The sequence below is a fragment of the Patella vulgata genome, chromosome 4 (assembly GCF_932274485.2).
Source record: "Patella vulgata chromosome 4, xgPatVulg1.2, whole genome shotgun sequence".
Classification (NCBI taxonomy): Eukaryota; Metazoa; Mollusca; class Gastropoda; family Patellidae; genus Patella; species Patella vulgata.
Window position 1 is genome coordinate 72684950 of NC_065882.2, and position 543943 is coordinate 73228892.

The 543943-nt window shown below is 36.2% G+C and overlaps 8 protein-coding genes and 5 long non-coding RNA genes across 20 annotated transcripts; 6 read left to right on the plus strand and 7 right to left on the minus strand.

Annotated features, from left to right (window-relative positions):
• Positions 1–21087: 21087 nt before the first annotated feature.
• Positions 21088–23461, plus strand: LOC126817510 (uncharacterized). Its single transcript, XR_008787988.1, has 3 exons — positions 21088–21143; positions 22634–22746; positions 23100–23461. It is a non-coding gene; the product is annotated as an uncharacterized LOC126817510 (long non-coding RNA).
• A 2900-nt stretch (positions 23462–26361) lies between these two features.
• LOC130012482 (uncharacterized) lies at positions 26362–28472 on the minus strand. Its single transcript, XR_008787911.1, has 3 exons — positions 28448–28472; positions 27483–27565; positions 26362–26925 (listed from the first exon to the last, which is right to left on the minus strand). It is a non-coding gene; the product is annotated as an uncharacterized LOC130012482 (long non-coding RNA).
• An 8356-nt stretch (positions 28473–36828) lies between these two features.
• LOC130012476 (uncharacterized) lies at positions 36829–41260 on the plus strand. Its single transcript, XR_008787906.1, has 3 exons — positions 36829–36896; positions 40395–40507; positions 40899–41260. It is a non-coding gene; the product is annotated as an uncharacterized LOC130012476 (long non-coding RNA).
• A 27165-nt stretch (positions 41261–68425) lies between these two features.
• LOC126817475 (A disintegrin and metalloproteinase with thrombospondin motifs 7) lies at positions 68426–160426 on the minus strand. The gene is made up of 25 exons (XM_050544473.2): positions 159814–160426; positions 152756–153120; positions 108140–108329; positions 93718–93929; positions 91772–91855; positions 91072–91196; positions 90254–90403; positions 89302–89445; positions 87384–87537; positions 82858–82950; positions 82372–82517; positions 81489–81552; positions 81033–81138; positions 79841–79968; positions 78991–79111; positions 78017–78261; positions 76947–77082; positions 76324–76450; positions 75781–76000; positions 75217–75363; positions 73851–74501; positions 72592–72762; positions 72020–72166; positions 71417–71567; positions 68426–70654 (listed from the first exon to the last, which is right to left on the minus strand). The coding sequence occupies exons 1-25, from the start codon at positions 159926–159928 to the stop codon at positions 70494–70496; spliced, it is 4353 nt and encodes a 1450-aa protein (XP_050400430.2). The 5' UTR covers positions 159929–160426; the 3' UTR covers positions 68426–70493.
• Positions 84178–86540, plus strand: LOC126817476 (uncharacterized). Its single transcript, XR_007679024.2, has 3 exons — positions 84178–84390; positions 85716–85890; positions 86430–86540. It is a non-coding gene; the product is annotated as an uncharacterized LOC126817476 (long non-coding RNA).
• LOC130012444 (uncharacterized) lies at positions 119324–120756 on the plus strand. The gene is made up of 2 exons (XR_008787869.1): positions 119324–119436; positions 120355–120756. It is a non-coding gene; the product is annotated as an uncharacterized LOC130012444 (long non-coding RNA).
• A 47515-nt stretch (positions 160427–207941) lies between the features above and the next one.
• On the minus strand, positions 207942–445347 carry LOC126819769 (rho guanine nucleotide exchange factor 28). 6 transcript variants are annotated; one of them, XM_050547973.2, is made up of 47 exons: positions 445257–445347; positions 436534–436790; positions 428693–428736; positions 427746–427890; positions 401770–402060; positions 397923–398112; positions 367227–367357; positions 366059–366175; positions 363914–364162; positions 346333–346418; positions 311644–311740; positions 307669–308032; positions 302931–303130; positions 300807–300925; positions 298459–298636; positions 297113–297161; positions 295640–295690; positions 289774–289878; positions 289294–289423; positions 277839–277959; positions 275253–275326; positions 262849–262915; positions 246421–246488; positions 245627–245679; positions 243790–243861; positions 242428–242493; positions 238741–238787; positions 237983–238074; positions 236261–236312; positions 235987–236039; positions 235287–235466; positions 234222–234347; positions 233582–233699; positions 233155–233312; positions 229941–230022; positions 229650–229735; positions 228970–229159; positions 228213–228296; positions 227602–227708; positions 227186–227255; positions 226516–226674; positions 225840–225970; positions 221171–221392; positions 218956–219105; positions 218372–218488; positions 213821–214496; positions 207942–213058 (listed from the first exon to the last, which is right to left on the minus strand). In XM_050547973.2, the coding sequence occupies exons 2-46, from the start codon at positions 436544–436546 to the stop codon at positions 213828–213830; spliced, it is 5973 nt and encodes a 1990-aa protein (XP_050403930.2). In that variant the 5' UTR covers positions 436547–436790; positions 445257–445347; the 3' UTR covers positions 207942–213058; positions 213821–213827. The 6 variants fall into 6 exon arrangements, with proteins under 6 accessions (XP_050403930.2, XP_050403929.2, XP_050403931.2 ...); XM_050547972.2 differs by having other exon boundaries at positions 228213–228299; XM_050547974.2 differs by lacking the exon at positions 295640–295690 and having other exon boundaries at positions 228213–228299.
• Positions 445348–450620: 5273 nt separating this feature from the next.
• LOC126819791 (lysM and putative peptidoglycan-binding domain-containing protein 3) lies at positions 450621–458880 on the minus strand. Its single transcript, XM_050548030.2, has 2 exons — positions 457988–458880; positions 450621–452754 (listed from the first exon to the last, which is right to left on the minus strand). Exons 1-2 carry the CDS (start codon positions 458330–458332, stop codon positions 452188–452190), a joined length of 912 nt encoding a protein of 303 aa, XP_050403987.2. The 5' UTR covers positions 458333–458880; the 3' UTR covers positions 450621–452187.
• A 4519-nt stretch (positions 458881–463399) lies between these two features.
• Positions 463400–473271, minus strand: LOC126819779 (serine/threonine-protein kinase RIO2). The gene is made up of 10 exons (XM_050548012.2): positions 473105–473271; positions 472415–472559; positions 470899–471012; positions 469829–469883; positions 469277–469397; positions 468403–468491; positions 467725–467916; positions 466747–466839; positions 465722–465794; positions 463400–465095 (listed from the first exon to the last, which is right to left on the minus strand). The coding sequence occupies exons 1-10, from the start codon at positions 473168–473170 to the stop codon at positions 464391–464393; spliced, it is 1653 nt and encodes a 550-aa protein (XP_050403969.2). The 5' UTR covers positions 473171–473271; the 3' UTR covers positions 463400–464390.
• A 7000-nt stretch (positions 473272–480271) lies between these two features.
• LOC126819782 (b(0,+)-type amino acid transporter 1) lies at positions 480272–490262 on the plus strand. Of its 2 annotated transcripts, XM_056100540.1 has the most exons (11): positions 480272–480498; positions 481024–481248; positions 481888–482013; positions 482394–482496; positions 482828–482872; positions 485399–485522; positions 486494–486597; positions 487084–487180; positions 487664–487813; positions 488544–488721; positions 489961–490262. In XM_056100540.1, exons 1-11 carry the CDS (start codon positions 480276–480278, stop codon positions 490029–490031), a joined length of 1446 nt encoding a protein of 481 aa, XP_055956515.1. In that variant the 5' UTR covers positions 480272–480275; the 3' UTR covers positions 490032–490262. The 2 variants fall into 2 exon arrangements, with proteins under 2 accessions (XP_055956515.1, XP_055956516.1); XM_056100541.1 differs by lacking the exons at positions 487084–487180; positions 487664–487813; positions 488544–488721; positions 489961–490262 and having other exon boundaries at positions 486494–487073.
• Positions 490263–492430: 2168 nt separating this feature from the next.
• LOC126819774 (trifunctional enzyme subunit alpha, mitochondrial) lies at positions 492431–512346 on the minus strand. Of its 2 annotated transcripts, none has more exons than XM_050547994.2 (21): positions 512210–512346; positions 511006–511053; positions 510059–510129; positions 509009–509142; positions 507347–507485; positions 506873–506992; positions 505087–505259; positions 504717–504772; positions 504316–504434; positions 503466–503522; positions 502499–502608; positions 500106–500276; positions 499451–499586; positions 498651–498737; positions 498110–498197; positions 497597–497718; positions 496827–497022; positions 496031–496142; positions 495529–495619; positions 494608–494662; positions 492431–493872 (listed from the first exon to the last, which is right to left on the minus strand). In XM_050547994.2, exons 1-21 carry the CDS (start codon positions 512274–512276, stop codon positions 493721–493723), a joined length of 2304 nt encoding a protein of 767 aa, XP_050403951.2. In that variant the 5' UTR covers positions 512277–512346; the 3' UTR covers positions 492431–493720. The 2 variants fall into 2 exon arrangements, with proteins under 2 accessions (XP_050403951.2, XP_050403952.2); XM_050547995.2 differs by having other exon boundaries at positions 511006–511050; positions 512210–512299.
• A 100-nt stretch (positions 512347–512446) lies between these two features.
• Positions 512447–524954, plus strand: LOC126819783 (trifunctional enzyme subunit beta, mitochondrial). Its single transcript, XM_050548018.2, has 15 exons — positions 512447–512576; positions 513129–513197; positions 513546–513681; positions 514054–514085; positions 514413–514480; positions 514853–514940; positions 515588–515778; positions 517736–517828; positions 518562–518649; positions 519394–519518; positions 520060–520187; positions 521032–521119; positions 521613–521687; positions 522355–522519; positions 523425–524954. Exons 1-15 carry the CDS (start codon positions 512522–512524, stop codon positions 523461–523463), a joined length of 1440 nt encoding a protein of 479 aa, XP_050403975.1. The 5' UTR covers positions 512447–512521; the 3' UTR covers positions 523464–524954.
• A 4467-nt stretch (positions 524955–529421) lies between these two features.
• Positions 529422–541045, minus strand: LOC126819788 (CD151 antigen). Its single transcript, XM_050548026.2, has 9 exons — positions 540987–541045; positions 536660–536904; positions 535784–535984; positions 535287–535361; positions 534428–534547; positions 532940–533033; positions 532219–532355; positions 531442–531525; positions 529422–530772 (listed from the first exon to the last, which is right to left on the minus strand). Exons 2-9 carry the CDS (start codon positions 536849–536851, stop codon positions 530722–530724), a joined length of 954 nt encoding a protein of 317 aa, XP_050403983.2. The 5' UTR covers positions 536852–536904; positions 540987–541045; the 3' UTR covers positions 529422–530721.
• Between the last annotated feature and the right edge of the window lie 2898 nt (positions 541046–543943).

Consider the following 543943-nt stretch of genomic DNA (forward strand, 5'->3'; position numbering starts at 1 on the left):
AACCAATTGAAATATGTATTTTTATATGGCACTCATATTAAGAGACAGTGATTTAAAAAAAAAACACTAAGAGAAGCTCAGTTTATTTAAACAAAAATAGATATTTATTTATTAAAGTCTGTGAACGCTATTTTTGGGATTTACACAGATATGACGAATTGAAAATTTGTCAACATTCGCCTTCTTTGAAGACAATATAAATAACAAATATGATATCGTCGAAAACCAGCGCCATCTGTGATCTTTGCTACAATCTTCTTGCGGGCCTCGTTTTAATCCGATAGAATCCCAACCGGGGGATTAACTACCCTAGATATTTTGATTTAATTTTCTTTATTAAATGTTGAATTATACATTTTAGTATATTTTGACGTGGATTAAGTCGTGGGCAGATTGATATGACGGGAATTTTGACCTGGCTGCGGCTCTAGGGTCTACTTTTATTTCGAATTCCAACTGTCAATTAGGGTTCTTTTACGTGTACGGTACATGAAGCTTTTCGTTTCATCCCACTAGACAATGTCCTTCCCAGGCTTCCTGTCATTCAACACACACAATCGGAACCCGCTCTCGAAAATCAGTGTGCGATGAGGGAAATTTTGCCCAACTGCCAAGGGATCTTTTACGTGCACAAAAATGTGCTCACGGGACCTTTGTTTTTTTGTCCAATCCGAAAGACTAAATGTCTCGTCACAGAGACTTTAGAGTATCCCACGTCTAATAAGAGAACGATTTTCTACTTTAAAGGTATCCTGCGTCTAATAAGAGAACGGTTTTCTACTTTAAAGGTATCCCACGTCTAATAAGAGAACGGTTTTCTACTTTAAAGGTATCCCACGTCTAATAAGAGAATGGTTTTCTACTTTAAAGGTATCCCACGTCTAATAAGAGAACGGTTTTCTACTTTAAAGGTATCCCAAGCCTAATGAGAGAAATATTTTCTACTCTTAAGGTGCCCCACGTCTAACAACAGAAACATATTCTACTCTTAAGAAAAACTTTGACTTCTTCCATTCCTTACTTGAAGTTATCAACCCAATACTCTGGGTTTCATATAATAGACGCTAGATATGTACTCAGATCGAATTTTGAAAAAAAGGCATATCAATTATGTTTGGGTGCAACAACATTACATAGCGAGCAGCATAGATCACTGAAATTCCACTTCACGATATCTTTGTGCATAGTGAATGGGTTTTGGACCGATATTCCTATTAGGGGTTCATATTTCACAATATTGCAAGGGATTCATACTGCTCTAAAAAACGCAATGAGACTTTTGATGTTAAATAATTAATTTGAGTATATTTTAGCATGGATTAAGCCGTAGACATGCTGATATTTTCCGACAAAAAAGGCCGCATAGGGGCTTTAATGTATCCCACGTCTAATAAGAGAAAGAGATTCAACTCGTCAGAAAAAGAAACACTTTCATTCCTTACTTGAAGTTATCAACCCAATACTTGAACTCAGACTACTTGTTCTTCTCTGGAAACTTGAAACAATTCAACGCTTAAATTAAATTCCGTATTCATGCAACGAGACTCTAGATACGATCTTATAACACGATGGAGTACCATAGACAACAAATTCAAATAAAAATTTAAGAATATTGGACTTCAATTTATACTACTGGCCCATTTAAGTCAAACCTGTATTTTATTACGTTTCTAAAAATACAAAACCTATCGTGATAGGATAATATATATTATCTTGAAGTGTTAGCAATATAAGCCATTTAAAGACAACGAAAGTGTCCTAAAATGGATTTCAGGAAAAAAAGGATTAAGGAAGGCATAATATGTTTCTAAAAATACCATCTTTTCCGCCAACTTTATTTTCTGAAGTTTGTATTCACTTTTCTTTTGATACGTGTTTGTGAGGTTTGGGAAGTCAATATTATCAGAAAAAAAAGGATTAAGGAAGCATAATATGTTTCTAAAAATACCATCTTTTCGGCCACCTTTATTTTCTGAAGTTTGTATTCCTTTTTCTTTTGATACGTGTTTTTGAGGTTTGGGAAGTCAATGTTATCAGAAATAGAAAAATGATAATATTTTATTTCAAGTTCAGGGAAGTTCTAAAATGGTTTTTAAATAATATAAAGAATCAAAAGCGTATCAAAGTTCCACTATTTAATAGCAGCCCATCCTCGTTGATCTTCTCAGAGTTCTCCGGTTTTCTACCACTGGAAAAAACACATACGCCCGGATTGGGTGAAACAGCAAGGTCTAAACTCTGTGCACATTTTTGAGCAATTATGCATTTGGAATTTGAGGAAGATTACGAGAAATCTTGTTATTCGGATGAGACTCTAAACGCCGAGATACAACGAGTACATATTGACGTATATTTAAAGGAGCTCTTGATAATTGGAAATCGAAGCAGAGTGAATGGAAACGCAGAGCATACATGAAAATGAAATGAAATGGGGTTTAACATCGAACTGTTCTGCTCCGACTGGGCTAATAAAGTGTGCTATAAGGACAGCGGCACTATGGCCTGCTGTTATTTCGAATTCCATCTGTCAATGGATCTTTTACGTGCACGCTAATATGTAGCCATGATCTCGTTTGTTCGTTCCATCTGAACGACTATACAGTATCCCTTGCGAACCGTCCGCCCTGCACCACTGTGCCATAGCAAAATTCGCCAAGCTGATATTACACTCATAACATTGATCATACGTTGCTCTCAAAATCCTCGAAGCGTGGTGTTGGCGCGACTGTGTCATGTTAGATTCCCTCTATATGTCTGGAAAAGGCAGTGGATCAGTTAGTAAGGTGCTAGATCGCTAAGTAGGAGGTCTTGGGCTCGAACCTGATGTTGGCCAAGAAAGTTTCTCAGATTTTTCCGGTACGGTGTTCCCTTTTCAGTGGTGAATGTCTAGTGTTCGGACGGGACCAAAAACCGAGGACTGTGTACACATTGGAGTGTACGTAAAAGAACGCTTGGCAGTTGGAATTTCATATAAGAGTGGCCGTAGCGCCACTATCCGGTCAAATGTTTTCCTTCGTGGCATATTGTACGACATACGCCCGTCTTTGTTAGCCCAGTCGTTGCAGAAGTGTAGGACGTTAAATCCAAACGCATTCCATTTCATTTCTGACAAAGATACCTGTGTAACGCTAAATTTCGTAAGTTATTATGATCAATCTTTAGAAATACCTTTGGATTAATTTCGCCAACATAAATACTGATTTGTAAAACACATATTGATTTAAGAACTAAGAGTAATGTCGAATTACGACAATAAAATGAAAAACTAAGAATCAAGGACCATGAATTAAGAACTAAGAGTTAAGGACACTGAATAAAGAGCTGTTTTGGACTTCCGTAATTATTTCCATGTGGTTAAAAGGGCAAGTCTTCCTACTCGCATTCTGAAGAAATCAGGACTATGAATTAATAGCTAAGAATCACTGACTAAAGCGCTTTTCGGTCTTCCACAAACAATTTCACGAATAGTTTGATATATATAAATAATCCACATGTCCAGATGTGGTCTTTACTGCGAGGTTTCTTGTCTTGATCGTTTACAGCTAAAATGAATTCATCGCAGTTAGAATTGTATTAAACAGAAAACAAAGATGATTTGATAGCAGGAGACATAGTTCAGGGCACGGTCAATTGTTCAAGATCAGCGGATAATAATTTAGATTCTTTGGATAATAATTTATCTTTCTCATAGCTCAATCGTGCTGTTATTGTTCACTGGATAATAAACCTTGATCCCCATATCTAAACAAATCAGTGTTGTACTGTTTGTTTTGGTTTATTGTAGGTCGTGCTCTTATTGTCCAGTATCGTAATGTAATAAAACAAACCAAAAACAGACCAACCAACCAATCTGTATGCCTCTCTTCTCGCGGCATTTAATTTAGAGGATGACAGGCATGTATATAAATAGCTACTTATACTTATCTAGATTCATGGACAGGATGTTAATGGTCATTATAAGCAATACACCATCCCCCAGGTCTCGTCTGCTACCACATAATTATAGTATTTTAACAAAGACACACAGTCAGCAAAACAAATTGGATCAAATCTCTGCTTTATTTGGCACCACAAGACGAGCACTTGGTGTAGCAGGGTCTGGGGCCACGGGCCGTTAAGGATAATTGGAATATCCAATACATTTATATTACAATAGTACGTTAACGATTTAGATAAAGGGTTGGTCGTTCTTGACCAAATAGTTCAAACATAGGTAGTGATAATTATATTGAAAGTTCCATTCAAATTACTTTATTTTGAGCGAAGGTGTGAGTGTTTGAATTTTTGACAAGAGCTAGCGTAGATTGTGTATTATTGTAGGAGCGGTCTCGGTTATCCAGTTTATCGTCACGTGTTTAAATTTAAATCTCGGACATCCGATGTTCTAGGGAGTTTGTTATGTGCTTGTCACGTGAATAAATGTCTAAATAGTAGTTTTTACAACATCTGAAGTCAAAAGAAAGACCTGCAAAAGCTAGATTTACCTCTTACATATTACATCGTGATTGTTGCTTGCACCAAACGGTGTTGAACCCGGCATGTGTTCTCTTCTTCTCTTATTGTGTACATTTGAAGAAGAGTCCAGGGGAAGAACGATCTAAGTCACCATTTCTGTCTTTTCAAATAAAAGGCAAAACAGACTATTGGACGAGAATGCTTGACGCGAAAAAATAACAACGAGTGGGTTTAATTACAACTTCAAAATGATGTTTAATACAAATCATAATTACCAGTACAACAACTGACTTCCACTTTTCAGCCAAATTAAGGTCAAATAAATACGATGGACTTGTATTTGTCCGGGAGGCCATTTCAGAAGCCCGGACGTTGGTTCAATGTGACTCCGATTGTTTTTACCTGAAATTGATTGTTCCACAGAAGGCTTATACAATTTGCTACCAGATGGCACCATTAACCGGGGTTCGTTGAAAAAGTGACTCTTCATTTGGGTTCTCACCGGAATCAACCATTCATGGTCGAAATCAGCCGTTCATGACCGCAACTTGACGAATCTTGTTTTTAACCACGGCGATTGTTCTAAATTTGTTTTAGGGTTGGGGGGGGGGGCGGAGCATCGTTTTTAAGCCGACCCGACCAAAAACAAGATAGGCAGAAAGCGAGGGTTTTAAAGGCCCACCTTTGCGTTTAGGCAGCAACGTTAGACTGGTTTAACGATCGCAAGCGTTTTAAACCAGTTTAACGCCTAGTGTAGTATTCAGCTACAGTAACTTGCTCATAGTGTACGGAGGGCAATTATAACACGCGCTTGTGGCATTTTGTTATTAACGCCAAGTACGGCATTTCCATTTCTTAATTAAAGCCGAAATGATTTATATTTCGTTTTTTGCATTGTGAAAATTAATTTGATAGCAACAAACTGAAATGAAATGGGTTTAACGTCCTACTTGTATCCACTAATTGGGCTAGTAACGATGGGCATGCGCCACGAGGGACGTTTTGCGCGGACAGTGTGTTCCGCCTGCTTTTTATCGAATTGCAACTGTTACGGTTTCTTTTATGTCTACAGTAACAAATACTCGGATGTAGCTAGTACTTATACAAATAATTTAACAGCTGATCATGCATAAAATATAAAACATATGAAACGGATTGATTTCGGGTTCTCTGAAACATTTAACAATTGAAAATTAAGTCACATTTCTAAAAATTTGTAATATTTAATTCCCAACAGCGGAAGTTGAGCACCGGCTTGACGTCTGCTTTAACTTCACTCTAACGTTTAACAATTGAAAACTAGGTCACATCTCTAAACTTTGTAATATTAATTCCCAACAGAGGAAATTGATCGTCGGATTGACGTCTGCTTTAACTTCTCTGAAACGTTTAACAATTGAGAATTAGGTCACCTTGCTATTTACCATAGTATTAATTTGCCAGAAATAATTTCTTAAATTTGTATTATTAATTCCCAAACACAGGAAGTAGAGCATCGATTATCCATCATCCATCATATTTATGACTTAAAGGCATCGGTAAAATAATAAACTAGATTATCCAGCTTTTTACTCTAATCCCTTGAATGAGACGAGCACTTCGTGAATTGCTTTCCCACTTACGAACAATCTGAATAGGTTTCCGGATGTAACATTGACCCACATTTAAGACTGTTAATTCAGACCACATGCGTCATCAGACGACAGTTTTTACGCAAGAGTAGTTACCATTTGTGGGAATAATTTTCTTTACAAATATCAATTTCGATATTACTTAAGGTAATTTAAGTAAAGTGTAGAATATAAAGAAACCTGAAAAATAGTTCGGGTTGAATAACTAAAATCCTTTAAATTTCGTCCGTGTGGACTATCTACAGTTTTTAGGCTTAGAATTTGCTGTAAACCTGTCTTGAAATCTATTCAGTCTGTCTGAAGAACCGCCGATATCCACACGAATTATGTCCAGTCGGTCCTATTCAGCAGAGAAAACAGACTTCTATAACTGACCAATCAAATGCCTCTAAAATGAAGACATTTCATGTTCGCCATATTAGAAGAAAATGGTTGACCTCCAATTACCAGGTCTCGTATATACTATGCACATGATTGTGACAATGTCGAAATGATTTGGTTATGTGTGGAAGCCATGGTAGCTCAATGAAGTCTCCGTTTCGATCCCGCAGTTGACCGCGTGAATACCTCAGGATTCTTCATTGTGGTTTCAGGTTTCCCGTGGGCAGTGTTAACCGTTACAGGTCCGAAGGCCTAGCAAGGAATAGCGCTCAATCATTCGGGTGTGATGCAAAACTGAGGTCCCGAGTACACGTTAGCGTGCACGCATACGAACTCTTGGCTATTGGAATTCGGTGAAGAGTAGGCGAAAACTCCATTGTCTAGGATACGATTTCTTCCACAGTACACTGCATGACACATGGTGTATGAAAGTAGGACGTTAAACCCCATTTCATTGGGAATGTAGGGCTCACTGATCTGTAAAGCTTCTAAGAATCCACCTTCTTGTCACTCGATGCAATTTACCAGTTTTTCATCAGATGTGACAGGATGTTAATTAGGACAAGCTATTTGCCCACGAGATAAATTATCTGGCATATGTATAATTTAACAACCTCAAAGAGTATGGCTTCCCGTTGACCGTTTAACCCGATTGAAGACTTTCCGATTGAAGAGTACAATGGCTGTTTGTTAGCACCGAGAACTCCCCAGATTAATTATCCTAACTGTCGCTTAGCCGGTATGGAACCACGGTGCTACACTGGCTCACTATTCAGAGGATCTCGTTTACGATACCACCAAATAGTCCTGTGTCAGTGGTGCGGAACGGAGGGCCTAGCAAGGTACCGAGCTCTAGCAGTTGGGAAGGGACGCAAATATGAGGCCCCGGTACCTAAAGAATGACGATGCCCGGCCAAAATGTCTATCATGCCACACTCCATTACCTCGTCTTTATACGCCAGTTTGTGACGAGATGTTCAAACAGAGTTGTCTTTCTTTGATTACATGCGGAAGCTCGAACAGTTTATATAACCCTCACATCTTTTGTGTTAACTGGATGTCTCAAATAAGAGGTATCGGGTATTCATGAGCGAGCAAACATACAAAACCTATCAATACTTATAGCCAAATAAAATAATAACTTTGGCTGTTGTAAAATATCACCATCTCATTCTAGGGCGTTAGGCCATTAAAAGAATCTCGTATTACAATTCAGTGAGTAAGAGACTACCAGCTCGTTAACTATGGGTCTTTGTTTCCCTCCCAGGTTTGGCCGTAAAAAGTTCATTGGTATTTAAATGTAAATATTTATACATTTTGTGATAGACTGTGCTATATTTTTTTTTTATAGTCGTTTATCATATCTGTTTGGTATTTATTTAATTTTATATATTTATTTAATTATATGCCATTTGTTTTGGTTTTTTTTTAATTTTGTAAATTTATTTTTATGACATTGTGATATATTTTAGTCTGTCTCAAATCACTCATCATGTTTGGCGGAATATAGTCAAGTTGGCGCTGAGTGTCAGTCATTCATTCATTTTGTGGAATATATTCCGGTTGGTGCTGAAGTGCCATGAAACACCAGTCATTCGTTCATCCTTTTCGCAGAATATAGCCCGGTTGGCATTGACGTGCCATTAAACATCATTTATTCATGCAGCCTCCGTTGGGTCTATTTAATAGCGCCCATTAAATATACACATATGTTAGCACATCGACAAATTGTGTATAATCATATTGTAACCTGGGGCACCCGACTTGATAACACGTTTAGTGCTCTTGTCTCGACTTGAGACCAATTGAAGCTTCCTTCATTTGGCGAGGGGAGTAATCCAGGGATAGATTACTGAGGAAAGTAAAAAACAGGAAACCTAAAGAGTCTCTTTACCGTTCTAAGACTTCAATTATGGCTGAATAATAGAGATACCCAAGAAAGGCTACCAAGATGTTAATGAAGATGTTATTAAACCAGGTCTGTACTGTCCAAGGTTGATAAACATCACAGCTTGACAAAAGTTCAATCAGGTTGAAACTCAGGGTTTTCGATGACCAAAGACAGGATTGGTTGGGTTGTATATAGTTTGGGTTGTATTCGTTTTTAGAATAACCTACTTCTTTTCTAACTTTTTGAACTTGGCAATAATCACAGCTATTTATATGGCACACGTTAAATCAGGCCCGTAGCTAGCGCGATGGGGGGGGGAGCAAGGGGGGCAGCTGCCTTCCCTGAAAACAATAGGCGCACCGAATGGTGCCTTTGTCCATTGGAGAAAGAATCCCCCCCCCCTCCAATGTGCGCCTTTGGAGCCTTTTCATTTGAACGCAAAACGAAGCCAACGTCCAATGTGTCCCTCTTGCCCCCCTCCCCACCCCGCTAGCTACGGGCCTATAAATGTCCCTCACAGACCGAAATCATCACAGCGTATTCCGACTTTAAAAGGAGATTCGTATTATGACAGGAATATTTACATGTGAAAAGTTTGAAGATGGAATCCGTCAAAACTGTGTACAGAACTATCCTGTAACACGTTCAGTCTCTACAAAATTATTGAATCTACCAATTATCCCTAGTAGTATATTTTATATAGTTGTGTCATATGTGTGAAATCTACGACCATTTTACAATTGAGAAATTATTTTGTATGTGAAGTGGCTTTATTTCACATTCAGCAAATCAATCGACAAAATTATCTCTTCCAGATTGCGGAAGACGGCGATTATAAATTCTTTTTTTTTTACTTAGAACTAAAATATTTCCTGAGAATTCAATTCGAGACACCGGAAAGATTTAACCAGCATTGGAAATTGGTGGAACTTTTAATGCGGCGACATATGTTCTGTTGGTTTTTATTTCTTCAATGGCATTCAAATTGATACATTTCGAATGCGATCGTTTTCTCGGATAAAACTGATACGAAAGCGTATAATTCAATTTTTGGTTGGGTGAGAGATGAGAGATCGGGTTACTATGGGCTATTTTTTCAGTACACTCGAGGAGCAATGTTTTATTTCACAAATAAACTGACATCAAAAAAAGCACAAATTGGACAGATTTGTCGGCTGTAGATTCCTTAAAACCAATGAATACATTTAAGCTGGCATTATATTACCATAATACTTGGTTATTATTTACAATATAGACTCCATACAGCTCATAGCAGATGGTGGTTTGATGGCCGAATGGTTAGCGCGTGCTTGTTGTATCATAAGGTCTGTCATTTAGTCAACTGGCGTGATTTCGTTTCCCCGGTTGTACGTAACAAGGAGTAGGGTCGTCTGTTCAACCTCTTGGTTTTTCTCCAGGTCCTCCGGTTTCCTCCCACTGCTAAAGACACCTACAGGATCAACAACACGAGCAATACAATTTAACGATGCATAATGTAAGATTTAGATATGGCGCTAGTTAAAAATAGATAATGAAAAACGAATATATTGAAGCTGTAGCGCAGATTGTTTATTATCGCTTGCAACAGTATTAAGCAATAGAGACTTAGCCTCGTTTGTCCATTTTATCGTTATTTTTTTAACATCCTGCAGGCGGCCTAATCCATTGAAATCTCTGCCATCCGATAATCTGGAGTTAGTTATGAGCTTGTCAAGTTAATAAATGCCTAAATAGTAGTTTAGATAACATTTGAAGCCAAAATCAATACATGTAATAGGCAGATTTAGCTCTTACATAATGCATCTTTAACCGAGCTCTTTATTAACTCTGTCAATAAGATAAATAGTAAAATATATCGAGCTCATTCTTCCTCTGTCAATAAGATGAATAATAAATTTATCGAGCTCATTATTACTCCGCCACTAAACGAGTAGTACAATTGATGTCTTCAAACATTGTTATTTCTGATTTGTTCTTTTTCCTACTCTCGTATTTAACTTAACCATAGGTAATGTCACCAATCTGTTTACGCGGACCTGTGAGAAAGCCTAATAATAAGTTGGGACTATTGAATGATTCCTTTATGTACATTAACACGTGAATATTTAAAGAGTTGATAAAGTGATCAAAGAAAGCAATTTATTTCTGTTAAGAATGTACGCTTAAAACACCGGAAATGAATCCTAGACATGGTACTGACTTATTTCATTCTTTCATGTCCTATTATGTCTGTTTCTGACAGATGTAGTGACGACCGGGGTTATGCTGGAGACTTTAAAGGGCGTATGGCTCCATTCTTTAGAACGTTAAAATATACGAAAAACGGTCTAAGCACACATTAATGTAATATGAACATATAAAGTGATTTACATTCATTTTTTTTTAAATATTGTAATTTATAATCAATTATGTTCAATGAAATAGTGAATAGTCCAAATTGAACGACAGTCGTTTACGTCTGCTTAGTCCATTCATCACGGTTGATTTTTGTTGGTTTTTTTTAAATTATTAATATTTTTATAAACTAATATTTTTATAGGCACACATTTGTATATCTTTAATTGAGATTTTTTATGAGTTATTGATATTTTTTATCCATTTATTATTATGTATATAATTTTTATTCATTTATTATTATGTATATAGTATGTGTAGTACGCCCATGTTAAGGCGGTTGAGACAATTTGTGTGTAACGGTCTATAAACAAATATAATATTATTATTATTATATTATTTCATTTGTGAATCAGCCATTACTATATTACTTCCCCATTGTCTTGCAAAATTTGTGTTTCTTTGTTCATTAAAAAAATGACGCCTAAAAATATAGATACAGAAAATAAAATGTTCACTCTGTCTTAAATGTTGGATATTATGATCCCCTATTTTCACGGCAAGATAATAAGACCAATATTGACTGAAAGAGACCCATATTGAATTTTAATTCGTGTTTTCAATTTCAAATATAGTGGAAAATATTGAGTTAGAGGTTTAGCTCCTTTAAAGATGTCTATTTACGCACTGTTTGTACATTTCACGCAGAAAAGTAGGACGTTAAATCCCATTCCATTTTATTTCTCTGAATGGCAAACCCAGTACATGGTACATGTAATATGCAATCTGGAGTACCGATGGCCCGGGTCTTCAATTTAGATATTAATGTAATATGAATGTATCAAAATTATTTTTTTAAATAAACAAATTATTGTAATTTCTAATCGGTTGTGTTCGACAGTCGTTTGTTTCTGCTTAGCACATTCTACAAGTTTTTAAAAATTATTTTGTTGTTTGTTAATCAGACATCTTGTGGGATTACTTGTGGGATTTTTTTTTTGTTCATTGCAAATGGCGCTCGACCCCCAAAACGCCGTGTACTCATTTTAAGATTTACATGTTATCTTAAATATTGGATATTACGATCCCATATCTTCATGATAAGATACAAACATCATTTTATTGAAATGGACCATGAATATTGAATTCTAATTAGTGTTTTTAATTTCGAATATCATGGATACTATTGAGTATTTACACGTCATCCGCTGCTGAAGATATAATCAAGCCCAGCACCATTAGTATTTATGGGCCAATTTTTATTCCCATTGTATCCAAACTGTGAGATTATCTATCAATGATATTTTGAATTTGTTTTCTTAATTAAATGTTAAATGATCAATCTGAGTATATTTCAGCGTGGATTATGCCGGGGGAGATTATATATTGTTCGAGAAGTGGTAGTAGGCAAACATGGCAAAATCGGGCGACATAGGAATTTGATATTGTTGTGTTAATATTAGGGGTAATCAGTGACCCGGATTGAATTGGTGCCCGGTTTCACTCGGCACCAGGTTTGGCTCGGTATCCGGTTTGACTCGGTTCCAGATTTGGCCCTGTACCTGGGTTGGCTCGGTATCCGTTTTGACTCGGTTTCATGTTGGCTCAGTATCCGGTGGCTAAATGGGTAAGACGCTGGCTCGCTGGTCTGGAGGTCGCGTGTTCGTGAAAGTTTGTCGGAATTTTCCAACGTGGTTTCCCCTTGTCAGAGGTGCAGGTTGGAGGGCCTGACAAGGACAGCTTTCTAGTTGTTCGGATGGGACGTAAACCCGAGATCTCATGTATACATTGGCATGCACGTAAAAGTCTCCTTGGCAGTTGGAATTTAAATATAAGATATGCCATAGTTCCGCTGCTCGGGCAAATATTCCCTCATAGCACACTGTACGGCGTATGCCTGTCTCCATTTTCCCAGTCGGAGCAGAATAATAGGACTTTAAACCCCAATTCATTTCATGTGACTCGATACAAGGTGTTTGGCTGGGTATCCGGTTTGACTCAGTATTCGGTTGATTCGGTACCCGTTTGGCTACGTAATTAATTTGACTATGTGCCGGGTTTGGCTAGGTACCCGTTTCGACTAAGTACTCCATTTGATCCAGTAGTTTAATGTTTTACGTGTAGATTGCATGTAACACTAATTATAATGACCTATTAATTTGCCTATAGTCGGGGTGCACCACACTCACAATATGCGCATGTGGTGTCGTTCACGATTTCAGTCTATTTTTATTATTGCACTTTAAGCGGTTGTACAGATTAAATCCAACATGGCCGTTTAGTTAGTGAAGATAAATCTGGAACTATGTTTAAGCCTGTTATATACATGGAGAGTGTGGTAATTATTAATGATATATTTGGAGATAGTTTCTATGGTAGGAAATCTCGCTAGTGAAGATAAATGGGGAATCATGTTAAAGTCTGTTATTCTGTAGTAGGAAACCTCACTAATGGTAATCATATATACAATTTTCTGTATCAGATTCGTCTGTGTTCTTGAATATGAATTAAATCTTAGTCCGAACACCTCAATGCAATTTCCCTCATACATGCTCATTTTCTTTGCATTTTATTTTGCTGAGAACACACCAAGAAGATAAGCCATTCCTAAGCTGCCAATTCTGCAGAAATCTATATTTAAACATTTTCCCCAATTAAAGATGCATTATGTAAGATTTAGATAAAGAGTTGGTCGTCCTTGCTATAATAGTTCAAAAATAGGTAATGCACAATGAATATAATATTGACAATTTCATTCTCATTACTTTATTCTGGGCAAAGTTATCACTGTGTGTAGTTTTGACAAGATGTGTGCATTGATTCTTTATTATCGTAATCATGGTACTGGTATATTCTGGGCGAAGTTATCACAATGGGCATACTCGATTGAAGGTTCCGGAATTGAATTCGCTCAATCCCAAAAAGTAGTGACAATCGAATGAAAATGGGTACTTCGGGCTACAACGCATGCGTCGACTGGATATATAAATATCTCATCCAACCATGCAGCCGAAACCTGTTCGTCGTGTTTAATTACGTCACAATTCTACTCATACCACCTCCGTCGTCGGGACTGGCAGAACTGTGACAGGACTGAATTCCGCGTCACTCGATTGCAATTCTGTCAATTCGGAACGTTCCGGTCTGTGAATCGAGCATCCCCTTTGTGTAGTTTTGACAAGATGTGTGCATTGATTTTTTTATTATCGTAACAACGATACTTGTTATTCGAGAGTTAAGTCTCGCTTCTCCATATTTAAATTAAATGGCCGAAGCGTTCTAATCTATTTAAAATCGGAACCATCCGATGGCCTAGAGGGTTCCTAATAACAAATGTTTAAATAATAGATTATATAACATTTGAAGCCAAAAAAAGTCCTGCAATAGGCAGATTTAGATCTAACATAATGTATCTTGAAGGAACAAAACACAAGACAGTGGGGATACGGTCTGGAATAAGCAGTTAATGATCTTTTATATGATTTCCTAGATAGAAGACCTACACCAATCAGCGTGTAATTATCAAGATGGTGGTTATGATCTACAAGTTAAAAGTTCACAAGAAAACTTGAATACAAACTAGGGTACTCGGCGTTCTAATTCTATACACATACATCCCTGTACATAAACCAGATCTAATTAAATGTAAACATACATCTTCGTAAATATTCTAGATAAATGTAAGCTTAACGTTACAGCATACAATATTTTAAAGGCACTATCCCAAATGTCAGTTGATATTTAATATGGAGGAAACGACTAGTACTCAAACACTATCTAGACCAATTCTTTTTTCTTCCCCATTGCATGTTAATTTTTGTGACCTTTGTGCTCGAGAATCGAAGAAGAGTGATTAAATTTACACTGCCTGATTTTGATGAATATTCATGATTTTAGGGGCGGAAGGGGGTATGAAATAGGGAAATCATTTTAACTGTTTGGATGGACGAGAACAGACATTCATGTTTGTAACAATCTTATTTTCTTGATGCGATGAAGAGACGCTGGCGTATTATCGAAGAGCCTACTCATCGACGTACTCACCAAATCAAGTTATATCTCTTTCAAGATATATTATTAGTAGTATCTCTGATTGGTCATGGGGATGGGGTGATCTAGTGGTTTAGATGTGCGTGTGAAAATTCATAACAAGAACAGTCGCCTCCATTTCTGAATTTACTGTTGTTATTTTTATTTTTTTATTACTGGATAGTATTCAACCGTCACCGCCTGCTGCATGTTTTCCTACAACCACAGTTGTTCGCTGGACACGGTCACCAATTTATTATTATAACATAGTTTGGGTTAACAGAAATAAAAGATGATCTGGATTCAACATTTTATTATAACATATAAAATAGTATGAACATACTTAATATATGAGAAACCCTTCTCTGGTGAGCAACCAAAGCTCGTCTCATTTATATCCAAAAACCTAAGACAATTTATACTAAATATGGTACATTCATTAATGATATTGAACAAAAGAACAGGTTACAGAACAATGATCTGTGTCAATTGAACACATTGTAGTAAACGCAGCTAGCGGTCATGTAGCACCATAGGTCTTTTGTCTGACGTGGAGAGCAGACTACACAAAACGGTCGCCACATCCTACGTAGACCCATGCATCTTTTCTTACTACATATTTCTGTAGCCTTGTGATCGTCTAGAATTTGTCTCTAGCTGTCGTTACTTCTGCTTCACGTTGTGTATTTACTTCTTACAGTTTCTTAAGACGTTTGTCTTACCAGGAATAACAATGCAACAGTTTGCTTCTACATTTTATATAGCTGAATACAGGTATACAAGCATAGCACAAATTACAATACTAGCTAAAACCATTTCTCAACCCTAGCCAGCCTCGCGGCTGTCTAGGAACTCAGATGGAAGCTCTCTGGAATCTAATGGAACTCTAACTTAAAACTTTACTATGATTTGTTTTATAAGATTCCTTCATAGCATGCACAGAAAGCCTGTTCATGGCCCTGAACCTGTGCAATTAACGATATGATTGGTTACTTTAAGCTAAATGATGTAATTAGAATGATTCCACTCACGTGTAATCTCGGGGTATTTTATAGACACATGTTATGGTTAAATAACTCTTTTTTATATAACAATATGTCAATTACAGACTAATTTGATTTAGTACACACTAAATATGTAAATATGTTTGAAATTACTAACTTGCCAAAGATATTAATTAATGAAATATAAAGGCATCTTATTTCCCTATTCCTTGTCTATAAATTTAAAAACAATGTCGCAACGACGATAGTGCTACAATCAGCGTATTATCTAACTTGGCCACTATACATGATTATCTAACTGGGCCGCTATACCTATGCCAGCCGCTGGGCCTTTGTTAAATTAAACAATAGTATGGTCAATTAAAGGACATCGGAGATTTGATCACACAAGCTGTCATATGATGATTCTAATCTTTTATCTATCACTGTTACTCACATTATGTAACAGGTGGCGGGGTTTCGAATCCCCGCTTGTGTGTGACAAGGAGTAGGTGTGAATGTCCAACCTCGTGAGTTTTCTCTGGGTCCTCCGGTGCCTCCCACTTTTAGTCCCGAAATGACCTAGTCTGTGTCGAGTGGACGTTAAACCCCGCCCCCCTCCCTCTGATATGTCATCATTAACTAAGTCGAAACGTCACTCATTAATAAATAGGAGTCGTATTCTATATAAATGTAACCTGCGTTTTTATAATTCAAGTACTAATGAATATAGTCATTGAAACGATTTAGTAATTAATTTAATCCCGATTAATGTATTGAAATCCGCTTAAAAAGATAGACACCTTGTCTAATTCGGTGTATTGTATTTCCGTATTAAATCCCAATACCATGTTATATTTAATTATTATTTTTGGAGGAGACATGTATATATGCGTACAATAGGAAATGAAATGGGGTTTAACGTTCTACATGTTTGCAACAATTGGGCTAATGAAGCCAGACATAGGCCTTGCAGTGTGATGTGGGGGAAATTGTGCCCGGACAGCGGCACTACGTCCTACTGTTGTTTCGAATTCCAACTGCCGAGGTTTTTTATACGTGCAGGCCAACATGCACACTAGGCCTTGGTTTTTCGCCCTATCCGAACAACTAGACACTATTCCTTATTATACTCTCCGTCCTGCACCACTGACGAGGGCGAACCACGCCGAAAAATTAAGATTAACATTCTCGGCCAACACCGGTAACGAACCCAACATCTCCTGATTAGTGAGCCAAAGCCTTACTCACTGAGCCACCGCGGCTCCCTATAATCTTACAGTATCACTATTAGTATCGTGATTTTTGTATTACTGTTTAACTATAAGTAAGCTATACATATATAATTATATTGATTTCATATTATCAGTATATCATAACCTTTTTGTTAAACAATAATACAGCAATCACGACACTTATCAATGGCTTATCCTCTGTCTGGGACTTTATAATAACTATCATATTAATATATCTATATTAATTAATCCATTGTGATATCTTAATCCGTTAGTCTGTGGGTGGAGGCGGGTTGGATGGCGGAATTGTTAGCGACCCCTGTGGCCTATTTGTTAATCCCATTGCAGTATGACTTACGTATATGAAAGTAAATGTGTTGTTTATTAAGGAACCCTCTACCTCCGCGGTGGCTAAATAAGCATCTAAATAAGTATGACGCTTGATCACCCACAGGAAGTGGGGGGGGGGCGAATTGTTAGCACGTGCGCACTGTATCATAAGGTCTCTCATTGAGTCAACTGGCGTGGTGTCGACTCTCCGGTTGTACGTGACAAGGAGTAGGGTCGCTTGTCCAACCGCGTGGGTTTTTCTCCGGGTTCTAAGGTTTCCTCCCACTGCTAAAGTAAAATTGAACCATGTGTTAGTCCCGAAATGACCTAGTATGTGTCGAGTGGACATAAAACCCCATCTCTCTCTCTCTCTCTCTCTCTCTCTTTGTGGATTAATTAGTATTAGTAATTACTTACCCGGATGGTCTGATTCCGTGAATGTGGTTATAGAAAGTAACCCTTGACTAGTATGTGTCGAGTGGACATTAAACCCCATCTCTCTCTCTTCTCTCTCTCTATCTCTCTCTCTCTCTCTCTCCTCTTTGTGGATTAATTAGTATTAGTAATTACTTACCCGGATGGTCTGATTCCGTGAATGTAGTTATAGAAAGTAACCCTTTCGTCTTTTCTGCCGCCCTTTCCACCTGGCCCGCCCTTTCCACCTGGCCCTCCCTTTTCGTGGCTATTTCTGTTGACTTGTGGAATCAACGAAGAGTGTTTGAATTTATATGTGTGTCAGATTTTGGTCAATATTTATGATTTGGAGGGGACGGATCAGGTGAAGCACAGACACGAATTCAAATACGAATGTGACGTACATTCCTTTGATCATGTCAACCCCCTTTTAATATGTTTATCAGATGATTGGAACATGTTGGACTCTTTGTGGCTATTTGTGGGAATTTTTAAAAAAAATGTTATTGGCCAAGGAATGGCATGGATTTAACATTGACGTCAATGAGGAATGGATTACAAATCCATTAATAGCACGGTATTCAGATGCATATTGGCCTTTGTATATTTTTATTCAAGAATTGCTGTTAGCTGAAAGCCTCTGGTCGTGTGATTTGAGATATTTGTGAATCCTTTGCAAACTATGGTATTTAAGTTTTAACTATGAAAGGAACATAAGTCCAAAAATAGTTCAATTCTGCTCATTATTTATAAAGATATGATAAAATAAAAATTTCGCAACATTCGATAACCACTACAGATGATATACAAGATATACTCAACACGGACCAGCGCCACCTATGATATTTGCTGAAATATTTTAAACCCAGACTTGGAGATTATCTACCCTTGATATATTTTTTATTTGCTTTCTTAATTAAAGATACACCAGTTAAGAGTTTAATAAAGAGTTGGCCATTCTTGCTATAATAATTCAAAAATAAATGATAAAAAAATTTTTTGAAAAATTCAGTCAAATTCCTTTTTTCTTTTTTTCTGAACTGAGTTGTCACTGTTCGAAGTTTGGACTAGAAATAGGTATCAACTGTCTCCGCAGCGTCTCCAAGAATCGCCGATCGTTTGATTGACAGACGATAATTCTACTCACATATTCTCGATTATCAAGTAACATTCGCAGTGGCTACGGTACTCTTGATTGGCAGACACTACATCGGCAGTTTCCGGTAGTGACGTCAGTAACTATCAGTAAACGTTAGTTTGGTCAGCCATTTATTGATTTAATTATTGAATGGATGACTAATTAAATCCAAGTTGTATTCAAGCCATCCGAGGGTCTACAGGGTTGATTTTGAACCTGTCGTGTAACTTAAGGCCTAATTAATAATTTCCATAACACCTGAAGCCTAAAGAAAGACTTGCAATAGGCAGATTTAGCTCTTAACTAATGTATCTTTAATGTTTTTGTAGCTGGCCATCCGCATTCCTGCTGCTATTTTATAGGGTATTTTTGAGTCTATAATGTATATCACCTAAATAAATGTGAATTACTCGCGTATAACGGAAGCGGATACTGGTTTATATTCCCGCCATTACAGCACGAACGCTTGGATTGTGGCTGAACAGTGTTTACCGCGACCCAAGATTGATTAAACTAAAATAATGCCACAAATGTAGAGTTATTATTCTGCCAGGGGAACACGTAAGCTAACTAGGGAACCAGATCTCGGCGGTATCGCTTGAGTCGGCAAGACAGGACATACTATGTGTGCATTAATAGCAAGTGCAGGAGGACCACACTACACGTAAAATAAAAATCTACAAGATAAACCTGCGGACAAGACAGAAAATATACATTGCACCAAATAAACAAATATAAATCAAAGGATGGATCCGGGGGCCAGCCGTAAGCGCCCACTGCGCTGTAAAGTCCCGGACTTCACTCAAATTTGAAAACAATCAGGAATACAAAAAAGACGTAACAGAAAAAATGCGACCAATCTATGGTTGAGCCTAAGACATTATGAGGGTGCTCGGTTTGAGAGAATTCAATTCCGGAACGTTTAATCGAGTATCCCCTGATCAATATATTGATACTGCGATTATATCGCAGACAAGTGGACTTATTTTTGTTATTATATACTTAGCGCACGTGTCTTTGCGGGGATCTTTAGTAGCATTGCCTTATATTTGTCCCACACAATGACAGTTGGAAGTCCACTCCCTTGCTTGTTACCTAGGAAATAACGTGGGCTAAGTACCCAATTTAAATTCTGATTACGAGGCGTGTCTACAGTATCATTTACACTCGTAAACAAATCTATCTTTAAGAAGAGACCTGAAATAGATGATGAAACTATCCGTTTCCGACAAGTTCTAGACACGATGATTAAATAAACACCCAGGATTAAAGGGATAGGAGTAAAACACCTCGAACGGGGTTTTTTTTTGGTTGGTTCTATTACTTCCTGGTAATAATCACGCTCGTTTACTGTGGTCTGGGTCAGACAAATTGTCACAAACATTCTGACCTTCAGTATTGAAAACATCATTAAACTCTTTGAATATTTCCCCGTTCAGACGCAAATTAGACATGTTGTGGGAAGACTCTGTCCAGTAACGTGTTTAGAAATTCGAAAGATAAAATGTCATTCTCCACACAGAGAACTATCTTCTTTGAGAATATATCTGTCCTGAATGTCAGCCATATTCAAAAATGAGGAACATATTATGTAATGCGCTTTCAATTCGTTTTAAATCTTTAATACACCATGTAGAGACAAAATAAATATTTTCAATTATATTAAATGGAAGCAAAATAAATATTTCTCAAATTTCTCGAAGTATATATTTAGTGTTTTCGACTAAAATCGTCGATTTAGGAATTAAAATGTCGGTTAGCTAGCTTCGTGTCTTTTCTTAAGCGGAGCTAAATGTAAACAGACAGTGTAAGTTTCGTATAGAAAGGTGTTTTTAGCAACGATAAACCGGATGTGTCCTTACATGGGTATATGTTGCAACTGTTATATTACGGTATGATGCCCCAACAAAAGTTCAAAGTGTTGTTTCTATAGGCTGGATTTAATGTTTTTTCCCCAATGCGTCAACAGGCTGGATTTAATGTTTCTTCCCATTGTGTCAACAGGCAGCGCTGAAACCTCCCCATTACGTCAGTAGGCAGCTGTGTACCTACACGGGGTATATGTGACATTTGGCTACGAGCACATTATCTAATTGAAAGATTTGATTATATTTATCAACTTTCCGTCACAATTTCATTAAATGTCTTTTGACTGGAAGCTGAACGTTTTATACAAAGTGATAATTGAAAGTAACGCGAATAGAAATTAATTTTATATACTCATTTGGGCAAACTATTCTTTATTATCAACAATAATAATTGTCACTGATTTTACAGATCTAACATCTGTTCTTCAGTTTTTCTCTTTGAAGACAAAAGACGGTTAGATTTTTTAAAATGTTTGTAATAATTTACTGATTTCAAGATTTAAAAATAATTGTAATAATTTAAATGATAATGTACTAATACATTATTTTATTTCTACAATAAACTAGAACACATACTTATGGGGAAACAACTACTTATCTATTTGGGCAACGTTTCGAAGAGTATTCCACTCAGCATGTGTTATAGTTTATTGTTCTATCCAGTTACTAAATTCCTGCAAGAGATTATTATTCCTACTAGTTTGCTTGCTTAGAAATATCGGATTATGCTTTATATTTTAGCATTTTTGTTATTCGTCAGTACCTTTAAAATACGAAGTTTATAAATGTGTACATATTCTTTGGACGGGGAAAGTATATGGTAGCTGTAAGTCTATGGTAGCTGTAAGCCTATACGTGTATTTAGATCATCGTCGTCTTATAGATGCAGCTTAAAGCGGAAGTCGCCGTTAAACCAGGACTACAAATAACGTGACGATCTAAACCCGAGGCTACCAAAACATGAATGTTGTCGTTAAGCTAGTACGAAGAAACAACTCGTCGCATTAACACGCCCACATTGAAATGTGGTCGTATATTGTTGTCGCCCCCGCCCGTCGGTACTGTGTCCATAATTGTTTGTGGACGCTCTCGTATCCGATTGGCTTTAATTTATACACAGTTTTAAGGCCATGAGATGAAAAAGCATATTGCTTTTCAACGATTTCCGATAAATAGTGTTACAGTTATGGCCTTTGGACTCTTTGAAATATCTTGTGGAAGCTTTATCTAACGTTAATATCCGATTGACTTTAAATTTAGACACAGAGTTTAAGTTCATTTCTGATAGTTACTGCCAGAGTTACGCAATTAATTACTTCGACAATATTGTTGATGCTCTACAGGCCAATGTGATCATTCGATTTACTTTAGGTTAATACACAGAGTTAAAAGTCTTGAGATGATCAAGTATATTGATTTTCAATGATTTCTAAAAATGTATACTAAACGTAGGCATTGGATAGAACTAGAAGCCAAAAATATTCTAATGATTTTCTGATAATTACTTCACGAATTGTTTCTTGATCAGACTTTAGTGTATTATAAATATTTCATTACCGACAAAAGAAAAAATATGTGACACTCTTGTTGACTGCCCGGACGATTTACCCTGAGTAGGCGTATGTTTTGTTGCTGGCAACCTATCTTTTTTTGTCCTGCTGGCCTTAAAGATGGCTTTCGCGTTACAGAATCTTGAACCAGGACGATCTAAATGGACGTTGAATGCCGCCATAAACGTCAGTCATTATCAAATCATATCGCGGCTTCGATCCCTAGTGTGGCTTCTGAACCTTGGCTTTACTCCGTTTACCCTGGTTTCCTCCAACATGAATATATTAAAATAACGCCCTTTGTCTGTGATGTCACCCTCGTTGGAAGCGGGTATTAAATTCGGCAATTTTCTCTACTAACATTAAAGAAATTTTCTAAAACCTTTTGCTATAGGATACAAAAATGGTTAAAATTGGACTAATAATCGTTGTGATGGTCGGATTAGCTACAATATTACCATCCGAAGCATGGTTTTTTCGATATGTCGTTAGTGGAGGTGACAGACAGTAAGTATGAGTGGTGAATCACACTAACATATTTCATTTTATCTACTTCATATTTCGCGAAAGTCGATATCGTAAATAGAGCACATTGATATTAAATATTTTCAAATGTGCTGGATAATTGTACTTGGTGCAAAACACAATATATATATATACTACATATCTTAAAGGGACAATGACATTTTAAATATTGTAAAAGAAATGGCATGAAATGAAATGGATTTAACGCCCGGGAAAAATTTATCTGATAGCACACAGCATGGCGTATTCCGTTTCATTAGCCATGTTGGTGCAAAAACATGGGACGTTAAACCCCATTTCTTTTCTTTCATTCGTCGTTTCTGATTTCTTTTCAGTTGTTTTTGTAAAGTTGTTGATAACGACAACCACTACAACATTCTTCATGATTTTGGACCAGTCGATAAATGTCATGGTTGGTCAAATTGTGCTTGCTACAGAGCCGAGATGACAAATTGCAAATCAACTTGCGGGGACAAACTTGAGATCTGGGCAAGGTACCACTGTCCTCAGCATTTGAAAGGGAAACATCTTATAGGAAAATACAAAGGAAGCACATGTAGGGGACGTGAAGGATATACCACAACACCTAAACTGTGCCAATAGCTTGAACGGAATAAAACCACTCTGTATCCAATAACTGGAACGGGACAAAGCGACACTATGTCCAATTGATTAAATAAATAGACTAGCATTTGAATTGTATTGTTATTTATAACGGACGTTGTGTGACTATGGGTGTGTATGGGCGAGGCGGGGCGAAGCGGAGCAATTCTACGCATCATATATTTGTTACCACATGAAAAATATAGATACATGCAATAAACGTGTATGTGTGAAATTTCACAAAAAATCACTTACGAATGAACAGATGGTGGTAAGGAGTGGAAGGGGGGGAGGGAAACTGTAGTTCTTAGTTTCAACTGAAATGGAGTTTAACGTCCTACTGTTCTAGGCTAATGTGCTGTGAGGCAAATTTTGTCCGGAGAGCAGTGCTACAAACTACTCTTATATCGAATTGCAGAGGTTCTTTTACGTACACACCATTGTGTCCACGGGATCTCGTTTTTATCGTTCCGTTCGAACGACTAGACACTTCCCTTGCCTTGCAAGCCCTCCCCCCCCCCCCCAAGGCCTGCACCATTTACAGGGGGAACCACGTCGGAAAATCCCCGAGACCACCTGGTTAGCAAGCCAGCGTCTTATTTACTTGGACACCACGATTCCTGGTTCTTAGTTTCAGTAGCTTTTATATAAGTGAATATACACAGAGCACAATTCTGTTGAGTACAGTTACTGTTTATTACTGAGTGACGTTTCAACCCGGATTCTCTAGTCTTTATCAACAAGACACAATTATATTTATGCTTGTAAAAAAACAGTAATAGTGTTTCATAGAATTGTGTCTTGTGTACATGTTTGTTGAGGGGCGGATCCCGTGTGCTTTATCGTTTATCGTCAGATTTGGGACATGATGGGCACTCAAAGCACGAGATAATGATATAGACATTATGTGATATCACAATTAATGCTTTGCATCCATGAAATTGAATCACAGTATCATTGTATTAATTCATAATAAAAATTGACGTCAAACGAGGTGTTGAATTTCTCTGTTTAAAAAGCTCAATGTGTATGTATATACGCCAAAATGACGATAGAGACCATGCGGGAGGGGGGTGGGGAGATACATTGTCTCCGGAACATGACACCTCCCCCCCCCCTGCAAAAAATCCAGGATCCGCCCCTGATTGTTGTGAAATGCGAGCATATAATGAATGGAATTGATCAGATTTACCTTCAGTTGGTGGAATATTATTCGTAACCTCCAAAAAATACCAGTTTTTACGTACAGTTAACATATTTTTAGCCAAAATAACCGTAAACAAGAATTGTTGGTTTGTTTTGGCTAACGTGATTTAAGGGAGACGGACAGCCAAATAAGGTATTCGTGTATTCGGCATAGGCCGTAATTTCGATCACATAGTTTACGTAACAAAGACCTTTTGTCTTAACATGTAATATAGGGACGATCTCTGTCTAATAATCAGGCTCTATACTATACGGGCTGGAACTAAAAGTAGGAACAACAGGTAAGGCTCTAATAAGTTTATGGCTAGGAAACATTCGTTCGTTTCTAGAGTTTTACGTCCACTTCCACCATGGATGATATCGTAGACAAGAACTAGTAGACAAGTTTCTTGGGTTTATGTATCCCACGTTGTCAAGTTAAAACTATAAAAACTTGTTACCAACTCATAAACATCCTTCCCGGGTTGCTAACTACTACATGTATACATAAGTGCATCTCGCAGGAGAAACCATAACCTTTCAGTTTCAATTTCGAAAAGGTTGATATTCCAAACGTTAAAGAGCATAAAGCCCTAAATGAATATGAACCACAGTCTTCGACATTACAAATGCAAATTGTTGGTCCATTCCAATCAATATAGATGCTGTTATCGTACCCTGAAAATGTGGACTTCTGATATCCAATATTTAAGGCCAATGTCGGATAAGACACATAGGGACATAGTGGCGCATTTCAATAAATGGGGGCGGATGGGGACTGTCCCACCCCTTCCCAAAATAGGTTAAGTTCGTATTGCAATTATAAACAAATTTAGGAATGATGTGTTCAAGTTGCGATTTAACATGCTAATGGGTGTCCACTCCGACTGAGACGCAGTGTTGCTGGGAGCTTTTAATAAAGCCTCCACTGGAACCATTCATCTTTAACAGTGTTCACATCTTCTACATCGTTTCAATAAATGTCCACTATTTATTAGGGGCGAAACGTGCTCGATTGGTTAGCGCATACTCTATTACGTACCGATTACATAATTTTCTAAAAGTTTCAGTGCAAAATTGCAAATGCCTAATTTAAAAGGAAGACTGTCAACGGAACTTATTGAGAACCGGGTGGTTGGGTGACCGAATGGTTAACGCGTGCGCGTTCCATCATTCCATCATAAGGCCTGTCACTGATTCAAGTGGCGTGGTTTCGAACCCAACTCCAAACTAGACATCAACCCACCTCGGCACACACTTATATTAGGCTGGTATTGGGTAGGACAAGACACAATTGCAAGATATAGCGGTGACGAATTTATTCCACAAAATGGTTCAAATGTTGAGACACAGATGGATACAGTATCGCCTGTTAGTCAGATATGCAGTGAACCATTTGACAATGAACAGCTCACCGTCATTCCGAAAATGACGGAACGAAAACGGGTAGTGGAGGCCGACAATAAGATCCCTGACCTACGTTCAACAATGAGTTGAGATACCAATTTCAATGGCAGAGAATTTAGGACAGAGTAAACCACAGGAAACCACATAATCACTAAAATATGTACAAAAAATGGATTCAGCTACCTCGAAAACCGTGGTCGCCATATCTATTGCAGCAGCTGTCCGTACTTATGCTATCCTATCTTGCCGGGACTAAAGCGGTCTCATGTAAATGTAATAGGACCGTTTCCATATAACCGGCGAAAACGTGCGCCGAAACGCCACAAAAAAGCGTACATGAAAAACGGACTTTACTGTCTTACTGTAAGTAAGTAGTAAGTCATAGTGAAATTATTAAACACGTTTAATGTATTATTCATTTTATTTATGGCGGGTGTGGCGCCAGGCAGGTTAAGCTTACTCTTCCGGACACCTGTTACCACTGTTTGTCGTGTATTTTGTACACGAGGAGCAGTCCATTTGCTGATTACATTATTTAGCATGAATACATTATTTTGCCTATAACGTTTTTTAGGACTTCGAATTCTGTCTTATGGTTTGGATTGTTCGTACTTGGTTTTATTTTATTCATTTTATTTGTTCAACTTAAATCGAAATAACAAGGCCTCGTGTTATGAGACATCAGTTAAATACAACCAAGCATACCATCAGGAACAGCCTAACAATCGTAGTGATTATGCCCATCTCCATTGTTACATGTGCTGGCCCTATATTTAGACATCGCTTTCGTTTGATGAAGGCGTTGTTCACAATAAACTTTTACTTTTTCGTCACATTTACCACCACAGTCGATCATGGCGCGTCTTCTACAACCACATGTAGGGACGCCATGGCAGGAATCTATCGGGTTCGGAAATGAATAAAGAATGCGACCATTTGTCACTTCCTCTACTTCGCAAAAAACAACTGAAATAAAAGATTTTGTATTTATTGTTGCCATGTTCTTCTAAACAAAACAAGATTTTAAATAAATGCATTATTTACATAACTTCCTGTACACTAATTACAGGGATTAAGCTGACAAAATGGTTGCTTTATATTAAGATAGGGGGGACATGGTGGCAAAGCGAGCAAGACGCTGGCTTAATATAAACCGCGAGGTTCGATCTCGGTGTTCGTCGAGAAAGTTTCCCGGGATTACCCAGCGTGGTTTACCTTTATCAGTGTTACAGGAAGGGGGTCCTGGCAAGGACAGTGTGTAGTCCTTCGGGTGCACGCAAAAGAACCCTTGAGGGTTGGAACTTTGACATTTTTTTCTAATATCCCACTGTACCCGTCTTCGTTTATACAGCCAATGCAGAAAAGTAGGACGTTAAACCCCATTTCTTTTCATATATTAAAGCAAGTTGTTTTGTGGTACTTCCCCTCTTTGAGTAGTGCGTCTATCTTCTGCTGTCAAAATACGCGTTATTTTCCTTGTGACGAAAATAATTAATTATTATAAATAAACTATTTAGGCTTACTTTCTGGTATCTCCTTGAACAAGTCAACCATCAGAAATGTATATCAAAGCCAGGAATGACAAACACAAAACTGCTGTTTTCATCTAGGTTCAATATTAAACATTGTATGTTATGATTTTAACTGAAAATAACTGCACGAACAGGTTTGGATTTGTAAATAACCCACAGGTCCAGCTATATGGTTTTTACAGCGAGCAACTTCGCTTTCCACATAAAGGAAGCGGATGTTTTACCCCACGTGTTTTGTTCTCTCCGCATTGATGATAACTGTTACGTACTCAACTGTGGTAAGTTAAACGAACAGACAAGAACAGAATAATCGATTTATCGGTCTTAAAATATTACCCAACAAGGTTCCAAATATATACAACCTCTTCTAATATATACAAAAAAAGTTGATACATTCCATATCAATTCCAGGAAAAGTTTGGCAAAAGAAAGGGAGGTAATTATAGAGGTCAAACAACAATTTGCGTCTAAACTCACAAAATACCTAAAAATAAATCCTGTCAAAAATGGAATAGTAAATTGTATATTAAAATAATACATTTTAATAATATTCTTTAATACAATATTGTACATAGCACATAAGTAGGTCAAACAATAGATATGATACATAACACAACAAACAATCAGCTGATTTTATTATGACAGAGGGAGAAAATGACCAATCTCGTGTCTTTTGCCTGGGTCCTCCGCTATACACAGGGGAAATACTGAACCATACGTTAGACCCGAAATGGCCTAGTTTACGTGGACGTTAAACTCTCTCTCTCTCTCTCTTTTGATACTTTTGGACGTGAAAGTTCCATACCAATAAGTTCAGCAGTTACCGAGGAACTGATCATGGTGGATTTAATAAATGTTTAAAAAAGCAATATTATAAAACAACACGATTACGATATGGTTCACATCGGGGCGGCTAAAACCCTAATACTTTACATATAAATACATTTAATACTTACCAAAGCTTGAGAGTAAACAAAGACTTCACTGAATCAAAAATATAAAATTTAGCGACCAATATATACACCCATCGCGTTATTTTTTGTAAGTAATTTTCACTGATGTGTGAAAGATCCTAAAGCACCCAATTAGGTAATTAAGTGGTTTTAGTGTGATTTTGCTTTTTTTTTCGTTGGGAACATAGCAACAATTTCATTAATTTTTCATAATAATTTTTACTTATGTGTAAAAGATCCTAAGGCACCTAATTATCAACTTAATAGGTTTTAGCGTGATTTTGCTTTTTGTCTTTTTAACAGATGTTCAAGCGTTTGATCACGATTTGTCTTATCGGTTTTGATTTGGGTGTAGTGTGGTCCTCCTGCACTTACTAATTATAGAGATCAAATTAGGATCCTTATCAAAATTGTTTAACATCCAAGTTTTTCTTTCGGATAAGCTGCTATGGCTATAGTGTCTCCAACCATAGCTACTATACACCTTTAAAATTATATATGCTAAAGTTCTTCTCAGTTTGAAGTTTTGAAAAATTAAAAGCAGATATGAAATACTTTTTATTTTCATATCATTGTTCATCTTAAACAGTGGCAAAGATATAACGTCATAATAATGTCGATATTGTTACATAGCGAAAAAGAAGTATTAAATTAATAACAAATAAACTGAAATAATAATTGATATGACAATATCAGATCCTTGAGGCACTCCAAATTTCAGCTGCGATTCAGTGGAAGATTCCTGGTTCGCAATAACTCGTTGTGTCTTATTGCTGATATAAGATTGGATTATTTTCAAAGCGGCATCAGTGATTCCAAAGTCTTTTTCCAATCGATTAATATGAATCTGATGATCTACCGTATCAAAAGCAGCAGATAGGTCTAATAGGGTCAGAAGAATGCAGTTTTGATCATCCAACATCATTGTGGACTCTCACTAACGCTTTTTCGGTGCTGTGATACTTCCTATATGCACTTCGGAAGGCCCCTGAAAGATTATTTTCTCTAACATGAGATGTGGTCTGTTTAGAGATGACACGTTCCAGAAATTTGGATATGAAACTCAAGTTTGATACAGGCCCTTAGTATTTCTCGAATCAGTGATTTCTTTTTGATGGGTAGAAATATTATGGAAGACTTAAAGGTGTCTGGAAAAATATTTTCACTGATTGAAGAATTTATTATATTTGTGATAACACAAATTAATAATGGAAGACAGTCTTTCAAAACCTGAGTAGGAATTGGATCAAGTGAGGATGATTTCCATGAATATGAAGAGATAAGTTTTGACAATTCAGGTTCACTGACCGTGCTAAATGAACTGAGTGGGGGTGGTAGAACTGTCAGATTTGTATCGCAAGATATCCAATCTCCTGAATTCAGTACAAGATTGACTCTAATGGTTGATATTTTTTAAGAAGATACGAGGAAAACATATCGGCGATTTGTTGATCAGACAGTTGTAATCTGATAATATATTGGAGATACGAAAAAGGTCTTTGAATGTTGTTGTCACTATTGTCAATTCTATCAGAGTAATAAGATTTCTTAGCACCAACAACGCATCTATTTAAACTGAGCTTCTCGACCTGATATAGTTCTCGATGAATCTGGAGCTTGGAATTTCTCCATGTTCGCTCAGCTATATTTCTACATCTCTTCGCTTGTAGTGTTTCGTCGTTGAATTGTGTTGCTTTGATTATCAAGATTTACTATGTTGTGTAACTGGGTATTATCTAGTTCAGACAAATACTGATTTGAGTTCAAATGTTTTAGATTTCGTGTTTGACGCGTCTGGACGGGAAAATCAGTAGGTTGGATCTTTAAGTTAATAAAAATTGGGAATTGATCAGATAAGATAGACCCCTGTACAGTTAGATTACCAACGAAATTTTCGCAGAGTCTTGATATTACAAGAACGAGGGTTTGACCACGGACGTGGGTTTTGCTTTGAACATGTTGCGTGCAAAAGAAATGTAAGACATTTATGTTTTAAAGATGATGGATCATTGGTGTTATCGTAATGGAAGTTGAAATCACCCACAACAAGTAGGTCACAATAGCTGAAGGAAACATCGTCCAGGAATGACCAAATTCATTGAAGAATAAATCTACAGATTTTCCAGATGGACGGCATATAATTATTATCCGTAGGGTTTTCTGTTATAGAGCTACAAAAGAGTCCAAACATTAAAGCAATTGAGTTTACTTGGTTTTGATTTGGTAGTTGATTTAAGTGCAACTCTGCCACCCCGTGTTTTCCGAGCTACGCTATGTATGGAATATCCGGTGGGTATCAGTTCAGCTTATGAAGATTGATCATTAGTTTCAGTGAGCCAAGTTTCAGAAAGTGCAAATACATTTAGATCGAGTATATTAGTTTCTATAAATTCATTTAAATCCGATGTCTTATTCCGCACTGGTCTACAGTTCAGATGGCAGAAACGTGTCGTAGTTGTGGTTTTACATGATTATTTAGGACTTTTCTGTAATTCAATATGAATGAGGGTTTTGGAATTGGGTTCATTGCATGGTTTTTGTTTTTTTTAGATGAGTGTTAAATCTTGAAGTGATTAAGGTGGGTATGTGATATTTAGGTTTTCTTCTGGTTGGTTTTATTTCAATACAACACGTGCTATCCCTTTAATTTTATGATAAAATGTACTGCTTTCACATTTGGTCATATTTTTTCTCGGTCAGATATATTCAAAAAATATAAAATCTTATCATGACTTAGTACGATAACGTGTACTCCATTGCTTGTGTACGGAAAAACATTTTAAAGGACAGTCAGGAAAAAAGTAAGGGCAGCTGGTGCTTTTGGGGGCAGGGGGTCATTTGCACTCATCGTTCCGGCGCCCCTGTATCTAGACGTCTATGACGTGATGTCATTTTTCTGTGTACACGTGGTCGTGGTATATTCTTATTATTCATTACTGCCACGTGTAATTTTAATTATACACATCAATATGTTACTTAGCTACCAGCTAAATAGTTAAACATTTGATTAAATTTAGAGTTATTTCTTTTAGTAACAGTTTTATTTGACTCAAAGCAGAATTTTCAATAGAAGGTGATAATGCAACTTTATATGAATAGAAAATAATTATGTATACTCATTCGGCAAAATATACTGAGCGCCATGGAAAACGCATCACTTTTTTTTTCCAAATATTTTATTACTAGGTGGTTTTGTATGTATAATATTATGCAATACTATGAACTATTGTTTCACACAATGCTCCCAAACGCAAAAAATATCGGCCTGTGTGCACACAAAAAAATTGCACGAGATGCACATGAAAAACCCAATATTCACGTGCAGCATTGTGTGTGAGCCCTTTAAAAGCATGTTTTCAACTTAATGTGCAGTACATGAACTGTGAAACGTCAATCTGTCGTAATTTGTTGTTGGTCGTGTGAAGGAATCGAGCTAGAGATGCTGAGACTTACTGAAAATCAACGGAATGAAGCCGTGGGAATGTCCAGGGCTGGCATGTCTACACGTGCTATTGCCAGACACTTCAATTGTCATCAGTCCACTATCGTAAGGTTGGTGGAACGTGTTCGAGTTACTGGATCAACACGTGACCGTCAACGTCCTGGTCCACAACACGTTACAACCCAGGCTCAAGATCGCTACATCCGGGTCACTCATCTGCGTGACAGATTCCGCCCAGCGACTCGCCAGGTGCAGCAGTCGTCGGAAGACAAGGACCAGTAAGTGCCAACACCGTAAGACGTCGTCTAAGAGAAGTAGGACTCCGTGCACGACGACCTTATGTTGGAGCTATCCTCAGGGATCATCGCCGTCAGCGGCGTTTGATATGGGCTCAAGGACACCAGACATGGAGAAGAGTAGACTGACAAAGCGTGCTCTTCAGTGATGAGAGTCGCTTTAATCTTTATCACGCTGATGGCCGTCAACGTGTGTGGAGACGTCTTGGGGAACGTCTTGCAGATTGCTGCGTCTTCGAAACGAATCGATGGGGTGGGGGGAGTGTAATGGTGTGGGGAGGCTTCACATTTCATCACCGGACCGCCCTACACATTTGCAGGGGTCGCGTTAATGCTGTAGCCTACCGTGATGATGGCCCGTTGAGGACACACGCGCTACTGACATCTGTGTCGTACTTTAGGTTTGACCCCGCTGACTTTGTACCCTTGATTACAGATTAAACATCCATAAGTGTACAAATGTGCTGTTTCGAATCCCCGGTTGTACGTGACAAGGAGTAGGGTCGCCTGTCCAACCTCGTGGGTTTTCTCCGGGTCCTCCGGTTTCCTCCCACTGCTAAAGACCCCTACGCGCAAGCGAATTATTGAAATAAAATTAAAACCATATGTTAGTCCCGAAATGACCTAGTTTGTGTCGAGTGGACGTTAAACCCCATTTCTCTCTCTCTCTCTCTCTCACAAATGTGCTGTTATTGATGTGTTCCCATTTGCATATTGTTCACAATAAGAAGCAAAATAAATAAGATATGTTTACAGGATCATTTTTTTATACGAAAAACTAAGTGATGCGTTTTCCATGGCGTTCAGTATATATTCTTCATTATAAAAATGTAATTAAATTGTCACTCTGTATAATTCGTTCTTGATGTAAGAACCAGTGAATTTCCATCTTAGAAACAAGGGAGTAAGATTTAGAATGATCAGTTCGAATTGCCTTCGTAATAAAAAACATTTTTTATGCTTAAAAGAGGGATAGGATGAAATTCGAATATGGTAGGCTCGGGAGTCCCTGAAAAAGTTGATATACTCACGTAATTTGGAGGCATTTTTTAGTATTGAATTTACGTCATTTTTGAATGGGCAGGCAAACTCGTCTCTGGAGGTGTGGTGCTCAGGATGTCAAGTGGATCAATATCTAAGAACAATTTTGAGGTGACAATTTTGATGCGATTTTGATGAAACTTGAAATACATGTTTATATCACAAAGATCTCGGTTCCTGTCGATATTCGCACATATCGGACCGTAACTTCCTAAATTAAGGCCCCTGATTGTACGAAAAATCGCGTTTATTCTTGTGATCCCTCTATAGGTCAGAATTATTATCCGATTATTAAAAAAAGCGTTCAAATATACCACCGTTGCACCGTAATGTCAGGCGAGTTCGATATTCTTGAAAATCGGACCAAAACTGACGGACAAAATTTTAATGGCCGCCCCTTGTACGAAAATAGTATTAAAAAAAATATGGTATATCAAGGTTGTTGACCCTCTTAGAGGTCACAATTTTGATCCGATTTCGATGAAACTTGAAATACATGTTTATATCATAACGATCGTGGTTCCTGAATTATGGCCCTTGATTGTACGAAAAATCACGCTTTTTTTACCTTGTGGACCCTTATAGAGGCCACAATTTTTATCCCATTTTGATGAAACTTTAAATTTATATCCCAAAGATGTTGGTTCCTGTACATAATCGCGAATATTCGAACGTAACTTCTTGGATTATGGCCCCTGATTGTTAGAAAAATCGCATTTTTTACCTATGGACCCGCTAGTAATCACAATTTGTATTCAATTTTAGAAACCGTCTAAATATATCACCGTTATACATCAATGAAGGCTGAGTTCAAATATGCCAGACAAAATGGACGCTCCTTGTACGCAAATGGTGTAAAAATATGTAATACGGAGTTTGTGGACACTCTATAAGTCAAATTAGGATGAAACTTGAAATGTATGATTATAATCCAAAGATCTTGGATCCTTTCGATATTTGCGCACATCGGACAGTAACTTCCTGGATTATGGCACCTGATTGTACGAAAATTCATGTTTTAGATTGTGGACCAACTAGAGGTCACAACTTTTATCCGATTAAAAAATCGTTTAAATGTATCACCGTTACGTCCTAATGACGGTTGAGGTTGAATTTCGTAAAAATCGGACAGAAGCCACAATTTTGATCTGATTTTGATGAAACTTAAAATATATGTTTATGTCTCAAAGATCTCGGTTCCTTTCGCTATTTGTCCATGTCAGACAGTAAGTTCCTAGCTATGACCCCTGGTTGTACGAAAAATAGTGGGGATTGTTTTAGCTTGTGGATTCTGTAGATGTCACAATTTGTACGCAAATTGTGTAAAAGTATGTAACACGAAGGTTGTGGGCTCTCTAGAGGTCACAATTTTAATTCTATTTTGATGAAACTTAAAAATATATCTTTATATCTATCTTTATATCCGAAAGATTGCAGTCTCTTGCGATATTCGCGCATTTCAGACCATAACTTTCTGGATTATGGCCCCTGATTGTACGAAAAATCGTTTTTGTTTTTGGCTTGTTCTCTATCCATCTCTTGCAAAATGTGGGTGTATCTTGCCTGGCAATCTCTGGTTAATTTTGTAAATTATTTTTTTTTTTTTGTAAATCATTTTTTAATTTTGTAAATTAATTGTTAATTTTGTAAATTAATTGTTAATTTTGTAAATTAATTGTTAATTTTGTAAATTAATTGTTAATTTTGTAAATCAATTTTTATTTGTAATTTTGTACTTATAATTTTATATTTCGATTTCCATTTTGTAAAATAATTTATAATTTTGTTTTTTGAAAAATATTTCTATTTTTCTAGAGCATTATTGGGCAAACCTCGGCTGATTCTGTGATCTGTCATTTAAGCACCTTTAAAGTTTCAAATCGTTTTTCAACCGAAACCCCACTCTATGCAAACCTGAATTAAACCACTTAATGGGGTTGTTGCAGCTGCATTCACAAATAAGAATCGATACCCGAAAAATGTTTTAATCCATAATCAATTTAGTACAAATTCGTGGTATTCAATTAAAATAAAAGTAAAATTAGTGTTGTATTAAATTTCGGGCATTTTATTTTACCAACTTGTTTTCACTTTGCCCCTTCAAAGCTCTCCCGGCTCGTACGCCTCTTATGCAGATCACACATGCGTTGTAGCTGCAATTCCCCTTTTCACTCGATTGTCACTATTTTTAGGATTGGGAGATCACTATTTTTAGGATTGGGAGAATTCAATTCCGAAACGTTTAATCGAGTATCCCCTAATCAATGTATTGACACTGCACGGGGGCGTTAGTCCGAGTGTTGTTTCAATATATTACGCAATGTCTTGCTTAAAATACAGAAACCACCCCGCACGTACATTTCTATGAAATCGTAACTGGAGTCATAATATTTCTACTAGTATAAATAATGTACGATTTTAAAACACGTTACCAGTACCATTTTTTTAAATAATGGGATGCCAACATCAAAGGGTGTCGTCACATACTTTATATTTAGATTACGGGGCGTGTATACAGTATCATTTGGACTCACAAACAAATTTATCTGTAAGAAGAAAGGAGAGACCCCAAATAGATGATGAAACTATCCGTTTCCGACAAGTTCTAGACACGATGATTAAATAAACACCCAAGATTAAAGGGATAGGAGTAAAACACCTCGAACGGGTTACTGTGGTCTGGGTCAGACAAATCGTCACATATATTCTGACCTTCAGTATTGAAAACATCATTAAACTCTTTGAATTATTCCCCGTTCAGACGCAAATTAGACATGTTGTGGGAAGACTCTGTCCAGTAACGTGTTTAGAAATTTGAAAGGTAAAATGTCATTCTCCACATATAGAACTATCTTCTTTGAGAATAGATATCTATCCTAAATGGCCGTCATTTTCAAAAATGAGGAACCTATTTTTGAATGCGTTTCTAATTCTTTTTAAATCTGTAATACACCATGCAGACACAAAATAAATATTTTCAATTCTATTAAATGGAAGCAAAATAAATATTTCTCAAAATTCTCGAAGTATATTTAGTGTTTTCGACTAAAATCGTCGATTTAGGAATTAAAATGTCGGTTCGCTAGCTTCGTGTCTTTTCTCAAGCGGAGCTAAATGTAGACAGACAGTGTAAGTTTCGTATGGAAAGGTGTTTTTAGCAACGATAAACCGGATGTGTCCTTACATGGGTATATATTGCAACTGTTATATTACGGTATGATGCCCCAACAAAAGTTCAAAGTGTTGTTTCTATAGGCTGGATTTAATGTTTTCTCCCCAATGCGTCAACAGGCTGGATTTAATGTTTCTCCCCATTGTGTCAACAGGCAGCGCTGAAACACCCTTATTACGTCAGTTGGCAGCTGTGTACCTACATGGGGTATATGTGCCATTTGGCTACGAGCACATTATCTTAATAATTGAAAGATTTGATTATATTTGTCAACTTTCCGTCACGATTTCATTAAATGTATTTTGACTGGAAGCTGAACGTTTTATACAAAGTGATAATTGAGCGTAATGTGAATAGAAATTAATTTTATATACACACTCGGGCAAAATATTTTTTATTATCAACATGTAATTAATCTTATCACTTTGTTGGTATAATTAGTTCTTGATTTTACAGATCTAACATCTGTTCTTTAGTTTTTCTCTTTGAAGACAAAAGACGGTAAGATTTTTTAAAATGTTTGTAATAATTTACTGATTTCAAGATTTAAAAATAATTGTAAGAATTTAAATGAAAACGTAATATACTATAAACTATAACACATACTTATGGGAAAACAGCTACTTATTTATTTGGGCGACATTTCGAAGAGTATTCTCTCAACATATACTGCTTTCTATACGTCCACGTTCATAATGTGGACGTATATTGCCGTCGCCCCTGTCTGTGTATGTGTGTCGCCTACAGGCCACAATTCTTAAGTGATCATCTTGAAACTTTACATACTTATTCTTATACCCTAAGGATGATCCCTAATGTTTTGGTGCATGCCCGGCCCCCAGGGGCAGAGCCACGCCTATTATTAGTATTTCTTTGTTTGTCATCTACAGGCCGCATTTCTTAACGTATCATAATGAAACTTTGCATACTTATTCTTTGTACCCTAAGGAACATCCCTATAGTTTGGGGTGCATGTCCAATTCCAAGGGCAGGGCCATGCCCATTTTCTTTTTGTGTGTCTGTGTGTTGCCTACAGGCCACAATTCTTAAGTCATCATCTTGAAACTTTACACACTTATTCCTTATACCCTATGGATGATCCCTATTGTTTTTGGTGCATGCCCGATCCCCAGGGGCAGAGCCACGCTCATTTCTTGTATTTGTTTTTCGTCTACAGGCCGCATTTCTTAACGTGTCATCTTGAAACTTTGCATTCTTATTCTTTGTACCCTAAGGAACATTTCTATCGTTTGGGGTGCATGCCCAACCCCCAGGGCCAGAGCCACGCCCATTTTCTTTTTGTGTGTTGCCTACAGGCTGATCCCTAAGGATGATTGTTTTTAGTGCATGCCCGACCCCCTGGGACAAAGCTACGCCCATTTCTTGTATTTAATTGTTTGTCATCTACAGGCCGCAATTCTTAACAGATCATTTTGAAACTTTGCATACCTATTCCTTATACCTTAAGGATGTCCCTTATTGTTTTTTGGTGATTGCCCAACCCCCAGGGGCAGAGCCACACCCATTTGTTCTTTGTGTCTCTGTGAGTTGCGTACAGGCCACAATTCCTAATGGATTGTCTTTGAACTTAGGATATGTATTCCTTATAGCCTAAGGACGACAACTGCACGTCCCGACCCCCAGGGGCAGAGCCACGCCCAATTTTTTGTGTTTATCGCTTACGGGCCGGAGTTCTGAATGGATCAACTTTGTACTTGACTTATGTATTCCTTATAGCCTAAGGGCGCCAACTATTGATTTTGGTGAATTCCCCGACCCCCAGGGACAGAGCCACGCCCAAGTTTTGCCTTTAGCGCCCGAAGGCCACAATTCTGAATGGATTATCTTGGAACTTGGAATACTTATTCCTTATACACTAAGGACGTCAACTATTGATGTCATTTCAGTAACAGGGTGGTACCTATTTATATTGTTCCATATCCAACCCCAAGGGGCAGAGCCACGTCCATTTTTTGTATTTATCGTCTACAGGCTGCAATTCTGAATGGATCATCTTGGAACTTTGCATATTTATTCCTTATACCGTAAAGACAGCGACTATTTAATTTTGGTGCTTGCCCCGACCTCCTGGGGCAGTGTCACACCCACCTTTTTGTTAGTATTTTGTCAGTAAACTTGGCAAAACAAACCCAACGCCTAGCCTTCTTTGCCTCTTATATTACAGCCATTTCATATTTCATTCTCTTCATTTTAAAAAGTACCACACCAATCAATGCTGGAATGTGGACGTATACTCTTCAAAAAAAAGTAAGGGATATTAAAATGCAAATACCTATGCAGGTTGTGATATGATAAATAGTCATGGCCACTTGACATGCCTTGAGGGTATGTTCACAGATGAAGAACTTATCGTTCCAACAGAATCAATGAGCTGCACATGCGACACTCAATAGCTCCATACACGTGTGGGGGGGGGGGGTATTGTCAAATTTGACACTTCAAGGAAGGGTTGATGACAACTGCCGCTTGCTGGTTTATCCTATCCATGATTGCTTATCTATCGGTTCTTGTATAAGATTTACTGTTTAACGTATCTTTGCTTTAGTATGTTACGTTTAATATGATCGGGAGACGTTTTCGTCGACGTCAACGTCAACACTGCAAGAATTGGCCGTGGCACCGCAAGAGGGGTGGGTCAGATTGTTCCCAAATCGTGATTGGACGGTTGATTAGGAGCATGCCACGGCGAATTGCTGAATGTCCGAGGATTGGTGGAGCAATTACTCATTATTAAGACAAAAAACAAAAACATCCATTTTCACTTTTGACAGTGTATCTCTTTGTGAGTTAAATGGGGCCGTCAGATAAGCCGCCCATATGAACTGTTTATGTTCATGTGTAGGCAATTGACCTGTTATTAACATACACTGGTTACCTCTAATAAAAACAGCAGTGCATTTCCGCAGTTTTGTATTGTTTCTGAATATCCCCTACTTTTTTGGAAGAGTATATATTGCAGCGTTAGCGATGCTCTCGTTCATAAGTATGTGTTATAGTTTATTGCTCTATCCAGTTACTAAATGGCTCCAAGAGATTATTATTCCTATTAGTTTACTCTCTTAAAAATATCGGACTATGCGTTATATTTTAGCATTTTTGTCCCCCGCTTTTCGAAGAAAGCAGGGGACTATTAAATGGGTCTGTCCGTCTGTCTGCCAGTCCGTCTCACCTTTTGGGACCCAGTAACTCTGGGTCTAAGTGAGCTAGAATTTTCAAACTTGGTGTAGGTGTTTATTAGGTCAATGCCTTGATGGAGTTTGAAGATGCGCTTTTTCTGCTTAGGTTACGCAGAGAGAAGTAATTTGATTGGTTGATGCTTTGGGACACCATAACTTTAGTTTTAATTAGGTGAGAGTGATCAAATTTGGTGTATAGTTTCATAACATCAATACCTTGACGAAGTTTGATCATGACCATTTTCTGCTGAGAGTAAGCAGAGCGATAAGCAATTTGATTGGTTGAGACTTTGAAACACAATAACTCTCCTCCTAATTGAGGTAGAATGTTCAAACATAGATGCAGCCTAAAGCCGAAGTCGCCGTAAAGCCAGGACGACAAATAACGTGAAGATCTGGACCCGAGACTATCAAAACACGAATGTTGTCGTTAAGCTAGTACGAAGAAACAACTCGTCACATTTTTATACGCCCTCATTGAAATGTTTCTTTGCCTGGAAACCTATCCTTTACCGTGATGTTCTTAAAGATGGTTTCGCGTTATACCACCTTGAACTAGAACGATCTAAATGGACGCTGTGTTCCGCCATTACCGTCAGTCATTATCATATCATATCGTGGCTTCGATCCCTAGTGTGGCTTCTGAACCTGGGGTTTACTGCGTTTACCCCGGTTTCCTTCAACATGAATATACTAAAATATCACCATTTGTCTATAATGTCACCGTCATTGGAAGCCGGTGTTAAATTCGGCAATTTGCTCTTTTAACATTAAAGAAATTTTCTAAAATTTTTGGCTATAGGATACAAAAATGGTTAAAATTGGATTAACAATCGTTGTAATGGTCGGATTAGCTACAATATTACCATCCGAAGCTTGGTTTTTTCGAAATCTCTTTAATGGAGGTGACAGACAGTAAGTATGAGTGGTGAATCTCACTAACATATTTCATTTTATCTACTTCATATTTCGTCGAAAGTCGATATCGTAAATAGAGCACATTGGAAACAAAAGAAAGCAACTTTATCGCTAAATATCACCCAATTTTGAATGCTAAGGGCTGATTATTTTAATTATGTTTGATATTTAAATAATGTTATTTCGTTTTAATTTTTATATTCCACATAGTCATTGTTCTCTGTTATGACGTAACGTTATTGTAACAGCATAATAACGCATTAAAATGGCCTGGCGATTCGTTTGATAACGATGAAATTTTAATTTTTAGTGTTTTTTCTCTAATACTTGAATTTTACTTTAAACCCCATTTCCTTTCTTTAATTCGTCGTTTCTGATTTCTTTTCAGTTGTTATTGTAAAGTTGTTGATAACGACAACCACGACAAAATTCTTCATAATTTTGGTACAGTCGATAAATGTCATGGTTGGCCAATTTGTGCTTGCTACAGAGCCGAGATAACAAATTGCAAATCAACTTGCGAGGACAAACTTGAGCTCTGGGCAAAGGACCACTGTCCTCAGCATTTGAAGGGGAAACATCTTATAGGAAAATACAAAGGAAGCACATGTAGGGGACGTGAGGGATATACCAAAACACCTGAACTGTGCAAATAGCTTGAACGGAATAAAACCACCCTGTATCCAATAAATGGAACGGGACAAAGTGACACTATATCCAATTGATTAAATAAATATAGTAGCATTTGAATTGTATTGTTATTTATAACGCACCTTGTGCGAGTATGGGTTTGTGTATGGGCAAAGCGAGGTGATGCAGAGCAATTCTACGCATCATATATTTGTTGCCACATGAAAAATATAAATACATGCAATAAACGTGTATGTGTGAAATTTCACATTTCACAAAAAATCAGTTACGAATGAACAGATGGTGGTAAAGAGTGAAAAGAAGCGAAAAGATGTGGAACGGGATCGGGGCTAACTGTAGTTCTTAGTTTCAACTGAAATGGAGTTTAACGTCCTACTTTTCTAAGCAAGCTAACGTGCTGCGAGACAAATTTTGTCCGGAGAACAGTGCTACAAACTACTCTTATATCGAATAGCAAGGGTTCTTTTATGTACACGCCATTGTGTCCACGGGATGACGTTTTTATTGTTCCATCCGAACGACTATACACTGTCCTTGCAAGGCCTCCGGTCCTCCAACATTTACAGGGGGAACCACGTCGGAAAATCCCCGAGACCACCTGGTTAGCGAGCCAGTGTCTTATTTACTTAGCCATCACGATGCCTGTTCTTAGTTTCAGTAGCTTTTATATAAGTGAATATACACAGAGCACAATTCTATTGAGTACAATTACTGAGCTACGATTCAACCAGGATTCTCTAGTCTTTATTAACAACACACAATTATATTTATGCTCGTAAATAAAACAGTAATAGTGTTTCATAGAATTGTGTCTTGTGTACATGTATGTACACATAGGGGGCGCTAAAATTGCCGAAACTAAGCCTGTTTTACCCATTTTCACAGGTCCTATGAATCGATTTTAAAGTGTTCTTGGCAACAAAGAAGTTAAACACTGAACCTTTCTACCCACGCTATTGTGGGAACCAAATAAACGTAACCACAGGAATTGTTTTGGGGTTTTTTTTTTTTGGGGGGGGGGGGCTAACGTAATTTAAGCGAGATGGGCAGCCAAATAAGGTATTCATGCATCCATGGAGGTCTTCGACGTAGGCAGTAGCTTCGGCCATACGTGACAAAGACCTTTTGTCTAACCTGGTGGTGTTTTCTCGGGTTCCTCAAATCAAACTGTAGCAGAATACATCATGCTTGATAAACCAACACGCACTACTACTGTTTGCGTGCATACTGGCACATTGCCATAATATGCGCCCTTTGACCCATTTTCGTGGATTTTAGGTTCCAATTATAGAGATTTGGCTCCTTTAAGCTTGATCGGACTGAAGGGTCCTTAGATAGGTCCAACATGATCATGGCCGTCAATATTCAAATGACCATAGCCCAGTAACCGACACTTTTTTCATTGTAGTGGGGTGGGGTATGTGTGTGCGTGAGTAAATATGCACAAAATGTGCTGTCAATAAAGCAATATATGATAACATCAATAGATAACCATTTTCAAGTTAAACAGAGAATGAAATAGGGTTTAACTTCGTATATTTGTATTTCTGTACCAGCTGGGATAATGAAAACGGGCATACATCGGTGTGCAATGGAGGCAATGTTTCCCGGGTATTGGCCTTTCCACCTACTTTTTGTCGAATTCCAACTGCCAAGGAATAACGTGTAGTCGTTATAGCGTGGTTCTCTTTGTCAAAGACGGAAGGCCTAACAAGGAAGGGGTTTTAGTCGTTCGGATAAATGTACAGGTCCCCTCTGGGCAGTTTATGTTCAATATCAGAGTAGAGATTAGCCCCGCTGTCCGGGCGAAAATTGTATGGGGTATGCCTATCTTCATTAGTCCAGGTGGTGTAGAAAAGTAAATGAAATTAAATGGGGTTTAACGTCCTACTGTTCTGCTCCAAACCTGGGCTAATGAAGACGGGCATACGCCATACAGTGTGCTATGAGGGAAATTTTGCCCGGGCAGCGGCGCTACGGCCTACTCTTATATCGAATTCCAACTGCCAATGGATCTTTTACGTGCACGCCAATGTGTACACGGGACCTCGGTTTTTCGTCCCATCCGAACGACTAGACAGCTGCCCTTGTCAGGCCCTCCATCCTGTATCACTGACAAGGGGAAACCACGCCGGAAAATCTGAATGAACTTTCTCGGCCAATGCAGGGATCAGAAAAGTAAAACATATAACCCCATTTCATTTCATTTGAAACTAAGCATTACAATATATATAATATATTAAAATTTTGATTAAATTAGATAATGAAGACAGTTTGACCGAAAGTGTAACAGATTTATTTTCACATAGCGTGAAATTTTGACTTTGCTTCGAGGCAAATCAAATTGTTTTATAAATATATATAAATTTATTAATTCAAATTCGAATTAAAACTGTCACTTATGTTTTGTTACTTAGCTACTAGCAGTAGAGATTATTCTTTTTCGTTATAAAATTGTGAATATCAACAATTAGATTTCACTCGAAGCAGAATACTTATAAAGGTGATAAATTAACCCAATGTGAACAGAAATAAGTTTCATAATCCCTTTTCGGCCAAATTACTGCGCGACCTTAATGTAATTAAAATCGCCACTGTGTGTATATAACTAGCCCTGAATACATTTGATTAAATTTATTGTTATTTCTCGTTATAAATTGGACAATATTAAAATTAGATTTGACGCAAAGCATAATATTCTTTAAAGGTGACAATTAACCCATGGGAAAATAAATAAGTTTCATATCTCCTATCAGCCTAATTTTCTCCATTATCCAATTGTAATTAAAATCTTCACTTTGTATAACTAGTCCTTGATTTATCCAATTAAAGCCCATTGCAATTCCTTCTTCCAGAAGCAAACAGGCAAGATTTTAGAATGTTGGGCATAATAATGTATTAGCTTGATATCAATATATACTTTTGGTTATGTCAAAGTCCACTTTTCGTCACTAGAGTCAGCCATATTCTAAAGATGGTCCTAATGAGCTTGCATTCGCATTATTCAGGATAATCAAAAAAATCCGCGCCTCGGGCTTGTTCTGCAATTCACTTAGGGATTGGCAATTTTTCTTTTGACATTAAAGCAATTTTAAACTTTTATGATACAAAAATTGTTAAAATTGGATTAACAATAGTTGTGATGGTCGGATTGGCTACAGTATTGCCATCTGAAGCATGGTTTTTACGAAGTGTGATCCTCCCACTGCTAAAGACCCCTACGCGCAAGTGAATTATTGACATAAAATTAAACCATATGTTAGTCCCGAAATGACCTAGTTTGTGTCGAGTGGACGTTAAACCCCATTTCTCTCTCTCTCTCTCTCTCTCTCTCTCTCTCTCTCTCTCGAAATGTTGTTCGTCGTGTATTTAATGGCGACTACAGAAAGTAAGTATTTCTAGTAAATCTATTCATAAAACAACCCCGTTTAATTAAAATTATTCCCGTATTTAGTTTTAATCACAAAGATTTACGTAAATTTTTTGAAGCAGTGGTCCTAGCGTTTCCGTATATACAAGTCTCAGTTTTATGTATCTAAAAGTGTCGGCTTGTGTATCAAAGTGTATAGTGACGAAAGTATTTAACGATGGGGAAGGGGAGCGGAGGGTGATTTGTTAATAAACCGCAGTAATCCTGTTTTGGGGTATGCAATCTGATTCGTCGAACACATCAACTTATATACTGAACCAGTGCCTGACGCAGGATATTTGGTTAGGTGGAGGCGGGAGTAGCCCTCTCATAAACATGAAATTTACCAATTTCATAATAATTGCCCCGACACGCATACTGCTTGTGCATATTTAGTACACTACTTTAATTTGGGGTTTAAACATGGTTGATATCAACAAAGTAATATTCCCTTTTGATTAACCCGTTTATGCAGAACAGACAGTCTATTTTATATTCATAATATAAATGTACGTAACATGTGCTTGTAAATATTGGCGTAAATAAAACGTACTTGATAAACACAAAAAAGTAATATTGGGTAAAACTGAATTTGACAAATATTATTGAAAACTGATTTTGACCATGGTTCTAGTTTAAAGAAATGTTTATTTTAAAAATGTGAGGTTTACAGCAATCCACGGCAGTGTCATCTGAAAATATTATAGCTATGAGAAACTTGGATAGCATTTATGTACATACGACATAAGATTGGACTCAGTACAGATTCCTGGAAAAGTGTGGTTATTGTTTAGAAGGTTTGGAAATTATATATAGTTATCAGAGGCCTGGGAAAGGGCCAGAAGCTTCGAGCTAAGAGAATAACTCGAACTACTGTTATTTACTACTGTTGTAAATTATTCTTGAATTTTTGTCAGAATTGGTTGCTTGACTTTAAAAGGATAGCATCTGCGTTTATAATTTTTACGTGAGAACCAGCTCAATTTTTAAAGAAGTTGAAGTTGGCATGATTGGGACGACTACCACATTTTTCATCCACAATACAGAAACTTTTTGAGAAAACCCAAACTTCAAGCATTATTCGGAGCCACGATGACTAAGTGGGTAAGACGCTGGCACGCTAGCCGAGAGGTCGCGTGTTCGATCCCTCCATTGGCCGAGAAAGTTCATCGGAATTTTGACCTCGGAAAAACTGAGGACCCTTGTATTCATTGGCGTGTACGTAAAAGATTAGATATAAAAGTAGGCCATAGTGCCGCTGCCCGGGCAAAATTTCCCTCATTTCTGCATAAACTGGGATATTGAAGACGGGCATACAGTACACAATATGGGGTGGGGGAACCTTTGCCCGGACACCAGCACTACGTTCTACTATTCTTTTGAATTCCAACTGTTCTTTTACTACACGCCAACGTGTACATGCGAAATCGCTTTTTCGTACCATTCGAACGACTAGACACCTTCGGTTCTGTACCACTGACAAGGGTAAGCCACACTTTAAAATCCTAATGAACTCCCTCGGCAAACACCGGACTCGGCCCCCGGACCTCATGGTTATCGAGCCTACACGCACCACATCCACTGAACCACCGCGGCGTCCACTATTTAACCTGAGCACATCAAATTTTATTAATGTAATTCTAGAAACGCGATGCATCTTCCGTCTTTCATTCGTGGTTTCTGGTATCTTTACAATTACCATGGCACCATAATTCATGTTTTTGATCCAGTGGCCAGCTGCCATGGTTGGCCGACTTGTTTTTCCGATGCAATGGTGAATTGCAAATTACATTGCGAGAAGGAACTGAAGCTTTGGGTCACTCGTATTGTTTCAGTATATTACGTAATGTCTCGCTTTCGACCATTAAACCACACATATTGGTCGTTTAGCATCCGCTTCCACAATAATGACATCACAGACAAGATCTAAGGGTAGCCGAATCTTGCTCTTGTATATTGGAATATGATTTTGAAATATCTTTATTTGCGGCTTATTGTCATGGGTTGGTTTAGTGGGAATTATATCTCTTTATTACAGAGGCGGATCCACTACAGTGCCCCTTTTTACTGCTGAAATGACTCAAACCATCGACTCAAACACACCAGTCTGGTCTAATTAATGCTTCCACTTTCAAACGAATTCTTGTTGTTTAGCTGACGGTGCCCTAATCCTATAGGGTGACTATAGACAGACATCAATGATAGCATCTTGTGGAATCGGCGGCGTATACACTCATGGCCATCACCGACGCGCATGAGTGCAACTTGATGTAGCATTGTTTCATGTGTGGACAGTACACAGTACAAGTAACAAGGCTTAAATAGTGAAGTGGCTAGGGAATAGATTCGTCTTTTTTCCCATCATAATGCCGAGGCGTGAAAGAAAACGCAACTAATTGGAGAAGGAGAAGACTGCCATTGCGGCAAAATGCGCAAAAATCGTGAATTTCTTCAGGTTTGCGATCGTCAGTGCCCTCATTTTGCGCCCCCCCCCCTTTCAAAATTCCTAGATCCGCCCCTGTATTATTTTCAAAATACATAATGGGCTCCCCAATTTGTAGTGGATTAGTAGAGGCACTTCAAAATATTATAGAAACGTTGTCTTTGCCATTATCATGCGCATGTCTTGGCTATCATATGATCACACAAAATGGTGATTCCCTCATTCCATGCAATCCTGAATGCAATGTGACGTAGCGCATTATTTTACATATTAATAATTGGCACTACTGGCTCAGTATCTTAAATTGCATAATTATAGAAATCCATACATTAGATATGCAGTCATGGTAGTTCTTGTTTAACATTTAGATTACGCGAGATAATAAGTTTGTACAGCAAATGATAGATAAAGGGGGACAACTACAGTATATTAGGAGGCAGACCACCATTAATTTCCCCATTGACTGCAATGTTAATTCTGGCTTGTTTGCCCACCTCCAACTTTTTCCCAAATTTTCGTTGGGCTGAATGCTTTTCACTACAGACAGAGGAACAAATGGTCATGTCTTTGCACTAAAATTTTTATGAGGTTGACCACCAAAATTTTGAGATACACAAACTTGAAGACGCATACTAAAAACATGTAACTAGTTGCCGTACATATCGCCGTAGCCATCCTGATAACCCTGTTATCCTTCCGCCTCAAAATCATGAATATTCACCAAAACCTGGCAGAAAATGTTAATTCAAACCCTCTTCGTCCATTCTAGACCAAAAAATCAACAAAACTGGGCATGCAAAAGGGGAGAAGACAGAGAGAGAAAGAGAATTGCTATAAATAGACGGACTACAATTCGTCGAGATGGTGAAATTTAATGGTGGTCTGCTTCCATTAGTGGCTGATTTGGTTATATGTGAAATAACCCAAGGTCACATATCGACCCATGCTCTGCCACACACATTAAAAGAAGAACTATAACTCTCTTAAAGATAAACGATAACATATTTTATTAAACAACAAATTTATAACAATTATAAAGAATTGGATAACATATCGATAACAGAAATATTTATAACATATTAATAAATAATTGTCCAGCACGTGTGGTATCATACGTAAGTTGTTATAACCTATAGTCCACTTGACTTTAAATAATGTGTCGTTATATTTTCATATGAAGTACAACCTTGTGTTAGTACGTCCAATAAAACTTAAACATACTTGGTTCTGTTTAAATACAGCAGACGAATTCGGCAAAAGTTGCCTCTAATGGCTTTTCATCACAACTAGGTTAACATCGGGCGTTTATATATTACCATCAGTCAAATTGGTTTAATTATTGTATCAACAAGTTATACCAGTATAGAGTCTGACATCCAGGGGCCAACAGAAGATATATCTGCATCAGAGTCAATATTTTCATAATATCCACTACTTTCGCTTTCACAATCACTAACATCCGTTTCTACTTTCTGCTCTAGCGGAAGTTCGGGTAGCGGGCGTTTTCTAATGTATGATTTCCGTCTGAACATATGCCGACGTTTCTCGCTGGTTATAGATGAATACATGTGATCACAACTATATCTTCTGTCTGTGACGTCATAGTCTTCTATACAAGAAATTAAAGATTCGACGGTTTTTGGTTCAGCATAACAGGTGCATAAGCTTCCGTTTGTTACTGGGTGATCAAGGCTGTACTCTTTAAGACAAATTAAACACACTTCAGGGCTGGATAATTCTTGTCTGAGTGCTTGGCGAAGGGGGGTAAACTCTCGCACCAAATCATACGCTAAATACGACATGGTGTTGAATTCCGGAATCTCTTCATACGAATGATTCAAATCGGGAAACGTATTCTTCTCTTTAAAATAGAATTGGTTGGTGACATCATTTCCTGGAGATGAACATTTCCGTTGTTTCTTCGTAGAGTTACCGGAAGGAGCTGATTGGCGTCTACAACGTTTCTTGATCCAGGACAACATGACGCTTGATTCACTGAAAGATAAATTATGAATAAATTATTATATTGTTTGGTGAACAAAACATATAAGTAATAGATTATTGTTGAACGGTTGGCTTTATTGACGATGGATTTGCTACAGATTGTAAGAAGGGCAGTTCACATTGATAACTAGTAGAAACTAAATAGCTATCGACTAACTAAAGGCGCGAGGGACGGAGAATTTATTTCAGAGATTTTATTGCGAGCAAGGGTCTTCACAAGCGGGTGCGGAGAGGAGGAGATCCCGAAAGTAAAACACCAGTCAGAGCCTGGAGGACATATTTCCAGTCACTGGGGATCGAACTTTCAGCACTTGTATCAGTAGCAGATCACGTCACTGGGTCACTCAAACCTTGTTTTCAAATCCGTATTGAATATACTCAAGTCGTACTCGATATAAAATATCATTTAACCCAAGCCCCACAGAATTAACACTGAGTGAAGAATATATGAACAACTTACCTTGTAACAAACTAGTTATATTATTTGAATATAGATCGCAGTGATGACCAGACTTGAAATAATGAGCTGAGTTGATGATGATATGAGAATTGACGAGGTGATATAATGACGATTCCTTCAGTGATTATTTTATACCTACCTATAAAAATTGTCATGTTTAACTCTGTCATGTCGATGATAATACCCAGACATGTTTTCCTCATCCTAACATGACCAACCTTGTCAAAACACTAGATGTAATCAGGTCTGATTAGCCCCGGAATAATAATTAATTGTGATTGGTAAGGGTGAGTGTGATGGTGCTATCATAACATATTGCCTTCAATATAGCTATGATGGTCCGAAGGGTTTTCCGCGTTACATTCCAATCAACCATATCAAAACACCAGGTAATCGTGTCCTGATTAGACATGGAATAATAATTGACTATGATTAATTGGTGAGGGACAGTGTGATCATGTTATCATAACCAGTACGATTTCCATCCGATTGTCATCATTAAAAATCTGACGTTGTTAGTGTTTTTTTATTAAAGGTTTTTTTTTATATAAACAGGATTGTATTCAACAATTAAAAATGAATGAGAAACAGATAAATATATTCACTAGGTGCTAACTGCCCATCAGATGTGATACTGTACAAATCTATACTAGACATATTCATGCAAATTGTAAATCATTTATAATATACATTTTATCATTCGATCATGATGAACCATATAAAAATAATAATTGAAGTCTCATTCCCTCAATCTGTCACTTTAATTGGGTTATCATAACACGCTCAACACCAATCGGAATATGGTAAAGGACAGGTAATTCTGAGATATAACATAATTTACTTTGTTGCAAGCGAGTATAATAAATTATTATAAAATACCACAGCTTCAAATAACTATATTTATCTCTTTCATCTTCATTAATGTTTTCACCCCTGATTAAAGTTTAAGGGATTAAATTGTTGTTGTTGTTGTTTATTACAGATTTAACGTCCAATACAATAAATAGGATATTATGGACAGGTTGATTTAATTAAATTATATACACTTAAAGGTTTGAAAAATTGGTAAGAGATTGCGTAATATATTGAAACAACAACCCGTGACTACATCACTCGTGTTGTTTCAGTATATTACGTAATGTCTCGCTTTCGACCATTAAACCACACATATTGGCCGTTTAGCATCCGCTTCCACAATCGTGACATCACAGACAAGATCTAGGAGTAGCCGAATCTTGCTCTTGTATATTGGAATATGATTTTGAAATATCTTTATTTGCGGCTTATTGTCATGGGTTGGTTTACTGGGAATTATATCTCTTTATTACAGAGGCGGATCCACTACAGTGCCCTTTTTTACTGCTGAAATGACTCAAACCATCGACTCAAACACACCAGTCTGGTCTAATTAATGCTTCCACTTTCAAACGAATTCTTGTTGTTTAGCTGACGGTGCCCTAATCATATAGGGTGACTATATACAGACATCAATGATAGCATCTTGTGGAATCGGCGGCGTATACACTCATGCCCATCACCGACGCGCATGAGTGCAACTTGATGTAGCATAGTTTCATGTGTGGACAGTACACAGTACAAGTAACAAGGCTTAAATAGTGAAGTGGCTAGGGAATAGATTCGTCTTTTTTTCCATCATAATGCCGAGGCGTGAAAGAAAACGCAAGGAATTGGAGAAGGAGAAGACTGCCATTGCGGCAAAATGCGCGAAAATCGTGAATTTCTTCAGGTTACTCGATGTTTGCGATCGTCAGTGCCCTCATAGATCCGCCCCTGTATTATTTTCAAAATACATAATGGGCTCCCCAATTTGTAGTGGATTAGTAGAGGCACTGTTGTCACAAACTTCAAAATATTATAGAAACGTTGTCTTTGCCATTATCATGCGCATGTCTTGGCTATCATATGATCACACAAAATGGTGATTCCCTCATTCCATGCAATCCTGAATGCAATGTGACGTAGCGCATTATTTTACATATTAATAATTGGCACTACCGGCTCAGTATCTTAAATTGCATAATTATAGAAATCCATACATTAGATATGCAGTCATGGTAGTTCTTGTTTAACATTTTCGATTACGCGAGATAATAAGTTTGTACAGCAAATGATAGATAAAGGGGGACAACTACAGTATATTAGGATGCAGACCACCATTAATTTCCCCATTGACTGCAATGTTAATTCTGGCTTCTTTGCCCACCTCCAACTTTTCCCCAAATTTTCGTTGGGCTGAATGCTTTTCACTACAGACAGAGGAACAAATGGTCATGTCTTTGCACTAAAATTTTTATGAGGTTGACCACCAAAATTTTGAGATACACAAACTTGAAGAAGCATACTAAAAACATGTAACTAGTTGCCGTACATATCGCCGTAGCCATCCTGATAACCCTGTTATCCTTCCGCCTCAAAATCATGAATATTTACCAAAACCTGGCAGAAAATGTTAATTCAAACCCTCTTCGTCCATTCTAGACCAAAAAATCAACAAAACTGGGCATGCAAAAGGGGAGAAAACAGAGAGAGAAAGAGAATTGCTATAAATAGACGGACTACAATTCGTCGAGATGGTGAAATTTAATGGTGGTCTGCTTCCATTAGTGGCTGATTTGGTTATATGTGAAATAACCCAAGGTCACATATCGACCCATGCTCTGCCACACACATTAAAAGAAGAACTATAACTTTCTTAAAGATAAACGATAACATATTTTATTAAACAACAAATTTATAACAATTATAAAGAATTGGATAACATATCGATAACAGAAATATATATAACATATTAATAAATAATTGTCCAGCACGTGTGGTATCATACGTAAGTTGTTATAACCTATAGTCCACTTGACTTTAAATAATGTGTCGTTATATTTTCATATGAAGTACAACCTTGTGTTAGTACGTCCAATAAAACTTAAACATAATTGGTTCTGTTTAAATACAGCAGACGAATTCGACAAAAGTTGCCTCTAATGGCTTTTCATCACAACTAGGTTAACATCGGGCGTTTATATATTACCATCAGTCAAATTGGTTTAATTATTGTATCAACAAGTTATACCAGTATAGAATCTGACATCCAGGGACCGACAGAAGATATATCTGCATCAGAGTCAATATTCTCATAATATCCACTACTTTCGCTTTCACAATCACTAACATCTGTGTCTACTTTCTGCTCTGGCGGAAGTTCGGGTAGCGGGCGTTTTCTAATGTATGATTTCCGTCTAAACATACGCCGACGTTTCTCGCTGGTTATAGATGAATACATGTGATCACAACTATATCTTCTGTCTGTGACGTCATAGTCTTCTATACAAGAAGTTAAAGATTCGACGGCTTTTGGTTCAGCATAGCAGGTGCATAAGCTTCCGTTTGTTACTGGGTAATCAAGGCTGTACTCTTTAAGACAAATTAAACACACTTCAGGGCTGGATAATTCTTGTCTAAGTGCTTGGCGAAGGGGGGTAAACTCTCGCGCCAAATCATACGCTAAATACGACATGGTGTTGAATTCCGGAATCTCTTCATACGAATGATTCAAATCTGGAAACGTATTCTTCTCTTCAAAATAAAATTGGTTGGTGACATCACTTCCTGGAGATGAACATTTCCGTTGTTTCTTCGTAGAGTTACCGGAGGGGGCTGATTGACGTCTACAACGTTTCTTGATCCAGGACAACATGACGCTTGATTTTCTGAAAGATAAATTATGAATAAATTATTATAAGTGATAGGTTATATATTGTTGAAAGGTTGGCTTTATTGTAACACAGAATCATGATTTTAAGAAAGACGGTTCACATTGATAACTAGTAGAAATTAATTAGCACAAGGGAACGAGAATTTATTTCCGAGATTTTATTGCGAGTGCGGGTCTTCACACGCGGAGGCGGGGAGGAGGAGATCCGGAAAAAGAAACACCAGTGAGAGATGGGAGGATATATCACTGGGGATCGAACTTTTAGCACTTGTATCAGTAGCAGATCACGTCACTCGGTCACCCAAACCTTATTGAATATACTCAAGTCGTACTCGATATAAAATATCATTTAACCCAAGCCCCAGAGAATTAACAATGACTTGAGAAAGTATTGACAACTTACCTTGTAACAAACTAGTTATATTATTAGAATATAGATCGCGGTGATGACCAGACTTGAAATAATGAGCTAAGTTGATGATGATATGAGAATTGACGAGGTGATATAATGACTATTCCTCGGGTCATTATTTTATATCTACCTATAAAAACTGTCATGTTTAACTCTGTCATGTCGATTATAAAGACCAGACAGGTTTTCCTCATCCTAACAAAACCAATATTGTCAAAACACTAGATGTAATCAGGTCTGATTAGCCCCGGAATAATAATTAATTGTGATTGGTAAGGGACAGTGTGATGGTTTTCCGCGTTACATTCCAATCAACCATATCAAAACACTAGTTAATCGTGTCCTGATTAGACATGGAATAATAATTGTTTATGATTAATTGGTGAGGGACAGTGTGATCATGTTATCATAACCAGTACGATTTCCATCCGATTGTCATCATTAAAAATCTGACGTTGTTATAGTTTTTTATTAAACGTTTTTTTATATAAACAGGATTGTATTCAGCAATTAAAAATGATTGAGAAACAGATAAATATATATTCCCTATGTGCTAACTGCCCATCAGATGTGATAATACACAAATACTAAAACATATTCATGCAAATTGTAAATCATTTATGATATACATTTTATCATTCGATCATACACAACCATATAAAAGGAGTAATTGAAGAATCTATTCCTCAATCTGTGACTTTGATTGGTTTATCATAACACGCCTAACACCAATCGGGATATGGTCATGGACAGGTAATTCTGGGATATAACATAATTTACTTTGTTGCAAGCGAGTATAATAAATCATTATAAACTACCCCTGCTTCAAATAACTATATTTATCTCTTTCATCTTTATTAATGTTTTCACCCCTGATTAAAGTTATTAATCTCCGGCTTATAAAGAATTTTGTTGTTTACATTTAAGACTTCAAATATGTTAAAATGTGTTTTATTTTCGTTAAATATATGTATATTGTAAATAAACGTGTACTTCTGATTTTACTTATAGCATTATCTTTCAGATTTATAGTTATAAATAAAGGATTAAATTGTTGTTGTTGTTGTTGTTGTTTATTACAGATTTAACGTCCAATAAAATAAATATGATATTATGGACAGGTTGATTTAATTAAATTTTATCACACAATAATACATTCTACAGTAGATATCGCTTGTGTGATATATTTCATAATCTACTGCGATATCTCCTTAGGAGATATGAATTTGAATTTTACATGAATTTGATAGGTCAGTTGAAAAGGAACTACTTTTTTCATTTTCAAAGAACAGTTCATTTCTTATTAAAAGTAACTTTTTTTAAAATAAAAATGAACCATTGTTATTCAATTGTCCTTGATGGAAACACTGGGTCAATATAAAGGACTTTGCAATCGTTGAATTGCTGTCAAAAAATGATGTATCACTACGCCGTAATGTTCAGTAAAAGTGAAATCAACAGCAAAGAATTATATTTATCTATTTGGGCATGTAAGAAGGAATTGGGTGATAAATAAAATCTCCTACTCGTCTTTTTTGATATCAAAAAATATCAAGATTTTCTATATATTCACTTAAAGGGTCGAAAAATTGGTAAAAAGGATTAAAATTGTGTTGGCGTTTTTTAGTGTAATCATTACACAATCAATCAATCACGAGAAGTAACTCATCAAACATGCCAATCAATTTGATACGATAATCCAGTCATGGTAGTAAGGAATTCTGCATCAAACATCAATCAAGGAAATATTCCCAATCAATTCCATACGATAATTCAATGTTTTGATAAATGTCATGACAGGGAGGAAACCCCAATTATCTTCGACACGACAGAGTTAAAGATGACAATTTTTACAAGTAGATATAAAATGCCCGACCTGGTGTTTGACTTCATTATATTTTATATCTATCATCATCATCATCATCGCACTCTGTATTTCAAGTATTATTATTCTACAGATACACCAGTATCAATCAGTGTAACGATATACGCCAAGACATTTATCATATAATTATACACGTAAGTTCTTTAAACTTTTTCAGAATATTAAGTTTTATTACATCTATTTTCAAATTTCTTGTTTCTGTACCAACATCTTTAATAAGGCCCCGTTTACACTTTTCAGACCATTTGGTTTTATTATATCCCATTTCCGGGTGTTCGATCCCTGCATTGGCCGAGAAAGTTCACCCAGATTTTCCGGCGTGGTTCCCCCTTGTCAGTGATGCAGGACGGAGGGCCTGACAAGGACAGCTGTCTAGTCCTTCAGATGACACGAAAAACCGAGGTCCCGTGTATACATTGGAATATACGTAAAAGGTCCCTTGGCAGTTGGAATTCGATATAAGAGTAGGCGATAGTGCCGCTGCCCGGGCAAAATTTCCCTCATAGCACACTGTATGGCGTATGCCCGTCTTCATTAGCCCAGTTTAGGAGCAGAACAGTAGGACGTTAAACCCCATTTCATTTCATTTCATTTTCATTTATATCCCATTTCCAATAATCCAATGTATCGCGTATCAAATATCAAAATAAAAATCGTGTTTACCCGTTTCAGAGTATTTGGTTTTATTACAACCTTTTTTAAACTCTAAAAATCTTTCGTATTTTTTTTTTTTTTTTTTTTAAAACTAAAAGCTTTAATGGGTCTTCATATTATTTCAATTGTTATGTTTCAAATAAAGAAAATGAAAGAAGGATCTGCCTAAAGTTAATCGAATTGCAATATTGTACTAGACTACAACTGTATCTTAAAATTGTCTCTTGTCATGTGTTTTGCTTATATTTATATATTTCACTCTACAGCAAATTAACTATTTTTCTCTTTAATTTATTTTTCACAGAATCAACCATCATGCTATCCTGAAACGTTGTAGACGTCAATCGGCTCCTTCTGGTAACTCTACAAAGAAACAACGGAAGTGTTCATCCCTAGGAATGCGAAGGAAGGTCTGTATTTGAAACTCGAACAATAGGAGTAAGCATGAGACCATCGATACAGACCGGAAGGCGAAGTGAAAACCACTTGGCTCTTCTTGCTTTTGTGACTCGTTGCGTATGTTGACTAATTAATTTTTTTTTTAAAAGTATATATTACTTTCTAGCCTTGTAAAAACATCACCGATACCATTTGATTTATTCCGAAATTATAATCCTCAACACATTAAAGCAAATAAGAGGGGGCGGGTGGGGTATTTACTCCGGAACCACTTTATGGTAGAATAATATGGAACGTTTAGAGGGGTTCACAATGCAGGACTGTGATAATTTAGGGAGTCACAGTCGCCAAGTGAGAATGACGGTGTTGTCCGCGAACTTTCATCGGGACGTGGTTTCCGAGTGGTTTTCTCTTGTCAAAAGTGCAGGATGAAGGGGCCGACAAGGATCGCTGTCTATTTCGGATGGGACGAAAGACCGAAGTCCCGTGTATACACTGACGTGCACATAGAAGATCCCTCCCTTTTCAGTTCAATTTCGATATAAGAGTAGGCCGTAGCACCGCTGTTCGGGCAAATTTTCCCTCATAGCACACTGTATGGCGTATACGAGTATGAATTTTATTCCGTTTTGAACTATTCGGGTATCGGTTCAGATGAACACAAAATCTCAGTGTAAAATTCTAGGAGAAAGCAAAGATTTCACTAACACCTCTCTCGAGTAGAAAAGGTTTGGAGCCTGGAATGTAACTCTTAAATAATGCTTTTGGGGACACCACCAGGTTTCTTAGGATTCCCTATGATAATATGAGGTGGTCAAATTTGGGGCTTAACCTACTTCTGAATAGGCCAAAGCTAAGGCAACAATGGTCGGCCACTCCAGATGTTAAATAAATCTTTGCTAACTCCTGCACTAAGAAAATCCAATATTTTTCTCTTTCATAGTATTACATTCAATATATTATTTATTACCTTTCTGCCAAACCCAACTCCAAAATACTACCATGGCCCCCACTCACCTCGGCACACACTTATATTAGGCTGCTATTGGGTGGGACTAGGCACAATTGCGAGATGTAGGGGGTTTTGTTTCGCATTATATATAAAATATTATGAAAATGAAATCAAATGAGGTTTAACGTCCCACTGTTTAACCCCAGTTCATTTCATATAGCAAATTGATACTTGATGCACAATTCTGCACTAACTCTTCACAATGTACCAGATTCAATTCATGATGTTCTAAAACTATTTAATGTGACCCAAAGCTCTCGCCCTCCCCTCCCCCGTATCCTGGCATACGTATATTGAATCCATATTATGTTTGGGAACACAATAGTTCGAAAAAAGTCATATAACTATTAACATGGGTGTCGTTGCGTCATTGACCGATTTCAATAAAAGGATTTAACATTAGGACCGTTGTCTTAGGACCGTTGTCTTAGGACCGTTTTCCATGTGCGCGCTTTCGCAACGTTTCCGCGCGTGTTTTAGCCGGGAAAAACGTCAGTCTAATGCAAATTTGATTACACAGCTTCCATATAACCGGTGAAAACACCACGAAACGCATACATGGAAAACGGACCTCACTGTCTTACTATAAGTAGTAAACCATAGTGAAATTATTCAACACGTTTAATGCATTATTTATTTTATTTGTTCAACTAAAGTCGAAATAACAATGCCTCGTGTGATGAGACATCAGTTAAATACGATTTTGAGAACAGCTTAACAATCGTACTTATTATGTCCAGCTCCATTGTTACATGTGCTGGCCTTATATTTCGACTTCACGGTTGTGCCATGAGGGCGGTTTTTACAATAATCTTTTACCCTTTCGTCACACGTAAGACCACAGTCTATCATTGCGTGGTGGCTACAGGGACATGTGGGGTAATCATAACATTCAGCTATCGGATTCGCAAATGTATAAAGAATGCGACCACTTGGTACCTGCTCTACATCGCAAAAACAACTGAAATAAAAAGAATCTTATATTTATTGATGCCACGCTATGCTACACAACACTAGAATATTCAAGTGTTCAACAAATGCATTATTTACATTGCATCCTATACAGTAATTACAAGGATTAAGCCGACAAAATGGTGGCTTTATATTAAAGATGCATTATGTAAGAGCTAAGTTTTCCTACTGCAGGTCTTTTGTTTTTGGCTACAAATGGCATATAAATTATTATTTAGACATTTATTCACACGACAAGTCTAGCTATAATCAACTGAATTTAAACATTCGCGAGATTTAAAAAATTAAGGATAAAATGAACAAACGAGGCGAAGTCTCGGTTGTCAAATACCGTTGCTAACATAATGCACGATCTACACTATATCTTCAAATAGTTTTTACTTTGCTCCGAATAAAGTAATTTGAATAAGAGTTTCAATGTATTCATTTTTAATTAGCTGTATTGAACTATTATAGCAAGAACGTCAAGCTCTTTATCTAAAGTTTACATAATGCATCTTTAAAAGAAGGGAGACATGCTGACTCAATGCTTAAGGCCCTGGTACACTAACTATGAGGTTCTGGGTTCGATCCAAATGTTGGTCAGGAAAGTTCCCCGGGATTTCCCAGCGTGTTTTCTCTTTGCCAGTGGTGCATGATGGAGGGTCCTGTGTGGACATTGTCGTGCGCGTAAAAGAAACCTTGAGAGCTGGAAGTCAAAATTTACCTCATAGCACACTATGTCCGTCTTCATTAGTACAGTCGGTGCGGTAACGCAGGACTTTAAATCCCATTTCTTTTCATATATGTTTTGTGGTACTTGTTGATATCGAGCTAACATAAACAATAGACGGGGCCTTAAGAAAGTTCCCTCTCGCTGCCAAAAAAGCCTTGTTCAAAGAGTATTTTGTAATATACTATTCAATATTTTAGTTCCGAAATCTTTAATTGATATAAAACTTTATTTTAATTACAAATTCATACTTACTGTCTGTAATCTCCACTAATAAACCACCCATCTGAGATGTATATCAAAGCCAGGAATGACAAACACCAAACTGCGGTTTTCATCGTGATATTTATCTGAATAATCATTTGTAAGATATCTAAGGTTCCATATTACACACTTTGAATTTTGATTTATTTTCCATGCCATTATTTCGTATAAATTCATAAATTGTGTGGGAGACGTGGTAGCCCCGGTTCGCTAACGCTTTTAGCCGAGAATGTTCCGCGGTTTCTTCGGCGCAGTGTCCCCTTGCCAGTGGTGAAGGACCAACGGTCTGGTAAGGACAGCGTCTAGTCGTTCGGATTTGATGAAAGACCGGGGTCCGGTGTACACATAGGCGTGCACGCCAAATTTTCTTCATAGCACATTGTATGGCATATGCCCGTCTTCATTAACCCAGTTGGTACAGAAAAGTAGAACGTTAAACCCAATTCATTATTATATCCTCAAAAAGACTATTATGTGCAGTGAAGTATTCAGGGGCATAGCACAGTAAATAACATGCGCAACATCCCACATAAAGTTCGGAAACTTTGCTCAACTTAAGGATAATTTTGCCCTTCACCAATCTTACATATGTGATAGAAACGTTACGAGAGAGAGAGAGAGAGGGGGGGGGTAAAGTCAACTCGACACTAACGAGGTAATTTCGGGACTAACATATGGTTCAATTTTATTTGAATAATTCGCTTGCGCGTAGGGGTCATTAGCGGTGGGAGGAAACCGGTGTACCCGGAGAAAATCCCATGGGATTGGACATGCGACGAAAAATTGATCGAAGACAATATTAATTGTCTTTAAATACTGAGCGCCATGGAAAACGCATCACTTAGTTTTTCGTATAACAAAATGATCCTGTAAACATATCTTATTTATTTTGCTTCTTATTGTGAACAATATTCAAATGGGAACACATCAATAACAACACATTTGTACAGTTATGGATGTTTAATCTGTAATCAAGGGTACAAAGTCAGAGGGGTCAAAACCAAAAGTACGACACAGATGTCAGTAGCGCGTGTGTTCTCCACAGGCCATCATTACGGCAGGCTACAGCATTAACGCGACCCCTGCTAATGTGTAGGGCGGTCCGGTGATTAAATGTGAAGCCTCCCCACACCATTACACTTCCCCCACCTCATCGATTCGTTTCGAAGACGCAGCAGTCTGCAAGACGTTCCCCAAGACGTCTCCATACACGTTGAAGGCCATCAGCGTGATAAAGATGAAAGCGACTCTGATCACTGAAGAGCACACTTTGCCAGTCTGCTCTTCTCCATGTCTGGTGTCCTTGAGCCCATATTAAAACGCCGCTGACGGTGATGATCCCTGAGGATAGCTCCAACATAAGGTCGTCGTGCACGGAGTCCTACTTCTCTTAGACGACGTCTTACGGTGTTGGCACTTACTGGTCCTTGTCTTCCGACGACTGCAGCACCTGTTCCGAGTCGCTGGGCGGAATCGGTCACGCAGATGAGTGACCCGGATGTAGCGGTCTTGAGCCTGGGTTGTAAAGCGTTGTGGACCAGGACGTTGACGGTCACGTGTTGATCCAGTAACTCGAACATGTTCCACCAACCTTACAATAGTGGACTGATGACAATTGAAGTGTCTGGCAATAGCATGTGTAGACATGCCAGCCCTGGACATTCCCATGGCTTCATTCCGTTGATTTTCAGTAAGTCTCGGCAACTCTAGCTCGATTCCTTCACACGTCCAACAAAAAATTACGACAGATTGACGTTTCACAGTTCGTGTACTGCACATTAAGTTGAAAACATGCTTTTAAAGGGCTCACACACAACGCTGCACGTGAATATTGGGGTTTTCATGTGCATCTCGTGCATTTTTTTTTTATTTTTTTTTTTTGCACACGGACCGATATTTTTTACGTTTGGGAGCATTGTGTGAAACAATAGTTCATAGTATTGCATAATATTATACATACAAAACCACCTAGTAATAAAATAGTTGGGAAAAAAAGGGATGCGTTTTCCATGGCGCTCAGAGCGCCATAGCCCACGCCACGGATTTTCTTCCACGGTTTACCGTAATGATAGTGCTGAATAAAGAGTTATACCTCCACCCCCACGCCACCCCACTCCGCCTCTATCTCTCTTCCCAACCATGCCCATCCATACGCAATGAAACAAAAACTAAAACTGTCTTGAAGATAAACAATAACATATTTTATAAAACAACAAATTTTAAAGAATCAGATAACATATCGGTAACAGGAATATATAACATATCAATAAATAATTGTCTAGCACGTGCGGTATATACGTAAGTTGTAATAACCTATAGTCCACTTGACTTTAAATAATACATCAGTACTGTGTCATTATATTTTCATAAAGTACAACCTTGTGTTAGTACGTCCAATAAAACGTAAGCATAATTGGCTCTGTTTAAATACAGCAGACGAATTCTGCAAAGGTTGCCTCTAATGGCTTTTCATCACAACTAGGTTAACATCGGGCGTTTATATATTACCATCAGTCAAATTGGTTTCATTATTGTATCAACAAGTTATACCAGTATAGAGTCTGACATCCAGGGGCCGGCAGAAGATATATCTGCATCAGAGTCAATATTCTCATAATATCCACTACTTTCACTTTCACATTGACTAACATCTGTATCTATTTCCTGTTCTAGCGGAAGTTCGGGTAGCGGGCGTTTTCTAATGTATGATTTCTGTCTAAACATACGTCGACGTTTCTCGCTGGTTATAGATGAATACATGTGATCACAACTATATCTTCTGTCTGTGACGTCATAGTCTTCTATACAAGAAATTAAAGATTCGACGGCTTTTGGTTCAGCATAACAGGTGCATAAGCTTCCGTTTGTTACTGGGTAATCAAGGCTGTACTCTTTAAGACAAATCAAACACACTTCAGGACTGGATAAGTCTTGTCTAAGTGCTTGGCGAAGGGGGGTAAACTCTCGCGCCAAATCATACGCTAAATACGACATAGTGTTGAACTCCGGAATCTCTTCATACGAATGATTCAAATCTGGAAACGTATTCTTCTCTTCAAAATAGAATTGGTTGGTGCCATCACTTCCTGGAGATGAACATTTCCGTTGTTTCTTCGTAGAGTTACCGGATGGGGCTGATTGGCGTCTACAGCGTTTCTTGATCCAGGACAACATGTCGCTTGATTCTCTGAAAGATAAATTATGAATAAATTATTATATTGTTAGGTGAACAAAATATAGATTATTGTTGAAAGGTTGGCTTCATTCACGATGGATTTGCTACAGATTGTAACATAGAATCATGATTGTAAGAAGGGCAGTTCACATTGATAACTAGTAGAAACTAAATAGCAATCGACAAACTAAAATCATTATGGCGCAAGGGAAGAAGGATTTATTTCAGAGATTTTATTGCGAGCAGGGGTCGTCACAAGCGGAGGCGGGGAGGAGGAGATCCAGAAAAAGAAACACCAGTGAGAGATGGGAGGCTATATCACTGGGGATCGAACTTTTAGCACTTGTATCAGTAGCAGATCACGTCACTCGGTCACCAAGCCTTATTGAATATACTCAAGTCATACTCGATATAAAATATTATTTAACCCAAACCCAACAGAATTAACACTGAGTGAAGAATATATGAACAACTTACCTTGTAACAAACTAGTTATATTATTAGAATATAGATCGCAGGATTGACCAGACTTGAAATAAGGAGCTAAGTTAATGATAATATGAGAATTAACGAGGAGATATAATGACGATTCCTTGGGTTGCTATTTTATATCTACCTATAAAAATTGTCATGTTTAACTCTGTCGTGTCGATTATAAAGACCAGACAGGTTTTCCTCTTCCTAACAAAACCAATATTGTCAAAACACTAAATGTAATCAGGTCTGATTAGCCCCGGAATAATAATCAATTGTGATTGGTAAGGGCAGTGTGATGGTGCTATCATAACATATTGCCATCAATATAGCTATGATGGTCCGAAGGATTTTCCGCGTTACATTCCAATCAACCATATCAAAACACTAGTTAATCGTGTCCTGATTAGACAGGGAATAATAATTGTTTACGATTAATTCGTGAGAGACAGTGTGATCGTGTTATTATAACCGGCACGATTTCTATCCGATTGTCATCATTATAAATATGACGTTATTGTTGTTTATTATGTTGTTTTTTTATATATGTAAACAATATTTTTATTCAACAATTGAAAGGGAATGAGGGACAGACATAGGCTACATATTCCCTGTGCTAACTGCCCATCAGATGCAATAAAGTACAAATCTATACCAAACCTAAAGAACATATATTCATGCAAATTGTAAATCATTTATAATATACATTTTATCATTCGATCATGATGAACCATATAAAAAGAGTAATTGAAGAATCTATTCCTCAATCTGTCACTTTGATTTGTTTATCATAACACGCCCAACACCAATCGGGATATGGTCATGGACAGGTTATAACAAAATTTACTTTGTTGCAAGCGAGTATAATAAATTATTATAAACTACCACTGCTTCAAATAACTATATTTATCACTTTCATCTTCATTAATGTTTTCACCCCTGATTAAAGTTATTAATCTCCGGCTTATAAAGAATCTTGTTGTTTACATTTAAGATTTCAAATATGTTAAAAAGCGTTTTATTTTCGTTAAATATATGTATATTGTAAATAAACGTGTACTTCTGATATTACGTATAGCATTATCTTTCAGATTTATAGTTATAAATAAAGGATTAAATTGTTGTTGTTGTTCATTACAGATTTAACGTCCAATACAATAAATATGATATTATGGACAGGTTGATTTAATTAAATTATACACTTAAAGGATCGAAAAATTGTTAAAAAGGATTAAAATTGTGTTGGCGTTTTGTAGTGTAATCATAACACAATCAATCTATCGCGGGAAGGAAGACTTCATCAAACATACCAATCACTTTGATACGATAATCCAGTCATGACAGTAAGGAAACGCTTTCGCCTCACCCGAGTTAAAGAATTCTTAATCAAACATCAATTAAGGAAATATTCCCAATCAATTCCATACGATAATCTGGTGTTTTGATAAGACCGATCAGGATGAGCTCATCGCTTCGCCTCACCCGAATTAAGATTAATATTATTCATCAAACATCAATCAAGGAAATATTCCCAATCAATTCAATACGATAATCGAATGTTTTGATAACGCTGAGGCGGATAATGTCATGCCAGGGAGGAAACACCAAATATCTTCGACACGACAGAGTTAAAGATGACAATTTTTACAAGTAGATATAAAACGCCTGTCCTGATGTTTGACTTCATTATATTTCATTATCTATCTATCATCATCATCATCGCACTCTGTATTGCAAGTATTATTATTCTACAGATACACCAGTATCGATCAGTGTAACGATATACGCCAAGGCATTTATCATATAATTATACAGGTAAGTTCTTTAAACTTTTCAGAATATTAAGTTTTATTACATCTATTTTTAAATTTCTTGTTTCTGTACCAACATCTTTAATAAGGCCCCGTTTACACTTTTCAGACCATTTGGTTTTATTACAACCTTTTTCAAACTCTGAATATCTTTCATATTTATTTTTTGAAAAAAAAAAAAATATACATTTACTAACAGCTTTAATGAGTCTTCATTTTATTTCAATTGTTGTGTTTCAAAGAAAGAAAACGAAAGAATGATCTGCCTAAAGTTAATCGAATTGCAATATTGTACTAGACTACAATTGTATCTTAAAATTGTCTCTTGTCATATGTTTTGCTTATATTTATATATTTCAGTCTACAGAAAATTAACTATTTTTCTCTTTAATTTATTTTTCACAGATTCAACCATCATGCTATCCTGGATCAAGAAACGTTGTAGACGTCAATCGGCCCCTTCTGGTAACTCTACAAAGAAACAACGGAAGTGCTCATTCCTAGGAAGTGACGTTACCAGTCCATTATATTTTGAAGTAGAGAATACGTTTCCAGATTTGAATCATTCTTATAATGAGATTCCGGAATTCAACATCAGATCGTATTTAGCGTATGGTTTAGCTCGAGAGGCTACCTCCCTTAGCCAAGAACTTAGTCAAGAATTATCCAGTCCAGAAGTATGTTTAATTTGTCTTAAAGAGTATAGCCTTGATTATCCAGTAACAAACGAAAGCTTGTGCACCTGTTATGCTGAACCTAAAGCCATCGAATCTTTAACTTCTCGCGTAGAAGATTATGACGTCACAGACAGGAGATATAGTTGTGATCACATATATTCATCTATAACCAGCGAGAAACGTCGACGTATGTTTAGACAGAAATCATACATTAGAAAACGCCCACTACCCGAACTTCCGCTAGAACAGGAAGTAGAGGCAGATGTCAGTGATAGTGAAAGTAGTGGATATTATGAGAATATTGACTCTGATGCAGATATATCTTCTGTCGGTCCCTGGATGTCAGACTCTATATTAGTATAATTTGATTATATGGTAATTAAACCAAGTTTTACTGATGGTAATATATAAACGCCCGATGTTAACCTAGTTATGATTAAAGCCATTGGATGTAACTTTTGCCGAATTCGTCCCGATGTTTACCCAGTTATATGTTGCCGAATTGGACTCATAAAGTCACCAAGTTAATCAATTTATATGCAACCTATTAGTGTTAATTATTTTATATATCCGGCTGTACTCTGTACTCCTATAAATTATTGATATACTTTGTTATGTATACTGTTTTAAACAATATTAATTTGTGATATTGCAACTGATTGTTATAGTTATGTACAATGTTTATAATGATTTTATTTTTTGATATTTCTAGCGCTTGTTTATAAATGATTTTAATTTGTGATATTTCAAGTGCTTAACAGTTACTTTTGTTATCCTTGTCTTTACAATCGTTATAATTTCCTCTACGGTTAATAAAATATGTTATTTTTACTGCTATCAATCGATTTATTTTTTAATCCTTGCACTTTATGGAACAGGAGCTAAGGTGGCTAAGTGTGTAAGATGCTGGTTTGCTGGCCTGGAGGTCGCGGGATCTATCCCGGTGTTGGCCGAGAAAGTGCAACGGGATTTTCTGGGTGTGGTTTCCCCTTGTCAGGGGAGCAAATAAGGATTGGCGGTTATTCTGCACAACTAGAGTATTTTGGGAGGAACACGTGTTTCCGTTTATTTCATTTGAGAAAAGTAGAAAGTTAAATCAAGTTTTATTTAATTGGGAGTGTCCGGAAAGTCAGGGGGCTGGGCAGACGATTCTATTCCTAGTCCCGTACAATTCACGATGACACGGATATATTTTATGTCATTCGGTTACAAACTATAGTCTGCTAAGCCTTCCCAACCACCTCCAGGCGTTATAAGACTATCACTGTCAAGATTTGATGCTATGCTAAAATGTACTATCAAATGTAAAACCAACCCAGCTCAATAGTTCGGAGATTTTGAGGCAAACGTGGTCATTTGGTGATGCCAGGGAGGAGAATTTTGCGTTTCCGCAACTGTCAATGATTCTTTTTACGGCTTTTAGTACCAAACAGAACGATTAGACAACATTCTACTGGTCAGCTGCACAAAAGCTACGCCTGACACGTTGGAACCGGGCGTTCATTCTTTACCCTTTACATTTGCCATACATTTAACCATAGAAACAGTAAGCATACAATGTTTCGTTTTTAATATTTGTTATTAACATTTTTTTATAATGAATAGTGCTTAACAGCAATATCATGCAAAGGTCATTGTCATTGATTATATAAGGAACTCGATAGTTCTGAATTCCTCTCCAATTTTGAATTGTAAGTATTATACTTTAACAGTGACACTTTGACTTATTGAAATAAATTATGAAATTCAGTTACCGGTACTATATTAATCAAATGGTCTATCTCAGAAACACTACTATGTCAATTTCATAACCAAAATTATCAAATGCCACTAGAGCTTTGCAAACCTCAGCAGCTCAATTGAGTTGAAGTCTGGAGCAGCAGATACTATATATGAAAGTATAGTTATGTATAATAAATTGGTATTTTATTTGGTATACAGTGTACATTGTCGTTTCGACATTGAACCTGACAAAGAGTAGTGTCGCTTGCTCAACCAGGGACGGGTTAGAAATTATAAACCCAAATTGCTGAAATTGAATAAGCTTCTTCGTTTTATTAATTTAAATAATGAATGTAAATTTAATACAGATCGGATAACAACTAAAGTCGTTAGAACGTTCACAAGGTTCAATAAAGTGAAACAAGGGCGATAACTCTAGAAGTTATAAATGGAAAGTCCTGAAATTCAATAGGATTCTTCGTTTTACTAATTTAGATAACACATTCAAATTTAATGTAGGTCGGATGATAACTTTAGTCGTGAGTCCCCCTGCACTTACTTTATAAGGTTCAACATAGTTTATCAAGGACCATAACTTGTTTAAATAGGCTTAAATAGGCTTCTTTGTATCACTAATGTGAACAATGTGTATACATTTTAAAACTGATCAGATAATAAATGTAGTCTGTAGAGTGTTCACAATAAATTTTGGACGACGAACGGACGGACAGACGGAGGCGACAGCAATAAACGACCACATTCCGATGTGGGCGTATAAAAAGTCATAACAAAGTCGTTCTCTACATTTATTTTTTTCGAATATGAAACATTAGATATCATATAATCACTTACAATATTATAACATTATATAACTAAAGCACATTTATAAACTTTAGATCTAAATTTTACAAAATGTATTATTGCCTACATATAAGCAAAAATCGGGACATGAAACGTCGTACCGAACAAAATTCGGCGCGGAACTTATATTTGTTTATTCTTCAGTACGAAATAGAATCAGTATAAAGTTTCTTGTTTACGAGGTGTCTTAGTGTAACTTTAATAAGATACTTGTTTACGAGGTGTCTTAGTGTAACTTTAATAAGATACTTAAAGGGTAATTATCAACAATACAATAATTAAAATGATGACAAGTAGTACTTATGAAAACAATTTTAAAACTGATTTGCACATTCACTGCATATAAAGTGCTAGAATGCACCATAGATATCAACCGAAGAATTGACATCTTATTTATAAATACCCTTTGGTATCTGTATAGCTCCAGTAACGTTTCTGGCACTAATGAACATAAATATGTACTTGTTCAATCATTTTAAAAAAAAAAGATTAACGGAAATGTGTATGGATTCCTTTAAACAAATTACAGCAAAGCGATGTTATTAACCACCACAGGTCTAATAATTATTCACAATTACCAGATTATGTTTCGATGCATTTCACTCATTTAAAATATCATAGAAATAGGTAACAGAAATATTAACTAGTGCATGAGACAGGGTGTGCTTAATGTTCTAGAACACCTGAAATCACATCTCTCTTAAGGTTTTCATATAGCTAACAAATTATTGATGTACTTTGGTATTTAAACCAGACTAATATTAGTTTATAACTACACAACACATTTGCCGTTATTATTTAGGATAATGGATGTGGAAAGCTATTGGACTGTACCATTTAGAAAAACATGGTTTATACTACAACTACCATAAATAAATATACAAAACATCCAAAATAAAACCAACGCGTTGATATTTGGAGAAGAGGCGTAGAGTAGAGATCCTGACTAGACACTGCGTTAAATCGAAAAAATAATATGCCTTAAACGAAAGAGTATGTTTTTTTTTTGAGGTAGGACTTCAATACTGTTTAGAGCTTACCTCTAATAATTATGCATGAAATTCGTCAAGTATTGTTATCTAATAAAATATACATTCATAAAGCTAAAACCCATTCAGCACCGGATGCATTACATGTACTTGTATAAATTTTCTATAGCGAAATTTTTATACTGTTTAGATTCGCTGTGGATCTTTTCGGACAGTCCAATAACATGAAAAACAATCGGAAATAAAACCATTATAAATAAATCAAATAAGATGTCCGTGTTCCAGTGCTTTCCATGTTACCGAGTTTGCACCATATATTGGCCTAGTCCATTTGGTACAGTAAACAGCTTATATAAATCAATTAATAATATTGATGCTAATAGTTTTAAGTGTTAAAAACATGACAAATACAAGACAAGAACAAGAATGTATAAAGCTTATTAGTGGGGAAGATAAAAGGTAGTATCAGCCTATATGGCTTATAATTTATGGCTGATAAATGGGCTTCCAAGGTGTACGTAAAGACGGTGCTTGTCACTTGCACGTTTTGGCCAAAATCCAACTGCTAAATCCACTGATGTATTCAAATTAATTATTCAACACTGATACCAGAAAACAAAAACAAAATATCAAGGTAGATAATCCCCCGGTTTGGCTTAAATCAGATTAAGAAGAGGTCGATCAAAAGACATTACATAACACCCCTATGTGGCGGTGGTTTGTTTATGTCGTCTACAGAGATGAAGAACGTTGCAATATTTTCATTTCATCATATCTTTGCAAATACTAAACGGATTTGAACCCTGTTGGACTAATGTGCCTTTTATTGTAGGTTGCGAGGGATTCTTATTGCCTCAAGTGACGATTAGGGACTTTAACTGGAAACGTTCATTCATTTAGGAAATCCACATAGCCAACCATTTCCCTTGTGATTTTGTTTTACATGAACAACCCTTTCTCCTGAATGGATCAGAAAACACATCTTTATTGGTTTATGAAATCCGTAATCTATAGTTCAGTGGTGCTTCACCGTCTGTCTACTTAATAAACCATTAATACAACACTCATCCCCTTTCTTTATTCTTTGTATCGGATGTCCAATGTATTTAACACATAACTATTCTCTCTGGATTCCATTCGTTCTCAACCAATCAGATTTCCTCTCTTCGTATTTAAGTTTTAGTTTTAAATCCAATAGGTTTATTTCAATACTTAAATTGAGCAGGTATCACATAAAATAAAACAGTAAATTAGTTTTTCATTTTTGTTATCTAGTACTGAATAGTGGCTTGGTCTTTTCACGTCTGTGATTTCCACAAGTTCTACAGCATTTGGCCATAACAAATGGCTTACTACAGTGATTTAGTCTTTTTAGCATACGACACACTCGGTAACTCATTTCTTTTGACGCACAGGTCACTGTTAATGCTGAAAAAGGACAGATATAAAACAAATAAGATCATCAGCAGATTTAGAATAAGAGAGAGCATGTGCTATTCCACTTATAAGATGGGGACTCGGGCAAAACCATTTTCTATTTCTCGGGCGATTATCAAATTCCGTGCAGTGGCCAAATGATGAATTATAAAATTTTAGTGGATATAAATGGAACAACAGCATCACTACCGCTGCAATTATACTCCACATTCCTGCTTTGATTGAATGATACTTCTTAAAATGAACAGAATGAAATATGAAATAGCCACAACGACTGCAATATCACAAGAGGCATAGAAGGCAACTAGAGTTCCAGAAAATTATATAATTCTGATTTTGATTCAAGGTGTTTAGTTTTCAAATTGTAGATCCAGCGAATTGTCTCTGCTAGGCGCTGTATCGGCCACCATCTGGTAAAAAGTTATGCAGGATCATTTCTCTGGCACGGCCGCCGTATTTTTCGAGAAAAATGATACAGCAAAGGCGCTGGTACACTTCCCAAGATCGACCTCGCTGTTGACCAGTATTTTTAAGTCTGGCTTCACATAAACTGTTGCATGAAGCCGGAAGGGAAAGCTTTCAGTCGTTCAGATGAGACAGAACTCCAAGATCCTCCTGTGTGCTCGTCGGTGTGCCCGTAAACGGACCCTTTGAATTCAAAGTTACTGGGCAAAATATCCCTCTGAACATACGTGAAATTCCCTTTCATTTCATTTTCAATGAGTTATTAGCCTTATGGAAATAAATTCTTACCCCCTGTTTCTGTGGGGCATTCATCTTTATTACACTGCTGTTTACCGTTTGGTTTAAAACCTTGTTGACATACGTCAGACGATTGCTGTGACGTCAAATTGACACATTTGACTAATCGTTCCTGCCATCCACCATCACATGATTTACTGCACTGTAAGAAAGTATAATCAAGAACAAAATCAAATAATGATAGTTATGTCTCTTCCCAAGACTGTCCTTTCCGAATGATTAACTGACAGTCAATTTTTAGAGCAAAACAAAAATTAAACATGATTAACCAGGGCTATAAATCATTTTACACTTTATAAAATAGCATAACTGACAATCGTGACTAATATACCCCACGTCGGTATCTCGGTGCAGCAGTGTAGTGTGTACATTATAAAACGAGACCCGCAACGTGTATGCTACTATCGGTTTTAGGTTAGATTTTCCAGTTACTACTCCTAGTAATAACCAAAGCCACCGATCTTATTTGGAAAGTAGCCTAATACACAGCTACTGGGATAACAGAAGCTATAGTATCCCATATACGAGAAGCCCCGTGGTGCTCTTTGTTTTCGCAAGAAATCTATTTTATGGAACAATATACACTGTACATACTTTACTCCAGTCTCCTGACACCCAAGCTGTACAGGGTTGGAGATGACATTCTTCAACATGGTTGGGTTTTTCTGTTGGGTCACATTTACCCACGGTCGGGCAACGAACAAGACGAGTTCTCGTAGCATATCCACAGGTTGCAGAACACTGAAAATAACAAATTTAATTATTTATCAGAAAGTAACATTCGTGTTAATGGCCGATATTAAATTATTTGCCACCTTCCCTGTGGTTATGATTAAGTTACTCAAAGATGTCATCAGATACAGTATATATGCAAAAGAACGACTGAACCTTTAACTACGGGTATGGGAGCTCCGAATTACCCTGATCATACGCCCCACCATTCCCATTGTACGCTAGATTTGCCTCTCAGTCGATCTGGCTCTTCTGGCAAGATTATTTGTCCACGAGTCCATCCTCAGTGGAAGTGGGTGTTAACCATGACGAACGAAGAAACACGGGTGCGGCCAGACAATTTAAAGCCACCCGATAACCTGGTAGTCTAGCCCCTAACCGCCCGACTATCGCATTAAAAAAGGTGAGGTAAAAAATATGGCATAAACAAATACCTGTCCCCATTCTGTTGTTCTCCATTTTAAACAGGGATCTAGAAGACATCGTTCTTCCATACTTGGTCTGTCTATATCTTTACAATGGTGACTACTGACTACTATATTGGTGTTCATATCGCTACATGTAATAACTCTCGTCCTAGTACTAGATCCACACGTCTTGGAACACTGAAAAAGAAAGAGAGACAAATGGGGTTTAACGTCCACTCTACACAAATTAGGTCATTTCAAGACTAACATATGGTTCAATTTTATTTCAATAATTCGCTTGCGAGGGGTGGGGGTGGGGGTCTTTAGCAGTAGGAGGAAACATGGAGTGAAGAAAACCCACGAGGTGGGACAGACGACCTGCTCCTTGTCATGTACAAGCTGGGAATCGAAACCCCACTACTTCACTCAATGACAGACCCTATGATCTAAAGCACACGCTAAAACGGAGCGAAAATAGACCGACCACACGCTGTGACTTATCAGACATTTGTAGCCCCAACACCAGAGATACAGCCTACTCTTGTCTGATTGCTAATAATCCGGGATTCTTAACGAGTTGCCTGTGAGATGGGGCTTAACGTCAACTCGACACAAACTAGGTAATTTCGGGACTAACACATGGTTCAATTTTATTTCAATAATTCGCTTGCGCGTAGGGGTCTTTAGCAGTGGGAGGAAACTGGGGGACCCGAAGAAAACCCACGCGCTTGGTCAGGCGACCCTACTCCTTGTCAGGTACAACCAGGGAATCGAAACCCAAAATGTCGAGGAACATGGGGTCCAACCTCCTGATTTGCGTGCTAGCGCCATATCAACCTCGCGACTGTGGATCCCTCTCTAGCTCAAGAACCACACGCGAAGACTCAAGTTACGTTAATACACATTACAGGAAAACTGTACAACAACAAAAACAGACTATGCAAGAATAGAGAATTGATCATTCTAAAAATAGATGCATAATCTAAAATTAAGATACAAATTTAGGATCTTTCACCAGAAAGATAAACGAAACCATCACAAGTAGGGTACCCAAGAAGATAGCAAGGGACATGTTTAAATAGGGATGCCCTTTTTCGTGGCCTTGAAAGAAATCTCTGAACTCATTTTCTTATATGGACAACCTCTCTTTGTTTGGATTTAAAAACAAAATTTATAAGGACGCCTATTGCGTGCTCGGTTCCCGCTAAGTTCAGATCTGTGCTTGGCACTGATTAGTCTTTTATTTCAGTGGACAATGACAAGTTACTTAAATGAAAACATCTTACCTCAGTCCAGTCTTCAGTTGTCCATTGATAATCATCTGCAGTTTCATCCTCGACATCTTCATCTGAAGTATCGGGATAAACACCACCTTCTTTTATATCAAATATTTCTGGGATATTTTTCGTTTCATCTAAAGATTTCGATATATCTATTATGGAAGCTGTAGATGTCTGTGTATGAGAATGACGATGATGTTTTTGATGTCCATGACGATGTTTGTGTTGCGTTGTACCGTCGTCGACCTGGTTGTTCACATCGTGTATCTCCGGTGTCAGGATTTCGCTGTTGCTACTGATGTGAACAGTATCTGATCCAAGCTCTATGGGCTTTTCCTCACCGTTTAATATCTTTAGGGCATTCTGCATCTCATCTGGCATGGATTTATCCACCAACTTTTTATTAGTGAGCGTGTTCTCGTAGACGGATAGATCAATGGCATTCTCCTTACCCGAATCTCTTTCACTTGATTCTGCAGTGGTTTGTGATGGCGGCGTATAGGGTTCCTTGGGAACTTGGGTTGTTGTTTCTGGTTGTGGGCATGATTGGATATTACATGTTTGCTCTGCTTGAGGTTTTGTTTCTATATCACAGACGTGACTGTTCTCACATAACACACCTCTATGCTGCAATCCTCCACCACACTCCACAGAACACTGAAATATAATGTTAAGTAAAATAATCATGTATAGAGGGGTCGTTGTGATTATGTGATTAGGACATCGGTTCAACCTCCGGAATATTCGAATCTTGGCGTGGTGCAGTGTAGATGGTCTGATAACACTGAGGCCCAGAGAACACTTGTTGGTTTCCGGGTAAAAGAACCATTGGCCGAATTCAACGAAGAGGAGGCAGAGGGTGCTATGTTAATCAGACTCACAAGAGACATTGTTAGCTATATTAATAGACGAAATAACAGACACATGATACCAAGTGTTTAGACCAGCATGTCATCCAGCTAATATTATACTATAATTTGTCTATCCTTTTTTGAATTTATGGACTTTGGGTTTGATTGCCCGCAGAACCTCTGGTACTGTATTTAGAACAATAATGCGCTTTTATGATAGTCTCACTTTTTAAGTTCTTAGGCCCAAATTGAAAACTGCTGTGAAGAATTGTCTTGTTATTACGAAAACATGCGCTGTAGAGGCCAGTTGAGTTCCTGTTATATTAATTATACCAAAGGGCCACTGGCTACCTATTGTTTTATTCCAAAATATAGAAAAAGCCCATTGAATATCTGTTGTTTTAAATCCACTCAGATACAGAATCAGGAATTAAAACAGATCATTATAAGTAATCTTTTATTACTTTATATTCAACACATACCGGTACTAATCTTGGTAGAGAAAGAGGAAACAAACTTACATTAGACCAATCTGTAGAGACCCACTGACCACAAGTTATATTACTACATGGTAATTTATCTATAGGTTTGGTCATCATGTCACAGCCAACAGTAGGACTATCACATTCTACTGTTCGATATTTCTCCAGACATACATTTTCATTACACTGAAACAAAAGTCATCAAAATCATCAAAATAGGTGACCCAAAAAAATAGAACACATAAAAATTTTAGCAAATCCTGCAACTAGTCAACAAGATATTTGCGGGACTTAAACTTAAGTCTGTGTACGATCATTCCCCAAAGTTTCAGTTATCTTGGTCGCTTAGCATACAATTCATGTTCTTTCCAAAATATGCTCCAAATGACCTCCGCGGCGTTGGTGGCAAACTTGCATACGTCGCTCAAAATTATTTCAATAATTCGCATGCGTGTAGGTAAGGGTCTTTATTCGTGGGAGGAAACCGGGAGGACCTATCCTTTGCCACATGAAAACTTATGATTCAAAGCGAACGTATTGGACCACTTGGCCACCCACCATCAACGGAGGAACCGGGAGAGTCCTGGAACAATTTTTACTTACGCTTGACCAATGTCCAACAATCCATTTAGTAAAACCAGGACAAGAATCTTTATGGTGACAAGGTTCTACTTCTGTGGGTTTAGTCAATCCTTCGCATTTATCATCTTCTAATGCTATCTGTTCATCTGGTTTAACACTCCTAACACAGATCACTGTTCTACGATGATAACCATTTGGTCCACACGTAACTGAACACCGTTGCCATGGACCAGTCCACCACCTTCAAAACAAAATGGCGGAAATGTTAATGGACAAGGCTGCTTTTTATTTTCCTAAATACAAATATAGTTTCTCAAGTCATCATGCGATTATTCTTTTCAGTGAAAACTAGCATCCTATGTTGTTTCAAGAATCCACATCAGGAATGAAATGAAATGAGGTTTAACGTCCCACTTTTCTGCATCAACCGAGTTAATGAAGAGGATTTGCAGATTTGGATTTGAGCATAAGACGGAAATCGAGATTCGTTGTAACCAAAAACGAATAAACTAAGTTTATGCGGTGAAGACTGTGAAATTGCAGAACTTTTAAAATATGTTTTACCTTGGTGGACAAAGATGTTCGTTACACGATTTAGATTTATCATCAGGTTTAGATGTTTTATTACAATACATATCATCTACAATACCAGATTCCTTCTCCATACAAACAACTCGAGATCTCTTCATTCCTGTAACATAATCATAATGCAATGGAGTTTAACGTCTATTGAACACAATACGTCAGTTATTCTGAGACTAAGATGTGATAATTTTTATAACTATGGTTACGTGTGTAATGTAATGGGGGAGGTGGTGCCCAGTCTGTTAGGTTTTTGTCAACTCTTCTTCGAATTCCAACTACGAAGGGTTTTTTTACTGTATGTGCATGTCAACGTGTACACGGGTTGGTCCCTAATTTCCGTGTCATCCGAAAGACTAGGTCTGGCAGGTGCACCCCTGACAAACATATTCATAACCATTTTTTTTAGCTGTGTGAACTTCCGTACTAACTAATGAGATGTGGTGTCGGGTGTTTATTTTGGGACTGACATAGGGTACAATTTTATTTCAATAATTCCCTTGCGCATAGGCTGAACAGACGACCCTACTCCTTGTCACGTACAAGCTGGGAATCGACACCACGCCAGTTCACTATATTTGTGGTTCCAGGAATAAACAACCTACCTCCACCACAAGAGACAGTACAATGTGATAGGTCAGTATATCTCCAGGTAAACTCGGGTTTACTAGTATCTGTAGCATTCACTTTAGGTACTGTATATTCAAACTCTATACCCTGATTGTCTGTTTGTAGTAATAACTGAAATACAAACCAAGAGTCAACAGTAAGATGATATGAATGTATAACAATGCTATGGGGTGCGGGGGGGGATTCGAATAAATGAAATGAATGTACGATCCTACGGGTGATGGTTTTGCCTAGACAGTGGTGTTTTCACTTCAATAAGAGAGAGAGAGAGAGAGAGAGAGAGAGAGAGAGTTTAACGTCCACTTGACAAAAACTAGGCCATTTCGGGACTAACACATGGTTCAATTTTATTTCAATAATTCGCTTGCGCGTAGGGGTCTTTAGTACTGGAAGGAAACCGGAGGACCCGGAGAAAAACCCACGAGGTTGGACAGGCGACCCTACTCCTTGTCACGTACAACTGGGGAATCGAAACCCCTCCAGTTGACTCACAGTGAGATGAAATGAATGTAATCTTTAACTGCCAAGGATGCCTTTACGTACACCCCATTATTTACACAGATGGAGTCCAGTTTTCCATTTCAACCCCGCAGACAAGCCGAAACGTATTCGGCCTCGTAATAACAACAGAATTAAGTCAACTTATTATTTTTTTATGCCAGCTTCAATGATGGTGGGGAAATGAAATAAATGGGCTCTAACCCAATTGACTGCACCAAATGGATTTTTAACATGCTTCCAATGGGTATACATGTGACGTCGGTTTTTTGTCTCAATGAGGGTATGAAATCCCGTAAAAATTTCACTGCCAACGATGAAATCGAACCAGGGATCTCCTGGTTCGTCCTACCCACCGAACCACCGTGACCCCCGAGTCAATAGTGCAAATCCCACTACATCGCTCCGGGTATTAAAGCCTGTCTTGAAATAGTCCAATTTGTCTTCCTTGTCAGCCCTGCAGAAACTAACTACCCCTGACCACTAGAAACCGGACCCGCCTCGTAATAAGTTACTTAGAAATAAATCTTCTTGTTCAACAACCTACCATAACATGTAACGGTTCTTTTATTGGTCCTGGAGCCATGAACCTTTCCTTGCTGTTACCAGTTCTTGTATAGTGCACGACAGTCCCAGCCACCTCGTAATCACCACTCCACTGTATAAACCAATGCCCATTTAAATAGTATACATCATTATCATTCTTTAAAGCTAGGAAATTATTAGCTTCCGCAACTTCTTCAACACGGATATTTCTAGCTCCAGCGGGTATAATAGCAGCTTCTACATAACCTGAAATATAATTCATAAATATAATTGTGACTGTCTGTTTGATCAGTGTTCGTGGCTACACTAGAGCTGCTACGGTGCTGCAATTTGATGTGTAAGGGTGGCGCCATCATTTCAGGGTCATAGCTGTACTGCGTTCGGTTCAGCACAAGTTCATAAATATTTGTTGGTAGGAAATATCCGGAGTGGTGTCTACAGATCTGACAAGGAAAGTGTGCATCAATGTTCGAAAGGGACGATAACCTGACGTATACATTGGCGTCACGGAATAGAACCCTTGACAGTTGGAAATCGAAGAAAATTAGATGGAAACGCTGTCCAGACAAACTTCGCCTTTCTCACATTCTTTTCATTACCATATTTTCATTTCACTATTTAAATGGCGTCCCTTGGACAAGCTTCAGGATAGATAACTAGAGATCTAACGAAAGGGCCAATAAAAAGATGGACAGGGATAATAACTGTCTGTGGTATCACCTAAGTATAAGCAGGCGTTAAGCCCTATACCAACGAATGGACAGGCTACAATTCAAATTTGCAAAGATGGGTGGCGTCGCACTTTTACGGCGGATAATATTAAGGGGTACTAAATTATGGGTGGTATCTACAGAGCGTAAATGGAAGTGTAACTGGATGTTCGGAAGGGGTGAACAACAAAGATGCACTCGTGTAGACATTGACGTCGCGTAAAAGAACCCGTGAATACAAGATGGCAGTTGTGACTATTGGTACCTAGTTTTTCTGTGAGGTTAAATTGTTGTTTGACTGTCTGACATGTTGAGCCATCTCCATAACAAACACCACAAATATCTTCAGTGGCACTAGAATCTATACCCCAATCACATCCCACATGCTGAAATATTACAACATATTAATTATATCACCACAGTAGCACTAAAATATGTACCTCAATCACACCCTATACGATGAACAGATTGAAACATATTCTATTAATTATATCAACACATAAACGAGTAGCACTAGAATTTGTACCCCCAATCACACCCTACACGGTGAAAAGATTAAATTCTATTAATTATATCACCATAGAAACCACTAAACTCTGTATCACAATCACACCTTACACGGTGAAAAGATTCAATTCTATTAATTATATCACCATAGACACCAGTAGAACTAGAATCTATACCCCAATCATATTTTAGGCCATTTCGGGACTAACATATGGTTCTATTTTATTTTAATAAAATGGAGTCGGAGGACCCGGAGAAAACACACGAGGTTGAACTCCTTGTCACGTACAATGTTAAATGACAGACCTTATGACACAGCGCGCACCATTTGCGTCCCCCCCCCCCTACAGGAATATGTGCCTAGAAGAAGCTCTAGATGGACAATTATTCGATCTTAAACCAAATTCAAACATAGTAAACAGAGGATTTATAAGTATATTCGGTGAAGGTGGTAATTGGGTAGGGGGTGGACATACTCCCCTCGTACTGTCCGAATGTGTTCAAAGAGATGTGTTTGTGAGGCAGAATAATCACATATTACGATGGGAATAGTGCGATATTCAGGTTATAAAGAACGGACGGAGCCCTATGAGGAGAAATAAACTTACCCGACATCTACCGCTGATACACATATTTCTTGTTCCTGGCATACACGGTGTACCATCTGTTACGGTATCTTTTAACATGACGGAAAAAAACTTATCGTTAGGTTTACAGTGAAGCTGGCATGGTGTATCTAAAATAAAAAACATATTGTTAGGTTTACAGTGAGGATTGCATGGTATATCTACAATAAAAATATAATTACCAATTATCCATGATTCTCAGATTCAGTTATCCAATATTCTCACAATTATTCATGATTCAATTATTCATCATTCAAGTGAATCAGATTTGCAAGACGTGCTTCTTTCACTTGAGGTCCCCATGTCGTATCCGCAATTTGATCAGAAAAAATGCAGCACATGCGCTGGTTTCGATTTTTAATTTTATCCAGACTCGACTACTGCAATAACTTTCTGTGTGGCATAAACAACAGCCTTATACACAAATTGCAACTTGTACACAATACAGCGGCTAGAATTGTATGTCAATCTAATAGAAATTGCCATACACACTATTGTTAAAGGATTTACATTGGCTTCCAGTGGAAAGCAGAATTAAGTTCAAACGTCTGTGCATAGCCTACAAATGCCAGAAAGGTGAAGCACCAGACTACTCGTCCTCAATGCTTGTTTGTTATGTCCCCCAACGAAATCGTCGGTCCCAACATGAATATCATCTTGTGGGACCCAACTATATAGAATTCATTCAGTTGGAGATGCTTCTCATACACTGGTACCAAACCTATGGCATTCATTACCCTTGTCCTTAAAGAATTCACAATCGCTTAACTGTTTTAAGAAGCAATTAAAGACTCATCTTTTTTCGACTGCTTATTAATATTAGTTGTGTTTTTATCTTGTGATATGCGGAGTGCTAAATGCGCCTTGAGCATTAACTTTAATGGATCTGTGCGCAATATAAGAACTCACTATTATTATTCTTGCAATAAATACATTTTTTTATAATTCTATTCTCAATTACAATTATTGATTATGCTCACAATTATTCATTATTCAATTATTCATTATTTTCACAATTATTAACAAGAAAGGGGGAATAATTGTGTTCTAGACACCCGTCACTACATGACCATTTTGTTAAGTGTAAATCCTCAACTTTGTTTGCTCGGCCATATATTCAGCCGAGGATTAATGTTAGTTTGGGTCACTACCTTTGGAGGAATACATTACTTACTAGGAGTAGGGACGGGAGACCATTCATGTAAACCATTTTTGTATGGCACGTGATTAAACTGTAAACATTGATAATGGCGGAAATCTAAACCATCTTCTGGACATGGCTAAAAACACAAACAAAATAATGTTATAAGGACTTTAATATTAAACAGAATTTTATTCAGTAATGTAAGGGTTAGAGACGGACACAATACGACAATTTGTCATAAAATATTGTTTTAGGGATATGTGAATAAATATCAACATATGGTAAATTAACTACTGTTGATGTCTAATTAATAATTTATATAACATTTAAGACCTAAAGAAGAACCTGCAATGGGCAGATTTAGCTCTTGCATAATATATCTTTACCAATAAACACTAGATTGTTCTGGTGTGACTGGATTTTGCCAAGATCTAGGTAGTGTGAAGCACCGTTTCTTCGCAGTTTTCCTGTAGCCTATTTTCTTACCTTAGTATTACATGTTTTGTATCTTTTTCTCTCACCCAGACAATACCTTCCTCCATGTGATGGCCTGCAAATTAACATGCACAAGTTAGAGTCTATTCTGGGAATATAAACCGGCCTATCAATAATTGCATTCATTTATTTATATCACATACACTTTTAAATTTTTGATTTGTTGGATGGAAATTGCATATACATCGAGTAATTTTCATAAAGTATTTGACTTGCAGTCCTTGATGTGTACCATAAAACAGCCAATCGTTAATGACTCGTGATATGATTGGGGGGGGGGGGGTATAAACAATATTTTCTTCAAAATTTGAAAGGGGTTGACAAATGCAATGAAATTGGGTTTAACGTCCTACTGTTCTGCTCTAAACTGGGCTAATGAAGACGGGCATACGCCATACAGTGTGCTATGAGGGAAATTTTGCCCGGACAACGGTACTACGGCCTACTCTTATATCGAAATTCAACTGTCAAGGGATCTTGTACGCCAATGTGTACATGGGACCTCGGTTTTTCGTCCCATCCGAACGACTAGACAGCTGTCTTTTCGTGGGAACCACGCCCGAAAATCTGGATGAACTTTCTCGGCCAATGCAGGGATCGAACACCCTACCACCAGGCTAGCGAACCAGCGTCTTACCCACTTAGTCACCGTGACCCCCCCCCCCCCCAAAGTGATTGAGGAACAGACATACATTTTATGAACATATATGGTTTGAACTTCAAATTCCAAAATAACTTTATGACATAGATAAGAATTATTTTTTTTTAAAAAAGAGATTGAAGAACAGACCTAGACTATTTAATATGACGATGGTATGAACTTCAAATTAAAAAAAAAATGTATGGCATGAATAAGAATTGAAAATTGTCTCACTGTGGATTTTCGCAATGTCTTTGAGATACAGATATACCAGCACCACAAGTTCTAGAACAGTCGGTCCAAGATCCCCATTCTCCCCATTCACCATTAATAGCATCTGGTCTATCACCAATCTCCACACATTTACCAGCATAACACCACTAGTGAAATAGATTTACAAATTAAATTAATAGTAATACACTAGAAGAGAGAGGAGGGGGAGAGAGGGGGTGGGAGGGATAAGCGGTCAACATGACACAAACTAGATTTTTTAGGGACTAATATGGTTTAATTTTATTTCAATAATTGGGGTCTTCAGGTGTGGGAGAAAACCTGAGCCCCGGAAAAAAACAGGTGGCTGGACAGGCGACCCTTCTCCTTGTAAACGTACAAGATGGAAAATGAAACCAATGATTGACTCAATGACAGACCTTACGATCACACGCGTTCGACCATTCGGCCACCCAACTCCCCTCGATTTGTATAGAAGTAAAAACTAACTTTATTATCACCACATATAGTTCCTTCTGCTGCTGCTTGTAATTTAGTTGAACATTTATTATCCACTCTACACCACAGCGTTGTACAGATATTCTACAAAATTAAAAAGGCTTAATTATTATTCACTCTACTACACCATAAAATGGTACAGATATTCTACAAAGATTAAAATATCTTCACTATTATTCGCCCTACGCACAGCGACATTGATATACAATTACAAATATTCTACAAAATTAAAATATCTTTACAATTATCCACTCTACACCATAAAGTGGTACAACTATTCTAAAAAAATTATTCACTCTACACCATAACGTTGTACAAATATTCTACAAAAATAAAATGTCTTAATTATTATACACTCTACGCCATAAAGTTGTACAAATATTTTACAAAAATGACATGTACAGCTCAGTGGATGCTTAGATCTAGACCCAAGGTCCATTCGCTTGATTTAATATTGATTTCACATAATTGCTTTTTTACTGTTTGCCAGTGTAGTTCGTGTCTTGTCCACATGTCTGTCGACTTACTATTAGAATACAGTTTTAGCCCTTCGTATTGAAGTATATGCTTGTTGTTGGACTTTGCGTGTCTGCAGTTTAGTGTTTTAGCCCTTCGTATTGGGCTCCGCTCTGTTTGCTTACTATACACTTTATTTAGAAATTCTTTCCGGATTATGGACTTACAGCGTTGTGGATGCTTACGGCTGGCCCAGGATCCATTCACTTGATTTGATATTTTTTGTCTGTTATTTGCAATGTCTGAATAGTTGACTGAATAGTTGTCCGCAGTATTGTCTTATCGGTTTTGTTTGGTTTTGCACTTGCAAATAAAGTTGTACAAATAGTCAAAAATGTTAGAGAAGCAGCAGGTAGGATTGAGATAAAGACCCGTTCGTTCTTACTAAGATATTGCGTAGTTGTTTTGTATAAGTTGAGTTTTTAAGCTTTTGGTGGGGGGGGGGGGCTGGTATAAAATACATGTACATGTATTACTAAATTGTTGTCTAAATTCGTTATAAACTATTTTCACAAATTGCAGTATCCCAAGTATATTCCGCTTCCTTGATTGTCTCCTGTGCCGTTTAAATGTTAAATATAACTCGATTAATCCCCATAAACCTAATATGAGATCATTATCATATTTGAACAGGATGGTGTTGTCAATATCCTTAACAAACAAAATATTATCCTTGAGTGGCATTTAAATGGCAATCACTGATTGTACACGTATAACTCACCGACACATTTATAACTTTATAATAACATAAAACAATTTCATCGGTGATTATTTCTCACTTCAAATTTATCTTTCGGAAATTAACCAATTTTAAAGTTTCCGAACGTGGTCGAGAGATATTTGTATAAATACAATGGACTATTGCTATGTTCAGTATTGAATAACCTGTTTCTACCAAAAGACGAACAGTATAACTCAACATAGCCATGCGTTTCTCCGTAGCTGTAGCCATTTTAGCCATTGTTGCAACCATCTTGTTGACTACATGCGAAGCTAGAAGTCCTGTTGGTATGTATTTTACTGTGAATAAGGGTTTGGACTTGAAAATGGTGACGATAATCACGTGACCGGTCATCTTTTCTGCTGATAAACAGTTTCTGTGAAGTTTGTAGAAAATATGAGTTGTAACGTTTTCAGAGTGACATCTTCTATGGAGCGGAATGTACGACATAATTCTTACGCTTCATCAAGTTATGCTAATATTGCTTCTTCAATGAAGTTTCACGATGGCTCAGCCAGTAAGCCACTGACTCGCTAACCTAGTGGTTTTGGGGTCGCTTCCAGGGTTGGCTGAGAAATGTCCTTGGGAGTTTTCCGACGTACTTTCCGCCTTGTCAGTGGAGCAGGGCGGAGGGTCTGTCAAGGATAACTGTCTAGTCGTTCGGATGGGACAAAACACAGAGGCTCCGTGTAGACATTGGCTTGTTGGAATTCGATATAAGAGTAGGCAGTAGCGCAAACTGTATGGTGTATGCCCGTCGTCACTAGCCCAGTCGTAGCAGAAAAGTAGGACGTTAAACCCCATTTCATTTCATTCCAACTTGAATGCTAGTAGCTTCTTACTTACATGGTGTGTTAGCTATTTACACATGTCAAAATGTTAATTTATGTGACTTATATTTCTTAAATATTGCAGTTCGAATCTGGTTCTGTCTTAATTGTTACTTTCAAGTGGCAAACAGCATTGAATTGGATCCTAGTTTATATTTCGATACCATATTCTGCATTTAATGTTTTGGGTCCAATCCATTTGCAACAATAAGCCGGAAACTTTTTTTATTCTGTGATGCGGCGAATTGTTGTTGTCAGAGAAGAATTGTGTAGGCTGTAGAGGCTTGTATTATTCAGATTTTAAATAAATATAGGATTAAAGGAGAAGTTTCTCATATATTTAAATAAATCTAATGGATTAATTCTGTGTAGAAGAAACTTAGCAACCTTTTTCCTAGTACCTGTACACCTAACTTTACGAAGCTGTGTGGTGCTTTTCGCAGAGATACAAACTTTCGATTTCCTTGGTGGTTGGTGAAGCCAAGGCAGCTCAGTAGGTGTGGCGCTGGTGCACTAGCCAGGATATTCCGGGATCGAACCGGGTGGTGACCTACTAACCAGGATACCCCGGGATCGATCTCGGTGGTCCCGGGATCGAACACGGTGGTGGCCCACTAACCAAGATATCCTAGGGTCGATCACGGTGGTGGTCCGGTAACCAGGATATCCTAGGGTCGATCACGGTGGTGGTCCGGTAACCAGGATATCCAGGGGTCGATCACGGTGGTGGCCTAGAAAATTATGTTTCTTTGGCGTGTATTTATATATTGTATTAATTACAGCTAGGCGTATTAATGTGTGTGAGTTAAGAGCAGAAGGGGGTATGTGTCGAGCTTATATGCCCAGATATTATTACAACAAATCAACAGGGAAATGTACCAGATTTATCTACGGTGGTTGTGGTGGAAACGGGAACAACTTTGAGACCAAATCTGAATGCAATCGTGTTTGTCCATGGTAAGTTTAATTAAAATCCGTTATTTTTGTGGTGTTGTATGGTGAACTATAAATGTAACATTTGTTGGCGCCGGTGTACATATATATTGCTTCAGCAATAGTCTTAGAATTCTTGTTAGACTTTAATATAAGGTACTAGCAGAATGCCCGGCTTCGCTCGGGGGTCATAACCCCGAAACCGGAAGTGGTAGACTAACGCCACCTGGCCTATGTTACTCCCCGGTCCGAGCTACCCCTATACCCCAAATTTCAGACTCGGAGCACACCTAGTGTAGCCACCAACCCCGAACAGACAAACGACAGCCACAAATATTAGTATAGATTTCGGTTGAATTGGTCTCTGTCTTTTGTTTATTTTATGTCATTTCCATGAAAATGGAATCGAAGAATTGCGAAAGAACAATACACAGTATGTCAGTCCACTACGTCTTCCAAAAGAAATTTTGGCAATTTTCACAAAACCAAAGAATTTTTGACAGCCAATGACCGTAAGCAGACACTTTCTATTAGTTATTGTTTTGTTTTTGTTTTATTTTCAGAAAGGATAACCGCATCCAGTTAACCCACTGACAGAATAAAAATGATTGATAAATACAATGTCTCAGTTAACCCACAAAATGACAAAATAAAAATGTTTTAACACAACAAAATGTTTACCAGCTGTTCTTATTTTATCCCACACCGAACGAGTGGTGCTGAATTATGCTCGTCCATCAGTCGTTCTGTCTTTCCGTCTGTCTGTCCGGAGCCACGGTGGCTAGGTGGGCAAGGCGGCGCTGGCTGGCTAGCCTGGAGGTCGGGTGTTCGATCCCTGCATTGGCCGAGAAAGTTCATCCCGATTTTCCGACGTGGTTTCCCCTTGTCAGTGATGCAGGACGGAGGGCCTGACAAGGACAGCTGTCTAGTCCTTCGGATGAGACGAAAAACCGAGGTCCCGTGTAAACATTGGAATGCACGTAAAAGATTCCTTGGCAGTTGGAATTCGATATAAGAGTAGGCGATAGTGCCGCTGCCCGGGCAAAATTTCCCTTATAACACAGTCTGGCGTATGCCCGTCTTCATTAGCCCAGTATAGGAGCAGAACAGTAGGACGTTAAACCCCATTTCATTTCATTTCATTTGTCTGTCCGTCCTTCCATCCCAATTTTGTTTCTGGAGCATATCTCATAAAGCCTTCAGGATAACTTCATAAAATCCTGTACACGCATCACGTTGAGTGCCTTTTCCTAAACAGAAATTTCTCCGTAAAGAATACTTTAATGTTTCCATGGAAACAAATGACCGTTGGTATACAATTGCAGATCATTTCAAATAAAGTGTTCAAGATATCTAAACTCACATTTCAAAAAAGTGTAAACATCCAACACAAACGAAAACTGGCAACTTACAGTGGATTTCAGAAGCAACAGCTAGTAAGCAGAGGGTAGGCACTGGCAACCAGCAGCATGGTTGGTTCAAATATTTGAGTATTGACCTGAGAAGATGCTACTTACCTCTATAACTTCAATGCCCTCACATAAAGCAGCATCGTCACTGTACAAGAGTCTACATTGATGATCAGCATCATACATAATACCCGCTGGTTTCGATGGATACTGAAACTCGTTGGTTGTTGGTTCATCGTCCAGACAGAAACCCCAATCACGACTGAAAACATAATTCGTGCAATCAATCTAATGTATTACAGACGATTAAATTTGAGGGCCAAAACATTGAATGTAGTCGTCTGATTCCAAACCGGTTAAAGTTATTTACTTCCCTTTATTTAAACCGACTTCGGCGCTGGCGAAAAACAAAGCACCGCGAATTGTATAGGTATAGTTACTGGAAAAGAGATAGGGGAAATAGGTTTAACGTCCACTCAACACAAACAAACTAGTCCATTTCGGAATTAAGGTATGGTTCAATTTCATTTTGATAATTCGCTTGTTGGTTGGGGATTTTAGCAGTGACAGGAAACAGGAGGATCTGGAGAAAACACACGAGGTTGTTCGAGAAACCCTTCTTCTTTATTCAATGACAACAGACCTGGTGATCTATAGCGCACGCATTAGATCACTCTACAATTCCTCCCCACCCCCAAACAACGCACACACATTACAACAAGCTGATAAAAGGTGTTTTTGATCACGACTAGACTATAAATGGTAACTCTGTTGTATTGAACCATCTCTCCAATACAATGTTTAAATCTTATTAAATTGGTTTGCTTCCAAAATAACGTCTGTTTACAGAAAAAGTTCTTAAAGATACATTATGAAGGGTTAGATAAAGAGCTGGGAATATGCTGAATATTTCAGTCAAATTGCTTCACTCTAAGCCGATAAAATCTTGTTTTAAAATCACTGTAGCCACGATTGTCATTGTTGCCGTTGTCACGCGCTCTCACGATAATTAACAAAGTCTTGTCTATCCATTTCTGCGGTTAATCATCAATGGGCGTTGAACAGCAGATTGGATACAAATCCATTGCAAATCGGACACATAAGATAGCGCCGAGAGTTGATTATGGTCATTTCATGTTAATAGTTTAAATAACATTATCAGGCTTAAAGAAAGACGTGCAATATGCAGATTTAGATCTTGCATTATGTATGTTTAACCGGGGCGTGTTCCGCTTGAGGGTACGAAGCATCAAAGCAGGGGGTACGAGATAAGGTGTCAAATTCAATCTGTATGGATTAGTAATATGTCTGATTGTCGGTGTACTGTGTAAGTACGGTTGAACTTGAAAAACTATTTATATATTCGGTATTTTTTGTACGTATCCATCGCATTGTATAAATAAACTTACATTGTATTTCATATCAATTATTATAATTTAATTTATTTTTTAAGTCATTTTAGACAGGGCGTACGGGGAAGTATTATGAAAGCGCTAGGGTACGCGCACATAAAAAAGGTTAAGAATGGGCATTATTCTAGAATATTGCAAATACCAGAATTTAGACTGTTATAATTTAGGGGGTTGGATGGCCGAATGGTTAGCAGGTGCGCGCTCTATCATAAGGTCTGTCATTGAGTCAACTGGCGTGGTTTCGATTCCCCGGTTGTAGTGACAAGGAGTAGAGTCGCCTGTCCAAAAGACCCCTACGCGCAAGCGAATTATTGAAGTAAAAACTGAACCATGTCCAACCTCGTGAGTTTTCTCCAGGTCCTCCGGTTTCCCCCCACTGCTAATGATGCCTACGCGCAAGCGAATTATTGAAATAAAATTGAACCATGTGTTAGTCCCGAAATGACCTAGTTTGTGTCGAGTGGACGTTAAACCCCATCTCTCTCTCTCTTATAATTTATAAACTAATATACAAATCAACAATTAGTATAATTAACATCTAATTAATGGTAACAAATTATTGCCACTTTCAGGTCGAATTCTTAAATTCAAACATAGGATAGATAACAACTTACTCTAAGAATTTGGTGATTGATTCTCTGCTGCAAGCTGACCAAGCCATTGGTGTACTGTCAGCTACAAGGTGAGGAGCCATTACGTACTGTTTATCTTCGGGTGAAGCACACTCACTATCTTGTAGATCATGTTTCATACCAAAACTAAAAATGACAAGAAAAAGGATAAAGGATTCGCGATTCGTTAGTGGGGGTTAACTTCCGCTTCCACCGAGGGTGGTAAGGCAGAGAAATGAGAATAAAAAGCTTGTTGTTCATTAGTGGGTATTAATTAACCTCTGTTTCGACCGGGGGATGATGTCGCAGGCAAATGTTTTCTGGTAAATTTGGAAATGAAAGCCAGTCATGACTGAGATGCAAGTCCAGCGTAAGGTAAGAACGGTAGAACGTAATGGCAATTTGCAACCACTATCACCGTAGTATTATACAATGCATGGAACCTTGTTAGGACCCCCAGACCCCTACCATTTCACCCGCCCAATCTAAGAAGTGATAACTAACGTAAACTTATCACTACTGCTGGGGCATTTGGATAATAAGTTCTGACTGATCTACGTTGTCATCCTTGATCCGATCTAGAGAACATTGTGCGCTAGCTGGCAGTAGGACAGCAGGACCAACTGCGATTTTGGCTCACATTTGTCCTTTTATCAGGAACTGCTATACTACATCATATTTGATGGGTGATGCATTATATCTGTTTGTCAATTCGCTGAAAAACAACGCAAATTTACAGAGCAGGATTTACCTATTTGTGGGTCCTAGGCCACACTCATCAGTAGCTCCCCAAATCTATTTAGAAATGTAGTCCAATCCTGAAACAATATTATAGGCTGGCACGCTGTTAGACAAAGTAGTTTCAGTGTTCCCAGATACCGGTGGTCCCAAGGCCAATGACCTACTATCCTTGTATCCATGACAAACATTGACATTTATGTACTTGACAACTTACTTGTGTCCTATTTCATGAGCTATGGTAAAAGCTAGAGCTAGTCCTGTATCTTCATCTATATTACACGATCTGTGGGATTGACATAATCCTGCTACCTGAGCTAAACCTAGAGTACTACACGGTTCATTCATACGAGAACAAATATTATGTCTGTAATAATAGAAAACATAGAGAAGTTACCAATGTATGTATACCAAATTGTTTTTGTACATCATACATTACAGTCATTATCAGTGTTGATAAACATATGAATTATGTCTTTATAAAAAGCATAATAAAATAGATGTTTTGACGCAAGAGAAACCAAGCTTACGTGGTGATATGTTTTAGTATGTCTACGGGCTTTGGGAATATCAGCATTTAACATACTGATGCGTCTAAAAGTGAACAGATGAATTCCTATATAATGCCCTTTTTTTCTTTCTTTTAAAGGCAACATAAAAAAATTCATCTGCTCACTGGTTTTAGATATTATCAAGGATCCAGTAAGGTGGTTTCAGTCGGGTAATGTGTCATGGGGTTCCTTTTATTATGTAAAAAATTGATAATTAAAACATATTAATTGATTCTTCCATAATAGATTTTAGCCTCGTGTACACAACATTGGCGTGCACGTAAAAGAACTCTTGACAATTGGGATTCGAAATAAGAGTAGGCCGTAGCGCCACTGTCCAGGCAGAATTACCATCATGCCTCACTGCATGGCATGTGCCCGTCTTCATAAGCCCAGTCGATGCAGAAGAGTGGGACGTAAAACCCCATTTCATTCTGTTTTAATATCCTATTAATATCATAACATTCTGTGTGTTTATAATTACCTGGTAAGAAGTAGGGCTACATCGTGATGATTGGGATGATCTTCACCAGGGAAATTAATTGTCTTCTGCCATTTACAAAAACTACGTAATGAATTATCGGCATGGTGAGTGATTGTTAATGTTTCCTGGAATAAACATTTATACAAAGAAACTTATAAAAGTACTGCCATATAATTGAGATTTCTCCATGGAGTTGGGGTTGCCGAATTTGAGTTTAGTTCTAGTGGCAACTGACGAGGGCAACGGTGGCTCAGTTGGTAAGGGCGTTGGGTCACTAACCTGGTCATCCGGGTTATATACCGGTGTTGGGAGAACGTTCCTGTGGATTACCGTGGCAAGGAACAGTGTCTAGTTGTTTGGATGGGAAGAAAAACTGATATTTTCGTGCACGTAATAGAACCCTTGACATTTGAAATAAGAGTAGACCATAACGCCGCTATGCTGGCACACTCCATAGCGAATGCCGGCCTTTTTATTCAGGTTAGTGTAGACAAGTAGGACATTAAACCCATTTCCAGTTCAGTTCTTCACCCGATGACTTTTAATTTAAAGGGAGATAATCGTGACAGCTTTACCGTTAACAATTATCATTCATTCACTATTTGCGGAAACTTATTTGAATTAGTTGTGTGGAATATAACATGGAAAGTTATTTGAATTAGTTGTGTGGAATATAATTTGGAAGTGGATGACAATCTACCTGATCATCTTCAAGAATCATTATTCTAACAATGGCTATGTTAACAGCGTTACCAATAGTAGCATCATGAAACATCGTAGCTACCTGAAAATAGTATATATATACAAGATAAATAGTTTGTATTCTGAAACAGGGGACTTGGGTGGCCCAATTGTTTAAAGCATGTGCTTTAGATCATTTGTTCTGTCGTTGACTCAAGTGGCACTGTTTCGATTCCCTGCTTGTACGGGACAAGGGGTATGGGCGCCTGTCCAACCTCGTGGGTTTTCCCTCGCTGAATAAGACCCATATTATGCTAAGTACCTCTACTTCGTGGGTACCATGCGCCACTTCGTACAGCACAAACCAGTGATAGGTTTATCATTGTCAAGGGGTTTTCCATGTCAATCTGTTTCCTTAAACATAAAATCAGTTATGTCTCAACGTTGGCTCTATTTTAATTGTCTTGCCAATTTTATTACAGTAAGGGCGAAATTTTCTTACCATATTCATTACAATTGAAGGCTGTAATTTTCATACAGAAACAAATTCTTTTCTTATCGCATGCATTGCAATAAGGACGTAATTTTCTTATAATATTCATAACAGTAAGGACATAATTTTCTTACAGTGCTTATTTCAGTAAGTACGTAATTCTCTTACCACATTCATAAAAGTAAGGAGATAATGTTCTTACCATACGCATTACAGTAAGGACATAATTTTCTTACACTACTCATTACAGTAAGGATGTAATTCTCTTACCATATTCATTACAGTAAGGACGTAATTTTCTTTCACTACTCATTACAGTAAGGATGTAATTCTCTTACCATATTCATTACAATTTAAGGCTGTAATTTTCATACAGAAACAAATTATTTTCTTATAGCATGCATTGCAATAAGGACGTAATTTTCTTATAATATTCATAACAGTAAGGACATAATTTTCTTACAGTCCTTATTTCAGTAAGTACGTAATTCTCTTACCATATTCATAAAAGTAAGAAGATAATGTTCTTACCATACGCATTACAGTAAGGACATACTTTTCTTACTCTACTCATTACAGTAAGGATGTAATTCTTTTACCATATTCATTACAGTAAGGACGTAATTTTCTTACACTACTCATTACAGTAAGGATGTAATTCTCTTACCATATTCATTACAATTTAAGGCTGTAATTTTCATACAGAAACAAATTATTTTCTTATAGCATGCATTGCAATAAGGACGTAATTTTCTTATAATATTCATAACAGTAAGGACATAATTTTCTTACAGTCCTTATTTCAGTAAGTACGTAATTCTCTTACCATATTCATAAAAGTAAGAAGATAATGTTCTTACCATACGCATTACAGTAAGGACATACTTTTCTTACTCTACTCATTACAGTAAGGATGTAATTCTTTTACCATATTCATTACAGTAAGGACGTAATTTTCTTACACTACTCATTACAGTAAGGATGTAATTCTCTTACCATATTCATTACAATTTAAGGCTGTAATTTTCATACAGAAACAAATTATTTTCTTATCGCATGCATTGCAATAAGGACGTAATTTTCTTATAATATTCATAACAGTAAGGACATGATTTTCTTACAGTCCTTATTTCAGTAAGTACGTAATTCGTCTCTTACCATATTCATAAAAGTAAGGAGATAATGTTCTTACCATACGCATTACAGTAAGGACATAATTTTCTTACACTACTCATTACAGTAAGGATGTAATTCTCTTACCATATTCATTACAGTAAGGACGTAATTTTCTTACACTACTCATTACAGTAAGGATGTAATTCTCTTACCATATTCATTACAGTAAGGACATAATTTTCTTACGCTACTTATTACAGTAAGGATGTAAATCTCTTACCATATTCATTACAGTAAGAAGTGAAGGACGTAATTTTCTTACACTACTTATTACAGTAAGGGCGTAAATCTCTTACCATATTCATAACAGTAAGGACGTAATTTTCTAGATCTTCGTTTTGATAATATTTGGTCATAACCGGATCGATGACAATCAACGTTTCGACATATTTCTCTGTAGATATTGAACGTTTTCGTCGACTGTGTTGTTTTGGTTCTTGTTTCGGACTGTGGTTGTTGTGGTGTTTCTGCCATCTTTCTCGGCGTTTTATAGCTCGATCTGTTTCATCTAAAATAAAAAAGATCATCATTTTTTATTAATGCATTTATCCATCTTGATTAGCCCGGATGGAACAAAATGAAATGGGGCTTAACATTCTACTTCTCCGCACCGACTGGGTTATTGAAGACGCGCACGCCATGCTATTGGGAACATTGTGTACAGACTGCGGCGCTACGACCTACTCTTATTTCGAATTCCAACTGTCAATGGTTCTCTTACGTCGGTTTTTCGTCGCATCCGAACGACTAGACACTGTCCTTGACAAGCCCTCGTTTGCGTACAAGGGGGAAACCATGCGTGCACGCTGGAAAATCCTGAGGAACTCTCTTGGCTCACACTGGGAGCGAACCCGGGCTATCCTGATTACTCACTGAGCCGCCGCGGCTTTATATATCTAAGACAACCATAGTGATAGTAATTTCGCTATCCTTTAGTACACATTATAGTCCATTCTTCATAAAGGTATCTTTAAGTACAAGTTATAGCTCATTCTTCTTAAGGGTATCTTTAATGCTCATGTGTGCTCGATTACATGACAACAATGTGCAGTCTTCTCATTAAAACAGTACATATCTTGACTTCTAAAATATGTGAACGACCCGGCTTGTTATGAATTGTTTAACAAGATAATTAAATTAGAAAAAGGGCAGGTTAAAGTTGAGCGTGTCACTGTGACAACTACATAATGTAACGTTAGGAGACCTTATCAAAATCAATGGTTTCCCCTTGTCAGTGGTGCAGATGGAGGGCCTGACAAGAACAGCTGTCTAGTCGTTGGGATGGGACGAAAACCCATATACACATTGGGTTGCACGTAAAAGATCCCTTGACATTTTCAATATCCCGGTTGGTGCAGAAAGGTAGGACATTCTGCACAATTTCATTTTACTTATAATACAATGTTTATAAAGCAGCAAAGAATTCGTTCTGATGATTTCACCAAAAAGATAACAACAGTCATACTTAACAACACTACTTCATTTTAATGACGTTGATGTTGATAACACGATAGTGATAATTTCCTTGCTGTCGATTATGTGAAGATAAAAATATATCTACCATATATTTTATTATCTACAGTAGTTCAGTATACATATACCGTGTATGATTTTATCATAACTTGTGCGATTAATTAAGTGGGCGTTAATGTATCCTAATTAAAAATATCAAGTTACTAATTACAAGATTCGGAAGTTGAAATTATTCATAAAAAGGTACCTTGTCCTTCGGATGGGACGGGAATTTGAGATTTATACATGTACTTGTTGACTACAGAACAAAACATCCCTTACAGTTGGAATTCATTTATTTCATAGCACACTGCATGAAGAACTACGTGGCGTGTGCCCATCTTCATTAACAATGAATGAATGAAATGGGGTTTAAATTTCTCTCTCTCTCTCTCTCTCTCTCTCTCTCTCTCTCTCTCTCCCTCTCTCTCTCTCTCTTATAGCACACTGCATGAAGAATGAAGAACTAAGTGGCGCATGTCCGTCTTCTTTAACAATGAATGAATGAATGAAATGGGTTTAAGTCTATCTCTCTCTCTCTCTCTCTCTCTCTCTCTCTCTCTCTCTCTCTCTATATATATTATGAATGATAATGTGTAGAGTGATGGACTTTAATGGCAGATATAATGTAAACATAACTATTAGGTAGTTAACCAATTCTTCTCACAAGAACATTTATATGCTACTTACATTCAAATATCTGACACATTCTGGCAAGGCACCAATTTTTTTAAGAGCAATTATGCCATTTAATGTATTTTTTGTGCATTATTTGGCACAAAGATTGTTTCTTTGGAATCTTGAATAAAACTTCAGATAACAACAGAATTAACACCAAAAGCGTCGACATAGTTTTTATTTCCTTCGAATTAAACAATACCTTTGTCTTACTTTGTTCGCTCTTTTAAAGATTCAAAACTGTAAATTACATACAAATTGGTGCCAGTTTTTCAAGACGGGTTGTCAGGCAACGACACATATCCCCACAGCAGCTAAGTCGTCCTAGCTGTACAGGAAGGGGATCGCATAGTGAATCTTAAAAATCTAAATTTTAATACTGTATATCATTGGCGCGTTGAAAAGATTCTACGAGATGATCAAAGTTAATAGATTTTATAGAATTATTTTCTTTTCACTTGTCTGGACAATGCAAAGAACTTTCAGGCGGATCAGATGATCTAGCATCGTAACTCGAGATGTAATTAACGGAAATTGCTGAAAGTCAACAGACGTCTTTGTTTGTTTCACTAATTTAAACAATGCATTAAATAATGTCAAGCAAATCAGACCAGACGGCAACTTTTGTAGTCAGAGAATTCACAAGATTTTATAAAATGAATAAGGGCATTAACTCTAGAAGTAATAAAAGGAAATTGTTGAAATCTAATTATCATCTATATTTCACTATTTTAACCAATATACACTCATTTCCAGCAGATCGAACTATAGCATTTGTCAATACGATTCTTTATTTCGCTAATCCAAACAATCCATAGACATTTCAAGCATACTCATTTCATATTTTTGTCGATAAAGCATTCGCATGATTTAATAAGGTAATCAACTCTAGAAATTGGACAATGTATATAAATTTCAAGCTGATCGGGTGATACCTTTTGTCGGCCCGGCGGACGAACGGGGCGACGGGCGGGGGCGACGACAATATGCCTATAGGACCACATTGCAAGCGCAAATTCTGATAATTCATTGAAGTTCTTTCTAGAAAAACTAGAGTTTGCGTTGTTCAATTTCTAAATAACTGCTTCATCATAATGCAGTCTCTAAACAATGTGTGATACGAGTTGTAGAGTCTTACCTAAGACAAGAAGTCCCGGATTTATAAAAAAAAAACAAATCTTCAAATGTTTGACAAAGTTTAAGTATGATAAACTGAGCAACTAAATTATGCCATGCCCAGTCATTATATATAATCCCTGTGAACTTTGACCTTCTGTAAACGGACTGTCTAGACCTGGGATCTTCTGATTGGAGAAATCCCTCAAAATATCACCAGTGTCATCGGTGTCAATACGACAGTTTAAAGCACTCCATTCCAATTCAATTAGTCATTTTATATAATTTAAATGTAAAGGGTGGATTCAGACTACTGAGAGTTTTGTACTGGGTCGATTAAAACCACAATGAGTCTTAAATAATTTAAATGTAAAGGGTCGATACAGACCACTCTGGGTTCTACACAGTTAGATGTAAAGGGTGGGTTAAGACCGTTGTGCGTTTTATCAAATTTAAATGTGTAGCGGATTAAGACCACTAAGATTTTTTATATAATTTAAATGGAAAAGTTGGAATAAGACAACTCTGAGAGTTTTATATAATTTAGTTGGACCGTATGGATTAAGACCACTGAGGGTTCTATAAAATTTAAATGCAATGAGTGGATTAAGAACACTGGGGGCTTTATTTAATTTAATTGTACAGAATGGATGAAGACCACTGTGATTTATATTTCCACATCTAACCATAAATGTTTATTTCACATTCACGGCAATATGTACACTAGTCGTTGTTCCTGGGCCATGCCCTTTTCTGTTTTTTATTTATGTGTGTGTGGTTTTTCCACTTGCTCCCTTTAATTGCCGTTTATACTGATGGCTAACTTCCACGTCTAACGCAGGGTTAGAAGATGGGACCTCTGGGCTAGCGAGCCGAAGTCTTACGCACTGAGCCATCGTGGTTGCCCGAACAGGCAATCGGGGATCAGACTGAATTTTTGTTCGCGCGGAAAACCTACTTACTTTTCTTAAAATCTAAATAAAAGACTTTATGGACTTTGAAGTTTTCGTCAATACATATATAGGTACAACTTTTACAGATCGTAAGAAAGCCAAATGTTATATACGCCATTATAGTGATGATTAAAATTCCATACTTGGCCTGTGTGTGGCACAAAAACAGTTTTCATGACCTCAACTCCATGTTAAAAAAACTAAATCTGTTTGGCTTACTTTCAGTTAGCATTATAACTCAACCGAACCCTAGGCTCTTGACTCAATAAGTACACAATAAAAACAACCTTAACAGCTTTTTATGTATAAAGAATATACGAACATGACATTTACACAATAACTTGAAGACAGTGATGAGAATATTCTGTAAAAATTACGCTTTAAAAACACTTTAAAGCACATATTTGAGGACTTTAGATAGCTATGATAATATTGCGTCTCGGGAAAAAAACTAATAAACATGTGTTGAAATGTGTTTACCATGTGAACAATGCACACATTAACATAACTCATAACTTAATCATAAATATTATATAATTCAAATATTTAAAGGTAAGGTCTCTGGCAAAAGAAATTAGACATATTATTCAAAAATGTGTTGCGTAACAGATCACATACATAATATTCAATATTATACAATTCAAATATTTGAAAGTAGGGTCTCAGAAAGAAGAAATTATAAATTTATCATAAATATTATATATATAATTCAAATTTTGGACGAAGAAATCGTATATAATATTCAGCATTATATAATTCAAATTTTAAAGGTAGGATCCCTGGTAGAATAAATCACACATATCATGCAATATTAAATAATTGAAATATTTATAGGTAGGGTCACTTACAGAAACTTAATCATAAATATTATATAATTCAAAAGTAGGGTCCCTGACAGAAGAAATCACACATAATATCGCTACGATAGGATTGACCCTATTCAGTCCACGATCTGCTATGTGCAAAAACTTTTCGGACACGTTTCGATACGTTTAACACGATTGCTACGACTGACCTGATAGGATCACTACGATTACTCTACGATTAAAACCAATTTCAGTCGTCGTACGAATCGTGATGGTGTGACCCTAGCAGAAGCAAACTACGCTCAAATTGATCTCTTCTTAATGTAACGGGCAAAATGTCCGATCAACGGTTTCTTTGCTTATAAACTGTGATTTACCAATGGGTTTTTTTTCTATTAACGAGGCAGACAACCACTTTAAAAGTTTAGTTTGCGACATCATATTAAGCGGAAGCGTACGTTAACACCTATTGTTAAAAAAAACAAAAACACCGCTTATCGCCTTCATCAATAATTTTAGTGGATTTTCAGACCATAAATATATAAATTCCGAATATATTTCAAGTAATATTGGCAACATAAATATCATAAAGCTGTTAAATACATCAACTGTACTTTTTCATGGCCAACTATATAAATACTTATACATTAATGACATTTTGTTTCTTCATAAATTGTCTTTTTTTATTTTCCAGGGTAAAAATCGCATATAACAAAATGCTTTATTAAACAAAGGGAAGAGCACACAGATGGGCCGTTGCAAAACGATTTTTCTGCAATTGTAGAAAAGGAAACTGTTATTAACTGGGCGCATGGCAGTAGGGCAGGCATGGCTGACTGGGTTTAGATCTCTCCGGATTCTGTTCACGTGTAGACTACTTTCACTTGAGGCTTGACATAAAACAGGAGAATCATCATAGGTTTTATATTAGTTTATTGACTGAATGTTTATATTAACATTTTACAGAGATAAAAGTTACTTAAGTTTCACAGATGATTTTTGATTACTTTCATACTGTTTCAGACTTAATTTAGACCCCTTTTCAGTTTAATAACGAACGAACTGATAGTGTAAAATAATTCGTATATATTCGTATATAGCTAATTAACATACATTATGCAAGAGCTAGCTCTGCCAATTGCACGTCTTTCTTTATGTCTGAAATGTTATCTAAATTATTAATTAGACATTAATTTACTTATCCAGACCATAATCAACTCTCGATGTCATCGCTAGCCTGCGATATTTTCTGGATTAGAATCCTATCTGCTGCTTAACGCTCATTGATAATTAAATCAAAAAATGGACAATCGAGACTATGATTTTGTCGTACCGACTTTAGTAATGATGATCGAAGCTATACTCAAAATTCAATCGCTAAAATTTCGGTTCAGCATGAATCAATTAGACTGAAATTTTCAGCAAATCCCCTTTACATTATTAGGATTTTAACTATTATAGTGAGAACTGCCAGCTCTTATTCTAATCTCCCATAATGTATCTTTAAACATACGATTCTAGAGTTTGAAAGATGTGGTACGGATCTAAAAGATTTACAAGTTCTCCTGTAAATCAGCACCATATTCACCCACCTATCTGAAGAGCATCCCAATGAATTTCACAAAGATTTCAAACATATTTCTAGTTGTGTGGAACATGAATAAATACAAACGTAGCTATGCGAATTTTCTAAATAAATGCAAAGTGGTATCATGTGTTACAAAAGACTGACATTTCTACAAATCTTTTAAACTTTCATTATAAATATAGGAGTCATGGTGGCGTGTTGGCGTGCATGCAACATAACCCTTGAAAGTTGGACTTCGGTGAAAAGGCAGACAGAATCACCGCTGTGCAGGCAAAATTCTTCTCATATTATAATATATGGCGTTTGCCCGTCTTCATTATCCGGTTATTTAGATAAATAGGACGTTAAACACCATTTCATTTCATTTCCTTATTAACATTTTAGAATTAACAGTTAAATAGGTCATTTAAGAACACTTCCATTAATAGCATTTTACAATTTTGTATTTCTATTTGGTTATTCTTTACACATTAGCAGTTTTAATTAAGTTAACCTCAACAAGCTAATTAGTGATAACAGACCTGACAGATAATACATTATATAAAATTATATAAATGATAACAGACTGGAAGGAGACACATTGTCTTCGTGTCATCAACTTTATTATGTCCTAACCGTGTTCTAACATCATAACTTTATCAATCATTCATAAACAGTATGATACTTATTGTGTCACACGGCGGTTCACTGACCGGGAACTCTGAGGTTCGATCCGGTTGTTGGCTGAGAACGTCTCTTGTGATTTTCCAACGTGCTTGCCCATTGTCAGTGGTGCCGGATGGAGGGCTTGGCAAGGACCCGAGTCTAGTCGTTCGGATGGGACAACACGTGTACGTACAAAAAACCTTGACAGCTTGAATTCGATGACGAGTAGACTGCCCGGGCAAGACTTCCCATCACAGCAAATCGCATAGCATATGCCCGTCGTCACCTGTATGAAATTCGAGAACCCACTAGGCCACTGTGTTTCAATTCATTTCTTCGTTCATACCCTGGCCAGAAATCCTAAATCTGTTGTTTATTTTGAAATACTGGGCCTTTAAACTACGGACAAATGATGTGCAGATGACAAAAAGTACTGAATCTAGACCGTCTTATACCACTTATTAGCAAGATTACCTACTTAAATACACCATGTGCCAACACATCATATTATTAAATTGAATCTTTAAAAGGATATTTAACAAATTCCAAAAAGGGCGTGTATTATAAATATATTCTTAACATTCATGTTTAACTAGACGAAGGAAGGGTGTAAAATTGTTATGTTGCAATCTAATGATTATGCTATTGTCGACGTGGGTGGAAACTAAATAAAACTTCAAAATATCAAAGTTTACAATCTATTACGTGATGCCGAGAGTTGGAAAATAATGGTTCAATGTTGCGTTTGCGTTTAGAAAAAAAAATTAAGTACATTTCTAACAAATTAGAAACTCGTTATAATGACTGTAACGCATGTGGCATGAAAAGATATTTGAATTTTCGGTTCATTTGGTTAAAGCCATGTAGATTTCTTTCATGGAAAGGCACATCTGGGTGATACTTGTCTAATAAATGATGAATAATAGTAGCCTTTCTTTAAAAAATAAAAAATATAATCCATTTCTAGTGAGTCGTAATAATACATGTTACTGCACTATGCACGGAAAGACATGTTTGGGCGATACTTGACTAATAAATCATGAATATTAGTAGCTTTTTCAAAAAGAAAATACATTTCTAATGAGTCGTAATAATTTATCTGAACTGTTCGTGGGCTGATAAGAAACAGAATCTGGTTAAAATTTGGGAGTTTAAAAACAGTCCGAAGTGTTTTAGATTAAAAAATTAAATTATTGTTTTAACACGTAAAATCACAGGAAATTTCTTCCGATTTTTTATGGTGTATTCATTCGTTACTTCTCGTATTTCTCGGAAATACCAGTTTACTATTTAAAATAGCATTTTTTTACAAATAAAAATTGTGTTTCCCACTCATAACAAGAACAGTTTCTTCCGATTGTTATTGTGTATTCATTCGTTACATCTCGCATTTCTAGTAAATACTATTTTGTATTGTGTGTTCATTCGTTACATCTCGTATTTCTAGTAAATACTATTTTGTATTGTGTGTTCATTCGTTACATCTCGTATTTCTAGTAAATACTATTTTGTATTGTGTATTCATTCGTTACATCTCGTATTTCTAGTAAATACTATTTTGTATTGTGTATTCATTCGTTACATCTCGTATTTCTAGTAAATACTATTTTGTATTGTGTATTCATTCGTTACATCTCGTATTTCTAGTAAATACTATTTTGCCATTTAGAAACCGCACTTATCACTTGAAGTCGTGTTCCTACTCATAACAAACAAAAGACGACGAAGAATTTTGAGAAATGAATTGAAATATTTTATTATGAAAGAATAGCGATCAACCCGTTACGAAATTTAGCAGAATATTACTATTGAAAATGGTAAATAATTTTCTAGAGAAATTGTTTAATATATATTTTTTAAGATGGCGTCTATTTTAAATTCCAGTTCCTCCAGCGGTAACGAATACAGCAAATATTGTGATCTCCAAAAATTGTTCATGAGATTTATAAAGCGTTTTACTAATATTAACAGTTCATGCTAATGTATATTGATTGTTGATAAATATAACGTAATATCACATAGTTATCGAATAGTATGAGAATGATTTGGAAAAGTAACATTTTATTCTTACAAATATTAGCTTTGATATTCGACGACAAAGCATCGAATCACAAGATCGGTGGTGGTAATCCCCGTACCGTCTCCTGTAAATTCGGCGTTCATTGCCTAAAATTACTCGTTTCTTTTTCGAACTACATATAGCTTCTAATGTACGTTTGTATGTTAACATCTAGTTCTATTTTAGTGAAATGATTGATTAAATTAAATATGACCAGAAATGAATACTTATTGTTGTATTTATAACGTTCTAACAGTTCGAAGACTCTTTTACTTAGAGTAGATTACCACAGTGTAGATGCCCTGTTGAGCACAGCGCCCAGTGGGGAGCAATTGATTCATTTAGCTTAATACTGACCCTGTGTTTTACCTAATAACATATCCTTCTGAATTCCCAGCCTAACTTATCACCCAGCTATAAGTAGTGATTGGTGTCGTATACGAAACAGAGCATGTTAAATCTTTCAAGAACGGTATTGTTGATACTTTTGTACGTAGTCATATCTCAAGTTTTCAGTTTTTAACCTTTACAAAATGAATCTTGCTTTCATTTGATATACCCTAAACAAATTATTTCAGAGATAATATCATTTTAAAGAGATATAAATTGAATTTAATTTTATTTTTACATTCCAAAGTAAACAATCTTACAATTATAATATGTAGAACACAGATAAGCGACAACGCATAACTAGGTTAAAGATAAGAAGGTCTGCCATTGAGTCCAAGTGTCCATGCTCGTTTCGCTCCCATACTTATACGTGCCTAAACTCGTGGGTTTTCCCCGGGTTCACCAGTTTCTCCCAAGAGCCATGTGTACATGCAAATTATTGAAATAAAGACATACCATGTGTTAATCTGGAAATGAGCTATAGTTTCTGTGGAGTGAACGTTAAATCCCATTTCGCTTTCTCACTTGACAGAAGGAAAATTCGTGATGATAGCAATATCCAGCAAATTCAACGTACAAGGGCATAACTAAAATTGTTGACATTATGTTTTGTTTCTTGTACTGTAGGTTCTCTGTTTCGTTTCGGGTGTCGTTTTCTTTTACTGTTTTGTTTGGGGTGTCGCGTTCTGGCACTGTCCATTCCCTGTTTTGTTTGGGGTGTCGTCTTCTTTAACTGTTTTGTTTGAGGTGTCCATTCCCTGTTTTGTTTGGGGTGTCGTGTTCGTGTACTGTTTCGTTTGGTGTGTCGCGTTCTGGTACTGTCCGTTCTCTGTTTTGTGAGAATGTCATATTCTTGTACTGTTCATTCGTAGCGGATCTAGAAGCTGTGAACAGGGTGGGTGGGGTGGTGTCCAAATCTAGGGCGCTATCCACACACCCACCCACAGTGAACACTATAACACTGAGGTAGAATATAGATCGTATTGCAAATAAAGTTGTTCGCCTATCGTGATCTCGTCGGAAAGCAGTTTCATTAAAGTTGACATAAAGTTCAAGTCATATTATGATATGTTATCATTTTTTTTTTGTGAACCTTAGATGCCGCCCCTAGGCTCCCCATCCCCTTATCTCCGCACTTGCTGTTCGTTCTCTGTTTTGTTTAGAGTGTCGTGTTCTTGTACTGTTCGTTCCGTGTTTTGTTTAGAGTGTCGTGTTCTTGTACTGTTCGTTCCGTGTTTAGTTTAGAGTGTCGTGTTCTTGTACTGTTTGTTCCCCGTTTTGTTTGGAATGTTGTGTTCTTGTACTGTTCCTGTTATGTTTAGAGTGTCGTGTTCTTGTACTGTTCGTTCCCCGTTTTGTTTGGAATGTTGTGTTCTTGTACTGTTCCTGTTCTGTTTAGAGTGTCGTGTTCTTGTACTGTTCGTTCCCTGTTTAGTTTAGAGTGTTGTGTTCTTGCACTATTCGTTCCCTGCTTTGTTTGGGGTGTCGTGTTCTTGTATTGGGTACTGGGTACTGGGTGTTCATTCTCGGTTTTGTGGGAATGTCATATTTTTGTACTCTTCGTTCTTTTTTTTTATTTGGAGTGTTGTGTTCCTGTGCTGTTCCTTCTCTAGTTTGATGGACAGCATGAACTATTATTCACTGCTATCTATGTGCACATCTCCGCAAAAAATTAATAATAAATGTCATTATCTTCAGCGGTTTGGTTTTATTTATATATTAAATCAAAATGTCATTTGCAAAAAAATCATTTTAATGACCATGTTTTCTTCTGCTGTTAAACTGTTGATATTCAAAAGAACAAGCCAACAGTGAGGCTGATGTCCCCCGCCGAAATAGGAAAATAATTAGAGGACACATATAAATTTATCACAAATAAGCGGAACGGACAGACAGACAAACAGACAGACGGACGAACCCATTTTAATAGTTCCCTGCTTTCTTCGAAAGGCGGGGGACAATCAAAGTAGGAGAGTTATTGTTTTCCAAAGTCTCGACCAATCAAATTGCGTATCGCTCTGCTTACCCTGAGCAGAAAATGCTCATTATCAAACTTAGTCAAGGTATTACTGTAATGAAACTATACACCAAGTTTCATCAATCTCACTTAATTAGAACTAAAGTTATCGTGTCCCAAAGCATCAACCAATCAAATTGCTTATCTCTGCTTACCCTAAGCGGAAAATGCTCATCTTCGAACTCCATCAAGGCATTGACCTAATCAACACATACACCAAGTTTGAACATTCTAGCTCAATTAGGAAGAGAGTTATCGTGCCCCAAAGTATCAACCAATCAAATTGCTTATCTCTGCTTACCCTAAGCGGAAAATGCTCATCTTCGAACTCCATCAAGGCATTGACCTAATAAACACATACACCAAGTTTGAACATTCTAGCTCAATTAAAAGTTATCGTGTCCCAAAGCATCAACCAATCAAATTGCTTATCTCTGCTTACCCTAAGCGGAAAATGCTCATCTTCGAACTCCATCAAGGCATTGACCTAATCAACACATACACCAAGTTTGAACATTCTAGCCCAATTAGGAAGAGAGTTATCGTGTCCCAAAGCATCAACCAATCAAATTGCTTATCTCTGCTTACCCTAAGCGGAAAATGCTCATCTTCGAACTCCATCAAGGCATTGACCTAATAAACGCATACACCAAGTTTGAACATTCTAGCTCAATTAGGAAGAGAGTTATTGTGTCCCAAAAAGTGTGACGGACAGACAGACGGACGGACGGACGGACGGACAGACGGACGAACCCATTTTAATAGTCCCCTGCTTTCTTCGAAAGGCGGGGGACAAAAATTAAGAGGAAAGAGGAAATATATTAGAGACACTTTGCCATTTAGATTATCAATTAGAAATCTATATGGGGGATCACGTGGCTAAGTGGGTAAGACGCTGGCTCGCTAGCCTGGTGGTCGGGAGATCGATCCCTGCATTGGCCGAGAAAGTTCATCCAGATTTTCCAGCGTGGTTTCCCCTTGTCAGTGATGCAGGACGGAGGGCCTGACAAGGACAGCTATCTAGTCCTTCGGATGAGACGAAAAACCGAGGTCCCGTGTGTATATTGGAATGCACGTAAGAGATCCCCTGGCAGTTGGAATTCGATATAAGAGTAGGCGATAGTGCCGCTGCCCGGGCAAAATTTCCCCCATAGCACACTGTATGGCGTATGCCCGTCTTCATTAGCCCAGTATAGGAGCAGAACAGTAGGACGTTAAACCCCATTTCATCTCATTTCATTTCAGAAAACTATATATGATTGGATTGAACAATTCTTCTACATTGTCCATCTGTCTGAAGGAACACGCTTGCTTTAGTCCTGCACATTCAAAATTTTCAACCGGTTTCTTGCGGCTGGTATGCGAGCTACCAAACACAACGACCCGTGCGCATCAAAACACGTACCGCGGGTTGTGAGCTAGGCTTTAGACTTAGTTGAAAATGGAGGGCACAGAGCAATGTTTTTGGAAATGACATCAAATATGCTCTAGGCTAACAGAGGACAAAGATGCTACCAAAATGGATTGTTCGCTGTAGTAGGGTGGAGTGGAGATAGTATTATTCACGTCAATTGTAATGATTAGTATATTCCAGAATAACGGGTTTACCTTTTTGACCTTGTTTCAAATTATGCATTCACGGTCGTGGGAATAAATGATTTTTTACAATGGCTGTCACCTGATTATGAGAGATCTCAAACGATATGAGTGACGTGTATATGTAAATTAGTGACATGTGATCTGTTTAATATTCACATCATCTGGTATCTAGTTCAATCTTAATCTTCTTTACTAGCTTCAACCAGTTGTAAAGACGCATTAAATTAAAGCTACAACAGGGCAGGGTATTACTCCGAGGCAGTGGTATAGATAGAGTTGATGATACCACACATCGAGAGGGTGGGGGTTTCCCAAAATGAAATGTAAATCTGCTTATATATGCACTCATATTACATTAATATGTGCTTTTTACCTTTGTGCATTTTAGGTTCCAATGATTAGAGATTCGGTTCCTTTAACATTTAATCAAGAAATCAAAACCAACACACATGTGGATAATCTCAAGGTTTGGGTCCGAGTTCAGACTTTAGTTAATAATTTACTCAACATTTAACCACTTTGCACACAACTTTGCACATGCATAGTTTCTTATTGATGTATTTGATACATTAAAACAACACCAGTTTTTAAAGGGCTATATTTTAGTTTGAGTAAATTCTTAACCGAAGTCTGAGAATGTTTTGTGAACTCGATGCTGGATTTCAGTCGGATTAAAAAGGGTCCGATCAAAAGATTTTGCAATGTTTAAAAATGGCATTGCATGTTAATTACTCCAAAAAATACGACGCCATATAAGGCAATATATTTGACAGCGGTAATGCGGAAGTCTTCTTGTAACTCTACGCAAGATGACCGACCGCTACGTTCACGTGCAGTATAAATCTACGTGTGACATCTCATCAGACAGCACCCATAACATGTACATTGTTTACATTGGACGTAGTAACACAAACTGATCCGGGCAGAATTGCTGCCTTTCACTCATTTTAGAGCATCGTGTTCTATTTGGTGCACGTGAATGGAATTATAGTTGGGGGTCAGTCTATGTTTTTCCCTTTATGTTCAAATGTCTGGACACATTCCTCTGCATGCGCCGCCTAGACACTGACATAATTTTGACACATTCGGCACCAGTCGTGTTTTGTAGCAAAATGGTTCAAACGAGCTATAAAGAACATGTTGAAAAAAACAACAGCTGTAAAAATTATCTTTTAAACGGGTCGTCTTTTAAATTCTGGTCCGTCTGTCTATGTGTTTGAATTTGTTACATAAGATATTTATAGAATGCAACACTATCTTCTGTCAAAACATTTCACAAAGTATCAGCCGGCTTGTTTAAACTTCTCCAAACAGATACCAAACGGTACCAACATATCAAGATACCATAAGCTTACCTTTAACGCCACAAGAACCAGTCTCTTTACTGTCTTTCACAATATTTTCACTGCTTCTGTGTATATCCCAATGTGCCGGTAATGCCGAACGTTTGTAGACAATGTGGGGATGTTGTGGAATCGTTCGCCAGTCGTGATCTTTAACGGGTTCGATGAAGTATTCTTCATTTTTTGTGTGCACTAATCCCGTCTGTAAACAAAAGAAGAGTAGGAAAAATAACCAAATTCTACGTAACATCAATATTATTAAAGTGCAACGTTACATTCTTGTTTCTTTTTTGTACAGATGGTGTTCCATAAATACATCTAATTCCTGTACAAGAACGACACCTTTTGACATTTCAATTGGAAACACATCAGCGGCACTTCAAAGGGTTAAAACCTTTAGCTCTGCATTCTGTTGAAGGTGCAACTCTCGCTCTTCAATACCGAATGAGAACCAATAAAAACACATGTCGTGTATGTATGTAACACGTATGTTATTCTCCAAGACTAAACTTGGAACAGACGTTTTTTCGAACTCATATCCGCTTTGAGAGTGTCGACAATGCCGTAAATGTCAATTCACTCAGGACCGGGTAACACGGAATTACTTTAAGACCAATAACATCTGGGGTCTTACTCACTAAACTAATTCATGAAAGCAGCCTTTTAATTGGTTAAAAGTTGAAATTTGTACTACGATTTCAACATTTAACCAATAAGGTAGGTTGCCAGGCAACAAAACACACGCCCACAGCAGCTAAACTGTCCAGGGGACTGACAAGGGTTGTCGCATATTTATTGTTTTGTAATGGGAGCATTTACAAGACAATTTCATACAGATCAGATTATAATTTTTGTCGTTGCAGGGTTCACAAGGTTCTGCAAACCAAAACATGAAAGTAACTTACAGACATTGTTGAAATTTCGTTTTACTAATTCTTAAACCTAACCCTATAAACATGAGACCTCGGTTTTTATTCTTACCCAAACGACTTGGCTTTCTTCCTATAAAGTCCTCCGTCCTGCACCACAGACAAGGGGAAAACAAGCTACAAATTCCAAGGATCAAAAACCGGACCTCCTGTTTAAGTCAGCCAGCAAGGCATTCGGGATTTATACCTAGTGCACGACACCTGCCATTACTTGTAGCTAATCGCCATTTTTATTTTTATTGGAAGTGACAGGTAATTAGTATAAACATTATTTCTAGTTGTTTTACGTTCATACACAACGTAACACCGGTATTTATTATATCAAGTTTATGTCAATGTTTATTAACCCAAATAACAAACTAGAGAAATTGTGCCAATATTATTTATAGTGGGGCTTAAATATATAACGATAATTGTTCGCTATTCTTCAAATATTTCAGAGATTGTATTCTAAATTCAAGAAAGAGGCAAAATGCCCAGCCCGATGAACGACACGCGTCACTAGCAGTGCCGATATTATTTAAGGCGGGCTAAAATGTAAATATATAAAAGATAATTGTTCGCTATGTGCATTGTGCACCTTTCAAATAAATCCGAGAATGTATTCGGAATTCCAGAAAGAGCAAACATACGCTGCCTCATGTACGACATTCGTTACTAACTACAGAAACAGTGCCAATTATTGTTTATGTTAAGGGTAAACTTCAAAACAAAAAAATAACGATAATAATTTTCTTTTTAAAACTAAATCAGGTTCCTTTTACATTTGAAAGGGGTGCTGATAAATACAGAGATTCGTTTGTACACACGCCGGGATTCGAACCCGGTATAGTATAGTCGAGATTCCAGCACCTCAACTATCACAGATCCTATAATTATAGCATCGCAGAACGCGACAGCAATGAAACGAAATTGTGTTTATAGTCCTACTTTTCTGACCGACTAGATTAATGAAGATGGGTATACGCCATACAAAGTGCTAAAAGGGAAATTTTGCCCGGCCTACTCTTAATTCGAATTTCAACTGTCAAGAGTTCTCCTAGGCGGACGCCGAGTTTTTCGTCCAATCCGAACGACTAAATGCTCTCCCTGACAGGCCCACCACTGACACTGGGAAACCCGCACCGGAGAATCCCGATAAAATTTTTACTGCCAGCACCAGGAGCAAACCCAAACCTCGAGGTCAGTGAGCAAATGTCTTACTGATTGATTCCACGCGGCTTTCAGAAGGAAACAGAAAAAAATAATATGTTTTATGTCTATCCTAAAGCTATTAAGATACAAGGACATGTGTAATTCCCTTATCTGTTCACATATCATTATTTATACACGACACAAACAACTTCTTTATCTTGATGTTTATAAAAATCAAGAAGAATTTAACTATCTTTGTCAAATAAAGTAGTTTTTGGAGGTTCTCTTATCAACAAAAAAACACCCCTCTTATGAAATTGTAGTTCATTATTTCAGTTTTTATTTATATACTGTAAGCAATGCTATAAATATTATGTAGTTGTTGAAATTCAACAAATTATTTCAAAAGATAAGAGTGATTTACTACGGCGGGGAATTTCAAGGGTAATGGAAAGCAGGAGATCTGTTAAAGGACAGAACAAATTGAGACAAATGAAGGTTTTCGAAAAAGAAAAATTCTAATATCTGTTTTTCAAAACCCGAAGCAACATATAATTCAATGATTTGGGGTTTTTTTTAACGAAGACAAATGGCATCAACTGTTATGTTTAGAGAAATTAAATGAACTGAAATGGGTTTGACGTTCTGGTTTTCTGCAACAACCGAATTAATGCAGTTTTTTAGGTCATGTGTGCTATATGGACGGTATTTGCCCGGACAGTGGAAATGAAATGAAATGAAATGGGGTTTAACGTCCTACTGTTCTGCTCCTATACTGGGCTAATGAAGACGGGCATACGCCATACAGTGTGCTATGAGGACAATTTTGCCCGGGCAGCGGTACTATCGCCTACTCTTATATCGAATTCCAACTGCCAAGGGATCTTTTACGTGCATTCCAATGTATACACGGGACCTCGGTTTTTCGTCTCATCCGAAGGACTAGACAGCTGTCCTTGTCTGGCCCTCCGTTCTGCACCACTGACAAGGGGAAACCACGTCGGAAAATCCAGATGAACTTTCTCGGCCAATGCATGTTTCTGTCCTTCATTCGATTCCATCGGTCAAAGTTTGTTTTACGTGCACGGCAACGTCTACTTGGGACCTCGGCTTTTCGTCCAATCCGAACCACGCAAGGTACCGTACGTATTATTGGACGCACCTTATAGATCCCCTGGCAGTTTAAAATCGGAATAATAGTAGGACATAGAGCCGCTGCCAGAGCAAAATATTCCTCATAACACACGTAACAATATTTTAGTGATAATAGATATCGGTTTCGTAAACATATGATTTATTTTACACGAGGAACATAAATATAAAGCAACTACAACTGGGTCTACACACACGAGATCATTACTATATATAGCATTTACAAGTTATCTTAATTTCACTGACTGATATAAATATATACATGTGGAATTGATAGTCTTTAATAAGTGCATACGTGTTCAGAACAAAGTGTATAGTTGAAAAGTTAATATCATATATTATCAAAACCAACTGGGGTAAATAAGTTTACTGCATCTAAATAACAGTTCTTATTTTATACGACAGACAATTTTATGAACGTTTTTGTATGTCCGCCGTTGGGCTGATTAGTACAGAAAAATAAGACGTTAAATTTCTTTTCGTTTTTAATGTCGGCTGTTACTTGATAAACGTAGAAATGTGACATGACATGTATGTTCTAAAATTACATTTCTACATACCTGTAAGTAGTAAACTAAAGATGTAAATTTCAAGCTTAAATGATCATTTATTATATAAAGTAGTTTTACCTGTGTACTAATGAACATTTGATGTCATGTTCTATACATTTTATCAGTTTTAGATAATGATACAGTTAGATATGCATTATGTAATAGCTGAATCGGCATATTGCAGGTCTTTTTCTGGCTTCGATTCTTTTTAGACATTTATTCAACTTTCTAGGCCATCGGATGGCTTAAATATTAAATGGATTAGAACATGTCTGACATATCTTCGTTAATCAATCAAAAGGAAAATCGAGACTATGTTTATTTTCATAGCTATGGTACTTGATAATCGAGACTATTTACGATATTTCTTGTCAAGATTTCAAACACTTATAACTTCCCTCGAATAAAGTGATGATTAGACTACATTTTCAATGAATTCGTTTTTTTATGATCTTCTTTTCAAACTATTATAGCAAGAACGGCCAGCTATTTATCTAAATCTTATGCACCGCATCTTTAATTTATTGGTACAACAAGATAGGAATGGTACCAAGAGCGTTACAGAGTGCATGAAACGGTGCTACAACTGTTTCCTCAACAGGCGTTATGTAAGATATCAGTCAGACCCCACACACGTGAAAGGGAGCTAATAGCAACCGAGCTGAATGAGATAATTAATGATACAATACTCCTATATTTACTGATAAAAATACCAGTGAAAATAAATAAATGTTTAATGTTTTAGCTGATTCAGCTGTCTTTGTAGATAAACATTTATCATGTATTTTAACTAAAAGTTAAAAAAATGGTACAAAGAAAATACCACCATATGAAAAGGCAGCAATGGAGTTAAACGTCTCGTCAATACAATGCATTGGTCATTTTGAGACTGACATGTGGTTATGATTTCTATGCTATGCTAGGAAGTAGAATTTTCCCCGGAGAGTGGTGTTTCCATCTAATCTTCATCGAATTACAAATGTGAATGTTATCGTATCAACCGTTCCCATCCATCTATCCGCTCAATCGCCCGTCCGTGGAAAATCTTGGAGCTTTTATCTGATTATCATGTTCGGGTTTTTTTTTCGATAGTTAACTTTAGCACTCTCTCTTTGGCTATTTAGAAACATTATTTTAGTCACGATATTAGAATGCGACTGGGGAAACAGGCTTGATCAATTTTAAACCCTTCTCCTAGTGATTTTCAATGTTTTCCTGTAAATGAAGCATTTAATTCTGGTTATAGAAATGCAAACGGAGAACTAGCCGGGATGTTTTTCTCAGTATGGTTTATCGTCCGTTGCCTTGAAATTGACGTCCATAAGAAGTAACCGTTCTGCTCTTCACCTTCAGTCTTTCGCCCCGTCATAAAGACCAGGCGTTGTTTCTTGCCAGGCTATGCACCCTACTCGGCCATACACCGTGACCTCCTGTGTTAGGGAGCCAGCGCCTTAACACTGTGCTACCATCTGCACCCTACTCGGCCATACACCGTGACCTCCTGTTAGGGAGCCAGCGCCTTAACACTGTGCTAGCATCTGCACCCTACTCGGCCATACATCGTGACCTCCTGTTAGGGAGCCAGCGCCTTAATCAGTGTGCCACCACCACTCACACAAAAACAAAATGGGATTGAGAAACAGGTTTAGCAGCTATATTCTAGTAATATAAACATAGAATCGACTCGATCTATTTCCTTATTACGGTTAAGCATTTATATACCCGTGACCTTGACATTCGAGCGCATAAGAAATAACCAATTATTGCAAATTATCTAATTGAAGGTGACATGCTTACTTAAAATGTTATAAGTAGCTAACATTAGACAACGTGTACTTTTGTCTTTCAAAATATGAGTTAATGAATCTACTTGTATACCTAAGTTTCTTATGGCCGTTTAATCTTCCAATAACGTTGCTTATATGATGTCATAAACAGAGCCATCTGGCTTATGCGTGTTTCCGAGGTAATCAGGCCCAGTAGAAACCACCAATAAAACATGGTGTATACATCATTAAACCTGCTTTTTGTATTGTAAAGTCGTTGATGGAAGAATGTAAACGATATTAGCATCTGAACATTGTTTGGCATGGATCCATATAGGTTAAACAATGGAACGATGGAATTATTAATAAAGTTTGTGTGTACGTTTTTAAATCGATATCCTAAGACGTTCTGACATTAGTGAACATAATTATACTCGGCTTGTGAAATGAACTGAAGTGGAATTTAACGTCCTACTTTTCTACAGCAACCGAAGTAATTAGGACGGGTATCCGTCATGCAGTACCCAGGTAGGGATATGTCCGCCTACATTCCGTCGAAATCCAGCCACCAAGGATTCTTTTAAGAGCAGACCGACACAAGCGACTATACGCCGTTTCTTTGTCAGACCCCCTGTCCTGCACCACTGTAAGAGGTAGTCATCCTCAGAAATGTAGAATAAATTTCTCGGCCAACACTAGATGGATCCCGGGAACATTACCAACATACTAAACTTAGGCTGTCCCTTTACAGTTAGCTCCGCTTGAAAACAGACACTAAACTAGTTGACCGACATTTTAAGTCCTAAATCGACGATTTTAGTTGAGTATTTATTCTGCTTCCATTATTATTATTTTGTTACCTATTACTAAATACTTCTGCATTGTCTTGTAGGACATGTTTCTTTGTTCATTACAAATGGCGCCTGAAACCATAAAATACACCACTCGTGAATTGATAATAACATGTTCATGGTGTCTTAAATATTGGATAATACGATCCCATATTTTTATGACAAGATAACATCAAAATTTTGAATTCAAATTTGTGTCTTTAATTGAGTTAGGGGTTTAGCTCCTTTAAGTAATCAAGTTAAATACATTTTAGTGTGGATTATGTCGTGGACAATTTTTAGTGGTCGGCCTTCAAGTAAGACAACATACATTAGTCGTGTGAGTATATAGGATCAACGAATCGTTTATGTGTTTTTAAGGGGATAATAAATATATAAGTGGTGATAGGATGTCATTAATGTGATCTACTGAACAGATAAATATTTAAAGCTAGATTCCACTTAAGGCAAATAAATATAAATTTTAAAATATATGCTGCACGGCCACGTCTTTCGTCAATCCTACATTGTCGATAGTTAAAGCCAGATTCCACTTATAAAACTAAATTTAAATGTATGTTATTAAACGACACCAACGTTTCAGTTTTAAGCTTTATAAGAGTCAAGCTTTAAGTTAGACAAGGCAAGTGTTTGAGACACACCTCGATTTTGGAAATTGGTATATCAAAAACCTCTGTTCTTCACGACATGCTTTATGACATTAGCATTATTTCCGTGTTAAGCTTGACAGGGGGTCTAGCTTTAAGCAAATGTTGTAAACACAGTATTTGAAATTGATAACAAGATGACATAGTAATGATTAACACATATCTATATCTATAGTCGCTTACAATAAAACCAAACATACTAGTGTACATGCAGCAATATTTATATTGCAAATCCATCTAATCAGTGTCGCAGCGGAGTTTACACCCCCTCCCCCCACCACTCTCACACATGAAAAACGCAACACAGCATACGGTAAACATACCAAGTGGCGTATCCCCTTAGCCCCTTCACCCGTCAGCGTCAGAAAGAGTATCGCCATGGGTCCATAAGATAAATGCTTGTGTTCATTCATTTTTTATTTAAAATAGTTTTAATGATTTACGAGAAGCAAGTTCCCAAAAATATATTCAGGCGATTCTAATATAGGTATACGATCAGTTAAAATATTTGAGAAATTTTTAAACTGAGTAATAAAAATAAGATGTCTTTTTGACTTTGGGCTCTGTATGACGGAAGAATTGTATACGTTAAAATACAATAAAACTATTTAAAATACAATAACTAACATATGTCTACAATGGTTTACATTTACAGCGTAAACAAATCTGGTGGTTTTTCTGAGGAAGTTTTGGGATAAAATTACCAGTGGTATTGGATAGCTAGTAAAGATCTCCAGTGAATTGACACAGCTTCATTTAATTTGGACAGGGGAAACTTGATGGGTGGGTTTATGTGCAAACCTTGTAAGATGTAACCATGATGAGTCGACAGTTTTGGAACCCACGCAATAATATCTGTTAGATAATATCCCCTCTCCGCAAGCTAGAATCAAAGCAAAGCGCCATTTTCAAGATGCGGCCATTTATCATAGGAGTAAGTGATCCTTGTTGGCAGTGTATGGACTTACTTTTACCTCAATGTGCATACCATTGTGTGCAGGTGCTGTCTTAGTCATATGGTAACGCAATCGAGCTTTAACTATACGACTTCGAATATCTGGTTTTCAATACCGTTTGAGGACGACATTAAACGCTTGGTATTTTTCAAGTATCGTTGCTGTTTCTCACGTGGTTTTACAAGACAAGCTTGTCTAGTCGTGTAGTTGGGACGCGAAACCCCGTTCCGGTATACAAATCGGTAATCGAAGCTAACACGCCTTTTAAAGTTTTAATTCGAAGAATAATAGTTTTCGGAAACGCAGGTTTCTTGGCCGATCTGGATCGAGAAAGTTTCTCGGGATTTCCTTTTTGTCAGGTGTGCCGGGCAGACGGCCTGGTAAGGAAAGGCGTCTAGTTTGTCGGATGGGACGAAAATCCGTACTCGTTGTCATGCATATTAAAAAAAGTTTGACCGATAAAGAGTTAGGCTGAAACTCCGCTCTCCTGGCAAAATATTTCTCGCGCCAAATCCCCGTCTTCATTAGCCCTGTCGTTGTAGAATAGTAACAGGTTAAACGCCATTTCATTTCTTTAATCTGTGAGCTGGGCGCAGGGGTGGGGCATTATTATCTGAGGAGGTAGGAGGGTGGGGGTAATTATGTACGTATATCATGTATTGTTAATTATTTTTTCGTATCCTGTTCACCAAAGCTTCCCTTTAAAATGTTTAACATTATTTTCTCATCAGAAAAAAAAACAGGAGAAAAGTATAAAATAGCGATTCCAGACACTATCAACCTACATACTAGGAAGTCGCACAAGGAAACAGAAATGCACAAACGGAAAACACAAGTTAAACAAAAACACTTGATTCTACCACCCTAATTGTTGGACAATTTCAAAACTTTCATTTATTTTATACATTTTAAAGGTTGGATTGTAACAGTCAGACATTGTTGTTACTACTAGACAATTGAGTGACTGAGTGGTCACAATATAACTAATCTTATTGTTTTGAAAAAATACAACGTCGCCATTGTACTTCTATCATTACTATGGTAACGTTATGAGCTTTTGGATTGTTCTCCACACAGGTAGGCACTATTTTAGACCAATCAAATCGAATTATTCCCTTGTCTTCGATATCACCCTTGGTGGAAGTGGGCGTAAAACTCCAGGAACGAACGAGCGAAATTATTCCATGAAAACCAATCATAGAACAAGTGTAATTCATGGGAGCGCTAAGGACTTTTCGCACTAGTAAACACTTTTTCAGACCAAAGCAAACTAAAGTTGTTCAATGAAAACCAAATCTAGAAACGTCTTAAAATAAGTATGATATTTGTTAGCAGTGAAATGCTATTGTTAGAGATTTAGCCTATATTATCATCCACTAACAGTTACAGGTGTCGTGCACCGGGTACAATACGTATCCGAGCATCTGTCACCTGATATCATTTCCGGTTAGGGATGTTGGTGGCACTGACATTTGGCACTGCACATGGCAAACACACCATATTTATACCCATTGTATTTACACAAAACCATTTACTAAACCGCCGCTTTAACCTCACCAATAAATAAATAGCAGTAATTCCATGTTATCTTGGCACGTGGAATGTTATTTTTTGCAGTACCTACTCCTTCCTTCGTTGCACATTTTCGAACCAAACCCTATCTATAAATACACCTTCTGTATTTACTCAGAAATGCTTATTAAATTATTTTTAGATATTTCAAACCCAAAACCCAAGACAATAATATGTCTATGGAATTCTCAAATAAAAGGTCGCCCGTTTCGTTAAAGTAGAATCTACTTGGATAAAGGTCAAGGATGTATGGATTATGTTTATTGCACTTGTAAAAGATTTTTATAACCTATGTTATGTACCTATTAATATACTCCTTAAAATTCCACATAAATAGAATTAAGGCGTTGGTCAGTTAGCCTTTGATTAAGTATGGATCAACTGTTAAAACGAGATTTGCCCTTTGGAGATCTTCGTCGACCGTTTACAAACAAATTTTCGTTTTGATTTGACGGGATTTAATTTCCAAATTTAATATGCAAACAAAACATATTCTTGTGCTATTTTTTACATACCCACCCCCTCTCCTAGCCCTTCGCAGTTTGTCTAATGTGTCTACAATAAAATAGTAACTATAAATGTGTCTATTTGAAAGGGCCAAAGGGGCCCTTTTCCTTGGTTACATGGTCACATAATCTGAACAATGAACTTCACTCCACTGTGCTCTTGCATTGGTCCGCCTCGGTGAATAATATCGTGATATATTAATACACAGTACCTAGGTGAAGCTCTATTGACACTAATTCCTGTATTACTCTACATCTATATTCATGTGTTCAAACAACGCTAACGAGTTGATCGTTCATATGGCGATTTTCTAAACTAGTTAGCTTACTAATTATAACGAAGATTTCTCTGGCGTCGACCGAGAAAGTTCTTTGGGATTTGGAGCCACGGTGGCTAAGTAAGTAAGACGCTGGCTCACTAGTCTGGAGGTCGCGGGTTCGATCCAGAAAGGCCGAGAAAGATTATCGGGATTTTCCGGCGAGGTTTCCCCTTTGTCAGTGGTGCAGGACGGAGGGCCTGACACGCACAGCTGTCTAGTCGTTCGGATGGGACGAAAAAAGGAGGTCCCGTGTACATATTGGCATGCACGTAAAGATCCCTTGGCTGTTGGAAATTGATATAAGAGTAGGCCGCATCACCGCTGTCCGGTCAAAATGTCCCTAATAGCACACTTTATGACGCATGCCCGTCTTCATTTGCCCTGTCGAAGGAGAACAGTAAGACGTAAAACCCCATTTCATTTCATTTTCTTTTCTTCGGGATCTCAGACCTGGTTTACCCATATCGGTGGTGCAGGACAAGGGGCAGAACAAGGATAAGCCTCTATTTGTGCATGGCATTTAATATACTCTTCATGGTGATATACGGCCTTTTGTAAATAATTAATGCCCCAAAGTGTATCACTGATGATGCGATTTTTTTTATTATTATTTCAAAGATATATTATGGTAAAGATTAGACCATTTGATCATACTTGGTTGAACAAAATCAAAATAATTAATGCCATCTCTCTCTCTCTCTCTCTCTCTCCCTCTCTCTTGCTCTCTCTCTCTCTCTCTCTCCCTCTCATTAAACAGCCTATCTTAACCTGAACCTAGACAGATTAATCTTGACCTATTGCCAAAATGTCAAGTGGATAAGAAGGTCGTGTCATTTACGATACACCAGATTGGCAAGGAAAACGAAAGCTGTCATAATAATGGATTCGAATCCCTGTTATCAGCATGGATCATGGTTCTGATAAGGTAAATCTTATTATATACACGTTTGGTCGCACAATCTAGACGCCCTGACTATGAGAACTTCCCAGGTGTATTTTAAATACTATGACCTAACGTAGAATAGGTATCTTATTTTAAATCCCCACCTAGACTTCTAAACAAAGTGGGGAGAGAATAAACACTTTTCCTTTCTAAACGAAGATATGGAATGAATGAACGAAAGGGGGTTTATCGCCCTACTTTTCTGCGCCAGCGATGCCGTGGTGACTCAGTGAGTATGACACTGGCGCGCTATTATGGGGCTCTCGGGTTCGCTCCCGGTGTTGGCCGAGAAATTTTCTCTGGATTTTCCGCTGTGGTTTAGCCTTGTCATTGGTGCAGGATGGGGGGGGGGCTGACAAGGACAGCTGTCTAGTCGTTCGGATGGGACGTTTACACATTGGTATGCACGTAAAAAACCTTGGCAGTTGGAATTCGATGTGTAAGCCGAGGCGCCGCTGTTCGGGCACAATTTCCTTCATAGCACAGAGCATGGGGTATGCCCGTCTTCATTAGTCCATCCGGTGCAAAAAAGTAGGACGTTAAACTCCATTTCATTTCTGCTCGAGCGAAGATATGGCATTGTTCGTAATTATGAGCACTACTGACCTCACATTCGATCACGATTTTCCAGCCTGTTTCCTTTAGTGCCTTTCGGAGAGTCTGACATGGAAAAGCGTCTAGTCGTTTGGCTGGGACAAAAATGTGGTAAAAGCACGCTTGAACGGTGGAATTCATTCAACGAAGATTAGACGGAAAGGTGCTGCAGGGTGTATGCCCGTCTGCATTAACCCGCTTCGGACACAACAGTAGGACGTTAAACCCAATTTCATTTTTGTGTGTATTTATTGACGATATACAATACCGTTTATAGATGACTTAATTATGTGTATTTATTTGTAGATGGGGTATTGTTTGTATTTACTGAAGACTGTTTAGAGTTAGGTTAATTTATGACATGTAAGTGAAGATAACCAGTTACATGTAGTAGAGCATTAAATGTAAACAGGAAGTTGATTTATTATGTTTATATGCAACAGACACTTCATCTAATAATCTTTAATGGAGCAAATTTATTCAAAGAATCTGCATGTTATTAATGACTTTCAAGAGTCGTAGTGGCTATGGAATATCGTAAGACGTGTTTTGTTTTTAAAATTGTGCTTCTCACAAGCTCACAGGCTTCAACACTGTCGCATTCGGGATAATATTTATGATTTTAAAACACAACTAATGACACATAGGCGGTTCGTTTTTAGCGTGCAGGTACTCCTCATAACGACACATCCGAGGTCGTAACTTTTTTAATAAATTTGCAACATTGTTTTAAAGTCTATAAACGCCATTGTGAAAGTTGAATCTCTGAAAGGAATGTCAGTCAGTAATGGTTCAATTCCGTTGAGTATTTTTCAAACGAGATAAATGGAATATATCTAGCGACGCTTGTAACTCTTCGCTAAAAGATGGGTCTCGTTTTAATCCAATTAAATCCGAGCCTGGGCATTATCTACAGCTACCGTTGATATTTTGTTTTTGTGTTCTTACTTCAATGTTACAATAATCAATTTGGGTAAATTTTAACGTGAATTAAACTGTGGGCATAGAGGCTTTAACATTAGATAATGATTGAAATATACAGCTAAACACATGGCAACGGGGAGAGAACAATTGGGTTAACGGCCACTCGACACAAAATAGGTCATTTCAGGATTAAATATTTTTCGTTTTTATTAGTCGCTTGTACCTAATGGTCTTTAGCTGAGGGGAAAACCGGGGGACCCAGAGAAAACCCCTAAGATCGACAGGCGACCATACTCCTTACCACGTAAATGGCAACGAATTCTGAGATAAAAATATACAACATCGTGTGTGTTCAAATAGATGAATATTAACAACGTAAAAAAAACATTTAAAAAAAAAAAAAATATTTTACACACGTTTCATATTTATTTCGCTTCAGAAAAGATCGTCTGTTTTATCTCTAAACTATAATTTGATATAGTCTACTTGTAGTTTCATGGTGGTATGTCAATTTTTTTTATATAGATCATAAAAAATACTCTTCGATAGTAGCGCGCATTGTTAGTGTAGATAAATGTACCTTAATATCATAACATTTTTATTTGGGCGGTTGAGTTTAACAAAATGGCAGTAACAAATGAGATAGGGTTTAACGTGTTATACAGCTCGAGCACTGCGCTTCCCAGTGTTATACAGGTCGAGCAATGCGGTTCCCAGTGTTATACCGTTCGCCCACTGCGGTCTCCAGTGTTATACAGCTCGAAAACTGCGGTCCCCAGTGTTATACAGCTCGAGTACTGCGGTTCCCAGTGTTATGCCGTTCGAGCACTGCGGTTCCCAGTGGTATACCATTCGACCACTGCGGTTCCCAGTGTTATAACGTTCGACCACTGCGGTTCCCAGTATTAAACCGTTCGACCACTGCGGTTCCCAGTATTATACCGTTCGACCACTGCGGTCCCCAGTGTTATACCGTTCGACCACTGTGGTTCCCAGTGTTATACCGTTCGACGCCTGCGAATCCCAGTAGTGTTTACCGTTGGTCACATTGCGTCTAAATTACGGCCATTTTTATTTTAGTATTTTAGCGATTAAAGTTGAGAGTTTATGCATACCAATTTGCACCCGGGGTTTTAGTAACATCCGAGTGACAAGACATGGCTAGCGTTACTAATTAAATTGTGCCCCGGAGTCCCATACACACGACCTCCATGGCTCCCTGTAACAAGCGATAAACACAAATTTTTATGGACATAATCACTTATTCATTTTATTCACAAATATTCACATTGAAACAACTGATCAATGTGACACGTACACAGGTTGAATCGCTAATGGAATAATTTCAAATTATCACCAAACTCTTAACCCTTAAAGAAAGTATTCCTGCATATCATTATTTTATAATTAAATTTAGTGCGTAGATACTGCAAATGATATGAATAACCACGTGTGAGTTCCTTGACAAGAAATGTTTTGCATTCATAGAATTTTGAAACGCTATTACTGTGAGTCAAACGTTTTGTCGTGCATTTTTGCCCCAGAAAAAAAGTGTGGGCTCCTTAACAAGAACATTGTTGTATTCATAGAGTTATGGAGGGCTGATACAGTGGATCGAAAGTATTGTTGTGAACTTTTACCGCCGCGAAGAAGATTATTTAGAAAAGATAGAATTCGAGAATATAAATATGAAAAGGTTTTCAGAAAATTTATTGGAGATTGTATGAACTATTTCAATTTTTAATGCCATTTCCCTGGATAGGTTGGAAAAAAAGTCAGGCCCGACTGAATTGTCACGCAACTTGTCATCGACTCAATTTCCGGTCGTGTTCCCATGTAAAATTTACATTTATCCTATCACTGATATAACTGCAAAAAAACATGGTTACCTAAACTAAAACTGAAATTACTCTTAGTAAAAACAAAAAATGGACGTTTAACAACACAGGCCAAATTTCTATTTGTAAATTGTTCGATCCCTGTATTGGCCGAGAAAGTTCATCCAGATTTTCCGGCGTGGTTCCCCCTTGTCAGTGATGCAGGGCGGAGGGCCTTACAAGGACAGCTGTCTAAGCGTTCGGATGGGACGAAAAACCGAGGTTCTGTGTACACATTGGCGCGTACGTGAAAGAGCCCATGGCTGTTGGAATTCGATATAAGAGTAGGCCGTAGTGCCGCTGTCCGGGCAAAATTTCCCTCATAGCACACTGTATGGCGTATGCTCCTCTTCATTAGCCCATTTCGGACTAGAGCAGTAGGACGTTAAATTCCATTTCATTTCATTTCATTTCTATCTGTAAACTTGTTAAACACGGTATCGTTACCGTACCCATAGATACACCCCTTTAACTAACTGTGTATACGATATCCATGATTGTTGTACACCTGTGTCCAGTAGACCATGGTTCGTGGTTTTACGCCGTTGTTCATTCATAAATGTACAAATATCAGATTACCTAGACAGTTTATTGGTCGGCCTTACAATACTACACAAAACATTCATTGATGAAACTCAAAGATAGCTTTGAGTAACTTTAAGTTTGGCTATTAACTAAAGCTGGCGTTTTGACACTATAAGTAATTCTATACCCTTTGTTGATGAAATATTATACCGTATTGTTCACCATCAGGTCTAAACAGGGTTTCCAGTTACTTTATATTCAAGGCAAAATATCGCCAATGACATGTCACTTCCGGGTACATTAATGTTGTCAATGCATGTCCAACAATTCTGGACATCTCTGGGAATCGTCTGTTTTGCGTTCAGACGAATGGGTGACTGGCGATGATTTATGATAGATTAATACCAAATTCTCGAACAAAGGCCAAGTTTTTTGGTAGAGCAAAGACAGCTATCAAAGAAACCGGCCAAGGTGATTAAATATGTTTTCCCACGTACAAACAATGTGATTTGGTGATGTATTTGGACTAAAAAATATCCAAACTATCTATCGAACGTGTGCTTCAAATCCCTATCAAAATATTTTAATTCAAGAAAACTACACCAAATCATAATAGTCTATTTCAAGCAGCCTTGTTTTACACGTGACTTAATTGCGCGGGAACCATTTTAGTTTATATTTGTCGATACGTGCTGTCCATTTAGCACAAATTAAGAAACCAAAGAAAATTCTTGGATTATTGGCTGTCAACTTCTTTTCTTTTTCCACAGAGTCTTATCCTTTAGTGGCATTTAGCAATTGGAAACATAACAAAACTGACACAGTTATATGGGACAACAATCATTGGTTTATTATACACAAGCACAACGTTTCGATAAGTATTCTCTTATCGTTATCAAGCACAATGACATTTAGTGAATGTGGTTTTATTTTTCATTTACAAGACCTTGTGTAAATATGTTAAATATGTCTGTTAATTGTTTGAACTCTTCAAATCATTAGTAATAAGAATGGTTTCACATTGTACATATATATAGACCCTTAAGTTTACTAAATGAGATTGTGCTTGATAACGATAAGATAATACTTATCGAAACGTTGTGCTTGTGTATAATAAACCAGTGATTGTTGTCCCATATAATTGTGTCAGTTGTGTTTTTTTCCACAGAGTCTACTGGACGTTTAATTCTGTCAATGTTTTCACAACAGCTAGCAATTCAATGAATACATACGAAGCGCCTCTTTCATCACCCGGTTGTCTTGTGTATGGGCGGCGCCAAATGGGTGTTTTTCAGGGAATCCAGTACTTTTCTGGTAAGATTAAGTGTCTCTATTTTCCATGAACATGCTTGCCATGTTGCCATACATTTATTGAAAATAATTACCCTATAAATAGGTGGAAAATTTTGGCACCATTATTGGCTAATTAAATAGACGTTAAATAAATCTATTTAAATTCAACTGCACATAAGTTACCGGGCTTCAATTGACGAAAAAGGAAACCAAATATATAAACCTAAATTAGATCCAATTTAACGAAAAGAAACGCTGAATCATAAATCATTGTACCATGGCGATTTTGATGAAATTTTCTGAACAATGAGCCCTATTTATAAAAAAAGGGACCCCTACTGCGCCCCAATTACCCCAAAACATAAAATACACATTCAATAAATACACGTATAATTGACATGTTTAAATAGAAGTCAAATAAAGCTGTAAGATTAGTTATACCAATCTTACTCTAAAACACTTAGACATCGCACAATTACCCCACCAACACCTCCATTAAACCAAAACAGAGTTTCTATAAACGTCATATTTTGAGAGTTATGAATGGGAAACACTATTCGATTTCAAATGTATAAATACAAGTAAAACCTGTCACTTAACATGTGCTAAGCGCACATTTGGCTTAAACAGTCGTCTGTCAAAAGTATGGTTGAATGTTATGGATTTCTTTCGTATTATATTTTTTGTGGGCGTACTAAACACTTTCAGTCAGGTAACAATAATTTATCATACTGCAGTAGATGACCTAATTAATCTCTGGGCAATATATCTTTAACAAGACATAGGTACAAGAAAAATTGCTATGTGAACTTCACAAATCAATAGAAGTATCAGATTGTTCCAGAATGAATAAGAATGCCCTACCTCGTGCTCGACACCCGTCACTACCTATAGCTTACTGGGGCAATTAACTGATGGTTTTAGTGTAATATTTCTGTCATTTCCAACCCTGTCTAATTTAGACGGGTGTTATTGTCCCAGAGCGTAATTGGCCAAGGTAAACGCAGTATTTACGCGTAAGCATGTTACAAGGTTGTATAATTGTCCGTCTTCATTAGCCCAGGTTAGGAGCAGAACAGTAGGACGTTAAACCCCATTTCATTTCATTTCATTTGTATAATTGTACATGAACAAAATTAATTAGAGTGGACCTTCCGCATTGTTCCACGTGGCAAAATCTCACAGTTTAAATAAAAGCGGTACCAGATGTTACATAAGAAAAGAGAGAGAGAAATGGGGATTTTGGGACTGGCATATGGTTCAATTTTATTTCAATAATTCGCATGTGCGTAGGGGTCTTTAGCAGTGGGAGGAAACCGAAGGACCCGGAGAAAACCCACGATGTTGGACATGCAACCCTACTCATTGTCATGTACAACCGGGGAATTAAAACCACGCCAGTTGATTCAATGACAGACTTTACGATACAAAACGCACGCGCTAACCATCCGGCCATCCACCCCCACCCCCGATCAGAAAAGAGGACAGGATATCCTGCCTCATAAACGACACCCGTATTGTATTTCACGGATACACTACGGTAATAGATATTTAAAAAAGTGTTTTAATATAAATTGAGTAGGAGCTGATTAAGTATATAGTCCGGGAGTTATTATGCCGTGTACATGGTTAAAGATATGTTTATGAATGGAGGAAATGGGGTTATTTTCCACGTCAATGATTCTAATTGTATATTATTATAACCCAACTTTACAGCTTTGACTGGTGGCGTATTACAAGAATACACTGACTGTGGGTGGCTTTTATAATTTCCTAAGACGATTTCCTGCTCAAAATTAACATCCACCCCCACCCCACCCCCCCAAAAAAAATCGGTGAACTTTGCGAATAAAAAAGATGGTCCGTTTTATGGAGTGTACACATTCCCTGTCTTGTGTATAATACACACAACTCTAAAAGAAAACAAAAGATGGCAGATCAGCATATTTGGTAAATAAAAATGAAATGAAATGGGGTTTAACGTCTAGATCCTACTTTTCCGTACCAATCGGATTCCAACTATCAAGGGTTATTTTACGTACACACCGATGTTTAAACGGGACCTCAATTTTTCGATCCATCCGAACCACTAAACATATTTCTAACAATACCAATGAAAAAGTCAAACAAAAAGTACGTTGCATCTTGTGTTTCAGAAAAAGTGAACATGGTCTGGTTTGTGTACGACATCCGTTCCTACGCATATTAATGGTTTGAACTTGAACTTTAGAAGAAAAGCGATATCGTAGAAAAAATACTTTATTTTCAGTTGCGTTCAGGACAGCTGTTACATAATATAATGGAATCACTCAGTTAAAATATTTAGATAAAGAGCTGACTCAATCTGATTAAAACACAGATCCTATTTCATTTCGTTTTATATAGTTCAAAATTTCGTTTTACTTGTCTTTACTACACTAGAATCTGAAAGAGTTGTTATATAACCCGCGTTCTGGATGATGTAAGGGATGCGCCAATGACACGGTCTGTTACGGCGAGTTTTTGGCGTGAGGTGCACGGAACTGTGGGTATCCCACTAGAAACATCAACGCTGATTGGTTAATCAAAAGTCTGACGTCATTGGGTCAAAAGTCGCTCGTATGGCCTCTGATGCGACCTTTCACTACAACCAGTCAGATCTTCATCGAAAATATAAAAAAAAGAAACGAAATATAGATCTGTATTTTAATCAGATTGGAGCTAGGAATAATTATATTGAAAATTTCATTCAAACAACTTTATTCTGAGCGAAGTTATCACCGTTTGAAGTTTTGACAAGATGTGGCATATATTGTTTATTATCATATTTATTTATTTATTTAGGCGAAGGGGTGGTTGGCACTAATTTCTTAAATACAAAAATTCATGTAGCATTTAGGTGTTATTTAAGATTTTATCTCGACCATATCTTAAATTTCTAAAATACCGAAAAAACAACGAATCCTGTAGCGAAAGCGTTTGAAAGAGAAAATAGAAAAGATAGTAATCAAAAAATCTCAATAATCGAAAAACGCTTCAGAAATTCCTAGTATGTCGGTAATTTCAAACATTCAAATGGCGACAGACAATTTTTATAAATCTCAAAACAATTTTAATAGCCAATAAAAATAAATTATCAACTGTCAACATAACACCCGACAGCCATTGATATTACTTATCAATCAAATTCAAAATCTCCAACATCAGCATAAAAGAGACAATGCCTTCGTTATATTCTAAACACGTGGCAAATTGTTATTTAATCTTTCAGATATCAAAGTAGATGTCGATCAATTTGGAAATTCCAAAAAAAAAATCATTTTTCATCTAAGCTTTTAAATTATTTTTTACTTTTTCTGTGTTCTTAGGAAACACCTTGCATATGCCTGTTGTTCAATTTAAAAAAAACATTTTTCATCTAAACTTTCAAATTATTTTTACTTTTTCTGAATACACAGGAAAGACTTTACATAGGCCGTTTGTTCATTTCTGTTCAAACGAATAAAACATTGTTTAAAGTAAAGCCCTTTGAGGGCATTTTAAAAGGGCTGTTAAGTATAGAGACCGTATATCAAGAGCCTATGTTTGCTTATAAAACATGCCTTGTACATATATATAGTCGCAGGGAGCAAAATCCTTGATATATGATTTCTGTGTTTTGTGTTTATAGTGCATTTGTGTGTCATCAACAATATTTGTTTTACAAAGAATAGGTTGCTAAAAACGGGAAGTCATATGCACATAGCCTCTGGTTTGTTTGTTTAATCTTTGGCCCCTAAAAGTGAGAAAACCTTTAACAAATATCTGTGTTTAAATGTCTTGATCAAAGTGCAAAGATCTAATTTAAAACAGTCTACAATAACAACAAAAAATATGTTCATACCTGTTTATACATGTTTTTGTATTCTTCAGAATTCTGAGATAGTTTGTTTTTAGTCAAAGTTAATATAAGGCTTTGTCGATTACATTTTATAAAATTTGTTTAAATAACCACATACAACATCATTTTAATAGATAATTTTAAGCTTTTATTGGCCATCATATAGCAATATAATAGTCACCTACTTGGTGGTCCAGTGGTCTAACGTATGTGCTTTAAATCATAAAGTCATTGGATGATCATATTGCAATTGAAGAAGTCGTAGGTTTTGTTCAAGAGTTCTGGCCAAAGGACGAGAACAGCAAGAAGTTTGGCAACTGACTGGGATCAGTTACTGGTTCGGGGTGGGGCGTGGGTGGGGGGAATGGTTCGAGACGTGTAAAATCACAAGGTTTGTCATAGAGTCAAGTGGCATGGTTTCGATTCCCGGCTTGTACGTGCCCAGGAGTAGGGTTGCCTGTCCAACCTCATGGGTACTCTGGTTTCCTGCCACCGCTGCAGACCCTTACGCGCAAGCGAATTATTGATAACAAATTAACCATTTGTTAGTCCGGAAATCTTCGAAGAAAGATAAACTGTTCTGTTGCGGAACGAACCTTATTATTACGCGTGCCATTTAACACAAACAAATTAAACCATTATGCTTAGAAGGCAAACGACACAGTACAGCACTCTTCACAAAGGGCAATGAATGGGGCCTTCGAGGGTTTCTTATACCACCGCTGCATGCTACCTATTCTGTGTTATTCTATATGTCGAAGAACTGAAAAAATATCAGGCTGCACTGTGTCGTTTGCCTTCTAAGCAGAATGGTTTAATTTGTTTGTGTTAAACGGCATACTTAATAATAAGAGAAAGGGGGGGGGGGGTAATATGGGGGGAGGGGGCTTATTCGCAAAAACTTAAATTAAAGGATTTTAAGAATTGAGCTCTTCCATTGGCCAATGAGCTCAAACGTGTACTAGGATCGGAAGTCGTAATCAATGAAAATGCCTACACCCTTAAAATATTTTAGGATAAGATTTCTTGAATTAGGATCCAGACTTTCATCTTTACATTTACATCAATCCACAAAGAAAACCGGGTATCAGAAAAATGCAACACAAAGATTTGTTATCAATCAGATAAAGGCTAAGCTGAAAACCAGGCGTTGTCCAGTTAGATATGATTTCACGGTTTGCACATGGTACATAAACACAAGAACAGATGTCTGAATGTTTATATACTTATGTTTTGAATGCTGCACCTCTGTACAACAAATGTCTTTAATGTAGATATATGTTATCTACTAAACACTGATATACATATATATTTCACAGATTCGTATCTTCATGGGCTCGGAGGTTAGCATTTACCTAGACATTACAGTCCAACCTAACTGGTTTGCACTTGTCACTGGTGCAGGATGTGGGTGCTAATGATGACGGGCATTACAGATGACGGGCATTACATTTTGTCCGGACAGCGGCCTTTCCACATACTTTCTGCGAATTCGAACTGACACGGGCCAACGTGGAACTTGGTTTTTCTTCCCATCCGAACAACAAGAGGGTGTTCTTTGCCAGACCGTCCGTCCTGCACAACTGACAAGTGGGAACCACACTCGGAAATCTCGAGCAACATTCTCGACCGTGACATTCTGCTTAGTGACTCATCATCTTACTTCTTGGGACACAAATGCCTTTATTCTTGAAAATCAACTGTACAATTTTTTTGTTGCTATTTTATCATCACAAATGTTCACCCACATATGTTATGAATTTTGACACTAAGGGTTGCAAAAAGGGTGAATTAGAAGCAACTTAGAACGTCAAAGCAATTAGATTCTCTTTAGTTTCGTCTTTTTCACGAACTGACGTCAAGAGACCGAAATAAGATTTAATTAACACAATAATAATAGAGGTTTTTTATTAAGATGCATTATGTAAGAGCTAAATCTGCCAATTGCAGGTCTTTTTTCTGGCTTCAAATGTTATATAAATTATTATCTAAACATCATTCACATGAGCAGCACATAATCAGCCCCCTAGAACGTCGCATGGCTGAGATATTAAGTGGATTAGAAAATGTCTGCCATGTGGTCGTTAAATGTTAAAATGGAAAATCGAAACATCTTTTATTATCGCAGCAATGGTACTGCAGTAAATCTAGACTATTTAGGTTATGTTTGTCAAAACTTCAATCATTCATAACTTCATAAAATAATTTGATTGAAATTGTCATTTTATTTATTTTTATTGATCTATTTTTGAACTATTATAGCAAGAACAGCCAGCTCTTTATCTTATTCTTACATTAGGCATCTTTACAAAAAAGAGAAATATAAAACTTTCAAGAGACACATCGCTAAATAGGGCTGCTGCGTTGTTGTAAACACACAACGTGAAACTTATACAAACGGTGAATTAAGCACATTCCAAACAATGAAATCCAGACATCTGACATAGCTACTGAAAAATCGTTTCCTAGACATTCTCACATTTCCTCCTACAACGTTTTACCTTTGGTGCCAAAAAATAATAATTTTTTCTCAGGTAAATTTAAAGGTGAAGTATAACAGAGGTATTTTCAGAATACTGCAGCATTTGTTAATTCATCGAAAAAAAGGAATCTTCCTTAGCCGGATTGGCGCAGACAATTAGGACGTTAACCCCATTTTATCTGATTTCATTTATATAATTTCCAATGTGAGTGCGACCTTAGTCTATGTCGGCGTTTTCATCTGAAAGTATTATAATTATATAGTAAAGTTATGCTATTTCCAGTGTGAACGTGGCTTTAGTTTATGACGGCATTTGTACCTAAAAACATCATGATTACATAATTAGTTACATTTACAATGTGAAAGCGGTCTTAGCCTATGTCGGTATTTGCACCCAAAAATATCCTGGTTATGTAATTAACGTATAATATTTCTAAAGTGATATTGCCCTGTGTCGGCATACATGTTAAGTATCTAAAACACCATGATTATATAATTAAGGTATACAATCCAACGATGTGAATGTGCACACAGCCTTAGTTGATGTCGGCATCGGTACCCGCAAAAAATCCTGGGGCCTGTTTCACGAAATTTTAACTAAGATAAAATCCAAATTTTAGTAATTTGATTGGATAATATTAGATTGGTTTTAGTGCTTAGCCAATCAAAATTGAAGTATCTACTAAAATATGGATTTTATCTTTAGTTAAACAGGGCCCATATTATATAATTAAAGTTATGCAATTTCCAATGTGAACACGATCTTAGTCTATCAAATCACCATGATTATATAATTAAGTTTTATAATATCCAATGATCTGAACACAGCCTTAGTTTATGTCTGCGTTTGTATCCCAACGAATGCTGATTATATAATTAATTAAAGTTATACAATTTCCAATGTGATTTATTATTACGGTACAATATGTCTAATGTGAACACGACTTTAGTCTATGTCGTCCCTAATATATAATTAAAGACCACATAAGATGGGCGAAAAAACTTTTAGGTACGTATAGTCAATAGTTACTATATCCACTTTACTGCAAGTTCACACCAATCTGATTAAAATTAATTCAGCTATTAACGTTTAAATATCCGACACCCCAATGTAAACTCGGTCTTTGTCTATATCACATAATTAATAACCTGTGTGAAGTTTTCGTCGGCATTTGTATCCCAAAATATCATGAATATATAATTAGTGTATAATAATTCCAATGTGGACTCGACCTAAGCCTATGTCGGCATTAGTACCTCAAAATAACATGACTATATAATTAATTTCCAGCGTGAACTCGGTCTTAGACAATTGTACCTAAATATCATGATGATATAATTAATTTCCTATGTGATCATGCCCTTATCTATGTCGGCGTGTGTACCTAAACCATCACGATTATGTAAGTAAGATATAATATGTCCAATGTGATTTAGCCTTAGTCTATGTCGGTATTTGTACCTAAACCATCACGATTATGTAATTAAGATATAACGTGTCCAATGTGAACTCGCCTTAGTCTATGTTGTTATACCTAAAAACCATCATGATTACATAATTAAGATATAATATGTCCAATGTGATCTCGGCCTTAGTCTGTGTCGGTATTTGTACCTAAAAACCATCACGATTATATAATTAAGATATAATAATGTGATATGTCTAATGTGAACTCGGCCTTAGTCTGTGCCGGTATTTGTACCTAAAAACCATCACGATTATATAATTAAGATATAATATGTGATATGTACAATGTGAACTCGGCCTTAGTCTGTGTCGGTATTTGTACCTAAAAACCATCACGATTATATAATTATAACCCGTGAACATATATCCTGACATCTGCTGCTAAGTTATATATACATGTATTAAATATACACAAATTACATAAATTCTGTAAACATGACATAATTATTTAATTAGTAGAACACTATGACCCCAGATGATAAAACACCTGTTGTGCATTATCAATACACGTGCAATATTTTAGACGTTTGAAATCAGTTGGTACCAAGGAGCTTCTTTAATGATAAACATACTGAAGATGTTTTTAACGTATTTATTAATGGATGCCTACTTTTAATTAAATTAACAGAGATATTTAGCTTATAGGTGGAGCTGTACGAGACCAAACCAGAGATGGAGAGAGGGGTGGGGCAGTTAACGGACACTCGACACAAACTAGATCATTTCGGGACTAACATATGGTTCAATTTTATTACAATAATTCGCTTGCGCGTAGGGGTCTTTAGCAGTGGGGGAAACCGGGGGACACGGATAAAACCCACGAGGTTGAACAGGCGATCCAAACAAGAGACCGGAACCACAACAACCAATAATATAAGGAACGACAAGACCGAGCAAGCGAAAGGAAGATCAACCAATAATATAAGGAACGACAAGACCGAGCAAGCGAAAGGAAGATCAACCAATAATATAAGGAACGACAAGACCGAGCAAGCGAAAGGAAGATCAACCAATAATATAAAGAACGACAAGACCGAGCAAGCGGAAGGAAGATCAACCAATAATATAAGGAACGACAAGACCGAGCAAGCGGAAGGAAGATCAACCAATAATATAAAGAACGACAAGACCGAGCAAGCGGAAGGAAGATCAACCAATAATATAAGGAACGACAAGACCGAGCAAGCGAAAGGAAGATCAACAAATAATATAAAGAACGACAAGAACGAGCAAGCGGAAGGAAGATCAACCAATAATATAACGAACGACAAGACCGAGCAAGCGGAAGGAAGATTGTACAATGCTAAGGGATCTTATAATGCACCACTGAAAAGGAGGAACCCCGCCGGAAAATCCAAAAAACTTTCTTGGCCAATGAGGGATCAAACACGGAATCTCCAGGTTAACGAGCCAAGGTCTTACTCAGTTAGCCTTAGCCACCGTGGCTCTGCATGGCGTATACCTACTCTACATTAGCCGGGTGGTTCAGAAAAATAGGACGAAAAACCCCATTTCATTTAACCAGATTTATAAAGTGTGAGAAAGTTTATTATAAACTAGACACCATGTTGTTATTTATCATGATTAATTTACTGAATAAAAACAAATTCTCGATTAAATCACCATCAAATCAAAGATATTAGCTGATATAGTCAGGTGTATTGATAACGGTAAGTATTACAACTAGAAAATACGGATATCAAACTTAACAAGGTTATTTCACTTACAGAATACAGATATCAAAAGAGAGAGAGAGAGAGAGAGGGGGGGGGGGGTAACGTCCACTCAACACAAACTATGGTACAATTTTATTTCAATAATTCGCTTGCGTGTAGGGGTCTTTAGCAGTGGGAGGAAAGCGGAGCACCCGGAGAAAACCCACGAGGTTGGACAGGTGACCCTACTACTTGTCAAATACAACCGGGGAAACGAAACCCCGCCAGCTGATTCAATGATACAGCGCGCACGTGCTAACCATTCGGACATCCAACCCCCCACCCACTACAGATACCATACTTAACAAGGTTAGTTCACTTAGAAAATACAAATATCTAACTTAACGAGGTTGTTTGACCTAGAAAATTCGGATATCAAATTTAATATGAGTTAAACAAATTAACCAGATTAACAAGATTATTTGACCTAGAATATACGGATATCAAAGTTTTTGGTGTTTAAATGTTACAAAATTAATTCCAGTAACTATACATTATAGCATGGATTAAACTGTAAACAAAAATGACGTTCTACGACTTTAAGGACGTATATTAATCTCACTTATCGCTTGGCCATTTCATGTATTTCAGTTAAAACTTTCAATAATCTCCTCTACTCATAATTTATGATCATAGGCCAGAAAAGAAAGTGGTCGACCTCACTTAACCTCCTTTCACCGGCCATCATTAACTGGTCATCTATATCAATAAAACTATCCCCGCGTTCCAGATCTATATTCATGGAACGTGTCAATAATAACTATTGACGAATCACACAGGCTAATTATGATCAACACCAGGCCTTGTGGTGTGGAAATTTGCGAGAAATACCTCTTCAGCTGACCTTGTGTTGTGGACAGTAACGAGAGATACCTCTTGAACCGACCAGTAAATTGGTGAGTCCCAGACCTTTTATCGTGGACAGTAGCGATGGGCACCTCTTCAACCGGCCAGTAAATTGTGAGTCAGATGTTCAGTTCTGAAAGAGTAATGTCGAGTACAATTCTAGTCATGTACGAGACTATTTGTTTTTGAAGAAGTAAACTGGAGACTTGGATATAATACTGTAGAAGATTCCTGTTTGAAATTGACCCCTAATGTTTAAACAGTGTTCAGCCGATTGCCCGAGTTTCTTTGGCGGCCATAACACGTTTTGAGTCGATCAACCGAATATTTGGGCGCCACTATTTGGGAAATAATGACTGTTAAATATTCCATAATTCTCACACGATTCTATGGTTCCGCTTTTAGTCTTGGGAGGAAAAGAGCAATAAATATTTTCTCCGACATGATTTTGTACTTCTGTATCCATTAATGTTTTATATGGTCGATTATATAATTCACAATATTCAAGCTCTTACAGAATAAAAAGGCAATAGGGTCGTAAAAGGCATATTTTTCCACTAGTCTAATGGCTTAATGATTACTGTTAAAGAGAAATGAATACCCTTAGCTTTATAAATTCTAACACACAGTTGCGTGACAAGTGGTCTGACGCATGTCCTTATCCAACACTGCGTCAAAAGAGTTTCAGGTCTAAATATTAAGGCTACCTGCAGATTTCGTCAAGGTCACGAAACAGGGTTAAGGCACGTGATTGTTGACGAGGATTGTTGGTAAGGGTAGGGGTAAGGGTTAGGGCTAGGGATAGCGGTAGTCCTATTTACACCTCGTGACCTTGACGAAATCTGCAGGTGGGCTTAATATTTAGAACTTAGCATGGCGTTAGATCGCCTGTCTAACCTCGTGATTTTCCTCTTTTTTTCCCTCTAGGTTTCCTTTTTTTCACCAACGGTCGATGCAGAACTGTAAGACTTGAAACCTTATTTCATTTCATTCATTCGTTATTTCACCGGAATCTTACAGTTTTTATTGTATATGATAATAACCCAACAGCTTAATGAAACACAATATCTAACCAGTTTAACCTACAGTTTTATTTTATATGACTAGTAGTTGACCCGTAGCAGGGGTAAAACCATGAACCGGAAGTAGCTAACTCCGAAACCAGGCATATGTTAAAGCCTCGGGTCAGACCTAGTGTGGCCGCCAACGCTGAACAGACAGACAGACAAGCAAACGACAATCACAAATATTAGACAATCTAAGGCCCGATTTCCATGCAAGCGTTTTGGCAGCGTTTCCGCGCGCGTATTCGCCGACGAAACACTCTGTATAATGTAAATATAATGGGACTATTTCCATGAAACCGGCGAAAACGTGCATGAAAACGCGTACGTGGAAAACGGGCTTAACACAGTTATCTGGTATAATAAGTATGTTTTAAACAAGATAACAAATTATATTTCTAACCTCCGCCAACCATTCAAGTCTTTAAATAAACGATTATTCTGGCAACTGTGGTAAATAATGAATGAAGAAACACTACAGATTATACCTACTATTTATAGAGATAACTGATATAGATTGGTCTATTTTAGAAACTCCCCCCTCCCCCACTATTATAATGTGACTGATTAATTTAGATTGAACTATTTTAGAAACTTATCCATCACCCACCCATACCGCCCATTTATCTATAAACATATACATCACAAAATGTAATGTATATATTCACTCTAATTGAATTACTCACACTCAGTGGCATACCGTCGATGATTCGAGGTGGTGTGTGGGGTATTGGGGGTCCACGATCAGACTTAAGGAGAGGGGTGTGCAGCCGGTAGGGTTACTGTAATTGAATTACTTACACTCAGTGGCGTACCATCGAGGATGCGGGGGCAGGGGGGGGGGGCATCACCGACACGACCGGTATTCGTACCACAGAGCCCCGATCCGATCCCGATACCCTACAGGGGGTAAGATAGATACCCTATTTTGCATTCCTTGCAAATTGTGGGTAGGGGACTGAAAATTTACCTTGCTCCGACACACAAATATTCTCTCGGTGGCCTGGTCCACGAAATTCAAGCAATCATTGAAAATCTGTGTATTCCGTTAAACTTTTTTGGAACATCGTGCGTCAAATTCAAACACGATTCTCCCAGATTAATATTTCCATCTAAAGAACCAAGAATCTCACAAACATTATCAATTTGGTATATTCGGCTAAATGGGTGTTTGGTGATATCTGGGCAAAAATAACGAAATTCTGGCACTTGAACCTATGCACCCGCCTCCCACTTCTCACAAATCCCTAGTACGTCTATGCTCACAACCATTCGTGCAGCATGGGGTTAAAAATGGAATTTTGAGATCTGAAACCTTTGTGGTGTAAATCATATATTCCCATCCAATATGTCATGACGCCATGATAGATTTTGTTTTGGTTCTTTGATTCAGGCATGTAAATCATAAAATAAATCAGCAATTGGATATTGTTTCACGAGTTGAAGCTGATGGAAATGACAGATTGTAAATCAAAATAATTTGATTTGTCCATCATAGAATACGAAAGAACATTAATTATTAGCTTGGTTGATGAGGAAAACTGCGACGTTAAACCACATTTCAATTCGCTTATTACCGTCAATGATATTAAAGTGACGTCATGGTCGGGGGGTTGGATGGCCGAATAGTTAGCACGTGCGCGCTCTATCATAAGGTCTGTCATTGAGTCAACTGGCGTGGTTTCGATTCCCCGGTTGTACGTGACAGGGAGTAGAGTCGCCTATCCAACCTCGTGGGTTTTCTCCGGGTCCTCCGGTTTCCTCATACTGCTAAAGACCCCTACGCGCAAGCGAATTATTGAAATAAAATTGCACCATGTGTTAGTCCCGAAATGATCTAGTTTGTGTCATTTGCCGTTAAACCCCATTTCTCTCTCTCTCCCTCTGACGTTATGGTCGAAAGTGTAATGCAAATGGTGTTGGTCATTCCGTCCGAGATAATCTCCTAAAACAGAAAGTGCTGCGATTGCCAGATATTTGAAGAGTGTTTGGAACATATTCAGGAAGATTTATCTGCTTAACAGATTAAGGACAACAAACAACACGTTTATTGCCGAATAACTATTCTCTTTAGCAAAAACAAGTATTGACGCGTTCTGATTGCCTTAAGTGTTATAGGGTGTTGGGGTCGAGCCTATATATTGGCAATCATTAGTTGGCAAGCTATGTTAGAATCAGCTGTTATAGAGAAGATCAGCTGTTGTAGAGGAGATCCTGCTGTTTAGATGGTTTGTAAAAGATGTTTATATCAATATGTACGCCTCTTTCCTTTATATTGATCTCTTTACGAGGTTTCTATGTCTAACTAATAAAACATCTACTTTATTCTGGTCTGGGAACATGTGTATCAGCACAGAAATGAACTACCAAAATACAACAACAATTTGATAGTCGAATTTCTCCTTCTCAAATATCCGTCACAATTAATCCGGATAGAACAGAAAAGTAGCACATTAAACCCTATATCATTTCTGTCTTACTTTCTGCCTTATTTATTTATGCATTTCCTTATTCACACATCCATTCATTCCTTTATTCATTTATTATTTATTTGCTATCTCTCGCCTCTCTCTCTCCCCCTCTCTCTCTCTGTTCTCTCTCTCTCTCTCACACACACACACACTCTCTCTCTCTCTCATAGTTCTAGTATTTACAATTTCTAACTCCAACAGGTTTGTACTGTTGATGAAAATGTTTGTCTCGTGTGTTTCCTCTACTTTTGTTGCGGGTTATTTTATTTTTTTTAAATAAGTAAATGTTAAATGAGGAAATTAACATTTGGTCTGGTTTATTCATGTAAAAAGTATATATGTTACAATATACTTTACATATAAATTGACATTTACCAGAAAATAGACGTAGAGTGGCGGACACTTCTGACATTTTAGTTCAAGGCGCCGGTAAATTTTAAAGTTACACTCGTTAGAATAATTCGTTACATTTCTGGAACATTGTTCGCCGATAATTCTGAATATGAGTCAGTTGTAGTGATATAATTGAAATATTGATATTATGAAATTTGTAGAAATATGGATGGCGGGATTTGTGCTAAAGAACACACATTTAAAATAATATTATGGTCTTGATTAATTATTCTCCATTGTCAAAATATTAGCTATGGTATAAGTTTATTTTGAAACGCAAATTAAATTGTTTATGAAATATTGTGACAATAACAGGACATATGGTCTAAAGACAAGGAATGGAGGAATATGATGGCTGAAACAATATTGTTATCTTTCATATTATTGATTCTAACTTCACAATCAAAAATATAGAAAGTATATGCTGGTTATTTTGATACGTTAACTGAGCTATAGATTAACGAACATGTTGGTCATTTACATTTTTCTTTGTGAAATTTTCCGACGAAAGCGGTGGCACAGCCTACTCCTATTTAAATTTCCCACTTCGATGGGTCTTTAACGTGGGGTTAGTGGTATATAGAGGAGCTGGTACCATCTCTATGTCCTGTACAATTGGCAAGTGAACGATTCTCGACAAACAGCGGGACCGAATCCAAGACCTTCTGCTTTGTGAACCAGCACCTTCCCTATAGCATCTAATATCACTTGTTATTTATCGGGGAATTGTACATAGCTAACAATGCTTACATCCGTTCAGTGCAAAGCCTCTAGGGGTGCATGCTTAAACTTTAACATGCGGATTAAAATAAAATGAAATTATTAAATGAACGTCCTACTGTTCTGCTCCGACTGGGTTAATGGGATTTAAGGTCGTACTTTTCTACACCGAATGGACTAAAGAAGACGGGGTGTTATTTATCGGGGAAATGCACATAGCTGACAATGTTTACTGCCATTCAGTGCGGATTGTAATGAAATGAGATTATTAAATGAAATGAGGTTTAGCGTCCTACTGTTCTGCCCCGATTGGGATAATGTAAACGGCATAAAGTGGGATTTAAGGTCGTATTTTTCTAGACCAAACGAAACTAATGAAGACGCTGTTCTAAAGTCCTAAACATTTACTTTAACACGAGAGAATGTGGTATATATTGGTATGGGATGCTTTATTATCTAAAAATATATAAACAATTATTCCAGATGATACGTAATTTAGATAATAAAGAAAATGATAAAGGTCCAGTTCCCATAGCCACTCGTTCAAAAATTGCACAATAAGCATTTATCTGGGTGGATAAATCATCATCGAGGTTAGGGTGTCAAATTGTGTCGGTCGGCTGACTTTGTTTTCGAATTTTTTTCACACAGTATTATTAAACTAGGACTTTATTGAAACACACAGCATTTATATGGTAATAGTGTAACAGTTTATGTCTCCGGTATAATATCAACAGTTTATTATACAGTTTTATTTAAACGAATGAATGAATGAAGTTTAACGCCTTTCTTTTATGCACCAGCCGAGCTAATCTAGACGGGCATATTGGACGGTGACCATTACTGGGTAATCAAAGTACAAAATCATTCTTTTATTGGACGGTGACCATTACTGGGTATTTTAAAGTAAGAACTACTTCTTACAGCCTTCTTACCATTGGAACTGACACCTTCAAAATGATCGTGTTTGAGAATATCCTCATTATATATAAATAAACTTAGATGGTATATTCGTATTGTACATTTTCAATTTGATTTTTTAATAATTGATCTCAAAACCAAATGCTATTTCAGAATGTTTGCGCTCGTTTTGAACTTTTTGGGCTCATAATTCACCTAGTTGAAATTCCTAACCTATACTCAACTAAACATGAAAAAAACAAAAACTGAGAGATTAAATTAAAATATCAAATCTTATTGGCTCCAAAACTGTACTAATTTTAACCTTAAAGAAGCGGCACTGCTTGTATTTATTTTTAAAAAGAGAGAGAGAGACATAAATGGGGTTTAACGTCCACTCGACACAAAATAGGTCATTTCGAGACTAACATATGGTCCAATTTTATTTCAATAATTCGCTTGCGCGTAGGGGTATTTAGCAGTGGGAGGAAACCGGAGGACCCGGAGAAAACCTACAACCGGGGATTCGAAACACGCCAGTTGACTCAATAACAGGCCTTATGATACAGTCGATTTACTTACCAATTTTTGTTTTGTTTTTCTTTACTTATATCTTAGCATTGGCGACATGAAATATTAATCAGATTGATATTTTCCAAATAAGAGGTTCTGTTCCTTTACTTTAGCCACGCCATCTTTATGTGTCTAGAGAGTCAAGGTCGCGCGTACACGTTGGCGCGCACGTAAAAAAATCCTTGGCAATTTGATGAAGAGTAAGAGGTAACGCCGCTGTCCGGGTGAAATTTAGCTCATAACATACTACATGACGTATACCCGACTCCATTAATCGGGTTTGGTGCGGAAACGTAGGGCGTTAAACCCGAGCTCATCGTATTTCACTTCCATATTCGTTGAATGATCGGACGGGTTAGTAGGGGTATCTGTAGTGCATGCCTGGTACTAGACGGCTATGTAGTACTGTAGGCCTTGAATGTAAGGTACCATCTATACTGTAGGCCTTGGGTGTCTGGTACTAGACCAACCATCTATACTTTAGGCCTTGGGTGTTTGGTACTAGACCAACCATCTATACTGTAGGCCTTGAATGCTTGGTACTAGAACAGCTATCTAGTACTGTAGGCCTTGAATGTGTGGTACCATCTATACTGTAGGCCTTGGGTGTCTGGTACTAGACCAACCATCTATACTGTAGGCCTTGAATGCTTGGTACTAGAACAGCTATCTAGTACTGTGGCCTTGAATGTGAGGTACCATCTATACTGTAGGCATTGGGTGTCTGGTACTAGACCAACCATCTAGAACTGTAGGCCTTGAATTCTTGGTACTAGAACAGCTACCTAGTACTGTAGGCCTTGAATGCCTGGCACTAGAACATCCATCTAGTAAGCCTTGCATGTCATGGTATTAGAACAACCATCTAGAACTGTAGGCCTTGAATGTCTGGTACTAGAACGGCCATCTAGTACTGTAGGCCTTGAATGCCTGGTACTAGAAGTACCATCTAGTACTGTAGGCCGTGCATGTTTGGTACTTGTAGAAATGAAATGGGGTTTAACGTCCTACTGTTCAGCTTGGGCTGAACAAATGAAGATGAGCATACGCCATACAGTAGTGTGGTATGAGAGAATTTATTTCCCAGACAGCGACACCACGGCTTACTCTTATATCGAATGCCAGCTGCCAAGGGTTTCATTTACGTTCCCGCCAATGTGTACACGGGACCTCGGTTTGTCGTACCATCGACTATACGTTGTCCCTTGCCAAGCTCTCCGTCATGAACCACGGACATTGGAGACCCACGCCGAAAAATCCCAATGAACTTTCTCGGCCAACACCGGGATGAAACACGTGACCTCAAAGTCAACGAGCTCACCGACTCGGGTACTAAAAGAACTAGTACTGTAAGCATGCCTTAAATATCTGGTACTAGCAACAGCTATGTAGTACTCTGGGTTAATTAATATTTGTTATCAGTAACACACTAATTAATAATGATTAGAGTGATTAGTAGATTTTTGTTACTTATCATATGTTTACTTATATAATATCTTAAATGAGCGGGGGTCAGTGAGTTGATATGGTAGGTTAGTGTGGAATGGGATGGAATGGGGTTTAAGGTCTCGTACACACAATACTGCGGTATATTTGGGACTAACATATAGATATTTTTTATAATGACGTGTGGAGGTGAATTTCGCCAACTCTTCATTAAATCCCAAATGCCAGGAGACGAAAAACCGAGGTCGAATTCTAACTAGCCAGCCCATTCTTGATAACAGGTTTTTATTGTCGAATGTTCTAATTACTTGATAATAGTACATATATATTTTGAAGTTTGAGATATATTTGAAGGATGTGGTCTGCTAGTTTCTATCAAATAACTGAAATCGTCATTTCAAAATATCGGAATCGCCCTGTTAAAATACTGAAATCGTCATTTGAAAATACATGTACTGAAATCGTCATTTCAAGATACTGAAATTGTCATTTGAAAATACTGGAATCGTCCTGTCAAAATACTGAAATCGTCCTGTCAAAATACTGAAATCGTCCTGCAGAACTATTTAAATCGTCCTTAAAAATAATACAATCGTCCTGTTAAAATACTGAAATCATCCTATCAAAACACTGAAAGGATCCTATCAAAATACTGAAATCGTCCTTTTAAAATACTGAAATCGCCCTGTTAAAATTTCACTTTAAAAATACTGAAAGCGTTTTGACAAAATACTGAAATCGTCCTGTCAAAATACTGTAATCGTCTAGTCAAAATCTTGCTTTTATAATACTGAAATTGTTCTTTCAAAATACTGAAATCTTCCTGACAAAATACTAAACTTAAGATAAGGCATTTATTTGTGCTTTAACCCCTGATATTATTAACTAGTAGATCTATCGATGTCTATTGATACTGTACAATACATATATAATGTTTACACGATTCCTATCATTGTATATCATTACTTATCAATTTACCTATCATATCACCTGGATTTCTTAATGTATCTGTGGCAGGTGTCAGGCATCAACTATTCAGTACAAACATATAACATCTCCATCTCACCAACCTTATAATATCGAACATGTAAACACGCTAAAAGATAAGTTTCTAAATACAGCTCAAATACTTGTTTATAGTATAATGCCCACCACATGTTTGACTGTAGGGGGGAATGAAACTCGCCATATTAAATGGCTTAAGCTGAAGGATCCAATTAGCCCTGTAAAGTGGTTTACTAACATGGAAATATATAATATGAGGTCAATTGACTCCTGTACCCCCTGGATACAGGTGGACTAATTTCTGACCAATTGGAACGGTGTTTATACTTTGTAGCACAGCGTTTCTGACCAATTGATACGATGCTTATATTGATTCTATAAGCCCTGTATTTCAGTCACTGATAAACAAAAATAACGGTGTTCTGATAGTTATTTGTATTTTTCAGACATTATCTGATTTTTCACGGCTTAATTAATGCTTAAATGTACTCTTGGTTATTTAACTTTAAATTAAGAAAACATGGTTTCAATATAAACGGTAGATACATATAATATTCTGCCTTGGATTCAATCGAATTAAAATGATAACCATAAGAAGATTGTACCCAACACTTGTAAGTGGGAAATGAAATGAAATGAGGTTTAACGCCCTATAACTGTTCTGCTCCGACTGGGCTAGCGAAGACTTGATTTATGATGTGAGAGATATTTTGCCCAGGCAGCGGCACTATGGCCTACTTTTTTAACGACTGCCAAGGAATCTTTTACGTGCACGCCAATGTATACACGGGACCTCCGTTTTTCGTCCAACCCAACGAGTGTACGTTGTCCCTTGTTACATCCTCCGTCCTGCACCACTGACAAGGGGGAACCACGTAGGAAAATCCCGATACCTTTCTCAGCCAACACCGGCCACCGGGATCAAACACGGGACCTCCAGGTTAGCGAACCGCAGCCCCAGCTAGCTTCGAAATCATTCGAATAACGATCAGCGGCTTTAAGACTGTTTCTAACCCGGTTGAAATAGCGTTAATAATCGTTTCGCTCAACTGACGCAATATAAAAAAATAATTACAGTCACACATCAAAAGATATTTAATTTATTCTTAAATTCGTCGAGTTTCAAATATCTAAAGTTTTAAAATATGTGAGCTCGACAATAGACGAAATGCCAAAAGGTTAAAATATATTGGAATAACTTAAAGAATTTGGTATTCTCTGTGACAAGGTAGAACAGATACAGTTTCAACTATTCCTGGCATGTTATTTTAAATCCTGGTCGTACCCTGTGTATATTAGTCTGATATTTAGACCAGTAGATGGTGACCTCTGACCTTGATTTGGTAAATATGTGGTCAATCATTGGAAGGAGCATTTAGTGCTGCGTGTTTGTTATTGGTAGAATTCCCTTTGGTCTAACTATAAGGACTAAAACTAGAAATTCTCTCCCCATTGTCTGGACGTTAAATCCAAGCCATCCTCGGCCTGTACCGTCTAGGCTAACCGTCTGTATGGAACGAAAACCTGCCTCCATTATATATAGCCCTGTTTGTGCGGTGCAGAAAAATAGGGCGTTAAACCACTTAATTTCATTCCTAATATAACATGGATTAATGTACCGTTGCGGTCGTAGGGACTTCCCATCCCAATTTCCGGATCAAGATCCTATTTTTCACCCGAAGCAAAATACCCCAAGATTGACATATCCCACGTCTTTATTACACCTTTGTAGATAAATCATACCGTTGATAATTAATATCTACATAGATATATATTAAGTTTAAAAGGAGAAAGCCACATTGGAAACATTGTCTGGAACACATAATACACAGTTAAACTTTATTAAGACGGTACAAAACACGTGTTTAACACGTATTGTAGAAACTTGTTAATCGAATACTGTTCTTCGTTGTCATTTTGTCCCATTCCAACAACTTGCCGCAAGGAGAAACCAGACTGGAAAATCTCGAGAAACTTTACCAACCAACTCCTGAATCGAATTCGGGAGGCACCCTCAATCCGTAACCAGGCCGGGGAATCTCGAGAAATTTTACCGGTAAACTCAAGGATCGAATCCGGGATGTACCCTGACCCCGTAACCAGGCTGGAGAATCTCAAGAAACTATACCAGCAAACTCCAGGGTCGAATCCGGGATGTACCCTCACTCCGTAACCAGGCTGGGGAATCTAAAGAAACTTTCGCGACCATCTCCAGGCTCGAACCCGGGACCTCCTGGTTAGTGGGTCAGCGCCATATTCACTGAACCACCGTGGCACCCTCGCCCCGTATCCATTTGAAAAGCAACACACCAACCATATTGCATCCATTGTCTGGAACATATAATGAACGGTTAAAGTGTATTAAGGCGGCGGTAGAAACACGTGTTCAACACGTATCGCAGAAACTTGTTAATCTAACACCGTTTTTCACCTGTGCGACATTTGTCGGTGTTGGGTTAGTCAATACCCCCTCACCCATCATGTTATACACTAACCACAATGATTAGTGAAATATGATAGAACTTAAGAGAAGTTTTTGTAAGGGATATGTCAAATCACATGCTGTAAGTCGAGATATTTTTTAGCTCATTTTCAGCAAGTGATTTCCACGTGAAATAACCCATCACACTTTAGACTGTGTTATTATTAACTCAAAAAATTCTTTGTTAAGTAATTCAACCTGAAAGGATCTTTCGTCACACAGAATCTATTCACGTCTATCAAAATAAGTATACTGATATTTCCATATCATGCTTAACGATGCTATTTTGCATTCAGTTTTTTGAAGAGTAGGGGTTCGAATAGTCTAGCGGTGTGATCTTAATATCATAATAACTGTCATTAAGTCAAGTGTCGTGGTATCGATCCCATGATTTACGTGAAAAGAAGCTCTCTCTTTTTTTTTTCACACATGGCAATCAACGGGATGTAAAACACTATGTGGGCCGATATCCCTTTTTGAGATCGCAATTTCCCAATATTGCAGTTTACAGGATGACCCAACATCTCTCAAATGGCGATCAGCGATGTTAACAATTACACGAAATTGATTTGGACCGAAGTCGGACCAATGAGTTCAAAACGTCCATAAACAGTTAAAATAAAATTGGAGTTTTAGTTTTCATAAAAGGATGACAAATACAGACAGATCTAGGAATGCAGAAGATTTAGTGTTTAGCAACTCATGCGTTCATATAAGCTGTATTGAAGAATACATGTAGAGATGTCACTGATAAAATCATACAAGTGACTTGTGACTCTGCACCTTGAGTAAATAAAGAAAATATAATTATACACCAAAACCCAGGGGCGTGGTGACCGCTTATTTCGCGTAGGGGAACAAGAGCCTGTAAGGGCATAAAGCCTGATCTTGTATCATTAGGAATCCAGCGGAATGATTATCTTCAAGACAATTTGGGTTGTGTGGGTTATTGAAATAAAATTGAACCATATATTAGTCCCGAAATGACCTAGTTTGTGCCGATTGGACGTTAAACCCCATTTCTCTCTATATATATAATTGTGTATGTATGTTTGTTTGTTTCATGAACGGTTTATCATTAATATATATATACACATCAACTTGTAAGGTTTGTTATGCAATAAAGTTTCTTTTCTTTGGATAAATTATCGGTGACGAAGTCACGCAATTCTACCTGTCGTTTTCATCAGGTTAGAAGTCTCTCATGTTTGCACACCTTATTTTTGTTTCAAATTTTATTTGTTTTGTGGACAACGTCACCCAACCCTGCCTCTTGTTTCCATCAGGTTAATTTTAAGAGTAAGAAGTCAATGATCTTTGCCCGCCTTATTTTCTTTCTGTCGGATTTCATTTGTATTTGCATCGCACCTTTATTTTGGTGGGACGAAGTTACCTCATTCAAGCTTTTGAGATGTGGTTTCATGAATGTAAAGTCACGTGTGACTTTTTACACAATCGCAAACAAATATACTAACTCGTCTAAGATCATGACAAAACAACGATAAGGGGTTGTAATCCTATTGCAGACGTCGTTTCGTCTCATCAGACGATTTTTGTCGCCTCTATTGGTGTGACAGACGGTCAAGTTGCAGACGACAGGAATGCTACTTAAAGGGAGACACGACATGTTATCTTTATCTGAAACGCTCTCTATTTGCCGATGCACATAGTCGATACATTGAATGTCAAATTTACAATACCATTATAATGAATGATGGACGTTTCAGATGCACAGATTTTCTAACCCTATGCCTATCTAGTTAGCTCCTGTTATCATCAGTTAGCTCATATTTAACCCCTGTGACCAAATATAATACACATGATCACATTCATTATCCGGCCTAATTGCAAAATCAGAGATTAGTAGAGCAATACAATAGATGCGAACTCAGATGTATAATACATATGGCGGGTATAAAAACAAACAATTACATTTAAGAATCTATAATAATCAAAACTACTGTTAAAGTATGAATATATATTTATACCATTAACCCTTTGCCAGTAATGGTGTGTGACCCTTTAAGATCTTCATTACCACCAACTCAATGACAGTAATGTTTAGGTATCTTCTTCCGCGTCATCAACTCAATGGCAGTAATGTTGTGCGGCCCTTCTAGGGCACCTTCAGCACCGACAACCCAACGACAATAATGTTGCGTGACCCTTTTTAGGTACTTTCTTCACCACCAGTAACCCAATGACAGTAAATTTGTGCGGCCCTTCCCGGGCACCTTCTCCAGCACCGGCAACCCAACAACAGTGACGTTGTGTGGCCTTTTCATGTACATGTACCTTATTCAGTACCACCAACCCAATAGCAGTAATGTTGTGTGACCCTTTTCAGGTACCCTCTTCAGCACCATTGACCCTATGACAATGATGTTGTGCGACCATATTCTTGTATTTTCTTCAGCACCATCAACCAAATGCCAGTAATAATATTGCGTGGCCTTTTCCATGCACTTTTTTCGGCACCATCAACCCAATGACAGTAACGTTGTGTGGCCCTTTCGGGTACTTTCTTCAGCACCATGTTTAGGCTCCTTCTTAAGCACTATCAACCCAATGCCAGCACCTTCCCAACCAACAACTGATTTCCTCTTGAAGATGGCGTTTCAACATTGTGATAGATAAAACCGATACAACTGAGTGGTAATGACGAGAGTTTATCTATCTGGTTATGGGTAAACGATATGGTACAGTCAACATAGGAGACATGCGCCTATCAGTCTTTCTTAAATGTCAACAAATTCATTGATAAACTCATTTACCCCGAGTCAACACATCAAACAAAGACGTGTTTTAAACGACATGGAGTTACCAAACCCTGGGGGATGAATTTTGACTCAGAATGAAAAGGGGTGTCAAAAGTACTTTGTATTCAATAATATATATAACTAAACGTAATGATTATATCTGTTTTGAAAGTTAATGTGGCCTGTTATTTGATTAGAGTCCCGAGAGATAACACAATATTGTTACTTCAGTGGTTATCATTGACCTGCGAAGTAAGGCAATGGGTGAGTTGTCATTCATAGCAAGGTCTATACTGGGTAAAATGATCCAGTGGGCAATAATAAGTTGACATATCACCAGTTTACAGGTTCAACCCCTGTCCCACCCCGCTCCCCGATGTTAGGGCAAACCAATTCAATATTTTGAACGTTTGGGTCTTGATCAGTAAAGAACCCAGTCAATTCTTGCGTGTGCTGTCTTATTAATATTTCAAAACATACTTATTTGGACGTAAAAACTCTTGAGGAAATTGGAGGCAGAGTTTTTAATACATGTTCCCGAAGAACAGAAAATCAAATTGGTAAGGTCGTACAATGTTCTGATTAAATCAAGTGACAGAATTGATTGACACTGCAGCCCAATTGAGCAACAACAATACATAGGGATATGAATGAAAATAAGGTTCATAAGAGGTAAGAATTATCAAGCATCAAGCTACAGATTTCCCCCCCCCCCCGTAAAACGCCACAGAACAAAATCTGCAACTGTTTTTGTAAACTGGGGTAAGTGTGATGTGACTTCTCGGTCCGGCTAAAGATAATTTGACATTCTTTATTTAAAGTCGCACTATGTTAACACTATTTGAGCAATAGACCTACAATTTGGAGTGAAGTTGTCGAACATCCATATTGTACTCCAAGTAAAAAGTAAGGGGTAAAATACGTTTTGAATTATTCCACATTAACCAACTTCATTATCCGAGTCGGTGCAGAACACTATGACGTTAAACCCCATTTCTTTCTATCGTTCCTGGAGTTTTACGTCCACTTCCACCACGGGTGATATCCGAGACAAGTGTTTCCTAAGAAACTTGCCCGAGGAAGCCACAAAATAGGCTTCATCCAGCTTTTAAAAACCTCCTTTCATATGATCCACTTTAAATAGAGTACCCGATTGTTTCTGGGCCACCCGATATAATTAAAGAATACATTTATGGGGTTGTCCGAAATCTAAGACATTGCGCTACCTTTCGCCGGCATTACATTTTATATATTGGCCCATTAAATAGGGGGTTAAGTGAATTACATTTCAAATGTACAAGTTTTTGCCCATACTCTTTTGGTGGCATGAAAAGATTAACGGAATAATATTTCCAGATAAGATGCGTTTTTACACTAATGTCGATTTTATGTAGAAGATAAATTCAACACCGATAAAGAATGCGACCACCTGTAAGCTGTGATGCTGCGTGAAATTATTCTTACGTTTATTTTACAAACGATCGTAATCTCGTGCGTCCGTCGACCCTCTATTATCATACTTAATCAACATGGAGAACTCGCGAGCCAGATAAATATACGTCACAGTTTGTGTATTAACCACATACTGGGAATAACAATATTATTCTTATAACATGTCGAGAAATTCTTGACGTTAAACACCCTAGTAAATCTGCTCATTTAAACATGTGATCTACATACATGTATCTCTAAGTCATGTTAACTTGACATCTTCTCACTAACAGCTTCCCTAAACGTCTTATTGAACCGATATTCTTTGTTTGGCACATGCTACCTAGACTGGAGTAGCTACGGGTTTCCAGCACCGCGAGAGAGCTGATAGGGCTTAGTTTGGCACCAGTAACCTCGACTGGGGTACATGTAGCTTTTGGGGGTTTCCAACACCGCGAGAGAGTTGATAGGGCTCAGACTGGCACCATTAACCTAGACTGGAGTAGTTGCTACGGGTTCCTGGCACCAATAACCTAGAGTAGCTGCTAAGGGTTTCCAACACAGCCAGAGAGTTGACAGGGCTCAGATTGACACCAGTAACCTAGACTAGAGTAGCTGCTAAAGGTTTTCAACATGGCGAGAGATCTGATAGGGCTTAGTTTGGCACCAGTAACCTAGACTGGGGTAGCTGCTAAGGGTTTCCAAAACAGTGATAGAGCTGTTGAGGCTTGTTTTGGCACCAGTAACCCGGATTGGAGTAGATACCAAGGGTTTCCAACATGGCGAGAGCCGATAGGGCTTGCTTTGGCACCAGTAACCTAGACTGGAGTGGCTGCTAAGGGTTTCCAACAACGCGAGAGCTGGTAGGGCTTAGTCTGGCGCTACTCTGCCCTTTTATTGGCCGCCAAGAGCTCAAATTTGTACTAGAAGATTTTTAAATCTCAACCAGTGAAATGCCCGAATCCTTAAAATATATTAGTGTAAGTTTTAGTGAATTAGGTCCCTTTAACCTAGATTAGGGTATATGCTGATAGGGCACTCGGAGATGAAATGAAATGGGATTTAACGTTTTGTTGTTCTGCATCAACCGGGATAATGGTAATATAATGGAGATGTGCATGCGTCATGCAGTAAACTATGGTCTACTATTATGTCAATTTTCAACTTTCATGGCTAATGGTTTATACAGGACCTTAGTTTTTCGTCCCATCCGAACGACTAGATACGTTCTCTTGCCATCCTGAATCATGACAAGGGGAAACCAGACTGGGAAATCTCGTGGAACCTTCTCGGCTAACACTGGGATCTACCGTTTAGAGAGTCAGCACTATCAACGCTCTCTCTGTCCATCGCCATTTCCGTCGGTGGAACTTTGCAGCTGGCTTCCGGATCCATTCTCATCGTTCCATGTATCTGTCTAATGAGTTTCTGGTTGTGTGTAGCCCGATCTGTCTACACTTACCATAAGCCACCACCAGAAAAAGGTCCCACCTTCCCAAATCGTAATTTACAGCATGAGCTATGCAAGCCCCTTGAGTAAATATCTGAGATACCCCTCTATTTGGCACAACTCGCAGGAAAGAAATGATATATTTTATTTGTTACGATCTTCCCGTACTTACTATTAGGCACCACAAAAAAGGGAACCCAGCTCCCCAATGGGCTCTAAAAGTAAATATTTTAGATACGCCACTGTTTGGCACAAGTAGCAGGAAAGAAATGATACATTTTACTAGATGGCCTAACAGAGGTTCAATAAACATACGTCAAGTAATATAATATTGAGAGAAAAACCATCGACGGATCAGCTGTATTTACTCTGTACTAGATTGATGACTCAATAATCTAAATTATTACATCTTCCGCTGATGCAGATTTAAGATCGCGCATCATGCTATGGATATAAAAACCATACTGTACGAACGATTGCTATTCATATAAAAACTTCATGGTGTTACAAGTTCAATCTTTAACAGATAATTCAGATAACTTTGGTAGAATATGAATATCCTTGCACGCATTTTAAAAGCTTTCGGTCAAAGGGAAGTTGATACCCGTACCATGCCATGGCTGAGTTGGGAATAGGGTATGGGTGCCTATCTGTGTTTGGGTAGGTGTGGGAGGATACTTAGCGGATTTACACCAATGACCAACAGATCCAGAGGATAGATATTTAAAAATGGGCAAACGAACAGAAGTTACATATCCATATATCCTGTCTGATATCGTTTAAAATCACCTTCAGATAATTTGCATGGGTCCATTTAAAAAATATTCTTGACGTCAAATGGAACATGAACTAACTTGCGGCAATGGTGACGAGGATGGAATGGGAAGTTTTATTAAATAATAGATAATTATTATTGATGCCGAACGTAACTTAATGCAATATGTGAATTAACCCCCTACCCCCGCCTCCAGCAACTAGACAATCTGGGGTCTAATTAAACTAGGATAATAATAATCTAACTTACCAAGCCATCACAAGCTGCTATGGCCACCTTGGAATTCACGTCTCCGACCACATGACCGCTATAATGACATCCCTGTCTCTCTAGGTGTTTAAATGTTGAATCCGACACATTTTTAAACTTGTTGGTCCGTCTTTCAACTATCGTTGATTTGGAATAAAGTTTTTTGTTTTCTTTCACTTGTATAATAATTTCCTCATTTCCTATTGGAATTTTATAATGAAGTACTACATTGTCTCCTGAATCAGGTCCTAAACTTCTTTTGTGTAAATTATGCGCGTGTAGTTCGTGACCTATGAAGGCTCCCGTTTCGTCCACGCGACTTGGTAGAGACACCACATAATTGTCTAAGCTTTTAACGTATTCGGCTGAAAAATTAAACAAAAATTATTTTAGAATAAAGATTAATGTTTGTTTTCGGCCTCAACGTGTGTATATGAAACCAGCCTTCCCAAAATTTTAACATTTTTCCAACGTTGACCTTGCACGCTCCATCCTATTTTCAATGATCCATCCCCTCCCACCCTATATTCCTTAGTGCACTCTCTCCAGACCTCTTTTTTCCAGGTGCATCCCCGTCTACCATATTTTCTTCGGAGCATATTCACCCTCTTTCCACCCTTTTATTCCAGGTGCCTCCTCTCAAAGATCTTTTCCTAGGGGCAAATCCTACTCTTTCCTTTGGTACCCCCACCCTCACATCCTATTGTTCTATGTGGCACGCCGTCCCATGGCCATAATCTCTTTTTAGGTATACCATAACCTATTTTGTGAACGTGTACAATCTCCACCCTCTTTTCTTTCCTAGATGCACCCCACCCCCAGCCTCTTTACCTAGATACGCCCCTACTTTCATTTAAAGGGATGCCTGCTGCATCTTTCCGTAATACCTTTAATGGTACTTGGTTGTTGACTATTGGCGTTGACGAGCCCTTAAACACTTATCTAAAGTATTTTATTATATTTAGTTCATCACAATTCTTGTTAAAGTTAGAGGGGGGGGGACCGAAATGAAGGTTAACGTCCACTGGAAATATACTAGGTAAATTTGGGGTTAAAACATGGGTCAAATTTATTTCAACAATTCGCTTCCGCGTACGGGTCTTTAGCAGTGGAAGGAAACCGGACAATCCGGAGAAAACCCACGAGGTTGGACACGCGAGGAATCGAAACCATGCCACTTTTTTGTATGCCAGATCTTATGATCTAAAGCGCACGCGCTAAACAATTCAGCCACCCACCATCTCCCAATTCTTGATAAAGAAAACTAGATCGTTTGTGAATGACAGAGATAACATACATGTATATTAAACGTGTATTATTCTGCATAATTAGAGCAATCAGGTTTAAAGGGCGCTATGAGGGAAATTTTGCGTGCACGTTAATGTCCACACGGGGCCTAGGGTTTTAATCCCATCCGAACGATTACATCCTGTCCTTGTCAGGCCCTCCGTCCTGCACCACTTGAAACCAAGGCGGACAATCCCGAGGAACTTTCTCGGCCAACACCGGGAGCGAGGCAGCGTCTTACTCACTGTGCCGTGGTGGCTCAAATTTCCAAGGAACTCTCTCGTCCAACAAGGGACCTCATATTTAGTGCGAAAACGCCATACTCGCCCAGCCAAGCTCGTGCCAAATGTGTGGCTTGTTGTTTTGTTTGTTAGGGAGCTGTTGGAGGCGTTGATAATTGAGAAATTCTACAGTTAGTTTCAACATGATGCTTTCAGCTGACCCGAACAAAGTTCGGTGTACGAATTCGACAAGTTCACAAAATCCTAGGTATGTGGTAAAAGGTGTTCTTGAAATCAAAAGCACGTCACTGTCTTTTTAATTACAAAAGCTGAGCAATCATGCATCTTAAACTTACATAACTATTTTGTTAAAATCATTTACATATTTCAAAGTTTTCTTTTCCTTTTTTCTAATATTCTCTTTAAAAGACTAGATTTGAATGACATGTTTTTTTTCTTACCATATACGTTTAGCTATCTACGTTGTTATAAAATTCCGTGCAGAAGATATAATATGTCTAGTTTCATGGTTCTAAAAGGGGCTCGGGGGAGATTTTAACAAGCGGCGAACACCCTGGCTAAACTAGTCAGTTTAGTACACGGTGTATATATAGTTTAGTACACGGTGTATATATAGTAACTATATATCAACGACGTTCATCAAATTACAGTCTTGCTTGATTCAGTCATGAAGTATGAGTTTCAGTTTATTATATAATTGTAAATAGTGAACAGAATTGAATAATTTTAAGACCGATATTCCCTTTAAAGATTGATCTTTCACATTATTGTAGTTTGGAATGACGAACAGAAGCTTAAGTTGTATCAAATGTGACCGTTGCCAGTCAGCTCAGTACAAAGTATAAAGGAAAATGTATCTAGCACATTCGCCAAACCGTAGTGATGAGTTTCAACTGAACGAAATTGAATAATTTTCAGACGCTTAAGTTGTATGAAGTTTGTATAAAATGGCCGAGAAAGTTCATCGGGAATTTCCGGCGTGGTTCCTCTTGTCAGTGGCGCAGGACGGAGGGCCTAGCAAGGGACAACTTATAGTCGTTCGGATGGGACTTTGGCAGTCTGCGCAAAATTTCTCTGGTAGCACAGTGTATGGCCTTTGTCCGTCTTCGGTAACAGTAGGACGTTACACCCCATTTCATTTGTATAAAATGTGAACGTGGACGGAACACAACGATATTGACCGAATAATATACTATATAGCCTTGTCTATTGCAGAAGTGAATTGAAGAGGTTTACATTTAGTTTGACAGACTGAGTGAGCGAGATTTTTTGTGGGCCATGAACTCTACTTCACGATGTACTATCAAAATAATCTATCTATTCACGTTTTCAACTACATCAAAATTCAATTAATTTCAATATTTGAGGGTCATAAAGTAAATACAGATCTTTGTTCAAGTGTATGTTTAATATTTCGTGTAGCGTGTTGGGGTTAAGCAAAGCTGACATTGACGTTAAAATCCTTTATGGTTTCTGACGATTTAAAAAATAAAACTTAAAAAACGAGTGCGACTACGTGTAAAACAAACCCGTGGTTTCCAACGACCGACTTCGTCAAGTTGCGGCGACCCTACTGCTTGTCACGTACAACCGGAGAATCGAAACCATGCCAGTTGACTCAATGACAGGCCTTATGATACAGCGCGCACGTGTAACAGGGATATTTTGCCCGAGCATCGGCAACTTTCAATGTTTCTTTTACATGTATGCCAGTGTGTACACGGGACCTCGGATTTTAACGATTAGACTACCTCCTTGCTACACCACTTACGAGAGCAACCCAGGCTGTGAGCTTTCTCGGCGATCATAAGAATCGAATCCCGGAACCTCCTAAGTCGTCGCTTGTATCAAAAAGTCGAGGCGTAGTCTAAATGATGATGCGATTGGCAATATAACTTATTCTCGATTTAGAAACATGTTTCTTATGTGAAATAAAACAGTGGAATAGGTTTTTTAACCTCAAGTGCAGAGAGTTAAGTGTTTTAAGAAGTATTCCGTCAGCATGATGTGGAAAAACGATTAAAATATTCTTTTTTACAACATTTATTTAGTAAGAACAACTGTATTACTTGGCGGATTGGTTATTTTCCTTTCCACACCTGTCCTAAAAATACTTCAATTACCGACAACATAATTTCATCGGATTTTAAAACTCAGGTGTTGCATGGTGTGTATATAACATCAATTGCTACCTGTGTAAAATTCTTTAATAGATGTTCGAGATGGATGATGTGTGTGCTGCCTCGTGTACGGGAGGCACGGTGGCTCTGTGAATACGGTGCTGGCTCACTAACCGGGAAATTCCAACTTCGATCTCATTGGTCTAGTAATTTACTCGGGATTTACACGCCGGTCTAATCGTTCAAATAGGACGAAAAACCGAGGTACCCTTGTGTACATATTGGTGTGCACGTAAAAGAACCAAAGCGGTTGTAATTCCATGAAGAGTAGGCAGAAGAATGTCCCTCGTAACACACTCCATGGCGAATTCCCGGTTGGTGCAGTAAGTAGGACGTTAAAACCCAGGATGTCTCGGGATCGATCCCGTATAGTCGTTCGAATGGAACTAAAAACCGAGGTCCTCTCGTGTACACATTTGTGTGCACGTTACGAACCATTGAAAATTAAAATTCCGTGAGAGCAGACGGAAACATTCCCTCTTCTTAACACACTGCATGGCGTATGCCCGTCTTCATTAGTCCAATTTATATCAATCTCCGTCGATTGTGCTAATGATCCCTTGGCAGTATTAATTGAAAAATGAAAGGAAAAATCATTTGAGCATAAATTGATACCAACAATGTTAGTTTTTAGTCGTCAGTTATTATACGCCATTTGGGAATGTTGACATACGTCCGGATTAATATCGTATTGGGATAATCGTGATTAATCCGTTAATCAGAAGGTCAACAGATTGATAAGGATGAATGAATTAATCTGTTTTGTAATGTTATTTACTTGTATATTTGTCTTATATATACGATTATCAAAGTATACATAAACCTATAGTAAATCAAGTATAATGTTACCATTCGTCGTTCATTTTCATTATGCTTCATTAACTGGGATATATTTCTACATAAATAATCCCGAAGTCAACAGCCATGAGGTCCTTTAGGGACAAACTAGAGTTTCTATATGACAGCAATGTACATCCTATTCTGGAACCAGCTGTGGTATTTTCGCAACAACCAGCGCCGGTCTTGGGATATTTCGGGTTCTGGGCACAGTATTTTGAACAAGCAACACCCCGCCCAACCCCATGATAGTAAAAATGAAAAATGAGCAGTGACAGACCAAATCGAAAATGACAAAAAACGGTTATCGCGTCGATGGTAAAATTCGGATACATTTCCCCACCCCACCCCTCCCAAGATGCAAGCCCTGTGCAGAAGCCCGTTTGGCTCACCCACGTCGAACATTGTTCCCACGATATTTATGTACATCCGACCCTGAAACTAGTTACACGGCCACAGGCGTGGATGCAGCCTCACCCCCACCAGCTCATACTCAATTTAGGGGGTCTGGGGCAGGGACCTGAATTGGTCAGCAATAGTCATCTACAGCGTTCCATTATTTTCAAAATTTTCTGTCATGGGCATTTCCTGCGTTTGGTGCTCCCAAATTATTACTATATTAGAACATTTCAATACGGAGATCTAATATTTCTGGACACGTCGCCTTCCACGTCGCCATCCCCCTCAACGCTGAAAATCCCGGACCCGCCCCTGGATCAGTGCAAATCTGGTGGATTATAGAAATTACAGTACTGGGACCTGTTTCACGAAATTTTAACTCCGATAAAATCAAAATTTTAGTAATTTGATTGGATAATATTAGATTGATTTTAGTGCTTGGCCAATCAAAATTGAAGTATCTACTAAAATTTGGATTTTATCTTTAATTAAGATTTCGAGAAACAGGGCCCAGATCAAAATGAGCCTGTTTGTAAAATGAACCAACTTTTAAACCAGACGTTTATTTACTCAAATATTTTGACATTAACGGCTACTGGAGAAATTATGCAAAATAACATCTGGTTTATGGATATTCTGCAATTAAGACTCCGAGTGAAGCGATGTTTTTGTAAGCAAGTTTTATTGTACTAAACGTCAAATCAGAGGCTTTAAATTAACCTTGTGATCTAGTATTGTTATATTCTAGATCTGAAGTTAGATAGATCTAGTATTGTTATACTCTAGATCTGAAGTTAGATAGATCTAGTATTGTTATATTCTAGATCTGAAGTTAGAAGTCATATGGGATTTAATAGATATATCTAGTATTGTTATACTCTAGATCTGAAGTTAGATAGATCTAGTATTGTTATACTCTAGATCTGAAGTTAGATAGATCTAGTATTGTTATATTCTAGATCTGAAGTTAGAAGTCATATGGGATTTAATAGATAGATCTAGTATTGTTATACTCTAGATCTGAAGTTAGATAGATCTAGTATTGTTATATTCTAGATCTGAAGTTAGAAGTCATATGGGATTTAATAGATAGATCTAGTATTGTTATACTCTAGATCTGAAGTTAGATAGATCTAGTATTGTTATACTCTAAATTTGAAGTTAGATAAATCTAGTATTGTTATATTCTAGATCTGAAGTTAGAAGTCACATGGGATTTAATAGCTAGATCTAGTATTGTTATACTTTAGATCTGAAGTCAGAAGTCATATGGAATTTAATAACTAGATCTAGCCATGAACGGTAGATTGTGGTGTGGTCACATATGAACTTTCCGCAACAAGAGAAGAGGGTGGGAAAGGACGCGGGTGGCGCGACTAGAACACGTATATATGTGCTACTACCACCACCACGGGGTATGGCATGACATTATACAACATCGATTAATATCGTTTAGTGCTTTGCTAAGAATGTTAGATTAAGTTACTTTTGTCGGAATTCTCTTACGTTTGGGACAATTAAACTGTTGTCCTAGTCATTTGGGTGGGACGAAAACAGAGTTCCGTCTGTGTAACCATCGGCGTGCACATCAAAGAACCCTTAACAGTTTATAACTTTAATGAAAGTTGGAGAAAACGGTCCGACAAATTTCTCCATCCAAAATTCTACACGCCTCCATGCATAAAACTGAAATTTCTTTACTTTTCTGCATTTGGGCACTCTGTGCTATTAGCTTATATTTTTAAGTGGTGGGGTGGGCGCGGTGACTCAGTGAGTAAGACGCTAGCTCGCTAACCTTGGCAACCAGGAATCGATCTCGTTGTTAATCGAGAGAGTTTCTCGGGATTTGCCCTTGTCAGTGGTGCAGGACAGAGAACCCGGCAAATAACAATGCACGTAAAAGAACCCTTGAAAACTGGAATTCGAAATAAGAGTAGGCCGTAGCGCCGCTGTCCGGCAAAATTTCCCTCATTGCACATTGACATTATCGCGGTTGGTGCAAAAAAATAGGACGTTAAACCCCCATCTCATTTCATCTATTTGGCTTATTGAATCAGAGGTCAGGTGAATAGTAAATAAAGCACCAGCGATGAGTGTGCACGGATTATCTTACCTTGCCGAGGATTTAAAAACACATTATCCACGTGTTGTTGAGTGCTAAAACATCCCTGTATTAACACCAAAATATGTACCAATAGAAAACACAGGTAAGGTATATCTTGTCGCATTCCGTTACTAATTACGGTACCAACTCACAAAAACTCAAAAATAACCCAAAATATATCCCTGATCAGCCGGTTAAACACAAGCAAAACATAGACCTATATATAATACGAATGCTCCCGTGAACTGTTAAAGGACAGCATGGCGTGCCTGTTATCACTAACGACTAATTCAACCAAAGTTTAAAGATTAAAAATTGTCAAGTAATTATTAAAACACTGCAGAAATCGGTCGTCTCTGGACCCTGGTTCATTCCACGTTCGCGCAAAACAATAGTTGGATTTAAATTTAACACAAGAACTTAATTGTTCACAGTCGCATGGAGCTTAGTAATCCGTCGTCCACTCAAAACTGACACTAGTAAATCCTTCGATACAGGCATCCGTATAAGAGAGCTAAGCACTGAATAGTGAACCCGCGACGCTTCTATAGTTGAAATAGCTCTCTCACTCTTCTCGCCGTCACGTCTGATATTTGGATGAATGAACCTGTTCGAGGCTCGAGTCTAGCGACTTTTATCAGCTGTGTGTAGTACATATATATAAGTATGGTATAGGTATATATATATATATGTAAACCAACTATCTATATACGTGGAGCCGCTATTATCAATCGGCGAGTGTAGGTGAATTAACAACAATGTAGATCTTTCACTGTTTCATGAGAAGTGAGGCGTCGAAACAGTTGGAAATCACTTCTACGAATGTTTACCAATGTTCAGATTTGTACAGGGCATTGTGTAGTATAATAAGTAGTGGAGCAAATACTCCACTGCTGAAAAAAAATGCCCCACTGCTTTGTAATACCGATGATGTTGACAAGAGACAATCACGATCTTTTTGGTATTATTTCAGAGATGGAAAATAGCGTAATTAGGTAAACATCGAACTTGTTACTTGTAACACAAAGCAAAATGCATTAACATATCAAAACTCCTCTAAGGTATACCGGAATTCAAATATTTTCTCGCGCCCGGTGATAGGCTACTTCCCCGGTCCCCCCTATGCCCCAGTGTTTCAGATTCCTTAACACAAAGTGCCCTGTATGTGACACAAAGCAGAATGCATTTACATACCAAATCAAAACTCCTCTAACGTATACCGGAATTCAAATATTTTCTCGCGCTACCTCCCTGGTCCCTCCTATGCCCAGTGTTTCAGATTCCTTAACACAAACTGCCCTGAATTCAAATATTTTCTCGGTGGTACGCGACCTCCCCGGTCCCTCCTATGTCCCCGCGCTTCCGATTCCTTTAAAAATATCCTGAGTTTGTATATGACACACAGAATACTGCGATAACAGTCATTCTCTTTCTATGATTATTTTCTTATACTTATATTTTTTTTCTTTTTGAATATCAGACTTTTGTATTGCCGTTTAGGATTGCTTAGTGACTGGTTCCTAGTTAGGGCGTCCACACAAAATGTTTCAATGAAATTTATAATTATCAATTAAACATGGAATACACTAGTCACGGTTCTATAATTACGGTAAAAGTAGCATATTTTATATTCCTTATACCAGTATATTGGGGTTTTCCCAGTTGGTCATTCGGAGTTGTTGATTGTTCTAAGGAGTTCATTCATGGCGAGTGAGGGGCAGTTTGTTGGACGGGGTGTAGTTTTTCTCTTTTTTTTATAAACATATTTTATTCACTATAAATGAATGGGAAATTGGGGAACAGGTAAAATGCCTATGTCAGACCCCTATCCCTATTTACAATACAAATTATATATTAATAATGAAAAGCAGTAGATACACTATATACAATATGTACAACCCGTACTTACCTGAATACACCTAAAGTATTATAGTATGTAATAATAATATTTATAATAATAATAACAACAATATAGTTTAAAATCGTTTAGTTAAATTGAAGTATGATTGAACTGTTGTAAAGATAAGGGTATTAATTTCGTTTGTGGAGTCATGCAAGCCGTAGAGACGAGTTTTGCTGTTCTTATACTCATCAGTTTTTCTTTTGAAGTTCTTTTGGGGAGAGGGAGGTGCGAAGTTGAGGGGTGAAGTGTTCTTTACTCAGCTATAATGTATAGGGAGTACCTGTATTATATAGCGAATAGCTCTGGCATATCTTTTCAACATGCGATAAATGTTGTATACTACAAGAAAGGGCGAGGGAATGGGGAATTCGGTTCGGGGGGGGGGGGGGGTCTCCTTTTTAAGTTTTGTTTTTTTAAAAGTTGATCATTTGATTTTGGTTCGTTAAAAGTTGATCAATTGAGTTCTTTTAGGGCTACGGAGGGAGCAGTTGGGAGTGGTGGCGGGGCGTCCTTCACATTGCTTTACTGGATGACGAATAGTCCTAATTCATCATTTCAACCTACAACATATAATAATATAATATGTAATATTAGTTGATACGTTTTATAAAAAAAAACATTATGTTATGAATGACTATAAAAACATGAATAATATTCATACCCTACATGTCAAGTGGTGAATCCACTGATATCAACAACCCGTATAACATTACAATAACAGAAAGATACAAGGATTCTAGTTACATGCAATTAGAAAAATCCTTTAAGAAAATCTCATGCATAACATTCCGCTTCTATCAAATACATTCTATTTATGTCATAATAAATTATACAACATTTCTTTAGTTACGTGAAACTCTCTTATCATTAAGAATGATCGTGGGCGGGTGACCAGGGGGTCGGAGCCCTGCACTAGGGTTCTCTCTATCCCTTGGTGGTTTAATGGTGAAATGGGGTTTAACGTCCTACTTTTCTGCACCGACTAAGCTAATGAAGACTGAAAGTGTGCTATGAGGGAAATTCTTCCGCTACGGCCTACTCTTGTTTCGAATTCCAACTATCAAAGGTTCTTTTACGTGCACGTCAATGTCTATACGGGACCTAGGTTTTTCATCTCATCCAAACGACTAGAATCTGTCCTTGCTAGGCCATCAGTCCTGCACCCACTGACAAGGCCTCGCTGGACGATTCCGGGGATCTTCCTCGACCAACACCGGGATCGAACATCGGACCCCCCGGTTAGTGAGCCAGCGCCTTAAGCTCTTCACACCGCGGATTCCGGTTTAAAGTCTACTTCCACAATCACACACTGATCAGCAGTAAATATTCACTAGGCCGCGACAAACACTGATAAGGATGACATCGATGCGACTTAATAAGCCACAAATATTAACTTTTTTCCTCCGACAAATTAAATTCTAAAACATTTTTTTTTATGTATTAGAAAAATAAATAATGACGTTTGAAGTATTTGTATGTAAAAATTATTTCCTATTTTAGTATAAATGGGTATTAAAATAAGTAAAAGGTGCCATTCTGCTCGAATCTGTAACTCTTATGTAAACAATGCACGCGTCATTGAGCCAAAGATTGACGCCGCGTGATATGACGTCATTTGTTGAAGGCAGTCATCTTTTACAGAGATATTAGAAGACTTTCCTAATACTCTGTAAATAGATTGCCACAATCAGTGTTTTTGCTAAAAGGGGTGAATTAAATGGCCTTGTATGGCGTTGACTAACATTTCTGTCAAGTGCAGATGGCCCTTTTCGGTGTTATCTTGGGGATGAGATAAGACAACACAAAATAACTTTCACATTACTCAGCACAGGAATGTACCCCTCTTTTTATCGCCCCCCCCCCCACACACACACACTCCCCAAGGCGTCATCCGGTGCAAAACAGCCTCTGGACCCGCGTCTATGCACTTTCTATTTTATAAGCAATGTTAGTTGTCAGTTCATCAGTATTAATATCTGTGTTTAATGTATAAATGTTGAATCAAGTTTGTTTTTGTTTTGTTTATAGCGCCACTGAACAGGTGGTGTAGATTGCATGTATTATATCTGGCAAGTTGTCTAGGATCCTCATCACTACTTTCTATACAACCACCTGTAATTCCAAGTACAGTGTACTAACCTGTCAGAAATTCCAGGGTGAGTATATGAAATCAAATGGGGTTAACGTTATAGTGTTCTGCTCCAAATGGGCTAATGAAAACTGGCATTTGCCATACAGTGTGCTATGAGGGAAATTTTGCCCAGACAGCGGCGCTACGGCCTACTGTTATATCGAATTTCAACTACCATGGGTCTTGTACGTGCACTCCAGTGTGTACACGGGACCGGTTTTTCGTCCCATCCGAACAACTTGCCAGACCTCCCTTCCTACACCAATGACAAGGGAACCAAGCCGGAAAATCTCGACAAACTTTCTCTGTCAACACAGGGATCGAACACGTACCACCGAGTTAGCGAGCCAGTGTCTTACTCACTGAGCCATCGTGGCTTCCGGGTGTGTGTATAACGCTGGCGCACTAATGTATATTTGCCTCTCGCCTGTAATTATGAAAAGTATAATAAACAAGAAAAATTAGTTCAAAGCAGCTCGAATAAGATAACCCTTTAATTTCATAAATATATCTTTTTATTCTTTTTAAATAGTACAGCCACCCGTATTTGAGGTATATAAAGCCTCGGTACGTCATTTAGAGCTATATGAATACTTTGAAAACTAGAATATTCTGAAAGTTAGTGTAATCTCTAAAAGGAATATCAGTCAAAAAATGATTTAATTCCGTTCAGCATTTACAAAGTTATGATAAACTGAAATTTTACCGATCTATGCTGCTGGAGCGTAACAAGACACCGCCATCTTTTATTGAATCCAACCCCGTGGGTTTTCCAGAGTTGGTATTTTAAATTTTATTTTTTCTTAAACATACATTATGCAAGAGCTAAATCTGTCTATTGCAGGTCTTTCTTTAGGCCTGAAATGTTATCTAAATTATTAATTAGACATTAATTAACTTATCCAGACCATAATCAACTCTAGATGGCATCGCTAGCCTGCGATCTTAAGTGGATTGTGAGCCGATTTACTGCATAACTTTCCTTCTCGATTAAACGATTAAATAGATAATCGAGACTATGCTATTTATCGTACTGACTTTAATAATGATGACCGAGCCTAGGCAGAAATTTCATTCGCTTAGTTTTCGGTTCATAGTGGATCAATTTGAATGAAATTTTCAGCAAATTGCCTTTACGTTATCTAGTTTTTAACTATTATAGTGAGAACTGCCAACTCGTTATCGAATCTCACATAATGTATCTTTAATTAAATTTATCTGAGTATATATAGAGAGAGGGAGTATTAAGCCGTGAGAAATTTGATATTTTAGCGAAAAAAGTGCAAATGACACATTGAGCCTTTAAGTACGTGTACAATATACAGTACAGATAATGATGATATCTAATGTACTAGTGATGTATTTAACACTCTTTAATTTCATAGAACTCACAGAGATTTTCTAAAGTTGTTTTTTTTTTTTTACTTCTTTTTCATCTTCAACAAAATGAGTTCTGTGTACTACCAGTGATAATGTTGTCTACTACAATTATCGTTTGTATATTCCTATCAATGTGTTTTTTCTGTGAGTGTCTTTACTTTCATCTTATCCCAGACATAATAAACTGTATACTTCAAAAACATACATTACAACTTATAATATTTTCATCTTACCAATAAAAGCCACTGTTTGAAATTTTAAACTTTCAAAGAGCACTTTCTTGGTTGAAATTGATGATTTTGAACCTAGCAAAGAGATTAATATAACAGATACAAAATATCTTAGCAACCCTCAAGGAATATGAAACTGTGAAGGGAGAGAGAGAGAGAGATAGAGAGAGAGAGAGAGAGAGGGTGGGGTGGGGTGGGGGTGGGGGGGCTTAACTTCCACTCGATTGTTAGAATCGGGGTCACATTCGACAGTTCATTGTCATCAGACTGGAAGGACGTTGGCTGGGAGGTCGAGTGTTTAAACGCGAGCGCTTTAGATCTTAAGGTATAGCATTGAGTCGAGTGACGTTGCTTCGATCCCACACTTGTACGTGAATAACCTTGTTGGTTTCCTCACACAAACAGATTATAGAAATACAATTGTACCATATGCGAAATAACCTAGTTCGTGTCCAGTGGACGTTATCTCTCTCTCTCTCTCTCTCTCTCTCTCTCGCTCTCTCTCCTCCTCTCTGATTCCAGTGTGTCTATCAAACAAACACCTGGTTATTTTTCTGAAAGAAGATGTTTTCCCCCAGGCGCCGCTCACTGTAATATGTATTCTGAAAAATCATTGATGACGTAATGTTGTGGAAGCTCGAAGGGATGATAAACCATCAAAAGCATCGGTGCTTAGTTCTTCGTGTTGTTTATATACAAATAAGATTACTGGATCTTGTTTCCCGGGGTCTTCAACTCGAGTTTTCATCTTGCTTTAATTAACTGGAACACGAGTCTCGTATGTTCTAAACAAACAGTTACACGGTTAGGGTGTTGTTCTCTCCGGGGATCTCTAAACGGATAAAACAAACAAGCCCCATCTAATTCTGGACCTAGAGTAGACACGTGAGAGAACACACGGCATCTGAAGAGTAACCTAATGTGAAGATAAAATCACTTATAATCTATTTTGTTAGATTTATTAGAGACCGAAATGGGGTTTAACGTCCACTCGACACAAACCAGGTCATTTCGGGACTAACTTCATTACAGATCTTTAGGTATAGGAGGAAACCGGGACCCGGAGAAAACCCACGAGATGTGGACAGGCGATCCTACTCCTTGTCACGTACAAGCGGGAAATCGAAACCAGGCCACCACTCCCCCCACCACCACCACACACACACCCGTTAGATTTATCAATTCATTAAAATATGAAAAAAAGAAAATATTTACAGGATTTGAAAAGGGGTTTAACATCCGACACCTTTTGGGCTAATGAAAGCGGGCTTGGTTTTACAAGAAATCGAAAAGCATCGACTTACTGAGACTAACATACCGTCATCTTTTATTATATATTATAAAATCTACATATTCCCAGAAAATCGAGTTATGCTTATTCTTCTCCCTCAAGTTCCAACTATCGAGGCATCTGTATACGAGAAGCGGGTTGTGTTGCTTCCATAAAGTATCCTGACAATTTGTGTTGTAACTAGGCAAACCCGTATATCTTTCTTTTCATGGGAGCCACAGTGGCTAAGTTGGTAAGGCGCTGGCTCGCTAACCTTGGGGTCACCAGTTCAATCCCGGTGTTGGCCGAGAAAGTTCATCGGGATTTTCCGGCGTGGTTTCCCTTGTCCGGACGAAAAACCGAGGTCCCGTGTACACATTGAATTGGCTCACTCTCCAGTAGGTCCCGAGTTCGATAACGATGTTGGCAGCACGTTAAAGATCCACTGTCAGTTGGAAAATCAAAGCCTTGTATAACAACCATTTTTGCAATAAAGTTTTTGCAAAATACCACTTGTACGGTGAATAGGCTGTAGCACTTTGCATGGCGTATGCCCGTCATCATTAGGTTGGTTGATGCAGAAAGATAAAATGTAAACCCCATTTCATTTCATCCTAAATATTATATGACAAGGTGTAGGGTCGCCTGTCTAACCTCGCGGGTTTTCTCCGGGTCCTCCAGTTTCCTCCCACTGCTAAAAAAAACATATGTTAGTCCTGATATCACCTAGTTTGTGTTTGGTGGACATTAACCCTCTCTCTCTCTCTAGCTCAAGTGAATAATGCAAATGATATTGAACCATATGTTAGTTTTGTGGTTTCGATTCCAAGCTTGTACGTGGCAAAGAGTAAGGTCGCCTGACCCCCCCCCCTCTCTCTCTCTCTCTCTCTCTCAATCTTATACATGTATACGTGTAGACCAACATCGCAGGCTTACGACAATAAACAGAGCTTTTTGTAATGAAAATACATATATATATAATATACACATATAAGTATACAAAATATAAGCCATATGTTTTAAAACTTTTAAATTATCGACACATGAAATAATATTATATTAGATGGTTTTGCTATAATAGAGTGTCGCTACTATTTGATCTTTGGAGACCCAGAAAAGACCGAATATAATTTTAACAATGGTTCTCATATGTCAAGTCGAACATTGGTCACTTGTGGTCAGTGGTCAGTACTGTAAATATTAGTTTTGTGGATAAATAATATAACCGCTTCTAATATTTCATTTCTTGTTGCTCAAATCAATTTTTCCTTTTTGGTATACATTTGAGTATATTTAAACCTGTTTAGGCGATATTTTTCATTTCCAGAAGCAAACATTTTATATCACAAGATGCGCATGCTTATTTTGCACAGACTTCCGGTCGACAGGAAACTTTTGTTTTTTAAAGATCTAAATTAAATTCGAGGACGAACGCGCTTTAGATTATCAGGTCTGTCATTGGGGCAAGCGGTGTGATTTCGATCTCAGGCTTGTAAGTGCCAAAGAGGAGTAGGTTCAACAGCTTAAACCGCCTGAAATGAAATAGGGTTTAACGTCCTACTGTTCTGCACCGACTGGCTAATGAAGATAGGCATACGAGATATAATGTGCTATGAGGGAAAATATGACCGGACAGCGGAGCTACCGTCTACTTTTATTTCAATTCCAACTGTCACGGGTTCTTTTACATGCACCTAATTTTATAATACACAAAAGACACAACTACTACAAGAGGTTTCGATATCTTGAGGTACACGACTGATTTTAAAATATTCATTGTGTCTTAAATATTGGAAATTAGGAGACAATAATTTCACTGCAAGATAATAACATCAGTATTGATTAAAATGGACTAATGTTGAATTTTAATGAAAAAATATTGAATTTTAATGAAAAAATATTGAATTTTAATGAACAGATATTGAATTTTAAAGAAACAATATTGAATTTTAATGTAAAATATTTAATCTTAATGAAAAATATTGAATTTTAATGAAAAATATTGAATTTTAATGAAACATATTGATTTAAATAATATTGAATTTTAATGAAAATATATTGAGTTAGAGGTAAATCCTGTAAGTTTGTGGACATCAGAAAACTTAAGACGCTTCTGAGCGAGGACCCAGACACAAACTGTCTTTTTATTGTTTCTATTCATAAAATACTACAGTTTACTATTTGAAGGCGACCTCCTCAAATACAAAACGTCATAACATAAACACAGTTAATTCCCTACAGGTCACTTGACCTCAGACCAGGGTCATCTGAAACCCTAACCCTAAACTCACTCAATGGCTATCTGTAGTATATGTACACTGACCGATTATCACAATATTTGACGGGGGAGTAAGGTGACCACTCGACTTACAATGGTCAGTTTACGATACATGTAGATTCTATTGATAAGTAAGGGCCACTAATTACTTACTTTAATTGAACTCAAGTACCTGCAAATCCTATTCTAATCCAAATGGCCGCCGGATATCACTCAAGAACTTTATCTTGAAAGCAGATCGTTTCTAATTCAATAAACAAACCCGATTATCCCACATTTGTAAGTTTATGACGTTGAGTTTTATGTTGGTCAAGAGACGAGAAGATTTCAGATCCGGATAACTCTCAAGTACTGAAGTTTAATTAGCTTGTCTCAAATTCAATAAAGACACGCTTAACGGAAATCATAAGATAAGTACTTCTTAAAAATGAAGGCAAGGTATGGGGTTTAACGTCTCCTCAACATATTCTTCAAGCATTTTGAGACTAAGGTGATTGCAGGACGGAGGGCCTGATAAGGACAGCTGTCTAGTTGTTCGGATGGGACGAAAAATCTTCATTCCATGTACACATTGGCGTGCACGTAAAAGATCCCTTGAAAGTTGCAATTCAATATAAGAGTAGGCTGTAGTGCCGCTGTCCGGGCAAAATGTCCCTCATAGCAAACTGCCCGTCTTCATTAGCCCAGTTCGGAGCAGAACAGTAAGACGTTAAACCCCATTTCATTTAATTTCTTTGAGACTAAGGGTTTGTTTTCTATTGCCACGTGTGCAAAGACAGGGGAATTTTTGCTTGGACAGCGGCGTTTCTACTATGAAATAATTGACCTAGGTTTTTCGTCCCATCCGAACGAATATACATTGTTCCTTGTCATATCCTTCGTCTCGTACTAAATTACGGAGGGCCTGACAAGGACAACTGTCTAGTCGTTAGGATGGGTCTACAAACCGAGGTCCTGTGTATACATTGGCGTGCACGTAAAAGATCCCTTGACAGTTGGAATTCGATATAAGAGAAGGCCGTAGTGCCGCTGTCCGGGCAAAATTTTCCTTATAGCACACTGTATGGCGTAATAATAGGAGGTTAATCCCTATTTCATTTCATTTCATTTGTTGTGTATGGTCTGGAAGTCAATATTTTCTTCTTTCTGCAATACTGGACGTTCAAGATGACAAATCACGATATGTTTCAGTCCGCGTTAATTTCGTAAACACGCGGATCAATCGCCCTCATCATACTCATGGTGAAACATCTGTACGATTATTAATCTGGTCTTAACCAACTTCCACTGACAGCATGTCATGTCGTGTCATCTGACAAACAAACTGACATAAGCAAGCAATATGACAAGATTGCTAAAGATTTAAATACTCCAGATGAACTTAAAGAACACTCCATCATATATTTACTTACATTGACAGGTTTGACTGACAGACCTGTAATTGAAGGACCCTTAACCAATTCGCGATGGTATAACAGTTAATTGCGTGGGGTCTCTACATGAGTATCCTAGCGGCCATTTTACATTCTGTAACGGTCGATTTTTATATAATACTCGAAAAATTCGGCAACAAAATATAAACAATAAAAAAATATATAAATCATAAAGAAAACATATAAAAGAGACATAGACAAATAGGGTTTTACGTCCATCCAAAACAAACTAGATTATTTCGGTGTGGTACAATTTTATTTCAACAATTTCTTCCGATTACAGGGATCTTTAGCAGTAGGGGGAAACTGGAGGATCCACAGAAAACCCAGGAGGCTGGGCAGGTAACCTCGTTCTCCTTGTCACATACAAGCCTGGTGATTGAGGGACCTACACAGAAAACCCATGAGACTGGGCAGGTAACCTCGTTCTCCTTGTCACATACAAGCCTGGTGATTGAGGGAGCGACACAGAAAATGAGGTTTAACGCCCACTCGACACAAATTAGGTCATTTCGGACTAACATACGGTTCAATTTTATTTCAATAATTTGCTTGCGCGTAGGGTTCTTTAGCAATGGGAGGAAACCGGAGGACCCAGAGAAACACCACGAGGTTTGACAGGTCTGGTGTTCGAAACGACGGGTTTGGGTCTTCGGGATCGCACGCACACAAGCGCATTCAATGCAAACAGATATAGGGATTTCTGGGCCCTTATTCACGGTCGAGTTTTAGTTATGTCAAATGTCTTGATTATAGATAAAATTCTTCATTCTAAAGAATTAATTCCATGCAGTGCAAACACTCCAAGCTTTTCCCCATATTCATTACAGACCAGTTTGATTTCTTTTCAGATTCGAAGTAGTCTCAGAAAAAATATTCAAGAAAAAATAAATTTGTGGCGTAACAGAAATTTATTCCCAAATGGTTTCTGGGTTTAAGAATAGTGTTTGTTTTAGGGCATCATGCTGTCAAAGACCGTATAGAAGATCTTCCGCCATTGATTGAACTTCAATTGATCTGATATCCAAAGTAAACCCTCTAGCTCGACACATGATATGGAATTCTAATCAGATTTCTATTCAATAAACCTCCCTGTTAACAACATAAAGATATTTATAAGATTGTTCAAACACTTTAGATATGCGGACGAGAAAGCTTGTGTCTGATAAACTAATGTTTTATATATCTTTGTTGCTTGGGACCATTATTTGGGTTTCGAATCCCCGGTTGTACGTGACAAGGAGTAGGGTCGCCTGTCCAATCTCGTGGGTTTTCTCCGGGTCCTCCGGTTTCCTCCCACTGCAAAAGACCCCTACGCGCAAGCGAATTATTGAAATAAAATTAAACCATATGTTAGTCCCGAAATGACCTAGTTTGTGTCGAGTGGACGTTAAACCCCATCTCTCTCTCTCCCTCTCTCTCTCTCTCTCTCTCTCTTTCTCTCATTATTTGGGTTACTCACGAAATACTGTGATACCTTGTTGATCAAAACATGAGTAACTCACGAAATAATGTGATAACTTGTCATCCAAAACATGAGTAACTCATAAAATATTGTGATATCTAAACATGGCATTGTGTTATATCCGAAATATGGGTAATTCATGATGTGTTGTGGTACCCTTGCCACCTATCTTGCTGTCCAAAACAGGTGTAATTCATTGCATATTGTGATATCTCGTCATCCAAAACTTGGGCAATTCACGAAATAGTGTGATATCTTGTTGTCTAAAAAATGAGTTATTAACAAAATAAACTGATATTATTACTGGGGGGATTATTACCTACATGCGATTAGCCGCTATAGAAAGACGGTTATAGATTATGCTTAGGAGGCTGTTACCATTCAGGTATTTGATTTAACGGTTTAGGTTCCTGTCAGGGTCGTAACTAGCTCAGAGCAACGAGGTTGGCGGGAATTGTTCTCAGTGGGTGCTGTAAAATTGACGGACAATGTATATTTATTGTTTTTTATGATCGACAATTACGGGCGTGCTTCCTGTACTAACCGGTTAATGTGAAATGTGGATATTTAATGAGCTGCCAAGGGTGTATATATACCATCCGGGCAACTGCACGGTTTCCCTAGCTAGGTCCTCCTTCAAGTGCCATGTACAAAGGGTATAAAGCGAGATGAAGACTCCCATGGTCTTTTCCCGGGCAACACTCGGATCGAGCCCCAAACAAACTGGTTAGTGAGCCAGCAGTGGCGTATTCACCAAGACAACTTTATAATGCATCATTCCAACCTCGTGGGTTTTCTTCTGGTCCTCCGGTTCCCACCCACTACTATGCGCAAGCGAATTATTGAAATAAAAATGAACAATATGTTAGTCCCGAAATGACCTAGTTTGTGTCGAGTGGACGTTAAACCCTCCCCTCTCTCTCCTCTCTCCCGCTCTCTCTCTCTCTTCTATCTCTCTCTCTCTCCCTCTCTCTCTCCTCCTCCTCCTCTTCCTCTTTCTTCTCCCTGTCATTGCACACAGACCAACAAGAATATCCCTCTCTCTCTCTCATCACCATCGTCATAATCAAATCGCTTGAACAGTTATACCACATTTCCATAATCCCTGAATATATATTGATCTATATTTGTGACCTACTAATGTAGATTAATTATATATATTTATATATCAACCTCGTGTTACACTACACAAAAATGTTATTAAGTATATTCATACACATACGTATATACACAATAATTTATTTACATTTACACATACCGTCCGACCTAATAACATCATGTCTTTACTTACAGGGGGGTCTAACACTCTTTTCATAAACTAGGTCAATAATGGAAGTTTATTAAGCAGTAATTTCTATAACTGATTAATATAAAGTAGGTATTCAGTTTATTTAAATCTGACATCAAACAATTTATTTACCAGATAATCATGTATAAGTTATGATGAATTTCCCCGGTACTATTTATTTAAAGGTGTTTATTAAAGAAGACCACAGATGGTCCACGAATTATTTTTTTGCAATCTTATTAAGGAAATCCTAACAAACTCGACTGTATAGAAGTAATTTCAGAATTACTATGCGATAAACACAGGCAATGAAATATGGCGACGTACAATTACTTGAAACGAGTTCTTCTTTTGCTGGGCCCTGTTTCTTGAAATCTTAACTAACGATAAAATGCAAATTTTAGTAGATACTTCAATTTTGATTGGCTAAGCACTCAAATCAATCTAATATTATCCAATCAAATTACTAAAATTTGGATTTTATCTTAGTTAAAATTTCGTGAAACAGGACCCAGAATTAGAATTTTGTTAAGGAAATCCGGACAAACCAAGAGATGTCCTGTAGTGTATGGAAGTAATTTCAGAATTATCATGTTATATACACAGACAATGTAAGTTCGCGACGTGAAATTTCCCTGATACTATTTATTTAAATGTGTTTATTAAAGACGCCTACAGACGGTCCACGAATTATTTTTTTTATAATTTTGTTAAGGAAGTCCGCACAAACCCGATTGTATAGGAGTAATTTCGGAATTATTATGTTTTAAACACAGACAATGACAGATGGCGACGTGAAATTGCCCAATTTGCGAATTTATAGGAGCTAAGGCGACTCCAGTGAGTAAGGCGTTCGTGTACTAAACAAGTGTTCTGGGTTCGATCCAGCTGTGAAGCGAGCAAATTCGTCTAGATTATCCAGGGTGATTTCCCTTGTCTGTGATGCAGGAGAGAGGACTTTGCAAGAAACAACGCCTAGTTGTTCATATGGGACAAAAAACGCGGTCACGCGCAGATGTTGGCGTGAACGTACAAGAACACTTGACAGTTGGAATTCATTATTAAGCGTATGGGTGGCATTGACAATCCGAGGATCCACAGCGCAACAGTAAGACTACTCCCCGTCTTACTGGGGAACACTTGACAGTTGGAATTCATTATTAAGCTTATGATAGCCTTGACAATCCGAGGTTCCGCAGTGCAACCAGTAAGTCTACTCCACATCCAACTCCGCTCAGATAAACAAACAAATGACTAATCTGAAGTGTGATTTCAACAAATTTGTATTATTTGATCGACAGTGCAATATTAATCTTTCTTACTAAAGTGTATAATAAAGTGTCGTATGCCGGATAAATTATATCTTTTAAGTTTGTAAATACGCCTAAACTTGATACACTCTTCAAAAGACATTCCTCGACACAGAAAATATTTCGACAGGAGAAAAAAAAGAAATTTCTCGTTAACAGGTAAAAAATAAAGGAAATTCGTTTAACTCGTTCGTTTGATGTGATATTAGATAATTTAAAAACAAATTGACAAAGGGACTTGTGAAATATTGCCAACAACACAGTTAATCCGTGTTTATTACATATTATATATACCCGTTAAATATTATGTATAGCAAAAATAATTGTTTAACCTTAGGGAAAATGATCAGTATATATGAGACTGTTTCGAATTTATAAATATTGTGACGATGCTAGATGCTAGAGGGGTATAGTCGATTTGGAATACGCCCTACTTGTCTGCCCTAACAGAGCTAATACCCCATGCTATGAAGGAAAATTTGCCCTTACTGGAGGCGTTTTCGTCACATCTTCATGGAACGAATTAGACGCTTTTTCATGCCAGACTCTCCAAAGTACACCACGGAGAACGGTAAATCAAGCTGACACATCCCATGGAACATTTTCGCTGAACACCGAGATAAAACCCGAAGTCGCCTGGTAGTGGTTAGTGAGCCACCGTGGCTCCTACGCGATTTGGAATATTTCTGAATAAAGAACACAACCAATAGAATTAATTGCATATTAGCATCAATTAAAAAATTATCTTGGATATGACTAGCTTCGAATGAAAATTGCATTTATATTATGTTGGGGGTGCAGGGCTGTGAATGGCTATAGTTAATATGTTTATGAATCGTGTCCACCGTGCCATTTTCCTACATTTCCATCATATCTCTGTGCCGGACTCTTCCAGATTTCCATCATATCTCCCGGACTCTTCCAGATTTCCACCATATCTCCAGATTTCCATCATATTTCCAGGTTTGCATCATATCTCCCGGACTCTTCCAGATTTCCACCGTATCTCCAGATTTCCATCATATTTCCAGGTTTGCATCATATCTCCCGGACTCTTCTAGATTTCCGGCATATCTCCTGGATTCTTCCAAATTTCCATCATACCTCCGGATTTCCATCATATCTCCAGATTTCCATCATATCTTCCAGACTCTTCCAGATTTCCATTATATATCCAGGACTTTTCCAGATTTCCAGCATATCTCGAGGATTGTTTTAGATTTCCATCATCTCTCCAGGGCTCTTTCAGATTCCCATCATATCTCCTTGGCTCTTTTAGATTTATATCATATATTCAGGCCTTTTCCAGATTTCTCCCCCCCTCCCTCCCTCTCTCTCTCTCTCTCTCTCTCTCAAAACAACTTAATGAAGAGAATGGCTGTGCTACTTGAAGCGTGCCGCGAATGATCATTCGACATTAGAAAGGAACTGCTTGACTTGAAGTACTATCACCTTGTGTACAGGCATACGAAAGTCAAATTTATATATTAAATAACATACCAATATACTTACAGGTCTTGACCTACAATATTGTCCAGGTCAAATAAAATAAACACCATGACCTTTCTATTAGACGTAGAACAAAAACATACCTATAGGGTGAATGACGTTTCACAATAATGGATGATGAGTAACCGTGTAATAGCTGGTGATGGACCTATATTTGAACTAATATGGGAATCCGTCGTAGACAGAAACTGATAATTTTGTTTATATAAACAATATTTATTCAGAAACTGGGGGGATTGGGGAATAGGTAAAGTCTATATAAACCCCTCTCCCGGTTACAAATAAATTACATAATATTACAATAGATTGAAAAACAAAGAAGAAAAAAGGAATAGATAAAACTGATAATTAACAGTAAAGATAAAAAAATTTCTTGATGAATCACCTGTCAGGATCGGATCTACTGTGAAACTAACGAAACTTTAATCTTAAACTTAATCCCACGGTGCTCAATATTATTATGGACCCCCCTCCCTTGCCAGATTGACGTTTTAATGTCCCTGTGCCAGACTGTTCCCATGAGATGCATTTTACCGGCAGTGACGTATCGGGATTTCCAAACCGGGAGATCAACTAACCTGGATTTTTTTTTTCTTAATTAGATAAAGTAATCGGTTTGAGAACATTGTGTATGAATTAATCCGTGGCAAAATTGATATGTTTCCAATCATACAAATGACGCACCGGGTCTTTAACTGTAGACGTTTACAAATTCTTAACATGGCCATGACTATTGTTTGAACATGGCTATCTCAGATCTTGGTGGAGTTTAGGGCGTGAATTGTGTAAAGATTAAAAGTCTTCTCGTGTGTCTATTGAGATGAGTTAATGAGACTAATTTACTAGATAAATGATATATTTGTTCACAGATCAAGTGAAACTTAACACCGCATAGTAACCAGTGTAGAGGAGAAAGGCCATGTGTCATACTAAGTTGTCGCAATACCATAGTAACCCATTTAAAGCCAAATTCTTCCAGAGCATTTAAACCGTAATTGAATATATTAACACAAGGTACAATTTTATGGATACACAATTACTGAGTTTAATACTAAGCGACGTTTCGACGAGGATACCCTCGTATTAGTATTAAACTATCAGTAATTGTGTATCCATAAAATTGTACCTTGGGTTAATATATTCAATTACTAACTGTCAATCAAAGAAGACGTAATTTACATGTTACACAGCTTTATTACAAGTTACAAATTTTGTTATTATGTAAATTCGGTTGGCCAACTTGCGATACGATACTGCCAATTGAAAACCACGTACAATTATTTTCCAACTGCCATGATCATCCAGATTGTCGATCAGATTAATGAATGTACCCTTTACTAGTATGATGACGTCACAGTGACAGAACGTTATTTTCTTTAACTGGATCACATCAAATGAGTAATGAAATATAATTTAGAAGTAGAGGTACATTCATTTGTAAATTTTAATAATAACATACTTTTATGGATTTATTACTTCTAAACCCTGAAGTAGTAAATCCATAAAGGTGTGTTACCCGTATTACAGGCCCGGTGGCCGCAAGTACTTTTTTTCTCCAGGTTATTGCACGCAAGTAATTATGCCGTTAGATACATCGGTGTACTGATTTTAACATAAAAATGGGACTTCTAGAACGTATACTTTCAGACGAAAACCCGATCATGCTCTATACTGCTCCTGATGGGCCCTCGCCTAAAGTCCTAGAATGGTAGCCCGCTCCCACTCACGAATTCCTTCCGCCGGTCCTGTATTATGAAAACTGTTTAATATTCGAAATTCACTAGAATATTAGAACGTTCTTTTGAAAGCTTTCTTTTTCCTAGTATATTTAATTTCGCATAGGCCCTACATTGTACCATTTGCTCTTCGCTACGATGCCTAAAACAGAAAAGGAATGGCCGCTAGGTCCAGACGTCTTCCTCCGACTATCTGGTAGTTTAAATGAATCTGAAGGAGAAAAGTGAGATATATTAAGAAATAGATTGAGTCTTATATTTACTCAACAGATAATATATCAATGTTGATGGAAGGCCATGGGGTAAATTGTCTACTGTAAATAACATATTAATCTTCTCCTTTCTTTGCTACAACTTTGCCGAGATCGGAAGTAGGGTATAGGGCGAAATGAGCAAGAACTTTGTTATATCCATCTATCCATCCCCCGAAAACAACTACATGTATTTCAACCCATAACACAAACCTTCATCTCCCTCCCACTCCCAAAAATCACATTTATCATGCATGCTCCTGCTCACCTCCGTCCACACTTAACCACCATATACATGATACCCGCTCCTTCGCAGCTCCTCTACAACCAAACCATCACATACATCACATATGCTTCTGCTCCCCCCTTCCACACCCAATCACCACATACACCATGCATGCTCCCCCTCAACACCTTCCACACCAACAACAACATACACCATGTATGCTGCAACGCATACTTGGTCCCCGAAGCTTCAAAGTGGCTGCTCCGGCACTATGGAACGAACTTCCACTTAAACTGAAAAGTGTAGACACCATATACATTTTCAAAAAGAAATTAAAAACTCATTTTTTTAACGAAGCTTTCGCGATTCCCCCATGCGATCGTTAATTTTTTTTTTTTTTTTTTTTTTTGTACAGCGCACCAGAGCAGCTAATCTAGCTGGATGTTGGCGCTCTATAAATGTCCATTATTATTATTATTATTAACGCAACCCCTTCCGCACCAACCACCACATACATCATGCATGCCCCCTCTCAACCCCTTCCACACCAACCACCACATACACCATGCATGCTCCCTCTCAACCCCTTCCACACCAACCACCACATACACCATGCATGCTCCCCCTCAACCCCTTCCACACCAACCACCACATACACCATGCATGCTCCCCCTCAACCCCTTCCACGCCGAACCACCACATACACCGTGCATGCTCCCCCTCAACCCCTTCCACGCCGAACCACCACATACATCCTGCATGCTCCCCCTCAACCTCTTCCACGCCGAACCACCACATCCACCGTGCATGCTCCCCCTCAACCCCTGCCACACCAACCACCACATACACCGTGCATGCTCCTCCTGAACCCCTTCCACACCAACCACCACATACATCCTGCATACTCTTGAAACTTTTTCTTTGAATACATTTAGAGTATATAATGTGCAGGAAAGACAATCTGTCTGTATTAATAGAAGTCCCTGGGCTATATGATGTTGTGTAAATACTATGTTGGGGGTAGCCAACTTGCATGATATGTGTTTGAATCACTCTGAACAAATGCCAACTAGATCAGAGTTCGTGAGGAATGGGGTCCGATAAACACTTGACCTAGTTAATGATGAGGCGTATGCCTCTTGAGAGCAAGAGCATTTTGCCTGGGCAGTAACATTATTGTCTACTTTTATTAGAATTCCAACTGTCAAACCCTGCGTACACACATGGACACATGTCTTAGACACACGATTGGACACATATCTTAGAAACACGAGTGGGCAAATATCTTAGAAACACGAGTGGACACATATCTTAGAAACACGAGTGGACACAGGTCTTAGAAACACGAGTGGACACATATCTTAGAAACACGAGTGGACACAGGTCTTAGACATACGAGTGGACACATATGAGGCGTGGGTGGGAACCACTCTTTGACTCGGGAATTCGAACTACCTTGGACATCCAGTATCTTTAGAAATAGCAGCAATCAGAAATATTATAAAAAACAAAATGGAATCCAAAATTGGTTGTACTTTCTAAAAGAAGTAAAACGAACGTAAGCGGCACTTTAACCCCAAGCAATGTTGATATGAAAACATACCCGAAACCTCGACCTCATTTGACCTTTTGAACAAGGTAGGCACGATGTGGGATATTGTACCTTTGGGCCACGAGTCTGAGTTTGGTATGTCAAAAGTCTTCCATGAATTTTTAGTACACAGAGGAACAACATTCTGCTTCTTCCCTCACATGTTTTCAGAGATCCCCCGTAGGTTTTTCTACAAAGAAACAACTTAAAATTATACCTATTTATATACATATAAAACAGTCCACAGTATGTCTATCATCATATTATCAAATCATTACAGATACTAGGCATTCTGTACATGTTCAGCTGGAAGTACAATTCATGGTATCTTTCCAGAACAAAAACCTTCTACAGCCATGATACGTATGTGTACGTTATACATAAAGTGATGTCCAAATCTTCATGGGATCACGATGGTTGTGAGTACGGTGCTTGCTCACTAATCAGGGGGGCATGGGTTCAATCAGTGGGACAGGACGGGAGCCTAGCAAGAAAAAATGAAAACCCGAAATACCGTGAAGACTTTGACGATTCCGTAGAATAATCCTTGACAGTTGGAATTTGAAATAAGAATAGGTCGTACTAGTGCCACTGCCAGGTCAAAATTCCCTTCATATCTCCCTAAATATGCCGGTCGGTGCAGAACTACGTTCAACCCTATTTCATTTCTTTATTTGTAGAAAGTGTAAATAAGCATCCACGTCCGTGCTCTAAAAGAACGTAACTCTGTACTGTCCTGAGTAACGATACTAAAGGTGTAAAGAATGACAGGGCAGCATCAACCGGGCAATGGTATACAAGTATTACTAATTTCGGGGCAACTTTGTTGCTGTCAAGAAATCTATTTAGTCATGCGTGTATTGAGACGTCTGTACTTAGTATATCACCTCGTGGAATGGACATGCCGGAAATCACGACACACTGCGACACCTGAGCATTGTTTCGCGTCAAGTTTTTACACGGGGTTAAATGTGTTAACCTCTGACAACCAATTTGGGACATTTTAACTTTAGAGATTAGTAACCGTTGGTCAAACGGACAGAAGGCGCGAGGGACTATGTGAAAAACGTGACCTAAGGCTAATGGTCATTTTGACAGCTATCCGATGTCCACTTAAGTCCAGGTCGTGTTTAGCCAGGCTTAATAGTCTCCTGCTCAATTATCTTTAAAGATTAAATCAAGCGAACGCGACCCGTCCACGCGGTTTGATTTGGTACCCGGTTTGATTTGATACCAGGTTTACCGCGGTCTCTTGTACACAGGATTCAAATTAAAACGCATCAGTTATCTGATTGCATCTCGTTTCAATATATTGTGCATGGCAGAGGGGCTGGCAAAGGCAGTATCTTGTCATTCGGGTAGGAAGAAAAACCGAGATGCCGTGTACACAATGGCGTGCGCGTAAAAGAACACCAGACTGGTGGAGTTCGATGTAAGAGGAGTTCGATGTAAGAGTAGGTCGTAGCGCCGCTGTCCAAACAAAGTTTCCCTCATAGTCCACTGTACGCCCGTCTTTATTTGCCCAGTAGGCCCCGAACAGTTGGACGTTAAACCCCATTTCGCCTCATCCTGTTTGTATATTTTATAACAACTGAAAATTGATTTAGCATTTGTCTTGAAGGAATTGGGGTTGGAAGGCCGAATTGTCTTAGGTGTGCGCGTAAGGTCATAAGGTTTGTCATTGAGTCGCGTGGCGTGGTTTCGATTCCAAGCCCTTACGTGACAACGAGTAGGGTCGCCTGCCCAAATTCGTCGATTTTTTACTGCCCCCCCCCCCCCTTTTCCTTCCACTGCTAAAGACCCCTACGCTCAAGCGAATAATTGAAATGATATTGAACCAAATATGTTAGTCTCGTGGTTTCGATTCCAATCTTGTACGTGGCAAAGAGTAGCGTCACCTTCCCAAACCCCTAGATTCCCTCCTCTCTCTCTCTCTCTCTCTCTCTCTCTCTCTCTCTGCCAATGCTACAGTCACTTTTTTGTCATTTGAAAAAAAATAATTACCGAACCAAACCGGGCATCAAATCAACCCGCCACCGTATTCTTCAAATTATACGTCATGCGTCCCGTGTCAAATGTTAGAATAACTCTGCAGACTTTATCTGTGTTTATTAAAATAATATTTTGTATTTTTATAAGTCAATATGTAATTATTAAAGAAGTTTGTATGTTTCTTATGTTTGTATAATGTTGCTACTTTCCCACACAATTATTAACTTATTTTACTATTCATCAGGAGCCGGGAACACGTGGCTATCAGAAGTGTGTCAAGTCCGAACTGTCAAAAGTCACAAATTACAACTGACCACTTCAAAGGCTCGGGTTAAATTGGGCTTAATTGAGCTATGTGTCAATAGTGATGTCCAACTTATGGTCAGTTTTATCAACCAGGGTAAATAGACTTTATTTATTCAATGGGAGTGACACGCGAAATAAATGCCTGTTTTCTGTGCTTGGGTCACTAGATCGTCTTAAATCATGCCAGATTTAGTGGCCCGCAAAAATACGACACTGGTTCGAGTGGTCTCTTACGTTTTTAAAAGGTGACTAATGTGACACCATTTCCTTCTTCTTTTGTTGTCCCGGTGGCGGGGGGGGGGGGGGGGGCAGGGATATAAGGTTTATGGTTGCTATTTTGTTTTATTGTTTGGAATGTTGTTAGTTTCTTAGTGATTGTTTATGGGGTTTTTGTAGATCAGGGGTTTTGGGAAGTGTATTTTCAATTTTATGTGTTAATAATTTCTCTGAAAATTGTTATTATTATATCTGTCTAAGATACGCACAGATGGCAATCTGAAAGCAATAGACAGCAATGTAAACTTGAAACTTTTAGTTAGAATTGGTTAATTTGAATAATTTGGATATAATTTGTATTTGTTTTGTTTTTGTTTTTTGTTTTTTTTGTTTTGTTTTGTTTGTTTTGTTTTTTCTTCTTTTTTTTTTGGGGGGGGGGGCGAAGTACCTTATTGCGTATGATCTTATCTTGAACTTTATTGTAAACCTATATTCTGGCCTGATGGGGCTTGGGATAATAGGTTCCAACTTGTCAGTGATGCGGGGAGGAGGGCCTGACAATTTCTAGTCGTTCGGGTTAGACGCAAAATCGGGTGCTCATGTAAAAATTGACGTGCACGTCAAAATATCCATGACAGTTTGAATTCTAAATAACAGTAGGCTCTATTTGCCCCTACAACACACAGTATGGTGTGTGCCCGTCTTCATTTGATAAAGGTGAGACGTTAAACCCCATTTCATTTCACTTTAAATAATACCACCCTTCAAAACAAATGCATTATAGAAAAATCAAGTCAGTCTACTAAGAGGTTTCTTGGATATTAATAGAAAATTCACTCAAAGCAAAAGACATATAATGGCCGTTCAGACATCAAAGGCAAAATTTTCTTCACCTTGTCACGTTATGGCATCCATGTTGTCAAAATGTCAACAAGTCTCGGCCAAGTTTGTATAAAGTAAAAGGGAGGTGTTCGAGTGGTGAATCACGCCATTGCTTACAATTTGTACCATGACAATAAAACAAAAATACAGCCATAATCTTCTCTGGACGTAAGTCTACACAGTTATAATGACATCCTGGTCACCAGTCCCTATGTCTGTGGCGGGTCCAGGTGGGGGTCCCCACCCCACCCACCCTCAATAACAGTATAAAATATTGATGTATTATTCTTTTTCCATGAAAAGTGTAAATTTGAGCTTGTTGTTGGTTGAGGTGATGTAGCTGATAAAACTGGATGTTATATTCGGGTCCAAGCCACCCACCCCCTTCCCGAACCAAATATCCTGTGTCCGCCAATGTCTAAGAAGCATGGCCACTTGGTGGTTTAATATAAAATGGTCGACTACACTGGATATTAATCTTTAAGAGGCATTTAGTAACTGGGTAGAGCAATACACAAAAAACACATACTTATGGAAAAACAGCTACTTATTTATTTGGGCGACGTTTCGAAGAGTATTCTCTCAACGTTATCAAGCTAATACAGTAATACAAGAATAATGAGATCAATATATACAGAAAACTGTAACAACAATTCATGAAACCATACAGGATGGTTTCATGAATTGTTGTTACAGTTTTCTGTATATATTGATCTCATTATTCTTGTATTACTGTATTAGCTTGATAACGTTGAGAGAATACTCTTCGAAACGTCGCCCAAATAAATAAGTAGCTGTTTTTCCATAAGTATGTGTTTTTTGTGTATTACACTGGATATGTTGGTTTGTTTCGTAATGTGACACTCAACACAGTAACAGTAGGATAAAAATTACTTGCCAGGCAACGAAACCTTCGCACACCAGCAGCTAATTTCTCGAAACCGTTATGAGCTAAAAAAAAATCGTTATTTATGAGGCAAAAAGTATGAATAAGCAGAGTTTGATATACACGGGCAGTGGTAATGGACAGGGGGTCTGAGAAGTACAGTGTCCCGTGTACACATTGGCTTGCACGTAAAGATATCCGTGTCATTTGGAATTCGAAATGAGTGTAGGCCGTAGTGCCGCTGTCCGGATAAAATTTCTCTCACAGCACACTGTATGAGGCATGCCCTTTTTTATTATCCCAGTCGGTGCAGAAAAGTAGGTTTATCCCCATTTCATTTAATTTCATATACATGGGTATTAACGTCAATCACATATACACCAAAGAAAGGAGAAACAGTTATTTGAAGTCTATTTGTTGATATTAAACTTTTAAAAACGTATGGATGTGCTAATTTACTGTATTAAATGCACACACATACTTATTTTGGATCATTTAGGGGAATTTGCGGAGGGATTTTTGTTATCATACGGAATGCTTGTGTATCTGGCGTGACTGGAAAGGGGAAACTATTGTTTGAAGTCGATTTATTGAGATTAATCTTTTTAAAATATATACATGCCATGGATGTGTTAATTTACTGTATCAAATGCATACATATACTTAATTCTAAGCACAGCACGCTCCAGAATTGATGAAATTATTCGAATTAAAACAAGTACAGACGAGGTTGTGACCCTGGTGTCTCGCTGCTATATTAGTTTAACCCGGTGTCGCGGGTCGATTCGGTTCCCATTTGCTTCGGTTCCTTGTGCTTGGAGCGCAGTGAAATGCAATGTTTAATCTATTAGGTTGTCAGTTTTTCATAACAGCTGAAAACTGATTTATCATGTTGTTTCACATCATTTTTCATTGGGGAATTTGCGGTTGCGCACTGAGTAAAATGTTGATGAGTCAACCTGGAGGTCCCGTGTTCGATTACGGTGTTGGTCGAGAAAGTCCATCCGGATTTTCCAATGTGGTGCCCCCTTGTCAGTGATGTAGGACACGAGGGCCTGGCCAGGAACAACGTATAGTTGTTCGGATGGGACGAAAACCCGAGGTCCCGTGTCCACATTGACATACAAAAACCCCAGGCAGTTGGCGAATATCCTTCATAGCACACTGTATGGCATATGCCCGTCTTTATTAGCCCACTCGGAGTAGAACAATCGGGCGTTAAAGATGGGTTCCCAGAAAAGTATTTATCGGGTGGTTATTTCCAATAAAAGTATGGTGATTTTTGGTATATATGGAAAGTAGAGATATCCAATCTTACTAGAAAAATACTGGATTCCCCGTAAAACACTCATGGAGCGTATACAGGACAAAAATGTAGGGGTTCCCCTAATCAACAGTCCGACGATTAGGAATTTCTGCACGCGTGATGTCAAAGGTCACACGCGAGCACCGACCGCTTGATGTAAAAGTTGATAAACTTTATGAAGAGTTAGACGTACAACACTTTCTGAGATAAAAATGACGGAAAAAGACGCGGGTAGTGGATAATCCGAGAATTTAATTAGGATTTGATATTTGTAATAAATAGTAAGCGATTAAAGACAACATCGTCTTATGTATGCAATGAATTCTCCTCTGACTTCCAAGAGAGTTAAGTCACGTGACGTAAACATGACCTGGATTGATCGAATTTTTATAGCAGGACATTCCTTCGCAATTACAATGTTTGAGAAGGATTTGAAGCAAAATTATGACAAATTAATTAGTTTGAATATGTTTTTAGTCCATATATACCATTAAATCACCCAGTTTGTATGCCGGAACCCATCTTTAAATCCCATTTCATTTCATTTTCATTTTTCATTGTCTTCAAGAGCCCAACTGTTTATTATTGGTATAAATCTTTGTTTTAGTGTTGTATTCAGGCCTCGCCTGTCTAACCTCGTGGGTTTTCTCCGGGTCCTCCAGTTTCCTCCCACTGCTAAAGACCCCTACGCGCAAGCGAATTATTGAAATAAAATTGAACCCTATGTTAGTCCAGAAATGACCTAGTCTCTCTCTCTATCTCTCTCTCTCTCTCTCTGAAAGATAGGTGGGGTTTAAAGCCCACTCGACACAAACTAACTCATTTCGGGACTAAAATATTTTTCAATTTTCTTTCAATAATTCGCTTCCGCGTATGGGTCTTGAGCAGTCGGAGAAAACCGGGGGACCTGGAGAAAACCCCCGAGGTTGGATAGGCGACCCTACTCCTTGTCACGTACAACCTGGAAATCGGAACCACGCCACTTGACTCAATGACCAATGATGTTCCAGTCGAAATCGGGTATTGTCTTAACTTTAACGTTTGTACACAAAAAAAACTAAACCAGATATGCAATGAAATATTTTTTTTGGTATCCTTGTAAACATTGTGAATTATATTAAGGTTTTATCAAATCTATTTTCGTTGCCACCACCCCGCCCCCTGCTGTGTACAGAACTTCATTGGTAATGAAGAAAAATTCCATTCAGCAACATAAATATGCTTTAATTTCATTATCCCAGTCGGTGCAAGACAGTAAGACATTAAACCACATTTCATTTAATTTTGACGTTATAAATATAACAAAAAGAGTCGTTTACCATGACATACTAGTATGAAATATTTATTTTAATTAAAAGTACATATATATTAAATATAACAAAAAGGTCATAAAATATATTTCAATAAACCTCATGGTGTGTTCACCGTATACAAAATGGGACCTGGTGTGTCTGTTAAATATAAGCTTTCAGCTTTAACTATTCTAGAAATATGTAATTTATAATTTTTTTCAAAAGAATGTGTATGTCATTGATGAATTTTATAGCCTATATATCGTGTTCACTGCTATACATTTGGGGTCAGGGCGGCACCGCGGGTGTTCGGGTTTCATCTCACTAATGTGGGAGGGTGGTAGTAGTAGCGAGAGTCATTTCGGGACTAATTTTATTTTAATAATTCGCTTGCGCGTAGGGGTCTTTAGCAGTGGGAGGAAACCGGAGAACCCAGAGAAAACCCACGAAGTTGGACAGGCGACCCTACTTCTTGTCACGTACAACCGGGAAATAGAAACCACGCCAGCTGACTCAATGACAGACCGTATGATACAACGCGTACGCTCTAACCATTCGGCCGTCCAACCCCACCACCCCCGGTAGTAGTAGCAGTCGTAGTAGTTGTAGGCTAGTAGTAGTCGTGGTAACCATACCCTTTGGTTTGGACACCACATTGACCCAATGACCTTATGATCTAAAGCCCACGCGTTAGACCTAGTGTGTGTCGAGTGGACGTTAAACCCTATACTCTGTCGAGTGGACGTTAAACCCTATACTCTCTCTCTCTCTCTCTCTCTCTCTCTCACACACACACACACCCACACACACACGTGCAAGATGACAATGTGTCCCTTTTAAATCAAACCCTGTCATGATGAAGATTTATAACAAAATAAATATATGAGAATAAAAGACACTAGTAAATATAAACTAGTATATAAATCATTATAATCTGTTATCTCCACACCCTACTCTCATTTATAACACTTAAATACACATAAACTACTACAGACCTACTATTAAAGTCTATAGTCACCGTTCTACTAGTAAATTAATATGTGGTAGGATTAGTTAGACAAATTGGTGAATGCGGGAACAGTTGATAGACCGGTCGTTATGGCTTTACCGGATAATTCTTTAATCTTTATTATCTTGGTGATAATAGATAATGGAATTAACCCATAGAGGAAATGTTGATTTACAACTTGAAATGGGGTTTAGCGTCCTACTTTTTTGCACCAACCGGGATTATGAATGTGGGCATACGTTAGGCAGTGTGTTGTGAGGACAATTTTGTCCTGAGCAACGGCGATACGACCTGCTCCTGCTCAAATTCAAACTTTCAACGGTTCTTTTACGTGCACACCAATGTGTCCACGGGACATCCGAACGAATAGACTCTATTCCTTGTCAGATCATCCGTCTTGCACTATTGACTAAGGAGAAACCAAACTAGAAATTTCCGGGGTACTTTCAGGATATGAAGCGTATCTATTGAATTTTTTGCATCAAACTGGGCTATGAGAAACATTTAGCACGGACAGCGACGTTTTTGTCCACTCTTCGTCGAATTCTTTTAAGTGTACACGGGACCTCGGTTTTTCGTACCATCCGAACAACTGGCCGTTGTTCCTAGTCATCCCCAATCCTGTACCACTGACAAGGAAACCACGTTGGAAGCAAGCTGTGAGGTCTATCCCAAGATAAAGTATAGGGCCACCCATCTAAACCGCTTGGTTTTCTCCGGTATCACAAGAGTCTGCAATGTTTGTAAATTTAATTTCCAGTCGTAGTCATGCAGTGTGTGAAGAAACATCTGTTTTTATAAAATAAACAGAACAACATGTAGGTCTATTTTAATAGATAAAACAATAATGATTTGTAACATATATATTTTTCACGTGGGATACTTACATTATGTCACCTGTTTGTTGTCTGTCTGGCGGCAGGTCTAGACAATAAAAAGCTATTGTGTTAGAAATACGTGCAAACTTAGAAAATTATTCTGGTTGCAGGAGAGAGAGAGGGGTGGGAGAGAGAGAGAGGGGGGTGGGAGAGAGGGAGAGAGAGAGAGAAATTGGTGTTTAACGTCCACTCGACACAAAATAGGTCATTTCGGAACTAACATATATGGTTTAATTTTAGTTCAATAATTCGCTTGCGCGTAGGGGTCTTTAGCAGTGGGAGGAAACCGGAGGACCCGGAGAAAACCCACGAGGTTGGACAGGCGACCCTACTAGTTGTCACGTACAACCGGGGATTCGAAACCACGCCAGGCTTTATGATACAGCGCGCACGTGCTAACCATTCAGCCATCCAACCCCCCCCCCCCTGAGAGGAGTAGTGGGGGAGAGAGAAAGAGCATGGTTGTCACATATGGTCCGATTTTATTTTAATAGGGTTCGTTAGCAGTGGCAGGACTTGGAGAATACCTACGAGGTTGGACATTCCACGTCACAACCTTAGGGTCACTTGACGTCACTTGACTCAATGACACACCATATCATCCGAATCGCACGTCTGGGTTTGCCAGCAGCAACTTCCGATCGAGGGTTTTTAGTTGATGACCGTCTTCATTAACCCGGTTGGTATCGAAAAGTCTGAAATGACATGAAATGAAATGGGGTTTAACGTCCTACTGTGCTGCTCGGAACTAGGCTAATGAAGACGAGCATATGCCATACAGTGTGCTATGAGGGAAATTTTGCCTGGACAGCAGCACTACGGCCTACTCTTATATCAAATTCCAACTGTCAAGGGATCTTTTACGTGCACGCCAATGTGTACACGGGACCTCGGTTTTTCGTCCCATTCGAACGACTAGACAGCTGTCCTTGTCCGGCCTCTGTTCTGCATCACTGACAAAGGGGGAACCATGCCGGAAAATCTGGATGAAACCTCTCGGCCAATGCAGGGATCGAACACGCGACCTCCGGGCTAGCGAGCCACCGAAAAGTAGGACGTTAACCCCAATTTCATTTCATGTTAGGTAAACTATATCATCTGACATACAACCGTGTATTTCTAGTAGGTCTAAGCTCTCTTATGTGACAAAAAAAATATAATAACGGAAGTGGGTGGTGTCGCTTTAACTACCACAAAAAGTCTAACTATCTTTTATTGCCGTGAAGTAGCACTTTGAAAGTAAGACTGTAATTAAAGGCCTATAGCAGTGTCTTTTAACTTAAGCAAAGGAACACTGTGAACTTCATCTGTAAAGACTGTAATTAAAGTTTGGAAGAGTTTTTTTTATAAAGTATCGTCTAAAGTGTCTATTAAAGACGAATCTATAATCATTGGTGAAAGTAAATATACGTAGTTTCTTTCTGAATAAATACAACACCATATAAATGATACAGCTGTGTAAAATACAGAAATGGAAGCAGGCGTTAAAGAACCAAGAAAAAGAAGAATTTAAAAAACGATCCATGTGCCTAGAGTATAATTCAAACTTAAGTAGCATTTAGCGATTGAACACACTGGTGTTATGGCTTCCTTGTAGTATGTAATTATATCATTACCTTTTTAATTTAAATTTAAAAACGATAAAAGAACAGTCGCCCCCAGATGCAGATTAAACCAGTGTCTGTATTCCATATAAATGGTCTTTGGGGTTTAAGAGTATAATTTGAGGTGTGATTTATTGAAATTTCTGCATTAGAAATTACGAGAGAATGAAACCATTACATTTGGCTATATGATTACTGGTTTGATAAGTAGAAGTGGTTGGTCAAGGACAAACATAAGATATTAGCACCTAAATTCAGACAAGAAAGAGAATGTTTATGTAGTTGGCTACACACTGTACGACGAGCTAGTTATTATTCAAATAAGTGCATCCAATATATTCAATGGTTCAAGGTTATAAGGACACAGGTATAAATAGCACAGGTAAACAAAATGGCACAATTCAGAAACTTGCACAAAAATGAATTCATTTCATGGCACGGCAAAAATGGCACAGGTAACAATGGCGCGGTAAAAGGGGCACGCGTTATAATCACATGTGTAACAATGATGCGGTAAAAAAAAACACACATAACAATGACACAGTTAATAATGGCGCGAATAAAAATGACATGTGTAACCAAATGGCGCGTTAAAAGAGGCACATGTAACGTAACAATGACACAGTTAATAATGGCTCCAATAAAAATGACATGTCTAACAAAATGGCGAGTTAAAAGGGGCACATGCAACGTAACAATGACACAGATAATAATGGCGCGATAACTATGACACTTATAATAATGACGCGGGAAAAAAAAGAAATATGGAAGAATATGTTGTTTTTCTAATTTGAAGATTTCATCTGAACGCCAGAAAGAAAAGATGTTTCTGGTGACTTATAACCCCTGTGGTTAACTTCTATCCAGTTTTAGATCATATCCAACTATATCTTTTAATATATCACATATTTCTTCTCTCTACTCATACTAACAGTAACTATATCTTTATATATTTCTTGACAAATAAAGAAAATAAACAATAATAATTAGTATCTTAAAAATATAAATATTCCTGATATACGTCACAACCCAACCTTGTTAATTACACGGACACCGAAGAAGGTTTCAGAAGATTTTCGCTGTTATGATTTTTTTTTTTTTAAATGAGATGCTTTGAGGTTGTGTATTTTTTTTCTGGGGAATATTATCTGCACATGTATGATACGTTTTTTTCTTCTTGGCAAAATACACGATTCGTGTTATGTCAGCAATATCTTATATCATATCTGATGAGGGGAAATATCAAAATAATTTTGTTTCACGTGTTTAGATCGTAAACATCGTTTTTGAAATAGAGAGAGAGAGAGAGAGAGAGAGAGAGAGAGAAATGGGGTTTAACGTCCACTCGACATAAACTAGGTCATTTCGGTTTAATTTTATTTCAATAATTCGCTTGCGCGTATGGGTCTTTTAGCAGTGGGAGGAAACCGGAGGACCCGGAGAAAACCCACGAGGTTGGACAGGCGACCCTCCTCCTTGTCACGTACAACCGGGGATTCGAAAACACGCCAGTTGACTCAATGACAGGCTTTATGATACAGCGCGCACGCGCTAACCATTCGGTCATCCAACCCCCCTTTTTGAAATAGTAATTTTGAAAAAAAAGTGTGTAAACCTGCGGAATATATGAGAATTACTAGCAGATTAGCAAAGAATGACCCAGTGAGAAACGCGATGGCTCACTGGCCCTAAGGTCCTGGGTTCGATCCAATGGGATTTTCCAGTCTGGGCTCCCCTGGTTAGTGGTACGGGATGAAGGTCGACATGTTTGCTCATTGACGTGCACGTAAAAGATCCCTCGCCAATTAGAATTCGATGAAGAGTTAGGTGCAGTACCGATGTCTCAACACAATATACAGCACACTACCCGCCTTCATTATAACGGTTGGTTCCAAATAGTGAGACGTTAAACCCCATATTATTTCCTTTCCAGATTGTACTACTTCTAGCTAGGTTCACATCCACCTTTTTACCGTCTATCAACCAAGCCTATTCTGAAATCTTAAAGCTTTAAAATTCGCACAATTTATTAAAGTTATTAATCTGCACGATCAATATGCGGTGTCTCTCGACAACCGGAATGAACATAGCCAACATTGTGGGGTTTTTTCTTTCAGCCTGCAATAGTGGGGCCTTTTCGTATCTCCGGGGCACTTCTGTCTTCTGAGAATTAAAACAAAACAAAATTTAAAGGTGCGCTTGTGATAAATGTAGACTACAGTGTATATTAGTTACCAAAAATGTCCAGTGTATTTTTTTCTATAGGCACGTTCAGTAAATAAACTCAGTTTACCGAACAGAAAGAAATACTAACGAAGGGGATTTAACTTGTAATCTAGCGCTATTTTACTATTTACTATCGTGAAATGTTAGACTTGTTTGGCGGGAGGTCGCAGACGATTTTCATTATAATTTGATAACTTGAACAATATAAATCATTAAGGCATTTGGTTGCAGATTACATAGGGGAAACACAAGACACCGTTTGGCTTCTGTAATGCACACGTCCCTTTATGGCGACATGTGAAAGGTGAGGTAATATTATAGCCATATAAGTCAATGAAATTTATTTGCAGGTGGTTTTGAAACCTAATTATATGTACTTTTATAGTTAAATGTGATATCGAGTTTCTATCAGTACGTCATTGTTATTCATGAATAGTTAAAACGTTATTAGTTAATAGGGAGTAATACGCTGGCTCGCTATCCTGGAGGTCGTGGATTCGCCCCCGGTGTTGGCCGAGAAAGTTCATCGGGATTTTCCGGCGTATTTTCCCCTTGTCAGTGGTGCAGCAAGGAGGGAATGACACATTGGGGTGCACGTAAAAGATTCCTTGACTGTGGGAAGTCGACATAAGAGTAGGCCGTAGCACAATGTATGACGTATGCCCGTCTTCATTAGCCCAGTTGGAGCAGTACAGTAGATTGTTAAACCTCATTTCATGTCATTATTTAATAGGCAACCTCACGTTATCAAGCAGGATATTTATTTTCCATGTTCTCATTTATCATTAAAATTATCCTTTTGAAAACAATGTTGTCGATCCAAACACGGGAAACAGAATTATATTTTGCTATTTCCCCTCATGAGATACAAAATATTATTAATCAGAATATTCAAACTACAGACTACGTTACCCACCTTAATTATAGTATCTTAATCGTCGACTGTAGTCGAAAAGATCGCAGGTGTTCTCAATTTCGTCCCGTAAGTCGCAAGGCATCGCTATCGTTTCGCTGGAATTTTCAAAACCGTCTTGAACCCTTAGATTTTCGCGAGTGAGAAAGTGCGAGAAATGAGAGACAACTTTGTGAGCGGGTGACGACCTATGAAACTAAATTTTGACTGCTTAGAGACAAAAATGGGAATCTTACATTGCGGGCACCAGTCATGCGATATAACTAATACACTTTGTATCTAAATTGCGACAACAAATGTTATGGTCCCGATTTCTCAATTGTCACGTATCACTGTCGTGCAAAGAATTCGAAATTCGTGCGAGTCTCGGGCGACAGATATGCGAATTGTGGCCTAAATGTTGCAGAGAATTCGTGCGACATTCGTGCAACATGCGCAAATGTGTCGTAAGTGCCAATTTAATGTGATTCCAAGTAAAAATTGTCGCTAAATCGGGTATTTTCTCGTAATTGTGTGTCTCCAACTAGTGAGATACTGGCTTTCGCAGACTATTGCTCAACAAGTTTGCATTTGATATCAGGCTTGACAATTTCAAACCCCCTTTTAAATAAGGGGTCTGTAACTGTAGCCATTAAGATGAGTGTTGTTTGGGGTTCAGTTCCTGCTCCAAAAATAACCCTCAGTGAGTAAATAAAACCAACTAGATTTAAGAATCCCTAACCCTAACCCGTCGATAGTGGAACAAACACATTTTTAAAAAACCCAATGCTTAGAAGGAAACACACTAATGTGCTCAATTACTAAATGCCATTCAAACAATGTAGTTTTCATCCGAGAGCTAATCTGATTAAAATACAATCTATATTTCGTTTCGTTTTTTTTATACTTTCGATGGCTTACAGTAAAACGAAATTTTGAACTATAAAAACGAAACGAAATAGGATCTGTGTTTTAATCACATTGACCCGAGAGCCTGATATTTATTATTTCTTCAGAAACAAAAATACCAGATGACCACAAACGTCAGCTAAGGAAGACCATCAACGCCACCAACACCAAAAAAACAGCGATTTATTTGATGTATTTTATGTATTTCTATATAACTAGGAAATATCATGAACTCGTGAACTAAATTTTCATCATCCTAGGTCAGTGCTTATGTGGAGACTTAACCTCTCCCGCAAAGGTCTCTTTAATTAAAATAGTAATTGTGTTCCACGTTATGTTTGTTTTTATTATTACGTGTGCCAATTGCTCAATGCTACTTAAAGAATATACGTCCTGGTTGTGCGAGGATGCCAGCTGTGATAAGTGGGACATGTGAACCCAATATTTGTAACGATCAGCAAATTATCCAAATTTATGTGAAAAACATCAAAGACTAAAACCTAAAATAGATATAAATAGATGAACTGTGATGTATCATATCTTATCAATTATTAGTGAATCATTGAAAAAAATACAGATAGTCATTAAAAGCATATACCTCAAAATATCTTAATCTTTGCTTTTCAAATATAACGAGCGCACTTCAGTTTCCTAGACGGCCATATTGTTTAGAATCGTGCTGCAGTAAATGAAACGTATTTTATTCTTTTAGGCGAATATGATCCGTCCATTGTCTAAATCTCTTTGAAATCGGAGACGGTGACGTTGTATAAATTAAAACGCATGTTCCTATTTTTGTCGATGGGGCCATATGTCAGGGATCATTCATTATCCATGGGAGTTTTTTGTGCGCATTTTATGGTTGTTAAATTTGTGTACAGTTCGTCTAAGTTCAGGTATTTTGTTTGATTTTTGAATTGTGTAATAATAAGGAACATGACGTTTCAAATGATATGTGATTTTTAACATTCTAAGAACATGTGTTTCCTTTCGTGACATTGAACTGTCGGCTTATATCATCAAAGATAGTCTAAATTTCTCACCCGATTCATAAGTTCGTCTGCACACGGATTTGTATGTGCATGTCAACGGTGGATTTAGATGTGCGAGGAAGAGAGAGAAAGAGAGAGAGAGAGAGAGAGAGAGAGAGAGACGGCAGGGACAGAGAGAGACGGGTGGCATTTAGCGTCCATTCGATATAAAGTAGGTCATTTGGAGACTAACATACTTGCGGAGGGTCTATAGCAGAGGGAATATGCACATGAGTTTGGGCAAACGACCCGACCCTGTACCGCACATAACTCAATGACAGGGCCCTTATTCACGAAAACTTAAACTAAGATACAATCGAAATTTTAAGAAATACTGCAATTCGATTGGCTGACCAGTAAAATCAATTTGCATATATCCAATGAAGTTGCGGTATTTCTTAAAATTTCGGTTGTATTTTAGTTTAAGTTTTCGTGAATAAGGGCCCAGACCGTTATGATCTAAAATGCACGCGTTAGACCAATCTACCACCCAAACCCCCAGTTAGGTGTGAAGTTGCACTATTGCTTTATTGCTGGATCATTCATCTAGGTCGTTACTCGTTAATGTTCGCGAATTAAAGTTGTTTAAAGAAATTAAAACAATATTTTTTCCGCAGTAAAATAACAAGTTATCTACCTTTGCATGCCGATCATTCACTAGGGGACAAAGCTTTAAACAAAGGCGCATGTAAACATAATTACATCCCACTTCTTCTCGTTGCCACTGGCAACCTTTGATAAAACTGTCCTGTTTATTTGCAATGCATGCCTAAAAGTATCCGTGTATCAGAAAAGTACGGAAAGAGTACTATTCATTTCTGATACCTATCAAGCAATAAGTAGCGGACGTTTAGTCCGACCCAGATCGCAATTGATAACGATGGCTTTATACAATGTACATGAAACAACTAGTCAAAATCATAGTAACAAAACAAAATGGGGAGAACTACATGGCAGCTCAAAAACACATACAATGACATTAAATTCACATAACAACCTATTACAAAAATCAATTATTATACATATCAATTGGCATCTATTTCATAATTTGGTTTGATTTATATTAATATGCAAAATATATAAATTAGAATATTGAATAATTATTTTAATTAATTGTGATGATAGAAGGCGCAGTTCTCTTTCAGGACACTTCACAGGCATTGAAAAAAACGCCTAGAAAGTCATAAACTTTATTACAAATAAATTTCAACGGAAGAACCATCCGCCGATGCATACTTTCACCAGGAATGACCCACGTTTCGCATTTCCTTTACACTACATTTAATAATATCGCAGTCCTCTACGCCATAGACAAGTTGTTTTGACGATGTGGTCTAAACAAACACGTGATTGTTTTACGCTCAGTGTATCATAGCAAGACGCACGTGTAAAAACTACTCAGGTAGTCTCTCCACTGCGAAATCATTCTACCATGAAATGTAACGTGAGGCTCAGAAAGGGATAAATAATGAAAGAGCAGAAAGTATTTCACTTTTCGGTTGAAACAACTCGATAATAAATACTATTTTTCACATTTTGCTTCACAATACTCGATAGAAATGTGATGTAAGTAACTTATTAGCACCTTTCCTCGGTGTATCGGTGAATATCAGGACAGTTTTGGTCGGGAGCCGCCTCGGCTGGGCCCCTCGACCAAAACTGTCCTGATATTCACCGATACACCTCGGAAAGTGTGCTAATAACTACTACATATCAGACAGGTTGCTACTTTTATTAAACATGCATTATGCAAGAGCAAAATCTGCTTATTACAAGTCTTTATTTAGACCTGAAATGTTATCTAAATTATCAATTAGACATTAATTAACTTATCCAGACCATAATAAACTCTCGATGTCAAGGCTAGCCTTCGATGTTGGCTGAATTAGATTCCTATATGCCGCTAACGGCCGTTGACAATTAAATCAAGAAAAGCGGATAATCGAGACTTGCTGTTTATATTAATGATTTTAGTAATGATGACCGAGACTATGCCAAAATTTCACGAGCTTCTTTCTCGGCTCATGGTGGATCAATTTGACTGAAATTTTCAGCAAATTACCTTTACACTATCTAGTTTTTAACTATTATAGCGAGAACTGCCATCTCGTTATCTTATCTCCCATAATGTATCTTTAAGCGAACAATAGTTTATTGCGCGAGTATAATTTAGGTTTTGAATTTAGGATTTCAGACTGATAACCGCTATTAAGGAAGACATCACCTGAACAGATGAATAAGTTCCTTGTCGAAATTGACGCTGTTAGTTTGAAAGCTCGTTAAGGATATATATGTTACTGTTACTATCTTAAAAGAGAAATTCTGAGACTAATTTGGGTTTATAATTTAAGATTTTAAATTGATAGGCTAACCGCTTCGGTATTTTGAGATGAAGACTTCACATGGACAGATGTGAGATGAATCAATTCCTTGTCGAATTTGACGCTGTTCATTTGCAATCTCACAAAGGCTATATATATATATAGCATAGATATCCGAGTAGTTACTGTTACGATCTAAAACAGAAATTCTGAGACTAATTTGGGTTTTAAATTTTAGATTTTAGATTGATAACCGCTTGTTTGAGTTGTATGTTGAGCCTACATGGTATTTTAATTTGACGGAACCATATGTTTATTGTATAAATATATACGTATTAAACAGAGTTGTTTGTTGTTCTTTGATTCAATCTCCGTCAATCATAACAGCCGTATTGTATAAATGACCTTGACCGGAGATGACGTAAAGACATGTTCACGGCTGATAAGAAAATAAGAAGGCAGAGGAAGAAGTAAAATGGTGTAATTGTCGTGTAAAATAAAAACAGGAAAGGCTAGTCCTTGTGAAACGACAGAAAGGAAGTAAACCATATCTATGTATTCTGTCACATCATGATGAGTTTGATAATCACGAAAAAACAGTGATTAATTCTCAGGGTCGGGTGGTTGGTTGGTTCTTCCTTAACCGGGCTAATGAAGATGGGTATACTAACTGGGATAATGCTGGTGAGTATACTAACTGGGGTAATGCTGACGGGTATACCAATTGGGGTAATGAAGATGGGTATACCAACTGGGGTAATGAAGATGGGTATACCACTTGGGGTAATGCTGATGGGTATACTAACTGGGGTAATGCTGATGGGTATACCAATTGGGATAATGAAGGTGGGTATACTAACTGGGGTAATGCTGGTGAGTATACTAACTGGGGTAATACTGGTGAGTATACCAATTGGGGTAATGAAGATGGGTATACCAACTGAGATAATGAATATGGGTATACCAACTGAGGTAATGAGGATGGGTATACCAACTGGGGTAATGAAGATGGGTATACCAATTGGGGTAATGCTGATGGGTATACTAACCGGGCTAATGAAGATGGGTATACAAACTGGATAATGAAGATGGGTATACCAAATGAAGATGGTTATACGTCATGCAGTGTTCTATTATTAAAATTTGCTCGATCAGTGGCGTTTCTCGACTATTCTTCACTTAATTCCAACTGTCAAGGGTTTTATTAATGGCACGCCAACCTTTACCCGGACCCTCAGTTGTTCCTTGCCATCTGTCGTCCACCTATGACCGGGAAAAGGTGTCTCTGCTCAATAGATGTCAAACTCCATTAAGAGAGGGATTCATTTGGGGTCAATCGGATCACATTAAATAGGTGAATTTGGGACTGACAAATATGTATTTCAATAATCCGCTTGCGCATAGGGGCCTTAAGCAATTGGACTAGGAATCTGGGGCACCCATGAAGAAAGTTTAGACACGCAATACTACACCGTGTGGGGATGAAGGCATTACAGTTGCAATTGAAAAGAGACTATGCTATACCTCTCCCTCCTTTATAAAACCCTTTAAAAGAAGAGAGACTGTGATGTAGAGCGCACTCGCCGTATCTCTCTCTCTCCCCTTTAAAACCCCTTTAAGGAAAAAGACTCTGTTATTGCGAATAAGGGCATCATTACGTAAAGTACATGTACACGATGAAACAGTGAAATTGGATACACCATCGGGGTCTTAAAATCAACAGTAATTGAACAATTGAGACCCCTAAATCTTAACCTTGTCTCATTTATGGCGGCTATTGAATAGTATTATGTGAATATACATGAACTCGGGGTCTGACAAACATAGACACAGAATTTAATCCGGGCACAATTAGTTAGATATTATTGCGCAAAGGGCGCCAGTGAGAGCCGGGAGATCGTTACGGGATCATTGCGCCATTGTGCGTACTTGTCGGTATTAGCCCGGTGTGTAACCGCTGAGGTGTTAAGTGAATTTGATTTTAAAAAAGATAAATAAAACCAACATTTTTTTGAAGATATAAATGTAATAGAGCTTGAATAATTATCTGATAAGACGACTATTTAAACGTGTGTTGAAATCCATGGGCGGAGCTGTGATTGTTATTCTGGGAGGGGGGGGGGTGGAGGGGTTATTTTAAATGCCTTAGATCTATGGCTGTCGAGTGTGAAAAACCAAATTAAGGCAGTAATAAATCTATGCCAGCCAAAACAATGTTTCGTCATTCACCAGTTATTAAACATACATTATGCAATAGCTAAATCTTCCTATTGCAGGTCTTCCTTTGGGCCTGAAATGTTATCTAAATGATTAATTAATTAATTAATTAGCTTATCCAGACCATAATCAACTTTCGATGCCATCGTTAGCCAGCGATATTTACTGGATTTAAATACATTTTGTGATGGATAATTTAACGTAAAAATGGATAATGTTTATTATCGTACCAACGTTAGTAATGACGATCAAAGCTAGCCTAAAATTGAATCGCTAATATTTATGTTCAGAGTGAAGAAATTTGACTGATATTTTCAGCATATTTTGTTTTCATTATCTATGTTTTCACTATTATAGCGAGAACTGCCAGCTCTTTATTTAATCTTACCTAATGCCCCTTCAATCATACTAATTATTTAGTATACCTTTTATTTAGGAATTCTAACAGTTTATTCTTTTGAATAATGCACTGTTTATCACTAGGTAATCTTACTGTGAATAACATTATTTTTGGACAGTACCCAATCAGTTTAAGATATATAATTTTTTAAACATACATTATGCAAGAGATAAATCTGTCTATTGCAGGTCTTTCTTTAGGCCTGAAATGTTATCTAAATTATTCATTAGACATTAATTAACCTATCCAGATTATAATCAACTCTAGATGGCATCGCTAGCCTGCGATCTTTAGTGGATTATTTAACGATTAAATGGATAATCAAGACTTTAGTAATGATGATCAAGGCTAGGCGGAAATTCAATCGCTTTGTTCTCGGTTCATACGGGTTCATAGTGGATCAATTTGAATGAAATTTTTAGCAAATTGCCTTTACATTATCAAGTTTTTAACTATTATAGTGAGAACTGCCAACTCGTTATCGAATCTCCCATAATGTATCTTTAAACTTTGTATTCGATGAATGTGGAGATTTGTAGTTGGCCATAAATGTAGTTATATTTTTCACCCCATGCCAAGACTGGGCGTGGTTGGATTTTTATAACTTAATAACAATATTTCTACTTTAATTTTTCGGCTCTCCTTACATCATTAAAAACACATCAAAAAAGATTTAGTTATCTGTCTTTATGACAGGTTTATAGTAGAATAATATTCTCTTTTTACAGATCATTGGATCCGACCTCGAGAGAGAGGGGGGAATGGGGTTTAACGTCCATTCAACGCAAACTAGCTCATTTAGGAACTAACATGGTACAATTTTATTTCAATAGTTCGCTTGTACTTAGAAGTCTATAGCCGTAGAAGAAAATTGAAGGACCCAGAGAAAACCCACGTGGGATCGAAACCACGGAACTTGATTGAATTACAGACCTTATGATCTAAAAGACTATTCGACCACCCAACTTCCCTGGATCCGACCTAGAATATTGTGGTTTTATAAAGCGATGTGATCAGGTATAATATTTCGGATGTCGTAAAACAGTTTTTCGTGGTCATAATCACAATTTTAAATCACTAGTAGGCCTTTACTGAAAAGTTTTATTAAGATTTTTTTAAGATATGACATATAAATATGAGACCAGCATCTTCTGAGAATTACTGGTTATCATATTACTTTCATAAATTCTTTAAATAGTTTTTAAATGTGCAATATTTTAGTTTTGTCATCATAAAGGGCTAATAGTACAATTAGGGGCGGGCTGGGTAGTTCGGGGCACATGCACCAACTGTTTTCCTTAGGTCCCCATTTGTTTTGTAGAATGAGAAAACGAATTCGAAACTAGTCTGATTCACCTATCCGCATCCCACTCATAGATCATTTCTCTTCTCAGATTTGAACCATTATATTAATTTCTCAATGGATGCGAAGATGTATTTTATTGTAAGTCATTTTTCGCTTTAATCAGGGCCCCTGCCCCCCCCCCCCCCCCGCCACCAACCACTCCCTGGCACGATTATGATCGGTGTTAAAGTACATGTACAAGGGACCTCGGTTTATCGTCCCACACGAAGGACTATACGTTAAAGTTTCTCGGATTTTCCGTCGTGGTTTTCTTATTTCCCATTAACGCAGAACGGACGGCCTAACAAGAAACAACGTTTAGTCATTCGGGTGGGACGAAAACACGAGATCCCGTATATAACATTGGTAACGTTGTTGTTAGTTAGTTGTATTTTACGTCCGCTTCCACCGAGGTGATATCGCAGACAAGAAACATTGGTAACACGATAAATGTCCTTTTATAGTGGGTAAGACGGTGGCTCGCTAGCTTTGAGACAGCGGGGTCGCTCCCGGTAAAGGCCGAGAAAGTTCAGTGGTGCAGTGCGGAGGGCCTGACAAGGACAGCTGTCTGGTCGCTCGTATACACTGGACTGTGCGTAAAAGATCCATTGACAATTCGATATAAGAGTAGGCCGTAGGGCCGCTGTCCAAGCAAAATTTCCCTCATCGCACACTGTATGGCGTATGCCCGTCTTCATCGGCCCAATGGGAGCAGAGAAGTAGGACGTTAAACCCCGTTTCATTTCATTTCCCTTCCAGTTGGAAATCAAAATTAGAATAAGTAATAAGCCGAACCGTTATAAAGAATACATTTTATTTCAATCTCCCAATCGCGTGCGGTTTAGGTGATAGGGTCTGTCACTGAGTCGAGTGGCGTGGTTTCAATTCCCAGTATACGTGACAAGAAGTAAGGTAGCCTGTCCAACCTCGTGGGTTTTCTCCTCTTGCTATAGACCCCTACGCGCAACCGAATTATTGAAATAAAATTGAACCATGTTAGCCCCAAAAGGACAATTTCTCTCGCTTGAAATTCCATATTGTCTTTGTCAAGTTTGAACGAACGAACTTTCTTCTTAACTTGTCAGTCATCAGGGTATTGTTGATAAATTTTAGGGTTTGGCGAGAACGAGCAACCATGTTTTATCTTCATCAACTTAACACTGAGTTTTTGTACAAATAAAAGTTGATTTCGATGATGACATATCTACGATTTCTTCACAAACGATTTTTTTTTATCATTGATACAAACAGTTTATAGTATAACCCTATCTTAAAGTGTAGAATTTTCGTGATTATTGGTCCAAGATCATTTGGATGATGATATGTTGGTTGGTTTCACAAAGCGATTTTTATTCTAAGATACAAACAGTTTCATGCTAACAAGATCTGTGAATGATATTGTTAACCTTTCCATCAACACACAATGAGATAACATTCGCGAATTTTTTTCTGGAATGTAATAATAATAATAATATTTATTTCTTATTATACGCATTACATCGTAAAAACAATCCCAATGCGTAGTACAAAACATGAAAAGATATAATATGAAATTAAAACATATAAAACATATAATGACATAAAAACATATAATATGATACTTATATTATCCGATTATTTACAAAATAAGTGCGATTACGGGATTTTTTGGAAAGATGGTTAGTGGTATCGGTTTTAAACTGCAGTGGGTAAACTACGGCCCACGGGCTAAAACTAGTCCACGATGCCTTGTCATCTGGCTTTGACGTAGTTGCCTAATTGACGTCACTTGACTTGGCCCTATAATCCTTGTTTGGCTCTCGCTTTGTTTCAAAACTCTGTGTTTCGCTCTTCACCTAAAAAGTTTTCCCACCATTGTTTTAAAGGGTGTATAGCTCTATTCTTTGGAACCTTAAAATAGACAAAAATGGGCCTAAAAGCACATAGTAGTGTAATATCAATATAAGGTGACATATATTCAATTTTTTTTATTGTAATTTTTAATCAATTATGTTCGGTGAAATACGTGAACGATTCAAATTGAACGGCGGTCGTTTGCACCTACTTAGTCTATTCTACCTGTTTTTTTTAATCATTATTTTGGCGTTTGTGCATCGGCTATTTTTAATTATTTCCGAATTGTCTTGTAGGGAATGTTTTTCCCGTTCTTTATAAATGGCACTTAAAACCATGGAATTACACGACGTGGTGTACTAATTTTGAAATGTTCATTGTCTTAATTATTGGGTATTAGGATCCCATACTTTCATGGTAAGCTACATGTAACAACATCAGTATTGATTGAAATGGACCAATATTGAATTCTAATTAGTATTTTTAATTTCGAATATTATGGATAATACTGAGTTAGAGGTTAAGCTCCTTTAACTTACAGCAAAATGTAACATGCATATGTACTGAGATTTCAGTTGAAATTCTGGAAAATACAATCTGGCTTAATTATTCCTTATTGCACCTCATTTAAAATTAGAAGGGGGCTTGTTAGGTTGGTCTTTGAATTTATGATTGTTTTAATTGAATTTTAATTCGTTTATCTTATTATATCGTCCATTAAATCCAATTTTAATGTCATCTGTAATTATGTTATCGTAAACAGGCATAAAGGGTGAGCAGGGATAGAGGAAGTTGTCAATCAACAACAGCAGTTGGAACAATTAGAACCAATCCTATTGTTAAGACAAATGTTCAATTTCAAACGATAAACGGTTTCTAACTTTGAACAATGTTTTGTAACATGAATGTGTGTCCGTGTATGATTTTGTACTTTTGTTTTTCAACTTTGTATATTGTATGCTACCCTCAGTAGACTATATTCTATTATGTTCTGTTACGTTCTGTTCTATATTCCATTCAATTCCATTCCATGCTATATGCTTTCTATAATCCTTTCAATTCTATATATTATTCCATTATATAATTCGTTGGGCGTTTTCTGAATTTTTGTTTGATATTAACTGTTGAGCAATGTGAAAGTTACGGATAGGTTTACATCTAGAAAATTACTTCGATTCGTTCTTGGACACGGGTACCTTGTATATATATGCATATGATTAGTAATAACTGAAGACGCCTTTATAGATTTAATGTATGTCAGAATGAAGTAAAGTGGTGAATTTTTTTTTACCTGGGCGAATTTTTTTATTTATTAATGTATTTATCTACCGTAAACATAGAAGTACCTGTACTTTATCTACTTTAATATATAGATAACATGACCGACAATCCAGACGTTTTCCTCGTCTTGAGATTCATCACGATTGTCGGAAATAATCAAAACAGCCAATTATATGAGTGACACGTGGTCAAGCTGTTCATAAAACCTTCACAGTCTAATAAACTTGAACCCTGTTTAAATAAGTGAACGCGTTATACAAATTGATATTAAACCATCTATTATGTTTCTCACGTAATGTTTTATTCTGTTTTATTCGGGTATTGTGTTCCAGCACGTATTTTACAGAAAGGAAATAAATATAATTATGACAATATTTCCATGTAATGTCTACTTTTCTACAGTTATAAAGAAACTGGTAATGTTTTAATTTCCGCTCACGACCATTTCTGTATGGTTTTGAAAATGGCACCGTGGTCGTCGAGCGTTGCATGCATTAAAAATATTGAATAAAATGTCCTGGGTTCGAATTCCGGCGTTGGGCAGAGAATACTCTTAGGGTATTTTAAAGACACGTCCTTCATTTTCGGTGGCGTCTGTGGGGCTGACAAAAAAATCGTGCCTAGGTTTTTGGGTGGGATAAAGAAGGGATCCGTCCGCATTACGGTAAGGAGTATTTGCAGTAAAAGCCACACAAACACGCCTGCCAATTCCCCCCTTATATCGAGTGTCTAAAACGAAAATTGAGCACCATTTGATCTTAAACTTGTCCAAGCGCAAAACACTGAGCATGGTCCCAATTTGAATAACATAAAATTCTGGTGTAATTTTATATATACTGAACGCCATGGAAAACGCACCACTTAGTTTTTCGTATAACAAAATGATCCTGTCAACATATCTTATTTATTTTGATTCTTATTGTGAACAATATTCAAATGGGAACACATCAATAACAACACATTTGTACACTTGTGGATGTTTAATCTGTAATCAACGGTGCAAAGTCAGAGGGGTCAAAACCAAAAGTACGACACAGATGTCAGTAGCGCGTGTGTCCTCCACGGGCTCTTACGCCTGGGGCAAATTGTTCCATTCTTGGACAAGAGCAGCTTCTAAAGCAGCAATAGTGTGCATCTATGGTCTCCGATACAGACGGCGTCCAATCTAATCCCAGACATGTTCTATCGGTGCCATGTCCTGAGACATGGCTGGCCAGTCCAAGACATTGATGTTGTTAGCAGCCAGGTAGTCCATACTAAAACGGGCGGTATGCGGACGTGCATTATCCTGTTGGAAGTGCTGAAGTTGTGGGTGCGCTCGAAACATCGGAACAACAATTGGTTGCAAGACATCATCACGGTAGGTACAGCATTAAAGCGACCCCTGCAAATGTGTAAGGCGGTCCGGTGATGAAATGTGAAGCCTCCCCACACCACTACACTTCCCCCACGCCATCGATTCGTTTCGAAGACGCAGCAGTCTGCAAGACGTTCCCCAAGACGTCTCCACACACGTTGACGGCCATCAGCGTGATAAAGATGAAAGCGACTTTCATCACTGAAGAGCACACTTTGCAAGTCTACTCTTCTCCATGTCTGGTGTCCTTGAACCCATATCAAACGCCGCTGACGGTGATGATCCCTGAGAATAGCTCCAACATAAGGTCGTCGTGTACGGAGTCCTACTTCTCTTAGACGACGTCTTACGGTGTTGGAACTTACTGGTCCTTGTCTTCCGATGACTGCTGCACCTGTTCGAGTCGCTGGGCGGAATCTGTCACGCAGATGAGTGACCCGGATGTAGCGGTCTTGAGCCTGGGTTGTAACGCGTTGTGGACCAGGACGTTGACGGTCACGTGTTGATCCAGTAACTCGAACACGTTCCACCAATCTTACAATAGTGGACTGATGACTATTGAAGTGTCTGGCAATAGCACGTGTAGACATGCCAGCCCTGGACATTCCCATGGCTTCATTCCGTTAATTTTCAGTAAGTCTCGGCATCTCTAGCTCGATTCCTTCACATATCCAACAACAAATTACGACAGATTAACGTTTCACAGTTCATGTACTGCACATTAAGTTGAAAACATGCTTTTAAAGGGCACACACACAATGCTGCACGTGAATATTGAGTTTTTCATGTGCATCTCGTGCAATTTTTTTTGTGCACACGGGCCGATATTTTTTTGCGTTTGGGAGCATTGTGTGAAACAATAGTTCATAGTATTGCATAATATTATACATACAAAACCACCTAGTAATAAAATATTTGGGAAAAAAAAGTGATGCGTTTTCCATGGCGCTCAGATATCTGCTCAAATTGTGGGGAGAGGCAAAAATAGAACATTATTTCAATGGGTCAAGGGATATCCAGGTGAAACGTGTACATCAAAATAAACTTGATGGTACCATATCGTCTGAAAGGTCGTCCACTATATCATTTATTGAGTGAATGAACCAGATTGACCCCAAAACAGAACCCTGCGAACTCCTTAGTATGGTTTATTTACAGCGCGTTTCGGAACTTTCGAATTGTTTAGTCGGAAATAGAATAAACGGTAACGATTCATGAAGACAATACTGAGACTATGCTGTATTCACCTTGGCTGATCAAAGAAGGGTAATTGTGCACACGAAAGAATTCACTGGTACTCATCTATCTCGATAGTTTAGAGATTGCTGAGTACCAGTGAATTCTTTGTGGAGTCTAAAGGGATATAATATGTGTTTCCATACTATTCCATCAGTCAGACATACTTTTCTTCCTTGTTCATCAAGTTGACAAAGTTGACAAACTAATATATTCTGCATCAAATAAAATGGCGTTTAACATACTACTTTTCTGCACAAACTGGGCTAATTAAGATGGAATATATTTTTCATTGTGAATATCTTTGGGGTCTTTAGCAGTGGAAGTAAATGAGGATTTGGAGAAAACCTACAAGGTCAGGCAGGCGAACCAACCCCTCGTCACATCCAAGCTGGGAATGAAATGAAATATGGTTAAACGTTCTACTGTTTTGCTCCGGGCATTCGCCATGCAGTGTGGCATGAGTGAAATTTCGCCCCGCAATGTATACACGCGACCTCGTTTTTTCCCATCCAAATGACTAGACAGCTGTCCTTGACAACCCCTCCGTCCTGAGCCACTAACACGGGAAAATCACGTCAGAAAAATTCAAGCTTGGAATAAAAACCATACTACTTGATTGAATGACGGTCCTTACGATCTGAACCTGCACACTTTAGACAACTAATCTAACGAATTCCCCCGTCCAATTCATCAATATAACACAAACAATCAATATATAATTTTGAGCATTTTTTTTATTATAAAATGTACTATTTATAATTTTTTTGTCGTTTTTACCAAATTTAATAACAAATGGTGAAAACAATGACAAGTGAGGAGTAACAGAATAGGGTCCATCCCAAATAATCTACACAAAGTTAAACAATCAAGAAACAAAAAAAAAACTTGTTTATAATATAATAATATTGGGTTTTTTTTCAGACACTCTGCCCCATGATAATTAATGTAGTATATAAATATATATATATAATTTACTAGGACATATATGGTGTAAAACATACACAGTGTTCACATGGTGTTAAACAGGATGCTTTGCTGGTTAGCAGTTTAGTTTCGCCAAACCAGTTGCATCATCAATACAAATAGAGCCCAGTTCATACTGCATCTTAAATCTATAGTTAATACACCATTTAGATGGATATACAGAAGCAAGTTTTTAAGAATGCCAACGTTTTCAAGCAGGAGACTGTGTTTACACAGACTATATGCAGACCAAGATGAAGCCTCGGTCAGAATTAATTACACACACATGTCCTACCGTCTATATATAAGACTTATTTGCATTTCATTGTTTTCTTAATTCTACAGATCTGCATCAGTAAATTAATGAATTAATGATTGCCTCTGAGAAAAAGATCAAGTACTACGAATGTGAAAAATAAGTTGAGCACCTTTAATGTTCTGATCAATGGATGCAGAATGAATTGGGCTATCTGACAAACTGATTGGTTGATTGTCTTAATGATTTGAAATAAGGACCAATCAAAAGGGAGGGAATAACATTATTTTAACAATAAATCATGTACATATAACTGGCACCATGATGGTTTTAAATTAACACTAACTACTCTTGTAACTATATGGTAATTCTTCCATACCAATGACACAAAAAATTCCTTTATCTTTAATCACTGTGCAAAATTTGGCTTCAAGGTCTTTATCCTTATTCATAAAAACCTAGCATATTTTGAAAATTCTGCCCTTTCATTGGTCAGGAGCTGTAAAATCTGTTCTAGGATTTTAATGCTCAACCAATTAAATGGCCTCTGGGCCCTATTCAAAGAATCCTTAATATTAGATAATTTTTTTTTAGCTAAAATCCATTTTAAGAATTTATATATTCGTGAACAAAGCCTAACAGAGATATTGCCTGTCACAAATTAATTGAAAATAAAGAAATATTTTTGTGCCATTGAACCATCTTTTGCCTACATAATCAATCTATTTATCTACAAAAATTCTATTTATAAATTTAATAATATAGATTGTCCTCTATAACTGTACAAATATTTTGTCAGGTTTTTTTTTCTTAAAGTAAAAATAGTTTATTTTACACTATGAACAATTAGAAAATAACTTAAACAATGGTCAACCTACAACCATTTTATATAAGTTTTTAAAAAAAAAGATGAAAAAACTCGAACAAAAGGCTGTTTGAGATTTGACAGTATTTTTATCACCAATACTTCTCAAAACTTTAGACAATTTTATAATCGAAACAATCTCAGAATGAAGCACAGAATAAGAATTTGACAAATTAAAGTTAACTAAAGTGCAGTTTTCTTAACAACTCATAAACAACAAATAATAATTCCTCCATGTATTTTGCCAAGCTATGGAGTTTATTTTCGACAGGGATCTTTACAATTACTAGGATTAGCTGATCACACAGTAGACAGTTTATTAAGCAACAACAATTTACGAAAAACAAGCCACATGATTTATGAACACAATATTTTACAAGTTTTAAAAAAAAACACCACGATATCTATAACTAGCAAACAGTTAAATACCAAACATCTGACCAGTTCAAATATAAAATAGTAAAAAAAAACACAAAAAAAAGTTATTTGAAGCCAAAATAATTATAAAAATAATGAGTTTTTTTGATCTTAAAGGAATGTTGAAAATGAGGAATTAAAACTAATTTTCATTTTTTAGTAATGAATTCAAGTCGAAAAGCACTTTTCAAAATAACCCATTGTTTGGGACAAAGATCTCTTAGAGCACATTAATGCCCCTAAGTTACTAGCCACATTCGACAAAATAATTAATATAGGTGGCCAGCGATCTTTTAAAAAGTTTGAATTCTGGTCAAATTTGAGGTGTTTTTATGAGTCTGTTTGCTATACAGTTGAAGGACAGGCGAACTTCTTCCGTAACAACCTCGGCAGCGCTAGTCATATGGCATGGAATTCATTTTCCTTACAGGACAAATTTGTCGCAACACACAATATGGCTCTGCCTTGTTATCTGCGGAGGCTGTGGTCCAAAATGTTTTATTTCAACGTCAACGTAACAGTGTTCATAAGTAAGACAAATCCATGTAAATATACGTAGTGTCCATGACAACGATGTAAAGTCCTAAGTTAGGTAACTCTAAATTATTATCGACTTAAAAAATAAAAAAACCATAGGGAACCTACATACAAAATGTCAATCGTGTAGGGGTCCATATTATATCTTTTTTTTTTGTCCAAATAATAAATTAATCACACGTTAATAATAATAGTCTATATACTTCAATAAGTAGAGGAACTGTAACCTAAAGACTGATAATTTCAATAGCTGTTGTGTATGTAGCAGGATATGCTCTATCTCCTAGACACCTGGTGTCACTTCCCATTTCAAGAGTTCACATAGCTAACAAAATTTTATTGTAAGCTTTCTCTTGTACTAGAAACACAGCTTCCAAAGTGTCCAGATCATTCCTTGCAAATGAACATACTCAAATTTGTTTTGTACTGAAAACATTAAAACTTTAATAGTCTTCAAAAGTCGTGGGAGTTGTTCCGTGCATATACTATATATAGCATACTCATTTTAGTTGCCCAATCGTTGCCACTTCCCATTTCAGGACTTCACATAACCAACAAATTGCACTTGTATTGAAAAAATCAAAACCTAAGCATATTCACTTAAGTTACTATCTTTATATTACAGATCCCCTAATGTTATAATTTCCTACTATTAAATCATTAAATGCAGGTATTAATATACCTTGTTATTATGAAAACATGCATATTTATATACTGTGTATATCAATAAAATTAAAATCTAATATGAATATGTCTCGTTATTTACTTATTTCTTATCTTCGTATAAAATATATATCATCGTTTTTCGGGGGGGGGGGGGGGATACAAAAAAATAGTACGATAGTACTATATGGACCAAGAACCGATCATGACGCCATCATCTTTAAATTGTGACATCATATAAAAAAGTGAAGGCCATCAATCAATGCGAAATTGTCCAAGGAACATGCTTGCCGAGTTTCCTAAATTATCAAAGCACGTAGGCCAGCGCTTGTGGAAAAGTTCCTGGTCCAAACACCTGTCAAGTTACGAATCAATTAATTGTATTAGCAATAGTACAATCTGATTTGGAAAATAAAATACTCTTAAGATCCTGTACATTTTGTCATATGGCGTGCATTGTCCTGGGATGTGGACCGGACATTTTTCATCTCATTGTTCCTACTCCAAGATGCTTAGATCAGTTTCATAGGAAGATTTAGAATTTTCCATCGCCATCAAATGAAACATCGTTTTTGCGTTTATATGTATCCGAAGAGTGTACAACAATAACAAAGCGAAATCTAGTCGCTACACCCAAGTGATTTTTTGCCTTTTAATAATAGAATTCAAAATGAAAAAATAATAACACTGCATGTACATATATTTCAATTATTAATTAATTTATAATCTTCGTAATTAAAAAAAAAATGTTGAATTGCACTTCACCGAAGTCGATCAAAGTATGCATCAAGTCACACAAACTATTCGCATAATTACACAGCACCCTTAATTAAATGTATATGAAATCGTCGAAATCTATTTCTTAAAAATATTATCTTAAATTAGACAAAAACCTTTCGTAAAATGAACTCAATCACTCGATCAATCCAGCCCAAACTGTCTCCCCTTGACTACCACAAAATGGTATCACATCTGTATACAGTGTTAAAGGTCATATGAAGATTCCGGTATGTCTTATTATTGATTGGCTGAGAAGAAAAAATGACCTTCACCCTGTATTTGAAATACGCAGAATGCATTGTTAACTGATGGATTGAGAAGACATTTCCCACAAGCCACTGCACAAACTGTCTACATGAACATCCAGTAACCATACACACAATGGACATATTTTATTCAGATTAAAAATTGTTGGAGTCAAAGCGAAGACGATTTCAGACAGAGTGATCAAGATGATATAAATCTAAATAAGTATAAATTATATTTGCAAAACATACTGTATGTACATACATATGTACAAAGTAATAAATTATCATTTGACATATCTAAATACATATTTTTTAATATTACTCACAATACTGCTCTGCTAAATTGTGACTCGAAAATTAAATTAATTGCATACGATATATTTGTGCGACAGGAAAAGTATCTGAACTTTTATTCATGTGAAATAATATTGTCTCCATCTTTGACAATAAACACAATTTTTGCGTGATTCCACAGATGTGAGAGAAGTTTTGAACACGAAATGGCGGGGCAGTTATTAAATATTTGACAGAAATATCTGCAGACAATGCTTAGAAGCCATTTTGTCAGATGTTTTGGTTTTTTTTAACGAAGTGAGCACTTTTAGGATAATGAAGCATCATCTTTAGGAGAGAGGCTTTGCCTCTCGAGATGTGCTTATGTCAATAATCAATGTGCTGATTGGTCACCAGACCATTTGTCCATAATCATCAACCAATACAATCATTTGTAACAAATACATAATTATTCAATTCAATTCCAACCAATCAAAATCAACGAAACAGAGAAACCAGCTCTTTTGTCAACAAATCATCACTAACAATTAACAATTGCACTAATTTAATTAATCATTTAAAAGGTATTTAATTGAACAGCTTTCATTTTGGAACTGTCTTTCCAACGTCTGTCTCACAACTACATCGGACTACCAGTAATCTGTGTACATCATGTGATTAAACGTATCCAATCGTAAGACTGTAGTCCTCCATGTACCCACCGAAGAAATCAGACATCAAGTGAAAGTAGCACCATTGTTATATCCTAGGTAATGTCATCTGTACATTAACCTAGACTTCTTACTGATCAATCTCCTCAGATATATTGCTGAAAAAAAAATAATGAAGAAATATTAATGAAATGAAATGAGGTTTAACGTACTAGTGCTCTGACTATGCTAATAAAGATGGGCATACACCAGACAGTGTGCTTTGCATGGATGTTTTCCCTTGGCTAATGAATTTGGCATACAACATACAGTGTGCTTTGGGTGAATATTTTCCCTGACAGCGGCGCTGCGGTTTACTTTTATTTCAAATTCCAACTGCCAAGGCATTTTTTATGTGCACCCCAACTTATACACAGGATCTCTGTTTTTTGTTCCATCCGAATGACTAGACTTTATTCAAGGCCAGATTCTCTGGCCTGCATGACTAACAAGGGGAAACCACATTAAAAAATCCAGAGATACTTTCAGGATAAGGGAAACTTGGCCCAGACAGAGACACTACCGCCTACTCTTGTATCAAATTACAACTGCCAAGGGTTCTTACTCACTAAGCCACCACGGCTTCAGAAGCATTAGTATCGATGCAAGTAAATTAATACAAATTACTAATTGCTAAATGTGCAACGTGAAAGGTAGAATTTCGCCTGGACAGCGGTATTTCTCTAAATAACAACAAGGGTTTATTAGCATCCACTCGAGACAAACTAGGTCATTTCGGGACTAACATATGGTTTAATTTTATTTCAATAATTCATTTGTGCGTAGGGGTCTGTTAGCAGTGTGAGGAGTTCGGGGGAAAACCCGTGAAGTTGGATAGGCGATCCTAAATTAAAAGATTCCAAAAATGTTTGAATTCATACCTGCAGTTTAGAAGTATATCACCTCGTCTGATTTGCCTTGTTTGTTTCCTCCTGGTGCTGAGTGGGTGCTACCCTGCGGGGAGGGCGTCTTATTCTTGGTACCATGATGTGGTTCAGCTAGTCGTTTCACTAGAGCTAGATTAGAGGGAGCACTGTGACCTGTTGGTCCGTGGTGCAGACCCTGTCGTTGATGAGCTGGATTACTGATCGTACCCTTCAGTAACGAAGGTTTCTGTTGATGTAGAGCAGTACCATGAGGTGTTGGATTTCCCACAAGTTTCATCGGGATCTGTTGTCCTTTTATGGAACCAACTTTCTGTTCATTGGTCGTACTTAAGAGATGCACAGGCATAGTTTGTTTCTGTCCAACAGAATTGTAACTCGGTAAATTCCCCATCGACAAACGGGGTTTTGATCCGTTCCCGCGGAATTCTCCTGCGTTGTCCCGCTGGTTGTACTGATTAAGTCTTTCCAAGTCTTCAGAGGTTCCCTTGTAGAAGTCTGCAGATGCTGACCGTTTGTGAACAACGGGTTCATTATTTTGGCGACTATCAGGACTATCTGGATGCTCACAAACTGGTTGGTTACCAGAGAAACTTGATGATAAAGGCAGACCAACTTCCTTTAACATGTCGATCTGTTTCTGGAGGGCCTCTCGTTGGCGTCGCAACTCATCCTGAAAATAGATCAATAAGAATTAGAACAATGTGATGGAATTTGGTTTAATGTCTCGTCAACATAACACTATACAGCGCCAGTGCCATTTTCACCTACTCTTTCTTGATTTTCAACTGTCAAGGGTTCTTTTACATGTGTGGACCATGGTTTTTTCTCCCCTCTGTGTGTGTGTGTGTGAGAGAGAGAGAGAGAGAGAGAGAGAGAGAGAGAGAGAGAGTGGGGTTTAACATCCACTCGATACAAACTAGATCATTTCGGGACTAACACATGGTTCAATTTTATTTCAATAATTCGCTGACACGTATGAGTCTTTAGCAGTGGAAACCGGAGGACCCAGAGAAAACCCATGAGGTTGGACAGGCGACCCTACTCCTTGTCACGTACGACCGGAGAATCAAAACCACATCACATTAACGACAGACCTCGTGATCCAATGCGCACGCTTTAACCATGAACAAATATGAACAAAAATGTTAACATTGGCCAAAAGATCTTTTAAAGATATAATCCGATTTAACAAATAAAGCAAACTAATCTTTTAAAAATATTTTTAGCCTATTTTGACATTTTTGTTCATATATTATTATTATCATAAACAATAACTTGTGACTTTCAACTTGTATATTATTATCGTAAACAGTGTCTTGCCACTTCTGACTCATATGGCTGTCACAGGTCACATTTGGTTATATCTATAGTGTGAGGTAGAAGTAATCCTCTTTCAATTCCAACTGTTAAGTCTTCTTTTACGCTTGGACCATGTTTATTTGTCCCATCTGTAAATATTAGCTATCTGATGATCTAGTGAGTGGAATATGGGCTTGTCATGTGAATAAATGTCTGTGTAATAATTTATATAACACTTGATGCATTATGCATCTTTAAGCTATTGTTCTGGAGCATACTACATCTTACGACAGGAAAAATCATCTCAACAATCTCTTAAACAAGATTTATAATCATGGCACTTCAAAAGATCTTGAAACTCTCGACAAATAAAAGGCAATTATCAACTTCACTAGACACAACACTTCTAATCGCTTAAATAAAACTTGTTAAAAAAAAACAAACCCAAAGTCGAGTTATTAACTGCAATAAATCTGAACTAAACCATAAGAAAAAGAGATCGATTAACATTCTTCTCTAATCATGACGGAAATTCATCGCGTTGATCTTTTCCCTAAATACTAAGTAGACAGAGTTATCTTTACGTTTTTTTTTTTACACTTTAACACCACCAACAAAAAAGTAAAACAGTTTATCCATTTGTCAACACTCATTATAATGAAAATATGTAGATTGTGGTTTTATTCAGTTTGATACCATGTGTCACATTGCCCTGGAAAGACCGCTAGCCGTTTTCAAGAAATAAACACAAAAAAAAAAGCTGAAAAAAGTTACATCAGATTAACTTTTGGTGTATATGTCAAGCTAAATTTTATGATGTTTATACTTTGCTTTTATAAGAGAGAGAGAGAGAGTTTAACATCCACTCAGCAGGAACTCGATCATTTTGGGACTAACATATGGTTCAATTTTATTTCAATAATTAGCTTGCGTGTAGGCGTAGGGGTCTTTAGCAGTGTGATGAAACATGGAGGACTTGTAAAAAAACCCTAATGAGTTGGGACAGGCGACCCTACTCCTTGTCACAGGCCTCTTGACTCAATGACAGACCATGTAATCTAAAGCACAGTTTGAAAACACAACACCGGCTTATTTATCAAAAGAATTCTGATTATCTGATAATATGGATTGTGTCTGTCAAAGTACCTAAATTACAATATTTTTCAAAGAAATGAAATATAATTGGGTTTAACGTCCTACTTTTCTGCACTCACAGGGTTAATGAAGATCAGTATACCCCATGCAGAGTGCTATAAGGGAAATCGTGACTACGTCCTACTTTTCTGCACCAACTGGGCTAATGAAGACGTCACGAAACATAATATCATTTTTTCACTGGGATATCAAAACATAGCCTCTCAACAACAAAAAAATATATATAAATCTCAAGGCCATAGTGACATTCACTTTGCTTTTATAAACAGAACCATTTGATCACAATTTTATAAAACAGTTAGGATATTATTCTAGCTGTAACAATTTTACAAGTAAACAGAAAACATTCATGCTACAATATCATAGCCTTTTCAAAGACTAACAAACAATAAAAAATAACTTCACTGTGTACAATATAAATCATATTAATGAGAGAAATGAAATGAAATGAAATGGAGTTTAACGTCCTACTGTTCTGCGCCTAACCTGGGCTAATGAAGACGGGCATACGCCATACAGTGTGCTATGAGGGAAATTTTGCCCGGACAGCGGCACTACGGCCTACTCTTATATCGAATTCCAACTGCCAAGGGATCTTTTACGTGCACGCCAATGTGTACACGGGGCCTCGGTTTTTCGTCCCATCCGAACGACTAGACAGCTTTCCATGTCAGCCCCTCCGTCCTGCATCACTGACAAGGGAGAACCACGCCGGAAAATCTGGATGAACTTTCTCGGCCAATGCAGAGATCGAACACCCGACCTCCAGGCTAGCGAGCTAGCGTCTTACCCACTTAGCCACGTGAACCCAATATTAATGAGAGAGATGCGGTTTACCCTCCCCTGGACACAAACTAGGTCATTTTGGGACTATGCTTCAATTCTATCTCAATAATTCACTTTTGGATTGGGGTCTTTATACTGTGGGAGGAAACCAAAGCCCCTAGAGAAAACCAACAAGGTTGGTCACGTGACCTTACTCCTTGTCACACACAAGCTGGGAATCGAAACCACACCACTTTTTCACTCAATGACAGACCTTATGATCTAAAGCGTATGTGTTAGATGATTCAACAACCCAACCCTCGACCAGGTGAGCACGGGATGAGGGTGAGTGTTTTTATCACTGTTGTTGTTCAAAGGTTACCAAAGAAAACATGCAACCTTTTTGGATGCAGAAAGCCCATGAATGAAACAGGGTGACCAACATCTTGTAGTAGACACGTGTTGTTAATACCAAAAATAACATAGTGCGAGATCAAGTTACACCGAGAATAATAGACTACTGTACCGCAAGTCAAATTAAGACATCATAAATACAGTAAATCGAGACACTCTGGTGTGATTTGCGACTAATATAGAATTTTACATTCTCAATGATAATACATGTTCTGCATGTTAGACATGAACGTAGATATTTAGCTTATTTACAGACATGTAAAGTTGTTAGAGAAATTGGACACTTGACATGCAAGGAAAACACATCTATGTGAACTCTGTGCATTCAAAAAAAAAAGGCAACCAGTAGTAATAGCTTATTAAATCTGCTGAAACTTCAGAAAAGACCTCCATTGATGATTCTGAATAAGACCCTGATAAAAACCTAGTTATAGAGAGAGAGAGAGAGAGAGAGAGAGAGAGAGAGAGTGTTTAACATCCACTGGACACAAATTAGGTCATTTTATTTTATTTCAATAATTTGCTTACGCGTTGGGGCCTTTAGCAGTGGCTGGAAACAGGAGGACCCAGACAAAACCCAAGAGGTTGGACAGGCGACCATACTCCTGTTCAAGTACACACTGAGAATCAAAACCTTGGCACTTGACTCAATGACAGACCTTATGATCTAAAGTGTACATGTCAGACCATTGAGCCACTTACCCCCCCCCCCCCAACCCAGCTTCAAGATAGACCTCCATTGTTTGAAAGGAAATGAAATGTTCTGCTCTGACTGGGCTGATGAAGACTGATTGTTTGCAAGGGAAGCAAACTGTTCAAAGTAGATCAGCATATTTAAGTATGAAACATAAATTAATGTAGTTATATTATAGAATAAGTTTATATGAGAATATGGTTTTAAGATATATTTACCTCTTTCCGTGCTAAAACCCGCCTCTGTTCCTCCAGTTTACTAGTTTCACTTTCTAACCAAACAGTATTCTGGGATCTAGTTCTTTCCCATTCCTGACGTTCACGGCTATAATTCTCCTGTAAATAAATAAATAAATATAATAATAATGTCCATATCTTGAGTGCTAAATCGATCCAAAAACATGCTCAAAACCTTTTAAAAACAATAAATTACCAAATACACATCTATTCAATTTAGTTGTTTAAATCTTTAATAAATATAGTCTTTAATAAAATTTAATCTGTAATAAAACTATATCTTTAATAAAACTGAATCTTTCATTAAATTAAATCTTTAATAAAACTGAACCTTTAAAAAAACTTTAAATATAATCAAACTTTAAATATAATCAAACTTTATATTTAATAAAACATTCACTTTAATAAAACATTCACTTTCAAAAAATTCACTTCAAGAAAATTCACTTTAAGAAAACATTCACTTAAAAGTGAATCTTTGAAAAAAAATTAAATCTTCAATAAAACATAATCTTTAATAAAACGAAATCTTTAATATAATAAAATCTTAAAAAAAAAAAACTTACCTGAAGATTTCGAAGTTCTTCCAGTTGATTATGATGATAAACGGATTTCTTCTCACTGACATCAACAGATAATTTATTAATTTTCTCATTGGCTGTTATTAACTGGGCTCGAAGGTCTTCAACAGCTGTACTATGTTCCGATGTTAATGACTACAAAATAAAATTTGTATTTATTTGTACCTGAATCACAAGATGAGTAGCCAGAGCAGGAAGGGCTCAAAGGAATTTATACCATCCTTCGACATCATCCTCAAAAACATCAAACTTTCTTCATGAATTAGATTTTTAGAATATAAAATCAGATGTTTGGCGTTGGAACATGCAGTATTTATTTAAAAAGAAAATGAGAATTGTATTAAGAGTAATATTTTCTACAAAAGGCCATCTGGAGGATGGTATGAGAAAAAGTTATTTGGAATGGAGATTGTCTAAGAAAAAGTTATTTGGAATGGAGATTGTCTAAGAAAAGGCTAATTGGAATAAAGATTGTCTAAGAAAAAGCTATTTGGAATGGAGGATGGTATAAGGAAAAGCCGTCTGGAATGAAATGAAATGGGGTTTAACGTCCTACTGTTCTGCGTACGCTATACAGTGTGCTATGAGGGAAATTTTGCCCCGGGCAGCGGCACTACGGCCTACTCTTATATCGAATTCCAACTGTCAAGGGATCTTTTACATGCATGCCAATATGTACAAGGGACCTCAGTTTTCGTCCCATCCATACAACTAGACATCTGTCCTTGTCAGGATCTCCATCCTGTATCACTGACAAGGGCTAACCACGCCCAATTTGGAATGGAGGATTGTATAAGAAAAAACCATTTGGAATGAAAGATGGTATTATACTATTAAAAATAAAAAAAAGCTCTAAGTTAGAAAGTATTTCTTCTCATTGTGTGATGTAATGAAATGGAAAATACAAGTAATGACATTTTGTCAAATACTGGACAAAGAAGAATTGGGTTTTAAGATAGAACAAGTTTTTAGATGGGTTGTCTGGTGTAATAGGGGTCAGTAAAAGTGCAAGTAAATCAGGGATCGTGTAAATTTTGACACCTAATCTAGAATTAAGGTAATCAGGACGATATTGTCACCTGTGTAAAATAGTCAACCTATTGTTTTGCTAATCCCCATCTTAAAACCTACCGTTTGTCACTACATCAAAAAGTTGGACAATTAACAGATTTGAATAATGTTGGACTGAAATTGGGACTTTAGTTTTTGTTGCAAGCAAATTAATTCAAGCTAAACCCTCTCTCCTGAGATGGAACATGGGACCTCAAGGTTAATGAGTCAGTGCCTTAATCACTGTGCCTTGATGACTCCCCTTTCAACAGTTAAGCTCTATATTCGACTCGTTTGTCCCTTTAAATGCAATTAAATTTAACAACCTACTGTTCTGCTCCGACTGGGCTAATGAAGACGGTTGTCCCGTTAAAAAGTCGGACAACCTTGACCATCACCCCCTATAAACAACAGACTGACTATATTCTAATAATAATGTGAGGTCATCCGTTTATCAAAATATCTCTTGTTTAATGTTTTGACAGGTCCATCAAAAACAATGACATACAGTTTATTATGACATCAGAAACAGAAAATACCTATCTTATCTAGGTCAAAAAAAACCAAAGGCCATGTTTTTCAATAAATTCAACATCTTGGTTTTTTATGAAATTAAATGAGGTTTCACATCCTACTGTTCTGCTCTGACTGGGCTAATGAAGACAGTATTTTTTATGATAATGTGGAGAGAATATATTGATTTTCTTCAAGGTTATTGGTTTTTATATTGTTTTAAAGGGCCAATCTCAGATTTGGGGCTGTATGGCTAACCCCATATTGTAAGTTTATTTTTGTCTTTGAAAAAGTAACCAACAGCTTCAAAAGGTTTGTAAGAGTTTTTCACCCATAATTAACAGGAGAGAGACAAATGAGATTTTAACGTCCACTTAGCAAAAAAGTTGTCATTTCGGGACTAACATATGGTAAAGATTTATCTTTATCTTTAATGATTGGCTTGCATGTAGGGGTCCTTAGCAGTGGGAGGAAACCAGAGTACCAAGAGAATACCCACAAGGGTAGCCAGGCAAGGTTAGGCATGAACAAGTGTGGGATCGAAACCATGCCACTTAAATCAATAACAACCCTTTTGATCTAAAGCGCACACGTTGGACCACTCGGCCACCCAATCACTAAATACCATTAAACTTACCATTAAACAGTGAAGATATCTACACAGTTGTGTTATGGATGACATCTCCTCCTGGTTGTGTCGACCAAGCGTATGTCCCAGTGACGATATAGATGATCCAGATAGTTCTCCAAATGATCCAAGGTCACTTAATCTATCAGAGGGTCGAACACCTTCATCTTCAAAGTTTTTCTGTTTTGGAGATTGACCGAGTTGAGCAGGTGATCTACTGTCAGTTGATTCCTGAAATAAATAAAATAAGGAATGAGAGAGAGAGAGAGAGAGAGGGAGAGAGAGAGAGAGAGAGAGAGAGAGAGAGAGAGATGGTTTAATGACCACTTGACACAGATAAGATCATTTTGAGACTAACATGGTTCAATTTTATTTCATTAATTTTCTTGCATGTAGGCATCTTTAGCAGTGGGAAGAGACAATAGGACCCACAAGGTCAGGAAGCATACAGAGATTGTTTTTGTCTTACCTATAAGGTGGCAAAATGTGTGTGGGGGGGAGGGGAAGCTGTAAGCATCCACAGTGCTGTCCTGGGTTTCACTCAAAATCAAAACAAAACTTGATTTACTAAAAAGATGTAATAGATAATAATTCGAACTGTCTTGACATGGTCATCTCCTGAATGGCTATAGTCTGCCACTTGACGTCACAATGATTTAGAACATCAAACATTTAAACAATAATAGGGGCCATAATCGAGAAATTTAGAAAACGCTAAAGATGAGTAAATAAAGTTAGTTCTGTGTATGTTTACAGTGTACAGTGGGAAATTTTGTCCTATATAAATCATAACTTGTTTCAATAGCATTAACACCACTACTAAAGTTGGCTGGGCAATGGCCTCATGTATTCTCATGTTATCTTAATCAAAAATCGAGAGAAAATGGAAATCTCATTAACTGTGTTCTGTTTTGTAAACAAGTGAAACATATATCCCATATTTCAAGTTTCTCAATGAAGACAGCTAGCTATCTAATAACCTATTTCAAGTAAAGCAAGATGTTCTCATCTTAAGAGCTAGAAATTATGTTTAAAGTCCCATTGCTTCATTTTAGCACAGTAAGAATCCCTTACAAACTACAATATTGGGAAAGATCCAAAAATGGTTCAATTCTATTTAGTGAGAGAGAGAGTGAGAGAGAAATGGAGTTTAACGTCCACTCGACACAAACTAGGTCATTTCAGGACTAACATATGGTTTAATTTTATTTCAATAATTCGCTTGCGCGTAGGGGTCTTTAGCAGTGGGTGGAAACCGGAGGACCCTGAGAAAACCCACGAGGTTGGACAGGCGACCCTACTCCTTGTCACGTACAATCGGAGGACCCTGAGAAAACCCACGAGGTTGGACAGGCGACCCTACTCCTTGTCACGTACAACCGGGGATTCGAAACCACGCCAGTTGACTCAATGACAGACTTTATGATACAGCGTGCACACGCTAACCATTCAGCCATCCAACCCCCCTCAATTCTATTTAGTAATACGACAGCTGCCATTTTGTTGTGGCTGAACAGAATTGATAGGCCTATTTTAAATCTGATTGAATCCAAGTCGGAGTTATGTAGCATTAGTATTTTGATTTTGTTTCTTAATTAAATGTTGAATAATGAATCTGAGTACATCTTAGCGTGAAATAAGCTGTGGAAATTTGATATTTTAGTGGAAAATAGGGACCAAATGGTTTAATGCATTCGCATTACAAGATCTAACATTGAGTCAAGTGCATTGGTTTCGATTCCTCGCTTATACGTGACAAGGAGTAGGATCACCTGTCCAACCTTGTGGGTTTTCTCTGGGTCCTCCGGTTTCCTCCCACTGCTAAAGACCTTACGCGCAAGCAAATTACTGACCTAAAATTAAATCATGTTAGTCTCAATTATGACCTAGTTTTTATCGAGTGGAGGTTAAACTCCATTTCTCTCTCTTTATATAACACAACTAAGATATCGTAATAAGATCCATAATGAATACAAGATCTCATAGAAGATTTTTTCTGACATATTTATAATCACTAATCAGTTTTAACTAACAACATTACGTTCATGTAGTCGTTTGTCTATTTATTAATGACCAGAGGGAGGAGAAAATATTTACCTAACTAATGACTTCATCAATTTAATATATTAAGGTCAGACTTTGTAGCTCAGATAATTAACAGCATGATATCAATATTTAGGTGAAACATAACAAATTCTGTAACTAGACTATAAGTTGTGTGTGAGTCTTCTTAATTCTCTTAATTAAAAAATTTTGGTACAAGAATAACTTGTGTAGTTTTAATTACCAGTATTCATTTTTGGGATCCATCCTGGAATTTTATTTTAGCAAAGGTAAATAAAATAGATATTCAAACTAAATCTTAATTCTTGATTTTCTATCCTATTTCGTTATTGTTTTCATTACAGGGTCAATCTAGATGGAGTTCATAAACTTTATTATTGTTAGTATCGAATGAAGACTATGTACAGATTTGATCAGACATATTTAATTTATCCGACTACTAGATTTATTTTATAATAATTTCATTTATTTTATCCAACTTGTAGATTTATTTTATAACACATGTTTATTTATTTTTATAATAGTTGTTTATTTATTTTACCAGACTTGTTTATTCAATTTTATAGCAACTGGTAAAGCGTCACAAATGATAATGATTATTATTATCCATTGAAAAGGAGAAAAAAAAAACATAATCAAATAATCTAACATGGCAATCACTGGCAGAAAAAAAACAACACATGAAGTAATTTATTTATGATAATATTACAAGATATAACACTGTCAATGACTAAATCATACACTAAGGTGATGAGAGCTATACATCATAAACAGATATTGTTTACAAGTATCCAATAAAAACATGGCCTAGTTCCAAAACAACGCCACAAAATTCAAGCTGTCTACACTTACTACACTTCATTTAACTCCAGTTATTTGACTGTGTGACGTAAATTCAAGCTAGATTTTATTTTTATATGAGTTTAACAACATATGGGTAATTGAGGACACAGAGGTTAGACAAGAACTTGAATATCTCTTTACATGTATGTAACAATCTTCAAAATACATTCATTATATAACAGCTAAATCAGTCTATTGCAGGTGTTATATATAAATGTTATATAAATTATTATTCAGACATTTATTCACAGGAAACGACCATAATCAACTCTCCAGACCATCAATGACTTTGATATCAAATGAATTTGAACATTCACCATTTAATCATGTAACGAAAAAAATGGAATGTCGAGACTTGGTTTATTATTTTAGCGATAATTGAGACTACGCTACGGTCAAAACATAAATTATTCAAATACTATAGGGTTAATGAGAACAATTGAACATTGCGCTTGCCTGAGATTGGTCATCATTAACTAAGTTTTTGTTATTACATGTATATAACGACTCATCATTTAACGGTTCATGTTACTAAATACTTTAACGTTACTAAATACTTTTACAGTTCATGTTACTAAATACTTTAATGGTTCATGTTACTAAATCATTTAGCTGTTCATGTTGTTAACTACTTTAGCTGTTCTTGTTATCAACAAAATTTGATTCATTTTTTTTTTTGTATAATAAATATTCTACTTGTCCAGAGTGACAGTAAGGGTTGGTATTTTTTGGGAAATTCCCAGGCTATGCAGTGTATATTGTTGAGTGTGGATAACAGAGACTATATCTGATAAAGCGAGTATGTCTAGTCCTTCAGAAATAACCATGTCAATCTTCACAAGAATCACAGAGCAATGAGTTGTGTTTTTGTTGTTGTTGTTCTAATTTGTAAAATTAAGTCAGGGAAAATTGAGACTCAATGCAGACAAACAGCAGATGTTAAATTGAAAATATATTTTTATTGTCTTTATTTCAACTAAGTCAAAATTGTTTCCGTGGAAACACAAACTGAAAATTTTATAATTTATCTAGAGATATTTTGGGGGGAACAAAAGCCTATTTCAACATCACTAGCCTTGAGTTCTTTAGGCTCAGGATAATAATTTATCCATATGGATTGAGAATTTAAACCCAGTTTTGACAAGGGGGATGTGGCAGACGGGTACTGAATTGTTGACTATAATATCCTGGGTTCAAATCAAAGTGGGTTGACAAGAATCTCAGGATTTATCAAGCACAGTAAGGGTGTTGTCTAGTCCCTTGGATGGAATGGAAAAAAATACAACCATATGTTAGTCTCAAAATAACAAAGCATTGTGTTGACAAGACCTTAAACATAGGCATACAGGGAAATTTTTGACTGGGGGGACGGTGGTGGTTGGTGGCCAAAAAATATAGTTAGGTTCTTAGTATGTAACATAATAATAATGATAATATTAATATTTTTTTATACAACTTTTACAAAGTACAATTGTGTGCTCAAATTTTCCCAGCAAAACATGCCCAAAATGGGGGGGTGCCCCTCCACCCCCCCCAGCTCGTACGCCTATGACCTTAAACCCCATTCCTTCATATTTTTGATTGCGGTGGGTGTGACTCAAGATGATCATGACATACAAGGGCTTTCCCTTCTTAATTGTGGAAGCTCACGTTTTAATTTAGGAATTCAGTGGGCATGGCTAAAGATGATCATGTGATACAAGGTCAATAATGTTGTAACTATATTCACTGCTTCAGATCAGAAAAGTGTGTCAAGGGAAATAACTCTTACCTTGTGACCACCGGTTTGCTCAGCTACACTAGAAATACTCGCGTCTGCATCTTGTTTATCTAAACTCAGTAGACTGGGTGTTCGACAAGAACTATCACGAATTTGAGGTACAAAACGTTTCTTCACAGCACCTAAAATAACAAGAAATATATGATTTTTAGAGAATTTTGGAGAAAGGTAAAAAAAAAAACAATTAAGTACGCAGAAAACATCTCCCCCCATTTGTTCCACAAGACTTGTTTATGTATTATCAGGTTTGATAACTTAAAATTCTCCTTACAGATTCAAAACCTCAAATTACATGACTTGCTTCATTTAACCTCCAATCGAAACAAACTACATGTAGGTCATTTTGGGACTAACATATGGTTTAATTTTATTTCAATAATCCACTTGTGTGCAGGGTCTTTAGCAGTGGGAGGAAACCAAGGAAACCAGAGGACCTGGAGAAAACCCACAAGGTTGGACAGGCGATCCAACTCCTTGTCACGTATAAGCGGGGAATTGAAACCACGCTACTTGACTCAATGACAGACCTTATGATTTAAAGCGCATGCGTTAAACCACTAGACCAACCACCCCCCTTTTATCCAATAAAATTCAGGCAGTTAAATAGAGCATCTGTCAATGTATAAGTGACAATATTTTTGTTTAAACAAATCAAAATTAAACTGACCTTTAGGCACTTCATACGAACTGTCAAAACCAGCGAAAGTTTCTGCTCGCTTTGGCATTGGCATGGCAACATATGAATGACTGACATGTTCACCAACACTGCTGACACTGCGGCTGAGATGAGTTCCAGAACCTTGAAGAATTGTTGTTAAACGGGATGCTGAAAATATTCAAATAAACCATTTTAGAAATGAAATTGGGTTTCATGTCCTACATTTCTGCTCCTTCTGGGTTAATGAAGACAGACATATGCCATGCAGTGAGCTATGAGGGAAATTTTGCTTATACAGCTGCAATGTGGCCAAACCTTTTTTTCGAATTGCAACTGTCCACGCCAATTTGACACACGACCTTGGCTTTTCATCCCATCTGAATGGCTATGCATTGTCCATTGCCAGACTCAAGGTCCTACACCAGTGAGACGGGGGGGAACGGAGTCCAACACAGGACCTCTAGGTCGGCGAGGCAACGACTTACTCAATGAGCCACCTCAGTTGCCGACCCATTTTAGAATATTTTATGTCAAATGCTGAATGAAATGATCACTTTAGCATAACTGATCGATATGGCTTATCCAGGGGCAGTCAAAATTTACTTTTGACAAGTGCTAAAGGGTCCATTATGATCGTATGATCCATCCTTCAACATGTTTTAACAAAGGAAATATATACCTTCTAAAATAGCTGCCTGTAAAACTTCTAAAGACTGACTGCCTCGAGAATAATCCTGAGAATTGGGACGCTGAAAATATAAAATATAAGTAAATATAAAATATAATTTTTTAATTAAGGGAAAAAAATAATATACCAGACGACTAATGCTAGGTAAAAGTGATGTAACCCAATAATTCTGAAGCGACAGAGAGAGAGAGAGAGAAATGGTGTTTAACGTCCACTTGACACAAACTAGATCATTTTGGGACTTAACATATGGTTGAATTTTATTTCATTAATTAACTTGCACGTAGGAGTCTTTAGCAGTGGGAGGAAACTGGAGAAAACCCATAAGGTTGGACAGGTAATCCTACTCTTTGTCACGTACATGCAGGTAATTGAGTAATAAAATGAAAGTAGAGATATAAACTTACAGAATGGGAATCCTCTCGACTGTTGGTTATATCTAATAATTCTACCATTAATTGATTCTTCTCTTCACAACAATCTTTTATATCACGATCTTTCTGATGTAATTGTTCTAAAATATAAAAACAAAGAAAAATTCAATATAGTTGTCTGACAAGCTGGTGTAACTGTTCTTAAAAAAAACAACTTAAAACATGGGAAAAGTCAGTAAATGAAATGGGGATTAACGTCCTAATTTTCTGCTCTATTCGCACAAAACAAACCGTAATTAATTAGGTTACCTTTGAACATGTAACAATACCATCATTTCTGCTGAATGTACATGGAGAGAAATGGGTTTTAACATACACTCGACACAAACTAGGTCATTTCAGGACTAACATGTGGTTCAATTTATTTTTCCATAATTCGCTGGCGTGTAAAGGTCTTAAGCAGTGAGAATAAACCCGAGGACTAGCAGAAAACTCACAAGGTTGGACAGGCAACCCTACTCCTTGTCACGTACAAGTGAGGAATTGAAACCCTGCCACTGGACTCCATGACAGACCTTATGATTTAAGACACACGTTATATCACTTGGCCAACCAACATCCCAAATTCATTCTAAAGTACTGACCTATTATATACTGTATTTTGGCTGCTCTCTCTTCTTTTCTCGTTCGATCTGCTTCATTCTCTAGACTAACAACAATTGGCACTTCTTCTATTCCAATAGAAAATATATTAATTAACGGGTTAAATACAGGTGAATAATTACCTAATAATTACAACAATCAACAGATATACAACGCCACTTGAATCAATGACATATCTTATGACTGCTGGACTACACAACCACCCTACAGGCGTATTGTAATGGGCACGTATAAAAAGGAAAGGCCAGGGGTCTACATCATGATAAATGAAATTGCTAGCATTTTTTATAGTGCCATTGTAAATATTTCTTGACAACCATGTAGGTCTGGGGTCTAAAAATATCTCTTTGGGTCTAGCTTTGATTTGATTGAGGGATATTCTGGTTGCGAGTCAGGTTCCTATATCACTAAAACTTTCAGTCACAGTTGGCGCCACAGTGACTCAGTGAGTAAGACTTGGCTCGCTAACCTGGAGGTCCCATGTTTGATCCCTGTGTTGGCCGAGAAAGTTCATTGGGATATTCCAGCATGGTTCCCCCTTGTCAAAGGTGCAAGACAGAGGGACTATGTATAATCTGTCGGATGGTACGAAAAAATGAGGTTCTGTGTACACATTGCTGTGCACATAAAAGATCCCTTGGCAATTAGAATTGGCAAAATTTTACTGATACCACACTGTATGGTGTATGCCCCTCTTCATTAATGCAGTTGGAGCTTTAAGTCAGAAATAAAATTAACCTTCTTGTGGACATTTTTCGACCGCTCTCTTCAAGCTTTCTGTCCAGTCATCTTTACTAGCTTTACTCTTACAGACCAGTTCGTACATCTCTGGCTGATGTTTATTCTGACAGATGAGGTAGATACCGTGACTATCTCGTGAATCATTCTTCTCCCTTACTAATAATTTATACAGAGAAACAACACACGACTGAAAATATAAAACATGGTTTATACAGAGACTGGACTAAAAAATATAAACAACGTACAACTTTATTCAGGAACTTAGCATGTTATGTTTGGGGTTTTGGAAATATTTTTTATAATATTGTAATGGGGGGACAAAAAGAAATTGAGTTTAACGTTCATTCGACACAAAGTAGGTTATTTTCAATAATTTGCTTGCATTTAGGGATCTTCAATAGTGGGAATAAACCATCAGGTTGCTACCCTGCCATTTGTCAGGCACAATCCTGAATAGTTCATTTTTATTTCAATAATTCGATGGCGCGTAGGGGTATTTAGCAGTGGGAAAAAAACAGAGGACCCATGAGGTTGGACAGGCGACCCTACTCCTTGTCACGTACAACTGGGGAATCAAAACCCCCGCCAGTTGACTCAATGACAGACCATATGATACAGTGCAAGCGTGCTAACCATTCGGTCATCCAATCCCCCAAAAAGAAAGTTAAATGACTCACCTTGTTATCTTGAACATAAAAAGTATATTTTTGATTATTTTCTTGAAGGAAAATAATTATGTCTGTTAAAACAACTGCCAAGATATCTGAAAAACAGAAACAAGTTAGTGATTATCATGAATATTAGGAATACTTGTACTTTGTTTTAAATCAAACTATATGCTGCCCAAAGAGCCTAACATCCCTATCCTAAGAGTACCCTGGATAGACTGGAATTAATTCCAAGGATACATTTGAATGCTGTTTCGAGTAAGATGAATTTTGTTAATCGTTGTGTTTTTGTGAACTTACCTGTGACTCTACCTCTTGCGTTTTTCCATCCCACGATCCCCGAGTAAACAAATCTTCTATCACCTGCTGTTATATCTTGTCGCTGTTAAAATAAATAAGTGGATTATAATAAAACATATATTGTTTCTAGGAATGGGGTTTAATGTCTCATCATCTGAGAGAGAGAAATGGGGCTTAACATCCACTCGACACAAACTAGGTGATTTCAGGACTAACATATGGTTCGATTTTATTTCAATAATTCGCTAGCACGTAGGGGTCTTTAGCAGTGGGAACAAACTGGAGGACTTGGAGAAAACCATTGAGGTTGGACACGTACAAGCGGGTCACGTACAAGCGGAGAATCAAAACCATGCCACTTGACTCATTGACAGACCTCATGATCAAATGCGCACGCGTAAACCATTCAGCCACCCAACCCCCTCTCATCAACAGGTTCCTTCAACTATTTTGAGACTAACATGTGGTCATTTGTATTATCTACTGATAGCAAAAAGGTAAATTTTTAAAACAGAAATCTAATGTTAAGCCAATTTGACTTTTTGTCTTGCAGTAGAACCAATTCAAATTCTGCTCTATATTTCTTCAGGGAAAAAAATTATGTAAAAACAGTACATGCTTGCTTTTTTTCACAAGCTTTTAATTTAAAATTTCTAAGTTTTGAAATTCTAAATAAAACACCTTTCAAAGGGAGAGAGAGAGAAATGGGGTTTAACGTCCACTCGACACAAACTAGGTCATTTCGGGACTAACATATGGTTTAATTTTATTTCAATAATTCGCTTGCGCGTAGGGGTCTTTAGCAGTGGGAGGAAACCGGAGGACCCGGTGAAAACCTACGAGTTTGGGCAGGCGCCCCTACTCCTTGTCACGTACAACCGTGGAATCGAAACCCCTCCAGTTGACTCAATGACAGACCGTATGATACAGCGCGCGCACGCTAACCATTCAGCCATCCAACCCCAACCATTCAAAGGACTCGAGTGACTTTTTATTCATCGAGACTGTATCCTAAGTTAAATGAATATACTTTACCAGGACGGTTTCTCACAAAATTGATAAATCTTAATATATCATTTGAGATCATTTTTAACTTTAGATCAACACCAGGCCCCGAGATCACAAAGCATTCTCAGACATAAGTTAAGAATTTACTCATCTTTCAATCACTGTTTATGAGAAATATCGTTTGATCCAGAAACACTAAACTTTGCACATAGTTTCTTGCTGATGGATTTGATAAATTAAAACAATAAAAGTTTTATAAAAGGCTATATTTTAGTTAAAATAAGGCGAACACTTTTGAGTAAATTTCTAAGTCTGAGAATGCTTTATGAACTCGTGGCCCTGGACATCAACCATACCTTTTTTATTTTTTTTAGCATTTAAAGGTCATAATGGCTCTTTATTAATGCCTTACAGTTAGGATGTATATAAATATCTTGCTATGATATATACTGATTAAACAGCATTTATTAAATAAAAATATTAACATAATCATAACAGTTCTATGAAAAACAAATACTTTCCTTTAATCAAAGCTACATTTCTACAATGAATGTCTTGTCATTTTGAAGAATAATTCCATTAAAGAAAGGTAACTCTGATTAAAATACTGTATTGCTGTAACACAATGTGTATTGTCACTGTTTAATGTTTCCATCCCAGAAATATTTTTTTTTACATGCAAATCAACACCACCATTTTCTAGCGATTTAAAAGCACCCTATAACTAGTTACATATATAGCTATTTATCCATTTCAAACCACTATAACCTCGGTATGTTTCTGATTCAGATGCTCTGTGACCATTCACATAATTTTAAATATATCAAGATAAGTTTCAATAAACTGTGAACAAGAAATGGTCATCTGCACCAACTGGGCAAATGAAGACGTGCATACGCCATATCTTGTGCTATGAGGGAAATTTGACCGAACAGCAGCGCTACGTCTACGTTTAATTTGAATTCCAAATGTTAGGGTTTTTTTATGTTCTGTTTCGTCCCATGAACAATCTAGTAGTGCAGATTGGCTAGAAGAGAGAGGGGGTTGGTGCCCCAAATGATTTTACCAAAATTCCACCAGAGACATTTTTTAAAAACTTTGCTGTTTTTTCATCTAATTTTACATTTGAAAAGCGAAATGTCTTCGAGCAATCTGAATCAAACACAAACCGCGTGTTTATATATGATAAAACATTCTTACTTACAACCAGGATACAAGTTATATAGTAATAAATAACATATATATAAACATACGTAGTACTAAACATCTCTCAAATATAAACTCCTCATTCCGCAGAAGACCAGTGCGCAAGACATTATAGCATTTTCATACATCCCATCTACCCTCCCCCAACCCGCCCATCCCATCTATTTACCCCATCCTATCTACCCTTCCATGTATCCCAGCTACTCACATTCCACCCATTTACATCTATCCTATATACCCATCTCCCCACCCATTTACCCCTATCAATCTACCCACCTGCCCATGTATCCACATTTACCCACCCCTATCCCAGCTACTGATTAAAGATTACAATGTCCCTCCCACCCCCACCAAAAAAAAAGAACCTAAACCATTTTAAAGATCCGAATCCAGAATTAATCCAATTGTGAAAAAACAAGTCATTTCCTTTTTTTAAATACCGTAAAACAATTTTGATAAACGATAATATGAGAAGTTTTAAAGAGGTTTTTCAATCTATTGGTATCAAGCAGTTAAAAGTCGCTCTGATCGTCATTTGCCTTTTTTGGAAAATGACTTATTTTTCATGTCTTAATGCTCACTAAAATGTACACAAATTGATTAAGAAATGGAAATATCAGGGGTAGATTCTCTTTTCTTCAAATCTACTGGATTAAACACAGGCAAAGATTATAGGTGGCATTGGCAGAGAATACCAATGATTGACAAATTTTCAATTCCTCATGACATTGTGAATGATGAATAGAATTGTACCATTTTTAGATAGATATTTCTTTTAGAGATTCAAGTCTCACAATATTTTTAATATGCAAGTCAATTAACCACACCACAAATAACGATCCGAGGCATTTATATCAAATCTACTAGACTAAGAATATTAGAATCATATAATTTTAAAAAAGATGGGACTGTTAGAAAAAAAAAAATGAGGAAATTCAAAAGAAACGGGGGAAACCACAATCTCTAACGAACCAGACCATTCACAAAATTGCAAACTTACCTTAAATTTTTTACCCTTAAAAACGGTAGTGGCACGACTATCTATATTTTTCTGTACTTCAACCAGTTTTTCGTACGATGCAACATCTTGGTCTACCTCATAGTTTACGTTTCTGCTAGATTCGTGGGCCTCCCGTGTCTTCTCACGATCTTTTTTATCTACAAAATAAAATGTTAAAATCCTTTATTTTCATTAACCCCTTATAAGGCTTATAGAATAAAATGGAGTTTAAAGTCTCAATCAATGTTTTATTTTTTAAAATAATAATCTAAAATTCACAAGTTAGACAACTCTGTCACAATTTTTGTGATTTTGTATTCAGAAAAGAATAAAAGAGAAAACATATCACAAGCCATTGTATATAAAAAACCAAGTAAACATTGTTTCTATGAAAATAGAAAAGAATAAATCAACAATGTCGTCTTACCTTTAGTACTATTTTGTATTGCTTCTATAAGTAAGGGATATTTTGAAAGACGTAATGTAACTCCTAGCATAAAATCAGGAAATTCACGTTTTTTAACCATGGGTAGTTCCGAACATTTCTGAAATAAAGACGCCATAAATAAATAAACAACAAATAAATAAGTTTTTTCTTCTAAATATCTATACTTTATTTTTACTGGGTGTTCGAAATGAAATGAACAGAAATGGGCTTTAACGTCCTTCTGTTCTGCTTCGACTGACGAGGTGCTTGATTATCAGTCTGGAATGTTTTAAGTGGCATTCAATTGGAGTCCTGTGATGGAATCAAACATTTCAGCGATGGTGATTGGCCAAACACAGTGGGTCTAACATTTTCACTTTGACCATGCTCTTAACGCTCCATTTTCTTGTGTTTACTATTCTTGGGAATTGAAAGAATTCAATTCGGGAAAGCTGAATTCAGTATTTCCCTTGAGTGATGATAAAATTCAAGAGTAATTAATATGAAAGGGAAGTAACTCTGTTTAAACCACTCATTATCTCCCCTTTGACCACAAAATGTAAATATGCAAATTTATCCATATTTTTTTCTTTTAACAAAATAAAATCTTTTCATAATTTTCATCCATTTTAAAACTTACCCGAAAGAAACTATGAAATTTGCGTTCTGTTTTTAAATAATCTTTATAGAGAGCCACAGACTCTTTATGTTTGCTGCAAAAACACCCGTAAGCTTTCTTCATCTTTACAGCAGTAGCACCACTAAACTGTAAAACAAAGCAATATCATAAATAATAAAGGTGACAAAATGTCCATACTTATAAATCAAACATTAAAATCCAAGTTATTCGCCTTTGTCTGACCAAGCTCTGTATGTAAATTTATTATTTCAAGGAAAGCTAGGAGCAGGGTCTGAATTAGAACGTCGGACCATAACTATATTAGAATAATTTACTTGTGAGCAGAATTTTTATAGCAGCAGGAGTTTGGAGAACCCAGAGAAATGCCAAGAGGTTAGCCAGACAATCCTACAAGACTGGGATTAAAAACAAAACACTTAGATCAATGACAGACCTTGTGATCTAAAGCACACACATTAGAAGATCCCCTTACTTCTAATGAAATGAAAGTAGCTTTTTTTTTTTGTCTCTTTATGTCTTTTTGACCATTTCATCTCCTACTGTTAGATACTAAAACTTATTTAACGCCATATAAAAACATTTACTTCACCACAAAAAACAGATTGGATAGAACTCTAAGTGAACTAATAAATCAATCTTTAATAAACTACATCAACACTTGAACTCTAAAGCCTTTGGGATGTCATCTTAAATACTATAAAGTGTTTATTGTTTATTTCCTAGCTTAATTACTGAGTAAGGTTCTGTAAAATAATGCATATTCTGGCCCTAGTTTCTTGCTGATGTATTTGATACATTAAAACAACAAAAGTTTTATAAAGGGCTATATTTTAGTTAAAATAAAGCGAACAATTTTGAGTAAATTCTTAATTTAAGTCGGAGAATGCTTTGTGAACTCGGGGCCAGACTGTTATAATACAGAGACCACGGTCTGCAGAAAACCACACTAAGACTAATTTATAGGATCTGAGAAATGAGAAAAAATTTTAGGGGCAGTGATTTGGGTTAAAAAAACCAAAAAAATTTTTTTTAAGCATTACAAAAGTTATGAAAAATTATTCATACCATTTCCAATAACGTTGGTCCAATCTCCTCGATAAGTCTATCAGTACGTTTCTTCTGGAGTTGTAACAACTGTCGTAAAAACTTGGTGTGAATATCAATCAAATCATCAAGTTTTGGGAACAACCTCTCGACAACTTCTGGTGCAAAGTGAAGTTCATTTAACAAACCATGACTAAAAACCTGTGGAGGAAAAACAAAATGGTGTAAAAATGATTGAATAGAAACGCTATAATATAAATAAAACGTTTTTAAGGCTTGTTTTACAACATTCTTGAAACTTTTTTAATTCCCAAATTGAATGTGGTAAAACAAGTATTTCATATAAGGAGATTATTTTGTACATTATATGGATTATTTTATTATATGAATTCTTAATTTTCTTTTGAAGTCAAAAGATATTACCCAAAAGTTTTCAGTTAGTACAGTCAGAGCAGAACAGTAGGGCGTTAAATCCCATTTCATTCCATTTTTTCAGTTAATATCTTTGCAAATGCTGAATGGAAATGAACCATTTTTTGGACTGAAATTCCTTTAAGAAATTGCAAGGGATGAACAAAATCTCAAATGACGATGATTGGCCTTTAAGTTTAAGACTAACGCCTGATGAACTGCTCGGTACACAAATACCATAGACATGGTGTCAGACCAAATGAACAGAAAGATCTGTATTAGCAGAATACAACAGTAAAACAGAACTCACTTTCTGCATAATTTTAAGCGTTCGACAATATTGTTTCTCTGTGATAATCAGCTCTGAAATAAAATAACATATTGTTACTTTGAATTCAATAAAATAATATATTGTAACTTAGAATTAAATAAAATAACATTACTTAGCATTAAATAAAATAATAATATATTGTATATAACTTAGAATTAAATTGTTATTTTCAATTATAATTTATAATAAACTTAATAATTAAAGTTTTAAAGGTTTCTTAAATTGGCTTCATTTTAAAAGAAATAAAACTCACCCCAGATATGATCTTGTCTTTTAATGTCTTTTGTTCCCATTTTCTTTACAGTCTGAAATTAATAAAAAAGAAATTAAATGAACTGGGGTTTAACGTTCTACTTTACTGCACCATGCCATGTAGTGTGCAATGTGGGACATTTTGTCTAGACAGCGGTGCTACAGCCTATTCTTATTTCCAATTCCCACTTTTAAGTTAAGTTGATAACAGTTAAAAGTCGTAATTTAGGCACCTGTGGCTGTTTATTTTATCAAATCATGCCTAGAATAAGTTGACAGGTTTACAGTGAAACCTTTATGTGTGTCTGTGAAGATTTTACTATATTGATTTCAGCTGATATCATGCTAATAACTAGATGTAGGATGACGTCATAGATTTAAACATAGATTCATTCATTTAACGAATACTTCCTGTATAAAACTACCATGAGAACATATACCAGACAATATGATTATTGTTCGTGATTGAATCATTATAGTTGACCAACTCATCAATGACTTTCTACTTCTAAAATTATCACTACAGTTTCACAGAGAGAGAGAAATAGGGTTTGACTTCCACTCAACACAAAATAGGTCATTTTGGGACTAACATATGATTCAATATTATTTCCATAATTTGCTTGTGTATAGGGGTATTTAGCAGTAGGAAGACAGAAATGAAATGAAAATGAAATGAAATGGGGTTTAACGTCCTACTGTTCTGCTCCTATACTGGGCTAATGAAGACGGGCATACGCCATACAGTGTGCTATGGAGGAAATTTTGCCCAGGCAGCGGCACCATCGCCTACTCTTATATCAAATTCCAACTGCCAAGGGATCTTTTACGTAAATTCCAATGTACACACGGGACCTCGGTTTTCTCGTATCATCCAAAGGACTAGACAGCTGTCCTTGTCAGGCCCTCTGTCCTGCATCACTGACAAGGGGGAACCACGCCGGAAAATCTGGATGAACTTTCTCGGCCAATGCAGGGATCGAACACCCGACCTCCAGGCTAGCGAGCTAGCATCTTACCCACTTAGCCACGTGATCCCCCAGTAGGAAGACACCAGAGGACTTGGACAAAACCATGCTGCTTGAGCATGACTCAATGACAGACCTAATGAATGCTTAAATCAATCGGCCACCCTATCACTACAGTTTGTCATTACAACATATAAGATATAAGCTGTTCCCAAAAAATAAATATCCTATACTTTTCACATGAATAATTAGTCATGAATTCTGCTCAAGTATTTTTGTAACTAAATCAGTTAAATTTAAATCTTCAATTGTTTATCTTCCTGTTAGCCTAGAATCACATGGCATTTAAGAACACCCATCTCAAGCTGTGGACCAAACCTCAAAATAATATGACTAACATAACTATATGTTCATTAAGACCTTAATCTTAATGAAAAGACCAACTGGGTTAATGAAGACAGGCATAAATATGTATGTCATGCGGTGTGCAATGATGAGGCCAACACTCATTTTGATTTCCAAATGTAAGGCACCTTTAATGTGCATCATATGATGATATACTATGTAGGAATCTCTATCTTCCCATTAGAATGCTTTTACTTGCAAAGTCCTTCGGCATTACGTACAAAGGGAAACAACACAGAAATCCTGAGGAACATGGGGTTGAACATGGTACCTCCCGCGCCAGCACCTCACCTACTGAGCAACTTCAATATTAGAAGAATTAATAGATGTGATGTGACCAATGAACTCACCTTGCGATCAACAGATACACTCCATGCTTCAGGATCTGATACACTTAATAATAAATCAGGTTCATCATCCAATACATCTTTTTCTGATAGAACTACAATCAAAATAAACATGGTTTAAACTTCACGACTTTTATATTAACAAACACATGGTTATCATTATTGTTCTGTGTGCAATGACAGGGAGGAGGAGGAAGAGAGAGAGAGACAGAGAGAGAGACACACACAGATAGAGAGAGAGAGAGAGAGAGAGAGAGAGAGAGAGAGAGAGAGAGGTTTAACATCCACTAACACATGGTTCAATTTTATTTCAATAATTCACTTGCGCGTAGAGGTCTTTAGCAGTGGGAGGAAACCAGAGGACCCGGAGAAAACCCACAAGGTTGGACAGACGACCCTATTCCTTGTCTCCCTACTCCTTGTCAGTACAACCCGGGAATCGAAACCACTGATAGGAAGGAGAATTTTGTTAAGGCAGTTGTTTTTTGCCCACTGTTCTTTGAATTCTAACTGCCAAAGGATCTATTTCTATATTGACAAACATATGGTTATTCCGATGGTTCTCTATGTAATGATACAGAGGAGAATTTTGTCAAGGCAGCAGTGTTTTGCCTACTGTTCATTTAACATTTTTTTTGTTTATTTCCTATGTAGTTTGGCTTATTTCCTGTGTAGTTTGGCTTGTAGGCAGGGTTGCCTTATTGGTTTTGTTTGAGGGTAGTGCAAGTCAATCAACACATTAAAATAAATTCAGTACTTACCCGGTTCAACTAATGATTCCATAGATTCTGATATGGTATCGTTTATACTGAAATGATACAAAAGATAATATATATTATATATCCGAAAATATTAGCACAAACGTAAATCTGCATCACTTTGTTTCACGGTACACGATAAAAGGATAAAAAGTATGCCAACGAAAACTGATTTCAACACTGGTTTAATAACATTCTAACTTTTCCGCTCATCTGGGGAGTTTGTCAGAAATTATGCCATTGTATATGATTGATTTGTTTACAAAACTTGATAGGCTTGGCCTTCAATGAAATCTAAATGTTCTGTTCTCAGAGATGGACAAGACCCCGTTGCTGTATTAATCACAAGACACTAAAGGGCCACAATGATATTTTACACAGAGTGAGAGTTTGATGTACACTCAAGACAAACCATGTCATTTTCCGACTAACACATGGTACAATTTCTATTTTAATAATTTGCTTGAGCAATTGAAATTAAATTGATTCATGTCAGTCCCAAAATGACCTAGTATGTGTTGAGAGGACATTAAACCCCATTTATCTCTCCTCCCAGCCCCTATTGTTTATCGGTAGGACTCGAGTTAAGGTACCTGTTTTTACTACCAAACATTAATCTTCTATAAAACACCGACTGTCTTTCATTGTCTATAGGTGGTAGTTCATCTGATTTCCTGTAGGCTCTCATTTCTACTGAATTCATCCTGTGTTTAATTGTTGTTGACATTCGTATAACTTATTATATATCCTTATATATTAAATATCATGTAAAATGTCGGCAAATTAACGTGTATTATCAGCTCTCGTCTGATAACATAGCTCAACCATTCAACAAAATATTACACAAACAGCGCACAAAGATCTGATTCTTTACATCAATAATTTTTCCAAATTTCTAAAAAAGAATTTGAAATTCGATTATTTACTCCAATAATGTTTCCAAATCTTTAAAGAAAGAATTTGAAATCTGGATTTTTACACCTCAATAATCTTTCCAAACTATCAAAGAAAGAAATCAGATCTTGTTAATGTCCACAAATTGTGGTAAATGACTCAATATTTTCCCAATAATTAATCACAATCTTCTAAATAAACTAAATCCAATATCACAACTATTTTTATCTTAATACAAATCCAATTTTTGTTTCTATGTCTTTTTGAAACTAGAACCATTTACACTGCACAAACTTTCTAATTATGAAAATGAATAATATTAACTCAAAATCCTTAAAACTTATTCACAAATTTGATGTCAATTACTGATGCTTGTGGCAATTTTTCACAAAATATTCACAAACTTTTCACAAAGGTCATAAGAAAGCACTTAAGACGAAACAAAAACTTTTGCAAATGGTCACAATGTGATCATGCCATAATGGCTACACTCTGTTCAATGATGTCAGTTTCCTATTAGGATGTGACTGTATTTAGCAAGCGATGTATCACGTTGTATCAGAATCTTCATTCTCTAACAACGGATATCTTTCAAATTTAAAGAGACGCTATTAAATTCAGCAAGATAATAAATGTAATTAACTGAATATATTAAATTCAAAACAAGACAACTGTGGTTATCAGCAAGGTATAATAATAGTAAATTCATTCTATCATCCAAAATAAGACCACACACCTACTTTCAGAGAAAGAATGAAATGGTGTTTTATGGCATGTCAGCTCCAAACAGGCTATATTGCGCCCAATATCCCTTGCTCAACTTTGTTCACCGTGGTATAATAACAGGAGATTCATCTTGTCATCAAAAATAAAACCACATACCTACTTCCACAGAAAATTCATTGAACATGTAATATCTTTGTTGAACATCCTGAATTATTGAAGTGATAGACCATCTTTAAACTATATAAACCCCTCTACACAATGTACTTAAATGGCATTATTCTAAATATAGCCAAATAAAAATCACAGTTGACAAAATCACCATTCTATAAATGGTAGGGAAAGAGGATTCAAAGATTCAAGGAATCAGGGAAGTAGGTGGTGCTTTCCCACATGACTAAGTAATAGGGTGAAAAGAGTGTATGGCTTTATTTTTTGGAACCATAAATGGCCGTAAAATGTAATATGAGTGTATATAAAGTGAATTATATTTAATTTTTAAAAAAACAATTGTAATTTGTAATCAATTATGTTCGGTGAAATATGTGAACAGTCCAAACTGAATGACAGTCATTTACGCCTGCTTCATCCATTCTAAAGTTTTTTTTATTATTATTTTATCATTTGTGAATCAGACATTACTATTTACTGTCACATTGTAATTTAGGATAGTTTTTCTCTGTTCGTTGATTTTGCGCCCGAAACGATATGGTACACGACTCGTGTACGATATATTAAAACGTTCCTTGTGTCCTAAATATTGGATATTAGGATCCCACATTTTCATGGAAACATAACAAAATCAATATGGATTGAAATGGACCAATATTGAATTCTAATTTGTGTTTATAATTTGAAATATTTTAGAATATATTGAGTTTAGAGATTTAGGTCCTTTAAGACCTGCTTATCACAAGTGACTAGTTTCCTTCATATGGAATTCTTCCGACTGATTGGGCTCCCATTCTAGTCCAAATTCTTGACTGTCATATAACTAAACTATTCGCTACTAACCCGTACCTAAATATAAAACCCCTCGGTCGCCATGTTGAATTACACTGTGTACTACACATTCAAAAACTACACGACAAATCTAAACTCGGGCACCCCAACCTTTTTCTACTTCGTAATTTTTCGTCATTTAATAAGCACTAGACAGCGACTTTAAGTTCACCATATATTCAGTCTATTATATACCAAGATAAGTCATGACACAACCATATTCTTTTTACAGATAATATCTTTAGTAGAAATCGATAGGTAGTTCTAACATAACATTTCTGTGCATTCTGCTTCTCGAGACTAATCCTGACATTTTTAAACATGTTTAACTTAGTTAAGAATAAGATAAAGAGCTGATCATTCTTCAATAATAACTCAAAACGAGATAATGTAAAATAAATATATTGAAAATTTTAGTCAAATTACATTATTCTGTAGAAAGTTATGTTTGTTTGAAGTTTGGGCAAAATACAGCATAGATTGTTTATTATCGTAACAAAGGTACCTAACAATCGAGACCAAGTCTCAATTATCTGTTTTAAACTTTTAAATGTCTGTAGTGTTCTAATCTACATAAAATCTTTGCGAACCAATGGTCCAGAGAGTTGATTATGAACTTATTTTAATAAATGTTTAAAGATACATTATGGGAGATTTGATAACGAGTTGGCAGTTCTCACTATAATAGTTAAAAACTAGATAATGTAAAGGCAATTTGCTGAAAATTTCAGTCAAATTGATCCACTATGAACCCAGAAATAAGCGATTGAAAGTTCCGCATAGCCTCGGTCATCATTACTAAAGTCGGTACGACAAAAATCATAGTCTCGATTCTCCATTTAATCGTTAAATCGAGAAGGAAAGTTTTGCAGCAAATCGGATCATAATCCAACAATTATTGCAGGCTAGCGATGACATCGAGAGTTGATTCGAGAGTGGATACGTGAATTAATGTCTAATTAATAATTTATATAACATTTCAGGCCTAAAGAAAGACCTGCAATAGGCCGATTTAGCTCTTGCATAATGCATCTTTAAAGGAGTCCTGAAGATATACATCTATATACTTACTTGGAAGGACCTATATCGTGTCCCGGACCCATCGAATCAGTTTCACTCTCCTCATTAATAGCTTTACTGAAATAGAAAATATTCATTTTTCAAAAATAGGATACAATTTAGTCGATACATTTTGAGTCTAACATTAAACAATATCCATTTCATTAGCTCTGACAGTAAGTTTTGAGTCTACTCTTCTCTGAATTCAAATTGCTAATGTGTACGCAGTCGAATCTTTGCTTTTCGTCCCTTCCAAGCGCCAAGCTAAAGTTATTGACCTGCAGCAATTTTTTCATAGTCACATGTGAAATGCGAGAGCTGGGACTTTTGCTCATACAGTAACGTTCTAGTCTACTCATCTCCGAATTCCAGCTGCCAATAGCTGGACCTCAGCTTTCCGTTCCATCCAAACACCAAGCTAAGGTTATTCATTAGGCACAAGTCTTAATTCAAGAGGGGAGAATTGTACTCAGACAGTAACATTAATGTCTGCTCATCTCCGAACTGCAATTGCCAATGTCTATACAGGTGGGTCTCAGTTTTCCGTCCCAACAAAACGCACAGCTCTATCAAGCTGTTAAGTAGTGCCAAATAAAGTGTACAAGGCATGGTATGCATACTCCAGAACAACGACATCAAGTTTACATACATAACTAAAAAATTTCTGTTGTAATTTTAATTGACAAAGCAGAATCTATGGAAAGCAAAATAAATTAAATTCAAATTTCGTAAGCAAGAGGGCAATAACTTAAATGGCAATAACTCAAACGTCGTAAGCAAAAGGGCAATAACAGTAGCACATCCATATAACTAAAGATTCAAATGTTAGGCCTATAAATAAAGTTCAATATACATTATATTTAATAATCAAAAGGAAAAACAATGATCCTGTTCTAAATGATATATCAGTTAATAAAATGTGATTAAATATATATATAGCTTTGTATCAGGACACAATATGCCCTAACCACTCGACTACCACAGTCTGATGCCCTAACGATTCGACAACCACAGTCTGATGCCCTAACGATTCGACTACCACAGATTCTGTTGCCCTAACTATTCGACTACCACAGAGCCTTTAATTATCGCGAGTCTAAAATGTTTTCAAAGCAGGATTTCGGCAGTGTCAAGAGAGAGAAAAATTGGATTTAACGACACAAACTAAGTTATTTCGGGACTAACATATGGTTCAATTTATTTCAATGTTTCTCTTGCGTATAGGTGTCTTTAGCTGTGGGAACGTATCAGGGGACTCACTAGGTGTGAAGTAGTTCTGTGTGTTGTTTTTCTTATAAAGTTATAATATGGACTTTTCAAATCAGAATTTCTGCAGTGTCCCTTGGGTTTTTTTTATATATAATATTAACTTACTGTAGAAGAGACGAAGAGGTAGTAGATAGCTGTGAATATAGACTGGAGTAAGAGGGAGGGGAACCATAAACACTGTACAATTAATATAAATATACATGCTGTTATTCTTTAAATAAATAATATACAAGGCAAAATTATATATACACAGGGATATTCTAAATATAAAGGGGTGTATTAAATATATATATGTACATATACATAGGGGTGTTCTAGTAAGGTAAGATCTGAAAGTTCGTGAATATCTTTGTTTTTGAAAAAGTTCGAAATTACAAATGGATTTCAGATTAGTAAGACATTTTTTTTTCTAATAAAGGTGCCACTGGCTAAAGTGTAATTAAGCTTTATCCCCAAAACTGGTCATTCCTGTATGTCCAGAGATGCTAATCTAGCATTAACTTTGAGTCCTTTAGTTAGCTACTCATTACTAACTTTCAAATCAAACCTTGTATAAATTCTGAAAATAATTAATGCAATTCATTGAAGCTACTAAAAGTGCACTCGGATTACATAAAAACATCATTCATACAAAATTAACAGTGCTCCAGAGAACCGGTCAAAGATAAGAAATGGGCTTAAAAACCCCAAATCTAATTCAGTGACTTTCGTTTGTGTAGTTTTTGTGTAATGAGAAGAATTTTGCCCTGACAGCATCTTTATCATCTAGGTTTTATCATATTCCAACAGCCACAAAGGGATCTTTAATGTTCATGACAAGACCTTCTATTTGTTACCGTATAGGAATGGCGCTTAAACTCTCAATTGGGTGTTGTCGGCACAATACTTTGGTCGTTTTGAGAATAACATAGTTTTTGTGGGGTTTTTTAACTGACAAGTTCATTTCCCCTCTTTTTCATCAAATTCTAATTTCCTAGGGTTCTTTTATTTGCACCCCCAAGTAGGAACAGGGCTTGAGAAATCCCAATGTTTTTCTAAGCCTTGGTCCCGAGTTCACAAAAATTTCTCTAACTTAAGTTAAGAATTGTTGTTTTAATGTATCAAATATATCAATAAGAAACTATGTGTAAAGTTTTGTGTTTCTGGATTAAAGATATTTCTCATAAACAGTTATTGAAAGTTGAGTATATTCTTAACTTAAGTCCAAGAATGCTTTGTGTACTCCGGCCAGAGTGGATTTGGAACATTCTTGTCATGAGTTCAGTGCACTACCCCATCCCCAGTTGATGGGTAACCCCACAAAGTATGAAAAGTGAAACAATGTATTTACTATCAGACTAGAATATTATCTGGAGCACTGACATACCAAAATAATATAGCACATCATAAAAATAAATTATTACATAAAACTAAGACTAGTTTTGTCGAGCTAAGCAGTGCAAAGATATGTATATATTTAATTCTAGGTTTAACTGAAACTAAATAAGTAGCTTATAAATGAAATATGATCCTGGGATAAGATAAAGGGTAGGTCTGATTGTAGGATGGTCTCATAAATCTGCTTGGTATATTGTTTGGAATGTCTGTGTAATTTTGTATGTCTTAACGACTGGTTTGTCTTTTTATGTTTATGCATTGTGCCATCCTTCGGTATTTACTATTACAGCGGATTTATTTTCAACATTGGAAAATTGAATTTTTTATGGTAGATTTTCTGGTGCTTTGCATTTGATTTGATCTTGCCTACATTAATTAATCAGGTATACACAGATTTTAGTATATATATATATATATATATGGTGCACATTAAGGGACGTGTGATCAGCTGGAACATACAGTTAATATAATATAATTAGGTGAGGGTGGGGAGGTGTGATCATGCGTGAGGGTGCAAGTGATGGTGGGAGGGGGTGGGCCATGCTATATAATATAATATTGTTACCTGTTGGAGGGTAAACTGTGTCTATGAGGTATAAAGGGAGCTGTACTCGGTGCCTGAAATATTATAAACAAGTCATCAACATCCTACTCCCCTTGTATACCATCCAAATAAGTCCAAATTTGTCCAAATCTACGAACAAATTTCTACTTAGCAAAAGCCACAATCACTAACAGTGTGTACAAAGTTTTAGATATATCTTGAATGGTTTATGGGATATGCTCTGGAATAAAATATTGTATATCAAAATCAAACTTGTTTCGAAAGAAACACAAAAATTATCAAAAGCCAGAATTTCTATTAATAGGCTTATGTGTGTACAAAGTTTCATAAAGATATCTGGAAACAAAACCGGGACAGAAGAAAGCATGGAGCCCATTAGAGAATCCCTCCTTAACTTTGTTCGACATCGGGGTAACAACCAACATCAATATTTCACTTGTAGTTTAATAATAATCAATATAATAAGGACTTATTTTGTTGAATTTTCAATAAGTCTTAAAAATATGAAATTTTCCAATCATCACAAATGATCATTAATGCTAGGTTTCTAATGTCATGCGATGCGTAAACGAAAGGATTGTCTCTATTGAGTCCACGATCTGGTATGTGCAGATATGTTCCGATACGATCAACATGATTGCTACGACTGACCTCAGTATATGATAAGACCTGATATGATCACCACGATTAATACTACGATTTCAATCGTAGCACGAATCGTGATAGTGGGAACCAAGCATTACACAATTTCCTAGTTGCTCAGATGTAGTGACAGAAATTAAAATATATCTTACCGGAGTTCTGACAGGAGCAGACACTGATCTTTTATCTTTAAATGAATGGGATGGTCGTAAACCAGATCCTGAAAAATAATAAATAAATACAATATTAAGACAAGGTTCTACAAAGTGAAACAAGGGCCAGAACTCTAAAAGTAATTAACAGAAATGGTTGAAATAAAACAGGCTTCTTCATCTCACCAATGTAGACAAGATATGTAAATTTCAAAACAATCGGATGATAAATGAAGTGAGGAATGTTCACAAGAATGTGTGGACAACAGACGGAGGGGATGACAATATACAACCACCTTTCTATGCGGCCGTATAAAAACTATATAATTAATAAATTATAACCAATACATATTCTCCATTTAAAATCATTGAGGTACATTGGTATTCAAATTCCAAGAGTTGCCAAAATTACTATTTTACAATGAGCCGAGTGGCTCAGTGAGTAAGACAGGCTTGCTAATCAGGAGTGCTCAAATTCGCTCCTGGCATTGTCTGAGAAAGTTCCCCAGGATTTTCTGGCTCGGTTTCCCCTTGTCATTAGCCCAGCGGTGCAAAAAAGTAGCACATTAAACCCTATTTCATTTTCTTTACAATGGCGGAAATAGTTCCAATGGACGAATGTCAGGGAAACTTTCTTTTCAAGTAAAATCCCAGTAAATTGTAATCACAACAAAGTGTAAGTAATACAAAGAAAATAGCATCAGATTAGGTTGTGATTTTTTCTATTAATCCAATGATCATTAGGATTTTCAATAACCTGATCATCAATGGATCTCAGCTACTCTGACCAGCAAAACATCTAATTGACCTTGATGACCAGAGCACTTGATGACCCCGATCAGCAATACACCTTAAATAACTCAATTCTCAATACAAATCCCGGTACTTACGTTTACATTTACTACGTTTCCTACTTAAACTATTTGTGAACATTGCTAGATACATGATTTATATATTCATATCCTGGTACCAATATAAACATCAACGTGACCACCGCAAGACAAGATATTCAATGATTATTATCCAGTCATCCTAAATATATTCAACTTTTTAACTCACAACACACGGTAAAATCACTATATTCAATGATTATTCCGAACAATAGTCAAAAACACTATATTCAATGATTATTCCGAACAATAGTCAAAAACACTATATTCAATGATTATTCCGAATAATAGTCAAAAACACTATATTCAATGATTATTCCGAATAATAGTCAAAAACAATACATTCAATGATTTTTCTGAATAATAGTCAAAAACACTATATTCAATGATTATTCAACTATTTTAACTCAAAACCGAGTAACATCAGGCTGCAAATAATGCATATACACCACCTTCAAACTCTTAATACAAGATATTCAAGGATTATTATCCATTCATTCTGATAATATTCAACATTATTACACAACACAAGATAACAGTCACAGTCTCTTTCAAACATTAAATCTAGATTCCGTTTATAGAGAATTGAAATAAATTTAAACATTTCAAATTTTGAAAGTTCTCAAAAATGAGATGTAGTTTCAGCTAAGCACAGAACAGAAACTAAGCCTGTGTCATCTCAAACAGTAGAATCAGGCTCTGAATAATAGTCAAAACTCTTTCAAACAATAGATGAACATAGGTTCAGTTTGCAGAGAATTAAACAAATTTAAACATAACAAATTTAGAAAGTTCTCTATTTTTCGACAAAAGACTGAACATAAACTAAGCCAGTTTCATCTATTGCCACGAGGGTAATGAACAGACCAGCCGACATAAACTAAACTAGTTCCATTGTGTGATACAAGGAACTTTCAAGCAGACGTTCAACATCTGAAGTACATCATAATAAAATAGACATTTTAAAAAGTAAAGTAATGATTTTGGGGAGTGCTATGATGAAAGATAGGAGCTGCCAAGACGTATTATGTAAGACAGAGAACATGTCAATATATATAAATAAACGGATCATCAGCACAAACCCAGATATAATTATAATTACGTTAACGATGTGAATGAAATTAGTTAGCGAAAGACTACTACTAAAGAACTGTTTGCACTGAGTTCACCTGTATCACCTCGATTATGTCTACGAATTATGTCTACGCCATTCATATGATTTAATTCTGGCAGCCAATCAGGTTCTTCCTTGTTTAGTCCTAGCAACAGTTAATTGGGTCAAAGTCAAGCGAATTATATTCTGAAGGATGATCATTTAATTGGATTGAAAACTTTAAACTCGTCTAACAGAACAAAACTGAACACCCCACCACCTTCTGTGAGAACCCCTGGGAAAATAGTTTTCTTGTTTATCCAGAATAGTAAAACATGCACAAAAAAAGTATTGACATCTATGGCTTAAGTAAAAAAAACGTTTTATGATGACATCCACAATATTTTTGTTTCCCATATTTGTCAAGAGCCATCACCATACTATGGGCATGACAATTATAGTACCAACAGCCTAACAAATCATCTTTAATCTCATGTTAATTTGACTATACAGAGCACAAGTCAGACCATTCTCAAAAACAACCCCCAACAAATTAAGAATCATAGACATTATTTACCTATAGCGAGAAATATTCCAACATCACTTAAGCACGTCCAATGCAAAGGCATTGTAACATCGTCTTTTCTAATTAGCAACATCATAAACCATCAAGGACCACATCCCCATAACATCTGATGCTGTTATAATAATTTCCTTACTTTATACCCCAATAACGCAAAGTTTCCACAAGGTCGTGTACCTGATAAATGGTGTCAAAAGTCATCATTTCTTCATAAAAGACAAGTTTACGAGTTTTCTCTTAGATATACCTGATAAAAATCATACCAAACAAAATCTTTCACACGAAAAGTCGAACAATTTAATCGGTTGTATACAAATATCAGAGGACAAAAACCTATCGTAACCTAGTTGTATATAAAATCCATATCTAGATATTAAGTCAGGGGAGGTTACTGGGTGTTAACGACACGTAATTGCTGTTTTGAATTCTATTTATATCTTAAATACACTTAAGAGACGGGTCGACCTTTGATGCTAGAATTTCATAACAAAAGGATAATGATTGCTCTGATAAACTTGTATTATTTCCCAAAAAATTCCTTCAATAAACAATTTCTTAATCACAATACATAAACAATTTATAAATTGAAAAACAGGAAAATAGATTTTGACCCATGATAATATCTATAATTGTAAAGGTTACAGCGTACAAAATTAAAATTAGTGTAAAAGTAGTATTTTACTTTGCACTATGGGGTTTAATGTCCTATTTTTCTGCACCAACAAGACTATGGCTTATTGAGTAAGATGTTGACTCGCTAACCTGGGGGTCTCATGTTTGATCCTTGTGGTGGCCGAGAAATTTCATCAGGATTTTCTGATGTGGTTTCTCCTTGTCAGAGGCGCAGGACGGAGGGCCTGACAAGGACAGCTGTCTAGTCATTTCGGTGGGACAAAAAACGAGGTCCCGTGTATACATTGGCATGCACATAAAAGATCCCTTGGCAGTTGGAATTCAATATAAGAGTAGGAATGCAGTATCACACTCGGTGGAAACGGACGTTGTGCCATACGAATTAAAGATCATATTAACCCAATCGTCTTGGTTCAGATACTGGAACAAGACTTAAAATATCAATAAATATATAAAATATTATATCTAACCTCTAACAAACATTTTAAACTGATCTCAATAATAAACATATATCCAATCACAAATCATTTCGATTGTCTCCCTTTACAAATATTTCCACTTAATTTCCAAATACCACTATAATAATCCATATACGGTAATTATGTTAAGTTTAAAACTGAATCGATCCACGTCCATTAATTGTTCTGATATCTCAATTCACATATATATCCACCTAATTTCCAAAAAATAAGAATTTACGCAATAATACATACGACTATAGTCTCTACAAGTCTGTCTTTAAATCGGATTGGATCAAGTCCAGTACTGACGATGATTAACACAAAGACCCTTCCTTTCTACCTATATATACGATACTTGACAAATAGGTAAAACTATATCTTTATCAACAAGATAATTTCATAAATGTAATTTCTGGTTAATCAGTTATTTACAGGAAGGCAGATGACATGTTTGTAGATAAGATAACAGGTAAAAAGTCAATGAAAAAGAAAATGAAATAGGGTTTAATTTCCTACTTTTCTGTACCGACCGGCACTAATGACAATAGCCATACACTATGCAGTGTGCTATGAGGGAATTTTTGCCCAGACAGCAGCACTATGGCCTACTCTTATTTCAACTCTACACAGAATCCCACCTGTCAAGGGTTACTTTATGTGTGTGGCAATGGGGCTACCAATATGTCTATCAGATCAACAGACCTTTAATGATAACTTCTTGTAGAGTGAGAGAGAAGTGTGATTTAATTATGTGTATTTCAATAATTTGATCACATGCAGGGATCAAGTTGCATCATAAGTTCTGTCAATGAATCAACTGGCGTAGTTTCAATTCCATGGTTGTATGTGACTAGAAGAAGTGTAGCCTGTCCAACCTGGGTTTTCTCCGGGTCCTCTGCTATCCTCTCACTGCTAAAGACCCCTACGCACAAGCGAAATATTGAAATAAAATAGAGCCATGTTAGTCCCAAAATGACCTAACTTGTGTTGAGTGGTCTTTAAACCCCATTTCTCTCTCTCTCTCTTGCATGCAGAGGGTCTTTAGAAGTCGGAGGAAATCAATGTAACTAGGAGAGAAGCCATGGGAATAGACAGGTGACCACCATTTTGGAATATCATGTGACATCTATGATTGCCTAAGTCAGCTAAGGCAAATTAGATATAATAGGTGTGTCCATTTGTGTTTTGTTTTACTGCCCTGAAAAAAATCAACTGAACTAAAATAAATTTTTTCTGGCCTCAGATACGTATCATGTGAAAGGCGTCAACTGTATTGATTGTTATCATGAGAAATTGTTAGCATATATAAGAGGGAGAGACAGGTGATAGTGTTTTATATGTAAATATATAGGTAAACATATATCACAAGGTGGTTGATAAATATACACATATCTTATCCTAATAACTGTACATTGATCTGGTACACAAACATTGTCCACACCCAATAACGGTCGAAATTATGGTCAATTTAATAATCATTTTGGGCTCATTTTTTTGAGAGAGAAAAAAAAGAAAGAAATAGGGTTTAACGGCCACTTCATAATAACTATACATTTCGGGAATAACATATGGTTCGAAATTATTTCAATAATTTGTTTGCGTCTTGACACTGTTTTTGTCTACTCTTTTTTTGATTTCAAACTCATAGAATTCCTTTACATGCACGACAAAGTGACACCCGATTTTTTGTTCCATCCCAATTACTAGGCACATATTCCGTTTCAGCACCCAATGACAATGGGTTTAAGGTCATATGTTCTTCCCTGATTGAGCCAATGAAGATAGAAGACTAGAAAAATCCCAAATGTTCTTCATAAATCCCCCGCTGTGATCCAAAAACATATTGTAAACTTTTGATACGAATGGTGATTAGTGTCTGAGTGTATAGTCGACAGATTCTGATCGATGGGTTGATTTTTAAAGACATGTCTCATACATTTATCGAACAAGCCAATAATTTATACTAATTATGTCACACATCTGAACGGTCAAGGCTGAAATTTAGTGTAAAAAAAACGATTATCGTTTAGTAAAAGTTTTGAGTCCTGTAAGCAAACTTTTAACCCATACTTTTTTTCAGGAAAGTCATCAATTCTCTAATATCCATCTTTTAAAATTTAACTGATCAGTATCTTTAAAGATACATTATGCAAGAGCTAAATCTGCCTATTGCAGGTCTCTCTTTAGGCCTTAAATGTTTCTAAATTATTAATTAGACATTAATTAACTTATCTAGACCATAATCAACTGTCGATGGCATCAGATTTCCCTGATATTAAATTGATTAGAACAGTTCAGCCCTATTTTGATTTAAGCTAAAAATGGAGGAGCGAGACTTAGCTTCGAACAACCAGTACGGTGGTTGAAATTATTGTCAAACCTTCAAAGGCTAATATCTTCGCTCGCAATAGAGTAATTTGAATGAAATTTTCAAATTATTCATTTTAAATTATCTATTTTTGAACTATTATAAAAAGAATGGCTAGCTCTTCACCTAAATCTTACATAATGTATCTTTAAGTTGGATGAAAAATTTAGATAGAGTTGGTCATTCTTGCAATAATAGTTTAAAAATAGATCATGAAAAATGAATATATTGAAAAAGTCACTCAAATTACTTTATTCTGAGCAAAATTATGAATGTTTGAAGTTATGACAATATATAGTGTAGTCTTGATTTTCAAGTACCATTGCCATCATAATATAAATAGTTTTGATTTTCCATTGTAATCTTTAACAGCCGACACTTTCTAATCCACTTAATATCTCAGCAAACCGATGACCTACAAAGTTTATCATGGGGTTTGTCGTGTGATTTGGCAGATTGAGCTCTTACATAATGTATCTTTAATGAAGAAGAAACTTTGTATATGAGAGCCATGATTGTAAATGAGTATGGCACTTGCTCATCAATGTTAGGTTCTCACTATCATGATTCGTGCTACAACTGAAATCATGGTTTTAATTGTGGAGTAATTGTGGTGATCCTATCAGGTCTTATCATATATTGTGGTCAGTTGTAGCAATCGTGTTGATCATATCGAAACATATCCGAACATAACTGCACATACCAGATCGTGGATTTAATCCAGACAATCCTATCGTAACCACAACACTTTACTTCAAGACAGACCACTCGCCACGCCTCCTCCCCCTTTAAATAGACCATATTAACCATAAAGATGATGTAGATATGACACTTATGGGAGGTTTGGATTTTATAGACCATAAACTATGACCATTAGGTATTTATTATGGTAAGTATGGTAAACAAATGATGAAAGATAAACATTTATTATGGTATATATAATATAGGCACACACAAAGAGAGGCCTGATAAAATGAAGAAAACAAAAGGTGATAAGCAATAGGGTGGAACACCTACCTAGAGATATGGACATATGACCTTAGTACAAAGATCAACTGGTATAATCTTGTCATTTTTATAAGTTATCAAATACTTTCTATTATGGGAATTCTATCATGTGGCGAGTTCGAAAATTACAACTAATTATCTCCCTTGGTACTCACTGGAGTATTTCATCTACTGATAAATAAATACCTCCCACTCATTATTCTAATTTTAAATTCAATCTGGTGGGTTTATTTTTTTTTAAAAAAAAGCTTGCCAGGCAACACCAGGTAAGTTGTTCAAGCAGTTCACAAATTGGCATGAGTGATCTGTAACTGCATGTACCTGTTTTTGAGTTAATGTATCAAAATCTTCAGACCAAATTTAATTTCATCTTTTAAAACACAACAGGAAACATTAAATTATCTATCTTACTCCATTTTTTCTCTTTCACATAAAACAGGTAATGAGGCACTTGCAAATTTCATTTTCCCAGACACTTGTCAGAGACTTTGAGAATAAACATCGCAATAAGCAAAGGTGTACATCCAGGATTTTACTAAAATCAAATACGCAAATTTACTGAGGTTGGCATACCCGTTATTAAGGACTAAAGTTGGTGTTTCAGCCCTCACACACCGACTAGGTTACAAGAAACTGAAGTCTAACACACCACTAAGGTAGGGACATTAGTCAATGAACCACATCTTTCACTTTTAGAACAGTGTGGAGTATATTTGCTGGCCAGGGAGGTGGTGTTTGGAACTCCCCCATCACCCAAACACCACTGGCCACCTTTCTGGCTCAGGAGATGAGTGTTTGGACCCCCTGTACCCTACCGGCACACTCACACCACTGGCAACAGTTCTGGCTCTGGATGTGGGTGTTTGGACCCCCTATAACCTCCTGCACACTCACACCAGTGGCAACACTTCTGGTTCTGGGTGATTGGACCCCCTACACTCCCCCCCCCCCTCACACTACAGACAACACTTCTGGGTTTGGATGTGGGTGTTTGGACCCCCTACACCCTCCCCCTCGCACTACAGCCAACACTTCTAGCTAAAGTAGTGATGAAGTATCAGATTGTTTATACATCAGCTAAAAAGAGTCTGTAGATGAACTTGTTGTTGAGGTGTGTGGGGAGTACTTTTGGCAAGCAATTTAGTGTAGGAGGCCATTAACTACTGTGTGTACTCTGATGAACCTTCCAGATGTAATTGTCTGTTGGTGGAACAAGTAGCGACGGTCTGGTATAACAATTATACTATCTAATTCTAATGTCATCCAGACATTCTGTATATACATGTACTATAGACATGTCTTCTCTTTAGCATTCGGAACAGGTCATGTTTTGTAATGAGCAAGTAAGCAGTATTACTGGCTTTTTATAAGGAATTAACATCTACTCGACACAGAGTAGGTCATTTTGGGACTAACATACATTTCAATTTTATTTAAGTAATTCGATTGGACAGACTACAACCCCACATACAAGCGGGGAATTGAAACCACACAACTTGATTCAATGACAGACTTTGTGATTTACTGTGCAGACTTTAAACCATTCAGCCACCCAATCCCCAATAAAGAATTAAAAGAACGTAATCTTGCTATCATTAGAAGTAAATGAAATAGGGATTTAACGCCCCACTTTTCTCCACCAACCGGGTTAATGAAGATGGGTAAAATGAGCGAAATTTTGCCGTGTACCACGTATCTGCCTACTATTCGTCAAATTTATCTGTACGCTGGACTTCGTTATTATATCCCCTCCTGTTAGGAGTTCCTGTGTTAGGATATTCTTGAAAGTTCTTAATAGAATGGGGTTTAACATCTCCACAACACATTTTGAGACTAAAACAGACATAACTAACTTAAAAGCTAACTGGCTTGTTTTCAGATCCCATAATTAAATACTGTATCTTTATAAATGTAAATATTGATTGAATAAATATTGTTAATAAAAAAAAAAGCTAACGTGGATCAATTTAAACAGTTTTTGGATTAAAATGGGTTTTTTTTTATTTAAAGTCCATGTACTATTGATTGTGTATCGTCCTACACTCTATATTCAGCCTATATTCTGGCATTTAGGTCAATATTTAGATCAGTATTCAGGCTTTTAAACTAGGATCCTTGGTATCAATTAATCTATGGGGGGAGGGCGTGTGGGAATATGATAAAGTTATTGAAGATTTCTTCAGACATTATCACCTGGCATTGGGGTCAATAATTAGGTCAATAAATTAGAATTTATGCAATGTCCGAGATCATTGGTATCAATTAATCTACCTGGGGAGAATATGATGAAGTTATCAGAGATTTTATGACACATTATCACCTGACACTGTCCACTAACAGACTAATAAACCATCGTCCATTGCCTTTCAACTTTCATATTTTCTTTATCTATCTAGATATAATAACATTAACATGTTGAACTTTACGATATGTGTGCTGTTTAAACAGGCTGATAGATTACACGACAAAAACCCTGTAGACATTACATCTTAATCAAGTCTATCTGTCTACTTAAATAGATTACATAATCACCCCCAGTAAAAAAAAAAATAGTAAATTAGCCAAAAAATATAACTCAAGAATATACGTGCTTAAAATACCTGACCTTCATCTCAACTATATTTCATTTACCTTGTAAAGTGAGAGAGAGAGAAAGAAATGGGGTTTAGAGAGAGAGAGAAATGGGGTTTAACGTCCACTCGACACAAACTAGGTCATTTCGGGACTAACATATGGTTCAATTTTATTTCAATGAGTCGCTTGCACATAGGGGTCTTTAGCAGTGGGAGGGAACCGGAGGAAACAGAGAAAGAAATGGGGTTTAACATCCACTCAATAAAAACAAGGTCAATTTGGGACTAACATATACTACATTTTAATTTCAATAATTCACCTACATATAGGCCTCTTTAGCAATTGAGGAAAGCGCCATAAGGTTATACATGTGACCTTAATCCTTGTCATGTATTGAAACCAGGCCACTTGACTTAATGACAGATCGTCAAACGTGAAACATGCGTTAAACCAATCAGCCACCCATCCCCCATTAATAGCTCATTTAATCACTGTACAAAAAACATATCCATTTCTATTTATAGGCTAAAAACCTGAAAATAACACGTGAACAACTCATCTCACTACAAAATTAGATCTGCTAATTAACAAAATTTCATAATATCCAAGTCTATTTTATCAGATGTTTTTGCAACCCATTGCATTTTTTTTAAAGTTTTCATGACCTTCTGAAACAGGTTGTCCTGACACAACCATCCATTCATCAAAATCTTTAGTCAATCGTATAAATTAAGATTAATATAAAAATCGATATTGACAGTGAATATTATCCGAGTGGGGTATTGTCATGTAAATTTATTTCAACCAGACTTCAACTATGATTTAATAGTCTCTTATACTTGTAATAATAGGTTGGAATAACATTTCAACACAAAATATTTTTAACTTTTAGAACCCAAGTTCAAACTTAGCCGATTTTCTTCTCCCACCAAATCCCATAATCTGGACCCTTTTGACTTAGCAGACCTCCAGAGTTTGGGTTTTTTTTCACAGATCCTGAAAGGTTGTGAAACACTGCAAATTGTTTTGAGCTTCTAGAACCCAAGTTCAAACTTGGCTATCTTTAATTACACACCCCTTTCTCTCCCCATAATGGACCCATTTGACTTCTTCACAGATCCTGAAAGATTGTGAAACACTACTTTAACATATTTAGCTTTTGCAATCTTCAAGCCCTCTCATTCTAGTTATAGATTTCTCTGCTATATTAAGATAGTTCTATTTATAAACAAACAAGATGGTTGCTGCCTACCAAATAAATGTCACTAGTATTAATGAAGTATCATGAAGAACGTATTAATGAGCGAAGTGTGTTATCAGTGCCACATATAGAGAATCAATTGTTACGTAATTTTCTTTCTATGATAAAGTACCGATATGAGCAAATAATGATTTAACGCTGTATATTATTACAATATAAATATTGGTTAATCAATAAATATATAATATGATTCTATGTATAGTCACTAGAAATTTCATAATCCAGCCATACCTAAAATCCAAAACTAAGCACAAATTTGAAATTTATCCGAGCATTGTTCTTGTTGCAACTGTCTCTTCTCCTTCCTTTATACTTTTTTGTTTTTGGGGGAATGTTTATCTGGTAGTGCTGGTCTATTAGAGGATTGCGTGGCAGAGCGAGCTTAAGGCTAGTCATGAGTTCCATCAAACATTTGTCTGTGACAAAGCGAAGGATTTTCTCTGGGTACTTTGCGTTTATTCAATGACCTGTATGTTCAAAAATATCGAAATTCTATTATTTGTAAATTAAGTGTCTGGTTTAAGAATACTACCCGGTATATTAGCTCACTGAATCTAGCAGACAATGACAGTATGTTCCAAAATATCTAAACTGTAGCATCAATAAATCAAGTGTCTGATTGCTGGAGACTTTATTTGCTCGCTGAACCTTGCAGACAATGACCTGTATGATTTAAAATATTCATAAATTAAGTGTCTGGTTGAAAGAGACTATATTACACCATTATATTTACTGACATTTTACTTTATAGATTCTATCGGTATTGGATAAATCTAATCTGGTAACTATGGAAACCAACTAACAACAAACAATGTACTTGATTTAGATCTATCAATGTATTGTTAACTTTATTAATTACATCATCTCACTCAATACAAACATTGCAATGATCAAACTAGAAATCAATTCTAGATTTTTAAATCAGGTAAAAAGAGAAATAGGATTTAACGTCCACTCGACTCTAACTAGGTCATTTCAGGAGTAACACATGGTTCAATTTTATTTCAATGTGCGCGTAGGGGTCTTTAGCGGTGGGAGGAAACCGGTGGATACAGAGAAACCCACAAGGTTGGACAGGCGATCCAAACCAATCCACTTGACTCAATGTCAGAACTTGTGATGCAGCGCGCACATGCTAACCATTCGGCCATCCAACCCCCCGAATCAGGTCAAGAGAAAACAAAAGTAAATGGTTCAACTTATTTTCAATAAAATACTTCTATCCTTTTCAAAAGAACATATAATTATTTTTAGACATTAAAAATTTTTCATCATTTTGAGACTAACATGTGGTAATTATTTTTCCTGCCTGCGCAAAATTTCCCTCATAGCAAGCACACTGCATGGTGTATGCCCGTTGTCATTAGCCCAGTTGGAGCAGAAAGTAAGCCATTGAGCCCAAATTCATTCTTTCATTTCGAAGATTAGAAGCAGATGTGTGTATTCACACTCAACTTACTTAAAACCCAATATAATTTATAATATTTGTCAAACTAAAATACACAACACAAAAGTATTGTCGTTTAATCATAAAAGAGGTCAATAGAAAATTCATGTGGGCAAAAACGCAACCCCGCCTTTTTCATTTATATGTCAATCTGATTCAGATGTGTTTCTCCCAGTGTCGAGTGCTGTATAAGAATATGATTGGTCAAGTGCAAATATCAAACAATATTAATGGTACAAACAGGAAGTTGTCTATTTATAGGCTGCCACCCACAAATGAATGGGATATCTTTTATCTCCCCAACAACCTATTGAATAAATTGTGAAAATTGTCATTTCTTATCAGTTATTAGGATTGATTTATGATACGAAGTTGTTTATTGGTCAATTCAGATGTTTGATAATAATTATGAGACCATCGCCTTTATTGCTCCATGGTATCTGTTGAAGTAGCCTGGTTTCCAATTTTGTCAGTGGTGCAGGACATAGAGCAGAAAATTGTCTAGCCAATGGGATAGTACGAAAAACTGGCTCTTCTAATCCATTTAATATCTAAGCCATCTGGAGATCTATAGAGTTAATTATTGACTTGTCATGTAAATAATAGTCTAATTAGTAATCTATATAACATTTGAAGCCTGAAGAAGAACCTACAAACAGCTGGTTTTAGCTCTTAGATAATGCATCTTTAACTTAAATCTGTTTAAATCTGAGTTTGGGAGATAATAAACTGAAATATCTTACTTCTAATCTATTTAATTAAAATATATATTAAAACTTTCTAGTCTATATTTGTGGGTTAAATTGCAATAATGAGATTAAAATCAATGATTTCAGATTCTAACAGTTATTAATAACTAAAATAAATCATCTCCAATAACATCACAATTGACATAATCTTCTCATAGGATTATATAAATCTCATTAGATTCTTTAATTGGAAACAGATATGGTAGTATATATATCACAGCTTATAATTAGGTTTAATAAAAATAATAATAAATGGGTTTACGGTTACCCGTCCCCCTCCAAAATAGGGTTCATTAGCCAGTCAGAAAATCTTTATGTTTTATCAGTGGGATTTGTGGGGCAAGATCTGGTAGATCTAACGTAACTAATATATATTAATCTTGTAATAAGCTACTTCGATTCTTGCCTTCTATAGCCTTTGTTGCATCATATTTAACACATTTTAAAACATTTCTTGTTTAATTACTGAGTATCTTTGGGAAAACATTTGACGGTCAGAATGTTGTAAAAATCAAAATTTTGAAATTTGTCTGCGGAAGGCAAAACCGATTTATAACATTTAAGGCCTGAAGAAAGACCTGCGTAGGCGAATTTAGCTCTTGAATAATGCATGATTTATCTTTAAAAGGAAAATAAAACCAAAACTAATTGTATTCAATTTAGTATTTACAATTTAACATCCTCTGCAGATTACATCAACAGGATATGATCCAAATAAGCCAGCATTGCCTTTAATCTATGCTAAAATCTTTTGATGGGTCTTTCCATTACATGCGGAACTGCAAACCGTGTGATGGTAGGAACCATTGACAGTGCACATGTCTTAGTGCAACGAGGGCTTTACTGAAACATGTTGCTCCCTGCCAACACCCGCTGAACAGAAAACCTTGTGTGACATATAGCGAGGCTCTTTAGTAAATTAACTGAGTTTTGACTCAATAAAAGTTGTAAGCAGATCCAATGAAATAGGATTATTACACTGCACTTGAACTTCTTGTTGACCCACTGTTTCTGAACTGCTCAGATATCACACCAAGACCACTTCAAACAATTAAAACTCTATGATTATTAAAAGAGTTTGCTAAGTACGATATTATGAAGTTTAATCTTTAAAAGGAATATCAATCAAAAAATTGTTCAATGGGGAATCAATGCAAAATCTGGATAAGGGATGCATGGAACATATCAAGAATCTGTTCATCAAAGTTTAGTTGTTTGTCTCATTAGAGTGTAGGGGTTTCACCAATCAGTGTTTTGGGGTTTCCTGCTTCAGAGTTTTGGGGGTTGCCTCACCAGAGCGTAGGAGGTTGCCTCACCAGAGCATAGTTGATTGCCTCACCAGAGTATAGAGGGTTGCCCATCAGAGTGTGGGGGTTTACCCCATCAGAGGGATACTAAACAAATATCTATATTGGGTACGTCTAGAATGATGTTGGGACAAAAACAATAACAGAAATTCAATATTTGATAGATATTCAAAAGCCTGCTAAATCTAATCGTAAAAAGACACTGGTATTAGTGCAGAATAATTGGCACAGTTCTTCAAGTAGGTCTGAGTTTATGGGAAATGCTCAATTGTAACACTGCACGCCCTTGCACGGTCAGGTCAAAAGTTATAATGTAATAAGTTTTCACGGTATGTTCAATATAGATATTAGACCCATGAATAGATCCAATCTTGTAGGTCAACATTTTCACACACAGGTTCATGATATGTCCCTTGCTAACAGTAAGTGCAGGAGAATCGCACTACAAGAACAAGAGAGAGAGAGAGAGAGAGAGAGAGAGAGAGAGAGATGCAGTTTAATGTTCACTTGACACGAACTGGGTCATTTCAGGACTAACATATGATTCAATTTCATTTCTATAAAATGCTTGCACATTGAGGTGTTTAGCAACAGGAGGAAACCGGAAGACCAGGAGAAAACCCACAAGGTTGGACATGCAACCCTACTCCTTGTAATGTACAAGTGGGGAATTGAAACCCCACCACTTGACTCAATGACAGACCTTCTGACCTAATGCATTAACCATTCGGTCACACAACCCCCCCACACGCAAACAAACCATTCTATTTCAGTATTTCACTGGCGCGTAGGGAGGAAAACCAGATGTCCCAGAGAGATCCAACTAGGTTGGACAGACGACCCTACTCCTTGTCACGTACACCCCAGGAATCGAAACCAGGCCACTTGACTCAATAACAGACCTTATGATCTAAATCTCACAATTTGTCTTATTCGGCCACCGAATTCCCCTTTAAATCAAAGAGGTTCTACTTTCGTAACTAGATATGGTTTGTCTTACATTATGTAATTTACGCTGATTGTCTGACTCTCTCTACTTGACATCACAGCTTATGTTTACATATATTACACTAACACTAATTATCACATAAAGATTCCCACAGTCTACGTCTTAAAATGTGTAGACATGACAGCATGGTGTAACCATACTCAACATGCTTCAGTCTCAAAGTACTTGGAAATATACATGAAATTTTCAGCTTTAACTTCTGTTTGATTAAAATATGAAATATCTGAGCCATATTGAAACAGGTCTGAGTTGGAAAGTATTTGGAAATACTTAGTGAATCTGGTGGCCATTTTGACTAAACATGTAAAGAAATTAGCCACTTAAACTTGAGGGTAGAGGGGAAGGGGGTCTGTTGGTCACACTATATAATATCTTTGACAGGACAGCAGTATTTGGATGTACACAGTGAAACTCGTTAGCATTTTGACTTATAAAATGTGCCACTTTAGCTTAGTTGTAGAGGTATGGGGGTTCTGTTTGGTCACAATATAGATATATAAATATCTGCAACATCTCAGCATGGTGTAGCCATATTAAAACAGGCATGAGTTTTGAAAGTATTTGGAAATATACAGTAACTCTTGTGGTCATTTTGACTAATGAAATTTTCACTCTTAACTTTGCTGTTCCTGTGAAGGGGTTCTGTTTGATCACAATATATAATATCTTATTCTTAGCCATAACAGAATGGTGTAGCCATATTGAAACAGGCATGAGTTTGATACTGATAGTATTGGAAAATATATGTAAATCTTACAGCCATTTTGAGTGAAGAAATTAACCATTTTAACATTTTGGGGATCTGTTTAATCAAAATATAAAATATTTTAAGAGATCTTGTTTGTGGCTGTAACCAAAGTCAACCCCCAAACACTAATTGGCACCAATAAAATTTTATGTCTAAAATGTGAAAATAAAACAGCATGGTGCAGCCATATTGAAATTTGAAACATATGCATGTGTCTGAAAGTGGCCATGCTGTAACTCTCCAAAGCAGACATTTTAATTCCTTGTGGACATAATTATGTAACGTAACAAGACTTACCTTGAACTGAAACTGTCTGTCTCTCTATCAAGGCCTGTCCACCCGTCTGGCCATCTCTGGGTATAACCTTTGAAAGATGATCAAAAGGAACCATTGTGAGTGCGCTCATAATATCCAATACACATTCATAAAATTCAAATCAACAAATTAAAAACATGCAATTCCTAACTAAACATGCTTACAATTCGTCATAAAATCAACGTTTCAATATATAAACACTCAACATGTACATGTCTTTATAGATCTCCAGGTATCAATATTAATCCTTTTTATAAAATAAGTCAAGATTTTACACAATATACAACACAATTAAATTCCTCGAGACACCCAAACAAATCTGGGTACGTTTATCATAAGACATATATAAGTAGCTTCACACGTTAACGTCCCAATCGGTAACAGGCACAAGAAGATTTTATTTTTTGAAAAATAATCCTCATATATTTCACACCATTTTTTTATCCTTGAGCAAATATCTACTTATTTCTCGTATACCATATATTACTCGACATGTGCCAATTGCTTTGTTTACTCTTGATGCAACATGGAGAACAAATCCAACGTTAGTTTTGGCAATAAGTTACACCAAAATATGCAACCTCGTTCTTGAGTTTAAATTGGTAACTTGATCCTTGTTTCAAAAGCTCTTTTTTTTTTCTCGAGTCTCAAAGATAAAGTTTTTTTTTATCTACACAAGCACACAGTAGAACACCGGGAATCCATTTTGAACTGCTGTTGACTGTTGATATAGAATAAAATGGTGGTTTGCAGCTGTCGGGGTGTAAAATGTACACATCCTACAGATGACTGTTTGTGTGTGAGAGAGAGACATAAACCCACCAGTCCTATAGGAGGGTGTAGAGTCTATAACTGACCATCAGATTGGTTATTAGGTCAAAGAGAAAGGCCTCCTCTCCTGTATTGTAATAACCTGTGTGGCTTGACACAATTGATGTGGTCTATTTAACAAGCAGTTGATTATAAGTTGACTGGATTCTCCCTGACTTGAAACCACTACTGCCATACACACACACTAATCTATTTATAAGCTTACATATTTTTCCCTGTTATAAACTTATTGATTATAACTCCACGAGTGGAATAATAAAGAACACGATTGCAGCATTAATGGTATTAAAACATCCCATATATTAATTGATTTGCCTCAGTGAGCAATATCATCCAACATATATATGTAAGCATAAATTAAAGGCATAAAGATCAATAGATATAGAGTGTATGTCTACAGGGCCTTGAAGTCATCCATCAACAGAGGTTTATTACAAACTGTTTCTGTATATATTCCTATGTACATTTCATTCCATATTAATAAACAAATGTCTGGCGTGTTTTAATAACTGATCTAATATTAAAGATAAAACTAGTTACAAATTCACTGGGTCATATTCCCTCCTGCAAATACAAACAGGAGTTAACACCCGTTTTCGCCAAGAGTGATATCACAGACAGAAGCAGATACTGTTGGTTTCTGGGGGTTATCACCTGCTTCCAACGAGGTTGATATCGCAGACAGAAGCAGATACAGTTGGTTCCTGGGGTTAACAGTCCTTTCCTCCACAGGTGATATGATATCACAGAAGGAGATATAGTTCGTTTGTGGTGATATCGTAAAAGCTAAATGCAGGTATGGCTACTCGGTCACTTTATAATATACATAAATATATCTATTCCCTACAGACGCTGGTATACGTCTTGCTCCTTTTACAATTACAATAATTCTCCCACGTTCACAATATGCGTGTGAATTTCTCAACCTCGAAAATAATCGAGTCCATATATCTAGACGGAAAAAAATAATGAATCGGACAGACCATGTGAATAATAACAATCCATGGTACACAATTAAACTACAAATTCTCAAACAATAACATAGCCTGGCTATACAGTATACACAATGGCACAGATACCAGAATTTTCCCAACAATGAAACAAACGTTTGAAGAGAAAACAGCGAATAAAACACATGTCTGTAACATTCATGAACTAGAAATGTCAATATATACGTTAAGAAGGCTAACTACGAGTTGGCGATATCTTCCTGTTTAAAACCAAACTATTAACCAACATATCTTAGCCTGACACTAACTGTTGACGCCTCGGGGCACATATCATGTTTAAAAATCTACCCTTGTCTAAAAATAGCTGGGGAGTGAGTCAATGGGGTAGCCCGTTGTTTGTAAGCCAGTATAATGTCATTAGTAGGTCTTATCATTCTGTGGTTTTGATAATCGTTATAGAGACTGGGGAGTGAGTCAATGAGGTAGCTGGTTTGTTAAAACCTCATAATGTCGTTAGAATGTCTTATCATTTCGTGGTTTTTGATAACTTATATCTTTACACTTGGGTTTGTCTGGCTCGGTATGTTAGTTTACTCCTGTAATATTACTACCCATCACACCTTTATTTTTTGTCTGCGATATCACTTCTATTCATTGAAAGTAGAGACTATATAGAGCTATTTCTCGCACCTTTATTCTAGAACATTTTAGGTATAATTTGTGTGGGAGGTCAGGTGTTATGGTGTCATTATCACACCTTCATAATCACTCTGTTTGAATCACTTTTTGTTTTAATCCCAAAATGCTTTAAGGATTTGGTAGGGATTATAGATAATGATGTTAACACTTCTTAAAACGAATCATTTCTATAGCATTGAGAAGACCTAATTAAATGAAATGAAATGGGGTTTAACGTCCAGACCTAATTAAACTTGAAATACATAGGACACATGGAAATACACAGGACACATGGAAATACACAGGACCCATAGAAATAAACAGGACTTATGTCTGTGATATCACCTCGGTGGAAGCGGACGTTAAATAAAACTATTTCACACACACACAGAATTCATGAAAATACACAGTACACATGGAAATACGCAGGACTCATGGAAATATACTGGACACATGGAAATATGCAGGACACATGGAATACGCATGACACATAAAAATAAACAGGACACATGGAATACTGTTTATTACTGTGCATTGGTTGATAAAGACTAGAGATTCCTAGTTAGAACAGGCAGGGAGGGAGTTAGGATAGCCTAGCGGTATAGCTCTAGCTGGGTGGTCACCTCTGGTTTGTGGTCGTGTTTTCGATCCCTGGTGTGAGCGTATGTGGCTTGGAGCCACAGGAAAGATCCCTGCGCATACGCTAAGATAATAAAACTGAAAATATGACAACTTGCCTGCGATATCACCCTTGGTGGAAGTGGATGTTAACACCAACTTGTTAGGAACGTTGCCCAGTATTAAACAGTAATAATTGTATTCTATACAATTGTGTCCTGTCCTGTGACTCTTAAAAATTAACCAACAAAGTTTTACATATCTTGATTCTGTGCATTTTGTGTTTAGTTTCTAATTTGAGTCTTGGGTAAAAATGGACTTAAAAAAGTTATATTTTGTTTTTTTAATTCCATAAAACAATATTTATTCATAAAATATAAAATAAAACATGACAGTTTTAAGGATATGATACAAGTACAACCTAAAAGCTTATACAAATTTTACTTGTTTTTAGAAAGATATTAAATTAACTTTCATTAACACTACATAGATTACATATTTAATTTGTATAAAATTTTAAAAGTGTTATACATGACGCTGTTATGGGTTGATCTATATATTAAATGTAACATTCTATTTTTAATTGAAAAATTTGTGTAGGTGTTAAATATAATGCCTTGAATTTAAACTCCCACCAAGCCAATGATTTAATCAATGTACAAGCTGGGGTATCAAATTATCAATCTAATTCAAGGTGTACTTTATTTTATTTTATATTATAATATAATGGTTCAGAAAGTAAAGCATTGGTTGAGAAAGTTTCACCATTGTGTAGAACAGAGGGCCTGCCAAGGAACAGCTCCTGGCCTGGTCTTTTGGGTGGGAGGATGAATGGGGTCCTGTGTGCATGTTGGCATGCATGTGTAAGAACCCTTGTGAGGTAAAATTCAATAAAATGTAAAGTAAAATTTTACTCATAGCAGACTGTATAAAAGTCATTTGGACAGGGTTAATGTTGTTGGAAATATTAGTCTTTGCGCAGGGTTAAATTAGGGAAAAAATCATCTCCTTTGCTTAATAGTTTTTTTTTAGAATTTTTTTAAAAAGAATATAAATTCTAAAATACAAGAGCTGACACCATTGTTGTAAATGAGGATATTTTACGTCTGCTTCCACCTCATGTGATATTGCAGGCCATTAAATAATAAAAGGTTTTATTGATTGATGACTGGCCATGTTCTCTCTTTAAAGCTGCTGATACAGCAAATTGTCTACTAACGCAGTCTGGACTAAGTGGGAAACATCTTTGTCAGGAAATCTGTACTTATTATGATGCACCTCAAGAATGTTACCACACACATTATATAACAAAGCATGAACAGACTAATCTGACTCAACTTTCATTGTTTATATCTCAATAGAAACTGTGTGATTACAATATAAACAAAGACAGCAATTAGAATACAATTATTCTGTGTACATTACAGACATTTTTTTCATATTCCAAATGGTTTTCTTTAAGTAATTTTAAACTGTCTAATACCAATCCTTTGAATTTGGATAAACCTTTGTTTTCTTGGTTTTAACAACATTTGGCTTATTAAGAAATTTATTGAGATTTTCTGTCAATAATTGTATTAGCTCTCAGATCATTCATGATTATATTATATACCAAGTTTTCATGTACCATTACTAATGAAATGTAGCAATGAAAGGCCAAGGATTCTTACTAACCAATCACAAAGTGTAATCCCTATATCTCGGCCAACACCGAGAGCAAACCCAAGACCTTATGATTAGTGAGCCAGTATGTTACTCGCAGAACCAGAGCATCTCCCACATCCCAATATTTTAGGTAAGGGCAGCTCCACATGATGTTAGGTAAGATATGATGTATTTAGACATGCTGATATCTAAACGGTAGAAACATTTATTTTATTTATATACATACTTTAAATATTGTGTATTATAAACCATGGGTTGTATACAGATATATATGTGTATTCAGAGTGAATTATTAGGGAATATACAATGGCTATTCAGTAGAACTGTGTATAGTCATAGGTTACATGCATATTTACTGTAAGGTAATTAGAGAATATACTATGACGATAAAGTAGAACTATGTATACTGAGTATTACAACCCAAGGGTTACATGCATATTTACTGTAAGGTATCAGAGAATATACTATAGAACTGTGTATACTGTGCATTATTAGGTTATATGCACATTTACAGTAAGGTATTAGAGAATATACTATGACTATACAGTTGGAATGTGTATATCTAAACACTGTGTATCATAAACCAAACCATAGGTTATATATGGGTATTTACTCTTGAGTTATTAGTGAATACACTATGAATATACAGTGGAACTGTGTATATTGAAACATTGTGTATTATAAACCATGGTTTATATGTATATTCAGGGTGAGCATTTAGGGAATATACTATGACTATACAGTAGAACTGTGGTTTAACTAAGATATGGTTTAATTTTATTTCATAATTTGCTTGTATTGAGTGGATGCTAAACCCCATTTCTCTCTCTCTGTTTTCTAATGTTTGTATTGACAAAGTGTCAAGTTTAGAGATTTGTTAATTTAAACTTTTGTCCACAGTCAATCTCTATTATAAAAGTATTTTGATTACTTAATCAGCAAATATGTACACAAAATATAAACATTTTCCAGTAGTACTGGATCTTTAAATTCTGAAATATAGGATAAAGACCTTTTTACACTGCATGCACACACTCAGTATATATACATCTATTTATAGATAAATTTATACAGTGGGGTGTTTGTATGCATGTGAAGGGTTATCTATTTAATTTGATAAAACTAACCAAGTGTTTATTTTACCATTACTTTATTGGGGCGTATTTCAATTCTGTATATATTTATATATTTACATTAAACATGTTCTGCTCTTGGTTAATCTCCCTTTAGATTGCAACATCATGAAAACAAAACCAAAAGGTGTCACTCTCAATTGAATTGTCCTCTCTGTTGCCTTATCAATTGCCACCTGTTGATCATTATGTCACTATGGCAACCAGGTAATTGAGTAAATATGCTGCAAATTTATGCAGGTAAACTGACCTATATGAATCCTGAATCCATACAATTGTATTATTAATGGCAATCCTATAAAATGGTACAAATAGAAATAAAATGAAATGGGGTTTAACATCCTGTTTTTTCTCCAACGACTTGGCTAACGAAGAGTCACGAATAGAATTAAATATAACAAATCCTTTCATACAAGGGGATTTAAAAGTTTTTATTTTCTTCCATTGGAGATATATTTCAGTGTTACTGATTCTTGCAATTTAAAAAAATTTTAGCAGTATAAAAATTTGTGTGCCTTTATTTGTTGACGAGTCTAAGGAAACAGTTGTAGTTCTAGTTACTCAATAGTCTGGAACAGGTCCTGGCTCCAGGTACTAAATAGTCTGGAACACATCCTGGTTCCAGGTGCTAACCAGTCTGGATCAGGTCCTGGTTCCAGGTACTAACTATTCTGCAACAGGTCCTGGCTCTATCATTGATTGACTTTAGGCCAACAAACCAGACTCCATATTGAACATCCCCATCGTTTCCAACAAGCGGTATCAAGTTTACATGAACAATTGATTATGGTCGTGAATGGTTTAATTACAGTGACAAACCAACTGACCACAAGAAAAGAAAAAGAAAAGAAAGAAGACTAGAATGCCAGCGGCAATAAGGCCCTGACCTTGTATGACGTAAAAATCTGATTAATTAGTTCCAGTAACAATATCACAAATTGGTAGCATAGCAAGTGACAATAAACATTTGCCCGACTCTTCACACTTAGGCGCATACTTTCATTTTTTTAATGCAAATTGAATTAGTTAAAATAAATAAATGAATGTTGGAAGTTTTTTTCTTGAAAATGGATCATGAGTATACACAAATAGTCACTTAATTAAATCAGTAAAAATAAAAACTTCAAAGTATATTTACTCTAAATTTAAATAAACTCATTGTATAAGTACACTGTGAATTCTGGTCAAAGGAAACAAACTTAATCTCATATCTTATGTGCAAATGAGCAAACATTATCTTCCAGTATTAGGTAAACATCAGTTCACTTCATGACTTGTTTCTTCTTAAATATAAAGAAACAACAAGACTGAGAGGGAGCATATAATTGTGACAAATATCTGAATAGTGCAAGAGAGAGAGAGAGAGAGAGAGAGAGAGAGAGAGAGAGAAAGAGGCTGGGTTTAACATTCACTGGACAGACACCATGTTATTTCAGGACTAACATATGGTTCAATTTTATTTCACAGGGTCTTTATCAGTGACAGGAAATTGGAGGACCCGGGGAAAACCCACCAGGTTAGATAGGCAACCCTACTCTATTATTATATGCACATAGAGCTAGGTATATACACTAATTTTTTAATATTTTAAGTTAATTTTTTAATGTTTTATGGAGCCACGGTAGCTAAGTGAGTAAGACGCTGGCTCGTTACTCTGGAGGTCACAGGTTCACTCCTGGTGTTGGCCGAGAAAGTTCATCTGCATGGTTCCCCCTTGTCAGTGGTGCAGGATGGAGAGAAAGAGAGAAATGGGGTTTAACGTCCACTCGACACAAACTAGGTCATTTCGGGACTAACATATGGTTTAATTTTATTTTAATAATTCGCTTGCGCGTAGGGGTCTTTAGCACTGGGAGGAAACTGGAGGACCCGGAGAAAACCCACGAGGTTGGACAGGCGACCCTACTCCTTGTCACGTTGCAGGATGGAGAGTTGTCTAGTTGTTTGGATGGGATGAAAAAACGAGGACCCTCATACACATCGGAGTGCACGTAAAAGATCCTTGGCAGTTGAAATTCAATATAAGAGTAGGCCAAAGGGCCGCTGTCTGGGCAAAATTTCCCTCATTGCACACTGTATGGCATATACCCCGTCTTCATTAGCACAGTAGGAGAACAGTAAAGAGAGAGAGGGTTTATCGTCCACTCAACACAAACTAGGTCATTTCAGGACTAACACATGGTCCAATTTTATTTCAATAATTCACTTGTGCATAGCATTGAGAGGAAACTTGAGGATCCGGAGAAAACCCACGATGTTGGACAGGCAACCCTACCACGCCAGTTGACTCAATAACAGACCTTATACAGCGTGCACGTGCTAACCATTCGGCCATCCAACCCCCCATTCCCCCCGCCCCCAGAAGAGTATGACATTAAACCTCATTTCATTTCATTTGTAATGTTTTATGTGCTAATGGTGTAGAAAAGTAATGTGTTAAACCTCATTTCATTTTATGATCAAACATATTGAATTTATTAAAGCATGACTTCCACAAGTATTAGTTACAGGTAGATACAGATGACCTATTTAACAGTATGGACTGTATATCAACACACTTAAAAACACCTATACTCAATGACCTGATAATTACTCAGGTGTTATATATATTATATACATTATCTACTATAACTGTAATAAATACATACTGTCCACTTATAATATAAATATATCAACACCATAATAATTACATACATATACCCGGGGACGATACTTGAAAATTCTGTCCATTATTTAGTCTGTTCTTGATACACATTCAGGACAATATTTGAAACTTATTGAAATTATTTATTTCACCAGTCAAATATAAAGTCACCAAACAAATAGAATGAAAAGGTTCATTTTGAAACTAACAGATGGTAATTTTCAGTATATCTATTTTTATGTGTGCAATGCAAATGAGGCAAATGAAGATACAAAATGAAATGAAATGGGGTTTAACATCCTACTTATCTGCACCAACTGGGCTAATGAAGACAGAGGCATAATCAACACAGTGTGCTATGAGGGGAATTATGCATTTCTACATACTCTTTTACATGCAAACACCACAGGACCTTAGATTATCATCCCGTCCGAACGACTAGACACTGTTACTTGCCAGTTCCCCCTTCCTGCACCACGGACAAAAGATAACCCGAGGAAATTTCTCGGCCAACACCATGACTGAACCTGTACCAGGTCCAATAAGACAATATGTCTTACACACTGAGTGACCTTGCTTCCCTATAATCTCACAACGCAGTAATATTCCTTTCAAACTTGTCAAACATGTGTCGGTCAACTATTCTATCCAAGTATGTACATTTTAAATTCTTTAACATGTTTAAAATTCTTTCAATAACTGAATGTCTGGCGAAATAATTCAAAACGGTCCTAGTTTCACTGTATAATCACTTGTGACATGGATCATTATTTTTAAATTTTAATACAATGATTGTGATTAATCTAACTCATAAATACATCATAATATTAGCTGATATAATATAACTATCTCTTACAAGCAGTAACCTTTCAATAACTGAATATCTGGTAAAACAATCCTAGTTTTATTACATACCAGATCACTTGTGACATGGGGTGATTTTAAAATTCTAATACAATGGTTGTGATTAATCAAAACTTTTAAATACATCATAATATTATCTGACATTCAAAAAATATCTCTTACAATCAGTAATGCATCTATAGGTTTATGCAAGCTAAAGTAGTTTGTCACCATTAATCAGCCTTTTAGGAATTTTGAGAGAGAGAGAGAGAGTTTAGCAGGTCATTTTGGGACATATGGTATATTTACATATGATAAACATTTATGTACAATGAATGTAGGAAGATGATATTGATCTTATACTACCATCATAAGGTGCATCATCCCATCCTAATTCTAAATATTTCTACATTGTAATCTTCAGGATATATTATCCCATCCTATTTCTAAATATTTTTATTACAACAGAATTATTGTAAACATTTGTAGCAAAATTAATACCCATGTCCATGACTTAGCTTGAAATATCAAAGTGACCCAGGAAAGCAGTCAGTGAGGTGCACTGTAACAAAATGAATTAAAGAGAAATGTTATGTCCTAGATACTACATGGTAAGAGGAGAGAGAGAAAAATGGGGTTTAAAATCCACTGACACAAACTAGGTCATTTCGGGATTAACATATGGACATGGTTCAATTCTATTTCACTAATTTGCTTGAGTGTGGGGTTCTTTAGCAGTGGGAGGAAACCAGAGGACTCGGAGAAAACCCACGAGGTTGGACAAGCTACCCTACTCCTTGTCACGTACAACAACCAGGGAATCGAAACCACGCCAGTTGACCTTATGATAAACCGTGCACACGCAACATTCGGCCATCCCCTCCCCACTAGAGAGTACTCAACACAAATTAAGTCCAGACCTAACATATGATAGACTTGTATTTCAACAACTCTCTTGTGCATAGTGGTCTTTGGAAGTGGTAGGAACCGAGAGGACCCAGAAAAAACCTGCAAGGTTGGGCAGGTGACCATAATCACTCACAAGCTAAAGGTCAAAACCACGCCACTTGATTCAAGGACAGACCATATGATCTAAAGCGCACAACTCAACCACTCCCACCAAAACTATGATAACAATAGGGACAATAATGATGAAAGTTGAGGTCATAAAGATCACAGAAAATGAAATGAAATGGGGTTTAACTCCTACTTTTCTACACTGACTGTACTGATGAAGACGAGCATACACCATGCTGTATGTCATGAAGGAAATTTTGACTGGACAGTGGCACTACGACCTACTCTTATATTTTAAGTTTCAATTGTCAAGAGGTCTTTTACATGCACACCAATGTGTACACGGGACCTCAGTTTTTTCATTTCCTTCGTCCTGAACAATTACTTCATTAAGTGCAGGATATTAAAAGGCGTAGAGGTCAAATAGACATTTCATACTTCATGGGGTCTACCTGTTCCACCTCATTATAGACACAGAGAGAAATGGAATTTAACATTCACTCAACACAAACAAGGTCATTTTGGGACTAACATATGTTGCATGGGGTTGGACAAGTGACCCTACTCCTTGTCATGTACAAAAAGGGAATCAAAACCACACAACATAACTCAATGACAGACCTTGTGATCCAACTCGCACGCGTTAACCATTCGGCCATCCCGCACCTCATTACAGAAATCATTCGGAACTAAATTGCCATGATGTTAGACACTTTTAAATGAATTACAGTCTTCATGAGAATAATTTATTATTTCAAGTGAAACCCAACATAAACAATATCTGGCGCCGATACCACTTGTTTAAATGAAGTTAAAATGGAAGATATACCTGAGTGCGATTACCTTACAGGTTAAGTATATTTTGTCAGAACAGGTGATCAGGTACAGGTATATTATAACCTGGTAACATGTAATTCAAATATCAAAATAAAAACAACACTTTTAACACTCTTCACAGATGGGTTACCTGAACTACTTGACATTATACTCAAATTACATATTTTCATAAACATAATTTGAACTCAAAACTTGTACTTAAACACACAAAGTACAAATATACTAGGGTGAGTGCGGTGATTTAATTAAAGGTCACAATACGACTTTTGATATACATGTGCTCAATTAATCCTAGTACTTAACCTTATCAAAGAATTAATAAGTCATTTCCAAAAGATAGGTTGCAAGGCAAGGCAACTTACACCCACAGATGCAAAGTCGCCTGAGCCGTCTACAAAGGGAATGGGATCCTTTACAGGGAACTAAAAACAGTCATTATCAGAAATAATTAAAATCTAATTGGTTTCTAGTTATTCCTAGTGCAAACGTTTATTATGGTCCTACTAATCACAGACTAAGAACTGACAAGAAAACTAGGTCATTTTGGGACTAACATATTGTTCAGTTTTATTTCAATAATTCTCTTGCGCAAAGGTGTCTTTAACAGAGGGAGGAAACCCATGAGGTTGGACAGATGACCCTAATCCTTGTAACATACAAGCAGTGAATCGAAATAATTCCAATTTGATTCAATAACAGACATAATGATCTAAAGCGCATGCATTAACCCCTCCCCTTTCCCCTTGAGATTAACAAGCAGTTCTCTTTATTTACATTGGTTATGTGCACAATGTCAGTGGTAGTGGTAGGAATTTTGTTCTGACAGCTGTGTTTCGACTTCACTTCATCAAACTCCTACTCATATTCATTATTTGCATGACAATATGTAGACGGGTGGAACTAGTTATCTCTAATAAAGCTGTTCTATTTCAATTCAATTCAAACAGAATAAAAGATTACATTATATTTGTTATGTATTTCAAAATAAATCAACTTTATTGACAGATGCAAATAATTCATGATCTAGACTGGAGATCTATCTATAAGACTTGTACATGACTGGATATTTATCTATAAGACTAGTACATGACTGGAGATCTATCTATAAGACTTGTACATGACTGGAGATCTATCTATAAGACTTGTAATGAAGTAATGATAAAGGCTTACCTTGACCATTCTATATTTATCACAGGGCAGCATCTGATCTTTACAATTATTCTCATGTACGTTAATCAAACAATCTAAAAATAAACAACAAAAATATTAAATAACAAGGCCTGTGATGCAGCTATGACGGGTTTCCCCACTGCTCTCTTTAACTGTTAAACAATGTACCTTCTGATACCCATGGAACTTGTCAAAAGAAATCTAGAAATATCAGTTAAATTGGTACCATTAAGTCAGAAAAGAAGTTCTGGGTTTAAGTCAGAAAAGAAGTTCTGGGTTTAAGTCAGAAAAAGAGTTCTGGGTTTAAAACTTAACTTCCGGTGCCTAACAGTAAGTGCAGGAAGACTGCCCTACACACAAACAAAATCCAGAAGACAAACCTGCAGACAAGACACAAACTACACAAATATGACAAACAATAAACAACAGACGCATATATCAGATCAAGTGAATGGATCCGGCTGCCAACCCTAAGTGTCCAGTATCCTGGGCCCATAATGATACAGGCTTTACTCAAAAGGAAAACAGACAATAAATAGTCAGCTAGAGAAAGTTTTTTCAAAATAACCACATTCGTTACATTTCAATGGGAATTAATTTCATTTTTGAAAACAGTCAATAAAACCTTCTTGAAGATTACTGGAAGATGTACTGAAAAATTATTTATCTTAAAATACAAGGAGTAGGATCCTACAGATTCCTTCAGTTTCCTATGCACAAGCAAATTACTAAAATAAAATTGAACCAATCTCTCTCAAAATACTTTTCTCTCAGTAGTGTTATAAATACAACAACAGATGAACTGTACTGGTATTAGCATCCAGTTGAACATGCCAATTCTGCTTACCTCAAAATAGCTATAGAATCTGTTAATTAGACAGAAATAACAACCAACCTTACGACCACAAAAAATTTAATCAAATCGGTTTTTCAAAAAGTCACTGGTGCTAAGAAAACAAGTTGTGTGTTAAATCAGGTGATGATACACCCCGGAGCTGTAGGGTATACGTAGTACGGCTATAGTTAGTCACTTGTTATTTATAGTGATATATTCCCAACTAGATGCATGTTATTTTGGCAATGGCTTCCAGATGTGGCGGATAAAGTCAGTGATAAACTCGAAACATGATATATGACACACAATAAATAAATCAGAAATAATTAGAAAAGTATATGATAGGTAGGATAAAATAATTTCATTGGGTCAACCCTAAAAATAAGCACCCTTGGAATTTCCCAATTAGTTTATCAATACATATTCTGACCTGTATTCATAAATATTCTATTTATAGTAACTATTTCTTTCAGCCCTAATCTCTGTTACTCAGTTTGTCGGCCCCTCCCTCCAATCATTGGGTCAACCCCAAAATAAACACACCTGGAATTTCCCAATTATTTTATCAAATATATATATATATATATATACTAGTATACATATTGTCACCTGTATTTATAAATATTCTATATTTAGTAATAATAATAAGACCATTTATTCCTGATTTTGTTAAGCCCAACCAAAGTTTTAAGATGGAATTATGAGTTTATTTTTTATTCTTAGTTGTTATTATGTTAAATACTTTGATATGTTAATAAACTCATATTCCTAGTAATAAATAAATGACAATGACAATAACTTTTTCAACTCAGGTGAATCTTTTTTACAAATAAAAATTGCTAATAAAAATGAAAAGATATCTAAAAAAAAATATATGATTATATAATGTGGGGAAAAATGTAACCCAGAGTGAGAACTACTTCAATATACCTTATTAAATCTTTCAATATTCTTCTCAACACACAATCTTTCCATTAACTTTAAATTATTATAATAAGTTTGGGGTCCTTTCCCATTGGAATCGAAATAACTTCTACACATATACTAACTTGACAATAAAATTTATGACAATGACTCATTTAATGTCCTATTCATGTTATAAAAATAACAGTCTATATTAGTACTATTAATGGATCCTATGTAATTTAAGAAAAATTATATTTTTAATATACCCTACATAGATATATATCAACACATACGTAATACAAATATCTACAACCTTACGTCACCTCGGAATAACTTTAGACATAATGGTATAAAATTAATAGCCTTCAATGAATCTTGGCTACTTGAGCTATTATCCTTTTTTTTCTTAATTCATACAAATCTTTCAAATAAAATTTCAATCTTTGACACTGTTGTAATTAAAACAAAATTGGGACCGAGGAGGCTAATGAAGAAGGGTATACGCCATGCAGTGTGCTATGAGGAAAATTTTGTGTCTAGACATCTGTGTTTCTGCCCACGCTTCATCGAATTCAAACTGCCATATTTCTCTTACATGCACGCCAACGTGTACATGGACGTTGGTTTTTCATCCTATCCGAAAGACCAGGCATTATATCTTGCCAGGCCTGCCTTCCAAAACCACTGACAAAGAAAACCCACACTGGAAAATCCTAAGGTACTTTCTCCACCGACACAGGGATCAAACACAGGACCCCCTGGTTAGTGAGCCAGCGCCTTACTCACATAGCCACTGTGGCTCCCAACTTTTGTTTGATGTGTGATAAAAAAATTTGTGGACTTACTTTCACATCTTATAGCTGGTTTGTTAGCCATGGTTTTATGGCAAACGTCACATGCTGTATTATTACCGAAACACACAGAAACAAACTGGTGAGTTGTCTTTATCTTATTCTCCTTTTCCTTCTAAAATATACAAATAAATTACATTTTATAATAAACATTTCTTTATCAAGGCTTTCAGAAACATACAAATATATTACATTTATAATAATTTTAATAATTTTTCTTTTTAGAGGGGGTAATGGGTGGTGGCATACACAGTGATCTCCCCGCATGGGGCTAACTCTAGCTACACCACTGCCATTAATCCTTCTGTTCTCTGTCTGTTTTTTTGAATAGAATATGTGACAGTGCATCTTTATGTAGAATAAGACGCAGGCTACCTAAGCAGGAGACCCTGGGTATGGTACGCAAAAACAAGGTTCTATTTATATCATTGGTCGCATGTTACAGGAGACCCTGGGTTTGGTACGCAAAACCAAGGTTCTATTTATATCATTGGTCGCACATTACAGGAAACCCTGGGTTTAGTACACAACACCATAGTTCTATTTATACTATACATTAAACATTCCCTGAAAGATGGAAATCGAAAAACTTCTATCATACTGCACTGTCTTCATTAGTCCTTTTGTTGCAGACAAGAAAGACGCTAAACCCCATTTAAATTGCATTTTTGATGAATTCATTAGACTAGAAGTGTATGAAGTGTATGAATACCTTCACTGATATCCATTTCATCATGATGATACAGAAAATAGTTCTATGTACAGAAACCACACAAATTATTCTACTTTAAAAGCCTGGAAATAAGGCATCTGTCACAGACATTGTCAGACACAATCCCCAATTTATCCAGCACCAATTTGTTTTTTTTTCTTTAGCGATATTATTAATTTAAAATGTCAGGTACGTCGGATCACAGTTTGGGTAACATACATGTACATGTATAGGCTTAACTGATTCATAATATCATATCAGAATGTATTGGACGTTAAATTTGTAATAAACAACATCAACAACAACCCAGTTCTGTTGTGCCAGACTATTAGCGTTATTTCCAGGGCTGAATGTCAAACAACACACAAACACTACAAACCATAACTTGTTGTTTACATCGAAAAGCTTTAGTATTGCCGCCAAAAAATCCAAAATCAACAACTTTAAACCTGAGTAATCCTAGAATCGGTCCTAACCAACACATTTCATTATTCTCACTCTATAGATTTCAACCTGGTGTTGTCGAGTTGAATATTATAATTTTATTTACTTATAATAAATTTACATTTTCTTTTCTTATATCTACAATGAAAATTTGAAAGCCATTCTTCATTGGCTACCTGTTTCTATTGAGAACTTTTGACTTATGGAGGCAAAAACTGTCAGGAACAGATCACAGGTGTTCAATCATATGAAAAGAAATTGGGTTTAACATCCTACATGCTAATCAGAACTTGCAGTGTCAGTGATATACCTTGATGGAAACTGACATTAAATAAAGCAATTTCCCACACATGCAGTGTCAGGAACAACTAGAATATTCCAATAACTATGCAAGGAAATAAAATGAAACTGGGTTTAACATCCTACTGTTCTGCACCAACTGGGCTAATGAAGACGGAAACTAGGTAAGGATCACCTGATAAAATGTGATTATTTTGCGAAACAACAATGTCAATAACTAAAACCAGATTTTCTATTGATTTGATTACTGGTTAAGTCCACATATGTGTATATCATTATATACCAATACATATAAATATGTGTTTATATCAATACTATATACCATTATATAAAGTTAAAATCAATCAATCAATATTACACAGATTAATTCCAGTTATTATAGAGAGAGAGAGAAATGGGGTTTAATGTCCACTCGACACAAACCAGTAGACGTGGTACAAGGGTTAATCAGCGAACTGGATGTATGAGATGTGTTGTTGACGTTTGGGAAAGTAGGACGAGGGGAAATGTGTAGGGAGTGAAGTGCTGTAAAGGGATAGTTAGATGTATTATGAATGGTTAGAGTGGCTGTGGTGTTGCGGTGAAATACTATGCCGCCACCGTAACACCACACCTTTATGATTTGTTAGACAGGAGTGATGTAATGGGTGTCAACAACTGGGTATGCTGGTACCGTCGCAACGTAGCCGTGAAATATATATTGTGGGGGGGAAGGGCGGAAACGGGAAAATATACAATGTTGACAGTATGTGCCAGGCATGAGGCTGCGCAGACCGAGCGGCAGCTCGATAGGGAGTGTGTGGGAGGGTCACCCTCATAAAAATTTTTTTTTTAAATTTCAGTTTTCGGTAAGCAGTGAAAACACTATTTTGGCATTGTTTGCGGGGTTAAACCTAAAAATCACATTAATACACCTATTGCACGATATTGTGAAACTAGCTGACGAAGACAGCTCGGGCGGCGATTGTTCGACTCGGGGCTGCTCTGTCAGTATCTAACAAACGCATTTAGTTCGCGTACAACTTTTAAAAACCGAATGTCAGTATGGTATTTCTCACATAATTGGTTATCGCAAAAACAGAGTAAACTGAAAGCGAGTAATCTCGACTCAAACCTATAGTCTATAGCCTACTTACAGTACTACACTCGTCACTAGGCTTCCTATATTATTGTTTGTGGACGGTTTACTACTCAGTGATAAGCCTGCGCCGCAAAAAGAGGTCTCGCCTTTTATTATTAGTATAATGACTTCCTCATGTGCGGCAGGTTAGTTTGCTTCTAAAAACACTGTTTTCCGTTCCAAAAAATACAAAAGTAATTTTCTACCAGATGACCATGGTTCTTTTCACCGAGACTAGATAATTTCTCTCGGTGTAAGGAAATAGCTATGGATAAGTTCATACAAGGTCAATAAATCCGCGGTCACTTCGGGTCACACTGTTGAGAAAATAAACCGATGGGTTTGTTTAGTAGCAAATCGAGCGTGAATCAACTGAGTTTGTACTGAAAAATTTTTGAGTGATATGTATGAACTGTCTTCACACATTCGGTTTATAATTAGCGATACACAGGTACAGTGGCAAATGTTGTACTTCACAGACTGTTTACCTCCGAACTACCTCCGCACGAAATCCCCGATTTGGGTACTTGTTAAAAGAAAAAGAAATAGTACCGTGCGCATGCCAGTAAAAAAAAACTAAGAGTTCGCGCATAAAAATGCCCGAACGTACCAGGCGCCAGGCCATCTAGGTGATTTCAGGACTAACATATGGTTCAATTTTATTTCAATAATTCGCTTGCGCATAGGGTCTTTAGCAGTGGGAGAAAACCAGAGGAACCGGAGAAAACCCATAAGGTTGGACAGGCGACCCTACACCTTGTCACGTACAACCGGGAATCGAAACCCCACCAGTTTACTCAATGACAGACCATATGATACAGCACACACGTGCCAACCATTCGGCCATCCAACCAGCCTTCAGTTATTGTATATATGATTCAAATCTCATATTGTTCCATATTTCAGTAACACACAAAGTTCAAGTTGCTGATCCTAATCATGCTTTTTGAACCAGGAACTTGGTTCATAGCCCTACTCATCTTGTTTTTTTGTCTTGGGGACGATGCTCTTCTGACAAAATCCTAAGTCTCAAGCATAATCGACATAAAACAGGGCATGATTGTTCCTTGGACAATTTCGCATCAATTATCGAACTTTTTTATATGGCGCCACAATTCCCATATGTTACACTGATACTAGTTTTTGGACAATATTTCTGGAAACAAAACCTGGACGAAATCTTGGACGGGATCCATTTCAGTATCCTACCCTTTGTTTGGTTCAGGATAATAATTATTCAATTTAACCAATTTACAGTCGCCAATAGGACAATTTCATATCTAAAATAATGCAAATTGAAATCTATCATTTCATTGCTGTTTTTTGTTAATATCTCTCAAAATACAAAAAATATACCAAGCCATATATATTTAAAGTTTACTTAAAACTTAAAGATAAAAACAATAACAATAATATAACGTCAGATTAAGAACTCAATCTAAAATCATTTATCCAAAAATAAAATTTACTTACTAAATGCATTGGCAACGAAAATAATCCCCGCATTTTTAACGAATTATCAATTTTAATATTTGATATGATCGTAATACTACATTTCAACCAATAATAGTCAAATTCATTTATAACCTAAGTCATCAATACGTTATAACATTCCCGTACTTTGTACCTAGCCAAGGGCAAAACAAAGATGAATGTGTTCTGTTCAGTGATTCATTGATTCGGCAGAATTGTGGAATATGAGTGGTTTAAATTTAAAATCACAACTTCCCATATAAAGACAGTAGTCTTTTATTGATTGGTCAATTAAAATATGTTTAAAATTTAATAAGGAAGTGACTGGTATTTTTCCTTGTAAAAACGTACCACGCCTAAAACAAGTCAATAGATTTCCCCATACTGATCACTGAATACAATATAGACAGGGTTGAACATCAACACAAACTAGGTTATTTTGAGACTAACACATGATCTGTCATTCAATCATTTACAGACAGAGAGAGATAGAAATGGGGTTTAACGCCGACGCAACACAAAACAGGTCATTTCGGGACTAAAATATGGTTTAAGTTGCTTGTGCATAGGGGTGTCTAGCAGTGGGAGGAAACCAGAGGACCCAAAGAAAACCCACGAGGTCGGACAATTGTGTCCTACAATCAGGTAATTGAAACCATGCCAGATGACAGAAATTATGATACGATGCACAAGCTCTAACCATTCGACCATCCCCTCCCCCAGATTATAGGTTGGACCGTCAAATTGTCTAACGTGTGTGCTTTAGACCATAAGGTCTGTTTTCGACACAAGTGGCATGGTTTTGACTCTCCGCTTGTACATGACAAGGAATAGGATCGCCTGTCCAACCTCTTGGGTTTCTCTAGGTTTTCCGATAATTCTATATTAATTAATATGTTAACATATAAACTTCCTATCAAATTTCTGAATATCCTTATAAATGTACCAGATATTATTGTATATAAATGGTTTTCATTTCAAAAAATTATTTCAGACAATTTTGAATACCGATAAATAAAATACAACCAGTCAAATAATAACATAGTTTAATACCCACAACCACTATAGCAAAGACAATCATTTTAGACCCAAGTTACACTAATGTATTCTCGGTTCAACACCTTGGGTAAGAAGCCATTAACTGCTAATAAATAGTTTTCACATGTCATTAAGTTTTACAGTTTCTAAAACAATAAAGCCTCCATAACACATACAACCATCATGGTTGCCAGACAACACTGGACAATTTGTTTTATCTGGATAGAATAGCACACCATTTGGTCTTACCGTTTATCTTTAAGCAGGGGTTTAACATCCTACTTTTCTGGTCCAAACCAGTCTAATGAAGACAGACAGTTGGAATTTGATATATAATTAGGTCATAGTGCCACTGTCCGGACAAAAGAGAGGGAGAGAGAAATGGGGTTTAACGTCCACTTGACACAAACTAGGTCATTTCTGGACTAACATATGGTTTAATTTTATTTCAATAATTCGCTTGCGCATAGGGGTCTTTAGCAGTGGGAGGAAACCGCCGGAGGACCCGGAGAAAACCCATGAGGTTGGACAGGCGACCCTACTCCTTGTCACATACAACCGGGGATTCGAAACCACGCCAGTCGACTCAATGACAGACTTTATGATACAGCGCACGCACGGTAACCATTCAACCATCCACCCCCCACCCCCCAGCTGTCCGGACAAAATTTCCCTTATAGCACACCGTATGGCAATGCTCGTCTTCATTAGTCCAGTCGAAACAGAACAGTAGGACGTTAAACTGCATTTCATTATATGTCATTTTAAGTAAACAGAAATTTAAAACAAGAAATAAATCTAGCCAGTGATCTGGGAACACAATGCAAACCTCTAGGAGAAATAATCATTGTTTATAATCGTCAAACATCAAGTGAAATCCTGAAATAGTTTGATGTATCGTATCCAAGTTTGATCACAGCATATTTGGATATTAATTCACTCATCAAACTGCATAAAAGATTTCTTTAAAGAGAGAGAGAGAGAGAGAGAGAGAGAGAGAGAGAGAGAGAGAGAGAGAGAGAGAGAGAGAGAAAAAAAAGAGAGAAAAGAGAGAGAGAGAGAGAGTTTAACGTCCACTCAACACAAACACTAAGTCGTTTTGGGACTAACATGTGGTTCAATTTTATTTTCAATAATTTGCTTGATTGTATGGGTCTTTAGCAGTGGGAGGAAACACAAGGTTACAAATTTTAAAGAGGGGCTTAGGTCGGCTTTGCAACTGGGAAAGTTAAACATGGGTAACTGGCTTCAACCGACTGGAACTATAGGTGCTCGGGTTGACCTTTTTCAGTTGCATTCAGTTGAAGCCAGTTGCTCCTAGTTTGTGAAACGCCAGTTGCCCTGAGCTGTAAAGTCAATATTAAGCCCTGATTAAAGTCTATAATCATCCTTTGAGGGATTTTAATCCCTACTATAATATTGTGAGAGCTGAAGGAATATCAGTCTAAAAATGGCTCAATTCTCTTCAATATGTACGACGATAAAATAAAAATGTGTCAACATGCGACATCCTCTGCAGAAGAGAGTCACGGTGACTAAGTGGGTAAGACATTGGCTCGCTAGCCTGGAAGTCAGGTGTTTGATACCTGCATTGGCCGAGAGAGTCCATCCAGATTTTCCGTCGTGATTCCCCCTTGCAAGACAGAGGGACTGACAAGGACAGCTGTCTAGTCGTTTGGATGGGACGAAAAACCAAGGTCCTGTGTACACATTGGTGTGCATGTAAAAGATCCCTTGAAAGTGAGAATTCGATATAAGAGTAGGCCGTAGTGCCGCTGTCCGGGCAAAAATTTCCCTCACAGCACATTGTATTTGTATGGCGTATGCCCGTCTTCATTAGCCCAGTTCGGAGCAGAACAGTAGGACGTTAAACTCCATTTCATGATTTGACCAAAACAAGCCAGCGTCACCTATTTAGACAAAATCGTTTGATTGGTCTCTTTTAAATCTGAGTGAATCTAAGCTGGAAGATTATCTACCCTTAATATTTTGGTTTTGTTTACTTAATTAAATGTCAACTCTTCAATTTGAGTGTGGATTATGTCATGAAAATAAAAAATTATCCGTAAAATACAAATGACGATGCACAGATTAAATAATGAAATAATACAATAATAAAATAGAGAAGTGAAAAAACACAAGAAGTTAAATAATAAACACTCTCCATAATCACAACTTTTTCTCTCAATTCAAAATTTAAATCAATAATTCAGAAGTATTATATTGATTTTCTATTTAGTAGACATTCTTGTAAAATTTCCCTCCAAAACCAACCAAACACAAGAAGTTAAATAACAAACACTCTCCATAAACACAACTTTTCTTTGAATTCAAAATTAAATCAATAATTCAGAATTATTATATTGAGTTTCTATTTAGTAGACGTTCTTGTAAAATTTCCCTCCAAAAACAACCAATCACCTGATTGCTTAGAAATTGTAACCACAAGGCATTCACTATTATTATAATGTTGAAACCGGTTCTATAGTATTATATTGGAAGTCTGTTATAATCGCTCTATTGGGTTCAACAAGTGTGTTTTATTCAATAACGGGAAGAATAATAATATTAGCTACTATTATGTGATTTGAAATCCTACAAAATAATAGCTACTATTATGTAATTTGAAATCCTACAAAATTTATACTTGACTGCATGTTAACAGTTGCCTGCTGACGAGGAAGGATAAAATTTCAAAAAGCAATTTAATGGTGGGCAAGGGAACAAATTACTGAGCTGTATATACCGTATAGCAGGACTCATTAATCAGTTATCGAGTGCAGTAATCAAAGGGAAAATACCAGCATTTTTTACTACAGACAATGCATGTTTTTCATCTATATCGACAGATATTTTTCCTCTCCAATGACAAAAACCTCTAGGTATTTACACATCAATCAATATATATATTGCCATTAATTGTCTTGGCAGACAAACAATTTTTTAGTGAGTGAGATAAATAGAGTTTAATGACCCCTTGACAGAAACTATGTCACTTTGAGACTAACATAAGTTACAATTTATTTCAATGTGCATAGGGTCTTTAGCAATAATAGGATAAACAGGAAAAAATAAAATAGAGGTTGGGCATGTGACCCTACTCCTTAAAACGTTGGATAGAAACTACTCCACTTGAACTAATGACCTACAGGACACACCAAAAATCTGCCTATTCCATAATCTTTAGTAGCAGGGGGAGAGAGAAATGGGGTTTAACGTCCACTCGATACAAACTAGATCATTTTGGGACTAACACATGGTTCAATTTTACATCAGTAATTCGCTTGTGCATTGGGTCTTTACCAGTGGGAGGAAACCGGAGAAAACCCATGAGGTTGGACAGGTGAACCTACTCCTTGTCATGTACAACCAGGGAATTGAAACAAGGCCAGTTGACTCAATGACAGACCTTATGATACAGTGCACAGGTGCTAACCATTCGGCCATCCAAACCCCCAGTAGCAGGGCAGAGGGCAGAGGGCAGAAACTTATGAAGGTGTGCAGAGTGAAACATCAAATTAGATTATGTGTAAAATTTTCTATAGGCATGCTTTTCTGTCAACTCGGACCACCCTTGGATTTGAACTTGGACATGTGCATATATTGGAGCAGAGAGTAAATTAAAGATGCATTATGTTAAAAGTTAAATCTGTCCATTGTCCATCTTTCTTTTGGCCTCAAATGTTACATAAATTATAAATTAGACATTTATTCACATGACCAGCCCGTAATCAACTCTAAACCATCAGATGGTCGCAATTTTCTAATGATTGAAACCTGATAGCCATTTAATAATCTAATTTACAAATGGATATTTGAAATTTTTTTTTATTATCGTAAAAATCAAGACTATAATGTACTTGAAAACCTGATATCTTCGCTCAGAAACAAGCTAATTAAAGATGCATTATGTAAGAGCTAAATCTTCCCATTGCAGGACTTTTTTGGCTTCAAATGCTATAAAAAAAACTTCAAACACTGATAACTGAGCTCAGAGTAAAATAATTTGCATTAAATTTTCAATATATTCATTTTTCATTATCGATTTTTTAACTAGTATAGCAATAACGACCCGCTCTTTGTCTAAATCTTACATAATGCATCTTTAAGTCCAAATATATGATATATGTATGTGCAGATATCTTTCACCTGTACCTGGTATTTTGTATTATACATTGATCACATAGCTTAGCTGATGTATGTGAATATCTACACACAATATCCATTTTCATGGCTGCTCGGTAATTATAGTTATCAAATAATAAATTACTTCAGTATATTCACTGTATGCACGTAACCGTGTAAGTTATTTTATTATACAATATATTATCCTATTCTTGTCATAAACATAACTCGAGCCTTTTCATCATACAAATGTACTTGCCTGCCATTTTGAAATCATCTTTAATGTCAAAGTATCAATCTGACTTGTCTACGAAAAAGCCTCCATTTTCTAGATATATTTATTGATATTTTAGCCCACCAAGAAATAATTTCGACAAGAATATAGATTTGTTGGGATTTTTTTTACAAAATAATACCCTCAAACGTAATATCTTAAAATTAATACATCTTCAAATAGCATCTTATGACTTATACACACAGAGCAGATAAACAGGTTTACAAATGATATCCATTCATTATAAAAATACACGACTACTGTCATGTCTAGGAAATACATCAACACTTAAAAGAGAAGATTTTTATGTAGCAACTACCTGCATTTAGATCAGAATTCAGCCATGTTATTGCTAATAAATAAATCCTTTAGAGAGAGAAAGTGTCCACAGATAAAGATCCTATCACAAGCTAGACTATCATTAACTGTGGATATGTAGGTTTACAAGTGAACAGCCTATAGAGATATTGATTGACAGCTCGCCCATATAATTAAACTAACTGATTAGTATAAGCTGACATATAGACAGTACATAACAGCTGGCTCTTCTCTTCACTCCCCCCAACAAATACCAATTAATTACAACTAAAACAAGTCCCTGGAGAGAAGAGGGGTAGTAGGAGGTCCAGATAAAATTAAACTGTTCAATTTCAAATTTCTGACACAACACACTGAGTTATAAATAGATTCTAATCAAATATCCAAACATCTACTGGATAATACTTCTAATTTTCAGAGGCATGGAGTGGCGTGGGGTTTTTCAGAGGGAGAGAGAGAGAAAAATGGGGTTTTAACGTCCACTCGACACAAACTAGGTCATTTCGGGACTAACATATGGTTTAATTTTATTTCCATAATTCGCTTGCGCGTAGAGATCTTTAGCAGTGGGAGGAAACAGGAGGACCCAAAGAAAACCCACAAGGTTGGATAGGCGACCCTACTCCTTGTCATGTACAACCGGAGATTCGAAACCACGCTAGTTGACTCAATGACAGGCCTTATGATACAGCATGCACGTGCTAACCATTCGGCCATCCAACCCCCCTTTTTCAGAGGGAGAGAGCGGTTAAATGTTAATATTTCATAACTAACATATGAAATATTTTTTTTTTTTCAATAATCAACTTGGGTGCAGGTGTTTTAAGAAGGCAAATGAAATGAAATGGGGTTTAACGTAGAAGGCAAATGAAACCATGGAATCCCCAAAAGTTACTTCTGATCTCACAAGCATTGGATTGAATCCATGACTTGCATAATACATAACAGATAAATTAAACATCATGGCCACCCAAACCCTTAAACTGGGAAAAATATAATATCTTTCATAACGTACTGAACCTTTTAAAGGTTGCTATATATGACTTTTATTTACCTCAAGGCATATATCTTTATTAGTTGAAATGGATGACCTTGTTGCAATAGATGATCTTATTACACTCAAAGGAATTTAGCTTTAATGACTACAATTGATGGCCTTACTACATCCAATGAATATATCTTTAAAAGGTTGCAATAATGAATTAGAAACAAAGATAACAATTTTATAGGTGGCTTACATCCAGACTTTTCGCTGTTATACAGTCCACATGATTCACAACACTGAGAATGTACAATTGTTGGTCATATTCAATTCCTATTTGATAAGATATTCGAAATAATGATCTGGTTATCTTACATATATATATATATATCTAACCCTGACTGGTTGAAAAAAATTCAAATTTCCACCAATCATGCAGATCTAATGCTAGTCCAGTTTAACCAAGCACAACAAATGATAAGAGGTGTAATATCCTAATTTGCTGCATGAACTGGACTTATAAAGATTGGCATATGCCATACAGAGTGCTATGAAGGAAATTGCGCTCGGACAGCAGTGCTATGGACTACTCTTATTTTCCCCAAGAAAAATCTGACCCTACAGAAATCCCACAAACCCCAGAAGAAATAAATTTGTTCTTACCTTTTTATTTCTGTAACTAATCCGAGAGAAGACGCTAGTTTTTCTTTTCTTTCTATCCTCTTCTTTCTTTGGTTTACTTTTGTCATCACTATCTGGTGACGGAGATCTATGAGTCCTGGACTTAACATCCCTGTTAAAAAAGATTGTAAATGAATGAAATGTGGTATAATGTCTTATTTTTCTGCAACTGCTGGGCATCTTCCCCGGATAGCAGCACTGCAGCCTACGCTTATATTGAATTCCAACTACCAAGGGATCTTTTATGTGCATGCCAACATATACATGGGACCTTGGTTTTTCGTCCCATCTGAACAACTATATGTTGTCATTTGGCAGGCCCTCTTTCCTGCACCACTGACAAGGGGGAATCTTGCCTGAAAATCCAGATGAACAGTCTCGGCCAATGCAAGGATCAGGTTAACGAGTCAACGTCTGACCCGTTGAGATACTGTGGCTGACTTAAAACAATAAAGTACTTACTCGTTGAGGAAATCTCGTAAAGACATGGAAGATTTTTTAGAAGTTTGAGGAACGACTGATTCATCATCATATTCTTCAACTTCTTGTTGTCTTCGAAACAAAGCACTGAAAATACGCAGAAAACTATCTTTATAATTCTATCAAAAAATATAAAACGTTTTCATGGAAAGTTAGAAATCACAGCATTCTGTATCAGCTCCAAATTAATTACTTTTCTACAACTAAAAAACATCAGAAAGCAAACAACATTTTATCGGCAATGTTTTAACTATAAATAAACTGTTTTACTATTACTACAAATAATCTACTTTTATTTTCTAAATAAACGACTTTTATTTTCTAAATAAACGACTTTTATTTTCTTTAAAAACTGTCTTAACATCAACATATGATTATTCAACTGTTAAATTTGTTTTAATTTCTACTTTATACAATTAATTAATATTTTTCTAAATCTCAACTTTTAGGATGATCCGTAGAAAAGAACACAAAATAATTTTGTGCTTACACAATTTAGAAAAATTCCATCATAATACGGACAGCAGAAGTTTTAATAGGGTCGTTAATAAATGTGTTCGTCTGTCAACCATGCAACTCTGACGAATGCTTATAACAGGGGTCCCAGAACAAGAACATGTTCTACTTTCACAACATTCTGTATTTATTCAATCAGATGAGGAAAATTCATTCTAATCCGACAGTTGCCAGTTGCTTTGACAAATGCGCACTAGTTGCGAAAAGTTTAAATGGATTGCTTAAGAGAAGTTTGAATGAGTTGAGTTGAGTTGCAAGATTGACAATATGTCTACCTTAATGGTTGGGATAATAATTAATTAATAAAAGTTGTAATAATTAATTAATAAAAGTGGTAATAAATCAGGAAATTAATTGAATTCATCTAGCACAAGCTTCTTGTAGTTATAACCACACCATGCCAAGGATATTGTAATAGTTCTACAAGCAAAGTAACTAAATCAACAAGAAATAATTATAAACATCATTAACAAGCTAATTAAAGATGCATTATGTAAGACCTAAATCTTCCCATTGCAGGTCTTTTTTTTAGCTTCAAATGCTATAAACATCAATTCAAACACCGATAACTGAGCTCGGAGTAAAGTAACTTTTATGAAATTTTCAATATATTCATTTTTTATTATCTAATTTTGAACTATCATAGCAATAACAGCCAGCTCTTTATCTAAATCTTACATAACGTGTCTTTAACATTTGAAAAGATTTTTCTTTACAAAATTCTGATGGCATCTGTGTAAGAAAATTCAATAACATTGTCTTAATAACAAGACTATCTCTTTGATTTAGATAAAAAAAAAAATAATGAAAAAAATGGGGACTAATGTCCTGCTCTGACTTAGCTAAAGAAGATGTGCATATGCCACACAGTGTACTATGAGGGAAATTTTGCCCGGACAGCAGTGATACGACCTTGTCTTATTTCGAATTCCAGCTGTCAAGGTTTCTTTTATGTGCACGGCAATATAAACACAGGACCTTGGTTTATCATTCTATCCGAATGACTAGAGACTGTCCTTGTCAGGCCTCCATCCTGTACCACTGACAAGGGGGAACCACGCCAGAAAATCCTGAGGAACTTTCTCTACCAACATGGAGACAGAAACCGGAGACCTCATGGTTAGCGAGCCTACATCTTACTCACTGATCCATCATGGCTCTCCCCAAAATAAAGAGATAAACTGAGTTGATCTATTGTGTTAGGAACAGAATTAAAACTGCTGATCATAATTTGCATTTTTCTGACTCTAATTCATCATGGTTTGATACACACTAAAATATACTTAAATTTTCAAATGAACCTATATTGGTAAATATCAATTTGATTAAAATACAGATCCTATTTTGTTTTTTATAGTTAAAAATTTCGTTTCACTTGTCTTTACTACACTAGGATCTGGAAGAGTTTTTATTTAACCTGCGTTCTGGTTGATGTGAGGGATTAGCCAATGAAACGATCTGTTGCAGCGAGTTCTTAGCTTGAGATCCTACTAGAAACATCAACGCTGATTGGTTAATCAAATATCTGACGTCATAGGGTCAAAAGCCGCTTGTATGACCGCTGACATAACCTCCCACTACAACTGGTCAGATCTTCATTTAGTAGAGGCGATCGAAAGTATAAAAAGCGAAACCAAATATAGCTCTGTATTTTAATCAGATTGCGTAAATATGGAACGGAATTGAACCATTTTTGGACAGATATTCCTTTTGAGAGATTCAATTTTGACAATATTGACCATCAGCTGCTTTAAACGAAAATTAGTACATTGATTGTGTTTTTAATTCAGTCTTGATACATTTACAAAAATAGTCTTCAAGTTGTGCGTGCAGGTTGCGATTCGGTTGGATCATTATTATTGTAGTTGGGAGATGAAAATTTTTATCAGCATAAATTATCTACAGTCCTTACAAACAGATTTCAAAGATCTTTGACAAAATGAAATAACAGGGCTATACTATATACCAGAAAACACCGACAAACACCAGAAAACTACCGGAAAAAAACATGTTATACTGAATACCGGAAAACACCGGAAAAACACTAAATACCGGAAAACACACTAAATACCGGAAACCACCCTATATAGGTAACCCGGAGAAGGGCTATACTATAAACCGGAAACTAACCCTAACCCTAACACACAGAGGACCAGGCTCCCGGTTACCTATTTAGGGTGCCAGTCTCCGGGTTACCTATTTAGGGTATTTTCCGGTATGTAGTGTGTTTTCCGGTATTTAGTGTTTTTCCGGTATTCAGTATAAAATGGTGTTTTCCGGTATATAGTATTGCCGAAATTACACTTACATGTATCTTGTATAGACATTATGAAAATGAAATAAGAATTACAAACTATTCTACAGAATGTATTTTCAATTGAAAGGTCTAGAAACAGAATGTAAATGAAATGAGGGAGAAAGAGAGAGAGAGAGAGAGTCTAATTTAATGTCCACTTGACACACACTAGGTCATTTTGGGACTAATATGGTTCAATTTTATTTCAGTAATTCACTAGCGATTATGTGTCTTTATCTGTGGGAGGAAAGCAGAGGACCGGGAAACAAACCCACGAGGATGGACAGGAGATCCTATTCCTTGTCACATACAAGTGTGGGCTCGAAACTATGCCATTTGACTCAATGACAGACCTCATGATCTAAAGTGCAAGAGTTAAACCAATCCACCTCCATCCCCAAGTTAAATAATCTGGGGTTTAACACCCTACATTTCTGGACAAACAGAATTCAAATAGAAAAAATAATCAATAAAATTCAAATCTAGAAAATAACAGATGGCATAAAAAAAATGAAGGCAGAAAGTAACAAATGGCAAAAAAATGAAGGCAGAAAGTAACAAATGACAAAAATAAATGAAGGCAGAAAGTAACAAATGACATAAAAAAATGTGACAAAGCTAACAATCAAAAAAGAAGTTTGTAAAAGAATGATGAAGTAAGGGATATTGTCAGGCAGAGTTCCTCAGGTGCATGTTACTTTGTTATAATATGTGTCTGGTTAAACATGTCTGGTACTACTAGTTCTGTTGCACGTGACAATTCATCAGGCATAACTAAAATCATTACTTCACGGTCTGCGATTTTGATTTAATTCAATTTAAATGAATACTCATTTATTCAGACTATCCTAAACATATGACACTTTCTATTGATAAATATAACATAAGGCTTGAAGCAATTTCTAATCTTGACATGTAGGTTGGAGTTATTTCCCTTCCCTTGAAGCTTTCTGTGACCATAAATAGACAGGGTTCTATAAAATAAATCCCCAGAAGCATTAGTTTAGTTAGCTATTTTTCTTAGTGCATTATATATATTTTAAGCATATTACATTATTGATGGCTATAAAAGGATTATTATCATTTAATGTGCCTCAAATTTCATCAGTAGGGGAATGAGAAGCGTCCTTAAAATATACTAATTTGAATTTTTTCGTTGTTCGGATATAGCATATCTTCTCAAACCGATATTGAAATACCATAACTGGGAGAAATGCAGATGTTGAGTTAGTTTAAGGGAGGAAAAATAAAGATGCTGTTAAAAATATTTTACAGCATCCTTAATAATGCATTTATTGACAGACACAAACAAAAGAAACAGTTATGACATTTTAATATGGTTTGATTATAACGCATGTTTAATAATAAAACTATGCAAATGAAATGAATTGAGGCTTAACGACCTATTTTTCTGCATCGACCACGCTAATGAAGATGGACATATGCCATTCAATGCGCTATGCGGGAATTCTGTGTGGACAGCTGCCAATAGCATACACAGGACCTTGATTTTTTGTCACATCCGAAAGACTAAACACTTTTCCATGCCAAACATTCTGTCATGCAAAACTGACAAGGGGTGGAACCTGGTAGGAAAATCCAGAGAATCAGTGTCTAAGTTGTTCCAACAGGACGAAAAAATAAGGTCTTAGGTCCTGTACACATTAAAAGATAGAAATCAATGAAGACTAGACTGAAACGCTGATGTCCTGGCAAAATTTCCCTCAAAGCACACTGCATAACATATGCCGGTCTTCAATAGTCCAGTTTGTTCAGATAAGTAAGATGTTAAACCCCATTTCATTTCTTTTTTTATTTCCAACAGAAGATTCAAAATCGTCTGCCTAAAACTATAAATGTTATAACTAGACTTTCTTCAAAATGGACATTTCACATCATCTAAAAAACAGCTTTGTTTTCATTATAAATGAAGTCTACAATGTTAGTAAGTATAGTCTTATTCTGATATATGTTAATAGAAAGATTATCAAAAACACTCTTTATTAAAGAATACAGAGCTTCAGGTATAATTTCTGTATGTGTTATATAAAGCACTGATCTTAGACTCGTATAGATATGTATAGTAGGCCTATAGTCTATAACCAGTAAACAATGATTCTTCTGCTTTAAAGGCTTGAAGTTCAAATATCAAATTTCTCACGGCTGAATACACGCTAAATATGTACTCAGATTGATAACATTTAATTAACAACAAAATCAACACTATCAATGTTAGATAATCTCCTAGCTTGGATTAAACCAGGCCCCATCATCTGTAAACAAGCCAGGGCCACTAAACTACAGCCTACTCTTATTTTGATAGCCAACTGTAAAGGGTTCTTCTACATGTACACTAATGTGTACAAAGGACCTCGCTTTTAAGTCCCATCCAAAAAACTAGACAATGTTCTTGTCAGGCTCTCCATCCTGCACTATACATACTATAGGCCTACTAAACACCGATAAGATTTTCCAGTGATATAAAGCATGCTGTTTATAATAGTAACAGTCTAAGATAGTCTAGCAGTTTAAATCAGATATAAAAATATGCATCTGTATTTTAATGAATTGTAAAGTTTAATCTACAATTAACTATAATACAATTCAAAACGTAGACGTGTATAGAAAAGTTTGAAAGTCTGGAAATAAAGCAATTGTCACAGACATTGTCAGGCACAAATTGAGACTTTTTCAGGAACAATCCGTCTGATGCCTGTCTTTATGTAAGGCACAGATTCGTCTTTTATCGGTGTTTTTTTTTAATGATATTTATCAAGTTTAAATTGTCAGGTACTATTCAGTAGTGCCTGGCATTTTGTCTGTTACGACTAAATCCATTATTTAAATCGTCAAATCCATTATTTAAATCGTCAGTTAATACTCATAAATGCCAGATATTTGGACTGGTACGACAAAAACCTTTATTTCCAGGTCTAATAGTATGTAATTAATACATGCAGAAAGATATATTATATATATATAGATAATAATGAAAGTGTGTAGATATAGATTATACACAATGGCCGACAAACTCACTCATGTTCTTCAACAAGTTTTTGTATAACAAGATAAGACTGGTCACCAGGTCTGAAATTGACCAGTAGGTACATTAGGTCAAACCCAACAACCACATGAAAACATAAATACTTGACATTCTACCATAACTTCTACCATTTTATTCAGAAGATGCAAAGCATAACTGGAATAATCAGGACAGTTCTATGGAAGACACTTGCTTTTGTGATAAACTTGAGTAAAGGACTTAATAATGGGGACTATAGGAGACAATGCAGAAGTGATTAAGACAGAACTTCATATTGTAACAGCATGGAGGGAAATGAAATAAAATGGGGTTTAACATCCTACTGTTCTGCCCCAACTGGGCTAATGAAGACGTGCATACGCCATACAGTGTGCTATGAGGGAAATTTTGCCTGGGCAGCAGCACTATGGCCTACTCTTGTATTGAATTCCGACTGCCAAGGGGTCTTTTACGTGCGCGCCAATGTATACAAGGGATTTCGGTTTTTCGTCCCATCCGAACGACTAGACAGCTGTCAGGCCCTTCGTCCTGCACCACTGATAAGTGGGAAACCATGCTGGAAAATCCTAATGAACTTTCTCAGCTTATGCAGGGATCTAACACTCAACCTCCAGGCTAGTGAGCCTGCATGGAGGCAGGCTGACCCTAGTTACTTTATGAGCAGTGCCTGTAATATTATAAATGGTATTTAGATCATATTTCAACACTTTCTGAATTTGAATCGCAACTACATTTCTACTACGATTCTCTTGTCGTTTTCAAGCATAAAACAGTACAGAACTTTTAGTTTTTAATGTAGACAGATGGCCAAATCACAAATCAAATCAATGTATCAAATTTAATTGGTTAAGGTTTCAACAATTCCTATTTTTATCATGAAATAAACAAAGAAATTATGGTAAAATGTCAAAAACAACAATTAAACGGAAAAAAAAAAGAAATAAAAATACCCAAATATACCATGACGATATATACAAAACTTATTCACATGCATGTCTTATATTGTTTTATGTGCTTTTTACTTGATTGTATTTTACAAATGAAAACAAAGACTTTCTCAACAGTGGCACAGCTAGAGTTTGTACCACACGGAACGATCCTAAAATAGCAGCCCAACCCCCGCAAATTAAATAAACATCGGCTGTCTAGAAGCGTGAAAACACATTCAATGGTTTTATACCGACATTGATTCAACTAAATTCACAGCATGCTTCCCAAATTTAAAAAGACAATATGCTAAAGAATATTCTGAGTGTTTCACTGTTTCAGTCAATTCTCTCAAATTCTTCATGTCTCTGAAGTCTTGTTGCTTGAATACCGAGGAGAACAAAATTTGCCGTTCATTGCGATTTCAAATCATGTATCTTTGAAACTAGAGAAAACATTTAATATTTTTTTTAATGCATATTATCTCTTTAATGCCTTGAGTCTCCTAATAAAAAATCAATTTAAAAAAGCTAACATACTGTTTCCCTTCTCGATTTGGTTCCCTTCTTAAACTTCTTTTACGATCATCTGGAAAATAAAAAAAGTTTTCCGTTAATTTAAGACTAAGGAAAACTAACTAGACTTAAAATTCTGAACCCAAGGGAGTTTAAGAAACTTTATTTTATCCATGGCCAACATCATTAATCAAGAGATTCATTAATCCTGGTGGAGATCATGGTGCCTAAGTGGGTAAGATGCTGGCTCGCTAGCCTGGGGGGCGGGTGTTCGATCCCTGCATTGCCCGAGAAATTTTATCCAGATTGTCCGGTGTGATTCTCCCTTGTTAGTGATGCAGGACAGCTGTCTAGTCGTTCAATATAAGAGTAGGCCGTAGTGCCACTGTCCGGGCAAAATTTCCCTCATAGCACACTGTGGACTAAAGTCGTTTCCGGGGACCCTCCAGAAGCGAGTGTAAATAATGTATGGATGTCTTCAGGATTTTTCTATTTTTGTTTCCCGATTCTGTGTATTAATGGTCCTGCCATTATAGTAGACCTAAAAAAAGTTTCAATCAATGGGGACTAAAGTCGTTTCTGGGGCCCTCCAGCAACGAGCGGAAATAATGTATGGATTTCTTCATTTTCAAATTCCAAAACCACAAAGCTGGCAAGACAACAGAACTATATTCCTAAACAAATTAAACTGGAAATAAGCACAAAAATAAGGCACCAGTGACCGATAATGATGGACATAAATTCAGGCTTCGTTAGGCACAATTCCTCTGGTACCTGCCATTATGTCCGACATTTGTTTCTCTCTGGCGTTTATACTGATATTGATAATCAGACACTAGTTCATTTTAAAATGTTGGATAGTTTGTCAGGTACAACTAACAATATTTTTTCCAGGCCTGAAAGTCTCAAAATGAAAGAAACTCATCACTGTTGCCATGGCGTTTGGTGTTGATCACCTTGATCAAAACAATAATATGTGATAACTATTGTTTGACTGTCATAAAGAGCAGCTACTTATAATAACCATATCAAGGCTGAGAGAGATAGAGAGAGAGAGAGAGAGAGAGAGAGAGAGAGAGAGAGAGAGAGGAATGGGGTTTAACATCCACTCGACACAAACTAGGTCATTTGGGGACTAACACATGGTTCAATTTTATTTCAATAATTCGCTTGCACGTAGGGGTCTTTACCAGTGGAAGGAAACCGGAGGACCCAGAGAAAACCCACGAGGTTGGACAGGCGACCCTACTCCTTGTCGCGTACAACCAGGGAATCGAAAACCTTGCCAGTTGACTCAATGACAGGCCGTATGATACAGCGCGCACGTGCTAAAACAACAAATTAAATATTATTTGTTAAAATGCAGTTACCAGAAGAAATAACGTTATCGTTGGCAGCAGCAGCAGCAGCTGGTATAGACGGTGTTGATAAAGATTTTGTCATATTGGAATGTGGTACGCTCAAGCTACTGTCTTCTTCATCGTAAGATCGCACGGTTTTAGTTGCTTCAACAGAATACGTTCTAAATGCTATATCCTTATGCGTCTCCTGAAAATAAGGACAGTTTATGTTAAAAATATCATAAAATATGAAAAGAAAAAAAGGGTTACAATCATATTAAGACAATGAACACAAACAAAGTTCATAATCAAAGAGAGACGAGAGAAATGGTGTTTAACTTTCACCCAACACAAACTAGGTCATTTCAGGACTTACATATGGTTTAATTATATTTCATTAATTCGCTTGAGCATAGAGGTCTTTATCAGTGGGAGGAAACCGGACGACCCTGAGAAAACCCACATGGTTAGACAGGCGACCCTATGTGGAAGGTGGAAATATATACTATTAAAAAAAAGTAGGGGATATTTGATTTTTAAGTGTTATTAAAGTCACCTAATGAAACTGACGAAGAAACAAATGACAAAATGAAATGAAGTTCACATTCATCGATTTATTCCAAATGATCGTTAGACTAAGTAAGGCACAGACTGACCATTATAAGGGTAAAATGATACCCGGGGTCAAACAGCAAAGTTACCACAGCATCACAACCAAGTCAGTAACGGGTAAATCCTCCTCTGTTTGCCAAACAAGCATTGATCCGACGTGGCATACTCCTAATGAGACGTCTAAGGTCATTTTGGTCCAGATTGTCCCATTCCTGTTGCAACGCAACAGCAAGTTCTTGGACATTGGGAGGACGTTGTTGACGTTGACGTAACCTCTGTCCAAGCATGTCCCAGACATGCTCGATGGGGGAGAGGTCGGGACTCAGTGCTGGCCAAGGTAATGTGGGGATGTTCTGTTGTTGAAGGTAACCTGTAACGATCCTGGCCCTGTGACATCTTGCGTTGTCATCCTGGAAGATGAAACGGCGGCCATGACGTCGTGCGAACGGCACAACATGGACTGCCAAGATGTTGTCCCGGTAGTACTGGCCTGTAACACGCCCTGCAACAACATGTAAAGCCGTTCTTCCAGCAACAGTGATGCCTCCCCACACCATAACAGAACCACCCCCAAATCGATCATGTCTGATGACGTTAACGTCTTGGAAGCGCTCCTTTCGACGACGCCACACCCTCCTACGTCTGTCCAAAAAATCAACAGTGAACCTTGACTCATCTGAAAACATCACATTGCTCCAGCGTCGATTATCCCAGTGTTGACGATCCCTACACCAACGACGTCTTGCCTGAATGTGATGATCTCTCAAACAAGGGATCACGCGAGGACGTCGGGCGCGAAGGTGACCCCTATGCAGTCGATTCCGAATCGTCTGGCCACTCACTCTCACACCAGTGTCTGTTTGAAGACGAGCGCTGATCTGATTTGCTGTGATGTCACGATTTCTCAAGGCCAAGGTACGGATAAATCGATCCTGGGCTTGAGTTGTCGCCCTTGGTCGACCTGAGCGTGGTCTGTCCTTTACAGATTGTGTATCACGGTATCTGGACCATAGCCTGCTTATGACAGACCGAGAAACATTCATCGTCCGCGCCACAACCGCCTGTGTTGTGCCGATCTGTAGCATGCCAAGGGCACGTAACCTTTCATTTTGGGTAAGCCGACGCATATCAAAATTTGTTTTCTGGTCACTAAAACAATTAAACTGATGTTTCCACCCTGGAATTCAATGCCACAATGACTGTAACATTCAAAGTCAGAGTCGTGCAAATCTTGGGTTGGACCCCCATGATGATCCCAAGCATCACCTGCATTCCATGCGGTAGCTATTGGTGCGTTTGGGCGTCACATGTAACTGGAAATGTTTCTTCTGTTAGGTTCTATAGTGACTTTTTTCGTAGTCATTTGCATATTTTAGTATTATGCCCCCAAAATCAAATATCCCCTACTGTTTTTGAATAGTATATATAGGGCTCATCCTCTCATTGTCCTAATGGTTCAGATCAAATATGAAAGAAGTCTGCAAAAGACATTACACTCCATTTCAATCTTTGTTTATTTCATTCCATGTTTGATTCTATGTGTGAATCCTGGTTTAAAGACAACAATTCTAAAATTGTGCAAAGCTTTTATGCTAATTTGTCTGTTGCTATATATTTGTGAGACACCAGGGTAAGTTTGTGGATTAGGAGTAGGTATCCATAATCCTGAACTCCTGATAAATGAAGTTTCTGTGTGGAAATGAATAAACACCCCTACTAATTTATCTCCCAAATCGGTCAATAAAGTATGGTTACACTTATCTCACCTCTTTCATAGAATCAGCACGAAGTGGTGGGTCTGGGTAAGACCGGACTGAGGGCCCCGAAACTGCTCCTTCGCTCACAATCGGGTTATAGTAAGAACTGGCATCTGGCATATCTTTGGCTGAAAAAATTCAAATTATTGAAAAAAAAAAATTAATTATGTTTATTAAGGATGTATCTTTATGGGTGTCGTGCACAAGGAAGTTATGCTTTTGCAATGCCTGAAACAATTTGTCTATGGGGTTAGTTGTGAGGAAGGATGTTTGTCTTGTAAAAAGTCAGTAGTAACTATGTTTTATTAGCCACCCACTGGTGACAATTTATTCACAAGTTCAGATACAAATTTAAGCCTTGTAATGCGCAATTCCTCTCTGGTACCAATTTGTCTTATATTAATAAACAAAGTCTAGATTATCCATTTCTAAATTAAATCATTAAACGGCTGAACCATTCTAATCTACCTAATATCAGAGCCATCCGATGGCATCAAGAGATGATTACGATCGTTTCATGTTAATTAGAGTCTAATTAATAGTTTATAACATTTCAGGCCTAAAGAAAGACCTGCAGATTTAGCTCTTGCATAATGCCTGTTCATTTAGTCAGGTACATAACAAACAACAAGATTTGTTGAACCTTTGTATTTTAAATGTTGTTTATCTCTTTGTTTGTTTTGTATGGATGTTCACATGGCAATATTGTTTTTACCTCGAATACAATAATAATCTTATTATAGAAATCTGAATTTCTAAATACATACATTCCCTCAAACAACATTCCTAGACAGTTTTCTTATCTCCATCGGATTTTAATAAAACAAGTAAAAAGAAAAAGAAACAAAGCCTTGTACCCCACGGTATAGTAAACACATGGATTATTTCATTGGACGAGAAATAGAAAACGGGGCAAAAATTTGACAGGACGTCCAATTATCAAATATTGCAGTCACATTGTTGCCATCAAAACAAACATTTGGCCAACAATACACAGACGTCTTCCACGAAAAAAGTAAATTTACACAATATCCGGATTAATCCCAAACTCCACAGGAACTAAATAGATAAAATAGTTGTAATTTGTCAATTAATTCTAGGGTCAGTACATGATGTCTCCATGCAGAGTACGATCTAGTTTTCTTGTGAAAAAAAATATTTAAGAAAAGATGTTTGACATCTTTGTAAAACATTTATTTCGATAATCTGTCGACTAATCGGGTTATGAATGTTAAAGTTTTGTGGTCTTTGTTGTATAAACATCAGCTGTTGGTGAGGCAGTGAAGAGAATAATCAATGTCAAATTTTCCGTTGAGTTTGCATGAAGATGAAATGAACTGTAAATATTTTCACATGAATAACAAGATGGACCATAGATGATGTTAAATCGACCTGTCGCCTTCAGCTAGTGGTCCTGTCAACATCGAAGAATTTATTTCTACACATTCAGTGCATTTGATAATAAGGACAATAGGGGCTTTCACTTCAAAATTTTGCCACGGTGGCTCAGTAAGTCAAATATTTGCTGGCTAACCTGGAGGTTCCATGTTCATTGGCCAAGAAAGTTCACGATTTTTCGGCTTGGTTTCTCCTTGTCAGTGGTGCAGGACAGAGGGCCTGACAAAGTACAGTGTATTGGATGGGACGTGAAACCAAGGTCCAGTGTAAACATGCACATAAAAGATCCCTTGCCAGTTAGAATTCGATATAAGAGTAGGTTGTAGCACCACTGTCTGGGCAAAATTTTCCTCATAGCACACTATATGACATATGCAGAAAAGTAGGCCATCAAACCCCCATTTCATTTTCAAAATTTGGCCAGCCAATCAATTATCATTATCTCTATTGAAAATTCGGAATGAGGATACACCACAAGGTAAATTTTGCCAAGACAGTGACATTTCCGCATACTCTTCTTTCATAGAAACCCAACTGTCAAGGATTCAATGTAAGACGAGATATCAGTTTTTCATTCCAACCCAATGACTAAATGCTTTTCCTTGCTGAGTCCTTTGTCTTGCACCACTGACCAGGGAGTTTCTGGGATCGAACCATGGACCTCTTGTTTTGGCTAGCCAGTGTCATACTCTCTGAGCCACCTTGGCTCCATGTCCCTTTAAATTAAATATTTACCTGGTGGACTGGACCCTGTCACAATAGCTGGCGAAAAACTTCTATCATAATAAGTTGTAGCGGTATTATCACTTTTGCGCTGCTTATCGACACTAGTGCCGAGTTTTATCCGAGAAAGACTGGGTGTGGCTTGTTCCCTGGCATCCTGATAATCTTCTTCCGAATCATCATCAGCTCCGTCCAAACTATTCAGACTCATACTGTAATTAGAAAAAAATCATGTGATGTAAATTTCTAACAAGGACAATAACTCTAAAAGGTAAGTACCCAACACTTTGTCTGCTACAACTGAAAGCATTATTTCCAGATCTGCTATCAGACAAGTTAGCAGAAGCCAAGCACTAAAACCATTATTTCACAGTCCTGTTGTAAATACCTGTATTACAAACTTCTCTCTATGATGAATGACAGACCATATTAATATTGACATGCTCTAATCACCTTGACGGCATACGTCTGACATTTTGTACATTGACATTAAGTATACGAGTCAAGTCTGTCCTTTCTTTTTCTACTAACTAACATGGAATAAAGTCAATTAAGGTTTTATCGATCTTATATTTACGTGCTGACTAATTTGTACTTACAGATCAACCAAATGTCTCAAGTACTTGATTAAAAAATTTATCATGGAAAGCTACACCACTGGAGTAAAATTAAGTCGGTGACAATTCTTATTAAATTCAATATGTCAGTCACTCCTTCGTTAGTTAAAATGAAATAAAATGTTCTTTTTTTTCAGCACTAACTGTATCAGCATCAGTAAGACAGAATAACAGCCACACCCGCTCCCCCCCCTCCCCACTTGCCTCTAAATATGACTGATTTTCTGATTTTGACAAAAGACAACAGAAATGAAAATAAATTGGAATGGGGTTTAACATTCTACATTACTGCTCCGACTGGGCCAATTTCGAATTTCATCTGCCCTTTTACGTGCACACCATCGAACCTTGCTCTCCCCCCCGCTCCTGCACTAATGACATTGGGGAATCCTGCCAGTTTTGGCCAACACTGGGATCAAATGTGGGACCTCAATGAACTACTGCAGCTCCCTAAAGAACAACAGAAATTGTTCAAATTCAACAGAAAACAAAAATAATTCAAATTCAATGTGGTAATCAGTTTCTGATTTTGTCTAAAGACAACCATCAGGCGATCAACAACTATCAGCGTAAAAACATTGTACTTTTAACGTCGTCAATAAATCCATTTTTCAAATATAAACTAAAAGTAGAGGAAATTTGAAGACTAGACAAGTTTGATGGATCTCCAATAATGCGGTTAAACAATGATGGCTCGGACTCGCAGACATCATGTCTCATCTACATAAGAATCTCAGCAGATTAATAAATTAATCAGTTCTAAGACTTCTCTTAAAAATAAAATACCTTGTCAGCATAAATGATTATTTACAGAAAAATAATTTGTCATAAGAGTGTTGTTACGACACTGAGATCAACAAGTCTCTGTATTTTAATAAATGATGTCTGGCCTTGCAGAACTCATTACACATGAAATATCGATCATTTTAATAGAATTTGTCTATGAAAAGATTTTTCTATGACAGACCCTAAGGTTGAAAATATAAGAATATTGAATATGAATAGTGCAAGAAAATATGTCACAATAGATTTCTATTTAAAAATGTCACGGCAGACTTCAATTTGACCACAATGTTGTGACAGGGTTAAATTTAACCACAATGTCGTGACAGGTATCTATTTAACCACAATGTCTTGACAGGTATCTACTTAACCACAATGTCGTGACAGGGTTAAATTTGACCATGCCAAGGCCAGGGTTAAATTTAACCACAATGCTGTGACAGCGTTATTGTTAACTGCAATGTCATGACAGGGTTCAATTTAACTGCAATTTCACAACTGAATTTAATTTGACCACAATGTTGCGACAGCGTTCATTTTAACTGGAATGCCAGGAGAGGGTTCAATTTAACTGGCATTTCACAAGATAGCTTTCAAATTTAACAGAAATGTCAAGGTAGGGTTCAATTTAACCGGAACAGAATGTCATGACCGAGTTGAATTACCCAGTATGTCATGATTGTAACCCTAGATTGCATTGCATTTAGCGAGACAAGGTCATAGATTTTTTAAATAAAAATTCTTCAGATTTCCCTTCCTGTGTACAAGTTCGCGCACCTGTAAAAGAGCCCTTGACTGCTGGAATTCAAGATAAGAGAGGGCTACAGTGCCAATGTCCGGGCAAAATTTCCCTCATAGCACACTGTATGGCGTATGCCCATCTTCATTAGCCCAGTAAGTGCAGTAAAGTTGGATGTTAAACCTCAGTATCCCGACATTTGTATGTGACAGATAATGGTATGAAATATGTGACTAACAATTCTAGCCTTAAAGAAACTTGATCAATCTAAGCTAGGTGGGGATATTTAAACAATCCAAGCACATCCTCAACAACCATAATTGCCAATTAGTGCAACCTGATTTCTGAAAGCAAACAAGTGGCTTAGACTACAAAAACTACAACTCAACATGACTTTCAAGATTTGTTGTAACCGCAGACATCATAGCAATTTCTATGATCGACATTTACTCAAATTTCAATTTAACCTATGTGTACCCATTGCATTTGCTAACAAAACATATAAAATACAACAAAACGTACAAGAGAGGGAAATGAGGTTTAACGTCCACTTGACACAAACTAGGTAATTTCGGGACTAACATATGGTTCAATTTTATTTCAATAAATTGCTTGCACGTAGGGGTCTTTGGCAGTGGGAGGAAACTGGAGGACCCGGAGAAAACACAAAAGGTTGGACAGGGAACCAAAACCATGCCAGTTGACTCAATGACAGACCATATGATACAACGTGCATCCAACCCCCCACAAAATACACAACAGAATAGATCATTAAACATAATCATTTCAGTTTGAATTGGGGGGAGGGGGAGGGAAGGAGGAGGAATAACAAATGCAAAATATATGACAGCAAAATATGGGATACTGGTAATTTTTTCCTGCATTTCAAATCGCTTGGGCTCTATAATAATCCTATTTTTTTTCATAGTAATTACAAATTCTGGAGTCAATATGTCTCTAAATTATTGTTAATACGAATTTAAAATTAAGCCAAAAACCTGTAATTTTTATTTTCATGATTTAAAGACCTCCAACCAGGGATTCCAATCCAATGATTTTCTGTTTTATAAATGATAGTAGGGATACAGCGTAAACTATAATTACGGAGATATAAACTGGTTCTTATAGACAACTAGATTACATTAGGTAGAGACAGAATGCTCAATAGGTTGTCGTCTGAATAAATCAACATTAAATACATTTGATTATATGTTGTAGGATCAATTCATTAATTTACTGATGGATGCGTTCATTTCTTCTTTTAAAACTTTTTATGAGAGAGAGAGAGAAAGTTTAACACAAATTAACTAGGTAATTTTGGGACTGACCTAAATGAAATGAAATGAAATGGGGTTTAATGTCCTACTGTTCTGCTCCTATGCTGGGCTAATGAAGACAGGCATACACCATACCGTGTGCTATGAGGGAAATTTTGCCCGGGCAGCGGCACTATCGCCTACTCTTATATCGAATTCCAACTGCCAAGGGATCTTTTACATGCATTCCAATATATACACAGGACCTCGGTTTTTCGTCTCATCCGAAGGACTAGACAGCTGTCCTTGTCAGGCGGGACTGACCTAAGGTAAATCTTATTTCAATATTATCTTAGAAACAGTGAAAGTTCCCTTTCCCCAAAGTGTCTTGGAGGATCATCGGATGATGAACTGGTAGTAAATGATTCCCTTATGTTTGTTATATTTTAGAACACCCCATAATTTTTAATCTGTAGATGATCAAATGTAGTGCTCCCGTTTCAATTTACATGTCAAAAAACTATGAGTTCTTCCAGTAATACTATTTCAATCTTTTAGATTTAATCTAGCTTGTGGATTTCATATATATGAAAACGTTGGCATACAGGACTGTTTTCATCACCGGACACTGAATTTTCCGAATATGTCTCTAAAGGGTACTTTTATGTATACAGGTCGCTAAGTGAAACTATGTTTCTAATGAAGCTTCTTTATCTCCTTCATGATGAATATTATACCAAAAAGTGACAATCACTGTTTTTGGAGGATTTGAATATTGATAATATTAAGATTCTTGGTACTATATGTAACTGTAACCTATCAATATATGCATTGTTTCCTATTCCTGATTCCATAGACAAGATTAGCAATCTGCTTCCATATTAATTGTTCAATCCTCTCGGATTTAATTATGTACGTGTAACATATTTTGGATAGTCAATTATTTAAGAAAGTTGTATTATGATTGTATTAGAATATTTGTCTTGAAGATTCTGGTTTGAATTTGACCCCTAATGTTCAAAAAGTACTTAGTGGAATAGAAGTGCCTATATTTTCAAGCATATGAATATTTGGGGGAGCTCTGAGCTGTGACATTAAACCACATGCCAGGCCAATCCATTATTTGCGTCTACTCTGTGAAAATTGAACCTGATTGAATGAGGGAAACCTGGGCAGTTAGTGCGTTGCAGATGCTATTATTTTATCATTTTGCCTTTAGCGCTGGTCACTACAGACAGACTTAATAATATTAAATTATAAGCTTGTATGTAATCATCTGTTATTAACGAAATAATCATAACCTGAGTTAATCAAGTTGCTGGTCAGCTCAAACATATGATATAAATTACTCGTACCTTTTGCCAGTAAGAGCCAACATTCTAGCTCTGGACGTTTGACGATTAGTCTGATCCGAATCTTCTAGGTTGTTATTATTAGGACACCAGCTCCGTCTTCTTGGACAATTACCGTTAACCTCATTACTGCTATAAGTTGAATTTAAATATCCGTCTGAATAATTATCACCTTGTAACTGATCAGCGTAATCCGTAGAACTGTCGACAGTTACTCCGTTGATACAGATTCGGATATTTGGATCTACAGTGTCTGTAGACAAATTGGGAGACAGAAAGTTCCTGTTATGATACTGGGTGGTTTCCACGTCCAGACCTTCATTTTGTTGAGAATCTTCAGCCAAGTCAAGCATAGACTTATGATGATCTGAAAATAGATACAAAACTTGTTTATAAATAATATTTAACTAAATAAAGAATTGAAATGAATATGGCACGTCAGCTCCAACCGGGCTATATTGTGCCAAATATATGGTGAATATTACGAGACAGGATCAAACAAACTGTTAAGTCACCGATGACTGATCTTCACCTGCAATTTTTAATGGTTTAATCCATGCCAACATGTACTTAAATTGATTATTTAACCTTTAATTACAAATGCATTATGTAAGAGCTATATCTGCTCTTATTGCAGTTTTTTTTTTTGTATTTTGGCTTCAAATGTTACATAAACTATTATTTAGACATCTATTCACATAACAAGCCTGTAACCAATTAGGCCATTAAATAAATTAGAACAGCCGTGAGATTTAAAAATTTAATGATAAATGAATAATAATCGAAACTTAGTCTCGATTGTCAAGTAGGGTTGCTATGATAATAAACAATCCAAACTACATCTTGTCAAAACTTCAAACACTCGTAACTTTGCTCAGAATAATTTCCCTTTTCATTATCTATTTTTGAACTCTCAGCTCTTTATCTGAATCTTACATAATGCACATTTAAGAAAATAAAATATGATTCGTTTGAATTCAGGGGGGTTGGATGGCCGAATGGTTATCACGTGCGCGCTGTATCATAAGGCCTGTCATTGAGTCAACTGGCGTGGTTTCGAATCCCCGGTTGTACGTGACAAGGAGTAGGGTCGCCTGTCCAACCTCGTGGGTTTTCTCCGGGTCCTCTGGTTTCCTCCCACTGCTAAAGACCCCTACGCACAAGCGAATTATTGAAATAAAATTAAACAATGTGTTAGTCCCGAAATGACCTAGTTTGTGTCGAGTGGACGTTAAACCCAATTTCTCTCTCTCTCGTTTGAATTCAAAAGATTTTACCCAAAGATGAAAAGGGATTCCTCCTCAATCCATCAAGTGACAATCAATTCCTTTAATGTCTGAATCTCAAAATTCATCACATTGTTGTAAATACCAATCAAATGAAACTGGATCGTTTTTGGACCGATATTCCTTCTAGAGATTCAACTTTCACAATATTTCAAAGAATTTATTTCATACATGAATCATACTCTTTCTAGAATATAATTAACATAATTAACTTAGAGAGCGCCTAAAATCCAGCTAAGAGCTGATCGGTGGCGTTTTACAAAGGTAAAACAATGACATAGAGAGAGAGAAATGGGGTTTAACGTCCACTCAACACAAACTAGGTCATTTCGGGACTAACATATGGTTTAATTTTAATAATTCGCTTGCGCGTAGGGGTCTTTAGCAGTGGGAGGAAACCGGAGGACCCAGAGAAGAGCCACAAGGTTCGACAGGCGACCCTATTCCTTGTCACGTACAACCGGGGATTCGAAACCACGCCAGTTGACTCAATGACAGGCCTTATGATATAGCACACGCGTGCTAACCATTCAGCCATCCAACCCCCCAACAATGATATACATTATACAAGTTAAAATATCACACACAAAATCACAATTACAATAAAAGACAAAAGGAAGGACATAAAAACAGTGTAAATGGTTGAGACTAAACTAAAAATAATGTTATAAATTAAAACATTCTTTCAATAATACAGTTTTAATTTGCCTTCTAAATTCTGAAATATCACTTAAGAGGAAGCTTATTCTACAAAAATGGAGCTGCATATGACAGACAGATCTTTTGTCAAAAGTAGTGTCGGGTATAACATAACATCCTATACCACATTTAATTATTATCCATCCTCATAAAATATTGTTAGAGCCACATATTATCACAAAATATTGTAATACTCAAATGAAAAATAAATCTTAAGCTTATTTCATACATGTAGCTTACTCTTTCTAGAACACCTCATACCATTACTAATAAATATTGATCCTAATAAAATATTATTCAAGTCACATATTATCACTTGTCGATAACACTCAAAGCATTCTTCCTTTTAGAAAACTCTTTTTGTTAATAATCTTATAAGATATCAATTTTCTTTGCATTTCGAAATTGAAAATTTATATCCTGAGATGAACATCGTATTACAACTGATATACCTGTATATTCACCAGAAACATTAATGTTATACATATTATGGTCCTATGGTAAATATACTGACATGAGTCATCTATATTTACTCTCTTGCCTCCTGCACAGAAAACAGCTGATAGACCGGGTACAGTACAATTATATAACAAGTTTACAGTTAACCTTAAAGTGACAGTCTTAACAAGGGAGAAATTGGATTCAACATATCAACTAAACACATACTAGGTCATGAGGGTTATGAGGACAATTCTGGCCAAACAGTGTCTATGAATTCCAACTGACAAGCATGCCAAGGTGTACACGGGATCATCAGAATGACCAGATGCTGTTCCTTGAACAACGGACATGGGAGACCACACCGGAAAATCTAGATGAACTTTGTCGGCCAATACCGAAATCATTTCCAGTATACAGTAGAATAACAAAATTGTCCCTTTATAAAGTGAAATGAAATGGGGTTTATCCCTACTCCTACTGTTCTGCTCTGACTGGACTATACAGTGTGCTATGGGAGACATTTTGCCTTGACTTCAGCGCTATGGCCTACTCTTACATTGAATTCCAACTGCCAAGGTTTGTTTTTATTTTGTGCATGCCAATGCGTACACAGGACTTTGTTTTTTTGTCTCATCTGAACAACTATACATTACACTGACAAGGAAGAACCATGCCGGAAAATCCTAATGAACTTTCTCGGCCAACACCGGGATCGAACACCGGACCTCCATGTTAGTGAGCCAGCGTCTTACTCCCCAACGTCTCTTTATAACGTAAATAAACTATTTATATTCCAGTAGAATAATAAAACACCAATTAAAGCTGACATCTCCCCCTTTTAATGGTAACTAAATAACCAAATTTGAAATGTCAAATATGGGACTAGCCTTACTAATAGTTTATCATGACAGACAATACTGTTGTTAACTATATCTTTTTTACATTCATGTTTCTTTTGATCAATGAATTCAAGTTTTAAATAAAACATTTCTTGCAATTTAGAGAGAGAGAGAGAAAAATGGGGGGGGGGGGGCGGTACGTCCACACGACACAATCTAGGCCATTTCAGGACTAACATATGGTTCAATTTTATTTCAATAATTTGCTAGCGTGTATGGGTCTTTAGCAGTGGGAAGAAACCAGAGGATCCAGAGAAAACCCAGGAGATTTGAAAGGTGACCCTACTCCTTGTCACTTACAAGCGGGGAATCAAAACCATGGCACTTGACTCAATGACATACCTTATGATCTAACTTGCATATGGAATCTAAAAACTCATTTCATAAATATTTTCATCATATGACAATCTAAATCCATAAATCCTAATACAGGGTATTGCCATTTTGAGTCTACACTAACTGGTAAAAATGCCTAAAACTATACTCGGTTTATTCTATGAAACTGCAAGGTTTGATTGTTATATTTGTAATTTTTCTGTAATTATTTTTACATTGTTTCCATACTGTTCTCTATAGAATGGAATAAAATGTTATCTTATCTTAAGATATTTTTCTTAAAAAAAAAAAGTTTAGAAGAAAAAAAAAGATCCTACCTGCTTCATCTATTGAAGCTGAAGGTGACTCTCGACCCTCTACATCAAGGGCTGGACAAGACGTACTGAAACGGGCAAGACTGTCCTTTCGTAAATCCTGAAATGAGATAATCAAACACTTATAATCATATTGACAGACAACTTCACAGACTTGAAATGTAAACAAAATGAAGTGGAGAAATGAACCACAAATCAATAACCAGTGGACTAGTTTTGAATGGCTTCGAGCACATTTATGTAGGTGTTCTTGGAGGTGTGTGTGTGTGTGCGGTGTAAGGGGGCGTGAATGAGGACAAGTCCTAATCAGAAACAACGTATCTAAGATGACACCCCCCAGCGATAAGTGTCTGAATGATCTTAGTAGTGAGGCATTGTTCAAGTTGTACCTGATGTTTTGAACTCATATTGTTTGTGTTGGCATGATATATCTTGGAATCAATGTATCACGCATTGAGTCACAAGACGCTGAATCAATGTATCTTGATTTTTTTTTTTACGTTTGCTCGCTTCAGTATGTAACCTGTCACTCTTAATTATCCATGTTACACATTATCCATAGGTAGGCTACACAAACACTCTTATTAAATTGTTCTGGTCCTTATTTTGATCTACATCAATATTGTGTTAAAGAGCAGTACATTTCTTCAACATCGGCAAGACCCAAAATTTGATTTATTCATTTATTCTGTTCTTTTCTTGGTGTATATTAGCCTGGTTATTAATCGTGATATGAATCATATCGTAGCAAGCACCTGTATCGCAATTCGTATCGTATCGTGACTACAGTGGCAATACCCAACACTATGAATATCATTAAGATATAAATCAGACAAAATGTTAAAGACACCAGTGGAATTGTGCCTGAGAATGTCTGTGAAAGGTGTCTGATTTCTAGGATTGAATTCCTTGTTTCAAGTTATACCTTCATAAGTTAATGATTACTAGGATAGTCTTAAAGGACTTCAAAGAAAGGAATGTGTGGTAGATGTTGAGCTTTGTCACATGGAGGTCCCGTGTTTGATTCCAGTGTTGATCGATAAAGTTGCGACGTGGTTTCTCCTTGCCCGGCAAAGGACAAAAAACTGAGGTCCCATTTACACATTGGCATGAACGTAAAAGAACGTAAGGTTAGGGTGTAGTGCCACTGTCTAGGCAAAATGTCCCTCATAGCACACCATATGTCATTAACCCAGTGCAGAACAGAATACGTTAAACCCCATTTCATTTAAGTTCATTTCTACACTGACTGGGCTAACGATGATGGGTGTATCAGACAATGTAGTCTACCACTCGATCCGATTTTAAAATTAAACATCCTTGTATTATTATATTCATAAATCAATAATCGCCCTAGTAGTATTAAAGGGCTTTTATGTCTAGAACGCAGGTGTGACAGTGGTTGTTAAGGGGGTGGATAACCTCAAATAGATATATTTGTTTCATAATACGACAACAACCGGACAGAAAATGACGAAATAATAAACATTCTAGCTATTTTGATAAATATAATAGATAATCTGAACCATCATTGAAATCTTTTCTCACACTCCTTGCAGTGTTTTGTTTGGTTAGAACTAATCCCACTTAACACTGCTGTAATGGAAGCAAATTTCTGTTCCAAATTATGACTGGTCAATAGTCCGATTAACAACCAACAGCTTACTGCGTAACAATATCATTACACTTTAAACAGAGCTCCAAATTGGACCAAATATGTTTCCATAATGTTATGTCATGACTCACGATTTTGTTATGCCAAATTAACCAGTGCATAGCAGAATATTGCAGAAAAACTAATTGTGTGACAAACGGGGCTATCAAAATGAATACAATGTAAACAATACTGTTTGGAGACAAACATTACTTTCACCGTTTTTAATACCTTAAATCACTGTCCAAAGTTTTAGGGAAGACCCCAGATAAAACGAAGGGATGTCATGTTGCTGTACTTGGGATGGATTTGATTGAACGGGAAAAATAGACACATTCCCTAAAAAAGCTCAAGTATCAGAAGCCAATGCAGCAATGGCCAAAGAGGGATTTCTCGGGCCATTGCTTCAGGAATATGATATTTTCTATGTGTCGTACATCCTCCTACCAGATATATTTACGTGATCTGATAGTGATTTTGTTGTTTAACTCTTTCAATGTCGTGTGTGACGTATCTGTGGTTTTGTCTTCTGAACTTATCATTGTAATATAGGGACCACAGTGGCTCAGTGAGTAAGATGTTGGCTCGCTAACCTGGAGGTCTGGTGTTCGATCCCTGCGTTGGCCGAGTAAGTTCATCTGGAATTTCCGGTGTGGTTCCCCCTTATCAGTGGTGCAGGACAGATGGCACATCATGGTTAGTGAGCCAGCATCAGGAATTAACCACTGCTTTATTCACTCAACACAACTAGGTCATTTTGGGACTAGCATATGGTTCAGTTTTATTTCAATAATTTGATTGCACGTAGAAAACACAGGAGGTTGGACAGTCGAGCATAATCCTTGTCATGTACAAGCGGTCAATCAAAACCATGCCACTTGACTTAATGACAGATCTTACGATCCAAAGCACACAAGTTAAATCATTTGGCCACCCATCCATCCAAAATCCACTGTGGCTTCACATGGTAGTATGGTAAATATAGCGTATAATATTAATATGGAGCTATCTAACAGGTGGTCTGTACATATAATTATTCTCCATCATTATTTCATATAATAGCTAGATCAATTGTTTATATTGTATTATTATGGTTACTCCAATTATATATTGTTCTATACTTGTTATTAATGTGCTGGATCAACTGAATATTGTATTCATGGTGAGAGAGAGAGAGAGAAATGAGTGTAATGTCCATGACACAAACTAGGTTAAATTTTATTTCAATATTTCGCTTGTGTGTATGGGTCTTTAGCAGCGGGAGTGATCCGGAGGACCTGGAGAAAACCCCACAAAGTTAGACAGACGACCCTAGCCCTTGTCACGTACAAGTGGGAAATTGAAACAAACACCACTTGACTCACTGACAGACGCGCTTAACCTTTTGGACGCCAACTGCCTCTATTTATGGAAGTCAATTTGATAAAGAGCAGACTGAAATGCTGCTGTCCGGGCAAAATCTTCCCCATAATCTTTATTAGCCCGGCTGGTGGAGAAAAGTAGAATGACAAACTCCATTCCATGTCATTTTTCACTCTAATACATGGATAAGCTAGGTGACTAGAATAGATTAACATATGGATGTCATGGGGTTACACCATCTTTACATACTGTCAAAATTAGAACTTGTAAGTTATACTATAAGTATGCTGATAAATCTAATACCTGAGTAATTTGTTTGTGAATACTATTTTCTTCAAAATAACAAATCTATCTTCTTCATTAACTGCTGTTGTAAATAAACATATGTATTAATGTTGTTTCTATTTATGTCTCGGCTCAAGACTGTTTCATGTATTAATGTCTGTGATAGTATTACTACGTTTAAAGATGGCTTCATCAGGTCTCTAAATGAAATGAAATAGTGTTTATTGTTCAAGTGTTCTGCACCGACTAGGCTAACGAAGACGGAAATTCGCCATGCAGCACGATATGGAGGATATTGTTCGGATAAAGAGACTATGGCCTACTCTTAATTGGAATTCCAACCCTCAAGGGATCTTTTACATGCATGCCAATATGTACACAGCAAATTGATATTTCTATCCCATCCAAATGACGAGATACTGATCTTTGCCAGGCCCTCCATCCATGACGTAAAATTACTTATCAAGTCGCGAAATATTATGCAAAAAAAACTTGGATTCAATAGGATTAAAAAGAAGCCCAGGATTTGGATTTTATCAAATCACGTAATTGTGTGGTAGTGTTGTGCCTTTATTTCAGTGAGAATTAGTTTATATCAAGCTATGTACAGTATAGTTTGGGATCAGTTTAATTGGAATTTATGAAGTCATATTATATAGGCCAGTCATTTTTTTTTTAAAATCAAATGATTACAAAACTTGCTCAAAAGACGTCTGTAGAATCGTCCACTATACTATGGCTGGAGGCAAGATGGAAGACATCAGAAGTGGAACCATTTCTCTACTCATCCCAGAATAATTTTCACAATATCATATGAGACTAACCTATGAATATTACCGCCAGTGGCACCAAATACGGTAAAAGTGAGGTAACTACTTGCAGGCATATTCTGTTTATAACTTGTTTGGTCTATTAATAGTTTCATGTTATTTATGTAAGTTGTAGGTGGGTGCGAGGAGTTGTGTGATCACCTTGTCTTATCTTCTGTATTATTAGTGGCTTTTTACGTTGGTTGCGCTGTGTCGTTTCATCAACTCAAAGATTAACTTGTCTGTACTCCTGACTTTCTCTTCTCTATCATGCTGAACATGAGTAGAACAAGGTAGATTATTTCACGGATAAACAAACGCCTTGATATCTCCGTCAATATGATCAGATCAAACTAAGTAACTGTCTATACATTTTTATCTATTGAGCTGTATACTGCGTAGATTGTTATGTGTAAAGTGGGCGAGGCTAAAGATGAGTAATATAAAGATAATATATTAATACATATACCACACTTTACCAAAACAAAAGTATGATATAACAGTATAACGTTTGTCTTCTCAACAGTTTCGAGTATTTTTTTTTTAGCTACATATGCAGAGCGTGTGAAAGAACTTCCTATGTATCTTACAACTTCAAAATATTATACAAAGCAAGCCTATTATAAAATGGTAACATATTAAAAGTGATACAATTTATCAAATTTACCAACTTGCACAATTTATGGCAAATATAAGTTTTGGATATGAAGCATTCATTTTGTATTTTGTATTATGATTATCAATAAGGAGACAAATTAATATAAACCTTTGACTTGTTTGTGAATCCTTACATTTTTTGGCAATGCTTGTACTTTAACATGAATCTCATCTGAATAAAATATTGTTTAAATAAAGAACTTTCAACTACCCAGGGATGTTAAACATTCATCATCATGTTATCTGCACCATTTATTCAATCAGAAACAATCTGTCAAGACAGGGAACCATGGTGGCTCAGTGAGTAGGACCTGGAGTTCCTGTGTTCGATCTCTGCATTGGACGAGAAAGTTCATCAGGATTTTCTGGCATGGTTCCCCCTCATCAGATGTACAGGAAAGAAGTGAGAGAGAGAGAGAGAGAGAAATGGGGTTTAACGTCCACTCGACACACACTAGGTCATTTCGGGACTAACACATGGTTCAATTTTATTTCAATCATTCGCTTGTGCGTAGGGGTCTTTAGCAGTGGGAGGAAACAGGAAAGAAGACCTGACAAGGGAAACCTATAACTGTGTTTGGAAGGTACGAAAAACTCTTGACCGTTAGAATTTGAAGTAAGAGCAGGCTGTAGTGCTAATGTTAGGGCCAAATTTCATTCAAAGCACACTGCATGGCGTATGTCTATCTTTATTAGCACAATCCGAGCAGAACAGTAGGATGTTATACCCAATTTCACTTCATATATTCAGTTGTTAAAACAGATAACAAATGACTGATTGATGAGTACGATACATGATATTATTAAAGGAAAAGAAGTGAAATTTAAAACTAGTAATATCAACATGGAAATTAAATCAACTTGATGAAGAAACTGAATAGATCTATTGATGTAACACAGCATGTTCCAAACACATCCAACATAGGTTTAAAACCTTAACTCATATCTTTGAAGAAAATAGTTTGAAAAACAATTCAAGAACTAATTGATTTGATTGAAGTCACAATATTTCAGACTAAAAGACAAATATAGACTTTTGGACAAAACACATTTCAAATGAGCAAATTTGTCCAAGAATAATTAAAATCGACCAATCCTAATCTATATTATAAAATGGGGTTTAAAGTCTTGTTACTTCTGTCAAAATTAAATCATCTCTTGTGTATGCTGCGCACTGCTCAGGTATTATAATCCAATTCAAGCCAAGCCACAGTGGCTCAGTGAGAAAGGTGATCCTGATGTGAGATAGGTGATCCTGATGTAACATGTTGGTTTCCCCTTGTAAGTGGTGCATGTAACAGAATCTTTAACAGTTCGAATATGAAATAAGTTTAGGCCATAGCGTCGCTGTCTCTTCAAAAAATTTCCTTTGTAGATCACCCCATGGCACATGACTGTCTTCATTCTCCCGGTTGGGGTAGAAATATAGGACGTCAAACCCCCATTCTATTTCATTTCTACAACCCAAATCAAATGAATGCTCTCTTAAGAGGTTCAGACGAGGAAGAGTAAAAGGAAGTGTTTTTTGTCTTATCTTCATGATATCTGTATAAACTCTCTCTCGCTAAAACAGCAAACTTTCATATACCATCATCTCTTGATATTTCCTTTTATAAATAAACTGCCGCCATCTCCAAGTGAGCGTTATCAGACCGTTATAATAAGTATCTTACACATTAAATTTATATCATCATTTACTAAAAATAAAATCTGAAGAAGTCTAGTGCAAGCACAAATTTCGTTTTAATGAATTACTCAAATTTAATGGGTACACCACATTCATAGCATACATAGCTTATGGTTTAATTTTAAGATATGTATACAATGCCGTTATACTCCAACTACTGAGACCAAAGCACAAAGTTATGCTTTCAATAATACAGAGAAAAAAAACTTTCATAAATTTTGATTAAATATTTTAATTACTTTTTAGTATCCTTTCACTTTCAATAAATCATAAAAGAGAAAGAAATTGGTCATTAAGGGACAAACATATGGTTCAATTTTAATTCAATGAATCACTTGCGCCTAGGGGTCTTTAGTTGTGAGAGGAAAACGGAGGACCCTACTCGAAATCTCACCACTTGACTCAATGACAGACGTTATGATGTAAAGTGCATGTTTATTTAACTATTCAGCCCCCCCTCCCCCACTTCAATAAACCATTGTTAATGCCAACTGGTAGGAAGGTTCTCAAAGAGGTATTCCTGGCCCCGAGTTCACAAAGCTTTCTCAGACTGTTTATGAGAAATATCTTTGATCCAGAAACACAAAAAAACTTTGAACATAGTTTCTTATTGATGTATTTGATACATTAAAACAACAAAAGTTTTATAAAGGGCTACATTTTAGTTACTTCATTGGTTTCGTCCAGTGGCAAGTTGTAGTAAAACAAGTAGCAGAGTACTATATGAGCCCGATGTCATTGAGCCTGATGTCATTGTCATTGCAGATTAGAAGTCTAGTCAAAACATTGTTTTTTATTAAGTAATTTAATTCCATAGAACTGTGTCTTGTGTAATTCCAGTTCAATTACTAAATATGATTGAAACAATTTAAAACATTCATGTTTTTTATAATCTTTGAATGGTATTTAGCAAGTTTATATATATGCAGTTCGGGGTGGGTGGGTGGATGACCGAATGTTTAGCACATGTGCGCTGTATCATAAGGTCTGTCATTGAGTCAACTGGCGTGGTTTCGATTCCCCGGCTGTATGTGACAAGGAGTAAGGTCGTCTGTCCATGTAGGTTTTCTCCGGGTCCTCCCACTGCTAAAGACCCCTACGCGCAAGCGAATTATTGAGAGAAAATTGAACCATGTGTTATTCCCGAAATGACCTAGTTTGTGTCAAGTAGACCTTAAACCCTCTCTCTCCCTCTCTCATATGGAGTAAATAATTTTAAGAAGAAAACACAAGATGAACTGAAAAAACACACACCTTAGCAAAAATATAATTAGAAAACCAGAGTGCATAAAAATATATATTAGTGTCATTGAGAAGTCACCTGATGATGTTAACTAGCTCTCAGAACAGGTGAAAAATTAGTCTGCATGATTACCGTATACCAGATTTCTCTCGAAATATATTTATGATGATTAGTATACAAGATTCAGTATTATATATGTCAAACACAGAAAAAAAACCCCTACAGAACATTAATAACTATCTGGGTTAAGCCATAAAGGCCATCTGTAAAATCTATAGCATGGAATCTGAGTGGTAGAAGCACAAGAATCACAGAAAACACTTAAAGCCATATGCCTGATGTCTTCCTGTATAATGCTCTCTAGAACAACATCAATCGAATTTAACATATTCCAGGAACCTGAACTGAGACATGTAAAACAGGCCAATAACTTCAAGCAATAATTCAGACAAGATCCCTATTTGTTTTCTTTCACAGCCCTTGGCGTCTTCGATGCAGGTTTTAGTTCCATGTTCTCTCCTAGCCATCTTGCATGTTATCTTTCTCTCGACCTTTATCTGTCTCGGATCATAAATACATTCCATATTTTTGTAACGGATCACACATAGTTTGTAGGACGAGTGTGCCGATAGCGGTATGAGAGGTACGAGAGAATTAAGTGGCTACAGCTGTAGTCTGTTGTTGTACATATTAATCAAGTTATTTTGACGGACAAGGGCTGATATATCTCTAGTAGTAAAACCACTAGTTTTAGAATATACAATGTCCAGTAGTATACCAATTTTTACTAGATTCTCTTTATCAAGGAAATATCTGAGAATCAGCTGTATTCAAACATGACTTTAATGAAATAACTGGCAAATATTTCAAGATAATTTTCAAGAATTCAGGTGTTTATGTACATGAGATTGTCAATAATTTTGTAGTTCCAACACAAACCTTTCTAGAATGTCCAAGAGTATATGATTTAGAGTAGTACAGCTCTTCAAATTTGACGATTTTTTCAAAGATTCTCTTTAATTTGTCTGGGAATAATTTGAGAATCATCAGCATCCAAAGATGTGTTAGTTTTTTTGTTTTTTTTAAATTGAGATTTTCAATTAAATAACTGGCATTTTTAACAAATTCTTTAAATATTTAAAGAGAATTTTCAAGGATCCATATAATTATGTCCATGAAATTGGGATATTCTCAGAAACTTGTAGACTTTATAGTACCGACTGAACCTTTCTACAATAGGTTTGTAGTTACAACTGAACCTTCCTACAACAGGTTTGTAAACCAACTGAACCTTCCTACACCAACTGAAACTTACTACAACAGGTTTGTAGTACCATCTAAACCTTCCTACAACAGGTTTGTAGTACCAACTGAACCTTACTACAACAGGTTTGTAGTACCAACTAAACCTTACAACAACTGGTTTGGAATACCAATTGAACCTTACTACAATAGATTTGTAGTACCAACTAAACCTTACTACAATAGCAAATGTACTGTCTAACAATATGATTATTTGTGATAAATATCTACTAAGAAGAAACAAAATAATTAGGGAGGAAATAATTATCGCTACATAAACAAGAATAGTCCTCTAGATAACATGGTCACATTTCCTACAAATTCTAATAATATCCCTTATGTATCTTGATACAAATTTAGTAACATATCAAATACTAAAATCAGAAACAGAAACAATCTTAGGAAGTCAGATGTAACAATTACATGGTCGATGTTGAATGTTGATATATATATATATATATATATATATATATGAATGGGAATTAACGTCCAAGTTTTCTGCACCAACCATTAAAGACGGTTATATGGCATGCAGTGTACTGAGTGACATTTTGCTTGCCAGGGACAGCATCATTTCCACTTTTACATGCCAAATCCTCCTTTCTACACCACTATCGATCCCTCCTTTCAAACTGGGAATGAATAAAGGGTCTACATCATTTCCGCTCACTCTTTGTCTATTTTCTGGTGCCATGACTTCTTTTACATGCAAGACACCACAATCGAACCCCCCTTTCAACACCAGGATTAAACAAGGGATCTTTTGTCTATTTCTAGACACCACTATCGTTCCATCCTTTCAACACCGGGATTGAACAAGGTGTCTCCTGATTAATGAGCCAGTTTTACTCACGGAAACACTGTGGCTTGAATTGGCATACATAGACATGTGGTTTAACATCCACTCAAAACAAACTAGGTCCTTTTGGGACTAACACATGGTTCAGTTTTATTTCAATAATGTGCTCGCGGGTAGGGATTGTTTTAAGTGGGAGGAAACTGTAGGACCAAGAGAAAACCCATGGGGATAGGACAGGTGATCCTACTTCTTGTCACGTACAAGCGAGGAACAGAAAACATGCTACTTGATTCAATAGTAGACCTTTTGATCCACAGCGCACACGTTCAACCATTCTACCAACCCCCAACCCCACCCCCCTAATCTGGTTTATAGAAACCAAACATAAAAATTGTATAATATTTTAGACAAATGAAGAAATAAAATTCTGAAAATTATGAACTAAACACTTTTGAATTTTATCGTAATTAGAAATGAACTTTAACATCCTACTGTTTAGCACCGTCTGGACTGATTAAGATGCTATGATAATTAGAACCTGTGATGTCAAAGATTTAAAGACGAATAAAACATTGTCATTATCACGTGCAGCATTGTGCAAGAACAGACCATAAATATCAACTGGTATCCTATTGTTTAAAGGTTCCTGGTTGTATCAAAATAAACAGACTAAAATTAATCAAACGTCCTTCTGGTATATCTAAATAAATATCAAAGTCCAGAATTAAACCAGTCATAGAAACAACCTACTTATAGTTAACCTACAACATCCTTGTCTGCTTATTATAGGTCTGCATTGTTGGGAAAGACATACTGAGTAGCACTTGGTGACCAGTTCCTGGTCCAGAAACGCAAGTTAGATAACTAATTCTCTGTTACTAATAACACTTAGCATATATGGATATAACTACTTCTCTGTTATTTAATAACACATGGATATAACTACTTCTCTGTTATTTAATAACACATGGATATAACTACTTCTCTGTTATTTAATAACACATGGATATAACTACTTCACTATTATTTAATAACTCAAGGCATATATGGATATAACTACTTCTCTGTCATCTAATAACACGAAATATATGGATATATCCATGTTTCCTAAAACACAGAAGTAATATCCATTAATATACCAGAATTATAATCCATATAACAATATAAGGTCATGTCAGAAAAGTCTAAGTTCCCATTTAACTTCAAAACCTCTTGCTAAAAATAAATTTGTAATCAAATAAAACATATTCTTCCAAGCGCACTAAAACTTACAAACCTAATTTTTTATACACCTAAAAGAAATATCATTTGTTGGTGAATAACTCACTTCACATGTCCTTCAGACATTGTATCCACGTCAAGTGCCAACTTTTAAACAAGTCAATTTCCGTTTTTCACCATTGTCCAGAAATTGAACAAATCTCATATCGCCTAAGTTTGTCAGCTGGTTCCCACATGCTAAGTTAAAAATCTAAAAGTGAATCAGAGTTTTCAGATGTTCTTAAACAGATTTCTAAGTCTGAACATCTTTCTTTTTGTTATGATTCAAAATAAAATGGTTCATCTTCAACACGTTTTTCCTCTTTACAATCAAATAATAAAATATCCCATTTTCTCAAATACAAATGCATTCAATCTGTCAATTACATAACAAATCTATCAAATAATAATAATAACCATTTAAAGACACAGATCGTAATGTGAGAGATTTTGAATCCCTTGTAAATTACAATATTGTGAAAGTTGAATCTCTAAAATAAATATCAATGGATGAGTCAATTGTGGTCCGAGAGAGAAAGGGGGTTTAACATTCGCTTGACACAAACTAGGTCATTTCGAGGCTAACATATGGTTGGTTCAATTCTATATCAATAATTTGCTTGTTCATGGGGGTCTTTAGCAGTGGGAGGAAACCGGAGGATCCGGCAAAAACCCACAAGGTTGGACAGGTGACCCTACTATTTGTCACGTACAAGCAGGGAGTCGAAACCACGCCACTTGACTCAATGCCAGACCTTGTGATTTAACCTTTTGGCCACCAAACCCCCACAAATTCCTAATAGGAATATGGGTCCTAAAATGGTCCAAAATTCACTTCAGTATTTACAAACTTAGTTGAATTGAAATTTCATGGATCTATGCTGTTTGCCATGTAATAAACCTGCCACCATTTAGTTGTGGGTGAACAGAAATGATAGGCATTTTTAAAATCCCATCGAATCCAAGCCAGGAAATTATCTAGCGTTGGTATTATGATTTTGTCTTCTTAATTAATATTTAAATAATCAATCTGAGTACATATTAGCGTGGATTAAGCTGTGCGAAATTTGATATTTTACAAAAAAATGCAATTCATGCATTGTTTCTTTAATAAATAAATCGTCACTTTTATATTTTACCGAAATCAAATAGATATCTATTCATTTTAAATTTCCAGATATTATATGTCAAACTATACAGAATGGAAGAAAACAAACACAAACCTGGGTTTTGACGACTGATTGCGATAAATTATTCCTCATCAGCGAACCAAGTGTTAAATCCAATAATCAGAACACATTGAATATCAATCACAACGTTTGCTGAATAAATTAATCCAGAGCTAATCTAATATCAGAGAAATAGTTCACAGGATAAATCAAGAATCTCTTCAGTGACAGCTCCTCACTGGCCCTCCTTCTGACTGGTGAAAATCTTTGAACAAGTCAGTAAACAGGTGTCACCACATGCTAATTGCCTTTATTTACAAGATTTTCCCAGTAAAAAGGACCATTTTGTACAATTGTAAATACTTAACAAGATATTTCGAACCACTTGAGAAACTAATTTGACCTCAGCTGCCCTATGTCGAGTCAACTTGTAAATCAACACTTGCCTTTTTAAAATTCCTTCAATTATCTTTCTGTTTCATACTGCCCTGGATTTTAGTAAAATGAAAATGAAATGGGGTTTAATGCCCTACTTTTCTGCACCAACCAGGCTAATGAAGATGAGCATATACCATGCAGTGGGCTATGAGAGAAATTTTGTCCCCGACAGCGTTGTTTCAGCTTATTCTTCATCGAACTCCAACTATCAAAGGTTCTTTTACGTGCAACGTGTACCCAGGATTCAATTTTTCCGTCCCAATCGAAGAACTAGACACTGTTTTGTACCTGGTCCTCCATCCTGCACCACTGTCAATGGAGAACCTCAGTCAGCCATTTCCTTATACACAGAGCCAATGTGAATACTAATTCCCCAATGTCAATGAAGCCCTTTAGCAACCTGTTTGCCTTTTTTTATTGTTCATAGTTGATCTCTATTCCAAACATTTATAAGAACAAAAACAAACTTTCTGTCATCCAATTCTAGAAAAGAAACTTCATTAAAAGAGAATGTTACAAGAGAAAAGATGAATGGTGTTTTAAATTTAAACTTGAACGATATCTTTCAGTTGTTAATAAATCTTTGTTGAAAGAAGAAAAAAAAATCGAGTTTTCCTTACAAAAATTGGGCAATACTTCAAAAAGAAACCAGGCATCCTTCATCATGTAAAAGAAATCAAACCAGTTACAAAAGGTCAAAGCGAAAGGTCATATCTGTCAGTAGGAGGCGATGGCTGCCAATATAAATCAACAGATCTGTGAATATGAGGCTATTTTGACAAGATTAATATTTGGGTAAAAGCGGGAAAAATAGTAACAAAAAGATAGAGTTTGTCGTAACTACCGATTTTATCGGCAGATTATCAAAATGTCAGGTCAATTATTAGCGCCTTTGATGAATCTGGGCCGTTAAAGTTTAAAGGTGTTGAAACGAATACTGGTGCCAGTATGATTATAAAACTTGTTTGCAGTGATATATTAGATATGTGAGATGAGGGTAAACCTTTCTAATTCCATCAGGCCGATATAAATATAGGTGTTTAGATGATAATAAATTAACAACTTCAAACAAACCAGAAAAAGAATTGCATCAGTTGTAACTGAGAAAGAAAGAAGCTGAATTAGGCCAGACCAATTTGACTTCCTGTTCTCCAGGAACACCTTTGAAAATTTTTTATTTATTTAGGGAAAAGATCAATTAAAAACCAAAAGTACTTGATTGCACTTTAGTTCCAAATTTTTAAGTTTTTGAATGTTAAACAAAACCTATTTAAAATCAATCAATTGGCTATATTTGGTTGTGCTGTTCAAAATGTTTTACCGGGTAGTTCAAATTTCTCTTAAGTTTTGGCATTTTAAACAAAACATCTTTCACGTGATTCAAGTGGCTATTTTTTATTCATCAAGACCTTGAAGAATTGAAAATTAAATTGGTGAGGCCTAAGAAGGAAAGAAGCAGAGTTAGGTCTGTTACTAATAACCTACTCCCCAAGCACAACTCGGTCAGAATGGTTTTGAGATTTGATCTATTATAATCTGTCAACTCTAAACCAGTAATCAGGTACATCTATAAGTACAACTTACCTACGAACAGTTACAAATATACATTCAGTGACCCAGTTATGTATGTTTTTCTTTTTGATTTATTGTTCAATTTTCAGAGAACAAAGGATTGAAAAATGATGATCACCTGAAATCCTTGACAGGTAATAAGGTCTATGTCTAGTAATTTTTCACACTCGCACTTAAATATATTTTCCGTAAACAGTTAAGTGACCCACTTATGCATGTTTTAGTTGGGGTTTTTTTCTCCTGATTTATTGCTAACTAAGTTCAATTTTCAAAAAACAAAGGATTAATAAAATGATGCTCGCTTGAAATGTATCTTAACAAGTAATAATTGATAAAGAGAGATGGGTGTTTAATGTCCCCCCAGGACTGACATCTAACATATGGTAATATTTAATTCATAATCTGCTTGCGCATATAGTTTTTATCAGTGGGAGGAAACCTGAGGACCTGGTAAAAACAAGTGAGGTTGGGCAGGAGAACCTACTCCTTGTCACGTACAAGACTGTGTATAATACTTTCCACATTTTAATATTTTTTCTGAGATCCTAAACATATATATGTAACAATTAATATCTACAATGACTACGCTAATCAAGCCAGGCGTACACCATAGAGTGTGCAATGATGAAAATTTATCCAATTTATTTGGAATTCCAACTGTCAAGCGTTCATTTACATGCACTCCAATGTCTACACAGGAGCAGGTTTTTTCATATCATCCGAAAGACTAGAACCTGTTCTTGCCAGGCAATCCGTCCTGCACCAATTAGAAAAAGAAAGAAATGGTGGTTAACTTTTCCTCCCTAAGAATTGCACACATGAGCAAAAAAAACTGTTTGTTAGTCTCCAATAATTATTGTATTGTGTTAACTCAATTCCATCTGATTTTTAACTTGTTCAATGAATGAATTTAGTGAGATAAAAATACAGTACTAGGCTGACAGAAATGGATCTACTCTCCTTTTGGTAAATGATATTTCTCAGTCGACTTTTCAATAAGTAAATTCAACAAGCCAGAAATATTGGCATGATAGAAATGAATCTAATCTGAGTTTGGTAAATGATGTGATTTTTCAGTCTGTCCTAGTTCATGATTATTAATGGAATGATGTGTTTTTTGATGAGTTTTTCGTACATTATAAGTCGTTATATATCTTATAAGAAATCGTTGGGGTATTAAAACTAGTTATGAAATATACATACATACAGACCAATAGATCAACAGTCATCATAATCCAGTACATGATAGAGAAGCAGAGGCAGATTCAGGTGCCCCTTGCCCTAAATAACAAGGTAAAAATATTAATTCATTATTCTGCTTCCATGAAACCTATAAATTTTAACTTTTGGTTGGTTGGGGTGAAGGAGCTGATGAAATTGAATGTTATATTTGAGTCCAGAAATGAGACACAAACTATCATTTTTCTCGGAGGACTTCCTTATCCAATTGTTTTGTGTCTGCAACTGTAGAGAAGATTTAGTAATTAGGAATAGGGGATGCACATGAATATTCATTTCAGACTCTGAGTTCTCAAAGCATTCTCAGACTTAAGTTAAGAATTTACTCAACTTTCAATCACTGTTTATGAGAAATATATTTGAACCAGAAAGACAAAAATTTGCTCATAGTTTCTTATTGATGTATTTGATACATTAAAACAACAATAGTTTTATAAAGGGCTATAGTTAATATAAGGCGAACAATTTTGAGTAAATTTTTAACTTAAGTCTGGGAATGCTTTGTTAACTTCTGAACTAGCTTTAGATAGGGTTGTGTTACCTCCATCAAACATTCCAGGATTTTATTCTAAGTTACAAAGTAAACCTATTAAAATTTGAGTTCCTTCAAAAAACACTTGGCTGCTTCTTCTCAATAGCTTTTAGTTTAAATTTTCAATTTCTTAAAATTTCAACAAAACATCGTTCATGTGTCTTGAGAGGCTTTATATTCATCAAGACTCTGAATAAATAACTAAAAATTCAATTGGTTGGACCTCAAGTTTAGTAAATAGTTGCACATTTTCTCATATCTCCATGAAAGTCATTTCTCGTTTTGCTGGTTAGATTTTCAATAATTGCTATATTAAAACCCGAGGCTTGTAAAGTTTTTATTCAAGGTTATTTCAACTATCCTTCATAAAATGAAACTGGCGAAAAAGACCTCAACAACTCTACTTTTCAGGTCAATTTGTGGTAATTTGTTTCCGGTAACAAGCAAATCACCACGGCTAATCCAAACCATAGCCTGAGGTCATCACCTACTGCAGATTGCTTGCTCTACAATCAACAGTATCACTAGACATCAACATTGTTTTTTCTTCAAATAAGTTTCAATATCACAGATCAAGGAATCAAACCATGAGTTAAATTTTTGTAAACAACTCATTAGACAAGCTCTGATAAATATCATAATTCAAGACAATATTTCGGAAAGTCTGTGGTTGTTATTTGAGGGATTTTGAATCCCTGCAAACTACAATATTGTAAAAGTTGGTTTGGGGGGAGGGAGAGAGAGACAGAGACAGGGTTCCCGCGGCTTCGTCAAACATTTTTTCAAGGATATTCAAGGATAAATATACGTCAAATTCAAGGATTTTCAAGGACATTTTTTAGCCTAAAGTTACAATTTTTCATCTTAAAAATAACCAAAACATTACCAACTATTGTTATAATCTCATATTTAAAAGGAATTGAAGACATTTGAAACAAAATTAAGGATCTCAACTGAAATTCAAGGATATTTTCCTATTTCCGCGCAATTCAAGGATATTCAAGACCTTGAAAATGAAATTTTAAATTTAAGGATATTCAAGGATTTTCAAGGACCGCGGGAACCCTGAGAGATGGGGTTTAACCTTCACTAAACACGAACTAGGTCATATCGGGACTAACATATGGTTCAACTTTATTTCAAAAATTAGCTTGCGTGTAATGGTCTTTAGCAGTGGAGGAAACCAGAGGACCCAGAGAAAATCCACCCTACTCCTTGTCACGTACAAGTGGGGGAATTGAAACCATGCTACTTGACTCAATGACAGACCTTACGATCTAACACGAAGGTGTCAAACCATCAGGCCACCACATGTACACATCCCTGTAAAAGTTGGATCTCTATAAGAAACATCGGTCCATTCTGTATTTACAAAGATACAATGAATTGAAATTTTTTGCTACATTATGCATCCTGTCGACCAAATGCTAAAGCTTCCTATAACTGATGACTGATGAGTAAAACCTTCGGATGAGCTTCTTCTTAAGTCAGGAGATTGGGTACCAATGATATTTTGTTTATATTACATAATTAAATGAATAAACCTGTAAAAAATTTGATATTGACCAAAAAATGCCAGCGATGATTAGCGACTTTAATTAAAGCTATGAAAACCACTTTTGTAAGCTATTCCAGGTGAAACAAATCAATCTTTTATTTCTGAATTGTTCGCCAAAATTACACCAGTTTATTGCGCAGTTCAAATATAAACTGATACTAAAAAAACTACAAGTACATATAGTTTACACAACTTAAAAACCAAATCTTGGTCAAACTCTCCGCAGTTATTTTAAGCGGTAAAAAATAAACAATCATGTGTGTGCATTGGATTAAAGGTATTGGCAGGTCCCCTCCACGGACTTCACTACGAAACATTTCACATACCCACAAATAACAATAAATAAATCTGTTTTTTTCTTTTGTCTCTCTTCCCACCCCGTGCCAAAAAACTTGAGAATGTTGAAACAATTGAAATAACTCTCTATAACGTAATTTCTTTTTTCTGCCTTCTTTTTTTTTTTAACGCTCATGTGGCTGGCTCCAGATGATCTTGACAGATCTTTTTTCTTTTAAGATCTTCATCACACCTTTTAGTTCCAAGTTATTTTGGATTTACACCCAATTCTGGCTCATTTTACTTCCAAAAGACGACATGGTAGCATAGTTCGCAAGATCTGAAATGGCTCCAATATCCCAAAATTTTCATTAAAGAAAATCCACGAATTCACACCAACCGTAAATAAACCAGCAAATATCAGTGATTGAGTAAAAGAAAATAGGATTGCTGTGTGTATGTGAGAGAGAGAAAGAAAGAGAGAAACAGAGGTGGGAGCAAACGAGAGAAAATTGCTGAAGAATGGGTTGATGTGTACGATTAAGACAGCAAATCAATATCACATACAAACTAATGTAAATTTCAAATGGCCTCAGTTACAATTGATTAATTTGAATCATTTGTGAAACAAAATATTTTCTTGATAAAAGAACTTTTAAATGTGTAGTATGTAAGGTTTTAAACTATTATGGCATTTGGGGGGGGGGGGGAATCAAAAGTTCAGATGACCATGTCTAACTTGATAAAAGGGTTGTTCCGTCTGGGATGGTCATCAGGGTAGTAAACCCTACCAAACAAATCATTCACCTTTTAATGGCTCCTGTGTAAAACATATACCTATCATTGACAATGGTGGGTGGGGGAAGAATAAAAAAAATCAGGTGACCTTGTTGAACCTGATAAAAGGGTTGTTCTGTCTGGGATGGTCATCTGGGCAGTAAACCCTACTGTACATATCATTCACCTTTTAATGGCGCCAGTGTAAAACATATACCTATCATTGACGATCCTGTAGATGACCTTTTACAATGTTATTCCACTTCTCAAGTCTAAACACAAAGGGAGGATTCCATTACATCTGTCGACCTCCACGGTCAGTTATTGGTTTTTCCTTTCTTGTAAACAACTCACTGACCAGATGACCACAGCCATACAACATATTAACGCCATCAGAGGGTATGATTCTATTGGTTCCGAGGAGATTAAAGAAATGTGTTGTTGTGAGGTGAAGAAGTCAAACCACCGAACACTGATCAGATCAATCATTCTACAGTCGATGCATAAACACTATTCAAGGGTTCTGTAACCTTTACGAATTCCATTTCTCAAAAGGTGGCTTAAACTGGCAGTCTGGGTTACAAAAAGACAGCAGACACAATCTTTTTGTCTGTGATATCGGTCTCTGTAAAAGCGGATGTTAAGTCTTTTAGAACAAAACCACCATCCATCACAATCTGCAATATCACCCCTGTGAAAGCAGAAGTTAAAAATCTCTGATTGTAGTTATTGTGAAAGTTAGATCTCTTAATTAAAGGAATATCTGTCCAAAATGGTTTAAACCCTTTCAGTATATACAAAGATATGTGGAATTGAACATTTGTCAACCTTTGGCATTCACTACAGATGATATGGGATATAGTGAACTTAAGCCAGGGCCACCCAGGATTTTCACAGAAATCTTATGATGGGCCTCTTATTAATGTGACCGATCCCAGCTGGGAGATTATGTAAAGTTGATATTTTCATTTTGTTAAATAATGTCCAAAAGAGAGAGAGAGAAATGGGGTTTAACGTCCACTCGACACAGACTAGGTCATTTTGGGACTAACATATGGTTTAATTTTATTTCAATAATTCGCTTGCGTGTAGGGTCTTTAGCAGTGGGAGGAAACCGGAGGACCCAGAGAAAACCCACGAGGTTAGACAGGCGACTCTACTCCTTGTCACGTACAACCGGGGATTCGAAACCACACCAGTTGACTAAATGACAGACTTAATGATACAGTGTGCACACGCTAACCATTCAGCCATCCCACCCCCACCCCCCTAGTCATAGAACACTGTATGACATACGCTAGTCTTTATTAGCTCAGTCCGTGCAGAAAAGAAGGGCAAATTTCATTTCATGCATATGTAAAAAATAATGTTATTCAATACAATAAAGGTGTATTCAATCAGAAAGCAAGAAAGTAACTAGAAACATTTGATAACAAGAATTCGGTCCGTAAAAAAAAAATACAAAATAAACAGACACGTTCCAGTTCTTACGTTTCTTGCCAAAGAAGAAGAAAGAAAAAAAAATCTCATTCAAGTCTCAATCATCACCGATAGAATGCCTTGCATCAAACCTGTAATAGGCTACTTGCTGATTCGCACATAATCTCAAAATTCCAGGATTATTGGAAATTTTTCAAATCAATGTAAACTTACTCGTAGAAAGTTAGATATGTCGTAATCTATCTTGTTAAAATGCCTGACAGAGTGGTAATGAACATAACTACGAATTGCTAATGATAATAATTAAGGACTTTTTTTTGGCAGAAAAACAAAGATGCTTGATGGATGCAATTTAGCGGGTTGTTAGCACACTTTAGTCTAGTAGAATGATTGGTTGAAGTAGAGTCAATATTACACGACTCTAAAACAAGTGTATTATATTATCACAGAGATTATCTGAACATCTTCTGCTACAAATAATGTTCAGAGTATTTTGTACTAAATTAAGGTCTTGATAATGGTTTACTATTCTGAACTAAGTCTTTATATATTAGAAAATAACATTGGAAAATCTTCTACAGATAACCATCAAAAGTATTTGATACTATACAGAAGTATATACAATCATTTAATATTAGAAAATAACATATCTGAAAATCTTCTACAAATAACATTCAAAAGTATTTGGTACTATTAAAGATACATTATGGGAGATTAGATAACGAGTTGGCAGTTCTCACTATAATAGTTAAAAACTAGATAATGTAAAGGCAATTTGCTGATCCACTATGAACCTAGAAATAAGCGATCGAATGTTCCGCATAGCCTCAGTCATCATTACTTAAGTTGGTACGACAAAAATCATAGTCTCGATTATCCATTTAATCGTTAAATCGAGAAAGAAAGTTATGCAGCAAATCGGATCATAATCCAACTATTATCGCAGGCTAGCATTGACATCGCGAGTTGATTATGGTCTGGATACGTTAATTAATGTCTAATTAATAGTTTATATAACATTTCAGGCCTAAAGAAAGACCTACAATAGGCAGATTTAGCTCTTGCATAATGTATGTTTAATTGTGAGTTTATTTCTAAGTCATAATAAATGTTCAAGGTATTCTGAACTATAGTCTTTGAAAATTTAGGAAAAAGGAAATCTGAAAATCTTCTACAAATAACATTCAAAAGTATTTTGGTACTAATTGTTAGTTTAATTTAAAGTCATAATAATTGTTCAAATTAATTTAGTAGTGACCTCAGTGCAGTTGGTGCAGAAATGGGGAGGGGGGGAATGGGGTTTAAAGTCCACTTCACATAAACAAGGTCATTTCGGGACTAACACCTGGTTCAATTTTATTTCAATAGATGGTTTGCAGTTAAATGTCTTTAGCAGATGAAGGAAACCTGAGGCGACCTTACTCCTTGTCACATACAATTTGGGAATCGAAACCATTCCACTTGAGTAAATCATAGACCCTATGATCTAAAGCACACCCGACCCTCTGGTACCAGTATGTCTTTTCCTGATACTCTCTACCTATTCCCATTTTTGGAGCAGTTCACATAGCCAGAAATTTTAATTAGTCGTGGTATCCCATTCCCAGAAGCCAAAGGTCTTGATGGGAAACCACAAAAATCAGTGTCCCCTTTGCTAGCTGTGAGATGTCATTTTTCATTGGCTGGAGCCACTGTATAGTTGAAATCGATGAAGAGCAAGCATATACAGGCAACATTTCCCTCATAGCACAATGCAAGACGTATGCTCATGTATAGAGCTCTACACGCAAGTAAAGTATTGAAATATTTTGAACCATGTTAGTCCCAAAATTACCTAGTTTGTGTCAAGTGGACGTAACACAATTAATCTCCCTTCATGCTCATCTTCGGTGCAGAAAAGTAACACATTAATTAAACCCCTTTTTATTTTCACTGGTTGTACTAATATCAAAACAGATTTATGTCACAAGCTGGGAAAAATATGGTACAGTTTATCTTATTATACAGTCGAGACCAACAACACGTCTAATTAGCTGTGTAAAACTGATGGAGGCCGATGTAAAATATGACAAAGATTATCAATTCATGAATCATTTTGGCATCTTTCTCATAATTAGGTTCTTCAGTCCTCAGATTGATGGTTGTACTGTTATTCACAGCTTCTGGACTACTTTATAAACATATGGGACCATAAGAGAGAGAGAAATGGGGTTTAACGTCCACTCGACACAAAATACGTCATTTCGGGACTAACATAAGGTTTAATTTTATTTCAATAATTTGCTTGCGCGTAGGGGTCTTTAGCAGTGGGAGGAAACCGGAGGACCCGGAGAAAACCTTCGAGGTTGGACAGGCGACCCTATTCCTTGTCACATACAAACGGGGTTTTGAAACCACGCCACCAAACCACTCAATGACAGGTCTTATGATACAGTGTGCACAATCGGCCATCCAACCCCCCAGGGACACTAAGAGGGTCGCCCCAGATATATCAAATAGGTTGACTTTGTATTATGTCATATTTATTTACTGTTCATGACACACATTCATACATAGATTCATCAGTCTATGAAGATGCAGCAAGCTATTTACACATTATATATTGGTGTTTCACAATGAAGCCATTGTAATGGTAGACTAACTGCATCAAATCATATACTGGGGCTTCACTGTAGTACACCCGACTGATTGCAAAACCTTTACAATTTATAAGCACACAGAGAAAAATGGGGTTTCGCATCCAATCGGTACAAACTAATTCTCATTTCTGGACTAACAGTGTACACTATAATTTCAAGAATTCACTTGCTTGTAGGAGTTTTTAGCAGAAGGACGAAACCAGAGGATCCAGAGAAAACCCACGAGATTGGACAGCCGACCCTACTCTTTGTCATGTACATGTGTGGGATCGAAACCACGCCACTTGGATCTTCAGCAGAGCTTATGATCTGAAGTGCATTTGACCACCCAAACTCCTTAATATCATATACTTGACTATGCTATACATGGTAATAGAGGTATCCTTATATATTTTAATATACCTCATGCTAATACATTATTTTTAGTTGCTTTAAAGTTGACTACGACATCAACTTCAGTGGAAGCGGACAGAAAGACCCACAAGAATAAGGAGAAGAAGAACTGCTTTGAAGTTGATTTTTACTGATCTTATTTATTAAGACATGGCATAAATTTTTTTTAATAAAAATAAAAAAAATAAAAATAATCTGTCGAAATACTAAAAAAAAAATATACATCAGTAATTCAATCGTGTTTTAATATAATTCCATCTGGCAGGAAATCATGACACACCCTTCTTCCGTTCTACAAACATAAATTTTCTTTGAAAAAAAAAAGGGCATGATTTTGATATCTTTGAGTTTGTGTATGGTTATTATAAAATCTATCAACGAAAACAGTCATGAACCAAAACATGGTGGTAGATAAGACAGCTTCATACACAAATCTTAACACAGAAATAGAAACATTATTTCTCGCTTATCACTATCCCAGAGTTCAAGTTACACTTTTATTTTTATTTTTAACATGATTCCCTTAAACTGATGTCTGCTAAAAACGGCCAAATTATTTTTAGCACCACCGACTAACTATCTTCGACTCATCGTAAAATCTGTCTGTTAGTTTTATTATTGTTATAAAGTCGGTAATTAAGACAATCTTGACCGGATATCATTTGCGGTATGGTGTTCAAACCACCAGTCTTAATTTCTCACACAGAATGAAATACTTCAGCGTAGACGTTCACCTGGCCAACTGACACATAAGAATATAGTAGTCGATAAATTCATTTGGGTGGTCGAATTTTATTTGATAATCATCTCCACACGTTTTATTATACAAGGTTATAATAATACACAAAACTTATTTCCATGGCAATGTATTACATTAGGTAGAGAGAAGACAAGTAGCCTACAGGTAGATTTCTCCACGTTATTTCGTTGTACAATTCATCACTGTTTATAAATTATTCATTACCCACAAAAATCTAAAGGGGAGAGAGAAGACTGATGAAGACTGCCACAAAATCCTAAAGGGGAGAGAGCAGACCCGTCAACCCCTCAAAGCTGAAATGCAGTAGGGTAGTGTAAAAAATGCAGTAGAAACCATGATTTGGCAGTAGATTTCCAAAAACACGTAAATTCGCACTTCCAAGAATAATTAATTTAGAAATGATACACTGAACTGCAGGCCCAACAATAAAAAAATTGCATTAAATGGGTAATAGATAGATAAAATATTAAGGCTGTGCAAAAATATCGATATAATCGATAATCGGTAGAAGTTATTTAGCGATACGATAATCGATATTTACCTTCTGACGGCAAGTTACGGTCACTTTCACATGACTGAACTTGCCGTAGTCTGGCATGCAAACGAATGAATGAATACACAACGTCAACACAACTATTTCCTCCCTCTGCTTACAAATGGCACATTTTAAATATATATTATTGTAAAAAACTAAACTTTAAGATTAAATACATTATTTTAATATTTTCGTTGTTTTTGTTGTTATTACTAGCTGAAACTAAAATAGGTCACGCACTTTGTGAACAATGACAATCGCACGTGATATATAGTAAAATTAGCATTATCTCCCTTCTTTGTTCTTGGTTGATTTGTAGAGAAATCGTCTGCTTTCACGATAAAACTAATTGTATTATTAATGATCAACTACGCTTTTATTACTAAATCATGTCAGATACAGCCCATACAAAACATGTTTTTGACTTCCAGGGAAAATATCTATATCTCTCGTAATTTCGTGGAAGAATTCTACTTTGGTTTTCATCTAAATTAACCAATCATAAAAATTCTACTTTGAAATCCCGTAATTATTTTTTTATTGTCCAATCAATAGACGCCTTCTATTTTATTTTATTCTATTAGTAGTAACACTGTGTGATCGCCAGTCACTTGCAAAGAGAAACCATGTATTGTTTTTGTATTTATCGGAGATAAAAAAAAGGTTCAAATGAATCAAGAACAGAACTTAGAATAATACTCAAGTTAGTCCTACATTTAGCAACGAATTATTTTACATTAATTGATTTTTTTACGTACATCGGCACAGTATTAGACTAGGATAATAACACTACTGTAACTCTATCAACACAAATAACAGGTCGGTAAAGTTCGGATTTTTCCGGAAAAATGATAATCGATTATTATTGATAATCGCTGACAAATTCTTGCCGATAATCGATATTGAAATTTCATATCGATTCCCAGCCTTATAAAATATACACAAGCAATGGTAACCATATCTAAAAAAATTTATGTAAAAATTAAACCAAAATTGAATATGTAGCCTACAGAAAGAAATAATTTGTAATGTAAAAAAATAATTAAAAATTACCAGTTCAGTAGTACTGGAAGTACCACTTTTCTTTTGGTTTAATTGGCATGATTTTAAAAATATCCATGGTTTGTGACGTGTGTTCCCCATTCAGCTAGTTTTTGTCAATATTGTTTCGAATGTAAGATAATTGGTGTGCTTATTAGATTCTATAGTATTTCTACATTAGGAATAGAGGGGGGGGGGCGTAAAAAATTAGTTTTGCATAACGACTAATGACGAAATATTGGTATCGATATAATCATGCCCCCCATGATCATCCCATCCTCTCAATGTACCGTGATTTTTTCTCCCGTGATTCCGTAAATCTGCTTTTACATTTATTCGAGAGAGCGTTCCATGTAAGTCAGAATCGGCGAGACGTATTCCATCTTGAAATTAAAGTTCCAGATTGTGTTGTATTCAAAGTATTGTATTAGATGCTCTGTACGTACGCGCGCAAACGAAAATGTCAGCCATTGCTGCCGTAAATTGGTCGCTATTTGTTTAGTTTATCGCTACCATCGCTACGTATTTGGAACACATGCCAATAATTATATCCGCTTTATTAACTCTAAAATAGATTGAAAAGAATTTGAGAACAAATCTCTTAGCTAATTTACACTTTACAATGTCCCAAATCGATGTTGATAACCGAAAGTCGCGATCTTTATTGTTTACATGCAGAGAGTTGCTTCCTTTAGTTCCATAGTTTTGACGAGTAAATTAAAAAAACTCTTTGTTTGAAAATGCGGTAGAAATCTATTACCGCGCAGTAGAGCGGTACATGAGGCCTTTTCGCGGCACTTTACTACGTAATGCGGCAGAGTTGACAGGTCTGGGAGAGAGAGGGATGTCCTACTTTTCTGCACCAACTGGACTGATGAAGACTGTCACAAAAACTGTAGTTGAATCAATCTAACTGAAATTTTCAATATATTCCCTTTTCATTATCCTTTCTTTTTTTTTTTTTTTTTAACTATTATGGCGAAAATTGTCAGCTCTTTATCAAAATTATACATAATGCATGTTTTAAATACTTTAATCAATGTGCTTTTCAATCCAATTTAATCATCTATATGGTTGCCGATGTTTTAATGTTCGAGCTAAATATCAACAATGGTGTTTCATGTAAAAAAGAATACTGATTCCTTTAATGCCTTTAGCATTGAGATGTTATAATGATTCATTTTAAAACAAACAAAAAGTCACAAAATCTGCCAATATCAAATATCACAGCATCCACCATGTGTTCAAATCGTGATCAATTTAAAAAGAAGCATGCTTATGAAAATAGAAACACTGGTCCCACGCGAAACATTTATCAATTTACTTGTGTAGAAAATTCTAGTACTTGAACGTGTTGCAAAAAAAAAAAATAATAGCTTTCTGAAAGTTTAATACCATACAGAAAAAAGTAGAATAATTTTCTTGAAATAAAATATTAGATAGAATGATTGAAAAAAAATAATAATAAAAGCAGCTTTCTTAAAGTATAATACCATAAAGACAAAATCTAGAATAACTTTCTTTAACTAAAAACGGAGTTTCCATAAAGGATTTCTAAAAAGAAAATTAATTAAAAACAAAAATGAAATGACATGTAATTTAAGGTCTTACTTTTCTATACTAAACAGGTTAATGGAATTTTTTTTTGTTTAAATTCTATAATGGATACATATATATCAGGGACACAAGTCCTAAAATAAACAGAGTTCTATGGATAACAATTACTGTATTTCTATTAAAGCTACGTTTCAACAATGATTCTCTTGTCGATATCAAGCCTTGATACATAACGACAAGAGAATCATTGTTGAAACGTAGCTTTAATAGAAATACAGTAATTGTTATCAATGTTGTGTTTATTTTAATGTGTTCAATTACTAAATGCCATTCAAACAGGATGACACAAGTCCTGATTGACTGCCATTGACTTGTGAGTAACACAGAATGTCTGGAGAACTTAGACATCGGTCAACTTATATGTCATAAAATTAGATTCCTTAAAGATTTTAACCTTAAAAAAACATAAAATTAGTTCAATTTATGTATTTATGTATAAAAGCATTTAGAAATATATAAAACAAATGGGGATACTGTTCAATATTCTGCCTATTCTGAAAAACACAAAATACATCAAAATTGACTGAATGAAAATGAAAAAATTTTGAAGTAAAAGGCTGGATAATAATTCTACGTCATTCTGGAAAAGAACTCATTCTATTAAATTTCGCAAGTTCAAAGTCAATAAATAAGAGAGTTTCTAGTAAAGTTGTGTCTATATTTGGAATATCCATCTAAAAGCAAGACAGAGCTTCCAACGTCTACATGTAAAACATTATATGCCCCCCGGCCATCATACAAACACTAAATTGTATTTGAGTTCCTTATTATGTAGGAAATGAGAAAAAGTCTGGACATTAGTTAATAAAAGGATAATAAGCCACATAATAGAATGCGTGTCCTTTGTGGATCTTGATCAACTTATTGAATAACACTATCTACCGCGATGTGTCTTTATATAGTCAATAACTTGAGGCCATAAAGCTTCATAAATCTTAATCGCCTGATAAGCTTTACAGAGCATCCTTTAGGTCTCATAATGTTCATGAATTGTAACAACTTAATAGTAGGAAGTGGCCTAGAGAGATTTGTAGCAGGGATATAAGGCTTACCATCCTCTACCATGACCTGTGGTACAGTAAATTTAATTATTAGGGATGATACTATACCACTGGTCAAACTAAACCAGACCTAGAAAGACAACCACAGCTCTTTGTTCCTAATCACGGACTCACCCTAATGTCTGACCTACTGATTAACCAGGTCAGGGCTGCAGACTGTACGTTTCGAACTTATAAACTTTGGAAACATATTCTCAATAATCCTGTCCTCACGATCTGCCAGTCAATATTGTAATTTTTTTCTAATTGTCCAAAAGGTTTGTTCTATGGATTGTTATGCCATATTATCACCATGTGCGAAAAGACAGTTGGCATCGCAAAAATCATGGCATTTGTATATGGGGTTAAACGAACGAATACATTTACAATCATATTGTTACTTTTCCATAATAAATTTGAAATGAAATGGAGTTTAACTTTTCTGCTCCATCTTGGCCATTGAAGGTGGGCATAGGCCATGCAGTGTGCTATGAGGGACATTCAGCCTTAAAAGCGACACTACAGCGTACTCTTAAATTGAATTCCAACAGTTCTCTTAAATACAGGTCATTGTACACTGGATCTGTTTTTTTTAATCCCATCCCAATGACTAGACACTATTCCATGCCAGTTCCTCCGTCCTGCATCACTTACAAGAGTAAATTTTATGTTATATATAAAACGGATTACTACATTTATTGTTCTATTCAAATTAGCAATAACAAAATAATCCACCAGGAAATTACTTTTTTTTAGAATATGTCTAAATTTAACGTACCATCTCCTTATGTTTGAAAATCAATATCATAATTTTCATAATTACAACATGTCCTTGATGTCATTGTACAATTTTAAACAATGAGTCTTAGTTAATAAAATAACACGTGTATTTATCTTTGTCATAAATTGTGAACTTCCGAGTGGGAGGTCGACTGAAATGAAAGATTACAGAACAATAACTCAATTAATCGGCACTGGATTTCAATAAGATTCCATGAATCGGTCACAGACTTATCAGAAATTTGCTTTTCAATGAAAAATAAAAATACAAGACAATAATTCTGATTTTCTAAAAACAGGTTAACTGGAATACGGTCAATTTTCTCCGCAAATTAAATTATTTGTGTCTGCGATTGAGAATATGTGATATATGGTGTAACTGTCCCATTATGTAAATATAACAAGGGTTATAGAATAGTTCCTGTTAGAATGGTTATACAATTTATTCGACCAATCAACTCCTTGCTTTCATAACATGATGCCAAGAAATAATATCAAGATAAACTGTCTTGTTTACTTTCTATTACCGAATACCAGATAACAGAGAAAAAACACAATTCAACTTGTCTTTACTTAAGAATAAAATGCTGATAAAAACGTCCATTTTATATTGAACAGTAGGCGAATGACTGGCATCCTATATTGATATAAATCTCTGTGCATAAAAGCTCTTTTCAATCCGAACTCGATAATATCAACATTTACCAGACTGAATAGTGGATCATTTTCTTTAGTTCGTTTAAATTCAAGATTCTCTTTCACAATAGAGATCACACAATGTAACACATATTTTGTTATTTTTGAAAGATAAAAAAAGTTAAAATATTAAACATGTATGATGTAAGAACTAAATCTGTCTATTGTAGGTTTTTTGGGGTTTTTTTGACTTCAAATGTTATGAAGGATATTTAAGCCTATAAGGAACTCTCTTGATCATTGGGGGGGGGGGTTGGATGGCTGAATGGTTAGCGTACGCGCGCTGTATCGTAAAGTCTGTCATTGATCGACTGGCGTGGTTTCGAATCCCAGGTTGTATGTCACAAGGAGTAGGGTCGCCTGTCCAACCTCATGGGTTTTCTCCGGGTCCTCTGGTTTCTTCCCACTTCTAAAGACCCCTATGCGCAAGCAAATTATTGAAATAAAAAAAATTAAATCATATGTTAGTCCCAAAGTGACCTAGCTTGTGTCAAGTGGACGTTAAACCCCATTTCTCTCTCTCTCTCTCTCTCTATTGATCATTGGATGGCAGAGACTTAAATAGATTGAAACAGGATCACTTTTTAATATGGTGAATCAAGGTTTAGTCTTAATTAACAAGCACCGTGGCTACGACAATAAATAATGTCACATCTTGTCAAAACTTCAATTCATGATAATTTCACTCAGAATAAAGTATTTTGAATAAAAATTTCAATATATTCATTATGCATTATCTAATTTTAAACTATTATAGCACGAACAGTCAACTCTTTATCTAAATCTCGTACATTTAATTTGTTTCTATGGCTACGTGTGCTAGGAAGGTGAATTTTGTCCAGACAGCAGTAGCGTTTTCACCTACTCTTTCATCTTATTCCCAGGATCACATGTAAACATGGGTGGTCCTCAGTTTTTTGTACGATCCCTACTACAAGGCAGCTTTTCATTTGTCATCCCCGCAGGAACCACCCCTAACAAGTGAGAACCAGACTTGAAAAATTCTGAAAGTTCTCCTTCCCATGCCAGGATTTAGACTCAGGACCTTCTTTCCATGGCAGGATTCAGACTCTGGACATTCTTTTCATGGCAGGATTCAGACTCGGGACATTCTACCCAAGCCAGGATTCAGACTCGGGACATTCTTCCCACACCAGGATTCAGACTCGGGACATTCTTCCCACACCAGGATTCAGACTCAGGACATTCTTTTCATGCCAGGCAGCATCATAATAAAAGCCTCCTTTGCTCATTTTTGTATCCAAATGGTTTTCTCCAGATCGTCTGGTTTCCTCCCAAGCTAATTATTGAAATAAAATTGAACATTTGTCACAAAATTTCCCAGTTTGCATCGCATGCATGTTAAACCACATTTCTCTATCTCACTCTTATTTGTTTTTGTATCTTATTCTTTATGCCTTTAAATTGTACAACATCTTCCAAATAAATACTGTTTAAACCAAAACCAACCAATACTTGACCAATATAAAATCGTGATGGTATGTGATTGATGTTTATGCCAAGATGGAGTGAAGACGAATAGAAAAAGCTTTTAAAAGACTTTTTGTTTATTCCAGATGATAAAAAGCAGGTTAAAACAATGTAGGTGAAAAGATATATTACACAAGAACGTTAAATGGTTGTCGACATTTATTTACACGTATGGAAACCATTTTGTTTCCATTCCAATTTCTAAATGGACTCAAATATTTATGTTAATGAAAATAGAAGGAATTACTTCCAAGGAATCTATCGACTCTATCAGCGAGTCTCTTTTCTTTTGATCAATATGTCATTAATCACAAAATTGCATAGTTCCAACATCGTCATACACGGGAAAATATAAATACCATCAGAGAAATCGACAATACAGAGGAGGGAAAAGAAAAACAGTTTCACAGGTTATAAAACTGTGGATCTGCTCCTAACTTCAAAGGCTGATATGAGAGAGAGAGAGAGAGAGAGGGAGAGAGAGAGAGAGAGAGTTTTAATGTGCACTCAACACAAACTAGGTCATTTCAGGACTAACATATGGTTCAATTTTATTTTAAAAATTTGTTTGCTCGTAGTGGTCTATAGAAGTGGGAGGAAACTGGAGGATCCAGACAATACCCAAGCGGGGAGTCAAAACTATGCCACTTGACTCAATGACAGAACTTATGATCTAACGCGTTAAAACATTCAGTCACCCAAACCCCCCACCCACAGAAAGGGGAAAGAAAAAAAATTTCGCTCTTTTATAAAAGTGTTCGTCTGCTCTGTAACTTCAAAGGCTGGGATGCAAAATATATTCAGAAGTGTTTTAACATAAGTTCAAATCTGTCCTGCTTTTAATAATCTTCATGATGACGATTCTTTGTATAGTTAACAAACTGATCTTATCAAAACTAAGAAAGTCTGTTGTTCCATTAAGTCTTGTTTATGGAGTATTTTGGATCAGATTGAAAAACTCCTGCCCTCAACACTATAGATGTCGGAGACTCTGGCCTGGAAATAATATTTTTTCAGTTGTCCCTGACAAAATGTCATGCACTGCTGATCTAGTACCTGACATTTCGAACTTTATGCAGGATGTGTAATTGTATCAATAAAAACACAAAAAAAATAGAGATTACGTACCTAATCAAATTTATGTTTATGAAATGTGGTTTAGACAGAAACAGGCACTTGATCGACATAAGAGTGCGCGGGAATCTCATGAGATTTTTATAATTTTTTTCTTGTAATTATGATCACATAGTGTCTAGTTGGTGATGTTAGTGTCTCTGTGGTTCGGCACAACATCATTTTTCATGTGTCTGGCCTGCTTTCGTCTGAATTAAGCTCAACCGTCTGAATTAAGCTCAACCGTGGCGGAGTAAGGAACATGAAGTTAGGCTAACTATTAATTGTTGCCATTTGGAATAGTCATTTATATAATATAATAAATTCACATTTTACACCACCAACTTGAATTCTTTTTGTATAGGCCGGGGGATGTTGTCAGAGGCTGAAAACACAGAAACAAATCTGTGCTAGACAAAATGACAGACATGAGATGGATTGTGCCTGACAAGGCCTGAAATTGTGCCTGTGAAAGATGCCTTATCAAGACTGCATTTAAATATACAATTTAGTGTCAATAAGTCTCATAGTCATAGAAGTGTTACCTTTCTGTTCACAGAAGACCTGATAATTTTACCTCAATAATTTCACTAGTCTATGATTATCAAGTCTTTTGTCTAAGGAACATACTAATCACTTACCATCATTTGAGGGATTGTGAAAGTTAAATCTTTAGAAGGAATATCATTCCAAATATACTTCAAGGCTATTTAGTATTTACAAAGATATTATGATTTGAAAATATCCCAACATTCGAAATCCTCTGCAGAAAATATAAACAAACCAGTGCCACATATAAGTGTTGACTAAAATGTTTGGATTGGCCTCTTTTAAATCCAATTGAATCCAAACTAAGATATTATGTACATTGTACCATCAATATTTTTGTTTGGTTTTGTTAATTAAATGTTAAAGGAGCTAAATCACCAATTTTGGGATCTGAAAATTAACACAAATGGGTTGCAACGCATTCAATCCTTTCCGTTTTTACTCTAATTTCAAATCATTTACGTTTGGCGTCATAGACAAGAAGTCATCGTTTGACATGACTTGTAGAATATTCTAGCTTCATTCTTCGAGTCCCTTGTTACTAATGGCGCTGAGACGCATTCTGGTACACGTTTCGTGTACCAATGGTAAAACATTTATTTTGTCAAAAATATTGGATATATAAGCCCATCTTTTCTCGGTAAGATCACAACATCAATGTTGATTTAAATTAACAAATAATTTGTGTTTTCAATTTCGAAGACTGTGAATGATATTGAGTTAAAGACTTAACTACTTTAAATAATTAATTTTTGAGTGCATTTGAACGTGAATTAAGCTGTAAAAAATGCCAATGACGATCCACATCTTTAAAGTAAATGATTATGTTCTACTACTTGTTGACATAGAAGCACTCAGCGTACTTGTATCGAGATGTATTTTTGTAATATTTTTGGCTAACTACTTAACCTTGCAAGGAGAAAAAAAATAACTCAAATAGACAAGTGCAATTCTTTGGTTATGTTTCTTCTTGCACGCTACTTATCAACCCCAGAAAAACTGTTTTAAATTAAATCTGTTTATTAGAAAATAAACTGTTTGAAATATTGACAAGTGTGATACTTTGGTTATATTCCTTATACTTCAACCCTATAAAAACTGTTTTCAAATAGACCCAATTATTTGAAAATAAACGGTTTAAAAAATAGACCCGCCCAAAAATTAATGAAATTTAATAGGGAACTTTGTTTAGTGAAAACAAAATTAATCTTTGATTTGGGAATATGGCTTGAACAAAAATATAAATGGCAACTTCCTTGTGTAAAAAAAAACAAGCTTAATTGCTTTATGCGAAGAGAACAATTGAATTTAATATAATTTTGATTGAGATTCTATTAGAAAAACAAATAAATCTGCCGTTGTTCATATTTTGTTTTTTGTTTGTTTCAGTGCCTTTTAAAAAAAAAAAATTATTTCGGGTGCTTGTTACAGATTGGTAATTTAGTTTTTAACCAATTTCGTTTCAAGTTTTAAAGAATATATTCTATATATTCTCAATTCCCCGTGTGTTTACTACAATATGATAGACCCAATATATTTTCAATAAGTTTATTTTCAAGTTTTGAGTATCAGTATATATTTTCCATTCTCTGTATCTTGTATATGTACAGTGCAGTGGACACTTATGGTGCCCCCCCCCCCCTCAATCCATTCAGGTAATTTGATATTTGTTGTCTATTTCTTGCAATGTCTGTGTATTTTCAATTGTCTTGTCAGGAGTTTATCTGATCAGTGTTATTTTGTGTGTAGTGCAGTCTTCCTGCAATTACTATTATATGTACATGTACATGTATATTTTATAATGGAATAAGGGAAGGTGGTTCGGTAGGTGTTTGCATGGTGCTGTCCTTACTGGATGTTTTGATGAAATATATATCTTATCTAATCCCAGAGCTATCAGAAACCTATTTCAGCGCAAAGTTTTAAAATGCTTGAAGAAAACCATGTAAGTAAGTTTCTAAATTTAAAATCGAACTTACCTGCCCAAGAGTGGAATCCAGTGATCGGGCGTCACGAAGTTTTAATAATTCGTTACTTATTCCGCGTAAGCTGTTTAAACTTCCCTCTGGAAATAAAACACACACACAAAAATATATCAGGAACTATTAAAAATATAATAAACGGAGGAGTTTATCGGTTATAAAAGTATATTCCTGGGTTTTGAAGGAGACTTCAAACTCTATTTGTTCACCAACACAGTATGCCAGATTTTTGGTTAAAACCAAAGCAGTTAACAAAAGTCACTCAGAGAGTGTGAGACTTCACCAGTTTTTGGTAGTCTCTGTGTATGAATGAAAGAGATAAGTTGGAATCAAGTTGGCCTGTGATTCACTAACAACACTCTAAATATAGTCAACCAATCCTTACTCTTCTCTGGTCTAGAGCAAGCTGTATACAACAATAGTGTTAAAGAGCTAATTCCTATCCTAGTCACTGAAATATATCTCCAATAAATCTTGATGAACAGTGTTTCATTCACAGAACAGCAATTTAGCTGTCAATAGTGCTGGGGTATTTGTGACAGATGTCATGCAAGAGGCAGGTTATGTTTCATCTTTCAAGAACACCCCATACCATTCTTCATAGGGTTTTATTCATAGAATTTTTTTTTCCTTAGGTTTATATAGAATTAATTGATCAATATTGACAGTACTTAATTATGTTCATTTCATATAGTAAAATAGTCCCGAAATGACCTAATGACCTAGTTTGTGTGGAGTGGATGTTAACCACCATCTCTCTCTCTCTCTTTCTCTCTCTCTCTCTCTCTCTCTCATATATAGTAACAACCTATCTACTATTAGCTTGTTCAGACGCCTAAGTTGAACTGGTTTAAAAACCCCTGGGATCGTAATACCAGTTTAACTTAAGTGTCTGAACGCAAATATGGGGCAAATAAACCAGTTTAAACACCCCAGCTTGCGACCTGTCTTCAATAAGTCTTTTTATTTTAAACTGGTTCATCTTAACCGTCTGAACGGGTTGGCTTAAAAACCCCGGCACCAGCTTGCTTTGAGCATGCGCAGTACGCAGTTAGTTACATTTCTGTGAAAATATCGGGGTCAGACAGTGATAATGTTATCGAAAGCGTGCAAGAACCGAATAAAGAATATGAAGCTACCCCTGCGTAGTTAACTCTAACCTACGACCGAAGAGGTCAGAATAGTTAACCTGGTTTGGCTTATAGTACGTGTGAAAGCAACACGATGCTGTCTTAAAAATCCCAGCGATTATGAACTGGTTTAAAAATAAGCGTCTGATCGGGCTATTATATGTAAACCTGTAAATAAGACAGCTAGAACAGACATTTTCAGGCACAATTCCTCTGCTACCTGTCATTTTGTCAGGCAAACATTTGTCTTTTTTTATTGACAATTTTTATACATGTCTGACACAAGGATGTCTGATAGTGCCTAATCTGAGCATTTGTCAGGTAAGACTAAAATCGTTATTTTCAGACCTGAATATGTATCAATAAAATTTATAAAATTCTGTATCTATGGCTTATTGTGATATTAAAGCGAGAGAAAGGTTTAACGTCAACGCAACATACACTAGGTCATTTCGAGACTAACAAAATTTACATCTTTATTTCAACAAATCCATTGAATGCGGGGGTCTTTACATGACTCGAAATGTTCGCCTATCTACTTGTCGACGACAGGCGATTTTTACATCTGACAGGTAGCAAGTAAAACTACCTGTCGTGGACTAAATCTTACTTACTGTTCAGTAAATTGACTCAAGACCACAACAGTCACGTCCACGTCGTGTACATTTAATTATTAGTTTCTAAATGCAAGGATTAAGCATCGAAATACCGCGAAAATCCACCATTTGCACTCTTTACATTTCACTCTGTCGTAGGCTAGTTACTCACACAGTTTGGAAGTAGCCAATTTTATAACAATGAATTTCACACCATCTGCTTGACACTAGTTCATAGCATTATGAAGTATTATATCTAAATAAATCAAAATAAATATAGTGGTGGCTGGAATGGAAATGCACACGGCTGGTGTATTTAATCATTTAAAAAGTTTAAAACAATTTCCATAAATAAAGGCTATGAATAATTTATAAGAAAATTTGACAAAATCAAATAATTTGGTTGGAAAAATATTTGATATATAAATATAATATTAGTGTAAATATAGACAGTATATATGAGAAAGGAATTCCAGGGGGCATTACTTGTCCTCCGCACGCGGTACATGTAAACATGGTGCCATGCACAGTCACAGGTGTGAAGTCGTGTTTTGATATTTAATTTATTACGGACATTTTAGAATCTTAATTCTACATCCCAACAGCGAAGTATTTAATTTAGCATGCAAGTTTGGTAACATGATACTTGGCGGAATTCATGTGGATACGAATTATAGACAGGGCCGTAACTAGCTCAGAGCAACAAGGGGGGCGGGAAGTGTTCTCAGGGGTGCTGTAAAATTGACAGACAATGCATATGGTTTTTATGGTCGACAATTTTTTCACAGGGGAGGTTACAGGCCTGATTATAGAATTGCACGAATCTTCGAGTCGCTAAGTTAATTGGTCTTTGATAATTGAGAGTGACAGATTAGTTACTAAAGCACAGGTATGAAGAAAAGCTACCTGTCACTTTTTTTAAACATTTCAAGGCCTGGTCTTTAGCAATGTGAGGAAAGCATAGATCCTAGAGAAACCAAGGAATTATTTCATGTCAAATACCTCATTGAGATCAAAACCACAATAACCGACTTTACAATCTAATGTGCACCACTCTGCTCTACCTCATGTATACAATTATTATTATCAACAACTGGGGAAATGGGTATATGGTATTAAACCTACCAATTACATGCAAGGATCTAACATCACGCAGACATGTCATTGGAAGGCTTACAGTATGTGTGTTTTTGTTATATCACCAGGAAATAGCCTAGTTTGTCCAGTAATAGAACCAAGGAGATTTCAGACACCAGGTCATAGACAGATATAAACAATCCACACACACCTAGGGCTTCAATGATCTATAAATTTAACAGATCACTGAAGCTTGATACATGTTTGGTCATATTAGATCAGTAATAACACATTTACATGGAAAACGCTTCAGGATAAAACATATAATCCTGTTAACCAGAGTCTGAAATCCATTTTCTTAAAGCCGGACTTATGTCACACTAACAACGAGAATTTCTAAACTGGTTTTAACTGGGCTATCTGCAACGGACCAATAATTCACTTTTGAGAAGTGGTGTTCAGCCGTGGGATGAAACCAGAGGACCTGGAGTTTAAGATTGAAACCATGCCATAAATATTAAATTCAAATTCAAATGGCTTGAAATTTAACGTATTACTTTTCTTCAGCAATCGAATATACGCCATGCAGTACTATGAGGAAAACGCTTCAACAACAGCAGTACTACAGCCTACTCTTTAGTTCAATTTGCAGTTGTCCGGGGATCGTCAAAAATGCTGCCGTCCAAATGACTAGACGCTTATCCTCGCCATATCCTCTGTCCTGCACCAGTGACAATGCGGAAAGCAGTCTGGAAATTCAAAAGGAACTTTACCGGCCACCATGCGGATCGAACCCGGGTCGTTCTGGTTAGTAAGATAATTGAGCTTTCCTTCATATTTCTGCCTGCCTTAAAGCCTTTAAATCTATCAAATTTATCTCAAAGGTAAAAAAAAACCTGAACGGTAATGTTATTTTGAAATCATAACCTGTTGTACTGAATGGTACCTGTTTTCTACTTTTAATATTTTACGAGTTTTCCACGTTTTTACATGCATCAAGGTTACCAAACACATGTGTAGAACATGATAGTGCACACATCAGTGAAAATTTGAAAGTTTGTAAAAGCCGAGAGGCATAAAGCTACACAGTTAAAGATGCCAGATTTAGATAAAGAGCTGGCCGTTCTTGCTATAACAGTTCAAAATTAGATCATGAAAAATGAATACATCGAACATTTAACACGGTTAAAGATGCCAGGTTTAGATAAAAAGCTATAACAGTTCAAAATTAGATCATGAAATTAATATCTCGGGTTTTCAAACTGCAAATGCAAATAAATTTGTGTTGAATTTCTATTACTTTTAATTGAATAAAGACTTTTAACATATAAAATTATAAAGCTAATAAATACTTCTAGAACAATAGAGTCAGATGATGTATAGAGGTGTGGAAAATCAGTGGTGTTATAAACACTTCCAGAACAATCATAATATCTGTGGTTGGTAATTTTCGGCCTAGATTCCATCAGAGAGAGAGAGAGAGATGGGGTTTAACGTCAATTCAACACAAACTAGGTCATTTCGGGACTAACATATTGTTTAAATTTTTTCAATAATTCGCGTGCGCGTAGGGGTCTTTAGCGGTGGGAGGAAACAGGAGAACTCAGAAATAACCCACGAGGTTGGACAGGCTTGTCACATACAACCGGGGATTCGAAAGCACGCCAGTTGACACAATGAAGATTCCATCGGATTAAACTGAGGCCTTCCAAGAGATTTTAGAGCAAATCATAGGTGGTACTGGCTTGTGTTGACTATACATTTCATTGCATAATATACTCAGCCAAATTAAAAACTTGACACTGATGAGTCAAGTCAAATAAATTTTAAAGTGTTTCTAACAATAGTAAGTAGTAAGAAGCCTTTAATTTCATAAAATTGTAAAGTCACGTGGATCACGTGACTTTTGAGCATATAAAGATGAAAAACCTGAAAAACACGTGCAAACACAAACTCATGAGGTCAACCGACGCAAGTTTGCTTAAACTGAACACGCACACGCACAAATTTAAATTGTTATTTTCATCTTTGTTAGAAAATGCCGTGCCTTCAAATGTAGAACATCTACGTGCTATAGGTAGGCTCTATGCTGGTCAGTCTGTGGTCACTGTTGCAAGAGCCTTTAATTGTTCACGCCAGACAATAATTAATCTTAGAATGAGAGTGCTTCAAACTGGAACTATTGCCGACCGCCCAAGGGCGGGAGCGCCACGTGTGACGTCACTCCAGGAAGATCAAGCAATACGATTACGTCATCTTAGAAACAGATTTGTCACTCCAACCTCCACCAGTAGAGAGATGTTTGGTGGAAGGGTAACTGCACAAACTGTTCGAAATCGCTTGCAGGGTGCTGGTCTTCGAGCTCGGAGGCCCTATAATGGACCAATATTGACACCTCTTCATCGCCGTAACCGACTTGTGTGGGCCACAAGACACATAAGATTTACTCAAAGACAGTGGAATTCGGTTGTCTTTAGTGACGAATCTCGATTCACTTTGAGATTTGCCGATGGCAGGGCCCGAGTGTACCGCAGACGAGGTGAACGTTACGCTCAAGCATGCGTCAGAGAAGTTGACCGATATGGTGGCGGCAGCGTCATGGTTTGGGGTTCTTTTTGTGCACATGGACGTTCTCCTCTTGTTGTTGTCCAAGGGAACTTAAATGCTGTCCAGTACAGGGATCAGATTTTGCAACCTGTTCTTCTTCCGTTTAAGCAGAGACATGGGCCTGGACTAAGGTTTCAACAAGACAATGCTCGACCCCATACAGCAATTGCTACCCAGAATTTTTTAAGAAATGCCAGTGTCCAAGTCCTGGATTGGCCGTCGCTTAGCCCGACCTTAATCCTATTGAACACATCTGGGATGAACTGGGTCGACATGTTCGTCAGCAAGTGAATCCCCCACTGACGTTGCAGGACCTTCAACATGCTTTTGCTGAGCAGTGGCGACGTCTTCCTCGGGTAGTATTTACTAATGTTCTGAGATCCATGTGTGGCAGTACGAGACGCTAGAGGAGGCCACAACCGTTACTAAACACTTTATTCCGATTGTTCTCTTAAGTCTGTGAATTTCATTTTGGGGGGTACTGTGACATCACGAACGTTATCAATGTCAAGGACTTTTGGCGAGACGTATTCTTGCTTTTTGTTGATGTCAAGGTCGTCTGTGCACAACATAACACTAAAATAGTTGCCTTAAACCAAATATTAAAAATCTAGTCCCAAAAATCCTGAGTGTCAAGTTTTTAATTTGGCTGAGTATATCTTTGTAAATAATTAAACATGTGAGAGGTAATTCTGCCTATTGCAGGTCTTTATTTAAACCTGAAATGTTAACTAAGTTTATTAATTAGACATTAATTAACTTATCCAGACAATAATCAACTCTTGATGCCATCGCTAGCCTGCGATATTTACTGGATTTGAATACATTTTGTGATGGATGATTTAACGTCAAAATGGATAATCAAGACTTTGTTTTTTATTGTACTGACTTTCGTAATGATGATCGAGGCTAGTCTAAAATTTAAAAGCTAATATCATGGTTATGACTGGAGCAATTTTTCTGAAATTTTTAGCATATTCTATTCTATCAATTTTTTAACTGTTATAGCGAGAATTGCCAACTCTTTATCTAATCTACCATAATGCCCTTTTAATGAAACGTAACAAATTTTTGACTAATATTCCTTACAAAGATTTAACTTTCACAACATTGTAGATGTCGTAAGGATTAACAAAACTCAAAAAACAATCAGTGACTTAATAGTAGGCATCAAAATAATCTTCTCACGCAAATGTCTTGTTAGTTAGCAGATTTTAAGCTGATGTGACTTCACAATAATGTAGTTTGCAAGGGATTAGCAATCTCTCAAACGACTTTACGAAACTTTAACAATGTGTACTAATCTGAATCCTATGAAAAACCAACATAGAATCATAAAAAGTTTTCTGGTTTAGAATCACTAATAGAAAATAAAGAAGCCATTCAAAGACAAGCCTGTAAAACTGAAAATATGTTAGCCAAGGTAAAAGCCATGGAAGTCACGCTATAAAAGTTGCGCAACATGGATATCAAATTTAACATATGTTAGCCAAAATAAAAGCCATGGAAATTATTAACAAAAAATTTCTCTAGTTTAGAAATCTTTGAAGAATCGAGTTGGAAGGAATCAGGTTAAAGGAATAAAGAGTTCTCCTTTTTAGAAACCTTGAAGGAATCAGATTTTTTACATTAAATTAAAATATGTTCGCCAAAAGCAAAGGAAATCATAAGAAAACATTCCCTAGTTTAGAAATGTTAAAAAATCAAAGTCATCTAGTTTAGAAACGTTGATATTAAATTTAAAATATGTTCTCCAAAGTAAAAGCAATGGAAATCATTAAAAAAGATTTCTCTAGCTTAGAAATGTTGAAGGAATCGGGCGGAAGAAAGTCTGCAGGGAAATAGAACAGGTGGTGTAAACATCATTACGATGTAGTGAAGCTGAAAACGGAACATTAATACGGGTAATTACAAGGTAGAATAATATCTGTATATAACTGTAGATAATATACGATTAGGTTCAATGAAAGTTATCGTCTTAATATACCATCTTCACTGAATAACTTTATTCTACAGAGAATAACAGACACTCCTCCACAAGGCTACAACTATTAATAGAAAACTGTATGATAGCACCATAGCAAAATACTGGGTAAATAATATAGTCCTAAGTATATTCACATATGAACTTCTCAAACAAGAAGTGGTACCATGTGTTCTATAAAGAGTAATCACAAGACTACAACTATATATTAATAGAAATTTGTAGGATGGCACCATAGAAAAAGATTAAATAATATAGTGCAGAGCAACAGTACATATATTTATTTGTGAATTCTTCAAACAAGTGGTATCAGGTGTTTTACAAAGAGTAAGCTCAAGGCAACAAGTATTAAAGATACATGATTTGCCTACTACAGGTCTTTCTTTAGGCCTTATGTTATAATTAGACATTTATTAACATGACAAGACCATAATCAACTCTCGATGCCATTGGATACTCGAGAATTTAACTGGCATTTAAGTATTTTATTCACGTTTAATAAAAACACAATCAAGAATTTAAAAGCAACAACATTTTATCAATGATTCTTTTGTCGTTATCAAGACTAAATTTTAAATTCTGTTTACTGGTAGTTTTAAATTGCAGATTTTTGGCAACATAAATTTAAAGGACTAACTTACAAGTATAGTCCTTCATTTTTTATTGAAGAATCAAGATGAACCAATCTGATTCTGTCTAGAGCAACCCTATAATTTCCAGTAACCTTCACCAAGTTGCGGTCATCAATGGCTGATTCCGGTCACACACAAACTGTCGATAAGAAGATTGGAAAGGAGAGGAGGAAAAGACAAGGCAATGAAGAAAAAAACGATTAGACAAGGACACGAAGGTGGAGATAAGACTCAATATGTTTCCTGCATCATGAGGTAAAATCTCACTAATACTAAAGTCATAAACTTTGACAAGTTATTAATTAAAGGTCATGTATACCTGTTGACCTGGGTGTTCAATTAGAGCCAACCAGGTAATCGGAGTATGATGTTAATAGTATGAACATCTATCTCTTATCAATATATTAGTCTACGGTTCTGACAAATACGAGAATGATAAGACATTTCAGTAATTAAAACATCTGTCACCATGTTAAGTATGGTATACTACTAATTAGCTGGATTATTTTTATAAGATTTGGTTTTAGCAAGATTGCTATAAATACATCTTAGACCAGGTGAACATTTCTGTTATTTAAGGTAATTAATTAACTGTTTATCATGGTATACCAGTCATTTGATAATACTATATATATAATGTGTGTGAGAGAGAGAGAGAGAGTTCATTTCAGGTAAGTGTACATGTACATGTAAGTGATCCTAATCCTGGTCACAAACAAACATAGGATCGTAACAGGCATGATGATGTAAAATAACATCACTTAAACTAGCCTTTCTCCAATTTCAAACAAGCATGAAAGTTAAAACAGAATATATTTAACTAATATCTATAATATAAATATATATAGCTTCATTTCTCATTTACAGCAGATCACCTTCCTCTAAATCAGGAGCCTGTTTCACAAAATTTTAACCAAGATAAAATCCAAATTTTAGTAATTTGATTGGATAATATTAGATTGAAGTATCTACTAAAATTTTGATTTTATCTTTAGTTAAGATTTCCAGAAACAGGGTCCAAAGCATTAGGAAAAAAAACCCAAGATGTCTTACTTCACGATCAAAACGATTAATTCCAATTTCCAATCAATGCATATATAGCTGCTATAAATTCTGAAATTTGTCGGTGAATAATTTGCAAGGGCTCTGACTTCCAAGAAAATGTCATTATACTTGAAGCGAAATCCTATAAATGGTTTTCATTGAGGCAAGTGAGTGATATTAATCAAAATCTAAATTGAAGGGGTGTTCTACCAGTACAAGTCATAACCATTCTCTCGTTGTTATTAACCCGAAGATAAAAGCCTCCCGATGTTCATAGAAACATCAATATAAGCACGAACATAAATTGTAAGAGGCTTCAGTCAATGAACTTACATCCATCCATACATGTAGATAATTCAAAAACATGGATCTGCTTCTAAACATTCTGATATTAATCACAGATCATCAAATGAAATGAAATGGGGTTAATGTCCTACTTTTCTGCAAAAACTGGTCTAACAAAGATGAGCTTATGCTACGCAGTGTGTTCTATGAAGGGCATTTTGTCCAGATAGCAGCATTTCCACTTACCCTTCAATGAGTTCTAATTGTAAAGGGTTCTCGTACAAGCATTCCATTCAAACAATTACTAGGACTTCTGTCCTGCACAATTGATAATTCTTTTACAATGCATGTCAACATCTACACAGGATGTTTTTTCGACCCATCCAAACAACTAAAATGTTGTTCCTTGCCAGGACCTCTGTCCTTCACCCTTGACAAGACGAAACCTATGCTGAAAAATCCTCAGGAAATTTCTCAGCCAAAACTAAGACTGAACCCAGGATCAGTGGCATCCTCACTGAACCACTGTGGCCCCCCCCCCCATAGGCTACCTACCTACCCTACTCAGTGAGTATAGCACTCAGAAATAGAGAAAGAAATAGGATTTAACATCCATTTGGCAGTTCGGGACTGACATCTGGTCGAATTTTATTTCATTAATTCGCTTGCGCTTAGAGGTTTTTAGCAGTGGGAGGAAACTGGGGGGACCCGGAAAAAACCCACAGAGTCAGACAGGCGACCCTACTTCTTGTCATGTACAAGTGAGGAATCAAAACCATGACACCTGACTCAATGACAGACCTCGTCATTTCATGTACATGCGCATAAATCCACTAGACCATCCAACTCCACTGAATACGGCACTCACTAACCAATATTATCATCAACGAAAAATCAATTACATACAAATGGGTCTCATTTTTACATAATCGGAGCAAAGAAAATTTCATAAATTTCGTTAATGATCTAACATACAACATCATGAAAAGTTTTTTTATTCAGCACCCCAAATTAACAAATATGAATTAATTGTATGCAAATTCAAAGATTGCCGCATCTTGCGATCATTATCATAATAATATAATTCATCAAAAACAAAACCCTTGATTGGCCAGATTTTCTATTTTCAGAACTATCGAACTAAACATATTTAATTCCTCAGTCAATGAATGACCTTACTTACAATCAAACGTTTCTGGTGGACACCCACAATTGGTGAATACTAATTAATTTTATGTAAATGATTGTGATTTCTCTCTTTTCTCACACATGTCAATTTAGTGGTTAAAGTGTTGATTAAGAGAGATGAGGTTCCCAGTAGGATATTGGTCGGGATGTTAATAACATGATAACACTGTCTGATTATCTGATAAGATTCTACTCTTCAAGTGTCGGACATTAATTAACTGGTGTTCCCATATTACAAAGCATCTTTATTTACACAGATTCTTGACGTACAATCTCACACTTTTTACCCAAACTCATTTACACCTGAAGACAAATCTATCTGGATCATCAACAAGATGTACCTAGAAGGTCATTATCAAAATTTTAATTTCATTCTTAAATACATGTATAGAGAGAGAGAGAGAGAGAGAGAGAGAGAGAGAGAGAGAGAGAGGGTTTAACGGCCACTTGACACAAACTAGGTTATTTCGGGACTAACATATGGTTCAGTTTTGACCACAGATTAAGTCATGAAAAAATTGATATTTTCCAAAATATGCAACATGAACAATCAATGTCTATTGAATATTTTGACCGGTCATTAGAACTGTTAATATCTGCAAATATTTTGAGAGAGAGAAATGGGGTTTAACATCTACTCAACAAACTAGATCATTTCAGGGCTTACATATGGTATAATTTTATTTCAATAATTCGCTTGCGCGTTGAAGTCTTTAGCAGTGGGAGGAAACTGGAGGACCTGGAGAAAACTCATGAGGTTGGACAGGCGACCTTACTCCTTGTCACATATAACCAGGGAATTGAAACCACACCAGTTGACTCAATGACAGACCTTACGATACAACGTGCAGGCGCTAACCAAACGGCCATACAACCCACCCATATACAAAGAACAATCACAATTTTACAACTGATGTCTGTATGCGTCATTTGCATTGTCCACTTCTTAATCCACGCTAAACTCTACTCAAATTTACTATTTAACATTTAATCAAGAAATGCTGAACAGAATTGAACCATTTTCGGAGAGAGAGAGAGAAATGGAGTTTAACTCCACTTAACACAAACTAGGTCATTTCGGGACTAACACATGGTTCAATTTTAATTCAATAATTCACTTGCGCATAGGGGTGTTTAGCAGTGGGAAGAAACTGGAGGACCAGAGGAAACCCATGAGGTTGGACAGGCGACCCTCCTCCTTGTCACACACAACCAGGGAATCAAAACCACGCCAGTTTACTCAATGACAGACGAACCATTTTCGGACTAATATACCTTTTAGACATTTAACTTTTATACTGTTATAGTTTGTGTGCACTTTAGGTCATAAGGTCTGCTACTGAGTCAAGTGGCATGGTTTTGATCCCAAGCTTGTAGACAAGGAGTAGAGTCGGCTCTCCAACCGGGCCCCTATGGTCTCTTCCCACTTGTAAAGACCATTACTTTCAAGCAAATTAATCTAATAGGATGGTAATGTATGTTAGTCCCAAAATGACCCCTCTCTCAACAAAGCAAGGATGTTATGTTGAATGAATTTAAATTTTAAGGCAACTTTAGATCACTCTTCACAAAGAAATAAAATTGTAGAAATTAACCTAAAACACAAAAGTGTCTGGACTAATCCAACCCCTGTTGTCTCTTCAACAACTCATTATGAGTTTTTTAAAATAATTATTCAGATGTTTAATGACTGGGTTGACATATTCTCAATATCGAACCAGACCAATTACCGAGGACATGAGTCTAAAGACCTTGATCTGTCCCTCGTTGAAAACAGAAATAACTTATCACTCAAATGTTTTAATAAAACCTTTTAGCAAGAGAGAAATTGATTGAGACATTAGCCCTGCATTAAACACTCTTGCTTTAGCTGAAGTCAAACTCTGATGAATTTTTTTATTATTAAAATTCAGCCACACAACAAGCTATAGACGATTCACATATGTTTCAAATGTCAGAAATAAAATATGCACTATTTTAACGTAAATCCTTTTAGCAAGAGAGAAAAAATGAATGAGACATAAGCCCTGCATTGAACACCGGTACATGTAGCTGAAGTCAAACTCTGGTGAACTGTTTTTTTTATTCAGATTCAGACACCCAACAAGCTAAACCATTCACATATATTTCAAATGTCAAAAATAAAAATATGTACTTATTTGATTGTAAAGACTGCTATTATGTAATGAAGAACATTTGAGCATAAAGAGCTGGGCTTCACTTTCAATTTTTAACTAATTTCACCGTAACACGAGGATAACTTAATCTTGTGTATCTAGCACTAATTTATTTCACATTTGTTTAATATCAAATCTTTGTTTAAAAATTCGTAAAAATCATTTAAAATCCCCCAAAATCATCTAATTTGTACTTGAGTCCAGTTAAAAGCTGACTGATTAATTTTGATAATGAGTGTCCAATTTACAATTATTTAATGATGGAATCCAGAACCCTGATAAAAAAGACCTCATAATAAACTAGGGTCTAATTACATATTATTTGCAATGTGAAAGTAATAATGGAAACAGAATCAGATATAAATTCGAACTGCAATATTTAAGAGATAAGTCATCTGAATTAGTATTTGTACATGTGAAAATAGCCAATACACCATGTAAGTAAGAAGTTACTAGCATTGAAGTAGGAATGAAATGGGTTTAAACACCCTACTTTTCTGCGTTGGACTGGGTTAATGACGACAGGTATACAGTACAGTTTACTCTAATTTTGAATTGTCATGGGTTCTTTGCACACACAGGACCTCGTTTTTTGTGCCATCCAAATGACTAGACACTGTCCTTGCTAGATGCTGTCACCACTGACAAGGGGAAACCATGCTGGAAAATCCAGCAAAACTTTCTCTGCCAACACCAAGATTGTACCCTGGACCTCCTAGTTAAAGAGCTAGCATCTTACTCACTGAGACATCCATATATAGAAATGTGTTGGCTGTACAAAAAGAGTTAATGGGATTCTGATTACTTTATTTGTGTAAGAGAGATACAGATGGCAGTGTGGAATCAAAAAAACAACGTAACAACTTGAGAATTGACGGGTTTTACTAATCTTTGGTCCAAGATATATTTTATAAAAGTGTATGCGATTGCGTATATTGAACAATTATTTTGGCATGTTGGCACTTTAAAAATCATCAAGCCTGGCATGTTCCTTTAACACAGACGTGTGAACAGTAGCGCCCAATCAGAGGTTGTGACACAAACACACTCAAATCAAACATAGTGACCTCCACAGAAATCTTGAACTTTGCAGACATTTTAGCTGGAAAGCACAAGACTTGGTATTCGCGATAATCAAAGACTCTGGGGCAGTACCCAATCAAAATTGGAGCCAAAATATGCAGGGTATTACATAAAGGGCTTGATAAGATGTACAGAGTTAAAACGGGATCAAGCCTTCTATTGAAGATGCAAGTCTGGAGATAAAACACCAAAGCATAGAAAGACTGTGGAATTTATAGCTTGTAACAACTGGCTCATGAGATATTCTCTGTTTTTCAATTTTCATCAGTTTCAAAATTATTCTTTTTTCAATTTTAATTACATTTGTCTAATGCACAAAGCAGGACCATGAGAAAATGTACAAATTTGAAAACAAACACCAGTCATACAGATAGGAAGCGTAGGTAATTCTGTTTATGCCAAACCAAACTACAGACTCGCATTAGCAATATAAATATTAAGACCAAAAGAATCTGACATTTTCTCTTAATATAATCATTTTGTTGCCTCACCACATTTTCTTTGATTCTTACACGTGTTTCTTTTGTTTCTGTTTTTTTTTTTTTTTTTATATTTATCAAAAAGAAAAAACATCTTGTTCCACAAAACTATAATTCTTAATCCTGTAGTATTTGAATGTTAGTTATTTCGTACACAGTAGAAAAGTTTTGTTGCCAAAAGTTTTTTTTTTGTAGTTTGCTTGATTATTATATATTTTTTTTTAAAGTCACTATCCTAATCATGCATTTTTCAGACAATATTAACCCCTCTAAAATATATTCTAATTGATTATTTAAACATGCATTATGCAAGAGCTAAATCTTTCTTTATGCATTAAATGTTATCTAAATTATTAATTAGACATTAATTAACTGATCAAGACCATAATCAACGCTCAATGCCATCGTTAGCCTGTGATATCTAGTGGATTTGAATATGTTTTATGATGGGTAATTTAACGTAAAAATGGATAATCAAGACTTTGTTTATTATCATACCAACGGTAGTAATGACAATCAAAGCTAGCCTAAAATTGAATTGCTAATATCTTGTTCAGAGTGAAGCAATTTGACTGAAACTTTCAGCATGTTTTGTTTTCATTACCACTTTTTAAATTATTATAACGAGAACTGTTAATGCCCTTTTAACATTTAGTCAAGAACGCAAGATCATAATATCAACACTACATACGTAATCTCTTGGTTTCAATTCCATTGGATTAAAAAAGAGGCCCATCAAATGACTTTTATTTGTTGCTGGCTTTTTTGACAATAACTATATTCAATTTTCTGCAGTGGATGACAAAGTTTCATCATATCTTTGTAAATACTGAACTAAACCATTTTTGAACGGATATTCTTTCTAGAGATTCATCGTTAACAATATTGTATTTGGCAAGGAATACCTCATTTCGTCAAAAGATGTTCAGAGAGTTTAAGGTCAAATATAACAACAATAATAATACCCCTTAACAAAGTTATTTCTTCTCAGTTGAATTCTTTCATAAATGAGTCTACACTCTGCATATATATGTGCAAATCTAGTATAAATTTTTGATTTTAAGAGCACTTTTGTTTGGTAGGGGGGGGGGGACTGGCTAACTGACCAGGAGATCCTGATGGGATGTCAAACTGAGGTAGCATGTACACGTTGGCGTGCACATGAAAGAATCCCTCGACAGTTCCCTCATAGCAAACTCTATAGTGTATGCCCGTCTTCATTAGGCCAGTCAGTGTGGAAAAGTAGACATTGAACCCCATTTCATTTCATTTAGTATAATTTACATGCATTCTTTATCTGGTATAATATTGTGAGATGTCTTTAGTGGCATTCCCATATCACCCGTACACCCCCTCCTAAATTTTAACCATACGTCTGATTCCAATAATTCAATTAAAAACATGGCCACTATTTGCTAAAACAAAACACCTACTTTCATTTGATAATTCATTAACGAAAAAATTATTATTCTCGTGGATCCTCCTAGGCATGATGTGGGGTCTGACACGGAAAGTGTCTAGTTATGTGGATGAGATGTCAAACTGAGGTAGCATGGCCATTATTTGCTAAAACAAAACACCTACTTTCATTTGAAAATTCATTACCGAAAAAATTAATATTTTCATGTTTAAATATCAGTTTGGGAGCTGTGGTGGCTCAGTTATTAAGACCCTAGCTCGTTAACCAGGAGGTATTGGCTGAAAAAGTTCCTTAGGATTCTCCGGCCTGACAGTTGGAATTCGAAATAAGAGGAGGCCATAGTGCAAATGCCAACTACAATCCTGTGAAAGCTGAATCTTGTAAAGGAATATCAGTCTACTAAAACATGTTGGTTAAAATATTGTGATGGGAATATTTTAATCACAATCAATCCAAGCAAGGAGATTATAAACCATTAATATATTGATTTTGCTTTAATCAAATGTTAACTAATTTAATGAATGTCTGAAAAATGCAAATAACAATTAGTGGCTTTAAAGATTGAAGCAGACTTAGATTTTTTTAAATCAAAACAACTTTCCATTGTTTTTATGTTCACAGAGAAATCTTTTTATATGGAACACACATGTTGTTTAGATGCAGGTCTGTCAGCATGTCGACATTCTAACAGGATTTTTTCAATAAAATCTGCAGAACTGAACAATGTATGAAAGGAATTGGGAGGAAATCTCCTAGGTTACTGACATGCTCTATGGAAATTGTTTGACTGAATTTGGAATATGGAGGACACATACAAAAACATACCACCAATTACTTCAGATTAAGATTGTTGTTACTTTTAATATTTTTCAGATACAAATTTCACACCACATTCCCAACAGATGATACTTTGTTTTATGGCCAAGTCACTTCTTGTAGAAAGTGAGTATGGTACTGTCTCACTAACCAAGAGGGGTCACGATGGCTAAGTGGGTAAGACGCTGGCTTGCTAGCCTGGAGGTCGGGTGTTTGATCCCTGCATTGGCGAAGAAAGTTCATCAAGATATTCCGGTGTGGTTCCCCCTTGTCAGTGATCCAGGATGGAGGGTCTGACAAGGACAGCTGTGTAGTCCTTTGGATGGGACGAAAAATGAGGTTCCTGTGTACATATTGGCGTACACGTAAAAGATCCCTTGGAATTCGATATAAGAGTAGATTGTAGTGCCTCTGTCCGGGCAAAATTTCCCTCATAGCACACTGTATTGTGTATGCCCATTTCATTTCATTTCATTTCACTAAACAGGAGGTCCTGCCTTCAATAGCCTAGTTATTTCCAATAAGTGACTTTCACAGTTTTTTAAAAGTTATGAATTTTGATTCCTGGTACTATAAATTGGATTATTAGTTTTGATGTTACTTATCAGTTGTATTTTGACCGCTTATGTTCAAAAAGAAACCAAAGATCTGAATTTTCGATAACCTGAATATTTGGTGGGGGGGGGGGGCAATATGATTTGACTTTTTTTGTAAAGACACTCAAGTCAAAAGACCCTTATGATTTTAGATATTGGTACATGTATAAACAATCTAATGTCCTATAGTCTGTCTAATAAACATACCAAACATTTGGAGCAAAATAGCACTGTCGATATTGATATGATTTTAAACTTTTTAGGTTTTTTTCCTTCTGTCCACATATTGGCGCCATATAGCACAATTGGTGCTGACATGTCATTAAATTGTTGTTTTTGTTTTCTTCTGTCCACACATTAGCGCCATATAACACTGTCGAAGTTAACAAATCATAAAACTCTTTTTTCCCTTTTCTGTACAGAAATTCATGATTTATCTATATAATATACATATTATTACTTACCTAATATACCCCACTGTCCAGCATCACCAGTTATCTCCCCTCTATTATCGTCTGACTGTAAGTTATTAGAGTTTATATGGTTATAACTGTTTCCGTTTGATCGCACGTTTTTAGCACTTAATGTTTTATTAACGGTAAACAACTGCGGACCACAGACAGACTCCAATAGTTTTTGATGTGATTGTCTTTCTTTAAATAATCTATCAATGGCTTCCTCCATATTGTTGTTATTACAAACCATGTTACAATCTGAAAAAACAAAAACATGGAGACTTGGTCATCAATGGCACATGAATTGACATGAAAAGGGGTTTGGTTTTAACATATTTTATTACTATAAATTAAAATAATTGGACAAAAGTTACACAGACTAACAAAAACATCCTTTTCTTCATAAATACATGAAATGATTTAAAACAACAAAAGGTGCAAAATACAGAACAGGATTAACATGGCACTGAGGAATAAATCTCAGGATAGACAAAAATGATCATAGGTAAGAATTAATAACTGAAAATTGTTCCAATGTGTGCAACAACCTTATAGAGCAAAATAATGGGGTTTAATGTTCTACTTTTCTGCTCTACGAAGATGGGCATATGCCATGCAGTGTGTTATGTGGAAAATGTATGTGCATGCCAATGCATACAAAGGACCTTTTGAGCATCTAGGTGCTGCTCCTTGCCAGGCAATACACCCAACACCAATGAAAAGGGGAAACCATGAAGAAAAATCAGAGGAATATTCTTGGCAAACAACGGAATCGGAACTGGGATCTCTAGGTAAGCGAATAGTGGTAATTCAAAAACTAAGTGGTCCATTCAAAGCGTTATCACCAGAGGAGCAAAGCCCTGTCTATCAATCAAATTTTAATGCATCTCAGAAAATAACCAAAAAAAATTCAATACCTAGGAACTAAGTGAGCACCTTTGACTACAACCTTTGCCAACGCATTGCCTGTCAATCAAATTTTAATGCATCTCAGATAATAACAATACCTAGGAACTAAATGAGCATTTGATGAATAATAACTAATGATGTTGGGTAGACCAACATTTGGTCAACGACATTTCAGCCACAGCAGTAAAATAGGTGCTAATTAAGAGCTAATATCTGTGGTCAAAGCATCAGTGGCTGAATTATTGTACATTCATTTTACATGCACTGTCAATTTTTATATGGAATTAATTGTTTTCTAAATTCAACACACTTGCCAAACAAGTGGAAACCTAGTTTGAAAGATTGACACAAAGAAGGACATTTTTGGACTAACATACGGTACAATTTTATTTCAATAATACTCTTGCATGTGGGGGTCTTGAGCAGTGGGTGGAAAGATGAGGACTCAGAGAGAAAACCCACAAGGTTAGGCCGGCAAATCTACTCCATGCCCCTCAACTCAATGACAGATTTTATGACCTAAACCACAATATTCAGAATACTAGAAGACACCACCCTACCCCCATGTACCAAAAAACACTATAGCAGTGGAAGTAAACTCAAAAAACAAGGTGAGGCAGGCAACCCTGCTACTCCTTACTATATCAGACAAAACCTACAACTGAGACAGGTCTACGAATTCTCTTCGGCCAAATAAATTAAATTCTGATTTCTTAGAGATCTTAATAAATATACAGTCTTCTCAACTTTGTGCTTTATTGAAGACTTAAAAGATAGGTTGCCAGGCAACGAAATATACGTCCACCACAGCTAAATTGTCCAGGCAGTCAACAAGAGTTGTCGCATAGTTTTACTTTTGTCGGTAATGAAACATTTATAATACACTAAAATCTGATTAAGAGTAACAACTCATTAAGAAATTATCAGAAAATCATTAGAATTTGTTTGTCTCATACAATCTACGAAATAAAGAGAAGTATTTCCCAGATGATGTATACTGATGTTGTTAACTGTTAAGCGTATCAGGTTAACTACTCCTATATTGTTGTATACTGCAGAGATAAAGTTTGCATACTAATCCGGTTGTTGGGTTCTGTTGGGTGGATCAGGTTAACTACTCCTATATTGTTGTGTATTACAGAGATAAAGTTTGTATACTAATCCGGTTGGTGTGTTCTATTAGGTGTATCAGGTTAACTACTCCTATATTGTTGTGTATTAAAGAGATAAAATTTGTATACTAACCTGGTTGTTGTGATTTCTTAGGTGTATCAGGCCAACTACTCCTATATTGTTGTGTATTATCACTGTCACTTCTCTTCATACTGTTATGTACGGACTGTAACATATCAATATCCTCCTCTACAAAATACAAAATGGTTTTTACATAATAATTTGCTAATTTTGAGATTAACCCTTCGACTGCCCCCAAACACCCCTAACCTGGCCCGAAACTGCCCATTCACGGATCTCAAGTGGTCTGAGGCGGCATAAGGTACAGCAGTTCCAGATTGTTTTGATCTGTCCAGGGATGTACCGTTATTATTATTTCACTCTTCTCTAGATTTCGTTAAGGAACTGGGGTAGTCGATATTTAAAAAGTACTGAGTGCTAAAGGGTTAACATAAAATTTAAATGTTTTTCTATGGTCACATGTGCAATGCTAAGAAGGTGAATTTTGACCCTCAACAGTGCTGTATTTGCCTAGATTTTGTCAAATTCCATCTGTCATGTGTACAAGAGTACCCCTTGTCAATCCCCTGCCAGGATTCAAACCCAGGATATTCTAGTGGGGAGTTCAGTGTCCTGTTGAAATACACATCCACATTCACAGTGCATGACTGCGGTGCCTGAACCAGTTATTGCTATTCCCGAGCCAGTGCTTGTTTGTTTTTACCCTAGTCAGTGCTTGATTGTGGTTCCTAAGCCAAACTTTATTGTGCTTCCTTTAGACTTTGCTTGGCTGTGGTTCCTAAGCCAGACCTCTTTTGCAATTTCCACAGTCAGTCCTCGATTACGGTTCTTAGTTGTGGTTCCTGTGGCCAGTTCTTGATAACTGTTCTTAATCCATAGTGGATACCGAATATAAAAAATATGGTAGAGCCCCATTTTAACCCATGAGTTTTATATTTAAGTAGTTGTAAATGAAATGAAATGAAATGAAATGAAATGGGGTTTAACGTCCTACTGTTCTGCTCCTATACTGGGCTAATGAAGACGGGCATACGCCATACAGTGTGCTATGAGGGAAATTTTGCCTGGGCAGCGGCACTATCGCCTACTCTTATATCGAATTCAAACTGCCAAGGGATCTTTTACGTGCATTCCAATGTATACACGGGACCTTGGTTTTTCATATCATCCGAAGGACTAGACAGCTGTCCTTGTCAGGCTTATGTAGTTGTATACTAACCTACAGGACGTAGTGAAGGAGAATCTATGTATGTAGATAAAGTAGTAGAACCGTTTTCATGACTTTGTATTAATCCATGTTGTGTAGATATTTGTTGGTCTGTATTTGTTACCATGCCATTGGTATTATACCTGAAAAACAAAATTCATTTGCTTGATAAAGACCAGGGTTGACAGCGCTAATTTCCAATTTCAAGAAATTCATTTTATTTCACTCTTTGATTTGTTGCACCTCCTGAAACAGATGACTGGGGCCAAGAGTACCATCATCGAAACATTTCATATTAATAAACCAGTAATTGTTATTCCATAAATAGTTTTTAGTGCTTTAAATGAAATGAAATGAAATGAAATGGGGTTTAACTTCTACTGTTCTGCTCCAAACTGGGCTAATAAAGACGGGCATACGTCATACAGTGGGCTATGAGGAAAATTTTGCCAGGACAGCGGCACTACGGCCTACTCGTATATCGAATTCCAACTGTCAAGGGATCTTTTACATGCACGCCAATGTGTACACTGGAATTCGATATAAGAGTAGGCTGTAGCGCCGCTGCCCGGGCAAAATTTCTCTCATAGCACACTGTATGGCGTATGCCCGTCTTTCAATTAGCCCAGGTTAGGTGCAGAAGAGTAGGACGTTAAACCCCATTTCATTTCATTTGAAACCATTTTATTTCAAGATTTAGCACATAAACAATTTCAGTTCAAGAGATAAAACACCTTATCGGATATCTCTTTATTCTAAGAAATGAAAAAAAGAAGATTTATCACAATCCGATACAAAGATCAGGGTTCACTATCTATTCATGTTATCTTATTTTCTTCTTTTTTTTTCTTTTCAATCCAATATTCTTTTTCTCATTCGATTTCTGATATAATAACTTTGTTTTTAATCTTTTCGTTACTGGTCGCTGTGGTCAACAGTTTCTGTGGTCATTTCTATTTCAGGCTATTTTGATAGTAAAATGGGTTTCATGGAAAGTTTAAGGAGTGTATGATTTCTTGGTGACCCGTCCCCAATTAGTTCTAGGTCCCCAGCTTACTATTCCCATTCCATTCTGGGTTATTATGAACTGGTGACTCCGCCACACAAAATGAGAACATGGAGAGAGAGAGAGAGTCAACCAATAAGACTGGATCATTTCACAGAAACTAGACATGAGGCAACCCTTTTAGATCAGAATCTCAACTTCTGTTCATCTTTCTATAAAGCATCACCCAATGAAACTACTTATCACTCTGCTTAACCTGAGCAGAAAATTTTCAGCGTAGAACTTAAGACAAGGTATTCAGCTAATGAACATCTACACCAAGTTGAAACATTCTACTTCAAATAGAAATGAAATGAAATGGGGTTTAACGTCCTACTGATCTGCTCCGAGTGGGCTAATGAAGATTGGCATACACCATATCAAATTCCAGAGCCCCATTTTAACCCATGAGTTTTATATTTATGTAGTTGTAAATGAAATGAAATGAAATGAAATGAAATGAAGTTTAACGTCCTACTGTTCTGCTCCTATACTGGGCTAATGAAGACGGGCATATGCCATACAGTGTGCCATGAGGGAAATTTTGCCCGGGCAGCGGCACTATCGCCTACTCTTATATCGAATTCCAACTGCCAAGGGATCTTTTACGTACATGCCAATGTATACACAGGACCTCATTTTTTTGTCCCATCCAAATGACTAGACAGCTGCCCATGTCAGGCCCTCCGCCCTGCACCACTGATAAGTGGAAACCCTGACAGAAAATCCTGATGAACTTTCTCTGCCAATTCAGGGATTGAACCCCTGACCTCCAGGCTAGCGAGCCAGCATCTTACCCACTTCAATTAGAAGAAGAGCTATTAATTTCTAAAGAAATCAACAGACTTATGAACCCACATTAATTAATAATCTCTTGCTTTATCCAAAGGAACATTTCAATAATATACATGTACATGTGTGTTTAAGGATGTAAAGCCTAATACGAAGATGAAATCCTATTATCTGGGATTATAAATACCTCCATGATATTTATATATTTACAATCTTCTCTAGTTCAAATATTTATACAATGAAATACATGTATCACAGTACAAATAAATCATTACTAATTCTACATGTTGAGTATCTCTAAAGTCCATTGGATAAATACAAGGTGTGTGGAGATTTAAGTCAAGGTATTAATTTGAATCAAACATTTCCTGCACCTACTCTACTTGAGATAGAGTGAAATGGGGTTTACCATCCACTTGACACAAAACTAGGTCATTTCTGGACTAGCAGGGTAAAATTTTAATAAATCGTTTCCGTATAGTGCTAGCAGTGGAAGGAAACCAGAGGACCTGGAGAGAACCCACAAGGTTAGACAGGTGACCCTTCTCCTTGTCACGTGTAAGTGTGAGATTGAAACCATGCCACTTGAATCAATGACAGAGCTTATGATCCAACCTGTACGTGTTAGACCATATGGCCAGCCAACCCCCTTACTCTAAGTTCCAAATGACCTGGAGAAAACCCACCAGAGGACCTGGAGAAAACCCATAAGGTTAGACAGGTGACCCTTCTCCTTGTCACATGTAAGTGTGAGATCGAAACCATGCCACTTGAATCAAGGACAGAGCTTATGATCCAACCTGTACGTGTTAGACCATATGGCCAGCCAACCCCCTTACTCTAAGTTTCAAATGACCTGGAGAAAACCCACCAGAGGACCTGGAGAAAACCCACAAGGTTAGACAGGCGACCTTTTCCTTGCCACGTGTAAGTGTGAGATCGAAACCATGCCACTTGAATCAATGACACGTTAGACCATAGCCACTCAACCCCCTTACTCTAAGTTTTAAATGAAATGTAGTTTATCATCGTTTATTTCTATTCCTTCTGGGCTAATGAAGTGTGCTATGAATGGAATCTTACCATGACAGTCAGTCTACTTTGTATCTTTTCAATATATTGCTTAATATGAACAGACTTTACTAAGAGGCTGTTTAAACTTGAATTTAAGGCAGTCAGATTGAGAATGTCCTTAATGACAGGAGTTGATAGTGTTTGGAAGCATAAAATACAAACAGATGTGGTCAGCTTCCTTTTTCCTATAAAATGAAGGCCATGACAGTATAACATGAATACTGACTAAGCTTAATAAACCAAACCACTACTTTTTTTACTTATTTTAAATGGGGGGGGGGGGGAGGGGTCTTACTTACATTATAAATTATGTCAATTTAGACTTACTGAGGGTTTTTTTTTTGTTTCAGTCTTCTTCTAAATTAGCAATTATTTGGTCTCCACTGGCTGTTTTTGTTTTTGTTTTATTTTAATTCAGAAGTGCAACCCAGTGTTTAGTTTCTTAATACGGTAATTTGAAAGGCATTTTAAACATACATGTACTGTATTTCTTATGATCTACACTGACGGTTTTTGTTTCAAAATTCAGGAGCAACCTGATTCTAACTATTTTAAAAAAAAAAAAATTCAAATTCAGGATCAATCAGGTGTTATTTATTTTAATGTGGTTGATATAACCAGTTGTTTAGTGTTATTAGAATATCAAATTAATAATAACCTCAGATATCCACCTTGAGAGATTATAATTACCATATATCATATATCTAATAACGATGCATTACATGCCTGACTGTGTATTGCAATAATATCAAAGATATTGATTTTAAGATTATTAAGCAAGATATTTATGAATAACTGACAGTATCTCTCAAATTGATATTAGCATTATTTTCGGAGAAAAAGCACACAACCCATATGCATAGAAACGTACTTCACTTAAAAAATGGAACTGATTGTAAAGTTGAAATCCCAGTTTGAATGACAACAGTTTTCATTCCCCAAGAGAAAGTAGGATTTAACATATATTCAAAATAAACTAGGCCATTGTGGGACTAACATATGATACATGTAGATCATCTCAGTAATAATAATAGTTATAGGGTTGCTTAGCTACAGATATCAACAGTTCTAATCACAACACAGATAATCTGAAACATTCAGTTTAGTACGCAACAAGGAATAGGGTTGCCTGTCCGACCTCATGGGTTTACTCAGGTCCACCTGTTTCCTCCCACTTATAAAGACCGCTACACGGAAGCAAATTATTGAAATAAAATTAAACCATATGTAAGTCCTGATATGATCTAGTTTGTTGCGTAGACGTTAAACCCCATTTCTCTCTCTCAAAATGTGGTCAAAATTGATTACTGAACATTTAATTAAGAACACAAAATCCAAATAATCTAATCTAGTGGCTTGGATCTAACTGGATGAAAGAGATGTCCATTAAAAGATTAGATAAAAGTCATTAAGGACATCGGCTTGTATCTTCTGCGGTGGAAGACCAATGTTGACAAATTTTCAAATCATCATATCTTTGTAAATACTGAACAAAATTGAACCATTTTTGAACTGATATTCCTTTTAGAGATTCAATTTTTACAATATTGTAATTTACAAGGGAACTTTCAATCCTCTCACATGAGGTTCACAGACTTTAAATAAGCAAGAATTTAGATAAAAAGAGAATATACAAAATAAAACAGCTGAAACAATTAGATTATATCATATTTAGTTTATATTTATATCTGAAACATCTAGTTTAATAATACTAGTATCTGAAATAATTAATATTAATATTTGAAATATTTTAAGTAGTAATATCAATATTTGATATATTTAGTTTAGTAATATCAATATCTGAAACATTTAGCTTATTAATATCATATCAATATCTGAAACATTTAGTAATATCAATATCTGAAACATTTAGCTTAGTAATATCATACCAATACCTGAAACATTTAGTAATATCAATATCCGAAACAGTTAGTAATATCAATATCTTAATCATTTAGCTTAGTAATAGTAATATTAATGTCTGATATATTTAATTTAGTAATATTAATATGTGAAATATTTAGTTAAGTATCTGAAATACATTTAGTTTAGTATCTGAAACATTTAGTTTAGTATCTGAAACATTTAGTATCTGAAACATTTAGTTTAGTATCGGAAACATTTAGTTTAGCATCGGAAACATTTAGTATCTGAAACATTTAGTTTAGTATCTGAAACATTTAGTTTAGCATCGGAAATACATTTAGTTTAGTATCTGAAACATTTAGGTTAGTAATATTCTCAGCGGTATCTGAAATAAATGTAGTGAAACAACTGATCTCAACTATCAAACACAAAACTCACCAACGCTGGTCGAAGAGTGGAGAATAGCAGTGAAGGCATGTCTACTTAAAAGTAAGTTCAGATGTAGAATACACATGTATACCACATGACTGGATATATATTTGACCTATTTGTATTCAACCCAACCTTAAACAATGACATTATCTGAGTAGTAGGCATTGTTCTGCGGGAATCAATCAAATTATAGATAAATTGGAATAAATTGAAGTGCAACACATTTAGACCACTAGGCCATCCAAACCCACTTGTCATTAATATGTATTTTTATCAAATTTATAAAGGTGTGTACAAAGAGTACTATAAAGATTTGTAAATAAAATGAAATGAAATGGGGTTTAACGTCCTACTGTTCTGCTCTGAACTGAGCTAATGAAGACAAGCATACGCCATACAGTGTGCTATGAGGGAAATTTTGCCCGGACAGCGGCACTACAACCTACTCTTATATCGAATTCTAACTGTCAAGGGATCTTTTACGTGCATGCCAATGTGTGCATGGGACCTCAGTTTTTCGTACCATCCGAACGACTAGATGAACTTTTTCAGACAATGCAGGGATCGAATAAAGATTTGTAATTTAATTGTAGATATCAAAACAATCCAGAATTCAGAAAACAGTCGGACATTAAAATCGATACATGTCCTTCAATCGGCACTTGAAGCATTTTAGATCTCTTTCAGTTCTTTTTTCGTTTATCCAAACTTCCTCAACCCAATCATTTAATCATTTTTCATCTCCTAATCGCTGAAGTTGAACATTGTGAACCAATCAAAAATCAATATCTGTACTATTAATAACATCATCGAATATTGCAATATAAATGCAGAAGATAGTGATCAATAAAAATCAAAGGCATGTTAGTTAGTTCAGTTTTGAACTATTACAAGAAATGACGGCTCTTTATATAAATCTTCTACATAATCTTAAGAAAGAGTTTCATTGACAAATCACTTCTCAGATGCATTCCTTTTCTGTTGCATTGATTTTCCCATGGTCGCAACTTTTTGGGGGTTAGTCCCAGAAGGTCTTCCAAGGACATTCTAGTTTTTAGTCAAATTCCCTAATCACGCATATACAGCACCCCTCTACCTCTTGCAGGACGGGGGTGGGGGTGGGGGTCTGGAACTGCTAGGTTGGTGCAAAAAAGTAGAATGTTATAGACCCCATTTTTTTTTCATCCCATCTTAAAGTTTTGTTGTCAAAAATAATGTTTAGTAATAGACACATTGAATATAACAGCCTATTTATACTGTCTATTACACAGGTGATTGCATTCTCTCACCCCTATCATAAAACTGATTGAACAGGTGTTATATGTTCACATGACTATTATTCAATACATCACACTGTAAGTTAAGACTACAGATCGTATGTTATCTCTAATAGATCAGTTAATATATAATAACACCTTTAATGATTCATCACATTAATATTCCTAGTCCAGGTCATATACAAAAGCCTGCTACAACTTAGTTACCTTTGTGAACCCCTCAAATACGAAGTGGTATCATGGAGAGAGAGAGAAATGGGGTTTAACGTCCACTCGACACAAACTAGGTCATATCGGGACTAACATATGGTTTATTTTTATTTCAATAATTCGCTTGCTCGTAGTGGTCTTTAGCAGTGGGAGGAAACCGGAGGACCCGGAGAAAACCCACGTGGTTGGTCATGTACAACCGGGGATTCGAAACCACACCAGTTGACTCAATGACAGGCCTCGTGATACAGCACACATGTGCTAACCATTCGACCATCCAACCCCCCGTTGTATCATGGTGTTTTAGAATGCATATGAATGAAAACACATCTGCACCAACCAGGCTATTTTGTGTCAAAAGAACTCATATGCCGCCACCATATTTTTTTTTTATATGTCATAGTATGCCACAACTTTGTTACCTGTGGGGACTCCTTAAATAAGTGGTATCCAGTGTTCTTGAAAGTGAATGTCACATAAATCCTTTTTATCACCTAAAGTCATAAGCAAATGTTGGACATTTAATTTAATTAACATTAAATTGTAACCATGCCAGTCTGTGTTATTTTGAACTAAATATCACCGTGAGAATGTGGTAATATATAGGAGGCATTTTAGTGGAAATAAATCACACAAATGTTATGATGCATAGCCTGACATTATTTCTTTGAGTGGCTTTCAGTAATTGAACAGTAACACACTAAAACTATTTATGGAATAACAATTATTGCTTGATATACATACAACATTTCGACAATGGTTACCTGGAATAACAATTACTGGTTATAATAAACAGGCAATGTTTCATTGATGGTACTCCTGTCTTTATCAAGTAAAACGTTGCATGTTTATAAACTAGTGCTTATTATTCCATATAAATTTAGTGTGAACCTTATAGCAGTTACTAATGAGTCTTTCTCTCCAGAAAAAATTGAACGTGCAGGAATAATTTCAAAATTAAAATCATGTTTTAAGTTCAACCTGAACTACAATGACAACAAAAAATAAAGCTGATCCCACATGTTTCAAATTATAAGTAAAATATAAATATTATTAAAAACATTAATGACCTGCACTTGACAAAACTGCAATATGTTTATAATACAAAACTAGAAGTCAAAAGTATCTTTTAAAAACTACCGAAGTAAATGTGATCAAAATAATTTTTGCAATATTTAACAGTACCGGTACTTCTTTTATCTCAGAAGACATTTTATCTCAAGAGACCCAATATTCCACAGTAATACTTTCGTCTCAGAAGATCCAATTTCAACAGTACTACTTTTATCTCAGAAGACCTTTTATCTCAGAAGAATCAATATTCCACAGTACTACTTTTTACTCAGAAGATCCAAAATTCCACAGTACTACTTTTATCTCAGAAGACCTTTTATCTTAGAAGAACCAATATTCCACAGTACTACTTTTGTCTCAGAAGATCCAAAATTCAACAGTACTACTTTTGTCTCAGAAGATCCAATATTTCACAGAACTATGTTATTCATCTCAGAAGATCCAATAATACACAGTACTACTTTAATCTCAGAAGACCCAATATTCAAGAGTACTACTTTTCTTTTGGAAGACCCAATATTTTTAACAGCAGTGCTTTCATCTCATCAGACATAACATACCACAGGACTTCTTTCATCTTGGAAAACCCAATATTCGACAGTACTACTTTCATCCACAGTACTACTTTCATCTCAAAAGATCCAATATTTAACAGTAGTGCGTTCATCTCAGAAGACCCAATATTGGTACATGTACTTGTATTTCAGGAGATCCAATATTACCCTCAAATAATGCAACTTGTATTCTGAAAATCACTTTAAATGCACTTAAATGATCCCCTATCTTTGACCATAAAATTAATGTAATGTGCACTGATGGATGAGAAGATAGGATGTCAAAAAACAGTGGTCGGAATATCAAGTTTTATGAATATGACATTACACTTTCATAAAATAAAACCAAATACGAACAATCCAAACCATTAGACAAAATTTGAAGTTCTAAAAAACGGTATAGGAAAAATAGTGTAATCAGCAAATGGACTGTTCACCGTGTACAAAATACATGACAAACAGTGGTAACAGGTGTCCGGAAGAGTAAGCTTACCCTGCCTGGCGCCACATCCGCCATAGCTGCATCCAAATTATTAGACGAAATATTGGTAAAAAAGTGTAATTGGCCAATGGACTATCCATACAAATTGCTAATTAATTGGCTAAAATTGCTACTCCAGTCCCTAAGCATCATAAATGGTTACCATAGCCTTTAAATTGTAAATTTCTCAAACAAAGTGACAGAGTAAAGACTAATTTGTAGTTTTTACAAACTATACTGGAAACTGCTAATGAATTGTTTGGAGCTAAAATATTCTCTGATTAAGAGGACTAAAAAGAAGTGTGTCATGAGAAAGAAAATATTTTGTCTGCAGTCGTGGATCAATTGAATGCTAGCCTAGTTTAAGACTTAGATAGGGTTTAACATCCTACTTTTCTGCATCTAGCGACTAATGCAGACGGGCATATATGCTATGTGCTATGATGGAAATTTTGGACAGACAGCAATTGAATTCCAACAGTCATGGATTCTTTTTCATGTATGCCAGACCTCAGTTTTTGTCCCATCTGAAAAACTAGGAGCTGTCCTTGCCAGGCCCACCATCCTTTGGAAGCCAACACAAGGATTAAGCGCTTCCCTCTTTTTTTTGGTAGTTTTCTTTCATCTATTAGTTGGTGTTTTTTAAAATGACTAAATGGTTGAAACAGATTGAACTTTTTTCCTACATTAAGATTTTCTTTGAATCCCAAAATTCTATGATTTTATTAAAGAATAAGGTTTCATATAATTTAATAAGAATGACAAATAACTCGGAAATAATTTAATATTTGGGACAATTTTTATGACATCAATCATAATATGATATCACAGGACAAAAAATGTTGTCATTTTATGAAATAATTATTAAAAATATCACAATTCTGTAGCTTTTTAAAAGAAGAAGAAGAAGAAAAAAAAAAACTTAATTTAAAGACCATTGTGGTGTATGAGAAACTAGATAGAGAGAGAAAAATGGGGTTTAACATCCACTCGACACATATTAGGTCATTTCGAAACTAACACATGGTTCAATTTTATTTCAATAAATTGCTTGCGTGTAGGGGTCTTTAGCAGTGGGAGGAAATCAGATGACCTGGAGAAAAGCCCACGAGGTTTGACAGACAACCCTACTCCTTGTCACATACAACCGGGGAATGAGAAACTAGATATATCTATATAATTCTAATCTATATTCTAATCATATGAAAGTTTTTGTTTTTTTATTCTCCAGATAGCAACCTAGATGGTGGCATGTCCAAATTCCCAATACACCCACCAGTCATCTGCACTTGCTTTCGTCAAGAATTCCTTCAGAGAAAGTTTAAAGAACAACGCACAGTACTCTGACCACACTTGTAACACTCAATGTAGAAAGAGAGAGAGAGAAAGAGGGAGAAATTGTGTTTTCGTTTCACTCAACACAAACTAGGTCATTTCAGTACAATTTGATTTCCATAATTAACTTGTGCTTATGGGAGGAAACCGGAGAAATCCCACGAGGTAAAGCAGGAGATCACAATCCTTGTTTGTGTTGAGAGTGGACATTAAACCATATTTTTCTCTCTCTGTGGAGTGGTCACATGAAATTATGACTGACCGGCTGCTGGACGAACAGATGAATGGGACTACAATAGTGGCCAAATTAAAAGGTGGGGAAAGAAAAACACCCTGACGAATGAGAAGCAATTAGTCCTAAAGTTATATGGTTGTACTTAAAACATCTATTGTTAATATGGCTGTACTTTCAACATCTATTGTTAAGTCAGTCAAAAGTTCCAGCTCACACAATAACATGGTAAAAAAAACATCATGGAGTTGTTTTTTTTTCCCAGTGATTTACAAGGTTATGTGTATGTGTACGATGTCCTATGTCACTATGAGGACATAATGTACATATAGTATTTCAATACTGAATCAGCTTTCAATTTGCAAAGTGCATAAAGCTTACACACTTGTGCAAGCCAACAAAATACAGTTGTCTTTGATATTCCATGTCTTGGCGTAAGGCATTCGACATTGTCAAAGTGTTGGTATACATTTTTTCAAACAGAACCTATAGATCTATACCTTTTAGCACCTTTTTAAAATATGTTTTGGGTTTGTCTTGCCAACTGATATTTTGTCAGAACAATCTAGAACAAAGCCAACTAATCTTTGCAAAACATGCTGTAAATAAAGCATGATATTTTATCCGTTTTTTTTTTTAAAAATTGCATTACTTATTACATGAACACATCACAAATTGAAAAGACCATTTTTGTAAACCAAGGAAAACTATGAAAAAAATCCAACTTCTACTCAACCTATTTTATCAAACTTGGCATCAAATTGAAGCTTACATTCGGTAGAACATTTCTACGGGACAAAATGGTAATTATATGAAATAGATTTTATTTCACACCAATTTACATAATGACCTATGAATTTTTTTGATTTTCAGGAATTTTGGCATTATTGGCACCCTGAAAAAACACTCCTGTAATTCTATGGAGCACTAGCGTCGCAATTTGCATGCCAATTAATTCCGATCAGGCAAGACTGCGAATCTTTCAGTTTTATGACGAAAATTGACCATTTTTAAGCTGATTTCAAAATTTAATATCTTTAAAACCACCAGAGATATGTGCTCAAACTATGACTTGAATTGCAGCTTCAGATGTCTACTTAACGATCATACCAAATTTATGTGGAACAGAGTTTGAAAAATAATATAAAATTAATTGTGAAGTTACGATAGGTTAGACACGGCAACGCCCTTAATGACACAAGCTGAATTCAATATGGAACCAGAATGCTTATATGCAAGCGAGAAACCAACAACATTAAAATCTTTTAATGTGTACCTCAATCCAAGAATCCACTAAAGCATCTTGATACGGTGTAAAATGCCAATCATTAATAATAATATGAAATGAAATAGGGTTTAAGGTCCTACTGTTCTGCTCCTACTGGGCTAATGAATACAATAATACACCACGCATACTAATAATAAAACAAATTTACAATAAAAACATTAATCAATATGAGCATTATGAATCATCAATAATTAAAACACATACCCTCCTACCTACTAATTATACAACCTTTTTATTTATTTCTGTTGATACATGCTTGATAGTGACTTATAAAATCTTGTTGAAACGTCGCAGTGTAATAAACCACAGTAATTGATATCCATAAATAGTGTTTTATTTGATTATGTTCCATCTACTAAAGCCATTCAACAAATACAACCTTTTTATACAGTCACCATGCAGCGTCTTCTGAACAGACTCTACTCAATAAATAAACTGACCATTTATCCCACTATCGACCTGATCAATATCTATAGCCTCCAAACAAATCATTTCAACTTAATTAGCTTTTAAAGCAAATTATTGGGTATTTATAACACCTAATTAATGTCAATAATCTCCAATCCAGTGAGTATTAACTATTCAAAGCTGAATAATTCCCTCCTCTTGTCATATCAAGCCTTCAAGTCATCTGGGGATATATTCGATCCAAAATTTGACATTTTTGTCCGGTACCTTTTCTTCCTCATAAGGTCACTTTCGAATTGCTGCACGTAGAAGGTACAAGGTATAAGAAAGAAAAAGGCACTAAAAAAATCTTAGAAATAAGGTTGAGGATAAAAATGTACAAAGAATAAATAGTGTAGGTACATGCAGGAAGAAAATAAAGACCATTGGTCTTATGGGGTTAACAGTCAAACAATATGCTCATCCATTTTCATCCTAACAGTTTTCAGAATTTATAGTCATATTCTGCCTTTTTTTTTCAATGCAAAAGGGAGAAAATAAACCTCTGCTGGAAATAAACAAAACAAACTATATGGACGCCTATGATATATTTTAAACTCCATAATTAAAGTACCAATGTGCCATTTGCATTTGTGGCTAAAATATAAAGTTTCTCGTGGCTTAATTCACGCTAAGATGTACTCAGATTGATTATTTAACATTTAATTAAGAAAACCAAATCATAATACTAATGCTAGATAATGTCCAGACTTGGATTTAACAAAATGGTGGCAGGCTTATTGCATAAATCAATGAAATATCAATTCCACAGATGTCTGTAATTACTGAACGGAATTGAACGATTATTAGACTGATATTAAAGAATAAGTTTTAAGAATATTGTTTGTAATTTGCAAGTGATTCCTATTGCTTAAAGTGGAACATCAGAACTTTAAAATCAAAATCAAATATAGAAAAATTGGTAAAAAAAAAAAATCAAAAAAAATCAAGCCTAGGTATTCTTCGGTAGCCAATCATTTCTATTCTCCTCCCAAAAAAATTTATCGATCGACAAACTAATCACATGACATAAGGTTGATGAAGCAGTTGAATTATTAAACAATTTGAGACTAGAACGTGATGTCGTAAATAGACTATTCTAGGAATCGGGTTAATGACTAACCATTTCTGTCCTGTAAACTCCACCACCTTTACAATAGTTTCTTCACCTAATTAAACTTCTTCACACAATAACGCCAGAGTTTAAACATACCTTAAGGTCATTACGCGAGAAGTTTAGGTCATTAGGTCTAAAACAGTCAGGGACTATGTGATAAATTGCTGTGCAATAAAATCAATCATTGAATTAGCCAAAGAAACAGAGTGTCTTGGCAAAGCAAACAAGCGAAGAATTTCTTTTCATAGGTATTCACATCTTCAATCAAGTTCGAAACTGTGAAAGAAAAAACACCCTATAAGATAATTTCAGCTTGTGTTATACTTCTGAAGTATTATTAGACATTACTGTTCGAGCCATATTCAAAATTGTAGAAAACTCAAAAAATTTGTTTCCATTGACAACCGAAATAATAATTTGGTGAATAGATAGTGAGCGAGATGGTCCAAGAACACTGCACTAAGAACAATAATTTAATTAAAGTCCCTGATTGTTATTAGAGCGTTTTGAATTTTGTGAAAACTAAAATATTATAAAAGTTGAATCTCTAAAAAGAATATGGTTAAATTTCGTTTAACATCCTACTGTTCTCTTCCGACTGGGTTAATGAAGATGGAGGTATTTACAAAGATCGAACAAATTCAAAATTAGTCAACATTGGGCATCCACTACGGACGATATACATGTATAGGATATAGTAAATATGAGTCAGTGCCACCTGGACTTTTGCCGAAATCTTTGAACAGGCCCCTTTTTTAATTTATCTGCCTGAATTCAAGCCAGAAGTATATCCACAATTGATATTATAGTTTTGTTTTATTAATTAAAAGTTAAAAACCAGTAATCAATTTGAATGTTTTAGTATGGTTTAAACAGTGAAAATTATCATCAGTAACTTTAATACACCACTTGGCATGTTTTTATATCCTGAATATTGAACTTTGAATTACATGTACAATATGAGATACGCCCATTAGTCACATTTAGATTATATTTCATACATGTTGATAAACACTGCAAAAAGAAATGAATGATATGGAGTTTAACATCCTAGTCCTACTGTTCTGCACTGAAGACGGCATATGCCATACAGTGTGCTATAAAGACAAATTTTGCCCGGACACTCGCACTACGGCCTACTCCTACTTTGAATTCAAACTGCCAAGGGTTTGTGGACCTTGGGTTTTTTTTTTATCCCTTTCAAACAACTAGACACTATCCTGCACAACTGACAAAGTTAAACAATGCCGAAAGTATTGACAAACACTGCAAAAAGAAATAATCACATCTTGCCAAGCAAAAATCAGAAATCAGTGATTTTTTCTTAGTGATGCAAAGTAAAAATAGTTTTTAATGAAATACATTTCACAACTAGTTATTTTTGATGTATCTGACAAAATGACAGGTACCGTTCAACTTATACATGACATTTTTAACTTCTTGCCTCAAATTTAATTAAAAATATCAATAACAACATCGACAAACAAAAGAAAAAATTAGCGCTGGACACCAGAGGAATGGCGTCTTAACAAAACCAGAATTTGTGCCAGATACTGTAATATCCAGACTTGGACTATTGTACACGTATTTCTTGACCAAGTGATCTAATAGCCCAAGTAGAGGTAAATAACCCACTTTTTTTTTACCTATTATTATCTGTTTCTTTATGTACATCCATATTTCTGTTGTTAAGTCAAACAACTTGCATCCTCTGTACCACGAATACTTAACTGACTAAATATGTGTATAAGGATATAATCCTGTGATTTAATTTCCTGGTGAGATAAGATTACGAGATGAAACACGTTACACCTAGTTTTTACATCATTAATCTAATCATTAGTCAATATACGACGCTCGACAAATAGATAGACCGGCATATAAACTTGTCAATCTCGGCTTAAACTCGACAGTCAACAACCCTTTTAAAGTCTCATTGCATCATTTCAGTGGTAAAGGGAATCACTTGTAAACCACAATATTGTGAAAGATGAATCTCTAATAGGATTATCCTTCTAATCAAGGCTTAAACTCGGAAGTCAAAACACAAGGGAGACAGGGTTTAATGTCATACTTTTCCGGGGGGTGTGGGGGCGGGGGGGGGGGGGGGGTGATGGCCGAATAAACCCACCGCTAAGGACCCCTATGCGCAAGCAAATTTTTAAAATAAAAATGAACCATATGTTAGTCCCGAAATGACCAAGTTTGCGTCGAGTGGACATTAAACTCTCCCTACTTTTCTGCATCAAATGTTCTAATGAATACAGGCATATGCAGACAGCGTGTGTTGAGGGAAGTTTGCCCACCCTTCATTTAATTCCAACTACCAAGGGTTCTTTATGTCCATGTACACAGGAACCTTGGTCAATCTGAATAATTTGACACTGCTATCTTAACTTTCCTAGATAAAGACTTGAAGTATTGAGTCAAATGGCATGGTTGAATTAGGGTCACCTGCTTAACATCGTGGGTTTCTCCTGAGTCCATGTTAGTCCAGAAATGACCTAGTTTGTTTTAAGTGGATTTTAACCCATTTCTCTCTCCCTCCATAGAAACGAGGAGAATGCTAGATCGGAGATGGTTCTGCACATATGACGTCATATGTGGGTTAGGGTAAGGGTTAGGACCTGCAGATTTCTTGAGATGTAAACAGGGCTAGTGCTAACCCTAACCCCGGGCCAAGGCTAAACCTTACCCTAACCCACAATCCACATATGACGTCATATGTGCAGGACTATCTCTGATTTAGCATTCGCCTAGAAACAATTTATAAGACAGTTTTTGTCTCTTTAAAGTTACAATTTCATATTTTTAAGTTATATTTTTAAAATGTATTAAAATAAAGCCCTAAAATAGATGGTATCTATAAACAGTCCTACCTTGTTAAAGAATAATCCTATTAATCCTTTAATTCACTATTGCCAGTTGAGAAATTGGCAAAAATTCAAACGTTTGAAGATAGCTATTCCATGGTGGGGTATAGGAAAAAGGGAGCTAATTGGGTTATTATTTCCGGTGTGAAGATTTTTAAGTGTGAGAAAGATCGTATAATAGTGAGTTGACAACCTATTGAGCAAAAGACATAAAAATAATTATGTTTTGACTTTCTTAGAAAATATGAAATTGTAACTTTAATCGAGGTAAACTGTGAACCTGATTGAACTGGGAGCAATGACTTGTTCAATTGCTTTATTAAAACTAAGCTGATTATCAACACGAATCATGTTTATGGTAAATGAATAAAGTTCCTGCTGTCTATATAAAACTCAATGACGTAAACCACATAAAATATTGTGTAAGAGTAAAATCTGCTTACTGCAGGTCTTTTTCTTCTGGCTTCAAATGTATGTATTGTTATTTAGACATTTATTAACATGGCAAGCCCACAACCAACTCTCTCTAGACCAATGGTTCTCAACCTTTTTTGCAAACGCCACACCTTGGAACACACAAAAAAAATAGCGGCACACCTGGCTAAATATATATGGAAAATCTTTGAATTTTGCAAACTAAAAACATGGCAAGTCATAGACGGCATACAACCATAGACACAGACTAGTCATAGACACATAGAATGACTCAAACTAAATAAAGAAAAACACTTACTTTATTGTAATGTTTCAAATTTCATCAGTCAATTGCAAATAGCTGGCTTCTTTAGTGAGAAAATTTCTTAGTGTAACATTCAAAATTTTGCGGTACACTTAGGAAGATTTTGTGGCACACCTGTGTTGAGAATCACTGCTCTAGACCATTGGATCGCTAGGATATTAAGCGGGTTAGATATGTCTGCCACATCTTCGATAAACGTTCAAATGTAAAATTGAGACTTTGTTTATTATTGCATCAATGGTACTTGACAATAAAGAGTATTTAGCACCATTTCTGGTCCAAACTTGAATAACTCATAACTGAGCTCAGAATAGAGTATTTTCACCGAAATTTTCAATATATTCATTTTCATTTTCAATTTTTAAACTATTATATCAAGAACTAACAACTCTATATATAATTCTTACATACATGTAATGCATCTTTAAATTTATAACACACTGCATTACAGATAATAACACCAGTTTAAATTTATAACACACTGCATTACAGATAATAACACCAGTTTAAATTTATAACACACTGCATTACAGAAAATAACACCAGTTTAAATTTAAAACACTATACATTACAGATAATTATAACACCAGTTTAAATTTACAACACTATACATTACAGATAATTGTAACATCAGTTTAAATTTACAACACTATACATTACAGATAATTGTAACATCAGTTTAAATTTAAAACACACTGCATTACAGATAATAACACACCAGTTTAAATTCATTACAGATATGAACACATTAGTATGATAATAAATAACAATAAATCAGATATTGTCTGAAAAATTTGTTATTTCAAATAAATGCATATTAAAGAATTAAATTTGGGTGAGGAGGTCAAAGTCCTAGTACTCTACTAATTAATTACATGTTCTAGTACCCAACTAATTAATTACATTTCAAGTCATAATTAACTACACATCCTAGTACCCTACTAATGAATTTCTAATCTTAGTACTTCAAGTCCTAGTTCTCTACTAATTAATTTCTAATCCTAGTACCCTACTAATTAATTACATTTCAAGTCTTAGTACCCTACTAATTAATTACATATCCTAGTACCCTACTAATTAACTACATTTCATGTACTAGTACCCTACTAATTAATTACATATCCTAGTACCTTACTAATTAGTTATACATCCTAGTACCCTACTAATGAATTTCAAGTCCTAGTACTCTACTAATTAATTACAAGTGCCAGTACCCTACTAATCAATTACACATCCTAGTACAGTACTAATGCATTTCAAGTTCTAGTTCCCTACTAATTAATTTCTAATCTTAGTACTTCAAGTCCTAGTTCTCTACTAATTAATTTCTAATCCTAGTACCCTACTAATTAATTACATTTCAAGTCTTAGTACCCTACTAATTAATTACATATCCTAGTACCCTACTAATTAACTACATTTCATGTACTAGTACCCTACTAATTAATTACATATCCTAGTACCTTACTAATTAGTTATACATCCTAGTACCCTACTAATGAATTTCAAGTCCTAGTACTCTACTAATTAATTACAAGTGCCAGTACCCTACTAATCAATTACACATCCTAGTACAGTACTAATGCATTTCAAGTTCTAGTTCCCTACTAATTAATTTCTAATCTTAGTACCTACTAATTAATTACAAGTGCTAGTACCCTACTAATTAATTTCGAGTCTTCAGTGCTTTAAATTGGATTCCCGGCAAATTGTACAACCATACCATCTGAACTACATATTTTCAAATTCATGCATCCTTCATAGTGAGTACTGTTTCGGCTTTCTTTCATTACTGCCAGAGATGGTTCAGAAGTCATCCAAATATCAAACAAACCCTAGTTAAAATATTGACACTTTTTTGACATGTTGAGAGATCAAACAATAATTAATTCATGTAAGAATTAAAAAAACTTATTTACATTCAGAAAACTCACTATAGATAGACTACACCATATTTACTAGTGACCCCTTTTTCGGCAGAAAAAGCATATTTGACACCCAAAAAAATAGTGCCAAAAATTAACTTTCTTCAATTATATCGAATCTTCGTTTTCATTTCTTTTTAAGTAAACAAGTGGACAAACTGGATAAATATGATCACCGAGCCCCTTCAAACACATTAAACAACATTCTTGGTCTGCCACATTAAATTCCATTTTTTTGGAGAAAAATATTATACAGTTTTAGTCTTTGCCCTTTAAATCAGTGCAAATGTAGTAAATTATTTCAGGAAATGAAAACATTGTTGTGAAGGCATGTTTCACTTATAATATTCACATGGCATTTACATTTTTAATTCCTAATAAAACTGGGACAGTGACAGCAGTCACTAATTTGAGTGACAGTGATAATTTGGACTTGGATTATAGAATTGAAAGATATTGGGTGGATGACAACAATCGAGTTTTCTGTCTTAAAGTCTCCTTGCGTCATTTTAGCGAGGTAGGAATCACTTGTAAAATGCAATATTGTCAAAGATAAATGTCTAAATTGGGGATTATGTCGACTTTGCAACACAAAGCAACTAGTTGCAGTCAGTTGCAAGAGTGCTTATGTCGATCATATCAGCAACTGAGGACAACTGGGAGCTACTGAATTCGGAGCGGAACTGGTAGCGATCACACTGAACACGTGACTGTTAATTTATTCATCACGTGATCAACAAAATGGCGAATCAATTAGAAGAAGCAACCCAAAGGCATGGTCAGTCTTGCTACAATTCTATTAGTATATTATTGTCGACATCAACAAAACTTGAAAAGTGGTGTCTTGTTCCCTTCCATTTGCTTATTTATAAAGTCATATGACACATGTCTCTTATCACGGGATGTTATTTTCATGGAAACGAGTTGACTCCAGTTGCAAGAACGCTCATGTCGATTGCAACTAGTTGCCACTAGTCGCAGCCAGTTGCAGAAAGTTGAACATGTGCAACTGACTGCAACTAGTTGCTTTGAGTTGTAAGAGGCGCTCAGGTCGACTTTTTTCAGTTGCATTCAGTTGCTTGCAGTTGCTGAAACGCCAGTTGCTTTCAGCTGCATGGTAGGCATAAGCATTCAGTTCAGTACTTACTGAGGAGTCTTCTAAAGCATTGAAGGATCTTGCTGTTGACAGCTAACTGGATACAATATAAGTTATCTTATGTGAACAATAGTAAAAAACTAAGATTGTTATGAAACTAAATTTTACATTAGCTAAGGAAAGACCCCATTTATAAACAAAAATGGAGTAATTAGCGTCACAAGTTATCAACATTGATCTTTGATGTGTTAATGGTGTTCCTTTGTTCCCCCATTCAATCTAACTATATACAACATATATCAATATTTCCAAATCTAGTCCATATTAATTGATAATTTTTGCGGCCATACAATAATTTGCGTCAAATGGCAACATAAGAAATGTCATAGTTGAGGACTAATTGTACATCAGATATTAATACATATTGGAGCCCGAGAATCAAAGCATGTAGTTTTATGATTATTGATTAATATATTACAAAATTGCGTAATAATAATCGCTAATGTGAAAAGACATCCTAAAATCCAATATAGAAATTTAGCTGATGAGTAATTTTGGTAATAAATAGTTAAATATATGGGCATCAATTAAATTTAAATATGTACACCCAAAATAACCCAACACAAGCACAAATCCATAATAATGCATCAATAGGTGAACCTTGTGCTCCAAGATTAATGAAAAAAAGTTTATTAACCTAATCCAAAATTATTACTCAATTACATATAAACGCAAAACCCCAAACCAAATCATTATAAAATATCCATCAATGAGATGAATTAAAATTGCTTCAAATACCACATATTGATGCGAAGGTAAAATATAACTATCAAATGAACCCTAAACTACCACTCGAATTCAATGGCTAAACATTCTTAAGATGAAGTATTTCTTACAAAAAAGTGCAATATAAATTGTTAGTTATGAGAACATCCAAAATATACTAGCAGTGGTATCAGATGTTCTAAAAGAAAAGCACCTGCTTTATGTATATCACTCATCACTACTAGTATAGCTTATAATAGCGACAGAGCTGACAAGAAAGATCACTTTTTTTTTCTTTTCTTTGGGGGTTAAAGTCCTACTTTTCTGCACCATGATGGGCATGCGCCATGCCGAAAAATATGAGGAAGTTCTGCCTAATTTTCATTGAATTCCAATGGGATTTGGGTTTTTCAGTCCATTCAAACACGAGACCTCTTGCTTAGAAATGAAATGGGGTTTAACGTCCTACTTTTCTGCACCGACTGGGATAATGAAGATGGGCAAGAATAGTACATGTATACATGTATGTAGTATGTATTACCAGTTAATATAGAAAACAAGATCAGTATGGCTGTATCTAAATGATCCACTACCAAACATTATGTTTATCATCCTTCCCACTAAACCAATCCATGGCCACTGTCCACAAATTGAAAGATGGCAAGTTTCAGCTTCTCCTAGATATTGTCTGTGATATTACTCTTGTGGAAGCAGATGTTAAAAGAACAAATAGGGCTGTATCTATTTACTGGGCAATATCAATAACAAAATCACTAGGGCTGTATCTCTGATTAATATACAAAACAATATCACTAGGGCTGTATCTATTGATGGGGAAGCCACAGAGGCTCACCGAGTAAGACGATGGCTTGCTAATCTGGAGGTCCTGTGTTCAATCCCTGTGTTGGCTGAAAAAGTTCATCAGAAGGCCTGGCAATTGACAACATATAGCCATTGGGATGGGATGAAAAAACGATGTCCTGTGTATACATTGGCGTACACGTAAAAGATCCCTTGGCAGTTGGAATTTGATACAAGAGGTGGCTGTAGCGTTTCCCTCATAGCACACTGTAATGCCCATCTTCAATAGCTCAGTCAGAGCAGAATAGTATGATGTTACACCTGATTTCATTTTATTTCATCTATTACTGGGCAATACACAAAACAAAATCACTATCCTTTACTAGGTAATATATAAAAACAGATAAAACATTAGAAGAGTGAAATACAGCAATAGATGTTTTAAAATATTTATTTTGGAACCGATCAATGTAAAACTACCCACATCACACAAACATCTTCTTCCAAAATCAATGCCGACATTATCAGTTATTCGATTGGTCAACGGAAACAATGTGTATTTAGATTCATGTTCTATTTATTGAGAGTTACCTTACCTGGATAAAACTACGCAAAACACCCGCATCTTCTTTCACAAATCAGGATAACATAACTCCAAAAATAATCATACAAAAGTAAATCCAGCACAAAAAAAAAATTGTTTTTAACTTGTATGCACAAAATTCAAAATCCAAAATTTAGCACTCCCCTGTTTTCTTGTTGACGCAATGTATCAGTCCCACAATGCAAATGCAGGAACATTCAAAAGGTGTCCTTGTATTGTTTCAAGGCGAATGTCAACAGAAGCCAACAACGAGTCAACATGCAGCGATTGGTTAAAAGATTTAAACGTCCGTGCCAACAAAGAGGGAAATTTATTAGAACCAATCGCTGAATGGAAAACTATTTGTATCATCTGTTTCAAAAAGCCAAGCTTATGATACAAAGGTGCCGATTTCAATTCGAGCGAACTTTAGAGCAAACATATCAACCAAAGCCTTCTGGTTCCAGGGGTTTGTGTTTATTTGTTAAGGACACGCAACAAAAGATTAAACAAACAGCACTTGCTGCTATATCCTTACTCTTCTTACAAGGTAAACAAGTCAACAAAAACATTAAAACTTGATAACATAGTTCTGAAGACAACAAGAGAGACCTAGTTCTGAAAACAATGAAAGAGACCATAGTTTGTTGAAATGAAATGACAAACTGGGATGATGATGAAGAGCATATGCCATACAGTGTGCTACGAGGATCATTTTGCCCAGACAAATTTTGCACTATGGCCGACTCTTATTTTTAATTCCAACGGTACAATTTTTAATTAAAAGTAACAATATTCCAAACCAGAGGCTAAGAAGGCAAATATCAACGGTTCTTGTATGTGCACGTCAATGTGTGAGAGAGAGAGAAATGGGGTTTAACGTCCACTCGACACAAACTAGGTCATTTCGGGACTAACATATGGTTTAATTTTATTTCAATAATTCGCTTGCGCGTAGGGGTCTTTAGCAGTGGGAGGAAACCGGAGGACCCGGAGAAAACCCACGAGGTTGGACAGGCGACCCTACTCCTTGTCACGTACAACCGGGGATTCGAAACCACGCCAGTCGACTCAAACGCCAATGTGTACACAGGATCTTGGGTACCTGTCTCATCACCTACATGTTGTCCCTTGCCAGGCCCTCCCATACTTTGATGAAATTAGTCGGATAACCTATTTTTGAAAACTACAGAGGGGACCAGAATTTGTAGAAATTTGTTTGACAAGACAACTGAACATGGTTTAGTATTTTGGTCATTAGTTTTAAGAATGAAATTACATTTATTTTGTTATACGTACTGGAAAAAGCACAAAAAGATCTTTTAACAGAATTAAAAGTCTGTTGACAAAATCTCAACAAAACTATAATACAATATACTTGCCAGTTTCTAAAAATGTGCTCATTCAGTGAATATTTTGGTAATGGAGACTTTTAGGGATTAACAGAATCTACAAGATTAGCCAAGCCAAGATTTAGAATGAGTTGCTTGTAATGGAATACTTTACAATTTATTGATTCATGATGACAAATAGTAGCAATACACACCCCAACCCTCTTTTGCATGGCATTTTATGTTGATTTTTTGGTTGTCTATAATTTAATAATCGTGTTTGAATTTACAGTGTCATATTTTGATGAGTTCTAACGATTTACAGGTGCATTAGGGAAATCACATACAAAAACGACGTCACAGTCTATACATTTCTTTGACCGGATGTATCTAAAAATCGAGATGGTCAAGTCCCTTCAAATGTTACCTTGTTTTGGCTTGTATATACATGTACCTATAGGATTGGCAATCGATACTGGTTTCAAGTATTGATAATCGTTGACCATCCACCAATCAATAATCAATAATATCTGAGAACTATTTACTAACAATTGTTTTGAAAACATTCATAATTTGTATATGAATTACAAGTTATATGTGAGTATATGTTATAATATCATTATTTATACAAGTAAAATTTGTTCCATTGATTTGACAATAAAATATTAACATTCCATACCAAAACCAAGCTGTCAAAACTATTCAACCTTATTTGGAAGACAGAACCGTCACACTCGACATATCATTGTCGTTTATGGCCATAAAAATAATAACCATAACCGTTTATTTCTCGTAGTTCTTGGTCAATATGAGATGTATATAATTAAGATTTAGAAACCAAGCAGACAAAAGAAATAAGAGTAAAAGAAGGGACACAAGTTTGAATGTTATGTGCAACTATTTGCTCTTATCATAAGCGGTGGACAGTTCTTCCCGATGGCGTTGAGCGTGAAAAACAAAATGTGTGTTTAATGACTTTTTGTATAATTACAGTTACCAAGCTAGATGCAAGCACAGCGTTGCAAATAATACTGTGAAACAGATTATCTTTTTATCTTTTATGGATTTCTTCTTACAAGTGGCTACCTACATGTATAATTGCGCGATTATCGACATTTTAAATCTGTATTGATCATAGACCTTCAAAACGCTTTACCGACGATTTTTGGAAATATTGATATTTTCTGTCGGCCCTATGTTCATGTATATATATATTTTTTTTATAAACAATATTTTATTTCATCTGAAAAAGGATTGGGGAACAGGTTAATCCTATGATGACTCCTCCCCAGATGTATGTACATGTATGTATGTTGAATACAAATATTTTATGGTGTTTAGATCTTTGTGGCTGCGTATATTGATGTCGAAGACTTTTACTGTACATTGTATAAAGCACTCATGTACTTATTTCAGCTAAAGCATGTCAAAACTCTCAACAATGTCTTATAAGGAAATCCCAACCAACACAACGCCATCATCCTCTGTAAATCCAAATCTTTGCGGCATTCCAAACTTTCAAGAGGATAATTCTAATATTTTGATCACACCTGCCAATATTAATATATAATATGGAATGTTGTTGACTTGTTACAAACGACAACATGAAGAACAGAATTCTTGAGAAAAGCTAACAACCCAGCCACAATAAGACAAATAATGTCCAATCAAGTAGTAAAGACCAGTAGAGAAACTTGTACACTATGTAAACGCAAGTCAACAAACAAAAGCTTATACAATGTGTCGTATTTTAAAGCTCGGATAGACGAGAAAGATCTAGAGTTTAATAGTACAGATGCACACAAATATTCCAATAATCAATTCTGAATATTATTTCAAGTCCGTTCAAACTGATTTTTTAGCATTCACTATGAACGTGCTACTGTTCTGCTCCTATACTGGGCTAATGAAGACGAGTATACACCATACCGAATGCTATGAGGGAAATTTTGTTCTGAGCAGCAGACTATGTCTACTCTTACATGTACATGTATATCAAATTCCAGCTCCCAAGGGATCTTTTATGTGCACGCCAATGTGTACACGGGACCTTGCTTTTCCATACCATCCAATCAACTAGACAGCTGTCCATGTCAGGCCCTCCGTCCTGTGACCACTTTCTGCTTATCTGGAAAGTTCACATAGCTAATAATACACTGGGACCTTACCAGGTAGGGGAAAAGGAAGTGGGGTTTAATGTCCTAATGTCCTATTATTTTTGTATCAGTAAGGCTAATGAAGAACGGCATACACAAGGCAGTGTGCTAGGAAGGACATTTTGATTAGACAGTATAACTTGAAGTTTTGAACATTGTTCTAGATTATGTATCAAAACAAATTCCAAAAATAAACAAAACTAACAAAATCAGAGGAATAGTGCCTAACACAGCCTGTACATATTTGCCTTTCTCAATACAAATTCTAACAAAAATACACAAAATGAACAAAACTTACACAAAATAACAAGCAGTAGCGGATCTAGAAGCTGTCAATAGGAGGGAGAGGGGGGCCAAATGTAGGGCTCCATCCACAATCCCATCCCACAATGAATATCAACAAAATACTGGCTATAACACTGAACCCCCCTCTCTTCCCCTTTAAATCTGTGTCTGATGACAAGCACCAAAGGAATCAAAGTCTGTATACAAGCCTGAAAATGTCTGTGACAGATATCTTAGACCCAATTATAAACACTTCCCTTTTTCAATACAAATTCTAAAAGCTAATTCGAGTAAGGTCACCTGTCCAACCTCGTGGGTTTTCTTCGGGTGCTCTGGTTTCCTTACACTGCTAAAGACCAGGACACAAAATCGAATTACTGAAACAAAATGGAACTATAAGTTAGTCCCAAAATGACACCTAGTTTGTGTCTAAGGACATTAAATCTCTCTCTCTCTCTCTCTCTCTCTCTAAAACCTACCTTTTACTTCTATTATCTGTGTCTATTACTACAGACCCTGCTCGTATTAATATACATCTAGATATATATATATTACAATTTACAACTCACATAATAAATAATCATGTATATATTAATAATATCTAGCTATATTAGCCGAGTGCTGTAGGTAAAAATCAATAACCTATCATAAAAACTGTATGATCAAATTACAAACAATACCTACATGTATAGCTCGGTTTCATACATAATAATATTCTATCTTATCTATGTAATGTTTACTACCTGCACGTCATGTCAAATAATGTTAAGATAAACTTTTATCATGTATTCACTGCATGTGTGTATATATGAGAGAGAGAGAGAGAGAGAGAGAGAGAGAAGAGAGAGAGAGAGAGAGAGAGAGACATGGGGTTTAAAGTCCACTCCACACAAACTAGGTCATTTCGGGACTAACATATGGTTTAATTTTATTTCAATTATTCATTTGCGCGTAGGTGTCTTTAGCATTGAAACCGGAGGACCTGGAGAAAACCCACGAGGTTGGACAGGCGACCCTACTCCTTGTCACATACAACCGGGGAATCGAAACCACGCCAGTTGACTCAATGACAGACCTTATGATACAGCGTTCACATGCTAACCATTCGGCCATCCAACCCCGCCCTTCTTATGAGACAAAAAGACAAATCCTTCAGATCATAAAATAAGACAAGTCCTTCTGGCATTACAATAAGACAAGTCCTTCAGATAATACAACAAGATAGGACAATAATCCTTCAGATGGGACAATAAGACAATTCCTTCAAAAGAGATCACAAGATCAATCAGCAATTTATAAAGATCTATCAGTGGAATGAATAATAAAATAGAGGTAAATTCGGAATCAATATTGAAAATGTATGTTGAAAACACAACCGTTTCTATTAGTCAAAGTTATTTAAAATATCATGAAACATTTAAAAAATACAGATCTACCATCAACGTATATAAATATTTTACCTATTAATCAAAATACTAAAATATTTACGACAAAACCAGTTCATCCTTAACTAGTTCATATATATGAACCATATAATATGTATTATATTCTTTCATTTAAAAATAGAAGCGATCATCAAAGAGAAGGATCAGTTACAGTATTAAAACCTGAACATTATTTAACTATTAATCTCAGATTAGACTTGCCATAAATTCACACATTGAAATAAATTCAGGAAATGTTTAAGTGAAATAATCTTTTATCTTGAACAGTTTTTTTTCTCATGAGGTTAAGTTATAAGTATTTCATGAAATAAAATGTGGTTTGATGTCCTACTTTTCTGCACTACTTTTCTGTGCCATGAGGGAAATTTTAACGAACAGTGGAACTACAAATCCCAACTGTCAAGGGTTCTTTACGTGCGCGTCAATGTGTATATGGGACCTCGGTTTTCCGTCCCATCCGAACGAGACTGTTACTTGTCAGGACAATAAGATGATTCCTTCAGATGGGACATTAAAACAAGGCTTTGTAATGATACAATAAGACAAGTCTTTCTGATGGGACAAAAAGACAAAAACTTCAGATGGGACAAAAAGACAAATCCTTCTGATTGGACAATAAGACAAGTCCTTCTGATAGGACAAAAAGACAAAAACTTCAGATGGGACAAAAAGACAAATCCTTCTGATTGGACAATAAAACAAGTTCTTCTGATAGGACAAAAAGACAAAAACTTCAGATGGGACAAAAAGACAAATCCTTCTGATTAGACAATTAGACAAGTCCTTCAGATGGGACAAAAAGACAAATCCTTCTGATTAGACAATTAGACAAGTCCCTCTTATCAGTTCCTTGGACTAACACATGATTCAATTTTTATTCAATAATTTGCTTGCGCAAACAGGTCTTTAACAGTGGGATGAAACCTGGAGAAAACAGGTTGGACAGGTGACCCTACTCGGTGTTATGTGCAAGGTTGGGATAGAAACCATGCTGCTTGACTCAATGACAGACCCCATGATCTAAAGCTCGCATGTTAGACCACTTGATCTTCTAATCACCCTCTTACTGTTTAAGAGTCTGTAGAATTAATGGACAGACAAATACTCAATTGATGAAGTTGAAATGCCGGTAAAAAAACAATGTGTTACTCCTTTTCGAGGCTGAATGAAGGAAAAAATAAGGACTGCAGCTCAATTTCCGTTGGAGATTAGTGGTTTGTTGTGATTTAATGAGGTGGTTGTAGCCAGTAAATTGAAGATTAATGATTTCCATAGAGAACATTTACGATCGTGAATATACTACGTCTCAATCAGGCTTCAAAGAACTTTATTATTATAGTTTACACTGCTTGAGATTGCCATATATAATTTAATTAAGGAAGTTCATAAACTTAATTTTCAAATGTAGTCTTAAACTTAATAGTAAGTGCAGGAGGACCGCACTACACGCAAAACACAAATCTACAAGATAAACCTGCGGACAAGACAGAAAATAGACATTGCACCAAATAAAAAAAATATCAAATCAAGTGAATGGATCCGGGGTTTATAATGTAAAATCCATTCACTTGATCAGATATATAATAATAATAATAATAATAATAATAATGAGGTTTTATATGGCGTCTTCTCCATGATGACACATGCTCAAAACGCTTTTAGTAATTGCTCTACTGGTAAGACAGGAAAGTCTTTAGTACGGATTTAAATTGATTAAAAGTCTGTTGATTCTTGATCTGCTGTGGAAGTTCATTCCATAATCTAGGATCAATATTTACCGAACCCCCCCCCCCTCCCCGGCCTCCTCCCCTCCTGGAGATTTGGAAAGAGAGACAGAGTATGCATAGTCCATTTTATCCATAATATAAAACTGTTTCCATGGTATTTACTAATTAAACAGGAAATACACATGTCACAATTCTATGTAATACAACAATCCAATAGTGAGGCTGATGTCCCCTGCCGCAATCCCAAAATAAATAGATGACACATATTAATTAATTGCACATTTATCTTTTTGAAAAGTATCGACCAATCAAACTAATTATCAACTATACACTAAGTTTCATCACTCTCTATCAGATAGAATCAAAGTTATCTACTCACATAGCACCAACCAACGAAATTGCTTCGCTCTGCTTAGCTTTAGCTCGAAATGTTAATCATTAAACATACAGTCAAGACATTCACCTAATCATGGACCTTATAATACTGTATTATAAGGTCCATGACCTAATGAACATTTGCATCAAGTTTAAACATTCTACCTCAGTTAAACGTAGAGTTGTTATGTTCCAAAGTCTTGACCAACCAAATTGCTTATCGCTCCTTAGCCTATGCAGAAAATTCTCATCATTGAACTTAGTCAGGGTAATGATATAATGAATCTACACACAGAGTTTCATCACTGTCACCTAATTATAACCAAAGTTATCATATTCCAAAATCTCAACTAATCAAATTGCTTATCTCTATTTAGTACAAAATGTGCAAGATGGAACACTGTCAAGACATTCACCTAATAGACACCTACACCAAGTTTGAACATTCTACCTTAATTAGAAGGAGAGTTATTGTGTTCTTAAGTCTCGACCAATCAGATTGAAGTCTCTACTTAGTCTAAGAAGAAAATGCTTATCATAGAATGTAGTCAAGGTATTGACGTATTGAAACTATACACAAAGTTTCACCACTCTCACTCAATTAGAATCAAAAATATCGAGCTCCAAAGTCTTGACCAATCAAATTGATTATCCCTCTGCTTAACTTAGGCAGAAAAGGCTTATTATCGAACTTAGTCAAGGTATTGATATAATGAAACTATACACCAAGTTTCAATACTCTTACTTAATTAAAACTATAGTCATCGTGTCCCAAGGCATCAACCAATCAAATTACTTATCTCTGCTTAGCCTAAGCAGAAAATGATAATCTTCGAACTCCATCAAGGCATTCACCTAATAAACACCTAGCTCAATTAGCAGAGTTATTGTGTCCCAAAAAGCGTGACCAACAGACAGACAGACAGACCCATTTTAATAGTCCCCTGTTTTCTTTGAAAGGCAGAGGACAATTACTGATCATTACTGAGTGACTAATAAATTTCTGTTAGCATTATGCGGTCAGAATGATGTTTTACATGGGCCCATAAATGTTGAAACAATCAGATTTCGAGATTATATTTCAATTTCATTACAACAAATTTCATTAAGTAAATTTGAACAACAATTTGAACGTCTTCCAAAAATTAATCAAATAATTCAAGGTTTCAAGTGTGCAATAAGATAACTATTAAAACAAGTGTGGAATCAAGTTCTTAAATCCAAACAGCAAGAAAATGATCCTTTCCTATAATGTAATGATATTCTGAAGAGTTTACAATAAGATAGTCATTAAAAGAAGTATGGAATTGGATTCTTAGACTCGAATAAATCTTTTTCAGCAGGAAGACAATGAAATTCATTGGTAAATTAAAAAATTCTTACCTTGAAAGTAGTTCCACTAATTCCTGAAAACCATTCTTAGCCGCAAGATCGGCTGGTGTATATCCTTCTTTATTCAATAATTGCACACATATATGACTTCCAGGTTTAGCCAATAGAAATAAGGCTACTTGAAATAGACCTAATCTAGCTGTAAAATGTAATAATGTTTCCCTCTCCACTTGTTTTATATCTGAAAGTAGTTTATAGTAATATCATTATCTACTAAACACTCATTTACCTTATATTAATGATATACAGGGTCAGTATGTGGTATATCATGCCTTATATTAATAATATACAGGGTCAGTATGTGTTTTATTAAGCTTATATTAAAAATACATTATGTTAGATTTAGATAAAGAGCTAGCCGTTCTTGCTATAATAGTTCGAAAATAGATAATGTAACATGAATAATGTGAAAATTTCATTCAAATTACTCTATTGCGAACGAAGATATTAGCCTTTGAAGGTTTGACAAGACATGTGCAATAATTTCAACCACCGCCCTAAGTCTCGCTCTTCCATTTTTAGCTTAAATCAAAATATGGCTGAACTGTCCTAATCTATTTAATATCGGAGAAATCCGATGCCATCGAGAGTTGATTATGACCTGGATAAGTTAATTAATGTCTAATTAATGATTTAGAAAACATTTCAGGCCTAAAGAAAGGCCTGCAATAGGCAGATTTAGCTCTTGCATAATGTATGTTTAATAATATACAGGGTCAGTATCCCTATGCCTTATATTAATAATACACAGGGTCGGTATGTGTTTTACTATGCCTCATATTAACAAAATACAGGGTCAGTACATGTATGTGTTATATCATGCCTTATATTAATAATATTTCGGGTCAGTGTTACTATGCCTTATATTAATAATTATCAGGATACCTAGCATCGCCAGGAGCCCAAATTTGATGGCCTAAAACATTCATGGGGTCATGCTGGTTAATTTGATACCCCATATGTGGGGGGTAGAGAGCGACGACGAAAGCGTGATTTGCCCTGAGTCCCAAATTCAATGGTCTAAAACATTCAAGGGGTCATTCAGGCCAATTCAATACCACATATGTGGGCATGGACTGATTTTATTTATATATGGGGGGGGGGGGGGGAATGGCCGAATGGTTAGCATGTGCGCACTGTATCATAAGGGCTGTCATTGAGTCAACTGGCGTGGTTTTGAATCCCCGGTTGTACGTGACAAGGAGTAGGGTTGCCTGTCCAACCTCATGGGTGTTCTATGGGTCCTTCCGGTTTCCTCCCACTGCTAAAGACCCCTACACATAAGCGAATTATTGAAATAAAATTAAACCATGTTAGTCCTGAAATAACCTAGTTTGTGTCAGTGGATGTTAAACCCCATCTCTCTCTCTCTTTCTTTTATTTGTATACACAGTGTTAGTATGTTTAACTATGTCTTATATTAGTGATACACACAGCCGGAATGTGGGTGGATGCAAAAGGAAGAATATAAATATTTGAAACATGCTCCAACAATAGAAGGTACTTGTATGTATAAATAACTTTTCATATTACTCTTGAGTTAATTTTACAATTGAGAACAAAAAGTCATACTGAAATCAATGTACCTGGTGGTAGGCGTTGACATCTTGTTTAACAGGTGTTTATTTTTGGAATATTTTATTTGTATTTCTATATTATTAGTATTACTGACCAATTATAAAACAATTACTTCTAAAAAGCTATGTCTCATGCTGACATTTCGAGCAAAACCATCAGAAGCCATTAGTTTCACATGAAAAATATAGAATTGGATCAAATTGAATTTTTTTTGGTTACAATTGGTTATTTCTATAATGGATTTATAATGTACACCAAAAATAGAAATATTTTCTAATAAGGTTTTTACCTACAAATCTTACTTTTCGAATTTCGCAATAAAGACCTGTTCTGGTTTGACTGCGCTAATGAAGACAGGTATACATGTACGTCATACAGTGTGCTATTTGGGAAATTTTGTCTACTCTTATATCGAATTCCATCCAAGCCTGAAAATAAGGCACATGTCACTGGCAGCACAATCTCAGGATTTGTAAATATTTTATCAGTTTGGATTCAGTAATGATCTAGACGGTCTGTTTTTTTTACATATATCTGATTTTAAAGTTAATAAAAAAATTTGATTTTTAATTATTTAATGATCTGAAATAAGGTACCTACATAACAATGAAACAGGGTTTAGCGTCCAACTTTTCTCCCCGACAGGGTTAATGAAGATGGGATCAACATAACATAAATGAAGTGTCCTATGAAATAAACTTTGCCTGGACAGCTTCCACCCACTGTTCATCAAATTTCAACATTCACAAGGCATACATTTACCCATCCAAACAACTAGACACTATTCCATGCCAGACTCTCCCCCTTCCATGCCAGAACCTCCCCCTACCATGCCAGACTCTCCCCCTTCTAAGCCAGACTCTCCCCCTACTATACACTAATGACAAAGGGAAACCAGACAGGAACATCTCGATGGAACTTACTTGATAGTAACTCTGTCACAGAGCAGCACACTGATTAATTTCTGACACCATTTTAAGTTATATATATCCATTAAAACATGAGAAATGAAATGAAATTGGGTTTAACGTCCTACTGTTCTGCTCCTATACTGGGCTAATGAAGACGGGCATACGCCATACAGTGTGCTATGAGGGAAATTTTGCCCGGGCAGCGGCACTATCGCCTACTCTTATATCGAATTCCAACTGCCAAGGGATCTTTTACGTGCATTCCAATGTATACACAGGACCTCGGTTTATCGTATCATCCGAAAGACTAGACAGCTGTCCATGTCAGGCCCTCCGTCCTGCATCACTGACAAGGGGAAACCACGTTAAAACATGAGATTACAAACAAAGAAACATTTGTTTATAAGTCACTTTAACAAACCAAAGGGCATAAATCAAAGACAGTTTTAAAATTTAAACAAGCCAACAGTCAGGCTGATGTCTCCCGCCAAATTGAAAAATTATTTAAATGACACACATTTTTGAAGGCATCATCGACGCAGAAAATGTTCATTATTGAACTTAGTCAAGGTATTGATGTAATGAAACTACAGGAAATGCGCACTATCAAACTTAGTCAAGGTACTTATGTAATGATATACTCATGTTTCACCATTCTCAATCAATTAGAATCAATTAAAGTTGTCAAATTCCAAAGTCTCGACCTATCAAATTACTCATCATCGAACTTAGTCAAGGTATTGATGTACCGAAACTATACTCCAAGTTTGATGTAATGAAATAATACACCAAGTTTCACCACTCACACGGAATTGGAATCAAAGGTATCATGTCCCCAAACATTGAACTTAGTCAAGGTACTGATGTAATGAAACTATAGGAAATGTGTATTATCAAACCTAGTCAAGGTATTGTTGTAATGACATATGCCAAGTTTCACCATTCTCACTCAATTAGAATCAAAGTTGTCGAGCTCCAAATCTCAACCAATCAAATTGCTTATCATTCTACTTAACCTGATCCGAAAATGCTCATTATCGAACTTAGTCCAGGTATTGATGTAATGAAACTGTAAACCAAGTTTCATCACTCTGACATAATTAGAAGCAAAGCCATTGTGTCCCAAAGGGTTGACCAATATAATTGTGTATCTCTGCTTAGCCTAAGCAGAAAATGCTCATCATCGAACTCAGTCAATGCATTCACCTAATCCAAGTTTGAAAATTCTAGCTCAATTAGAAGCAGAGTTATTTTGTCCCAAAAAGTGTGACGGACAGACAGACCCATTCTAATAGTCCCCTGCTTTCTTCGAAAGGGGGACAAAAAATATATATATATATTGAACATACCTGGTTCATAGCCAAGAATATTCCAACCAACAGGAAAAGGTATGTAACGAAATGCTAACACTAATCTCTCATCTAACGTTGTCCGTTCTTCGTTAGCTAAATCAAATCTGTCCGATCGTACAAGTTCTAAATTATCTAATGATTGGGTATTGTAAACACTATCCAGTAGAAATTGGACCATAAAATAGGCCGTGTCATACTGATAATAGAAAGGCACACTAGCTATAAAATGACAGGACCTCTGTACAACTCGATATATCGTCAATTCCACACTCTCTGGCTTTGCGTGAGCTGAAAATAAAAAGAGTTAAAATCAATTGAAGGTTAGATTGGAATCATATTAGGGTAGTAGTTAGTGATAAGGAGTTATGAAAGCATAGATCACTGGCCTAGTATGTCAGCCCTTTATAACAAGTTCCCACCTCCAGATATAAAGGTTTCCCAATGCTGCATGTGAAATGGAGCTTAATGTCCACTCAACACAAACCAGGTAATTTAGGGACTAATTTTATTTCTATAATTCGTTTGCGTTTAGGGTTCTTTAGCAGTGGCAGATACCCGGAGAAAACCCACAGGATTAGGCAGGCGACCCTACTCTTTGTCACACACAGACCTATAAGCGCATGTTAGACCACTCGACCACCCACACCTGGTTGACTAAGATAAACACACAATAATAACAGTGTTACCTGTACTTGACTTTCACCTGACAAAACCTAGTTTTACTGGGACAAGGTTAATTGGTTCTTGAGACCAAAGATGTTACAAGAAAGGATATAAGAGGGTAAAAGTGTAATAGAAAGAATTACACAAAGAAATAAGATTACATATTAATCAACATTTCAAAGAATTAAACCTTTAAACAGTTAAATTTTTGACTAATATCTGTGAAAACACTTAAAAATATAAATAAACATTGAGATAATGCTAACAATTCTTTGAAAACAACTTTTGCACAAAGAAATAAGATCTAAGTAATAGTATTTTTTTTTTTTTTTTGGTTTTGTTCCTAATTGCCACTGGGATTGAAATGGAGACTGTCTGGAGAATGAACATGATAACATACAGGTCAAACTCTATATCCTATCCATATGTATAGGTTTCAGTGTGTAACAATTAATTCTGTCTCTTGGGTTCTTATTTCAGTCATATATTACAAGTCTTGACTGACTGGCAGCATAAATAATCGGCTGGAGGACATAACTATCAGTCAATTTATATTCCATAAAATTTAAAATTTCAAAGTATGTAACTTTAAAACACAATAAATACAGTTAAAGATACTTTCCTGTGTACAAACTGTGTGATTTGATGATATATTTGGACTAAAAAAACATATTCAAACTAATTAATCAATCAAAACTTTGCTTCAAATCCTTTTTTAAAACTTTGTATACCTCAAACTATAAATAAACTGTTGTTAAAAGCCATGTATGTCACCTAACTTCAATCAGGGAGGGTTCATTTTTCAGAATGTATTTTTCATTACTTACTGCCCATTTACCATACATATTGAGGCCTAAGTGAATTCTTAATTATTTTCTGTCAACTTCTTTTTCCAACGTTTAATTGCAGAGTCTTTTGTACGTTGACACCTTCAATGTTCCCAAAACCACCTAACCATTTCATCAATTAATAACAATCACTCCCTCAGTTAAGATAGCACACAAAAATAAGCTGGCAGTCGGACTGCCAGTTAGTGATACCCCGACATATTTGCCCAGTGCTTGCAAAGTATTTTTCTAGTAAGACTGGGCATCTATACTTTCCATATAAACCAAAATTGTCATACTTTTATTGGATATAAAAAACCTGATAAGTACTTTCAGGACAATATATCTTTAAATCAATAGTTATTATCTGTAAAAACACTTTGAAAATTATAAATAAACATTTGGGTTAGTGCTAAAACTTCATTGAAAAAAATATTTTGCTATTCTGAAGTAAATCATTTTTTTTTAAAGATCTAGTTGTGAGAGAGAAATGGGGTTTAACGTCCACTCGACACAAACTAGGTCATTTCGGGACTAACATATGGTTAAATTTTATTTACATAATTCGCTTGCGCGTAGGGGTCTTTAGCAGTGGGAGGAAACCGGAGGACCCGGAGAAAACCCACGAGGTTGGAGAGGCGACCCTACTCCTTGCCACGTACAACCGGGGATTCGAAACCACGCCAGTCGACTCAATGACAGACTTTATGATACAGCGCGTGCACGCTAACCATTCAGCCATCCAACCCCCCAAAGATCTAGTTGTAGTCTGAACACTTTACCTATCATTTTGAGACTAACATATGGTTGTTTTAATTTGGATGGATCACATTATTTATTTCTTCACTGCCAAGACCGCTATACAACAAGCAAGCCAATAAATTGAAACACAATTGGACCATATTTTAATCCCTAAATGACCTAGTTTGTGTTGAGTAAAATCCATTTCTCCCCCTACCCCCTCTTCAAGCTAGTAAATCATTAAATCTAATACATCTCCATTTCTCAACCTTTACCAGATTAGAAATACATGTAATATACAGACTATTTTATTTCCCAACAGAATTTGACGCTGCTCATTTATCTGACTGACAAATTACAGCGCACTTCTCGGATTTTTCATCAAATATGAATAACTACATATTTCTAATAATTTAACGTCAGACTTTTCTGCACCAACTGGGCTAACAAAGAGAGAGAGAGAGAGAGAGAGAGAGAGAGAGGTGGTTTAACATCCACTCTACACAAATTTCGAGACTAACATATGGTTCAATTTAATTTCAATATTTCGCTTGAGCATAAGGGTCTTGGGGATCACGTGGCTAAGTGGGTAAGACGCTAGCTAGCTAGCCTGGAGGTCGGGTGTTCGATCCCTGCATTGGCCGAGAAAAAGTTCATCCAGATTTTCCGGCGTGGTTCTCCCTTGTCAGTGATGCAGGATGGAGGGGCTGACAAGGAAAGCTGTCTAGTCGTTCGGATGGGACGAAAAACCGAGGTCCCGTGTACACATTGGCGTGCACGTAAAAGATCCCTTGGCAGTTGGAATTCGATATAAGAGTAGGCTGTAGTGCCGCTGTCCGGGCAAAATTTACCTCATAGCACACTGTATGGCTTATGCCCATCTTCATTAGCCCAGGTTAGGAGCAGAACAGTAGGACGTTAAACTCCATTTCATTTCATTTCATTTCATTTCATAAGGGTCTTTAACAGTGGGAGGAAACTGGAGGACCCGGAGAAAACCCACAAGGTTGGACAGGTGACCCTACTCCTTGTCACATATAACCGGGGAATCAAAACCACGCTAGTTGACTCAATGACAGACCTTATGATACAACGTGTACGCACTAACAATTCGGCTATGTGTCAGACATGTATCAAGTCAATAAAATTACAGAAAAAGAAAAATTGGTGGCAGGCAAAATAACAAGCACAAGAGGGAGTGTGTCCGCTAAAATTTCATTTCAATTATTTGCTTGGGAGGAAACCAGAGGACCCAGAAAAACATATGAGGCTTGGCAGGTGACTTACTTTTGTCAGGATCAAAACTATGATTTATGACCTTGTGATTTAAAGCACAATATATTTTGGTCACAACCTTCCCCCTAAAGCAGAGAAGGGGTGGGGGGGCGCACGGTGACTAAGTGAGTAAGATGCTGACTCACTAGCCTGGAGGTTGTGGTTTCAAGCGTGGTGTGGGCCAAGAAAGTTCAAGATTTTCCGGCGTTAGTTTCCCCTTGTCAGTGGTGCAGGACGGAAGGCATTTGGATGGGACGATAACCAAGGTCCCATGTACACATTGGCATGCACCTAAAAGATCCCTTGGCAGTTGGAATTTGATATAAGAGTAGGCCATAGTGCTGCTCCTCCGGCAAAATTTCCCTCATTGCACACTGTATGGCGTATGCCTGTCTTCATTAGCCTAGTCGGAGTAGAACAGTAGGATATTAAATCCCATTTCATTTCAAAGCAGGAAAAAGTAAACAAAAACAAACAGTAGCTAAGCAAGTGACCTAATAAAAAATATAATAATTAGTTCTTTAGATCGGGTCTAATCTAGAATAGAATAAATAACGTTTAACTATAATAAGGTTGACTTTAGTTGATCAATATAACCAATATAATAACCAGTTAATATAATATACCACGTAACATTCCCATTAATTAATTCATCGTTCACGTCATAGTCTGCTCGAATGTACACCGAACACAGATTTATTAATCAATGAGGGTTTAAAATAGATATTTTATAATTGAGTTAATCTAAACAATTATGGCCGTTTTCATTCAAATTTTTTTGACTAAGTGATCCTGAAATGATTAAAAGATGAAACTAATTTACTTTTGACACAACTTAAATGAAATAAAATGGGGTTTTAACATCCTACTTTTCTACACTGACTAGGTTAATGAAGACAGGCACACGACATGCAGTGCGCTACATGTATGAGGGCACACTGATCAGCAGTGAATATTCACTAGGCCGCATCAATCACTGATAAGGATGACATCAATGTAACTTACTGAGCCACAAATATTAACTTTTTTCCTCCGACAAATTAAATTTTAAAACATTTTTTTATATATTAGAAAAATAAAGACGTTTGAAGTATTTGTAGGTAAAATTTATTTCCTATTTTAGTGTAAATGGGTATCAAAATGAGTAAAAGGCGCCATTCTGCTTGAATCAGTAACGTCAATGCACGCGACATTGAGCCAATGATATTGACGCCGCGTGATATTACATCATTCGTTGAAGGCAGTCATCTTTCACAGAGATATTACAAGACTTTCGTACTACAGATTGGTATGAGGGACATTCTGCCTGAGCAGCAGTGTTCTTCAAATTCAAAATGTCAAGGATTCTTTTATGTGCACAGAATCCTTATTTTGGGGGGGGGGGGAGGGTCCCATCCAGACAACTAGACAGTGTTCCTTTCCAGACCCTCTGTCCTGTACCTGACGAGGAGAAACCACACTGGAAACAAACCCCCTAATTAGTGAGTCAGTGCCCCATATATAACATGATGATGATTAATGAAGCTGAATACATATTACAACATTGACTGCATTAGCTGATAAAATCCTATGTAGCCTGTTTCAATGGCAGTTAGTAATTAAAATGGATATACATGTATCAAACACAATTGTATTGAATACAACTGTGGTTTTATTACTGGATGATATTTCAAATACATGTAGAGTTATCTAGTCATTTATCAAAAAACAACTGCATATTGCTGTGAATATCCTTTGTCCTAAATGACTAAACATCGCTGGTTTAAATATTTAATAGCTTCCAACTATATACCATGTCGATGGTATCACTTCCAATGACATTGTACAACTGCGCACTTACTCAAACATGGCAGATCATGCAACCCAATGTCACTTGTGACTAATTAATATTCATGAATCTGGCTAATTAGTTTTCAACAATATGGAAATGATCTTAATGCTGGTTTATCAAAAATCTCGCTCACTGTTTAGCAAGGTTGACTCATGCTCTCCCTTTGTTATCAACAACTTTTTTTATAAGTTTGGAAGCGTTTTGCAATCAGTGGTTATGTTCTGGGGCAGACTAGGTAGCTCTGGGCCCTCGAACCACAAATGGTTTTCTTGGGTCGTCATCACTGAAGAATACACGACATGATAGGAAAAAAAACTAGCTTGATTCACTCGGACCATTTTTCTCATCAGATGCAAAAGACTCTTTTGTTTCCAATCAGGGTCAAAGGGCCACTGAAACCCTCTGGACCTTGGACCGTGCTCACGCCAAGCCTCCACTGGTTATGTTCCATTAGTAAGCTTCACTATGTGTTGAACAGTGTTTTCATTCTTTTTACCATTTTGAATTAACTTATTCACAATAACAATTACCCTTTCTTAAACATTCATTAATGATCACAAAGAACTATTCCCATTTACGCAAACATCACATAGTAAACTACGCCATTTATTCAAACAAAATCATATTCTCTATCTTTATGTAAACTTAGTAGGTCTATTCTTGAAACATGAATGGGTATTTCGGGATGCAACTTGATAAGAAGTCAGACATTGAATAAATACATAACAGAACTGGTCTTGTTGGTTGACTATTATTTCAAACTTTATCAGTCAAAACACCAATAAACATGTCAGATTCTGTCCTAATTGCTATTCTGATTAGAACAGAAAGGCTTAAGTCATAATCATCCTGTGTCCTTCTATATCAAAAACTAAGTAAAATTTGTTCCCATGGAAACCAAGAAATTATTAAATTGGAGAAATTTCTAATTAACAAAATAATAATAATAATAATAATAATAATAAAAACTTTATTTAATGAGGCAACATATTTAGTTTGCAAAAAAAAAACTAATCTTCCATAGGTCCCTCCTAAACTACAAAGACATATATACATGTAATATCAGGATAAATTTAAAATCATTAGAAATGCAATAGCATTTTAAAGTGGGAAGTTTGATAAGTCACTCCCAAACTACAAAACATATACATTATACAAGTAGAATATAGGAAGAACACTATAATTACACACAAAATAAAATAGAATGCAGTTGCAAGTTAAAAATAATAAGTATGTCATCAGTTGAATATTATGGTTCCTACAGTGTGCAAAATAGATGAGTTTTCAGTTTAATCTTAAAATTTTCAACATTTTTACACATCTTTATGTCAAAAGGCAGATTGTTCCATAAAAGACATGCAGAATAATGAAAAGTACGTTTCATGGATTCCGTTTTGCATTTTTGAAGAAAAAGAGATTTACTGGTCTGTGAACAGAGCAAGATATCCGTTTTGGAAACAAGAGATTTTTCAATAAAATGGAAATTTAGATAAAGTGGAGTATTAAATGTAATAATTTTGAATGATAAGACAATTTTATTGTAAAGAATCCTCTGTGTAAGGGTAAGCCAACCGAGTTTAGTAAATAAAGAGGTGGACGGATTTTCAATCGGTGCATCAAGAATAGCTCTTGCTGCCCTCTTTTGTAATTTTAAAAGAATGTCTAATCTACTTAATGTGCGTACAAAGTTTCATTTGGAACGATTAAAGAGAAATATTCTGCAAAAAAAGACTGACTGAAAGTGACCATTTCAATGTCCTTCCTTAAACATATATTATGCAAAAACTAAATCTGCCTATTGCAGGTCTTTCTTCAGGCCTGAAATGTTATCTAAATTATTAATTAGATATTAATTAACTTATCCAGACCATAATCAACTATTGATGCCATAACTAGCCTGCCATATTTAGCGGATTGGAATACATTTTTTGAAAATTCATTAAACATGAAAATGGATAATTGAGACTTTGTTTTTTATTGTACCGACTTTAGTAATGATGATCAAGTCTAGCCTAAAATTCAAAAGCTAATATCTCAATTCAGAGTGGAGCAATTTGACTGAAATGTTTAGCATATTCTGTTTACATTATCTATTTTTAACTATTATACCGAGAACTGTCAACGCTTTATCTTATTTCCTATAATGCCCATTTAAATGAGGTTTTAACATCTTACTTTTCTGTACTAACTGGGTTGTTCAAGACGGGCGTGTGCACAGACGTTTTCATGCAATCCAAATTGAAGTCAAATTTGTTTCTATGGAAAGGAATTAAATCCGGAAAAATTTCTAATTAGCAAAAGAGGCACAAATACACTACTCTAATAGTCATGTGTGTACAAAGTAGGCCTATCCTATAAATATCATGAACAATTTATGACATATCGTCGGTGAAGTGTCAAAGGGGTGTATCTCGGGAAATTAGTCAAATACACTTTTTTGCATTTTTAAAATCTCCCAATTAATATGCACATTTCTGTCTAAGCTGTGTATCTCTACACCAATTAGAACTGTTCTGGGTATCATGTGTCCAAATGTTGTATCTTGATTTGTTGAAATTTTGAAATGCAAAAGGTTCTATTTCTTAATCTTTAGAAATTCTTAGATACACCCATTTGACACTTCACCGACGATATGCTATAAAAATAATACCCAGACGCACAGACCGAGCCCAAGTTAATATCCCTGTCCTTTAACTTTTTCAGTCAGAGCAGAACAGTAGTTGTTAAACTCCATTTCATTTCATTTAACTTTTTCAGATCGAATTATTTTAGATTTGGCAATCGTGACACAATGTGTACGATGTCACATCCCCAATTTTTATAGTTTGGACACCACAACCAAGAATAAAAGAACATTGTTGAAAAAAATCTGATACACTTTAGGAAAAATATCAGACATCTTACTCTTTAATCCTTACAAAAAAAAAGACATTTAAAAAATCTAGTCCTACATACCTCTAAAAACACAGCGTCTAGTTATTATTTATCCATAAAACTTTTACAAGTACTTGTGGAATACGCAACTTGTTATCCCAACGAGCTAATCCATATTTACCCAGATCAAATTGACTCTTAAGATTCAAGGCAATTATTGACGTCACACATATTTTGTCCATTTACGTTAAGCCCTGGATTTCTTTTGAACAGATCTCGATCGACTTGATTCAGAAGCAATAAATGATTTTCATTATTTGGTTTAATCCATTATCGAGAGTCCATGGCTATCAATCTTACAGTTAGACTGAATGAATCCAATGAAGGTGTACTCCCTCTCCTTCAATTAAAGCCAAATATCTGGTGATTTATTCACAACCCAGAAAATAGATGTAATTAATTTTGAATATAGAATATGTAAATCCCATTGAGAAGATCTAGAGATCATTTCCGAAGGCTCGATATTTTGAATAATATGTACAATACACGTAAGTCCCACTGAGCAAATCTATGGCCGATTTTCGAATGGCTCAATATTTTCAATAATATGTACAATACACGTAACTCCCACTGAGCAAATCTATTGACGATTTTCGAATGGCTCAATATTTTGAATAACATCATATACCGCCTGTACAAAATACATAAATTCTAATGAGCAAATCTACATGGGTAGTGATTACATTCCAATGACTCAATATGTACAAAACACGTACACGTAACTCCCATTGTGCAAATCTAGCGATTATTTACGAATGTCTCAATATTTTGAATAACATCATAAACCTCCTGGTACAAAATCGTAAATTGCACCTTCGAATGGCTCAATAATTTAATTCGTAAATTTCAGACTAAGATAATTATTATTTAAAATTGTACCTTGTAGACCCAAAATGACCTAGTTTGTGGATGTTAAACACCATATAATTATAATGTTATATATTTTTATCTATCTATTTTATACTTTAAACACTTTGTATGAAATGATTGTGATGTGAAAAGCTTCGGAGCACGGTTTGTGAATGGGGGGCACATAGTAGTCCTAATTGAAACTACACGTTTGGATGAGATGAAAAATCGAGGTCCCGAATACACAGTGGCATGCATGAAAAATAACCCTTGACAGTTGGAATTTGATATAAGAGTAGGTCATAGAACCACTGTCTGAGAAAAACTATCCTCATAGCACCCTGTATGGCATTAAAGCCCACTTTTATCAGTTAAATCCAAAACTTTAAAGCTACAGTAGACGGTTTAAAAAAAGGGTGATGAATATTTTATGTGATGATGGCTAAGTCTCCTAAATACTCCTCTTGGGATAAAAAAAACTCTCTTTTACATAACTTCAAACTGTCAAAAAAAAATTTTTTTTATCAAAGCGAACAGAAATAAAGATTATATACAACTTCTTTATTTTCTATTTGTAAACAATGACTGCTTGCACGTACAATTAACATGGGTCCCGTTTTTTTTTTTTAATAAAGCAGCTGTTGATTATTTCAGTGATTTTAAATACTTTGTAAACTACAATAAGGTGAAAGTTGAATCTCTAACAGAAATATCAATTCAAAAATTCTTTTTCTTAAAGGGCATTATGGAAGATTTGATAAAGAGCTGACAGTTCTTGCTATAATAGTTAAAAAATAGATGATGTAAAGGGAATTCGCTGTCATTTATGATAATAAACAAAGTCTTGATTACCCATTTTTACAGTTAATCATCAACAGCTGTTGAACCACAGATTGGATTCAAATCAATGGAAAATCGGACGCATCAGATGGCATCGAGAGTTGATTATGGTCTTGCCATGTTAATAAATGTCTAATTAATAGTTTATATAACATTGAAGGCCTAATGCAAGGTACCCAGTCGTGTGATGCGTTAGGATAGGATAGTCCCTGCGCGTAGGGGTGTTTAGCAGTGGGAGGAAACCGGATGACCCGGAGAAAACCCACGAGGTTGGACAGGTAAGCAACCCTACTCCTTGTCACGTACAACCGGAGATTCGAAACCACACCAGTTGACTCAGTGACAGGCCTCATGATACAGCGGGTGCGTGCTAACCATTCGGCCATCCAACCCCTTGATGAATATGAGAGAATTTTAGACGAAATGTCACTTAATAATAAACAGTAATAGTATTCCACAGAATTGTGTCTTATTTGACAAAGACTACAGTAACCTAGTAGAAACGTCACTCAGTAATAAATTGTATTCTATAGAATTATGTTCTGTGTGAACGAGACATGAAATCTATATAATATTAAGAACATGTGGTGTCTATCACATTTCTACATGTACCTGAAGAAGTTCAAAACAACCAGAACTCACAGTAGACCAATTTAAGATTGTGATTATGTATATCAATCGTTCTTCATTAACACAATAGCGACTACACGTACATATAGAAGTTCTTTCTCCTGATTTCCCTGTGGAATACAGTAGGTAGTTTCTTATAACAAATCTTTTCCACTCTCATTACCTTATCAGACTAATGGCTAGAGATTCACAATTTACACTACTTTCGTAATAGCTTTCTCAAGCACTTCACACAATGACAAGTTTCTATTTCAAGAATTAATATTTTTATTAATAAAACGTTAGTACGCGGAGACAGAAATTAAATGGGGTTTATCTTCCTACCTTTCTGCACTGAGTGGTCTAATGATGACGGAACGATTATATAAAACTACTACTTGACAGTCCAGAGAGTTTAACGGTCAGGGCCCTGTTTCTCGAAATCTTAAAGGTGCTAAATCGCTAATATTCGGAACCTCGACACAAATGGGATACAACGCATATAATAATGTAATATGATGTATAAAAACTGATTTACAGTCAATCGTTTCAATTTTTGCCCTAATTTCTAATCAGTTATGTTCAGCGAAATACGCCAGAAGTCTCATAGATAGTATTTATTGCGCATGCTCTCCAGATAAGAATATGTGGTCACCGTGTGACACGACTCGTGGAATATGTCTAGCCTCATTCTTTGAGTCCCTTGTTGCAAATGGCGCTGAAACGCATTATGGTACACGATTTGTGTACCAATGGTAAAGCGTTTATTTTGTCTTAAATATTGGATATCAGAAGCCTATCTTTTCCTGGTAAGATCACAACATCAATGTTGATTTAAATTGACAAATAATTTGTGTTTATGTTTGAAGACTTTGGATGATATTGAGTTAGGGACTTATATTAGCTACTTTAACTAAAGGTAAAATCCAAACTTTAGTTGATTCTTCAATTTTGATTGGTTAAGCACTAAAATCACTTTAATATTATCCAATCAAATTATTAAAATTTGGATTTTACCTTCGTTAAAATTTCGTGTAGATCTATTTTAGTTGATTAAAAGAAGTCTGATTTGACTAAGCAGTGATGTTCATCGGTGATGTTCAAATAAGAAAGGAAAGGAAATGGGGTTTAACGTCCTATTGTTCTACCCCAACCTGTATAATAAAGACGGGAATATGCTATGCAGTGAGCTATGAGGAAATTTTGCCCAGGCAGCGGCGCTAAGGCCTTTTTTTTGGGGGAATTCCAACTGTCAACGGGACACAGGACCTTGATTTTCCTCTCTTAAGAATGACTGGACACTGTTCATTGCGCGCCAACTGGACCTTAGTTTGTTTTGTTTTTTGTCCCATCTGAATGACTAGATATTGTTCCTTGCCCGACCTTTCGACCTGCAGCAAATAAGGAAAGAAATAAAATTAAATACGATTTAACATGCTACTGTTCTGCACCAATCAGGTATAATGACTAACGACTCTCTCAGTCTCAACAATGCCAGATAGTGATCAGCTAATTAACAGATAACAAGTTAACATAACACCTGCGTATTAATAAATTAATAATTAATCAAATATCAATTGGAAATGAAATGATTTAACATCCTACAGTTCTACATCAACCAGGCATATACCATACAGTGTGCCATGATGGAAATTTTCTCTGCACAGTTACGCTGCAGCCTACTCTCATTTTGAATTTCAACTGTCAAGGTTTAATTTTATTTCAATAATTCGCTTGTGCGTAGTGGTCTTTAGCAGTGGGAGGAAACCGGAGAACCCGGAGAAAACCCACGAGGTTGGACAATGGACAGGCGACCCTACTCCTTGGCACGTACAACCGGGGAATCGAAACCACGCCAGTTGACTCAATGACAGACTTTATGATACAGCGCGCAAACGCTAACCATTCAGCCATTCAAACCCCCCACTGTCAATGGTTCTTTTTCGTGCAAACCAATGTCACCTCGCTTTTTCTGTCTGACCAGACGCTAAACCCTACATGTATATCATTTCATTTCATAAATCTAGAGTATTAAAATCATTTATATACCTGTGTAAATTCGATAAATCCAAGATCATAACTTTTTATCTTTCAATAAAATACAACACCATGTGAAGCTTTTCCTATGGGAACAACGGAGAAGCCATTCATCCAATTGGCTTGAAAATTGATTTTAATTGCCAAATTGTAAACAGAAGAAGAATAGTAAGGAATGTCCACTTGGCTTATTTTCATGTGATACAAGGCTTACAAATAAAACTTTATTGACAACCAATATATTTAAAGCTGGCCAACTAATATACCTTCAGATCAATATGTGTCGCTGAGATTGGAACCACCATTGTTTGTTTAAACCATCAATCAATAGGACCAACTATACACGTCTTTAATTTGTAAATTCTTTATCACAATGACTTGACTATTTTAGTATTTAGGGTTTGCCGCGGTGGTTGAGCAGTAAAGGCACTTGCCTCTGGACTAGAAAGCCCTAGTGTGGGCCGAGAAATACATGTAGCGGAGATTGGAACCACCATTGCTTGTTGAAACATCAATCAATAGGACTAACTATCCAATATCTACATGTACTTCTCTTATATCTAAATTCTTTATCACAATGACTTGTCTATTTTAGTTTTTCCGACGTGGTTTCCCCATGTCAGTGATGCAGGACGGAGGGCCTGACAAGGACAGCTGTCTAGTCCTTCGGATGAGACGAAAAACCGAGGTCCTGTGTAAACATTGGAATGCACTTAAAAGATCCCTTGGCAGTTGGAATTCGATATAAGAGTAGGCGATAGTGCCGCTGCCCGGGCAAAATTTCCCTCATAGCACACTGTATGGCGTATGCCCGTCTTCATTAGCCCAGTATAGGAGCAGAACAGTAGGACGTTAAACCCCATTTCATTTCATTTCAGTTCATTGTCTATTTTAGTACTTAGGGTTGCTGCAGTAGTCAAGCATTATGGTCCCTTGCTGCTAGAGTCCCGAGTCCCAGGTGCTGGCTGTGACGAACCCTAAGGATTTACCATGCTGGGTTTTCACTGTGGGGGTGGGGGTGGGGTAATCCTGGAAGCTTGCTGAGTCTTTAAGGTGTGACAGAATAACTTCCAAGTAAAGGTTCTTTTTTCAGATAAAAAAAAAACACTGACTATTACCAGGGCATGACCTTGAAATGCTGAATTATCTACAATCATCTACATGTACTTTTCATACATTCCACTGCATGAACAATATTGGTCCAATTTGAGATTAAAATTTAAAGTCAAGATTTAATATCATCCAGAAGCTGAAAATATAATACAATTCACCTTTTATTCAAATATCAATCCAGACACCTTCCATAGCATGAAGAATACTACCGGCAATCCAATTCAATAATTTCACAATAATGAAATTTTAGAATTAAAGTTTAAGCGTTATATCAGTCAAATACTGAAAATATCATGAAATTCACTTCACACATAGCTATGATTTATCAAATATCAATCCAGTCACCTTCCTTTGCATGAATAATAATGGTAGTCCAATTTGATAATTTCACAAAAATGAATTTTAGAATTCAACGTTTAATAGCGTCCATATAATGTCAGTCAGATACTGAAAATATCATGCAGTTCACTTCACACGTAGCTATGATTTGTCAAATATCAATCCAGTGTGTAGAAGAAGAATTTGTTTGTTATGTAACATTTTTCCAACTCAAGTATAAAATCATTTCTGCAAATAATTTTTTACTGGTTTTTCTGTTTATTCAGTTCAAGTGTCATAGCTTAAGCACTCGATGTAAAATAATATTTGCAATTATGAAAAAGATTTAATTTATTATTTAAGCGGCATTTAGTAACTGAATGAGAATAACACAATGACACAATTATATGGAGTAGAACAAGCTACTTAAAAGTTTATTTCTAGCGATTAAATTTGTACATTTTAACAGAAAATTTCATTTTTATTCAGGTGTGTCTGGACAGAAATAAATTTTATAATTCCCTCTGTGCTGTTAAAGCAATGAACGTATTTATTTTAAATATTAAAGCTTTTTTAAAAAATCTCAAAATGAAAGCTATTTTCAATTTTTAAAATTTCTACACATAGCTATAGTTATCTTAACATTCTTTTTCAGTTTTTCCCGACAAAATAAATGGCTTAAAACTTATTGTAGACCTTGAAATAGAATTTGAAGGATGATATAAAAAAATAAAGAAGAATAGAAAATGTAAGCTTAATAAATGAGAGTTGTATTTAATGTCCTACTTTTCTGCACAAACAGGGCTAATAAAGATGGTCATGAAGGCAATTATGCCCAGGCAGCGCCACCACAACCTACTCTTATTTAGCTTTCCAATTGTCGAAGGATCTTTAAATTGCCTTTTCCTTGCCATCCCTTCGTCCCCCCAGCACTGACAAAGAGTAAACTGGTTGAAAATTCCATAGTAAACTGAAGATCAAACCATGGTCCCTTAAAGTTACAATATCATATTTTCTAAGAAATTCAAAAAATAATTATTTCTATGTTTTTTGCTCAATAGGTTGTCAACTCACTATTATACGATCATAGGTGTCATTCTCACACTTAAAACTCATTTACACAGGAAATAATAACACAATTACCTCCCTTGTTTTCTATTCTCCACCATGGAGTAGTTATCTTCAAACGTTTGAATTTGAAGATGAAAATGATATTTTTACCAATTTCTCAACTGGCAATAGTGAATTATAGGATTAATAGGATTATTCTTTAACAAGGTAGGACTGTTTATAGATACCATCTAATAAATTTTAAAAATATAACTTAAAAATATGAAATTGCAACTTTAATGAGAAGTTGTACTAGGTGTTATATAAAGAGAAAGCTCGCCCTGTTATGCATACTATCACTCATCAATACAAACAGCCAATAAAACTATTTTTTTAAAGTTGAGTTTTGGGATATTTACTTTTCAAATTCTTTACTGAATTTTGCTTCATGTCAGCAAATAAAAATAAAATGCGGCTTAAATAGCTCAACACTCGTTTTATAATATTGTATAATCTCCAAATGTGACAATTCTCTTTTCTATTAAGAATATCTCTTGTTCATATTTATACTATGAATAATCGCTCGTTTGATGAATACACCACCAAAATTAAAATCTTACAAATCTTATCTTTATTCTGTACATACCATTGACAAATACTTCACACGTTCATTACGTTGTAGCAATATCTCGTGAGATCAGAAGTTGAAAGCAACATTTAAACCCAAATGAAGAAATCTATTTATGACCCCGTGTAAAGGTACTATGATCTGTATACTTAACATAAGTGTGTTGTCTCTCTAGTGCTTTTCCTCGAGAAGACCAATGCAAACATGGCGGTCACGTGTGATGCCCTGACAAATATTAGTTCTAGTTCTATAAAGGCGGTGAATGTTTGATGCTATGTAATAACGCTACAAGAATGTAAAAAGACATTTAAACAGAATTTACTTTCATTAAATCGTTGGATTGTTTAACGAACAGAACACAATTGTATCAAATTGTCTAAAAATACTGACTTTAGTTTGTTCATATTTGTCTAATTAAATTGTTTCCACACCAACTAACTTCCGTATGTACTCTTAATTGTTTGTTGAAACTAATTAGACATTTTGTAAAACGTTTTTTTTTATTACAATCTGTTGAGAGAAGCCTTATTCCCAACCCATAGCATGGAAGGAGAAGAAGGTAGGATGTTAAACCCCATTTCATTTCCCTGACCTGTAAAGTGTCTGGCTAAACGTCATTTCAATGATTTTTAATCCCTTGCAAACTACAATACTGTGAAAGATGAATCTCTAAAAGGGATATCAAGTCGATAAATGGTTCATGGTGCTTACAAAGATATGATGAATCAAAAATTTGTCAATATTCTCTGCAGATGATATATAGGATATAGTCACAACAAGCCAGCACTACCTTCGCTAAAATCATTTGATGGGCTTTTAATCAGATATACCGTCCTTAGATTGGGAACAACTACTATAAGAAAAGTGGGATGACCATATAAGATTTTTTTGTACAAGATTTATTGGAGCCATGGTGGCTCAGTGAGTAAGACACTGGCTCGCTAGCATGGAGGTATGTGTTAGCCAGAATAGTTCATTTGGATTTCCAGCATGGTTCCCCTCCCCCTTTGCCAGTGGTGCATGAGAGAAGATCTAGTCATGTATAGTCATTCGGATGGGATGTAAAACCAAGGTCCTGTTTACACATTGGCATGCACATAAATGATTCCTTGACAGTTGGAATTCGATATAAGAGAAGACAAAATTTCTCTCATAGCACAATGCATGCTCGTCTTTATTAGCCCCTCAGTGCAGGAAAGTAGGATGTTAAACCCCATTTCATTCCACAGCTATAAGGTTTATTAAATCAGCGATCAATTCACCACGATATGCACAATGTATTTCTCTCATAGCACAATGTATGCCCGTCTTTATTAGCCCAGTCAGTGCAGGAAAGTAGGATGTTAAACCCTATTTCATTTCATAGTTATAAGGTTTATTAAATCAGGGATTAATTAACCACGCTATACTGCTCCAATGATTTAATGATCTCTCTAAATCTAACAATAATACTCATTAATTAAAAGTAAGTCTGACGAATAGGTATAGACACTCTATCTTGGTTAATATTTATTTAAACAATAAACCATTCAACCACAGATCCATTAGATCTCCAACAAACAACTAATGATTTTCAGCAATCACTTGGTACGGCACGTCATCATTTCTTCTACATAATCCTAAATATATCATTTATTGGTGGTCCTGTGGCCATTAACTCTCAGTAACTGTTTCATGGTGACCATTTATTAGGAACTGGAACTGGATATTGAGTGCAGAAGTAGCGAAAATATTTCAATATTAACAAAAGTCCTACAGAAAGCAATTTTTCATTTAATGGTGGTCCTGTGGACATCAATTCTCAGTAACTGCATCATGGTGACTACAGGTTTTTATTCTACATAAATTCAGGACAATGATTGACAAAGTTGTGAAATAATTAGTATTGTATTGGGGCCTGTGGTCGTCGATATAAAATCTGTTAAGAAAGCGGTTTAGCTAGTGTAATCTGGACATAAGAATAATATAGGTGTGAAAATGTCTTGTTGATGGACTTTTGAGAATAGTGTGATCACTGTTAATCTGTACAAATGTTACGTTTCATATTGAACTTTGTTTAGTTTGAAGTGACTTCCGCTGGCCCAATCTCTTGTGACTCGCGAGGCGGGAGTATAGATGACAACCAGAAAATAAAGTACATGTACGTTAAAAATATGAGTCTGTGACTAATTATCAGTTTTAACAATCACTACTTTGAAAGTACAAGAAAAATCTTGGAGAGATTTGGCATATATTCTATATGACCTATTCTTATATCAAATTCCAACTGCCAAGGGATCTTTTATATGCACACCAATGTGTACACAGGACCCTGGTTTTTTTACACCATCCGAACAACTAGACAGATGTCCTTGTCAGGCCCTCTATCCTGCACTGACAAGTTGAAACCCCGTCGGAAAATCCTGATGAACTTTCTTGGCATACACCGGGATATATTTTTGGAAACTCACAACTAATTTGTAATGCCTTTTAAAATAAACAGGGATCTGAAGTCTCTGATGAACATTTGAGAGATTTTTAACACCTTGCAAACTACCAAGGGAATCTTTAAAATGAATATCAGGTCAAAAACGGTACTACTATCTGTACCAATCAGTATTTACAAAAAGATTTCATGACTTAAAATTTGTCAACATTCAGTGTCCCCTGTAGACGACATACAGTCATAATAAGCTAGTGCCACCAATAATTTTCACTGATATCATTTGAAAGGCGTCACTTTAATCAGACTGAATCCAAGACAGGATATTACATGTATCTACTATGTTTATAGTTTTTGGTTTCTTAATCAAATGTTAAACATACATTATGCAAGAGCTAAAACTGCCTATGGCAGGTCTTTCTTTACGCCTTAAATGTTATCTAAATTTTTCATTAAACATTAATTAACTTACCAAGACCATAATCAACTCTTGATGCCATCACATGCCTGCGATATTAAAGTAGCTAAGTCTCTAACTCAATATCATCCCAAGTCTTCGACATTGAAAACACATATTATTGGTCAATTTAAATCAACATTGATGTTGTGATCTTACCGAGAAAAGATAAGCTTCTGATATCCAAAATTTAAGACAAAATATACATTTTACAATTTGTAACACAGAACTCGAAGAACGAGGCTAGACATATTCCACAAGTCATGTCAAATGGTGACGTCATATTCTTATCTGGAGAGCATGCACAATAAATACTATCGGTGTAGACTGGAATAACCAGACGTTAAAGATTGCCATTGATTGAGACTTCGGGCGTATTTCGCCGAACATAACTGATTTGAAATTAGGGTAAAAACGGAAACGATTGAATGTAAATCAGTTTATATACATTAATATTACATCCATGTAATTATATGCGTTGCGACCCATTTGTGTCAATTTCTAAATCCCAAATATTAGCGACTTAGCTCCTTTACGCGGATTTAAATACATTTTCTGGTGGATGAAATGAACGTAAAAATGGATAATCAAGACTTTGTTTATTATTGTCACAACGGTATTAATGATGATCGAAGCTAGAATAAATTGAATCGCTAATATCTAGGTTCAGAGTGAAGCAATCTGACTAAAATTTTCAGCATATTCTCTTTTCATTATCTATTTTTTAACTATTAGAGCGAAAACTGTCAGCTCTATATCTAATCTTACCTAATGCCCCTTTAAATGTTAAATAATGAATTTGTGTATATTTCAATGGGGAGTAAGGTGTGGTAAATTTAATATTGTCTGAAAAATGACAGGCGATACAAGACAGGAAATTATACATGTACAGTAAACTTCACATTAGTCGGATCTAAGTGGACTGGTCACTTTTTTCCGAGTTAAGCGAAGATCCGAGTTAGCCGAAGACCGAAATTCAATCTTAGCTTGATTAGAAATAAACTGCAAGAGCCGGATAATAATTGATTCAAAGGCACATTTCAAGCTTCTGTTCGTATGTGCGAGTAGATAACTTTCGTTTTGGTGCAAATAGATAACTTCCGTTTGCCGCCATCTTTGAAAAATGTCTTAAATTTTCCAGGAAAAGTGTCTCGTACAGCAGACAGCGAGTTTCAAATTCTCCGGGAAAATTCTATTATTGAAATTTATTGCGTTGCGTCGCGTCAAATAGGCTGACTGGAGTCAAAATGATAGGGGAAAGTATTTTGGGGCTCTGTGCCAGCATGGAATACCATCGGGACGAAACTGACTTAGTCAAATTCTGAACATACTGCCAATCCGACTTTTGAGCAATATCTGACTTTTGCAGGATCAAAGGGTCCAAACGATTTTATCAGAGTTGAGCAAAGATCCGACATATACAAATCCAACTTATGTGAAGTTTACTGTATCTATCGTTGACATTTTGTTTTCTCAATGAAATGGATTAAGCTGTGAAAAATAAGATATTGTCTGAAAAGGGCAGACACAGGATGAGTGACTTAGCGATGACTGGTGTATATTTATACCACAATGAGGATTCTAAAACAAAAGTCCGAAGACAAAAAGAATTTCATAATTAGATCCTGCCTCTTTATATTGTCTTTATCTAGCAACACTATTCTAAAATTAAACCGAAGTCTTCAAGAAATATATTCTTTTACCGTCGTGCTGCGATTCTTTAATAGACATTAAATTGTGCTTTAAGCATAAATAGCATGAATATTGGTTTCTAACTATATAGCTGATGTTTAAATTTAGATCGAAACTAGAAATAGCCAAGGTTATTCAGAATTCTTCACAAAAGATTTTATAAATCAATCAATCATGCAGATGATTCTCATGTCTTATGATATCGATATCGATCATATCTCGGAGACAACTAATTTTATAATAATTCCCCGATCATCCCGTTATATTTTATACTCTGAGTAGGTTTATAGGACGTCAGCTCTTCCAAAATTGGTGAAATTGACTACTAATTTTATTCAAATTGTTAGGTGTGTCGGCAATGAAGAAGGTAATTTTGTCAACGGTTTATCGATTTCCAATAAAACAGCCTAAAAATCTATATTTGCAACAGGGATATCTATGTCACAAATTATGTCAATTCTAGCTCTTCGCAAGATAAACTATTCCTCTTAAAAAGAAAACTTTGATTCTCAATTTTAAAATCGATTGCCTATGATTTTATTGACAATGAAATTAAATAAACAAATTGACAGATTTAGTTTCGTTTTTACACATAAGGCTTTTTTTTCAAAAGTAAGTAAATTAACTATAATCTCTGACCTTCACCGTCAGTACAGTGCGTCTGAACACTTCACTCTCGCGGCTTAAAAACTTGAACGCTTTTAAACTTTTAAACTTTTGACCATTTCAACCATTTGTCTGCTGATTCCCTGAATGTTTTGCGGCTTCTAAACAGGGTTCCTGGGAACAAGATGTCTGACATCTAAACACAAACAAGCAAAGGTAGTGACTGTATATCTGGCTGATCGTGTTCAAGGATAAAATACGATTTTGTCAATGCCTGACGCTAAAGAAAAGAAAACGTTTATTCTGCAAAGATTTCCACTGAAAACTCTCTCCTTAATAGCCAATCTGTGTCCTGATCGTCAGAGTATAAAATCTAGCCATAAATCTCTTCCAAGTTAAATCACTAAATTACTGCACTAATCAATCAAGTCTAGTATTGACTATCATTAGAAAGAAGGAATATAGGCCACTTATTTAACGATAATTATCTAAATAGCTTTACAAATTGATAACCAAGTTCTAAATAATGGAACTAAATTAACGTCCTACTGTTCTGCTCCAACTGGGCTAATGAAGAAGACAGGCATAGGTCAGTGTGTTATGAAGGCAAACTTTTCTTGGATGGCGGCGCTACAGCCTACTCTAATTTTGAATCCAACTGCCCTCTGTCTGGCATCACTGACAAGGGGGGATCACGCCAGAATTCCAGATGAACTTTCGAATACAGGGCCACAGGGTTACTAAGCCACCACAGCCCCAGCTATATCTGGCTTAAAAATTTGAATTAAATCAGATATTTTAAATATTCCATCTTAGTTTTTCTGAAATGGTTTACCAGTATCAAAGTCTCTTTAAATCATGATTTACAAAAAAAAAAAAATTTCTTCATAAAATTCCATCCAAGAGTCTAACAATGTTGAGAAGCAGTAAGGCCACACCAATATCATTTTCCGTTCTTCTGGAACACCTCTTAAAATTTGACTTCTTATTTCCTTATGAAATAGACTTATTTAAAAACCAAAACCTTTTAGTTCCAAATTAAAAATTTAAACAAAACAACATTCTTGTGATTCAGGTGGCTATTTCTTTAATGTCTGCTCGACACAAACTAAGTCATTTTGGGACTAACGCATGGTTTAATTTTATTTCAACAATTTGCTTGCGCGTGGGTCTTTTAGCAGTGGGAGGAAACTGGAGGACCGGAGAAAACCCACAGGGTTGGACAGGGGAGCCTACTCCTTTTCAGACCCCGAAGAACTGAAAATTAAATTGGTGTGGCCAAAGGAAAACAAGAAATAAAATCTTAAAGGGATGAATGGGGTTTTTGAACAGAAAATCCATTGGTGTGGCCAAAACAAAGCAAGAAAAAAATCTTAAAGGAATGAATGAGGGGTTTTTGAACAGAAAATCCATTGGAGTGGCCTAAAGAAAACAAGAAATGAAATTATCAAGGGATGAATGAAGGTTTATTGATAAGGTTAATCTAACAGTTTAAACAGCTTTCTAGCCCATCTGATTACAAATATCAATCCTGAGAAAACATCTTTGTGAGTTTTCATACATGTTCTAATAGGTCACATGGCTAGTTATGGGTGAAAAGCATGTTGATAGCCACACATGGACGTCAATTACTCTAAATGGATTACCACAGAGACTGGAGTTAAAGCCATCAACTTGATTCTGTACCATTAACAACAATGAAGGAAATTACCACCAGACTTTCTCAATAGCTGACAATCCTGATGGATTAGACAACACAGGCTGTCATTTGTTTTGATTGACCTCAAGGTTGAGGTTCAGTTCATTTGAAATATTTTTCTTAATTATTGACACTAAAGGTCAGGATAATAACCTTTCCCAAATGATGCTCTACTAATTATTAAGTTACATTTTTTTTTTTTACTTCATTCAACATTTCTGAACTTTTTAATTGTAACATAATTTCAATTATAACAACTACCCTAGTATCCTGCACAGGTAAATCAAGTACTGGCATTAACTGTGTATAAAATTATAACAGAATTCAAATCTTACTGCATTCAGAACCTTTTAATTATAATATAATTACAATTTTAACAACCACCCCTAATACTCTGCACAGGTAGATGAAGTACTGGTATTAACTGTGCATAAAATTATAACATAATTCAAATTTTACTGCATTCAACATTTCAGAATATTCTAATTATAAAACCTAGTACGCTGCACAGGTAAATGAAGTACAGGTATTAACTATGTATAAAATTATAACATAATTCAAATTTTACTGCATTCAACATTTAGGAATATGTTAATTATAACACCTTATACCCTGCAAAGGTTGATAAAGTACTGGCATTAACTATTTATAAAATTATAACGTAATTCAAATTTTACTGCATTCAACATTTCAGAATATTTTAATTATAACACCCTAGTACCCTGCACAGGTAAATGAAATACTGGTATTAACTATGTATAAAATTATACCATAATTCAAATTTTAATACACTTAAAACTGTAGATGAAGTACTGGCATTAACTGTGTATAAAATCATAACATAATTAAAATTTTACTGCATTCAACATTTAGGAATATTTTAATTATAACACTCTAGTACGTCATATGTAGATGAAGTACTGGCATCAACTGTGTACAAAATTGTACCATAATTCAAATTTTAACAATTACACTGCAAACTGTACATGAAGTACTGGCATTGACTGTGTATAAAATTGTACCATTATTCAAATTTTAACAACTGAACTGTATATAAATGTGAAGTATCGGGAGGAAATTAGATTGATGGAATGTGGTAGGAACCAAGGGCAGCACTCTATTGTTATTCATTCTAAACAAGCTGGTATAAACTGGTATAGCATCCTTGAAGTACTCCCACAACCACTTTCATTGTTTATGCCATCTGAATGGGCCGTTGAAACAAGCCAGAGAGTGTGAAAATGATTGAGATTTGTATATTGTCTGGGTTTTTTTTGTTGATAATACCATATTTCTACATTTACATGTAGTTAATTTGTCTTGAGATTAAAATTATTTATGAGGAATAATAAACAGGGATTATGGAAGGTATTTTAGGAAGGGTTTATCATTCAGCCAATTTGTGAAATTTTGCATGAATGAATACTAAATTTGTGAAAATTTGATGTCATTTTTCAGGTTTAATATTTACAGAGGGCATTTGGTAATGTTTAACTTCCCTTATAAACATAGTGGTAATGCATAATTGATTCGGTGACAAAACTCAGACTTTCTTGTGTCTGGATTAGCTCTGAACAATCTTTTCTTATCACAGTCATTCAATTTGCTAACACTTTATGCTACATTTGTTGGTAGTTCACTCTTTGTCAGTGAAAAAAGTGACTGCCAACTGACACCCCCATATTTCCATAGCAGAAAAATTATTGATTTACAACATATTTTACAACTATTTTTATACCGGGGGGTCAGAATGGGACTATCAGAAAATTAATCGTGAAATTAATTAGAAAATTTGACCTCTTCTTGGCTGTGGGAAGGGTTCACAAATTAGACCTTAGGTAATCTTTGATATCCTCACATCAAGTCAGAAAAAAGTCTATGTGGCTTTGAAGACATGTTTCTATCATAATAGTTGATACCCTTCAAATCTATTTTGCAAAATTTATAAATACATGTAGATACATTTTCTGACTGAAAATGATAAAAATACCCTGAATTCATTATTGATCGAGAGCCCGGGCAAGCTTCAAATCAAACATTGCTGACAGGTAATTGTTTTTCAAGTCGGCCAATTTCAGTCAGATTGGTAAATATAATTGAAACAACAGCCTTGGTTATAACAATGTACAATAAACCACAGAAGTGTGTAAAACTTTTAGATTCTTTAGTACAAAGCACCATGTGTAGAAGTTATCTATTCTCTGGTACGGAACACCATTTAAATGGTGTAAAACTGATCTATTCTCTGGTACAGTATGGAACACCATTTAAATGGTGTAAAACTGAGTAAGGAACACAATTTAAATGGTGTAAAACTGATCTATTCTCTAATACAGTACGGAACACCACTTAAATGGTGTAAAACTAATCTATTCTTTAGTAAGGAACATGATTTAAATGGTGTAAAACTGATCTAATCTCTAGTATGGAACACCATTTAAATGGTGTAAAACTTATCCATCCTCTAGTATAGTACAGAACACCATTTAAATGGTGTAAAACTAATCTATTCTCTAGTATGGAGCACCATTTAAATGGTGTAAAACTGATCTAATCTCTAGAATGTAACACCATTTAAATGGTGTAAAGCTGATCTATTCTCTAGTATAAAACACCATTTAAATGGTTTAAAATCTATTCTCTAGTAAAGAACATCATTTAAATGGTGTAAAGCTGATCTATTCTCTAGTTTTTAAATGGTGTAAAACCTTTAGATTCTTTAGTACAAAGCACCTTGTGCAAAACTGATCTATTCTTTGGTACATAACACCATTTAAATGGTGTAAAACTGATCTATTCTCTAGTATAAAACACCATTTTAAATTTAAATGTGTAAAACTGATCTATTCTCTAGTATAAAAAACCATTTAAATGGTGTAAAACTTTTAGATTCTTTAGTACAAAGCACCATGTGTGAAAGTGATCTATTCATTAGTAGTCTGGTGTAAAACTGATCTATTCTCTAGTATACAACATCTGTTCTCTAGTATGGAAAAACATTTAAATGGCGTAAAACTGATCTATTCTTTAGAATGCAACATCTATTCTCTAAAACCGAAACACCATTTAAACAAATTATTTTCGGCTGAGTACAAAGATTAATCTATAAAACAGTAGATGTGGGTGATCACAAATATAGAATCATGTTACTTATATATTAATTGTTTTCGTTCCAAGTGACAGTTATCTGACATTCAACAGACACAATTACACCACTTGATAACTGGGTGAAGATCTTGTGCGGGTGGGTACTCGTTGAACTTAAAATAGCTCAACGCCATCAAAAAAAAATAAAAAAAATTGACATATTGACAAGTTAATATCATAACTTATCCAAGCTTTTGAAGACAAAAATGGCATCAGAATAGTGATAGGTCATTACCTGGTATCCTGGAATGCAAGGTATGCTCGTTGACAAGATCACATGATGTCACATGACGTTGACGTGATCCCTCGAATACCAGATATAATTCTGCATCTAATGGGAATGACACATCATCTGAGAATACGATGTAGAGATTTCCGCCCTGTAAGATAATATTGATTATTAATAAAGACATGTTTTATTATATAGACGCAGCACTACATGTCCCTGTCAGTATAATGCACTGTCATTAATAATAAAAAGAGAGAGGAATTGGGTTTTAACATCCATTCCTCTGGCTTAAGGCCAAATAAGAGAGAGAGAGAGAGAGAGGGGGAGGGAGAGAGAGAGAGATCCCTGTCATAAGACCATGGAAACAGGGTTTAACATCTTATTGTGGTTATACCACTATGATCAGGACCAAAAGTGTACTTTGGGGACCTACTCCTATTTCACTTTCCAACTCTCAGGGGATGTTTAACAAGAGCTACTAATGATTCATACATGTACATTGTATCCGCTACCCCTACCAATTTCTCAAATTTTGTTTGTCAACTATATAGTTACTACCCTTGGCAAGCCCAACCGAACTAGACAAATCTTGTCAGTGGTGCAGGATAGAGGGCCTAGTGAGGAATAATGATGAAATGAAAAATGAAGTCCCATATTCATATTGGTTAGCAAACAATAGAGCCCTTGACAATTGGAAAATCAAATTCAGAGTAGTAGATAGCGCTGCTGTCAAGGCAAAAAATATAATATGTACATTAAATCTCATTTCTTTTATTTCCTTTGGGGGTGAGAAGTAGAAATGTTTAACATACACTCAGGTCATTTTGGGACTAACAGGATTCAATTTTATTTAAATAATTTGCTTGCTCATAGTGAACGTGTCGGCGTCTCATTAAGTTTCTGAAACAAAATCTTTAATCCCGCTTTCTGTAATCTATAAAGTTTCTACTTACATAGACTGGCGATATTTTAGTAGACAGGGTCATCAAGTCTTCTTCTGAAATAAAAAAAACCCAGTTTAAATCTTATAGAACATAAGCTACATGTATAACTTTTGAGAGAGAGGGTTTAACCAAAGTAGGTCATTTCTCTCTACCAAATGATGAGGGAACCTAAATCAAAGAGGTTTAAATCCACTGAATATGAATTAAAACATTCATAAATCGAACAACACAGCCTTGAAAAAATCAAAATGTATGCACGAACAGAATTTCCTCCCTGAAATCACAAATATTTATGATGAACTACTCTATATTAAACATATTAGCAGGAATAGAATAATTTGCTATCACAGTCAAAATAGAAAATAATTACGGTGATTAATGGATTGGGGTGGACGAATAGAATTATTCTTAATTTAGAATATGCTGACTAAGTATTTTATGATAGTTCTTAGCCATAAACCTTGTATTATCATTACTGCCTCTTATTGATTTCATAGATCCAGAGCTTGTTTTTAGACTAAACTAGTCTTATTGTTTATTAATGATATCGGTGTAACGATTTTAAAAGCTTTTAAACTAATTTTTTTTTGTTCCCAGAGTTGACAATCTTTACTGCGATCGTTAGTTTTTTCAGACAAATGATTAAGCAAAGTGTGACAGAAAATATATCTCTTTCAATAAACTCATTCTCTATGGATAAAAAACCAATTAATGTTCAAAATATTTATTTATGTTATATTTTCTAAACCAATTTAGGGAACCACAGTGGCTAAGTGGGTAAGTTGCTAGCTCGCTAGCCTGGAGGTCGAGTGTTTGATCCCTGCACTGGCTGAGAAAGTTCATCTGGATTTTCAGATAAGGTTTTCAGATAAGGACAGTTGTCTAGTTGTTTGGATGGGACGAAAAAATAAGGTCCTGTGTATAGATTGACGTGCACGTAAAAGATACCTTGGCAGTTGGAATTCAATATAAGAGTAGGTCATAGTGCCGATGCCAGAGCAAATATTCCCTCATAGTACACGTATGGCATATGGCGTTTTCAATAGCCCAGTCAAAGCAGAACATTTCATTTCTAAACCAATTTAGCAGAACAAACCAACAGGTACTGATAATGTCCCCAGTCTTAATCCCACAATAAATAAATGATACTCATAATTACATTTATCTTTTTATAACGTTTCAAGATCATTATCACTCGTAGTTAAAGTATGGATGTAATGAAATTAAACAGTCAGTTTTATCATTCTCACTCAAAAGAATCAAGAGTCATGGACAAATCAAATTTCTTATCTCAATTTAACCTAAGTGGGCAAGACAAGAGATTCGTCTCATGAACATTTACCCCAAACTGGGTTCCAAAATGTGTGCTTGACAGACAGACGGACAGACCTATTTTAAAAGTGGCGTGCTTTGTATGAAAATAAACAATTAAGCACAAAAATTTCACAGAAGCCCACATTTACTCAAAAATCTTTAAATCTTTTAATGGGCCTCCTTATATTCCGACTAAATCCAAGCTGTCAATATTTTAACTTTGTTTTCTTAATTAAGTGCTAAATAATCGATTTGAATACATTTAAGCGTGGATTAAATGGTAAAAATTAAAGATATTGTTTGATAAAATAGGTGTAAAATTACCATGGGGTGAAATATAACCTTCTGCTTAACATCTATCATTGAGTCAAGTGGCATGGTTTGGGTTTTCTCTGGGTCCTCCGATGTCCTACCACTGCTAAAGACCCCTAGGCTCAAGTGAATTATTGAAATATAATCGCCATTAAGCAAACCATATGTTAGTCCCAAAATGACTAAGTGTCCCAAAGTGTTGAGTTAATCCGTGTGTGTCTCTCTATATTATATAGTTTATATAAATAGTTAATGAGAGAAATCCGGGACGGCCACTCGCCACTCAGAGATTTCTAATTTTATTATATAGTTGGCAAACGATATAATAGCTGAGTTATTAGTTCAAATTTTATGAGAACTATTGGTCATTAAAATGGGGCATATAAATACAGTATTAAAATGTACTGAAATAACATTGATATCACCACAACGATACAACTTTACTGCGAAGAAGATATAAAATGAAAATAGAGTTTAACTTCCAATTGTTTTACACCAACCAGGCGAAGATGACCATACAGTACATCAAGCGGTGTGATATGAGGGAAATCTTGTCCAGACAGCAGCATTTCTCATCCAAATCCAACTAACGTGTATAAAATATCTAGTTTTTATCAATGACTTGGGGAAACCAAACTCAAAAATTCCACCAGACGAACTTTCTCGACCAACACCAGGATTGAACCTGTGCTGCCCTCATTTAGTAAGCCAGCGCCCTACCCACTGAGCCACTATAGCTTCCAAACTAAAAAGGTGGCAACAGATGAAAACATCTTGGCATCTAAGTGTTCATGGTCATTACATGTATGTTACAAATACAAACTCATATAGGGGATTGGTTGGCCAAATGGTTAATGCATGCGCGTTTGATAACAAAGTCTGTCATGAATCAAGCGGCATGGTTTCGAATCCCTGCATAACAAGCCAAGGAGTAGGGTCGCTTGACCAACCTCATGGGTTTTCTTCAGATCCTCTGGTTTCCTCCCACTGCTAAAGACCCCTACCCACTAGCGAATTATTGAAATAAAATTAAACCATATGTAAGTCCCGGAATAACCTAGTTTGTATCGAGTGGACATTAACCCCATTTCTCATGTTATTCATGTAATCTAGGCCATACCAATTTCATTTTCTGATGTTCAGGAACAAATGCAAAAAGTTTCTTTTTATTTCTTTGGAAAAAAGACTTACTTAGTTGTGCTTTTAGTTCCAAGTGTCTTTTTATTTATCAAGATCCTAAAGAACAGAAAATTAAATTAATGTGGCCTTATACATGTACATAGGCAAATTGGTAATCAAGGATATCACCTAATGAAAGTCACAATCTTATCAATAAAACTTGGCCACATACAGACTCTCTGTTCCTTCCAAACATTTCTTCTATAGTATTATGTTGTTGAACAGGAAGTTTTATACAACTCAAAAATGCTATGAAATGAAATGGTGTTTAACAACCTACTGTTCTACACCAACAGGGCTTATGAAGATGGGGAAAATGCTATATTATTCTGCCAAAATTTCAAATAGGATATAATATGTACATGTATGTGTTCTAAAAGACGGGGTTGGATGGCCGAATGGTTAGCACCTGTGCGTGTTGCATCATAAGGTCTGTCATTGAGTCAACTGGCATGGTTTCGACTCCCTGGTTTCTCCCACTGCTAAAGACCCCTATGTGCAAGCGAAATATTGAAATGAAATTGAACCATGTGTTTGTCCTGAAATGACCTAGTTTGGGTCAAGTGGACCTTGATCCCCATTTCTCTCTCTCTCTCTAAATATGAAATTAACATCTGAGAAATGGTACTAGGTGTTCTAAGGGGACTGGTACACTATCATGTGTTCTAGCAACAAGGGAATTCAATGAAATGGACTTGAATATCCTACTGTTCTAATGAAGACTGGCATACATCATCATACAATGTGCTACAGCCTACTCTTATTCTTAATTCCAACTGTCATTTTGGTTCTTTTATGTGCATGTCAATGTGTACATTGGACCTCGATTTTTGTCCCATCCGAAAAACTTTACATGTGTATGACCCTGTGGCCGCCGCCGCCACCTCCAACATAAAAGCCAAGCAAAATCAACATCAAAACCGGTTTTAACCCAGCATTTTCTTTGGTCAAGAGTTAATGAAGTTAAAAGACTGTTTGTTGACTGTAATTATATAGAGAGAGTAAATGTCAGAGGTCTATTGTTAATAACTAATATTATAAACATAACTACATATAGTGACATTTGACAGACTTAATCATTGTAAATCAAATACTGGACAAAATTATTTTGTCATTCTATCATCATCATAATAATAAAGTACCAACATGTTATCTAAAATAAAGGTTAAATGAAATGGGGGTTTAACGTCCTACTCTTCTGCACAAACTGGGCTAATGAAGATGGGCAATACAAGGGGCAATGTGCTACATGTACATGTATTGTTTGGGTTGGACCGAAAAAACAAGATCCAATAATGTACTTATTGGCGTGCACTTAAAAACAACCTTGATGCCATCATGTACATTGGATCTTGTTTTTATTCGTCCCATCCAAAATATTAAGACCCTGTGCTCCGCATTTTTCGAAAAGGCGGACCAGACATGAAAATCCTGACAAAAAATTGTGTCTAGTCATTCGAATGAGACTGAAAAAAAACATGATTCTGTGTACAAATTGGAAAGGAGTTTACGTCCTACTGGTGTAATGCTCAAAATTCTCAAAAGTATTATGTTGGTTAGACTTTACTCATGTTGACTTTCAGAATGTTCTTTACTGTTACTGGGAGCCACGGTGGTCTGGCGGGTAAGACGTCGGCTCGCTAACCTAGCGGTCGCATCTTCAATCCCTGCGTTGGTCAAGCATGTTCAACACGATATTCCGGGGCTGGTTCCCCCTTGTCAGTGGTTCAGGACACAGGGTCTGGCAAGGGACAACGTTTGCATGGGATGAAAAACCAATGTCCCGTTTACACATATAGCATGAACGTAAAAGATCCTTTGACAGTTGCAATTCAATATAAGAGTAGGCCATAATGCCGCTGTCAGGGCAAAATTTCCCTTATCGCACACTGTATGGCGTATGCCCATCTTCATTAGCTGAGTCCTAACAGAACAGTATGACATTAAACCCCATTCCATTTCATTAATACTGTCAATATATTCAGATTCTAATGCTGTCAACACCCCCTTGTTACTATAGTCATTATTATATAACACATGGTCAAAAACTTTCTTTGATAAGGTCACAAAGTTGAAATTCTTGTAAGAAAATGAGGTGAAATGGTATCAGATATCATATAGTTAAATGGCTGATTCCACTAATTATTCCTGACACTAAATGACAGTTGATGGCAGGTGACATTTAATACTAATTATTCCTTACATGTATCTGGATGGATTTGACGAAAACCTGGTTTGAGTGTAGGACTGATACACAGGTCACAATTCTATGGAATACAGTTATCACATTTTACTTATCAACTCTTTATCAAGCTTAGTAACAAGCTATTCCTTAGAATTGTGATCTGTTTATTCCCAGTTCAATAACTAACCTCATGGGTTTTGTCTGTGGTCCTCCCACAGCTAATGCCCCTACATGTACGTGCAAGAGAATTGAAACACTAAAACAAATGCGTTGCTGGAAAAGACACAAAGTTTTTTTCTCAGATTTTTTTGTGATATAATATACCCAATGCTCTCACTGACCCAATAGTTTACATTTCTATAACACATAATTAATGTACATTTTCTGTCAGTGATCAAAAATCATGAATAAAATTATTCAGATGTAACTGTATGTAGAATAAAAACTATTTATTTATATAGACGTAATTGAAATATCTTGATGCTCTATTTAACATGAATATGTCATTAATTTCAAAAGAAAATACCTTTGCTGAAACATCTGGGAAAATACCTCGTTCAAACAAAGTACTTAACATAATAGAAATAAAGAATACAAGTGAGCAATGCAAAGGGAAGAATTTGGCCAAGATGGTGGAATTTCTGTCTTATGATAGAGAGAGAAATGGGGTTTAATATCCACTCGACACAAACTAAGTAATTTCGGGACTAAAACATGGTTCAATTTTAATTCAATAATTCGCTTGCGCACAGGGGGAGGAGACTAGAAATCCCTGAGAAAACCCACGAGGTTGGACAGGCAACCCTACTCCTTGCCACGTACAACCGGGGAATTGAAACCACACCAGTTGACCCAATGACAGACTGTATGATACAGTGTGCACGTGCTAACCATTCGGCCATCCAACCTCCCTTAAGGATTTCAGTGTATTAACCGTATAATAGTAAGTTATATAACAATCTACCTGTAATGACCTCTGTTATTATAGTTTAATATAATATACATGTAATTATAATCTGAGATTTTACTTTCCTAATCTACCTTCAGCTCTGATCCCCTGGCTTATGATGTAACATTCATAATAATATCTGACCTATAACCTTTCACATTAAAAATCTTTGTTTATCTCTGAAATCTCCACAAATGACCTTGTTACATATTAATAGCTACATAAAATTTATATATGTACAACACAAAATATTTTTTTTCCCATTATAAAACAGGTACATAAAATTTAGACATCACAAAATACAACTAATTGCTTTGTTTCCCAAAATAAAATTACAAGTGTGTATACATGTACAAAAGGTACATAATATTTAGACACCAGAAAATACAAAAAAAACCCACTATATATTGTTCAAATACAAAACTGTCTGGACTACACAAATGAGAAGTGGTACCAGGTCGTTAAAATGAGTATGCACATCCTGCCTTGTGTATGACATCCTTTACTGTTTGTAGCTAACATCAGTAATGTTTTGGACTTGGAATTCAGAAACCTGAGTAGAAGATAACCTAAGGGCCAAAGGCCACCGACCCAGAGAGACTAGTCTGAATCTTGGTATCGAGTGCTCTAAATATATTTAAATGGGAAGTGATATCAGATGTTAACAGAAGAAATAATTAGATCCTCACATTGTACTTATTATACATGTACATGTATGTATACAGGTATCAATCATTTTATGACAGAAATGAGGAAGTCCAGTTGAAATATTTCCATGCAAGGAGAAAGGTATATCAAAATCACATTCCTTTAATCAACTATATAAAGGGACATTGTTACTAAGACATACTGCATGATATATAACAATACCCTTTAAAATACAGCAGACGTCAAAGACATATCTTCCAGTGATACTTGGATCCAATCACTCGGTTTGATATTTGTTGTTTATTATTTGCAATGTCTGTGTAGTTTGTCTTGTCCGTAGGTTTGTCTTATCGATTGTGTTTGCATGTAGTGTGGTCCTCCTGCACTTACTATCAGTAGTAAGAATCTCTTTTCAACAATAATACATTAATAATTCAAACTGTTACATTTGGGAATTAAATCTTTAAATCATAACATTCAAGAGATTTGCAAAACATGTTTCTTTTGTTTGTTTTGGCTGTCTTCATACATGTATGCCATATCAGTGCAGAAAAGTAGGTACATGTACATGTAGTTAAACCCCATTTCATCTGGTTCTTTTCTTTTTTCATTTCATTTAAACAATATTTTTTCCACTGGATACCGAAACAAGCCAATGGTTTATGTAAATCAGCTTCCCATTTGTTTCTTTGAATTGAAACAGTTGTCTGCACATTTTAAAGATACATTATGGGAGAATCGATAAGGTGTTGGCAGTTCTCACTATCATAGTTAAAAACTAGATAATGTAAAGGCAATTTGCTGAAAATTTAAGTCAAATTGATCCACTATGATCCGAGAACTAAGCGACTGAAATTTCCGCCTAGCCTCGATCATCATTACTAAAGTTAGTACGATAAACAGCATAGTCTCGATTATCCATTTAATCGTTAAATTGTGAAGGAAAGTTATGCAGTAAATCGGCTCATAATCATAATCTAAAGATGCCATCTAGAGTTGATTATACTGGATAGGTAAATTAATGTCTAATTATTAATTTAGATAACATTTCAGGCCTAAAGAAAGACATGCAATAGACAGATTTAGCTCTTGCATAATGTATGTTTAATCTGTGCAATTACACAACAGTTAACATGGCAGCCCTTTATTATTATCAATAAAACTAATTATTGATTTTAGAAGACCCTAGGATAAAACCCTAGCACTTTCTATTTTCAAGGCTAGAAAACATTCAAAACTAGAAAAAAATAAAATAGGTTTTACCTTGATCAGCCATCGCTGGCTGTTATTGACGATTTGTGTTTTTCTCAGTTTGATTTGATAGCACAATACAATAGATTCATCCAGTTGACGACATACCGAGCTAAACCAAGACCCTAGGTTTGTTTTTCATCAACATTCAAACAGTCTTGATACTCGAAAAGGGTCAGCTACTACTACACAAAACGGCCACACTCTGTTGAACTAGTAAATAAGATACTTCCACTCGCCGATTACACATACTTAGTCTCACCATCCACCTGTAAAGAAACTAAGTAAATAAGTTTATGTATGAAACATCCATGCTTAATTCCGATAGAAAAAGAAACTTGACAAAAACACACAATCATCCATGTAGGCACCTACACTACAATAAGCACATTGTACGACAAGTTGTGATTCACACATAATCCTCCCCACTTCAGTAATCCCCTTATTTCTTCGACTGACTTCAGGCAAAATAAATTCTCATGTTAACTCAAATATTTTTATCACCAAATATATTTGGATACCTGATAACAACAAGTATATGTTCACTGTTTAGTCACCTGAATATGCAATTCATATAAATCGTTAAAGATAGATTATGTAAGATTTAGATAAAGAGCTGTCCGTTCCTGCTTAAAATAGTTTAACAATAGAAAATTAAAGAAGAATATATTGAAAATTTCAGTCAAATTACTTGAGCAAAATTATGAATGTTTAGCAAGGAATAGCCGATTGATAAAATAACATAGTTTCAATTGTCAAGTGAATATATGTCTAATTAAATAGAAGATATTTGTCGTTTTAGAGTGAATAACATATTTTATTTCATCGAGAAGCAAGAAAACTTATATTTTCACGAATGCGTAGCATGAGTGAAAATATAAACGTTTTCTTGCTTAGAGATGAAATAAAATATGTTATTCACAACAAAACGACAAATGTTCTATTTATTTTATGATTTTACAATCATTTTAGGTAAAAACAACATGGACTACTTTAGCCAGTGGAATAACACTTTTATTTCACTGATAAAACGCGGTATTCCACTACTGATCATGAAATAATAATTTATATAACATTTGAAGCTAGAAAAAAAAAGACTGTTCATTAAGCAGATTTAGCTCTTACTAGTCTTACATAATGAATCTTTCACAAAAAGATAACAAACCCCATTGGAATTAAACCAGTGTACATTCATTTTGTAATTTGTGCTGTTTTTCATGGGTTATCTTTAACAAATTGATTATTCAAACCATATCACAATTCAGTCATTTTGGATTTTTTCTTTAAATTCTTTTCAATCATTTCTGTTTTGTTTGGGTTTTTTTTGGTCATAAATGTGCCTTAAGCCAAATTACCACAATTAAAACCATCAACAATACACAGAATAACTGTTGTACTTGATGCAGGGTATGCTTACAGTGACCTTTTTTATTGTATTCAGAAAGTTTCAAATAGCACCTAGTTAATGATCTGTTAAGTTTTAATTTTATTACATTGTTACTGTATATTCTATAGATGTTTTTCTACCATACATATTGTTACAGTAATCGTTTTTCTTTGAGAGGCATACTGTGTTAAGTTTAAATTGTATCAAATTGTTATTGCTAGTACATACATGTACTCTCTATATATTTCTCTACCATCCACACAATTGTTAATCGTCTTCTTTGAGAGGCATACTGTGTTAAGTTTAAATTGTATCAAATTGTTATTGCTAGTACATACATGTACTCTCTATATATTTCTCTACCATCCACAAAATTGTTAATCGTCTTCTTTGAGAGGCATACTGTGTTAAGTTTTAATTTTATTAAATTGTTATTGCTGTTGCATACTCTGTGTACATTTGTGTCTTTTATCCAATTCAGAAAAGCAACAAAACACTGATGTTGTGAAAATGGCGTCTGATAAAATGACGGTCAGTTATTTAATTACAAAATTAGAATAATATGAAATTCTAATATTCATGAAAAATATGCAAAACATTATGGAAACTAATGTCTAATACTGAATGAGTTCATATTTGTCTAACATCCACATTATTTTTATCATTTGCTTGAGAATGGCTATTGAGTATCCTCGATGAAGCGTTGCACAGTAATAAACTCCATAATTGTGCATCCATAAAAATCGTACCATGTGTCAGTTAATTGTCATAATTTTGTTTATCTAATGATTCTACAATGTATCGGAAAAAGAGAGAGAGAGAGAAATGGGGATTAATGTCCACTCGACACAAACTAGGTTATTTCGGGACTAAAATATGATTTAATTTTATTTACATAATTCGCTTGCGAGTAGGGGTCTTTAGCAGTGGGAGGAAACCGGAGGATCCTACTCCTTGCCACATACAACCGGGGATTCGAAACCACGCAGGTCGACTCAATGACAGACTTTATGATACAGCGCGTGCACGCTAACCATTCAGCCATCCACCCCCCCAAAATGTATCGGAAAAAATGATCAAATAACTGTTTGAAAATAACTGGAGAATGGTGTCTTAAATTCAAGGAAATCTATCTAATAGTGTGTACACTGTCAGTGGAATGGTGTCTTAAATTTAATCAGTTTGTACACCGTCACTGCCTGGCAAATGAAATAAATGACAGGAGTACCATATTGACAAGATATTAAAAATCAATTCCTTCTATTTTCTTGTCAAAATTTTGATTTAGTACAAACAGAAATAGGCTTATATTTGTTACATATCTTTTCAAAATTTGATACCAAGACTTGGACAAACACGTCAAAATTTCAACATAGGCGAAAATTTGTTATCTAGGCAATGTCCAAACAAAAAGGTTTAAAAGAGATGTAAATTTAAAAAAAAACAACTATTAAATTTTGCGACCTACCTACCGGCTACTATCTTTGTCCATTATCCTTCATGAATGGAAAATCAATTTGTACAAGTGTAGTAGTAGTTTTTTTTCCTATAATTTGTAGACAGTAGTGAATAGATATACTAACCTCTTGAACTAACCAACAACCTGCCAGGTTTGTCAATAACAGGTATTTAGTTTTACTGCCTGAAGCACAAGGAAAGGCTAAGCTACCACCATACCATAATATTATAGAGTCGTTTATATCGAACCAGCAGGGTACTAACAGCTCAGTGATTTGATAGGTGAAGAAACTAATAATAACTAAATTAATACTCCACACAGATTTATAGAAGCTCAATCCGAGTTTTGATTGATGTACATGTGGAGACAAATTAATATGTTGATTTGATATTTGTAAAACGAAAGGTGTAGATTCTGTTACAAGTAGAGTCTACATGTATTATCCTCGCCAGGAAAATAATGCTAGAACACCCTCCAAGGTTCCTGCTAGCTTTGTTAAAGGGTGTATGACTCTATTCCTCGGAACCATACATGTAAATGGGTCTAAAAGCACATACATGAACATGTATTAACATAATATGAATGTATATAAAGTGATCTATATTTAATTTTTAAAATATTTATTGTAATTTCTAATCAATTAGGTTCGGTTAAATATGTGAACAGTTCAATTTGAAAGAAAGTCATTTACGTCTGCTTAGTCCATTATACATGTTTTTTTAATTATTATTTTCTTGTTTGAGAATCGGCCATTATTAATTACTTCCGCATTGTCTTATAGAATATGTTTTACTTTGTTGATTACAAATGGCACCCAAAACCACAGATATTAGGATCCCATATTTTCACGGCAAGGTAACATCATCAATATTGATTGAAATGGACCAAAACTGAATTCTAATTTGTATTTATAATTTCTAATATTATGGAAAATATTGATTTAGAAATTTAGTTCCTTTAAGTTGGATCCCTTATTTTCACGGCAAGGTAACAACATCAATATTCATTGAAATGGACCAATAATGAATTCTAATTCTAATTTGTATTTTTAATTTCTAATATTATGGAAAATATTGACTTAGAAATTTAGTTCCTTTAGGTTGCAGTCATGAAAGCTTGAATCAGTGAACTGCAAACAAGAAGATTAAAAGAAGATAATGCAATCAGCCATTAGACTGTATATAGTGCCACATGGAATTTTTTTTAAAGAATATCTTCAAAGGGGTAAAAGGCAATCGGCTACCTGTTTTCTTGTCTTTTAAAATATTATTAATCCATCCTGTTATTATCAACAAAGGAGTCATGGTGGCTCAGTGAGGAAGACGTTGGCTCCCTAACCTGGAGGTCCCATGTTCAAAAGCTGCGTTGGCCAAGAACGTTCATCAGAATTTTCTGGCGCAGTTCCCACTTGTCAGTGATGCAGGACGGAGGACCTGGCAAGGGACAACATATAGCCATTCGGATGAGATAAAAACCATTGTACACATTGGCATACATGTAAAAGAACCCTTGGCAGTTGCACCTCTGTCCGGGCAAAATTTCCCTCATAGCACACCACATGGCGCATGTCCGTCTTCATTAGTCCGGTCAGAGCAGAACGGTAGGACGTTAAACCCCACTTCATTTTATTATTAACGATAATCTAGATTAGTATTAGTTATATATTGTAATATATCTTCAGGTTTGATTGGGCATATCTGTCATTAGACTTTTGTTTTCCAGGTGAACATGTCCATCATATTACCATAATGACGTTAAAGACTAATTGAAGAAGAAGGTATAAGATGAAACATAATCAAAATAAACGACTGCATCTATATTTAAAAAATATATATATATACTTCCAATGCTCTTTTCCATGTATTATGTATTACATGTATATAATTCATTGTAATAGTATTCAGTTTTATGTCAAGAAAGTCATTATTATTATTTTTAACATTTATGTCTTTAAAATGACAGATAGAGTTAACACCCTATTGCAAGACATAAGATCATCAGAAGATTACACCAATGTATACACATGTAATCTTATAATTAATTAATGGTCATCACACATTTCCTCCACAAATTATCAAGCTTTTATTGCCTTCTACTGTTAATAATGGACATTTATTACTTAATAAACTAGTATCTAGTGGAGTTAGTGTTCCTCAGGGCCTACGCATCAAGGTTTTATCTTACATGTTACAATATCTGTGTAATCATCATGATTATTATAGCCATCATAAATATTAGAGAATCTGTAAGATCTGTATACCAGTATATAACTCTTATTTATGAGATTTGCTTGTTACATTGATGAATGATGGATGAATAAATGAGGTTTAACATCCTACTCTTCTGCACCAACCGGGCTACTGAAGACATGATGTGTGATACATGTACATGTATGAGGGAAATATTGCACTGGCAGTTGGTGCTACAGATATTCTTAATATATTGATCATGATGTTGGCCGTGAAAGGAAAAGTCCCCCCTCCACCCTTGGATTTTACAGCATGATTTCCCCTTGTCAGTAGTGCTGGACACTGGACAGAGGGCCTGGCAATGACAGTGTTTAGTTGTTTGGACGTCCCCTGTACACAATGGTGTACACGCAAAAGAACTTTTGACAGTTGGAATTTGATATAAAGTTAAAGAGGGGCTTATGTCGACCTTGCAACTGAAAAGTTGACACCAACTTTTCAAATGCTGATGTACACAATAACATATTAACAGAATTGTGGAAAAACCGACGATGTCTTTGGGGTGCTTCTTCTAAGGTATATGCCATTTTGTTGATCATGTGATGAATAAATTAAGTCATGTGTTAAGCATAATCACTATCAGTTCCGGGATGAATTGAGTGCCCCGAATTCAGTTACTCTCAATTGCTGATATGATCGACATAAGCACACTTGCAACTGACTGGAACTAGTTGCTTTGAGTTGCAAAGTCGACATAAGCCCCTCTTTAGAGTGGGGCAAAATTACCCATATATAAGCACTTTGTATGGTGTTTGCACATCTCCAATAACCCAGTCAGTGAAGAAAAGTAGGATTTTTAATAGTAACTTCTAAAAATCTTTCAAACAAATTAATATATATTTTTTTTCTTCCATTATATCACAATGTACATATACCATAGGTTGATTGAATTACCAATTGATTTTATCATTCATTCTTTTTGTTTGGCTGTAAAAAAAAAAACAATACTGATTCATTTTTGTTGATTTTAATATAAAATTGATTAAGTCATTCCAACTTATCCATTTTTTGTTGGTTTAAATCTATAAAATAATCCATTCATGCAATCTTATTTTTATCTGATTAAATCTGAGAAAAAAAAATATTTATGCCTCAGGGGAAGCAACTCCAATTTTAATGACTTGACAGTTAATACCTTTTTAACAACTGCCATTACATGTGTGCACAGCCCTTGAAATATCTCTAATTAATGTATAAAGATACTACATGTATGATGTATTGCTGATAAATTTTTACCATGTTATATTTTCGGATGAGTTAAGAGAGAGAAAAAAAAGCCCAGTCAATTACCTGTCACCAATATGATTGACTGGTCAATGGAATGTAATTTATTATAAAAACTATCTTGACTGACAGCTCACATACCTTGCGGATATTACGGTAATAATGATCCAAACTGATATCGTAGATAAGCCGACTTTCTTAGGGAATATTTGCCTTGGGTCAATTCAAGAATATTAAAAACTTGAAGACCATCATGATTTAAGCTGAAATGCATTTTTAAATGCATAAATTTTTGTTTTCATATCTTTTTAATTTCTCATCATATTTATGAAAAATAGGGCTAAATTTATGTATTTCAATTTAAAAATTTCATTATCAACAAAATATATGATTTTTGTCATAATTAATATAATCAGAAACACAGATCAAGTACAAATTGTTGTAGACATTGTCCGATACATTAAGGTTTTGATAGGCAGAATACCTCTATATTAAAATTTCTATGTTTTTATTCATATCTTTAATACACATCTTGTAAAGAGATTCAAAATATTAGTTACTAGTTGATTAGGTACAACTAAAATCTGGTATGTTATTGTGTAATACAGTACAGAGCTTTAAATGGGAGAGGAATTTAACGTCCACTTGATACAAACTAGGTCATTTTGGGCCTAACATATATGCTTCAATTTCATTTCAATAATATGCTTGCGCACAGGGGTCTTTAGCCGCAAGAGGAGACCAGAAGACCCGGAAAAAATCCACAAAGTTGGACTGACAAGATTACTCTTTGTCACATACAAACGGGCAATCGAAACCACGAAATGAAATGGGGTTTAAGATCCTACTGTCTATGAGGGAAATTTTGCCCGGGCAGCGGCACTATGGCCTACTCTCATATCAAATTCCAACTGCCAAAGGATCTTTTATGCGCATGCCAATTATATGCGGGACCTTGATTTTTTGCCTCATCCAAATGACTAGACAGCTGTCCTTGTTCTGCACCACTGACAAGGGGAAACCACGCCGGAAAATCCAGATGAACTTTCTCAGCGAATGCAGGGATCAACAATTGAAACCATACTACTTGATTCATCCAATGTGTGCAGCTTAAAGGGACAATAACACTCTTGCTGGCTTGACAGCTCCAGAAAATAAATAATAGCCGTATTCTAAATATTAGATGTTTATGTGTCCTACCTGTTGTGTAAATTATCTATTACATCCTATTTTACTTGTCCAGAAAGTTCGAAAATAGTTTTAAATCCAAGTCATATTTGAAAAGGTTTACGTTAGGCTTTTCAAATCATTTAGTTGAATTTTTCCAATTTTTTTAAATTAGGTGTGTTAAAGTGAAATTTGTATTATCAATTAATTGGAATATTGTAAAATAGTACAATTTGTTGAACAGAATAAAGATTGGGACATATTATTCAGTTACAACAAGAGTGGTATTGAGCCTTTAAATCATTTGGCCACCCAACCCTGTTGCTTAAAATGAAAAGAGAGCTACACGTACACTAAGCCCTCGAATTCCTTGACTTCCCTAAAATCAAATCTGGGAGTGCTGTTAGTCGGCTCAGTCTTATCTGATTGGTTTTAATTAGCAAACAGTAACCAATTGTTTCATAAAAAAAATTATGAACAGTAATTCCTTGAATCTCCTTTAGCCTTTATAAAATGAAGTTAATGTCCTACTTTTCTGCTCCATCCGGACTAATGAAGACATCAAGCTCCTTTATTGGAATCAATGTCAACATTGACAAAAACTTTGTCTATAAAATACTGATTAACAACTGTCATTCCTTCATACATAGCAGAGGGCCTGACAAAGACAGCTGTCTATTTGTCCGGATGGGACGAAAAACCGAGGTCCCTTGTTGTAATATTGGTATGGTACTATGTTTGTTGTAATAATGTGAATGTAACTGTAGGCCCATGCTGCTCCATATGAGCATTTTAATGCAATAAATTTATCTTATCTTAATACTAGTAAATTTGACAAAATAGTCAACACTGATTTTACATGACGCTGCAACTACATGTATTTTAGGAAATATAATATGTCTTTATTTACTCAATATTCAACATGTAAAACTGCAATGACACTGTCTCTACAAGTTAATATTATCAAGTTCGGGGTGACCTGCATATTGACACGGTTTGCAAATATTTATAGCTTGTAAACGACAGTGAACACAATGGAAAACTTGCTGTGTGGTACATACAACACCATTCTTTCTGCAGCATCCACTCGTGTGTCGCATTGCATCCATTGGGAACCATGCAGAGATCTTACCGACCAGAAACAAGGGAAACTTACTGTTTTTTCCCGCCTTTATTTAGCTTATTGCATTGAAATAAACAATAACCCCGCGTTGAATTTATAACCTTGTAGTATAATAAGTAGACTCACCATGTTTAAATTGCATATCAACACATTAGCCATACACAACTTCCGTATCTATTACACGACACTTGTCAAGCTTTAGGTTCCGCCATGGACCAGAGGGACAGTGACGTCACGTGACCTAATGTCATCAGTATGACCCAGTTCGTCTCAGGTGATTGACGCCGATTGTAAACATAGAAACATTATCCAGGCCGTCTGACCACAATGCTATCTATTATGAATGAGTCTTTTATGATAGGCTAGTTAATTGGTTAAGCTTTAGTGACTTTGAACAAACACAGAGACTCGAGAGGTCATTTACCTTGATGTTTGATGTTAAAACCATACTGTGCCAGCAGAGAATTTTCACCAACTCTTTTCATTCAACATAGAAATATGTTTCATGTTATATAATAGTTTCAAGCCGTAGCCTACGATCAATGAGATTGTGTGACTGGGCTGGGTTGAACCATAATAGGCTTTGGACATAGGAATATGTAATTTCCATTATTAGCCTTGGCAGTTGGTTGACACTCATTATCTCATATTTGTTTATACTTGATCTATTAAACTTAAACATGCATTATGCAAGAGCTAAATCTGCAAATAAGAAATCTTTCTCTGGCTTCAAATCCTATATAAATTATTGTTAAACATTTATTTCCATGACAAGCCAATACTCAACACTCGACTAGATCATCAGATGGGCGAGATATTGAATGGATTAGAACATCCAGTCATTTAACGTTAATGTGAATAATCAAGACTTTGTTATCATAGTAATTGTACATGATAATCAAGACTATATTTAAGTTATTATCTTGTCCAGACTTCAAACACCCTCAATTTCACTCAGAATAAAGTAATTTGACTGGAATTTTGAATATATTATTTTTTGAACTATTATAGCAAGAATGACCAGCTCTTTATCTAAATCTTATATATTTAAAATGCATCTTTAAAGATTGAGTAACAAAATGGTGACCATGGCCTCCAGTTAGCCTGACCTATAGGGTCCATGGTCAGACTCTCTTTAAAGGTCTAATTGCAGAGATCCAATTGGTTAAACCAACCATTTTAACTTTTAACAGGATGATGCCAATCCTTTCGTTATCTCAAAAATTGTTAAAAACACCAATGTGAAGAAAAATAGTTATTTTTATTTTATAATTCTTTCATTTATTAATTTACATATATTATGATGTGATATAAATATTTATATATTAGATATCATACAATAATTGATTCAGAACAATGTTTGTGAGTGATTGGCAGGGTGTGATTACAAATATATACAAATAAATCTCTATTCTGCATGCCCAACATGTGCTGGAAATCAAAGGTTTATCCACCAAATATTTAAATCTTTTATAATCATAGATTTAAATATTTCTGAATAACTCCCTTAAAATTGTCAAGTCAATATGTGCACAATTCCTCATCAAGACATCCAGGCCAGGAATTAACAGTTTAAGTTGTATCTGACTAATTGTCAGACATGACTAAACTAGCAACTGACATTTTCTACTTGTATTAATAATATCAAATAAAAACACAGTAAAAAAGACAAATTAATCATTCAGCAGAGGAACTGTGCCTGACATAACTCAGGGGAGGATCCAGTGGTGGGATGGGATTGGCATTCAAAGCGTGAAATAATGATTTAGACATGTGTGATATCACATTAATGCTTTGCATCAATGAAATTGAATCACAATGTGATCCTATTAATTCATTATAAAAATTGACATCAATGTGTTTGTATGTCTACGTAATTTACAGATGATGATGGCATCATGCATTGTCAACTGTCAAATTTCCTTAACCTGGCAAACCCCCTCCTGCAAAAATTCCTGGATCCGCCCCTGATAACTTAAATTCTGTCAATGTCTGTGACAGGTGCTCTATTTCCAGGGTTCATGAAATCTATTAGCCATGTGATAAGATAATAAGTGTGTGACTTGATTGTGTGTATAAACCTTCACCCCTTTCTCTAATTTCCATGGTTATATTTTTATAAATCAATTCAATAACACAGCAGGATAAGCGATTAGTCCACAGCAGTTTTTCACTAGTAATTTAAACATAGATGCACATGGGCTCATGCCCCATAATACAAGCACCACCAACAGAGTCTTCTGTGCTAGCTCTAAAATCTTTGTCAACAAATCCCACAGAGCAGGATTTTTTTATTATTATATCTAGTAAAACCCAACATGTGAACAGGTAACTCTGTAACCGTATTTGAATTTTTGCATCTTAAGATTATAAAATACAATAAATGAGCAATAGCTAGTGATGTACCTACTCCACAACCCGTGTTTGGAAGATTTGTTAATAAAATATTTGCGGGTAGTCAACGGCATGCAGATATTTTGTTGATGCCCGGGATCAATCCCTTGATTGTGTGTGTCATAGGGCTGGGTACCGGTATGGAATAATGTGAGAACAGATGAACTAAACTAATTTTTATACAAATTAAATATCAATCAGTCACATTAATTAAAATTTGGTACCCCAAATGAAATGTCAGAAAACTTTATTTTAATTCCCCTCTGTGATTGGACAGTCCCTGAAATGGATGCCCAGGCCACATCTCTCCCTGCATGCCATTGGCTATAATATTCATTATTAATGGCAAGTGAAATATAATTAAATGTTGTACCTCATAATTTCATTCAAGCATAAATCTCAAACAGAAACAAGTATACATGTAGCTGTAGCTTCTACTACTCATCACTACTCAAAATGTGAAATTTACAGGTTCATTTTCCAAGAATAATAAAAGAATGAATATTTAACATATTGTAAAAAATCAAGGCAAATAATTAAACTAAGATGACCATGTGGGTTCCAATCTGAGGAAAATACAGATCTATATTTCTTTTTTTTTTTATTTATACTTTCGATGGCCTACACTACATGAAGATATGACCTTGTTGTGATGGAAGGTCGCGTCAGCGGTTATATGACAGGCTTTTGAAACTATGACGTCAGACATTGATTAATCAATGAGCGTTGACGTTTCTAGTGGTTTACCACAGTTATGTGCACTACATGCCAAGGACTCGCCATAATAGACCGTTTCATTGGCTAATTCCTAACATCAACCAGAACGCGGGTTATATAACAACTCTTCCAGATCCTAGATTTGTGAAGACAAAAACGAAATTTTGAACTATAAAAAAACGTAACGAAATAGGATCTGTGTTTTAATCATATTGAGTGGGTTCGATCCTGCTGAGAAAGTACCATTGGTTACTTCAGCCTGGTTTCCCCATCATTCGGATGGTACAAAACAAACACGGTCCTGTTACATATAAAAGAACCCTTGATGGTTGGAATTTGATTTCGAGTAGGCAGAAACACCTCTCCGTCCACATAAAATTTCCCTCAAAGCACACTGCATGGTGTATGTCCGTTTTTATTAACCCTATTGGTGCAAAAAAGTAGGACTTAAATCTCATTTCACATACATAAATCTCATTTACACAATAACCAATATGGTCACATGACTCATGTCAAATGTAAGTTTCATAAATATCAAACAGAAAATTCAAATTTATCCTTAACACAATACACATACATAAATCTCACATTGTATATAATAACCAATATGGTCAGGTGAAATGTGTGTTTTATAAAAACAAAAAAAAAAGCTACAAAATACAATCTCAATTTGAATATTAAACAGATGAATAAAGTCGTGATGATACTTATATTTATATTATATTTCAATATAACAAATATATCAACTGAAAAGTGTTTCTTAGATAGCTGTCTTTATTAGCTCAGTCTGTGTAGAACTGTAGGACCTTAACCCCATTTCATTTAATTTCTTAGATAATAATTATGACTGACCCTAGATAAATGAAAATTGTTTTTTTAGATAGTATTTCGAAGATAGTAATTGTGACTGACTGTAGATAGACGAAAATTGTTTTTTTTTTAAATAGTAAGTGTGACCGACTCTAGATAAATGGAAGTGATTTTTTAGATAGTAATTGTGATTGAAAGTACTGGTAGATAACTGAAGAGCGTTTTTTTTATAGTATTTCAACTGCCTCTAGATAACTGAAGAGCATTTTTTTATAGTATTTCAACTGCCTCTAGATAAGTGAAAAGTGTTTGTTTGATAGTATTTCAACTGCCTCTAGATAAGTGAAAAGTGTTTGTTTGATAGTATTTCAACTGCCTCTACATAAATGAAAAGTGTTTTATAGACAGTAATTGTGACTCCATCCAGATAAATGAAAAGTGTTTTTTGAGATAGTAATTGTGACTGACCCTAGATAAATGACAAACGTAAATAACAAAATAAAATCAAAATACAACAGAGTAAAAATTTAAATTCTGTATTAATAGACTTTTGAATTGATATGTAACATATGTATTCATCTTGTAAAATCCCTGCAATATTTGCCATGGGAGTTCGTAAACACCATACACCTAATAAAGCGTAGGAAGATTTAGTTATTCATGGTCTTAATAAATAAATAGCCCCTCGAATCCTGTAAATCATATTTCTCGTTTCAAATGTGGAACTAAAAGCTTTTAAGAAAAACAAGAAATTACTATTTGATTTTAAATAAATTCTGACCCCAAGCGATAAGATTTCAAAATTTAAATAGATGTCCTTAAAAGAACAAATTTTTTAATTGGTGTAGCCTTAATTTCCTAAAATTGTAATTTCTAATCACTACCTAGATACCATTTTAAGATACATGTCTGATTTTTAAATAAGAAGCTGTTTAGACTCTTGCTGACATATTGAGATACATGTCCATTCCTTATATTTTGAATTTGAACTTAAAATGTATTCCAAGCAATTTATATTTTTGTTTGTAAAGTTCCTAGGGTTGTACTAGTATGTACCATTTATATAAGTTACAGTAAAGACCTAATAAGTCTTGTGAAGAATAATACAAATGTATCTTAGTTTACAAAGTAACTACATGTATTACAAAACCAAACTTACAACATAAAATAAATAATATTTCTGTTACATCATTTACATAAAACATTGTCAACCATCACTCATGTGAGTCTATGAACCTGACAAACAAAACCATTGAACTGTGTAGAAAACGGAAGGCTTTGGTTCCTAGATTCCCAGAGTAATTCCAGGTTCTCAAAATTAATTTAAATCTACATTTAAATGTACATGTCTGACTAATTATTTCTTTATTAATAATATTTTTTTTCCTGATTTTGGCACTCAAAAATATAACTTTTATTTTATATACATGTAGATTTTATATTACAAATATATACACCAGTCATAATACAATACACATTCCAAGTTTTATTACATCCAATATAATTTCATTAAAGTCTCTGAATGTAATTTGGAAGGAGGGTGGGGGTGGGTGGGGAGATGAAGGGGGGGGGCGAATGGATAGCCTGTGCACATTGTATCTCATAAGATCTGTCATTCAGTCAGCTGGCGTGGTTTCGATTCCCTGGCTATATATGACAAGGAGTAGGGTCGCCTGTCAAACCTCCTGTCCAGTAGCTTATTTCACGACACATGACATTTCATTCATATTATTAAGGTACTTATGTGCAGGGTACTTTTGACAAGAGGCGTGAGAGAGAAATGGGGTTTAAGTTAAACTGTTTAATGTCCACTCAACACAAACTAGTCATTTTGAGACCAACACATGGTTCAATTTTATTTCAATAAATCTCTTCAGTGTAGGGGTATTAAGCTGTGGGAGGAAACAGGAGAAAGTGGCGACCCTACATCTTGTCATGTATGGGTTAAACCATTTAGCCACCCAACATCCGCCACCTCAGAATGTTGCCATCAATTAAACATAACTAATATAAGAAGAAGTGAGTTTATCTGTTATTATATGTTCAAGCTTACACAGTAATATACACCCCTTATTAGACTGAAGATACAACCCATAATCTAAAGATGGACTTGCACTTTTTTTACCGGTCTGATTAAAATACAGATCTATATTTCGTTTAATTTTTTATACTTTCGATGGCCTACACTACATGAAGATCTGACCAGTTGTTTTGGGAGGTCGCGTCAGAGGTCATACGAGTGGCTTTTGACCTATGACATCAGACATTTGATTAACCAATCAACATTGATGTTTTCATTGATAACCCACAGTTCCATGTAGCTCACACCAAAAGCTCGTCGTAACAGACCGTTTCATTGGCTAATCCCTCACATCATCCTGAACACGTCAATGATAACAACTCTTCCAGATCCTAGTGTAGGACAAGTAAAACGAAATTTTGAACTAGAAAAAACGAAATGAAATAGGATTCTGTGTTTTGATCAGATTGACACTTTACAGACATGTCCATAAACCCTGGTTGCAACTTACTCTGATCGTTAACCATTTACATACAGTAGTAAGGCCATACCAATTTGGAACTTTTGAACAGTTACAGCACAACCAAGTATTCTTGGTTTTACATGTGTTCCTGAAGAACAGAAAATCAAACTAGTGAGGCCTATTCTATATTTTCATATTAAAATGACAAGACAGAATATTTTCTTTTATCATTTAGAAGGTCATTATAAATATATCATAGATTTTATCATATACATGTAGACTGTCAAAAGAAATATAAGGGTTGTCTATCGAGATATTTATACATGTTTTAACCGTTGCAACAGATAAAATGAATTTAAATACAAGTTTATTTATTGTCACACTATTTATAGATAATTTCAATTTTTGCCATGAAATTTCACCAACAGTTGCAACAAGTTTTTTATTGTCACCCTAGATAATTTCAATTTTGCCATGATATAATCCAGACTTTCCATAATAATGATATATTACATAATCGAGGGTAAAAGACAAGTTCATCAAGACTTTCCATAATAATGATATATTACATAACCGAGTGGTAAAAGACAAGTTCATCAAGACTTTCCATAATAATGATATATTACATAACCGAGTGGTAAAAGACAAGTTCATCAAGACTTTCCATAATAATGATATATTACATAACCGAGTGGTAAAATAACAACGAAGAGCAAAATAACTAACAATACACTCCACCACCGTATACCACAGTCAGCACCATTTAAATGTTCCGGCTTTTTAGCCCGTAATGGAAAAACACTTTTATTGGTTAACACAGATATCACTTCACTCAGAGACCCTCGTTCTTTACGAGTATAGTTCCGCACACGTTCTAAATCTTTGTCCATACTTTTCAAAAATGCCTCGGCTTCTTCATTGTTGTTAGACAAGTTTTCCTTGATACTCAAAGTTCGCATTATTTTCATCTGCATCTCTGGATCACTAAAGTCCTGAGCAGAATCTGTGTCATCGTAATTATAGTTATACGAATTTGGTATTTCCATCAAGGGTTCAAGATCTCCATTGTACGAAGCTCCGCTGCTAGCAGGAGTTTGAACTTTTAGTTGGTCTATTTGTTCTGATAAAATACCATAGCGTATAACAGGAACCTTGACATACTTTAAACCAAAGAAATCTTGATCCTGTATTAGATGATTGATTCGCTTCAATTCGGAGATCTGAAACAAGACAAAGTTAAAGATATTATTTGCATATTTGACAGAGAAATGTGACTTAACGTCAATCAACACAAACTAGGTCATTTTGGGATATTTCATTTCAATAATTCGCTTGCAAATAGGGGTTTAGCTGTGGAAGGAAACCGGAGGAAACGGAGCAAAGCCACGAGGTTGGACAGGTGACCCTATTTCTCATCATGTAAAAGCAGGGAAACACATGTTAAACCATTTGTCCACTCAAGAACCCTTTTGCTTATTTGAAGCACCAAGCAATAACTATTTTCCTTAGTAACGACTTGCAATAACAACAGCGCAAAAGGTGCAGTCAATACCATCTATGGTATGATAAAAAAAAAATAAGGATCGAGAATAAAATAAAACAGAAACTGAAAAAGACAAAAGTTACAAAATTCATTTTCTTCTTTTCAAAATATTTACTGGTAGATGTCATCTGATTTGTTGTTCTTTTCTGAAAGCCATTTTGAGATTAATATATGGTTACAATAATGTACTTGTGAGTAGGGGTCTGTGCAGTGGTAGGAAACCGAAGGACCCAGAAAAAAAAACATGAGGCAAAACAGGCCTTAGACCAATTGGCCATACAAACCCCCTCTGTCACTTTCAGATATAGTGAAAGTAAGTAAATAATATCTCATGAAAATTAATGTGACCGCCAAGAGGTCAACAGAAATGTATATTCAAATTTTCTAAAATTACGACTTGGTAGCTCTATTAGGTTGAACAAAGAATCAGGCTATTTCGTAGATTTTACAAGGAGCAACTCTTTTAAAATTTGTAGATTTTTAAAGAAGAGACAATGCTAATATTTGTAGTTTTTTAAAGGAGCAACTACAGGTATGTTAGATTTTGTTGATTTTAAAAGGAGCAACTCTGTCAAAATTTGTAGATTTTTGAAGATATTAAAAGAAGCGACTATGCAAATATTTGTAGACTATAAAAGGATATTTACATAAAGTAAAAATGTCATATCTTTGGCAACAAATTTATTTCCCCCTAATCGTGGAAATAGATCTTTAAATACAATTTTGTGAAGAACAGACAAATATGGTTCATAAATGTGTATATATAGACATAGATAATGGCCATTAAAATGCAACTAAATGAATACTGATACAGGTGACTAGGCCAGATGTAAATGAAGTGAAATTTATTACAGTAATGAAATGAGCTGTAATGAAGCCTTTTACACTTACATGTAGTTTCAATAGTTAGAATACAGATATTCTCCATTTTACAACCCACTCGACTTGACTTTCAATGATATCCATTAACATTAAACAATTGTATGATAAACAGCTGTTATTAAAACTAATAGCTCTTAATATTCAAACCTTTAAATTTAATTACTTATGTGCAGGGTACTTTTGGCAATATGATAAACCCCTAGAAAACACAGCAGAATATGTGAGTGTGAGAGAGAGAGAGATGGGGTTTAATGTCCAATCGAAATTTCGGGTCTAACATATGGTTCAATTTTATTTCAATAATTCGCTTGAGCTTATTGGTCTTTAGCAGTGGGAAGAAACTGGAGGACACCACAAGGTTAGACAGGCGACCCTATTACTTGTCACGTACAAACGAAACCACACCACTTGACTTAATGACAGAACATATGATTTCATGCGCAAACATTAAACCACTAGACCCCACCCCGCTCTGTGAAAAGAAGGATGACACTCCTTAAAAATGTTTTCCTCAACCATAGGCCTACATGTATTTGTACTGATAGGCAGTCAAAACCAAAAATAACAATTTTTGTTGTACCTGACATAATCGCAGGTGTGAGATAAGTTAGTTCCTTTTACGTCAACTTCCACCTAGGGTGATATCGCAGACAAGGTGTGGAATAATGAAGTAATTAACTTATAAATGAGCGAAATTGTCCAGCTACATCCCCTCCTTATAACAAAAATCGGGGGTCACGGTGGCTATGTGGGTAAGACACTGGCTCGCTAGCCCGGAGGTCGGGTGTTCGATCCCTACATTGGCCAAGAAAGTTGATCCAAATTTTCCGGCGTGGTTCCCCCTTTTCAGTGATGCAGGAGGGAGGGTGTGACAAGGACAGCTGTCTAGTCGTTCGGATGGAACGAAAAACAAGGTTCTGTGTACATATTGGCGTGCGTGTTGAAGATCCCTTGACAGTTGGAATTCGATATAAGAGTAGGCCGTAGTGCCACTGTCCGGGCAAAATTTCCCTCTTAGCACACTGTATGGTGTATGCCCGTCTTCATTAGCCCAGTTCGGAGCAGAACAGTAGGACGTTAAACCCCATTTCATTTCATTTTTATAACAAAAAAATGGAATCCAAGAGATCATACATGTACTTTAGTAAAAGTAAAGACCATCATCTAACAAGTTGCATTAATAATCAATCATCACATGAACATAAAACAACTAGGACTGGAAATAATGGTTTTAGGTGCATTTAACAAACTGACTGACACTTACTAAAAATATCCATAAAAACACAGGGGAGGGGATTTGGGATGGACAAAATGACAGGTACCAGAAGGATTGTGTCTGACAATGTCTTTGACAAGTGTCTCATTTTATATACAAGCCTAGACGAGAGAGAGAGAGAGAAATGGAGGTTTTATGTCCACTCAACACAAACTAGGTCATTTCGGGACTAACAGGGTTCAATTTTATATCTATAATTCGCTTGTGTATAGGGGTCTTTAGTAGTGGAAGGAAATCGTAGGACCCGATGAAAACCCATGAGGTTGGACAGGTGACCCTCCTCCTTGTCATGTACCGTACATCCGGGGAATCGAAACCACACCAGTGGACTCAATGACAAATCTTACAACACAACGTTCACGCACTAATCATTCGGCCACCCCCCCCCCCCCCAAGCCTAGACAGGACATAAGGTACCTGTCTCAGACATTATCAGACACAAACTATCACACAATATATATAAATTAAGCATAGGTGCCTTATGTCTATGCTTAATTTCAAAATATGACACAAATCCTGAATTTGTGATTGACAAATTCTGTGACAATTGCGTTATGTCCAGGTACATGTGTATAAGGAAAGAAACAACATAGAAATATGCACTACATGTACATTGTTTTCCTACAATATCTACTACACGTAGTTTACAATTGGGTTATACAATAGTAATACACAGGAAAAAACTATGTTCCCTTCAGATTTATAGGGTCATATATTTCAACCACAAAACTTATCTTAATGGGGCATTATGGGAGATTAGATAAAGAGTTAACAGTTGTCGCTATAATCATTAAAAAATAGATAACGTAAATAGAGTATGCTGAAAATTTCAGTCAAATTGCTCCATTCTGAACCAAGATATTAGCTTTTGAATTTTAAACTAGCCTTGATCATCATTACTATATATCAGTATGATAAAAAACAAAGTCTCGATTATCCATTTTTACGTTTAATTTTTAAAAAAAAAATGCATTCCAATCCGCTAAATATCGCAGGCTAGCTATGGTATCAAGAGCTGATTATGGTCTGGATAAGTTAGTTAATGTCTAATTGATAATTTAGATAACATTTCAGGCCTAAAGAAAGACCTGCAATAGACAGATTTAGCTCTTGCATAATGTCTGTTTAACTAAACAGCAGACTCATAATAAATAATATAAGAAAACATAATTAAAGGTCGACCATATATTACAAAGTGAAGAAGCAGTGGATCATATACCTGAATCTTTAAACATTTAGATAAGATTTTATTTTTAGATAAAGAGAAACAAACTCAATGTATTAAATAGGTCATAGGCCACTGATCAATATACAGAAACTACCAATTCTCCTTCTTACATAAAGATCAATCAAACAGTACGCCTTTGTCAGGCACAAAGTTCAAAATGCCAGGGTTTATTAATGCCTGACAATTATATTTCCAGACCTGCCAACTTATTAAAGAAACATAAATGAGAAAAGGTTTACAATTCTTACTGGTCATGAATATTTAAGTAAATAATCAAGTTGCAATCTCTTTAAAAGAAAGTATTTCAAAACCTAATACTTGTGACAGCTGGCAAACTAAAGAAAGTGAGAGTCATCAATATCTACCTGTATTTGTTTTTTAGTTGTGTTTTAATATACATATAAATTATATGAGGATACACCTACTTTGATTTTGTGGTTTGGTTTTGTTTATGTTTTTCATCTCTGAGATAATTTGAATATAAAGATTTTTAAAATGTCTTTTAATTTGCACCCAGTTATACTATAGAACAATTTTAAGTACGGTAGGCCTACTCATTTGAAACTATAAATTCTATTGTAAAAAGATAGGCCTAAGGTAATACATGTGTATCTAGCAAACTGTTAAACAATCAATCAAAAATTATGATACACATGCATATTCTACTTTTATGGCATAAAGATTGACAGACATGGCACTGCCTTTTCCATATGCAAACACCACTATACACATGGATTTCAGAGTGCTTTTATTGTCTGGTTGTCTGAAGTGACCTACTGCTCATTAAAACTGTATGTTGAGGTCTAAACTGATTCCAAATTTTTACCGAAACTTATTTTTGCATAAAATAGCCAGTGAAGGCAAAACAAAAATTTTTATGAATGAAGTATCGATAAATGGAATGGCATTATCAATGATCCTATTTTTCTGCACCATCTGGGCTGAAGTGGGCCATGAGGGAAAGTATGCCTGGCCAAGGGTGTTTCGAATTCCAACTGTCTTTATGTGCATGCTGAAGAACACACATAGCTTTTTTCTTGCAAGGCCCCCCGGTCCTGCACCACCGGCAAGGGGGAGCGACTGAGGCTTGAAAATGACGAGGAACTTTCTCAGCCAACACCAGGATCAAACCAGCAAGTTCCAGGTTAGTAAGCCATGACCATACTCAACATGCCACAGTAGCCCCCAAAATTCTATACTTGTAATGTATTAAAATATTTTTCAAAAGGCGCGGAATGTATCAAAATGTGGGTTCCATATTTGTTATGATTATTAAAGTTAAGATTTAATGATAGAATGACTTGTTGGTCTGCAATGATCTTTGTTTATTTAGGGTTACTGCTAATATATTTGAATTGGAGTTATTACGAGTCACAACACTCAGGAATGCCAAATTTAGGATTGTCAACGCACCGAGCAGCAGGTCAGGTCAGTTCCGAGCTGTTTCCCCTTTCTGTCCATCATCATAGGTTGCAGTAAACAACCAGACACTAAAATCTTTATAAAATATATGACTATACACACCGGACACGAGAACTGAACAGACAGACTTTGAAGACTGTCTCCTTCGGTGATTTCTCTGTCAAAATAAATTGGTTCATCATTTTGTTGGGAAGAATTGGATGATTTGTCTTTAGATCTGCTTCTGATTGAAGTCATTTCTACATCGCCATTTTCAAGTTCATCTTCATGGACATTACTCTCACCAAAGACATAAACTCTTGCAGATTTGACATTCTGGACCTGTCCTTTGTTGTAACTGACAGCCCTGTCACGATTTTTTGATTTCTTATTCTTCATCGGCGATGACAGGGATGTTTCCACAGTGGTCCCTCGTAAATAATTGCTCATACTCAGAGCGACTGGCATTGATTATTTGGATGGATAGAGTTTGCACGGCTGACAGACTGAACAATATTTTCCATTCTTCGGTCACATATTGTAACCGAAATAACTTATTAAAACTTCCAATAACAATCCACGTCAAACCAAGACAAAATCGGCGAAAAGTTACACATGCGCACCAAGGGGGGTAACTCTCATTAACCTCAACTAAATCCGAAAAATCAACTTTATCTGGTCTTTGGATCAATGCACAAGAACAAGATTTGGTTACAAATGCAAGTTCGTAAGTTCTGTAACCTAACAAATCTGAAAATAATCAGAAGGAATCCAACGTTTAAAAACTGGTCAAATACGAAACTACGGCCGGTGACCCCAATCAGTCAACAATAAACGTACTTCCGGTGCAATATTAACGTCATTCTAAACTTTAGGTTACGTGAGGCTAGTATTTTCATCAACAATAACATAAAAATGGTTTGTGTTCCTTGCTTAGTTATTCCATTCCTCCTATGGTTTTTCAATCGATACGTGAGACCATTTATAGGAAAATTCTGGAAGCCATCTACAGAAAAATTAGAATGTCCCTTTAAAGGGAAATCTCAAGATACAGGTGGCACCGTGGGGGATGAACAGGTAAAATATCTTATAGATCTATATATTTGATTATTTCTATTACATTAACATATGCGCCTACACAGCAGTGGTTTACTTGGAAATACTATTAAATGTAATGTAACTCGTAATGGGTAGCTGACTATGAATAATGAAGGTTATGCTGAATTAGATACGCACATAAATTTAATTAGTCAAGGTCTACATAGAAATAACAACTCTACCTTTTTGCTGTTTCATCAAAAACCTCATCTCATCTGATAGATCAACCCTTTTTTTAGGGGCTGACAAGAAAGAATGTCTGATCTTTCGGAAATGACCCAAAAACGTAGGTTCCATACATGTTGAGGTTCATAAAAGATCACTTGACCGTTGGAATTCCCTCAAACATGTATAGCACACTGCATGTCTTATGCCCTTCTTCATTCAACCCATTTAATTTCATTTCAAATCAGCTACACCTATCCTAAAACTAACTATATTGTACTGTCTGTGTAATACAGGCGTAATACAGGCCTACAATATGCAAGAGCTAAATCTGCCTATTGCAGGTCTTTCTTTAGCCCTGAAATATTATCTAAGTTATTAATTAGACATTAATTAACTTATCCAGACCATAATCAATTCTTGACGTCATCGCTAGCCTGTGATGTATATTGGATTAGGTTCCGTTTTGCTGTTCGGTTTCCATTCATAATTTAATTATGAAATGGATAATCGAGACTGTTTTTTATCATAATGATGATCGAGGCTAGACCGAAAATTCAATCGCTAAAATCTCAGTTCAGTGTGGATCAATTTGACTGAAATTGTCACCAAATTCCCTTTACATTATCTAGTTTTTAACTATTATTAATAGTGAAAACTGCCAGCTCTTTATCTAATCTCCCATAATGTATCTTTAATTAACTGATAAATATAGTAAGGCACTAGAATTTATAAAAACACAAAATCTTTTTATTTTTTTTAAGCTGCATACTAAACCAGAAGAAAATGGTGTACCAAACGGTGTACCAAATGGTCATGCTGTCGCAGCTGGTGGAGAAGACAAGAAAACATTATAGTGCTTTCATTCATACTTAAAACTATTATTGAATGGACGCACTATTACCATTAGCTAGGTTGGTTCAGTCAAGAGTCTAATTTTTCAACTAAATTTTAAAATAACTGGAATTCGTTGAGAAATTTGTCGAATTAGTTGGGATCAATCAGCTGATATTGGACAAATTATGTTTAAACTTCAATCCAGGCAAAAGATTTTTAAACCAAATTCTTTTTTTTAGGCATAAAGTTATTTTATTCAAAATGAAAATAGAATAATTGAAAACAGACATTTTTGATTAATTCCAAACCAATTTAATGTTTAGTTCTTCCGGGTGCCTCTTGAGTCTTTGTGATCGATTCTTTGTTTCTAAATAACTGGAATTCACTGAGAAATTTGTGGAATTAGTTGGGGTTAATCAGCAGGTATTGTATAAATTCTGTTTAGTCTTTAATCCAGGCAAAAATTTTTTTAAACCAAATTCTTTTTAACCATAAAGTTAGTTTATACGAAATAAAAGTAGAATAAATGAAAACAGACATTTTTGATTAATTCCAAATTGATTTAATTTTTAGTTCTTCTGGGTGTTGATAAGCAAGTACATGTTCATAGCCTCTTGAGTCTTTGGGATCGATTCTTTGTTAAAAGAAGTGAAACCAATCATTTTATGTTTTAAAATATTGTTCATTTTCAAGAAATGTGACGCAAAATTTGAACAGTTATTCCTGATGAACTAAAATTTAGATTGATGTGGCCTAATTTACAGTTTGAAACAAATGAATCACAAATCTTATTTATAATATTATTATTATTATATTCCCTTATATTGTAATATTATTGTTTCAAATTTATATAGTTGATATAAATATTTTTTACCTGGTGATGTATATGTTCACTTAAGGAAACAAGTCTATTAACTTAATAATTTACTAAATTGTATGTAATTTTTTATGTATACAGTATATCATTGTTTTAAATATACATGTAAAACTTGTGGGTTTTTTTAATTTGTAAATTATGAAAACTGTGTGTCTGTTATATAATTTGTAAATTATGAAAACTGTGTATCTGTTATATAATACTAGAATAAGTGTATAGACAGAAAAAAAAACGAAAGCACATACTACTGGAAAACAGCAACTAGTATACCGTATTTAAGACTTGATAATTTGGTTGAGAGAATACTCTTTGAAACGTCGCCTTAAAAATACTAGTAGCTGTTTTCTTAAGTATGTGTTTTTGTTTTTAAAGATTATTGTATTGACAAGTGACAAAGACTGTTATTTCCCTTTGTCACCTTTATATATACAACTCATTAATAATTAACATTGTTGATTGTACCTATATATTTCACTTACATTTATCTTATATGTACATTAAGTTTTAGCTTACAAATGACTTGTGAAATCTTGTTGAAACATTGCAGTTTAAAAAACATAGTGATTTTATACATATCAAATATTCTAGTATTATATTTTAAGTCAATCGCTAAATGCCTCTCAAGGATTATTAAAGACATTAACTTCATTAAGTCAGAATAAAATGTTTAGATTTAAAGAAGACAATATTTTTCTTAATATTACTTTAGAATATTACAATGTAAATATGTTTTTCCAATGGCATTTAATAATTCAACTGGAAATTCACAGATCACAATTATATGGAATAAAATTACTGTTTTTTACTGAGCAATGATTCCAATAGGAACTTTCTCGGCCAACACTGGGAGCAATCCCCGACCCCCCTCCCCGAGACCTCCTGGTTAGCAAGCCAGCGTCTTACTCACTGAGCTGGGTTTTTTTTTAATCTGCATCACTCTGTAGTAAACAATAATTGTATTCCATAGAATTATGACCTGGGCCCTGTTTCTCGAAATCTTAACTAAAGATAAAATCCAATTTTAGTAGATACTTCAATTTTGATTGGCTAAGCACAAAAATTGGCTAAGCACAAAAATCAATCTAATATTATCCAATTAAATTACTAAAATTTGGATTTTATTTCAGTTAAAATTTCGTGAAACAGGCCCCAGGTTAAGATGTAAATATGGTTGTATACATACAATTAACATGGATCTGACTATAGTGTAAATTGTTTTTTTTTTTAAAGACATCTGAATGATATGTATTCATATAAAATCTAATTGTTGAAACATGGTCCCACCCTATTGAATAGGATATTGTAATTTGTTCGTGCTTACTATTTTATTTGCAAAAGGTTCCATGCTAATGTAGGATTTTTTTTTTCAACCCCCACAAAAAAGGTATCAAACTAAGATACTGGTGTTAAATTATATTGTGATTGAGTCATCAGTTTTAATGGATCAAAATTATCTATAAATCATTACAAAGTTGAACTTATAAAATATATGTTAATAATATAAAATTTTATCTAAAACTGATTGTTTGTGAATTATTATAATATACCTGGATAAACAAGTACAAGCGTAGTTTGGACCAGGAACCGAGCATTGACCTCATCGCGGCCATCTTGAAATTGTGACATTAATTATATCCAAAATCTGAGTCTATTGATCGATGTGCACTTGTCCAAGGAATAAGCATGCCAAGTTTTATGTCAATTGTACTTGAATTGGTGGATTAACAAGATGTTTAGTGGGTGGGTCCCAGTTTCTTGTCCAAAAAGTCCTGTTTTTCCAGTTTATGTCATAGACCCAATTATTCTAAATATATCACAGATCTTGGACATCAGTTGCCGATTTGCACGTAGGCTGGCCAAAAGATATTGAAAATGCAAATTATCTATTGCTAATGTAGGGGGGTTGTGTGGTAAAGTGGTCTAATGCATGTACTTTAGATCATAAGGTCTGTCAGTGAGTCAAGCAGATTGGTTTTGATCCCATGTGTGTATGCGACAAGGTGTGAGGTCCTCTGTCCAATCTTGTGAGTTTCCTCCCATTGCTAAAGACCCCTAGAAGAAATTTGTACTGTCTCTAGATTAGCCATATATTATAGCAGACCTCTTGGAATCTACATGTACTGCAAGGATCTACTATATATTATAGGAACACCTCTGGGGATTAGCCATATATTATAGGAACACTTCTTGGGATTAACGTTTCCCCTTGTCAGTGGTGCAGGACGGAAGGCCTGACAAGGACAGCTGTTTTGTCATTTGAATGGTATGAAAAATCGAGGTCCTGTGTACACATTGGTGTGCACATAAATGATCTCTTGCCAGTTGGAATTAGATGAATAGTAGGCTGTAGCGCCGCTGTCCCGACAAAATTTCCCACATAGCGCACTGCATGGCAAATGCCCGTATAAGCCCAGTCGGAGTAGAACATAAAACACCATTTCATTTCATATCTTAGGATTAACCATATACAGGTATTATAGGAAGACCTCTTGGGATCCACCATATTATATAGGAACAGTTCACTGTGACACTAAACATTTTAAATAAAACAAATTACATAAATCATATAATAGTTTATTCTTAACAAACAGATCCTGTATATAGAATTTAAATATTACTTTGAATACAATAATCAAAGTTCCGTTCATGATTCATTAATCGTCAACATTTAATTATCATTTTCTATATGAAGTGTTGTTCAACCCACCCACCCAGTTCCGAGAGCTGTTTGTTTGGATACAAGTGTTGAAATTTTGTAACGGTCCCTTATGAAATAAAAATCTTAATTTCATTATACTGAGGTTTGTGAGTGAAAATGTACCATAATTTCAAAATATTCTTCACAACAGGAAAAGAACATTTAGAAAATGTACCATAATTTCAAAATATTCTTCACAACAGGAAAAGAACATTTAGAACACTTTATGAATCAGCCTGCTCGACTGGATGACATTGACATACACAAATAAGGTCATTTTGGGCTTAACACATGGCTCAATTTTATTTCATTGGGAGGAAACTTGAGAACCTGGAGAAAACAGACACAACTCCTTGTCATGTACATGTGCAGGACTGAAACCACACCACATAACTCAATTACAGAGAGAGTGAAATGGGGGTTTAACGTCCACTCGACACAAACTAGGTCATTTCGGGACTAACATATGTTTAAATTTTATTTCAATAATTCACTTGCGCGTAGGGGTCTTTAGCAGTGGGAGGAAACTGGAGGACCCGGAGAAAAAAGAATTATGTTGGACAGGCGACGCCACTCCTTGTCACGTACAACTGGGGATTCAAAACCACGCCAGTTGACTCAATGACAGGTCTTATGATACAGCGCGCATGTGCTAACCATTCGGCCATCCAACCCCCCCCCACACAATTACAGACCTTACAATCTAAGCACACATGTTAAACTATGGAAACTAATTTGACTTTTAACAAGGACACAGGATATAGATGACTCAGTCTTCATGGGGGGGGGGGTATTAATTACCATTTTCATAATGGAGAGACTGTTGAGTTTCTTGAAGTATTCCACAAGAGTTAATACCAGAAAGCAGATAAGCTGCTCGATATTTCGTCCATATTTTCTCTTCGATCTTTTGTTTTTAAAGCCGATTCACCACTCTTTCTGTAGCGTCGTGCTTCTGACCTTTCGTGTTTCTTCTTTAATTGATGTTTGAGTTTGCATTTTATAACTTCCGGGTCGATAATCGTTGACGTTGTACTGATACTATCAGAACTACGTGGAAACCGATTTAAATGTGTATTATGATGATCCATACTCTCTTCAGTACGGAAAGGTCTGTAGGCACGATTTGACTCCGCGATATCGTACAAGTTATCGTCATCGGAACCACAATTAGCACCTGTGGTTGAGACAACCGATTCTGTATCATCATTATCGTTTTCCGGAATTGTATCAGCAATATTTTTAGTATCACTTGCCGTCACCTGACCTGATTCAACGGATTCACTACTTAAATTACATTTAGAAATATCTTCAGGAAGTTTTTCTTCAATCGTCTTTGACTGTTCTGCACACACATCCAAATATTTCTCTATTTTATCGTGATCTTCTTCTAGTTTCTTAGCCATTAATTTATAGTCTGTATCTGGACCAAAATCTCTTGCATCTTCAAATTCATCATCATCATCATCATCATCGTCGTCATCATCTTCATCATCATGGTCATTTTCCTTTCTAGGGTTACCAGGACCTCCCAATATCCCTAAAGCATCTGCTGCCTAAAAATACAAACATGAAAGGTATTGATTCATACATCTATTGAAATAAAAATAAATGAAGTTTAATTTCAACTCGACACAAACTAGGTCATTTCAGAACTAACATAGAGTACTTTTTTTTTATTTAACATTTCCCTTGTGAGTAGGGGTCCATAGCAGAGGGGTGAAACTGGTGGACCTGAAGAAAACCCATGAGGTTAGGCCGGCCACTTTATTCCTAGTCATGTAAAAGCCAAAGATCAAAACCCCACCACTTTACTTAATGACAGACTTTATGATTTTTAAGTGTAAGCATTAGACTCAAAAAGCTCTCCTGTCCTGGACCATACACTGGAATCATCCCTCTAATTAAAATTAACGCCTTACTTTCATTTTTTTTGAGACCAACAAGATTTACAACCAGTTTTTTTATCATAAATTTTGGGCGGATAAAATATTCAAGTTGGCGGAAAAAAATATCAATTTTTTATATAAAAATTTAGATCCATTTTGGCAGAAATAAAATGAAAGCCAGTGTGAGCTCTGACAACCACAATGAAATAAAGATTAGAAATCACTGTTCCACGGATTTAGCTCTTACATAATGCATCTTTAAGTTTAGTGAATATTAATACATATATATGTACCTGATCAAATTCATCTGCTAATTCTTTAGTAAATCCACTGGCTGCTACAGCTACATCTATATTATCTTCTCGACTATAAAACAAAACATAATCATAATTTTCTTAAAATAAATTTACAATCTTCTTGACTATACAATAAAACATAAACATAGTAAAGTTTCAATTCAAACAAATACTAAATTTACCCAAAATAAATTAATTTATTATCATCTGTTGAAAAATTTCAATTCAAACCAATAACAGCAATGCCCACACGCAAATTAGTAAAGGATACAAGACTATGCAGTGGTGCAAGTTAAAAAAAAGCAATAACTTCATCTCACATCTTGTCTTTAGAAATAAATTGTACTGGAGGTTAACATCCTACTTTTCAGCACCCAACCAATCTGATTAAAACACAGATCCTATTTCGTTTCATTTTTTTATAGTTCAAAATTTCGTTTTACTTGTCTTTACTACACTAGGATCTGGAAGAGGATTAGCCAATGAAACGATCTGTTAGAGCGAGTTCTTGGCCTTTTGATGCACAGAATTGTGGGTAACCCACTAGAAACGTCAACGCTGATTGATTAATCAATGTCTGACGTCATAGGGTCAAAAACTGCTCGTTTGACCCCCGACGTGAACTCCCACTATAACTGTTCAGATCTTCATGTACTGTAGGTCATCAAAAGTATAAAAAAACGAAACGAAATATAGATCTGTATTTTAATCAGATTGGCACCCATCCAGGTTACCTGTACACATCATGCAATGTTCTATGAGGGAAACAGATAGTAGCATTAACACCGTCGGTTTTTCAAACTCAAACTGCCGAGGGATCTTTTTGATAAATTTTCCTTGACAAGTGAGAATCAGACTTGAATAGATTCTTCTTGGCTCTCCTCAGTATTCGAACCCTGTACAGTTCCCTAATGTAACAGGCAATGTCCCTGCCCCCTTCCCCTACAACTACTGTTCCCTCCCTCCCAACCACTGTTCACATGCTTCCTCCACAGTCCATGCCCTCTCACAATTGAACATACCTGATATCAGAGAATTTAGGATATAATTCACTTTCATAATGATATCTTTTAGAGAAAAAATTTCTCACACACTGAACATCTCGATCAAAGTACCTGTAATACACAAATAAATTACCACATAATCAACTACTAGGTCCTCTTGAGATTAATATTATACTACTGATTTCCTTAAAGAGAGAGAGAGAGGCATGGGATTTAACATCCACTCGACACAAACTAGGTCATTTCGGGACTAACATTTGGATTAAATTTTATTTCAATAATTCGCTTGCGTGTAGGGGTCTTTAGCAGTGGGAGGAAACCGGAGGACCCAGAGAAAACCCACGAGGTTGGACAGGCGACCCTACTCCTTGTCATGTACAACCGGGGAATCGAAACCAATTTTCTTTAAGAGAACAAGGAATCTTTTCCGAGAAATACCCAATGGAATGGATGCGGGTTGAAAGTCTCGTCAACACAATACTTACATCATTTTGAGACTAACATATGATCTTTTTGAGATCAACATATGACCTTTCTGAGACAAACATGATTTTTTGAGACTAACACATGAACTTTTTGAGACTAACATACAGTAAGTTTCATTATGGTTATGTGTGCAATGCGAGCCGGAAACTTTTGCAAAGACAGCTGCTTTCTGTCTCCTCTTCTTTGATTTCCAACTGCCAAGGTTTTTTAATGGCCATGCCTCTGACTAAGCATAATTTTTTTGGCGGCTCCACATGTAGACCCTTTCCCTGACAGGATACAAATCTGTGACATTCTTGTCGACATAAAAAAAATTATTTTCTGACGGGATACAACATGCCATACACATATTTTATAGTACCACGAAAAACACTCCTTATATTTTACGTGTGTTGTGAGTGAGGGTGGGGGGAAGTGGCAAGTTTAAAGATCAGTCTGGTCAGTCCACACTCTAGAATCGCAACTCCCCCACCCCTCCTACGAAATTCTAAAATATTTTCAACATCTCACCATTCAGCATTTAAATGTGACGTAGATATCATCTGTGGAAAATCAATCATAGTAACTTTATCGTTATCGTCTACCATTAAATTAAACTCATTAAAATCACCATGTATTAGTCCACAATTGCCAAGTCTTACTATCAGTTCCATACATTCATTATATACAGTTCCTGGATCTTCTAAATGACGGACTTGACACCTGGAAATGAAATAAAATGGGCTTTAGCATCCTTCTTTTTCTGAACCGACCCACCTAATGAATTTAGTCAAGACATTGATGTAATAAATCCCATTCAATCATCAATCAGAAACAAAGTTATCCTGTTCCAAACCATACATAAATCAAATAACTAATCTTGTTTTGGCTTGAACAGAAAATGCTCATCTTCGAACTCAATCAAGGCATTCACCTAATAAACAACTGCACCAAGTTTGAACATCCTACCCCAATTAGGAGAGTTATTGTGTACCAATTTCTCCAAAACGAGGAAGTCAAGGGCAAAAAGCCATCTTTCCAAAATGCATACAAGTCCAAAAATTATTAAAATCAACCCTAACGTAGGTTCACCATTTTTAACAAGTCAGTTAATTACTGGAGGTTAAATAATTTCTGTCAATGAACATTGAGTTCAATGATCTGATTAATTTAACTAAATACAAAAAGATAAATTTGTTTTTTTCTTACATTGGATAACCACTAATAAGTTCCATAGCAACAGCATGACGACAATAATCTATGGGTTTAGGAACTGGGAATTTTCTTTCATACAGAGCCTGAAAATCAGAAAAACTATTTAAGCATAATTATTATCATTATATAACTCTGCCATCAGTAAATTCAGCTCAAAATCATGTTACAAACATAATTGGATTGAATTTGATTGAAAAGAGGTCTATCAAAAGATTTTACCAACTACTATGGGTGGTGCTGACTTGCATAGGAAGCCAAATGTTTTTTGTAAATATTGAAAGAAACCATATTTAGTTTGAGAATCTTTGTACAATTCAACTTCCACAATATTTTAGTTTAACAATCAACATCCTTCAAATGACAATCAGACTTTAATTGTGTGGAGTAGTAGAAATATCTTCTTTCTTTAACGCCTGTGGGGGGTTGGATGGCCGAATGGTTAGAGTGTGCGCGTTGTATCATAAGGATGTCACTGAGTCAACTGGCGTGGTTTTGATTCCCCAGTTGTACCTGACAAGGAGTAGGGTTGCCTGTCCAACCTCCAGTTTCCTCCCACTGCCAAAGACACCTACGCATAAGCGAATTATTGAAATAAAATTGAAACACGTGTTAGTCCCGAAATGATATAGTTTGTGTCGAGTGGATGATAAACCCCATTTCTAACTATCTATCTCTTTAACGTCTGCTTCCACAAAAGTGATATCGCAGACATGACACTGGAAAGCCAAAGCTTAATCCTGTACATTAGAATATGATTTTGTAATCTTTCTATTTGCGGCCTCTAGCCATGGATTCGTTTTGAAGGAAGTTCTTCCCTTTCTTAATAAAAAAACCCATAGTATTTGGTAGTGGATCATTAGAGACTTACCTTCATGTAAGCAAATTCCTTCATGGCTGCTATTCTAGACAGATACAACCAGGAGATATTTTTTCTATGTTGATGATAATCACGTTTATTTTTTAACTGACGAAATGAAGTTCTGCCAAGTCTACAAAACATAATCAAATAAATTGTATATTTATAAATTGGGTTGAACTTGTGTTCTATTGTCAGCCTCAAATTAAACTAAAAGTAGTAATTGGGAGTCGGGTTGGCACACTGACTATCATGCTGGCTCGCATACCTAGGAATCATGAAAGACGAGTATATGTCATGTAGTGTCTTATTTGGGAATTTTTTTCTCAGCCAACACCAGGATAAAACCTAGGGGCTGTCCTTAATCACCAAGCCACCCTCATAAAAAATGAGAATTACAGATTGTGCTATGATTTTGACATAATACCATCAATGTTAACAGCTGAAGACATTTTCGAAACTTCGAGTTCAAATAGTTTCTACATCCTGGCTAACTCAAGCTGTTAAATATTGTCGTGCCAAAACAAACCAAAGTAAATTATGAACTATAAGTATAATCATTACCTGTGTAATTTCAGCGCCATCTGTTTTTCTTCAGCATCAGCAATAATATAAATATCTGTAAAAAATAGTTGCAACTTTTCAATTTGTTGTCAAATTTCAAACTAGGGACATATTTTGAGGACTTAAGAAAATATTTGGTAGTCTCATGTTCCTTTGCTAGAATATGTTTGTTATCTCCCTTTACCTCAGGCATGTGAACAATAATGTTGTCCAATCAGAGGTTGTGACACACACACACACACATAAAGTTACAGTCATTACAGCAATTTCTATGTCAAAAAACTCACGGAAAACCAAATAACAGCCATTTTACGAGCATAATGATGACCTTGATAAGATATGCAGAGCTAAAGCAAGATCATGCCTTCCATTGAAGATGCAGTAGTCCAGGACCAGGATGTAAAGGAATTAAATCCCAGTGAGGACAGAAAATAACCTTTAGAGTTTTTAAACCTTGGTTCTCACCTTTCAAGGGCAATGTTTGTAATGTGGGACTGACAAGGACAATGTGACTAGTGAGTCAGATAGGACAGAAAACCCCGAGACCTATCCATGAACACATAGACGTACATGTAAAAGAGAGAGAGAAAAATAGGGGGTGAAGGCCACTCGACATAAACTAGGTCATTTCAAGACTACATATGGTTCAACTTTATTTCACTAATTCGCTTGCGCGTAGGGGTCTTTAGCAGTGGGACGAAACTGAAAAACCCGGAGAAAACCCACGAGGTTGGACAGGCGAACCTACCCCTTGTCACGTACAAGCAGGGAATCGAAACCATGCCACTTGTCTCAATGACAGACCTTCTGATCCAACGTGCACACGTTAACCATTAGACCACCCAATTCCCCTACATATAAAAGACCCCTTGAAGTTGGAAACTCAAAAAATACCACTATCTAGTCAAAATTCTCCCACCATGCATTGATTTCAAATGCATAGACAGAAATAAAAACTACTATTTGTCTCAAAATAAACAAAGTATTGTGTTGATCAGACATGAAACCCTATTATTTCGACAAGCACTGTTCATGCAATTATATACTGATCTCAATAACCAATACCTTACCTGATTCTTTGCCAACACCAATCTGGTTTCCAATAGAAAATACAGCATCTCTGTTAGACAGAGCTTTTAATGCTAAATAATCATAACCAGAATTGGTTAATCTGTATCCGGCGACTGAAATTATATTCACATAAGTTTTAAAAAGAACTTTAACTGAAACTCTCATAGGTCTCATAATTACTTACATCTTAAATTTCATTTTTTTTTAACTAAAACAAAATAAATTAATGAATATTCATTATTGTCCTGCCGAAAATGGAAAAAAAATATTAATAGAGAATATACATCATTTGTTCTTCTGTTCTTCATCGTCTTATTAAATAAATAGCCATCCCAAGAGAGAGAGAGAGAAATGGGGTTTAATGTCCACTCGACACAAACTAGGTCATTTCGGGACTAACACATGGTTCAATTCCATTTCAATAATTCGCTTGCGCATAGGGGTCTTTAGCAGTGGGAGGAAACCAGAGGACCCGGAGAAAACCCACAAGGTTGGACAGGCGACCCTACATGTACTCCTTGTCACGTACAACCGGGGAATCGAATCCCCGCCAGTTGACTCAATGACAGACCGTATGTTACAGCACGCGAGTGCTAACCATTTGGCCATCCAACCCCCCGCCATCCCAAGGAGATGATAAAACCTCACACTCAATAGGAAAAGAAGGGCGGAAGAGGCCCTTTAACAGTGCAGGCAAGTTTGGTTCTCAGTGATGCATCCGAGGAAAAAGAGGAACCATTCCTTGTAGATAAATCATAGTAAAAAAATCCCCGGTAACAGACTTGACAAGACTGGATAAATCCTTTTTATATACACACAGACTTTTAAATAAAAAGCCACTTAAATCACTTGAAAGATGGATTTTTTTTTAATTTTAAAAGTTTGAAAGATTTTGAACAGCACAACCAAGTACTTTTGGTTTATAAGTAAGTCTTTTTCCTGAAGAAATAAGATGGAAAGTTTTTACAGGTGTTCCCGACAAACAGAAAATCAAATTGGTGTGGATTTACTTTGGTCTGTCTGAAAGAAATCTGTAACTCATAAGGGTTATAGACATAACGGCCCTAAACCATAACGGCCAAAATAATTAGTCATAACGGCCAAAATATTTGGTCATAACAGCCAAAAAATTTAGTCGTAACAGCCATACAAATTGGTCATAACGGCCAAAAAAAGCTATACCATTTTCATACATGTACAAAATTTTTGGGCCGTTATGACCAAATTGTTTGGCCGTTATGACTAAAGTAGGGCCGTTTTGACCAAACCTGTTTTTGGCTGTTATAGCATAGGGCGTTTTGACCACATCCCATTCATAATACCCTTTTAAATGCATCAATAATTATTCTTTATTCAACATGTAAGCTTAAACAGCCTTATAGATAAGATAAGATTTTATTGTATTATAACACCCATTGCAGGCCGCATACAATTCATATACATGTTCATAACATACACATATACACATATACAAACATGTACATTTTCAATATTATATTTCCTTTTAATACTTACATTTTCTGCCATTTTTCTCATAAGCAACAAGTCTGTGTTTAGAAATTTCATTTAATATTTTATGACAACCTCCACTGTGAAGATGAGCAATGGCTGCTATCAATGGAATCGGTACGATCTCATGATTCTTCATTCCCATTTCAACCTGATAAATATATTATATATATATTATATACCTGGTACAGGTACAAAAATAAAATGATATACCCTACCAATACAATACACATTGGAATGAGAGAGAGAGAGAGAAATGGGGTTTAACGTCCACTCGACACAAACTAGGTCATTTCGGGACTAACACATGGTTCAATTTTATTTCAATCATTCGCTTACGCGTAGGGTTCTTTAGCAGTGGGAGAAAACCGGAGGACACAGAGAAAACCCACGAGGTTGGACAGGCGACCCTACTCCTGCAGTCCTTGTCACGTACAACCGGGGAATCGAAACCCCGCCAGTTGACTCAATGACAGACCGTATGAATCACAGCGCGCACGTGCTAACCACCGGCCATCCAACCCCCCTCAGGGAGTAAGATTTTGACTCTGACTTTAAAAGCTGCCGGTATTTTGCCGAGAAAGTTCCTCTAGATTGTGCTAGACGGAGGGTCCGGCAAGGAATATCGTCTAGTCAATCGGATGGCACAAAAAATCATGTTGATGTTCCTCTGCTGTTATCGACATCGTTACTTACGGCTATTAAAACTCTAAAATCTTCCTTCGATAAGTATCGAAGCATCGTGGCATTAAGCTTCCCCATCTTGGTAGAGTTCTGTTCAAATAAATAAATACTAAACCATCAGATAATCAAAAAAATTAAAACATCTTATTTCAAGAATTTCTGAATTTCTTTACAAAACAACACATGTTCCGGAAGTACGAAATATATTTTTCGCCTCGATTGGTCAGCTTTTATTAATCTTAATCTTTAGAATGCTTTAATGACAATCAAGACTATATCAAAATTGCAGGGGAGGTAACTACAATTCATCGTAATGATACAGACCAACGCATTCATTCGGGGTTCTAATTATGAAGAACCGAAATAAAAAAAAGGACAACCAAGTGCAATAACAGCTATTCCACAATTTATATTGCAGAATGGTGGTATAGCATGTTTTTACATTCTAAGAAATTAGATTAAAGTATGTCACGCAAATGCCATATATCTATTTTTTTGTGGACCTTATATTACATTATTTTCCAGCTCGTGAAAGGTCATATTTTGATGGAAATGATACTCTTATCACCATGCTTAATTACCGAGCACGCATTTATGGATAGCTAACAGGGAAGTGATAGATTTATGTGCGAGTGCAGTGAAGCGTGGTAGAAGATGATATTTTTGGACACAGCAGTGTTAACCTAGAAAAAAGTGAGGGGCCATGGGGTGTGGTCGAGCCTTGAGGTACTTTCCGTAGAAGGCGACCGTCGCTGCCGCGGGGACAGTGTATTTGGCTTCTCCCCACAGAAAACTCAATAGACAGAAATGTTATTTATATTCCTAGTGTATTCTCGAGGAAACATTCCGTTTTCTGACAGGTGCACGGGACCACCTACTTAAAAATCTCAAAGCTCATCGGAAAATTTCCACTTTGTTTCACGATATTTGGGAAATGGGTCTTCATTATTTTTAAGACGCCTGTTGCCTTTTGGGGCAACCACGGTTTGTCATATCTCCATATTCAATTCTGAAAAATATGTGACAGTCCACACCCTACCCCTGGTCAAGATTCCATTCTGAAAAATATGTGACAGTCCACACCCTACCCCTGGTCAATACGCAGATGATACCAAATTGCGTTACTAAATCCAGAAAATGCAAAGAAAATTGAAAAACTTATGAATAATTTCCTTTGGAGTAATGGTGTGGATAAAGTGGAAGAACTAAAGTACAAAAAAAAAACGTATATAGATATAGAAGGTGGCTTAAACCTTACGGAAAGAATTTTTACCATTGCGCCAAAACTAATCCATAAAGGAGAGTCAAACCCCTGGTTTAAATCCTTTGATTGCCTCTTGAAGAAAGTAACATACAATATATTTGCAGTTGGATCAGAATGGCTCGGGTTAATAAAATTATACCCACTTGATAGACCCATGTCTATGTGTGTACCATGACTTTATGTATGTTATTATGTTTGTAAATGATTGAAGATGATAAAAAAGAAAAACTTTAGCCGCCTATGGGCTTGGTGTGTAAGTTGACTGTGAAATATCATTGCGTCATTTTAACGCAATATGAATCACCTGCGAATTAAAACATTGTAAAAGATGAATCTCTAATATGAATACCAGTTCAGAAATGGTTGTTTTTCTCTCTCAGAATTTATAAAGATACATGTATGTTGAATTGTGAATTGAGATTTATCGATCTATGAACTATAACACATACCTGTTTTTCCATAAGTATGTGTTATAGTTTATTGCTCTATCCAGTTACAAAATGCTTCTCAAAGATTATTATCGATCTATGCGGCTTGCTATATAATAAGCCAGCCGCCATTTGTTTGTGGGCGAACAGAATTGATAGACACATATTTTTATTTCAACTCATCTAAGCCGGGATGTTATCTAGCGTTGGTATTTTGATTTTGTTTTAAAAGTTAAAACATCTATCTGAGTACATACATATTAGCGTTGATTAAACCGTGATAGTTTTGATATATTAGCTAAAAATGACCGTTTGACCCAGTCAGTGATAATTGACCAATGGACGGCTGGTACGTGCATGTCCTTTTACTTCTCTTGCATAATCTTAGCAAAGAAAACACATTCCACTCCAGGGCCGTTTCTCGAAATCTTTACTAAAGATGAAATCCAAGTTTTAGTAGATACTTCAATTTTGATTGGCTAAGCCCTAAAATCAATCTAATATTATCCAATCAAATTACTAAAATTTGGATTTTATCTCCGTTAAAATTTCATGAAAGAGCCCCCAGGGCATTATCTTTAGTAGTGTAAGCAGCGGACCAATATCGATTCAACTTTATAGCACCCATAAATACATATTACGAACGCGGAAAGTAAGATTTTTGGACATAACAGATTAATTTAAAAATTAAGAACACTACAGATTTTTAACAGAAGCTGGACTTATGATGCTCTCTAATTGACAAGACACTTGGGTTCATATTTGAGAAGATTGACCAAGAAGCACACTTAGGTTCTATCTTCACTCAATCTCAATTCATCCCGATCTTTGGTGACTTTCTGCTCCTGGCAGCAGACGCTTAGGTCTCATCACGGGTCATTGCAGGGTACGGGTATATGCTACACCATTTGTAAACGACGTAGGCCTAATTGTTGCTTCCGAGAGAAAGGATCTGGAACTTTCTGCCAACTCTGGTCTCCACCAACTCCTGATGTTGACGCCTTTCCAGGAGAATCTACTCTAGGCGAAACTAGACAAGATAATTGACATCATAATCAAGGAATATCTGCTATAGATGTTATTTCCTCCCAATGCCAAAGACCCCTACGCGCAAGCGAATTGTTGAAATAAAATGAAACCATATGTTAGTCCCCAAATGACATAGTTTGTGCCGAGTGGACGTTAAACACCATTTCTCTCAAGAGTGCACTGCAATTTCAGCACGATATTTGTTTGGTGGGAGGATAATGTAAAATCTTCATACAACGCCAGTGTTGAGATGTAGACGATGTTATGTTCCACAGAGGTCACAAATTAAACTAAAATTAGTATACAAGTCGACTTCCGGTTAATCAACGAATCGCACCAAGCTTGTCCCTCTACTAAACGAAACAACACATCAACCCAATCGCAACATTTCAACATCTTAAAAACCGACCACTCACCGCCGGCGGAGTAACACAATTTTATTTAAACAATATTTTATTCATCTAAATTTACAAAATTTATATAATAAATACAGAATACGATAACAAGCGTTATCAGCTTATATAAAATCGCTTCCACAGATGGATTTCGATGCGAGTTTAAGACATTTGATTTATCATTTTCCATTCGCGGTGTCTTTAAACCCACTTACTTAGTTCCGCGAGTAAATTCGTTTGATCACTGGTGTTGAAATTTCGCTAGGTCCCTGGTAAATCCTTCGCTTTAGTGAAAGAAACAAAATAACCGACACTACTGCGTGTGTGCCCCTTTAAAGAATTAAGTTGTGCCTAGGTAACAACGAATAAATTTGTTACGGATTAATATTCAAAAAGTAAGAATCCTTTCAGTGAGTGGAACTCGCCATAGTAAAGGCAAAACACGAAGCGAGCGTGGGTGTGCATTTGCTAAAAATTACACAACACTTTCATGTGCTCTGACTATGGGAACACATATTAAAGGCTCAATACCACTCTTGTAACTAAATAATATGTCCCAATCTTTATTCTGGTCAACAAATTGTACTATTTTACAATATTCCAATTGATTGATGATACAAATTTCATCTTAACACACCTAATTTAAAAAATTGGAAAATTCAACTAAATGATTTGAAAAGCATAACGTAAAGCTTTTCAAATGTGACTTGGATTTAAAAATATTTTCGAACCCTCTGGACAAGTAATATATGATTTAATGGATAATTTACACAACAGGTAGGATACTTAAACATCTAATACTTAGAATAAGGCTATTATTTATTTTCTGGAGCTGTCAAGGAAGCAAGAGTGTTATTGTCCCTTTAAGGCCGTCAGAAGCACATGTGAGATTTTTTAAATCTGTAACTGGGTCGTTTGTAGTCTGATCCAAGATTCTGTCAAAAAAAAAAAAAAAAAAATAATAAAAAATTATATCGTACGTGTATATTAACACAACATTTCAATAAACCCCTTGCGCGAGTCTTTCGCACTTGGAAAAAAACACGAAACTCCGAAAAAGCCAACCAGGTGAGACTCAGTGCCTAGTTTTTTTTCAAACAAAAAGGTAGACAATCCATATCAATTGTTTTGAACGCTGGACACGTTTCTTAGGTTCACGATCTTGTCTTGTAAGAAGCTATGGTATAACTTACACCGATTTGACTTCAACTGAAACGTGATTACTTGCATGATTTGTTGGTTAGTCATTACAAGCCATATACAACGGAAGAAATTGACGATTAATTAAAAATCCCCCATTTTGGACATTATTCTCGTGGCCATTTTAGATTTCGATATTAAACTTTTGAGATCAGAAATCAACCAAATGACATCTAAAACTATGTGAAAGGCATGTTACAAGTCGTATCCAATAGGGAAAAATAACGATTAATTTAAAATCTGCCATTTTGGATTCTATTTGGACAGGCATTTTGAATATCTACCATGTTAGATTTTCAAAATTTATTTTTAAATCCAGAGACATTGAAAACCTTATAAAAAATAGTAAAAGTCATAGGCCTATCTTACGAGATAGTGACTTGATATGTACCGGGAAAATGCCATTGTATTACCAAATTTAGCCGCCATTTTGAAAAAATGGCCGTTACGATGTGAAAAATAAATTTTTTAAAATTGGTTTGGTCAAATTTGTTATTTTCGGAACATTTTGCCTCTATCACAACTTTGTATTGTAAGGCTTGAATAAGAATCTATTATTGCTCCACCACTGAAACGAACTAGTTGAAGATATCACTTTCAGAAATTTCCTTGAGACCGCCATATTGAATTATGTTAATTATGTCATTTCGCCTTAATATAAGTTTGATTGAACGAAACTGCATTGGTTTCTGTTGCAATTTGTTTGAGATCACTCCACTTTTGAGACTAACTTGCCCCGCCTATATGTACGCTCTAGAATCCAGAGACGCCATCGCTATCAAAAAAATTATATAAGCTCTAGATTCCAGAGCGTAAATGTATAGACGGTAAACTTTGTACAATTTGGCAATATGGCATTAACTTTGTGGTCCAAATACAAATATACCTATTCACGATGATTTCATGGTCTTCGATGGTGCTAAATTTAAGTCAATTTTTTACCTTACCCCAGAATTTGGGCCACCCATGACGCCACATTAAAAGACATAAACACAAATTACAAAAAAAGAAGTTCAACTGTAAAATAAAAAAGTGGCGTTTCATCTTGTATCCCAGTCCCGACAGTAGACGATGAGTCGCGACCCGTGAGAAAGAACTCCTTTCGGCCCAATACTTTTTCATATGTTTACACGAGTCTCGCATCTTAACTAGACAACACCAGATATCTTTGGTACAGAAATGAAGAAATTATAGAATATCTATTCATGGACACGAACTCTACCAAACTGAATGGTATAAATATAACAGGACTTCCCCATCAAAATATACAAATTAATAAGGGCGCCATTAGGACACAACAACAATAGAAATTTTAAAAGGTATGTTATTGTGCGTTCAATTTTATTGTCAACTTTTTGGGTATTTCCAACGTCAATTTTGCTTTTATTTTGGAAGAAACACAAACAATTGATGCCTAGAAAACCGCTGTAGCAGGTATAAAGTAGTATGGTGTCTGAGACTACGATTTTACCCAAAGTTTATTGGGCCCGGAAACGACCCCTCCATTCTCAGAAAATAGAAGCTACTCCGATTCCAATTCAAGTAACCAGTTGACGTGAAAGTAACTTGTTCAGAAATGAAATGAAACGAAATGGAGTTTACCAAACTACTGTTCCGAACCAAACTTTGCCTGTCAAGGGTTCTTTTACGTGCACACCAACATCCACACTCGACCTTAGGTCCACCCAAGGCGTCCCATATATATTATAAGTCACGTACGCACACAGCTTGGATCGAAAACTCGACCGCAAACCATAGGTAACCGGCCAGCTAGAGTTCGAGGCGCGTCACCCTTGACAACAGGCCACCCCACCCCATTAAAAAATTCCCGGATTTTACCTCTGAGTCGTGCTTTATCTGATGCACAACATTCATTTACATATTAAAGTTAGGATGACTGACAAGTATTATTTGGTCATATCTGTATATATACTGTGTACTTATTTTACCGTGCGACTTATTTTACCGTGCTACTTTTCGGCACCGAATGGGCTAATGAAGACGAGCGTACGCCATAGAGTGCGCTACGGAATTCTCGTACATCGAATTCCAACTGTCAAGGATTCTTTTACGTGCATGCCAACGTGTACACGGGATCCCGGTTTTCGTCCCATCCGAACGACCAGGCACTGCCCTTGCCAGGCAATCCGTTCTGTAGCCATGGACAATGAGAAAGCAATCTGGAAAACCCCGGGGAACAGCGAGATCGAATCCCGAACACCCTGGTTAGTGAGCCAGTGCCTTACTTACTGAGCCTGTTAAATATTTGTCTAATAATAATAGCTGAGCCTGTCGTATGTTTCATCTATGATCTCTATAATAAAAATCCTTTTCGTTCCCAGATCAGATGGTTTGCCGGGTCCTGTTTTCCCCCAGCTTCTAAATGGTTAACGCGTGCGCGTTGGATCAGAAAGTCTGTCGTTGAGTCAAGTGGCGTGGTTTCAAACTCGTGGCTTTTCTTCGGGTCTTCCAGTTTCCTATACTTCTGCTATAAACCTTTACGCACAAGCGAATTATTGAAATAAAACTGAACACGTATTAGTCCCGAAATGACTAAATTTGTGTCCAGTAGACGTTAAATCTCTCTCTTGAGGTGCATGCTTGAACTGAGAGTGGCGTAAGGAATCCATCATTTCCACAGTTTCTGGTTTGATATTATGCGATCTGACCATCTTATACGCGGAACCCTGATGAATACCCGTAGCTTGTGTTTAATAAAGTTATTCGAGCTGCACAACCGAAGGTCCGTAGTGGGCTAAAAGTTGTAGATTCTCAATCGGTGGTGACGTTTGTCGAATCCATTACAAATCATTACTGTGACATTTGAAGAAACGTTTTTGGTTTATTGTATTGTTTTAGGAGAAACCATGGCAACAACAGATGATAATCATCACCATCCATCTTTAAAAAGACAGCTAGGATTGGTACAAGCAACCTGTTATATAACTGGTGGTATCATCGGAGTAGGGATATTTATAGGACCAGCAACTGTTTTAAAGGGAGCTGGGTCATCAGTAGGCGTGTCCCTATCAATATGGGTTGTATCTGGTTTTCTTATGTATTGCGGTGCCATGTGCTATGCCGAATACGGTATGTATTTCTTTTACATTTATACACAATTAACTTTTTAGCTGATAAAATCGTCATTTTGATTTATTCACACACCATAATCCGATTAAAGTTTTTCCGGTTGCTCTTTCTCGATGACAAAATCAGGACTTTTTAGCAAATTGACAGGTAGACCACTTCGTCCACCAGTCCACCCAAATCATCCAACACTGGTTAGCCGAAATTGTTGGATTATTCAGTATTCCACTAAGAAAACAATTTAACAAAATGTACGTCATAACCACCCCAGAAAATATAACCGACTTCAGCGAAATCATGAATGAAATCGTCACAAATGGAGAGAACCCGAGCGATTCTTAGAAACGAAATCGAAAACATTTCATAGAGAGTTGGCTCTCTATTCTGTTTACGATCTCTATGATTATAGGATCGGAAGGGTGCGACATGCCCCTATAGGTCCACTGTTCATCCAAGAACCACTACTCTAAATCCCTTTTAAAAAAGCGTTAGACATAATCAACGTTAATACATTTGGTTTAATTCCAGGATCCAGGGTACCTAAATCTGGAGGAACTTACACTTACATAAGGGAAGCCTTTGGTGAATTAGCAGGATTTGTGTTTTTGTGGACTCAGTTGGTTTTAGTACGTCCCCTAGCCGTATTGTTGAGCTGCTTGGCTTCTGCTGAGTATATCATCAGACCTGTTTTTCTCACGTGTCCTGATATGGCACCAACAGATGCCAAGATACTTCTAGGAATATCTATTTTAGGTGAATAGTTTACTAACTTAGCTCGAGGTCTCGTTTCTGAGATTCATTTTCACACACCAACAGAATAGTCCCCATAACGATATCGAAACGAATAAAATAATTATTAATCTATCATGTCCATAACAATGATTTTGAAAGAGGAGGCTTGGGTTTCAAATAAAGATTGTAACGCCGAGTGGGTGTATGCGATGACGCTTTTCGAGGACTGATGTATCAGCCCCAAATCCTCCCCGACTGTTCCTAGGTCTTAAAAGCTTCTTTAGTTCCGAAATTAACTGGTTTGTGTCGAGTTGACGTCCCCCCCCCCCACTCTCTCTCTCTCTCTCTAAAGCTTCTTAAATCAAAACACAATCCATAAGATTTAGTGACGATTTATCAAAACTTAAAAAAACAAATCATTTACCAGAAAAGCTTTTTTGTATTTTGGGCTTCCCATTGTTTCGAGGGGTGGTCTGTCATTGACTGAAGTGGCTTTCATCACTTCGTGGGTTTTCAAGGATATATTGAAATAAAACTAGGCCGCGTGTTAGTCCCGAAACAACCTTTAGTATCAATCGTTGTTACAGTTGCGGTATCGCCCCTTGTTCCGGTTAGTGGACGGTAAACCCCATTTTATATCTATATCACCCTTTGTTTCAGTTATAACTGTAGCTGTTAATTGTTACAGCGTCAACTACGGTGCTTATTATCAGACATTAGCAACTTTCTGTAAAGTAGCAGCATTAGTCGTCATTATCATTGGCGGGTTCGTACATTTAGCTAAAGGTTAGAATTATACCTTCTACATAAAACAATCAGCATGCGAGAGAGTTACTAGCCCGGTCTTCTGAAATCCAATCCATTCCATTGGACTATTTTGTAGTGACTGCATGATTTCGTCTACAAGGCAAGTTTTGTTTCATTATAGCCATTCGGTGTATGCAATGCGCATGCACTTTCCTGTTTTACAAACGAAAGGATAATGCAGATGAAATGTCACAACCTTTAACACTGGTCATTAGAAGTTGCTTCTGTGCCATGTCATAAGGGACTTGATGATAGCCATGGAACTAATCTTAATCAATGGAAGTCGGGGTGTATTTGGAGTTAACATTACAAATGAAAGTATATTTTTATTCGAGATAATTTTATTTTGATAATTGCAGGTAATACAGACCATTTCGATGAACCGTTTAAAACCAACTCTGAGATATCTCCTACGAGCGTCAGTTTAACTATATATGTTTGTTTCTATGCTTACATGGGATGGTAAATATATAATATAAAATGTTTCTTTGCTTCTATTCCTACACCGTCCTCATTACCCCCCCCCACACACACACACACACACATCCCCCCCCCCCTCCGCGCACCTCGTCAATTTGATCTTCAACCACTGGCTGTGTGTATACCGCTAGACCTAAATACTCTGAAATAAATACAACCCTTTCGTGTTTCTATAGCAGAACTTATATTTAATTCTATAAAAAGTTGTTAACTCAGAATGTCTGAATGGGATTAAGTGTACGGGCTTAGTCTGTATAAAAAAATCCCTTTATCCTACTCTATTTTATTTGAAAACTGTTGTCTTTGATTTTAGGGATAATGTAACAGTGGCAACAGAAGAGGTCACTAACCCTAAAAGGTAGGCAGCCAATGGTATTTTGTGGTTTTCTTTTTGTGTATTCCACTCTTACTGATACAATGGTTCAAACCAAAGATCAAAAGCAACATTGACATTTGAGTCGAAGCACAATCTTATATACTCTTCAAAAAAAGTAGGGGATATTGAAATGCAAATACCTATGCAGGTGGTGATATGATAAATAGTCATGGACACTTGACATGCTTACAGGAATTCGAGTTACACCCCAAACGATTAGAAATCAGCTACATGCAGACCATTTGCATGCGCGACGACCGCGTGTTGTGCCTCCATTAACTCGCCAGAACATGGCAAACAGGCGTCAATGGTGTAGGCAGCGTAGAAATTGGGTTAATCGTCGATGGGCGCGTGTAATGTTCTCAGATGAGTTCAGATTTCCTCTGGATTTCACCGATAGGCGTGCTCGCGTTTGGAGGCCTATAAATGAGCGTCATGCTAACGTTAACATCTGACAGCCATGACTGGCAGAACGGACTTGCATATTGTTCAAGGAAGGGTCACTAGTGTGTACTACCGTGACCACATCCTGGCACCGATAGTTCTGCCCTTTGCTCAATGTGCAGGTCGACGTTTCATCTTTCAAGATGATAATGCCTGTGCCCACCGCGCTCGTGTCGTCACCATATTGTCCTTATGACTTGGCCAGCCATGAGTCCCGACCTTTCCCCTATAGAGCATGTCTAGGACATGATCGGGAGACGTGTTCGTCGACATCAACGTCTACCGACAACACTGCAAGAATTGGCCGTGGCACTACAAGAGGAGTTAGTCAGATTGCCCCAAATCATGATTGGACGGTTGTTTAGGAGCATGCCACGACGAATTACTGAATGTCTGAGGATTGGTGGAGCAATTGCTTATTATTAAGACAAAAATCAAAAACGTCCATTTTCACTTTTGACAGTGTATCTCTTTGCGAATGAAATGGGGCCGTCAGATAAGCCGTCCATATGAACTCTTTATGTTCATGTGTAGGCAATTGGCCTGTTATTAACATACACTGGTAACCTCTAAAAAACAGCAGTGCATTTCCGCAGTTTGTATTGTTTCTGAATATCCCCTACATATTTTGAAAAGTATAATATATCAATCCTCTCTAGATCGGCGTGGGTGGTAACGCAGATATGTCAGCTCCCTCTTGCGATCACCCAAGCGAGCCTGTTTAGGTTATTATTAGGTTCACCATTTGTTCCCGGGAACAACGACTGTGAACTTGCTTTTCTGACAAGTGTCCCGGTAGTTACTTTAGTAACGTAAATTGTATCGGAGAGCAGAGCCGATACAATTTACGTTACTAAAGTAACTAGTGTCCCGGAAAACATTTGTCTGCGATATTATCCTCGGTGAAGCGGATGTTAAACCCCACGAATTAATGAACGATACGCACAAAGAGTATTGCCGAGTAAAGTCTTTTAGGTTTAAAAAAAAATATTAACCACAAAATCAATACAGCACACAATCTAAAGAATACAATTACCGACGCTTTGAATTCTTGGAATCTTATAATAAGCAGTGACGCCCGGTGAAACGACACTCAGTATTAAATGTTAATTGTATTACAGTATCCTAGGTGAAACGACACTCAGTATTAAATGTTAATTGTATTACAGTATCCTAGGTGAAACGACACTCAGTATTAAATGTTAATTGTATTACAGAATCCTAGGTGAAACGACACTGAGTATTAAATGTTAATTGTATTACAGAATCCTAGGTGAAACGACACTCAGTATTAAATGTTAATTGTATTACAGAATCCTAGGTGAAACGACACTGAGTATTAAATGTTAATTGTATTACAGAATCCTAGGTGAAACGACACTCAGTATTAAATGTTAATTGTATTAGAGAATCCTAGGTGAAACGTAGCTCACTGATAAATAAGCAGTGACGCCCGGTGAACGACACTCAGTATTAAATGTTAATTGTATTACAGAATCCTAGGTGAAACGTAGCTCACTGATAAATAGTAATTGTATTCCATAACATTGTACCCCGTGAATATCCAGACTGGGGCGTGGTGACCCATGATTTTGCATGAGGAATAAGATCCCGTCTGGACCCCCAAAAAACAATATTTATGTGTGTGGGGGGGGGGGGAGGAGGTGGGGTGGCAGTACTGGGTAATATTGGGCTGCTTGGAACATGCTAGAGTCGATTTGTAGCATATCTGACCCACGGTATATGTTTGATACTGGTTTAGCATTATGATTATGATTATAATGTTGAAAACCGCATTGAAACCGCATGCTTCTTTGCCATTTGCGAGGGGGCGCAAAAACTCTAAACTATGACGCAAAGCTCATCATTGCGTCTCTCTCACTTAGCCTGTATCTAGTTCAGTTACTAAATGCCATTGAAACCTGTTAAGTAAGATCTAGTAAGTGTATGCATATATAGTATGTAAATATATATATCAAGATAAGATCTAGAGGAAATCATTTGTTAAATTGCCCTTTGTTACTTAAACGACAGACTGACTTTTGCACTTTTTATTTTTTTTAGAAATATTCCTTTGGCTATTTTATTTGGATTAGCAATATCTACAGTTATTTATTTATCAGCTAATGTGGCTTATCATGCCGCCTTAACTAATAGTGAAATCATGTCTGGTGTAGCTGTGGCAGTGGTAAGTATGTTCCTTCTTCAATAAGCTGCGGTGGCGGTATGGGTAAGACGTTGACTCGATAACCTGGAGGTCCTATGTTCACGTTGGCTCGATAACCACGAGGTCTCATGTTCGTTCCCGATGTTAGCCGAGAAAGTTCATCGAAATTTTCCGATGTGGTCCCAACTTGTTAGTGGTGTACAACAAAGGACATGGCAAAGGACAACGTATAGCCGTTCGGCCCGCATATATGCACGTCTTTATTGGCCCAGTAGCAGCAGAGCAGTAGGATGTAAAACCCATGTGCATTTTTTAATATTAAAACTAGATTGTTTTCCTAATTAAAACTAGATAGTTTTCCTAATTAAAACTAGATAGTTGTCCTAAAAAAAACTAGATAGTTTTCCTTAAAAAAACTAGATAGTTTTCCTTAAAAAAACTAGATAGTTTCCTATTTAAAACTAGATTGTTTTCCTACTTAAAACTATATAGTTTCCAATTTAAAACTAGATTGTATTCCTAATTAAAACTAGATTGTTTTCCTAATTAAAACTAGATAGTTTTCCTAATTAAAACTAGATTGTTTTCCTAATTAAAACTAGATAGTTTTCCTAATTAAACCTAATTATTTTTCTAATTAAAACTAGAAAGTTTCCTATTTAAAACTAGATAATTTACCTTAGTCCTAAAATTTAGAGAGAAAAAGATGGGTTTAGCATCCACACAACACAAACTAGATCCTGTCGAGACTAACATATAGAACAGTTGTAATCCAATAATTCTCTACGAGGTTAGACAAGTGATTCATCTCTTTGTCATATACACTTGTGAAATCAAAAATATGCCATTGACTCCTCCCTCTGAACAGGATCGTCTTTTGATCATCTTGCACAGGTGGAAGCGGATCTTAAGCTTGATTAACTAACTGCACATTACAATAATTCTTCACTATAATGTATTGCAGTAAATGTTTGCATGTTATTCCCATTCAGATGTTTGGAGAAAGGGTGTTAGGTCCAGTACGATGGATTATCCTGCCGTGTGTTGGAATTTCTGCTGCTGGGATATCTAATGCAATAATTTTCACATCTTCAAGGTAAGCCAACCAAAATAGTGTTGGGAAGAGACTATTAGTACCAGGTAAATGCAGTATTTTATCGTGTATGGGTAGGTATATAAGCTGCATGAAAGGTGAGTACTGTCAACGGATCTTATTCATGAAACCTTAAGTAGTATAAACAACAGAATTACAGTCACGTGCAGCAGTAGATGCTTAACATCATCTGGCCCGCAGCTTCACCGGGATAATGACTCCTAACATCATTAGATATTGATGTATCTTGGTCATTATCATCTTTTTCACCATTGAATAATCCGGGCTCCAATAGCAGCTTCAGTAGCAACAGTGTCTTTGTCACTATCGATCATCTTTTTCGACAGCGTCTAGTCGAGAATCAGGAGCTGCAGTAGCAGTTTCGGTATATTTGACAATACGAACCTCAGTAGCATCATCTTTTCACCAGTCTTCAATGATACATGCACTGATTGTGGTATATAATAAAACTTGTAAAATCTACTTCAGAATTAATTTTGTTGGAGGAAGGGATGGTCTGTTCCCCGAGCTGTTCAGTATGGTTAATATAAACAAAAGAACTCCAATGCCGTCCATTATCACTCTGGTAAAATTTGACCTTGATGTATATAGTATAACATATTGAAATTGTGTAAATTACATTGGAAAATGTCAATTTCCATAATATTTTTCTACCGACCATACTTTGATGTGCCGATAATATTTAGCTATATACTCTATTTATCTATGGTTTATATTAAACAGGGATTGGATGGCCGAATGGTTTCGATTCCCCGGTTGTACGTGACAAGGAGAAGTGTCGCCTGTCCAACCTCGTGGGTTTTCTCCGGGTCCTCCGGTTTTCTCCCACTGCTAAAGACCTCACTCGCAAGCGAATTATTGAACTAAAATTAAACCATATTATGTTAGTGTCGAGTGGACGTTAAACCCCCCCTCTCTCTTTCTCATTCTCGTGTATTTCTAATACAAGGAGAAGAAATTGTTTACAGGATGCGCTCTCTGTCTCGCCAATCGTAGGTCACAAAACTTTCTGCTATTTATAATTAAGTTATCTACTTTTGTTTTCTAGGGTATTTTAGCAATGATATACATGTGCATTGCGGACTTTGTCACAGTTCTAGGAGCTTATTCATTTCTGAGAGCCGGTGGCGAAGCTGTTGCTATATTTGGGTTCCGGAGAATCAGACGTAAGCATCCAGCAACAGAGAAAACTTTTGTGGTAATTGTTTTTACTTCTTACTTTTATGGAAATGGTGGGACCGCGACAACAATGACACATCTGCTGCGTTGATAGCTTCTCCCGAAATAATCCACAGTGACAGAGATTTGTAGAATCTATGACAAGGGTCAACAGAAAAACAACCGCGTATGCTGTCAATTAGTATGCTTAGTGACTTCCACCTTATCCATAGAAGCATCCCCGTTGTTGTGGCACTGGATATTTGTTCACTAATCCTTTGAATTTGGGCACCACCTTAGACTTTTTTTCCGAGTTCAAAGGCAAACCAGTTCATAAATCAATGGTGACTCAGTGACTCGTTGACCAGGAGGTCGTAGATTCGATCCCGGAGTTGGAAGAAAAAGTTCCCTGCCCGGGTTTTCCAGCGTGTTTTCCCTGATCAGTTGTGCAGTAGAGAAGTCCTGGCGAGGAACAGTGAGTGTCTAGTCGTTCGGGTGTTACGAAAAACTGAATTCCCGGTTATACGTTGGCGTAGGGTGAAAGAACATTTGATAGTTGGAATTCAAATTAAGAATAGACGGTAGCGCCACTGTTCTGGCAAAATTGTAATCATAGCAGACTATATGGCGTAAGCCCGTCTTCATTAGCCAGGTTGGTGCAGAAAAGTAGGACGTTAAAGCCAGTTTTATTTTATTAATAACTCTGAACCAATGTCTCAAATTGCTTATACTTTCTACAACTGATATCCGACATCATTTTCTTTTTAAAGACACCAACCATTATACCTATCATTTATTCAGTAGCTTCAATAGCACTGGCTTGTGTTGCCGTCGGATCTAATCCTAGAAGCTTTCTACCTGGATTGATCATAGCTCTAATGGGTATTCCTCTCTACTACCTGGCTCGAACTCAGTGGTGGCGGAATGGACTTCCAGCCAGATTGCATAGTAAGTGTAAATCTAAACTGACCAAATAAATATTCAATTACGACAGAAATGAATAAATATATAAAAACTAAATATATACTCTTCAAAAAAGTAGGGGATATTCAGAAACAATACAAAACTGCGGAAATGCACTGCTGTTTTTATTCGAGGTAACCAGTGTATGTTAATAACAGGCCAACTGCCTACACATGAACATAAACAGTTCATATGGGCGGCTTATCTGACGGCTCCATGGATGTTTTTGATTTTTGTCTTAATAATGAGTAATTGCTCTACCAATCCCCAGACATTCAGCAATTCGCCGTGGCATGCTCCTAATCAACCGTCCAATCACGATTTGGGGCAATCTGACCCACTCCTCTTGCAGTGCCACGGCCAACGAACACGTCTCCCGATCAAATTAAACGTAACACACTGAAGCAAAGATACGCTAAACAGTAAATCCTACGCAAAAACCGATAGGAAAGCAAACATGGATAGATAAACCAGCACGCGGCAGTTTTCATCAACCCTTCCTTGAAATGTCAAATTTGACAATGGACCCCTCCCACGTGTAGGGCGTTATTGCTTGTCGCGTGTGCAGCTCAGTGGTTCTATTCGGGCGATAAGTTCTTCATCTGTGAACATACTCTCAAAGCATGTCAAATGTCCATGGCTATTTATCATATCCCAACCTGCATAGGTATTTGCATTTCAATATCCCCTACTTTTTTTGAAGAGTATATATTAATATTTAAATATAAATAAATAAAATAGAATAATAATAAAAAAAACATTCATAATTAAAACTATTTTAGAAATAAATTCACAATCATATTTTCGAAATAAATTCATAGAAAAATAAATTTTAGAAAAACATTTTCATGATATTTTCGAAATAAATTCATAATTAATATTTAAAGAATAATTCTTTTTTAGAATAAATTCATAATATTTTTAGAATAAATTCATAATATTTTAGAATAAATTCATAATTAATCATATTTTAGAAATAAATTCATAATTAAAACGGTTTTAGAAAAATTAATAATACTTTAAAAAATTCCATAATATTTTAGAAATGAATCCATAATTAATGATACTTTAGAAATAAATTCATAATTAATGACACTTAAATTTTTGAAAGTTGTTATAACATTTTAAACAAAAATTCAAAATATTTTTGGAATTTTGGGAAAAAAGAAATCCAAAAGTTATTTAAACATACGCAGGTTAACAATTTGATTTCCTTCTTTATAGATAAATTAACCAAGCTATGCAATGCTGTTCTGTTATGTGATATCGCTACAAAAGCAATCAACGAAGAGTGAAGATTCTATTTAGGACTAATTTATCTGAATTTTTGTACATATAAGCATTTTAAGCTAAAAATTAAAAACATCAAGTAACCTTTTGTATTATTGGTATGAGAATGTCTTCCTTGTTGAAATTTCTATTTGACGGGGAACCCAATTGCAGGACTATCTTACCAATTTCTGGATTCGTTATTCTTCAAAAATTCTGGAATTTAAAAGTACGGATAAAAGGTTGTAACCTATGCAGCACAATACGAGAAAGAAAAGAGGAGAGTAGAGGAGAGGTATTTTGTTTCAGTCACATACTTCTATGCAGGCCATGTGGCAAGATCACTTCGTCACTCAATAAAGGTGAAGACAGCCGTCTTACCTACTATTTTGTGCTTTCACGACCATGTGTATAATGAGAGAGAGAGAGAGAGAGAGAGAGAGAGAGGGGGGGGGTTAACGTTCAACTCGACACAAACTAGGTCATTTCGGGACTAACATATGGTTCAATTTTATTTCTACAATTCGATAGCGCGTAGGGGTCTTTAGCAGCCGGAGGAAACCAGAGGACCGGGAGAAAATCCACGAGGTTGGACAGGCGACCCTACTCTTTGTCACGTACAACGTGGGAATCGAAAGCACGCCAATTGACTCAATGACAGACCTTATTGATACAACACGTACGCACTAACCAATCAGCCATCCGCCCCGCCCCGCGCATTGGAGTTTTAATGTCTGGCCTCATATTTATTTAGTTCATTTTGAGATTAAAACAGCAAGATCTATGCGGTTTTATGTGTGCAACCAAATATTTGTTTAGGCAGTGAAATTTTGGTCAGCACTCAGTGGCGTCGTGCCCATTGGGGCCCGGGGGGACCTGCCCCCCCCCCCCCCCCCAAATTCTCAGTGAAATAAAAATATTTTTATTGATATTATTAAGACAGAAGACCTGTCCGTCTGTTTTAGTCATCACATGGTCTCCAGGAATTGTATAATTTGTCATTATCCGTGTTTAGTTTATTGCACTTTAGTTTAGATATCATTTGTTAAGGCCTCGCCATAGAGCTATATTTCTATATAACTCGCTTCGTACACTCTATCATTTAGCCTCGATCTAAAATTTCCGGGAGTATGACGTCAACGTAACGGTTAATCTCCGCTCACGTCGCCATTTAAAAATTTAATCAGTCAATGAAATCCTGTTTAAATCCAAGCCGAATCAAAGCCATCCGGGGGTTTACGTACAGAGTTGATTTTGTGCTTGTTGTGTAAATCCCTATTTATGATTGTATGTTGTATTTGATAAAATATCCATATACGGGTGTCAAAAATAAAGACTGAAAGTATTTTTTATTAAAATACAAATACATCTAAATACGTATTTGACCATGCATGAAGTTTTTCAAAATGTACATTCAATAATTAAATCGAAGTTGAGATGAATAAAATATAATTCAGTTTTCGAGTGATAAATTACAATTATCACTAAAAAAACGACCATTTTTCAATAACTTTATTGTCTCTAATCCATCGAAATGGCGTTTCCCGGCTTCTAATTTTAAAAATTTAAAAAATGCCTACTGCATTCGATGTGGGCGGCGCTACCGCCAACACTCTCCGCAGCCAGTAAATTTAATTTACCATGAACACACTTGCAGAAAGTTGGGCCCCCCTAAAAAAATTTTTTGCACCACGCCCCTGTCAGCACTTCTTCAAATTCCAGTTCAACACAATTTTCTTGTTAGCCCTTCAGGTGAAGCAGAAACAGACCACTCTTCTTTGAATTCCAAATGTTAATGATCTTTCATTAACTTGAACCTGATGCAATGGTTTCCTGTTCCACCATCCCTGTCACACACAAGGCCATTACCCCAATCAATAGAGTACAACTCATTATATTTCTTTTTAGAGTACGACAATTGGAGTAGAAAATGCTCATTATCGAACTTTTATTAGTCAAGGTTTTGATCTAATGAAACTATACACCAACTATCACCACTCTCAGAGAGAGAAATGGGGTTTAACATACCCCTCAACAAGGTCATTTTGGGACTAACATATGGTTTAATATTTTTAAATAATTCACTTGTGTGTAGGGGTCTTTAGCAGTGGGAGGAAACCTCAGGACCCCTACTCCTCCTTGTCACGTAAAATGACCGACATAACGATCTAAGGCACACAGATTAAATGAAGACGGGCATATGCCATACAGTGTGCTATCAGGGAAATTTGCCTGAACAGCGGCAATATGGCCGTATTTTAAGTACATGCCAATGTTTACCCCGAACTTATTTTTTTTCCCCCCATTTGAACGACTAGACACTGTTCCTGGTCAGGCCTGCCATCTTGCACCACTGACAAGGGGAGACAACGCGACATCACGTCTTTGAGATGAAGGATATCTAACAAAACACTCAAGTCTAAAATTGTAATTTATCAAATTTAATATTAATGATATAAAGACAAAATTTGAAAAATCTTGTCATTTGATAATTATACAAAATATACAACCAACAATGGATGGCTTTAACATATATTATGTTCTTACACTCTCACTCACAAATAAAGGCTAAAAGGTCCAGCTACAGTTCTCAGCACTTTTCAGATAAAAGATCACCTTTTTACATCTTCTATTAAATATTCAGCACTATATATTATTAGTATATTATTATTATTTACAATTCAATATTTCAGTCAATTAGGCTGTTCTTCATTTTGTTTTCACAATTGTATTTTAAAATATAAGCTTATGATTTTAAGAATGATTTTAAGAGAGGAATGGGTTTTAACACGTGGTACAATTTTATTTTAATAATTCCTTTGCTGGTAGGAGGAACCCACCAGAGATAACCCATAAGGTTAGGCAGGCTAGAACCAGATTTCCTTTGCATATATGGGTCTTTAGCAGTGGGGGGAACCTGCTGGAGAAAACCCATGAGGTTAGGCAGGCTAGAACCAGATTTTAAAAGAGAACAAATATTGACAGATAAATAGTTTTAAATTTTGACTTGATTATTATCCATTTTCTGTGTTTGAAACAATCTACCGGTATTTAATATTTGGATCATTTTGGCAATTGTTCACTTTGATCTAGATTAACAGTTAATAGATTTTCCAAGAAATATTCAATTATGTATGCTTCTTGATCAACATATAAATCTACAAAATCTTGAAGACCCACAATTTGTACTAGAGAGAAATGTGAGTTCATTTCAATTATGGTTTTATGTCAAGTAGTAAACAAATGCATAGAAATTGAATGTGAATGAATTGACAAAAATGCAATCATCAAAATATATAGTTGAGCTTATTCCTGCTATTAGGTACTGGGGCTTTTATTCACAAAAAACACAAAACTAAAATATTTTTAGAATACAAGAGCTAAAATTTGTACTATGATTTTAACTTTTGACCAGAGAAATGGTTGGATCCTTCAAATATTATTTTAAGTGTTTATGAATTAGGCCCCTATAAACACACACCAGTGTTATATTCCATCCCTATAGTTTTAAAAGATGGAAAATGGAATATATAATTAATAATACCTATGCAGTTTTAATTGTATCTCCTGATTTTGAACATATATGAAATCTATAGTTTTAGTAATTATTAATAATGCTTGTTCATTTTCAAGTTCTACGGTATTCACAGATGCAACGGATGAGCGATATATTTCTACAAAGATTCATTAAATAATTAATAAGGCCTGTGCAGTTTTATTTTTTAACATGGAATTTCTTTGAGGCATCATTAGCATGATCTAATAATAATTGACAAGGTTTAAACTGTACACCATAGATATCTTGATATTTCATCATTCTGTCCACTAAATTCTTCGCTCCGTGTAAATCGATATATCTAAAGGGACCTACAAAATAAAAACACAATATTGATCAAGATAAACGAATTGGGGTTTAACATCCACTTACTCGCGCATAGGGGTCTTTAGCAGTGGGATGAAACTGGTGGACCCTACAGGCTATTGTCACGTACAAGCCGGTAATCAAAACGACACCCCTTAAGTCACCCCTCGAGTTAACCTTTGAGATAAATGAAGTAGGATTTAATATTCCATTGTTCTGCACCAACTCGAACAATGAAAAGAGCAGGTGCCATACAGTGTCTATGAGGGAAAATTTACCAGACATTGGCATATCTGCCTACTCTTTTATGAAAATCCAACTGCCAAGGGTTCTTTTATGTGCACGGCAATCTGTACACAGGATCTTATTGTTTTTTCCCCATCCAAATAACTAGATGTTCTTTGTCAGACCCTCTGTCCTACTTCAATCGACAACTGGAAACCATGCTGATAAATCGTGTAGGACTGGTAAGTAAATCAGGGCCTCACTCACTGGGCCATATTGGCTCCGACATTGAATTTCTATACATAAAGTAATTTGTTTTTAATTCAATAATTTGTTCTCGTGACAAGTTCTTTGAAGTGGGGGCAAACTGGAGGGCCCATATTAAATCCACAAAGTTAGACATATGATCATATTCCTTGACACTCTGGATCATGCATAGGTAACAACAACAAACCAAGAACTATTATTAACTTTAAAATCAAAGACTATACATAGCTAAGAAATATATGACTTACCTCCCAAGAAAGGTGGGAAACCAAGACCAAACACAGCTCCGATATCACCATCAAGCTAAACAAAATATCCACATTATTAAAATTTGAAATATTCAGTAAACAGTGTACATTAGTTTTATGTATTACTTCTACACGTTCGAATACGTCAAGAACACCACAGTGGTTTCCAGAAAGTTTTGTCAAGCTTCTGGCATGAATGGTTTTATTCCAGTCACAAACCAACTGTCCACTTGAAGAAAAGAAAACGCAATTAGTGATTTGACCCTATATGGTGCAAAAAATTGAAATCAAGAGAGAGAGAGAAATGGGGTTTAACGTCCACTCGACACAAACTAGGTCATTTCGGGACTAACATATGGTTTAATTTTATTTCACTAATTCGCTTGCGCGTAGAGGTCTTTAGCAGTGGGAGGAAACCGGAGGACCCGGAGAAAACCCACGAGGTTGGACAGGCGACCCTACTCCTTGCCACGTACAACCGGGGATTCGAAACCACGTCAGTCGACTCAATGACAGACTTTATGATACAGCGCGCGCACGCTAACCATTCAGCCATCCAACCCCCCAAAATGAAATCAAATGGGGTTCAATGTCCTACTGCTCTCATGAAGATGAGCATATGCCATACAGAATGCTATGAGGAAAATTTTGCCCCTACAGCCATGTCTACAAGGAAGCACAGTATTCCGTCCCATCCGAATGGAAGACAACAACGCTATGGCAATTGTTTACTTCTAGACATTGTTCCTTGCCAGGCCCTCCATCTTGAGCAAAAATTCTAAGGGGTTTTCTTGACTATCACCAGCATGGAAACTGCGACATCCTGGTTAGTGAGCCATTGTGGTTCCTGGGTTTATAATATGTCCTCAGAAATTTTGTATTTCAATCGTTAAATATTATGAACAATGACAAGAAACTTACAGGATTAGCAAGAATTCCATCTTGAAGACACATGATGGCTTCATTTACAAATCTTGATACTAATCGATATTGTATATCTTCGTCAGAATTTCTGTAATGAACAAATATATTAACTTATTACAATATATATTTTACACTTTTAGAAACAAAATATACAAGAAGTTTGTTATTACCAAACAGGTTGACCAAGACTAGGAATTATTTACACTGATCATAGCAATTCTTTCTTTCTACACGCCAAGAAATCTAAGTCAACGGGGAAAGAATTACTAGTCTGATTCCATGTATCAAATTACCTCCCTTGACACATTAAGGGGAGATAACTTAAGTGCACACCAAAATACAGACTTAGTTTATTCCTTCAGAGATTATATGATTTGTAAAGACTAATGGGTTTTTTTTGCTGTGTAAACTTATTGATTGGCAATTATTTTGTTCTCTTCTGCACAACAAAACAAATATAATAATAATTTCACAACCATAAATAATATTACAAACTTACGCTGCTCCTGGAGGAATGTGATATTTTTCTACAATTTTCAGTGCTTCATCATTTTCAGGTTTAGATTTGGATCCTTTTTCATACACATAACATCCTTTGCCTGATTTACGACCTAAAATGGAAACAGCAAGAAATGAAATGAGGTTTAAAATGGTATCCCTGTAGCCCTGGCATAGCTGTGTAGCTGGATTGGGTTTATGTTCTTGGATGTCATTTCCTAGATGATATTCTAGTCTAGCATAGTTTGGAGATAGACGGGATAAACTTACCGAACAAAACAATAGTTTTACTTCTCTCAATCTGATTAAAATACAGATCTATATTTCGTTTTGTTTTTTTATACTTTCAATGGCCTACACTACATGAAGATCTGACAAGTTGTACTGGAAGATTGTGTCAGGGGTCGTACGAGCGGCTTTTGACCCTATGACTACACGAAGATCTGACAAGTTGTACTGGAAGTTTGTGTCAGGGGTCGTAAGAGCGGCTTTTGACCCTATGACGTCAGACATTGACTAATCAATCAGCGTTAACGTTTCTAGTGGTTTACCCACAGTTCCGTGCATGGCACACCAAGAAGCCGCCGTAATGGACCATTTCATGGACTAATCCGTCACTTCAACCAAAACGCCGGTAATATAACAACTCTTCCAGATCCTGGTGTAGTAAAGACAAGTAAAATGAAATTTTGAACTATAATAAATGAAATGAAATAGAATCTGTTTTAATCAGATTGTACTTCTCTTATAAAAAGGAAAATTTAATTGAAGATCTTAATTATTAAAACAAATCTGACCTAAATAACCATTAGCTACCATTTCTTTTAATACTTCCACATTACCACCACCAAATCTTTCACCAAAAGCTTTTCCTAAATCTTCTGCAACATGTGCTGCTACATCAATTCCAACTTCATCAGCTAGTGTCGCCGCACCCACTGGGAAACCAAACTTCTTCGTTAATTTATCTAATTTAGTTGGACTCACTCCTTCCTGGATTTACAGAAAACCAGATTATTAATTAAAAAAAATAAAAATTAATGGATATTTTTCTTGACAATTTAAAGAAAATGAAATTTAAGGACAAGATGTCGTCGAAAAATGTCTTGGCCTGTCCATTTGGAAATTATCTTTCTAATCTGTGAAAAAGAAACTATGTCAAAAATTGATAGCTTTAATGTAAACCAGGGCTTTCAGTTCAAAATGTTGACAGCTGGTCAATTTGTGACATTTTGTTTACCTCATTAACAAGATATTTTTACAAAGAGTATGGCCATTTTTAGAGTTATCCGAGTTTTAATACATTTTTAGAGTTATCCGAGTTTTAATACATTTTTAGAGTTATCTGAGTTTTAATACATTTTTTAGAGTTATCCGAGTTTTAATACATTTTTTAGAGTTATCCGAGATTTAATACATTTTAAGTGTATATAAAAAACTATGAGTTAAATTGTACTTAGTTTTTAAGGTTAATTCTAATTTCAAGGCATGTGAATGTCTGACAAATATGTCTGAAACAAGAGTTCTTCTGTAGACCAATGGGCTAATAATATACACAATGGCTTACTTGTAATAATCTAATGGCTTCTGCTAACATAGGTGCTAATATTCTTGTTGTATAGAAACCTGGTCCATCACCAACAGTTATAACAACTTTACCTTGACGTAAACCAACTTCTACTGCCGACGCTAAAAATATTAACATTAAAAATATTTATATAAATACCATGTGCAGAAATCTTATTAACATTTTAACAAAGGGCATTTTTCGACGTAAACCCAACCAACATTCCAGACTAAAAAGAGAGAATTAGGGTTCTACTTCCACTCAAACACATTGTAGGTGATTTTAGGACTAACAGGACTTTCTTTGGCAGTGTCAGGAGACCAGAACTTTTTAAAAGATGGCCTGACATAAAAGAATCTACTGAAAATCCGCAGGGTTACTCAAAGCCTTGGATCAAAAATAGAATCATGTATCTTAGAAAAGGTATACCCTGCCTCAAGTACAACAATTGTCACTCTACTACTAATTGAAGTAATGGTTTTAACTTGGAATTTAGAAGCTAGAGTTATTAACCTGTGGTATCTTTTGATGTTTTAGGTGTGGTAATAATTTCTAACAATTGCATTTTATCAACAGGTGAAAAATAGTGCATTCCAATAATCTGAAAAATACAGCATTATTTATTACAATTGACATTATTCACTGACCTAACAGATTTCATTTTATAAAAAATCATGTGCTTAAAATATATGGTGGACACTAGTCATAAACCTAAATAGACTAAATCTGTTCTTTAGAGCCATGTTGGTTGAAAACTGGTCTCTTGTTGACTAAGATGCCCCAGGTTCGAATCATGATACACAAGAACTTTTGAAAAGTCTGGTTCTCACTTCTATAGGGTTCACCCGAGGGCTTGACAAAGAAAGCGTGCCTGGTCATTTGGACATAACGATTAATACATGTTAGTCACAAATATCTTAAGTACTGCATGCTGTATTCTGTTTCTCAAAAAAAAAAAAAAAAAAAAAAAAAAATGTTAATCTGAGCTAAACAAAATATGCAAAAAAACTGACATGGAGCCAGAACACAGATAGTCAATGACATAAACACTTACTTTTTCTGGACGTTTACTGGCTTGAGCTATCTGTGTTATAGGTAAGGCTGATGTATTTGATGCAAACACACAATGTTCTGGTATATACTGAAATATAAAAATAATATAAACATCAATTCTGTTCAACCCATAACATTCATTTTTTATCAGACAGTAAAAATGAAAATGGCCAGTTGGGAAGTTGATCTTACGAACCCACCCAGCCAAATACAAATGAAATGGGGTTTAACGTCCTACTGTTTGCTCCGAGCTGGGCTAATGAAGACGGCATACACCATACATTGTGCTATGAGGGAAATTTTGTCCGGACAGCGGCACTACAGTCTATTCTTTTATCAAAATCCAACTGTCAAGGGATCTTTTACGTGCATGCCAATATGTACACAGGATCTTGTTTTTTTGTCCCATCCGAACGACTAGACAGCTGTCCTTGTCAGGCCCTCCCGTCCTGCATCACTGACAAGAGTAAATCCGCACCCGAAAATCTGGATGAACTTTCTTGGCCAATGCAGGGATCGAAAACCCAAACTCCACACTAGAGAGCCAGCGTCTTACCCATAGAGACCCCCCAACCAGCCAAATACAAATCGGAAGTTTGGGAAAAGGTGACTCAATGCAAGTGACCGAGCAAAGCTGTTAGTAGAATATGTAAAACAATTACGCTAAAACGACAAATCTGACCAATCACATGACAAGGCAACATAGTTTTGACTTGGGGCTAATTGAAAGTAGATCTAGAGTGACAAATCACATCACTCTCAATGACAAAGTTGTCCTAGATCCATTAAATATAAACCAACCTGTTCGACTTCTTTAATAACTTTATGTTTTATATTAATATCTTCAAATACTGCCTCTATAACCATATCACAATTCTTAAAATTATCATAGCTTAATGTCGGGTCCAGATTCGACATTATCTGATCTCTTTCAAAACTAAAATATAAATTAATAGTAAGTTTATTAAAATAATATAAGGCAGTGGAGGATAACTGCAGAAGAAAAAGATACAACAAACAATAGAAACTACAATCTACGGCTTTGGTTTCATGGGCTTCAGATAGTTGTATAGGACATGGATGAGGTTTCCAAGCGTCTTCTGTTTAGAATTAATTTGACTTATTCACTAAACAAGTGGACCAGAAACCAAGAATTACATTATTGCTGCTACCTTAGAATTGTGACATATCAAAACTTGTAGTCCAGTTAATCGCCGCACAGTTGTTCAAAGAGCAATCAGGCCAAAATTCAGGTTGATCATACTTGAATGGGAGTAGCAAAAGGCTTTTTTTTTTCGAAGAACATGGCCTCCAAAGAAGAACACAACGAGCTTGGCGCTCAGTTCCTGGACAAAAAAACTTCATTGTCCATTCATTTCTAACAACTCATAAAATGTCTTAGGTATATGATCCATAAATAATGCCTTTCTTCTGACAAAGTATAAAGAAAACATACGTTGTTATTTTCCGACGTTTTGCTTGTTTATCGAAACCTTTCTGTATTTGATCTTGACCTCTGGCTAATCCTTGTAAAGACATATCTTTCAATACAACTTGCATTCCTTTATCTATTGATACTTGAGCTATACCAGCTCCCATTAAACCAGCCCCTAATATAGCTAGAGTGCTGAAAATATAAACATGCATTAAAATAAACAGCCCTAACATAACTAGGGTACTGAAAATATAAACACATTATAATGCCCAGCCTCTTACATAGCTAGCATCCTGAAAATATAAACACACATTAACCTGTTAAGCGTGACGTTTTTAAAACGTTAACTACCCCCTAATTGTGTAATTAATTTGACGAAGTGACGAAGAACTATGTACTCAGGCCTCGAAATTAACGGCGGCCACCGCGGCCATTGCCGCGGTGCCCTTTTGAATTGGCCGCCGTGCCCTTCAAATCTTCACTTTGTCCACGGCCCCTTGTGGCCGTGGTTGCCGGCCATGTTAGCAGGGATGCCCTTTTCTGATCCAGTAAATAAAAAGTCTACCTGAGCCACATATCTGGTCAGTTACATATCCTTTTCGTCCCCCGTTCACATCGCCATACTAATTAACAATGTATAATAATACCCAGGGCTCAAAACGAAAGGCGCGCGAAAGTGCTCGCGAGAAAGCGCTCGCGCACCTACCAGGCACCTAAAGTGAAACCCAGGTACATATTTTTTAGACGCACCCGAATTTTATAAACAACGCTCCTCGTACCGAAGGCTAACTCACGGTTCTCCGGTAACAATATAATTCCAGCGAGAAACGAATGACTTTTCCCGCCATTCTTTCTAAATCTCGTGATTTCATAGCAGACTTGATTATCAAGTCTATTTCGTTAATGAAGATTTCACTACCGTAATGGAGACCCAAGTCTTCGAAAACAGGCACGTACAATATGTCATAGGAAGAATAATAACAAAGAGTTTATTGTTTGATAAATATGGGCTATCCCAACGTGTGACATCAGGTCAGTTTAAAAATGATAAAAAATATGTGTCGTCCGCCAAACAGCACTGATAGTTTACTTTCATTTTGAAAGAGGTCACGGTCTTTCATTTCACAGTTCCATACGTCATGATGAGTAAAACAAATCAAATGATTGTTGCTATGGGACAGTAAATTTAACAGGTTTATTGAAATGTAAGACGTATTAATCTATGTCTGGTAGGACCTTAAAAGCCAGTTTCATTTTATTTAAATGCCCAATATTTTCTGTTAATTTTCTGAGAGTGTGAAGCACTGAAGGACAATTTTAATCCGTAATTTAGTTTTTATGTCTGTTCATGTATTTATTAAATTTTTAACAATCCTACATATATAAAACAACATATAAATATAAAAATGCATAATGATGCAGGCTGTTATTGTTTATTTTGATGACTATAAGAAAATTAAAAATTAATATTTTTGAAATGGATAAACAATTTGTTTCATTTATAATCCACATATAATTATACCCCAAGGTGTCGGCCTACCCAAAAACTACTACTAATTGATTCTTCCAAAAGAGTACTTTTTTGGCCTTGATGCCCCCATCATTGGCCTTGGTGCCCCTAAATTTGGCCAAAACCCGAGGCCAAAATGGCAGGGCCCTAAAAAGATTAGAATTCGAGGCCTGTGTACTATGTTCTAAGAATAGGTTTGGGAAAATACCTCTAAGGCGTTATATTACGCCGTACATACAGTGAGTGGTAGTTGTCCAGGACATTATGTAACGACCTACGCACTTAATGGGTTAAAATAAACAGCCCCCAATACATCTTGTTATCAATTAGTCAGCCCAAAATACAGACATATAAATCTAATATAAATCCAAGATTAGTTGTAAACCACAGTAAATTAGACGGGACGGACATTTCTGGACAGCTAAAATTTATCACAGATGACCATTATATAGCTTCCTTCCATATTTCTATAATTTGCTTGCATGTGGGGGAGTGGTCTTAAATAGTTCTATACTTTGGAACCTTATAATAGACGAATATGGGTCTAAAATCACACATTAATAAAACCTGTGTGTATATAAAGTGACTTCTATTCAATTTTGGAATTTTTTATATTAATTTCTAATCAATTGTGTTCAGAGAAATACATGAACAGTCCAAGTTGACCCACAGTCACTTACGCCTGCTTAGTATATATTACACCATACCAACATGTCTTTTATGGGCATAAATTTTAAAGTCATCCCAACCTAAGGGTCCCATATGATTATACCCAACCCAATGAAATCCAAATTTTTACTTAACTAAAATTTAATGGGGTTTACTGTTCTACTTTTCTGCACCATGGCTCCCTCATACCCAGTGAAATCCAAATCTTTAACTGACTGAAAATTTGAGTACTTACTCCACCTTCTTCTTGGGTACACCGAAGGGATTTTTCTTACAGGCATTCTGACCATGAAATAAACCGATCAGGGCCTTAGAATGTAGAGTTGTACCTAATTCAGCAAATCCCTAAAAAAAAGAAGCAAATGAAGAAGAAAATGTTTGGATTCTTGCACGCAATAAAATCTCATTTTGACAACAAAATCAGTACAAAATATCTAATTTTGACAACAAAATCAAAAATCTGTTCAGAAAATCTAAATTTGACAACAAAATCAGTACAAAAAATTTAATTTTGACAACAAAATCCATACAGAAAATCTAATTTTGACAACTAAATCAGTACAAAAAAATCTAATTTTAACAACAAATTCAGTACGATAAAGTCTAAATACACCAGGAGTATAGTTAGATGATCCTAACATCAGCGTTCAAGTGAAGCTCCATTATATTAGAGGTAAACACTTATTAACATGGGTTTTAAAACTTGATTCCAATACATTTTAAGTCTCTGAACATCGTTTCACAGATTGAGGAATCTCTTGCAAACTAAAATATTGTGAAAGTTCAGAAATTAAAATGACCTGGCCCCAAGTTCACAAAGCATTCTCAGACTTAAGTTAAGAATTCACTCAATATTGTTGACCTTATTTCAACTAAAATATAGCCCTTTATAAAACCGGTGTTGTTTTAATGTATCAAATACACCAATAGGAAACTATGTGCAGTCTTGTGTTTCTGGATCAAAGATATTTCTCATAAACAGTGATTGAAAGTTGAGTAAATTCTTAACTGAAGTCTGAGAATGCTTTGTGAACTCGGGGCCTGATGAATTGAAAAATGTCAGCTTGGATTAAACCATGGGAAATTTCATATTTTATAAAAAATCCAAATGACACACAGATACTTTATTTGTAATTCTTTCACTTCAATTGTGCATAATGTTATATCTAAACATTTGATCAAGTGACGGGAAAATCACAAACCTTAGCCTCAGCTGCCAAACCTTCCTCCTTGCCTTTCTCTATTCCTGTTCTAGCAACCTGTAAATAACATATATACATAGTATTAAAATCATTTTGACATATTTTACGTCCAAGTAACGTCTATAACCAATAATAATGACAGAAATAAAATGGAAAAGTAATTAATGCCTTTAATTTCCTGGACCAACTAAGTGGATAAGGATGGACATGAAATGAAATGAAATGGGGTTTAACGTCTTACTGTTCTGCTCTGAACTGGGCTAATGAAGATGGGCATACACCATACAGTGTGCTATGAGGGAAATTTTGCCCGGACAGCGGCACTACGGCCTCTTATATCGAAATTCCAACTGTCAAGGGATCTTTTACGTGCACGCCAATGTGTACACGGGACCTGTTTTTCATCCCATCCGCACGACTAGACAGCTGTCCTTGTCAGGCCCTCCATCCTGCATCACTGACAAGGGTGAACCATGCTGGAAAATCTGGATGAACTTTCTCGGCCAATGCTGGGATTGGACACCCGACCTCCAGGCTAGCGAGCCAGCGTCTTATCCACTTAGCCATGTGATCCCCCTAAGGATGGGCACATGTCACACAGCTCTCTTTAATGGAAATTTTGCCCCAACATTGGCACTACAGCCTAATTTAGTCAGGGGATCTTCCACGTCCTGCCAATGGATACAGGATGTCTGTTTTTCGTCCCATCTGAACAAGTGGATGGGTTTTCATTGCCAGGCATATGGATAAACCCAATTCAATAATCCCCTGCTTTCTCGGAAGTTGGGAGACAATAATTAATGTAGGTTGCACAAAACGTAACAGTTACCTGATCTAAATTTGATCATACCTCTAAGATTTTCAGTGGTGCAGGATAAAGACCACCACTTAGCTTCATCACCTGTCCCTTGGCTTTATTAAATACAAAATTTCTACCCATTTCATACTGCATCATTGTGTTCATGATTTCTGAAAATAGAGAGACAAATGTTACTATGGGACTAACAGTTTGGTTCAATCTTATTTCAAGAGTTCGCTTGCGCGTAGGGGACTTTAGCAGTGGGAGGGAACCGGAGGACAGGGAGAAAACACATGAGGTTGGACAGACGATCCAATTCCTAGTCACGTACAACCCGAGAATCAAAACAAGGGTTCTTTAGTGGAAGCTGACATTAAGTTCCATGAATGAACAGACATTCCATACAAGATGAACCCGTTTTATTCACTGGTATATTTAATTTTGAAACTTACTGTCTTGTAATCCCAGCTTTCTTGGCGTTTTCTTTACTGTTCCATTAGCCAATCCCCTAGAAAATATCATAGTTTTATATGAATGATTAATTAAGAGTTCTTTTCACATTTAAACTAATATATACTAGAGAAATGCTGAATATTCAATTAGCTTAAGGGTTTCAATATAGGTTGACTAACCAAGTTAATGAAGCTTGAGCTCAATCGAGTGTCTTTAAGAGCACTATGGCCTATTCTTATTGTGACCTTATTGTTTATGGGACCATTAATGTGCTCTAAAGGCATACACGAGATCTTGGGGTTTTTTGTACCACCCGAAGAACTAGATGGCTCCAGTTTTGGCCCTTGCTCAGATAAACGTATAATTCACCTTGCTGTTTGTATGGCAACATCTTCAAGATAGGCCAATGTATTAGCTTCAGACTCCATGAGACCGGGACCAAGTGGGTCTATAATAGCATCAACAAGACCCATTTTCTTCGCTTTATCAGCTTTAATCATTTTACCCGTTAACATCATATCCAGGGCGTTTGTCACCGATACCTAAAAATACAAACATAACTACAATTAAAACACAATCTGTAAATGATCTGATTAAAAGAAGAAATGAAATGAAAAAATAACAATAAAAACTTTATTTAATGAGGCAATGTATTTAGTTTGCAAAAAAACTAATCTTCCATAAATCCCTCCTAAGCTACAAAGACATACATACATGTAATATCAGGATAAATTCAAAATCATTTGAAATGCAATAGCATTTTAAAGTGGGAAGTTTGGGAAGTCACTCCTAAACTACAAAACATTTACATTATACAAGTAGAATATAGGAAGAACACTACAATTACACACAAAATAAGATAGAATGCAGTTGTAAGTTAAAAATAATAAGTATGTCGTTATCAGTTGAATATTATGGTTTCTTCAGTGCTCAATATAAATGAGTTTTCAGTTTAATCTTAAAATTTTCAACATTCTTATATCAAAAGGCAGATTGTTTCATAAAAGACATGCAGAATAATGAAAAGCACTTTTTATGGATTCTGTTTTGCATTTTTGAAGAAAATTTTTTTTACTGGTCTGTGAACGGAGCAAGATATCCGTTTTGGAAACAAGAGATTAATGGGGTTTAACTTCATACTTTTCTGCACCACCTGTGCTAAATAATGACGACGGACATAGACCACACTATGTGCTATAAGACAAATTTTGCTCAGACAGCAGCTACAGCCTACTCTGGTATCAAATTCCAACTGTAAAGAGTTCTTTTATGTACATGTCAACGTGTAAACAGGACCTCATTTTTTTTTGTCCCATCCATACTACTTGTCACTGTCCTTGCCAGGCCCTCTGTCCTGCACCATCGACAAGGGAGAAACCACTGGAAAATTCTGGGGAGCTTTCTCCGCCAACACCATGTTTGTGAGTGAACATCGTACTCAATGAGCCGCCTTGGCTCCATGCTCATTTGTAAAGCGCAGACAAGCAGATTTTATATAGCAATAGAGAAAGAAATGGGGTTTAACGCCCACTTGACACAAACTTGGTCATTTTAGGACTGACATATGGTTCAATTTTATTTTAATAATTCGCTTGCATGTAGGGGTCTGGGGGGGGGGGGAACTAGAGGACCTGGAGAAAACCCATGAGGTTGGACAGGCGACGATACACCTTGTCACATACAACCGGGGAAATTTATATAGCATGCTATAGGAGTTGTGTGGTGGTAATAGCAGCAGTTTGTTGTTGTTATATATGCATCTTTGTAAAAAAGTGCACATGAGCAAAAGTATGTGGCAGTTATGCACTATGCACTGTATTAGATTAAAATTCCAATAAAGGTGACGAAAAAACCTTTCACTAAAGGAAGGAAAGGGGGAAGAGTCCCTCTAACAGTGCAAGTAAGTTTGGATCTCAGTGATACGGTCGAGGGAGAACAGGAACCAATCCCTGTAAATAATTCATGATAAAAGTCCATGAATAACAAACTTGTGTGCAAATCAAAGATTTAATCCAGTACGTGTTTCGGGCGATGTGCCCTTCATCTGCTGGTATTAGATGATGATGGTGGTGATGATGATGGTGGTGGTGGTGATGATGATGATGATGATGATGATGATGATGATGATGATGATGATGATGATAAATGTACTTACTGTTTTAGGAAGACGATAGGTACCTCCAGCACCAGGTAATAAACCTAACATAACTTCAGGTACCCCTAACATGGTCTTCTTACTTTTTACAGCCATTCTATAATGACAGGCTAAAGCAAGCTGCAATACAAACCATTTGTGTAATAATTAAAATTACAAAAATATGTCTAATAATTTTTCAAATGGTCTACCCTAATTACATAATGTATAAAATTCCAATTTGTAACAAAATAAATGGAAATTGGGCCCTAGCTCAAGGATACAGAAAACCTGGACAGTTGTGATATGACAAAAAAATTCCCCCGATAGTGTCGATATGGCCTATTCTTATATCGAATTCTAACTGAAAGGGTTCTGCCTGTTACATGCACGCCAATGTGTACACGGGACTCGTTTTTTTTGTCCTATTCAAACAACTATAGATTGTCCCTTGCCAGGCCCGGTGTCAGCCCTATATGTAAAACTCCAGTATACCTCTAATCCACCTCCAAGACAAGATCCCATAATGGCTGCTACAATAGGTTTCTGGCTATCTTCTAGTTGCTGAAAGCCTTTCTGACCACCTAAGGAAAGGGCCAACACTTCATCATATGTTTGTGCGGCCTCAATCATTCTAAAAATAATAAGTTTTAAAACATAAAAGAGAAATCAGTGAGAGAAATGGGGTTTAAAGTCCACTCGACACAAACTAGATCATTTCAGGACTAATATACGGTTCAATTTTATTTCCATAATTCGATTGCGCGTAGGGGTCTTTAGCAGTGAGGGGAAACCGGAGGACACGGAGAAAACCCACGAGGTTGGACAGACGACCCTACTCCTTGTCACATACAACCGGGGAATCGAAACCACGCCAGTTGACTCAATGGCAGATCTTATGATACTGCGCACACGTGCTAACCATTCAGTCATCCAACCCACCAAATTTGAAATCGGATATCTCACTTCCAGATGTTTGGATCAGGAACAAGATCCCAAGCGCCACTCATCTCGTTCTTGGGGGAGGAACAGCGCTCTTCGAAAGAATCCAACGCTCTGCCAATTCAAGCACAATCGACATAAAACTTGCCATGCATCGGTCAACGGACTTCAATTTGTGATATGATGTCACAATTTCAAAGACGGTTGTGATCACCTGGTTCCTGTTCCATAGTATGTTCTACTTGTTAAGAAGGGTTGAACACCCTCTCTACACAATATGGTTCAATTTTATTTTAATAATTCACTTGCGTGTGGGGGTCTTTAGCAGTGGGAGGAAACTGGAGAAAACCCACGAGGTTGGAAAGGCGAGCCTACTCTTTGTCACGTACAATGTGGAATCAAAACCACGCCAGTTGACTCAACGTGCATGTATTAAACCACTGTTAAACTGAACAGTATCGCTGAACAATGTGGGAAATTTTGGATATTGAGATATTTGGAAAATCATATTGTGATATGACTATTGTGACTATTAAACATCTTTATTAATAATATTTAGTGTTATTTGGAAGATAATAGCAATATTTGTGAGGGAAAAAAAAAACCAGAAAGCAAACTACAATTCATGTCAGGGATGCTCTTTCAAAATTTTGTTTGTCAGATACATTTAAACATACATTATGCAAGAGCTAAATTTGTCTATCGCAGGTCTTTCTTTAGGCCTGAAATGTTATCTAAATTATTTATTAGACATTAATTTACTTATCCAGACCATACTCAACTCTAGATGGCATCGCTAGCCTGCGATCTTAAGTGGATTGTGAGTCGATTTACTGCATAACTTTCCTTCTCGATTAAACGATTAAATGGATAATCGAGACTATGCTGTTTATCGTACTGACTTTAGTAATGATGACCGAGGCTAGGCAGACATTTCATTCGCATAGTTCTCGATTCATAGTGGATCAATTTGAATGAAATTTTCACCAAATTGCCTTTACGTTATCTAGTTTTTAATTATTATAGTGAGAACTGCCAACTCGTTATCGAATCTCCCATAATGTATCTTTAATCAGGCAAGAATTAGGTCACTAGAAGTCATTTTTAGGAATTTTGAATGTGATTCATCATATTCCTGGTTGGATGTTTGTTGACTCATGTAGAACATGTCCAGCATGTAAGAGCGAAACAGCATCCATGCTTTATTATACGTACCCAATATCAGCACCAGCAATAAAAGATCCTGGTTTGCCGGAGATTAAAACAACAGCTTTAATGCCATCATTTGTTTGTATTTCTTTGATAACTTCTACAAACTCTGTTTGCATTTGTTGAGAAAGTGCATTTTGCTGAAAATAAAATAAATTTTTCATGATACTTTTTAGCATCAACCGGGCTAATGAAGAAAGGCATATGCCAGACAGTGTGATACATAGCCAATTCTGTCCAAACATTGGTGTTTCTACCTACTCTTTATCAAATTTCAATGTCAAGGGATCTTTATGATATGTGGTGCACTTCAATAATTACATGGGCAGACCTGTTTTTCAACCCATCCAAATAACTAGACACTTTTCTATGCCAGGCCCTCAGTCCTGCAATACTGGCATGGAGGTACCAGACTGGATAGTGTCAAGGAACTTACTCTGCCAACAACAAGATCAAAATATCTATGGGTTAATGTGATTGTTTAAACACTTGACCCCGCATGAATACTAAAGTCCTTGAAATAAACTTGTTTCTATCTGTGTGTGGCGTTGCAGTTATCATGCAATCACATCATGATGTGCTCAGTTGGAGCAAGTGAGAGGGGTGGGGTTTAACGCCCACTCAACACAAACCAGGTAATTTCGGGAAAACAGATGGTTCAATTTTATTTGAATAATTCGATTGTGCATAGGGAGGAAATCGCAGGACCCAGAGAAAATCCACGAGGTTGGACAGGCGACCCTACTTGCCATGCCTCTTGACTCAATGATAGAAGTGTTAAACCATTTTGCCACCCAAGCTCACTGTGCTCAGTGGACTTCCATGCTCAAACACTGGGTTCCATTTCCATCATGTTGAATTAATTGTTGCTATTGCCATTGTATCATCTGGTGGCATCCCATTCATAGGAAATACAATCACTGATTTGTTACACATATGGCTACAATGTTTCGAAAAGATTCTCAAGCACAAATAATGGAATTCTATACAAATGGTTGTCCTGATTTCATTGTACTCAATTGTTAACTACCACCCAAGGATTACATTAATTATTACCTTGGAGTTAGGATCATCAAACCTAACTACAGCTATATCACCTTTTGTCTCCAACTTAAGAAGCGATCGTGCTGGAAAAAAAAGAAAGCTAGGTTATTGATATGTTATAGTCTTCAACATAATTCTTATCACAAAATTTCATATATGTTTAATTACAGCTCTTGGTTTCACTAATAACTTTTCCAGTAGAAATCATATTACATCAGAAAATTACTAATGGACTAATTGAAATGGGATTTAACATCCCACTTTTCAGCATTAACCAGGCTAATTATGAAGATGGACATATGCCATGCAGTGTGCTATTGGGGGGGGGGGGGATCTGCCTGGACAGAAAACAGCAGGGAACTTTCTCTGTCAATATGAGAGAGAGAGAGAAATGAGGTTTAACATCCACTCGACACAAACTAGGTCATTTCGGGACTAACATATGGTTTAATTTTATTTCAATAATTTGCTTGCACGTAGGGGTCTTTAGCATTGGAGGAAACCGGAGGACCCGGAGATAACCCACAAGGTTGGACAGGTGACCCTACTCCTTGTCACGTACAACCAGGGATTCGAAACCACGCCAGTTGCTAACCATTCAGCCATCCAACCCCCCCCACTCCTGTCAATATGAAACCCTGGACTTCCTGGTAAGTGAGTCAGAGCTAATATAGCTCCTCTATTGACTTATTGTTGTGCAATTTGTCCTCTAAGGCCATCTATTAAAAATAGGGGTTTTCTCCAGAAATTGAATTTTGCAATATATCAAAATATAAGCTTATGTCAAAAAACAGTTGGCTGTATTATGTATAGCAATAAATGCAAGCTTACTGCACTGCCATTTTGACTTGCTATAGACCTATAGTTACAGTATTGTGCATTATATTTTAAATCTATTCTGTTTTAACTATTTCCCAAGTTCATTCGACTTTGAGTTATGTCCATATATTGTAACTTACCAGCCATTGATAATGATGTAGAAATTGATCTGTGTTGGTGTCCATCTGCTGAAATAGATAAAAAAAAAAAAATCCCTTTCTTTTAAGTCTCTGTCATTTGAGGGACTGTTAATCTTTGCAGAGAGAGAGAGAGAAATGGGGTTTAACGTCCACTCGACACAAACTAGGTCATTTCGGGACTAACATATGGTTTAATTTTATTTCTATAATTCGCTTGCGCGTAGGGATCATTAGCAGTGGGAGGAAACCGGAGGACCCGGAGAAAACCCACAAGGTTGGACAGGCTACCCTATTACTTGTCACGTACAACCGGGGATTCGAAACCACGCCAGTTGACTCAATGGCAGGTCTTATGATACAGCACGCACATGCTAACCATTCGGCCATCCAACCCCCCCTTTAATGTTCCATTTTTAATTTTCAGAACAACTCAAGATGTCTGCGAGTTCACCCTAGGTGAAAGAAGATGCAGACCTAAATCCCTATAACCTAAAGTAGGCCTATCTAGCTTTCTATGCATGGCAAGCTGATAGTGTTAAAATTGTGGAGTAAAACATTGACATTTTTAAGTTTTTATTATTAATGGTCTCTTAATATTCTACATGAAGTATTTCTGAAATATGAAAGTTGTTTGTGAACAGTCCATAACTAAAATCCTAAGGTTATTTGTAGGCAAATAAATCAGTTTGGGCCATTACAGTAAATGCATTGTGAATGGCAAGGCACGGGAACAAAAAGGTTAAAAGGTTAATAGCTTAAAGTAGGTAGAGATTACTATTAGTCTATAACCTGGTTGTGACATTGAAAGTACATATAAAAATGATGAAAACCTGTGTTTAGGTTCAAAGTCCAGTGAATAACTCTATGATAAAACTGTACTCTGTGCTCTGAGTCAGGTAAACAATAATTACAACCAATACAAATCTGTCAAAATGTCTTTTGTATTTATTTATATTGAAACGAAATAGTTGTAATCTTATCTAATGTCTGCCAGCCCATTCATCCAGGGATATGTCCATGCTGGTTTGTGTAGTTGAGGTTGAGTGCTAAATCAAATCTACTAAATCAAACAAAAAATATCGTCTGCACGATTAAGAGACCGGCAAAGAATACCCAGTGATAATAACTATCCAAAGGGACAAACGATGTGCAAAAGTACCGCACAAAATATATGTATAATAAAGTTAAAGAAAATATGTTAAACCTCTGATGATATTGCCTCCTGCACGGAATATTTGCCTCGCAGCACCCACGAGCCTCATGCCAGCCATTTTCTCAGATGCCGGTCGAATCTTGAACTCTCGCAAAACCACCTATAGTCTCGCAAAAGCTCGTTTATTAATTGTTCTTTTTCGTCATTATATTGTGTTGTCAAAGTTACCAAGATGTAAATTCTATTTCATAAGCAAAGTTTAGACGATATCTAATTCATCAAATTAGCGAAATATTGGATGCAAGCCAGGACGTGGTGTCAGAAAGTTTAGTCACGTGACGGTCAAAGTCCACATATTTCAGCATGGCGTCCATGGTGCACAGGGTTTCTCTCTTGACCAAAAATTATGGAACAAGTTGTAAGTTATGAATTGTTGTTAGATTAAATGAAATGACAGCATTTATAAATGAATTACAGAATACTCCTGTGACAGTTTTGGAAAAGAAACCAGAAATACAATTCTGCATGGAAATGATTGCAGGGATCTTGTTTGGAAGCCTGACTAAATATTGGAAGTCCAAAGACCTAGTCATGCGAATGGGACAAAAAAGCAACATACATTAATTTGGTTCCTTGTTAAAACCATACCTTGTTAGTTATAATCTGTCTTAGTTGTAATCTGTCTTAGGTTTTTGATAATTTATGGCTGTGTAGTTGAACTAGTTTGAGTAGGACCTACGGCATAGTTCAAAATATTTCTGGCCTTTCTCATTTCTGATGGCTCAAGATCTTGGTCGTTTTATGATAACATTAACAAATAATTAGATTTCTTTTCTAATTCGCCTCTGGCTGACAGTTATCAAAATAGCCATTATGAAGCCAAAGTAGGATTTAGATATTTCAGACTGAGTTTGATGACTAGCCAGGCTTTTGATAGTGTTTATATTTTTTTCTCTTATATTTGTTTCAGTTGGTTTAAGATGTCTGAGCACATCATCTGTCCAGAATGCAGCAGGAGGAGCACCTGCAGCACAACCAGGTAGGATACCATAATGTTAGAAAGGCTGTAGGCCTACATAAAATTATATTATTACGCCTAATTATGATAGTTCTGTGTTAGAATGTAATAGATAGAAGTAGCCTAATCAAGAAATTGATTGTTGTAAATAATTAAATGATTTTCAGTTCACATTCAGCATTAAATATAGATCATTTCATCTGGTGACATAAAGGGTCTATCCCTACATGTGTTTTTTCTTAATGCGATGAATAATTAGGATAAATTTACAGACTTTTTGGATTATGATTTGATCTTTATGCAATTTGTATAAGTTGTGTAACTCATTCCCTGGCAACCTATGTTTACTGAGTGATATATTATTTCTAGGTGGAACGAAGAAGACCCTGGGAAAAAAGGGTGTTCGTAATATTGTATTGGTAGATGGAGTAAGAACACCATTCTTGATGTCGGGCACATCTTATAAAAACCTTATGCCTCATGACCTTGCTCGAACAGCATTACAGTAAGTCAACCATGTAAATCCATAATCCATGGAATTAGGATTTTTGTTAAGCCAGAATACTGTTAATTATATCTATGAAACTGTTTTGACCCCAAATCAATGTTACAAGACTAGTACCAGTACCTAAGATAAAAATATCTCTCAATATCAGACAATATCACTTGCAAGACCTCATGTAATAGTCACCTTTTTGACATCAGACATATCACTTGCAAGTTTTAGCATTCTTAATGGGATAACTTACTAGTTGTTTCATTGTTGGTGATATCAACTGAGTTACCTTGATGGAAACAGACGTCAAAAAATCTCTTTTGAATGAATTAATTAAATTGAGTCAAAATTGACTTATAATTATTTATGTTTTTATTTCAGAGGTTTGATCAAGAGAACTGGAATTTCAAGAGGTAATTCAGATGAAGGAATCTAAAATAAACACTGATAATAAAATCTGAAATTGTTTTACGGATTTGATTGAGGTGTCGAAAGTAATTGAGTCACCCTATGAAATGCTAGTGAGAATAGTTTTGCCTGTGATTTCTGTCGACTTTTTCGGAATTCCTACTATCAAACATTCCCTGTGTTAAATAATGTTTAATAGCTACATGTAAATGCCATTCAGATTTTGTATATTGTGTATTCAGATTTTGTATATTGTGCATTCAGATTTTGTATATTGTGCATTCAGATTTTGTATATTGTGCATTCAGATTTTGTATATTGTGTTTATTCAGATTTTGTAGACTATATAGTGTATGGTACAGTTATACAGGAAGTTAAAACTAGTAATGTGGCTCGAGAGGTGAGTTGATACAAACTTTGATGACAAGTTAAGTAGAGATATGGTAAATCTGTAACCACACACATGGCACGTTTGTACTCGCTGTTGCAGGATGTGGTGGGAGGGGAACAGGCATGGAAATGCATCGACGTACTCGTTGGTGTACATGTAAAAGTATCCTGGGCATTCAGAATTTGATTACGAGTAAACGGAAACACCTTCTACCAAAATGGAACATGTTATTCCTGAGATCATGGGAATCCTTCACTTTCATAAATATCAATTAAAAAACAAGCCAGAAATAGGTGCCCATACATGTATATATGAGTATGCTATGACAAAATTCCTCCTCATTTGTACTGTGTCATCCTCATTAGATTGTTTGTTTTTCAGGCTGCTCTTGGGGCAGGATTTTCTGACAGAATACCAGCTCATACAGTTACACAAGCCTGTATATCATCTAATCAAGCTATAACCACAGGTACATATTATAACAAAAACACTACAATAATTATAAGACAGGTGAATTTGACACCACCATCCTTTTTGAACAGATCTAGACAGGATTTTGTTTTAAGTTCTTGGAAGATATTTTAAAACCTGCAAATTATAATTATTCCATATCTTTTATCATAAGATAAAGTTTTGTTTTATTTAACATATGACACAATTTATATGGAATACAAGTTACTTAAGAGATTTATTTCTGGCGACGTTTTTTATTTTATTAGAGGCAGCATATATGGCAGTAGATATACACAGTAACATATATGTACTAATTAACACTAAAATGAAATCTACATACGTGTAACTTGAGGACTAGGGCCAGTTGCCGGGCCCCATTAAACTAAGCATTAAAACAGCTTTAGGCACGCAGCGCTTGTGACAATATCAACCATAGCAAATTTTACTTTCTGTGGGACCTTGTTAACTGGTTCCATTTTATTATTAGAATAGCCTACAATATGAATAGGCATAGAAATCTGGTGACCGCGGTAACCAGTCACAACATGGTAGAGATATGCTTAATCCATGCATTCATGTTTCTTAAATAATAAACATATAGCTAAAAACATGAACTTTAAATGATAAAAATTAGTTCTCGCAATTTTTGTTTGTTTAATTAAGGTATTGGATTGATAGCAGCCGGACAATGTGAATCGGTAGTAGCAGGCGGTGTTGAGTTTATGTCAGACGTACCTATCAGACACAGTCGTAAAATGAGGAAACTCATGTTAAACATGAACAAAGCTAAAACATTACCAGCTAGACTTTCACTTGTCAGTAAAATGTTCAGTCCATCTGTCTGGACTCCTGAGGTGAGACACATTTTATTTTGCTTTGATACAGTAGAACAAGAAATTATCAGTTTAGATGGGATCTATTTCAGTACGTATTTGTGTTCTTCATAACAACGGGGGTTGTAAGGTCAAGTGGTCTAACTGTAATACAATTAGTAAGTTCAGGAGGGGACCACACTACATGCTCACAAAACCGATAAGACAAACCTGTGGACAAAACAGATTTCAAGAAAATAAACAGATTGAGTGAATGGATCCAGGACACCAACTGTAAAGACCTACTGGGCTGTACTGTCCCATGCCTGTAGTGATACAGAATTCACTCAAAATTAAAAACAGAACAAATGTTAGTCCCAAATTAACTTCTGTGTGGAGTGGAGGTTGAACTCTGTTTAGAGATGTAAACTGCACATGTATTTCTGATGACTTAACTATATATACTATTCAAAAAAAGTAGGGGATATTTGATTTTGGGGGCATAATACTAAAATATGCAAATGACTACGAAAAAAGTCACTATAGAACCTAACAGAAGAAACATTTCGTTACATGTGACGCCCAAACGCACCAATAGCTACCGCATGGAATGCAGGTGATGCTTGGGATCATCATGGGGGTCCAACTCAAGATTTGCACGACTCTGACTTTGAATGTTACAGTCATTGTGGCATTGAATTCCAGGGTGGAAACATCAGTTTAATTGTTTTAGTGACCAGAAAACAAATTTTGATATGCGTAGGCTTACCCAAAATGAAAGGTTACGTGCCCTTGGCATGCTACAGATCGGCACAACACAGGCGGTTGTGGCGCGGACGATGAATGTTTCTCAGTCTGTCATAAGCAGGCTATGGTCCAGATACCGTGATACACAATCTGTACAGGACAGACCACGCTCAGGTCGACCAAGGGTGACAACTCAAGCCCAGGATCGATTTATCCGTACCTTGGCCTTGAGAAATCGTGTCATCACAGCAAATCAGATCAGCGCTCGTCCTCAAACAGACACTGGTGTGAGAGTGAGTGGCCAGACGATTCGGAATCGACTGCATAGGGGTCACCTTCGCGCCCGACGTCCTCGCGTGATCTCTTGTTTGAGAGATCACCACATTCAGGCAAGACGTCGTTGGTGTAGGGATCGTCAACACTGGGATAATCGACGCTGGAGCAATGTGATGTTTTCAGATGAGTCAAGGTTCACTGTTGATTTTTTGGACAGACGTAGGAGGGTGTGGCGTCGTCGAAACGAGCGCTTCCAAGACGTTAACGTCATCAGACATGATCGATTTGGGGGTGGTTCTGTTATGGTGTGGGGAGGCATTACTGTTGCTGGAAGAACGGCTTTACATGTTGTTGCAGGGCGTGTTACAGGCCAGTACTACCGGGACAACATCTTGGCAGTCCATGTTGTGCCGTTCGCACGACGTCATGGCTGCCGTTTCATCTTCCAGGATGACAACGCAAGATTTCACAGGGCCAGGATCGTTACAGGTTACCTCCAACAACAGAACATCACCACATTACCTTGGCCAGCACTGAGTCCCGACCTCTCCCCAATCGAGCATGTCTGGACAGAGGTTACGTCAACGTCAACAACGTCCTGCCAATGTCCAAGAACTTGCTGCTGCGTTGCAACAGGAATTGGACAATCTGGACCAAAATGACCTTAGACCTCTCATTAGGAGTATGCCACGTCGGATCAATGCTTGTTTGGCAAACAGAGGAGGATTTACCCGTTACTGACTTGGTTGTGATGCTGTGGTAACTTTGCTGTTTGACCCCGGGTATCATTTTACCCTTATAATGGTCAGTCTGTGCCCTACTTAGTCTAACGATCATTTGGAATAAATCGATGAATGTGAACTTCATTTCATTTTGTCATTTGTTTCTTCGTCAGTTTCATTAGGTGACTTTAATAACACTTAAAAATCAAATATCCCCTACTTTTTTTGAATAGTATATTTGTTTTCTTCATTAGTTGCCTGCCGTAGCTGAATTTTCAACCGGAGAAACCATGGGCCATTCAGCTGATAGATTATGCGCTGCTTTTGGAGTCAGCAGACAAGAACAGGTAAAATCTTTTTTGAGGAAATCTGAATGGGATCCTCTATCTAAAACTTTGAGTAAAATTTACAATTAATGCCTCAAAAGAGTAGCATAGTTTAAAAAATAAACATTTCATTCCTCAATAATTAAAATGTTATTCTTCAAGAGAGGGAGAGAGAAAGAGAGGGAGAGAGAGATTAATGTCCATGACACAAACTAGGCCATTTCAGGACTAACATATGGTTCAATTTTATTTCAATAATTCACTTGCTAGTGGGGGTCTTTAGCAGTGGGAGGTGAAAGGAGGACCCTACAACCAGGGAATCGAAACCATGCCAGTTGACTCAATGACAGACCTTTTGATCCAACACGCACATGTTAACCATTCAGCTACCCACCCATCCTTGACATACAGGGTGGTCTAGTGGTCTAATGCATTAATGAGTCAAGTTGTGTGGTTTCACTCCTACACTTGTAAGCGGCAAGGAGTAAGGTCACATGCCTAACCATCGTGGATTTTCGCAGGATCCTCTGGTTATCTCCCAGTGCTAAACTTTTAAATAAAGTTATACCATGTGTTAGTCCCAAAATCACCTAATTTGTGTCGCGTGGACGTTAAACTCTTGCTAGTATAGTCTAAAAATGAACTTCTTTATGAGCGTAAATATAATATGCCAAACCTTCTTGCATAACCATAAATATAATATAAGTCAAAGATGTAAAAGTTGAAATATATTAAATATTGTTTTTGATTACAGGATGAATTTGCTGTGAGATCACATACCTTGGCCGACGAGGCTACAAAAAAAGGTTATTTAACAGATAGACTTGATTATATAGTACCAGGTATGTGCAATAAACAGTTTGTTGTTTGATTATTTAACGATTCTGCTCAGACCACATCATCAGGACTGGCAGGAACTAAATTCCATTTTACATGATTTCAATTCTATCAATTTGGAATGTTCCCTATTCACAATCAAGTAACCCCTAAAATATAAAGTACCGTCAACTGGATAGTTTAAGTCTGGTTCCTGCTTGGAATGGGTTGCTCATGGTGAACTGACGAGGTGTTGCTATCTGAAAGACTAGGCAAATTTTCCTTTAACAACATTAAATATTCTGTAAGACATCAGGGAGCTGCAATGGCTCAGTAAGACGTTGGTTCACTAACCTGGAGGTCCCATGTTTGATCCTGGTGTTGGCCAAGAAATCTGATAGGGATTTTCTGGCCTGGTTCTCTCCTGTCAGTGGTGCAGGACAGCATAATATAGTCATTCGAATGGTACGAAAAACTGAGGTCCCATGTACACATTGGCGTGCACGTAAAAGACCCCTTGGTATTTGGGGAATTCGATATAGTAGAATCTCCCTCCCTCATTGCACACTGCATGTCATATGCCTGTCTTAATTAGCCTGGTAGGACCCAAAAATGGAGGATGTTAAACCCCATTTCATTTTCATCGTGTCTCTGCTTTTACTATGTCTTTACAACAAAAGGAAATATACCAATTTAATGTGAACTCAAATAAAGGAAAAGTTGTATCACATGTTCTTTTGTTCATGCCATGTTCATTTTCACCTTTTTAGGTGTTAGTCAACCAGTCACCACAGACAATGGAATCCGACCATCATCTATGGAAAAAATGTCTAAACTTAAAGCTGCATTTATCAAACCACATGGCACCATTACAGCAGCTAATGCCTCATTCCTTGTAAGTAGACTCAGATCTGCACTGTAACGTGGGTATCATTTAATGCTTGTAAATTGGATGCTTGTTGTCGAAATTAAACGGTCAACTTTAAACTTGACACATGTTCAAATTAGATGATTTGGTGTGATTTTAGACGATTTGTACGAAATTTGAAACAAAGATTTGGTATTTAATGGATGTGAAAGAAATTAGGGTTAAATATGCAAGATTAGATGAACCCCAAGTTACAGTGTTTGGCAGAGCAGTAGATTAGGGAGAGTCTTATTTTCAGGCCTTTTAGCTAGGTTGGAAATTTGCACATGCTGAATTTTAGACACAAGGGACTATTTCCTAAACATGTACTGAAGAAAAAATCTAGCGTAATCTAAGCTGGGTGTAGTTGAAAGACAATTGTTGACAGTTCGCACATACACACCAAATGTCATAATGTTATATATTATAGGAAATTATTTGTAGATCTTGATATTTACAGCCTTATTAACTTATAATGTTAGTTTATTGACAGGGTTTGTATTGTTCACTCAATTTGTTTTCTGTCTAGACTGATGGTGCCTCTGCTTGCTTGATTATGTCTGAAGAAAAAGCACTTGCCATGGGATTCAAACCAAAAGCATATCTCCGAGACTTTTTGTATGTTTCACAAGATCCAAAAGATCAGCTTTTACTTGGGTGAGTGGCTAAAAGAATTATACGTTAAATGTAATTCATGTTTGTTATACATTATGTTGTATAATAATATGGTAGTAAGCTTTGAGTGAGTTATTCTTACAAATCATGGTAGTGCGCAGTGCCGGATTTAGGTGAAGATAGGCCCTGGTTATTAGATACCCTCAGGACTAGAGTAAGATGAAAGTGTGTATTAATCTTAATTGAGTACAGCCGAGGAGAATAATAATAACATGTATATTTATATAGTGCTAGTAGTATTCCATGCACAGAGGCCTGCGCACAGCGCATACAATTAAATGAATTAATAATAATGATAATTAATAATAATTAAGTAATATTGACGGATGTTTAAGACTACAGTGCGTGTAAGAGAAAGGCTTATGACTGTGTGAAAAATATTATACGGCTTGGCTGATGGCCCCACCGACCTTAAGGCCCAAACCTTCAGCCTGCTAAGCCTATAAGTAAATCCAGAACTGGTAGGGACTCAAAAAGTTGAACCTAGCATTTTAAAAAATTTGCCCTTATTGAAATGATGCTGTATAGTAAACAACCCATCCGTTAATCCATTATAGATGCTAAATTTATCATCCGATTGATTTGAAATTTATACACAGTGTTCATGAGACCAAAAAGATATCTGATAACTGAAACAGCTAAAGTTATTGTTTGACTTGTTCGTTCATTGAGGTTTAACGTATCCGGAGAAACTTGCAAGAGGGGCCAAAATGGTAGGCTTATCTCCCTTAGGTAGGAGACGGGAGAGCGATTAGGAGGCTTATTCGATTATGTTTCCTTTGGTCGTCTGCCTACCAGTTCATGTTTTATATGATAATAATTTCAGACCTGCCTATGCCACTCCAAGAATTCTAGAAAAAGCCGGATTAAAACTGAGTGATATAAGTGTGTTTGAATATCATGAAGCCTTTGCCGTAAGTTACCACACTTGTCTATTTTTTCATATCATTTCCAAAAAGAATTTAACTATTTAAAACTGAGAATTGTATATGATGGATTTTGAATCCCTTTCGAACTACAATATTGCAAAATATTGCGTGCGTGTGAAACCATAAGGTTTGCCATTGAGTCGAGTGGCATGGTTTTGATTCCCCACATGTACATGACGAGTAGGGTTGTCTTTCCAACCTTGTGGGTTTTCTGTTGGTCCTCCGGTTTCCTCCACTTCTTAAAGACCCCTATGCACAAGCGAATTATTGAAAGAAACTTAAATCATATGTTAGTCCCAAAATGACCTAGTTTGTGTCGTAGATGTTAAACCCCATTTCTCTCCCTCTCTCTTATTAAGTTGGTGCATACTCTGTAGCCTTGTGTCATCTTTTTGCCTAGAATATCCCTATTCCTGGGATTCACAGAATGCACGAGTTCTAGTCTCAGTAGATTAATTGTGTGTGTATTTATTTTCAGGGCCAGATTTTAGCCAACTTGAAAGCCTTAGAGAGTGATAGTTTCTGCACCAAACATATGGGCAGAACATCAAAGGTAGGAATGGTATTTTAATATTAGTATCCTGACATGAAAGCCTTTATAAAATATAAAACATTCTTATGAGTGAGTTCACACTAGTGGTTTTATATCTATAGAACAAATGTGTCCTATTAGTTAGATATTTTGCGTCAATAGATAACTCACTATTAAAACAAGTCTAGACCTTATTCATGTAGGATTTGTCCTTCGATCTGACTAATAATTCTTCTCAAAATAAAAGAACCCTTGACAAAGAGTAGACTGAAAAGCTGCTGTCCTGGCAAACTTTTCGTTTATGGAGCTTGCCTGTCTTCATTAGCTCAGATGGTGCGTCGTTCATTAGTAGGGTTTTTTACGTTCACTTCCACCTTGGGTGATATTGCAGACAAGTCAGTTGGTGCCAAAAAGTAGGATATTTTTCCCCATATCATTTTCAATAACTACCAGAAAGTCCAGCTCAAATGAAATAATGGCACATGTCAGCTATGTGGACTCTTCTAAACTTTAATCCTGGTGTGTTGTTGCTTATTACAATTTTAATGTCAAATATTATTTAGGAGTTCTTGTATGTGAAAATGTCCTTTTAAAACACGATAATAAAATTTGATGTGAAAAAAGTGAGTGGATCATCTTATCCCTTTGTCCTGGTATTATAATCAAATTCTTGTATATTTGTTTTTAGTTTGGTGCTCCACCAATGGATAAATTTAACCTTTGGGGTGGATCATTATCATTGGGTCATCCATTTGGAGCCACTGGTGTTCGATTAGTTACAACAGCAGCCAATCGTTTGAAGGCAGAAGATGGACAGTTCGCTTTAGTGGCTGCTTGTGCTGCCGGAGGAATTGTAAGTAAATGACTTATATATTAAAGTACATCTTTTAATGATATTCATACATATCTCTTCCATAGTAAATGTGTGTGAATTGCATTTCTTGGAAAATATCAAATTTTTCACTGTTTAATACATGCTAATTTGTACTTAGATTGATAATTTATCATTTATTAATTAAGAAAACAAATTCAAAATATTAATGGTAGATAATCTCATTGGTTGGATTCAATCAGATTAAAAATAGACCTATCAATTAGATTTTGCAAAATATAAAGATGGCAGTGTACCATTTATATAGAGAGCAGTAAAGATTATGTAAATTCAGCTCTGCAAATATTAAGTACTGAACAAAACTTATATTCTTATTAGAGATTCAACTTTTACAGTATTGTAGTTTGCAAAGATTTCCTATATCAATCAAATTACGCTTAGAGACATAAAGTGTTGGTCGAGATTTTTTCTCGAGATTTTTTCTCGGGATTTTTCACCTTGGTTTTTCCTTTGTCCGAAGTATAGTCAAGGAACACTAAAATTGAAAGCCAAGGTCTCATGTACACATTAGCGTGTATGTAAAGAAGAACCCTTTACAGTTAGAATTCTATGAAATGTAGGAGAAATGACGCTGTTTGGTAAAATACATTGCAGAAAAGTATGATGTGTAATCCCATTTCATTCCATAAAGGAGAAATGAGAAATTGTTCAAATCTATTTGCCATCATTAAGAATTTAAATCATTGCAAATCACTTTGGCTAATCAATGGTCGATAAAAACATGTATAATTTGAGGGATAACAATATTGCTATGATCATACAAATGTACATTTAGTATTATTTCAGTGTTCAATCGATCGACTACTTCTCAACTCCTCAGTATCAGGGTACTACATTATATATTGAGGTTATGATTGTTTTTCTAGGGACATGCTTGTATAGTTGAGAGATATCCAGGAAATTGAGAAGATGTAGACGGAAGGTTTACGAGTAATCATGACAAAGTGCTGTGTAAGGGGAGATAATTTGTAATCAACACCAATACAATATCATCGTTACACCAACTAATTTATTATATCAGAGATCTTTCTGTTTTCTATTTTGTTTATTTAACGAAAAAAAAAATAATTGTATTTTCATAACTTTCGTGTCTTGTGTCCATTTTTTATAAGCTAGCTAAATTTACCCATGGAGAATATAAGTCTATAATCGTCATATTTAGATCATGCTTCAACTTGGTTGTTGATTGAGAGTGGTTGGATTGCTGAATGGTTAGCATGTGCATGGTGTCATTGAGTCAACTGGTGTGGTTTCGATTCCCTGGTTATATGTGACAACGAGTAGGGTCACCTGTCCATCCTCGTGGGTTTTCTCCGGGTCCTCCAGTTTCCACCCACTGCTAAAGACCTCTATGCACAAGCAAATTACTGAAATAAAAATGAACCATATGTTAGTCCCGAAATGACCTAGTTTGTGTTGAGTGGCGGTTAAACTCCATTTCTCTCTCTATCTGGTTGTTGATTGGTTCTGTTGTAAATTTCATGGAGAATATATTTTTAAAGGATTGTATTTATATGTCTATAATCATCGTGGTTAGATCACAAATTACTGTGGTGGTTTATCTCAATCCAGGAATTACACGGTGAATATAGACTCATATTGACCATGGGGAAGTAGAGTCCAGACAAACCCAGAGATCGCATATTGTGTTAAATTGTAAGACAGTCATTCCAACTTTTTTAAGAGAACAAAAGATTTTTGTTTATTTAATTCTGCTAATAATATTGTTTTGAATGCGAAGCTAAATCTGTTATATTTGTTAGTTTTGTTTCCTGACCGTATTTCATGATTAAATTAAAACTATTGTTTTGAAATAGTTGCTACTTTAGAGATCTTCTTAGTTTATGTTTCATTGAGATTTTTGATTCAGACGATGATTGATATTTATATGGGTACAATATACGCTCAATTGTTTAAATATAAATAAGGCCAAAATATGAAAAATACTTGAATTTACGGTTACCCTACTGACCCTATTTTTTTAAAATCAAAATCACTGACTCTAAACTTTTTTCTCTCATATCCTTGGTATAGGTGTGAATTTCTCTAGACACTGAAATATTGGTATTATTTTCATGAATCTTACTCAGCAGTTAAGCTAGAAATTATAAGAAATCGATAATACCAACCCCACTAAAAAATTTTTTTAAAAATTCCGACCAACCGACCCTAATTTGTTGGGCCAAGTAACCGTAAACACAGGTTTTTTTTTTTTATCTTGGCCTAATATATAGATAATGATTAATCATTTTAAACGAATGTATATCAATAATTGAAGTAATATATTGTGTAGATATAATTGATTGTATATATTAACGCCATGAGTCTGTGCTGTGTGAAAGGTTGTCTGATTGGTCTATACATGTACCATAATAAATATTAATATAAACAACAAAGTACTGTTTTTTCTTTTTACACGCCCACGTTTTAATGTGGTCAAATAGTGCTTTCGCCCTGTCCATCCATCAGTCAATTTATATGTCATGTTAGCATAAAAAAAATACATGACACTAAAATGGCACTCGCACAAACTTGGAAGGATTCATCGGTTGACCTGATTGGTTCTGTGTCTGGGATTTGCCAATCTGATTAAAACAGAGAACCTATTTCGTTTTGTATTTTATAGTTCAAAATTTTGTTTAACTGGTCAGATCTTCATGTAGTGTATGCCATCGAAAGTATAAAATAAACGAAATATAGATCTCTATTTTAACCAGATTGGAGCTAATGAAGATAGACATATACCATCAGAGTACTATGAGGGGGAATTTTGCATGGACAACAGAGTTTCTGCTGACTGTTCGTTTTATTCCACTGCCAAGGGTTCTGTTATGTCCACGCCACTGAGTACACAGGACCTTGTAATTTCCTTCCATCTCCAGCTCATATTGGCTTTTAAGTGTCGGCAAAAGTGAATAAAATAACTTTGCTATACCCCAGGCAAATTTTCTCCCAACTGGGCTCTGATTTTCACCGTCTGACAAAGATAAATTAACATTCAGGAAATAAATATATTTATTCAGAATGTAAACCATATTACAAAATATATCCTTAAAAACAATTTCTTTGGATGTTTGATGGTGATTCCAAAGTTCACAGAAATGTTATTGAAATACTGTAGAAAAAAGAAAGAAATGAACAAAGTAATGCATCACCGATACAGGTAGGGTTGGCATTAGAATATTTCCAGCTCTGTGTGGAGTAGGTTATGGGTACAGTCACCCTCCACCCCCTCATGAGACAAGTCTAATTGTGTTCCAGTGTTAGCAGAATTATGGATCTTAGATTTCAAATAGTCAAATCCAAATAAGAAAACTGGACAGTTTAAGGCCGAAACGAAAAGGATGTTGATGATGAAACACATCCACCTTAGTTTTTGGTTGCACACCTGTTGATGTCAAATTCACTACTGTTCAGAATTTTTCAATGTCTGTGGGATGGTATTGGTGTGATGAACGTGCATCGCCCCTCATAGGCCACATTTGACGAGTTATCTAATGCACACACTTTAGATCATTAGGTCCGTTCATTTCTTGGTTTACAGTAACAAAATAATCGAGTATCACAAAAAAATATTTAATCTCAAAGTTTTTACAGATTATAGAGTTGATTTGTAAAAAATATATTTTGTTGAGTACCTTTCGTTTTAATAAATAAAAATATTTGTAATGTTTTAAAAATTTTAAATATATCTTACAATAATTTCAGATCAAGTTTATATGATATTAATCAATTATTATAAATCTTTAAATACTATTACAGAAAGTATTTTCATGATATTCTAAATCAGGGATTCCCAACCTATATATACTAACAGGTTATATACACTAACAGGTTCCTTAGTATATTTTACATATTCAACTTCCACCCTCATACATTTACTCTGAATCTGTTTCATCAGACTGCCCATATTATTGAAGTAACATTTTACTTCAATAATTCGCTTGCACATGGTCTTTATTAGCTGTGGAAGGAAACCAGAGAAACCCATGAGGTTGGACAGGCAACCCTACTTGTCACATACAAGGAGTGGGGAATTAAAATCACGCCACTTGACTCAATGACAGATCTTGTGATCTAGCAAGCACGTGTTAACCCATTCAGCCACTGCTCCCCTATATTAGAGGCGTTAGGACTTTTGAAATGCCTACAGTAAATTTTCAGGGGGGTTGGATGGCCGAATGGTTAGCACGTGCGCATTGTATCATAAGGTCTGTCATTGAGTCAACTGGCATGGTTTCGATTCCCCGGTTGTACATGGCAAGTTTTCTCCGGGTCCTCTGGGTTTCCTGCCACTGCTAAAGATCTTTACACGCAAGCGAATTATTGAATTAAAATTGAACTGTGTTAGTCCCGAAATGACCTAGTTTGTGTCAAGTGGACGTTAAACCCCATTTCTCTCTCTCTCACAATACATTTTCACAAAAAGTTTTGATAAACTTTTTATTCCAGAGATCTGAAGCAGGCGCAGCTGACCCCTGAGGGTTCCAAGGACTCCAGGTTGGTAAATACTTGTTATAAAAACTGACAGATTTTATATTTCATGACCCTCCTAGACTCCAGGGTGGGAAAAACTATTCTAAATATTGACAGATTTATATCTTATAGTGATATATAAAATAAACACACACACTGTATTTACAAGATACTTTAAATAAAGTGTACGGCCCATTTTCCATGTACTTGTTTTTCCGCTCACGTTTTTAGTCTGTGACAAAGTCAGTCTGATGCAGATGTAATGGGGCCAGTTCCATATGACTACTGAAAACATCCACGGAAATGCGTACATGGAAAACAGGCATAAAAGTTTTGGAATGTTTGACTACAGAACACAAAGATATATATATATATTTACTATTAAATAATCTTATTTATATATTTCTATTGCTGTCTAAAGAAAATACTTTGAGAGTATTCTAAACATCTACAGACTTTAAAGATGCATCATGTAAGATTTAGATAAAGAGATGGCCATTCTCGCTATAATAGTTTACAAATAGATAATGAAAAATGAATATATTGAAATTTCATTCAAATCACTTTATTCTGATCGGACAAAGCTATGATTGAATTTTTGACAATAGTCTCAACTGTCAAGTACGATTGCCATGATAATAAACAAAGTCTCAACTTTCAATCGGTAATCTCTGTGAATGACGGCCATACAAATATTTAACGAAGATATGGCCAACATTGTCTAATTCATTCAATATCCTGGGAGTTGATTATGGGCTTGTCATGTGAATAAATGTTTAAAGCCAGAAAAACGAGCTGCAACAGGTAGATTTAACACTTACATAATGCATCTTTAAGTCAAGTATGAGTAATAAATTATACTTTAGTTGTATTCAACCCATTTACTACATTTTATAGACAAATCAAAAATCATGTGACTAAAATAATACAAACAATCAGGGCCATTTTAACAGAATTATAGACCTTCTGGTAAAGCAGTGCACTAGGGTCCCCTACTTACACAATCACTCACATGAATAAAAATATAAATGGTCGATAAATATATACACAAAAAAAAAAGATAAGCCCCCCCCCCTGTATTTTTCACAATGACTTGTCTTATGAGGTTTGGCGTTGACGCCCTGATAATATAACCTCAGAAAAACATATCATCGGTGGGGAGTCAAAAGGTCGTATCTGGATTTTGCGAAAATTGTCCAGGAGAGCCAAAAAACACAGAGGTTAAGAATCAAAATGTCTAATAAAACCGTCACGTCAAAATGTTGTATGTAAAATGTCGTATTTCTGAAGCTTTTCTTAAATATTTCTGTACAAAGTGTATGTGTAGCCATTAAAACAATATGTAACTATCCGCACGTATCAAGCTCAACATTCAGTGCAGAAATAAAGAGTGAAAGCTAGTTATTTGCAATTTTATACAGCAAAGACGCATCTCAGGAAAATATTCACCTTTACCTGCTTCAATTTCATAGAATTCACACATATTTAACTATAAAACAACACTGACTACATTTCGTTTGATTGCAATACTTCGGTTAGACACAAAGTTGATTTTTTAAAAAAAAATATGACATTTTCACTCTTAATATATTTTTTTTTGAACACCCCATATACGACATTTTGAAACAATATCTATAAAACCTCTTTAAATTTGCTTAGAAATACGACAACTAGATGAAAAGATGCGCAAGAAAATCCTCATTTTGAATTAAGCAAAAAAGTGAATTTTGCAAAATATGCCAGATATGACCTTTTGACTCCCCACCAACGATATGTGATTTGCAAGAATACATCTTTGACAATACAAAAACATAAAGAGTTTATCCAATTTTTCTGATGTAAAGAATTCCAAGATGCCGAATTTGAGACAAAAAGGAGTCACAATATGTATGAATGTGCAGAGTTAGAAACACAATTCAACATCGTGATTGAAGATGAAAAATGTCATTTAGATTCCACAAATCATCAGTAGTGGATAAACCCGCCACAATCACATTTGTTTTTCGATGGTTATATTATCAGGGCATCAACACCAAATCTTGTAAGACAAGTCAATGTGAAAAGTACATATAGAGTGCTTAAATTGTTTCTTTGTGTATATTTCTTGTATTGGTACTACCAACATCGATTAGCCTGGGACCCCTATGCTTGTGAGGCCCCGGGCAACTGCCCAGCGTGCCGATTCGTAAAGACGGCCCTGCATACAATAACAATATATATATATAAAGTGTAAGACTATATTCACACAATACACTATAAAATGTACAAGTTTTATGACTAAAATGATACAAAAACAAAAAAAAAACGCTAAATAATTATCACAGACCAAAATACTATTTAAACATAAAATATAATTAAATCACACAAATAATTAAATACTAAATTTTTGACTTTTTGTTTACTTCGTATAATTAAATAAGCTAGATATTTCTTCTAACGAATATGATAGTTTTTAGCTTTATCCCATTTTTATTGTGTTTAAATTCTTTGAAATTCTAATTTCAAGGGATGTAAATTGACTAAAAGGTAAGGTCTCTAGCTGGACAATTTGACTACGCCCAGCCAAGACTGGTAGATATTACTGAAACCATAATCCTGGATCATTCTATAAATACTATATATCATACATATTTTATTGCTGCTTTATAACGTATAATTCTTAGAAATTCTAATTTTATAAGATGTAAATTTACTAACAGTAGTTCCCTAGTCGGTCAAAAACAGAGAATTCTAAATCATACTATATATATCATACACTAAATCATACTATATATATCATACACCACCAATCTCATTAAAACACAGATCCTATTTCGTTTCGTTTTTTTTTATAGTTCAAAATTTTGTTTTGCTTATCTTTACTACACTAGGATCTGGAAGAGTTGTTATATAACCTGCGTTCTGGATGATGTGAGGGATTAGCCAATGAAACGGTCTGTTGCGGCAAGTTTTTGGAGTGAGGTGCACGGAACTGTGGGTAAGCCACTAGAAACATCAACATCAACGCTGATTGGTTAATGAAATATCTGACATCATAGGGTCAAAAGCCGCTCATATGACCTCTGACGCGACCTTCCACTACAACCGGTCAGATCTTCATACAGTAGAGGCCATCAAAAGTATATAAAAAAAAAAACCGAAATGAAATATAGATCTGTATGTTTTTGTCTACGATATCACCTATGGTTGAAGTGGACGTAAAACTTTAGGAACGAACGATAGATCTGGGCCCTTATTCACGAAAACCTAAACTAAGATACAATCGAAATTTTAAGAAATACTGCAATTCGATTGGCTGACCAGTAAAATCAATTTGCATATATCCAATTTGCATATTGGTCAGCCAATCGAATTGCAGTATTTCTTAAAATTTCGATTGTATCTTAGTTTAAGTTTTGGTGAATAAGGGCCCCATATTTTAATCAGATTGATACACTACAAGCATTCTTAACACGTTTGTAATCAGCAGTAGATTTACTACAAGCATTCCTAACACGTTTGTAATCAGCAGTTGATTTTGAGCATTCTTATATCATCACAATATACAGACTAGGATTAGTCAAAAAGTTCATGTGATCCAAACACCGACTTAAAACGTTAATTTAGTACATACAAAATACAAGAAAATGGAATAAACATCTGATTTCAGTATTAGTCTCATTTGATTGGGTGTCACCATGGTTACGATTATTTGGGTAACATTCTGTACATCATCACAGATAAAATCAACTCAATCAACTGAAATAAACAAAAATATTATATTATAAAATTGAAATGGGGTTTAACATCCTACTGTTCTGCTCCTACTTTGCTAATGAAGACAGACATACGCCATACAGTGGGCTATGAGGGAAATTTTGACTGGACAGAGCCACTACAGCCTATTCTTATATCGAATTCAAATTGCCAAGGGTTCTTTACATGCACCCCATGTTTTTTGTCTCATCCTCACAACTAAATTCAGTCCATGCCCCCCAATCCGTACGCACCACCATTGTCAACGAAGAGCTAGGCACATAAAATCCTGAACCTTCCTCTCCATCCATTTGTTTCAATTTCCTGCTTGCACGTGACATGGAAAACCGTGTGGGTTTTCTATGGGTCCTCCAGTTTACTACCACTGCTAAAGACCCCCATGTGTAAGTGAATCATGTGTTAGTCCTGAAATGACAATGTTTGTGTCGAGTGGACAATAAAACCCTTTTTCTCTCTTCACCACCCACTCCAGCATCTGGCCTTAAGCATTATTGTCAGAAGGCCTGTGCCTACTTCTCAACCATCACTGGTCTGGCAGCAGAGTTGGAAAAACTTTGGTTCTTTGTTTTTGGATCTTCTAGTAGAGAGATTCAATGCCCTAATGGCTCCACTGAAGCCGTTAGAAATAAAACGAAAAAATTTCATTCTTACCAGAAAAACTCCAACAGTAATGGCTGTCGTTCCTATCACAATACCAGTTCTCTCCAGCAGTGGATCCAATTTATCAAAACAACCCTAAAAATACGAAATAATAACACTGTTTTAATTTAGCAATGACAGACTTTATGATGCAACGCGCATGCGGTAACCATTTGGGTTTTGTGTTGGGTGTAGGATCTCCCACCCCTCTAAATATATTCAAGTAGTACCTATGTTAAAAATAAAAAAATTTAAACCAGAAAATAAGACTTATAAAGCATACACGCTGTACCTTGTCGTGCCCGCATTCCTACACTGGAAAATCTTAATGAATGCTCATGGCGAACATCGGGATCCTAAGCCAGCATCAAATCTGATTAAAACACAGATCCTATTTTGTTTCTTTTTTTAAAGTTCAAAATTTTGTTTTACTTGTCTTTACTACACAAGGATCTGGAAGTGTTGTTATATTACCGGCGTTTTTGTTGAAGTGAAGGATAAGCCAATGAAACAGTCTGTTACAGTGACTTCTTGGCAGGTCATACATGGAACTGTGGGTAAACAACTAGAATCGCCAGTGCTGATTGATTCATCAATGTCTGACGTTATAGGGTCAAAAGCCGGTCGTACGACTCCTGACACGACCTTCGAGTAGAACTTGTCAGATTTGAATGCAGTGTAGGCTAACGAAAGTATAAAAAAACGAAACAAAATATAGATCTGTATTTTAATTAGATTGAGCCAACATCTTACTCAGCAAGTCACTGCCACCTGTAAATGTATATTTACCTGTGTATGTAGAGTAAAGTTGGCTTTTGTAGGATAAATTACAATTGGATCGGCTGTAATAAATGTGCTATTATGTAATATAACACACAGTTCTTTATTATCCTTGGCACAACAACTTTCTGGTACATATGTAGAATCTACGAAATAAAAAATATAAACAAAAACAGATTAGTAATGCCTTATCAACAGAATGCATTTTTCATTATCGGAGGGGGGGGGGTGCGTGTGTGTTTGTGTGTGTGTTGGATGGCCAAATGGTTAGCACGTGTGCGCTGTATCATAAGGTCTGTCATTGAGTCAACTGGTGTGGTTTAGATTCCCCGGTTGTACGTGACAAGGAGTAGAGTCACCTGTCCAACCTCGTGGGTTTTCTCCGGGTCCTCCGGTTTCCTTCCACTGCTAAAGACCCCTACGCGCAAGCGAATTACTAAAATAAAATTGAACCATGTGTTAGTCCTGAAGTGTCGCGTGGACCTTAAACCCCATTTCTCTCTCTCATTATCAGACTAACTTTGGGTAATCTTTGTTGCTATCGTTATAGTAGTTAGATCGGTCATAGTAATTATGTGGCTCAGTTTGCACTATTTTGGTGGAGCCTGCTTGAAACTCAAACATAACCGTGAATAATAGATAGTATACCACCTTTGAACATATCAAATGGGCATGAAGATAATTTCCTAAAACGTGCATCAAAAAATATTAGAAAGCATTAAAAATTTACTTGCGAAATCTTCTGAGAACCATTTTGATTTTGTTCTATAAATAGCCCAAGAATCTGTATCATTAATACCACCATAAACACCACAACAACCAAACTAAAAATAGAAAATAATTTCATTTTATATAAATTTCACAGCATCAAATTCCATTCTGACGATCAAATTCAATAAAAAAATTGATAAAAAAATTGCATCGCTGCACTGCTTGTTTTGTTCCCTATATTTGGATCTTCTTACTTTTGGAGAGCCATGGTGGCTCAGTGAGTAAGACGTTGGCTTGCTAAGCTTGAGGTCCCTGTGTTCGTCAAGAAAGTTCATCAGGGTTTTCCAGTGTGATTCTCCCTTATCAGTGGTGCAGGGCAGAGGGCATGGTATGGGACAACAAATAGTTCTTCAAAAAAATGAGATCTTACGTAGTGTGTACACACTGGCGCGAACCCTTGGTAGTTGGAATTTGATATACCGGTAAGAGTAGGCTGTAGTACCGCTGTCAAGGCAAAATTTCACTCATAACACATTGCCTGCGAACACCCGTCTTCATTAGCCCAGTCGGTGATTAACAGTAGGACGTTAAACCCTATTTCACTGCTACTTTTCATCATCATCATCAGTGAGGCCTTTAGGTAGGTCAGCGATCTTTTGGCCTATCAGTTTTTCTACACAGAGATTTTGGTGTTGTCCCTTCTCAGTCCATGACTGGATATTTAAATAGCTTAAAAATTCTTGTCATGAGTTCATTGCACCAAACAATAATCTAGATAAAAACAAACACCAGATTTTCTGCACGAGGAAGGGAATGGAATATCTTTCTAGAACACCTGATACCACTTCTCATGTATTTGGGAAGTCCATATAGCTAACATCGGCTGTGGTATCTTTGTAGATAAAGAGAGAGAGAGAAATGGGGTTTAATGTCCGCTCCACACAAACTAGGTCATTTCGGGATTAACGTATGGTTCAATTTTATTTCAATAATTCACTTGCGTGTATGGGTCTTTAGCAGTGGGAGGAAACCGTAGGACCCAAAGAAAACCCACGAGGTTGGACAGGCGATCCTACTCCTTGTCAAATACAAGCAGGGAATCGAAATTACAGCACTTGTCTCAATGATGCAATGTGCACTCGTTAAATCTTCGGCCCCCACCCCACCCCCATCTTTCTAGAAGACATGATACCACTTATCACTAATTGTGTAATGTTCATATAATCAACAATCTGTACTTCATGTGAGAGAGACATGGAGTTTAATGGCTAGATGATTACAGGATTAACATTTGGTACTTTATTACACCAATAATTTCCTTGGGAGAACCCGGGGGAAAACCCATGCGGTTAGACAGGCAACTGGCAACCTTAATCCTTGTGACATAGCATTGAAACCATGAAACGCGATTCAATGACAACCCTTATGATCTAAAGTGCATACATTGGACCACTCAGCCACTCCCTTCACCACAACAAGTACTTTATCTATTGTTATTATTATTTACATTTCTCTGAATCTCATCCCAGGCATAAGTAATCTCAGCATTATCTTGTTCTCTTTCGATGTTAACACCGTAACTATTGACCAATGTATCCTCCATCTTATTCCGTACTTTATCTTCAAGCTTTAAAATAAAGAAAATAAATTTATCATTAAAGTTACACCTGTTTTAGGAAGAAAGAATATTGTATGCACAATACCCAGAATTTTTTAAGAAATGCCGGTGTCCAAGTCCTGGATTGGCCGTCGCTTAGCCCCGACTTTAATCCTATTGAACACATCTGGGACGAACTGGGTCGACGTGTTCGTCAGCAAGTGAATCCACCACTGACGTTGCAGGACCTTCAACATGCTCTTGCTGAGCAGTGGCGACGTCTTCCTCGGGTAGTGTTTACTAATGTTCTGAGATCCATGAGAAGGCGTTGTGTGGCAGTACGAGACACTAGAGAAGGCCACAACCGTTACTAAACACTTTATTCCGATTGTTCTCCAAGTTTGTGGATTTCATTTTGGGGGGTACTGTGACATCACGAACGTTATCAATGTCAAGGACTTTCGGCGAGACGTATTCTTGCTTTCTGTTGATGTCAAGGTCGTCTGTGCACAACATAACACTAAAATAGTTGCCTTAAACCAAATATTAAAAATCTAGTCCCAAAAATCCAGAGTGTCAAGTTTTTAATTTGGCTGAGTATATTTTACTGCAATTAACGGTTAACGGAAAGTAACTCTGTTTATTCTGGAAATTAAGTTTAATAATAGTAACGAATGATGTAATCTAGTGGGAAAGCTTGCAAGAAAGAATGATCTTGACAAAATCTGTGACAGGCTTGACTATATATCATATTAAAAAACTAACTTACGTCACTAATGAGCACATAACCAAGAATACCAGCAACAAATAACATCACAGACATAAACGCTAGTAAACTCAGATGCTGAAAAATGGAAATATAATTAACTAATGAACATGTACACCAAGTTCGAAATAATTTACCTCAGTTAGTAGCAGCCTAGCAGGGTGTTCCAAAGTTTCCTTCATAGCACATTGCATGGCGCATGCCCATCTTGATAAGCCCAGTTGGTGCAAAAAAGCAGGATGTTAAACCTCATTTCATTTCGATTATACTAATTCTAACCATACACTGATCGTAAGACAGTTGATATTCTTTATTCCAAGATAATAACAATAGACCATATTTAGCGCCCTTGTACACTGCATAGTGTGCTCCAGTCTTCATTAGCCCTTTTAGTGCAGAAGATAGGATGTTAAACCCACTTTTTATTTCATTTATTCTGATACTAATGTTTTCCTATTCACTAATCGGAAGACTATTGATATTCCATTGCATTCACTTACCAATCCCATAAGACATCTGTATCGAGCGATTAATCCGCAGACACCTAATCCAATAATCAATATGATGGCGGAACCTCCACCAATCAAAATGTACGAATCAACTTGATATAAATTTACACCAATCAACTTCGAGAGGACTTTGCTGCCGTAATCTGCCAAATATGTCCATATTCCAATTCCTAATATAATCATTGCTCCAACCTGTTATGAGAGATTAGGTTTTAAATCTTACATAATGCATCTTTAACATACTGTATAATTTGTTTCATTAATTTTTCGGGACAAACATACACATGTAGTATGAGGTATTTTGGGGACTAACATATAGTATTAATTATTTTTGGGACTAACATAATAGTATAAAGAATTTTTGGGACTAACATATAGTATAAACTTCAATAATTAACCTGTTGTAATTTAGCCGAAAGTAGATTGATTTATGATACCATAGTGGCCGGTTCATTGTTTAAGAACAATGGTGTAAGGTATTTTCGGAACTAACATGTACTGTAGTATAAGGTATTTTCGGGACTAATATACAGTATAAAAGTATTTTCGGGACTAACATATAGTATAAAGTATTTTCGGGTCTAACATACATGTATATTATAAGGTATTTTTGGAACTAACATAGAGTATAAAGTATTTTCGGGACTAACATATAGTATAAGGTATTTTTGGAACCAACATATAGTATAAGGTATTTTTGGGACTAACATATAGTATAATGTATTTCATTAATTCAACAGTGGGATAAGGTATTTTGGGACTAACATATAGTATAAAGTATTTTGGGACTAACATATCGTATAATTTATTTTGGGACTAACATATAGTATAAGGTATTTTGGGACTAAAGATAAAATAAAACCTTACCAGATTCACAACCAGGAATACAACATATAAATATTTAATCCATAATCCCACGCCTTTATCAGGATTATAACCTGGTCGACGAAACTCGCGGAAATCATCATCACTCATTGAGTATTTTTTATTGGTCATCGTGAATCTGTTACTCTGATCTTTCTTGAACCACAGATTGTAATATTGTTTCAATAATCCCATCAAGAGCTTTTAATAATTTCCCCCTTCCAGGTGATTTGATCATCCCATAATTACTGAAATAAAAAATAGACTTATGTATTTTGATGTTCATAGCATGACCTTGGGGCAGAACTTGCTGTAGAGCCAGATTACAGTCACATGTCGTCCCTTCCATCAAAATATAATAATCATCATTAAACATACATTATGCAAGAGCTAAATCTGCCTATTGCAGATCTTTCTTTAGGCCTGATATGTTTTCTAAATTATTAATTAGACATTAATTAACTTATCCAGGCCATAATCAACTGTCGATGGCATCAGATTTCTTCGATGTGAAATAGATTAGAACAGTTCAGCCATATTTTGATTTAAGCTGAAAAAGTGAAGGAGCAAGACTTAGCTTCGAACAACCAGTACGGTGGTTGAAATTATTGCATAGTCTTGCCAAACCTTCAAAGGCTAATATCTTTGCTCGCAATAGAATAATTTGAATGAAATTTTCAAATTATTCATTTTACATTATCTATTTTCGAACTATTATAGCAAGAATGTATCTTTAACTTTATATGTTCAATTTTAAAAATCTACACTGTAATAAATGAAATGAAATGAAATGGGGTTTAACGTCCTACTGTTCTGCTCCAAACTGGGCTAATGAAGACAGGCATACGCCATACAGTGTGCTATAAGGGAAATTTTGTCCGCACAGCGGCACTACGGCCTACTCTTATATCGAATTCCAACTGTCAAGGGATCTTTTACGTGCATTTCAATGTATACACGGGACCTTGGTTTTTTGTCCCATCCAAACACTGAAATAAGAAATTACACGCCATAAATGTCAAGGGTTCTTTTATGTGCTCGCTTACGTATATTACAGGATGTTGGTTTTCCGTATCATCCGAATAACTATACATGTACGTTGTCCCTTCACCCTTGACAAGAGCGTCAAATAATATCTCAGTAGAGACTATATTTATCCCACTGTATTGCTATGCCTGTCTTTATTAACCCAGTTGGAGCCGAAAAGTAGGACGTTAAACCCTATTTCATTTCATTCGCTTTTGTATCATTTAGTTGTGATGTTTTAGCAGGAGGTTCTGTATTTAATGTTTAGTTTCAAACTGTTGTTGGCAAATTGGTCAAATTTACTGAGAATCATTAAAAGATATTTGGTCCCCATTGTCGCGTAGTTTAAAATGGTTTGTCTAAATTAGATAATGAATGTCAGGTTTACAACTGTTTACTTCCCTTGGCGGTGTTGAGTAATTAATTACAGTAGTCTGTTAATAACTCAACACCTTCAAAAGGAGAAAAACTAGCCAAATTGCCTGTTATTAAAATGAACCACGGTAGAACTAGCGTATAAATGTAGAACTTAACAACTTACCTATAAACTATACAACTGATTGAATACGGTTCTATCTGTGTTTGTGTCAGACTTTTACCATGTGTACTAAATAATGTTCTCCTTTTTTTGTGTATGTCTTTTATTTTATGGATTAATGTGTTGTGATATAAGTTGTACTTAAGTAAAGCACCCAAGAGCAGCTCGCTGAGTTGAATTGTTGGCGCTATATAAATCAATTATTATTATTATTATAACTTATATTGAATCAAGTACATGTACATGTCAATTTTAGGTCATGTTTGACTACAGCTTTTCAAAAGGTAATAAATAATGAAAGACACCTAGTAATAATATTGTTTAATATCACCATGGAACAGGCCAAGTACATATAAATTCACATGTTATATATCAGTGTTCCAGAAACCGTCATCTGATCGCAACCCCTCGAAGAACATTTCAAAGTCACCTTTTACTATGAAACATCATCATTTACAGATCAAAATGTTGTAATGAGAGAATGGAGAAACAAACCGTGAGCATGAGGGCGAGAGAAGAAAGTTGATTCTCATGTGGCAAGATGTGAATAGATCAGAGATTTTTTCATGAAAACACAGCAGTTTTTCAAAAGTTTCAGAGTTGTCTGCCACGACCCCACGAAAAGTGCTCTACGACCCTGAGGTTTGGCAACCCAGGTTATGTAGAGAGAGAGAGAGAAATGGGATTTAAGGTCCACTCGACACAAACTAGGTCATTTCGGGATTAACATATTGTTTCATTTTATTTCAATAATTCGCTTGCGCGTAGGGGTCTTTAGCAGTGGGGGGAAACCGGAGGACCCGGAGAATACCCACGAGGTTGGACAGGCGACCCTACTCTTTGCCACATACAACCGGGGATTAACATATTGTTTCATTTTATTTCAATAATTCGCTTGCGCGTAGGGTTCTTTAGCAGTGGGGGGAAACCGGAGGACCCGGAGAATACCCACGAGGTTGGACAGGCGACCCTACTCTTTGCCACGTACAACCGGGGATTCGAAACCACGCCAGTTGACTCAATGACAGACTTTATGGTACAGCGCACACGTGCTAACCATTCAGCCATCCAACCCCTCCCCCCAGGTTATATATTGACATACAGTTGAAATGTTATAAATATCTCTGAATGCCACATTAATTTAATTTTCTGGTCTTCAGGGACTTGATAAAAAAAAGTCGTTTGAATCACATGAAAGATGTTTTATTTAAATTTCAACAATTAAAAATTTGGAAAAGACAAGCTTTTGAACAATACAACAAAGAAAAAAAAAGAAAGAAATTTTTTTACAAGAATATTAAATTGGTGTGGCCTAAAACATCTTTATTTATAAAAATGCATGAAAGATTAAATCTTTTTATTAGGGCCTTTATTTATAAAACTATATGAAGTATTTTTTATTGTGTATGAAATAGTTTTATTAGAGCTTTTATCGGATATTAGTCATAGGCAATCCAATGTTATAAAATGACATACATGTGCAGTAGAATCAATTTAAAAAAAATCACACAAAAAATTGTATGAAAATTAACCGCTATTTATTTGCAATTTTAAGTGATGCTCGTTTTGACTTTTCTTTTACAATTATATTACAGATTTTTCTATAGACTTTATACCTATGATTCAACTTCTAATTCAAAGGAAACGAAATGAAATGGGGTTTAATATCCTACTTTTCTGCAAGGACTTGCCAATGAAGTTTCAAGGAAATAAACCTTTAACTCAATATTATCCTTAATATTTGAAATAAAAAACACGGATTAAAATTCAATATTGGTCCATTTCAATTAATATTGATGTTGTTATCTTACAGAGTAAATATGGGATCCTATCCAATATTCAAGACACATAATACAGATATAATGGTTTCAAGAGCAATTTGGTCCTCTACAATAGATATTCAGTGATGCTTTGCGCAAGTTAAAATAGCCTCATACAAATAATCTGTATTGAATACATGCTTTTATCATAACATCCACTCGACACAAACTAGGTCATTTGGGACTAACATATGGTTCAATTTTATTTTAACAATTCGCTTGTGAGTAGGGGTCTTTCTTTAGCAGTGGAGGGAAACCGGAGGACCCGGGGAGAAAACCCATGAGGTTGGATAGGCGACTGTATTCCTTTTGTTACGTACAACAGGGAATCGAAACCACGTCAGTTAATTGTCTCAATGACAGACCTTATGATACAACGTGCGCATACACTAACCATTTGTTCATCCAACCCCCCCAATTAAAGTAAGAACAATTAAAGTAGTCCCACACAGTTTCTCTTTGTGGCAATGTGTTTTACATTTTCAAAGTGCCATTTTTATGTACTTGTGTCAGAAGTGGCAAGAAATGATCCCTTTTGGTGAAACATAAAGAACCACGGTGAACAACAGAATGCAAGGATTCCCAAATAGCCTTAGAACAGCGACCTCGGATTTTCGTCACATCGGAACGACTGAAATTTGGTGTGCGGTCATTATTAGCCACCATAAACATACCCTGCAAGTAATAGGTATATGAAATTGTCGTAGAGGCCAAATGAAATACATGTAAGTAATTTGAATTTCAAATACATGTAGCTTCTGTTGACCTGTAAGTGTTGATAAACAACAAGTAAAATAGGCCTCGACAGGGGCCTATATTTACTTTAGTTACATAATACCTAAACTGGGAATATAGGGTGATCATAAAGATAAACATCATATAGTAGGCAATAGGTTCTGCATAGAAACAACTGCTTGATTTAAATTAAAATTAACTAATAACATACCTGCTGAAGTAGGAAACCATAGACGCCTTGTTTACAGGGGTTATGAAAGATGACAGTAGTGACACCTGGTGAACAGGTATAATGAAGGTAAATGAGGAGTTATCTTTCTTAATTTCTTCAACCATAACTTTATTGCATATAAATAAAACAATCTTCTCCAATTTCAATATTTTTTATAGGCCTACACGTGCCTGGATATGGATATATTTTGGATCCAGTGGATGATGTCCGTGAATGTTTTAGAGGATTTTCTAGCATAGTTTCGCCTTATCAGTCTAGTCGTTGGGATGGGACACTAAACCTAACGCGTAAGCTTCTTTTTGCACCATTTAGCACCAGTATTTATCCAACCCGCATGACTTTTATTTATTGCTATCACGTTTTCTTATTTCAAATTTCCTTTGTTATATTTGGTTAAAATTATGGTCACTTTGTGACAAAATCGGGCTTTCGTCCTTTCGAGCTCGTCCAAAGGAAGGGAAATAACTCATGTATAATTTTGAAGTATCAGACCATGGTTATTGAAATTCTTACATTGTTTATAAGGAAAACTAACATCACCACATGTACTTATTACTGGGTTTTATTTCAAGTTCCTTTAGGAATTGTCTCTGATTGGACTATACATAGTTCGCTCAGAGACAGTTCCTAAAGGAACTAGTTTTTTTCTGGCTTTGTGTTGATCTTTTGTTTTGCCATTGTGTTGATCTTTTGTTTTGTATTGTTTTGTCATTGTATTAATCTTTCGTATTGTCATTGTATTAATCTTTTGTATTGATCTTTCGTTTTGTATTGTTTTTTAATCTTTTGTATTGTTTTTTAATCTTTTGTATTGGCATTGTATTAATCTTTTGGTTTGTAATTTTGTTAATCCTTTGTATTGTCATTGTGTTAATCTTTTATATCATTAATGTGTTGATCTTTTGTTTTGTCATTGTGTTGATGTTTTATATCATTAATGTGTTGATTTTTTGTTTTGTCATTGTGTTGATCTTTTGTATTGTCATTGTGTTGATCTTTTGTATTGTCATTGAGTTAATCTCTTGAGTTGTCATTGTGTTAATTTTTTGTTTTGTCATCTTGGTGATCTTTTGTATTGTCATTGTGTTAATCTCGTGTTATCATTGTGTTGAACTCTTGTTTTGTCATTGTGTTAATTCTTTGTGATTTCATTGTGATGATCTTTGTAAAAATTGACAAATACCCAACCTTTTTACACCAATAAGTGTTTTCCACCCAAATTTGACCCAAATACAGGAGATTAGGAGTAGGTTGACCATTGGGAGAGAGAGTGGGGAGAAAGGGTGGGAGAAAGGGAGTAGGGAGAGAGAGATCAAGGGAATGAGAGTAGGCCACGGTACAGTACTGCTGCCTGGGCAAAACTTCCCCCATAGCACAGTGTGAGGTTTCCCATTTAACTAGGTGCAGAGACATATTCAAATGATTTGCATCTGTCTCTCATAACTCAAAACAAATGAGAGAGAAAGAGAGAGAGAGAGAGAGAGAGAAAGAGAGAGAGAGAGGAATGTTGTTTACTCACACAAAATAGGTAATTTCGGGACTAACATATGGTCTATAGCAGTGGGAGGAAACCGGAGGACTCAGAGGTTTGACAGGCGACCCTACTCCTTGTCACATAGAAGCAGGGAAACAAAAGCATGACATTTGACACAATGACAGATCTTAAGATCTAAAGCCCATGCTATAGACTATTCAGATACCCAACAAATGAAATTTGACAAAGTTTTATTATTTTTTTTTTTTTTTATCAGAAAATATTTTTTTATCAACTGACTGACATATAACAAAAACATCAAATTCTGAAATAATTCAACATTTTAAATATATTTACATACGTTACATACAATATACAAATATATACATGTATACATATAACATGGCTGCCTTAGTTAATATGACAATTAATACATGATGATGTATTTTAAAGGGGTTATAGTTCTATTTTTAGAATCTTAAAGAAACATTATGTAACAATTAGATAAACAGTTTGCTGTTCTTGCTATAACAGATAATGAAAACTGAATATATTAAAAATTCCAGTCAAATTACTTTATTCTGCACAAAGTTATAGGTGTTTGATGTTTTGACAAAATTAGCATAGATTGTTTATCGTGGCAATGGTACTCGACAATCGAGACAGACTCTCGATTATCCATTTTATTGTTAAACTCTTAAATAGCTGCCTGTTCTTATATACTTAAAATCAGAGCCATCCAATGGTCTAGAGAGTTGATTATAGGCGTCTCATGTTAATAAATGTTTAAATGATAATTTATACAACTTAAAAAAGACCAGATTTAACTCTTACATAATGCATCTTTAAAATAAATGAAAATGGATCTAAAAACACATTTTAATGTAGGAAAGTGTATATAAACTGATTTACATTCAATTTTTATTGTAATTTCTAATCAGTTATGTTCGATGGAATATGTGAGTAGCCAAATAAAATGGCAGTCTTTTGCGCTAGTTTATCTGTTTTCCTTGTCATTTGTGGATCAGTCATTTTTAATTACTTCCGCATTCAGGATAGGTGAAGGATATATTTTGTTTTGTTCATCAAATTTACAAATAATGGCCATAGAGAAACTGATGTTTGGAACTGATTTTAAAATGTTCATTATGTCTTAAATATTGTATATCAGGAGCCCATATTTTCACGGTAAGATAACCACATCAATATTGATTGAAATGGACCAATATTAAATTCCAGTTTGTATTTTTCAATGTCGAATATTATGGATAATATTAACTTAGATCTATACAACCTTTAATATGCTGATATTTAAAGCGACTGATTTTAAATTGAGGAATTTCGAATTCCTTGTAAACTACAATGTTGTGAACGTTGAATCTCAAAAAAATGAAATGGGGTTTATCGTCCTACTGTTCTGCTCCAAACTGGGCTAATGAAGGGAAATTTTACCCGGAGAGCG

Excerpts from the sequence above, each read along its gene's own strand:
- LOC126817475 (XM_050544473.2), bottom strand. The coding sequence starts at position 159,928 with ATGCGACAAGATATACCTTACCTGTGTTTTCTATTGGTACATATTTTG. Across the intron at positions 93,930-108,139 it reads TGGTTCTTGTGGCGTTAAAG|ATGAAACAGATCGAGCTATA; the intron begins GTAAGCTTATGG and ends TTTTTATTTTAG. Across the intron at positions 91,856-93,717 it reads TCCTTACTGTTATGAATATG|GTAGCTACGATGTTTCATGA; the intron begins GTAAGAGATTTA and ends TACTATTTTCAG.
- LOC126819769 (XM_050547972.2), bottom strand. Across the intron at positions 238,788-242,427 it reads CACGATATAGGTCCTTCCAA|TATAAACGATACCATATCAG; the intron begins GTAAGTATATAG and ends GTATCATTTCAG. Across the intron at positions 236,313-237,982 it reads GTGTATCTGTTGATCGCAAG|ACTGTAAAGAAAATGGGAAC; the intron begins GTGAGTTCATTG and ends TATTAATTTCAG.
- LOC126819791 (XM_050548030.2), bottom strand. The coding sequence starts at position 458,332 with ATGCCAGTCGCTCTGAGTATGAGCAATTATTTACGAGGGACCACTGTG. Across the intron at positions 452,755-457,987 it reads CTGTTCAGTTCTCGTGTCCG|ATCTCCGAATTGAAGCGAAT; the intron begins GTGTGTATAGTC and ends GTCTTGTTTCAG.
- LOC126819779 (XM_050548012.2), bottom strand. The coding sequence starts at position 473,170 with ATGGGGAAGCTTAATGCCACGATGCTTCGATACTTATCGAAGGAAGAT. Across the intron at positions 469,884-470,898 it reads TGGTGTTGGCAAAGAATCAG|ATATTTATATTATTGCTGAT; the intron begins GTAAGGTATTGG and ends TATTTTTTACAG. Across the intron at positions 465,795-466,746 it reads CCTAAATTCTCTGATATCAG|TCGAGAAGATAATATAGATG; the intron begins GTATGTTCAATT and ends TTTGTTTTATAG.
- LOC126819782 (XM_056100540.1), top strand. The coding sequence starts at position 480,276 with ATGGCAACAACAGATGATAATCATCACCATCCATCTTTAAAAAGACAG. Across the intron at positions 481,249-481,887 it reads TCTAGGAATATCTATTTTAG|TTATAACTGTAGCTGTTAAT; the intron begins GTGAATAGTTTA and ends CCTTTGTTTCAG. Across the intron at positions 482,873-485,398 it reads GAGGTCACTAACCCTAAAAG|AAATATTCCTTTGGCTATTT; the intron begins GTAGGCAGCCAA and ends TATTTTTTTTAG.
- LOC126819774 (XM_050547994.2), bottom strand. The coding sequence starts at position 512,276 with ATGGCTGGCATGAGGCTCGTGGGTGCTGCGAGGCAAATATTCCGTGCA. Across the intron at positions 498,738-499,450 it reads TTATTAAAGAAGTCGAACAG|TATATACCAGAACATTGTGT; the intron begins GTTGGTTTATAT and ends TTTATATTTCAG. Across the intron at positions 494,663-495,528 it reads ATGGAATTCTTGCTAATCCT|CTTGATGGTGATATCGGAGC; the intron begins GTAAGTTTCTTG and ends TATTTTGTTTAG.
- LOC126819783 (XM_050548018.2), top strand. The coding sequence starts at position 512,522 with ATGGCGTCCATGGTGCACAGGGTTTCTCTCTTGACCAAAAATTATGGA. Across the intron at positions 515,779-517,735 it reads CATCTGTCTGGACTCCTGAG|TTGCCTGCCGTAGCTGAATT; the intron begins GTGAGACACATT and ends TTTCTTCATTAG. Across the intron at positions 520,188-521,031 it reads AAAGATCAGCTTTTACTTGG|ACCTGCCTATGCCACTCCAA; the intron begins GTGAGTGGCTAA and ends TAATAATTTCAG.
- LOC126819788 (XM_050548026.2), bottom strand. The coding sequence starts at position 536,851 with ATGGGATTATTGAAACAATATTACAATCTGTGGTTCAAGAAAGATCAG. Across the intron at positions 535,985-536,659 it reads TATTCCTGGTTGTGAATCTG|GTTGGAGCAATGATTATATT; the intron begins GTAAGGTTTTAT and ends CTCTCATAACAG. Across the intron at positions 530,773-531,441 it reads TTACTGTTGGAGTTTTTCTG|TTGATTGAGTTGATTTTATC; the intron begins GTAAGAATGAAA and ends TGTTTATTTCAG.